Source organism: Lepus europaeus, chromosome 14, assembly GCF_033115175.1.
Source record: "Lepus europaeus isolate LE1 chromosome 14, mLepTim1.pri, whole genome shotgun sequence".
In the NCBI taxonomy this organism is placed as follows: Eukaryota; Metazoa; Chordata; class Mammalia; order Lagomorpha; family Leporidae; genus Lepus; species Lepus europaeus.
In genome coordinates this window covers 3017203-3591860 of record NC_084840.1, presented here as the reverse complement: position 1 = coordinate 3591860, position 574658 = coordinate 3017203, and the positions used below count along the sequence as shown (strand labels likewise).

The following is a 574658-nucleotide window of genomic DNA, read 5'->3' as shown; positions in this document are numbered from 1 at the left end:
GGAGATGGCTCTGGCAGACCTTGCCTAAGTCAGATCAAGGCAGCAGCATGAAAACATTTGAATGCTGGTATCATTTCCTCTTCACTTAGGTCTAGCAAAGGTGGTTTTGAAATTTATCTAGAGTTAGCTTATGGCATAAATGTTCCAAACTGATGCCATTCAGTTGAACGCACCTGTCTTGTCTTGAGGGTTTTCTTTCGGCTGAGTACAGATACCGTTCAGTCGAATGCACCTGTCTCTTCTTGAATATTTGTCTCCAGGGAGTACAGAGAGCATGCATCCTGTGGATCCCACTTTCAGATTTCATTTCTCACTGAAGATATTTCTTCAGTGTTCATTGGATCTCATTTAATTGGGATACAAATTATCCGAGGGTTGGTTTTTGACGTGGAAGAGATGGGGCAGGGAAGAGGGCTGGAGAGGACCTGCTACATCTCATCCTGTCCTTGTCCTTGATGAAGACTTTCATTGCTTCACCCTCATGGACATTTGACCCTGTGCTTGGCAGCAGCACAGCGATGCCTTCAGAGAGCTTTCGAGTGTGTTCAGGGGTGTTTTCCCTGCATTAGATTACCCAAGACTGTTGTGCCCTTCTATGTGGTGTGTGCTACCTCCGTGTCTGCTGCTAGCTGCCACCCCGCCCTGTAGCCAGGGTGTCTGCACCTGGTGGCTTCCCCCCACCTTTCCACACCTTTGCTGTGTCTCATGTCCTTCCAACAGCAGCCCCAGAAAAACAAGCAGCCAGGAGAAAACCACAGATGCCAGCCTGCTCTTTCCTGCTCTGGTTTCACTCTCAGTGCTTCGTTCGTGGACTCACAAGTGGAACAGTTACCCCCTTGAACCAGAGACCAGGACTCTGGAGTGCCTCTGTCCTCTCTTTCCAGGTATTTGCAAGGTAGCTCTTTTTCTAGTTGTGTGATCAAGAGTCTCTTGGAGGTTGTCGTGGGTGGATAATTGGGGCTAATCTTTTCTTTTTCTAGCTGCCCTGCTGGGTAGAGTGCATTTCCCAGCTTCCCTTTTAGGGGAGTAGGACCGTATAAATGCTGTCTTTTGCCTGACAAAACAGGAAGGAAGTTGATGTGCTCAGCACCCAGCTTCAGCTTGCAGATGAGAAGGGAAACACCGGAGAGCAGCCTCGCTCCTGCAGACCAAGCGGCCTCGGAAGTCAGTTCCTAAGGAACACACTCCCCTCCCAATCCTGCACCAGTCAGTTTCCTGAAAGAAAATGCTCTTCCATTTTATATGAACAACTCAAGTTTGAGGTCTTTATTAGCCAGTATCATAACATAGAAACCATCAGAAGTTCTCAAATATTTAAAGGAATTGTATTCCAAAAATTGACTGGTATACTATACAGCAGTATAATAAAAAGAAATACTGGTGATGAACTATTGATATTGGAAAGAGAGAGGTAAACTTTCTTTTATTTGCAGATGATGTGATTGTATGTAGAAAATCCTAAAGAGGGGCCGGCGCTGTGGCATAGGGGGTAAAGCCATGGACTTCAGTGCTGGCATCCCATATGGGCGCCAGTTCAAGTCCCGGCTGCTCTACTTCCGATCCAGCTTTCTGCTATGGCCTGGGAAAGCAGTAGAAGATGGCTCAAGTCCTTGGGTCCCTGCACATGGGGGACCTGAAAGAAGCTCCTGGCTCCTGGCTTTGGATCGGCCCTGCTCTGGCCATTACAGCCATTTGGGGAGTGAACCAGTGGATGGAAGAACTCTCTCCCTCCCTCCCTCCCTCCCTCCCTTCCTCTTTCTCTCTTTTTCTCTCCCTCCCTCCCTCCCTACCTCTCTCTCCCTCTCCCTCTCCCTCTCTCTCTCTGCCTCTGCCTCTCTGTAACTCTGCCTTTCAAATAAATAAATAAATCTTTACAAGAAAGAAAATCCTAAAAATCCTGCAAAAAGCTGTAAAATCTAATTAGTGAAGTTAGTAAGACCACAGGATTTTTAAATTTTCAAATTTATTTTATTTGAAAGGTAGAGAAGCACATGGAAAGACAAATCTTCCATTCACTGGTTCACTACTAAAATGTTTGCAATGATCAGGGCTGGGCCAGGCTGAAGCCAGGAGCTAGAAACTCCATCTGGATCTCCCATGTTGGTGGCAAGGACCCAAGTACTTGAGCCATCACCTGCTGCCTCCTAGGATTTGCACTAGCAGGAAGCTGGAATCAGGAGTGGGGCCTGGACTTGAACTCAGGCACTCTGATATGGCATGCCCACATCCCAAGGCGTCTCAGCCGCTATGCCAAACAGCCTCCCTAAGATCACAGGATTTAATACCAGCAATAAGGTCCATGTTGATGCCGTTTCAGTGCATGAACTTGCTTGTGGATGGATAAAGAACTTCCAGGATTTTCTAAAAATAAGATTCATTCATCCCATTTGTTCATTCAACCCCTTTGATGAACAGTTATCAAATAGCATCCAGTGTATGCCAGCCCTAGTGTCAGTTGTTAGAGACATATACACTCATATGTACAAGAAAGAGGCCCTGGGCTCTAGAACGTCTGGGACCAGTGAGACAGCCAGAGATTTATTTATTTATTATTTTTTATTTATTTATTTATTTTTTTATTTTTGACAGAGTGGACAGTGAGAGAGAGAGAGACAGAGAGAAAGGTCTTCCTTTGCCATTGGTTCACCCTCCAATGGCTGCCACGGCCGGCGTACTGCGCTGATCCGAAGGCAGGAGCCAGGTGCTTCTCCTGGTCTCCCATGGGGTGCAGGGCCCAAGCACTTGGGCCAGAGATTTAAACAGAGAGTTCAAGTATCGTATGGAAGGAAGAGGCAGTGTGGTTAACAGCTAGAGCTGGGTTTTGGCATCGGTCGAACCATTGTTCAAATCTAAGCCTCTAACTATTCTCCCCAGCGGCTCACGTAATCCCTGTGCACCAAAGAGACGGTCATATTAGCTGTAGTCTCACACTTGTTACAGTTTCATCTCCAGAGCTGTGCACCAACTGCTATGGAGACCCGGTGGGGGAGGTGCCAGCTCCACCGAGGAATTCTGCACACCTGAGGGACAGGTGGCCTGTAGTCTGAAGGTTCCCACCCCAAGAGGTCACAATAACAGAAAAACCAAGAAAGCACATCTCTTTTCATCCTAATTGTTCTGTGGTTCCTGATAATCTGGCTTTTCTTCCTCCATGAAACAGAACTTTGAAAGATTAAAAATGATTTTATAGTCATCATAATATAGGCTTTTTCTTTTTTAAAAGTGATTATTACTATTATTGCTATCATTAGAATTTTAAAGGCAGAGAGCAGAGACAGATCTTCCGTCCTCCGGATCACTCCCCAAATGCCTGCAATAGCCAGGGCTGGGCCAGGTTGAAGCCAGGCACCAGGAACTCCATCCTGGTCTCCCACATGGGTGGCAAGGATCCAAGTACTTGAGCCATTACTGCTGCCTCCAGGAAGCACATTAGCAGGAAGCTGGAGTCAGAATCACAAGAGCTGGGACTCTAACCAGGCTCTCTGATACAACAGGTGCACATAGCCCAAGCAGTATCTTATATGCTCCATCAGACGCCTGCCCCGTGCCTTTTTCTAATGGACCATTTTAGTACTATAATAATAGGAAACTTGTGTTGAGCACTTGTTTTATTATGTGGAACACATCCATGACTTAAGTGAGGTTCACAGTGATCCTATGACCTAAGTATAATCATTAGACCCATATTACATTTGAGATTAGCTGAGGCACAGATGAGTAACTTGTTCAAGATCACAAAGCCCAAAAGCCAGTTAATACATTACTCCAAGCGTGTCTGACACCAAAGACCTTGACCTTAACTAATTCTGTGACCCACATGCCACATCCAGTGCCAGCCCATCTTCTTGGTGCTGCTACACAACTGTATCACCTCACTGTTAACAAGTCCGCCTTTCCCACTGTGTTGTAGCTTCTGCAGGCTTGAAGAAAGAATGATTACCTCTTGTTCATCTCGTACATTTTCCATGGATTACGTGATTTCCTCTTAAGCATGATAGGTATCACCCAACTGTTGAACTAAACTTAAGGTTTCTGTCTTTCTTCCAACAGCCCCTTTGCCCGCATATATGTTTTCTAACCCATAACACTATAGCCTTGTGATCAAGCCCAAGTCCCTTAGCTTCATAGCAAGGGTGTATGCTGTGTGACACCCAGACAAAAACATTGCAAACTTATTTTTCAGTCACCAACACCATGAGTAATTTCCACATAGCCATTTGAGTGAGTGAAGATGAACCGGGGTGCTATAATAACCCAGTGTGACAAATACTTGGGAATTGGGAAATTCAGAGAGTGGGGGCAAAGTCTGGGTGTGGTCCCAGGACCACAGATAGGTGGGACAGGAGGAAAGTCTCCCAAGAGAGGCTGTGTGGAGGACGTCTCGGTGAGTCATTTGCAGCCTGAACACCAGACTCTCTAAAGATACTGAGTAGAATGCAGTCTGGCCGATTGTCAGCATTACATAATGATCTTTTTAAAACCCCTTTCCCTGTGGTGTAGCTAATTCCCATGAAAAGGATTAAGAAGCAGGACTGTTGCAATAAATTGCCTCTAAGAAATACTTAATTTTTAAAAAGATTTATTTAGTTTCAGAGAGAGAGAGAGAGAGAGAGAGAGAAAGAAAGCTTCTATCCACTGCTTTACTCCCCAGATGGCTGCAATGGCCAGTGCTGGGTCAGGCCAAAGCCAGGAGCTTCATCCAGGTCTCCCATGTAGGTGGCAGGGGCCCCATCAGTTGGGCCATCTCCCACTGCCTTTCCCAGGCTGTTATCAGAAAGCTGGATCGGAAGTGGACACTGACTGGTGCCTATATTGGTTGCTGGCATTGCAGGTGGTGGCTTTACCTGCTATGCCACAATCCCAGCCCCAAGAAATGCTTAGTAATACAGATACAGAAAACCCAACATTTTCTCCCTCTTGGCCCTTTTTGCTGATCCCTTAAGAACCTGGACTCCAGTGGCTCTTTACATCTCTGATGGTTCCGTAGATGTTGGTTGAATAAAGTAATGGATCAGCATTGTGGCTAATATTGGCACTTGGCTCTGCCTCTCCCTTGGCCTGGGTCAGAAGCCCTTGGTACTGGCTAGTCCATGGGTTCCTTGTACATGGCAGTCAGGCCTCACGATTGAAGGGCTGGAGGGTGGAGAGGGGATAGGTGCCCTGCGCTTCTCTGCCAAGCAAGCATTCATGCAGGGTGTGCATGGAGGCCAGCTCCCCTGTTCCACGAAGTCCTCCCTAAAGCACGACAGTGATGGAGACAAACTCAAGGTGCATCTGTGCCTTGAAGAAAACTCTCCTAGGCTCTCGACAACACCACCACCATCGCCACCACCTACTGAGTGCTTAGTATCTACCAAACATTTGTTCTGATTAAGGCAAAACAAACATGAACAAAACCAAAATAAGACAAAACAACAAGGAAGGTGGGGAGGGCTGGCATTGTGGCACAGTGAGTTAAGCTGCCGCTTGCAGCGCTGACATCCCAAATCAAGTACTCGTTGGAGTCCCGGCTACTCTGTTTCTGATCCAGCTCCCTGCTAAGTCGCCTGGGAAAGCAGCAGAAAATGGCCCAAGTACTTGGGTCCCAGCCACCCACATGGGAGACCCAGATTAGAGTTCCTGGCTCCTGGCTTCAGCCTGACCCGGAACCAGCAGTTAGGGTTAGGGTGCCTATATCCCACATTGGCTTCAAGTCTTGGCTTCAGCTACTGATTCCAGCTTCCTGTTAAAGCAAACCCCTGGAGATGGCAGGGATGGTTCAAGAAATTGGAATCTTGCCACTCAAATGGGAGACCTGGATTGGTGGTTTCCTGCAGAATTTTGGGAATTTGGGGAGTGAACCAGTGGACGGGAGCGCCGTCTCTGTCTCTCTGCCTTTTCAATAAATAAATAAGTAAACAAACTTTAAATAAAAACTGTTACAGCCCTTCCTCCATAGCACTGGAGACAAGAACTACGCTCTGTGCTGTGGTTCGTTCTGTCATTTTCTTACCTTAAGGCATATTGCTACAAACATGCATATTAGCAGATGAATGTAGAAGGTCAAAGTTGAGGCAAGCGGCCAAAAGCTAATTTATCCCTTATCTCTCCCATGCTTTCTGTAGAAGAGGAATGTGAAGGCATTAAGGAGAAAATAAATGAAAGGCCAAAAAGATAAGTCCTGCTCTAATAGATGGCACAGGCTTGCCCAGAACTGCCCATCTCCTAACTGGCAGAAGGCAGGCGGAAATGCCAGAGGGCAGACGTACAGTAATTTGGGTGAACACCAAGAAGATTAATTTGATATTGTCGAAGTTTTTTGGGAACCCACTGAACCATTTTGTGGCTCTAATTTTTTTTAACCCACTAATAGTGGCAGAAGAAAGTGAGGCAGCAGCGATGGGTTGGAGGGGAAGGGGAGCAGATGGGGTTGCGTGTGGAAGCAGCCTAGTGGGAGTTCAGATAAACAGCAGCTGACACAAGAGACATAGGAGGCCTGTGCTGTGCAGCGTGCAAAATAGCTCCTCCCCACTCCTTACAAAATCTGTAAGAGACCCCAAAATGTTCACAAATGCTTTTGATAATTTTTATGGTGATTCTGAAAATTAAAAAGTAGATTCTCTTTGATTCATACATGTTAGGTCACCATCGGCACTGGGCTAACCAGAAGCTACATCTGGGAGACTGTTGCTCAAACTCTACAGGTGCTGAGTGATGGGCATGCATCTGACACGTGGCGTCCCAGGAGCTTGCAGAGGTGTGGTAGCTTAACAGTCCCAGTAAAGCAAGGAACAGTTAGAGGTCCCTGCCATCTGCCTCAGGGGCTGTCAGGTGCAGAGTCCTGGTGGGGGCTGACCTCTGGCCTGCCCCATGAGGCCATTTTCATGTCCTGGGTTGAGATATCTGAGGACTGGGAAGATAGCAGTCTGGATTTGTGTTTATATTTTGTTTTATTATTGAATAACACAATATTAGGCTCCATATTAAAAAACAACAACAACAATGCAAGGAGTTGGCATTTGGCCTAGTAGTTGTGTCATGGGTTGGGATGGCCAAGTCCCAGATGGGCAGTTAGGTGGGTTTCATGTCTTCCGCTGGCTCCTGACTGCAGGTCCTGCTAATGCAGACCCTGAGCAGTAGTGATGATGGCTTGAGGTCTCTCATGGGAGACGTGAATTCAGTTCCCAGCTTCAGCCACACCTGCACATAGGCATGTAGGGAGTGAACCTGTGGGTGGGAGATATTACTCTCTATAGATATAGATATAGATATATAGATAGATGCGCGTGTGTGTATATATATATCACTCTATCTTTTTACCAAATGAATTTTTAAAATTTGTTAAGAAAGCCAATTCCAACAGCAAGTGAAAGTATCAAGATATAGGACAACTGTTCTAAAGGGGAAGAAAAGGTGAGGGCGGCTGTTGTTCCTGGATTTTGGCCAGTTCCTTCCTTGTTGGTGATTCTTACAAATGATGCGTTGTTATGAACTGGAACTGTGTCTGACGGCCAGGGTGACTCACGGGAGGGATGCTGGGAAGTTGGTCAGCAATCTACAAAGACTCTGGGGGACTTGGTCACTTCATATCTGCTGGCATGAGCTTCCCTCCCTCGCCCTTTGCTGCTAGAATTTCACCTGGACATCCCTGTGCTGCCTTGTTGCATCCAGGAAAGTTGGGCTTGATTCTGGCTTTTTGAAGCCTCTTACAGGAAGCAAACCTATGAATCCAAGGCTCGCAGGGTGACCTAATTGCTAGCCTAGGCTTCCTGCCACTGGCAGCCCACCAAAGCACTCACTCCCTCAGAAGGTTTCTTTATAGAAGCTGCAAGTGCTAATTAGCTGCAGCTGTTGCTGAACGCCTCTGACAGCCCAACAGGCTCATGCTGGCAGCCTGGCACACGGACCCGCATATAGGAGCTTTTGATCAAATGCTATGGAAACCAGAGATTGGGAGAAGAGGATGCAGATTTGGTAGGGGGGAAATCCTAAAGCAAATGTCAGTAGGAGTGGAGATTTGGCCTAAACGCCGCCAATTCCAGAACTGCTTGCTTTAGAGAAAAAGTACTAGCAGGGGTGTGAAGGAAGGGAAGCATGAGCCAGCACTGGACTGAGCCCAGGATCCAGGATAGAACGGCGCTTGTTTCTCGGGGAGGCAAGTCAGAAGTGGGGCCGAGCCTGCTCTCTGACAGCCCAGGAACAACCGTGGTTAGAGCCCACAGTAACCTCAGCGTAGGAACGGCCCAGGACCACCAAGGCGGGGAAGTGAGCACCTGCTGCGGCCATCCCAGTGGAGGGCCAACCACAGGACATTCTGCCCGAGAGTGTGCTGGGACTCCGCTGAGCAGGCAGAAGGGCTCTGCTGGGAGGAGGAGGTCAGGAGAGCTGGTTTGTATTTATTTCTTTGTTACTTTTTTGAGGCAAGGGTTTTTGATTGGTGCGTCAATCTTTATGACACGAATTTTGTTGTATTTTTGAAAATGTATGTATATATTTTCAAAAATGTAAGTTTAATACTTCAAGTCAGGAGAGACTATTCCCATTATTCAGAGAGCAAATGTTAGAGTTAAGTTAGTGAGCTTAGTGAGTACAGTCCACAGGGAATCAGCCAACAACACCCTAAAATAAATGATGCGTAGGGAACTTTACGTTTGTTTTTCAAAAATTAAGTTACGCTACATAAGTAAACTCTCATAAAGCAAGGAGGCCACACACAACTCAGCCCTGGCTCTGTGGCCTCACGGTCACAGAGCTGCAGACGGACCCGGCCGTGTCCTGGCTTCTCGCTGCTCTCTCCAGTGCCTTCTCCTCCTCTCAGGTAGTAGCCACCTGAGGTGTTAACCCTTGTCAAAGCAGTCCTATTGAGAGCTGGTCTTTTAAATGGAGTCAACTCAAAACTGCAAAAATTGAAAACTCAATTGCTACGGGGTCAGGCATCCAGTCTAGGTTAAGACCTCTGTGTCCCACATCAGAGTGCCTGGCTTTGATTCCCAGTTTCAGCTCCCGACTCCAGCCTCCTGCCGACACAGACCCTGGGGGCAGCGGTGATGGCTCAGGTCATTGGTATAACAACTCAAAGTCGTTATAAGACGTCAAATGTTGGCCGGCGCGGCGGCTCACTAGGCTAATCCTCCACCTGTGGCGCCGGCACCCTAGGTTCTAGTCCCAGTTGGGGCACTGGATTCTGTCCCCAGTTGCTCCTCTTCCAGTCCAGCTCTCTGCTATGGCCCAGGAAGGCAGTGGAGGATGGCCCAAGTGCTTTGGCCCTGCACCGTCATGGGTGACCAGGAGGAAGCACCTGGCTTCTGGCTTTGGATCGGCGCAGCGCGCCAGCCGTAGTGGCCATTAGGGGAGTGAACCAACGGAAGGAAGACCTTTCTCTCTGTCTCTCTCTCTCTGTCTAACTCTGCCTGTCAAAAAAAAAAAAAAAGAAGAAGAAGAAGAAGTCAAATGTCAAATGTCTATTTCAAGCCCACTACAAGGAGAAAGCTATCTGAGAAAACAATTCAACAGTTTCTCCCTTGATAGCTCTGTAACACAAAAGAAGAACATATAAACCCTTCTTAGATTGGATAAGAAAATGTAGTTTAAAATCATTAGACCCCTTGAGGGATCAAAGGTTGCAAGTTACTGGGTTGCTCCCAGGACCGGTGGACAAGGGGCAGGGCTCTAGAGGGGATCTCATTCAAGTCTGCCAGGTAGAATTCTGCTTTCTTCTCAGAAAACAGAAAATTACACAGATTGTGGACTCTAGTCTCAGCTCAGGACTGGGCCTGATTTCTTTCTTATACATAATCTGAGTATTTTCTTCTACTTTCCTTTGATTTGCCTTTGTTGGACGTTAATAAATGTCCAACTAATGAAGAGAAAGCTGTTTTCAAAAAAGCAATGAAACTCATTACTACAATCACAGCATCAACCTTTATCATGGCTTCTTTCTATGTGAATTCAACACCCTTGGCTTTCCATCTTGTTTTTAAACTTTGAGCAAAGGAGCTGTCTCTAGCTTCTGACCAACTCAAGGAAACAGAGAATTGGGGGCCAATCTGAGTCAGGTTCTGACTACTGGGCTTTTAACTTATACAATCACAACACAGGGCCTCAGAGTATAAATTTGGAGGCAAATCAGATCTAAAAGAACACTTTACAAATTTAAACAATGCTCAATGGCATCTAATAAATAGACATATTCAGTAAAAATAAAAATTAAAAGATAACACATAATGTGAGGGTACTTCAAGAAGTTCATGGGAAATCAAATTAAAAGATGTTTATTTTTCTAATCCTCCGCCTTGCGGCGCCGGCACACCAGGTTCTAGTCCCGGTTGGGGCGCCGGAGTCTATCCCGGTTGCCCCTCTTCCAGGCCAGCTCTCTGCTATGGCCCGGGAAGGCAGTGGAGGATGGCCCAAGTGCTTGGGCCCTGCACCCACATGGGAGACCAGGAGAAGCACCTGGCTCCTGGCTTCGGATCAGTGAGATGCGCTGGCCGCAGCGGCCATTGGAGGGTGAACCAACGGCAAAAAGGAAGACCTTTCTCTCTGTCTCTCTCTCTCTCACTATCCACTCTGCCTGTCAAAAAAAAAAAAAATGTTTATTTTGGTGCAAAAATTTTGAAATCCACGTATGGTTTTTTCATAATACACATTTTTCATGGACTTTTTGAAGACCCCTGGTAAGACGAGGTATTTGTTTTGTTCCACACAAGCTTGACAAAGGCATTCTGCTACACCAGGAACTAACCAGGAAATGTGAGTGCATCATCTAACCCGTGGTCAATCGTGAACTTTTGAAAAGCTGCTGAAAAACCTGCCCCCACATATAGGAAGAATATTATCTGAAAAGCCCTGTAACGAAAGTCACTCAGATAGAGGTCCTTCCGATCTCCAGCTCTGTGAAATTAGGCAAATTACTGAACCACTCTGTGTCAATCATACTTGTAGTAGGAAGATGCTGCAATGATCCACATGGGTTGATGCATATAAAGCATTTAGAACAACACCAGCTACACAACGAACACTCAATATAAGTTAACTTTTATTATCATCGTTGTGTTTATTACATGAGTTTTAGAGTTATTTGATGTGATATCAAATTCCATGGCAAAAAGCCCGAGGTGGGCGTTACAGCTCAGTGGGTTAAGCTGGAGTTTGGGATGCCGTCAGCCCATAAGGGGTGCCTGAGATCAAGTCTCACCTCCACTTCTAAGCCAGCTCCCTAATGCATCCTGGGAGGCAGCAGAGATGGCCCGAATGCTTGGGCTCCTGCCACCCACGTGGGAGACCCAGTTGGAGCTCCTGGCTCCTGGGTTTGGCTTGGCTCTTGCAGGCTTTTAGGGAGTAAACTAGAGGCTGGAAGGTTGATCCCTACCCCCCAACACACATACCTTTCAAATAAGTGAATAAATAAATTTTCAAAAGACTGGCTTCAGAGACTTAAGAGATCATCATTCGAGGAGTTTGCCATTTTCTAGCAGAAAATGGGCTTAAAGCGGAGAAGGACAGACATAGGTGAAAATCACACGCGTTCCCTGGAACATCGCATGCTTCTGTCACAGAACCTTTTTTTTTTTTTTTTTTTAAATGAAAATCAGTATGTACAGCATCTCCAGGTGGGCTGGCTCTTGTGACAATTTCAGGGGCAGCAGACAAGGGCCTTTTTTGTTCCTTCTGCCAACTCAGAATTCTCCATTTTCATTCATCTTCCCATGTACTTCATGACAAATGATCTTGATGACAAATAATTAGGATCCATTTATAATAAAATAACACTTAACTATGCATGTGGGCTGCTGTAAGGGCTAAAGCTCGGTGTATGGCTTAACTATAGTAGGAATCTGCTGAGTCACATACTGACCTGTAAAGTGCTGTGTAATTCAAACTCCTCAATATAATAAATTCCCTGTTAAATAAGAAATACACAGGGTATATGTTCAAATCCATTTTATAAACACTATTCTCTTGTCTGCCATATTAAATTAGTTCAAGCAGCAAATAGTTTAAGAGAAAGCAAGTGTTACTAACCAGATACTTATGGCCCCTCCAAAAGTATATGTTGATCAAAGCAGGAGGCAGGAAAAGTATAGCGAGGTTTATCAGATGAACGCATAAATCATGACAACATTCAGTCAACCTCTGAATGATAACCTACACCAAGATCTGGAAGGAAAGAGTACTGTGACAAGTGTCACCAACCATTACTGAAATAAGTCAGAAATGGAGTCGGCTGGTTCAAGTCTGCACACGGACATTCAGGAAGAAAGAGTGTGTTTCCTCTTCTTCCTGGGCACATAGTTGGGTTGTATTCACCAGTATCCTTTAGAGTTCAGGGGGGGTCCTGCTTGATGGAGCACAGGCGGGAGTGTTGTCTACCCTTTCACTCTGGACAAGCAGGAGACTAAAAGCCTTGGAAGCAGCAATCCACCCTCCCTGACGGTGTCCTCCCTTGATGATGGCAGAGCCGCCCCATGGAAGAAGCCTGGATCCCTGAATGGCTGTGGATTGGAGGCCCCTTCTCTTTCCCACCCGGGACTATGCCATGGACCATAAATAAACTTTAACTGTGATAGAGAGATTTGGGAGTTTTTTTAAAACAGCAGTTAGCATAGCCTGACTAATCCAGAAATTCTACAAAACTGGTAGAATATAAATCAATGTTTCCTCTGGTGAACCGGAATGCACCCTCTTGAAAACATTGAAAAGCACTCCCATCTCTGGTGAGTAATTTTATGAGGTGCCTGCGGCAAGTGGTAAGAAGAGACTGAAGGCAAAACACCCTTGCATCAGTCTGAGTGCCGTTAGCTCTTTTCAGCTTGGCCATCCAAAGCTGACCTGGAGCTTCTAATTGTGGAAAACTTACACTATTAGAGTGAACAGTTTCAACTGTAATATTCCACAAGGCAATACAGTTTTAAACTATTAATTTCATCACATATTTGTGTGTGTGTGTGTGTGTGTTTAATTTGAGAAGCAGAGAAACATGGGGCCAGTGCTGTGGCATAGCAGGTAAAACCGCCACCTGCAGTGCTAGCATCCCATATGTTCACTGGTTTGAGTCCTGGCTGCTCCATTTCTGATCCAGCTCTCTGCTATGGCCTGGGAAAGTAGTAGAAGATGGCTCAAGTTCTTGGGCTCCTACACCTATGTGGGAGACCTGGAAGAAGCTCCTGGCTTCGGGTTAGCCCAGCTCCGGCCATTGCAGCCATTTGGGGGAGTGAACCAGCTGATGAAAGACTTCTCTCTCTGCTTCTGCCTCTCTGTAACTCTGCCTTTCAAATAAATAAATCTTAAAAAAAAAAAAAAACCAGAGTGACAAACAGACTGAATCTGCTGATTCATTCCCCAAATGTGCTTGCAACAGCTGGAGTTGGGCGGGCTGGAGCCAGGAGGCAGGAACTCCATCCAGGTCTCTCTCATGGATGTCAGGGACTCAACCATGTGGGCCATCATTTGCTGCATCCCAGGGTATCCATTAGCAGGAAGCTGGAACTGGAAACAGCTGGGACACTAGCCCACACCAATCCACATACTGCAACATATTGGTATGCTGGATGGTATCTAAGTCAATGCACCGAAGGCTGGCCTCACTTCTGTGTCCTTGTTTCCATTGATATTCATGTAAAATCTGCATCTTCTTCATGGAAATGAGTAAGGAGAGATACGCCTGGCCAGCCCACTGTACCCAGGTACCCAGGGGCCACTGTGCTCACTGCTTGCTGACCGTAACATTGGCCAACTGTTTCCTTCCCTTATTTTCTTTTGGTATGAGGCCATTCAGAAAAAAATTAGCATGATTATGACTTGCATTTTTGAATTAAAAATAAAGACAAAAAAGTAGACTCATAAAAGGTAAATAAGTGGAAGAGGAAAGCAATAAAAAAGGGTACTACTTTAAGATGTAATTTTTTGAAGTCAGCATATGAAAGAGTTACCTGTACTCCCATGTTTATTGCAGCTCAATTCACAATAGCTAAAATATGTAATCAAACCAAATGCTCATCAACTGAAGACTGGATAAAGAAATTATGGGATATGTACACCATGGAATACTACACAGTGGTAAAAAAAATAAACCAACGAAATCTTGTCATTTTGCAACAAAATGGATGAAACTGGAAACCATCATACTTAGTGAAATAAACCAGTCCCAAAAGGACAAATACCATAAGTTCTCCCTGACCTGTGATAACTCACAGAGCACGTAAAAGGTCATCTACAGAAGTGACATTGACACTGAGAAGCGGTGATTTTGAACAGCCCTTGTCGTGACTGTTGAGGAACAGTTTTTTCCCTCACACTATCTGTTGAACTCTTTACTTAACATAGGTTAATCATATGTGTATAAAGTTAATGGGAAATAGATCTTAGTGAAAAATAAGAACGGGAATAGGAGAGGGAGGAGGCAGAGGAGTGGAAGGGTGGGTGAGGACACAGTGGGAAGAATCACCATGTTCCTAAAGTTATAATTATGAAATGTATCAAGTTTGTATTCCTTCAATAAAAGGTTTCTGGGGAAAAATAAAATGTCATTTTATTTATTTATTAAGATTTATTTTATTTATTTGAAAATCAGAGTTAACAGAGAGAGAGAGAGAGGGAGAGAGAGAGAGATCTTCCATTCACTGGTTTACTTCCCAAATGGCTACGACAGCCAGGGCTGGGCCAGGCTGAGGCCAGGAGCTTCATCTAGGTCTCCCACATGGATGTAGGGGCACAAGGACTTGAGCCGCTGCTTTCCCAGGGGCATTAGCCGGGAGCTGGATCAGAAGTGGAGCAACTAGGACTCAAACCGGTGCCCATATGGGATGCTGGCATCACAGGTGGCAGGTTAACCCATTATGCCACAATGCCAGCCCATAAAATGTCATTTTTAACTTTTCATTTAAAACAATTTCAGATTTACAAAGAAGTTGCAGTTTCCCCTTACATATATATTTCACCCAAGTTTCCTGAGTGCTAACATCCTACAATTCTCAAAATCAAGAAAATATGATTGTGACTACTTTCACTAATGCACAGGCTTTATTTGGGAGTTCAGCTGTCCCACGAGCGCACTTTCTCTGGCCCAGGACCCCCTCCACCGTCGGGTTCTCTGCGGTTGCAGGCCCTGCACTCTAGTTTACTGTAGTTGGAAAAGTTCTCAAGGTTCTTTTTTCTTTCTCTGGTTTTTAATGACATGGACATTTGCAGAATTCCTCTAAGTTTAGGCTTGCCCGATTGGTCCTCATGCTGAAGTTCAGGTTTTGCGTTTCTGTCAAGATCACCCCAGAAGGGATTCCCCTCGGCCTCACGGGGCAGTCTTCATCATTTAGCTCTTGTGCAGCTGTCAGTGTCTCCATAGTAAAGCTACTCTTTCCTCCTTTGCAATTCATGACTCTCTTGTGGGGATACCACTTAAGACTGAATGTAGGGGTGGGCGTTGTGGTGCAGCAGGTTAAGCTGCCCCTTGCAAGGCCGGCATCCCATACTGGGGTGCTGATTCCAGTCCTGGCTACTCTGATTCTGATCCAGCTCCTTGCTAATGTGCCGGAGTGGGGGGCAGAGATCACGGCTCAGGCATTTGCACCCCTGCCGTCTATGTGGGAGACTCAGATTGGAGTTCCTGGCTCCTGGCTTCAGCCTGGCCCACTCCTGGCTGTTGCAGCCATTTGGGGAATGAACCAACATTGGAAGATCTCACTGTTTCTCTCTGTCTCTCTCCCTTTTGAATAAATAAAGCTTTAGAAAAAAAAAGAGAGACTGTGTGTACACTTTATTTCTCTTGATAGTTTCATCCTCAAATGTCAGCATCCATTAATGATCTCTGCCTAACAATTATTGTTATAATTGGAGTTGGACAAACAGTAATTTTTAAATTTCCCTTTTTCTTTCTACATTTATTAGTTGGAATTCTACTAAATGGAAAAGTTTCCCTATTCACTCATTAGAACAGATGGGTTTATTAAATAGATTACAGGGGCTGGCACTGTGGCGCAGCGGGTTAACGCCCTGGCCAGAAGCACTGGCATCCCATATGGGCAGCAGTTCTAGTCCCAGCTGCTCCTCTTCCGATCCAGCTCTCTGCTGTGGCCTGGGGAAGCAGTAGAAGATGGCCAAACTTCTTGGGCCCCTGCACCCACATGGGAGACCCGGAAGAAGCTCCTGGCTCCTGGCTTTGGATTGGCGCAGCTCTGGCCATTGCGGCCATATGGGGAGTGAACCATCAGATGGAAGACCTCTCTCTGTCTCTACCTTTCTCTGTAACTCTGTCTTTCAAATAAATAAATCTTTTTAAAAAATAGGTTACAATGCAGTACTATCATTATTTGCTTATTCTTCAAATCATTCCAGATTTGAGGTTAAAGTGGATCCTAGTTTTATACCTCCACAATGCTTGCCCCAGGCGTGCTCACACCATTGGCTAAGCTGTGGAAGCATCTAACAGGAGGTGGCCATTACTCATAGGTAAGAATGGAGGAGATAGCAATCAACCTTTCTTTACAGAATTTTTTCTAAACAATTCAAACAGCCTGACAGTTGTTAAACAAACATTATTGGAGGCCATTGTTTGGGACCAGGGCCATGCATGGAGGGGTGAGGGGCAAGAGACCAGACTGGGAGTCATGTTGGGGCTGCCAGGGCCTAAGTTCCACCTCAACAAACCCAAACTGTTGTTATGCGACTTTTACAGAAATCAGAAGAATGAGAGCACAAACTTCCTCACCAAGCACACCCGTGGGATGACGCGGTGTTGCTCAGCTTAAACCCTGCACAGGGGAAACAGCCGGAAGTCACCTGGTGCTCACCAGTCACTTCCTTTCCTCAGGTCTGTGTCCCTGTCTCCGTTATACAAGAAAAGCCGCAGCTCAATAGGCTAATCCTCCGCCTAGCGGCGCCGGCACACCGGGTTCTAGTCCCGGTCGGGGAGCCGGATTCTGTCCCGGTTGCCCCTCTTCCAGGCCAGCTCTCTGCTGTGGCCCAGGAGTGCAGTGGAGGATGGCCCAAGTGCTTGGGCCCTGCACCCCATGGGAGACCAGGAGAAGCACCTGGCTCCTGCCATCGGATCAGCGTGATGCGCCGGCCGCGGCGGCCATTGGAGGGTGAACCAACGGCAAAAAGGAAGACCTTTCTCTCTGTCTCTCTCTCTCTCACTGTCCACTCTGCCTGTCAAAAATAAAAAATAAAAAAATTTTAAAAATGCATTTATTTATTTGAGAGGCAGAGCAAGAGAGATATCTTCCATCTGCTGGTTCACTCCCCAGTTGGCTGCAATGGCCAGGCTGGACCAGGCCAAAGCTGGAAGCCTGAGCTCCATCCAGCTCTCTATGTGGATGGCAGGGGTCCAGGAACTTGGGTCGTCTTCCACTGCTTTCACATGTATTAGCAGGGAGTTGGATCAGAAGTGCAGCAACCAGGACTCAAACCAAGGATCTGATGTGGTATGCTAACATTGCAGATGGGTGTGCCATGCACTGGACCCAAGGACAATAATTTTGAAATGACCAATTTGCTTTTTTTGTTCTTTGTTTCTGTTTTTTTTTTTTTTTTGGCCCCTCTGTGCATAAAACCAACTCAGCCAATCAGAACACTTACTGTATTTGTGGAGTGAGGTGACGCCCAACTCTAGAACACAAAAAGCAGCCAATTAGGATTTTAAATGGTTGTAATTTTGTTCTTTGACACTGGAAACACACAATAAAAAGCATAACGTAATTTAAAAGTAAGAGGAAAGATTGGTGCAAAGGAAAAACTGAAGCTGAAGATCTAATGAGAATAAGAATGAGGCTTGTGCTCCAAATGGGAACCTGGCCATCCATGCACCGCTGAGAATGGGAAGCAGGTCTTCTGTGTATAGGGTGCCCTTCTGTGATGATGGATAATGAAACCAGTGTTGCTGACTTCTCCAAGGTCAGTCTGAAACTAGCTTTCAGAGTCGGGATGAGGAGGTAAGTGTGTCTTTTTGGTTTTGACTTTTGTTTTAAGGACGCCAGTGTAACTACCAACATCTTCCAACTCAAATTGCCTTAATTTTAACCAGATGTCTAAAGGGCAAAGCGTGGTCAACAAAACAGAGCATCACACAAAGAATGAGCAAGAACAGAGGGAAAGAGGGAGGGACGGAGTGGGGGAGACTATGGAAGAGGGGAGGAGGACGGGGGCAGGGGAAGGGAGAGGGAGTCTTGCTGATGAACCCCACGTGTGCCAGCTTCTGAGCCTCCACAGCTTGTTTCTTTCGGGTCTCACAACCCTGCTCTTTGTTTATGGAAAACAGCAGCGTAAAGCCAAGCCCTCCTCCAGAGAACCTACCAGGGCACGTGGGGCCCCGGGGACAGAGCAGCGCACCATGCCCCACGAGAGGCAGGCAGCTGTGCCGTATATAAAGACCAGTAACAGCCCAGCAAGGCAAAAAGAGAATCCAGTGGTCATCAGGAAGAGTTCCCATTGCTCTGCTGAAAGGATAAACAGATTTCGTCCTGAAGTTACAGCTCCAGGAAAGCGACCCACCAGGGCCTGCTCCTGCCCTAGCCCGTGCTCACGTTCCTGCCCCTGCCCTAGCCCGTGCTCACGTTCCTGCCCCTGCCCTAGCCCGTGCTCACGTTCCTGCCCTAGCCCGTGCTCACGTTCCTGCCCCTGTCCTAGCCCGTGCTCACGTTCCTGCTCCCGTCCTAGCCCGTGCTCACGTTCCTGCTCCCGTCCTAGCCCGTGCTCACGTTCCTGCCCCTGCCCTAGCCCGTGCTCACGTTCCTGCCCCTGCCCTAGCCCGTGCTCACGTTCCTGCCCCTGCCCTAGCCCGTGCTCACGTTCCTGCCCTAGCCCGTGCTCACGTTCCTGCCCCTGTCCTAGCCCGTGCTCACGTTCCTGCCCCTGCCCTAGCCCGTGCTCACGTTCCTGCCCCTGTCCTAGCCCGTGCTCACGTTCCTGCCCTAGCCCGTGCTCACGTTCCTGCCCCTGTCCTAGCCCGTGCTCACGTTCCTGCTCCCGTCCTAGCCCGTGCTCACGTTCCTGCTCCCGTCCTAGCCCGTGCTCACGTTCCTGCCCCTGTCCTAGCCCGTGCTCACGTTCCTGCCCTAGCCCGTGCTCACGTTCCTGCCCCTGTCCTAGCCCGTGCTCACGTTCCTGCTCCCGTCCTAGCCCGTGCTCACGTTCCTGCCCCTGTCCTAGCCCGTGCTCACGTTCCTGCTCCCGTCCTAGCCCGTGCTCACGTTCCTGCTCCCGTCCTAGCCCGTGCTCACGTTCCTGCCCCTGTCCTAGCCCGTGCTCACGTTCCTGCCCTAGCCCGTGCTCACGTTCCTGCCCCTGTCCTAGCCCGTGCTCACGTTCCTGCCCCCGTCCTAGCCCGTGCTCACGTTCCTGCCCCTGTCCTAGCCCGTGCTCACGTTCCTGCCCTAGCCCGTGCTCACGTTCCTGCCCCTGTCCTAGCCCGTGCTCACGTTCCTGCTCCCGTCCTAGCCCGTGCTCACGTTCCTGCCCCGTCCTAGCCCGTGCTCACGTTCCTGCTCCCGTCCTAGCCCGTGCTCACGTTCCTGCCCCTGTCCTAGCCCGTGCTCACGTTCCTGCTCCCGTCCTAGCCCGTGCTCACGTTCCTGCCCCGTCCTAGCCCGTGCTCACGTTCCTGCTCCCGTCCTAGCCCGTGCTCACGTTCCTGCCCCGTCCTAGCCCGTGCTCACGTTCCTGCTCCCGTCCTAGCCCGTGCTCACGTTCCTGCCCCTGTCCTAGCCCGTGCTCACGTTCCTGCCCCTGCCCTAGCCCGTGCTCACGTTCCTGCCCCTGTCCTAGCCCGTGCTCACGTTCCTGCTCCCGTCCTAGCCCGTGCTCACGTTCCTGCTCCCGTCCTAGCCCGTGCTCACGTTCCTGCCCCTGCCCTAGCCCGTGCTCACGTTCCTGCCCCTGCCCTAGCCCGTGCTCACGTTCCTGCCCCTGCCCTAGCCCGTGCTCACGTTCCTGCCCTAGCCCGTGCTCACGTTCCTGCCCCCGTCCTAGCCCGTGCTCACGTTCCTGCCCCCGTCCTAGCCCGTGCTCACGTTCCTGCCCTAGCCCGTGCTCACGTTCCTGCCCCCGTCCTAGCCCGTGCTCACGTTCCTGCCCCTGCCCTAGCCCGTGCTCACGTTCCTGCCCCTGCCCTAGCCCGTGCTCACGTTCCTGCTCCCGTCCTAGCCCGTGCTCACGTTCCTGCTCCCGTCCTAGCCCGTGCTCACGTTCCTGCTCCTGTCCTAGCCCGTGCTCACGTTCCTGCTCCTGTTCTACCCCGTGTTCTATCCCTTCACCGCAGGGCTTCGCAGTGGATGTGAGCGTGGCTTTCTAAAGGGGACCGCCACATAACACGTTTTCCAAAGGTGTCTGGGGTGTGCTGGGACATCCGCATAGGCCATGGTTCTCAGACATCAGCGTACTTGGGGATCCCCTGGGAGCCGTGTTAACACACAGACTGACCCGCTCTGCTCTGGGGTTTCTGATTGGCCAGGAGTGAGGGGCACCCAGGAATCCCCATTTCTCACTCGTTCTCTGGTAACACTGAAGCCGCTGGCCCGGGAACACGGGACACACTGAGTTCCAACATGTTTTCAGGGTCCTCTGTATCTTACAACTCCAACTAGGAGTTGGAAAAAAGTAAGTCTCACCTCATTGGAAGTCGCTGCGAAACCTCAGTATGGTGTGTTTCAAAGGTGTAGACGGAGAGTCACTTGTGAGTCACTGCAGTTCTCTCACAATTGCTGTGCACGACTGGACATTTTCACCATAAAGAAACATGCATTGGCTTACGGCCAGTTGTTTTAGACTGCATCGCATTGGTGAGTTATTGAGAGAAATCATAGATTTTCATGGGGATATTTTTCAATAGGAGGTACTCCAGGTTTTGGGTTTGTTTTCTGCTTTTCTTTAAAATGTTTGGTTTTATTAAAATATTTTCAGGGGTTAAACTACTTCTAGACTCTTCTTGGGGCTATTGGAGTTTCTTTGTCACCATGGTTAAAAAGGAAGATAGGGAAAATATCAACCAAGAATTTCGAGAGCTGTAAATCGTAAGTGTTAGGTACCAAACCTAGTTTACAATCCAATTTTTTTTTTTTTTTTTTTTTTTTGGACAGGCAGAGTTAGACAGTGAGAGAGAGAGACAGAGAGAAAGGTCTTCCTTTTTCCGTTGGTTCACCCTCCCCAATGGCCACTGCGGCCGGCGCACCACATCAATCCGAAGCCAGGAGCCAGGTACTTCTCCTGGTCTCCCATGCAGGTACAGGGCCCAAGCACTTGGGCCATCCTCCACTGCCCTCCCTGGCCACAGCAGAGAGCTGGACTGGAAGAAGAGCAACCGGGACAGAATCCAGCACCCTGACCGGGACTAGAACCCGATGTGCCAGCGCCGCAGACAGAGGATTAGCCTAGTGAGCCATGGCGCCGGCCTACACTCCAATTTTTAATCGAAGACCTCTGCACAGATATTGCCTTTGTGCCATAAGTGTCCAGGAGTGTTTGCAGCTCAACTCACCCAATACCTGCCTTTCCACTGAACATGCTTCTCTTCTGCCCGGTCTCGGGGTGCAGGAGGGAAGCCAGCATTGAGGTTCGGTATTTGTCATTGAGCTAGCGATGAGCAAGCGCAGTCTGGGTTCATACCTATTGTTCAAAAGTGAGAATTTGGCCAAGCCCGCAGGTTAGGACACAGGCAGAGGGTGTGTTTCGTGATGTGTAGCACTTCCAGCAGCGTGCAGCAGCCCCTGGTACAGAAAGGAATTCATATTTCTTCAGGAAAATACGTGACTCTTTCCAGTCCGTGGCAGCAAGACACGGAACCGTTTTATAATGGTTGCAACTTGCTACCAAATTCGTTCAAGTTATATTTCTCTTTTACTTTAAAAACAGCTTTATTGAAATATGATTATCTGCGGCCGGCGCTGTGGCTCAGTGGGTTAACACCCTGGCCTGAAGTGCTGGCATCCCAGATGGGTGCCATCTTCCACTGCTTTCCCAGGCCATAGCAGAGAGCTGGATTGGAAGTGGGGCAACCAGGACTCGAATTGGCATCCATATGGGATGCCAATGCTGCAGGTGGTGGCTTTACTGGCTATGCCACAGCACCAGCCCCTCAATATGGTCTTGATTTTTATTTCCCTGGTGGCTAATGATGGCGACCTTGTGTGTGTGTGTGTGTGTGTAAACTTATCACTCATTTCTATATCTTCTCTGGAGAAATGTTTATGCAAATTCTTTGTCCACTTTTTTTTCATTTTCATTATTTATTTGACAGGTAGAGTTATAGACAGAGAGATAGAGACAGAGAGAAAGGTCTTCCTTCCGCTAGTTCACCCCCAATCTTTGTCCACTTTTAAAGTGAGTTATTTACCTTGTATTGTTGAGTTGTAATAGTTCCTGCAGTTTCCTTGGGTTGTTACAAGCTTTTGGTTAATTTGCAGCGTTTTGAAAAAGCAGATCCTACATGTTTCCCTCTCATAACCGTCATGGAGTACCTGATTCCCAAGCCTCTTTTTCTGCCATTCCAGAGGGGCTTCCCAAGGTCACATTTTATAAGGTTATAGAAAATATTTCACTGCTCAAAACTTTCTTGAACTGTAGAATTGTGAATAAGGTTTTTCCCTAAATATAAATAATGCCCTCATTTTTACATGGTAATTCACCACCTCAGTGTACATGTGATTTGAATAAAAGATGAAAAAAAATCACACAGCTGACAACATAGTCTTCTCACAGTCCCATACAAGAGGTAGCTAAACGCAAATCCCAAATTTTTATGTGACTCTTTGTAATAATAATTCCTTCATGAAGAGGGAAAATAATACCAGTGCTGATGTAGACTCATTTTTTTTTTTTGACAGGCAGAGTGGACAGTGAGAGAGAGAGAGAGACAGAGAGAAAGGTCTTCCTTTGCCGTTGGTTCACCCTCCAATGGCCGCCGCGGTTGGCGCGCTGCGGCTGGCGCACCGCGCTGTTCCGATGGCAGGAGCCAGGTGCTTCTCCTGGTCTCCCATGGGGTGCAGAGCCCAAACACTTGGGCCATCCTCCACTGCACTCCCTGGCCACAGCAGAGAGCTGGCCTGGAAGAGGGGCAACCGGGACAGGATCGGTGCCCCGACCGGGACTAGAACCCGGTGTGCCGGCGCCGCAAGGCGGAGGATTAGCCTACTGAGCCATGGCGCCGGCCGATGTAGACTCATTTTATATTAAGAAACATTTGTGGGGCCGGTGCTATGGTACAACGGGTTAAGCCACAGTCTGGGTGCTGGCATCCCATATGGGTGCTGGTTCAAGTCCTGGCTGCTCCCTGCTAATGCACCTGGGAAAACAGCCGAAGATGGCCCAAGTGCTTGGGCCCCTGTGCCTGCATGGGAGACCCAGAGGAAGCTCCTGGCTCCTGGATTCAGCCTAGCCCAGTCCAGGCATAGGCGGCCATTTGGGGAATGAAGCAGCAGATGGAAGACTGATCTCTCTGTCTCTCCTGTCTCTGTAACTCTTTCAAATAAAAAAAAAATAAAATTTATTAAAAGAAGAAATATTTATTAGTTTTCATAGAACAAACTAAAATCCAAGTATTTTGGTTTTTACTGCCATAAAGTAGAGGTAATATAAAATTTGATTAAAGTTGTAATTCTTGGGGCTGGCATGGTGGCGTAGCAGGTAAAGCCACTGCCTGCAGTGCTGGCATCTCACATGGGTGCCAGTTCGAGTCCTGGATGCTCCACTTCTGGTCCGGCTCTTTGCTATGGCCTGGGAGGGCAGTGGGGGATGGCCCATGTGCTTGAGCCCCTGCACCCACGTGGGAGACCTGGAGGAAGCTCCCGGCTCCTGACTTCAGATCATCCCAGCTCTGGTTGTTATGGCCATTTGGGGAGTGGACCAGCAGGTGGAAGATCTCTCTCTTTCTCTCTCTGCCTCTGTCTCTGTGTAACTCTGCCTTTCAAATAAATAAATAAATCTTAAAAAAGAAAAAAGTTGCAGTTCTTTTACAAATTCACTGTGACAAGGGACTCAAAGTTCAATAGGTTATTTTGCTTGGTTGTTTTAAAACAAGGCCTGTTCTTCATAAACTTAAATGTGGGTTTGTAACTGGCCCATTTTAGCTTCTGTACCTCTGCTTGCTTGATTATGGTCAAGGCCACTAGACTGTGGTTTCTCCTGTCTTCACCCGGCTGTGGACACAGGATAGCACAGGTGGCGTCAAGGTTACAAAAAAAACTGGCTAATTAGCTAACTGCTTCTCGCTTCTCTCTGCCTGCTTTCTGCTTGCACAGGCTCACACGCATAGTCAAATGTCTGATAAAAAGTAGGTTCTGCCTTTACAAAGCCCCCACCACTGCAGCTCGGGCTGTCTTCTCCGGACTGCTCTGTGAGAGGGCAGTCGCCAGCTGGCTAAGACAGACTCCTAATTTGACTTCTAAAGTCTCCTGTGTTTTAATCCGTGTGCCCCATATTACAAGTTTCACTGACAACTAATATCTCTGTGGTTTTTATATATATATATTTTCTGTTCTTTAAAAATATAAGCTTTTAAAAATTGGCTTAGTTGGGGCCGGTGCTATGGTGCAGCGGGTTAAGACCCTGGCCTGAAACGCCGGCATCCCATGTGGAGGCTGCTCCTCTTCCGATCCAGCTCTCTGCTATGGCCTGGGAAAGCAGTAGAAGATGGCCCAAGTGCTTGGGCCCCTGCACCCATGTGGGAGACCAGGAAGAAGCTCCTGACTCCTGGCTCCTGGCTTTGGATCCGCACAGCTCTGGCCGCTGTGGCCATTTGGGGAGTGATTCAGTGGATGGAAGACCTCTCCCCCCCCCCCCCCCCCCTCTTCTCTCTATGTGTAACTGTGACTTTCAAATAAATAAATAAATAATTTTAAAAAATTGGCTTAGAACTTCAGGTAGTCATGCTTTGCTTCTGTTTTTGTAGATATCAGAAGAAGAGGGGCTGGCACTGTGGTGCAGTGGGTTAAAGCCCTGGCCTGAAGCGCCGGCATCCCAGATGGGCGCCGGTTCTAGTCCTGGTTGCTCCTCTTCCTATCCAGCTCTCTGCTATGGCCTGGGATAGCAGTAGAAGATGGCCCAGGTCCTTGGGCCCCCGTACCCACGTGGGAGACCAGGAAGAAGCACCTGGCTCCTGGCTTCAGATCGGTGCAGCTCCGGCCGTTGCGGCCATCTGGGGAGTGAACCAGCGGATAGAAGACCTCTCTCTCTCTGTCTCTACCTCTCTGTGTAACTCTGTCTTTCAAATAAATAAAATAAATCTTTTTTTTTTTTTTTAAAAAAGATATTAGAAGAAGATACAAGATTCAGGCTTCCTAACTGCTTTGGCTGGGCGGAAGTTGGATTGACGTTAGACAGTGGAAAAGCCAAGTTTAGTTACGTGCACACTCACAGAAGTGCATGCCAAGGAGGGACGGGAAGCAGGCTTGATGCTTGCACAGCGCCCTGAGCTACAGAAGGGAATGGGCGTGGGCTTTGGGCAAGGGTGGGGATAAGCCGAGGTTGGGAAAGGGGAGCAATGCCCTCTTCCTGACCCACAGACTTTGTCTCCTGTAGGGTTGCTAATGTGCCTTGCCTTTGTAGTTGTCAGTTTCTTCTGTAGATGTCAATTTCTTTTACCCAAAGGCAGCTTTTCACAGCTACTCTCTCTCTTTGATTTCTCAGAATAACCAGCCTGAAATACGCCTTCGGGGTAGCATATTCTAGCCTGCTCCGGCCCTGTTCTCCGAAGGCGTTCCCCGAGCCCCAGCACACGTGAGCACTCAGGAGCTCTAGAAACGGCTGAGACTGTGCTACAGGCCCAGCCCCATGTGAATGCGTTTAGAGAGCGAGCTTGAAAACAGATAATTAAAGTAAAGCGAGGACAGGCGGGGAAGCCTGGGCCACACGATTGGTCTCCTTATAAAAGGAGGCGCCCAGCACGCACAGGCCAAGTGCCCGCCTCGAGGGGCCGCGGGAAGAAGCCAGGCTGCCGGCGGCTAGTCTTGGACTCCAGAATGGTGAGAAAGTTAATTTCTGTGGTTTTCAGCTCTCCGTCTGTGGTCTTGTGGGTCTTTCTTTATGGCGTCCTTAGAAAACTAATACAATGGGGCAAGAAGATGGTGGAATCACAAACGACGTGTGCAGCAGGAAGTGGCGGGGATGCAGAAGGGTGGGGCTGCGGGGCGTGGCAGGCTCAGGGAAGATCTCTGGGAGTCCTAGGTACAGTGTCAGGAGGCGCCGTGGCATCAGAGAGCACGGAGGAGGGAGCATGTGCAAAGGGCCTGAGGCTGAGCTGCTCTTATCCCCCTGTCCTGGCTGCACTTGCACCCCAAGACCAGGGGAAACATGCACCTTTCAGAGCAAGTGGGCATAGGGTTCCCCGGCCTGAGAGCCAGGACGACGCAGCCTTGCAAGGTCTCATCTGCACCCGGACAGAGACGCCGCCGGAGGCAGGGAGAGTCTAGGCCCGGGTGTTTGTGGGCTCCAGGAGGAAAAGCAGAGCAGAGCAAGGAGTCAAGACTGGGCCACGGCGAGGGCCCCTGCTGGCTCCAGGAGCCTGGCACCTGTGGGGTGGGTGTTCATGGAAGAGCCCCAGGTGGGCCTCTGCACCTCTAAGAAGTGGCTACACCTGGAGGAGCAGCCGCTCAGCCTGGCAAGCTTTTAAAGAGACCAAAACGTTGTAACAAAGAACTTTCTTTTAAACCCACGATTCAGGCGGCTCACAAGGAAGATGGAGGCAGGAGCCCCTCCCCCCGAGGCTGGGTGCTGGTGTCCTCTGCCTACATGGGTTTTTAATGATGTTTCCAAGTCCCCACCCCCGACCCCATCTTAGCCGCAGCAAACTTTATAATTTCCTTGGGAATCCGCAGTCCTGTTTTAGTCCTATAAGCTTTTTTTTTTTTTGGAAAGGAAAGTGTTCTTCATGATTCCTTTGTATCTTTTTTTTTTTTTTTTTAAGGATTTATTTTATTTGAAAGACAGGGTTACAGAGAGAGGTCTTCCATCCACTGGTTCACTCCCCAGTTGGCTGCAACAGCCAGAGCTGGGCCGATCCGGAGCCAAGAGCCAGGAGCCAGGAGCTTCTTCCTGGTCTCCCACGTGGGTGCAGGGGCCCAAGGACTTGAGCCATCTTCTGCTATTCCAGGCCATAGCAGAGCTCAATCAGAAGTGGAGCAGCCGGGACTTGAACTGGCGCCCATATGAGATGCCGGCGCTTCAGGCCAGGGCTTTAAACCTGCTGTGCTACAACGCCGGCCCCTAAACTTTTTTTTTTTTAAGTGAGAATATTTCAAAACAAAGCACTTATAAAGTTGAAGACATGATTAAAGTGAGGTTTAGAGCAATTAAATCATATTCCTAAAATGGAAAGTAAGATTTTTTCTGACTGTAAAACTTCACATTTTTTTTTTTAAACTTGTGTTTTGGAAAACAATAGAGACTGAAGTGGGTTTCGGACCCCTGGGGAGCAGTCTGGTGGGTTGGTGAGGCAGTCAGTGCTGGCATCTAGTGGCCAGTGGCCGTGCCATCACAGTTCACCCACATGCCCCAGAGGCTGTGCTAAGTTGCTGGAGAGGATGACTAAGCAAAACGCCTCCAGGGGAAATGACTGTCCAATTAAAGCCACCACTTCTCTGATGTAACGGTAGACTCGGAGGAAGTTGTAAAGATAGCACAGGGAAGACTGCACCATCATCTAGCTTCCTCCACGGTTAGATTTTATGTAACTACAGCAATGTGTCAGAGCCAGAAGGTGGCACTGAGGCCACGTGGTTTTGGTCCATGCCCTCTTATCTCCTGAGGCCCCTGTCACCATCAGGGCACAGACATATTCCGCCCCCAAACACCTGCCTGCTCACACCCAGCCCTCTCTTCGGGGCCATCTCTGCCACGACTTTGTTCTCCACTCTAGGATTCTGTCATTTGAGTCCTTGAAATGGCCTATGCTTCCACCGGGTGTAACTCCCTGGAGAGCCCAGAGGCTCCTGTGTGTAGCATTCGTTTTACTGCTGTGTAATAGCCCACGGTATGGCCCTGTCACAGCTGATTTGTGCGTCTGCCTGTTGAAATGCATCTGAGTGATTTTTCTTTTTGGCTGCTGCACATGCAAACATCACTCACAGTACCGTGAGGGCCTTGTGTGCTCGTGGTTCCCGCGCTCTGGAGTGGACACTCGGGAGTGTGGTGGCCAGGTCACGTGAGGCGTGCACGGTTAGATTCGAAGGAACTGCCAAAGTATTTTCCAGATAGGGGATACCAGCAGCATATGAGTGATCCAGGTACTCTGCCTTTTCATCAGCACTGCGTGTTGTCGTCATTTTTTATTTTGGTTTTTGTGATAGGTGTATACCAGTAACTGATCATGGCTGTGACTTCTATTTCTCTAATGACTAGTGACGCTGAACCTGCTTCCTTGTCCTTATCAATCATCCTCTTCAGTAAAATCTCTTTGCATTTTTTTTTTTAGATTATTTATTTTATTTGAAAGGCAGAGTTACAGGGAGGGGGGAAGACGGAGATCTTACATCTGCTGTTTCACTCCCCAGATGGCTGTAGTGGCCAGAGCTAAGCTGATCTGAAATTGGGAGCTTTTTTCAGGTCTCCCACATGGACTTGGGCCATGCGCTGCTGCTTTCCCAGGCTCATTAGCAGGGAGCTGGATCAGAAGTGGAGCAGCTAGGACTTGAACTGGTGCCCATATGGGAATGCCAGCACAGGAGGAAGCAGCTTTATCCCTTTGCCACAGTGTTGGCCCCCTCTTTTGTCTTTCAATGCGTTATTTTATGCTGCTGCAACCTGAAAATTCTTTAACATTTTAGTTATAAACGTTCTGTAGGATTTGTGGATTGCAAATGTTTTTTCTCCTATGTATAGTTTGCTTTTTCATCATCTTACCAGGAACTTCCATGGAGTGAACATTTTAAATTCGTGTGGCATCCAATTTATTAATTACTACTTTTTAAAAAGATTTTGTTTATTCATTTGAAAGAGCCACAGAAAGGAGAGAGCTCCATCCATCCACTGGGGCACCCCCCAAGCCTCTGCCCTCCCAGGCACATCAGCAGGGAGCTGGAGTAGAAGCGGAGCAGGCGGGCCCCACACAGGACGCCAGCACTGTAGACGGCAGCCTAACCCACCGGGCCGCAGGGCCGGCCCCGACTACTTTGTTGTTGTTGTTTAATAGGTCACGTTTTTGGTGTCATGCCTGATAACTTCACTGTGACCCAGGCCCTTAGCTGTTAGGGTTCACTCAGATTCTTGAATTGGCAAGTTTACATCTTCTGTCACATCTGTCCGTTTTCAGCCATTATTTCTTCAAACACTTTAGTCCCTCATCCTGCTCCTCTCTGATACTCCAGTGGCACAAGTGCCAGGTCCTTTGCTGTAGTAGCACAGGTCTACAAGGCCCCGTTCACGTTGTCCGTCTACTCGCGGAAGTTCAGACTGTGTAATGAAATTACGTTCTCCTAGCTGTGCTGACTTCACCTTCTGCCTTGTTGTTGACCCCAACTCATAGGGTGTGTTATTTTTTATTAAGGTTACTGTATTGTAAAGTTCTGCAATCTGTTTTGCTCTTCACCTGGCTGCCATGAAATGCTGCTCGGATAACCTGTGTCGCCCTGCTTTTGGTGTCTGCTGGTCTGAATTGATTTCCTGGTTCTTGGTCTTAGACGACCGGGTTCTGTCTGAGGCCTGGCCATTCTTCTGTCTTCAGAGACCCTGGTTCTCATTACACTTTTCCTCTTTGCTGGCCTGCTCTGACGTCACTTGCCACTCTGGTGGCCGTTACTGCTGAATGCAGGTGGTGGTCCCAATCTGCTACCCAGCCTCCACCATCACACAGGCTGGGGAGGGGCTCCTCTAACAGCTGGGCAGGTCCAGCCCCACCGGGCTCCCTCTGATGTCAGCTGGCTGGGGAGGGGAGAGTTTCTCATGCCTGCTCCCTGCTGCTGTGGGCAGTGGCCCTGTCACCACTGCTTGGTGGTGGAGTCCTGGCGCTGCACCGCGTTGACACCAGCTCATCAGAGAGGGTGGGGTGGGAGGGCAGTGTCCCACTTGGCCTTTGTGGCGAGGGTGGGGAGGGGGCTGCATTTATCTCCACGCAGTCTGGCAGGAGCCGGACAGTTATTGTCCAGTAGTTTGTGTCTTGCGGGGCCACCCCTCTCCTGGTCTCTTGACTAAAAGAGAAGACTTCTTGAGGAATTCTGCCTGTACCTTTGGGGTTTCCAGGTGATTGGCTTCTCATCTCAACCCATCACCCCGTAAGTGTGAAGTAAAACAAAAACTCGGGCTATTCTATCACGTGGCTTGTCCAGGTCCACGGTCACCTGGCAGTCCGTGGTCTTAAGCTTGTCTTCTACAGAACACCCAGGTCTTGGCTGTGTTCAGTGGGAAGAATGGGGAAACTGTACCCAGCGCATCCTGCTTAGATGGGAGTGGAAATCGGTCGTCACTTAAATGTTGCTTGTTGAGGTGAAACTCGGGGTATAAAACTGGGTACCTTCACAATGCTGCATCTCTATCTGGTTCCAAAATGTCTCCCTGAGCCCAGAGCCCAAGCCCTTCCCCACTAAGTGGTCGTTCCTCATGTCCTGTCTCCCCAGCCCTGGAGACCCCAATCTGCCTCCTGTCTCCACGGATTTGCTCATTCTGGACATTCCATGTGCATGAAGTGACGGTGTGATCTTTGGTGTCTGCGTCCTTCGCTTAGCCTAGTGTTTCCGGGGCTCGTCGCATAGCCGCGTGTTGCTAATTCACTGCTGCGTAATCGGCCATTGTGCATCTAGATTGCCCTCTGGAGTTGGTTGTCTCCGCTTGGGTAGTGCTGCTGTGAACTTAGGTGAGCACCTGTTTCCGCTTTTGTGGGTATATTCCTTGGTGCGGAATTGCAGGCAGAGTCAGGAGTAATTAAGCATCTTCATGTTTGAGGAGCCACCATGCTGTGGTCCACAGCAGATGACCCAGTGTGCATTCCCAGCTAGATATCGAGCTTCAATGTCTCTACATCCCGACCAACACTTGTTTCTTATTAAATGCGTGTTCAAGTCCTTTGCCTATCTTAAAATTGTGCTTTTTGTTGAACTATAGGAGTTCTTTATATATCTGGATACTGGGCCCTTATATGACTTATAAATACTGTTCCTATTCAATATTTTAAACTTTCTTGATAATGTCCTTCGGACAAACTTTTTTGACAGGCAGAGTTAGAGAGGAAGGTCTTCCTTCTGTTGGTTCACCCCCCAAATGGCCGCTACGGCTGGCGCTGTGCTGATCCAAAGCCAGGAGCCAGGTGCTTCCTCCTGGTCTCCCATGCGGGTGCAGGGCCCAAGCACTTGGGCCATCCTCCACTGCACTCCCTGGCCACAGCAGAGAGCTGGCCTGGAAGAGGAGCAACCGGGACTAGACCCCAGCGCCTTGACCGGAACTAGAATCCAGGGTGCCAATGCCGCAGGCAGAGGATTAGCCTAGTGAGCTGCAGCGCCGGCCTGGACAAACTTTTTAAAAATGTATTTGAGCAGCAGAGTTACAGACAGAGGAAGAGACAGAGGTCTTCCATCCACTGGTTCACTCCCCAGGAGGCCACAGTGACTGGAGCTGTGCTGATCTGAAGCCAAGAGCCAGGAGCTCCTTCCAGGTCTCTTATGGTGGTGCAGGGGCCCAAGCACTTAGGTCATCTTCTGCTGCTTTCCCAAGCAATAGTAGAGAACTGGATCAGAAAGGAGCAGCTGGGACTAGAAACGGCGCCCACATGGGATGCTGGTGCTGCGGGCAGAGGCTTAGCCCACTATGCCGCAGCACCAGCCTGGACAAACATTTTTAGCTTTGAAGTGTTTTGTGGTGTTGTGTTTTTGTTTGTTTGTTTGTTTGTTTTTTAAGATTTTATTTGAGAGCTAAAGTTACAGACAGTGAGAGGGAGACAGAGAAAGGTCCTCCCTCTGCTGGTTCACTCCCCAAATAGCCGCAACAGCCCGAGCTGCGCTGATCCGAAGTCAGGAGCCAGCTTGTTCCAGGTCTCCAACACGGGTGCAGGGGCTCAAGGACCCGGGCCATCCTCCACTGCCTTCCCAGGCCACAGCAGAGAGCTGGATCAGAAGAGGAGCAGCCGGGACTAGAACCAGCATCCATATGGGATGCTGGTGTTGCAGGTGGAGGACTAACCCACTGCGCCATGGTGCTGGCCCCTTGATGAAGTTTTAATTTCTTTTTTTTTTTTTAAGATTAATTTATTTGAAAGAGTTACCCACAGAGAAGGAGAGGCATAGAGAGAGAAGTCTTTATTTGCTGGTTCACTGCCCAGTTGGCTGCAATGGTGGGAGATGTGCCAATCCGAAGCCAGGAGCCACAAGCCTCTTCTGAGTCTCCCACACAGGCACAGGGGCCGAAGGACTTGGGCCATGTTCTGCTGCTTTCCCAGGGCATTGTAGAGAGCTGGATTGGAAGTAGAGCAGCTGGGACTCGAACCGGCGCCTGTATGGGATGCTGGCACTGCAGGCGGTGGCTTTACCCATTATGCCACAGTGTTGGCCCCTATCTTTTTGCTTTTATTGTTCACATTTTTGGTATAATATCTAGGAATCTATAACCTAATTCAAGTTAATGAAGTACCTGTATGCATTCCAATAAAAAGAAAACATGATTTTAACTCTTAAATTTAGGTTTCCGATCCATTTTTTTTTTTTTTTGAAAAGTATTTGAGAGGCAGAGAGATCCCATCCACTTTTTTTTAAAGATGTATGTATTTGAAAGCAGAGGTAATGACAGGGAGGAAGAGACTGAGAAGCAGTGGGAGAAGAGAGGGAGACGGAAGGCTGGGGGGAGAGAATTGTCCGTCCACCGGCTCATGCCCCAAATGCTCTCAACAGCTGGGACTGGGCCAGGCTGAAACCAGGAGCTCCATCCAGACCTGCACCATGGGTGGCAGGGACCCGGCCACTTGGGCCGTTCCCTGCTGCCTCTCGGGGTGTGTGTTAGCTGGAAGCTGGAGCTGGAGCAGACCCAGGACTCGGACAGGGTAGTGACCCATTTTGAGATGCTTTTTGTGGGAATTGGGGATCTGACTTCATTCTTTTGCATGTGGTTATCCGGCAATCACAGCACTGTTGGTTGAATAAACTGTTCTTTTCCCAGCTAAGTGGTCTTAGCATCCCTGTCAAAAACAAACTGGCAGCTGGCGCCGCGGCTCACTAGGCTACTCCTCCACCATGTGGCGCCAGCACACCGGGTTCTAGTCCCGGTCAGGGCACCGATCCTGTCCCGGTTGCCCCTCTTCCAGGCCAGCTCTCTGCTGTGGCCCGGGAGTGCAGTGGAGGATGGCCCAAGTGCTTGGGCCCTGCACCCCATGGGAGACCAGGAGAAGCGCCTGGCTTCTGCCTTTGGATCAGCACGGTGCACTGGCCACAGCACGCCAGCCGCAGCAGCCATTGGAGGGTGAACTGACAGCAAAGGAAGACCTTTCTCTCTCTCACTGTCCACTCTGCCTGTCAAAAATAAAAAAAAAAAAATCAACTGGCTATAACATTAGGATTTATTTCTGGGCCCTCTGTACTGTTGTTCTGTCTGCCCTAATCCCTGTGCTGCACTGAGTCTCCACCTTTTGTAGCAAACATACGTGTATATTTAAGAAATGCAAAAAATAAATTTCCTTACGTGACTATAAAGTTGACTTAAAGATCATGGATTGATGGAGCTGGCCCTGTAGTGCAGTGGGTTAAATCGCCACGTGCAACGCTGACATCCCATATAAGCGCCAGTTCAAGTTGTGGTTGCTCCACTTCTGATCCAGCTCCCTGCTAATGTGCCTGGGAAACAAGCAGAAGATGGCCCAGTGCTTGGGGCCCAGCTTTCCCTGTGGGAGACCAGATGAGGTTCCAGGTTCCTGGCTTTAGCCTGTCCCAGCTCCAGCTGTTGTGGTCATTTGGGGCATGAGCCAGTGGCATGAGTTTGCGCGCGGGCTCTCCCTCTCTCCCCCCCCCCATCTTTAACTCTGCCTTTCAAATAAATTGAAATATATGCTACCTCTCTCCCTTATCAAAATCCCTACAAAATACATAGATTATTCAATAGATATCTAAACTCAAAGTAAGGAAAATCAGGAATGTGGAGAATGACTAACAAAGGAAAGAGTCTGGGATTTTTTTTTTTTTAAAGATTTATTTATTTATTTGAAAGTCAGAGTTACACAGAGGAGAGGCAGAGAGAGAGGGGTCTTCCATCCACTGGTTCACTCCCTAGTTGGCCACAATGGCTGGAGTTGCACCGATCCGAAGCCAGGAGCCAGGAGCTGCTTCCAGGTCTCCCATGTGGGCGTAGGGGACCAAGGATGTGGGCCATCTTCTGCTTTCTCAGACCATAGCAGAGAGCTGGATCAAGAGTGGAGCAGCCGGGTCTTGAACCGGCGTCCATATGGGATGCCAGCACTGCAGGTGGTGGCTTTACCTGCTATGCCACAGTGCTGGCCCCTCAGTCTGGGATTTAATTATGTATATAATCCTCTACAATAATGAAGACTGAGGGGACCATTGGCTGTGAGAAAAACCCACCCATCCTCCAAAGCAGGCTGTGAAAGGGGACTCAACAAATGTCCAGGAAAAAATACTAGGATAAACATCAAACAGATATCACCAAGTACCAAGTACTTGAGGAAAATCCACATCTTGGGGAAAAAAACAGGTAGGATGTATCTTTGGATAAATAGAGCTAATAGAACAATTAAAACAATTTACAACATATCATTAGAAGTTTGTCTTTAAAATTACATGAAGTGGCCGGCACTGTGGCTTAACAGGCTAATCCTCTGCCTTGCGGCGCCGGCACACCGGGTTCTAGTTCTGGTCGGGGCGCCGGATTCTATCCAGGTTGCCCCTCTTCCAGGTCAGCTCTCTGCTATGGCCCGGGAAGGCAGTGGAGGATGGCCCAAGTCCTTGGGCCCTGCACCCCATGGGAGACCAGGAGAAGCTCCTGGCTTCGGATCAGCAAGATGCGCTGGCCGCAGCGGCCATTGGAGGGTGAACCAACAGCAAAAAGGAAGACCTTTCTCTCTGTCTCTCTCTCTCACTGTCCACTCTGCCTGTCAAAAAAAAAAAAAAATTAAAGTTACATGAAGTATTTATAAGAGGGAATCAACTGAAATACAAAAAATTTTATTGGTAAAGCTAAGTCTATTGGTTACTTTAGTGATGTTTTGGACCCAGGTAAGGAAAAATATTTAATACTTATAATTCACAGTAAAGATTTACCTAAAATACAGTAAACTAGGATTAAATGTAGATAATATAAAAGGAAGAGACACAAAGGATAAAATTTACTTTGTGTCCATATAGAAAAAAATACATGCAGGGGAGAAAAGATACAATGAAGTGGACACAATTCTTCAATATTAGCAAAAACGTTCCTGGAATTGAGGAAGAGCATTATTTGACACACTTGAAGGATCCACTAATTGCTAAGTAACATTCATTAATTAAACTTTACACATATAAATATGGAAAACTAATTTATAATGATGGGAAAAGATTAGAAACAGATCCAAAAATGACAGATTATAATTATATTCTAGGATTTCATAATAACTATAAAGGAGAGCCAAATGGAACTAGAATGCAAAAATGTAACACCTCCTATGAAACAGCCACTGGAGGGGCTGGAGATCAGATGGGATACTGTTGAAAGGATTGGGCAATTGAAGACTGGGTGTTAGAAATGGTCAAACTGGGGCCGGCCTTGTGGCGTGGTGGGTGAAGCCACTGCCTGCAGTACCGGCATCATACGGGTGCCAGTTCTAGTTCCTGCTGCTTCTCTTTTGATCCAGCTCTCTGCTATGGCCTAGGAAGGAATTAGAAGATGGCCCAAGTCCTTGGGCCCCTGTACCTACGTGGGAGGCCCGGAAGATGCTCCTGGCTTTGAGTTGGCCCAGCTCAGGCCATCGTGGCAATTTGGGGAGTGAACCAGCAGACAGAAGACTTCTGTCTCTCTGCCTGTGCCTCTCTAACTATGCCTTTCAAATAAATAAATATTTGAAAAAAATGATCAAACTGTACTACAGAGAAAATAGTGTTTTTATTTTTTTAAAGATTTATTTATTTACTTGAAAGGCAGAGTTAGGCACAGGCAGAGAGAGAGGTCTTCCATCTGCTGGTTCACTCCCCAGATTGCTGCGATGGCTGGAGCTGGGCCAATTCAAAGCCAGAAGCATCTTCTGGGAAAACAGAAGATGGCCCAAGTGTTTGGGTTCCTGCCACCCATATGAGAGACCCAGATGAAAGTCCCTGCTTTGGCTTGGCCCAGTCCCAGCCCAGGGAGTGAACCAGTGGGTGGAAGAGCTCTCTTCCCCCGCCCCCTCTCTCTCTTTCAAAATAAGTAATTTTAAAAAAAGGCTCATTGACCTCTGGAACACTATCAAATGGTCTAAAATATATGTACTTTAATTCTCAGAAGGGGGTGGAGGAGAAAAAAGCATTCAAAGAAATAATGGCCCAAACTTTCCTGATTTGATTATACACACACACTCATGCATATCTTATTACATAGCCAAGAATCTTTTAGAAAACTTATTTATTAAATATAAATTTCAAAAGTACAACTTTTGGAATATAGCAGTTCCCTCCCCCCATAACTACCCTCCCACTCACAAACCATGCCATCTCCCACTCCCTCTCCCATCCCATTCTTCATTAAGATTCATTTTCAATTATCTTTATATACAGAAGATCAACTTAGTATATACTAAGTAAAGATTTCAACAGTTTGCACCCACACTGAAACACAAAGTGTAAAGTATTGTTTGTAGACTATTTTTACCATTCATTCTCATAGTACAACACATTAAGGACAGAAGTCCTACATGGGGAGCAAGTGCACAGTGACTCCCGTTGTTGATTTTTTTTAAAAATCTTTTATTTAATGAATATAAATTTCCAAAGTACAGCTTATGGATTACAATGGCTTCCCCCCTCCCATTACTTCCCTCCCACCCGCAACCTTCCCCTTTCCCGCTCCCTCTCCCCTTCCATTCACATCAAGATTCATTTTCAATTCTCTTTATATATAGAAGATCAGTTTAGTATATATTAGGTAAAGATTTCAACAGTTTGCCCCCACATAGCAACACAAAGTGCAAAAATACTGTTGGAGTACTAGTTATAGCATTAAATAACAGTGTACAGCACATTAAAGACAGATCCTACATGATATTTTAATTAATTTTCTATGCCATTTCCAATTTAATACCAGGTTTTTTTTTAATTTCCAATTATCTTTATATACAGAATATTGACTCTGTATATACTTAGTAAAGATTTCATTAGTTTGCATCCACACAGAAACACAAAGTGTAAAAACACTGTTTCAGTACTAGTTATAGCATCACTTCACATCAGACAACACATTAAGGACAGATCCCACATGAGATGTAAGTACACAGTGACTCCTGTTGATTTAACAATTTGACACTCTTGTTTATGGCGTCAGTAATCTCCCTAGGCTCTAGTCATGAGTTGCCAAGGCTATGGAAGCTTTTAGAGTTCGCCGACTTTGATCTTATTCCGACAGGGTCATAGTCAAAGTGGAAGTTCTCTCCTCCCTTCAGAGAAAGGTACCTCCATCTTTGATGGCCCTGTTCTTTCCACTGGGATCTCACTAACAGAGATCTTTCATTTAGGTCTTTTTTTTTTTTTTTCCCATGGTGTCTTGGCTTTCCATGCCTACAATACTCTCATGGGCTCTTGAGCCAGATCCGAATGCCTTAAGGGCTGATTCTGAGGCCAGAGTGCTGTTTAGGACATCTGCCATTCTATGAGTCTGCTGTGTATCCCGCTTCCCATGTTGGATCGTTCTCTCCCTTTTTGATTCTATCAGTTAGTATTAGCAGACACTAGTCTTGTTTGTGTGATCCCTTTGACTCTTAGACCTATCAGAGTCATCAAATGTGAACTGATTGATCACATGGACTAGTGAGATGGCATTGGTACATGCCACCTTGATGGGATTGTATTGGAATCCCCTGGTACATTTCTAACTCCACCATTTGGGGCAAGTCCGATTGAGCCTGTCCCAAATTGTACATCTCCTCCCTCTCTTATTCCTACTCTTATATTTAACAGGGATCACTCTTCAGTTAAAATTCAAACACCCAAGAATAATTGTGTGTTAATTACAGAGTTAAACCACTAGTACTAGAACAACAACAACAACAACAAAAATACTAAAAAGGATAAAGAATTACATTGTACATCTAGAGTCAGCACAAGAGCTGATCAGGTCATTGTTTCTTATAGTGTCCATTTCACTTCAACAGGTTTCCCCTTTGGTGCTCAGTTGTCACCGATCAGGGAAAACAAATGATATTTGTCTCTTTGGGACTGGCTTAATTCACTCAGCATGATGTTTTCCAGATTCCTCCATCTTGTTGCAAATGACCGGGTTTCATTGTTTCTTACTGCTGTATAGTATTCTATGGAGTACATGTCCCATAATTTCTTCATCCAGTCTACTGTTGATGGGCATCTGGGTTGGTTCCAGGTCTTAGCTATTGTGAATTGAGCTGCAATAAACACTAATGTGCAGATGGCTTTTTTGTTTGCCAAATTAATTTCCTTTGGGTAAATTCCAAGGAGTGGGATGGCTGGGTTGTATGGTAGGGTTATATTCATGTTTCTGAGGAATCTCCAGACTGACTTCCATAGTGGCTTAACCAGTTTGCATCCCCACCAACAGTGGGTTAGTGTCCCTTTTTCCCCACATCCTCTCCAGCATCTATTGTTGGTAGATTTCTGAATGTGAGCCATTCTCACCAGGGTGAGGTGAAGCCTCATTGTGGTTTTGAGTTGCATTTCTCTGATTGCTAGTGATCTTGAACATTTTTTCATGTGTCTGTTGGCCATTTGGATTTCCTCTTTTGAAAAATGTCTATTGAGGTCCTTGGCCCATCTCTTAAGTGGGTTGTTTGTTTTGTTGTTGTGGAGTTTCTTGATTTCTTTGTAGATTCTGGTTATCAACTCTTTATCTGTAGCATAGTTTGCAAATATTTTTTCCCATTCTGTTGGTTGCCTCTTCACTTTCCTGAGTGTTTCTTTTGAAGTACAGAAATTTCTCAATTTGATGCAATTCCAAATGTTAATTTTGGTTTTGACTGCCTGTGCTTCTGGGGTCTTTTCCAAGAAGTCTTTGCCTGTGCCTATATATTGCAGGGTTTCTCCAATGCTTTCTAATAATTTGATGGTTTCTGGTCGTAGATTTAAATCTTTAATCCATGTTGAGTGAATTTTTGTGTAAGGTGAAAGGTAGGGGTCTTGCTTTATGCTTCTGCACGTGGAAATCCAATTTTTCCAGCACCATTTATTGAATAGACTATCCTTATTCCAGGAATTAGTTTTAGATCTTTGATCAAATATAAGTTGGCTGTAGATGTTTGGATTGATTTCTGGTGTTTCTATTCTGTTCCATTGGTCTATCCATCTGTTTCTGTACCAGTACCATGCTGTTTTGATTACAACTTGCCCTGTAGTATGTCCTGAAATCTGGTATTGTGATGCCTCCGGCTTTGTTTTTGTTGTACAAGATTGCTTTGGCTATTCGAGGTCTTCTGTGTCTCCATATGAATTTCAGCATCATTTTTTCCAGATATGAGAAGAATGTCTTCGGTATCTTGATTGGTATTGCATTGAATGTATAAGTTGCTTTTGGGAGAATAGACATTTTGATATTGATTCTTCAATCCATGAACATGGGAGATTTCTCCAGTTTTTGGTATCCTCTTCTATTTCTTTCTTTAAGGTTTTGTAATTCTCATTATAGAGATCTTTGACGTCCTTGGTTAAGTTTATTCCAAGGTATTTGATTGTTTTTGTAGCTGTTGTGAATGGGATTGATCTTAGAAGTTCTTCCTCAGCCATGGCATTGCCTGTGTATACAAAGGCTGTTGATTTTTGTGCATTGATTTTATATCCTGCTACTTTGCCAAAATCTTCGATGAGTTCCAGTAGTCTCTTAGTAGAGTTCTTTGGGTCCCCTAAATAAAGAATCATATCATCTGCAAAGAGGGATAGTTTGAGTTCTTCCTTCCCAATTTGTATCCCTTTAATTTCTTTTTCTTGCCTAATACCTCTGGCCAAAACGTCCAGAACGATATTGAATAGCAGTGGTGAGAGTGGGCATCCCTGGCTGGTACCAGATCTCAGTGGAAATGCTTCCAACTTTTCACCATTCAATAGGATGTTGGCCGTGGGCTTTTCATATGTTGCTTTGATTGTATTGAGGAATGTTCCTTCCATATCCAGTTTGCTTAGAGTTTTCATCATGAAAGGGTGTTGTATTTTATCAAATGCTTCCTCTGCGTCTATTGAGAGAATCATATGGTTTTTCTTCCGCAGTCTGTTAATGTGGTGTATCACGTTGATTGTTTTGCGAACGTTGAACCATCCCTGCATACCAGGGATAAATCCCACTTGGTCTGGGTGGATGATCTTTCTGATGTGTTGTTGCATTTCTATTGGCCAGAATTTTATTGAGTATTTTTGCATCTATGTTCATCAGGGATATTGGTCTGTAATTCTCTTTCAATGCTACATCTTTTTCCAGCTTAGGAATTAAGGTGATGCTGGCTTCATAGAAAGAATTTGGGAGGATTCCCTCTTTTTCAATTGTTCTGAATAGTTTGAGAAGAATTAGAGTTAGTTCTTCTCTAAATGTCTGTAGAATTCAGCAGTGAATCCATCTGGTCCTGGGCTTTTCTTTGTTGGGAGGGCCTTTATTACTGTTTCAATTTCTGTCTCAGTTATGGGTCTGTTTAGGTTTTCTATGTCTTCCTGGCTCAATTTAGGTAGGTTGTATGTGTCCAAGAATCTGTCCATTTCTGATTGATTTCCCTGTTTGCTGGCATTTAAGTCCTTGTAGTAATTTCTGATGATTCTTTTTATTTCTGTGGTGTCTGTTGTTACGTTTCCATTTTCATCTCTGATCCTATTGATTTGGGTCTTTATTTAGTTAGTTGGGCCAATGGGGTGTCAATGTTGTTTATTTTTTCAAAAAACCAGCTCCTTGTTTGGCTGATTTTTTGTAATGTTTTTTTGGATTCAATCCTGTTGATTTCTTCTTTGATTTTAATTATTTCTCTTCTCCTACTGGGTTTGGGTTTGGTTTGCTGCAGATTTTCTAGATCCTTGAGATGACTTGAAAGCTCATCTATTTGGTGCCTTTCCAATTTCTTGATGTAGGCACCTATAGATATAAACTTTCCTCTTAACATTGCTTTTGCTGTATCCTATAGGTTTTGGTATGTTGTGCTGTTATCCTCATTTACTTCCAAAAAATTTCTGATTTCTCTTTTAATTTCTTCTATGACCCATTGTTCATTCAGGAGCATGTTGTTCAATCTCCATGTGTTTGCATATGCTCTAGGGATTCCCAAGTTGCTAATTTCCAATTTCATTCCTTTGTGGTCTGAGAAGCTGCATGGTATGATTCTAATTCTTTTGAATTTGCTGAGACTTGCTTTATGGCCTAGTATGTGGTCAATCCTAGAGAAGGTTCCATGTACTGCTGAGAAGAATGTAAATTCTTTATGTGTAGGATGAAAAGTTCTGTAGATATTTGTTAGGTCCATTTGGGCTATAGTGTCATTTAAATATACTGTCTCCTTGTTGATCTTCTGTTGATCTGTCTATCTCTGAGTGTGGAGTATTGAAGTCCCCCAGAACTATTGTATTGGGGTCTAAGTCTCCCTTAAGTCCATTAACAAGTCTTTTAAATAAACTGGTGCCCTGTAATTAGGTGCATATACATTGATAATTGTTATATCTTCCTGTTGAATGGATCCCTTAATCATTATGTAGTGCCCCTCTTTGTCTCTCCTAACAGTTTTTGTGGTAAAAGTTTATGTTGTCCGGTATTAAGATGGCTACGCCTGCTCTTTTTTTCATCTCTGTTGGCATAGTATATATTTTTCCAGCCTTTCACTTTCAGTCCGTATGCATCATTGTTGGAAAGATGAGTTTCTTGTAAGCAGCAAAAAGATGGGTTTTGTTCCTTAACCCAATCAGCCAGTCGGTGTCTTTTAACTGGACAGTTCAGGCCATTAACATTCAATGTGACTATTGAGAAGGAGTAACTTTGCCCTGTCATTTGCCAAAGATATTTTCTAATATATGGTTTGAGATTCCTGTGATCTTTTGCTGTGAGGTTTCCTTCCTTTACCTTCTTTCATATTGGTGACCGTGTTTCTGTGTTTCTGTGTGTAACACATCTTTAAGCATCTTTTGCAGGGCTGGATGAGTGGCGACAAATTCTTTCAGTTTTTGTTTGCTGTGAAAGGTCTTTATTTCACCTTCATTCACAAATGAGAGCTTTGCAGGATATAATATTCTGGGCTGGCAGTTTTTCTCTCTTAGTACCTGGACAATTTCTCGCCATTCCCTCCTTGCTTGTAAGGTTTCTGATGAGAAGTCAGCTGTGAGTCTAATTGGAGATCCTCTAAGAGTAATCTGACATTTCTCTCTTGCACATTTTAGGATCTTTTCTTTATGTTTCACTGTGGTGAGTTTGATTATGACATGTCGTGGTGAGGATCTCTTTTGGTCATGTTTATTAGGGGTTCTATGAGCTTCCTGTACTAGGATGCCTCTGTCCTTCTCCAAACCTGGGAAATTTTCTGCTAGCATCTCAATAAAAAGGCCTTCTAATCCTTTCTCCCTCTCCATGCCTTCAGGAACTCCTAGAACCCAAATGTTGGTTTTTTTAATAGTATCTTGTAGATTCCTGACAGTATTTTTTAGTTTTCTGATTTCCTCATCTTTTCTTTGATTTGACTGTTTCCTTTCCTGTTCTGTCTTCTAAGTCCGATATTCTCTCTTCTGCTTCACCCATTCTGTTTTTAAGGCTCTCTAATGTGTTTGTCATTTGATATATTGAGTTCTTCATTTCATTATGATTTCTCGTCACTATCACAGTTTCTTGTTCTACTAGTTGTTTCATTTCATTTTGATTCCTCCTTAATATTTCATTTTCACGCGACAGATTTTCTATCTTGTCCATTAAGGATTTCTGTAGTTCAAGAATTAGTTTTTGAGAACTTCTTAATGTTCTTATCAATTTTTTGAGATCTGCTTCTTGCATTTCCTCTATCTCTTCATCTTCATAATCTTGGATTGGGGTGTCTTGTTCATTTGGGGGCATCATAGTGTCTTCCTTGTTCTTGTTTCCTCGGTTTCTGCATTTGTTGCTTGGCATTGTGGAGATATTCTTTGGTTTCTTTGCTGTAGTGGTTTTTCTCATAATACTATGATTCTAGATTAAGTGAACTGTCTGCTTTGATGAATCCTTAGAGGCTGTGATGGGTGTGGCCAGAGAGCTCTGTTTGATTCTTCAGGTTTAAGGATGTGCCAAAGGTGACTCACCCAGATCGTTCTCTCCCTTGCTCCTTGCTTGATCTCCTTTTGTTTTTCTTTCTTTTCTTTCTTTCTTTTTTTTTTTTTTTACTCAGTTGGGAAGTAATTCTGTACAGCTGAGTGGAATTGAGGGTAGTTGAAATCTGGCCTCTGTGAGTATTCGTTTGATCTGCCCCTCCTGTTCCCGCGCTGGCGATTCTGTGGCTTGGCTCCCGCGGCTGGGCTTCCACGAGGTGGGCTCCCCGTGGTCCTCTGTGTCACATCCACTAGATCTGGAAGTGTTTCCTCTGCAGTTTTTTTCTTGAATCTTTTCCTGAGGCTACAGTAACTCCACTTTTATGAAACTGTCTTTTCCCGGACTACCGGTGCACGCCCTCACTATCCTCCATCTACTCCCATTGTTGATAACAATTGACACTCTTATGATGTCAGTAATCACTCGAGGCTCTTGTCATGAGCTGTCAAGGCTATGGAAGACTTTTGAGTTCACAAACTCTGACCTTTAGACAAGGCCATAGTCAAAGTGGAAGTTCTCTCCTCCCTTCAGAGAAAGGTACCTCCTTCTTTGATCTCACTCAGAGATCTTTCATTTAGATAACTTTTTTTGCCACAGTGTCTTGGCTTTCCATGCCTGTGAAATTCTCATGGGCTTTTTAGCCAGATTCGAATGCCTTAAGGGCTGATTCTGAGGTCAGAGTGCTGTCTAGGACATCTGCCATTCTATGAATCTGCTGGTATCCCACTTCCCATGTTGGATCATTCTCTCCTTTTTAATTCTATTATTAGCAGACACTGGTCTTATTTATATGATCCCTTTGACACTTAATCCTATCTTTATGATCAATTGTAGACTTAAAGTGATCACTTTAACTAGTAAGATGTCATTGGTACTTGCCAACTTAATGGGATTTGGAGTCCCATGGCACGTTTCTAGCTTTTCTCTTAGGTGTAAGTCCAAGTGAGAGTGTGCTGAACTGTACATCTCCTCCATATCTTATCCCAACTCTTATTTTTAACAGGGATCAATTTTCAGTTGAATTTAAACACCTAAGAATAATTATGTGTTAAAGAGTTCAACCAATGGTATTAAGCAGAAAAAGAAAATACTAAAAAGAATAACATAGTAAGCTGTTCCTCAACAGTCAAGACAAGGGCTGATCAAGTCATTGCTTCTCATGGTGTCAGTTTCACTTCTACAGGTTTCCTTTTAGGTGCTCAGTTAGTTGTCATAGATCAGGGAGAACATATGATATTTGTCCCTTTGGGACTGGCTTATTTCAACATGTATTCCAGATTACTCCATTTTGTTGCAAATGACCAGATTTCATTTCTTTCTTTTTTTAAGTGCTGTGTAGTATTCTATAGAGTACATGTCCCATAATTTCTTTATCCAGTCTTCTGTTGACAGGCATTTAGGTTGATTCCATGTGTTAGCTATTGTATTGAGCTGCAATAAACACTGAGGTGCAGATAGTTCTTTTATTTTCCAATTTAATTTCCCTTGGGTAAATTCCGAGGAGTGGGATGCCTGTGTCGTGTGCTGGGTTTATATTCAGGTTTCTGAGGAATCTCTAAACTTCCTTCCATAGTGGCTTTACCAGTTTACATTCCCGCCAATAGTGGGTTAGTGTCATCACCAAGAATTTCGATGAAATGATGCAGAATACTTACCCTCACCCCACATAGTCACATGTGAAATTCCATTATAATAAAACTGAAGATATCAATAAGTAGAACATTGTGAAAGAATAGAAGAGGGTACATTGTACATGAGTTCAAAGATAAGATAAATTACTGAATTATCACTGGAGATAATACCAAGTAGAAGATAGTGAAATAACATTTTAAAAGGAAGATTATGTTAAAAGGAAGGAAAAATACCACATGTCCATCCAGAAGGCATGCTCACTGTTATCCTTCAAAACAAATGAAGACATTTTCAAGCAAACAAAAGCCGGGGGATAGCATCAGCATGACGGTGCCGTAGAGGATGGAAAGAACGTTCTTTAAGGAAAACCAGGCCAGATGGAAACTTGAGTTACACAAGGGAGCAAAGAGCACTGAAGATGGTGAACATATTCTGGTCTGTTTTCACTACTGTTGAAATTATTGATCTCTTCATGTCTTTAACAATAAAATTATGTTTCAGAGTTGAATGCAAACTTCAAAGTAATCTGGTTCAATTTAATGCCTAATCCAGGACTCCTTTCATTTTCAATTACTCCCAGTGAGCTGGCCACGTGAAAACCAAGACACACAAACTGGATGGCTTTAATCAACAGAAACGTACTCCTTCATGGTTCTGGAAGCTGGAAGTCCCTGGTGGAGCTCCAGGCTCTGATCCCCTCGGGCAGGGCTTTCCCATGTCTCTTCCTGGCCTCCGTGGTTGCCAGCAACCCTTGTGTGACTGTGGATCTTGGGTGTCAACTGGACTGAAGAACACCTAGAAACTTAGAAAAGCATTATTTTGGGTGTGTCTGAGTGTTTCCCAAAGAGATCAGCATGCTGGTCTGAGTGGGCCAGGTGGGAAGATCCAGCCTCGGTGGTCTGGTGGTCTGGAGAGAACACACGGAGGAGGGCCTTGGTCTCTTGGAGAGCTGGGACACTGCCTGTCTGGAAGGTCACAGGTCCAATCTAGCTGGCCCTGGACTCCAGGACTTGCCCGGGGCCCTCCCCCTGGGTTCTTGGGCTGTCAGCCTCGGGCTGGAAGCTGCACCCTCAGCTTCCTTAGTTCTGCCCTTGGACTTGGACAGCCCCATGCTACAGGCATCCCAGGGTCTCCAGCCTGCAGGTGACCTGTCGTGGGACTGCTCAGCTGCCAGGATCATGTGAGCCAGTTCTCCCAACAGGTCCCCCTTCGTGCCTCATGAATTCTGTCTCCCTGAAGAGCCCTGATACCCTTGGCCTTCCTTGGCTAGTAGCTACAACACTGCAAGCTCTACTGTATGTTGCATGTCCCCCTCCCCTGTGTGTCTGGGGCCCAATGTCTAGTGTGGACTCTTATTACCTTAGCAATACCTGCAAAGATTGTTTCCAAATAAGTCCATGTCCACAGCTACTGAGCGTTAGGGCTTCAACATATCTTCTTAGGAGACAATTCAACCCGTAACAGTGGCCCATTCCATTTTTAAAGCGCCATAATTGCCAAAAATCCCATGCTCACAAGACAATGGCAGTCCTGCTGCTCTGAAGAACTTGATTCGGATGTTCCCTGCGACTTCGAGCAGAATTCCAAGCATTCTGGGCTTCACTTGCTGGTTCAATACAATGGACAGCTTGGACGAGAATAACTAATTCTCAAATTGCAGCTTCCAGGAGCACTCCCGCAGGACTTGGTTTGGAGGCAGTGGTTAACATCCCTTTAGGTTTTCCTGTGTATTCTACACCTCTGAGCTCTTTTGTGGATGTGGTTTCTGATCTCATAACCCCAACTGTCCTTGCCTTCAAATTATTCATGGTCCAAGATGTGTCAGCCATGAATGAACAGATAAGTGTTTCATGTGTAGTCTCCATCCTTCCGAAGATGGGAAGTGGAGGGAGCAAGAGAATGAGCGGATGAAAGACAACCAGGCAAACCATAGCCCCAAGGGTGCAGGTTAACAATGTAAACAGCATATCAAGCACAAGGGGAGAGACACAACCTGATAAGAAATGTCAGTCTGCCAAGAAGGCTATGAATTGTTACCTATCGCCACATCGCTTCAAAAATGTAAAAGAAATGGCCAGTAGAAATAAGGAAATATCAAGTCCTACTGGAAGAAGTTACACACTTTTTACAGAAATCTACGAGTAGTGAGGCATATGAAAGCTGTTGTGATTTGAACAGTTTATGAAGTCTGACTAAATTATTTGAACCTCAGGGCAGGTGTTGGGGTTGGGCTGCTGCTTGGGCTGCCCACATCCCCTATCAGAGTCCTTGAATTTCTGTTGTGCTGTGCTTCCATCAGCTTCCTGCTAATAGGCTTGGGAGGTGAGGGTTCAAGTGCTTGGACCCAGATCACTCATGTCTGCGGGAAACCAGGATGGAGTTCCAGGTTCCTGGCTTACAGTGGGCTTAACCCTGGCTGTTTGGGCATTTGGGGAGTGAACTAGCAGATATGATTAATCAATCTCTCTGCCCCTCTCCCCGCCTCTGCCCCCCCCCCGCCTTTCAAAGTAAATATTTAAAAAAAAAATGAATTTGATCTGAAAATGAGAGGGGCCGTTGTGACACTGATAAGCCACCATTTGTGAGGCCAGCATCCTGTTTCAGAGTGCTAGTTTGCCTCTCAGCTGTTCCACTTCTGACCCAGCTCCCTGCTAACATACTTGGGAAAGCAACAGAGGACAGCCCAAGTACTTGGGTGCTTACCACCCACATGGGAGATCAAGGTAGAGTTCCTTTCTCCTGGCTTTGCCTTGGCCCAACCCTGACTGTTGTGGCCATTTGGGGAATGAGCCAGTGGATAGAAGATCTGTCTCTCTGTCACTCTACCTTTCAAATAAACAAATCTTTAACAAATATATAAAAGAATCCTATGTTTACACAAGGCATGTTCACTATGCTCAATCAGTAAATATTGAAACTTGTCAAATTCTACATCTAGAAAATAGAAACTCTTCTAAATGACTTTGTAGTTTTTAATTTATATTTTGCATTTTTTAAAAACACTTTGGAGTGTGTGTGTGGATGTTTAGCCTAGCAATGATAACATCAGTTAAGACGCCTGCATCCCACATTGCAGTAGCTGGTTCTTTGCCCACTTTTGGCTCCTGACTCCAGCTTCCGTATAACGTGGACCTGGATGGGCAGCAGGTGATGGCTGCAGTAGGTGGGTTCCTAGACTGAGTTCCCAACTCCCAACTTTGGTCCCAGCATAGCCCAGCTCTTGTAGGCATTTGGGGAGTGAGTCAGCAGAGGGAGTTCCATCTGTCTGTCTGCCTCTGTGTCTGCCTCTCAAAATGAAAATCAAAAGAGAAAAACATTTCGGGACAGACCCTGTGAGCAGAAGCCCGAGGCAGACTCTGGAGCGGGAGTCAGAAGCTCACCAGCTCTTTCCTGTCCTCGCCCTTGCACGGAGTTGTGGACCACGTGCCTGCCGACAGTGAGCTTGCTTGTTGGGTTGCTGCAGGGGAGAAGTCACAGGGAAGGCATCGTGTGTTCAGCCCTGGGAGCAGGGTCACAATCCCATGTGGCCTGGGTCTGTGCCAGGGGCTCTGAGGGGTGTCGGGGAGAGGGCCGTGTCCTGGGTGGGCACTGTGTGGACCTGGTGGCTTTTCCTTTCTCACCTGCATAGCCCTAGAGGTTGTCAACCCTTTTCTCATCCTTGTCCAAACCTAGTCGGACGACAACTCCATGGGAAGCCCAGGCTGCTGCTTGTTCTGCTGGCTTTCATTCCTGTTACGGGGCCCCTTTGTGACACTGGCTGTTTGAGGCCGGACTGTGCATTTGCGGAATCGTAGAAACAACCGGGGTCCTTGGCAGCCATGGTCTTCCTCCGGTGTGGATGTGGGCTGGTTCTGTCCCGTTTGCTCAGGTTGTTGGGTTTGAGATGGCCTGAAGTTGAGCTGCTGGTTCTCTGGGCTCAGCCCAGCCCCCAGCACGGCCCTCTCCATCTGCAGCCAGAGGAGGAAGACTTCCCACACACACTCTTGGTGGTCTCACCCCCTGCTCCCCAGCCCTGGAGTCTGATGGGAGCAGTGCCCACCCTTGACCTCCCCTCTGGGTTGGGCATTGGGCCCTCCAGCCCTGGCAAACTCCTTCAGGGGAAAAGGGATGCCGGACTCCAGGCTCCCTCCTCAGCCCTCTGTCCTGCCCTGGCTCTGAGCTCGGTGATTGTTCCCTGTTTGTTCGCTCTACAACTTCATCAAGCTGTTAATTTTTGAGGTTTTTGTCCAGCTTTTCTGTTTTCAGGGGAAAGCAAACCATTCTGAGAAGTGCAAGTCTATGTTGGGTATTTTAAAATTTTATTTTTTTAGATGCATTTATTTCAAAGAATGGGAGAGGGGGAGGGGGAGAAAGGTCTTCCATCTGCTGGTTTACTCCGCAGATTGCTGCAATAGCCAGGGCCGGGCCAGGCCAGAGCCAGGAGCCTGGAGCTCCACTGCGGTCTCCTGTGGGTAGCGGGGGCCCACACATCTGGGCCATCATCCACTTTTCCCAGGCTGTTAGCAGGGAGCTGGGTCAGAAGTAGAACAACCAAGACACCAACTGATACCCCTATGAGATGCCAGCATGGCAGGTGGCAGCTTAACCCGTTATGCCACAATACCAACTCCAATGCCGGGTATTTTTTAATTAAAATTTTTAATTGACAATAATGGCATATCATGTATACACACACCATATGTAGTGATCACAGCAAGGTAACTGGTATATCTGTCACTCATCATCTCTGTGTTGAGAACATGCAAAAGCCCACTTTGAAATACACATTTGATGGCTGAAATATTTTGAAATGTACATAATTTTTAACAATTCTGTTTTGTTGTCCTTAAAGTTCTTACATAGAACTTCAATTTAGGTGTTTACAAATTCTCCCTTGGTAAGACTTGATTGTCACCGGTGCTTCATTCTGCACCGCATGGAGCCCTGGAGTCCAGAGGGCAACTTCTGTTTGCTCACAGGCAGAGCCTCCCGAAGACCATCCCATCCTGGCGCTTCACTGTCCCCCACTGGGCCCTCTTTAATTAATCTAGGATGCAGCCCTCAATTAATCAAACACAAAGGCACTCCTGGGAGGAAACAGCAGTTTCAAACCTCCACGCACTGAGGCAACCGACTTACTCAGCGTTTGCAAGACTTGTCAGCCAAGAAGGTGAAATGCTGATGGTAATTTAGAGACGTTACTTCACTACAAGTGGATCTGAGACTGTCATTGGTTTCCTTTTGCTAAGCCGTGTGTATCATGTACATCTGCTAAAAGGGCTGTTCAGAGTCCGTGTGGTTTTGCCATTACAAAATCCACAGAGGGACAGGACAACACGGTGTCGTCCAGACTCACAGCTGAAACATAATATTTTTCTGTACCCACTTTGCTGCTGCAATTAATTTACAAACTAAGCTAAAGGATGTTTATAGTTTGAAGGAAAATACCCGGCTGGAGCCACAGGGCCGACACAGCAAAGATGGAATCTTTCCCATCTGAGACCGTGTCATGGTATGAGTTAATGGTGACAAAACAGGAGTTCCCAGAAAAAATAATTTCCATGGCCCTCGCTGTAGGAGCTCATCCAGTTTGAATTGTTAATATCCCTGACTCTCGACCAACATCAGGAAGAGTCCTGCAAATAAGTGATTTTCCAGTTATTTTCCCTAGATGGGACGGGTAGAAGAGCAGGGGACTAGAAATGGGCACAGTCTGTCTGTATTAAGTGTGTTCTGGGGAAATTACTTTGGGAGAGGCCAGTAGTACCATTAGGGATGAAAAAGTGCTCATTTAAAGAACATTAGAAAAAAGCAAGATTAATGAGAGTGTTCATGGGATCTTAGTGACTGGACGAAGTTAGAGCAGATGCATATTCTGAATAAAATAAACATAGAAGGGCATCAACTATGGAAATGTATTCAAACAGTACATTAGAAAACAGAAAAGGAGCCAGTGGAAAAATTGGTTATATTTTTGCCTCTTGAGATTAAAGACCAAGAAAAAACAAAAGCACTGGAAATGCAAATGTGTTTGGTCACTCTAAGCTCCAGAGAGGAAAAATGAATTACCAAACAGTATTTGCATCTGGGCCCTAGCAGGGAGGTGGCATGGAATTGCTAACTGCTTGGTCTCTACCCTGTTTCTGGGAGGACTGTCCATCATTCTTTGCCCTCAGTAGGTAGCACAGCCTTTAGAAGGTTCCAGAAGCAGCTGTGGTGCGTCTACAGCTATGAGCACAGCTGATGGAGAGTGTGTTAACCTAGAGTTGAACAGTTCCCTTTTCGTCTTGATGTATTGTATTCTTCATGAAGAACTGGAAGAGAGGAGCTGGTAGGCTCCAGACTCAGGAAGTGGAAGGGCTAATTGCCTGAGCAGCTTATGCTGTATATATGCGTTGAAATATCACACTGTACAGCTGTTCTATGTTAATACAGAATTTTTAAAAATATATCCCTACAAAAATAGCAGATCTGTCCTATGTTCCTGGCTGAAACTCTATGATATGAGCATCTAAAATATAAATCTTCCCATAATTAAAAAATTGTGAAATGAATCCATTTCAGCAAGGATGAGTCAGCCTTGTTACATGTGCTCAGGAAAATGACCGTGATTTCACTCCTCTGGATGCTGGGCCAGAGCTGCTACTCGGCCTCTTGTGAGGGCTCTGGTATTTAGTGTGTACTGTGTGCTCCCAAAAAGTGTCCGATTTTGAATCATGGGTCTACTTGAAGATCTATTCCTTAAAAAAAGCTGATGCCAGTCTGCCACTTTTTCATGATCTTCCATGGTCCACGGTCCACGCTGACTATCAGTTGAAGACTACTTGGGGCGGTTACTTGAACACTTACTGGGCTAACCATGTTGCATGGCTGGTGTACTAGTTTCCCGTTGCTGTTGGAACACCCTGCCAAAAACTTAGTGGCTTGAAATGGCACAATTTCGTTGTCTTCTAGTTTTGAAGGTCAGAAGTCTCCAAGGGGCCTTACAGGGCCAATCGCGAGGCTGCAGGGAGAATCCGCACTTGCCACATCATTGCGTCACTCTGACCTCTGCTGCTGTCACCGCGTGTCCTCCTCCCTGCCCTCCTGCTTCCTCTTAAAAGGACTCTTGTGATGTTACTGTGGGCCGTTGTCAAAGATGAACACAGCTGGATGTGAGTTACACAGGTGAAAAGCGATTTTATGAAGCAAGGGCTTGGCAGAGGGAGGGGTTCCATTGACTCTGATCTGGACACAGCATGCATTTTACAGGGAGGATGAGGGAGCAGGGAGGGCAGAAGTGGGGACTGAGAAGAATCAAGGAAGTGGAAAATTACAAAAAGTGGGATGGGGGTTGCTCCCCATGAAACCCATCTGGGTTTGCTGACTGGTGCTTATCCATGTCGGGCTCGTCCCACCCGTGGAGACTGTACCACAGGCCCTGACTCCAGGATTGCACTGGAACACCCAGCAAACTCTCCAGTCTCCTAGAAAAACGATCTTAGTGTTGCTCAAGTCTAAAGAGGCCAAGAGGAGGCCTTGTCCACAGAAGGGCTTAGAGCTTGGTCAGGGAGAAGCTGGCCACTTGGGCAGGCTGGCACCTTAATCCCGTCTACAACATGCCCTCTCTGTGTAGCGAGCTATAGTCACGGACTGTGCAGTTAGCACCTGGACACCTCTGGGGGGCAGGACAGTCTTCCTACCATGGCTGGCAGGGCGAGAATTCCACTCACTGAAATATGTATCTCTAGTCAGTTTCAAGTTTTGATGGACTTCCACATCTGCAGTTACAAAATTGAACCCTGTAAATTTTTTTGGGGAAAAAGGACAAATATCTGTGACCCAATTGCAGCTGAATGAAGTGAAGCTGAGCAATACTAAGACGCTCCTCTGGGCTCAGCGCTGTGGCATAATGGGTAAAGCTGCCGCCTGAAGTGCTGGCATCCTGTATGGGCGCCGGTTTGACTCCGGCTGCTCCACTTCCAATCCAGCTCTCTGCTATGGCCTAGGAAAGCAGTGGAAGATGGCCCAAGTCCTTGGGCCTCTGCACCTGCATGGGAGATGTGGAAGAAGCTCCTGGCTTCGGATTGGCTCAGCTCCGGCCATTGCAGCTATCTGGGTAGTGGACCAGTGGATGGAAGACAGCCCACCCCTCTCTCTCCCTCTCTCTCTCTGCCTCTCTGTAATTCTGCCTTTCAGATAAATAAATAAAAAAAAATGCTCCCCCGAAGAAGTTCTGAATGATGAATTTTCTGGTTTCTCAATTTTAGGGTTTTTTTTTTTTTTTAAAGATTTATTCATTTATTTGAAAGGCAGAGCTCCAGAGAGGGAGAGACAGAGAAGAAGAGATCTTCTACCCGCCAGTTCACTCACCAAATGGCTTCAACTGTTAGGGCTGGGACAGTCGGAAGCCAGGAAATGAACTCCATCTGGGTCTCCTACATGACTAGCAGGGCGCCAAGCACTCAAGCCATCTTCTGCTTTTTCCAGGCTATTAGCAGGGAGCTGGATTGGAAGTGGAGCAGCCAGGACTTAAACCGGTGTTCACATGGGATGCTGGCATTGCAGGTGGCAGTTTAACCTGCTGCGCCACAGTGCCAGCCTCTCAATTTCAGGTTTAAAAAATTTATAATACAGTGCCAATTTTCAAAGCATTGCACATACATTCAAACTTGGAAACTAAATAAGAAGGGGCCCGTTCCATGGTACATGTAGTGGGCTGAGCCTCCACCTGTGGCACCAGCATTAATAGGTGCTGGTTCATATCCTGGCTCATCCTCTTCCAATCCAGCTCCCTGCTGGTGGCCTGGGAAGGCAGTGGAGGATGGCCCAAGTGTTTGGGCCCCTGTACCCACATGGGAGACTTGGAAGAAGCTGCTGGCTTTGGATTGGCTCAGCTCCGGCCATTGTAGCCATTGAGGGAGTGAACCAGCAGATGGAAGACCCCCCCCTCCCTTTCTCTAACTCTGCTTCTCAAATATATATAAAAAACTAAGGAACAAAATATATTTATGACCTGAAAAAGGAACTCCTACGGTGCTGTGAAATGCATTTTCAACTTCTATAAAACACTCATCTTTCAGTTCTGACTGCTTTTAGTGCTGTATTCAAGATCTGAGGTTAAGGGACTTCTGGACATTTTTTGGCTTTTAGAGGCTTCTGTATGCTTTGCTGAACCGATCACGGAGGACACCATAGTCACCAAGGTTGCTGTTTTTATGACTAATTGCACGATGGTAATTATTCTGTCTAGTTTCCAAATAGCTTGATTTATTCATGCAATTAAAGAGCATTGCACATTAGCTGTAAAAGCTCAGATGGAGACTGTTATCTCACTGCTGTCCCCCAGGCACGGTGCCTTTGGGGACCGTAATCATCCGGTGCACGGAAGTAGACAAGTTTGCTGCAGGTGTGACAGATGGAAGCCCACGGACATGGTGGCATCACCCTGTTCAGGGGTGAGAGGGCAGCTGTGAGGGGACCCCCCCCCCCAAAATACGCTGTGGGAAATGAGCTACAAGAGAAAAGTAACAGTGGACCCGTTGGGTGATGGGGCAGAGCATTGCAAAGCGTGAGAGGAGAATGTAGCCAGGATCAGATCGTAGGGCCTCCCATGACTTTGTCACCTAACATATTACTGCACATTTTCCCTGGGTTTAAGGAGTGCCAGTTCTCAAGGATGTGAGTATGGAAACGTAATTCACCTGTCTGGAATTGATAAGTCACAACAACCTAGGCGGTCTTTTCATAACATTGTATGGATCTGTCGATAGCCAACAGAGACCGTTTGAAGGTGACCTTTAATCCGTTAGATTGAAATGGCCTCTCACCTTCAGAGCACCAAGGCAGTTGGTTAATTTACCACCCAGGTGTAGGCTGTGATTATAATTAGAGGGAGCTTGGCAGCCTTATTAAAACTGTATGCGATTAGCGAAGTGGATTTGAGAGATCCTATAAAATGCCTCTCAAAACCTTCCTCCTAATTCAGCATCTCAGGCGAGCTAAGAAATTCAAACCCAAAGCTGCAAAGAACTACCAAATCTGGAAAGCCATCAATACATTGTCTCTGGTAAATAGCGCCTAGCCGATTAAACCAAGAATTGGCTTCCTTGTTCACAGCTTTTCAGCCCCGTGCCAGACCTGATGACACCTTCCCTTCCGGGGAGCCATTTAGAGGACGACCCTCAAGGCACTCAACATACGTGAAAGCCTCCCTTCTTCCCCAGCAGACATGGCCCCCAGGCCGCTCACACAGCCTCTGTCCTGGGCTCCTGTCTCCCCACATCCGACTCAGCAGGGCTCTTTAGCTTGTTTATTTTCTGTCTGCTCTCCTTGAATGTAAGCTCTGAACGAGCGGGGATCCCAGCAGTCCTGTTCATAAACAAATCCTCAACGTCTAGACAGTAGATGTTAGCTGCATACTTATTGAGTGAATTAATAAAAACAATGACATCTCTCTGTACAAAATGTACATTCTGTTATGTGAGTTTCTCCAAATAGACTATTTTTTTGGGGGGTGCAGTTTTAGGTTCACAGCAAAACTGGGAGGAAGATACGGAGGTTTCCCATGTACCTGCCTCTCCTCCCCCCGCCCTGTACATTCGCAGCTTGCTCTGTCAGCAGCATTGCCCACCAGCCTGGTGCATTTGCTAGAATCAGACCTACACGGCATTGCCACCAGTGCTGTTACATGAGGGTGCACTCTTGGTGTTGTGTGTTCTGAGTTTGCACAAATGTGAAATGGTATGTGTCATGACAGTATCAGTATTTTCACTGCTCTGAAGTTCCTCCTGTTCTACGTGTCCATCTCTCCGTATGCACTGCCCGACGGCAACCACGCACTTCTGCCCTGTCTCCCTGGGGCTGCCTCTTCCAGAATGTCAGAGAAAGACCCAAACGTTACGCAGCCTTCTCAGGTGGCTGCTTCTCCTGAGCAATACGCAGTTAGAGTTCCTCTATCTTTTTGTGGCTGAATAGCTCGTTCTTTTCAGTGCTGAGCAGCTGTTTGGATGTACCACACTTTATTTAGCCATTGGTTGCTTCCAAGATCTAGCAATTACAAATAAAGCTTCTATAAACATTTGTTTATAGCCTTTTGTGGGGCATGTTCCAGCTCCGTTGAGTTAACATCAAGGAGCTGGATGGTATGGGAAGGGTACGTCTAGTTTTGTAAGAAACCATCACATTGTCTTCCCAAGTGGCCGCACCATTTGTTTTCCCATCAGCAGTGAATGAGAGTTGTGGTCTTCCTTGTCCTCAGTAGCCTGCGGTGCTGTCAGTGTTCCTGATGTGGGCCGTTCTGATGGGCATGGAGTGTGCTTGTTTTAATTTACATCTCCCAGATAGCTGTGATGTGGAGTGTCTTCTCATGTGCTTGTTTGCCATCTGTGTGTCCTCTTTGATTAAGTATCTCAAGATCTTTGGCCTATTTTTTTAATCAGGCTGGTTCTGTTATTGTTGACTAGATATTTTGAAATGTTCAGAAAAGCATAAAGAATGAAATGGTGACCCCCTTAATCTTTGTATCTGAACGTGATAGCTATTAATATAATTTTTGACATATTCCTTCTAAAACTCAAAAAGTAAATATTACCATATGCTTTGCAATAGATTCCTAAAACATGAATTAGAGCATCAGAGAAAATTTTTAGGGCTTGTTAGACATATTAGGATATTATAGAAACATTTCAGACTTTCCCCTGACATGAGATTATTTTCTCTCATTAAAATTCAAGTATCCTTTTTAATGCTTGCACATTTCAAAACAGGAATACCATGATTTAATCAGTCCATACTTCCATGTTGATGCAAAATTGTTTTACATTATTTGAGTTTATAAGAAATGCCATGGTGAATGTCAGTACATGATCTCTATGTATACTCCTTAGGTAGCTAGAGGAGGAATGACATCAAATGAAGAAAGCAATTTTTAGGCTCCCATTGCACATTTGCAAATTACTTTCTAGAATATAAAAGTGGGCACTCAATAAGCTGAACATGAGTTCTTGATGCACTGCCCCTTATGTGTATGAATTTGCCTTTTGATAATTTAAGAGACAAATTTTCCTTAATTCTCAGTTATTTGGTCACCAGTGGGCTAAGTCTTTTTATACTGTTTTCTCATTGATTTACGTGCATGTCTAATTAAAATGGTACACATACAAAGGGTATATAAATTTAAATGTGCACTGTAAAAAGTAGTCATCAGTGGTAATAACAAAATGTCTCTCTGTACATACAATTCAGTTAATCCTGAGATTCATAGATAGACTTGTGTGACTTATTTTAATCATTCAAAAGACTCTTCAGAGATTGATCTGTGTTGCTATATGTAGCACCTGTTCATTGGTTGTCCAGATCTCTGTAATATCCCATTGCAGTAATTCATACAGTTTCATTCTACTTTTGATGGAAAACTGGATTATTTCCATTTCTTAGCTATTTCAAATGATATGATTTTAGACATTTTTGTGTATTATATAAAGGAGGAAGGGTTAGTATATGTTTGGGATAGAATAGTTATGTTACCTTTTCATTACTATAATGAAATATGGAAGGAGACTACTTATCAAAAAATTTTATTTTTAAATGTTTATTTGAGAGGCAGGGGGGGAGAGAGAAAGAGACAGAGATCTCCCATCTGCTGGTTCACTCTCCAGATGCCTGCACTAGTTGGCCAGGCAGAAGCCAGGAGCTGCGAACTCGATCCAGGTCTCCCATGTGGGTGGCAGGGATCCAACTACCTGAGCCATCACCTGCTGCCTTCCAGGGTGAACATTAGCAGGGAGCTGGAGTTGGGAATGGAGTCAGGACTTCACCCCGGTCCTCCAGTAGTGGATGCGGGCATCCCAAGTGGATACTTCCCTGCTAGCCAACCACCCACCTCAGAAAGAGGCTTATCTAACTCACGGTTTTGGAAGCTGAAAATCCACAGCATAGCAACGGCTTTGATGAGGTGCCTGGAGGATGGAGGGAGCTCAGGGAAGGTCACATCTGGAGGGAAGATGCAGACAGCTGGGCGGGGCCTGGCTTGCTCCTGTTCCCACAGCCTCTCATGAGAACCAGGAAGGGTCCCTTCCTAGACAGGCACCCAGCGAGGCCTAAGGACCGGCCACTGGGTGCCTCTTCTTAGAGGCAACACCACCACCCGGAGACCAAGCCTCCTCGCAGGCTGAGTACAGAGTTTATACGTCTTCAGCATCTTTGGTAACCCCACATTGTCTTCCATGGTCATACAGGGTACACCAGGCCCATCATGGGTCTCATTGCTTCAGAACCTTGTCAACAGTTGGTATCAGACTTGTTGCCAGTCAGCTAGTGAGAAAATGACAAACCATGGTAGTTTTATTTTTCATTTCCCCGAGTACTAATACTACTGAATACATTTTCACATTTTTCATTTCATGTTTTTTTCTTTTCAACTTTTATTTAATAAATAAATTTATATTTAGTAAATATAAATTTTTTGAATTATAGCAGCTTTTCCCCCTATAACCTCCCTCCTGCCCACAACCATCCCATCTCCAACTCCATCTCTTGTCCCATTGTTCATCATTTTCATTTCATGTTTGCAAAATGTTTTTTTTTATTTTGTCCATTTGACTATTGGAATGTTTTTATTTTTCCTGTTGATTTACCAGAATTATTTAAAAGTATTTTTTTTGACAGGCAGAGTTAGTGAGAGAGAGAGACAGAGAGAAAGGTCTTCCTTTTCTGTTGGTTCACCCCCCAATGGCCGCTGCAGCCAGCGCACCGCACTGATCCGAAGCCAGGAGCCAGGTGCTTCTCCTGGTCTCCCATGCAGGTGCAGGACCCAAGCACTTGGGCCATCCTCCACTGCATTCCCAGGCCACAGCAGAGAGCTGGACTGGAAGAGGAGCAACGGGGACAGAATCTGGTGCCCCAACTGGGACTAGAACCCGGGGTGCCGGCGCTGCAGGCGGAGGATTAGCCAAGTGAGCCGCGGCACTGGCCTAAAAGTATTCTGAAGACTGATCTTTGTTATATCTATAGAATGTACAGTTTCTGTATCTATGCATTAATTTTTGTCTTTATTGTATCTACGAATGAATAGCAATTCCTAATTTGAGTGAATTAGAACTTATAAAATGTTTTCTGTGGGTTACATCTTTTTGTCTGCTTAGAAATCCTTTTTCTTGAGGCTCAAAGGAATTGTTCTAAGTTTTCTTCCAAATAATTTAAAGTTTTTCCTTTCACATTTAAACCCTTAACTGTTTTGGCATTTAATTTTGCACACAGTATGAGGTATGGACTGAGTTTCCTCTTTTTTCTGTGTGAATTACCTGTCCTCTCACCATTGCTTGTGGGTTAATCCCGCTCTCCCTCTTGGATCAGTAAGGCGACTTCTATCACACCGTGAGTTTTTATCATTCGTGGGTCTGTTTACTGCCCCTGAAGTCACACCACACTGTCTCATTATCAGGAAACTGAAGTAGAGGCTGCTTGGGAGGGCAAATAACCACATCCCTTTCTTCTTTTGCATTCATGTTCTTAATAATATGCATTGTTTCATCAGTATTTCAGAATCAGCTTGGAGACTTTTGTGAATTACATAACTTATTTTTTAGTTTTACCTTATGCATATTTAAATAGACTTTTAAATTTGAATAGTCTTAGATCTATAAAAAAGATACACATGTAGCACAGAACTCTCCCATACTTCACATGTTGTTTCTTGTGTTAAGATTTTGCATTACTATGTAATAACTAATTAATCAATATTGATATATCATTAAGAAAATGCCACAAAAATAAAGGTCTTCTTACAAGTATGACATTTTAAAAAGATCAATTAATTTGAAAGGCAGGGTGGCAGGAAAAGGATCTTTTGTCTTCTAATCCATTCCCTAAATGTCCACAAGAACTAGGACTGATCCAGGCTGAAGTTGGGAGCTTAGAACTCTATCCAGTTCTCTCATACGGGTGGCAGGAACTCAAACACTTGAGTCATCTTCCACTGTTTCCCCAGCGTATTAGCATGGACCAAGATTGACAGTGAAATCGCTGGGACTTAAACCACCAATCTACTGTGGGATGATGGCTTCACCTGTTGTGTCACAAGGCCAGCCCTGGAAGTGTGACGTTAAAAAAATAAGCCAGGGGGCCGGCACTATGGTGCAGCAGGTTAAGCCACTGCCTACAGTGCTGGCATCCCTTATGGGTGCTGGTTAGAGTCCTGGCTGCTGCACTTCCAATCCAGCTCCCTGCTAATGTGCCTGGGAAAGCAGCAGAGGATGGCCCAGGGGCTTGGGCCCCTGCGTCAATGTGGGAGACTGGGAGGAGGCTCCTGGCATTGGCCTGGCCAAACCCTAGCCTAGAGGACCTTTCGTTCTCCATCTTTCTCTCTGTAACTCTTCCAAATAAATGAAGTAAATCCTTAAAAAATAAATCAATAAACCAGAGGCAGGGATTTGGTCTAGAGATTAAGATGCCAATTAAATGCCCACATCCTGTATTGGAGTACCTGGGTTTGCTGCTCGGCTCTGACTCCTGGTATCAATTAGCTTCCTGCTGGCACAGACCCCAGAAGATGGCAGTCATTATTCAAGGAACTGGGTCCTTACCACCTGTGTAAGAGATTCAGTTTCTAGTTCCTAGCCTAGCCCTGCCCCAGCCATTAGGGCATTTGGGGAGTGAAGCAATGATGGGAGCTAGTGTGCTTGCTTCCCCTTCCCAATAAATTAAATAAATAAAATTGCAAAGACCACTCAATGATGAGAGCTTCCTAAATTGGGAATAAAGAGAAACTTCCTTTAAGCTACAATATATACATATGTACAAAAACCTACAGCAAAGGTTATTTTTGATGGTGAATCACTGAAAGCATCTCCTTCAGATTCAGGACCACGCCAGGAACACACTCATCACTTCCTCAACGTCAGGTTGCTATGTGGATGCAGTTGTGTGTCATTGTGGGTTAAGCCTAATGAGCTATTTGTGTTGCTTGTGTTTACATTGTCTGGAATGAGGATTTTTTTTTCCCATGAGAGAAGAAAGACATACATTAAGATTGGTGAAGTTAAATAATACTTAAAAATTCTATTTTGAACTGGAGTTAAATATCTGTTCCGGGTGTGCTTTAAGAAGTGTTAGCCCAGTTATTGAAACAACAGTCTGCACAGGAGTGTTGACCACACTCCCTTCTGAATACCGTCTGCTTTAAAGTTACCAGAGTGGGGGCAGACATTGTGCCTAGGGCTAAGGAGTGTTGGGATGCTCACCTTCCATATCTCAGTGTCCGAGTTCAAGTCCTGTTACTGAACGCTGGGCCCCTGTCCCTGGTGCTGAATCACAACAATGAGGCAAGGTTTGAAGGTAAAGGAAGGGGAAGGTCTGATCTACGGCTGGATGAGCATGGTCTGGGGCTGCTGTGCCAGGTGCTAGCAGGGAGCACTGCATTATTATATAATAATGGCAGTTTCCTGTTGTTAGTCTGCTTTACGGCATAAACACCTCAACCGATGTTTGAGGATGATTGGTTGTCACAGTCCTGCATTCAACACAGGAGTTACAAGAAGGGTATAATGTGCCTCCCTCATTTACGAGGTGGTGTAAAATGGGGCAAAGAAACCGAGACAGAGGCCATTGTAAACGTGCGTCTGGAGGGCATTGACGTTCGGTTAAAAAGGATGATGAGTGATTTAATGTGATTATTTTAATCAAGTGTCCTGAGTGAGAAGTCACAGCCAGATACGGCCGTGATGAAAGCCGGTCAGCAGAAACACAAACACATTGTAATGTGCATTTCCCTTTCTTTTCTAAACAGATGTTCTGGGGTTTAAAATTCACTGTTTATGCCAACATATCACTTGGGAACAGTAAAACTGCTCCTGCTCACATCACTGCAAGGCCCTCCCCCACTCCCCACCCCCAGAGGGCGCTCTTGGACGGCTGCATCTTCAAACACTGGGCACATCACTGGGGAGGTCAACTCTTGCCCTCATTAAGTGGTGGTCACCACATGCTCGGCCAATCATAACAAACACATGTGGCAAAATATTTGCACTGGAGAGGAAATGTGTTCCTGGGCCTCCAGCTTCCTTGGGGTCACAGAGGAGACGTTTGGGAGGACGACAAGTGTTGGTTGGCTCTTATAGGATAATTGAGGCCTTAATTACACTAAATCAGCGGCTGGGCAAGCAGTGGTGCTGAAAGCTGTTAGTGTCTTTGGCCTTTAGGATACTTTCCTGTAGCTGACCTCACAGAGGGCTGTGCAAACACGTGTGGCCGCCTACTCGCCGGGCCAGGCCAGAGGAAAGGCCATTCCCTGGTCCAAATGCACAGTTCTTCATTTGTTCTGTTTGTAAATCTTGGTTTTTTAAACATTTTCATCTACTTGAAAGGCAGAGTGACACACACACACACACACACAGATTGATTGATTGATCTTCCATCTTCTGGGGGTCTCTCCGAATGCCTGTAATGGCCAGGGCTGGGCCAGGAGAGCCAGGAGCCAGGAACTCCATTCAGGTCCTCATTTGGGCCATCTTCTGCTTTACCAGGTGCATCAGCAGGGAACTGGATCAGAAGTGGAGCAGCTGGGGTAGAACCAGTGCCCACATGGGATGTTGGCACTAAAGGTGGTAGCTGAACCTGCTATGCCACAGCATTGGCCCTTGTTCCATTTCCAATCCAGTTCCCTGCCAATGCATCTGGGGAAGCAGCAGATGAAGGCACAAGTATGTGGGCCTCTGGCACCCTTGTGGGGAACCTGGATGGAGCTCCTGGCTTTGGTCTGGCCCAGATCTGGCTGTTGTGGCCATCTGGGGAGTAAACCAGCAGTAAAACCACTGTCTTTCAAATAAATTAAGCTTAAAAAACAGAAATCCTCCTACTTTTTCCTATAGTGGCTGCACTAATTTACATTCCCACCAGCAGTGTGTAAGAGTCCCCCTTTCTCTACCTCCTCACCAGCATTTGTGACTTTGCTTTTTTGATGGTATCCATTCTGACAGGGGTGAAATTATACTGTGGTTTTGATTTGCCTTTCCCTGATGTCTAGTGATATTGAATATTTTTTATATATATTTGTCCACCAATTGTTCATCTTTTGAGAACTGTCTACTCAGATCCTCTGCCCATTTCTTAACTGGGTTTTCTTTGGTATTCAGCTTTTTTTGTTGCTGATATATTCTGGATATTATCTTTTTTGGATAAGCAGCTTGCAAATACTGGATAAGCAGCTTGCAAATACTTTCTCCTATTCTATGGGATATCTCTTCACTCTCTTGTTTCCTTTGCTGTGCAGAGTTTGATATAACCCTGTTGCAGCTGATTTCTCAACAATGTTGCTGTGGATTCGTTTCTGAGAGGAGGAGTGTGGCGGGGGCAAGAGGCGCCGAGTTACCACACAGACTTGGGAGTCGGGTAAAAGCGGGCTTGAGGCAAGCAGCCTGCAGACTCGTTTATTTCAGTTAATACAACAGCTTATATAGCCAAGACCAGCCAATCCAGTCAAGGGGTGGTCTATGCCCCAACCAATCACAGCCCGTTGCCAGGCAGTTTCCAAAGCCATCCAATCACAGCCTGTTGCCAGGCAGGCTCTGTTTGCCATGTGGTTTCCAAAGCCATCCAATCACAGCCTGTTGCCAGGCAGGCTCTGTTGCCAGGTGGGTTTCAAAGCCATTCCTGAGTAACTGACGCTCGCTTGCCAGTGGCCATCTTGGCATGGCCTTCTCATTCTACCACCTAACCCCATTTGTCTAATTTTGCTTTTGTTGTTTGTAGTTTTTGGATTTTATACATGAAGTCATCACCTACACCAATGTCTTTAAAGTGCTGTTATACCCTTGTATTCTTCTAGAAATTTCATAGTTTCAGGTCTTATATTTAGGTCTTCAATCTATCTTGAGTTGATTTTTGTGCATGGTGAGAGGTAGGGATCTAATTTGGTTAATATACGTGTATATGTCTAGTTATGCATCATTTATTGAAAAGACTATCCTTTCTCCAGTGTATATTCTTGACAACTTAGTCAAAAATCAGATGGCTGTATGTATGTGGATTAATTTTTGGGCTATTTTGTTCCATTGATTTATGTTCTGGTTTTTATCCCAGTAACATGCCATTTAAATTATGATAGCTTTGTAGTATACTTTAAAATCACATTTGTGATGCCTCCAGCTTGATTTTTTTCCCCTCAGGATCACTTTGGCTACTCTGGGTCTTTTGTGGTTCCATATGAATTTTAGGATAGCTTTTTCTAATTCTTTAAAGAATGTCATTGGTATTTTTTTTTTTTTGACAGGCAGAGTGGACAGTGAGAGAGAGAGACAGAGAGAAAGGTCTTCCTTTTCTGTTGGTTCACCCCGCAATGGCCGCTGCAGCCAGCGCACCACACTGATCCGAAGCCAGGAGCCAGGTGCTTCCTCCTGGTCTCCCATGCGGGTGCAGGGCCCAAGCACTTGGGCCATCCTCCACTGCACTCCCGGGACACAGAGAGCTGGGCAGGAAGAGGAGCGACCGGTACAGAATCCGGCGCCCCAACCGGGACTAGAAACCGGGGTGCCAGCGCCGTAGGCGGAGGATTAGCCTATTGAGCCATAGCACTAGCCATCATTGGTATTTTGATAGGAATTGCTTTGAATCTGTATATTGCTTTAGATAGCGCAGACAATTAGATTATATTCTTCCAATACATAGGGAATATCTTTCCTTTTTTGTGTCCATGATGATTTATCAATATTTGATAATTTTCATTGTGAATAACTTGCATTTCTTTGATTAAATGTATTCCCAAATATTTATGATTTTGTTTATAGTTACTGTGCATGAGATGTCTTTCTTGATTTCTCTTTCAGTAAGATCATTATTGGTATATAAAAATACTGCTTTTTGTATGTTGATTTTATTTCATGTGACTTTATTGAATTCATAATTAGTTCTAACAGCTTTCTAGTGGAGTGTTTGTTTCCATGTATAATATGTCATGTGCAAACACAGATATTTTGATTTCCTCCCTTCTAATTTTATTTTTCCAATTTCAGTGCTCTTTCTCCTCTGTTTTTGTGAATACTTCCAATATTACAATGAATACAAATGGTGACAGTGGACATCTCTGTCTTGTTCCAGATCTGACTGTTGTCAGTATGCTGTTGACTGTTGTCATACATAGCCTTTTTAATTCTGAGTTATGTTCCTTCTATACCTCATTTGTTGAAGTTTTTTTAATCATGAAAGGATGTTAAATCTCATCAATTGCTTTCTTTGCATTCACTGAGATGATCAAATGGTTTTTTATTCTTTCTGTTGATGTGATTTATGATATTTATTGATTTGCAAATGATATACCTTTGCAGCTCTGGGCTAAATCCCACTTGATTGTGATGTATGATCTTTGTGATGTAATGTTGGATTGGGTTTACTAATATTTTGTTGAGAATTTTTGCATTTGTGTTCATTAAGAGTATTGATCTGTACTTTGGTTTTGTATTTTATCTTTGGTTTTGGTATCAGACTAATGCTGGTCTTGTAAAAAGAGCTGGCAGAGTTCAGTCCTTTTCAATATGTTGCAATAGTTTGAGAAGTATTGAAGTTAGTTCTGTAGGATTCAGTAGTAAAGATGTCAGGTCCTAAAGTTCTCTTTGATGGGAGACTCTTAATTACTGCTTCAGTCTCACTATGTGTTATGGGTCTGTTTGGATTTTTATCTTCTTGATTTAATCTTAGTAGGTTACATGTATCCAGGAGTTCATCCATTTTCTTGAGGTTTTCCAGTTTATTAGCGTATAGTTGTTCATAGTAGCTTTTTAATGATTCTTTGTATTTCTATGGTATCTGTTATGATATCTCCTTTTTAATCTCTAATTTTGAATTTTCTGTTAGTCTGGCTAAAGGTTTGCCTATTTTGTTTATCTTCTCAAACAGTTTTTATTTTGTTATTTTGTATTTTTTAGTCCCAATTTGATTTATTTATGACCTGATTATTACTTTTCACATCCTATATTTTTGTGCTTGGTTTATTCTTGTTTTTCTAAGTTGTTGAGATGTATCATTAGATTGCTTATTTGAGATCTTTATTTTTTTAAATATAAGCACTTATCACTACAAAATTTACTGTTAATATTGATATTCCTGCATCCTACAAGTTTTGATATATTTTCATTTCAAGAAATTTTTTATTTCCTTTTAAATTTCTTCAGTGATCCATTGGTCATTCAGTAGCAAGTTCTTTAATTTCCAAATATTTGTAATTTTTTATTGTGCCTACTGATTTCTAGTTTTAGTCCTTTGTGATCTGAAAAGATAAATGGTATGAATACAATCTTTTAAAATTTATTTAGACTTGATTTGTGGCCTACTGTATGGTCTATCCTAGAGAATGTTCTATGTTCCTATGAGAAGAATGTGCATTCTGGAGCTGTTGGGTGAGATGTTCTATAATTGTCTGTTAGGTCCATTTGTTCAACAGTGTGGCTCAACTGTTGATTTTCTGTCTGGGTGATCTGTTCATTGATGTACTCTGTTATGTCTACTTCTCCCTTTAGATCTAATAACATTTGCTATAAATATGTAGGTGGTCTTGTGTTTGGGGTGCATGTATGTTGATGATTGTTTATCTTCTTGCTGAATCAATATGTTACCCCAAAGACTTATGTAAATTGATGGATTAATGTTAGTGGGGACTTGATGTAGTCATGGCATCTGGGAGACGGGCCTAGTCAGGTCACTGGGGGCTTCTCCTTGAGGGTAGACTTTCGGGAGACTTGGTTATGTTAGCAGAGTGTGCTCCTTGTGTCTCTCTGCTTCCTGGCTTGCCTTGCTCCATCCTCCAGCCTCAGCACATGCCTGAACCAATGGGGCCACCCAATCTTGGACTGCCAGTCTCCACACTGCTAGCCGATAGTAGCCGTCTTCCTCCATGAGAGGCTTCTCTTGGGTGTTTCAGTTAAAGTAATGACAGCCGACTTCCACAGGTCTTGTTCTGGCAGCCACAGCGGTGGTGGTGGAGCACTGTCTTTGCCAGGGGTCTCTACATTCAATGGGTGTGAAGAGCCTGTGGGTGGCAGAATGTTTCTCTCCCCAGCATCTTCCATGAATGCCTATGTCTTCTGACATTGCAATTACACTGCTGTCGGGTAGCCTGGTTCTACCACAGCAATTTCCACAACTTCATACTTGCAGGAAGCTGGGCATTGAAAGGACTTTCATCAGTAGGACCACTGCTAGCTTGGCTGGGAACCCCTCTCCTGAACATAATCCTGGGGCGTGAGCAGCCTAACACAGAGATTGGTTTCTGTAGGAGACAGTACTAGTGCATGGGTCATGGTTTGTCAGGGCTGGGTTATGCCACAATTGTTAACAGCAAGAGAGCTTAGAGAAGAACTGGTCCTCCTTTTAATAATACTTAAAAAAAGGATTTATTTATGTATTTTAAAGGCAGAGGCAGAGAGAGAGAGAGAGGTTTACCATATGCTGGTTTACTCCCCATACGGTTGCAATGGCTGGAGCTGGGCCAATCCAAAGCCAGGAGCTGCTTCTGGGTCTCCCAAGGACATGGGCCATCTTCCATTGCTTTTCCAGGCCATAGCAGAGAGCTGGATCAGAAGTGGAGCAGCTGGGACTCGAACTAGCACCCATATGGAATGCTGGCACTGCAGGTGGTGGCTTTACCTGCTACACCACAGCACTGGCCTCCACTAGGTAGGAACCTAGAAGGTGACAGACTGGATTCCTAGAAAACCTGCTATTGCCAAAGATAAGGGCTCAAGCATTTTTATTTTGGAAATACATGGGGAGACGCTAATGGGAATGGAGACCTCACATACCATATGTGTACAACCCTATGTCAGTACATGACAGTGTACATATTTATGCATATGTTGACATAGGGAGGAGAAAGTGTACTTTTTAAAAAAATTAATTTATTTGAAAGGCAGAGTTATAGAGGAGAGACAGAGATCTATCTCTACAGAAGTGCTGGTTCACTCCTCAAATAGCTGCAATATCTACGGTTGGGCCAGGCCAAAACCAGGAGCCTGAAACCCCATCCAAGTGTCCCATGTGGGTGGCAGGGGCCCAAGTACTTGGGGCATCTTCTGTGGCTTTCCCAGGTGCATTAACAGGAATCTGGATTCAAAGTGGAAAAGCTAGAACTCAAACTGGTATTCATATGGGATACTGGTATTGCAGGAGGCAGCTTAACCCACTGTGCCACAATGCTGACCCCCAGAAAATGTACTTTTCATGCTAACATATAGTCATTGGGAAAAACAGGATATATAAGGTTAAAACCTGGGAATATGATTTTCTTCTGCAAATAAATTCAAACTATTAGTTGCAATGTTAACTCAAGAGTGACACTGCATAGGCACATGGGAATCATGTTGCAGCAAAAAAAAAAAGTGGAGCAAAATTTTAGAGTGTATTACAGTATCTTCTGTCCTTTCTTCCAAATTACTAAATATGAAACATTGCCGTATCTGCTGACACACTGGTGCTAGTTAATGTAACACTAGCTACTGTAACAAATAGGTACCAGCAGTCAGTGGCTTAGCGTTAAGAGCTTCTCTCTCTCTACGTGATAAACACACCAATGCATAGGCTCCAGGTTAGATGACAACCAACTGTCCTAGTTGGTTCAGGATGAAGGGGAATCAGGGGAATGAGGGTTTTGGTGTTAAAACTGGGAAAGTTCTTGTTAAACCAGGATGAGCTGGTTATCATTCTGGTCCCACAGCCCTTCTAGAAGGTGGGACCCAGGTACTTAGGCAGCCTTTTTGTCACTAGAACACATATCTGTGGAGCTAAGTTACCAAGGGAAAGGTTTATTTTTACTCATGGTTTCATGACCACAGTCATGTGGTGTTTGAGGGTGGAGGATGGTGAAACAGGTGCAGAGGAAGGGTCCCATGGCAAGCCAGAGAATAGAGGGGCATGCTTGTTCTCCATGTCCATGTATGTTTCTTTATGGAGCCACAATGATTAAATTTCTACCCTAATCCATGACCCATTAATGCAAGAGGTTGGGGACCAAGTCCCTAACACACAGGCCTTTGGAGAGACATCTAAGCCATCAAATGACAGAACACTGGTCTATGGCTCCAACATCTTTGCACTTACAAGTTTGTCCTGAGGGTGGTAACCACGGTGGTATCATGGAACGTTTGCTGGCTGATGCTGACAGTGGTATTCATCACCTCCCCTCATTCCATTGTCCAGACTCAAGAGTGTGCAACACTTAACCACAAGGGCAACTAGAAAGTGTCATCTGTTTTTTTTTTTTCCCAGAAAGATCTTATTTGTTGATCAACTAGTAATCTCTGGGAGGCCAATGCAAATACATTATGCTGAATATTTGTGTGTAGATCCCAACCAGTGATTTAGTAACATGTCAGATCTTTTGGAATATAGTTATAAGTGTTGATTCACTGACTTACACCATCTAAATGACAGTGTACTCTTGTTTCACACATTAACAAAATAAATGGAAGAGGAGTAATATCGAGGACTCTTGGGGCAATGCTTTGTTCTTAATTTGGGTGTTGGTTATGAAAGTGATCTGTACACTTAAGTGTATTTCTTAATATGTGCCCTGTATTTTAATAAAATATTAAAAAAACAGATTTGATCGATGTGTACAAAGCCAAGCCTACAATTGCAAAGTAAAAACTGTGTTTTATCATTTAGATAGAAATTCAGACATCTTGACAGTTACAGTTTCTGTTCAATGACTAATTAAATTATTTTCTTCCCCCCCTTTTTTTTTCAATCACCACATACAATTATGGGTCAAAAAACCAGGCCATATAATACCCCCCCCATTTTTGTTCTCAGATCACACTTTTTAATGTTTGCTTGCATGTTCTTAAGTTACTAAATGACTATAAACGTAATTATTATTTTTCTGTTGCTTTCATTGAGTCTATCCCAATAGGAGCCATTTAAAAAAAAAAAAAAACAGGAAACACTGTCTTCATCAAGTGGAAGCAGAGTGGGCAGCTGGCAGGGGAAGGGAGGAACGCAGTCTGACGTGTTATCTGCTTGCCCGGGGTGCTGCAGCAGGCAGTCAGGGTGCTCGCCACGGGGCTGTGCAGCCACTGAGTAGGAATTGGTATTTCAACCCAGACCAGAGCAGGCAGAGTGTCTCAGGAAAGGGTCAAGAGAGTGTAGCTGATAGGATGGCACATCTGATAGTGAAGGATAATTACCAGGAACATACCACAGGACACAAAGACAATGGAAATCTCAGTAAAAGATATATGTAAATGAAGACACATGTAATCATACTTCTTGGCTGGTAGGTGACTATATGTAGTCGTGCATAGCTTGATGTATAGGGGGATGCATTCAGAGAAATGCACTGTTAGGTGACTGTCATTGTGTGAACATCCGTGATGGTACTTCCATGAAGTTACATAACCCTGACATCACCAGGCAATGTCATCTGTTGTACGTGCACTCTGAGGTCAATAGAAATGTCAATGGATGGTGCATGTTGGTAATTATAATTTATAATAGCACAAGTAATGGAATTTCACTAGAAATATGGCAAAGGAAGGTTGGACTTAGTGTAAGAAAAGGTTATGTTCTCATCACAATGGAAATTATATGTGTCTAAAACTGAAATCAGGAAATAGAATATAGGCATATTGCTTGGCTATGAGATAATTACTATAAAACTTAGGGAAAAGAGTTAAAGTAGTTTAAAGGGGAGTAGTAGAACAGGGATGGGGGAGGGATAGCATCAGGAACAACCTTTTTTAAAAAATATTTATTTGAAAGTCAGCATTAGAGGGAAAGAGATGAATTATAAATGAATAAATGAATGCAGTGTAAGTATGTCCCAAATATTGCATGGTAAATAACTGTTGTGAACATGAAATTTAAGTTGAAATGAGAACTGTGTATTTCACTTTGCTAAATTTCACAAACCTACGTAGGTATCATTTCTCCAAAAAGAATGTGGAGCTGAAAACATAACATAGAGTAGATGCAAGAGTTTGCTAATGGTGCTATAACAAATGACCACACACCTCATGGATTAAAACATCTTACAGTCCAGGAGTTTAGAAGTGTGAAATGGGTTTCAGTCGGAGAAAATGGAGGTCCTGCCAGGCCAGCATGCCTCATGGAGTTCCAAGGGGAACCTGTTCTCTTCTCCTTTCCAGCTTCTGGAAGTCTCCTGCCTTCTTTGGCTTGCAGTCCTTGGTCTGTCTCCACAGCCATTTCGTCTTTCTCTGTGTCTGATCCTTCTCCCTCCCTCACAACAAACCTGTGATAATGGTGGTGCCACACAGCTAATCCAAGATCATCTCCTCATACCTACACCCTCAAACTAACTGCATCTGAGTTCCTTTAGACATGTAAGTGAACATTTTCACAGGTGCATGGATTAGGGCATGCACATTTTTGCCGGCTATTGTTCTGCCTATCATAGGAGCGTTCTAAAAATCTTAGACTCATGGATGCCAAGTCCATGTTGCTGAGCTAGGGAGGCTGGCTGCCCGATGTGCGTGAGGACTGATCTGTGATTCCAGAGTCGTCATTGCCCCCCAGAAACCTTTTACTGGAGGAATACAAACTTAAGGCATTTCGTAAGTGCAACTTGAGGAACACAGTGATTCTTCCCACCATCCCACCCCTTTTCCTCTTCCCTCTCCTATTCCCATTCTTACTTTTTACTAAGATCTATTTTCAATGAATTTTATACACACATGATTAACTATACTGAGTAAAGAGTTCAAAGACTAGTATAGAAAAACTGTTCCTCAATATTTGAGACAAGAGCTGTTTAAAGTCAATGCATCTCAAAGTGTCAATTTTACTTCTACAGATTACATTTTAGGTTCTCTAAAATTATCACAGATCACGGAGAACATATGGTATTTGTCCTTTTGTGACTGGCTTATTTCACTAAGTATATTTTCCAGTTTCATCTATTTTGTTGCAAAATGACAGGATTTCAGTTTTTAATCTCTGTGTAGTATTTCATGGTATCCGTATCCCATAATTTCTTTATCCAGTCTTCAGTTAACAGACATTAGGGTTGATTCCATATCTTAGCTGTTGTGAATTAAGCTACAATAAATATGGAGGTACAGATAACTTCTACATGCTGATTTCATTTCCCTTGGGATGGCTGGGTCATACGATAGGTCTATATTCAAATTTCTGAAGTATCTCCATACTGTCTTCCATAGTGGCTTTACCAGTTTGCATCACCACCAAGAGTGGATTAGGGCACATTTCCCCCCACATCCTCACCAGCATTTGTTGTTTATTGATTTCTGTATGAAAGCCATTCTAACTGGGGTGAGGAGAAACCTCACTGTAGTTTCAATTTGAATTTCCCTGATGGCTAGTGATCCTTAGTATTTTTTCATTTGGATTTTCTCTTTTCAAAAATGTCTGTTTAAGTCCCTTGCCTGTTTTTCTTTTTTTAAGATTTATTTATTCAAAAGTCAGAGTTAGAGAGAGAGAGAGAGAAGTCTTCCATTCGATGGTTCATTCCCCTATTGGCTGCAATGGCCGGAGCTGTGCCAATCCAAAGCCAGGAGCCAGGAGCTTCTTCTGGGTCTCCCACTTGGGTGCAGGGGCCCAAGGACTTGGGCCATCTTCTGCTATCCCAGGCCATAGCAGAGAGCTGGATCAGAAGAGGGGCAGCTGGGACTAGAAATGGCTCCCATATGAGATGCCCGTGCTTCAGGCCAGGGTGTTAACCCTCTGTGCCACAGTGCCAGCCCCAGCTTGCCTGTTTCTTAACTGGATTGTTGTTGAGTTTCTTGAGCTCTTTATATATTCTGGTTATTAATCCTTTATCAGTTGCATAGTTTGCAAATAATTTCTCCCATTCTGTCAGTTGCCTCTTCACTTTGCTTTTCTTTGGCAGGGCAGAATCTTTTCAATTCGATGTAATTCCATTTGTGAATTTTGATTTTGATGGCCTGTGACTCTGGGGTCTTTTACAAGAACTCTTTGCCTATGCCAATGTCTTTCAGGGTTTCCCCCAATGTTCTCTAATAATTTGATGGTATGGGATTATAGACTTAGGTCTTTAATCCATTTTGAGTGGATTTTTGTATAAGGTGTAAAGTAGGGGTCTTGCTTCATACTAAGGATAAATCCCCACTTTGTCCAGGTGAAAGATCTTTCTGATGTGTTAATTTCATTGGCTAGTATTATGCTGAGAATTTTTGCATCTGTGTTCATCATGGATATTGGTCTATTGTCCTCTTTCTCTGTTGCATCATTTTCAGGTTTAGGAACTAAGGTTATGCTGGCTTCATAGAAGTATTTTGGGAGGATTCTCTCCCCTTACAATTGTTTTGAATAGCTTGAGAAGTTAGTTAGTTCTTCTTTAAATGTCTGGTAGAATTCAGCAGTGAAGCCATCTGGCCCTGGACTTTTCTTTGTTGGGAGGGTCTTTATTGATTCAATTTCTGTATTGGTTATTGTTTAGGTTTTCTGTCTTCATGGCTCAATTTAGGTAGGGTTTATGTGTCCTGGAATCTATCCATTTCTTCTAGGTTTGTCAGTTTGTTGGCATAAGCTCATTAGAGTAATTTCTCATGATTCTTTTAATTTCTGTGGTGTCTGTTGTTTCACATTTCCCTTTTCATCTCTAACTTTACTGATTAGGGTCTTCTTTTTTTGGTTAGTTGGACCAATTTTGTGTGAGTTTGTATATTTCTTCAAAAAACTAGCTCTTTATTTCACTGATCCTTTATATGTGTTTCTATTTTGTTTATTCTCTAATTTTAAGTATTTCTTTTCTCCTACTAGTTTGGTTTTGATTTACTGTTGTTTTTCTAGGTCCTTGAGATGCATTGATAGCTCATTTATTTGGTGCCTTTCCAACTTCTTGATGTAGGTGCTAATTGCTATAAACTTCCCTCTTTATGCTGCTTTTGCTATGTAAAGTTTTGATGTGTTGTATTGTCTTCATTTGTTTCCAGAAATTTTTTGATTACTCTTTTGATTTATTCAATGACCCACTGTTCAGGAGCATGTTATTCAGTCTCCACGTGTTTGCATATGCTCTAGAGATTCTTGAGTTGCTGATCTTCAGCTTCATTCCATTGTGGTCCAAGAAGATGCATGGTATGATTTCAATTTTTTTTTTTTAATTTGCTGAGACTCACTTTATGTCCTAGTATGTGGTCAATCCTAGAGAAAGTTTCATGCACTGGTAAGAATGTGTATTCTGCAACAGTAGGATGAAAAGTTCTGTAGAAATCTGTTAGGTCCACTATAGTGACAATTAATGCTATTGTTTCCTTGCTGATTTTCTATCTGGTTGATCTCTCCATTGCTGAAAGTGGGGTACTGAAGTCCCCCATTACTGCTACATTAGGGTCTATGTCTCCCTTTATTTTTTTTAAGATTTATTAGAAAGAGTTACACAGAGAGAGAAGGAGAGGCAGTGAGAGAGAGACACAGAGAGAGAGGTCTTCTATCCGCTGGTTCACTCTCCAACTGGTCAAAATGGCTGGTGCCAAGGACCTGGGCCATCTTCCACTGTCTTCCCAGGCCATAACAGAGACCTGGATTAGAAGTGGAGCAGCTGGGACTTGAACTGGTGCCCACATGATATGCTGGCACTGAAGGCGGTGGCCTAACCCACTATGCCACAGTGATGGCTCCTATGTCTCCCTTTAGATCCACTACCATTTCTTATAAATAGCCAGGTGCCCTGTAATTAGGTGCATATACATTTATTACAGTCCTATCTTCCTATTAAATTATTAAATTGATCTCTTAGTCATTACATAGTACCCTTCTCTCTCTCTCTCTCTCTCTCTGTCTCTGTCTCTGTCTCTCTCTAACAGTTTTTGTGTTAAAGTCTATTTTGTCTGATGTTAGGATGGCTACACCAGCTCTATTTTGGTTTCTGTTTGCATTGAATAGCTTTTTCCATTCTTTCAGTTTGCTTGTATCTTTGTTGTTGATGTGTTTCTTGTAGGCAACAAGTAGATGGGTTTTGGTTTTAATCCATTCAGCTAGTCTGTATCTTTCAACTGGAGAATTGAGACCATTTATATTCAAGCTGACTATTGATAAGTAACAACTTGGCTCTGCCATTTTCCCATAAATATTCCTAGTGTTTACTTTGGATTTCCTTTGTACTTCTACTGGGAGATTGTCTGCCTTCACCTACTTTCATAGTGATGACAGTGCTTCTGTGTTCCTGTGTGCAGCACATCCTTTTGTAAGGCTGGATGAGTAGTGACAAATTCTTTCAATTTTTTGTTTGTTAGGGAAGGTCTTTATTTCACCTTCATTCCTAAATGAGAGCTTCGCAGGGTACTGTATTCTGGGTTGACAATATTCTCTTAAGGCTTGGAATATATCTCGCCATTCTCTCCTAGCCTGTAGGGTTTCTGATGAGAAGTCTGCTGTGAGTCTAACTGGAGATCCTCTGAAAGTAATCTGGCATTTCTCTCGTGCATATTTTAGAATCTTTTCTTTGTTACTGTGGTTTTATTACAACATGTCATCATGAAGGTCTTTTCTGGTCATGTCTATTAGGAGTTCTATGTGCTTCCTGTGCTGTTTTCCTCCATATTAGGGAAGTTTTCTGTAATTATTTCACTAAAAAGGCCTCTTTCTATGCCTTCAGGAACTTCTAAGTGCCATATTTTGGGTAACTTGATAGTATCCCATCAGTCTCTAACACCATTTTCTAATTTCTTTTTCTCCTTCTTCTTCCTCCTCTTCCTCCTCCTCTTGTTCCTCTTCCTCCTCCTCCTCCTCCCCCTCTTCCTCCTCTTCTGTTTTTTTGATCTGACTTAAAAACGTCTGAAAATTTGTCTTCTGATATTCTTTCTTCTGCCTCACTGATTCTGTTGTTAAGGCTTTCCACTGCATTTTTAAATTTGTTCTATTGTATTCTTCATTTCCAATATTTCACTTGATTTCTTTAAAATCTCAATTTCATGGGAAAATTTTTCATTCACGTCATGGATGGACTTCTTTAGTTTGTGGATTTGCTTCTGATTATTTCTAAGTAATCCTATGATAAATTTGTTTGAAGAAATGCCAGAAATGGAATTCAATCTCTTTATCCTCACATTCCTTTGTAGAAGTGTTGTGTTCCTTTGGGGGCATCATGTTGTCTTCCTTATTATTGTTTCTTGAATTGCTGTGTTTATTTTTAGGCATTTGTGGAGATACTTGTTGGTTTTTTTGTCTCCCCTATGATGGCTTTTATCTTTGGACTGTGCCTCCGTGGCTTAGTGGAGTGTCTGCTCTTTTACTGAATACCCAGAGGCATGTGTTGGGTGTGGTCAAGGAGCTCTGTTCATTGTTCCAGGGTGAGGGGAGAGTTCAAGGTGACACCCAAATTGGGTGTGATACATTTTTTAAATCAGAGGGGAGGTTTGTTCTACTCTGTTGGCATAGTCTCCCGCTCACCCCCTCTCCTCAAACAAGACCAATACCTAGATGCTAGCCTCAGTGGGCACAATATTCACTTGTGCTGCCACAAGAACCACACAGATATCCTTGCAGTCCTCAGTCTGAACACAGATCCCATAGCAGTGACCCTCATCAGGGAATCAGGGAGCCTCAAGTGTGTGAACCGCCCACAGTGACTGTCCAAAATCCCAGCCACACACTTCATCCTGACATGCAGCTACAGTGTTTTCACAGTTCCAGCTCACACTGTTCCCATAGTCATGAGCACCCAGCCCCCATCAATTCTCCTAGTCAGATTCAAGCATCTCCTTTTGGCTTGTTCCTGGGTGTGCAGACATGAACTGGCACAGCTATAACATATGTCCAAAATTGTACCTGCTCCCTCTTGGCTAGTTACAGGATGCTGGTACAGGGTGGTCTGGAAGAGAGAAATGTGCCCACTTTCAGCTTTTTTTTTTTTTTAACTTTTATTTAATGAATATAAATTTCCAAAGTACAGCTTATGGATTACAATGGCTCCCCCCCACCCATAACTTCCCTCCCACCTGCAACCCTCCCCTTTCCCGCTCCCTCTCCCCTTCCATTCACATCAAGATTCATTTTCAGTTCTCTTTATATACAGAAGATCAGTTTAGTATATATTAAGTAAAGATTTCAACAGTTTGCCCCCACATAGCAACACAAAGTGAAAAAATACTGTTGGAGTACTAGTTATAGCATTAAATAACAGTGTACAGCACATTAAAGACAGAGATCCTACATGATATTTTTAAAAAACTGATTAATTTTTTAAATAACTTTTTGATATCTATGGAGAAAAACTGTAATTTCAACTTAGGTCCACCAGTGTCATGAACTATGTCAGTGGATTCACTGTTACTGTATAATTTTTCCATTCCTTCAATTATTTGGTAATGATAAAATATTATTATTTAATGTTCAGTTGGATTTTGTTTTGGTAGGTTTAAGTGAAGTAATTTTGGGGGAGGGGCAGTTAAAATTAGTTTTTTTTTTTAAACTTTTATTTAATGAATATAAATTTCCAGTATACAGCTTATGGATTACAATGGCTTCCCCTTCCCATAATTTCCCTCCCACCCGCAACCCTCCCCTCTCCCGCTCCCTCTCCCTTTCCATTCACATCAAGATTCATTTTCAATTCTATTTATATACAGGAGATCAATTTTAGTATAAATTAAGTTTACTGGTTAAACAAACTACACCATGTTAGATATTTAAGACGTGTTTTCAAATACATGATTCTTAAAATTTATAGAAGGCATTGGACCTTCCGGTAATTGTTTTATTAAGTTCTTATCTAAGGGTTGAAACGGTTTGCTAAGTATTCATGTAATATTGCTATTGTCAGCAAGCGATCTAGGACTTGCTCCCTCATTTCTCTATTCTAAGCCCAACTTGTTCTTTCACTTCTCTATTCTCTTCAAGGTAGGGAACTAATTCTATTATGAAGGAATCTGTAGGATGCACAATTTAATCTTTAGACCTTATAAGAGATGGCTAACATTTTTCTGTAATAGCATAGCCAAAATAAGAACTTAACTAATAATCTCATAGCTAGATTCACATCGCCATCAGCGAAGTATACAGTAAGTAGAAAAAAAAAAACCTCCCTTTCAGACCAAAGGGAAAGAAAGTTTTTAAGTGAGAATATAATTTTCCTCATGGGCATTGTCTACCTTAGAAAAACTACTACAGAACATGCCTGTGACTATAGACTTGTAGTTCAGGCCACCAAAGATTAGAGATGGGACACGGGCACTCCCTTGACTTGCATCGTCTGGTCTGCTTTAACACAAACCAGGAGGAAAAGAAAGCTCGGCATCAGAAGCAATGGGTGGCAGGCCTATTAATGGCTGATCTGTACAGTGATCTGCCCTCAAGGAGACCCAACAGGCCAATCCACTGCAGTGGCTTGCAATGTGGTAAGCCTGGGCTTCAGCAGAAGTCAGCTTGTGAAGAGCCCTGGCAGCTCTGCCAAGAGTTGGATCACTGGAAATGGACCTGCCCTGGAATCGAAGGATGCCCAGGTCAGAGCCACAGATCTTATTGGCTCCAAGCTGAAAAGCCCTTCACTCAGCCCAACTTCCAAAGTGACCACTGCAGTTGAGGGGACAGCCAACTAGGGTCAGCAACATTGCAGGCAGAACTGTAAATTTCTTGTTAGAGATGCCCGCTGCCTTTACCTGGCCAGCTCTCCTCCCAGGCCAGCCAAGTAACGAAAGTCAACAGAGTGCCTTCCCCTAGGAGGTTCACACCTCCCTTAGGATATACCCCATGTGAAGAGATAGATAGGTCTGGGCCTCTTAACTTACAAGGCCTAAAGCCCACCAGATTATTATCAAGCCCCTTCTATCAGGTTCTATTTGCCTCGCAATCAGAAAAATTACTTGTAGCTTAGACAGCACCTTTCTTAGCTCCTCTAATAATGACTCTGTCCTTTGTTCTAGACCCTGTCTAGTGCACTTGGGCCTCATTCCTTTGTAATCATAACCTCTACTCTACCACCAATGGCTCTACTCCCAACCTGTGTGTACTGATGGTCCTCTTCCCCACTTAATGCTGTATAATTGTTCAGACCTGGTTAAGGCCACTCTTAGGATCATTGATTACTATCCTCAACCTGTCTTTTATGACCTTGTCTAAATATGATCAGAGTCGGGGAACTTGGAAGGCTTCCATAGCCTTGGCAACTCATGACGACAGCCTAGGGTGGTTACTGGCGCCATAAACTAGAGTGTCAATTTGTTGGGTCAACAACAGGAGCCACTGTGCGCTTGCTCCTGATGTGGGATCTCTGTCCTTAATGTACTGTACATTTTGATTTAATGCTATAACTAGTACTCAAACAGTATGTTTCACTTTGTGTTTCTATGTGGGTGCAAACTGTTGAAGTATTTACACTTTCAGCTTTTTTTCCCCTCTAGGTTGGTCAGTATGCTGCCCCCCACAGGGCTCCAAGCTCTATTCCCACCAGGCAGCTGCAGTCTGGTCTAACCTCACTGTCTAGCTGGTGCTGAGGCACTCGGCTGCTGGGTCCTGAGTTGTGTGCATCCACACCCTCCATGTAAGTCCACAGTGTCCCTCTAATTTGCATGGAGTTTCCTCCCTAATTATTCCCTGAGATTGCACTCTCTCCACTCTTTTAAAACTATCTTTCCCTAGACTAGAGCAGCAAGTGCCCTCTCCATTCCGCCATCTTGGAAACTCCTTCCAGAAGCTCTTAAGCCTTTCTTTTATCAAGAAAGCCAGGAGCCTCCTCCAGGTTTCCCACATGGGCGCAGGGGCACAAGCACTTGGGCCATCCTCCGCTGCTTTCCCAGGCTCATAAGCAGAGAGCTGGATCAGAAGTGGAGCAGCTGGGACTCGAACAGGTGCCCATTTGAGATGCTGGCAATACAGGCTGCAGCTTTACCTGCTATGGCCACAGCACTGGTGCCAGTGATCTCTGCTTCCATACCTTTTGTTACAGATGTCAGGACTTCATTTTTTAATGACTGAATAATATTCTATCATGTAAATGTACTATATTTTCTGTATGCAATCAGTAGATGGACAGCTACCTTGATTCCATATCTTTGCTTTTGTGAATTGAGCTATAAGTGATGAGTGCTGGTATCTCTTTCATATGTTGATTTCACTTCTATTGGATGTAATCCCAGGAGTTGGATAGCTGGGTCATATGGTAGATCCATTTTTAATTTTCTGAGCAATCTCCATATTTTCCATAATGGCTGTAGCAGTTCGCATTACCACTGATAGTGTATTAGGGTATTCTTTTCTTCACAACCTCACCAGCACTTGTTTTTTATTTTTCAATAATAACCATTCTAACTAAAGTGAGCTGATATGTCAGTTTGTCTTTATTTGCATTTCCATGATGTAGTGAGCCTGAGTATTTTTTATTTATTTAATTTAATTTAATTTTACTTGAAAGGCAGAATTACAGACAGGAGGAGATATGTATATATAGAGAGAGATCTTGCTGGTGTCACAGGTGGAGTCTTAAACTTTGCCACAGTGCCAGCCCCAATCCTGAGTATTTTTTTTTTTGCACCTTTTGGCCATTTTTAATTCTTTGAAGATGTGTGTTCATATCCTTTGTCCACTTCTTAACTAGCCTTTTAAAATGATTTTATTTATTTATGATTTTTTAAATGATTCTATTTATTTTTTGAGAGGTATAATTAGGGAGAGAGAAAGGCCTTCCATCTGCTGGTTCACTCCCCAAATGACCACAATGGCTGAAGCTGGGCTGATCCAAAGCCAGGAGCCAGGAGCTTCTTTTGGGTCTCCTACATGCATGCAGGGGCCCAAGCACTTGGTCCATCTTCTACTGCTTTCTTAGGCCCTTAGCAGGGAGTTGGATCAGAAGAGGAGCAGCTGGGGCTTAAACTGGTGCCCACATAGGATGCCGGTGCTGCTGGAGGGGGCTTGGTCTACTACGCCACAGTGTCGGCCCCTGCTGTTGAGTTTCTTCAGTTCCTAATATATTGTGGATATTAATCCTTTATCAGATGCATAGTTTGCAAGTATTTTCTCCCATTCAGTTGGATATCTCTTCACTGTTTCCTTTCTTGTGCAAAAGCTTCTTAGTTTGGTATAATCCCATTCGTCAATTTTTGCTTTTATTGTCTGTGCTTTTGGGGTCTTGCCCAAGAAGTCTTTGCATCAGATGACATCTTGCAACATTTCCCCTGTGTTTTCCTCTAGTAATTCCATAGTTTTGGGTCTTCAGTTTGGATCCTTTCTCCATTGCATTGATTTTTGAATTGGGTATAAAAGTCTTTTTTCAAACTTCTACATGTGGAAATCCAATTTCCCCAACGCCATTTGTTGAAAAGACTGCCTTTTCTCCAGAAAAATATTTTAGCTAATTTGTCAAAGATTAGTTGGCTGTACACGCATGGGTTTATTTCTAGGGCTTCTATTCTTTTCTACTGGCCTACATGTCTATTCTTATGCCAGTACCAGGCTGGGTGCAGGGATGATCTCACTTCCTCCTTTCCAATTTGTGTTCCTTTGATTTCGTTTTTTTCACCCCCCCAATGTCTCTGGCTAAAACTTCTAGACTATATTAAATAGACTGGTGAAAGTGGACCTCCTTGCCTGGTTCTGGATTGGTGGAAAAAGTTCCAGCATTTCAAAATGATGCTGACTGTGGGTTTGTCATTTACTGCCTTCATAATGTTGAGGTATGTTCCTTCTATACCCAACTTTTGTCAAGTTTTCATCATGAAAAGATGTGTATTTTATCAAATGCTTTTCTTGAACTTGAGATAATCATGTGTGTTTTTTTTAAAGATTTATTTATTTATTTGAAAGTCAGCATTACACAGGCTTAGAGAATGAGAGAGAGGTCTTCCATCCACTGGTTCACTCCCCAATTGGCTGCAATGCCAGAGCTGTGCCGATCTGAAGCCAGGAGCTTTCTATGGGTCTCCCATTTGGGTGCAGGGGCCCAACGACTTGGGCGACCTCCTACTGCTTTCCCAGGCCATAGCAGAGAGCTGGAGTGGAAGTAGAGTTCCCGGGACTCAAACTGGTGCCCAAATGGGATGCTGGCACTGCAGGCAGTGGCTTTACTCGCTACACCATAGCATCAGCCCCAATCATGTGGTTTTTATGCTTTATTATGTTGATGTGATGTATTACATTTATGGATTTGCATATGTTGAACCACCCTTGAAACCCTGAAATAAATCCCATTTGGGTCAGGGTGGATGGTCTTTTTGGCATGTTGTTGGATTTGATTTGCTATTTTGTTGAAGATTTTTTTCATTTATGTTTATCAGGGATAATGGTCTCTTTTTGTTGTATCTTTCTCTGGTTTTGGAATTAAGATAATGCTGGCCTCATTGAATAAATTTGGAAGGGCTCCTTCCATTTCAATTGCTTGGGATAGTTTGTAAAAAAAAAAAAAAAGTGGTGTTCTTCCTTAGAAGTTCAGTAGAATTCAGCTGTGAAGCCATCTGGTCCTGGGCTTTTGTCAGCATACTATTAATGATCTAATTTCAACCTTGCTTATCGATCTCGTCAGGTTTTCTATGTTTTTGTGCCTCAATTTTGGTAAATTATGTGTCCAGAAATCCATCCATTTCTTCTAGATTTTCCACTGTTGGCATATAATTGCTCTTAATAGTTTCTAATGTTTCTTTGATTTTCTGTGGTATCAGTTGCAATATCTCCATTTTCATTTATGATTTTATTGATTTGTGGGTTTTTTTCCCTTTTTTCTTGGTTAGTTGGGCCAATGGTTTTCAAATTGTTAATTTTTTCAAAAAATAAGTTCATTTCACTGATATTTTGTATAGTTTTGTAATTTTTGGTTTGGTTAATTCTTGTTTTTTTTTGTGATATTCTTAATTATCTGTTTGCCCTTTTTTTTTTTTTTTTTTTTTTTTTTTTTGGACAGGCAGAGTGGACAGTAGAGGGAGACAGAGAGAAAGGTCTTCCTTTTTGCCGTTGGTTCACCCTCCAATGGCCGCCGCGGAAGGTGTGCTGCGGCCGGCGCACCGTGCTGTTCCGATGGCAGGAGCCAGGTGCTTCTCCTGGTCTCCCATGGGGTGCAGGGCCCAAGCACTTGGGCCATCCTCTGCTGCACTCCCTGGCCACAGCAGAGAGCTGGCCTGGAAGAGGGGCAACCGGGACAGGATCGGTGCCCCAACCGGGACTAGAACCTGGTGTGCCGGTGCCGCAAGGCGGAGGATTAGCCTAGTGAGCTGCGGCACCGGCTTGCCCTTTGTTTTTTTAATGTAGGCACTTACTGCTATAAATTTTCCTTTTAAGATTGCTTTTGCTAGATTCCATAAGTTTTGGTATGTTCTAGTTTCATTTTCATTCATTTCAAGGAATTTTATTTCCCTTTTGATTTCTTCTATGACCTACTGTTCATTCAAGAGCATGTTGTTCAGTTTCCATGTATCTGTAAGATTTCTAGTTTCTTTGGTTGTTAATTTCTAGCTTTATTTCATGGACTAGTATATGGTCTTCTCTAGAGAATGTTTCATGTACTGATGAGAATGTGTATTCTATAGCTGTGGGATGGAGTGTTCTGTAGAGTTCCATTTGGTCTACAGTGTAGATTGGTTCTGTTGTGTGTCTATAGATTTGTCTGGTTGATCTGTCCACTGATTAAAGTGGCATGTTGAAGTTCCTCATTATTATCCTGGAGCTTTTATCTTCCTTTTGATCTATTCATATTTTATAAAACTGGGTGCTCTATCATGGAGTACATATAGACTTACAGTAGTCACATGTTTTTATTGAATTGATCCCTTAATCATTACACAATGACCTACTTTGTATCTTTTAACAGTTTTTGTATTAAAGTCTGTTTTGTCTGATATTCCTTGCAAATAAGAAAAGCAAGTAAGAGTTGTTATATCTTTTTCCATCCTTTCACTTCAGTCTGTATTTTTATTGGTGAAAGTATGTTTCTTGTGGGTAGCATATAGTTGGATCTTATTATTCATCTATTATGTATCCTTTAACTTATAAATGTAGTCTATTTACATTGAAAGTTATTATTGATGAGTGATAACTTGGTCCTACCATTTTCCCATAAATACTACTGTTTCTTGTTTTAAATCTTCTTTGTTCTTTTACTAAGCAGTTTTCTGGTTTCACATTCTTTCATGATATTGATTGCCTTTCTCTGTAAGGATTACTGGGTGGTGACAAATTCTTTCAATTTTTGCTTGTCTTGGAAGGTTTTTATTTCATCTATGAATGAGAGCTTCTGGGATAGTAGTTCTGTTGAGAAATTAGCCAAACATTCAGTGAATCTTTCTTTACAAGAGACTGCACTTTTCTGTTGGAAATTTTAAGATACACTCTTTACATTTTACTTTTGAAAGCTTGACTAATTCATCACGGTGAGGATCTTTTCTGATCATGCCTATTTTGGGTTCTGGGTACTTCCTGTACTTGCAAGTTCATGTCTTCCTCCAAATTGGGGAAATAATCTGCTATTATTGCATTGAATAGGTTTTTTAGACCATTCCTTTTTTCCCATTCCTTCAGGAATTCTCAAGACTCATATAGAGGTCATTGATGGTATTCCAGATCCCAAACACTGTTCTTGCTTTACTATTTATTTTGCTCCTTTGCCTCTGCCTCCTGTCTTCTATATTGGATAGTTGTTTCTTCTGTCATATTTAGCCTGTTATATTTACACATACAGTGTTCCTTTTTGGGAGTCATAGTGCCTTGCTTGTCTCTTGCATTTCTGTTAATTTGTGCACATATGGGGGATCTCTTATTTCTGTCACTTTTAGAGAATAACTTTTGTTGATTGAAGGCTCTTTCCCTGGGAAAGTGATTCAGAATATTGGTTTGAGAGTGCTTTATTTCCAGTTTGATTTTGTAGTATAGTCTCTCTATGCCTTTATTTGCTATAGTTGATGGTAGCCATGTTAGGGATCTGGGCTATTCCTGTGGCTCCATGTGGTTACTGAGATTCCTGTTACACAGATCTCCAGAGGGTTCTTGAGGGAGAGACTGGTAGGATGAGCTTCTCAGGTGGAGCAGGCCTTGCTGGTGCTGTTGCTGTGCTGGCACACAGCTTCCCAGCCAGTATCCAAGCCAGGCACTGGAGTTGTGAGGTCAGTGTTGGCTCGAGGAGCTGGGTGGAGGAGGTGGGACCTAAAGATGGCTGGGTCTGTGAGAGGACTTTGGCTTTGTAAGACATTCTCTACAGACTGCGTGCTGAGTTGGGTTGGGGCAGCTACCTTAGGCCTAAGCAACAAGTGAGCAGCAGCACCTAAACTCTGAGTTTCCGTAGGATGGGCTTGAGTCCAGAGCCTTGAGCCCACCATGAGCTTGGAGAGAATGCCAAAACTCTGGGCCAGACATCCTACAAGCAGTAGCTTACACTGCACACGGTCCAGTTCTGAGTCCCTGTGAGCAAGCTGTTGCCAGGTAGAGAGAGCGCTTAAGGCTTACCCCAGAGCTCCAGGGTCATGCTCTGGGCGGGGCCATGACTGGTAGGTGGGTAAGAGTCCAGAGTGATATCTGAAATGAGTATGGCATAGTACCTCTGGCTGTCACTGGAGGGGAAGGGGAATGTTAGAGCAGAACTGGTGTGTTCGATCTCCCAGCACCTTCACTGTGCCACAGAAAACAGCTGCTGCCTCACTGCTCAGACTGATCACACAGTGCCCGCACACTTGACCCACACTGACATGTGTACCACCCAGGGAACTGACATGCTCTGTCATGTGCTGACTTTACCGTGAGACCCAGCCCCTGTGTACAGGGAACTCAGCCTCCATGGCAAACTAGGCAATGTATAGGGACCCAGCTGCAAGGTATAATTTTTGAAGTGGTCAGGGGAGGGGAGGCGGTGTGGAAGAGCTGATTCCCAAATCTGATGGAACAGGCCCCCTTATTTCCATAGTCTTGGTTATCTATCCAAGCTGCCCTTCCCACACTGGCTTCCACAGTGCAGTGGTTTGGGGCTGCCACTGCCCTGTTGAACTGCAACTGTGGAGCTCAGTCTGACCTGCTAGAATGCAGGCATGTCTTTGGGGCCCCTGGGAAGAAGAAAGGAAAGGGCGTCTGTCTCTTAGCTTGGTGTTGATTGCAACAGCGCCTCCCTGCTCAAGATGGCGCCTCCCTACTGCAGTCCATGCTTTGAGGGGTGTGGAAGGGAACTGTGCACTTTCCCCTGCCTTTTCTGAAGTTAGGAAACCCCTACTTTTCCAGGGTCTGTGGCGGTTGGACTCTTCTCTGAGGAAGATTGCTTTGTTCCCCTCTCTCTGCTGCTAGGCCCATTAGGGATGTCCCACCATTCTCCTACCTCGTCAGTGACAAGTCCTCTTCCCCAGGCACTGCCTCGACTCACCTGCTTTGGGCTCTCTTGGTGAAGGAGGAGCTGTACTTCTCTACGTGGCCATCTTGATTCCTTCAGGCCCCGTGGGTTTTATAGAAGAATATGTTATTAAAAGAGCCTTATTGGAGCCATTCCAACTGCGATGCAGCTGGGCTTCAGGATACTGGCTTCATCAACAATTAAGGAGCATCAGGCAAAGAGGGACACTGGTAGGAAACAATGACCTATTAGACACTCTTAATAACAAAATATTCAGGGCCATGCTTAAAAACTGGACACATCTGACAGTGTCTACTTTGCTAACACATTTTTGTTCCTACGACCAGTACTAATTTCATCTCGAAGGGAGGGCCTCCCATTCACAATTTATAGGCGTTCCACTGGAGCTGATCCTCCTCTTCCCCAAAACAGGGCAACTGGCAGGGCCTGTCGCGGCTCAGGTTGGCTTCTTGGTCTACCTTCTCCACAAAGCCAGTACTTCTCGTGGATTCCCAAAGCCCCTGGAGTTTCCTGAGTAACTGCAGATGCAACTCCACTGTCGCTCTGGGTGGAGTAAGGCACCCAAGCCTGGGCGTCATCTTTTAGTCCTGCAGGCAAAGCTTCAGCGTATCTGGTAAACGTGTCTGTGAACACTAGCAGAGACAGGTGCTTTCCTCTAGTCCGGGGCAGTGGTACAGCCGACTTGCCAGTCTCCCTGTGCCTCTGGTTTGCACTCCCTTAATGATGGGAAGGGGGCATCTTGGGATTATTGTTTGCACATAAGGCTCTCTCTGAACTTCACGTAAGGACTTCTTCCATCAGGGACTTGGGAGCTGAAACTTATTTTTTTATAAGTTGAACCATTGTGTGGTCAAATATTGCTGAGCATCCGTGTTGTGTTCTGTGACATGAAATGCCCATTCCTCAGGTCTTTCCGACTACTGAGGCTTACACGCAGGGACCCTGGCACTGGGGAGAAGGGCCAGCAACCTTTGGGTTTTCCATTCTCGCCGTTTGTGTAATCAGTAAGACTGTTCCCTTTCGTGACACAACTGTCAGTCCTCTGGTGACCTGGACAATGCATTATAGGAACCTCTGAAGGAAGTTTTATTGCTACCAAAAAGTCGAGGATTTCTTTGGCATGTTTGACTTTTTTCCTTCAGTTTGGAAACCTCTCTCTTTTTGAATAGCCCTTTGTGCATGGGTGTCTCAAAAAGCATAGTCCAGTCTGAGTACGTATTGACTGTTTTCCTTGTGGCTGTGCAGTGCTTGGGTAAGGGCTATGAGCTCGGCCTTTTGGGCCCAAGCACCTGCTGGGAGGGCTGTCATGTCCAGAGTCTCCTGCAGGGCCCCTCCTGCATACCTGGCCTTTCCAAGTCCTTGGTCCATGAAGCTGCACCCATCAGTAAACACTTCCAGGTCTGGATCCTGTAGAGGCTGCTCAGTGAGGTCCTGTTGGCTGGAATATATTTCTTTATTATCTGTATAAATCAGGAATTGCATCTCCTGAAGTGGAAAGTCAAGTCATGGGACTTAAAGTGGAGATGGTTTTCAGTTTTACATTGGGATTGTCCAATAATATGGCCTGATAGTTGCCCAACATCTCAAGGTAAGCCAGTACCCCCTTCCATTCCAGGGGTGGTAGGATACATGAGGGGTATGGACAGCAGTGGGACAGCCCAGTGTGAACTTTTCAATGCCCTGTAAAATTTGTAAGTGGCAGTGACCACTGGTAGGCAAACGGGCCTTTCTTGTATGACCACATCCAGCTATTCAGAGAAATAAGCTATTGATTATTGAACGTCACCCAGATTTTGGGTCTGCCCTCTTGGGTGAGCTTAGGTAGTTTTCCTGACTCAGCAACTGGGATGTCCTTCTGAGGGGTGCTCTGTGAGGTTGCTATGCATTGCAGGCTAAGGTCTAGATGCCTCTCCAGGCAGCGAGCTGCCTCCCTGCAGCTTGCATGCAGGGGACCCTTGTACGAGTCTAGCCAGAGTGCCTCAGCTGTTGTACCCACCTGGGACCTGCTCATCTTCATTCCACAGCAATGACACGCACAACATGGGCAACACACAATCCAAGAGGCCACTGGGCACTACCATGCGCCAGGTACTGGAGCACAATGCCAGTCTACACCACCTCTGACAACCAGACTGGGGTTCCCCTCACCCGGATCCATGAAGGGACCAAACCCAGAAGGAGAAATTTGCTCTCTTGAGATTACTCACCCAGTGCCAAGACTCCAAGCTCCAGAAGTAGTTCCTTTTCTCAAAAAGCAGGAAGTACCAAGGGTTCAGACTGCTGCAGTAGAGAGGGGCTGCCCCACCTGGGACCCCAGAGTGAAGGTCTGGGGAGCCCCTCCAGGCATGGTGGCAGCAGCAATGCCATGGGAAGGCCTTACATCCCCTTGGGGATGCCATTAGTGATCAAGTGAGGTAGGTTTGATGCACAAGGAGACCCAGCCTGTGATGCCAGTCTTCATGGCATCAAGGAGCAGTGTGGACAAGGTTACTAAAGACTGGGTCAGAATGGTTCCAAAGCAACTGATGAATCCGGTCACTTCCCAGGCTGGACGGCCTCTCCTGATGCTTGAAAATACACCAAACAGAAAAAGCAAAACCAGTTACTCACCTTTACCGTGTCACTGCTCAGGGCCACACGGCAGCTCTGTTAGGCACCTATTACGCCCTGGGTACCACACCAGATGATTTTACCGTTATTGTCTTTGTTCCTCCTAGCAAGCCTTCGAGGTGGGTGTCCCATTCACCATCTGACACCAGCAGAGGCAGCTGAGTGTCCAAGGTGCGATGGCTGAGTGCTGGGTTCAGATTCGGTTTGTCTCAGCCCCAACACGTTCTCATGCTCTGGCGTGTTTCTAGGTCTTTGCGTGTTGATTCAGAAGTTGTAAAAAGGAGTGTAGACGTGCCAATTAGGGAATTTTAAATTGTTCTCGGTTTCTCCCTGGAGGTGAGTCCAGTCAGTCACATGTCAATTTTCTGCAGCTACTTGCAGACCCGGTCAGCTTGTCCCTCTCTGGGGGTGGGAGTGGGGTCTGGCCACCTTACCTTCCATCTGTGAGTATTCCCTTCTCCCTCTGGGAGCTTCATACTTGCCTTGTGAGCAGATGGCGCTGAGGTCATACGTCTGAACGCTGACGCACATCTTGGCCTTCTCTGGAGGAGCCTTTCATTTCTGTACCTCTCAGTTTCCTCTCTTGTTGTGAGCACAGGGTAGCTCCAAGGGAGTCTTCTCTTTGTTTCCCACTAGGATTTCTCTGTCTTGAGGCTCAGGGATTGGAAACCCCAAATGCTGATGAGCCAGTGAGAGGCAGCTGCCCACAGCCGGACCCAACCCAGTGATGTCAACGGAGACGGCCTCCCTCTGCAGAACTCCTTTCTTTACCGTGCTCTGCCACAAATGTTTTTCTGAACACACCCAACTCCCAGAGGGGTTCATCTTCTCTGGGATCCCCCCTGCGTGCTTTGTCAAATCACAAGTTCTTACAGAACACGTTCGGTCCACATTTCCATCAGGACCTCCTCCTGGAGACAGTCTTCTCATGACAAAGTATTGACCGGCAATGAGTTTCATCGTTGTCTTTGAACATTTTACTGGCCAAAGATTTGTGAAGTCATTTGTTTCTGTTCAGTGATTCAGAGAAAGGAAACTGGTGTGGGGTTCTCCAAATATAAGGATTCTTTAGCAGCAGGTAACTTAACAAACATACAGAGTTTGGAAAGCAAACTTGGCGGTTTCTTTTCAATCCTTGACTTTGAGTCTCTCTCTCCTTTTAAACATATATAAAAGATTTATTTATTTGAAAGGCAGAGTTACAGGAAAGGGTGGGGGGAGAGAGAAATCTATGCGCTGGTTCACTTCCCAAATGGCCACAATGGCTGGAGCTGGCTGAGCCAGGAGCTTCTGGGTCTCCCATGTGGGTGGCAGGGGCCCAAGCACTTGGGCCATCTGCTGCTTTCCCAGGCCACATTAGCAAGGGAGCTGGATCAACAGGTGAGCAGTTGGGATTTGAACCGGTGCCCAGATGGGATGCCAGTACTGCAGGTGGTGGTTTTACCTGCTATGCCACAGCATCAGCCCTGAATTTGAATCTTCTTTGCTGTGCTTGCTGGTTCAGGCTTCCAATTTAAGCACCGGCTGAAATGGAAAGGAGCACACAGGACAAGTTGGGATTCAGTTCTAGCTCCAACCCTTACCAGCAATGTCACCCCAGATAAACAGCTTCACAGAATCCCAGCTTTCTCAGTGGTAAAATGGACAAGCAACAGTCTTCTTGGGATGCTACGTGAGGGGCACTTCAAAATGATCATGGGAGAATGGAATTAAAAGGAAAATTCTGATGTAAAAATTTTGGAAACCCATGCATAGGTTTTCATACTATGTAATATCAGAAGTCCTTGAAGCCCTCCTTAGACACATGGATTCACAAGTTCTTTAAAGTGGCTCCTCTCTTAATTCCACTTTCCATGAATGTTCTGAAGTACCCTCATATGAGGATTAAATAAGATGCCACATATAAAGAGCCAGGCTCACAAAAAGTGCCCAGTGAGTGTGAGCGTCTTAGTTTTTCCCTTCTTTCTCCTTAGCGCCTTGAGCACAGTTGGCCGTGAATCAGTTTTCGAGACAAGGACGCACAGTCCCCGAGCTCTGCACGCACATGTGCTGCTTGGTGCTGCCAGCGCCCAGGGGTCCTCCTCTGCCCCAGCGCTCGGCCAGGCAGCGTGGAGAATGCAGTCACGGAGACGATGCACAGACGTCCTCCAAGCACTTCCTGCCTCCCGTCTGACAGTGAGGGCGTGCACCGGGGCGACAGTGGGAAGAGCTTCCTGAAGGGTGGCGTGGGTGCTCATCCTTAGCGCGTGTGTGCTTGGATACAAGGAGCCTAAGCGATGCAGCGGCACAGGCAGAGGGTTGCAGCCATCCTTACAGTAACCACTGTTCATCCGTCACCCGCGAGGTCAGAAAGCAGTCCACGGGCTTCCAAGGCACACTCCATTCCGTTACCACGAGAGACCGCGGAGGGAGTCTGAGCTCATTCCCGCTGCCTCCCGCCACTCTCGCTGGGCCACCGCCAGCACTGCCCCGCGACCTCCTTGCCTTTGCTTGGCCCACCCTGGGGCTAGCGAGATGGTCACCGTGCCACGTGCAGCCCTTCGGCACGGCGCGTATTTAACGTAGATGTTCTCCTCGGCGTTTTTCCCTTTCTCCGTTAGCACGGGGAGCCAGCCTTGGCTTTCCCTGCTGCAGGGCAGATGGGGGGTGTGGCTCCTTGGGTTTCATTTTTATTTTTCCACAAGTCCTGGAAGAGGTTCTGTGAGGCAGTCGGGCAGCTCTGAGGACAGAGGGAGTGTCTGTGAGGGAAACTTGGCAAAGAATTCTGTCCCTGGATAGAACAAAATACAATAAAGGCCCTGGGTGGGAGAGGAGACAGGTCCTGTGGACGCCAACATCCCCAGGGGAGGAGGGCCGGGGGACAGCGCTGCTGCCAAAGGGCTTGGCTCTGCGCGGGTGTGTGTTTGGCCAAGGCCGGTGCCCTGCAGAGTGCAGAGGTAGTGATGGGGAAGAACCGGGGTCCAGGCCACTCTTCCACTCGGCTCTGAAATCACGATTGGACCTCCTTGAGGTTCAAATTCCTCACAGACAGAGACAATGATCAAGGGGAAAACGGGTTATACCCACAGCCTGGGGCTCGGGAGAGACGAGGCACTCGGCACCGATGAGTTTCACGCTTTCTGTCAAGGATGTAGCCATGTCCTGTGTAGCGTGTCACCTGCAGGCTCTGTCGGTGCGGGCCTCTCAGCAGAGGTGGGCTGTCAGGCTCGGCTTTGATCTGTGCTATCCGGGAACAATTCTGAATTTATCCTCCGCAGGGGGAGACTTGAGCACTAGCAGCTGAGTGAACACACCAGGTTGCCCACTGCGTACGTGCACAACCTGACCAACACCACCTCTGGGCCTCTCTCTCCAGTGATTCCTCTTGAGACCAGGCATCTTGTTGTTTTAGGACTTTGTTGTTGCCTAAGTGCCTTTTAGGCATTCGGGAATAATTTCTGATCAATCCTTTAACATTATTCGTGCAGTCAGTTTTTATTCTGATTGGAAGGCTGCTCTGCTTGTCATGAAAGCATGGACCTTCTGTGTGGAAACTTCCGTTGGCTCAACTACAGCCATGCCTTGCAGTCAGCATTCTGATGTTTAGTGACGCATCCATACAAACCTTCTTATACTACACAATGGTTTATTTTTTAAAAATGAAGGGCTGGCGCTGTGGCTCACTTGGTTAATCCTCCGCCTGCAGTGCCGGCATCCCATATGGGTGCCGGGTTCTAGTCCCGGCTGCTCCTCTTTCAGTCCAGCTCTCTGCTGTGGCCCGGGAGTGCAGTGAGGATGGCCCAAGTGCTTGGGCCCCTGTACCTGCATGGGAGACCAGGAAGAAGCACCTGGCTTCAGACTGGCGCAGTGGCCATTGTAAGGGGGGGGGGGGGGAGGGAACCAACAGAAGGAAGATCTTTCTGTCTCTCTCTTACTGTCTGTAACCCTACCTGCCAAATTTTTAAAAAAATGAATGAATGAATTTGAGAGCTAGAAGGCCAGGCAGCTCCCATGTGCTGGTTCACTTCCCAAATGCCCACAACAGCTAGGAACCTGGATCTCCATCCAGGCTTCCCACATAGCAGGAGCCCAATCACTCACACCATCACTGTGCTGCCTAGGCTTTGCCTTTGCAGAAAGTGAGTCAGGAACCTGAGCTGGGAACTGAACCCAGGTACTCTCACATGTGACACTGCATCTTAACCGGTGTCTTGGCCGCTAGGTTAAATGTCCACTCCTTGTTTTCAGAATTCCTTCCCCTCAAAAACAATTTTCAATAGGGCAAAACCCCATGGGTTGACTTAATCTCAAAATAACAAACTTGTTGCAGGACCCCAGAACCTCAGCCTCCTTGCCTGAGGCACGGCGAGCCCAGGTGCCCCGACCAGGTTGGGGGAGAGTGGAGGTGTTCATTTGTCAAGTGCAGAGCAAGGAGGATGGCAGCTGTGACTCAGCTCCTGGACTCCCGGAAAGGTTAAGGGTTTGGGATCTGAGGGGAGCTGGGGTTCAACTCACCTGCAGGCCCCTGGTTGGTCTGCAGTGCTTGTGGTCCATGATGGGAGAGCCGCTGTGAGCTTTCCGGAATTCGGAAGGTAGCAAACTGGGTTCTGGCCAGGCTGGGGGCCATGTGCAGGCAGCTGTGACCTTACTTGCTGAGGGCTTTAGATTCCTGTTAAAGAACAAAACCCCTCTTGATGCCGGCGCTGTGGCTCACTTGGTTAATCCTCTGCCTGTGGTGCCGGCATCCCATATGGGTGCCAGGTTCTAGTCCTAGTTGCTCCTCTTCCAGTCCAGCTCTCTGCTGTGGCCCGGGAAGGCAGTGGAGATGGCCCAGGTGCTTGGGCCCCTGCAACCACATGGGAGACCAGGAGGAAGCACCTGGCTCCTGATTAGTGTAGCTCCGGCCGTGGCGGGGGGGAGGGGGTGGGGTGGTGGGTGGGTGGGGGATGGGGGTTGGGGAGGTGAACCAACAGAAGGAAGATCTCTCTCTTTGTCTCTGTCAAATGAAAATAAAAAATATAAAAAAAAAAACCTTGGAAGGGCCTACCATCATGAGGTAGTGTATGGAGGACATAAATGAACTCATGGGTCCGGTGATCGAGGACCCTAGAGAGCTGACTGGGCCTCCCCCCCTCCTCCCTCAATTTAGTGAGTGCATCTTGACTCAGGATGTGCAGTCGTCAGAGCAGCTTCAGGCTGAGGGAGGGAGACTGGGAGCCCAGGAGCCGAGGCATCTGTCAGGCGCCTTGCAGGGGCTCCCCTCTCCCCACTTGGATTAAGTTCACCAGGATGACCAGCTTTTAGGGGCTAAGATCCAGGATGTTTGAACTTGGAGTATACAAACGGCAACTATGTGATCAACTGAAGTCATGATGAATCACACACATGCAGATTTCAGGGTCCCTGGTGAGGCTCAGCAGCGCTTCCTCTTGCTGTTCATAAATCTCCTATTCATGATAGAGGCCTAAATGCTAGGGTAGCTCATTATCTAAACTGTCTATTTTTGATCGGCCATGTGATTTATTCTGAAAGCCACCATTTTGAGTGGAACAGGAAGAATTAGGTAAACTCAGATTTTAAATAAAGTTTTCAGACTGTGGCCAGCACTTCATTCTGTGCTAAAACTTCCTTAAAGCTGTGCTTGGCTTCACATTTTTACAAGAATTAAGTTGCATTTTATTAATCAATTAAGAGTTGCTGTGAGAGCCCCCAGCTCTGTGAAGCAGACTTGCAGATGGCTGAATATAAAAGAGTGCTTTGCAATGGGCACCCCTGCAGCCAGGATCCTGTGCTGGCGATGGCTCCAGGTGGGACTGGGGGGTGGCAGCAGTGTCTCCCTGAGGAGCTTCACAGCCTCCAGGTGGTCTGCACGGGGTTGTGCCTCCAGGACTGCCACAGGTATGTGTGGAAAGCCCTGTGGGGCCCTGTGTAGGCGGAGCCACACTCTGCATAACTGCAGGGAGTAGCCTCAAATTCCAGCTTCGTAAGGTCATGGGCTGACCGCATGTTGTCAGGGGTTGAAGCAAGAGTCCTGGCCTCCTGCATTGGTCTCCTGTCGCTCCAGCTACGATGCTACCTGCTTCCTGGGTGTGATGGCCCAGAGGAATTCAGGCAGGTGCTGGGAACACTGAAGAATCTCTGCTTTCTTGGAATGCATATGGTTTTTATGGCCAGTTTCCATTTCCTTTTTTCCCTTGCATACTTTCATTGGGTGAAATTATGTGTTCCTGACCTCATATACTTATTATCTGGCCATTAGGTTAGAACTGCTGTATTAATTCAGCTAAGTAAGATAACCTCTACCTTAGCTATGGCTTAGAGAACACAGTACCTCGTATTTAAATAACACAGCTTACAAACCAATTCCACATGCACGCTGTGTTTTGCTCTGTCTGGGTCCATGTTTCCCAGAATTTCCCTCACTGCATAGTTCTAGGTTGGTGGGGGTCGGGAGACCTTCCGCCCAGGACTGGAAGGTGGAAGCCACAGTAGCTCAGGTAACAAGTGCAGGTCACACCATGGTGCTGGGTCTGCTGGCCCATTTTGTTGGCAGAGACAGAGCTGGGCATGTCCAACTCCCACTGGACCCTTGGCTTCTACTCCCAGCCAAGGGCGTGCTTAGCTCCTAACGCAGTGCCCCTCCTGTAGACATTTGCATCCCCATGGCTGGAGGCAGGAAGAGGCCAGCACGGGTTCCAGCTGGCCACTGCTCTCCCTCCCTCTGTCCTGCTGAGATGGGGCAACAGCAGCAGAAAGCGCACCACTTACCCAGTATCCACCACTGTGAGGCCAGCTCTCTGCGATGAACTGCCATACATACACAGCTTCCAAGAGGCTTTGCTTCTCCAACCAAGCCATGACTGGCACAACTGGTGTTTGGTGCCCAGCAGCGGATAAGCCAGAATTTCTTTCCTAGGAAAGTGTAGATCACAGGGATTGACACAGTAATGACCTGTGTTGATGCAACCCATTTGCTCATAGATGAGCTGGCAGGAAACCAGGAAAGAATGCTTTACCGATGCCGATGGCCTTCCAGAGCTCTTGTCCTATGTATTTATAGTCTGTGCCTGGTGGTAGTTCCATGGAAGGACCATTCTACAGGAAGAGAAATTCTCTTCTGAATCTGATAGACACAAGATCTGTGGATATGCTCCTGGAGAATGGCCCAAGTCCTTGGGCCCTGCACCCCATGGGAGACCAGGAGAAGCACCTGGCTCCTGCCTTCGGATCAGCACGGTGTGCCGGCTGCAGTGCACCAGCTGCGGCGGCCATTGGAGGGTGAACCAATGGTAAAAGGAAGACCTTTCTCTCTGTCTCTCTCTCTCTCACTGTCCACTCTGCCTGTCAAAAAAAAAAAAAAATTCATTTTTACTTACCCTCCCCCATTGTTCTGCCTCTCAAGTATCTTCTTTCTGATGCTTTACTCCTCAAATGCCTGGGCCAGCCCAGGCAGGCTGGGCCAGGCCAGGCAGGAGCTGGAACTCCATCCTGGTTGCTGGAGACTCAAGGACTTGAGCCACAATCTGCTTCCTCCCAGGAATGTGCATTGGCATGAAGCTGGATCAGAAGTGGAGCAGCCAGAACTAAACCAGGCACTCCCACGCAGCATGCAGGTGTCCCAACGGCGGCTTTACTACTCTGAATCTTGGCTTCTCTCTGGAATTCCCCTGAACACGCTGTAAAATTCTGACTGGCCCAAAGTCACTTTTGAGGACTATATGCAACCGCAGGTCAAGACTTTTGCACGGTGGACAGAGGCTTTGCCATGGACCGCTGCACCCCAGTGGTGTCTGCATGTCTCACCTCTTATCTTGCTTGAAAACGCCCCTGATGGTGGGGCCGTGCTCGCTTCATCGTTGTTCCAACATGATCTGAGGTAACGATGGATGCCCAAGGCACATCCCCACTGCCGATGCAGCACTCCTACTCCACTGTTCCTCGTGTCCTCTCTTCTGGGATGCACAGTGGGTAAAGCAGGCCACCATGCGAGACAAGGAGGAGCAGCGCCGTGTGGGGCAATGTCTGAGGGCAGGATCCCTTGTGAGCAGACCGCGAGAGGCCTGGTCAGTGCAGTTTTCACTGTACGCCAGCGGATGGCACCCTTGGAAAACTTAAATGTGCTGGGTGCGCTCTTTGGGAAGGCCAGACCAGTGCTGCAGAGCTGGCCTCTCCTTCCCCAGGGTGCTGACCCCAGAGACAGCATCAGTAGCAGCACAGAGCCCAACAAGCTGCAGGCTCCCCAGGGTGGAACGGGGAACTGAGGAAAGTCGATGGTGTTCCTGATGGACGGAATCTGGACAAGGCCTCCCTGAACCACACGTTATGCAATGTCCTTCGGCTGCCTCCAGGGAAGGAGAGTGGGACACTCGTGCACAGGAACCAGTTCGGAGGCAGGCATCTCACTTCCGTTTCTGCTGTTCCTGCTTTGTTAAAAAATCACTCATTCAAAAGCAAAGCGAAGATTTTGTCGTGCAGAATCTCAAGAGTGTACTCTTTGTTCCCCGAGTTGTTTGTCCTGTTTTTTCACTATGGAAATTTATGTTCTGAAAACAGTACTGGGGCTGGCACTGTGGCTCAACAGGTTAAAGCCCCAGTCGGTAGTGCCGGCATCCCATATGGGTGCTGGTTCGAGTCCCGGTTGCTCTACTTTCTATCTGGCTCTCTGCTATGGCCTGGGAGGACAGTGGAAGATGGCTCAAGTCCTTGGGCCCCTGCGCCCACATGGGAGACCCAGAGGAAGCTCCTGGTTTCGGATCAGCTCAGCTCTGGTCATTGTGGTCATTTGGGGAGTGAACCAGCAGAATGGAAGACCTCTCTCTCTGGCTCTACTTCTCTCTGTAACTCTTTCAAATTAATAAAATAATTCTTAAGAAAAAAAATACTAAAAACGTTCTCTGCAATGTTTTGCTCTCCCTGTGTCCAACTGGCCTCTCATTCGGACACTAATGCATCTTCATAGTTGGAACACTTACCACATGCATCGCTGTGTGTTAGGTGTTGAATAGGTCCTCAGCTATGGTGACAAATAAAATACACACAATTTCCCAAGAGAAAACTAACAAGAAGTAGTTTTAAGAGAACTCATAAAAAATTATCTTTGTCTGATTTCTAGTTTATAGGTACATTTACAAATCAACTCACCATAAAAACATAGTTTATATTTCATGAAGGTAATTAATTATTATGGTATTAATTATTATGAAGCTGCCAAGTACTTCCCCCCTGAAGTGCTAATTGGTACAACCTGTTCTCAGAAACCTCAGGAGTCACCATTTTTGACCTAGAAGCTCCACATCATTCTTAGATGACAAAAAAAGATACATTTTAAAGGGATGCTCAAGCATGTTTTGGTAAGAGCTACTTACGCTGGAGAAAAACCCGAAGAAAGAATGCAGGTGGGGTCATCCACCCTGAGCGGAAGGGCAGCCACTCGGAGCACAGCACACAGCTCCCTCCTAAGGCAGGACTGCATGGGCGTCTACACTCCTGTACAACAGTGGTCGTTGTACTTTTTACTTGAACTTCATGGTTAGTGGTTCATTAAGCCTGTGACCATAAAGTAAATTGAAATATTACAGTAAAAATTAAAGGAAAAAAATGAAAGAAGGAAACGGGGGAAGGGAAAGAAGTATAGTTATCTCCTCAGAATTTATGGAATATTTGAAATTATTCTGTAGATAATACAATTTAAAACAGTACTACTACTCATTCATTCTCATTCCTGGCTCCCGGAGCAAGTTTCTACGCTACCTGGGAATACAGCTTTTATATAGATAATGAAATACATTCATAGAGTGCAACCTTTCCAGGTAAGCAAGCAAGATATAACACTGGTTAGCTTGACAATGTCAGGTTAGTAAGTTTTATTCTTGCTTTAATCTTACTTAATAGCAAGCAAGTACTTAAGACATTTGCCTGGCTGTGGAATAATGTTCAGAATGCTGCCAAATTCTCTGTTTCTTTCCACAGTTCTTTCACAATCGCTGCTACTTTTGATCTCAGCCCAGCAGCGAGAATCCTCACGAAGCCAAGCCTCTCCAGGGAGCAGCTGCACATACTGACCACGCTGGCCGGTCCGTGGCCAGGTTCAGATTTTACCTGAGATGCAGTGGTTGGGCAACCCCAGTGTCTCAAGGGCATCCCATTTCTGAGCCAGACAGCTCTGGATTTCTGGTGTTGGTGAGTTCACCTGCAGTGTCCTGGACCCTTTGCTAAGTGTCTGGCATGTTCTCATGCAATCGGCATGAGACTAAAACTCGGGACTTCACCATCAGGAATGAAGACACTGCTCCTATTGCTTAATGGAAAATAAACGAATTCCACCAATCTAAATGATAATCCTTTCCTAAGTTTCCTAAACACTTCTCAATTTGGGATGAGGACCAGATTCCCAGAGTTGTTCTCATAGAGTTCATACACTGCAAGACTCTCAAACTCTTGTTTCACATTACTTGGAAATAAAGTCCCAAACTTCCAAACGGAATTTATAGGCATCTCCACGTTTTGGCACCTGCCATACAGAACTGCTGCACCAGGAGCCATTCTCCTTCCCCAAAGTGACCTTTCCACCTGGCCCTCGCCCTTCCTTGCTATGAATGCAGAGGTCAAGAACCAGAGGTAACCTGGCTTTGCTCCAGGCTCGACCACTCACCATCCATATTAAGTCTGGGCAGGTGAGTGTTTTATGCCTCTGGCCCCTGTAAATTGGGAATAAATGACAGTTACCTAAACCGAGGTTGTCAAAGAAATCGTTAACTAGCTTAGGTAACGTGTTGGGTCTTCAGGAAGTTCACAGAAAATGAATACTATCAAAAACAATGCATGGGGGCTGGTGCTGTGGCACAGTGGGTAAAGCCACCACCTGTGGTGCCTGCGTCCCATAGGGGTGCTGGTTGAGTCCTGGCTGCTCCACTTCCAATCCAGCTCTCTGCTATGTCCTAGGAAAGTAGTGGAGGATGGCCCAAGTCCTTGGGTCCCTATACCTCCTTGGGAGACCAAGAAGAAGCTCCTGGCGTCAGAACGGCTTAGCTCCGGCTGTTGCGGCCATCTGGGGAGTGACCCAGAGGATGGAAGAACTTTCTCTCTGCCTGTCTGTAATTCTGCCTTTTAAATAAATAATAAATCTTTAAAAAAATGGATTTCAAAATTTTTGTGCCAAAAAATCTTTGAATTCAAATTTCCAGAAACCTTTTAAAGTCCCCCACATGTGAAGCATGTAGAAATGTCCGATTCAGTAAGGGTGAGCTGATGTTACTGTGATTCAGCTTGAATGAATGCAGTTGCCTCGTTCCCATGGTCCCTTCAGTCCTTGCTCTCTGCCCTCTGCCCTCTGTATGCCCCCACTGTGCCCTGCTCTTTTCCTTGTAGCTCTTACCGTGCAGTGATGTCATGTGGGAAAGAAGACTGGCTTTGAGGTGAGCTGGAACAGACTGTGTGTAAGGAGACTTTAAAAAGGTTATGGAAAATGGAATGAAAAGTTTATTTTGGTGCAAAGAAAAACTGAAATCCATGCAGTTTTCCACAATATAAATTTCCATAAACTTTTTATGGCCCTCATATACATGGGTTTTAACATCTTTTACATCAAAATAACAATTTCATTTCCCACAAACTTTTCCACCATCATCACACAGTGCTCAGACTTCTTACTCTTTTCTGTATTGAAGATTCCAGACACCTAAAGAATACTCCTTAGGGTCCAAAGCTACTGATTCTCAAAGACCCCACGTGGAAAGTCTGGTTTTAAGGGCGAAGATAAAGGCCACACCTGCACCCCATTTTTCCCTGCTGGCCCCAGAGAAGTTCCTTCCCAGGCTGACTCACTACAGTGCATTGTGGAAGTCCGGTCCCATGCTCAGCATGTAACACCTTTCTCCCGAGGTGTTTCTGTACAAGAAGGATGTGAGTTCACTGTGTTGGAATCTGCTTGGTGGTAACCACCAGAGGGATGTGACACACAGCCAAGTGTGAACCTTGCATGCTGCATCTTTTACTGCAGGTCCTGTCTTCCACATGCTGCAAATGCTATCAACACGCACAGTCCTGCCCTAGCAGCAGCTATCTTCATTGGGTACCAAGATCACTGTTTTCAGGCTCTGGACTCACTGGGAGATGAGGGTGTGAGAGGCATGACTGAGCCTGCACACATAAGAGCCACATAGGAGAAAGAGGAATTATTCATAGTATAATGATAAAAGCTGCCATAGCAAAAAATAAATAAATAAAGAAACCAACAAATATTTCCACAAATGCCAAAACATCAAATGTACAAATCCAAGAAACAAGGAAGATGCCCCCAAAAGAACACGACACTTCAATACTAGTTTGTGAAGATGATGAGATAGAAGAAATGCAAGCAATGGAATTCAAAAATTTGATCATAAGATTACATAGAAGTAATCAAAAGCAAATGCATGAACTACTGAAATCCATACAGGATATAAAAGAAAATTTCTCCCATGAAATTGAGATAATAAAGAGAAATCAAAAGGAAATTAAGAAGTCAACAGAACATGAAATTGAGATCTTAAAGAGAAAGCAAAATGAAATGAAGAATTCAATAGGACAAATACAAAATGCAGTGGAGAGCCATAACAGAATTGGTAAAGCAGAAGAAAGAATGTCAGACTTAGAAGACAAAGCACAGGGAAGTACACAGTCAAACCAAAGACAAGAAGAGGAAATTATAAAACTAAAAAAACGCTGTTGGGAATCTACAGGATACTATTTAAAAAAACACCCAATATAGAGGTTCTAAGCGTTCCTGAAGGCATGGGGAGAGATAAAGGATTAGAAGGCCTTTTCACGGAAATAATAGCAGAAAACTTCCCTTGTTGGAAAAAGAGACATCCAAGTACAAGAAGCACGAAGAAGTCCCGATAGACATGACCAGAAATGATCCTTGCCACGACACATTGTAATCAAACTCACCACAGTGAAAACTAAAGATTCTAAAACATGCAAGAGAGAAATGCCAAATTACTTTCAGAGGATCTCCAATTAGACTCACAGCAGACTTCTCATCAGAAACCCTACAGGCTAAAAGAGAGCTAAAAGAGAATGCAAGATATAGTCCAAGTCTTAAGAAAAAAAAAAAAAAAAACTGCCAGCCCAGAATATTATACCCTGCAAAGCTCTCATTTGTGAAGGAAGGTGAAATAAAGACCTTCCATAACAAACAGAAATTGAAAGAATTTGTCACCACTCATCCAGCCCTGCAAAAAATACTTAAGGACGTGTTGCACACAGAAACAGAAACTCATGGTCATCAGTACGAAAGAAGGTAAAGGAAGAAAATCTCTCAGTAAAAGATCAAAGGAAATTCAAAGAAAAAGTTAGGAATATTTTTGGAAAAATGGCAGGGCAAAGTCATTACTTATCAATAGTCACATTGAATGTAAATGACCTCAACTCCCCAGTTAAAAGACACAGATTGGCTGAATGGATTGAAAAACAAAACCCATCTATTTGCTGCCTACAAGAAACACATCTCCCTAACAAGATGCATACAGACTGAAAGTGAAAGGTTGGAAAAAAGATTCCATGCCAACAGAAACCAAAAAAGAGCTGGTATAGCCATCTTACTATCAGACAAAACAGACTTTAAAACAAAAACTGTTAAAAGAGGCAAAGAAGGGCACTATATAATGATTAAGGGATCAATTCAGCAGGAAGTTGTAACTATTATAAATATAGATGATGCACCTAATTACAGGGCACATGGTTATTCAAAAGAAATGTTAAGGGATTTAAAGGGAGACTTACACTCCAATATGATAGTATTAGGGGGATGTCAATCCTCCACTTTCAGCAATGGACCAATCAACCATACAGGAAAATCAACAACAAAACAGATTTAATCAACACTATAGATCAAATGACCTAACATATATACAGAACCTTTCATCCTATAGTTGCAGAATAAACATTCTTCTTACCAGTGCATGGAACTTTCTCTAGGATTGACCACATGCTAGGACATAAAGCAAGTCTCAGCAAATTAAAAAAAAATTGAAATCATACCATGCATCATCTTGGACCACAATGGAATAAAGCTGGAAATCCGCAACTCAGGAATCCCTAGAGCATATGCAAACATATAGAGACTAAACAACATGCTCCTGAATGAACAGTGGGTTATATAAAATAACAAAAGATAAATTAATTTTTTTCTGTAAACAAATGAAGATAACACAACAGATTAAACTTATGGGATACAGCAAAAGCAGTGTTAAGAAAGTTCATAGCAATAGTTGCCTCCATCAAGATATTGGAAAAGCACCAAATAAATGAGCTATCAATGCATCTCAAGGATCTAGAAAAATAACAGAAAACCAAGCCCAAAATTAAGAAAAAAGAAATAACTAAGAGAAGAAATCAACAAAATTGAATTAAAAAATTACAAAAGATCAACAAAATGAAGAGCTAGTTTTTTGGAGGAAAAAAAGCAAAATTGACACATCATTGGCCCAACTAAACAAAAAGGAGAGAGAAGACCCAAATCAATAAAATTAGAGCTGAAAAGGAAATGTAACAATAGATGCCACAGAAATAAAAAGAATCATCAGAAATTACTACAAAGAACTGTATGTCAACAAACTGGGAAACCTAGAAGAAATGGAGATTCCTGGACATATACAACCTACCTAAATTGAGCCATGAAGACACAGAAAACATAAACAGACCCATAATTAAGATGGAAATTGAATCAGTAATAAAGGCCTTCCCAACAAAGAAAACCCCAAGACTGGATGGTTTCACTGCTGAATTCTACAAGACATTAAAAGAAGAACTAACTCCAATTCTTCTCAAACTATTGAAAACAATTGAAGAGAAGGAGTCATTCCAAATTTTTCCTACGAAGCCATCATCACCTTCATTCCTAAACCTGATAAAGGTACAACAAAGAGAATTACATACTAATTTACCTGATGAACATAGACGCAAAAATCCTCAACAAAATTCTAGCCAATGGAATCCAACAACACATCAGAAAGATCATCTACCCAGTGAGATTTTTCCCTGGTATGCAGGGATGGCTCAACATTCATCAATCAATCAATATATCAATTAACAAACTGTTGAAGAAAAACATGATTATTTCAATAGATGCAGAGAAAGAATCTGATAAAATATAACACCCTTTCATGATAAATACTCTAAGCAAATTGGGTATAGAAGGAACATTCCTCAACACAATCAAGGTAATTTATGAAAAACCCACAACCAGCATCATATTGAATGGGGAAAAGTTGGAAATATTCCCACTGAGATCCAGTACCAGACAGGGATGCTCACTCTCACCATTGCTATTCAATATAGTACTGAAAGATGTAGCCTGAGCCATTAGGCAAGAAAAAGAAATCATAAGGGATACAAATTGGGAAGGAGAAGTCAAACTATCCCTAGTTGCAGACGACATGATTCTTTTTATAGGAGGTAAAAAAAACCTCACTAAGATACTATTGGAACTCATAGAAGAGTTTGGTAAAGTAGCAGGATATAAAATCAATGCACAAAAATCAACAGCCTTTGTATACACAGGCAATGCCACGGCTGAGAAAGAACTTCTAAGATCAATCCATTCACAATAGCTGCAAAAAAAAAATCCAATACCTTGGAATAAACTTCACCAAGGATGTCAAAGATTGCTAAGATAATAATTACAGAACATTAAAGAAAGAAATAGAAGATACAAAAAAAAAAAAAGGAAAAATCTTCCATGTTCATGGATTGGAAGAATCAGTATCATCAAAATGTACATTCTTCCAAAAGCAATTTACAGATTCAATGAGATACCACTCAAAATGCCAAAGACATTCTTCTCAGATCTAGAAAAAATGATGCTGAAATTGATATGAAGGCACAGGAGACCTCAAATAGCAATCATGTACAACAAAATCAAAGCCAAAGGCATCACAATACCAGATTTCAAGATATACTACAGGGTAGTTATAATCAAAACAGCATGGTACTGGTACAAAAACAGATGGATAGACCAATGGAACAGAATAGAAACACCAGAGATCAATCCAAACATCTAGAACCAACTTATATTTGGTCAAGCATCTAGAAACAATTCCTGGAGCAAGGACAGTCTATTCAACAAATGGTGCTGGGAAAACTGGATTTTCACATGCAGAAGTATGAAGCAAGACACCTACCTTACACCTTACACAAAAACCCACTCAACATGGATTAAAGATTTAAATCTATGACCTGACACCATCAAAGTATTAGAGAACACTGGAGAAAACCCTGCAAGATACTGGCACCGGCAAAAACTTCTTGGAAAAGACCCCAGAGGCACAGGCAGGAAAAGCCAAAATTAACAACTGGGATTATATCAAATTGAGAAGTTTCTGTACAGCAAAAGAAACAGTCAGGAAAGTGGAGGGGCAACTGACAGAATGGGAGCAATTATTTGCATACCTTGCAACTGATAAAAGATTAATAACCAGAATCGACAAAGAGATCATGAAACTCCACCACAACAAAACAAGCAACCCACTTAAAAGATGGGCCAAGGGCTTAAACAGACATTTTTCTTTTTTTTTTTAATTTTTATTTTTTAATTTTTTTATTTATTTATTTTTTTTGACAGGCAGAGTGGACAGTGAGAGAGAGAGACAGAGAGAAAGGTCTTCCTTTTGCCGTTGGTTCACCCTCCAATGGCCGCCGCGGGTAGCGCGCTGCGGCCGGTGCACCGCGCTGTTCCGATGGCAGGAGCCAGGTGCTTCTCCTGGTCTCCCATGGGGTGCAGGGCCCAAACACTTGGGCTATCCTCCACTGCACTCCCTGGCCACAGCAGAGAGCTGGCCTGGAAGAGGGGCAACCGGGACAGGATCGGTGCCCCGACCGGGACTAGAACCCGGTGTGCTGGCGCCGCAAGGCGGAGGATTAGCCTAGTGAGCCACGGGGCCGGCCTAAACAGACATTTTTCAAAAGAAGAAATCCAAATGGCAAACAGACAAAATGTTCCTGAAAATGATCCTGAAAAAATGTTCAGGATCACTAGCCATCAGCGAAATGCAAATCAAAACCACAATGAAGTTTCACCTCATCCCGGTTAGAATGGCTTACATACAGAAATCAACTAACAAGAGATGCTGGTGAGGATGTGGGGAAAGAGGTAACCTAACCCACTGCTGGTGGGAATGCAAACTGGTAAAGCCACTATGGAAGTTTGGAGATACCTCACAAATCTGAATATAGACCTACCATATGACCCAACCATCCCACTCCTCAGAATTTACCCAAGGGAAATGAAACTGGCAAGTAATAGAGCTATCTGCAGGGGCTGGCACTGTGGTGCAGTGGGCTGATGCCCTGGCTTGAAGTGCTGGCATCCCATATGGGTGCCAGTTTGAGTCCTGGCTGCTCCTCTTCCGAACCAGCCCTCTACTGTGGCCTGGGAAAGCAGCAGAAGGTGGCCCAAGTCCTTAGGCCCCTGCACCCCTGTGAGAGACCCGGAAGAAGCTCCTGGCTCCTGGCTTTGGATCGGCACATCTCTGGCCATTGTGGTCAATTGGGGAGTGAACCATTGGATGGAAGACCTCTATCTCTATGTCTACCTTTCTCTGTAACTCTGTCTTTCAAATAAATAAAAAAATCTTAAAAAAAAAAAAGCAATCTGCACCTCCATGTTTGTTGCAGCTCAATTTATAATAGCCAAGATTTGGAATCAACCTAAATGCCTGTCAATGGAAGACTGGATAAAGAAATTATGAGATATGTACTCTATGGAATACTACACAGTGGTTAAAAAAAAATGGACGAATCTGGAAAACATCATACTTTGTGAAATAAGCCAGTCCCAAAGGGACAAATACCATATGTTCTCCCTGATCTGTGACAACTAACTGAGCACCCAAAAGGAAACCTGTAGAAGTGAAATTGACACTATGAGAAGCACTGACTTGATCAGCCCTTGTCCTGTTGGAAAGCTTATTATATATATATATATATATATTTTTTTTTTACTATATTCTTTTTTTACTTAATACCATTGGTTGAACTTTTTACTTAACACAGAATTATTCATAGGTGTTTAAATCCAACTAAAAACTGATGCCAGTAATAAATAAGAGTGGGAGTAAAAGAGGGAGGAGATGCACAGTTTGGCACACATTCCCACAGACTTACTCCTAAGTGTAAAGCTAAAAACTTGCCAAGGGATTCTAAATCCCATTAAGCTGGGTGGTACTAATGCTGTCTTACTAGTTAAAGTGATCATTTTAAGTGTGTAACTGATCAAATAGATAGGAATAACTGTCAAAGGGAACACATAAGTAAGACCAAGTGTCTGCTAATAGCATTAGATAGAATTAAAAAGGAGAGAGTGATCCAACATGGTAAGCAGGCCACACAGCAGACTCCTAGAATAACAAATGCCCTCAATAGCACTCTGGCCTCAGAATCAGCCCTTTAATTGAAAAAAAAAAAAAAAACCTTGGTTTTAAATTGGAAATTGCATAGAAAATTAATCAATTTTTTAAAAATATCATGTAGGATCTCTGTCCTTAATGTGCTGTACATTGTGATTTAATGCTATAACTAGTACTCAACCAGTAATTTATACTTTGTGTTTCTGTGTGGGTACAAACTGTTGAAATCTTTACTTAGTATATACTAAATCGATCTTCTGTATATAAAGATAATTGAAAATGAATCTTGATGTGAATGGGATGCGAGAGGGAGTAGGAGGTGGGGCGGGAGTGCGGGTGGGAGGGTGGGTATGGGGAGAAGAACTGCTATATTCCTAAAACTTCACCTATGAAATTTATATTTATTAAAAGCTTTCTTAAAAAAAGAAGCAGTAGCAGCTGGAAATACTCAGTATTGCTGTAGGATGTTTCTCCATGATGCCTTTCAGGTCATTATGATATCACTAACAAAATTACCAAACCTGCACCCCATTCCCATCATGCTCCTGACACCAGGAGCCTTACAGTACTTCTAAAAAAGGGCATGGTACTAGGCAGCACTCAAGCTCTGCCCCAGCCTCTGCCCCCTTTTGAATATTCAATTAAGCTCCACCCCAGTCACCACTCATGTCTTCTCATTGTATAAAAGGGCAGCCCCAACCTTGATGATGTTTGGGCTTTTTGTGCATTCTCTCTCTCAAGTTGGCCTGACTTATGTCTGGGGTGTGCACTTTTTCTTTCAATAGATTCTCCTTTCTTGTACACCCTTATGCTTTCACTTTGAATTCAAGCATGGAGTGAAGAACCTGGAATAAGCCTAGCTGGGGGGCTGGCATTGTGGCATAGCGGGTCAAGTGTTGCCTGTGATGATGACATCCTGGATGGGCACTGGTTTGAGTCCTGACTGTTCCACTTCTTTTTTTTTTTTTTTAATTTTTGACAGGCAGAGTGGACAGTGAGAGAGAGAGAGACAGAGAGAAAGGTCTTCCTTTGCCGTTGGTTCACCCTTCAATGGCCGCCGCGGCTGGCGCGCTGCGGCCAGTGCACCACGCTGATCTGATGGCAGGAGCCAGGTGCTTCTCCTGGTCTCCCATGGGGTGCACTCCCTGGCCACAGCAGAGAGCTGGCCTGGAAGAGGGGCAACTGGGACAGAATCCGGCTCCCCGACCGGGACTAGAACCCGGTGTGCCGGCGCTGCTAGGCGGAGGATTAGCCTATTGAGCCGCGGCGCCAGCCTACTGTTCCACTTCTAATTCAGTTCCCTGCTAATGTGCCTGGGAAGGCAGCAGAAGATGGCTCAAGTACTTGGGTCCCTGGCACCCATGTTGGAGGCCCAGATGAAGCTTCTGGCTCCTGGCTCCGGCCTGGCCCAGCCCCGGCTGTTGCGGCCATTTGTGGAGTGAACCAGTGGATGGGAGACCTGTGTGTGTGTGCATTTCTCCCTCTCTGTAACTCTGCCTTTCAGATACATATATAAATCTTTAAAAAAAGAAAAGTCTATGTGGGGCCACTGCCTCCAACATGTCTTCCTTGTAACTGGGAGCTCACTTCCCTGAGAGGCCCATGGAAAAGCTTAGTCTGGTTTTGGAGAAGAGCTGGGTTCTACCTGTGACGTGAGCAGACTGTGTGCCAGCCCAGAGGAGCCTCTAGTATTGAGTGGGGCAAGACACCCACATTGCAAGAAAGGACATGCACGTGTCTGAACTTGGTGTCTGTCTCCATGGTTCCCATGGAGAGAGAGTGAGCGGGTGGCAAACAGCTGATGGCAGATATAGCTGCTCACTTAGAACAGTCTCCACATCCCTAGCAATGAGACTGCAGGTTCCAGGAGGGTGGGAAGATCCCAAGGGAGGCTGGTTCTGTTACTGAGTGCAGGCTGACGAGGGAGTTGGGAGACAGACGGAGGTGGGAGCTGAGGCAGTGGGGTGGTGCAGGCCAGCAGGAGGGCTGCCGTGGCAGAAGCAGGCAGGAGGAACTCATTCAGAAACCGCTGTGAAGAGCTTCCAAATTCCCAGGCTGTTCCTTTGAGAATAGGAAACTTCAAACAGTCTTGGCAGGGCCAGCAGTTGGGAAACTACAGTTGTCCCGAGAAGCTCTAGGCTCTGCATCTGCTCGGGTCTGGCAGTGAGCATCCAGTCCAGGGAGAAGCAATTACCCACTGATGACTTGGCCCTGCCTGGCCCCTCCACAGGCCCCCAGAGCACTGTAAGCTGCTCACTGAGGGCCACTTGACATTTTGATACCTCAGCAGCCTGTTGATACATCCTTCCAGCTTCCCACAGTGCTGGGATGTGCTGGGGCCCCTGGGATGGATCAGGCGTGGTCTCAACACATGGAATGACTCTGTTCAGAGCCAGGCCAGGGCGTGGTGAGCTCGGCCCCCGCTACACTGTCTGACTCAGAGGTGGATGGAATGGGAAATGTCAGGACCTGTGGATCACAAGTGCTGGGGCCTGCTGACCTCTGATCCTGACAGAGGGGATCCATGCTCAAGGGCAGCCCCCAGTACCCACACACCACACAGGTGCTGAGGACTCGGTGTTAGTCCCTTCACTCCTTGCAGATGGACTGGAAAGAAAGCAGGCCATGGCGCTGCTGGTCGGAGTGCATTGCTGGGCCAGGCTGAAGCCAAGAGCCTGAAGCTTCTTCCAGGTCTCCCACATGGGTGCAGGGGCCCAAGCACTTGGGCCACACTCTGCTGCTTTTCCAGGTGCATTAGCAGGGAGCTGGATCGCAACTGGAGCAACCAGGTCTTGAACCAGCGCCCATATGGGATGCCGGCATCACAGGCAGAAGCCATACCTACTATGCCATGACACCAGCCTTGGGAAGCATCTTTTGCTTCTAAAGTAAAAATGAGTGTTATTGATGCTCCCTTTTGAAAGATGAGAAACCTGAGGTCTGGCATGGTGTGGACAGATCTTAAAGATTCTGCTGCTATGAAATACAGCCAACGGTGAATTCAGCCACCTGACCCCAGAACCCATGCTTGCAACCATTTTGCCTATGATTCAGAGATAGTGAACGCAATCGCCAACAAAATCTCACAGGTTGTTCTGCAGAAATTGATAAGATGATTCTAAAATTTATGTGGAGTTGCAAGGGACTCATTATGGCTAAGATAATCTTGAAAAGGAGGATTTATACTTCTGGATGGATCATCAAGCTTAATAAACAGCTTCAGTAAATCTGATCAGTCAATTGATTTTTGATAAAGGTGCCATAGTAATACAATGGGAAAAAACAGCTTTTTCCAAAATGAAGACGCCAGGGTAACTGGGTATGCATAAGCAACAAGATGAATTTGGAATCTTACATCATATTACACAGAAAACTTACATCAAAATATATCATAAACTCAGAGATAAGGACTAAGACTCTAACACTTAAAAGAAAATGACCTCAGGCTGAGCAGATCCCTTAGCTACAACACCGTAGTCATCAGCGTTTCGTTATCTCAACAAAATGCCTGGCACAGGCTTATGAAGGAAAGAGAAGCGTACATTGGCTCACGGTTCTGAAGAGTTGCAGTCCAACATCGGGCAGCTCCGTTGCTTTGCATCTAGTGACAGCTTCTTGCTGGCAAGGTCCTGAGGCGGTGTGGAGCACCGATGGCATGAGGGTGCACTTGTGCCTGTCTGCATCTCTCCTTGTAAAGCCTCCATCCTATCTACCCAATTCCCTAAAGCCCTACCTCTCAGCACCATGACTGGACTGAGTTTCCATCTCTCGGTACCATTAACATAAGACTTTGAGGACTGAATTTTCAACAGGTGGGCTTTGGGGAGACACTCAACATCCAAAATAATGCCCAAACACTAAACACAATCCTTTGGAAAAAACAGCAATCAATAGGACTCAGACAAAGTTAGAATTTTCATACTTCAAAAGAAACCCTCCAAAGAAAATGAAGATATAAGACACAAATTGTGGAAACAGATTTGCTAATCAGGTATCTGATAGAGAACTTGTGCTTAGAATATTTAAACAGATACACAACTCTGTAAATTTACTGAACATGAAATTTCATACCTAAACTTGGTAAAGCATTTGGTTTTTCAATTACACACCCGATAAAATTGCCAAAAGAAAAGAAATAATTTCCAAGTGGATATGTGAATAAGCCTTGAGGCCTTTAACTTTTGGTGCTGCTTTGGTCTATTCTGCACATCTTAGTTTCCTTTTTCTTCTCTGTCCTAGAATCCATAATCCATGTCTTTGGACACCATTGTCCACGGCGCCATCAACCCCACGGTCTCAGATTTCCTGCCCTTGACCTTCTAAGCAAAGCCTGGACTATGGACAGGCTGGAATGTGCACACTCTTCTCCAGCCCTGCAGCTGCTGGGGGTCTACTTGCTGTTGTCAGTCAACACTCAAGCTATCTGGTCTGTTATGCTCTAAGCAACATCTGCCAATCTCAGCACAAATGCCCTGGGAAGTCTTTTTCTGATTCTTTTTAGCTACTACTTCACACCCTGAGTCGTCTTTAGCCTCCAATTCCAACTCTCCACCTCTGTTTTAACATCCACTTCCCAGGCAAAGTAGAATGCCAGCTTCTGTTTTCTGAGGACAGACGTGAGCGCACTGTAACAACACTGCCACACCACGTCCCTCCTGGGGTTTACAGCATCCCTCCTCTCAGAGCCTGTGAACTGTAGCTCCGCACCAACAGATCTATCTTTATGTTTTGCTGTTCCATGCAGGCCACTGGGCATGACTGCGTTTTGAGAGTCACATGAACAAATGCATTCAAACCAGAAATGATTCTGACTTTTCAACGTGAGCGGCACCTCAGGCGCTACTCAGCAATCCCTTCATTGCCTCAGATTGGCTCCATCTCCTGCATTTTACACAGGAACTACTCTAACAACGCACTCCTATCCCTACCTCTAAAACCTTCAGCAGACGCTGTCTACTCTCTCACACCCGTGGAAACTTAGCTCCCACCTCACCTCCTTACCAGCACTGCACCCTTCGATCCTGTTTTGGACTTAACTGTGTTCCCCAGAGTCTTACTTTGGAGCCCTGGTCCCGTGTGATGGGACACTGGTTCATGTGCTGGAGGCTGGGCCCCAGTGTGATGGTGCTGACACTGGTGACCCTTGAGGGCCTAGTGGAAGGCAACTGGATCATGGTGGCAGGACCCTTAGGAGGAATTAATGCTGACCTCGAGGAGTGGATTTGTTCACATGAGAGTAGCTTGTTACTAGAAGCATGCATGTGGCCGCTCCTGGTCCATTGTGTTCTTGCTCACATACATGCCCCTTCCACACCCTGCCATCTCCTTTCCCATTTCTCCACCATACTGTGCCTTGGATCAGAGGTCCTTGCCAGGGCACCCTGAGGTCTGCATCCCTGTAGCCAACGGAACTGTGAGCCCCATGAAGCTAGTTTAAGTTCCCCAGCCTCAGGCAGTTTGTTAGAGCAACACAGAAGAGACTAAGACCCAACATTTGGAGATGAGGTCATTTGTGGAGGTGATTAAAGTTAGAGCTGATCACCTGGCTAGGGCCCTAATCCAGTGAGACTGGCATCCCTCAGAAGGGCCATTCTTACCTCCATCCCTTACCTTCATCGCCCGCTAGCTGAGGCTCTCCTCACAGTAAGGACAAAGCAGGTGCACAGCCGTGGCTGCTCATGCTGCCACCGCCCCAGCTGGCGGGGGGGCTCCTCTACACCAAGTATGCGCTGTCCTCAGCCCAGTGGTCCAACGCCAGCATCAGCCAGCGTCTGACACTAAGTCTGACAGCTGTGGCACCGCTGTCGCAGCTCCTGCACTGGTGCTCACTGTGCACGCCAGACCTGGAAACCTTTAGAACAAGTCATCACAGAAACAACCAAGAAGATGCCAACTGCTAAGCTTCCCTCCTTCTCCAGAGAAGGGTTTGGAGAGAAAATGAGCAGGTGAGAGCTAGCCTTGCTTTAGGTGCCAGCCCATCGGCTGCTGAGGCCGAGACTAGGGCAGCTCACAGGAGAATCGTGATTTGGACCATCTGGATGAGGGTGGATTGCCCCAACCTAGCCACTAAAACAGACGAAGCAGGACTGGGGAGAGGCAACCATGGCACAGGAAAAGTCCTACAAAATCGTCTAAAACACACGTACTGACCACAACCTTTTCTTTTGGCATGAAGCTATATAGCAATAAAAGATTGATAGTTCTGCTTTTTACCATCTTTGAAAAGAATCCCTTAAAATTCCTTATAAAAAGGGGGGATAAAGCAGAAGAGACCGGGGTTTCCTCTCACATGAGCTACTTCCGCGTCTTACTCTCTCCATGGCGAGGCCCATAGCTTGTGGGCAGATTCCTGGTGGCCTTCGTATCCCCACAGTGACAGAGCAGGGAGTTGGACCAAGAACAGTTATTTCCTTTGGTTCCAATGAAAATTCTGGAGCATGCAACACAGGAGGGACAATGCTGTGCAGACTTCTGAGACATCTGCTCAAGGGGAAGAGGCTTGGCCTTTCTCCTGCCCCCCCCTTCCAGTCTGAAATGTGGCCTCATCCCAGACTCTCCCAGTGCAGAACCACACTTCCCTGTCCACTGCACCTTGTGCATCTATAATTAACGGTGGGTTATAATTGTTCCATTTTACGCATGAATTCTCACTGGCCTCTAAATGTCTTTTCAGTTTTGCATTTCTCGTGTTTATCAGTGAGCCTAGCGCAGAGTAGGCATTCAATATTTATTTTTGAATGCATGTGCACACGGCTTCTACGCATAGCTTTGAGCATTATAAGCCTTGGGCCCCTTTTTTAATCTAAATTGTCTGTCAGTTGGTTGCCCTAGCATAGTCACCTTCCATAGGCTTCTCATCCAAGGAGTCAACCAACACAGGTAAAAAATACTTGAATTAAAACAGAAGAGCAGTGGGCTCATGAATAGTGCATGATGCTCTTACAAGAAAATGGGGCCCACATAAGAGAAGCATGAGAAAATAAACACTGTGAAAGTGGGCTGGGGACATCTCAGGGAAGTCCAGGCTGACCTCTGGTGAGGCCCAGGGGGCTGGGGACGTCTTGGGGAAGTCTGGGCTGACCTCTGGTAAGATCCAGGGGGCTGGGGACGTCTCAGGGAAGTCCAGACTGACCTCTGGTGAGGTCCAGTGGGGCTGGCGACGTCTCGGGAAGTCCAGGCTGACCTCTGGTGAGGCCCAGGGGGCTGGGGACATCTCAGGGAAGTCTGGGCTGACCTCTGGTGAGGTCCAGTGGGGCTGGGGACATCTCAGGGAAGTCCAGGCTGACCTCTGGTGAGGCCCAGTGGGCTGGGGACGTCTCAGGGAAGTCCGGGCTGACCTCTGGTGAGGCCCAGGGGGCTGGGGTGTCTTGGGGAAGTCCGGGCTGACCTCTGGTGAGGCCCAGGGGGCTCGGGACGTCTTGGGGAAGTCCGGGCTGACCTCTGGTGAGGCCCAGGGGGCTCGGGACGTCTTGGGGAAGTCCGGGCTGACCTCTGGTGAGGCCCAGGGGGCTGGGGACGTCTCGGGAAGTCCAGGCTGACCTCTGGTGAGGCCCAGGGGGCTGGGGACGTCTCGGGAAGTCCGGGCTGACCTCTGGTGAGGTCCAGTGGGGCTGGCGACGTCTCGGGAAGTCCAGGCTGACCTCTGGTGAGGTCCAGTGGGGCTGGGGACATCTCGGGAAGTCCGGGCTGACCTCTGGTGAGGTCCAGTGGGGCTGGCGACGTCTCGGAAGTCTGGGCTGACCTCTGGTGAGGTCCAGTGGGGCTGGCGACGTCTCGGGAAGTCTGGGCTGACCTCTGGTGAGGCCCAGGGGGCTCGGGACGTCTTGGGGAAGTCCGGGCTGACCTCTGGTGAGGCCCAGGGGGCTGGGGACGTCTCGGGAAGTCTGGGCTGACCGCTGGTGAGGCCCAGGGACTGGGAGCCACTGCAGGTGGTGTTTGGTGGCGGCTTGGATGTCCCCACCTTGAGGCCTTCCACACCAGTAGTCAGGGATACACGGTGGCATCCATTTAATCAGCAGAGGTCAGCCAGTGTTAATGAAACATCACAGCAGCCCCCAGAGTCCTCATAATGGTCTCTTTCTGGCGTCACCCTGACCGGATGAAGGACTACCTAGCAGCCTGTGGCAGAGCAGTGAGAGAACAGACCAGGTAGGAATACGTGGGTGGCAGCATCTACTGGCTGGGGATCCAGAGAAGGAATCCAGGAGCTGAATGCACCCCTCACGCCGGGAGCTGGGACATGCTCCTCTCCTGCCTTGGATGTTGGCTGCTGGCCTTTGGGGTCCAAGATCTACGCTGCAGCCCCTGGATCCTCAGGCCTCAGGCTGAGAACCACACCCTCAGCTTCCCTGGCTCTGAGGCCCGTGGACTTGGCCTGGGCCACACTGCCAGCTATCCAGTCTCCAGCCTGTGGACAACCTGTGGCCAGTTGTTCATCTCTTCGTGTGTGGACTTCCTTCTCTGCACAACAGTGGCTTACAAGTTCTAGTTCATGGCATTGCGCAGTGTTTTCAAATCACCTGTGATTTGTTTCCTGAAGTTTTAATCTGCAACAGATGGTTGCTTTTGAAATGTAAGAAAAATGAATTACTCGAAGAATAAAATGAAGAAGACATATAAAATACAAGCTTCATTTTTGTCTTTTGTTTGTTGTTGGTTTCTGCAAACCTGAGTCTGGCTGTGGGTCTAGAAGCAAGGAATGGTGCAGGCACGGGTCCTGGTAGGCGTTGGTCTCCCATGGCCTTACGGCAATTCAGGGAAGGCGGTTTCTGCTGCCACAGAAGACGGATCAGATGTGGGCCCAAGGGCTCCAGCCCGATTTTCAGAGTCACACTTCTTTCTCAGTCAGCACCGTAACTTTAATGTAAGAGACCTCAAGAGACTGGGAATTAAATTTGTGTTGTAACTGTCACTTCCAGGATTGGGTTTGGTTTTCAGAACACTTGGCCCTGCAGTTACAGGAGATTAGGCTCTTTGGGCCATCACTCAACTTTACATCATCCTTTTGCTGCTTTACCTGGGACTAAGGGCCTGGGCTCATTTTTTTTTTTCTTTCTCTTTTTCCAGGGCGCTTGGAGGTGAACGAGTGACCTGATTACATTCTGCATTCTCACTGCACCAATCCCTGGGAGCCAGCTGAGCCCACGGATGTGAGGCGGAACCCATGAGGACAGGCAGGAGCCTGGGCGGTGTCTGTGGCGTGTTAGTCAGCTCCGGCTGGCACACACATGCTGTGGGCTGCAAGGATGAGGCAATGCTGACTTGTTTTCCCACAGGTCCAGAGGCTGGGAGGCCCAGGATTGGAATCTGGCAAGGTTTGGTTTCTGGTGAGGGCTCTTGTTCTGGCTTGCAGACGGCGGTCTTCTGTGTCTTCCCAGGAGAGAGGGAGAGGTCTCTGGTGGCTCTTCCTGTAAGGACACCATCCTGTCAGATGAAGATCCCATCCTTAGATCTCCTTGGTGGACCCTGGCACGCCGGGAGTTAGGGCTTCCACACACATCCCTTCACAGCCGTTCTCCAACTTCACTGACATAGGGCTCACATGGGAAAGCTGGGCTCTGTTGGAGGAGGATTCAGCGGGAGGTAGACAGCTGTGGGCCGACTGCTGTCCTGCACCACCAAGAAGAGCTAAGAGTTGGGGCAGGGCCTATGACCTGCAGCAGCTCTTGGGACTCTGGCAATGACCTCCACATGTAAAAACAATATGGTCAGAGCTTCCCTTCCACTTTCCAAATTCCATGCAAAGTATCTCTTGTGCTCCACACTCTGAACAGCCTAGGGAGGTAGTGCAGTTCCAGCTCATCTAAGCAGATAGCCTGGAGAGAAGCCAGAGGCCCTAATACCATTAGGTCATGGAAGAGGAATGTGAAACCACTGATGGAGTGACTTGATAGGACAGATGTTCTTAAGAACTCAATCTTGTAGGAAAGGGGGCGTAGCAGAGCAGGCATGGCAAAGGAACCAACTAGGAGGGTGAGTCTCTGGTGGCCTTGCTAGGATGGTAGCAGTGCAGATGTAGTTACACTCAGGTGGACTGAAGGTGGGCAGAGGGGTAGGGTGTGAGAGATTATCAGTCAATCCGGGTTTCAGCTGGAGTAACTGGATGAATGGTTACAAAGTTAAGACAGCCAGGAGAGACTAGTTTGGAGGGTCCATCTGAAGGCATGAGTGTCTTGAATTGTCAACAGAGACTGCAATGAACAATGGCTCAAGTAAGCAAGGAGCTTATGGTTCCCAGACAACCCAGAGTCCTGGGGTGACTGTTCTAGAGCTGATCGAGAGCTTCAACTCTGTAACCTGAGGTCCCAAGCGCTCCCTCCTTCCTTTCCTTTCTTTCCCCGTCTTTAGCACATGGTCTTCTATCCTTGGAGCCACTGCCTCATTGCTGCAAGATGGTTGCTTCATCCCTGTCCATATTCTGAGCATGGGAAGATGGAAAAGGAAAAAAGACCAAGCTGGCATGCCACCAAGACCATCTGCCTGCAGAGCAATTTCTCAGAAGTCCTGCCAAGTGGCTTCTGCTTCCACCTCACTGGACAGAGTGAAGCCCACCACTGCTGCAGTGTGAAGGCTGCAGAAGAGCAGGCGGTATGTAGGTGGGGTTTGGGTTAATCCTATGTTGGAGGCCTAAGTGTGCATCAGCGGAGAGAGTCAAATGAAAGCATGCGGCAGCCGGTGGGACAGATGGAACGTGCCTTGGGAGTGTTGTATCTTTGGCTGACCTGGAACACTTTGATGATGGACTGTTTGGGTGTTTGCTATGAACTTGCCCTGCAAAGCATGTGCATGTTTATGAAGGAGACTGGGGCTTGAACCCAACTTCTGACCTCACAGCAGGCTGGGTGACCGTAAAGGAGGAGACTGGGTTGTAAATGGCCACAGCATCGTGCACGGGGAGGTCACCATCCTGCTACAGAACTGTCAGAGGCTTTGTCTGTACTCGGAACTTAGACTTGGCTGTTGTGACTGACAGAGTGATAAACACTTTGTAGATCAGAGGTAAACAACAGCCCACAGGCCTACTCTAGCCTGGTTTTGTAAACAGAATTGTTGAAACACACATTTGTGTGTTACTTATGGCTGCTTTCTTGACAAACAGGATAGAAGGAGCAAGAGACCAGATGACCAAAGGCCTGCAATACTTAGCATCTGGCCCTTGTCGGGGAATTTGCTGACCCCTGGGGCAGATCGCACTGCTGTTTACTTTAACATCAGAGGCAGTAACTAATTACTGCAGGTGGACTCCACATGACACGTAAGGGACTACACAGATACTGGAGATTAACATCACCTTTGAAAGTCCTTCCTTCCGTCTGGAGCACTGATGGAACTTGCAGGCTCAGATGTGGGCTTGGTCCTCACAGCTACGTCAGATGCCAGGAGGGCGGACTTCACCGCCCCACCCATCATTCGAAGGGACCTTTGGGCTTGCCGTTCTTGCCCAACTGCCTGACCACCTGGGGTGCTTGTGAGAAGTTTCAAGGAAACTGCATGAAAAGAGCTGGCTCTGGCTGGACTTCCTGGCTCCACATAATAATCTCCAAGTCAAATACTGTAGTAATGACTGTGTAGGAGCTCATGTCGGGTCACTGCCCACACTTGCAGAACAGAGGGCGAAGGAAATGAGCAAGTTAATGTGTTTAATGTAGAAAGAAGCTCAAAGGCCAGGGTCGTGTGCTTGAGTTTGGTACCCAAGTAGGCTATAAAGTGTCTCATCTAAGGACAGAAGGTGAGGCAAGAGATTTTGACAGTACTGCGTTAGCATGTCTACAATGTTCAGAGAGGGACTATAATACATCAGGCAGGAAAAGCTCTGTGATTAAATAGTTGGGGGGATGTTGGCTTGAATAAATGAAATCCTTTTACTACTGGACTTTTAAGATCCCTTATATGTCAGGTTCACAGTAAATCTTTCATGGGGATACACTACACACTGTTTTCTAGGCTTGGAGCACCTTTCCTTATCTAGCGTTCTGCAGAACATTCTTTGGTAACCATTGATTTAGACAATCACCGGCCTAACAGGCTGCATACTAGACAATTTTTCCAGGGTTTCTTTTTAAAATTTATTTATTTATTTGAAAGGCAGACATACAGAGAGGAGATACATGGGATAGAAAGAGAGAGATAGAGATCTCTCATCTTCTGGTTCACTCTACAAATGGCTTCAATGCTGGGAATGGGCCAGGCCAAAGCCAGGAGCCAGTAGCTTTACCTGGGTCTTCCAAGTAGAAGCAAGGGGCCCAAGCACTTGGGCCATCTTCTTCTGTCTTCTCAGGAACTTCAGCAAGGAGCTGAGTTGGAAGTGGAGCAGCCATTACCCGAACCGGGGCTCATAATGCCGGTGTCGCAGTCTGTGGCCTAACCCGCTGTGTGACAATGCTGGCCTTCATTGTCATTCTGGGTACAGATGTTTCGATCAGAGGCCACAATTAGGCCTTCGCTAGGGAAATTCCTACTGCAGGTGGGAGCTGAATTCACTTGAGATGGGAATAAGAAAACTGCTGAGGAGGAGGAAACCATCACCCAGAGAGGAAGCAGCAGACTTGGTGTCAGAAGAGGGAGGGAGCAGGTCATTTCTGCCCCCCACCAGCTGCCCTGTCTTTAGAACGTTATTCAAGTTATCCGTGTCCAGGACCCTGACCCACAAAACTGACCACCTCAAAGGCTGCTGGGGTGTGCATGACTTTAGACTTGATGTCAGCATGAGAAAACAGATTGTAGATGCTCAAGAAAGTTAAGAAAAAGGATGTGAAAATTTTATTTCAGCTGATTTTATGTAACATTGGTTTTTTTATAAAATAATTTTATGAGTCCATCATATTATGATATGATATTATATAGAAAATACACACTAGGTAATATATATATACACTTAATAAAAATAGAATACATCTTGCCAATTGCTTATAGAGCCTGTTACCACCATGTACAGTGTGTTGACGTTTAATATTCATGTGAATTTGAGTATATCAGATAAAAAAACCTGTCCTATTGGTTTTTAAAACATTGTTTTCATTGGCAGAAAAAGAATCTGGAATATAAAAGCTACAGAGCTAACTGAACGGAAGGTTATATCAAAACATCAGAGCAAAGATCCAGGTCGGAGGACAAGAGGACGTCTTTTCCTGTTGCTCCACGAGTTCAGCTGATTCCACATCACTGCTGAAGGCAACATCCTCATTCAGATGTTCAGTTGAGGCAAGCGCCACGTGGGACGGACCTTCTAGCAGTAGCGTATTCCTGAAATGATGGGTTCTTCTCTTCCTTAGAGTGAAACAGGTGTCTAAGTCCTTTTATAAAGTATTAATCAACAGCTTCATGGTTTATTGCATAAGGTTTGATAAAAACACAGAAGAGCTGGTTTTATTGTTCTAAAGACAAATGCTCAAAAATCTTGACTTTGAATTAGTTGCTTTTGTTTTATTTTAAGGAAAATCATCCCAGCTACTGTGGTATTCTAAAATATCATTGATGTGTCCTGTAAGGTATTCAGAAGAATCTTTGGGAAGTGACTGCTCCAGTGTAATAAATAAAGACAAAAATAAGGGACTTCTCCAGACTTTACTGAAAGATGGCCATGGTGGGGTCGTGAAGGACCTGGGTGGTGCCAGGGAAGGCACACACAACAGATTATAGCACCATTTTCTAGTTGCCAAGATTGCAACTGTGCAAGACGCAGTCATCTGGAAGGGGATGTGGTTGCCATGGTTAACGTGATTTAAATATGTGGACCAAGCTTTGGAGGGCTCCTCAATATGGGTAGGCAGACACAGCTATGTACACTATGAACGTGGTCTGGTACTCCAGGGTCCCATTGGCACTGTGGGATAGGGCTCGCACCCTCATGCGGTAGGTCTCTGGCTCTCGTAGTGGCCGGGTTGTGTACACCACTCCTTTTAGGTTTTCATCCCGTAAGGCAAAAGGCACAGCCTGTTCCTCATCTGCCATGAGAAAAGTCGTCCTGGGGTGCATCACCCCCTCCTGCGTGTACGCCACCAGCCGGATCAAATCTTGATTGGCGGCTATTCCAAATGGGAGGGAGACAAGTTTATACTCCAAGGCATATGGGCTCAAGGCACACTCCAAATCATTGGGCAGACAGCTCTTGAGACAGAACCTAAGGACGACAAACACAGGAAACGCACACAGTCATCCGGCTTGGAAGCAGAGGCGTGATGCGGGGTCTGTGAGCCACGACACCTGGGCGGCAGCAGACACAGCAGCCAGCCCCACTGCAGGAGCAAGAGGGCTCAGCCACGCGCCCACTCAAGGCAGATGTCGACGGCCAGGTGCGTGTGCTGCTCTGCCAGATCAGAAGCCCGGGTGCCTGCAAAGTGAGCGTGGGTACCACGAGAGAGCTTGCTTTAAGAGGAGCAGTCAGTGTTGGAAATAAAGGCACCTGCACGTATACTGGAGACTAGCGTTTCTTAGAGAAGAATACAAGCTATTTTTAAATGTTAACATCTATCCTGATGCTGTTTGAAAGCTGAAATAGGACACATCTGGTTTATTTTTCTAAAAATAATAAAATGTCAACTGAGATTCTTGTGGAGGGACTTCCTTTTGTAATTGTCATCAACATTATTTTACAGGAAAACCGTATTTTCTTTCTCCAGAGCCCACACTGGGTTTTGAGTCATCGTCACTTTTAAATTATTTGCCAGAAATCACGGATAATAAAGAGGAAAAAAGAGGGTCATTTTTATGAAGATACAGATTTTTCAGCCACGGCGTTTTTAGAAGTTTCATCAGTCTGTATTTCTCACTTGCTCCGTCCCCTCCTATTCCCACCAGACCGGTTACAGGCAGGCTGTCGGTGGATTCCGGGCAGCCGCGCTGAGCTCCAGCACAGGAACACGGCAGGCATCTCAGCGGGGAGGACCAAGTGTGAGCGCCCCCGAGAGAGCCTGGTTGGGAGACTCCCTCTTACTAACGCCCAGCGTCGCCTGCTCCCAGCACCTGTGAACTCACTACCTGGACTGAGTACAGCATCTCTGTGCGAGGAGCAAGAAAATAAAGAGCCGTTTACTCGGGGCCCAGAAGGGACTACTGCAGACGGCAGGGACATAGGCAAAGGCTACAAGAGGGCAGACGCTGAGTCACGCCTGCTCACGCCCTTGCCCACGGAGCAGTCTGGATCTGGATCGCAAGGACAGGATCGCCCCCAGAGCGGAGGCCACACACCTGGCGGCCAGAAAATCCCCACGAAAGGCAGGCTCTGTCACCACGAGAAGCTGGCCACGAGGCCGGATGCTCCTCCACGGACACAGGCTGGGGAGACCACAGGCTGGGAGGAACATCCGCCTCATCCCAGTGGCCACTGTGCAATGAGCTCTTCTTCTCGCTCCCTGGAAGGGGAACTCACTGCAGCCCTACGCCCCAGGGTCACACCTGGTCAGAGGAAGGGTTGTCATGCGCCAGTCGGGACCGAGGGGTGGAGACCTACCCTGACACAGCATCCCGCCGGTAGCTGGGAGGACAGGGCGTGTCGATGCACTGGTAGCTTCCTCTCGTGTTGAAGCACATGCGGTTGGGCCCACAGCTCATGCTCTGCTCCAGACACTCGTCAACATCTAGGACAGCACGGGGAACACACGGCATCAGCGAGGAGACCATGATGCCAGACACTGTGGGAGTGGCTGACCAGAGGCCGGAGGGCAGCCTTCTCCACTGCAGGAATGAAGCTGGTTATCTTCCTTTCTCTCACTCAAAGATTTGCTTTCATACCCATCATCCAAATCTCATTTTACGCCTAATTTTCACAGTGAACTCATGAAAACACATGGAGGCTGGTGGGCTGCAGGGGCCCAGGATGATGGCTGCTCGGAGTTAGGTCTGGACCCACATCCCTGGTGTCACATACCGGCTGAACAGGAATCCACGAGCAAACAATCAGAATCAATACACAAAGTGCTCGTCCTAGTGCCTAATAACGTGCACTGTTCCCACAAGGCTCTCCTGAGTACAGAGCTTCTGGCTCATTGGCCTTCCTTGGGTTTTGGTCTATTACAGTCTAGCCACTATTATAGGTACCTGCTCTTCTCATTGTTCCTAAAAAACCCAGAAAGATAACACAAAAATAGTATTTGTTGTCTTCTAGTAATGGACAAATGTAGGAGTGTCTGGGTTTTATCAAATCAGAATATAACCATGGCAGAAGTGAAAGTACAGATATCTTAAAATATGAATATTACTATAAGAATCTCATAATGATCGGGAAAACATTTCTATTAATAGCTTTAGAATACTTAAAAGCATTTTAAAAAGTACTTCTGGGCTGGCGCCACGGCTCAATAGGCTAATCCTCCGCCTGTGGCGCCGGCACACAGGGTTCTAGTCCCAGTTGGGGCGCCGGATTCTGTCCCGGTTGCTCCTCTTCCAGTCCAGCTCTCTGCTGTGGCCCAGGAAGGCAGTGGAGGATGGCCTAAGTGCTTGGGTCCTGCACCCACATGGGAGACCAGGAGGAAACACCTGGCTCCTGGCTTTGGATCGGCGCAGCATGCTGGCTGTGGTGGCCATTTTGGGGGTGAATCAACAGAAGGAAGACCTTTCTCTCTGTCTCTCTCTAATTCTGCCTGTCCAAAAAAAAAAAAAAAAAAAAAAGTACTTCTGAATACTACAAAGTAATCTAGGATAAGTCTATTTGAAACATCTGTCTCCTAGAAAGTAGAAGTAATTCAGATTCTCAATAAACATCTTGGGCTGGAGTTGTGGTGCAGTGGGTTAAGCTACTGCCTGTGCCGCTGGCATCCCACACTGGCGTGCCAGTTTGAGTTCCAGCTGCTCTGCTTCCAATCCAGCTCCCTGCTAATGAACCTGGGAAAGCAGTGGATGGTGGCCCAAATGCCTGGGCTGTTGCCAGCTAGGTGGGAGACCTGGATGGAGGCTTCAGTCTGGCCTAGCCCTGACTATTGCAGCCAATTGGGGAATGAGTCAGCTGATGCAAGATCTCTTTCTCTCTGTCTCAAAAACGAATTACTTATTTAAAATGTAATGCCAATGTGATACGTCAAAAATTTTTAGAATTAGCTTAGTGGGGCATAAAATTGGTCAAAAGATCTTTGAGTTTCTCCTCGCTGCTTCTTTGGCCAATTTTGATTGGTCATACTTTTTGTCTTTTGTTTTCCATTTTGAAGTCTGAGTAGAGTCTGTGTTCAATGTCAAATTCACTTTTATTTTTTATTACTGGTATTTCTATACTAATGTAGAAAGCTTTACAAAATCACACGAGAATAAAAAGCAGTCTTCTGTTCCTCATAAATGCCTCAGACATTTTCCAAAGCTATAAAAAGACCCTAAGTTATTCTTTGGAGTAAAGACTTCTTTAAAAGGCATAATTATTTTCTCTCATGTCTTTTTAAAACCACAAAAAAATGTAACCTATTTAAACTGCAAACAATTCAGATGATGCCTGTTTCTGATTTGTTCACATTATTTTCCACTCTCTGAAGCAAAACCAGAAAAAGTTTGGAACTAATGAGTGACAGGAGGAATTAAAAATTAAACTGACATAATTTAGAAAAGACGAGAGATCTCTTTAATAAGAACACAAGATAACCCTTTAATGTCTGGCTACAGGTTTTGCAGTTTGGTTGGTCATTGGAAATACTTTGGTATCTACCGTTTCCTTCTGTGGTACGGGGTACACATATACAGGGGTAGTTCCCACACTGTGCAGGAGTGTTCTTTTAGGAAGATTCCTGGGCTGCAGAATTGGGCCAAGTCCCAACACAGGGACAAAGGCAGTGTTCCTGCTTTATCTGGCTACCACAGGGCAAGGCCCAGGTACACAGCATCATGGGACAAAGGCCCAGGTACACAGCATCATGGGACAAAGGACTATTTCAGAGACATAAGATCTGAGACCAAGTCTCACCCCTGCTTTTGACAATTCTAGAAAACTGAGGCTGACATAATCCCTCTGAGAGTCAGTTTTATTATCTGTACTTGGGTATAAATTATTGCTTTAACATAGCTATATGGCTGATTAAAATGAAATAATAGTTGCTTTGGAAAAAATCCAACACTGGCATATAAATACGTTGCTTGTGTACTTCAAATCTCAGTAACATGCTCCACACGCGTAGGCTGTTAATAAATGCCTGGTGAATGATGGCTGGGAGCGAAGGAGCTTACCGAGCCCGTGGGTCAGTGGGGCTCTCAGGGACTGCGAATGGGCACATAAGTAGGCGTGGGGTGGGCGCCTCACAGCAACTGAGGTGAGGCCGTTGTCCACCATGGCCTGGCCTCCTGGGGGCACATTTCCCATGGGCTGCATCCCAGGACATCTTTAGTGAATTCCCCGGAGAGGCCAAATTCAGCGTAAATTTGATTTTTCTGTTTTAAGAGATCTTACTTGCTCTACTAGTAGGATTCAGAAACGTATTAAGACCTAGATGGTGCCTCCTAGATTCTGACCACAAAATAGAAGGGTTCCTCAGAGGATTTTACAGAGTTATACAACGTCTTCTTATTTCTTTGTAAGCCAGGACATGTTGCAATACAATAAACTGCACCAGGGGCCAGCACTGTGGTGTAGCAGGTAAGGCTGCCGTCTGCAGTGCCACCATCCCATGTGGGCACCGGTTCGAGTCCCAGCTGCTCCACTTCAATTCCAACTCTCTGTTATGGCCTGGGACAGCAGTCAAAGATGGCCGAAGTCCTTGGGCACCTGCACCAGCATGGGAGACCCGGAAGAAGCTCCTGGATCCTGGCATTAGATTGGTGCATCTCCAGCTGTTCCGGCCATTTGGGGAGTGAAACGGGATGGAAGACCTCGCTCTCTCTCTGCCTCTCCTTCTCTCTCTGTGTTAACTCCAACTTTCAAATAAATTGATAAATCTTTTTTTTTTTTTTTGACAGGCAGAGTGGACAGTGAGAGAGAGAGAGACAGAGGGAAAGGTCTTCCTTTTACCGTTGGTTCACCTTCCAATGGCCGCCGTGGCTAGCACGCTGCAGCTGGCGCACCGCGCTGAGCCGAAGGCAGGAGCCAGGTGCTTCTCCTGGTCTCCCATGGGGTGCAGGGCCCAAGCACTTGGGCCATCCTCCTTTGCACTCCTAGGTCGCAGCAGAGAGCTGGCCTGGAAGAGGGGCAACCAGGACAGAATCCGGCACCCCGACCAGGACTAGAACCCGGGGTGCCGGCCCCACAGAAGGAGGATTAGCCTGTTGAGCCATGGTGCCAGCCTAAATCAATAAATCTTAAAAAAAACAAAAACAAAAACAAAAAAAACTGTGCCAAAGTGCAAGGGTCCTTCCACATACAAAAAAGGATCTATTGAAATTTGTTATTCTTTTTCCTTTCTATCATCGCTTTATTTTGCTCTAAACTGTTATAAAATCTATAAGCTGGTACTTCGATTTATTTACATGACTGCTTCCACTGGACTGGGAGGTCTTAAAAGGAGTAACTGTGGGGCTGGTGCTGTGGTGCAGGGGGTTAATGCCCTGGCCTGAAGCGCTGGCATCCCATATGGGCACCGGGTCCACTTCCTATCCAGCTCTCTGCTATGGCCTGGGATAGCGGCAGAGGATGGCCCAGGTCCTTGGGCCCCTTCACCCACATGGGAAACCTGGAAGAAGCTCCTGGCTCCTGGATTTGGATCGGCCAATTGGAGAATTAACCAGCGGATGGAAGACCTCTCTCACTCTGCCTCTCCTCTCTCTGTGTAACTCTTTCAAATAAATAAATAAATCTTAAAAAAAAAGAGTAAAGTACCTTTATTTACCTCTTTTGGCACTTGATTGTTCCACATTATTTGTAGACTCAAGGAATGAATGGTAGTTTTAATCGTATTTTGTTTTTTGCTAAAATTTAATCAATTACCCACTGATTACTATAGAAATATGCTTGAGACATACAAAATACAAAATAATGCCCAACCCTCAACTAAGCTGAGTACTCTTCTCTGAACTGTGGAAAAATTCCCATTAAATTTTGAAAATACATGATATGAGCTGTCTGAGGCAGTCTTGCTCCTTCCAGTGAGACCACACAAACATGTTCTCACTGATTCTCCTTTGCTTTCTCATTGTTTCTCCTACTTGCAAAAGCAAGGTCTAAACATATGTCTGACCAATGAGAATGGAAAAGAGGTGGGTGCAACCAGCAAAATAATTACTCAAAAAAAAAAAAAAACAAACAAAAAAAACAAAAACCACGATCACTTCTCATGCTCTCCAACAATCATTTTAAGTCAAGCTGCGCCGTAAACATCCCAGCGTTTTCTCACCTTGGCATGTCTTTCCGTTGAGCATGAGTTGATAACCAGGAGGGCAGATGCACTGGTAGCTTCCAAGAGTATTTTTACACACATGCTGGCAAATGTCTCTGGTTTCACATTCGTCAATATCTGTGCAGAAAGAAAGCAGAGAGTAATCAGGCAACATGGGCAGACGCTATGACAAAGCCAACTAGCACAAAGTTGTTGGCACACAACAGGAAATCTTGTTGACGTTATGCTCATGTGTTTAAAAATGCTCGGAGCTGTTTTATATCAGGATCTGTCCTCAATGTTCTAAATATGGTCTTGAATTTACTAAACACAGTACAATCTGTCTTTAATGTACAAGATATAGTACAATAGTGCACTATAGCACGAAACACAAATGTCTCCAAGCATTTTTATAAGCATAAGGAAGCGGAGGTCCCAAGACAGTTAATTTAATAACAGTTCAATAAGTAAGATGGAAATGATGGAGGCGACAGACTTATACAAGATCTTAAACCACTCCTGACAGAATGGCAGAATTTACCTAAAAGATAGAATTTTCTGAGGTCATTAAATGGAAAAAGGAGGACTGGTTTTTCTTCAAGTGTCAGCTGTATCTCTTCATCCCTGTTCCCAACACCCAAGCATGGCTTTCCTATTGTAGTTATCATCAGAGAGACATATTTTTATTTCTGTGGTAGAAATATTCACTCACTTTTTCATATGATTGCAAAGTACTAACAGTAATACAGATGAAGGTATGTCAAAAAGTTCATGGAAATGGAAACTATGAAAAAAAGCAAGGATTTCAAAATTATCATTTATGTATTTATTTATCCATAATAACCTCAATTCTATTTTCCATTAACATTTTGAAGAGCTGTCGTACAGTGGCTGTGCTACCTCGGGCAGCCCACCCAGCTTCTTACGGTCTCAGCTGAGTCTCCTACTGAAGGGGGACACCGAGACCACCCATGCCACTTCGCAGGTTAGCTGGAAGGTTCGCACGCAGGAACAGATGGGAAAACATTTTTTTTGTTTTATTTTTTTTTGACAGGCGTAGTTAGACAGTGAGAGAGAGAGAGAGAGAAAGGTCTTCCCTCCGTTGGTTCAACCCCCAAATGGCTGCCATGGCTGGTGCACTGCGCTGATCCAAAGCCAGGAGCCAGGTGCCTCCTCCTGGTCTCCCACGTGGGTGCAGGGCCCAAGCACTTGGCCATCCTCCACTGCCTTCCTGGGCCAGAGCAGAGAGCTGGCCTGGAAGAGGAGCAACCGGGACAGAATTGGCACCCCAATCTGGACTAGACCCCGGGGTGCTGGCACCACAGGAGGAGGATTAGCCTAGGGAGCCATGGCGCCGGCCGGGAAAACATTTTATAAACTGTAACAGGGCTACCCGCTATTACTAAACAAAGCCTAAAATGAAAAGGAAGAAGAGTGAAAATACATGCTAATTCAAAATTAATTGATATTTGCTTTTAGAATAAGGGGCGTGAAGCCTGACCTGTATTTAAATCTGTGCATGGTCACTGTGTGAAGATTAACTACTGGAAGACAGGAGAGGACACGACATGAAATAGGAACAGGAATGCTGCAGGCTGGGACTAAAAAGACGACAAGATGAGAACTGGGAGAGGACTCAGAGAAAGGATCTGTTCACCCTGCATGTTTTGCGTGTGCTGAATATATAACTGCAATGCTTCAAAATCTTAATGATAAACACTTACCAAATATCTGTCAATATTTCTGAATCCTTCTAGTTAAGTAAAGCATTAATTATGCAACTTGTGTAAGTTATTCTTTTTCTCCTTTAAAATATGACATAAACTAGAATAGCAACAGAAATTTAAATGATGTTGAGGGGCCACATTGTGGCATAGTGGATTAAGCTGTTATCTGTGATGCTGGCATCCCACATGGGCGCTGGTTTGAGTCCGGCTGCTTCACTTCTGATCCAGCTCCCTGTTAATGTGCCTGGGAAAGCAGTGGAAGATGGTCTAAGTCCTTGGGCCCCTGCACCCATGTGGGAGATGCAGATGGAACTCCTGGCTCTGGTCTGGCCTGGCTCCTGCTATTGTGGCCTTTTGGGGAATGAACCAGCAGACAGAAGATTTCTCTCTCCCTCTTCCTGTAACTCTGCCTCTCAAGTAAATAAATAAATATAAATATCTTTTAACTAAACCGGTGCCCTGTAATTAGGTGCATATACATTTATAATAGTTACATCTTCCTGTTGAATTGATCCCTTAATCATTATTTAGTGCCCCTCTTTGTCTCTCTTAACAGTTTTTGTATTAAAGTTTATTTTGTCTGATATTAAGATGGCTACCCCACTCTTTTTTGGTTTCTGTTGGCATGGAATATCTTTTTCCAACCTTTCATTTTCAGTCTGCATGCATTTTTGTTTGGAAAGATGTGTTTCTTTTAAGCAGCAAATAGATGGGTTTTGTTTTTTAATCCATTCAGCCAGTCTGTGTCTTTTAACTGGAGAGCTGAGGCCATTAACATTCAATGTGACTATTGATAAGGAGTGATTTTGCCCTGCCATTTTCCCAAAGATATTTTCTAATATATGCTTTGAACTTCCTGTGATCTTTTGCTGTGAGGTTTCCCTCCTTTACCTTCTTTCATATTTATGGCCGTGTTTCTGTGTTTCACACATCTTTAAGCATCTTTTGCAGGGCTGGACGAGTAGTGACAAATTCTTTCAATTTGTTTGTTATGAAAGGTCTTTATTTCACCTTCCTTCACAAATGAGAGCTTTGCAGGATATAATATTCTGGGTTGGCAGTTTTTTTTCTGTTAGTACTTGGGCTGTATCTCGCCATTCCCTCCTAGCCTGTAGGGTTTCTGATGAGAAGTCTGCTGTGAGTCTAATTGGAGATCCTCTGAGAGTAATCTGACATTTCTCTCTTGCACATTTTTGAATCTTTATGTTTCACTGTGGTGAGTTTGATTACTATGTGTTGTGGTGAGGATCTCTTTTGGTCATGTTTATTAGGGGCTCTATGAGCTTCCTGTACTAAGATGTCTCTTTCCTTCTCCAGACCTGGGAAGTTTTCTGCTAGTATCTCACTGAAAAGGCCTCTAATCCTTTCTCTCTCTCCATGCCTTCAGGAATTCCTAGAACCCGAATGTTGGGTTTTTAATAGTATCCTGTAGATTCCCAACAATATGTTTTAGATTTCTAATTTCCTCTTCTTTTCTTTGGTTTGACTATACTTTCCTGTGCTCTGTCTTCTAAGTCTGATATTCTCTCTTTTGTTTCACTGACTCTGTTATTAAGGCTCTCTAATGAGTTTGTCATTTGATCTATTGAATTCTTAATTTCATTTTGATTTCTCTTCAATATCACAATTTCATGTTCTACTAAATTCCTCATTTCATTTTGATTCCTCCTTAAGATTTCATTTTCACGAGAGAGATTTTCTATCCTGTCCAGTATGGATTTCTGTAGTTCAAGAATTAGTTTTTGAGAACTTCTAGATATTCTTATAAATTTTTTGAAATCCGTATCTTGCATTTCTTCTCTCATCATCTTCATAATCTTGTATTAGAGTGTTTTGTTCATTTGGGGGCATCATGTATCTTCATTGTTCTTGTTTCCTCGGTTTCTGCGTTTGTTGTTTCGCATTGTGGAGATATTCTTTGGTTTCTTCTTTTTTCCTCTCTGTGGTGGCTTTTCTCATTATACTATGACTCTAGATTAAGTGGATTGTCCGCTTTTGGTGAATCTCTAGAGGCTTGTGGTGGGTGTGGCCAGAGAGCTCTGTTCAGTTCTTCAGGGTTAAGGGTGTGCCAAAGGTGACACACCCAGGTTTGGTGTGGTAAATTGTTTTTTTTTTTTTTATTCAGAAGGGAAATAATTCCGCACAGCTGAGCTCTTCTCCTTGAAGGCAATCAGTGCCTGAGCACTAGCCCCAGCGGGTATAATATTCATCTGCTCTGTCCCAAGGACCACACAAAGGATCTGTGCAGTCCTCAGTGTAAGCTCAGATTCCCCTGCAATGTCTCCCACCGGGTTGCCAAGGTTACTGAGTTTGCTGTGTCTCCCACCAAGACTACTCACGTCTCAATCACACTGTGAGTTCTCCCACACACCCTCAGTTTTTTTTTTTTTCACAGTCCCAGTTCATAAGCTCCACACATTCATAACCTCCTGTTATTTCTCCCCACCAAAGTCAGGTTTTTCTGCTTGGCTGAGGGTGGGCACAGCCCTGAGCTGGTGCAGCTGTTAACATATGTCCAAAATGGCGCCTGCTGTATTGTTTTCCCCGTCTTTGTAAGGTGAGTGGAGAGAAAGAATTGTGTCCATACTGGTCCCTTTTATTTATTTTCTCACTCCTCTAGTTAGTCTGGTGAACTTTCCCCCATGGGGCTTCAAGCCTCATTCCCTCTAGGCTCTTCCTGCCACTTTTCTGCCAGTGTATCGGGCTACTGTGGTTTCACCACACCTCCCTTTCCAGCACTGGTGCATAGATTCGGCAGCTGGGGTCCAGAGCCGTGGGCATCCGTGCCCTCCATGTAGGTTCACCGTGTCCCACTAGTTCCAGAAGAGTTTCCTCTGCAGTTTTTCCCTAACTCTTCCCTGAGACTATAGCATCTCCACTTTTATTAAACTATCTTTTCCCGAACTATCAGTGCGTTCCCTTCCTATTCCACCATCTTGGAGCTCCCTCAATATAAATAAATCTTAAAAAAATTAGTAAATGATGCTGAACTCCAAGTAGTTAGCATGGAGGCCCCATATGTGATTTATGTGTTCAGACGAGATTGGGCATGTTCAAAGTGGAATGGCCATAGATGATTTTTGTGTTCAGAAGCAATATGATATTCATTCTTCCTGTTAAGCTTTGCAATCAACATCTTCAAAACCTAAATTATAGCCCAAGTATAACAAGATTCCATAGCACTAACATCTTTTGTCACTTGTCTTTCCCAGATGGCTAATTAAAGGCATTTGGCATTTATTACAAGTCGCTGTTGTTACATAATTCCACAGCTGTCTGCAGTCTTGGTGTAAATTTCTTTATTAGTCCGAATACAATAAAATACTTCATATTTTATGGGATATCTAAGCCTGGTAATTGACCCAGTATAAAAGGAAATATCCAGGAAGTGACTAATTCTAGAAGTCTACACTAGATTATCCAAGTTGGATCATCACTCCAAAACAGAAGCAGCTTTACACAGTAGATGACTGTTACATTCTGATCAACAGTAGATTGGCATGATGTAAACACAAAGTTGACAATTTGTAAGATAACTATGATGAAACTGCAACTGCAGGCAGTGAAGAAGAAATGGAGAACCGGGTTATTAATCTGGGAAACTTTCCTAACACAACCTTGATCTTCAGATAACTTACGAGAGTCCAGCAAGTGGTATATAGTGTGGGGAGTGTGGTTTAATCCATTTACCACAGGATAAGCAAATATTGTGGGGCAAGAGGGTAAAGACAGAAAAGAAAAAAATAACTTGTTTAAAACAAATGCTAAGAGTTGGATGGTAACAGGCTATGAAAACCCTCCAGTGGGAAAGACTGTTTGAAAGACTCTTGGAAAGACAATAGGTCAGATGTGAATTCTACCAACACAGGCTCATGTAAAGTTATAGCTAATGGAGTCAGATTAACTGTAGGGCTGGAAGATCACCAACACTCAGAACAGCTTGGAGCAGGCTGAGGCTGGTACTCGAAGTACTAGCAAAGATGGTGGAGTCCACAGACTCAGTAGCTGAATGTTATTTGACTATAGGGGACCAAATGTAGAAAGTTGCCATGAATGTACTAAGGTCTACAGCAAAAAGAGGTAAGAAACTGGCACTGTTCACAGTTCTGGGGAGCTGCTCACAAGAGAAGTTTCATGTTGGTCATCCTTAGACTCAGGTACATCTGGGTATCTAGACAGCAAAGTTCTAGAAAACCACGAGCCCCTAAACCAAAGGGTAAAGGTCGAGTACTCAGAGGGATGGGGAGGTGATGTGACAAGCTGGGGCCACCCCGATCTGACCGAGGGAGCATTTCCAGAAAGGAGAAGGGTAGACAGTGACACGGCCACGAGCGAAGTCAGAGAAGAACGGTCTAGGAGTGTGTAACCAGAGCACATTCAGGCAAGCGTGAGCACAGTGTAGAACTCAAAAGAAGAATGGAGGGAAATGAGGTTTCTTCCTGCCCACCCTCCCTCTCTGCCTCATGTTTTCCAGCTCTAATTCCCGCCTGCTCATTCCCCCTGGGGCCTGGCTCAATGACACACAACTGTGGATACTCACAGAACATCAGTTAAGCGAATGGCAGATGGTAATGTCTGCAACTTAACGGAAAACAAGGTCTCAGCTAGAAATTACACTTCACTTTTGCAAACAAGAAATCAGTGTTGTGAGCTGAGAGAAAGCTATCGAACGCACATGTTTTAGAGCAATGGAAGCAACTTAATCTTTCCTCGCTCACACTCTCAGTGATAGGTGTCGTACAAAGGAACCAAGATGAGAGAAGGCAGCTGTCACTGGGATGCTGGCTGTCACAGACAACAAGCAGTCCCTGAGGAATGAAGATTTCACCCAGAACCCGCTGCTTTTGCGTAAGGCAGAGGTAGCCATGATCCGACAGTGCTATATTATATGGTAACACATAGACCTGCTGCTTAAAAAAAAAAAAACCCGTATTCTAGATCTCACTGAAACTTACTTCCATATAGCATTCAATTTAGTGATGTTTCAGGGGTGATCAAAAGGAGAAACTGTAACACAAACTATTAGAATGCACACATGCAAGTAATCTCTTATTTGAATAAAACTTGTAGTAGTTTCGGTGCCACAACAATTACCCCCAGAGAGGGCCACCCAGACTCGAGAGGTAGTCCCTGGACCCCAACAGTGCCGGTGCTGTGCACGCCGACTCCGGCTGGCCAGCGCCTAATCCCCCAGACAGCAAAGGAAAGGAAACGTGGCCGACATTTACCTACACATGTGTCTCGGCTCGCCGTGGAGCCTTCGGGGCAAGTTTTCCTAATAGTCCTTCTAGTCCTGGCGAGAGAGGCTCTGCTGTTCCTATACTCTGAGTAGGAGCTGTAGAGCTGGGAGTGGTGTCTGTAACGCTGCTGAGGATGATGGCTGTTCCTCACCGCGGAGGACCGTGCCAGCTGATAGCTACTGTACTGAGCACCAGAACTGGGCAGCCTCTCCAATCCAGCGCAAGATTTCCCGTCCCCCAGTAAATGCTGTCCTGGGGGACAGGTACACTTGAAGCTGCCGGGGGTGTTGGAGCACTGATGTGCACAAGGTTTGGGCACTTGCTCACATTCATTAATATCTGCTCGTGTGCCATGATACATAAAAGAGAGAGGAAGACAAAAACACAGGCATGAGGAATCAGTCTGTGAAATACACCGAAGACATTATGTTACCCTCCAAAGCCAGGAATCCAGTAAATTCTCCCTGACTACTGTGAACTTACAAGAAGGCTTTAATCATTTAGCTACAGATCTATGGGCAGATTCTGTGACTCCCTAACACTGCTTCCCTCACGCAAACTTTATTTGAACATTCCCGTGGAGAGGTTGGCCGACAGTTCTGCAAATGTACCTCCCAGTCTGCTTTCAGAGGCCCTGACCTCAAGACCAGATACACTGCCCTTGGCCTTGTCTCCTTGGTGTCATCTTATTGTGAGTGCAGCACTGGCACTGTTAGGTCTCATAAACACTCCACTCAGCTTTCCGAGTTCAATGAGGTAAGGACACCCTAAATTACTGAAGTTTGGGGAAAATGGCACAAAAAGGTGTGGAATCCCAAATTAATGTACTTTTCATGAAACTACAATTACAAAAGGTCAAATAGCACCTCTTCACACAATGATTCTCAAAATTTATTTCCTTAAATTCCTTTTTTTTTTTTTTTTTTTTTGACAAATAGATGCTTGAGAGGCAATTCTGATTTTCCTAACTGGTGGCCCATGACGGAAACACTTGAGTATGTTTAGACATGCATTTGTAAACATGTAACTCTCCTATGCACACCTGCTCACTTTTATGTCAGTGACTTTTTATGTCACCTGGTCACTTTTATGCACCTCATACTCTGTCTCTGCCCTTCTGTGATTTCTGCCCACCCGTGGCCAGCACCATCTTTTCCAAATGTCAACTGTGGTTCACTGTGGGTTGCCCTGCCTTTGGCATCTCCCCAACACACACTTGGAGAAAACCTAAACCCTCACCATGGCCTCCATACCCTCTGCCCGACCAGGCTCCACCAGCACCGGCCTGAGGGTTGCTGCCTCACCACCGGCACGTGCCTCTCTCGAGGACGTCGATGTCTGTCCCACGGCCTGCACTTCTGTGTTTAGGCCTTCCCAACACAGCTGCCCCTTTGCTTCTTCTCTCAGAGAGGTGGCCTGCACGGTATCGCCTCTCACCTTTACTCTGCCTTCTCTTCCCGCACAGCTCTCATCATATCTATGTTTTATGATTCTTGTTTCTCCCAAGAACGTAAGCTGCATAAGGACAGGGATCTGGCCTGCCCTGTTTAGCATTCCAATCCCACATCCTAGGACAGCATCCAGCATAAATTAGATATCCAGTAGGCATTTTTTGCATTAATGAGCAATGGGCTTGATATGATATGCCAAATCAAGCCGCTAACACAGATATAAACTCACTATGATTATAATATTTTTAGAAGTTATTTTTAGATTAACACATGGGATATATACTTGTAACACCTCCTATAAATTGGAAAAGTGAATGAAAACCATGAACCAAAACCAAATTCTTTAATCCATTACCCACAGTGGCATGAAAGAAAATAACAAAAAGATAAAGTGTAAGCATTAAATTTGGTTTTAAAAACTGTTTTAACAGGGAAAACTGACATTTTAAATTTCTTTAGAGCAATGGTCCTACCAATTTCACTGCATTATTTCCTAGCCCAATGTCTGGCATTTAGCTTCTGGTCAAATTAGGAAACAAATACATTTCCTTCTGATAAGTCATTCTTAAGAGTGATCAGGATGGTAAATTATATATAAATTACAAATCTAAATAAAGACTAAAATGATGTTACCTATTCTATTAAAATGCATATCTTTTGGAAGGGTTTCTTATGATGGTATTACTTTCAGCATTTGCTATGTGGAACGACTTTGCTAGGGACTACAGCAGGACAGAGCTAAGTATTTTTTTTCATGTCATAAGTTTATTTATAAACATATCTGGTATGCTGTGGTTTAAGAGTTTGTTTCATTTTTCAAAGAGATAGCCCCTCTTGAAATGCTCTTTGTTATCTGTAAAATGGATATCCTAAAGCATCCTTATTTCTTGAGCTTTTGGTTCCATTCTAGTAAGAAAGGTGCAGCAAATCCAGACCCAAAGCAGAGTCACTGTCATAAGCAATCTCCACTTGCTTTCCATTGAAATGGCAAATTCTCCCCTGGGCCTCAGCACAGGGGCTCCTACAGAGCACAGAGGCTGAGACCCTCTGGATGCTCCAGCCCAGCCTGGCACTGATGGAAGCTCAGTGAGAGGCACAGAGACGAGAAGAGGAACGGCAGCTCCACACCAGCCTCGTTCTTTCCATGACCTCGTTCCCCTGCGTGCCAGGGCCAAAAGGGAACATGGGAAACGAATGTCGCAGAGATGTCTGGAGACACGACCAAGTCTTTCTGGGAGAGTCTGCTACAAATAATTGTTAAGTAGGCAAATCGGGCAACAAAATCAGCATGAAATCCAGATGCTAGTATTTAAAGGTTCAAAACTTTTTTTTTTAGTGTACTTAAGTATTCCAAGGAAGAATATACTCTGATAGATTAGTTCATTGGTTATAAATGCATTAATTTTCTAAAAGTATATGGTTATCTCCCCATAAATATTTCCTATTATTTGTCTTAGTTTATATTTTATTATCACTAAGACAGAAAGAAATGGGCAATTGGGAGAATTGAATGAGGTCTTTTTAGAACACAGAATGGCATATAGACAGCACTTAATATATAGTAAACAGTCATAATTATCAATTTGTTTAAATTGTGCACATTTATACTTTTTATCCTTCATATGCAAATCTGCACACATATATTTCACACTCAATAAAATGGATCTATGCAAACACTTATGTGACAGAGAATCAGAGGCACTGTTGATAGTTGCCACGGCAATTATCAATTATATCAGCACTTTGTCATGCTCATAGTAAGCATACAGTGACTATTACTAGAGATGTCAATGTATCCAAATTATGTTATGAATCACTTAATCCATTTTACGTACCTTGTAATTGCAGCCAGAGAGCATTTGAGGGTGGCGAGAGTGCCCCGAAGCAAGCTGGTCAGGTTAGACCCCTATATCAGTGACGTTATTACTCAACAAGGGCTCCTGTTCACTTACCCACACAGGGTCTTCCAACTCCTTGAGACCGATAACCTCTTGGGCATACACAACGGTAGCTGCCTCTTGTATTCTCACATATCTGATTATATCTGCACTGATGAGTCCCATCTTTGCATTCATCAATATCTACAGACAGGGAGGCAATAAGCAGTACTGTCAAATCCTCTGTCGAATTCCAAAGTCATTAGATCTCAAATTAACATTCTGCAGCACCCCAAAAGCAGCGTTCCTCACCGTGTGGTTGAGCTCCCGCTGACTCACCACGGGGGAGTCAGAAAACCTGGGTTCAAGGCCCAGCCCCGCCACTTAGTTATTGGTTCCTTTTCCTTCTTCTGCTCCCACTACGGGAAGAGTTTTACTATCAGCTCCTTTGTTTCTCATTCCCTTTTGTACTTGCTTCCTTCTCTTGCCATCTTACATAAATGTGTGAGTAGTGTCGTGCAGATTTAGAGCAACAGTGCCACAGCCTTTCTGCTCTCTGGCCCCGTGTCCAGCTGCCAGCCGGCCACGTCCAGCTGCATGTCTCACTGGAATGTCAAGCCCAGCATGTCCCCAATGTCTTATCTACTTTTCCTTATTCATAAAAGTAGGACTCCTGTCTTCCTGGTCAACCAAGATGCTAACATCAGAATCACCTTCAATTTATCTCCTCCACTGCCAACAGTGAGTAATTCTACTTCCTTCAGTTGAAACCACATAAGCCATATGACTTCACATTTCCATTCCTACTTAGCTGGATTATTTGCTGTAGGTTCTTAAAAAGTCTTATCTTTAAGCTCATCTCATTTCTAATTAATCGCATGCATAATTACAGTCAATGTTCTTAAAAATATTTACAGCTGCATGTAACTGTACATGGTGCTCTGCATTGGCTGTCACTCGTAAGAGTCAAGAAAAACAGCTACATCCGTAATGTTGGAGAGAAAAGGGTCTTCATCCTCACACCTCATCTCCCCACCCAGCTCTATTTGTTTAGTGTAGTAAACCCCAGGGACCTTAACAACGGTCAACAAGTGGTCCGTATTCCTTCATCTGTGCCTGTACTCCCTTCTCCTATCACGTTCTGAAACAAATCCAAGATACAGCTTAACTTTATTAATGTATATTTGAGAATAAATTTTAAGAAATATGGTGCTATTTTTGCAGTGCGAAACTTAACTTTCATGTGATTGTTAGGACTCATCCAAGATCGGAGAGTTGGCAGGAAAGAGACATTTTAACAGTGTATCCCCAAGTCTGGCTCTTGTCCTCCTTGTACAGGACTTTGTTTCCTTTTCTAGAATCTCCACAGATTATCATTCCATTCAGGCCTGTATTTGAGTGTGATCACCCCACGCACCCTTGACACTCTCTTCTATTAGATACAATCACTCTCTTGGGTGGTCTTGCACAATTCTCTGTGTGTCACTTTCATTGTGTTTCAGACTGCTTTCTTTTTATCCCGTTTTGCTGGAGGCCGGGGAATAAGCCAGACCTGAGAGCAGAGACAGCAACACTTTTGTCTGTTTAGACACTGTTGTTCCCAGCCCTGCGAACTCAGGTAGGCTGGCGCAGAACAGGCTCATAAAGAACAAGTGTAGGGGGAAACGTCATCCATCTACTGCGTGGACGTTGGCTTGACATTCCAAGAGTAATCAGTTGTAAATTAATTATTTTTTGAACTCTGAACAAATCTCTAAAAATTTTTTATTGACCACAACCCCTGAAAGTCTACACACACACACACACACAATTTCATAATAGAAGTGATTGGAGATAAAAGTAATTCATGTGGATATTAAACTAAGTAAATCAATCGTGTGACTGATGGGAGCTCCAAGTGGTCACTGGTGTCCATCATGAGCTTCCATCTCCTGGTACAGCCACGGGCCTGGGACCCCAGAGCCCAACCCTACCAGAAGCTGAGAGCACCTATGAAAACAAGGAAGAGTTCCTTGTTAGCGTAAACGGACTCTTGTCATTCACTTCTGACACGGATGCCCTCCATCCCCTGCTGATGGGAAACAGACCTCGGTCACTGGGACAGCCAGACACTCACCAATGCAGGTTCCGTTTTCTGCCTTGGTCATTCCACTGGGGCAAAGATCGATGCACTTGTAGCCACCACGGGTGTTCCTACAGTGCTGATCCGGTCTGCACACACCCTGCCTGCACTCGTTCACATCTTGACAAGAGAGCAAAAGGGATGTGGATTGAGAGGACGGCGTCTTCCATGTTTCCAGAGAAACTATAACTAATACAGATGTTCACTGCATGGTCATCATGTAAGGGTAAAATGATTAAATCCGACAAGATAAGAAACACACTACTGTAAAACAGAATGATAAAAAATTAAAAATATACTGCTTCATAGAGCTGGCACATAATAATCACTTCCTCCTCCTAGAGAAATTATGTATATAATGTTGTATTAACACATGTACATAACGCTAATACCATATATGCACAATCACACATATGTGAACACACATGAAGTTTATATGCCACTTTTGCAGAAAATCCAGTAAACAGGGGAAATGTCAAAAGGAAAAGTTATGTAATTAGAAAGTGAAACCTGCAAAATGTGGAACTCAAGTTCGTCTTGCTTCGGCATGGATTACGGACTTGGTGCAAGGCTGGCGCCATCCATGGATCAGACCCAGGAGACAACATACAGACCCAGCTCAGACAGAAGTTAGAGACCCCACTGCTGGAATTCAAAGCCCTTTTCTTACCCATGCATTTTCTGCCTTTGAGCTGATACCCAGGTTCACATCCACAGTGGAAACTGCCTATGGCATTGAAACAGCGCTGGTGACAGGGGCTGGATTCTTGACATTCGTTAATATCTGTTGAACAAAGTATGACTTTCATCTTACACTGCTGGGAAACCTGAGGTAATTTACAGCAAAAGTGTAACATTTGGATGATCTTCAGCAATGTCACATTTAAGAGCTTCTCTAGGTGCTGGCATAGTTGGTAGGGGTGCTGCCTGTAACTCCAGCATCACATATGGGCGTCACTTGGAGTCCTGGCTGCTCCACTTCCGATCCAGTTCCCTGTTGGTGCACCTGGGAAAGCCTGCAGAAGGTGGTCCAGGTCCTTGAGCCCCTGCACCCTTGTAGGAGACCTGGAGAAAGCTCCTGGCTCCTGCACCTCTGGCCCAACCTTGACTGTTGTGACTATTTGGGGAGTGAACAAGCAGATGGAAGATTTCTGTTTCTCTACACTGCCTTTCAAATAAATAAATTTTTTTAAAAAGAGCTTCTCTAACAAGAAACCCAAACATCTGCTCTTACATAATCTGCCAGAGAATTAGCTGCAGGAGAGGGTTTCTTCATCAACAGACTCCTCAACTGTGGACATTTGCTAAAGGTTTAAAACCACGGCGGTCAAACACTCCTCCACGCAAGCTTGTCACCACATGGCCCCCAGTCCTATTTCTAGAAGGCTTCTGCCCTGGAGCTGCTGACACACTGGCACGCTGAAGGCAGAGGAAGAACAGCGCTAAGGAGTCCTGCAGCGTCTTTGCCTGATGGCCTTTCTTCCCGTCCTCTGTCCCCTCGGGCCTGCTGGCCTGCAGCAACTTGAGCAGCGCCGCCTGTCCCTGGGCCGAGTGCAGGCACAGGCTCCCCAGCCCCGTGCCCAGGCCTATGTCTGGCACCTTCCCTCCTCTCCTTCCTACCAGGCTCATGGGAAGAGAGACCTCTTCTCCCACACAGCAAAGTCCTGCTCTACGAGCTTTGGGCTCTTCGGCCCCTCTTGTCCCTCACCAAGACGAGGAAGTGTACAGGGGACCCCCCCCACCCCCCGTGAATTTCCAAGTCCTCCCTCTTCTTGGTCTGCCCGGTGCAGACACAACCCAGCCCTCCCAAGCCACACACTCCGCTCTCGGGCCTGTACTCACTTCCAGCGCCTGCCACTATGCCACTGTGCTGCTCCAAACCCTCCAGAGGCACGGGGGCCGACCTGGGCGCCCCAGTGCTCACCTGACTCCCCCAAACTCTTATCTCCTGCTCGAGATCTTTTAATGTTACCTGTTCCAATCCAGAATATGCTAATTTGTATAAATGTATGAATGTGACCATACACTTTGAAAATATTCGCTTTGTGCAGTGTTTTCTTCCTCTTATCATTTGCTCATCTCCCCTACCCCTTTCACTCTCCTTGCCCACCAAAGGCAGACGACGTTAAGGATCTCCTAAGAACAACCAAGTGTCTCTTCCACTCACAGGTACATCTCCCTCCTTCTTGGGTGAGCATTCTCTAGCTGCAAACTCTTTTCTATAAAAGTGACACACAGTTTCCTACATCAGAATTTTCTCAAGGACTACATATGGTTCACGCTGTGTGTGTGCTATGTGTCACTCATGCTTTCTGCTCCTGACTCACGTTCAGTGTGGAGCCATTGTTTTTGACTCTCTGGAAAATCCGTATTCATACTCCCCAAACTCGCAAGCACCCAGTACATCCCCCACCACATGCCATAGTTCAAGTGCTGTCTGAGTATCCCCATTTAGAAAGTGCTGTGGGGTTAAGATGGGGTCTTGTTAGAGCTCTTGGGGTCTAGTGAGCTGAGCCTTAAAGGGACTGTGAGACCCCAGCCTGCTCTCTTTCCCTGGGTCCTGGATTGCAGTGTGATCCCTCCTCTCCATGAGCTCTGGGCTCTGCCATCTGCCACGAGGTTCTCACCAGAACCGAGCAGGTGTAAGTGCCATGCCCTTGCACTTAAACCTGTGCCTTAAATAAACCTCTTTATAACATCATCTGCCTCAAGTATTTCATCATCCCCATGAAAGCTAACATACCAGGTGAGTGGATAAATAAATGGTGAGACGTTTGTACAAGTACATGGAATAATGTTCTGTGCTAGAAAGAAACACGCTATCAGGTATAGAGGAAGGTTAAGTGTACATTATTAGGTGAAAGATGTCATTCTGAAAGGCTATGTACCATACAGATCCCACGACAGGACAGTCAGGAAACGGCAGAACTACGGAGACACTACGGTGTCAGTGGTCGCCAGTGCTGCAGGCAGGAGAGGAAGAGTAGGCGCTGTGACACAGGGCTTTCAGATCAGAAACGCATCCTAACAGGTTGGTCAAACCCACAGAATGCACAGCAGCGAGAGTGAAACTTGATGTGAACTAGTGGCTCTGGGACACCGAAGTGTCCATGCAGGTCCACATGACAAACGCACACGTCTGGTGGGGCAGAGCGCTGGCAGGGAGGCGGCCTGGACTCCCTGCGGAACTCTCTGTCCTTTGGGCTCAGTTCTGCTAGAAGCCTAAGACTTTTCTAAAAACAGTCTATTTTTAAAAATTGTCAATAAACATTCTGGTAGTTTTATGAAATAGATCATGCCGTAATATCTCCTCTCTTAAGCGTTATTCAAAAAATAACTGTGGAATAATACAGCCAGAGGAGATCTTCCCAAGATCTAAAACAGGTACAGTCAAGTTCTGCTTTAGGTTCTCTTGATGGACCACAGTCCCACTTGCTTGATATTTTCTCACTTTCTCCTTTTTATTGGGTCCCTACTGCTTGGAGTGTAGTAAGTGAGTTTCCTTTAAAGGATTCAAAAAGGCTTTCTAACGCTTAGTGCCGTGCAAAGAACAAGCCTCCATCTTTATACCTTGACAGCTCAGCCCGTCGGAGGTTCTTCGGAAGCCGACTCCACAGCGGACCACACAGCGATAGGACCCGATGGTGTTGTCACAGTCCTGGCCGGCGTGGCAGGCATGTCCACCCAAAGCACACTCATCAACATCTGCAACAGAGCGAAGTGTGCAACTGAGGCAGGGTGCAGAAAACAGCTAAGAACCTGCTGTGAAATGGGGTGAGAAGAGCAACAGGTGGACCCGAGGTGAGGAGGGCTGGATGCTCTGGCTGAGTCACTTCACATACACAGCTGACATCCGCACAGGCTGACCAACCAATGAGAGCCCTCACCTGTAAATTACGTGACTTTTTTTTTTTTAAAGTTGCTTCTCCTGAGACCGTGAGTCAAACCTGTCATCCCTGCTTCTAGAGTCCCCCACATGCAGACAGGGCCTGGCAGTGTTCCCTTTCTTACTTTCTCAGCCCAATCAAACCCAGTCTGCTGCTTGCTCCCAACAGGTGTTCAGAGCTGTTGGGAAAGGGGCTCACGGGTCTACCTTCTTTTCCCTAGGCCAAAGACTGCCTTGATCACTGTTTGAACGTGTCTGTTAGATAGAGCTCTATGAATACCTTGACAGGTTCTTCCGTCCACAGCTATGGCGAGGCCTTCTGGGCAGGAGCAGTAGTAGGTCCCCATGGCATTGTGGCAGGTGTGGGAGCAAGGTTTCCCCGCCGCACACTCATCTTCATCTGCAAGAAACAGAAGGGCCCTGCGGTTACATAAACCCCTGCTTCCTACCAGGTACTAGAGTTGGTTTACATAGTGGCTTATAGAGGCCAATGAGTTGGATGGGATTTAACAGAAAATACGCTAAACATCCCCAGATGTGTAATTAATAAAAATTAATTGGAGTCTCCAAGTTATCTTTGATTGTGAGTAGATGTTTAGATTATATTCTAAAACAAAAGCGATGATAGGGGCCGGTGCTGTGGCATAGCAGGTAAAGCTGCCATCTGCAGTGCTGGCATCCCCTATGGGCCCTGGTTTGAGTCCTGGCTGCTCCGCTTCCGATCCAGCTCTCTGCTATGGACTGGGAAAGCAGCAGCAGATGGCCTAAGTCCTTGGGCCCCTGCACCCGCTTGGGAGACCTGGAGGAAGCTTGTGGCTCTTGGCTTGAGATTGGCACAGCTCCAGCTGCCAATTGGGGAGTGAACCAGTGGATGGAAGACCTCTCTCTCTCTCTCTGCCTCTCCTTCTCACCAGTCCTAAGTCACCCTTTGCAGCATTCCTAGCAGAGCGGTATTTGTTGCTGTCCTCATGCTATACGAGAAAGCTGAGGAACAAGGAGGGCAGTGATGGTTTCTTTCTGGCAGAGCTGGGATATGGGCTGGCCAGTCTAAAGACCACCTCTCCCTGGTGAGCTCACATCACACTGCCTGCAGTAGAAGGCAGGCACGGGGAGATGCCTGGAGCTCTACGAGCCATCTCGTTAGCTGCTGACCTACCTGTGACTCTCACGCTGGTGCTTCAGAGAGACAATGTGGGTTTAGTCACTAGTCACGGTCCAAATCCTGCCCTATGCCACGACTGAGCAATCGCAGGGCTGGGGACCCAGGGCTAGGCCCTGCTCCCTGGCCCTCAGGTAGTCTCTGCTCAGCCGCCTCTGAGCTCGGTCACTGTCCCTGACACATCATATGGTCACAGGGAAAGTTCAGGGCTTTAGGATCCAACTTAGTTTCAGGTCACTTGAAGCTGAGTCATTGTAGGCATTTACTTCAATTCTGCACTGAATTTCCTCAGCTGCTAGCTGGGACGCTGACAGGCAACAGACAGCCACCATATGATAGCCCTGGTTGGTGTTTTTTCTTTCTTTCTTTCTTTATTCGACAGGCAGAGTGGACAGTGAGAGAGAGACAGAGAGAAAGGTCTTCCTTTGCCGTTGGTTCACCCTCCAATGGCCGCCGCGGCTGGCGCACTGCGGCTGGCGCACCGCGCTGATCCGATGGCAGGAGCCAGGTGCTTCTCCTGGTCTCCCATGGGGTGCAGGGCCCAAGCACTTGGGCCATCCTCCACTGCACTCCCTGGCCACAGCAGAGAGCTGGCCTGGAAGAGGGGCAACCGGGACAGAATCCGGCACCCCAACCAGGACTAGAACCTGGTGGGCCGGCGCCGCAAGGTGGAGGATTAGCCTGTTAAGCCACGGCGCCGGCCTGGTGTTTTTTCTTAAATAAAAAACTTTGTTTTGTATTTCTGTACTCACCAGCACAAAATGGTCCAGCTGGATCCAAGGTGAACCCAGACGGGCACTGATTGCTGCGATCGCCTGCCACAGAGATGGGAGCAAAATCAAGGGCTTTGCTAGAACTCGGGGCCTGGTTTCCTCTGAGTACACTCTTCCCCCGCAACACGAGCTAGAGACGGTCCACGCGGGCAAACAGGCAGGAGTGAGGAACCCATCCCATCTCTCAACCCAGCGTCCAGAGACTGCTGCAGAGCTGCCACTGCGACAGGTTTTTCTGCTTATTCCACCCACCAAAGAAAATTACGTAGAGTCATTCTGTGACGATTTACAAGGATCCAAGATGAGTGTGTAGCCAGCCATAACCACAGGCAGTCCTAGTCCTCCAGGCATTTTACTCAAATAGGAGGAATGTGTTTTCAAGTAACTTAAGATTATATGTGAAAATAAAACAGAGACTCCTTCAAACAGAGACTCCATGAAGAAACCACCTCCCTTTGTGGATCTCCTCCACTTGCAAGGTTGAGCATTTGGGTCCAAGTTCCCATGTGTGACAGTCTTCCCTTTTCACACAAAGCAGAAGGGAACAGGTGTGCTGTCTTAAAACAGGCGTAAGTGAGATGTCACACAAGAACATGACGGTTAAGGGGCCGCCTTGCTGAGAGCACCCCAGGGGAACAGGCCGAGGACAGATGGGGATGAACGGCCTAGGGACAGTGCCACACGAGTACTGAGTAGTTACTGTGCGTCACATGGGGCGCTGTGAGCATCGTGTGCTTCATTTCACTGAAACCTCACCACTCCCTTACTGTCATGGCATCCAATTTTTAATAAAATGAGGAACTTGAGACAGATTATGTAAGTTGTCTATGGTCAAAAAGCTGATGAGAAATGCTGGGGCAATTTAGATTCCTGTCCATTTGACTCTGACCTGCTGCACTCAACAGAACGCTGGTGGTGACAGTGATTCCTGCTCCATTTGTTCACTGATTCACACATTCCTTCCGACACCTCGCTGGGTGGGAACTGTGCTGAAGACACAGTTGTGGGGGAAGTCATACAAACATAGTAATTTGTTATCTGATAGTAGGTTCAGATTTTTGGCTCTAAACAGGAGAGCACCTACTGAGTGGCATCTGGGAGGTTATCTTGGACACACTGTGGTTGTCATTTTGATGAAGAGGCCCACCAAAATTTGGTAGGAGGGGCAGGCCCTGGGGGAAGTGTGACGAGACTGTGGTCTGTGGGAGAGTCTTGCACAACGAAGATTTGCCTCCTGCCCTGCAAGATTTTCACTGCAGTGAGAAAACCGTAACTAAGCGTTGAGCCCATCTGCCAGATATTAAACATGTTTCACATGATCTAAATATAAAATGGATTCTAGAGAATGCCACCGCCATAGAAATTGGTTCAGCATCTTTACTATGAATTACTTAATGTTTTCAAAAGAAGAAAGAGCACACTAGGATTCTACCTATAGACTCAGGGATACAACTACTTATCTCTGTCCAAAGATTTTTCTATTAAAATATGTAATATTTTAGTATCATTTCTTTTCATTTACTCTAGATACAAGGTGATTCTGATGTGATTCCTATTGTTATGATTTTCATTTCAAGGTAGGAGTAATATCAAATATTATTTTGTAACGACATATAGTTAATAGAAACTGAAAAATACACAAGCTCCTGTACTCTTGTCACTTGGAATAAGTTATTTCTGACATTTTGATGTTTTTCCACCAAGTCACTTTTATGAATACGTATTTAAATATTAAGTTGGGATAAACAGACTAATGAGTGCCAAGCTTTGCTAATCATAAAATTTGGGGGAATTTATTAAAAATATAGATCTGTTAGTCCACTCCTTTCAGAAGTGCAAGGAAGAGACTGGGGAACCTGTTTAACCACCAGAGACTGAGGCATGGGCACCCCAGGCCGAGGCACACTGCACCAGCTTTTCTTTAATGATGTCGTGAACATTCTCTTCTCCCATGTCACGTGCTTACAATTATGTCAACACCTAGAACACGCCTTCCATTCAGCAGATGTTTGTGAAGCGAGTCATATCTCTCTAAAATGTTGTCTAGTGAGAGCGTAAGCTGATCATGCAGTTCTTCCATAATTTACATACAAGAATACTTCTAAAGATTGTGGAAAATGGAATTAAGTGGTGCAAAAAATTCTGAACTCCACGCATAGTTTTTTTTTTTTTTTTTTTTTTTACAGGCAGAGTTAGACAGTGAGAGTGAGAGTGAGTGAGTGAGTGAGAGAGAGAGAGTTATAGACAGTGAGAGAGAGAGACATAGAGAAAGGTCTTCCCTCCGTTGGTTCACCCCCCAAATGGCCGCAGTGGCTGGCGCGCTGTGCCAATCCGAAGCCAGGAGCCAAGTGCTTCTTCCTGGTCTCCCATGCAGGTGCAGGGCCCAAACACTTGGGCCATCCTCCACTGCTTTCCCGGGCCACAGCAGAGAGCTGGACTGGAAGAGGAGCAACCGGGACAGAATCCGGCGCCCCAACCGGGACTAGAACCCAGGGTGCCGGCGTCGCAGGCAGAGGATTAGCCTAGTGAGCCACGGTGCCGGCCATGCACAGTTTTTTTCACAATATGCATTTTCTGTGAAATTTCTTAAGACCCTTTATAACTAATATAAAAAATGTTTCCACTAAAACAGACTTATCTTCAAATTTCATTTTTCATGAACTTTTTGAGGTACTCATACTTATTTCCCACTTCCAGGACTATTATTATTTTCTATTATAAATAACAATGGATGAAACTTCCTGAACACCTATCTTTGTCTATTTCTGTGATTTTCTTTGGACAGACTCCTAGAATGAGATAACTGCAAAGACCCAGCAGTGGGAAGGCTACTGGCACACCCCATCTTCCTGACACGGGGCCCTTGGGACTTCTGCCAGCAGGGCACAAGGCAATGCGGGGTGGTATCACACTTGCTAAGCTCTGACAGGACAGTTAGAACGCCTGCATGCTTCAATTGGCGCTTCTTTGCTTATTAATGAGGGCAAACACTTCCTTCACATCTAATTGTCATCACTATTTATTCTTCCACAAGTCTCCTGTCCACAGTCTTTACGTATTTTTCAACAGGGAGTATTTGCCTCTTTCTTACTGATTTTTAAGAACCATATATATATATATATATATATATATATATATGTATATTAAGGTTAATCATAGTTGTCAATATCTAATGCTTTTTCTTGGTACTTAGTTTATCATCTCATTTTGTTTTCTTCCATGAAATTTAAAAACATTTACATAAATTTACTTTTTTATAGTTACTTTCTTCTATTAATTTGTAAAATATTTTTTATATTTATATTTTAAAATAAAATCATTTAATGACATAAAAATATTTTTGGTGAGATCAATTATATTTGTTAGTTATCTTGACCAGCGGTTTTCCAAATGCTAGTGGACAGACCAGATCCATTAGAATCATTTAGGATCTGTGTTTGAGATATCTCAAGAGTTGAATTCCAAAATCTTTGTGCCCAGAAGTCTGGACATTCCTCAAGCTGTCCAGGTGATTTTAGTTGCATGGTGCATAGCTCCAGCTTAGACCCAAGCTGCTAAGAATACAAGCTTGCCCCCTGGTGTTCACTCAAAAAAAAGTGGTAGGTACACAATTTTTAAAAGTCCCAGAAACATGTCAATGACAAATGGCACATGCCTTGTACTGGATGTAATTCACAGGATTCTAGTAGGCGAGGAGAAGGGGCCTTCGAGGGGCTGCGGTGTGTTTCCCCGTGTCCCCCGCCACCCCCCTCAGAGACGCCCTGAAACCTCTGAGCATGCACACGGCTGGGCCGGAAGCACACGTGATTTCCCCCAAATAACCTTCCACCCTCTAGTCCTAAGGGGTATCAATGCATTTATAACAACGCCTGGTGCCACGTTAGCTTTCTTCAATGAGCTGGAGTATCGAAAAGAGAAACAAGTGAGACTGGGAAAGGAGGCACGACTGAATAGCTCTCTCCTTTGTCCGAGTGGTGTGAACACACATGACAAGGGTAAAGTCATGTGTAAACACACATGACTTCGGTAAAATGAGGCAGCAGCACGACAGTGTGGAGCCGTGGGCCCCACTGGTACAAGACTTCCCATGTCTGTGATAAATGGAAGAAGACAGACATTCATTCTCCCACATTACCACGGTCTGAGATTAATGATACAGTTCTGCAGATGCCGAAGAAAATGGTCATATGCTTGACTGATGAAAGGAACAGTAAACACTGAAAATGAATTTTTAATTTACTTGCTAAGCATAAGAGATGAAATGGTGCTGTTAAATATCCACTTTGGTCTACTGTGCCAAAGCCAGCACAAGGCAGAGCATACACAAGGCCCATGTGACCCCATTTGAACGTACTCATGGAAGCCTACTGTTCACAGCCAGAGTTGGCAGACTGCAGTCATGCCAAGGCTGTGCCAACAGTGTAACCATGCTGCGGTGTCTCTCAACACTGAAGCGCACGGCACAGGCAGCGCTAACCCCCGTGGTGACTCCTATGCCTGGAAAGGCAATCTCAGGGGACACACACACGGGGGCTGACTGGATCAAGGCCACAGAACCATGTCTGGGAAATACAAAGTGCCTTGAAGATTCCAATTTCCAGAAACAAGAAATGACAGTTGGAATCCTGACTATTGCTGCATAGCTTCAAAAGCTTCTTTGAAAATATGATTTTTTTAACCAGTTTAGGGTAAGACATACCTTTACATTATGCTTATGGAATTCAAAAAAATTCCTTGAAAATATTAGATTCAGAACAACAAATGGACTTTATAATCCAAAGAAAAATCATTGTGACAGATTATTTTATCCTTTCACGTATATATAATAGAGCAGTACCATCTCCACTGTTAGTATGATGAAGCACATCAGTAGACTAACGTGTTACCAGGACTCCAGCCTAGCTCAGGGATTTACCTTTAACAAAACAAACACCACACAAGAAAACCCTGCTACTGTCCTGTCAGGTCTAGGCCTTAATATCCTTATTCTGAAAATCATCAATGCAATTTTTTTACCCTTTGGAAAGGATTAGATGGCACAAAGCTATGAACTTTGTTTCAATCAAATTACCTTTGGAAATTGAAGCATGGATTTTAAAACCTAGTGTCTCTTCTAACTGGTTATAGTCAGATTCCACAGAGGCTGCATGGAGCGTTTCTACCAAGAAAGGCATTCTTCCCTGTGCCTGGTCGTAGAAGACCGTGTGGTTCCAGGTGTACGGGACACTGACGCCATCGACGGTGAACAGCCGGGTGGAGTGGGCGTACAGCTGCCCGGGGCCCGTCTGAATGTAGTCCTCTGTGTAATCCTAGGAAGGACAGCGTGCATTTGAAGATGAACATGGCTCACACTAGCTTTTTCCCCCTCTTAAGTGCACTAGGAGATGCAGAATGAGAAAAAAGGCCTTAGGAGATAAAAACATACAGTTCTACATAAAATTTTAATTGTACAGTGATGTTCCGGAATTAACTTTAAGTCTGCACCTTTGCCCTGTGACCACATTAGCTTCAGAATTCTACTTTCATAAATCATAGTTTAATAAACAACTCAAAGCTGTCAGTCAAGAATAAAGGAATATGTGGAAGGATGACTGTTACCATTCTTTGTTTCCTAAAACACTCCTGTGGATGGCATTCAAAAAACACTGTACAGGAATTACTACTCTTTTTGAAGAAAATTAAACAAATGGTTTACATCACAGCAGAGGTCCTGGTCCTGACGGGCACAGTAATAAAGCTGCTGAGACTTGGTCCTGAATATTCGGAACACAGTCCAGATAATCATTTGTAGTCTTTGTAGTTGAGATTTATTCTCCAACACGAATACGGGAAAATGCACAGGTTCTCCGTGCAGTTTCCACGGATTTTTGACTCACACTCTTACCATTACTCTAATAAACATGAAGAAGGTATCTTGGCTTCTACCTTAATGTTGATGTCCACAGGCGATGGAAGCTGCAGGACGTAGCCACTCACGACAATGTCCACTAGCAACGCACCATCAGGATCCAAGCCCCGGGCAACATGAGTCATTCGCAAGATTTCTCCTGGGAATTACAACGCATTCATTTGAACAGAAAAAATGCGGTTTCTGTAAGCACAGGGCAGATTTACCTTACAATTCCACTGCTATTTCAGCTCATAATTGCGTAGAAATAGACAAAAGAATTAAATTAGCATTTTGCCTGAGTAAAAGAGTTAGGCTTATTGAATTGAGTTTCTTCTAAAGTTTCTTTTTGTGAGGCACAAACATACCATATGACTATGTGAAGGATTCCATACTTTAAACCCCCCCCTCCCCCTGCCGGGTTCTGGAGAGAGAATAGGGTTGCCTGTGAGAAGGGATGGACAGTTCACATCAGGTGGATGGGGAGAAGCCTTGATTCTGGGGCAAGGCTTTGTTCTTTCTGATGCTTCAGAAATTATGAAAGGCATTAATCATCAAGAAATGCAAATCTGGCCGGCGCCGTGGCTTAACAGGCTAATCCTCTGCCTTGCGGCGCCAGCACACTGGGTTCTAGTCCCGGTTGGGGCGCTGGACTCTATCCCGGTTGCCCCTCTTCCAGGCCAGCTCTCTGCTATGGCCCGGGAGTGCAGTGGAGGATGGCCCAAGTGCTTGGGCCCTGCACCCGCATGGGAGACCAGGAGAAGCACCTGGCTCCTGGCTTCAGATCAGCGAGATGCGCCGGCTGCAGCGGCCATTGGAGGGTGAACCAACGGCAAAAAGGAAGACCTTCCTCTCTGTCTCTCTCTCTCTCACTATCTACTCTGCCTGTCAAAAAAAAGAAATGCAAATCACCTCATTTTTTCTTTTTTCTTTTTTTTTTTTTTTGTCAAAAAAGACAAAAGATAGCAAGTGGTGAAGATGTGGAGAAAAGGGAACCCTTGCACACTGTTGGTGGTGAGAATGTACATTAGTAGAGTCACGGTGGAAAACAGCATGAAGTTTCCTTAAAAAACTAAAAAGAGAACTACTGTATGATCCAGCAGCCCCAACCCTGCTTAGAACAACCACAGGCCCCAGCAGCCCCACTCCCGGTTAGAACGACCACAGGCCCCAGCAGCCCCACTCCCGGTTAGAACGACCACAGGCCCCAGCAGCCCCACTCCCGGTTAGAACGACCACAGGCCCCAGCAGCCCCACTCCCGGTTAGAACGACCACAGGCCCCAGCAGCCCCACTCCCGGTTAGAACGACCACAGGCCCCAGCAGCCCCACTCCCGGTTAGAACGACCACAGGCCCCAGCAGCCCCACTCCCGGTTAGAACGACCACAGGCCCCAGCAGCCCCACTCCCGGTTAGAACGACCACAGGCCCCAGCAGCCCCACTCCCGGTTAGAACGACCACAGGCCCCAGCAGCCCCACTCCCGGTTAGAACGACCACAGGCCCCAGCAGCCCCACTCCCGGTTAGAACGACCACAGGCCCCAGCAGCCCCACTCCCGGTTAGAACGACCACAGGCCCCAGCAGCCCCACTCCCGGTTAGAACGACCACAGGCCCCAGCAGCCCCACTCCCGGTTAGAACGACCACAGGCCCCAGCAGCCCCACTCCCGGTTAGAACGACCACAGGCCCCAGCAGCCCCACTCCCGGTTAGAACGACCACAGGCCCCAGCAGCCCCACTCCCGGTTAGAACGACCACAGGCCCCAGCAGCCCCACTCCCGGTTAGAACGACCACAGGCCCCAGCAGCCCCACTCCCGGTTAGAACGACCACAGGCCCCAGCAGCCCCACTCCCGGTTAGAACGACCACAGGCCCCAGCAGCCCCACTCCCGGTTAGAACGACCACAGGCCCCAGCAGCCCCACTCCCGGTTAGAACGACCACAGGCCCCAGCAGCCCCACTCCCGGTTAGAACGACCACAGGCCCCAGCAGCCCCACTCCCGGTTAGAACGACCACAGGCCCCAGCAGCCCCACTCCCGGTTAGAACGACCACAGGCCCCAGCAGCCCCACTCCCGGTTAGAACGACCACAGGCCCCAGCAGCCCCACTCCCGGTTAGAACGACCACAGGCCCCAGCAGCCCCACTCCCGGTTAGAACGACCACAGGCCCCAGCAGCCCCACTCCCGGTTAGAACGACCACAGGCCCCAGCAGCCCCAACCCTGGTTAGAACGACCACAGGCCCCAGCAGCCCCACTCCCGGTTAGAACGACCACAGGCCCCAGCAGCCCCACTCCCGGTTAGAACCACCACAGGCCCCAGCAGCCCCACTCCCGGTTAGAACCACCACAGGCCCCAGCAGCCCCACTCCCGGTTAGAACCACCACAGGCCCCAGCAGCCCCACTCCCGGTTAGAACCACCACAGGCCCCAGCAGCCCCACTCCCGGTTAGAACACATTCAATGGGAATGAAATCCACCTGTTGAAGAGCCATCTACACTTCCAGGTTTACTGAAGCACTACACACAATAGCCAGGAGCCAGAAACAACAAAGTCTTCATCAACTGATGGATGGACTAAGAAACTGTGGTGTATACACACTGTGGAATACTACTTAGCTATAAACAGGATGAAATCTTGTCACCTGCCACAACATGGATGGGAGATAATTCTGTTAGTGAAACAGGCCAAGCACAGAAAGACAGATACCACAGGATCTCACTCACACAAATCTAAAAACTACAGGACCCCATAGAACTGAAACATATAATGGTAGTGACCAGAGGCTGGGGAGCAATGTGGAGATGGAGGGATTGGGAAAAGTTGATTGACAGGTACTAGGTTATAGCTAGACAGGAAGAAGTAGTTCTGGAGGTCTATGCACACAGGTGACTACAGATGTTCATGTACTTACTCTATGTAAACCAGAAGATGGGACTTGATGTGTTCACTATAAAAAGTGGTAAGTGCTGAGAGATAAATATATTTGCCCTGATTGGACATTACATAATGTATACATGTGATGAAACATCACAAGTACCCCATAGATATTTGTCTGTTAAAGTTTTAGAAATAAAATTAAAAAAAAATTCTTAAATAGTAAAAGGTCTACAGTAAGTACAGCAAGTAGGCCAAGGAAAGACCCTCTGAGAACACATGGCCTTCTATAGACCTCATTCATGGCAGTTATGTTTGCAGATAACAAGAAACTCCTTTTATATTGTTTGCGATAAGACCATGTCAAAAACTCTATATGGGAACAAATAACATGTTTATCTTAACTTCCAGGCTTTGTTAACAATCTTTCTTTTCTTTTCTATAAAAAATAGTAGCAGGATATGCCATTCAGCTGACACTAACCAGTTGCAAATTCCACTTGAGTTTCTCTTTTGAAGACTGCATTGGTAAGGGTAAAGCCATTGATGGCTTCTCCTATTTCCTTTGCTGCTGTCCAATAAACGGGATTTAGAATAGAAACTATCTTTCTCATTGCTGGACCTAAAAAAAAAAAAAACCAGTAATATGACAAAGGAAAATACAGCTTATTATTCTTGTCTTCATGGTACATTATTCACAAGATGAGTCCTAAGCAATGCTGCATGGCACGAAATAAATACTAGTGCTCACATGTCCTTATGTGTTTATCATCAGGAAAGAGCCAAGGACTATCACACTGATGATTCAGGAGTAGCATCCTCTAGGAACTTTACGTAAGTGGAAATAATAGGATAAAAGATAACATTTTTTACTGTTTTTGTTTTTAATTTCAAGATTTAACAATTTTCAACATTTTGACATATTCACTTCATGTGTATTAACCTAGATATCCACCAACTGATAACTAAAGAAAATGGGGCATATATACATGGTAGAAAAATACATTTTTAAAAAAAGAGGCTTCATGAACAACTTTTGTAAGCAGAGACTCACCCAGACTGCGAGGCACATTGGTGATTTTGGCTTGTATAACTTTAGTATCGGAGTGAGGGCTATCTGTTACTGTGGCATTAAGGAAAGCAATTCCAAATTCAACATCATTAATACTTCCAATGACACTTCCTCTGGCTCGTGGGGGCCCACCTATTAGGGCAAGGAAGCAATTCCATCAATATTACATGGTTTTCAGAGATGCTGCAAATCTCTTTTCAAACATCAAAAAGGTCAGATCCATCTGAATTTAAAAGTGAAATAAACAAGCTTTTAAAACATTCTACTTTCATAGAACACCCATCAACCCTCATAAATTTAGAATCTTTCCAATCTATACACAACATACTACTATTTCATTAGCCAAAGAACACACTCAGTATCCAGTCCCAAAACCAAAATAAAGTGTCTGCTAACGGCAAGGACATGATACAATGGAGCTCATTGAGCACGTCCCCCCAACAGCAAACACTGAGCAAGTCTGAATTCTTCCGACTCTATCACTCATCCTAGAAGGTGGCTTTACATAGCCAGAGGCGGTAGATTAGGAAAACAGTTCCAGGAAACCCAGTGACTTTGCCACCATCACATAGCTAGAAGGTGGAATAAGGATCTGAAAAGCCTTTGGCTTGAATCCAAACCAATGTTCTTCTTTTTTATTTTAATTGACAGAAAGTTGCATATAACTATATTACCTGTGTATAACATGTTGTTCTGAATTAGGTATATACTGCGAATCAACATTAATTACCTCATGAACTTTTTTTTTCTTTAAGAAACTCTTTATTTAATGAGTACAAACTTTCTAAATACAACTTTAAGGATATAGTGATTCTTCCCACCATACCCGCCCTTTCACTCTCCTCCTCCCTCTCCCATTCCCAGTTCCATTCTCCATTAAGATTTGTTTTTGATTAACTTTATTCACAGAAGACCAAATCTATACTAAAAATGATAACAGTTTACATACAAGAAATATAAAAAACTGTTTAAGAACAAATTTTACAGTTAATTCTCATACTACAAATCACTGAGGACAGAGGTCCTGCTTGGGGAAGAAGTGCACAGTGATTCTTGTTAATTTAACAATTAACACTCTTGGGGCCAGCACTGTGGTACAGTGGGTTAAAGCTCTGGCCTGCAGTGTCGGTATCCCATGTGGGCACCAGTTCTAGTCCTGGCTGACCTATTCTGAAACAGCTCTCTGCTATGGCCTGGGAAAGCTGTAGTAGATGGCCCAAGTTCTTGGGCCCCTGAACCCACATGGGAGACCCAAAGGAAGCTCTGGCTTTGGATTGGCACAGCTCTAGCTGTTGTGGCCATCTGGGGAGTGAACCAGTGGATGGAAGACCTCTCTCTCCATCTCTACCTGTCTCTGTAACTCTTTCAAATAAATAAAATAAATCTTCAAAAAAAATAAAAACACGTAATACTCTTGTATATGATGTCAGTGATCACCCGAGGTTCATGACAGGAGCTGTCAAGGCAATGGAAGCCTTTTGAGTCCACAGTCTCCATCAGTATTTAGAAAAGGCCATAAGCAAAGAGGAAGTTCTCTCCTCCCTTCAGAGAAAAGCACATCCTTCTTGATGGCCCCTTTCTTTCCACTGGGATCTCACTCATAGAGATCCTTCATGTAGGACTTTTTTTTTTTTTTTTTTTTTTTTTTTGCCACAGTGTCTTGGCTTTCCATGGCTAAAATGTCCTCATGGGCTTTTTAGCCAGACTGGGCTGCCTTAAGGGCTGATTCTGAGGTCAGAGTGCTATTTAGAGCGAATGTCATTCTATGAGTCTGCTGTGTGAACTGCTTCCTATGTTGGAACATTCTCTCCTTTTAACTCTATCTACTGTTATTACCAGACACTTGATCTTATTTATATGATCATTTTAACACTTAATTCTATCTATATGACCAATTTAATATGATCACTTAACACTTATGATGGCATTATTACCACCCAGCTTAATGGGATTTGGAGTCCCATGGCAAGTTTTTAGCTGTACCCTTAGAAGTAAGTCCAAAGGAATGTATGCAGAACTATACAGCTTTACAGTTACAAACTTTCTCCTATTCCCACTCTTATTTTTTACTGGGATCTATTTTCAATTGACTTTACATACATATGATTAATTGTATGTTAGGTAAAGAGTTCAACCAATGGTATTAAGAAGGAAAAACAACAACAAAAACTGTTACTTGACAATCAAGGCAAGGGTTGTTCAAATTACTGCTTCTCAAAGTGTCAGTTTCACTTCTACAGGTTTCCTTGTAGGTGCTCTGTTATCACAGATCAGTGACAACATATGGTATTTGTCCCTTTGGGACTGGCTTATTTAACTAAGTATGATGTTTTCCAGATTCCTCCATTTTGTTGCAAATGACCGGATTTCATTTTTTTTTTTTACCGCTGTGTAGTATTCCATAGAGTATACATCTCATAATTTCTTTACCCAGTCTTCAGTTGATGGGCATTTAGGTTGATTCCATGTCTTCACAATTGTGAATTGAGCTGAAGTAAACATGGGAGTACAGATAACTCTTTCATTTGCTGATTTCAGAAGATTCATCCAGGTTTCCTACTGGGTAGCAGGGGTCCAAACACTTGGATCATCTTCCACTGCTTTTCCCGGCCATTAGTAGGGAGCTGAACTGGAAGAGCAGCAGCCAGGGACTTGAACTGATGCCAATCTGGGATGCTGGTGTTGCAGGTGGTGGCTTTGTCTGCTATGCCATATCATTGACCCCTCAGCAGTTTTCAAGAATGCAATGCATATTGAGGAGTGCAGAAAAGCTGACCTCATAAAAGTAGGATGGTGGTTGCCAGGGGCTGGGGGTGAGGGAAAGAAGTAGGCGGAAGTGTTGGCCAAAGGTTCTGCCATTTCAGTAAGGCAGCAGAATAGGTCAAGAGGGCCACAGAGCCTGGTGGCCAGAGTTAACCACAAAGCCCAGGTTCTTTCATTACTGCTTCCTTCAGAAATCAGAGGGACAGGTGAGCTCTCACACAAAACAGTCCCAAGGAACAGCTGCTCGGGCTTGGGTTTCAGACTGAGGGTTTATAAGGTTTTCCTTATTAGATTGGAAAATGCTTGACTTGAGAAAAATTTCAGCAAGATATCATTTTTTTCTAAAGGTTTTTATTTATTTATTTGACAGGTAGAGTTACACACTTGAGAGAGAGAGAGAGAGAGAGAGAGAGACAGAGAGAAAGGTCTTCCTTGCATTGGTTCACTCTCCGAATGGCTGCAACTGCTGGAGCTGTGCCGATCCGAAGCCAGGAGCCAGGTACTTCTTCCTGGTCTCCCATGTGGGTGCAGGACTTGGGCCATCCTTCACTGCTATCCCAGGCCACAGCAGAGAGCTGTACTGGAAGAGGAGCAGCTGGAACTAGAACCGGCGCCCATATGGAATGCCAACGCCGCAGGCGGAGGATTAATCTGGTGTGCCACAGTGCAGGTCCCAGGATATCATATTTTTATAGTACAATGAGATTCAGACCAATATAATCTGGCTGTAAAACAATTATGCATTTAAAAAAATGATCTTTGCAGTAATTTTAGGCCTTCTGTGCATTGTTCAACAAAATTATTGGTTACTAGCACAGAATGGGTAGTCAATGAGTGCTTCTTAAAAAAATAATTTATATGCTTTGGCAAGAGATGGAAACATTGGGAAGAAGCTAATATTGAAATTAATAAATACTCATTATCTGATGTCATGTAATTCAATTTGATTTATAGCAATCAGTTGATATGTCATCATGTACCATACACCGGAGAGAAATACAGTTGTATGCAACCTGAGCAAATCAGTAAATGTAGAATTCCCCCACTGGAATTCGCATGACTTTATCAGTGAGAGAAAACATTTTCTCCACACCGATCCAGACTTCATATTCTGGGCTACACTCGTTCTAGTACTGAGGGGAAAACAATCAGGGGACTGCATCTGAGTACTGCCTTCAGCATGCTTATGTCTGGTCAGGGGTGAGACCCAAATCGGTATCCCACACTGAGTGAGGGTGGAATGTCCTCACGTACCGGGTATTTCCTGCACACTGAGATCTCAGAAGGAAGTGGAAAGAGTGGACATCTAAAGAAAGTTTAGGTCCTAAGAGAGCCTAGAGGAGCAGACGGACTTGGGGCAGAGGCAACAGTGGTGGGGATCCTTCTGTGGGCGGGCGGTGAGACGCCACATCTGAGAAACCAAGAGGTGATGGGGAGCACGCGGTGAGATCCTGGACCTGGGAGCAGGCTTTGCTTCTTTTTCTCAGTCCTAAGCAGGGGGGATGAGAGGAGGGAGGGTGGCTAATTTATCTAAGTCTCTGGGTCACTGCTGACCATTGGGAACCTGGCTCTTCAGTCTCATGGAGGAATTTGAGTACCGGTGCTTAACAGATGTCTCCTACTTCCGGCCATCAGGCCAGGACCCCTGATGCCCTCTGCCAGACTCTGGAACCCAAACTGTCCTCCTGTTTGGACTTCCTGTTAGCACCAAAGGCTCTAATAGTCCCAACACCAGAACCAGGCCTGTGCCGCGGGCGGGAGATGCGGAGTGCTTGGCAGCCTGTGGATCTGTTGAGCAGTTGGCTGGCAGGCGCCTGCTCTTTCTGCTTTTCTAAGCCCTTCAGATCTGCCCACATGAATCTCCACTCTGTCACACAGGCCTGCTTGATTTTCAGGGATATTTTACTTCTAAAGCTACCTGCAAGCTTGGGCAAGTCCAACGGTATCTTAACACGTTAACAACAGGAGACTCAGAAGTCTGTCCTGAGAGCAGGCCTTCAGTATCACTGACCCCCAGGAAACTCTGAGGGCCAGCAGTGCTAGAATTCTGAGCTTCTTCACTCCAGCGCACTTGGCCTCCCTCTATCCTTCCCTAACTCAGGTTCTCCACGTTCCCATATGAGAATGAATAGCCTCCAGGGACAATGAGCTGCTGGCCTACCCCCCCATTAGCCGGCAGTCTAAGGATCTTCCCCTTGTGGGCCCAGCCACAACTGCTGGCTGCACAGAGTGTAGCCTTCCACAAGGAGGCCTGCAAGGAGACAGCAGAGGCTGAAACCCAGATGCATGTGGTGGTCTATAGCTCACCTCTTTCCTCATTCTCCTCCCAGATTGTGTGCTGTTGTGCCATCCCTGGGCTCGAGCAGCACCTGTATCCTATTTCCAGAAGGCTCTGTATGTCGTGCAATGGTCCTGCCAAGCATAAGTTAGGTGCTTACCTGGACATGCCTGCACATTGCATCGGGACACCTGAGTGGTGTCCCCGGCACAGGGACGGCCACCTTTGTTTGGTGTTGGACTGTCGCAGAGCCGCTTGCGAGTCTTCTCACCTCCTCCACAAGAGGCAGAACACAGGCTCCAGCTGTGCCAGTTTCCCCAGCTTCCATCCACTGTGAACCAGAACGGAAGGAATGGTCAACACAGAGAACTGGCTTTAGAATCAACGCCCACGTGCCGACACGGCTGTCGCTGTAAGGCCTGAACCAGTGGGGCTGCTGCAGTAACCACTACATGACACGCTCCGGGCCTTCTATGTCAGAACGCAGAACTCACCAGGACACATGTCAGCATTGCACCTCTGCACCTGGGAGTCCGGGCCCCCACAGGCTCGTCCCCCGTGGGAAGGACGCGGGTTGTCGCACGTGCGGTACCGCCGCATCTGCCCTCCATTGCACGTTCGGCTGCACGCTCCCCAGCCACTCCAAGGGCTCCAGTTACCGTGGGCTACAACACGGAATCACCCAACATCAAAACACAGCTCTGAACAGTGACACTCATCCAAAAAGCCCGGAAAAACCTCTCCTCGGGAATGAACAGAAACACACAAATCTGTAAACCGGCAGCTCCCCAGGCGCAGGGTCTGTAGCTGTTCTGATTAGAAGACGGGAGTACATCTCAGTGACTGTGTGAGTCCACTGCTCATGCACTTACTGAGCCGGGGCACAGTGAAACAGCGCCTCCGCCCGTGACGAGCCAGCGCTGGCACGCGCACGGTCAGCGCAACTCGAGTTGCTCCAGGGTCTAGAACCTCGCCTGGTATCTGCTCTGAGGTGGAGAGCCCCCTGCTTGCCTTCACAAAGGAAACAAGTGTTGAGCAGAGTTAGCGTGTAGGGCACTTCCGCCCCTCACAGTTGACCTCACACAGAGCAAGTGAACGAGGACACGCCCTTGCCCCTGTCAGTCAGAGGCACTGACGGAGTGAAAGGGAACCAGCAGCAGCCACGTGACACACTGACATCCTAAACCAGCGGCTGAAGGACCAAGACACAGAAGATGACACCTGTAAAGACCCCGGGGAGAGCAGGATGCTGACTCCCTGTTTCCGACACTCACTGGGACAAGGGTCGTTATTGCAGAAATCGCTCTGGACCTCACTCCCATCACATCGGCTTCCTCCATACTGGGGGGCAGGGTCAGTGCAGTCCCTTCTCCTCTGTCTGGCACCTCCACCACAGGACACGGTACAGGCACTCCAACTGGCCCACATCGTCCACTTGCCATCAACTGGATTAAGGAGAAAACACACGGGCTTCGTTGCTACCTAAAAGTGACCAGATTACAATCTGGGCATCCTGGCACCGCCAGAATGAAACAAATGCTCAGTGACACACCAGCTAAACAAGGGGCACTAAAGTACGGTCGGTTTATTTCTCTCACCTGGACAGTGTCTTTCATTGCAAATCTGCATCTGTGTTCCTGCTCCGTCACAGTAGGAGCCACCAAAGGCTGGTGGGGGGTTACTGCAAAGCCTTGTTCTTGTCTGGGTGCCTTGCCCACAACTCGCACTGCAGGCACCCCAGGGCTGCCAAGTGCTCCAGGCTCCATGAACTAAACACCCCAAGAGACAAGGCTTCAAGTCAGAGTCATGTTTGCTTGAAAACCAAATTTATACAAATAAATTAACTCAGCAATGAGTTAATTAGCTCACAATCTAAAATAATTGAAATTGAACCAAAGGAAGCACAACAAATGATGTTCTTCCTTTCTCCTCTGGTTTTTCAGAGGAATCTGTGTCTAGGGAATTTCAGAAGGCCTACCTGATGCCAAAATAAATGCTTAAAATTATCCAAAGGGGTTATTTGATTGAAATTAAATTTACTCAAACTACCCTCTGTAAATACAATCTGTATCTGTGCTCTGTCGTCTGGGAAAGTGGGGGGCCTCAGGAGCACAGGAGTACAGCTGTGCACAGACCCATGTGTGGCTAGGATAACACCAGTATTTCCACAATGATAACCTGGACCCCAGACTGCAAGATCCATCTTGAAGTGAATTCAGCTGCATGCTACACATGTACTTGGTTCTTTCAACAACATAATTTGCAGAGTTGAAACTTTGAAAAACTTCTCCATTACATAATGTTCTGAATAACATACTTCACCTGCTTCCTAGACAACAGAAAAAACCGAGCAGGGGTTTCCAAGGAGTGATATTAAGGCCTTCCTTCTGGTTAGGAACACATTACACCATTTACCACAAGGCTGGAACAACCTTAGTTTCCTACCAGGTGCCTGGGCTGAGAATCAACATTATGCTTTTTCTACGCAAAAGTCAGTTTCAGGTCAATTTTTGTTTTACAATAACTCTTGAGATATGAGGTTCATCAAGTGTATCTGTTTGGCCGCCTCATTTAACCATGACGGGAACTAAAGTAGAGGCAGTAGATCTGGGTCTAAATACTCTCAGCTTAACCTACAGGACACCAAAGCGTCAACCTGGAAACCAAGTCATGAACCTACACACTTTGTTTTGTTTAGACTACATTACTTGAACCGTATCTTGTATTTTTCTTTACAGAAACAAACTTTGCATTTTCTTATTTAGAACAGATCTTCTATTTTCTTATAAAAAAATCAGTCCATGCACTCTGTAGACACAAGGAACACAGTTGCACAAATCTACTGTAGCCAACGAGAACTTGCTAGGAAAGCAAATTTGACTAAACCTTAGAGGAATACAGCAGCTATCACCAAAAATGACTTCTATATTAATTCAGATGATGAGTGAGAATAGTTCTCATTTATCACTATTTGGTTTCAAAATTTCTGCAATTCCCATTATGTTAACACATGCTACTTACAGGGGGTATTGTTTGACAAAAGCCCAAACCTCCAACAACACAAAGTTCTATGAAAAACGCAATTTTTTTTTGGATGACTACAACTGGGCAACATTTATTCACTTAAGATCTGATTCGTTTCTACTTTATATAAGTAGAGGTTTCCATTTGAAGATCTCTTTGCTTTTTATTTTTAATCAATGCAGAAAAACTTAACCAGAACTGAACTTTATGACATAAAGTAGAGTTAAAATGTTTCTTTTATATGAACTGATAAGAAGAAAAAAGGAAGAATGACAATATAAACCAGAGAAAGCATTAAAAAAATCATAGTATCTAGATGATTCAAAGTCAAACCAAACTAACCAAGTACCACCACCACCTCCACCATCAAAACACAACCATGGAGGTATTAATACACAAGAAAGATAAAGAGTATGGGAAAAAGTGAATTGGTTGCTACTCCAGGGTGCAGTTGTGACTTTGTAAGAGCAGGAGAGTCTGGGGCTAGGAACAGGCACCCTGGGTCTGAAGACCTGCTCTGCTCTTCCTGGCTGTGCAACTGTGGACATGTGACTTGGCTTCTGTGTGCAGTTCCATCATCTGCCATACTGTGGATAATAAAAAAACTTATCTATTCCTAGGGTTGGGGGAGGAATAATTAGTTTCTGAATGGAAAATGCTTACAATAGCACAGGACACACAGTAAATCCTGTGTGTCAGCTAAGAGCTTTTATGAGCGTCAAAGTTCTCAACCGTTTCCAGAAAGATGCATGACAAATGCCTATTCTTTAAGTGATCTGTAACAATACGTGTATTTTTAATGACAATGATTCTCAAAGGCAGAAGGGGCTACCTCAGACGTGACCCTGGATTGGATGCTGGGATGAGAAAACAAGTAATAAAGGATATTATTGGAACAATGGGCAAAACTGGAATATGGACTGTGGACTGGATAACGAGGCTAGACAACAGTACTGTATCAATGCTAAATTGCCACATTTTGATAATTATACTGTACTTATGACAGAGAATGTGCTTATTTTAGGAAATACACACAACTGGTGAATCTAGGTAAAGGTAAGTTCTTTGTACTATTCTTGTAGTTTTTCTTCAAGTTCAACATTACTAAAAGTAAGTTTGTACTAAAAGGACAGTTCCGGGGGCCGGTTTTGTGGTGCAGTGGGTTACAGCATTGGCCTGAAGCGCCGGCATCCGTTATGGGCACCAGTTCTAGTCCTGGTTGCTTCTCTTCTGATCCGGCTCTCTGCTATGGCTTAGGATAGCAGTAGAAGATGGCCCAAGTCCTTGGGCCCCTGCACCCACATGGGAGACCTGGAGGAAGCTCCTGGCTCCTGCCTTTGGATCAGTGCAGCTCCGGCTGTTGTGGCCATGTGGGGAGTGAACCAGTAGATGGAAGACCTCTCTTTCTGTCTCTACCTCTCTATATAACTCTGTCTTTCAAATAAATAAATATTTAAAAAAATAAAAATAAAAATTAAAAAAGGACAGTTTCCCTGCCCCCTAAGATGCTTACATACCCGCAAGGAGATGAAGTCTGCCTTGGTGTATCTGCTTACATTGCAGGAATAAGCTGACAAAGGTTTAAGAAGCCCTCTTGGGGTCAGGGAGGAAACCAGGAGTTTTGGCGTCTTCTGACTTCTGTGGTACACATATTCCTACTTGTGGCTGATGTTTGCCTACCATGTGGCACCATGAACTCTCAGCTGGCAATAAATATGTGCTCTCATTGTCCAGCTCCATTATTACAAAATAATAACTAAATTCAATTGGTTTAGGAGCTTGGGGAACAGCCAAAGCCTCAAAAACAGTAAGTCAAGAGGACAGTGAGCAAAACTACATCCTACAAATAGTTACTCAGCATGGAAGGAAAAACTGGCTTTCTCCTTAAGACATTTGCAAGTATCATTTAGTGTTCAATTGTGTGGTTGTCACAGCTGATAATTTGCACGAAAATTAAAAGGGCATTTCTAGCTCTTGGTTTCTCTCCTTTAAGCTTTCAGGACAATGTTGTTTTTGCCACGTCATGGAAGTTCTGACTGCAAATCAAGATGCTCAGCATTGAACGAACAGGCTTGGGAATCAGACCACAGGGCGCACATCCGAGCCCCATGTTTCACGAGCTGGGTAACCTCAATGGCTAACCCCAACGCTATTTTCTGAATCTCCCCACATGCGCACTACAGGATGCACCACGTGGTGCTGTTGGCGCCTACTCTTCTTGGTTGTCCACATCCTTTTCCAGCTAAGGGATCTCTCCCAGCTGCACTCCATAACGTTGACCCTTTGAGTTTGTGCAGCCACTATTTGGAAGATGTTATCTATCATTCTAGCTCTGGCATGTGGGACAATGTCTGAGCGCAGCTTGGGTGCTCAGTCAGTAGTTAATGAACAAATCCTCTATTCCACAGGACTCCTTTTGGGCTGCCAAACAAGGAGCTCAGTCCCTCTGGACGCCATGCAGAAAGCGGCCAGGGCCATCAGAGTACCCTTGTCCTGGACTCACATAAGTTTAGGGGTGAGTGTTTGACCCAAACAAAAACCAAGTATGCTTCTTTTTCAGAGGTCAGTATGAATTATGATAGAGAGAGTTCAGGCCTTTTCCTCTGGGGCCTTTCTTAGATTACAAGGCCCCTGTGATCCAGTAGCTGCCAGAAGTCTTTTGTTTGTTTCCTCCCCTACCAGATGGAACGAGTTTAACAGAGAATGAAGCCAAGGAGGAATGTGGAGATGGGAGAGGGAAAACGTGTGAGTCAAATCACGCCAAATTTCTGGACTCCATCATACCTGAAAGAGGAATTTTCTACTTAGGCTTGTCAAAGCCTGATTTCTGTTACTTTAATCTCAGAGAGCCCTAAAACACAGTCAATATCAGCATGTATATAAAGCACTCACATGGTCCCTGTCAAGTGACAAGACTAGGAGAATGGAAGCCATTAGCGTTTTACCGTTACCAGCTGTGTGTGCCTCAGCAAATCTTAACTTGCTCTGGAAAATGGACAGCTAGATCCAGTGTCACCCGAGGCCCCGATCCCCTCTGTGACTTTGTAAAACACCACGTTGCAAACTTTCTCATGTACAATTAAACCAGACATTTTACCTAGCAGTGACTAATGTCATAACTCTCACTAGTCTATCCATGAAATAGAACTAAGGACATAGAGCAGGAACATATTAACAAGGTCAGAAACCGTAAATGTTTTCACCACGAAGAAGAAAAAGCAGTCCTAATCCTTTGAAGGACCCTGTACTGTTGCCTGTCCGAGACCGTCACATACATGAAGCCCAACTTGGCTTCCCTGAGTACGGTATTTCTGCAGTTCGCCCGTTACCACATGGGTCTTCCCTTTGGACATCTAAATGTATCCCACTGTACAAATATACTACGGTGTGTTCGTTCACTATCAACGGACATTGATGGCTTTCCCCCCCTTGTTTCTGGCTACTGTTAAAGCTGCTATGAACGTTCCTACACTGCTTCCCCCAAACACCCTTCAGAGGAGTTAGAAACATAAAGTTCTCACCCGGGCAAGGGCGCACGTTGCACATGACCACTTCCACAGCAGCCCCCTCACAGGGCCGCCCGCCGTGCTGAGCTGGCGGGTTGCTGCAAGTCCTGGTCCTGGTTCGGTTGCCGCGTGCACAGCTTCTTGTGCATTCTCCCCACAGACTCCACGCTGACCAGTGGCCATCCACTACACAAAGGTGAACATGAGCCATCAGCTAGAGCTCACTCAGAGTACTAACACTGAGGCAACGCAGACGCAGTGAACGGGAGAGCCTAGCTGTGGAGCGCCTATCAGTGGGATGGGCAGACGTACCCGGACACTGCTTGTTTTGACAGTTCCGTGTTTCCGAATCCGAACCTTGGCATGGCTTCCCCCCGTTGGCTGGAAGGGGGTTGTTGCACAGACGACTCCTCTTTTGAATGCCCCTTCCACACGTGGCACTACAGGACCTCCACACAGACCACTGGGAAAATCCACCGTGAACTGCCAAGAAAGCATTGTGTTTGTGTCAGTCTTTGTCAAACAGACTCCATTACAGATCTGCACTGGGTAACTGCTAAGAAGCAGCTTATGGGAGCTCTCCTTCAACGTCAAATCAAACTCTCACAGTGTGAGAAGAACTGCAGGTAACCGGAGTTCTTAGCAGATCCTGTCTTGCCTCACATGGAGGCGGAAGGAAGAGTTAGAGGCCACGGAGTTAATGCACTCGTTACTTTTTGGATGTAAGTCATTCTTTTTTTTTTTTTTTTTTTTTTTTTTTTTTTTTTGATGGGCAGAGTTAAACAGTGAGAGAGACAGATCTTCCTTCCATTGGTTCACCCTCCAAACAGCCGCTATGGCCAGCGCACTGCACTGATCTGAAGCCAGGAGCCAGGTGCCTCCTCCAGGTCTCCCATGCAGGTACAGGGCCCAAGCACTAGGGCCATCCTCCACTGCCTTCTCGGGCCACAGCAGAGAGCTGGACTGGAAGAGAAGCAACCAGGACAGAATCCAGCCCCCCAACTGGGACTAGAACCCGGGGTGCCAGCACCGCAGGCGGAGGATTAGCCTAGTGAGCCGCGGCACTGGCCAAGGATGTAAGTCATTCTTTAAAGGAAAACATACGCACTGATTTCTGAGACTAAACTTCACTTATTTTTTTATTTTAAATTTTTTTGTTTTTGTTTTTGTTTTTTGACAGGCAGAGTGGACAGTGAGAGAAAGGTCTTTCTTTGCCGTTGGTTCACCCTCCAATGGCTGCCATGGCCAGCGTGCTGCAGCCGGCACACAGCGCTGATCCGAAGCCAGGAGCCAGGTGCTTCTCCTGGTCTCCCATGCAGGTGCAGGAAGCACTTGGGCCATCCTCCACTGCCTTCCCGGGCCTCAGCAGAGAGCTGGACTGGAAGAGGAGAAACCAGGACAGAATCGGCGCCCCGACCGGGACTAGAACCCGGTGTGCCAGCGCCACAAGGCGGAGGATTAGCCTGTTGAGCCGTGGCACCGGCTTCACTTAGTTTTGATGGAAAAAATCTCGTTTGGGATTTGGAATTATCAACTTGGTGCTTTAAAGCTCTCATCTGTGTTGTTTTAGTCCTTTGGTCTGAAAACTGTGATGTGTCTTGCTCTGTGCTCACCGTGCGAAAGGATAAGGCTAAAGGAGACTCAGATTAAAAGCTGCTCCAGACACTGGTTAACATGGACCTCCTGCTGATCACACTCACCCTGAACGACGACCGGCACCCTGACAAGGACAGAGCCCATAAGGTTTCGAGCCACACACTCATACTCAGAGCTGTCTTCCTTCTGAGCGGCGGCGATATACAAGGAGCCGTTGGACAACACCTGAACCCGGTCATCCCAGGGGATGGACTGCCCCTGCCGGGACCACATGATGGTTGGAGGAGGCTCTCCAGCTGCCAGACAATTCAGTATGACTTTGCCACCGGCGTTAATGACAGTTTCCACTGGCTCGAGGGTAATCACAGGAGCACCTAGAGAAAAGCACACAGAGTTCCCTCGCTTCTGTGGAGCTACAGTAACTGTTGGTCAGACATCATACGACAACTTTTTTGATTTGTTTATAAAACACAACTTACAGCCTTAGTAGAAGCAAAACAGCTGTAATAGCCATTGATAAAGTTTTCCTAGGTCTGTTTTATCAAAAATTAAAATCCCCAAGCAGTTCAGCCCGGAGCATGGGCTTTGCCAGTCACACCTTCGGGATGCATATTCTGCCTCCATTGCTTACCACCTCCTTGAGCCTCTGTGCTGCAATGTGGTGCCTCCCTCAGACTCTGTTAGACTCAACTCTGAGGATGAGAGCACACTTTTTTTCTTTTTTAAAAGATTTATTTATTTATTTGAAAGACAGGGTTAGAGAGTTAGAGAGTTTTAGAGAGAGAGAGAGGGACGGGGGGGGGGGGGGGAGAGGGGAGACAGAGAAAGATCTTCCATCTGCTGACCACAATGACTGGAGCTAGGCCAGACCAAAGCCAGGAGCCAGGAGGTTCCTCCGGGTCTCCTGTGTGGGTGCAGGGCCAAGGACCCAGACCGTCCTCCACCACTTTCTCAGGCACATCAGCAGGGATGCTGGATCAAAAGTGGAGCATCTGGAACTCAAACCAGTGCTCATATGGGATGCTGGTGCTGCAGGCCGTGGCTTTAACCTGCTGTGCCATAGCACTGGCCCTGAGCACAGCTTTTAAGCATACATTATTGGCTACTATTGTTGTTGTTTTTGGCTGTGCTCTACGGGGCAAGCATTCACCTCTTGTCTAGTAATTTTCAAGCTAAAGAGTGATCGTTAACTCTTTCTGTCACCCCAATGGTGACTCCTTTAGAGTCTGCTATTTGCCAGGCACTGTGCGAGGTGCTGAGGGTACAGAGAAAGCAGACACTTCTATTCTCAAGGAACTCAAAGTCCACCAATAAGATGGACACTAATTAGTTACCTGTGCTGTAGATATCTACGGAATAGGCAAATGCAGGCTAATACGGGAGCATAAACAGCAGCATCAAAACAGATTGAACAAAAACGTGTCCCTGGAAGTGGAGGGAAAAAGCAAGCCATATTCCAGAATTATTACACAACAGGAACGACAGGGATTTGCCATTGAGTGGCACGGGTCAAGGGCAAGAACTGACGACCACAGGGTCTTGGTTTGGACAATGTGGTTTATGTCTGGGCAGTTCACAGGAACACAGGGAGAACAGGTTTGCTGGGAGTAAGCAGTGATGATGTGCAGACACTGGGGACTGTCTATAGGGCTTCAGTTATCTGTGGGTCTTTCATAGAGATGGCAACTGGCAAGTGACTATTCCTATCAGCAGCCTAAAATAGAAATATGGCACAAAACATAGATTGGTGAATCTTTCATGAGTGGCTAAGTCTGCCTCAGCAGCAAGTCTAAAAGGAGAGGAAGATGGACAAAGACACAAACGACTTCAATGGCATTATTTTTTAAATTCATTATTTCACTGAAAGGCAGAAAGAAAGACTGGGGGTGGGAGCAGCCAAAGATCTCCTATTTGTGGTTTACTCCCCAAATACCCTCAACAGCCAGGAATGGGCCAGGCTGAAAGTAGGCACTGGGAACTCAACCCAGGCCTGTCACATGGGTAGGAACCCAAGTACTCGGGCCACCACCTGTTGCCTCCCAGAGAAAGTACAGGTAGGAAGCTGGACTTGGGAGCAGGACTCCTGATACAAGATGTGGCCAAGTGGCACCCTGTCTGCTGTGCTGGACGCCCACCCCGCGATAGCACTATTTAAGAGATGGACAGAAAGCAGGCCTGTAAATGAGACTGAGAACCGATTACTGAGGTGGAAAGAAACTCAGGAGGAAATGGTATCCCGACAACCAAAGGAAGGCATTCAAGGGGAGGGAGAGGCTAAATGATTCCTGCACATGGCAGCTGTGCAACGTCAGGTCCTGAACAAAGGTCAGAGGAGCCAAGTGTGGCTGCTGCTGGACGCTGGCCTTCATGTTGGTCTACAGTGCCAAGAAAGACGACACACAATAGACCACAGGGAGAACAGAAGTGGATTGGATTTTCAAAAAATCAGAGAGATTTACAGGCGGGGAGGAGAGGCAAGATCACTTGGAATCAGATCTGGTTTTCTCTTTTTTAGACAGTGAGGAGACAAGAAAGTATGATTAACTGTGGACAGTGAGTGGTGACACACGTGGCCTTAAGCATGCGCTACACTCGCAAGCAAGTCAAAGGATTCACATGTAAGAGGCAAGCATGGGGCAGGGGGTGCATTCTGGAGAAGCAGCGCCGTGGGCTGAGAGCGGTGCTTCGGTGACCTGAAACTGCTGTGGTTTGCTCAGGGAAAGGTGACAACTGTCAGAATTCAGGGCAGTGGCTGCAAATTTTGGGTGGAAAAGTGTATCTGGAATAAGCAGAACATAAAACAAAAAACAGGACTGAAATGTATGTTCAGTGTGTTACTGAAGCGCGGCCACCTCTGTACAGGTCTAACTGATGCCGTATTTTGCAAGACCTGTCTCTCACGGGAGGTCTGACTCTCCGAGGTGAAATATAATGCTGTATTAGAATTCCCAGCATCGTCCTACACAACTGCTTTCTTCTCATGGTTGCATTACCCTCGTTCAAGAAACTTTCAGCGCCAGCGTTTTTACCTCTCTCCTAGTACTATGTATTCAATAGGCCATAGAATAAAGTAAATACCTCAGATTTATCACTCAACACCAAACAACAACAACATGACTAATGTCTGCTCATATTATTACGGCCAGAGAAAGTGTCAAATAAAACTCAGCCCTCAATTTAGATACCACTGAACATTTCCAAATGAACACAAGGTTGAAAAGTAAAACAATAATAAAATTCCACATTTACATCTTCCAAGGTAGAATTAAGTCTGCCATTCACACAGTTATCAATCAAAACTGAGTATTTTGGGAGCTGGTGCTGTGGTGTAGCACATAGGGGTGCAGTATCCTAGGGGCGCCGGTTTGAGTCCTGGCTGCTCCTCTTCTGATCCAGCTCCCTGCTAATGTGCCTGAGAAAGCAGAGGTTGGCCCAAGTGCTTGGGGCCCCTGCAACCATGTGGGAGACCTGGAAAAGTTCTTGGTGCTTGGCCTCCGACTATTCTGGCTCCAGCTGTCACAGTCATTTGGGGAGTGAGCCAGTGGATGAAAGAGCTCTCTCTCTGCCTCTGCTTCTCCCTCTCTCTAACATTCAAGTAAAAAAAAATAAATCTTTAAAAAAATGAGATTTTATCTAAATGAAAACACAGTTTCTGGTGCTTTACTCTTAATTTGGGAAAAACTACCTTTTTGGCTTTTTTATATACCTCATTTGGTAAAATGAATTTCCTGTCAGTACATGTAGCTGAGCTATCTAACACAATCTTTCTTACACTGGGCAGTGGAACTGTCTTCTAGGAGAGATTGATCATGTGCCAGCTTCTGTTCCCCCAGGGGATTCTTTAATGAAACATTGCCTTAGATATTCACTAAAGTCCATCATCTATGCAAACCTTACATAACTGTAGTTTGGGATGCAGGTGTTAGGAAATACCAGTCTAGAGCTTCTCTCAGTAGTGAATGAAGAAAACCCCAGTCTGTCCTGCTAAATACTGAGCCGATTCAGCACATTGGCTTCAGTGTGAACCCAACGGTGCTGTCTTGGGCAGCCTGTGCAGCAGTGCTGTGGACCCCCTGGGGCCTCTGGCATTGCTCACGTTTTCCTAAGTAGGACACCTTGGTTTTTCAGCATCTTTTTCTGAGGGTCATCCTGTCAGGCATCCCACTCAGAACACATAGTTAATTCCTGGAAAGCTGACTGCGATGAACCTGGAACATTTATTTTTGAACTCATTTAGTTTTTATTTATTTTTTATAGCCATGACCTTTATTTCTTTTTTTAAGTTTTAATCTTAGAATTGTGAACTACACTGAGTCTGCTCTCTTTGTATTAACACCACATTAACATAAAGTAAAAATTATTTTATTTATTTGAAAGATGGAGCAACAGGGAAGAGGGAGAGAGGGAGAGGAAGAGGGGGAGAGAAGAGATCTCCTATTTGCTGGTTCCCTCCCCAAATGCTTGCAATGCTCAGGGCTGGGGCAGGCCGAAGCCAGGACCCCGGAACTCAATCAGATCTCAATCAGATCCTGGAAGGAAGGGACCCGAGTACTTGAGCCATCACCCGCAGCCTTCCAGGAAGTGCATTGCTGGGAAGTTAGAGTTGAGAGCAGAGACAGGACTCAAACCCAAGCACTCAACTATGGGCTCTGGGCAGCCCAAAGAGCAGCTTAGCTGCTGTATCAAACACCACCCCACACATTAGTCTTATTTTTTAGTAGATATTTATGGTCCCATAAAATGGCATCTTTGTACGCATACTGTTAGAACCGTGGCAAACTATAAGAATGGTACTCCACTGAATACGTTGTTCAAAAAAGCTCCACCTCCAACTACAACTGTACATATGTTAGATAAAACAGAGCAGAATATCTGTGCAAAAGATGATCACTTTCGTGCTTGATGACATCTGCTCCATCCTAAGTCAAATACTAAGTAAGACTCTTTGAAAGCTACCATGTGCGTGCTTGCTCTGAAGCTAAAGAAGACGGCCACCCTGTGGGTGACCCTGCTTGGCCACTCTGTGGGTGACACTCCTTGGCCACCCTGTGGGTGATACTCCTTAAACAGTGTCGGACAAAGTGGCTTACTCTGCAGAGTCAGGCTCACGCTGCGCTCCACCACCCCGGCAGCGTTGGTGGCCACACACGTGTAGTCCCCGGCATCTTCATTCTATAGAAACAGACCACATTTTACAAAAGGGCGATCAATGTGTTTTTCACCATGATGCTAGCGTATTTGAAATTTAATTTTTGAGAAGACATTTTTCAACAAAAATAGAACCACCAACATATATACATTATATAATATATATAAATGTAATATATATATAAATATAAATATACAAAATCATCATAACTAGGTTTAAAGAGGAGGGGGACGAGAAGGGGGAGGGAGAATGGAAGAGAAACATAACTTCCAAGTCTAAACTTTTCCAAAAGAACCTATCATTGATCTCTAGGAATAACAGTACTTTTATCTAAACCTTTTATGTAACCTTTTATCTAAAATCACCTTACTAATGAAAAATAGCAATACCATTCTTACAGATACCTAAGAAGCCTTAAAATAATCAGTATAAATGGATAAATACTGAGTCCTAAAGGGAGATTATTAAAAATACATTAAACTGGGCCTGTCAGCAGAGTGTCAGATGTAGAAGAAAAAGTGAAAAACAAATTTACTGATCATAATGAATCACAGAATGCAAATCATGATGTAATCCAGACGAAGGTGTCTACAAAAGTTCATGGGAAATGCATATCATGAAAGAATTACGCGTGGATTTCAAAATCTTATGTACCGAAATACAGTTATCTTTTAATTCCATTTTCCATGAACTTCTGAAGTAACCTTGTATGGAGCATAGCAAAATAGGTGTGTTACACGAATTCAGATTTGTTGACTAGACTCATAGTTCCTCAAAGGACTTGTGAATAGGAGAATGCAAGCTTCCGTCATAGAAACAGGAGAACTGATGTGCAGGAGGTAGAGAACGCTGGGAGGGGAAGACAGATTTTGACTTAGACGAGAGTTCAATGCATCCAATAGAAGTTTCTAGCAGGCAGTGGGGAATGCAACTTGGAAGGGCTTCAGGGCTACAGCTGCAGAGCTAGGAGTCTGAAGTCATGTGATGAAAAATTAATATTGGTACTCGAGTAAGTACCAAGGACCTCAGTAACAGTCATATCTGTGTAAAGGAAATGTGGCACTGAATTAATGTTGAGTTTATGAATGTCACAGCACTGTAGGGGGAGTAGCCTCAGAAGTAAAGGACCAATTACAACAGCTAACACTGGGGGCGAATCAAGGAGAACAAAATGAAGGGTCCCCTGGATTAGGTGGCCCCATAATATATTTTAATAATTATTTCAATTAATTAAACAATGAAACACCTAAGAGGACTGCCAAATGTTGAGTTTAATGATATGTATTCTATTTTAAAATTTTTTTTGGATAGAACACCTCACTTTGGGGTCATGAGACACCCCCTCCCACAGTTTGAACAATAACCCAAAGCACCACTAATTCTAGATTCCTGAAGCCTTGGGAAAGTCTGGTAGTTATCTGCTTACTGATGAAATTTACCCCATAATTTATTTGTGTGCTTTTGATTCTTCGATTTCCTTGTTCTAAAACAGATTGAAGGAGGTCATTTCCTAAAGTTAAAATAACAGGTCAAGGATCAGAAACGCAGCAACAGAATTATCTTATTACTGCCCACACATCCAGGGCTATTATGCCAACTTCAACCACTGCTTCAGTCTTTCAGAACTCAGTAACTCAGATTTTCAGATCTGTAAACCTGAGAATCTTCTCATGGAGGGCATTCGAGCGGGGGCAGTCCCAGTGTGCACTGACTCTGGCGTGACTTACCACAGTGCCGTAGATGGCCAGGGAGCCGTTGCCCAGCTGCCGGATTCTGTGGCTACTTTCAATGTCCACACCCTTTCTGTTCCACTGGATGGTTGGGACAGGGTCTCCTCTCACCTCACAGTCCAGGACTGCGTTACCTCCGAGTGGCTCAATCCAGTTTGAAGGGTAATCACCTTTGAAGACCGGAGGTTCTGGAGACAACACAAGACAGGGACGAAGCACAAGTAAGGGCTGACAATGTCTTTGTATTTTTCAGCCCAGTTAGAAGGGTAATTTAGAAATGTGAGGGTGGGAGTCTGGGAGGGAGAACAGGGCGGGAAGTAGCACTGTGTTCCTAAATCTGTATATATGAAATATTTGAAATTTCTTCAGCTTATATAAAAAAAAATTATATTAAAAAAAAACTCATGCGTTTTCCAGAATCAACTGCTCCTGTTAAATCATCAGAGAAGTTCGTCAATGTCAGCTCTTGGAGGATGCTTCCATTTTGTGTGAAATGACCTCTTGACTTATTTCTCACCTACTTTTGAGTTGAAAATTCCTATTTTCTCCCACATGAATTTGCATGTGAGAAATAGGACTAACTGGATTAATAAACCGAAGTTGTATTGTCCTACTACATAGCAAGGAGTCAAACACAGAGACAAACACAAAGCATTCACCGTAAATGGATTAGAAATGAGCCACAGAGCACTTTTACTTACCCTTCACGTAAACAAACCCAATTGCCTTCACAAAGCCAACGCTGTTCTCTGCGGTGCACACGTAGGTACCCGAGTCCTCCTTGGACACTCTTTCAACAACAAGTTCGCTGTGTCCGTGGACACTGCCAAGGCGGGCTGAGGGAAACAAGTCAGCAGTCAACACAATCGCCTCTCAGTAACCTAGCGAGCTTCATGTCAGCTCAGGATTTCGCAGGTTAGATTTATGAGTTGTCCAGCCACTGAACCAACTTGATCGCATCATGACACTGGCACAGAGCCTTTTCCACAGCTCCTGCCCTCGAGCTATTTGCTATGTCTATAGACAGTTTTCTGAAGAATGAAAAACAGCAGAGGGAACAGAAAAAGGGAAGGAAAATAAACATCTTTGAAAAATTGTTTTAGATTTAAAGCACACCTTTCATCTAAATGTGTTGCTTAAGGCTGGCTCACAGACTTTCTGGGTTTCAAAGATCTTTGATTCAGAAATGTGACCTTTTCCATTTCTTTTATATCACCACCACTTTTCCTCCCCAACAATTTACATCAAAAACATGAAAACCTTTGCAGCTATAATTCAGCTAACTTGGCAGTTCCGAGGGGAAATCATGAAAAACATATGCTAGTTAGGTAATAATGACAACAAGATCAAATCTGTAGTAATTTAAGCTTCTCCACAAATCATAAATGGAAAAGATATAAATATTTACAAAGGCAGTTATGCTATTTGCAATAGAACATCGGGTAAACATGCTAATCCTAAAACAACTAACACTAAATAAGATTCTGACTACCCCAGGCAGTATCTAATTATGTGACGTAGGTTTACTGTGCCTGCTTTTCTTTATTGAAACTTCCATGCTGCTAAATATTCAGTGGAAAATTAAGTCTTCAGTTTTAAATAGCTAAATTAGTACTATACCTTCAGACAGTAGTGCTGATTTTTTAGAGTGTTTTTTTTCCTTAGTGAGGTGTCTTATTGTTATTATTCAGGTAACATATAATTGATGAGTTATAGTTAACAAAAGTCTGTATTATAGGGAAAAAAACTCATTGTGGATTACTACCTTTCTAGCACGAAATTTAGTCACACCATTGTCCAACACTCCAGAACTCAGTTTTGAGATAGATAACATCTTAGTGCTAACAATGTCCTTATGCTAATGACAAAAGCTACTAGATAAGTACATATCTGTCTCCCCAGGGATGAGGGTGTTTGGCTTCCAGTTGCTCCCCTACCCTCAGGCACCCATTGTGAGTGGTCGCTTCCTACATAAACTGCCCTGCACGGTGGCACGGCCCGATTCGCACAGTGAGGAGCAGCGTTCTCTTCTGTAAACCTGGGTCACTCTTCAGGCTACCTCTGTCTGTTGAACCCTGAGGAGGGATGTCAGGTGGGATAAGGCTACTCCTTTACAAATGAGGAATCCTTAGAAAATCCAGACAATGTGGTTATGGAAAAAATATGCATGGACTTCAAAAATTTTTTCCACCAAAATAAAATTCTCTTCCAATTAAATTTTTCTACTAACTTTTTTAAATCTTCTCATACAATACTGTCTTCTCATGGGGGAGATAGATTATTTTTAGATTAAAAAATTCACCTACAACTTGTAATGTGTATGGCCCCGCTATCAATTGATCCTTTCCAAAGAATCATATACGAGAACATATACAAAGAACATATATGAAGAATCATATACCAGAACATATATGAAGGGTATTCAAAAAGGTCATGGAAAATAGGTATTATGAAAAAATTATAAGTGGATTTCAAAAATTTTTTTTCACAAAAATAAACTTATCTTTCTATTTCATTTCTCCCTGAACTTTTTGAAATACCCTCATATACTGGGTAGAGGGTAAAAGCCAAGCAGATGCACACATAGAACGTACAGCAATAAATTCTTCTTTTACAACCTTTTGATCAATTCCTGCAGCTACGGAAATAGATGAGTCTAATGTTCTATATGGGTACATTTATTCATGTGTTAAGAATTAAGTCACTGGGGCCAGTACCGTGGCATAGCGAGTAAAGCCACCACCTGCAATGCTGGCATCCCATACGGGCACCAGTTTGAGTCCCAGCTGTTCCACTTCTGATCCAGCTCTCTGCTAATGGCCTGGGAAAAACAGTGGAAGATGGCTTGAGTGTTTGGGTCCCAAAAACCCACGCCAGAGATCTGGATGAAGCTCCTGGCTTCAGCCTGGCCCATTGCTGGCTGTTAACAGCCTTGTGGGGAGTGAACCAGCAGATGGAAGATCGATTCATTCTCTCTCTCTCTCTCTCTCTCTCTTGGTCTTCCTCCCTCTCCCTTCGTAACTCTCATTCTGAAAATAAAAAGATAAATCTTAAACAAAGAACCAAGTCACCCACCTGGGATGACGTTGTTATTGAAGGTCCACGTCAGCCTGGGCAATGGAACGCCGGTTGCTTTACAGCTCAGTCGGAGCTGTTCCCCTTTATTCAGTGACACGTCTCCAGGGAGTTCTGTAAATGTGGGGAGAACATGCACAGCCAGGCTGACAGTGTGCGAATCTTCACCTGCAGCATTGCTGGCGACACAGGTGTAGACGCCTGAATCCTCCAACTAAAGTAAGAGAAATCAGTGACTCAAATTACTCAACCTTACATCACATTCTACACAAAGAATTGCACAGCTTGGTCCCCGAAGAACAAACTTACATACAGACTATTCAAATTTTCACCGTTTCATCTAAATCATCAGGTTTCCTGTTACATAATGTACTTTAAAATGCATAAGGGTTTAAACGTTAGCCCAAATCGTACAGAACTAAAGGAATCACTTCATAGTCGTGCGATTTCAGAAACATCAGAATATTCTAGAGTTGACTAACCCGAAGTGCACTGCCGCTGTGCAATGCACAAATTCCCGAAGGCTGATAGCATAGAGAAACGGCAACAGCAGTGAGGCGATTCTACCCGTAGTTCTGGCTCACCTGCTGGATCCCACAGCCAGCGCTCCTCACTCAGCTCACCTGCACACTGGCAGCAGCTCTCCCCTCTCTCTCGTGTGGTGTCTCCCCTGGCTCCCAGGACACATAAACACCTCCCCCCCCCGCCCCCCGCTTCCCTGCTGCTTCCTCTCCACCTCGCCCTCAACAATCACATCATCACAGGCACATGGCAGAAGACTCCATATTTGGTCCTCTGAACGCCATCCGTGGGTGACTCTCATCCTGTGCTCTGGCTCTAAGTATGCTCTAGATAGGCTGGTGATCGTCAGCAAACTTCTTCCAACTCTGCTTGGACGCCTGCGACACACTTCAATCATGCCCCAGACGGAGCCCCCTGTCTCCTGCCCCTTGCTGTGTCCCTGTAGATGTCACCACCTCAGCTGACAAGTATTGCGTTCTACCAGTTGTACATGCAACATCTCAGACATTAGTTATTCTTATTTTTCTCACCGTTTGCTTGCAACCATTAGGTAATTCTAGCTTCAAGTAACATGCAGAATCCTACCACTTCTCCTTCCTCCTCTGCTCACATACATTCCACTTTGAGTTCTATCACGTCTCCTCTGCCCCTACTCTTCCCAACAGGCCTCTCTGCCTGTGGCCTTGCTCCCTACCATCTGTTCTCGTCATCATGGCCAAAGCAATCTTTCAGAAACACAAGACAGAGAAAACCTGCAATGGCTGAAGTCTCTGGGCTCCTGACACACATGTGGGAACCTGGATAGAGTTCTAAGCTCTAGCTTTGGCCTGGTTCAGCCCTGGCTGTTGTGGGCATTCTGGGAAGTGAACCAGTGGATGGAAGCTCCCTCTCTCTCTGTCATCTCTGTCTCTCCAATAATGTGAACAATTTTAAAAACAGACCTCAGACTTTAATTTTTGAGCAAAAGTGGTGCCATTGTTCCAACAAGACCCACAGGACTCCTCTGCCATCTTTCTCTACTCGTTCTCTTTCTTTGCTTTTGCTGGCCTCCTGTTTCTCCATCAGGCACGTTTCCACCTCAGGTTTTCTCTGCCTGATAGGCCCCTCCTCCAAGTGTCTGCTTGGCTAGCTCATTTCCTCTGGTCTTTCTCAAATGTCCCCTTCACAAAGAGACTTACTCTGAACATTCTATTTCAAACTGTAGCCTGCATTGTTCCAACCCCTGACACCCATTCTGACTTGTTACATACACTGTTTATTAGTTTTAGTTTTTATTGTCTATCTTCTTCCTCTAGAAAAAAGCTCCATGAGGGTAGATTTTTGATTCTTTTGTTCCCTGATGTATTCCCAGTGTCAAAACCATAGATGTGGGGGCAGTCACAAATATCACAAGTCTAAATGCCCAAACTCTTTCCCCACAAACTTGTCGTAGTACCCTTGCAGATGTAAAGTTAGTTTTTCAAAAACTTCTGTGTATCCCACTTCCCATGTTATACAGCAGACTCATAGAATGGCAGATGTCCTAAACAGCACTCTGGCCTCAGAATCAGCCCTTAAGGCATTCGGATCTGGTTGAAGAGCCCATGAGTGTATTTTAGGCATGGAAAGCCAAGACATTCTGGCAAAAAAAAAAACAAAAACAAAAACAAAAAAAGGACCTAAATGAAAGATCTCTGCAAATGAGATCACAGTAGAAAGAATGGGCCATCAAAGGAGGTACCTTTCTCTGAAGGGAGGAGAGAAGTTCCACTTCGACTATGACCTTGTCTAAGTAAGATCAAAGTCGGCGAACTCAAAAGGCTTCCATAGCCTTGGCAACTCATGACTAGAGCCTGGGGAGATTACTGATGCCATAAACAAGAGTGTCAAATTGTTAAGTCAACAACAGAAGTCACTGTGTACTTACTCCTCATGTGGGATCTCTGTCCTTAATGTGTTGTCCAATGTGAATTAATGCTATAACTAGTACTCAAACAGTATTTTACACTTTATGTTCTGTGTGGGTGCAAACTGATGAAATCTTTACTTAATATATACTAAATTGATCTTCTGTATATAAAGATAATTGAAAATGAATCTTGATGTGAATGGAATGGGAGAGGGAGAGAGAGTGGGAGACGGGAGGGGTGTGGGTGGGAGGGAAGTTATGGGGGGAAAAAGTCATTATAATCTATAAACTGTACTTAGGAAATTTATATTTACTAAATAAAAGTTTAAAAAAATTTTTCAAAAACTTACTTATTTGCATTTTATTTGAAAGGGAGAGAGACAGAGAGATTGATTGATTTTCCATTTACTAGTTTACTTCCTAAAGGCCTGCAATAGCCAGGCTCAGCCAAGTCAAAGCCAAGACGCAGCACTTGAGCCACAACCTGCTACCTCCCAGGTGTGCAGGAGCAGGAAACTGGATCAGAAGACTGGCAGCCAAGACTGGAACTCAGACACTTTAATCACTGTGCCAAATGCCTGGTCCATTAATTTGATATTGTGACCTGAATTTACAAGCATTCTTTCTTTCATGATTGAAGAATACATTTCCAAGCTGCATTATGAAAATTTTTAAGAAGGTGAATTAGTAGTCTGGCTTTATCTATTTATGTCCTGAAACTTACCGCAACATTCTCTAAAATGAGTTCTCCATATGGTTCGGCCGTGTATTTTCCTAACAAGTTAGCCAAAGGAACACTGTCTTTTTCCCAGCTGATTGCTGGCGTGGGGATCCCATCGGCCTCACAGGGAAGGATGGCTCGCGAGTTCTCACTGACTGTGTAGTGTGCCTCTGTACTTCGGATCCTGGGAGGAACTACAGAGGGTTTAAAAATGGTAGTCATGCGGGAAGTTGAGTTCAACAATACCTCATACACACTGGAAATTCACACACAGAAGGTTCTTTTGAGGACAATTTTGTAAGACCTATTTTTAAAAATTAAGATATCTGTTTGCTACTATGAAAGCAATCAGTATTTCTGATGCCAGCAAGAATTCTAATATGTTTGAATGTACTGAATACCCTGACACTCAGTTTTGAACCATCTGCTAGTTCACTCCCCAGATGGTTTGGACTGTCCAGGCTGGCTTAGGTCAAAGCCAGGAACCCCATTCTGGGTCCCCCCAGATATTCAGACCACTTCTGGCTGCGTTCTCAGGCACATTAGCAGGGAGCTGGAGCAGAAGCTGAGCAGCCAGAATTTGAACCGGTGCTTTGATATGGGTTGTTGGTGCTGCAGGTAAAGCTTAACTTGTAACACAATGGCAACCTATAAATGATGATTTTTAATACTGGCTAAATTACAATCTTTTTAATTAAAAACGCTTCTACTTATGGGGTGGGCATTTGACCTAGCGGTTAACATGCCAGTGTCCCGTATTGCAGTGCCTGGATTCTACACTTGGTTTCTGGTCCTGACTCCAGTTTCCTTCTAATGCAGACCCTGGGAAGCAGTGGTGATGGCCCAAGTGACTGGGCCACTGCCATCCCCAGGAGACCTAGACTGAGTTCTGCCTCTCAGATTCAGCCCCTGTTCTGGTTTTAGGCCACCACGGGCACCTGGATCATCAATCAGCATGTAGGAGTTATCACTCTGCCTCTAAAAAATTTTTTTAAATATGCCTCCACTTGAAATTGTCTCAATAACTGAAACTGTCAGATACTCAATACAGTTAAAACACAGAAATAGCTTTCAAAGACATTTGAAAAAATTAGCAGAAACTCTATTAAAACAAGAATTATCTCTGAAAATAGTTAAGTGGGAATAGTTTAATTTGGTATTGTTTCCTACCACTCTGATTAATAGTTCTATTTTTAATCTTAAAATACACAATAAAACTAAAATATTACAATGCTGAACTTTAGATATTTTCCATTGTCAATACAAAAATAAATATTTCTTTTATAAAAATGTGTGTGTAAGTATTCTGCTGTATTGAAATAGTCATGCACCACACAATGTTTCCGTCAAGCACAGGCTGTGCATATGACAGTGGCCCCATAGATTCTGTGGCCCAGTGACGTCTTAGCTTCTGTGAGCTGTCCAGTCGGTACACACTGTGGTGCCCATATAACAACACAACCACCGAACTGTTCATTTCTCAGAGCGGACCTCCATCATGCAGCAAGGATGGCTGTACGGAGTCAGACGGATCTCCAATTTCCATTAGGCTCAGCTCTGTTGTTATAACAGAGGTCCCATGGACGAGACAGCTGGCAGCTCAGGGAGTAAGGCAGAAGAGCCACAAAAGCCAAGCACAGATAATGACAATCACATGGGGGAGGATCACTGGTAACATGTCTGTGATCTCGGCAACGCAAAGCTCTTCTCACATACGCATGCGAGCCCACAGAAGAGATATCTGAAAGCAGGTGCGCGTACACACGCCCACGTACACAATCTTTGGATTGCCGATGTCACCAGGTTTCATCGCCATTATATATGCTCTAGGTGGTCTCTTGTCATCACCAGGGTCATGTGAAGACTGAAATAACTCACGGGAACTGACCTACCGTGGACAGTGAGCGTGGTGCTCCTGCTGCTCGACCCAGCCACGTTGGCCGCCACGCACGTGTACTGACCAGCGTCGCCCGGCTGAGCGAAGGCTATGTGCAGAGCCCCGGAAGCGAGGATGTGCAGGCGCACTGACTCTGCAATCGCATGGCCGTCTCTGTGCCAGGTGACATCAGGTGGAGGGAGGCCGTCGGCCTCGCAGGGCAGCGAGATGGGCTGATCCACGGCAATGATGTGCTGCAGTGGGTGCGTGCTGACGACTGGAGGGACTGCAAGAGAGGGAGTTCAAACCTCATCTTAACAGTGTGGCTGCACAAGGACACCTTGTGACACTGCTCTAACAAATGACCAGAAACAAAGCCCTCAAGTCATCCGAAAGGAACCCACACTTCAAGTTCCTAAGATCACTGCAGAAAACCAGCCTCAATGCAGCTAACAAATAAATGTAAGAGAAGTCAGTTTTAAATGAGGTGATAAGCATATCCATGAAGGTTTCTGTGTCTGGAAAATGTAGGCGGTGCCAATGAAAGTATTTTCCTAAACAGACATGAATCGTGTGACTCAATTCAGGCACTGAAACTTTCAAAATAGAGCCTTAGCATTTTGGAAAATAGTCAACCGCTCAGATACTGCCACTCACGCATTTGCTGCAGAACTTAGCATGGTGTTGCATAACAGTGGCCATGCTTAATAAAGTATTATTTGGATGAGTGAATAAATGAATAGATCATTGAAAATAATTATATAGGGAAAAACTCTTCCAACTTCTTTAGAAACTTATGGGAGGGCTTAGGATAAGGATTCCCTTCCAAGCATTGGCACAGGGTCCCTGCTCAGACACGGGCCTAGATTTTCTACTCTGTCTTAAAGAATCCATTGTACAAAGGCACAAGAAGTAATTACAAATAACCATGGCAAAGACTATAGCAGGGCTGGCCCTGTGACATAGGATTCCTATGGTGCTGGCATCCCATATGGGCACTGGTTTGAGTCCCAGCTGTTCCACTTCTAATCCAACTCTCTGCTATGGCCTAGAAAACCAGAAGATGGTCCCGCACCCATGTGGGAGACCCAGAAGAAGTTCCTGGCTCCTGGCCAGATCGGTACAGGTCAGGTTGTTGAGGCTATTTGGGGAGTGAATCAGCAGATGGAAGACCTCTTTCTCTGCCTCTCTGTAACTCTGCCTTTCAAATAAATAAATCTTTTAAAAAAGACTATTTATAGTTACCAAAATTGTTTGGTAACATTTGTGCTCATGATTATTACATAATGTACCTGCAAGGAGACAGCCTATTCAGAACTTCTCATGCCCTAGAACATATATTTTTATGATTAATTTTAGAATATTTATTAACTGATTTTTATTTGAAAGACAGACAGACAGACACACACACACACACTCTTCCATCTACTGGTTCACTCTCCAAATGCCTGCAACAGCCAGGGCTGGGCAAGGCAGAAGGTCAGAACTCAATTCAGGTCTCCCACATGGGTAGCAGGGGCCCGGCCACCTGAGGCATCATCTGCTGCCTTGCAGGGTGCTCCTTAGCGGGAAGTGAGAGCTGGAAGTACAGCCGGGACTCGAACCCAGGCACTGCATCTGGGATGGAAGGGCACACCATGAAGGATCTTAACTGCTGCACCAAATACCTGCCTCTACTTCGGGAATATTGAAACGCTTTCAGTTGTTTAATGTATTTGTCTCTTTACTGCTCCTGTATCGATACTTTTAATCATTTAATGTGAAAAACTTCCTCAAATCTGGAAGCTTCTTTTCTATGACTTCTATGTTGCTGACACTGATGACAACTTTGGGTCCTGATCCACTTGACTTGATTGCATTCAATGAGCCTGCCCACTCCCTTCTTGGCGTGCCGTCCTTGCCCGACTGCCATCAGTTTTCCTTGAACAGCTCTGCCCTCTCATTTGTCATCTTCTCCATTGTCCTCACCTTTCTTGGACCTCTAAACAATGCACTGCCCCACAGTTAAACATGAAAACATACACAAAAAATGCCTGCTTTGTCTTAGTTACTTGAAAGGAAGAGTAAAGAGAGAGAGGGAGAGACAGAGAAAAGATCTCCGTCCACTGGTTCACTCTGCAAAGACCCACCACAGCCAGTGCTAGGCCAGGCCGAAGCCAGGAGCTCCATCCTGGACTCCCACACGTGGGTGGCAGTGGCCCATGCACTTGCGCCATCTTCTGCTAGGATCGCTACTCTCGCACCTTGGGGCATTATTAAGTCAAATCAGGCTCTGCTGAACACAAGAACTGTGGTACTCTGATCCGAGAATCCTGATCGCCACCAAGTGATAGATGGGTAGGCAAAGTACGAAGAGTAGACACGCTGGACAAAGGACGCTTCACATCCCGGGTGGAATGCTCTGGGCGGCATGAGATTTCTTCACAGCATTCAGAGTGGTGTGCAGCTGGAACTCAGGAATTATTTCTGAAGTTTCCACTTTGTATTTTAGGACTGCAGTTGGCTACGACTAACTGAGAATGCAGGGACGGAGCCATCGATCCGTGGAAACTACTGTGCCACAGGCAGGTCACACGAGTTCAAAATCTGAAGGGCTCCTGTTTTCTCACAGAAACAAGAGCTAAAAAAACACGCACTAGACTTATTGTTTCCTCAGGGTAAGAGGAAAACAACAGGACAGTGGAAATTCAGACAGCTGAGAATGGCAGGAGAAAGGCAGCCATCACCTTAGATGCCTGCATGTGAGGCACACATTGGGACAGACTGAATTGAAGACAGGGATGAGTGACTTAGGTACCTTGGACATTTAACTTGATTTTTCCCAAGGCCGTCCCGGCTGGGTTCTGAGCCACGCACACGTAAACTCCAGCATCCTCGCGGGCGGCTCTGGAGATCCGCAGGCTGCCGCCAGGGAGCACCGCACGGCTTTGCCCTACGTCAGCATCACAAAGCAGAGGGGGGTTTTTATTGGCTTGGGAAAACCGTACTGACTCGTGGTTTATAAAACACCCAACGTGCCAGACGTCTCTAGACAGACACAGGGGCAGGTACCTGAGCTGAGCACGTTGATGCCTTCTTTCTGCCACGTGATGAAAGGGCTGGGTGTCCCTGCGGCGTCACACGGCAGCAGAACGGGATTGTGCAGGATGACGTCCAGTTCACTGGGCTGCGGCTGAATGACTGGAGGCTCTGTCAAAGCCAATCAACAACAGGAAGTAACAGCCCCGGCTGAGGGCAGCAGGGTGGCAGCAGTGATGAGCCTCAACAGGCCCAAATGCAAAACGCCACAACAAGGGTGATGCGACTGCCCCAGAGAGAAAGGAATGCCACTGCACTGCTCTCTGAGTCTCACTGTGACAGACACCTTGCATCAGAGGGCCTCTACTGGCAGCAGACACACAGGAATGGAGGGAAAAATCCAAGCAAAATAATCATGGGGTTATTTTGCGTGACTTGCCATGTGTGTCTGTTTTAATCTACTGAAAAACATCTTGAGGCTCTCCTACCCCCAAGATAATACTGTGGTCCATAGCTCCAGACAGGGTCACATTTCAAGAATAAACACTCCAAAAAAAAAAAAAAACACAATAATAAACAAAAAATTACCCAAAGCTGGCAAGCTTTAAATAAGCAAACAGCCTCACACACCTTGGACATGAAGGGTCACGTGGCGATGTGCAGAACCGGCTGAATTCCTAGCAACGCAAGTGTACCTTCCAGCGTGGCTTAACTGGCTGGAGAATATTTCAATTGTTCCTAAAAAGGAAAAGGTTTAAGGTATAGTGCACCTCCCTGGTTTCCTAGTTCAGTTAATCATGTCTCCCATTTTCATGTCTTCCGCACTTAGCACATAGGTACTTGGCTCATGTTCATACTTGTACCCCTGGAGAGCTGGGAACAGTACTATTGTATTATCATTAAGATTTATTCATTTGGCCGGCACCGCGGTTCAATAGGCTAATCCTCCGCCTTGCGGCGCCGGCACACCGGGTTCTAGTCCCGGTCAGGGCACCGGTTCTGTCCCGGTTGCCCCTCTTCCATGCCAGCTCTCTGCTGTGGCCAGGGAATGCAGTGGAGGATGGCCCAAGTGCTTGGGCCCTGCACCCCATGGGAGACCAGGATAAGCACCTGGCTCCTGCCATCGGAACAGCGCGGTGCGCCGGCCGCAGCACGCCTACCACAGCAGCCATTGGAGGGTGAACCAACAGCAAAAAGGAAGACCTTTCTCTCTGTCTCTCTCTACTGTCCACTCTGCCTGTCCAAAAAAAAAAAAAGAGATTTATTTGAAAGAGAGAGAGATTGATTGATTTATCTTCCATCTGCTGGCTCACTCCCCAAATGGCCACAAATAGCTGGGGCTGGGTTGGGCCAGGCCAAAGCCAGGAGCTTCATGTGAGTTTCTCATGTGGGTGGCAGGATCCCAAGGACTTGGGCCATGCTCTGTTGCTTTTCTAGGCACATTAGCAGGGAGCTGGATTGGAAGTTGAACAGTCGGGACTTGAACTGGTGCCTATATGGGGTACCGGCACTGCAGGTAACAACTCAGCCTACTATGCCACAACTCCAGCCCCTTTATTATAGACTGCATTATTGAGGCATAATTTGCATATCAAGAAAGTCACTCATTTGAAATGTCCAACTCAATAATCTTAGCACATTTACAAAGAGCAATCATTATCACAGTGTGATTTTTTATAAAATTTTGTTTTTATCAAGAGCAGGTTTGTCCACCTGTTTTTTGTTGTTGTTGTTGTTTTTGTTAGATTTATTTATTTAAAAGATACAGTTATGGGGTGAGGGGCATGGGCAGAGAGAGAGAGAGATTTTCCATCCACTAGTTCACTCCCCAAATGACTGCTTCAGCTGGGGTTGTGCCAGGCTGAAGCCGGGAGCCTAGGGCTTCCTCCTGGTCTTCCACATTGGTGCAGGGTTCCTTTGGACCATCTTCCATTGCTTTCCCAAGTGCATTAGCATAGAGCTGGACCAAAGATGGAGCTGTTGGGTCTCAATCCAGTGGCCATATGGGATGCTGGCATTGCAGATGGCAGCTTAATATGCTATGCCAAAGCACCAGCCCCATCAGTCTTATTTAGAATCTTTCTATCAACTCAAAAAGAAACTGGTGCTCAATTACAGTCACTCCCCATTGCACCCCCTGCCCTAGGCCACCACTAATTTAATCACTAATCACTGCATGGTGGGGCTTTAACCCGCTGGGCCACAGCTTGGACCCCAATTTCTATTTTTTAAGGTTTATTTAATTACTTTTGTTTATTGGAAATACAGAGCAATGGAGAACAAGAGGCAAAGGTACATTCTATGTGTTAGTTCACTCCCCAAATTCTTGAAACAGCCAGGGGTCGGCCAGGCCAAAGCCAGGAGCAAGGAACTCCATCAGGGTTTCCCATGTGGTGATAGGGGCCTAAGATCTTGAGCCATCATCAGCTGCCTCCCAGGAGCCACTGGCAGGGAGCTGGATTAGAAACAGAACGGCAGGGCTTAAACTGGCTCTGCTATGAGATGCAGGCGCCCCACATGGCAGCTTACTCCCTGGCACCACAACATCAACCCTGGGATAAGTTTTCACTAACACCAGTATGAATAATCTATACTTTCATTTAGGAGAATTATTTTTTCTCCTCAATACTACACATTGCATAAATGATGGTCGCTACTATATTCAAAAACTGCTCAGGGCTGGCATTGTGGCACAGTGGGTCCCATATGGGTGCCTGCTTCAGTCTCAGCTGCTCCACTTCAATCCAGCTCTCTGCTATGGCCTGGGAAAGCAGCAGAGGATGACCCAAGTGCTTGGGCCCCTGCACCCACGTGGGAGATCCGGATGAAGCTCCTGGCTTCAGCCTGGCCCGGTCCGGGCTTGCTTCGGCCATCTGGGGAGTGAACCAGTGGATGGAAGATATCTCTCTCTCTCTCTCTCTCTGTGATTTATTTATAATTAAGTAAATCTTTTTTAAAAATCTGTTTAGTATAGCATTTAAAACAGCCTTCCCTGCTAAATTAAAAAAAAAAAAAGCCTCAGAAATGTGAACCCTGCATTAGGTTTGTAGTTTCAGAAGCTTAGGAGAGCAGACAGACTGTCTTACACAGTAATTACTAGCTAAAGGCTCACTCTGGCAAAAAGCTAACAGAAGCTGACAATCCTTAGGTTTAGTACATAGGCACAGAAACACCAGCGATCAAGCTTATTATATTTAGATTATCAATACAAACTTATTATATTTAGATTAGTCACACATATTTTTTGCAACCAGACTTTTTCCCTTCTTTCACTTTCTCCCCTTCCGAGTCTGACTGCATTTTTTTCCAGGAGTAGGAACGCAGGCATATTTTATTCTAAATTTATTTGGTACAACAGAAGGCCATGCAAGGCCCCTCGCTAATAACTAATCCAACCAAGAGACGTGAAATCCCGAGCTGGGTCTTACCCGAGGACAGAATTCGGTAGCCATCTCCCCTGGGGAGCAGTCTGACGCCATTTTTGGTCCAGTGAATGGAAGGAAACGGAACTCCCGCGGCAGCGCAGGTCATCACCGCCGGAGCCCGGGCGGTCACCACCATGTCCGCAGACTCGTCAGCTACGGAGGGCGGGACTGAGACAAGAGGAAGCAAGCAAGCTGCATGTCTCCAACCCTGAAGGCTCCACAGCCCGCTGCACAAGCGCCTCTTTCTGCTCTGAGAGTGAACATTCGGTGAGCAGAAAAGAAGGCCTTGTGCGAAGCAGCGGCATGGTTAATGATGGCACTACCGCGGCCACCCTGGACTCGTGCGAAGCCATTCTACCTTGGACGGTGAGGCCCACGGCTCTCTTATCCTCTCCAGCATCGTTTGTCACGGTGCACTCATAGGTGGCGGTGTCGTCCACAGAAGGGGAGATGATCGCCAGAGAACCAGAAGAGAGGAGCCTACGAGAGAGTTCAGAGCACGAGATGCTGTGTGCCGGTTTTCAGACATTTTTCCAGTTGGCTCATGTGGCGACTTGAGGGCCATCAGTCTCCTCCCTCAGTTAACGTGAGCTTCATTTCTTTGATGCAAACTTTGTGCACTGGATGTTACGTTTGTAGGGTTTTGATGGGTTAATAGGGCTTAAACTTGATAGTGACAGGAAGCATTCATTTGAAGGGCTGTCTAAAGTGGGAATCTTGCATTTTCTGATACTTACAGCATGACCAATCCTGGTTTCCTAACAGGAATCTAGTGCAGTGAATACCCTGATGGCCGCACGGGATCCATTCCTGAACCATCTCAAACGCTGTCTATAAAAATCATCTCTACATTTCTCAGTAACTTCGCAGGTTGCCATTTGAGTTCTCTTCTTGGACAGATGGGTAGCTACAGGTCTCCTGACATGCGATGGCTACTCTGGAGAAAGATACTGCACCTGGAACGCTTCCCCTTGACTTCTAGACCGAAGCAATCTGGGTCACTTCAAATGTGTAGGAAGCAGAGTGAACAGTCACGCGTGATGTTCAGTAAATCTAAATTACAATGCCTGTTTGCTTACTGCAAACTATACTGACTGAACAGAAATGACTTGGTTTAATGCAACCATATTTGGTATTCTTTCTTTTTCAGGAGCTTTGTACATTTGCTAAATAGCACATACTTTCAAGTCGCTGACCTCCCAATGTCAAAAGGTTAACAGGATGAGAAAGAGGAAATGACACAGTTTCCCCTGCAGCCTCCTCCTTTCCTACTTCCTAGTGTACCAGAACTCATACTTGCCAAAGAAGATCTATGACAGCATTTGCTCTTAGTACTGTGGTCAATCCTTTGACAGGATAACATTAACTCATCTGAGACAGATGAAATGGTACGTGTAATCTAAAGCATCAAGTTTAGTTGTTAAAAACCATATATTGCCATGCCGTGAGCTATCGTAGTAAAGCTGGAGGAATGTGAAAATTGTAGTGGACGCTGCTTTTCTTCCTCACACGTGCTGCCACACATCTAAATGGCATTTCCAGGTAACACTGGACCTGCAGTTAGAGTTTGCATTGATTTTTACAGATAAAAACATTTTATGATGTTTTCATCCTCTACTTTATGAAATTCCAGTAAGAGCTAAACTCGGGCTACATATTCAGTGCTGTAGGCCTTGCTGACAGTCCCGTGGAGATTATGTGTGGAAAAGCTGCACTTACACAAAACTTTCTGGTTCAAAACTGAGTCTCATTTTAAGAAAAACACACTCTCTGCATTAGCCAATTCTTCATACTTCACGTATTTGCTGCCCCCATTGGCACACTTAAAATGCTGTTTCTTATTAAAAAAAAGTTTCCAAATTATTTGTGAGACTTTCAATTAAGACTTCCTTACCTGTATAAATTCTGATTTTGATCTACATTAAGAAGATGCCCATTTTTTCTCCATTTGACGGATGGCTTGGGGATGCCGGATGCCTCACAGGCCAGGGTAGTCTGGACATTCACTGTTGCGGTTACATTGGTAGGACCCGCAGCAATGGAGGGAGGAACTGGAACAAGGTCAGCAAGTTAGCGGGGAAGACAGCAACCTGTGCCATCTGAGACGTTTCTGCTGGACTGAAACTGGCCGCTGGCACCGTCACTCACGGTTAGAGCCACAAGGCTCTGCGAATTTGACAGTACTGTGACAACTTAGCTGCAGTGAGGAGGAAACACGGGGCTGCCTGTTGGCCATTGAACTCATACTTAAACAGCCTTGATGTCACGGTCTTCCTGACCTCACTGGTTTCGGCTATTAAAGACGACTGGATGCGAAGCCTCCAGGCTGTGTATAAAAGCAGACTTACCGAGGACTTGCAAATCTATCCGCCTGCGGTCTGTCCCGGCAGCATTGGTGGCCATGCACAAATACCGGCCTGCGTCGGTGACCTGTGTCGACTGGATCCGAAGGAATCCGTTCTCCAAGATGGAGAACCTGCAAGAAAGAGGCCAGTGGCCTCCTGACTCAGCCTATCCTGATCACTCACGTTTCAGGACCCCTTCAAAGACCTAGTGAAAGTCATGGCAGGTTGCTCCTGTTTCACGTGGACGCACAGTCACCATACTCCTGGCGGGAGGCAGGTGGGAAGAGGACAGGGCATGAAGGTGCTTAGCAGATGGGCTTGCAATTGTGAATGACTGTAATCATTGTGTAGACAGAAGCCATGGGGGATCACGCTTTTAAAATACTAAATTTCCATGCTCGTTATCAACATGAAAAACTAGTTCTAAATGATACAAGATCAAAATAATGCACTGGAAGGAAGACTTAAAGATTTATGTTTGGACTTTTCATCTGTTTGCAGAATTGTTACCTTGCCTGATTCCCAGCTAGAACGGCTCCGTCCTTTCTCCACGTCAGCCTTGGGGTTGGCACGCCATCAGCTGAGCATTCCAACACAGCTGACACATTGACGAGAGTGACAAGACTCTGGGGGCCACCCTTTATGTTTGGAGGAACTGAACAAGAGACACATATAAGAAAACTCAGCTTTACCATATAACATAGCCTTTGACTAAGACCCCGAAGACATAATTTGAGCAAATATATAGCTTTGTCTACACGAATCTAGGTTAGTATAAACAGAGTTGTGATTTAATCCTGTAGTTTTACTCAAATTACTTTGTGTTTAAAAATAAAAGAGTAGGTGGGGAAGAGAAGGTGAAACCTCTGGTGTGGTACGTAAAATCTACATCTCTGTGGAAGAAGACCAAACACAAACCAGCTCTGGTCTGATGCAAATTAAAGATGATACTTCTTACTCTGGCCAAATAATGGTGAGAGAATGTTAACACTGGAGTAACTCACTTTAAATAAAGAGCAGAGAGGGGGCTGTTTTAGCAAAAGGCACATCTGTGGTTAATCACGCTCAGAACAGCTCAGAACAGCTCAGAACAGGCATTTGTTAATCACTGAGCTCATGTGGGAATACAAAGCCTGCATTTTAATTTCAGTATCAGAGAGAGATACTGACTGTGTGGGTGACCCAACAGCCTGTAAAAAAATTTTCATACACTAAAAATCCAAAGGGACTCTTCTGGGGAAAAGTCTAAATTATCCTCCTGAATTTTGGTGTTCAGATACTGTATTTAAGAAAGCATAGTCCTATATCAGTTTCCATCTAGCACATACATTATACTCTACAACTATGAACAATGTGGACTAAATGATGGGCCATTTGCCATTTGAGATTCAGTGTATCGGCTCACATCCAAATGACACAAAACATCAAGATACGCCAACAACAACTGAACATACACCATCCTTTAAGATACAGTAATATTTCTGTACTTTTTTTTACGTTAACTTGCAATACTGCGAAATGCTAGTACAAATACTATGTTGTTGTCTTCTTCAAAATAAATGAGATAACCACAAGGATCTCTTCAGTATGCTCACATGCATGCCCTGGGTTAAACGTCTACGCTGAGAAACAGGGCACCATTTTTCTTACCATTCACAAAGACAGTGAATTCTCTTGTGGTCTTCCCTGCAATGTTGCTGGCAACACAGGTATAGTTGGCAGTATCGCTGAGGTCTGCGTTGTTAATCTGCAAGTATCTCCCTCCAGAAAGGATTCGCACTCTAGGCGAGGCCTGGATTCAGCAAGTCAAATGTATCATTCAAATGCCAAAAAAAAAAAGATGATTCAGTTTGATTTCATGTCACTAGAAGCAACTACAGGGAGCTGGGAAGCTGCTGTGCAGCCTATGTTGTGTCTGCTCCCCCACCATCCCTGCAGCACCAGAGGTTCCCAGGAAACCACGTCAACCAGCGGGTGGATGGGATAGCTCAGTGTCTTCAGCTCCCCTGACCACAAGGATCCATTATGGAGGGGCAGGTGCTCAAGCCAAGCCTATCAGAGCCCTCAGAACTCTGGCTGGAAGTGTTGGGGGAAAAGGTGTAACCTTTGTATTGGAGGCACTTGGAGGGTGACATACGCCTGGGGGCAGTGCTAGCAGGTGGGGACCCTGGCAGAACATAAGGCCAAGCAGCAGAGCTCAGAGTCAGAGCACACGCAGGGCTGCTTTCACCCGTGCAGAGCCTCTGGACCACACAGGGCCAGATGCCAATTCACCTACTACTCTGCTCTGTAAACTTGATGCGGTTGTTTTTGTTCTTTTTTTCATTTAAGTTGGTTTCAGTCTGAATTCTGTCCCTTACAATGGAGAGTTTCCTAACAAATTTACTCTGGTAAACTTTCAGAAAAACATTATCCAAAGATTAAAAAAAAAATCTATTTATTGGAAAGGCACAGCAACAGAGAAAGGGAGAGATCTTCCATCCATTGGCTCACTCCCCAAATGCCACAACAGCTTAGGCCCAGCCAGGAACCAGAAACACCAGTCAGTTCTCCTATGTGAGTGGCAGGGGCCCAAGGGCTTGAATCATCTTCCATTGCCTTCCCAGGTACAACAGGAGGGAGCTGGATGCAAGTGGAATACCTGGGACTCACACTGGTACTCTGATATGGGATGCCTGTGTCACAGCAAGGTGTAACCTGCTGCACCACAATACTGGCCCTTATCTCCTAACATTTTAAAAATAAGCAGATAAGGGCTGGTGTTGTGTCATAGTGGGCCCCAACTGCTCCACTCTGGATCCAGCTCCCCGCTAATGGCCTGGAAAAAGCAGCAGAAGATGGCTCAAGTGCTGGGTGGGGCCCCTGCACCCATGTGGGAGACCCAGATGAGGTACCCAGCTCCTGGCTTCTGCCTGGCCAACCACTGTCTGTTGTGGCCACCGGGGGTATAATATAATCTCCCTCTTTCTCTGTAATTCTGTCAAAAATAAATAAATAAACCTTAAAAGAAACATGGATAAACAATTTCAGTATACAAATTTCTTAAGCATTTATTTTGTGCCCACGCACTGGACCAAGAATTATAAAAATACAGTGACAATGAAACCCAGTTGCTGCTATCAAGTGTAATTAGAGAGAGAGAGCAAACAAGTAATCTTGGTGTACAGCGTGGAGCCTGATATTCATATTCATTTACAATGCATCAAAGATAAGATTTCTCTGCCAGGTAGATGCAGATTTCTAACAACAACAAATTGTCCACACTAAATATGCAGTCCATTATTTTAAAAGTCCACACATTTTTCTAGGCCTTTCATTGCTGTTGGTAATCATAATAAAATGTTAGCTCTAATGAGAATAAATGGTTTCTTAAACATGTTAAGTTTTGTGATACATTTTAATTCTTTAAAAATTTATTTTATTTGGAAGGCAGAAAGACAGAAACAGACAAAGCGAGATCTCCAATCTGCTAGTTGGAGCTGGACTCAGTCCAGGTCTCCCACATGGGTGTCAGGACCAAAGTACTTGAGCCATCACCTGTTGCCTCCCAGAGTAAATTTTATTAGGAAGCTGGAATCAGAATGGAGCCAGGACTTGGACCCAGATACCAGATAAGGGGTACTGGCATCCCCAGTGGAGTCTTAACTTCTAGGGCCAACGTCCACCCTGAAATGTTTCAATTGTTAATTTCCGGGCACAGCAGGGCTTTAGGCTGATGATAGTTTTCAGTGTGCTTCTGGTAATGCCGATCTTCTGAAAACTCAGTAAACTCTACTTAGTAAGCCTCTCTACACTTTTACTTAGCACCAGTGATTCCTCCCAAATTGGACTTCTGCCCGCAGATGGACCCCCTTCTCAGCGGATGACCTTGCTCCCTACTGCACCAAGAACATCCCACCTCTGTACCGGACACACTCCCCCCTGCCTCCTGCACGCGACTCTGCCCTTCTGTGGCCTCACCCTCGTGACCAAGGTCATCTCCTACCCTTGACCAGGGTGCCAGGCTCCCCTGTGTACCTTGTGCTGGACATTTCTCTTCCTCTCTCCCACACCTTCTATAGCTTCTTCTTTCAGCAAAAAGCTGTGCAACTTTTTAATATTTAAATAGTGAGGTGCTAGTGAGCTGTGGCCTGACCAGAGTCACTCCATTTTGTCCCTGAGTATCCTCTTTTTCTAACCAGTCAAAAACTAACCTTGTAAGAATGCTATCTGTGCTGGCACTGTGGTGTAGTGGGTAAAGCCACCGTCTGCAATATCAGCATCCCATATGGGTGCTGGTTCAAGTCCTGGCTACTCTACTTTCCATCCGGCTCTCGGCTGTGGTCTGAGAAAGCATTAGAAGATGGCCCAAGTCTTTGGGCCCCTGTACCTGCATGGGAGTCCCGGAAGAAGATTCTGGCTCCTGGCTTTGGATCAGTTCAGCTCCAGCCATTGAGGCCATCTGGGGAGTGAACTAGCGGATGGAAGACCCTCCTCCCCTTCTCTGCCTCTGCCTCGCTGTAACTCTGCCTTTCAAATAAATAAATAAATAAATAAATAAATCTTTTTTCTTCCAGGTCTCCCATGCAGGTGCAGGGGCCCAAGGACTTGGGCCATATGGGATGCTGGCGCTGCAGGCTGGAGCTTTAACCCATTGTGCCACAGCGCGGGCCCCCATAAATAAATTTTTAAAAACAAAAAGAATGTTATCGGTAAGGTTTGTTTACATTAAGCGCAGGGAAATGTGTTTGATGCCTCCCAAGATAAGCATAACCTTGCTTGTTCCAGCTTCTGTAACAAATGCTTGGCTTTGTAATTAGCTTCCAACAAGATGTGATTTTGCCTTTAGAAGCTTACCCCAGCTCCGTCGGGGCTGCATGATTAGTAGAGCACGTGCCCCAGCGCAGCTGACTGCTTTCGGAAATAAAGACTCCGGAATTCGGCCCCGAGACTGGTGTCCTGTAACCCGCCGTAATGAATACAACAGAACTTGCTCATTTCAACTTCTTCTATTAACTCCCCAAACAATAACCTATGTTCACTCTATGAAAGAATCGTTGTTTGAATCTTTAATCACTTCTACTTATTGCTGAAGCCAACGGATACAACCAGATTTGCACTCGGGTGGCCTCTCGGTCACTCCGCCCCCGTCCTCGGCTTTCAGGACACCCAGATCTGCTGCTGCAGTCCTATGGCTGACTCGTCGTCCTCTGACACCTCTCCGGCTCTGTTCTCACTTGCTGCTCTGACACTTCAGCAGCAGCTTATACCACGACCACCACCACATCAGAAACCTTTTTTTTTTTTTTTTTTTAAAGAAACATAGACTCTACTTTTAACAATTTCTAGATTCTACGTAGTTAATATACAGGTAGTTTAAATTAAAAAATCTCTAAATCCAAACTTGCTTTCCCCACTGGTGAACTCGCCCTTTCCCAGTACGGACATCACTTGGTCACATCTGGTATCAACCTGCACTGAGTCACTCTGCCAACATTCACTCAGTCCCTACGTTACCACCTCAGGGATGGGAGTGAAAAGCACATGAGGGAGACAGGCAGTATGGAGGCCAAGTCAGAGCGTGAAGGGCCCTGTGAGCTAAGCAGGTGGTTTATCCACAATCCTGAAATTTATGGGGGGCCGTCAGAGAATTTTTCATTTGTTAATTTATTTTTATTTATCTACAAGGCAGAGAGAGAGAGAGAGAGAGAGAGAGAGAGAGAATGGATTTCCATGTACTGGTTTATTCCCCCAAATGCCTGCAACATTCAGGTGGGGCCAGGCCAAAGCCAAGAGAGCCAGGAATTCAATGTGGGTCCCCCATGTGGGTGGCAGGGGCCCAAGTCCTTGAGCCATCACCTGCTGTTTCCCAGGATGCTCGTTAGCAGAAAGTTGGCACTGGAAGTGCAGCTGGGACTCAAACCCAGCACACTGGTACGGGAGGGACCCAGGCGTCCCAAGTGGCAGCTTAACTGCTCGGGCACACAGCTGCCTCCTCAACAGAGGATTTTAATCCAGTTCTACTTCAACCTTACCAAGCCTACAGCTCCCAGCCTAGCAGCACTCCTCTCCCCGTGAGGCTCTGCACAACCAGGGCCCACGACCGGAATCTTTCCTGTCCTTTCTCAGTCCCTGCACTCAGGCATTGCTAGAGGACAGACACCCCCATTACATCCCCAATCCACCTCTCTGGGAGGCTTCCCCAGGCCGCTCCTCGTTCCTCAGTCTGTGATACTGACTTCTCCTGTTTCTGTACAATGCCGTCCCTCCTTCCGAGGTTCAATTTATCTGCAGTATTGTCCACACTCTTCGCTTTACCTTTGTCTTCCCAGACACGGTCATTACAGTGAGCACACGAGAGAGGACTGCAGGGCTCAGGGCCATGCATGCTGTGTGGCAGGTGAGTGGCACTCGGATCCCTGGCTCCGGGCATGCTGGCTGGGCGGTTTGGTGGTGGTATGAGGTGTTAAGAGGACATAACCCGCTTTATAATTAACAGACAGAAACACAGTATGGCACAATGGCTATGCCGACAGAATGGGGAAGAACAAAGGAAAAGTGATAAGGACAAATGCGTAGCCAGTCTTAAAAGGTGACTGAGCCTCCTGGGCTGTGAGGGCGGATGGGCATCCCCTAAGCATGGAAAGCTTTACAGAGCCACTGCCTCTGTCCTCAGGGATTCTAGGCCCAGACACAGACCCCTAAGGGTACCCTTTGGAGTCCCTTTAAGTTTAGACCGAGAAATTCAGTGACAGGTGGCCCTGGAGACTTGGGAGAACAGGTCAGTTCCTTTGAAACTCTGAAAGTTTCTTCTCTCATAAAGAAACAGGTGAGGGCCGGTGCTGTGGTGTAGCAGGTAAAGCTGCTGCCTGTGGTGCCGGCATCCCATATGGGCACCGGTTCAGGACCTGGCTGCTCCACTTATGATCCAGCTCTCTGCTATGGCCTGGGAAAGCAGTAGAAGATGGCCCAAGGCCTTGGGCCCCTGCACCTGTGTGGGAGACCTGGAAGAAGCTCCTAGCTCCTGGCTGTGGAATGGCATGGCTCCAGCCATTGTGGCCATCTGGGGAGTGAACCAACAGATGGAAGACCTCTCTGCCTCTCCTTCTCTCCATGTAACTCTTTCAAATAAATAATCTTAAAAAAAAAAAAGAGAGAGAGACAGGCGAGTGTTCCAAGTCAGACTGAATCCCTGAGCTCCAGGAGACCCACCTGGGGGCCAATTTCCAGAGCGCCATCAATCTGACCTGATCTAAGCACGCCATGCTCACCTGTGCAGAGCCGAGTGGCTCACAGCAAGATGTCTATAAGCAATGGCTTCACAGCTTTTTTTTTTTTTTAATGATTTCAATATGAATCCATGGGGTTTAGGAAGAGATTTACCTGTAGGTGTGCTCCGTTTTTGAGCCATGTGATTATAGGTGGGGGCACCGCGTCCGATTTGCACTCCAGTGTCACTTGTCTGTTCTGTGACACAGTGAAATCCTGAGGCTCGTCTGTTCCGGCAATGTTAGGGGGCACTGGGTATGAAAGCAAACACAGCAAGACCTTCAGTAGCTGCAGCGTGGAAAGGTCTGTATTCTCACAGGTGTTCCACAAATGTCGGTTCTGTTACTCAAAGTCAGAGGCATAAACTTCAAACCATACTCATTTAACCCGTAGTCCAGATAATCATGCAAACAGTGGAATGGGGGCCAGCACGGTGGCACAGCAGGTTAAGCCACCACCTGTAGCGCCAGCATCCCATATGGGTATTGGTTCGAGTCCCAGCTGCTCCACTTCTGATCTAGCTCTCTGCTAATGTCCCGGGAAAGCGGCAGAAGATGGCCCATGTATCTGAGCCCCTGCACTCATGTGGGATACCAGGAAGAAGCTCCTGGCTCCTGGCATTTCTGACCCAGCCCTAACCATTGTGAATATTTGGAGAGTGAACCAGCAGAAGGAAGACATCTCTCTCTCTCTGCCTCTCCCTTTCTGTAACTCTTCCTTTCAAATAAATTAAAAAAAAAATTTAAAAAACAAAAAACAGTGGAGTGGCTCTTATTCAACAGTCTCACATTAAGAAGTGAAATCTGCCCAACAGCTGCCTCACTGCCAGGATTAGCACTATAATCACATTATTACAGCCATTTGACAGGCAGAGACTGAGGTACCAAGAAAGAGTCCCTGGTTCAGTCTCTAAGTTGGTAATCATCTTCCCTGAATATCTGCTTTTAAAACAATCAAAGCAGACAGCTTTCATAGCATACAGAAATCCATATATTCTTCCTGATATACAGAAATAAATATACTTTTCTGTGGATCTTTACAAAACTTGTATGTCAATTACTGGCAGGGCCAATCTGTATATGGGAGTTGGGAGCGGCATGGGGAGGACACTTCCATGCCAGGCAGCTGGCACGACTGCCTGGTCATTTGGAGGATGAGAATGAAACAAAGATCTTCTGCTTAATTTTGTCAAATACTCTTCCCCAGGAAGCGTAATTCCTGTTTCCATGTCCAAACAGAGCTGGACAGAGTCTAACTGGTCCAGCTCGCTTAGGAGGTAACTGGGCAGTAAGTTTCAAAATCCTTAGACGTATGTGTATACAAACATCTGTGTGTGCGTGTTGAATCTGTGTAACTAAGCAATCGTACCTAAAGAAATTTCTCGAAGGAAACAGTCTAACAGTATTGTTTACTTTGGTGCAAACAGAGGAAGAGCTTAAATATCCAAAATTAGGAGATACAATGGGACACTATGCAATCACTAGAAATGTCATAAAATATATTTATTGATATGCATGATAAAAACAAGTTTAAAATCTATGTGCTGTATGGTATTTTTGTAATGAAATACATTAAAAATATCCGTGTGGTGAGATTATGGATTATTTTTATTTTAATATAATTATTTATGAATTTTTTTTGAGAGGCAGAGACAGAGACAAAGGGAGAGAAAGAGGAAGAAACAGAGAGACAGTGAGGCAGAGAGTGTTCCCACTTGTAGGCTTACTCCCTAAGTGCTGGCAATGGCCCGGGTTAGGCCAGGGCAAAAGCTAGAAGACAGGAATGCAATACAAGTCTCCCACGTGGGCGGCAGGATAGCAATTACTCTTCCCAGGATCCACATTAGCAGGAAACTGGAATCAGAAGCCAGAGCCAGGAATCAAATTCAAACCCCACAATGTGGGATAAACGTGTTTTAACTGCTGACTACACACCCACTCCTATATTCTATTTTCAATCAGTGTCAATGAATTATTGGTCCAGGAACAAAACTCAAAAAAAATCCATCAATCTATCCCCAAGGAATACTTGATCAAATCTAAGAATCATATTTGCAAAGCACATATTTCCCGACTTATAAACATATCTTATGATGTGCTCTGAAGTTGCCCCACGGCCTACAATCCTGGCTTCCAGTGAGCTGTGTGTATGAGACCGCAGGACATGCTGCTGAGTTTACCATGCACTCTCACTAGATATTCCTTATCGGCATCTCCTGCGGGACTGGACGCCACACACGTGTATCTTCCTGTGTCCTCCACCTGAAAAACCCAAGCGAGTGAATTGCATAATGTTAGCATGCTGGTTTGGGTGGCGAGAAGAAATGTTCCCTGGAACAAATTTAAGAATCCCCACACAAAGCAAAGGATCTTTAAGGAAACACAGTAATCAAACTGCTTAACGCTTGTGGTTGGCACTTGGACACCAAACGCTGCTGCATCTCTGCCACGTGCAAACCTGTTTCCACGGACCTAGGAGTGCTCACAAGTTTGATGTTTTTAGTGACAGCAGAAAAGGCAGACATATGTTGGACCCAGCCCCATTCGAGATAGACTACATGCTTGATACTTACTGAAAAAACAAACATTCATGGGCTTTTAGACTGAAAGTTTCAACTGCAGTCTTTCTGAATAAAATGAGATGCATTTATGAAACAAACCTCAATAAAATGCCAGGTTATAACATCAAACACAAGACTATCACATCTTGATTCTACCTTTGATACTCATGGCAAACCAAAAAGGATTTCATGTATCCTGGTTATAAAAAGAGTTGGGCTGACAGCATGGTCTACTGTTATTTGTATAAAACCCAAACTCCTTATTTAAAAGTCACACAACCGAGGACTGTGTACATGGAGAACATATCCTGGAAAATAGGTGATTTTACTACTATGGAAAATGTATTTCAGAAAAGTAGAAATTCCTGGTTCTCCTTTAGTTTACTACCTGAACATTCTTAGAGTATTGGGATTTTAAAAATGCTTACATTTAGGGCCGGCACCGCAGCTCAGTAGGCTAATCCTCCGCCTAGTGGCGCCGGCACACCGGGTTCTAGTCCCGGTCGGGGCACCGATCCTGTCCCGGTTGCCCCTCTTCCAGGCCAGCTCTCTGCTGTGGCCAGGGAGTGCAGTGGAGGATGGCCCAAGTCCTTGGGCCCTGCACCCCATGGGAGACCAGGAGAAGCACCTGGCTCCTGCCATCGGAACAGCGCGGTGCGCCGGCCGCAGAGCGCCTACCGCGGCGGCCATTGGAGGATGAACCAATGGCAAAAAGGAAGACCTTTCTCTCTGTCTCCCTCTACTGTCCACTCTGCCTGTCAAAAATTAAAAAAAAAAATGCTTACATTCAAATGGACTTTATAGGAAGGTTATGGAAAACGTTTTGGTAGGCTGAAAACATTCCTCTGGGGAAACACTTAAATATAAATTCTCACATAGTCCTTTGATTAAGAATTCAAAAATCATGATACATTTCCTAGAGGATAATTTCTGAATTTCTCATATCTTTAAAAACTGTAAAATTCACTCTTTTCTACCAATCTGCTTCATTTCCAACTGATACTGTCCTCTTCACCTGCTTTTTTTTTTTTTAAGATTTGTTATTCATTAACTTGACAGGTAGAGTTACAGAGAGAGAGAGAGAGAGAGAGATCTTCCTTCCGTTGGTTCACCCCGCAAATGGCCACTACGGCCGGCGCTGGGGGTCCGATCCAAAGCCAGGAGCCAGGTGCTTCCTCCTGGTCTCCCATGCGGGTGCAGGGGCCCAAGCACTTGGGCCATCCTTCACTGCCCTCCTGGGCCACAGCAGAGAGCTGGACTGAAAGAGGAGCAGCCAGGACTGGAATCCGGCACCCATATGGGATGCTGGTGTGGCAGGCGGAGGATTAGCCAAATAAGCCACGGCGCCGGGCCCCACCTGCTTTTCTTTAGTCAGCCTTGAACCATCATCACCCATGGTTCCCATTAAACTTTGCCTCATCCAGGAAGTTGTTCCCAACCACTCACTATCTTCTGGAGAACCACAGTCATTATTTGTACTGAAAGTTTCTCAGGGCCGGTGGTGTGGCATAGCCGGTAAAGTTGCCACCTGCTGTGCCAGCATCCTATATGGGTGCTGGTTCAAGTCTCAGCTGCTCCACTTCCAATCTAGCTCTCTGCTATGGCCTGGGAGAGCAGCAGAAGATGGCCCAAGTCCTTGGGCCTTTGCACCCATGTGGGAGACCTGGAGGAAGCTCCTGGCTCCTGGCTCCGGATCGGCACAGCTCTGGCCATTGCGGCCAACTGGGGAGTGAACCAGCAGTTTGGGCCATCTTCTGCTTTCTTCCCAGGACATTAGCAGGGAACTAGATTTCAGCAGAGCTACTGGGGACTCGAACCAGTGCTCTGATATGGAATGCTGGTGTCCCAGGCAGCAGCTTAAGCTGCTGCACCACAACACTGGCCCTCTTTGGAATAAGATTTGCAGAGTTGCTGACGAACAACATGGCTCAAACCTATTAGGTCACACAATGGTCCTCTCCTTCCCTTGCAATACATCACTGAAGTAGCACTTGACTGAAGATGTTTTAGGAAACTCCTGTCTCTAATATGCAAGTTGGAGTTTGCAAAGCATCTATTATGTTCTAGGCAAAACTACATGCTGTGGACAAACACACAAAATGAGAAAACTGGGACACAGGAGGTGTTGTAACAGACGTACGTGCAAAGTGCTGTGGAAACAATGAGGAGCACCGCCACTAATACCGATCGCAGCACCTGCCTGTGTTTAATTTTCCACTTCAATACTTTCTTTTAATTAAGCAAATTTTTATTGGAGCTTAAATCGTGGTACAGAAACATGTTGCAAATGGTTGAAGTCCAATACCAATGAAGGGAGCAATTACAGCACCAAAAACTTTCCCTCCTCCGTCACACATGCTAGGATTAGGTTACAGTTCAGTCTGCAGTGTTCATTTTTCTAGGCTTTGTTCCACACAGATTTGTGTGAGTTTTCAACATCAAAATTCTTAAATCTGCTAAGGAGAAAATCAGACTTTACGCCAACAATCATCACTAAATCTACTGGGACACTCTTCAAGAACAAAATCCACACCGAGCAATGGACTTCAAAGCTCAGTACTGTTTGTAATGGTTCTCTATGGTTTCATATCTAACTGTAGCTGATGTGCGGTTTTTATTCCCCCTAGACAAACAGGAAGTTCTTGAAGGTTCAGATACACCTTAAGTAAAATGGATTCTCCACAACAGCTAGAACCTATGGCAGATGTAGTCACCGTTTAAGGCTCTATAGACTCTTTGTCTTGTAAGCTAACTTTCCAATTTGCCTTTCAGACCTACCGTAAAATGGCTTAGCCTGCCTTTCACACTTTCTTTACTATTGCTCATATGTGACTGTAGTCCACTCAACTTCCTGTCTCCAGGCTGTTGCCAATGTCACAGAATTTTTTGCTTCCGTTTTCACTGGTGGAAATTAAATCATTGAAGGGTTTTGATTCAGTAAGTGTTTGGTAGTTCAAGCTGACTCTTCTCTGAGTGACTGCAGGGTGTGAGATGGAGAGAAGAGAGGGAAATGGAAGACACTGCTCCATGTTAGAGATGAACCATGCTGAGACTCACCGGCCAGGCTTCCTGACCAGACCTGGGACTGACCCCCAGTGCCATGGCTGAACCACTGGAGCACTGGGCAGACACACACTTCATCTCCCTGTGCCTGTTTCTGCGTTTGTGGGATGAGGGTAAAGACTTGGCCTCAATCCTCTGCCTGCGGCGCCGGCACACCAGGTTCTAGTCCTGTTTGGGGCGCCGGATCCTGTCCCAGTTGCTCCTCTTCCAGTCCAGCTCTGCTGTGGCCCGGGAGTGCAGTGGAGGATGACCCAAGTGCTAGGGCCCTGAACCTGCATGGGAGACCAGGAAGAAGCACCTGGCTCCTGGCTTCGGATCGGCACAGCGCCGGCCGCCATTTGAGGGGTGAACCAACGGAGGGAAGACCTTTCTCTCTGTCTCTCTCTCTCACTGTCTAACTCTGCCTGTCAAAACAAGAAAAAAAAAAAAAAAGACAGCCTCATGGAGCTGCCCTACAGGCCGTGGGATGAGCACAGCACCAGTATAGGTCTGACTGTGCACCCAGGGCTGAGCACAGCACCAGTGCAGGTCTGACTGTCCACCCAGGGCTGAGCACAGCACCACTGCAGTGCAGGTCTGACTGTGCACCCAGGGCTGAGCACAGCACCAGTGCAGGTCTGACTGTCCACCCAGGGCTGAGCACAGCACCACTGCAGTGCAGGTCTGACTGTGCACCCAGGGCTGAGCACAGCACCAGTGCAGGTCTGACTGTCCACCCAGGGCTGAGCACAGCACCAGTGCAGGTCTGACTGTCCACCCAGGGCTGAGCACAGCACCACTGCAGTGCAGGTCTGACTGTGCACCCAGGGCTGAGCACAGCACCAGTGCAGGTCTGACTGTCCGCCCAGGGCTGAGCACAGCACCAGTGGAGGTCTGACTGTGCACCCAGGGCTGAGCACAGAACCACTGCAGGTCTGACTGTCAGCCCAGGGCTGAGCACAGCACCAGTGCAGGTCTGACTGTCCGCCCAGGGCTGAGCACAGCACCAGTGCAGGTCTGTCCGCCCAGGGCTGAGCACAGCACCAGTGCAGGTCTGACTGTGCACCCAGGGCTGAGCACAGCACCAGTGCAGTGCAGGTCTGTCAGCCCAGGGCTGAGCACAGCACCAGTGCTGGTCTGGCTGTCCACCCAGGGCTGAGCACAGCACCAGTGCAGGTCTGACTGTCCGCCCAGGGCTGAGCACAGCACCAGTGCAGGTCTGACTGTGCACCCAGGGCTGAGCACAGCACCAGTCAGGAGAAAAGCCATGCTCCTCAGCTCTTTCTGAAGACAGCTCATGAGGCTCATCTGTCTCAGAGGACTGCTCAGGAAACTTACCTGAGCACTTGATAGTCGAAGAACTTCACCTCCCTTTAGAGTCTGCACCTGTTCTGTGTGTAGAAGAGGTCGGCCATCTTTCATCCAGGTAATTTTAGGGGCTGGGGTTCCAGAAGCAATGCAGGTAAGTTCAAGTGGGTTATTAACAATTACTGATACCTCTCCAGTTTCTCTGGATCCATTAATGTGCGGTGGCTCTACATAAAAGGAATCAGAAACAAAATAAACCTGCTGTCTTACAAAATATGAATTAGAAAAACTTGAGAACCTATTCAAATTCATGATACAAATTGATTAATGCCAAGAAACCAAAACAAGAATCCCCAGATGTCATTACCATTTCTGATACTTTCAAAAAGAATGGTTCATATAAGAAGAAATCCAAATGGCCAACAGACACATGAAAAAATGTTCAAGATCACTAGCAATCAGAGAAATGCAAATCAAAACCACAATGAGGTTTCACCTCACCCCGGTGAGAATGGCTCACATTCAGAAATCTACCAACAATAGATGCTGGAGAGGATGTGGCGAAAAAGGGACACTAACCCACTGTTGGTGGGAATGCAAACTGGTTAAGCCACTATGGAAGTCAGTCTGGAGATTCCTCAGAAACCTGAACATAACCCTACCATACAACCCAGCCATCCCACTCCTTGGAATTTACCCAAAGGAAATTAATTTGGCTAATAAAAAAGCCATCTGCACATTAATGTTTATTGCAGCTCAATTCACAATAGCTAAGACCTGGAACCAACCCAAATGCCCATCAACAGTAGACTGGATAAAGAAATTATGGGACATGTACTCCTTAGAATACTATAAAGCAGTAAGGAACAATGAAACCCAGTCATTTGCAACAAGATGGAGGAATCTGGAAAATATCATGCTGAGTGAATTAAGCCAGTCCCAAAGAGACAAATATCATTTGTTTTCCCTGATCGGTGACAACTGAGTACCAAAGGGGAAACCTGTTGAAGTGAAATGGACACTATAAGAAACAATGAACTGATCAGCTCTTGTCCTGACTCTAGATGTACAATGTAATACTTTATCCTTTTTAGTATTTGTTGTTGTTTTTGTTGTTGTTGTTCTAGTACTAGTGGTTGAACTCTGTAATTAACACACAATTATTCTTAGGTGTTTAAATTTTAACTGAAAGGTGATCCCTGTTAAATTTAAGAGTGGAAAAAGAGAGGGAGGAGATGTACAATTTGGGACATGCACAATCAGTCTTGCCCCAAATGATGGAGTTAGAAACGTGCCAGGGGATTCCAATACAATCCCATCAAGGTGGCATGTACCAATGCCATCTCACTAGTCCAAGTGATCAATTTCAGTCCACATTCGATGGCTCTGATAGGTCTAAGAATCAAAGGGATCACACAAACAAGACAAGTGTCTGCTAATACTAACTGATAGAATCAAAAAGGGAGAGAAAGATCCAACATGGGAAGTGGGATACACAGCAGACTCATAGAATGGCAGACGTCCTAAACAACACTCTGGCCTCAGAATCAGCCCTTAAGGCATTCGGATCTGGCTGAAGAGCCCATGAGAGTATTGTAGGCATGGAAAGCCAAGATACCATGGAAAAGAAAAAAAGAAGAAGACCTAAAGGAAAGATCTCTGTGAGTGAGATCCCAGTGGAAAGAACGGGGCCATCAAAGAAGGAGGTACCTTTCTCTGAAGGGAGGAGAGAACTTCCACTTTGACTATGACCCTATCAGAGTAAGATCAAAGTCAGCGAACTCTAAAGGCTTCCATAGCCCTGGCAACTCATGACTAGAGCCTAGGGAGATTACTGACACCATGAACAGGAGTGTCAAATTGTTAAGTCAGCAGCAAAAGTCACTGTGTACTTACATTCCATGTGGGATCTGGCCTTAATGTGTTGTCTAATGTGCAGTGATGCTATAACTAGTACTGAAACAGTATTTTTACACTTTGTGTTTCTGCGTGGGTACAAACTGATGAGATCTTTACTAATTATATACTGAATCGATCTTCTGTATATAAAGATAATTGGAAATGAAAAAAAAAAAAACCTGGTGTTAAATTGGAAATGGCATAGAAAATTAATTTTTTAAAAAAATATTATGTAGGATCTCTGTCTTTAATGTGCTGTACACTCTTATTTAATGCTATAACTAGTACTCCAACAGTATTTTTTTTCAATTTGTGTTGCTATATGGGGGCAAACTGTTGAAATCGTTACCTAATATATACTAAACTGATATTCTGTATATAAAGAGAATTGAAAATGAATCATGATGTGATTAGAAGGGGAGAGGGAGCGGGAAAGGGGAGGGTTGTGGGTGGGAGGGAAGTTTTGGGAGGGGGAAGCCATTGTAACCCATAAGCTGTACTTTGGAAATTTATAATCATTAAATAAAAGTTTAATTAAAAAAAAAAGAATGGTTCATATCCACACAAGATCACGAATAAACGGCAGCTCATTACAAGGTAGTATAGAACAGTTGGAACTCAGCTAATTAGAGTCATCTTATTTAACTGTGAAGATTTGAAAATAGTAAAACTAAGCCATCTTATGCCACTTTTTGAGAAGTACTTAAATGTCAGGTTTTTTCGTACTTTTTTTTGGGGGGGTGGAGAATTCCCTCTTTTTCGATTGTTCTGAATAGTTTGAGAAGAATTGGAGTTAGTTCTTCTTTAAATGTCTGGTAGAACTCAGCAGTGAATCCATCTGGTCCTGGGCTTTTCTTTGTTGGGAGGGCCTTTATTACTGTTTCAATTTCTGTCTCAGTTATGGGTCTGTTTAGGTTTTCTATGTCTTCCTGGTTCAATTTAGGTAGGTTGCATGTGTCCAGGAATCTATCCATTTCTGATAGATTTCCCTGTTTGCTGGCATACTACTCTTTATAGTAATTTCTGATGACTCTTTTTATTTCTGTGGTGTCTATTGTTAAATTTCCTTTTTCATCTCTGATTTTATTGATTTAGGTCTTTTCATTTTTTAGTTTGTTGGGCCAATGGTGTGTCAATTTTATTCATTTTTTCAAAAAACCAGCTCTTCGTTTGGCTGATGTTTTGTAATGTTTTTTGGATTCAATCCTGTTGATTTCTTCTCTGATTTTAATTATTTCTCTTCTACTACTAGATTTGAGACTGGTTTGCTGAAGTTTTTCTAGATCCTTGAGATGCGTTGAAAGCTCATTTATTTGGTGCCTTTCCAATTTCTTGATGTAGGCACCTATTGCTATAAACTTTCCTCTCAACATTGCTTTTGCCGTATCCCATAAGTTTCGATATGTTGTGTTGTTATCCTCATTTACTTCCAGAAAGTTTTTGATTTCTCTTTTGATTTCATTCAGGAGCATGTTGTTCAATCTCCATGTGTTTGCATATGCTCTAGGGATTCCTGAGTTGCTAATTTCCAACTTCATTCTGCTGTGGTCTGAGAAGCTGCATGGTATGATTCTAATTCTTTTGAACTTGCTGAGACTTGCTTTATGGCCTAGTGTGTGGTCAATCCTAGAAAGGTTCCATGCACTGCTGAGAAGAATGTAAATTCTTTAAATATAGGATTGAAAGTCTGTAGATATGTTAGATCCATTGGGGCAATAGTGGCGATTAAATCTGCTGTTTCCTTGTTGATCTTCTGTCCGGTTGATCTATTTCTGAGAGTGGAATATTGAAGTCTCCCAGTACTATTGTATTGGAGTCTACATCTCCCTTTAAGTCCCTTAATATATCTTTTAAATAAACCGGTGCTCTGTAATTAGATGCATATACATTGATAATTGTTACATCTTCCTGTTGAATTGATCCCTTAATCATTATATAGTGCCCCTCTTTGTCTGTCTTAACAGTTTTTGTGTTAAAGTTTATTTTGTCTGATATTAAGATGGCTATGCCTGCTCCTTTTAATTTCTGATGGCATGGTATATCTTTTTCCAGCCTTTCACTTTAAGTCTGTATGCATCTTTGTTGGAAAGATGTGTTTCTTATAAGCAGCAAATAGATGGGTTTTGTTCCTTAATCCATTAGCCAGTCTGTGTCTTTTAACTGGAGAGTTGAGGCCATTAACGTTCAATGTGACTATTGATAAGTAGTAACTTTGCCCTGCCATTTTCTCAAAGATATTTTCTAGTATATGCTTTTTACTCCCTGTAGGGTTTCTGATGAGAAGTCTGCTGTGAGTCTAATTGGAGATCCTCTGAGAGTAATCTGACGTTTCTCTCTTGCACATTTTAGAATCTTTTCTTTATGTTTCACTATGGTGAATTTACAACGTGCCATGGTGAGGATCTCTTTTGGTCATGTTTATTTGGGGTTCTATGAGCTTCCTGTACTAGGATGTCTCTGTCCTTCTCCAAACCCGGGAAGTTCTCTGCTAGTATCTCACTAAAAAGGCCTTCCAATCCTTTCTCCCTCTCCATGCCTTCAGGAACTCCTAGAACACGAATGTTGGGTTTTTGAATAGTATCCTGTAGTTTCCCGACAATGTTTTTTAGATTTCTAATTTCTTCTTCTTTTCTTTGGTTTGACTGTATACTCTCCTGTTCTCTGTCCTCTAAGTCCGATATTCTCTCTTCTGCTTCACCCATTCTGTTTTTAAGGCTCTCAAATGTGTTTGTCATTTGATCTATTGAATTCTTCATTTCATTATGATTTCTCCTCACTATCACAGTTTCATGTTCTACTAGTTGCTTCATTTCATTTTGATTCCTCCTTAATATTTCATTTTCATGAGAGAGATTTTCTATCCTGTCCAGTAAGGATTTCTGTAGTTCAAGAATTAGTTTTTGAGAACTTCTTAATGTTCTTATCAATTTTTTGAGATCCGTTTCTTGCATTTCTTCTATCTCATCATATTCATAATCCTGAATTGGGGTGTCTTGTTCATTTGGGAGTGTCATAGTGTCTTCCTTGTTCTTGTTTCCTCGGTTTCTGCATTTGTTGCTTGGCATTGTGGAGATACTCTTTGGTTTCTTCGCTGTAGTGGTTTTTCTCATTATACTATGACTCTAGATTAAGTGGACTGTCTGCTTTTGTTGGATGCTTAGAGGCTTATGATGGGTGTGGCCAGAGAGCTCTGTTTGGTTCTTCAGGGTTAAGGGTGTGCCAAAGGTGACTCAGCCAGGTTGGGAGTGGTAAATCTTCTCTCTCTCTCTCTCTCTCTCTCTCTCTCTCTCTCTCTCTCTCTCCTTTTGTACCCTTTTTACAGACTGTTTCTATAAAGGCAGTGGCAAACAAGATGGAACTTGGTTACATGTAACAGAGTAACATTTGGAGATGATGATTTCTGCACAAAACATACTTGTTCTGTCCAGACAGGAGTAACTTCCTCTTTTGGTACTTATTCTTCTAAAATTCTCTTTGCAAGAGAATGCTAAGGAATTTAAACAGTGGGAAGGAACATTAAGGTTCCTTAGCTCAACAAAGTTTAGCAATCCCTTTAAAATCGACTTTCTTTGCAGTCATGGTTCAAGTTTCTATGAACTTCCATGGTCCAAGCTCCCAGCTCACTATTCAGAAGGCAGCAAAAATAGTTGTTGGACAGCTCCAGGGTTGGCTGTTGTTTTCTCTCTTCATTTTTTTTTCCATCTTCTTTTTTTAAAAACCAGGCACATAGTTTAAACAGTGACACTCATCAGTGGATATGAAGTCAGTAATCTTGGTACCAACAAATATTAGTTTATAGTGGCATTGGGTGTGTCTCCAAAATGAGTATAGCAAAGTTATTTACCTAATGGGATTGTTGTGAAGGTTCAATGAGATAACTTTTTTGTGTGTTTCTGTATTTATTTTAGAAAATTTATCATTACTGTAATCTCTACTATAGCTATTAGCATTATTAAAATCCTTCTACCTACTGATCCTTGTTTTCATTTCTGGAAAAATATATTAAATTGGTTCTCCTTTTTAGATTATAAATAAGAAATCAACATATCTTAACTCTTGCTGTGTATAACCTCTTTTTATACTCCATGCATCTCACATATTGCTGTCAAAATATGTTTTCTTAAGTGCAGTTAAAGAGTGATCTAATATTATTATTTGTGCTTGTGACCCAACATTTACTTTTTCTTAAATTTAATTTTTAAAAAACTTGAGAGGCAGAGAAAGAATGAGCTCCTTTCCTCTGGTTCACTCCCCAAATACTCATAACGGCTGTGACTGGGCTAAGGTCAAAGCTAAAAGCGGGAAACTCAATTCAGGTCTCTCATGTGGATGGCAGGAATCCACCTACCTGAGCCATCACTACTGTCTCCCAGCGTGTGCATTAGCCGGAAGCTGGAGTCAGGAGCTGCAGCTGGGAAGTGAACCCAGGTACTCCCATAGGGGATGCAGGCATCTTAACTGCTAAACACCTGTTCTCCAAGATTTCCTCGTTAAATAATTTTAATAGTTCCACACTGCTTAGTGAATAATAATAATAATAATAAAACCTCTTCATCACGGCTTCCAAGGCCTAATCTGTCTTTATAATATTGTCTACTTAATAAACTTATGAATATACATGCTCTAGACTTCAAATCAGGCCATTTTTCTCCCTCAAGAGCTCCCTCCTATCTTGCTCTTCACAGGCCCATTCCCTAAAGTGAGCTTGATGAAGTACTGTCAAGATTACATTGATGTCCTTAGATTCACCAGCAAAAACCATCAATGCTTACATGATTCTCTCACTATCCAATGTCTGCCCCCTTTCATTTCCATAGCATGGTTTGTGCCACTAAGAAGCAATTATCAGTGATCAATCCTGACTGCAACAGTTCTTTGTCTTACTTACATGTCAATCACTGTGGATGAGAAGATTAGTTAGGTGTACCTTCCAAAAAATTTATAATGATTGGATTTAAAAATGTCACTCTGACCTCAGAATCAGCCCTTAAGGTAGCCTAGTCTGGCTTAAAAGTATTTCACTCATGGAAAGTATTTCACTCATTGAAAGCCAAGACACTGTGGCAAAAAATGTTCTTCATGAAGGATCTCTGTGAGTGAGATCCCAGTGGAGAGAAGGGGCCATCAAAGAAGGATGTACTTTTCTCTGAAGGGAGGAGAGAACTTTCCATTTTGCTTATGGCCTTGGCTAAATACTGAAGGAGTTTGTGGACTCAAAAGGCTTCCATAGCCTCGGCAGCTCATGTCAAGAGCCTCGGATTGTCAGTGACGTCATACATAAGAGTGTTAATTGTTAAATCAACAACAGGAGTCACTGAGCACTAACTCCCTATGCAGGACCTCTGTCCTTAATGAGTTGTATTAACTGAAAATTTGTTCTCAAAGTTTTTGTGTGTGTGTGCATGTGTGTGTGCAAATTGTTGAAATCTTTACTCAGTATAGAGTTGGTCTTCTTTGTACAAAATTAATTGAAAATTAATCTTAACGGAGAATGGGACTGGGAAGGGGAGAGGGAAGAGGACGGATGGGAATGTGGGTGAGAGGGTGGGTATGGTGGGAAGAATCACTATATTCCTAAAGTTGTATTTATGAAATTTGTATTCATTAAATAAAAGGTTCCTTTGAGAAAAAAATAAAAATAAAAATGTCCCGACAGGCTCAGACCCCATCTCAGACTGCGCTGTGTGAAGTGACTGTGACTGATTGCCTCCACATTTTGCCCTTGTGCCCTGGACTCTGAAGACACGAGTTATTCTCACTCTGATGACTACAGAATTTACATTTCTGCCTCGGTCTTTCTTCTGAGCTTCAGTTTCATAAAAGCAATGATGAGATAAACACCTCCAGTCGGACATTTGAAAGTCAGCTCAAAGTCAACATGCATTCACACTGAACCTGTGCTCCCTGTTCCAACACCTGGTTCTTTCCCAGCATTCCCTACTTCTATGTGATGGATCTACCAATCATTTAGTCATGTAGGCCAGAACTAAGAATCAACCTTGATGCATACGTCCACTGTACTATGTGTCCAAGTCCACAGCTGAGTCCTAATACTTTCAATTATTTCTTGAAGGCATTTTAGCCTCTCACCTCCATCACCCCAGCCGGAGCTGCAATACTGTTTACACGAACTAACGCTTCCTTCCTGGTTGGGTAGAAGGTGCCTGTTTCTTTCTTTCTTAACAGATTCCAGTTTGACTGGTGTTATCATTGTGATAAAGAATTGCATTTCCCAGCCTCTTTAGCAGCAGGAAGCTGGAGTGGTTGGTCTTACTAATGAGATTTAAGTGGATATAGTTTTGTGAGGACTGTAAGAAAGTCTCAAGAGGCCAATCTTTGAAGCTAGGCCTTTCCTAAATTTTTTCCCTGCAAATATCTGAGCTGAGTCAAACATACACCTGCATACTTCCAGATAGCTCACTCAGTGAGAGAAAACACATTCTCTGTTTCAGCCGCCACGGCTACATCTGTCTATTAGTCACAGCCAAACACGATCGCTAACAAGGCACTGGTGTTTCAGAATCCACTCTTGGTGCTATTCAAGCAGCTTTCCACGTTGCAGCCAGAGTGGTCTTTTTAAAACTGCATCTCTACCCATATTTTCCCACTTATTAGAACTTCATTTTTTTTCACTGTTACCAAAAACAAACTTCTTCACATGGTCAATGAAGCGCCTTCTGGCATGCACCCTGTCAGGCCCCCTAGCTTTGTCCCATACGAGGCTTTCACTCACACTGGGCTTTTAGATCCACCCACACTCCTGCACCTCCCATCGCATGGACAGAATTAAGCTGAGGACAGCACTGCCCAGATTAGGAAGCTGCCTTCCGAGGGGCAGCAGTGCCCCAAGTGGACAGCTTTTCTGGTGTCATGAAATTTATTCTGTACAGATGCTGAAATGCTGGAGCTTCTCATTTTTCTGCTGAGCCAGTTTTCAACTCTGCTTTTGGAAAATATTATCCATAGAGTGTTTTCAGCTGGGAAGGCTGTCCTTTGTCCATGTCCATGCAAATGTCACTGTTTCTCTCCTTTATCTTCTTCACCCAGAAGTGCACAGGCCTGTGACTCTGCTCCTGAATTCTTGTGACTTCTAGAGGAATATTCTCTTGCCTAGCCACATTCCAGACCAGGCCCTACACACCACGTGTGAGTGCAGCAGTGCCACATTCCAGACCAGGCCCTACACGCCACGTGTGAGTGCAGCAGTGCCACATTCCAGACCAGGCCCTACATGCCACGTGTGAGTGCAGCAGTGCCACATTCCAGACCAGGCCCTACACGCCACATGTGAGTGCAGCAGTGCCACATTCCAGACCAGGCCCTACACGCCACGTGTGAGTGCAGCAGTGCCACATTCCAGACCAGGCCCTACACGCCACGTGTGAGTGCAGCAGTGCCACATTCCAGACCAGGCCCTACACTCCACGTGTGAGTGCAGCAGTGCCACATTCCAGACCAGGCCCTACATGCCACGTGTGAGTGCAGCAGTCTCTTCGCTTTGTCTCCAGAAGGATTTCCTGAAATGGAATGTGTGACACGCTCTGGCTTAAGATCATCCTTGCCTTTTTAGTGAGGATCCAGTTCCCTGAGATTCCTCAAGGTCCTTCACAGATGGGCCTCTGCTCAGATCTATTTCCAGGCCTCTTACTCCTCCTCTCACACACACTGCGGTGACAGCTCCATCACCCCTAGGTAAGAAAGGCTGCAAAGGATTCTAACTCTCCGCTCATCTCTGCAGTCCCTCTGCCAGGGCTGACACACCCTGGAGGAGACCTGATCTGAAGCTGAACAACCCACAAGGTCATGTTAAGTGCATAACCCTCATTGCACTTAAGTGTCATTATAAGGGGGTCTTCAAAAAGTGCACAGAAAATGCCTATTATCAAAAAACTAAATTTCATTTTTTTGCAAACTTACCTTCTAACATCAATTTCCTATAAACTTTCTGAAATGCTCTTGTACTTGTTCAGTATCTATTTGTGTTTTCCTGAGGTGTAGGCACCTGAGTGCCAAGAGCACAACTTTCTTATTCAGTTATGTGTTCAAGGTACCTGCCATGAAGCAAGTCACATAGTAGGTGTTCATAATTGTTTGTTACATGGCGGCTAGAGACAAGCCTGGCACATGATTTCTATCCAATAATTAATAGTTAAACGCGAGCAATAAAAGCACAAGATCGCATTACGTCATTTTGTGAACTCCAGTACAGGCAATGTTCTATAAGTCCGCCTCTCAGACACACATTTCCTCCTGTCTCTTGCCTCTAAGTATCCCAGCGTCCTCCATGACCACCCTTCATTCTCTTCTACACCAGAAGACCTTACTCTGTTTATTCAGGCACCACCCCACCTCCCTCACAGTGGAAACACCCTCAATCCGGCGGACAGGATCTAGTTCAGCTGAATTCAATTAAACAATAAACAGCAGGAGCTTCTGCCAATCAAATGACATGCTAAGCACCGAGAACTCAGCAGTAAGGTGGTGTACACTGCCTGGCCCCTCGAAAAGCTGAACTAGGGATGAGGCAACATTTAAAGTAATGCAAATACTGGGCCAGCACCGCGGCTCACTAGGCTAATCCTCCGCCTAGCAGCGCCGGCACACCGGGTTCTAGTCCCGGTCGGGGCACCGGATTCTGTCCCGGTTGCCCCTCTTCCAGGCCAGCTCTCTGCTGTGGCCCAGGAGTGCAGTGGAGGATGGCCCAAGTGCTTGGGCCCTGCACCCCATGGGAGACCAGGAGAAGCACCTGGCTCCTGCCTTCGGATCAGCGCGGTGCACTGGCCACAGCAGCCATTGGAGGGTGAACCAACAGCAAAAGAAGACCTTTCTCTCTGTCTCTCTCTCACTGTCCACTCTGCCTGTCAAAAAAAAAAAAAGTAATGCAAATAATTAAATTTTAATATGTGCTCCAAGATTACAGGGCACTCTGAAAACACACGCAAGCTCCACTTAACTGGGACTGTTGCTGTTTTCTGTAGGTTGCAGGTTGCATGGCATAGGATCCTGGGTTTCACCTTTGTTATAGTGAAAAAGCAAACAAAACTCCAGAGAAATCTTCATTATTGAAATAGCTCATTTCATTCACAGTCCTGTCTCTTCCAAGGTTAAAATGTCTGACTTCAAGGAAGAGATAAGTTTTCTCTGTAGACTATTTGCATGTACCACTTTGGAATACATACTTTAAATGTTAATTGCAATCCACACAAAAGTAAATAGAACTAGACTACTTGAAATGAGTATCCCGACTATAATCTACAGATTCGGGATAATATATAACAGTATAAATACTAGGGTTTTTCATCAAATTTTTATCTTCAGATATGCTTGTAGTTACTGAAGAAAATTGTAAAGTTACTTATCAACTGGCTAAAACACTTTCTCAACTAACGGTCTTACAAGTAAGGGTTTTCATCTTTTTAGATACATACAAGGGAATTTCAAAGTCTGTGGACAAACGGAATTAAAAGATGAGTTTATTTTGGGGTAAAAATTTTATAAAAACCACGCACAGTTTTCTATGAAGTTCTTGAGGGCCCCTCATAGGACGACACAACTTAACACACTTCAGATGAGAGCAAGTGCAGGTGAGCCACAAAACTGAGATACAGACACTACACTCTTCGCTCCACTGTTGGTGCTAACACCTGCTTCCTGCGAAGCCTGGCACTTGCTTCCCCACCACGCCACATCTGCTGAATCTTCACTTACCTAGAACCTTCAGGACAAAGTGCTTGCTGACCTCCCCAGCCTCACTGGAGGCCACGCAGGAATACCTTCCCGAATCCCGAGTCTCTGCTTCCACGAGCTGCAGGACCATGGCCTGAGTACTCAAGGTCAGACGGGCCTCGAGCCCCAGCGGCTGCCCCTCTTTAAGCCAGGACACACGGGGGGCTGGGGTTCCGTGTGGGAAGCAGGACATGGAAGTGGAGCTGCCTTTGACGACTGTGATTTCTTCTGTCCCCAGTGCATTGTCTATACTGGGTGGTGCTACATAGGAAACGAAACAGGAAAAATTCATGTAGCTTTGTAATGAGATCTACTAAAATAAAACATTAAAGTAATTCTACCCTTAAAACTACATCCTTTAAAATAGCACACAGGAACTTATGATGTTACTAAAAACATCTACTTATCTATTACGTATGCCAATTATTCTTCCAGATACTAGCAAGGAAGCCTCAACCTTGTTTTCTTGTAGAGTATACAATTAGTATGCTTTAAATTGTGGTGATTTTTAAATGTCTTAAGCATGTCTCTTTAATTCATTATAATATATACATTAGCTCTTGTAGTCTACTTTCAACTACTTTATGTTGGATAAATAAAATAAAACCAAGTCCAGGAGTAAATTTCATGTAATCCTACGTAAGTCATTTGTAGCTTACCGTCAGCAGTTACTTAAGTGTTCTGTGATGTTTGTGGGGACTGAGAAATGTGAACTAGCAAACCTAGTACTTCAGAAAGTGAATGCTTTGAATTTTCTACATATACACACGTAGAAAGACACATATGTGTACATGTATACATTCATATTTTAAACGCTCTATATGAGCTACTAATATTATTTTTAAAAAGGCTTGACTGTTTCTTTTTTAAACTCATACTCTTTCATTTTTATTTCAGTGGAGCAACAGATCTTCCATCCACTGGCTCACTCCCTAAATGCCCGGAACGGCTGGGCCTGGAACACACTGAAGCCAGGATCCGGGAACTCTCTCTGGGTTTCCCATGTGGGAGGTGGGGCCTCTAGTCCTTGAGTTGTCATCTGTTGCTTCCCAGGATGCACATTAGCAGGAGGCTGGACTGAAAGCAGAGTGGTCTAGACTCACACCAGGCACTCCGACGTGGGATGTGCATGTCCCAAGTGGTAACCTTAGCTGCTGTGCCTAACGTCTGCCTCCTTGACTTTTTCTTTGCATGAAGAGACAGGTCTTTTATCTGGATTGAAATGTTATTTTTAAAACTCTAGACTTGATTTCCAATTTAGAAGAGTATTTCGACAGACAGTACAGGCCAACATATATGGACTCCTGGGGAGAAAAGGCACTGTTCCCCAGGGAGTAAGATCTTTTCTCACCAATCCTTTCTGATAGAGGCAAATCAGATTTCTTAATCAGTGGGGAGGTCAGTCTCTAAAGATCAGCCTGCTGCTCAGCACGGGCACGCAGCAGAGGGTGGGCATTGCTGTGCCGTACCGAACACCTGCAGGCTGTAGTGCTTCTTGTCCACCCCGGCTCTGTTGGAGGCCACGCACGTGTACACAGCAGCATCCAACACCTGGGCCCTCACGATCCTGAAAAACAATGCGACAACATGTCCTCATTGGATCCCATTTGATATGTACAAATAAAATAATCAGGATTTGTAAATAATTATGGAGCGTAATTTATGTTGGAAGATTTTTAGCTATGGAGCTTATCATCTACCACACAACACGGGGGTGCCCGAGATGCCACTAATCCTACAGAGCGACAGCGAGCCACTGAAAATGTAACACAATTTACAGGGTAAATACTTCCAAAGGTATATTAACAGAGAATGATGCTAACTTGAAGATCGCGTGATCATAACAGGCATTTTCCTACCACCTGAGGCTTTGGCTAAAATAGCAATTCTGGAAAATACATACACTCAGTCACGAGACCAAGTCTGTGAAAGACATAGCTTATACACATTTACTAAAACATAAGCATTTTAGGCTAGTGCCGTGGCTCAACAGGCTAATCCTCCGCCTAGTGGCGCCGGCACACAGGGTTCTAGTCCCAGTCGGGGCGCCCGATTCTGTCCCGGTTGCCCCTCTTCCAGTCCAGCTCTCTGCTGAGGCCCGGGAGTGCAGTGGAGGCTGGCCCAAGTGCTTGGGCCCTGCACCCCATGGGAGACCAGGAGAAGCACCTGGCTCCTGGCTTCGGATCAGCGCGGTGCGCCGGCCGCGGCGGCCATTGGAGGGTGAACCAATGGCAAAGGAAGACCTTTCTCTCTCTCTCACTGTTCACTCTGCCTGTCAAAAATAAAATAAATAAACAAAACATAAGCATTTTAAATAAGAATAAAACTATTTCAATTATATGTATTTTATCCTCCCTCTACTGAAACTGTTGAAAGGAAAAAAAAAAAAAACAACAGTAAAAGCTTAGGAAAAGTATTTCTTAAATGCTATTAAGGCTAGGAAAGAGTTCATAGTTGGGTACTTGTTGACACGCAACAAAAGCTCACCTGACAACCTGCCCTGCTGACAACAAGCGAACGCGGGAGGAGAGAGGCAGCGGGAGCCCACTCCTCAGCCAGGTGACCTGCGGCGGCGGCGTCCCCGCGGCTCTGCATTCGATGTTTACTGAGGTGTCCACCAAAGCCGTGAGTTTATCTGCTTCTTCTTTATTGCCCTCGATTGTAGGTGGAACTATTTCATGAAGAGCGTGAGAGAGCAAGCGACAGAGAGAGAAAGGGAAGGATGTACTGTTAGTTGAAATGATCTCAACCGGACTTGTCCACATTTCTGCTTTGATCCCCAAAGGAACTGGTCTTGGCAACAGACTTGGCCCTCAATGCTCAGGCACCGCTGCTGGACCGCTCCGGAGTAGCGCAGGGAACACGGGTGCTCACTCATATTTACCGTAGACATTCAAGTTAAAGATTTGGTCTTCTTCTCCGGCAGGATTAGTAGCCACACACGTGTATTTCCCCGCATCAGATGCAAGCGCGCCGTAGATGTTTAATGTGCTGCCACCGGCAGTCACCCTGTGAAAAGCAGGTAAAGAGGCCCTGAGATGGTCCATGCAAGCCAAGGTCTAGAAAACGCGGCCCAGCTAACTGTGTTCTCCGAAAATCACCACCCTAAACTGATGTCTTCACTTTGGATATAATGGCTGGCATCTATGTTGCTAAGTTCATGGACGCTTGTATTATCTACCACATCCATCTACTAAAGTGAGAGCTAGTGAGATGGATAGAGATTTCAGGAAAGTACTTCAACTCCACAGCAATGGTTCTCATCCATCACTCCTGAGAAAACAGGGAATGAACAAAGTCAAGGCTTGGAACGCCTTGATTCAAATCATTGGCAAAGACATTTCATTCTCAGAATAATGTCTTCTTATCAATACACAATTTAAATTATATGAAAATCATAAAACTTCTGGAATAAAAATTGAAGACCATAAATAATAAAACCATTGTGAGCAAAAACAGATTTTATTTAAACTGTGATAATTTGGTATCATGTGTGAATCTATTTTGCAAAAAAAATTTTTCCACAAATTATTACAGCTTTTCCTTTGATTAACCTAATAATAAATGAATCAAATTCAGTTAAATAATTAAAGGTATCTAAATTAATATTATTGCATTATTGGCTCTCTTTTACATAATTACTAAACAAAACTTCCTGTATTTTATGACAAGATTAAATGTTATCTACAGTTACTCCTACACTATTGATTTCATTAGAATCTCTCAATGTCAAAAGTTAATATTCTATTTATACTGTACATTACAAAATACGATTATTGAGTTACTGTATCATTACCCTAGCCTAGTTGTATTTTTTCTTTTCCAAAATATGAAGTTTAAAATTTCATGAGTTTATAATCTATAATCTATAATAAAGATTAATTTAAAGACCGATGAGGCCGGCACCATGGCTTAACAGGCTAATCCTCCATCTAGCGGCGCTGGCACACTGGGTTCTAGTCCCAGTTGGGGCGCCGGATTCTGTCCCGGTGGCCCCTCTTCCAGGCCAGCTCTCTGCTGTGGCCAGGGAGTGCAGTGGAGGATGGCCCAAGTGCTTGGGCCCTGCACCCCATGGGAGACCAGGAGAAGCGCCTGGCTCCTGGCTTCGGATCAGCGCGATGCACCGGCTGTAATGGCCATTGGAGGGTGAACCAACGGCAAAAAGGAAGACCTTCCTCTCTGTCTCTCTCTCTCACCATCCACTCTGCCTGTCAAAAAGAAAAAAAAATTATAGATGATAGATGAGAAAATACACTCCAACTCCTTGAATTTAAAATACTGGTTCAGAATGATACACTGTACAGCACACCTGATTAATGTCCACTAACGCATATATTACTCATGTGGTGTATGTAACAGGGCTTTGCGAGAAGGTCAACTGTCCTTCCAAGGGGATCTGTGGTTGGAGGCTCCATTCTGTCTCTGTAGTACTGGCAATAAGTGGGATTCGCACAAACCAGTGTGAGAACAAACAGAGGACCGTGCTGTTCTGTCTTCTGTCAACGTGAGCCAAGCAGCATGGCAATGGTGGGAATAAACTGGCTTGATTTTAGCAGGAAAGAACTAATTACTTTATGATGTGGACTTTGCACAACTATCGTGCGACTAATAAACATTTTTGGAGAGACTGAGGAGATCTTAGAACACAGCATAGGTAGGTAATGGCCATGGGGACAGACACACAGACACAAACACATGTTTTTGAGAGTCCTCCAAAGAGAATTTCTGTGTCCAACTTTCCAAAAATTTATCTTTTCCCTTTGTGAATGTAATGAGAGCCAAGCTCCAATGAGACAGAATTTGGTATTATTATTCTCATGAGCTTTGAAGCATAAAGTACCGCTGAAGACCTTACAATTTATAATGTAAAAATTCTTTCAAGACATACCTAATTCTTTCTGCTTCCCTATGAGTTATGGGCTTCCCATCTCTTCGCCACTGAATGAGTGGCGTGGGGACGCCATCCGCATTGCAGACCAGCTCAACATTTTCCCCCAGAAGGACGCTGACTTCGCTTGGAATTTCAGCACCAGCAATAGTTGGAGGAACTTGGAAAGATAATTAAGGACTTTCATTAACAAGGCACAGGGTATGATTCTAATGAATGCAACATGATCACAGAACAACATGCCATTTCTACTTCACATTCCTCCCAGATGATGGTTCAAGATCAAACTATTGTCATCCTCACATGTCATTTTAAATGAGAAAGATAATAGAATCATTTCCATATTCCTGGTACATTTGTAAGTTGATATAATTATTCAGTCATGGGGCCTGTGACAGATCTAACTTAATGGGTGCCATTCCTAGCCTGAAAAACTGATATTCCTCCTGGATCTCAGACTCTCACGGTTTTTGTTCTCTTTTGACTAAGCCATCTTTGGTTTTTACTTTAATGATCTGATCAAGAAATAATGAATACTAGCAATGCAATCACAGACACCATCGAAACCTTATTCTGTTTCATTGTAGTGGCTGTAGCTCATATCAGCTCACAGGAGCGAATTTTGGACATCTTCCCAACTCCACGAGAAGTAACAGCACACTGGAGCTTTAAATGGACTTTAGTTGGAAGATTTAGACCATAGAAACTGGCAAAGACTGGCAACAAATCAGCACCTATCTTTTTGAGAGTCAGTAGTTGAAAATAACCAGCATAGCACAGTATAATCTCTTCAAATCTCACTTCCATTACCCACATTATAATAACAACACCACATCTGTAAAACTCACCACACTAAAGAAGCTGAGTCGGAGGGATTAGACAAATCAGTGACAAGCCCAGGAGGAGCCTCCTCTGCATAGGCTATCTTTACTCTTAGGACACACTAAAGTGTAGAAGCAGCCCGGTAAACGTTTGCTCATACACATCTAGGCTATCATTGCTACCTATTTTCATTAAGGCATCCAACACAATTATGCATGCGATTTCCAAAAATTACTCTCTAAATCACTCTTTCCTTTATGCTTCTGAAACCTCAAAATGTCACTCATCTCTACAGAGAGACCACTGATAGTCATAAACTTATTTTTATTTAATTTCATCTCTTTTGGAATTAGCTTTACAGAGTATATAACAGGCAGATAATAATCACAATTAAATTTTTATTTGACAGGCAGAGTTAGACAGTGAGAGAGAAACAAGAGAGAAAGGTCTTCCTTCCGTTGGTTCACCCCCCAAATGGCCGCTACGGCCGGAGCTACGCCAGTCTGAAGCCAGGAGCCAGGTGCTTCCTCCTGGTCTCCCACGTAGGTGCAGGGGCCCAAGCACCTGGGCCATCCTCCACTGCCTTCCCGGGCCACAGCATAGAGCTTGACTGGAAGAGGAGCAACTGGGACTAGAACCTGGTGCCCATATGGGGTGCCAGTGCCACAGGCGGATTAACCAAGTGAGCCACGGCGCTGACCCCATTTAAATTTATAATGTATGAGGAATTCTTTAGTAACTATAATAAAATTATAAAAAATACTTCAACTTAGTTTCAAGCTACAATTCCATCTCAATTTCAACACCGAGCCAGAAGTAACGCTTAAAGGTTTATAGAAAATCAAAAGGGAACAAGTTATTCCTACGGTGCTCAGTACTATGCTGGGACATAGCAGGTGCTCATCAAACACTTGTTCAGTGAATTTATGTTCCTTATTCTCATCCCAATTAGTATAAGATTAACATTTACTTGAAAGATAACTAATCTCTTACAAGTGGCTAGATCATAATACACTCTCTTCATAAAGTGTTACTTTCTGTACAAAAGTTTTAAATAAATTGCTGTAACATAATGTAATACATACCATGGGAAGGTAACAATTTTACTAAAAATGGAAAAAATGGATATTACCAAATTTCTACTATTCTTCTTTCCTAGATTTATGTCCATTTCCATGAAAATAGAATCTATTGGTAAATGGAAGACAGAAAACTGACAACTGTTTTTCTTGATTAATAATTTTGAATCAATGATCAATATGCTTTTAAATGTGGACTCCTGGGGCCAGCACTCTGGCAAAGCGGGTAAAGCCTCCACCTCCATCCTATATGGGTACCGGTTTGAGTCCTGGCTACTCCACTTCCCATCCAGCTCTCTGCTATGGCCTGGGAAAGCAGTGGAAGATGGCCCAAGTCCTTTGGCCCCTGCACCTGCGTGGGAGACCTCGAAGAAGCTCCTGACTCCTGGCTTTGGATCAGCACAGCTCTGACCATTGCAGCCAACCGGGGAGTGAAACAGCAGATGGAAGACCTTTCTCTCTCTCTTTGCCTGTCCTTCACTGTGTAACTTTTTTTTTTTTGACAGGCAGAGTGGACAGTGAGAGAGAGAGAGACAGAGAGAAAGGTCTTCCTTTGCTGTTGGTTCACCCTCTAATGGCTGCCGCGCTGCGGCTGGCGCACCACGCTGACCCGAAGGCAGGAGCCAGGTGCTTCTCCTGGTCTCCCATGGGGTGCAGGGCCCAAGCACTTGGGCCATCCTCCACTGCACTCCAATAAATCAGTCTTTAAAACAAAATGTGGACTCTTTTGAACTATGGATGCAATATGACACAGAAACTGGACACAGGTCACAGTGCGCACAGCGTACCCTGGATGGAGAGGACGTAGCTTTTCTGTGCCGTCCCCTCCGCATTTGAAGCAGCACAGGTGTAGTTTCCACTGTCGGAACGCTGGGACCGGGCAATCTGGAGTTTGCCACCTCCAGACAAAACATGGACTTCAAGTGCGTTGGAATTTTCTACAGGTCGAAACAAAGCAAGTAAGACACACAAAGGCTTTTATTTCTAATATCCCTCCAATTTAACATAAAAACGTTGCGTTTTATAAAAATGTCTGAGACAGCTGAGGTGGAGGGAGGTTGATGCCAGGAGTCCAGAACTCTATACAGGTCTCCCGCATGGGTGGCAGGGCCCAAGCACCTGAGCCATCACCCTGCTGCCTCCCAGGATTTACCTTAGCAAAAAGCTGTAACAGACAGCGGAGTCAGGACTTGAACTCATGTACTTGATAATGGGCTGCCACTGGAAAGCCCAAGCTTAACTGCTAGGCCATATGCCTATCCCTGTACTTTTATTTTAAATGAGAGCCTTTCTGAACAAAGGAGGAGGGAGGGGAAGGAGAGGGAGGGGGAGGGAGAGGGAGGGGGAGGGGGAGGCGGAGAGAGAGAGAAACCTCCCTTTATAAATGAATGATGCTCCAGCGTATTAGGCTTTCTTGAACCATACACAGCTGTGAGCACAACACTGGAAATGCCCTAGTTTACAAATCCAGTGGGACAGAGCAAGGCACGCACAGCCGCAATACCTATAGGCCTGTGGTTCTTCAGCCAGGCTATGGTGGGAGGTGGGATTCCAGTGGCGTCACATGTCAAGGTCACAGGACTGCCGGCAGTCTCCACTATCATTTCTCTTTCAGGCCCTTCAATACTGGGTGGCACTGTAGAAACACAAGGAAATCATGTGTTTCACTGAGCAAATTCGGGACACTTTCTTTCATTTGCATATCTGAAGGAAAAAGAGTTGTATTAGAGGCAGATGCTCACCATAAACATTGAGGTGGAAATTTTTATCATCTCGTCCTGCTACATTTATAGCTCTACATACATACTGGCCTGTGTCAGACACCTAAAAGAAAAAGATACTATTGTATGTGCTCCATTGAGTGACAGATGACCAATTTCACTGCTCAGGAGCAGATGAAATCCTCAGTCATCTTTCATCTTTATGCTCAGATGCCCCCGTTCTAATGGCCTTCCATGAGCCTGATTTCTTTTTAAACCAAATAATGTCAATGGCACCAGTCATGTATTTTTTCATTCATGACAGTACTGGGAATTTGCGACTATCAGTGATCTCCTCCACAACCCAGCCAAGGAGTCATGACACCAAGCAAAAACCAAAGATGCACCTCGGCGTTCTCGATGTGCAGTGTTTGTCCATCAGCTAGAATCCGCACGCGCTGAGATTCGGCCACCATCCGCCCGCTCTTGTACCAGGTGACCACGGGAGGCGGGACAGCGTTCGACTCACACTGCAGAGACACGGGAGCTCCCTCTCTCACAGTCACTGCAGAAAGAGCTTCACTGCCGCCATCTTTAATGCTCGGAGGCACTGAAGGAAGCAAACAGAACAGAGGATTCCCGTCCATGAAGGTGATCAGATACAGACCACTGAGAATCTGCTCAAAAACGAAAGAGCTGCAAGAGAGGAGTGAAAACAAACCATAAATAGTCAGCGACACTTGCTTCTTGCTTTCACCAGCTGGGTTGATAGCAACACAAGTATATTCACCTCCGTCAGAAACCTTGGCTCGAATAATTTGCAGAGTTCTACCACCTGTGGGAAAATACAACTCAAACTGAAGACTGGTACAGAGTTCTAGTAACTACTTATCAATAAGATGAGTAGAAAAACATATCCTTTCCCTAACAATAACATTTATTTAGAAGCACTCATATTTAAAATGAAATCATGCAATTTGTTTTGCTAGATTTTTATTTATGAGTCTGCCTCCTTATAAATGAAGAAATTCATAGCATTTTCCTCTTTAGTAACCAAACATGGACAGTAAAACTGATATAGGTTCCAGTGAACAAAAACTATATTAACTAGTATTTTATGGGTTTAAATTTCCCACAGAGCAGTTATTAAACCACCCCCCACCCATATCGTCCGTCCATCCATCCATCCATCCATCCATCATACTAACCCGGGCCTATGCTTATCTATTTACTCACATACCTATCTAGTCTACCACTTATTATAAAACTTACAATAAAACCAATGGCTTTATTCAACAAATGTACTATTTACCACAAAACCACTTGGAATTACCAAGCTGTTCTGTTCCTAAATTTCATAATGTTCCAAAGGAGATATTATTATTTTACATTCTCATGAAAATTATAAAAGCCCATACATTCTTTGCCTTATGGTCCCAAATGGGTGAACAGAGGCATTGATTGTGAACAAATAAATTAACAAAACCAAGGTTTGGAAAGACACTAACTTGAAATGCAACTCATCTCAAAATAAAGGAAAATGAGAAAGTTCAGCCCACGCTAAAAGAGCAAATTCCTTACCAGGCACAATGAGAGCATTTGTGCTTGGCTTGATGGGCTGTCCATTCTTGAGCCAGGTGAGATCAGCTGGTGGAAAACCAGTGACCTCACATGTCAAAGAGATGAAACTGCTCACCACAACCGTAAGGTTTTCAGGGTTAGGACCAACGACACTGGGAGGAACTACAAGAACAAATATATTAAAAGTGAAACCGGGTTATCAGTAACATATACTTCAATTCACCACATGTAATCCAACCACTGCACTGTGCTAAAGCAATGAGCTTGTTTTTCATCCACTAATCAATTCTGCTATCTTATTCCTTTACAAACATTTATTGAATACTTACTGTATTCTAGACACTGTATCAGGTGCTGAGGCAATGCAAAAAATGCAACAGACCTAAACCATGTGGAGTTGGTAATCTGGTGGCTGTGGTGGACAGGGAACGGAAGGTAACAGTTATGAGTTTTAGTGGCTATGATGTGCCACACACTGTCCTAGACACTTCATGTGTCCTACCGTACAGAATCCTCAAACACCTCATGTGTTCCTAACCTGGACTTCACAGACAAGAAAGCTGAGGCACAGAGAACTTAGCAACTTGCCCGAGGACTTTCCAACAGACAGATCTGTGAGCCATGCAGTCTGGCTCCAGAACCCTTACTCTTGGCCACTGATCTGCACTGTCTAGTAATCACAAATGTGATGGGTGCTGATCAGAAGAGAAGGGTGATGCCAGGGAACTACCCTAGTGTGAAGAAAGTGACATGTAAGACAATACTCGAAATCTGAGTAGGAATGAGTAAGTAGAAGAGAGGAAATGAGTGTATCTTCCAAGAAGAAGGAATAGCAAGAAAGGCCTCAATGGGAAAAGGGCACGGCCCTCATAAGGTGAAGTGCACAGAGCAAGGTGGGGATGGGGAGGCAGTACATTAAGGACAAGGCAAGCATAAGATGCTATAGGGTCTTCCGGGTGTCACTAAAGATGCTGAAATATGGCCTGAGAATGGGAAGCAGAGCAATGCCGCAACCAAAAATTCATTTAAAGATGCCAGCATGGCTGTAGTGCAGACAACCTGGCAACAATTCTGAAAAGTGTGGTGACCCCAGAATACTTTGCAAGTAGAATGACCAGGACTCCGTGTTTTGGGGGTACAATTTAGGGAGGGGTAAGAGTCCGAGTGACATCCATTCTTCTATCTTGAACAGTGTATAGACAATGGTGGCCTTGCCTAAGACAGAGTTCTTCGGAGGAGGACCGTATTTTTGGGAGAAGATTGCATGTCCAGCTTTATAGCTGTTGTTTCAGGGTGGTTATCTCACATTTGTGACAACAAGTGGATATGCAGACACAAGGATCTGCAGCTCTTGAGTGGGCCCTGGCTGAAATAAAAATTCATATTACACAGGCAGTAACTGAAACTGGGGAACACATGAAATCCCCTCGGACAAGGCTGGGGAAGGAACAGTCTGGGGAGCTAACACGTCATAGCGGGGCAGATGCAGAGCCACAAAGGCTCCTGGGACGAGACTAGCGAGGCAAGGCATAGAGGAGGGCTGTGGGAGTTCTGGGAACAGTGACCAAGCATACCGAGCTCTCAGATGTAAGAAGACAGAGCCTGGAGGATGCCTGCGGGCCCAAGTGGTTACCTCAGTGACAGCTCCACTGGAACGAGATGGCGGGAGCTGGCACGAATGCAGGGTGGCCCGAGGTGGGGACAGGAAACAGACATTCTGCACAGTCAGCTGTGCACAGGGGAGTAGGCTGCAAGGCAGGCGGGGATGCTCGTTAGGTCTAAGGAAGACCTTTTTCTGTTACAATGGAGAGGACAAGCAAATTTACTAAGTGCCACTGGGAAGGGGCAGTGAGGAGGAAGAGAGAAGGCAACAGGCAGGAATCTGGAGTGAGGTTAGTCTCCGGCCTCTGGGAGGTAGGGGTGCGTCCCACTGTTGCTGGACAGGAGCAAGGGCAGCGAGAGCAGCCGGAAGCACCCTCGATGCCATGGCAGAACGTGAGGCGGATTCTACGGCAGGAACTTGGGGAAAGAGGCCTCCTTTTCCCCTGTGAAACAGGAGGTGAGGGCACTGAGAAAAGTGGGAGGGGGCTGTTACGCCCTGAAGGTTGCATTCCCCAACCATTTCTTATGTGGAAGCCTTAACCCCTAGTGTGACTGTATTTGAAGCTGGGGCCTTTACAGACGCAACTGAGGTCAACGGAGGCCCAAAGGGTGGCCCCAGACCTTAGGCTGTGTCCTTCAAGGAGAGCCAGCAGAGAGCTGAAGCTGGCTCAGACTTTCTCTCCCCTTTCCTCCGAGTGTGCTCAGGAGCGAGCACAAAGCAGCTGCACGAAGCCAGGCAGAGCCGTCTCCAGAAACCAACCCTGCTGGTGCCTCGATCTCGGGAGGAAGTCCAATCTGCTGTTCGAGCCACACAATCTATGGTATTTTGTTATCACAACCCAAACACAGTAAATCAGCAGCCACACGACATTTGAGCAGGAGCTGAAGGTGCTGAGAGAGTCATGGAGGGGCAGACAAGAGTGCTATCCCACACTGTATGCAAAGCCCAGCAGAAGCTGTTACTACGAATTTACAGACACCAACACTCCTGACACCAAGATGTCCTCCAGCCACAGCAAGCTACCTACCTAGGTGCATGTGTGGTGCAGGTGTGGAATTCAGTGGGTAGCAACAGAGGGAGCAGCTAAGCATCAAATTTCGGTGGTCAGCCTGCCTGGGCAGAACCTTGTTCTGCACCTGCCAGCTGTGTCATCTGGAGCACTCCACAGAGCTTCATATTAGCCTTGGGTTTCTAATCAAAGAGGCATACAATGGTACCAAGCCCCTGTGGTTACCGAGGTGAGTGAAATGACCTATAAACATGTGGCACGGCACCCCACAGGGATGACACAGCTAAAACATCACCACTGCTACTACTTGCAGATTTGAGCTTTCACTGAGCAAGAGTGATGGGAACGTGTGGGCTAGGAGGAGTGACTGACATGCTGTGCCTCGAAAATCAAGCCAGATGTGCAGGAAAGGGAGGGGTGCAAAAAACCGAGGCCGGCAGCCTGAAGGTTAGGGCACCAGGGAACAAGCATGGCTGCAGTGGGTCTAACAAATGGCGAGGCTTTAAATGAAAAGAATTTATTTTCTCTCAAATGAATTTCCCAGTATTTAATTGAGAGGTTCCTTACAGGCAGAATAAAAAGCACCCTTGAACCCTGACCCTTAATGGAAAACACTGTGGACCACTTCCTCTCCAGGCTTTCCTGTTCAGATGTTTCTGTTCAAGTAGAATAAATGAGCAACAAATGGTTATTTAGCAGAAATCACTCTGGGTTTAGGGAGGCCAAGACGAGTAAGACAATGGCTGTTGAAGCCACAGGCGAGAGGGAAAGACACGGAGGCCAACAGATGAGACAAGAGGGCACACGAAGCTGCCGTAAGCCGGGTACTCCAAGGTGCTTTCTGTCACCTAGAGGAGGAGACACTAATCTGCCTTGAAGAAGCAGGGACGGCAATCACCACTCTAACTCTTCAACATTTACTATACTATACAGACTGGAATGTGTGCTTTCACAAGTGGATCTGTTTAATTTATTCATTCTGGGATTTTGTAACACATTTGTTTCTGTTTCAGCCTGAGCTACTCATTCAAAAACCTCAGACATCTGTTAAGCACCTACAATGCACTACCTACCACACTAAGACTAGGAGTACACAGAGTGTCAGGTGTCTGTGACACAAACACTGCACATGGGCAGACATTAATACTCCCTGTGGGTCACGGCAAGAGACAATGCCCATCACGCTCTACACAAGTCCATGGAGGGACAAACTGCCCACGGGATTCCAAATTTCAGCTATTTCTTTCTTTTTTTTTCTTTTTTTTTTTTTTTTTAGTGGGAGGTAAAATAGCAAGGTTTATTAGGGTAGGGACATCCGTAAGGATGGATGGGCACCTCTCCAGAAAGGACCTGAGAGGGTGCCCAGTTGCTCGGACTGGGGGCGGAGGGGGGAGAAGGAGCGAGGTTACATGGTTGAGTGGAGAGATTACACCTGGCCAGACCAGGCGGGCGGCTCAGCAGAGGCAGAGGGCTGGGCGCCAAATTTCAGCTATTTCTAAAGCAAGCTGGAACTTCATCTTTGTATTCCTCACATAAAGGGAATCTCTTGTAATAATTTCCCCCATCTCCAAGTTAATATTCTGGTAGCAGCTATGTCTCCCCCACCCCCCAAAAAACCTAGTGTTTTTGGGGTACAGAGACAAGTGCTTTTTTCAGCAAAACAATACAATATTTATGGAGAGTCTAGCATGAATGAGAGCTTAAAGTGTCACAGATGAGTTAGGTGTGTCAGTGGTTTTAAGGAATTATTTCACTCCACAAAGAGATCTTCTCTTCTGCAGGGAGCGTACGGGGAGCAGAGGACATACCTCAGCACGGTTTCCACACCAGGGGAAGGAATGGGCTCCAGCCAGGAACAGTGGATAAATCTTTTGGAGTGGAAGGTCTCTCTCTGGTTCTAACATCACATAAACATGTCATCTCTGGGATTTCAAATTCTGATGTGAGTTTCAAATATGTAGAGTAATGCTGTGCTTTTAAGTGAGTAAAACAATACAGAAGTGCACTTCTAGAAGATCTGTACTTTATAAATCTTCCCAGCTACGGTGCGAAGGAGGGAAGACGACTGAATGCATGCAGGCCTCACACATTGTCCAAGTCATAAAATAAAGAAACAAGCCCGTGTGCTCTAAAAACGCGGGGTCCCTGCCTTCCTAAGTGCATCCTCACTGATGTTTCTGGAACTCTGCTCTTACCGTGGACATTGAGGTTAAAATACTTTTTGGCACTTCCGGCTGTGTTCTCAGCGACACACACATACCTGCCGATATCTGCTATTTGAGTATTCTGAATCTAAAGGAAAAATGAAGAAATTTTAAGTTTTTATAAAGCAATTTGTTGTATTTCTCAGTATTTTTTAGAAGAAATTAAACATACTCGTACCGGTAAATGCCTGGCAAACACAAGGCATTTTTGCACATACTCGTGTTGGTGCTGGTTTTTATTAGTTAGAACAAATACTTATTAATAAAATTTCCAGTCAGAAAATGCAACTTTACACATATTTGTGTATGTCACCAGCTGTAAAAAGTCCCAAATCACTCTCCCACGACCCTGTCGGTGCTCCAGTCGAGTGGCTGCCAAGAGGTCCAAGAGGAGCAGAAGAGGCGTGGTCTTGTGCTGGCCCTGGGACTGGCTTTGGCCAATGCAATGTGAAAGGAGCGACAGACAGGGCCCTTTCAAAACCGGGGCTTGTGCGCGTTTGCTTGCGCTTTTGGAATGCTACCACCACCATGTGAGGATGCCAAGGCTACCCTGCTGCAGGTACGGCACAGGGGGCAGAATCAGCCCAGCGAGGGCTCGAGACCAGCAGAGCCACTTCCGCAGCCCACAGCTCTCTGTAGACTCCTGAGTGTGTGCAGCTGAGAGCAGACACATCCTGAGCCGGGAAGCAGGTTTATGAGTAAATAAATGCTTACTGTCTGAGGCATTACGTTTGGAGCGGCATCTCTTCATGAGGTATCAGTTAGCTATAGACAGCTGTGTTTAGTGTATTCTGCAGAAATTTCTGTTCATCTATGCACCTTTGGCCCTGGACAAAAATCATGAAGTATTTTGGGATATGTTGTATGATCATCAAGTAGAAGTATCTATGATACTTAGAAGATACTTTGAAAAATCAAAGTATTTATCAGTAGTGTGACTGTTTTTTTCCTTTTTTTTTGTATGCAGAACTCCATGTGATATATCCTCACTGGAAACAATGACAGGTCTCACTGGGTTCATGGACCACTAGATTATCTATTACGTTCAAGTAGTAACTCATAAAATTGTATCGTAACTCAAGAATTGGTGTTATTTCTACAAGTATCCGAGTTTCTCTGAGGACACTTGAAAAAAAATATAGACACACTGATTGGTAAATAATAATCCAGGTTATTCATGTGGATTTCACTATTATTTATTATTGACCATTTGCCAACACAGGAAAAAAATGTTAACCTACGAGAAACCTTATGCCACCCAGAATTTTGCCATCAGAAACATGTAACAAAGGGGTGTAATAAAGAGTTCTTCCTATCTGGCTTTCCTCGTGAAGGCCATGTTTGCAGTAACTTCAAGGGTGTTAGTAGTGGTCACCTGTGCTAGTGGGTAGAATGAGCAAGAATTTTATCTTATATGTCTTTGATGATTCATGATATTTATAAACATAGTATTTGTTAACTAATTCAAATTATTTTTCAAAGTAGAAAAAAAAACCCAGTCATTATAAAACATACAGCCAAATAGCTGTTTTAGACTTTGACTTTTACCTGCAGGACTCTTCCGTTGGATAGGAGCTTATGACGAGTGTCTTCCGGCAAAGGCAGGCCATCCTTGTGCCAGGAAAGCTTGGGCACGGGGCTGCCGCTGGGTAGACACTCCATCTGCACGCTCCTGCCCGTCAGCACGGTGACCTCTTCAGGGAGATGGCTGTCGGCTCCCTTGATAACGGGGGGCACTAGGAAACGATTGCAACGAAGAGATAAGGACAGGCAACAGGTCTTGGCTGAATTATTCTGTTCTGACAACTTGGACAAGTTTGGGATGACAACACAGGCGCCAAGCTGGGGGAAGAAAACCATACTCCTCAAGCAACGTCTGGCACTCACATGGGGGTGTGAGGACAAAGTGCTTGAATCTGGGGTGTCCTGCTCAGGCTCTTTGCTTGCGCTGGGCCGACTCCTCTGATGGCATCAGTCCCACTGAGCGCAACCCCAACTTTCCCTCAGTGCCTCTCCTCAGCCCCTCCACTGTGCCTTCTGGGTTTTCAGGCAAACATCCTAGAAGCATGTGTGTAAGCGGTGGTCTGGATAAGTCATCTAAGTTACATCCTGGTAAGCACATCTGAAATGCTTGCACTTGGTCTTACTGGCAGGGAACTGTCTGGGCTTCTCAGAGTGTGTTCCCAGCCTCAGCAACGGTGGGAGCCTGGTGAGAAATGCAAATTCTTGGGCCCCATCAGATCTGCTCATCAGACATCTCCCAGACACCTGTGAACTGACTACCTCCCCAGGTGCCACTGATTTACATGCAAGTTTGAAGTCTGAAGTCTCACTCTAGATTTTCCTACATATATTCACTTTAATTTAAAATATATCTGTGGGGGGCCGGCACTGTGGGACAGTGGGTTAAAGCCCTGGCCTGAAGTGCCATCATCCCATATGGGCACTGGTTCGAGTTCTGGCTGCTCCACTTCCGATCCAGCTCTCTGCTATGGCCTGGAAAAGCAGCAGAAGATGAACGAAGTCCTTGGGTCCCTGCACCCATGTGGGAGACCTGGAAGAGGCTCCTGGCTCCTGGATTCCGATTGGTTCAGCTCCAGCTGTTGCAGCCATCTGAGGAGTGAATCCGTGGATGGAACACCTCCTTCTCTCTCCCTCTCCCTCTCCCTCTCTACTTCTCTCTGTAGCTCTGTCTTTCAAATAAAGAGAAAACTTTAAAAAAAAAATCTGTGGTATCAGGTATGAAAAAAAATCACATATTATCCACTAAATGAAAAAAATTATACTCTCATCTGCTGGGTTGGTTCACTCCCTTGATGCAATAGACAGATGCGGCTGGGCTGGAACCAAAGCCAGCAGCCGGAAATGCAATCCGTGTTTCCCACCTGAGTGGCAGGATCCCAATTACTTGGGCCATCACTGCTGCAGCCCAGGGTCTCCATGGCAGGAAGCTGGAGCCAGGAGCTGAGGCAGGAACTGAACACAGGCACGCTGACACAATGTAGGCATCTTAACCACTAGGCTAAATGTCAGGGACAATCCACAGAATTTTTAAAAATGGAAATGTTCAATAAACTAGGAAAGCATACGTTGACTATTTTGTAAAGGCAGAAATTAATTTTCACAATAAACAACCACTCTTCTGTTTGGAGCTTGTGTACTCTGTTTCACTCTGTAGCTTTGGCAATCAGTAAAGACAGCATGTCTATTACGTAGGTGAAGTCTTGTGCACTGGGATCTCCAGCAAGTAAACTAAGAGTCTGTAAGAAAAATAATCACGGCCACGGACCACGTGGTAGAATTTCAATGTTATTTTGAATGCATACTTTCACGTCCACACTGAAGTAATTTTGACTACACCTTACATGGCATACAACTGTACTATCTGAAGCAATGTTTGATAAATATGAAGCTTGACTTTCAGATTAATGAGGCTATCAGTAGACCGCGCATGAAAGCCAGTCAAGAGCTGAACAGCTGAGAGCTCATAGCAGTCCCCCCCAGCCCAGGGACTCACACAGAGGCCTCCACGCTGCTCTCTGCTCTGACCACTCCCAGGAGATCCTCCCCAGGGTAGGGACTGACACATAGAGGCCTCCACACTGCTCTCTGCCCTGACCACTCCCAGGAGATCTCCCAGCCCAGGGACTCACACAGAAAGGCCTCCACACCGCTCTCTGCTCTGACCACTCCTAGAAGTTTCCCCAGTGAGGGACTCACACAGAGGCCTCCACGCCGCTCTCTGCCCTGACCACTCCTCCTGCTGCCACCCTCTACCCCTGGATTACGGCACTCAGCGCTGTTCTCAGTGACCCTGCCTGTACCCGGGAGGTGAGGGGCAGACCCTGGGAATGCAACAAGGTCCAGGACCAGTTAGTTCTTCTTGCTTTGTACCCACTTTCCAACCCTAAGCTCACCTCCAACGTGCTTTCCAGCTTCTTTCCCATTCAAAATAACAGCTGAAGGCCGGACATGTTCCCTTGACCACCCAATCATCGTTCCACTTCAATGTAGCTGAACCCCTGTCCTTCCCAACCTGTACTATCACCTCCTACCACTCACTCTCAACTTCTTTCCTTCCCAACTTAAGTCAAAGTAAGCCAAGTGGCCGAGGATACTTCTTCACCATTCTTGACCTTGTTAGCACTGATTTCTGATTGGTTTCTCCCTTCTTTTCCCTATAACTCTTGTGGACCTTAAAATCTATGGCATGACCCATCCTGCCCTGATTAACGACCCCACAGCTGGTCACACCTGAGACCATCCAGCATGAACACCTCTACTCTCTGTGGGCTTACCTGCTACCTGGACAAAGACTGATGGCTACCGTACCCAAGTGCTGTCTCCAGAGCGCCTTGCCCAGTGCTGGCACTTGGCGAGCAATCGACAGGTGCGTGTCAAATAAACGAACCTAGAACTCTAGTGTCTTCCCTCTTGCACCTCTTTTTGGTAACAGTTTGCAAGTGTCAGTTCCCCAGAAGTACTCCTGAGTGACAGAACGCGGAATAAACAAAGGAGAACATGCGCACCAAGGACGCGGACGTCGTACTGGAGGGAATCTTCTCCAGCCTCATTGACGGCCACACACGTGTACCTCCCGGCGTCATCCACTTTGGCCCTGGGAATCTGAAGCACGTGCCCTCCTGCAAACAGACCACAGGACCTTTACTTCTCCCCACCTTAGAGTGAGCACGGCCAGCCACTGAGAGACGACCGCCACACATTTCCCTGCAGTACTCCTACTTCATCCGTGTTTAGTTTTAACCACCCAGAACACCTGTAATAAGCATTGAGCTATTTTACAAAAGTGACTCAATACTGCCTTTGACTCCATCTTGGGAGAAACGGGCCGCACATGCAGACACCCCTGGGGCAGGGCCGCCGCCCCCTGCTCCTCGCACCACATTCTATGTGGAACACGGCTACTGTGCAGTGACTGCTGGTTTTAGCTTTGAACATTTTTGGTATGGTTTACGTTGTTCCCTGCAAGTACTCAGGGGAGAAAGAAATATCCAGGGATAGGTAAATATGATCTTCAAAGAACAACTTCATATATTCTTAAACCTTCCATGTTAGTTCCATCTCAAACTTAGAAAAGTTACAGTTGAATAAAAACTTTTGCCCATGCGCACTAATTATTTATATTTTACTGCACTTACTTTATCTCTCTCTGTCATGTGTATATAATCTTTGTCTGAATCATTTGAGAAGGAGTTGGAGACATAGCACCCTTTTAGTCTACATTCTCACAAATCTGTATTTCCCAAGAACAAGGATAATCTTGTATATAACCACAGCACATGGATGAAAAGCAGGGCATTTACAATTGATACAAAACTACCACTGAATCCAAGGGCCATATTCAAAAATTTCATTCTTGTTGCAATAATGTCTTTTTACTCAGTTGCCATGTCTACTTAGTCTTCTTTCTTTTATTTTTGATTTCAGTTTTTCAAGATATTCTTTAATTGAGGGCTAATTCGCAGAACATTTATTTAACAGGCTGACCTTAAGCATACAAGTGGATGAATTTTGATAAGCCCCGAGTATTTCAATGCTTGTTAAACAGGAGCCCAGAAAATACTGTTATCCTGCAACGATTTAAACACCTCTATCAATAAGCCATGCCTTAACAAAATACTTGAAGCTAGTGATCTCTGCTATTTACTTATAAATGCATTTAATAAACCAAAGTAGTCACTACTTGAACATTAATATTGCAAGGCCCCTGACAGTCTCACGGCACTGATGGAGAAACGGAGGCACGAGGATGCAAAAGGACGCTGCAAGGTGGGTTGAAGGATCCTGTCGGTCTGAGGGGCTGACTGAGGTGCTCTGGCCTACCGAGACATTCCCATCGCGTCTGAGGGGCTGACTGAGGTGCTCTGGCCTACCGACACATTCCCACATGTCTGAGGGGCTGACTGAGGTGCTCTGGCCTACCGACACATTCCCATCTCATCTGAGGGGCTGACTGAGGTGCTCTGGCCTACCGACACATTCCTATCGCGTCTGAGGGGCTGACTGAGGTGCTCTGGCCTACCGACACATTCCCACACGTCTGAGGGGCTGACTGAGGTGCTCTGGCCTACAGACACATTCCCATCTCATCTGAGGGGCTGACTGAGGTGCTCTGGCCTACCGACACATTCCCATCACATCTGAGGGGCTGACTGAGGTGCTCTGGCCTACCGACACATTCCCACATGTCTGAGGGGCTGACTGAGGTGCTCTACCGACACATTCCCATTTTCACTCGTCAGACGCACAGGAGGACCAGTGCGCTGGGCAGCCTCGCGTCTGTCAATCGACACTGCCGGAGAGCCACCCCTTCCCGTGCTCCAGTCCCTGAGAACACACACCTGCAGATTCAGGGCTTCACCCTGTCCGTGGCAACCTTTACCTGGTAAAATCATCACTGTATCGCTGGAGGTCAGAGGATGGCCATCTTTGTACCAGGTCAGCGTGGGAGGTGGAGCAGCATTGGTCTCGCAGTAAAGGGAAACGGGGTTGTTGAGGATCACGTCCTTGGCTTTGCCACCCCGGCCTGTATCCAGCATGTTTCCTATTTCCCAGAGTTTCTGGAAACTTGGAGGAACTATGAAGGAAAAGCAAGGAGTTTTGGTCGGGTGTGAGTGCCAACACCGATCTATTAAAGTTCTTGACTGTACTTTGACAAGAGTGATTCCAGCTGTATAAATTAGACAACGTGAAAACATTTCCAAGTACTTACACAGCAGCCAGCTCTGACCCCAGAGAGAGTTGCACACAGACCCTGGAGCGGGTTCCCGTGTGGAAGAATAAGAAATGTGGAACTGAGAATGCTATGGTCACGCCTCGCCTCCCTGCGAGAAGTCTTTGGCCCTTCCATAACAAAGTGGCCACTTTCCAGGGGAAGCCTGGCTGGGGTCTGATCACAGAAACCACAGAAGAACTCCGCTCAGCTGAGCGCTTCCCCATGCTGTCTCACTAACAAGGCTGAAGACGTTTATAATCTAGATTAATAGCTCCCTTAACAGAAAGCACAGGACATTCTCATACCTTTTAGAACACAAATACAAACTGTATATAGCACATTTTGCCTCTACATCATAAACATTCTGAAGTATATAACACCTGATCTAAAATTTCTACTGTTTCCAACTTTTGAAAAAATCAAAGACATGAAAAAGTTTTGTGTATTAAGGTGTTCAATGTAGCATTATTTATGAGTAGCGAAAACTTGGAGACAATCCAGACATTCAACAATAGGAATATGGTTACGTAAGTATTTGAATACTCAACTAATGAAACTAGCATAGTTGTTAAAAATGAGGTTGAGCCGGCGCTGAGGCTCACTAGGCTAATCCTCCGCCTGCAGCGCCGGCACCCCGGGTTCTAGTCCCGGTCGGGGCACCGGATTCTGTCCCGGCTGCCCCTCTTCCAGTCCAGCACTCTGTTGTGGCCCGGGAGGGCACTGGAGGATGGCCCTAGTGCTTGGGCCCTGCACTGGCATAGGAGACCAGGAGAAGCACCTGGCTCCTGGCTTCAGATCGGTGCAGTGCGCCCACCACAACACGCCAGCCATAGCAGCCATTTGTGGGGTGAACCAACAGAAGGAAGACCTTTCTCTCTGTCTCTCTCTCTCTCACTGTCTAACTCTGCCTGTCAAAAAAAAAATTTTTTTTAAATGAGGTTGAATAGTTAGCAACCTCAAGATTAATTGTTCCCTTAAGAATAACAGGTATAATTTCTCAACTGTTTTGCTAATAGCTTTTCATACTTTACCTCATTTAGTATTCACTGTAATTCTGCAAAGCACAGATTTTAAAAGTAAGCAACTGGAGGCCAGCGCCATGGCTCACTTGGCTAATCCACTGCCTGCGGCGCCGGCACCCCGGGTTCTAGTTCTGGCTGGGACGCCAGGTACTAGTCTCGGTTGCACCTCTTCCAGTCCAGCTCTCTGCTGTGGCCCGGGAGGGCAGTGGAGGATGGCCCAAGTGCTTGGGTCCCTGTACCCGTATGGGAGACCAGGAGGAAGTACCTGGCTCTTGGCTTCGGATCGGTGCAGCGCTGGCCGTAGCGGCCATTAGGGGAGTGAACCAACGGAAGGAAGACCTTTCTCTCTGTCTTGCCCTCGCTGTCTATCTCTCTCTCTCTGTCTCTCTCGCACTGTCTAACTCTGCTTGGCAAAAAAAAACAAAAAAGTAAGCACCTGGAAGCTTAAAATGTTTGGCTAACTTGCCTAAGTCACAGAACTCGTAAGAACCATAAACATCATTTAATCCGAAGTGAGGGCTTTGAATTCTGTACTTTACCACCTTCCTGCTTTCCATGTAAACATTATTTCATGAAAATTTCATGATATGATGTTAGGGGAATACTAAGGTAACAGAGAGGTCTGTATTGTGTATTCCCAATTTTTTAAATGAAGGATACATTTAAATTCATAAGAAGGAAGCACACAAAAATAAAAAAGTAATCCTGGAAGTAACCCTGAACAAAGGGATTATTTTCATCTTATTTCTCAAGCCCAGATCTTCAATAATTAATTTATAATGTTGTCAAGAGGGGGAAAAACCTCACTACCAAAAATAAACCAAGTCAATCTCTTTTGTATTACTTTGACAGATCATATAAATTAAATGACACACAATAAGTACGTATTACCTTGTATATTCACATCAAAATCCAGCTCATCTTCACCTGCGATGTTAGTTGCTACACAGGTATATCGCCCTGTGTCTGATATTTGAGCCTCTTTTATTTGAAGTGTGTGTCCATTAGTGGCAATAGTAATATGATCATCTGGCGTAAGGGGCTGCGATTCAATTATAACAATGTTAACATCAAGCACTCCAATAAAGCCTTGAAGAGACAATGCAACTGACAGTGTTATGATTCTTTGTTAAATGGAAATGAAATATTATGCAAAAGATTCCAGACGACAAATTATTTGGATGACACTGCTTGTTTTTGAGTAATCAAATTTTTACTTATTGAAAACTGTAGCTCAAACAGTTAATGATTAGGCTAGGTATTTGCTGGGATGCATTTATACAGTTTATACTTTTTTTTTTAATTAAAAATACATTCTTGGGTAACATATTCATTTATCCATGCTAGGACAAAACGTTTTCAGTTTATATCACACTGTATTTAGAAAGCTTACCCTCTACCATAATTTAGTAGAAAATGCTAGAATTTCTGTAAGAAAATTCAGGGCATTAATATAATCTGATTCAGTCTACAGTTACTACTACTTATTAAGAAGATCATTACTTCATAAATGCAAAATTTTAACTTACATTTTTTTTTCTTTTTAAAGATTTATTTATTTATTTGAAAGGCAGAGTTAGAGAGAGGCAGAAGGAGAGACAGAGAGACAGAGAGACAGACAGAGAGAGGGAGTCTTCCATCTGATGGTTCATTCCCCAGATGGCCGCAATGGCTGGAGCTGCGTGGATCCGAAGCCACGAGCCAGGAGCCTCCTCTGGGTCTCCCACATGGGTGCAGGGGCCCAAGGACTTGAGCCATTTTCCACTGCTTTCCCAGACCATAGTAGAGAGCTGGACTGGAAATGGAGCAGCTGGGGCTTGAACTGGCACCCACATGGGATGCCGGCACTGCAGGTGGCGGCTTTACCCTCTATGCCACAGTGTTGGTCCCCTTACATATTGCTTTAATTAATTTATTTTAGGAGGCAGAGAGAGAGTCAGAGACAGAGGGAGAGTGTTCCCACCCTCTGGTTCACTTCCTAAATGTTACAAGGGCCAGTGCTGGGCTACTGCTGACTCTGAGTCAGGAATTCAATGCAGGTCTCCCACAGGGAGGCGGAAATCCAAGGACCTGAGGCATCTGCAGTGCTTCTGCAGGTCTGTCTGCATTAGCAGGAAGCTGGAATCCGGCGCTGGAGCTGCCATCACATCTAGCTACTCTGGAATGTGGATGTCTGAACTGCTAGGTGAAATGCTGACTCCCACATTATGCATTACTGAAATTATTACCACACTGAATGGGAAACTAGCTTAAAGATATTCATACTGTTTTACTGATAACATTACCTTCACTTACAATGCTTTTATTTCCCCCATTCCATGAAGATTGCCGCTCTTGGTTTATGTTGTTATTTCTAAAGACACCTTTCTCACAACACCTGGTGATTTTGATGCCGCCCAGACATCCAGTCCTGTGTCTTCTCGGCTCCTTGATCTCTTCTCACTCAGTTTTAAGGTTCCCACCCTTTCTCAACCGCTGCAGTAGGAGTCAGACCTCTTACTTACCGATAACTGCACCTCTTCGTGATCTGAATTCCACTCTCGCCCTCTGACCACCACCTCCTATCCTTCTAACTCATTTTCTCCAGCATGCAACTCAGCACCTCTCCGACCTCATGGAAGACCACAATCTATAGCCTGCAACCTTTTCACTGCCTCTTATGCTCCCCTGACTTCTACTCTCTCCTTACTCAGAGAAGGTTTAACTCGAGTCTCTCCATTGTAAGCTCTCTTCTTCCTTGATTTTACTGCCCTGGAAAAATTCTGACCCAGGGGCTGGAGTTGTGGTGTGATGGTTTGGACTGCCACCTGCACTGACATCGCACATGGGTGCCAGTTCAAGTCCCGGCTGCTCCACTTCCGATCCAGCTTCCTGCTAATGTGCCTGGGAAAGCAGCAGCAGATGTTCCGAATTCTTGGGCCCTTGCAGCCCCGAGGGAGAGCTGCATGAAGCCCCTGGCTTGGCCTGGCCTCGTCCTGGTGGTTGTAGCCATTTTGGGAGTGAACCAGAGAACGGAGATGCCCCCTTATCTCTCCCTCTCCGTAACTGTTTTCCAAATCAAACAATCAATCTATCTAAATCCTGACCCTGATAAAAACCAGTCTGCACATTCCGAGACGCCTCTGATCTACTCAAGGACCGTCCTCAGGCTGTATCCTCATCAATTTCCTTTTCCATGAGACAGTTTCAGCCTTAAAAATAATCTCTTCAGCTGCAGCCCACACCCACATTTTCTATTGCCACTTATAGTCAAATGATTTAAAAATATATTTTGCATTTGCTATCTCCAATTTCTTTCCCTTCATCTTTTCATGAATCTTGTCTGCTTGACCAAAAAGACTCTGTCAGGGTTACCAGTGACACCCGTGCTGCTAAATCCGAGTCCCTTCGGAGTTCTCATCCGGTCTGCAGCGTTTGTTCTACAGATTTTCACTTATCTTGTTGAGATACACCTTCCCTGTGTGTGCCTCTCCACGCACGAGTGGCCTGGAGCTTCTCTTTTCACCTCTTTTTCCATCCAGTGCCACTATCCAAATGATCTCCTGCAAAGTCTTGGTCTTGGGGCTGGTGCTGGGGCATAGAGGGTAAAGCTACTGCCTAATCGCTGACATTCCATATGGGCGCCAGTTCAAGTCCTGGCTTTTCCACTTCCCATCCAGCTCCCTGCTGTGGCCTGGGAAAGCAGCAGAAGATGGCTCAAGTGCTGGGACCCTTCACCCACATTGGAGACCCAGATGAAGCTCCTAGTTCCTGGCTTCAGATTGGCCCAGCTCTGGCTATTGCAGCCATTTGGGGGAGTGAACCAGAGGATGGAAGATCTCTCTCTCTGCCTCTCCCTCTCTGTAACTCTTTCAAATAAATAAATAAATATTTTAAAAAATCTTAACCTCTTCTCTTTCTTTTGCTCTCTACACCCTGCTACCACCTTGGTCCAAGCAACCACCATGCCTCTTCTGGACCTCTACAATAACTTAATAGCTGGAATTTTTCTTCCCCAAGTATAGAAGCCTTTGAACACATTAAGTCACATAATATCACACCCTATCAAACTCCCAGTTGGCTTCCCATCAGTACAGGGTCAGCTGCTCCATAGTCAGTGTAACCTGGACCCCGGCCACTCTTCCACCCACATCTTCTGTGTTCCCCGTGTTCGCTGCACCTGCTTAGTTGGGATACTGTCCCCCTCTGATACCTTGTGTTTGCTTCCTTCACTTTTTGGGGGTTCTCACTTAAGTACATCAAACCTTACCAAAGATGTTTTCCTTGTCTTAATAAGAGATCACACTCCACACAATTGGAATCCCAGTCTCTGTGTTTTCTCTGTGTCATCTACTTTTTTTAAAAGATTTATTTATTAATTTGAAAGGCAGATCTCCAGAGAGGCAGAGAGAGGTCTTCCATCTGCTGACTCACTCCACAAACGGCTGCAATGGCCGGAGCTGTGCCCATCCACAGCCAGGAGCTGGGAGTTTCTTCCAGGTCTCCCACACGGGTGCAGGGGCCCAAGGACTTGGGTCATCTTCCACTGCTTTGTCAGGCCATAGCAGAGAGCTGGATCGGAAGTGGAACAACCAGGACTCAAACTGGCACCCATATGGGAGATGCCGGCACTGCAGTCAGCAGTTTTACTCACTACGCCACAGTGCCAGCCCCTGTGACACCTACATTTAACTGACATTCTATGTTCTACTCATTGGTTTGTTTAGATTTTTTCATCTCTCTAAACTTAGTAGGGGCAAAGCATTTTGTTTCTGTCATAGCTGTATATCCCTTATACATAAAATAATGTCTGGCAAATAGCAGATGCTCAATAAATACCTTGAGATGCAATGAATCATGATTAAAATTTTATCACTTAAAAATACAATAATTGGGGCTGGCACTGTGGCATAGCGGATAAAGCTGCCGCCTGCCGTGCCAGCATCTCATATGGGCACTGGCTTGAGTCCTGGCTGCTGCACTTCCCATTCAGCTCTCTGCTGTGGCCTGGGAAAGCAGTGGAAGACGGCCCAGTGCTTGGGCCCCTGCACCCATGTGGGAGACCCGAAGGAAGCTCCTGGCTCCTGGTTTAGGATTGGCACAGCTTCGGACATTGCAGCCATCTGGGGAGTGAACCAGCGGATGGAGAACCTCTCCCTCTCTCTCTGCCTCTGCCTCTCTGTAACTCTGCCTTTCAAATAAATAGATAAATCTTAAAAAAAAAAAAAAACAATACAATAATTAAAATTTTCTATGGTTTATATTCCAGGGAACCAATTCCAACCCCAAAAGTGTTAGCAGTTTAAAGCATTATAATTTAACAACTTGGAGTCTAAATTTGAAGGTCTAATTTAAATATTCATAATGAAATTTAAAAAACACAAAATTATCTCATTTCTAGTGCAATTCTAGTTTCTAAGAAGGTTTTGTATCTGTATTTCTCTGTGTGTGCAAATGTATAGTAACTATAAGGAATAAAAAGGCTTTAAAGAAAATTAAAAGCATGATAATAACATGATTTTAAAGGAGAAAGATTATTTGTTTCCAAGCAAAGTCATATAGAATGGATGTTGTACCAAGCAGTCTGCTTGTAGTTAGAAAAGAAACCATAAACAGAACACACTGGGAGTTCTATACTTTTTCTTTTACAACGGCTTCCAGATGAAACTTGCTTATTTTACAAGTGATTTTTTTTCAAGCTGCCAGCATTGCAAAAATCCATCTGTGATCTGAACAATAAAGCTGCATCTCGAATTGGGACTGTGACCTGAACTTCTCCAGTGGGAATTCCACTGACCACTGAGTTGATTATGTGTGAAGCAGGACAAACGGCAGCCTGGCTATTTCACACCCACATCAAGCACAGTGTTAACAACTAACAATCCATTCTGGTCTAGGAGCACCGCTCATGTCTTTAACACCTGCACCTGCATGGAAGAACGTAAGGTACATGGTCTGAAGTCAGATCACAGGCTTAAAGGTCAGCTTTTCAGCTGAAGCCTCTCACTGCCCCCTGCCCCATAACTGGATTTAGGCATTCGTCACCTTCTAATTCTGCTTCTGTGTCTTACGAGACTGTAACTGTCACCTTTTGTAAGAGTGGAAGGTGTCTGAACAAAGTTCGGGATAAATGTAGTGTCCGAGGTATGCCGATGACGCTGAATCGGCTATGTGCTTCTCACCTACGGCATTGACTGAGTTTGTCAAACCACAGGACAGAAACACTGCTCCCTAACGGATGCAGTGGGCAGGGGGCCAGGTTTCCAGACAACTGTACTCATTCCAGCAATGGAACAATTCCAGACTGCTCAGCATGCTACAGGGTGGGCACAGTTTTAGACTCTGGGAGCATGGGATTGGCTAGTTTTAAGTTCATATTGGTTCTGAGTCACTTGTGTCTTTTTAAAAATTCTCCATTTTAGTCTAAGAAATCATCAGCAAGTGAAAAAAACCGTGACTGGCCTGTCCATCCTTGTACCAGCTGAGGGAGGCTGAAGGAACCGCATAGGCTTCGCACTCCAGGGTCAGCGTGTTGTTTACTTTGATCTTCACTTCTTTAGGGGAAACGCCTGGCCCCAGAAGGTCCCCTTTACTGATTATGGGTGGAACTGCATAAGGCAAAGATGGGAGAGTTAGCCCTTGGTTATGTTCAGCACACAGAATACCCTGGAAAGCACACTGAGGACCACCCCACGAGGAGATGCCTCTGCCAGCGCCTGGTGAAGCAGCAGTGTTTACAGAGTGAGGGAGACGCCTTCCGCCCCTCACCCTCACAGTACAATGAGGCTAAGGTCCTTCACAGAGCAGGGCGCTCTGTCGGTACCAGATCCACAGTCTAGCACAATCTGTAATACCTGTTCATTATTCATCATTAAGGTATCAAGTCAGAGAGCAAAGGATCATCACGAAGTCAACTCTTCCTTCACAAAACAAAGACAAAATCCTGAAATGCGGATTCTACTAATGGCCGTATCAGCTCTGCCTTAACAGGTCAAGGTACACTGGGAGAGCCTCCTGGCCCTGAGGACCTCAGGCAGGGCACATACACCTACAGCTTCGTCTGAGCAAGCATTTCAACTCAGTGCAGACAGTAATGCAGAAGGAAACCAGACACTGGGGGCAGAGGCCCTGCCTCGGTCTCAGCAAGGGGGCAGCGAGCAGAGTGGGCTCTTCACATCTTTAAGCAATTGAGGTCACGGGCACAATGCTTAATTCACTCCATCCTTAATGAAGCAAGCTGCAGACACGGCAGTCTTTAACGAGTCTGAGTAATTATGAACCGGGAACGAAGAACAGGATTGAGAAAGAAGTGAGGGAGATGCGCAACGCGAGGTGCTCTGGGCACTTACTGTAGACCTTCACTTCGTAGTGTTTTATCATCTCGCCAGCCTCATTAGTGGCGACGCAGGAGTACCTCCCAGCATCGTCTGCTCGCGCATTCAGGATCTGCAGGGTCCGCCCTCCTGGAAAATCGTGGGACATCAGAGTCTTTGAAATCACAGTGGCAGCAGAGTCTGCACAAGCCACAGGGCTGTCTGCTATTGCTGCTGAAACGCTGCTTCTATCCTACGCCCGTTCTGAGGTGGAGCTTGAAGGAAGAGGAACGACAGTGCGGGTCACTGTGTGGCAGCAGGGACCACCTCGGGGTCCCCAGCGGGCCTCTGCAGTGACGACCCCAGCCTTCTGGCCCTCCAGGCTTCCAGACACCACTGTGCTAGGGGCCCATGTTTCCTCCGCTCGGCAGCAGTTTCTGCCGCCACCATCTTCTCCCTCCCCCCGACCCAGCAGAGTCTAGCTCTGCTACAGCAGGCTTTGGGAGGGCACCGCCCCCTTCAAATCTTCAGCGTCCTCAACTGACCAAAGTTCAGATGTGAAAGCCCTTCTAATTCATTTTTAATCAACAAAATTCTAGAAACTTTAAGGTCTAGGCCAAGTTCTGACATAAGCAACAAAGCTGTTTCTGACCAGTTCAGCCCATGGTAGCCATTTCTTCTTTTGGATTCTTATAAAACTTGTCACTACTCAATTTAGCACGCCCCTAGACCATTTATAAACCATGATTTTCCATGGTTCGTGCTGTGAAGTAACTTTTCACAGATACTATCTTTTTTCCACATGAGACTGTGACTTAAATCCAGAGTTTCTATTTCTTAGCTGTATTTCATTCATCTTGCCAGGTATTAAAGAGAGAAAGGGGTAGGAGTTGGGTGCAGCAATTAAATTCCATCTGGGATGCCTGCAGCTGAGGGGAGTTTCTGGCTCTGAGATCTGACTCTGGTTCTGACTCCAACGTCTGGCTAATGTGCACTTCGGGGGCAGCACCTGACTCAAGTAGGAGGGTTCGGGTCACCCACATGGGAGACCTGGATTAAGTTCCCGGCTCATAGCTTCAGCCTTGCCTAGGTCCAGCCATCGTCTCCATCTGGAAAGGTGATGGGAGATCTACTTCTCAAAACAACTCAATAAAGGAATAAATAAGCACAAATACAAACTCCCTTTCAATGTCCAATAAGAAATGAATCTATAGCCTTTTTGACACTCCATATATTTTAGACATTAATTGATTGCATGGTAGCATTTTTCACTTAATTATTCTGATCCTTCCAAATGTAATTTTAGTACCTTAGATTATAAGCTATATGTAAAAATTAAATTAAAATATCAGAATACCATAATACAACAACATGGGTACCTTTCCCAAAACAACAACCAAAACGATTCTGCTTTTCCACAGTCGTTGGTGACACAGATGCATCCTGGGCATCTGAAATGAATGAATTACCTGGGAGAATGCGAACATTTCGGTTGGATTCTAAAGGGGCTCCATCCTTCGACCAGGTGATGGTAGCTGGGGGGTAGGAATAAGCTTCACAGACCAAAGACGTGGGGCTGTTCAGGATCACAGTGACATCCTCAGGGCCACTGTCACCGTCCACACCAGCAATTGTTGGAGACACTGAAGAAGGTTTAAAATTTGATTGAAGACACATTGTAGAAATTTTCCTAAATGTGATTTCTAAATTTCCATTGTATTTATTTGTGTAATTATGTAATTCCATTCCTTAACTTACAGAACATAACTGACAAGTTGTTCTGATTCCACACTAAAGCAGTGAGAGTCCCCCAAATGCTCACTGGGTAATGGAGGAGATGACACCTAAAGAAGGAATCTGAGGGCTGGCGTGTGGCACCGTGGGATAAGCTGGTTCTGAGACGCCAGCATCCATATGAGCACCAGTTTGAGTCCCGGCTGCTCCTCTTTCAATCCGGCTCCCTGCCACTGTGCCTGGGAAAGCAGCAGAGGATGGCCTACATACGTGGGCCCCTGCCACTCACGTAGGTGACCTGCATGAAACTCCTGGCTTCTGTCTGGCCCCTCCCTGGACTGCTGTGGCCATTTGGGGAGTGAACCAACAAATGAGTGATCTCCGTCTCTGTAACTCTGCCTTTCCAATAAATAAATAAAATTTTTAAAAAAGAGAAGGAATCCTAACACTCTGTAGTAAGGGCAGAGATGACAGGAGTGCTGCAGTAGTGTGGCAGTTCATCAGGTCCAGTCTGAGATATGGCGTCCGCAGGTCTGAAAGTGAGCCGTGGATGCCTAGCGTGGCCAGCAGGCGAAAGAGGGTACGAGTAATGAGAGAGGGCATCCTGAGAGAAGAGCTGTAAACAGGGAGGGTCAGGCAGGAGCACTCAGAGGATCGAGTCAAGTCGGTCAACGTCGGAAGCAACAGGAGTGGGCCTTTAGCCTAGCAGTTAAGATGTCTGCATCCACACCCAGGTGCTTGGGTTGGATACCCCACTCTGGCGCCTCGCTCGAGCTCCCTGCTAATGGAGACCCTGGAAGGCAGGAGGCTCTGGTTAGGTCCCTGCCATCCATGTGGGAGATTGGGACTGCAATCCTGGTTCCTGGCTTTGGCCCCAACTGTTGTGGGCATCTGGGAAGCTCTGTCTTTCCGTGTGTCCCTCACTCAAAAAAAAGATAAATGAATAAAATTTAAAAAATACTGGATGCAAGGACAACAGAGACAGGTGTGTGTGTTTCCTGAGCGATGACAAGTGACTGACGGAAGGCACCAAGGGGGGGACCGACCATGGAGAGACGTCGGATGCTAACTGGCAGTGAGAGGACTGGGGAGGGCCAGAGTCAAAGATAAATTCCCGTTTTTTCTGCTTGGGAACAGAGCTAAGCTGCAGAGCAGCAATGTAAGTAGAAAACAAAGAAAGGCTTTCTCACGTAGGAGGAAAAGATGGTTCAGTTCTGAGTATCTTGAAATTTAAGTGCCCCTGAGCATTTCTGCTTGAAATGTCCAACAGGCAGTCACATGTAGGAGTCTGAAGCTTGAGAGAAGGACTGGGATGCAGGTGCCGATTTAAACATCACCAGTTTACAGGAAGGAGAATTACCTCAGTGGGAATGCAATGTATCGCTGCACAGAGTACCTAGAGAACAAGAGCAGTGAAAGGAGAGAACACCGGGGGAGCCAGTGTGGAAGACAGGCCCAAGTAAGAGTCCCCTGCGGGGAGAGGAAGGGACCACAAGGTGCTCACAGTAGCCAGGCAACGTACGACACCTATCAGCAAGGCTGGGGCTGAGATACTTGCTGGACCCAGCGAGTCAGGTATCAGGAACAGTGTGGGCAGAGACCCCACCTACAGACAGGAGTGGTTACAACAGGAAGTAGCAGGGACAGGAAGCAGAGGCGAAGCAGCAAGTGAGGCAGGCAGTGTGAGTGACACGTGGAAGGCGGGCAGGCAGACACAGGGTCAGGGCAGGAGTGCAAACAGTGACTGGGAACAAGAACCATAACTCAACACCCTGGGAAGAGGAAGGCTAAAGGCCTTGAGTTGACGGCTGGGTAGAGTGAGAGCTGCAAAAACACGTTTTGAGCAGCCTCAACTGTATGAAGTCGGTGGAAAAAGCGGCTCTGATGCAGAACCCCCAGTCTCCAGTAAACGGGAGTGGGCACCAGGCAATGGTAAAGGTGGGGCTGGGGAAGGTGATGTGGTCAGACAGCATGACGTGGACTCCCAGCACAAAGTGCGCGGCCTGCACTGCAGATGACAGTTCTAGGAAGGGCCGAATTTCAACGGCAGCCAGAGATGGAGAGGGTTTCAAGTCAGGTTTCCAGGGAGCACAGAAGGACCAACTTGGAGATGGGCCAGTGCTGGGGCGGGGGCGGGCAGGGAATCATCGGTAGTGGGAGGAATGAGGCATGAGGAGCTTAGGCATCTCTGAGCAGGCAGGTCCAGCAGAGCTGAGGCAATCAGGGCTGGGCTCCAGCCTTTCCCAGGCCGCCTGGATGTGTGCGGAGGGCGGGCGTCAGGACAGCAGGTTCAGGAACCTGTGTGCACTATTCTCCGCGCACTCCTGCACAACACCATGCTGGGTGTGGGGATGCACTCCTTGATAAGACTGTGGGATCTATATTTGTTGTATGGAATAATTAGTTATATATTCTATTCATTTGACACTTCTACATTATCTGGTATTTTAACTCTTCTTACATAAGCAAGAGGGCTTTGAAAAGCTTATGGACCATGTGTACCATCTTTTAATTCCATTTTCCCATGAATCTTTTGAAACTCCCTCATGGGGCCGGAGCTGTGGTGCATCTAGGTTAAAGCCCTGGCCTGAAGTGCCGGCATCCCATGTGGGCGCCAGTTCTAGTTCTGGCTGCTCCTCTTCTGATCCAGCTCTCTGCTATGGACTGGGAAAGCAGTGGAAGATGGCCTAAGTCCTTGGGCTCCTGCACCCACGTGGGAGACCCAGAAGAAGCTCCTGGCTCCTGGCTTTGGATCAGCGCAGCTCTGGCCATTGCGTCCACCTGGGGAGTTAACCAGCAGAAGGAAGACCTCTCTCTCTGTCTTTACTGCTCTGTAACTCTGTCTTTCAAATAAATAAAAATAAATCTTAGAAAAAAAGAAACTCTCTCATACATCTCTTCAAGGCCATGAGAGTTTCCTATGTGTGGGAACATCTATGTACTCACAACACAGTATAGCCAATAACCACAAAAACAGAAGACCACAAAAATGTGTATACTCCCATGTAGCTCAACTGACTTTAAGACTGTACACAAGGGTTGGTACTCCTTACAGAATTAAAATCTACAATAGAAACATTAACTAAACAAAGTAAAGGACTTAACCACAGTCATGTTTGGTTCTTCACGATCTGAGGCAGAACCGATACCTACCAAACACAGTCAGACTGAAGCTTTTGCTCTTGTCCCCAGCCGAATTGGAAGCCAGACACGTGTATCTTCCAGTGTGCGACACTTGGGCCTTGCGAATGTGTAGAAAACGGCCACCAGACATAAGGTGATGGGCTTCGTCTTCCTGCAGGAGCTGCCCGTCTCTGTGCCACGTGATCTCTGGGACTGGATTCCCTGTGAGAAAGAGCCACTGGCTCAGACCCTCACGTCTGCAGCTGATAAACTCTGAAAGGGGCCTTTCACTCACTTCCCTTCCTCCAAGTCCCACTTCTCAAACAATGCAGGGGCCCTTCATTTTAAAATAAATCTGCAAGTCCCTATTTTACCGTAGTAATGATTCTGCTATGACTTTAAGACTACACATACATTACAAGTAATTTTCAAGTATATGTGGTTTCCATCTGTAAGTGAAATGATTCAAAATTGGCATGTTTAATTAAATTTATACCACACTGAGAATTGGGGTATGCATTTTTATTAAAATTTTTACTCATAAATACCTCTGCATTCATACTGGTTTTCTACGAATCTGTATTTTTGGGAAAAAAAATTGTAAAAATATAAGACCATTAATTAAATAATTCGGATATCCTGAGTTTGCATAAGGATTCTAGCATTTGGACAGGTATATAAAGATATAAATATATTAATTGCTCTGTTAATAAATACAATCTATAGGGAAAAGGTCTTTTTATAGTTGCTTTAAAATCAGACTAATGTTAAATATTATTTTTAATTATTCATGTAATTTTTTGACATTTTAAAACATAAAAGCAAATCACGTTAGGAACAGAAGGCAAGGGTAACAGATTAAAACAGGAGACCCTGAGGGGAGATGGTATAAACTTTAGGCGAACGTTCTCTAAGCAGCAGCAGTTACTAGTAGCCACAATGTTTCTAGAAGAAACCATGGGTAGGTTAAGTGACTTAAATTAGAAAGATTTCCTTGCTTCCTTAAATGTATTGCTCCCAAGAGGCATCTGAACAGTGAAACAAGAAGCTCATCAAATCTTCCTTAAAATGCTGACTTTTCGAAAACATTAAGGGCCACTCTCACTGTTCCTTTAAACCTGCAAGGCCATGTACAATAAACACAGGCTGGGAAAAGGTCGTATTAAGTTTTGCTTACTTTGATTATTGGTGGTAAAGAAACTGATTTATTTATTTATTTATTTATTTATTTTTGACAGGCAGAGTGGACAACAAGAGAGAGAGACAGAGAGAGAGAAAGGTCTTCCTTTGCCATTGGTTTACCCTCCAATGGCAGCCCTGGCCGGGACACTGCGGCCGGCGCACCACACTGATCCAAAGGTAGGAAGGAGCCAGGTGCTTATCCTGGTCTCCCATGGGGTGCAGGGCCCAAGCACTTGGGCCATCCTCCACTGCACTCCCGGGCCACAGCAGAGAGCTGGCCTGGAAGAGGGGCAACCGGGACAGAATTGGGTGCCCCGACCGGGACTAGAACCCAGGGTGCCGGCGCTGCAAGGCGGAGGATTAGCCTATTGAGCCACGCCGCCGGCTCAAGAAACTGGATTTATAACTGTTCACTTTTGATTTATTTTTCCTAGTTTCTATTCTCTTTGTTAAAATGCTACAAGTTAACAAAAGGTGACAATTTTGTTCACAGGTGATTTCCACCATAAAATAATGACACCCTTCTACCAAAATGCCCAAAAAGGAAAGGAAGTGAACACACAGCCGAGGGAAGAGAACGTGGGGAGATGGGGCAGGAAGACCACATCCAAGTTGAGGCAGAAGAATGGAGACGAGTGTCTTCCTCAATTCTCCCCGCCTCCCTCCCTCCCTCTCTTGTGGGTACTTCCTCCTCATCTCCACAGCATCTGGGCAGGTTTATCCCTCACTGGTACAGCTACACGGGGCGCAATTCCATTCCAAATGTCTCCTTTCTCTCAATCACTGACTCAGAGTGGCGAGGGCGAGCCTCGGGGCTGGGGGCCGCACGAGGGGAGGGGAGCAGACCTCACCTGTCACCTCACATGTCAGCCTGACACTGTGCCTCTCCTTCACCTTCACGTCTTCCAGTTTGTCTCCACCCACAATGTGAGGCGGAACTGAAAAAGCAAACAAAACAGAACCAAAACCTAGGAAATCAGAGCTCCAACAGCGGGGCTTTTTTTTTAATAGGCACCCACAATTGCATTTTTAGACTGCTATAATCCTTACAACAAATCTGCTAATTACCATTCAATACTTGAGTTCTAGAATGTTATAACAATATTTTGATCAATACCCATTTAAAATATAAAGTTTTATGCCATGAATCCAACTCTAGTGAGTTTTATTGTAAATAAACCACAAAGGTTTGCATACAAATTGCTTAACAAATCAAGAGTAAGAACATTTACTCGACATTTATTTCTCCCACCATAACTCTGATAAGTGCTCCCAAAAAACAAGTTGTTCAGCGTTTCAAGAAATCTGCGACAACTGTGCATTGGCAACACAGGGCATTTCAGCCACACAGACTCATCGTCTCCCAGTAACCCCAACATGGAGTTTCTGCCAAGACTCACAGCCCAGGGCCCAAAGAACACAGATACGAGAGCAAGCTGTAAGGAAATGCAAACCCAACTTCCAGCACGTATTCAAGCCAATTTCTAGATACTGCAAATGATGTAAGTACCCAATACTGAAAGTCCGAAGAGTTTTCTTCCTTCGCCTGCTGCGTTCCTGACGACACACGTGTACTGGCCCGCATCCTCTACCTTGGCCTGCATCAGCCGCAGTGTCCTGCCTCCTGGGAAAGCAAACAGCCAGATGACTTAAATACCTACACGATTCCAGGTGACAGCAAGCAAGAAATGGAGCTGCACAGACAGTGACGTCTGAACCTGACCTTAGAAAGGTTATGGTTATGGGGTCACCTCATACAACATTTCAATGCTGTTACCATTTGTAACATTTTGTTTGCAGAAATATTCTTCCTCCAAGAAATGGGTGTAGACTGAAGCTGTGATTTGGAGGAGACGCCCGGTGAGGGCAAAGGGGGAGGAACCAACACATGAACTGAACAGGCCTGCCTAGGACTAGGAGCATGTGAGAAAGTGTAAGAAAAACACGCAGCCCTTTCTCAGACCCTGTCATCGTCTTCCAGCTGGCATATCCGTACTTAGCACCCTGGACGTGAACAACCGCGACAGAGGTCAGAGCTAAACATAAGCTTTCACATTAGAGCACCCAGATCTGGCTCTGTCAGGAGTCTCCCAACTCTATTCACCCAAGAAACTGATGTGGAACTTTCCCAGCAGCACTCTGGAAGGGAACCTAGGAATTTCTATTTCAGACAAACACATCCGACTGTCCTGCTGGATTTTGGCAAACAGGTACAGGAATTCTCTGAACGTGTTTAAAACAAACTCTTGCCAGGCAGAAAAGGACTTAGACACTCCTGTGACTTCAGATCAGCGAGGCTACCATGTGGCTTCAGCCAGGAGGATAACGCGGCACAGCTTCCTCGGCTCACTTCCTCTTGCAAGAAAGCCCGAGAGCCTCACTTTACAAGCAATGACACAAACTGCAGTCTCTGGCCTGTGGTCGCCAACCCAGTGCTCCAGGCAGTGGACGTGGTTACAGAAATGTGCGTCCTTGACCCAGGCCAGCCAGAAGCAGGTTGGACCTAATCCCAACACCAGGAAAGGAGCTTTTCTGAAAAAGCCCAACAGCGGGTTTCTACGTCTTGTCTGAAAAGAGGTAGGCTCAGAGGCTTACTACCACCTAAGCAGCTCCTCTTGACTTTAAAAACGCTAACTCGTTTTATCCGTCTTATCTTCATGACACTGCTCTTGATCCCTGCCACTAGACACAACCAACATAATCCTTTCAAATCCACTGCCCTGTAAATATTTCATCTTCATTATGTGCTAAGTAAACCGCCAGGTTTGTTTTCTGTGGGCGAAGTACTCTTTTGCTATCATTCACAATCTTCCTTTACAAAGACCGTCAGTAAATCTCTTCTTCATCTTCCTAACAGGGTTTGCTAGGTCTAGGGTACAGCTGATTCCTCTTCTCACTGAGGAAAAGATAATTTATTACTGTGGCAAAATACTGTATTTACTTTTCTGATAATAATGGCTCTAAATACTAAGTGCAAATATTTATTTAACCTTCCTCTAGTTTGGTTTGGCTCGAAAGTCCCCGCATGAGGTATGTTTAAATTTGGAAGCCTTCATTCAACATATTAGGTCTTTCTCTAAGTGTCCAAGCTTTTTGTGAACCGCAGACTTGGCAAGATGATCTCAGTGTGTTTCCAGGTCACCGCGGCCTGTGCTAGCCGCGGCCGGGCACAGGCTCCTGTGGCAGTGCCTCAGAGAAGACCCTCTGTGGATCCCTCTGGGACAAGCCTCCCAGGTCTCCTGCAGACTTAGATGAGAAATAAGCCGACTGTCTTTTTCACAGTTGTGATAACGTCTTAGCTCATGGGAAACCATCCCATCCGAGAAACGCAAACATTCAGTAGTGAGCAGGCTGAGGTTCTTCTAGCCAAGGTTAGTTTGACAATATTCACTAAGCAGCAGGATTTACTGTAGACTTGGGGGTCAGTTGTAGCTCTTCTAATCCTTCCCTTTTCAGACTGGTCCTCCTCCTAGTACAAATGCTGTGACATCCCCATGATTTAAGAAATAAGTTTTTTTTTTTTTTTTTTGACAGGCAGAGTGGACAGTGAGAGAGAGAGAGACAGAGAGAAAGGTCTTCCTTTGCTGTTAGTTCACCCTCCAAAGGCCACTGCGGCTGGCGCATCGTGCTGATCTGAAGCCAGGAGCCAGGTGCTTCTCCTGGTCTTGCATGTGGGCGCAGGGCCCAAGGACCTGGGCCATCCTCCACTGCACTGCTGGGCGACAGCAGAGAGCTGGACTGGAAGAGGAGCAACCGGGACAGAATCCAGCGCCCCAACCGGGACTAGAACCCGGGGTGCCGGCGCCACAGGTGGAGGATTAGCCTATTGAGCCGCGGCACTGGCCATAATCAAGTATTAAGTAATATTTTCTAAACAAATCTAGAGCTAGAGATTTCCTCCATTTTTATATAGCTCCCTGTGTCTAATTATCTTTTTCTTAATATGATTAGTAATGGGTATCATGGAAGCTACATCACAAAGAAAAATAAAACAACGAAAACATGGAAGAACGAGGAACTCATGAGAAGGTGTGACCATCTGTGGCCAGGCAGATGATCAGGCCCCCGGGATGTGGAGTACCTGAGAGAATCCTTGCGGAACTGCTAAGGCTGACGGGCCACCCGTCTTTAAGCCAGGTGACTGAGGGCAGTGGAACTCCTGAAGCATCACAGGTCAGGGATACCGAGTTCTTTTCTACCACACTGATATTTTCAGGTGCCCCCTGGTTTCCTATGATGCTTGGTGGGGCTGTAAGACAAAACCAAACCAACAGGAAGTGGGAAGGAAGGTAGCTAATGTATATCAAACACTAACACCTACACAACTTATTGGCAATAACAAAACTCCCATTTTCCTAGCCAATAGTAAGCAAATAAGCAATCACAACAATGATGCAGTTTTGTTTTTTTTGTTTAATGTTATTTATTTATTTATTAATGTTAATTTCTGGAAGGCAAAGTGCTCTTCTTTCCCACTAACTCTTGGAAGCAAGTGACTTTCATATTGCTATTCCCATAGTGGCTAGCAATTTTCCATGTGTCACTCATCATTCATGGTAAATTTATTTATTTATGAAGATTGATTTATTTATTTGAAAGTTGAAGTTACACAGAGAGAGAAGAAGAGGCAGAGAGAAAGAGCGAGAGAGAGACAGCGAGGTCCTCCATCCGCCGGTTCACTCCACAACTGGCCACAACAGCCAGAGCTGTGCCAAACTGAAGCCAGGAGCCAGGAGCTTCATCTGGGTCTCCCACATGGGTGCAGGGACCCAAGGACCCACGCCACCTTCTACTGCTTTCTCAGGCCACAGCAGAGAGCTGATCAGAAGTGTAGCAGCCAGGACTCAAACTGGTGCCCACATGGTATGCCGACACTGCAGGTGGCAGCTTTACCTGCTATGCCCACAGCGCCAGTCCCTATGGTAAACTTATGATACTGATTCATGACCCTCTCACTGGCAGGTTTTCCAAAAAAATTTCTAAGCTTAAAAACTGAGAGCAATCTACCAAGCAGATACTTTAGATTAATTATTTTCTATGTTCTGATTTGGTATATGCAATACCTGCAAACTACAGGTTATTAATGCTGAACTTTAAGCATATCTCAACTGGCTTTAAGCCACAAGATCCGTGCATGGGTGTTTGGCCTAGAGAGTAAGACTTTGGTGGGATGTCAAGCAGGAAACCTGCATCCCACATCAGAGTGTCTGGGTTCAATCCCGGGCCCTGGCTTCTGATCTCAGTTTCCTGCTAATGCAGACCCTAGGAGGCAGCAGTGATAGCTAAAGTACTTGGGTTCCTGATGCTTACATGAGACCTACATCGTGTTTCTGGAAACACTGTGTGCATTTAAGAGAGACCACTCTCTCGTTGCCTCTCCCTTTCTCTATCTCTCAAATAAGTAAGTAGAACAGAAAAAATAACTTTTAATTTAGGTTGTAAGATTTGTGTCTTAAATTTAACAATATTTCTCTCTATATATTCTATATATATATTCTATATATTTCTATATATAAAAAATATAGTTCATATGGTACATATCCAAATAGTTGTCTCTAACTATGTGTATGTTTGGTCTATTCCTACTGACATTTGTGGCTAATTAGAATATTAAAGCTGACTTTAGTACAATTAACGCTCAACTGAAGTTGAGTCAGGAAGCTCTAAGAAACCTATATTTAAATGAGTCAAGACAACTAATTTGAAAAACATGCAATTAAAAGATTTTACTTGGCATGGCACTGAACCAAAAGTACTTGATGATATAATTTTCTACTTTATTGTGTGTTTTCTGAAAGAATATCCAATACATGCTTATCTCAGCAGAGTAAGCAATGTAATATGTTATTTAAAAAAAAAAAACTTTTTTATTTATTATCTATTTGAGAGGCAGAGTTACAGAGAGAGGAAGACAGAGAGAGAGGTCTTCCATCTGGTGGTTCACTCCCCAAATGGCTGCAATGGCTGGAGCTGGGCCGATCCAAAGCCACGAGCTTCTCCCAGGTTCTCCCATGTGAGTACGGGCATCAAGTACTTAGGCCATCATCCACAACTTTACCAGACCATAAGCAGGGAGCTGGATCAGAAGAGGAGCAGCCTGGACATGAACCAGTGCCCATATGAGAGCTGGCACTACAGGCGGAAGCTTAGCCCACTACATACACCAGACGCCGGCCCAGCAATGTAACAGCCACAGCATGTGAAATACAAGGACCATCCTCTAAAGACTTTTGGTACTGAGGCCCAAGTTCTTCCCTCCAGGACATTAGACTGCATCAGCCAAGAAACAGCCCTCTGGAGCCTCTTCTGACTTACCGTGCACGCTTACGTCATACTTTCTGTCAGTCATTCCTGCTACGTTCACAGCGACACACACGTAACGACCCGTGTCGGACACGTGGATGTTCTTCACCTGCAGGGTACGGCCTTCGTCCAGTACTTCCAGTCCCCTTCCCTCGGTCAGGGGGCGGCCGTCCTTCGTCCAGGTCACCACGGGCTGAGGAACACCCTGCACTGCACACTCCAGCGAGATGTCCTGCCCTCGCATCACCACAAGCTCAGTAGGCTGGCTGCCGCTGCCTGCTATGGTTGGTCGAACTGGGGGGGAAAAGACAGAAGGAAACAAAACAGGAAGTATCTGCTTCATCTCTTACTTAGGAATTTTTTTCAGCCAAAGTCTATACATATATATTTCATAGGCAGAGTTACAGAGAGAGGGAGAGACAGAGATCTTTCATCCACTGGTTCACTCCTCAAATAGCCACAACAGCCAGAGCTGAGCTGGTCTGAATCTAGGAGCCAGGAGGTTCTTCCAGGTCTCCCACACGGGTGCAGGGGCCCAAGCACCTGGGCCATCTTCCACTGCTTGCCCAGGCCATAGGCAGAGAGTTGGATCAGAAGAGGAACAGCTGGGACACGAACTGGTGCCTGTATGGAATACCAGTGCCACAGGTGGAAGCTTAACCTACTAAGTCACAGCTCCACCCCCAAAGTTGCATATATATTTTTTTATGTCAAAAAAAGAAAAAGATCCAGGATGGGGCTGGTACTGTGGCTTAGCGGGTAAAGCCACTGCCTGCAACACTGGCATCCCATATGGGCGCTGGTTCCAGTCCCGGCTGCTCCACTTCTGATCCAGCTCTCTGCTATGGCCAGGGAAAGGAGTAGAAGATGGCCCAAGCCCTTGGGCCCCTGCACCTTCATGGGAGAGCCGTAAAAAGCTCCTGGCGCCTGGCTTCGGATCAGCCCAGCTCCAGCCGTTGTGGCCACTTGGGGAGTGAGTGAATCAGCAGCTGGAAGATCCCCTCCCGCTGCCTCTCTGTAACTCTTTCAAGCAAAATAAAGAAACCTTTAAAAAAAAGAGAAAAGACCCAGGACTAACAAACGTTGCACTGCTATACTGATAGGCAGGACTTTTCTCTGATGTTTCTCAGGGGTCCAGACCTAAAATGAAGCTATCGACAGAGCAAGAAAAGAATGCTGTGCTTCCTAACTTGCTGCTCTGAGAAGTTACACAGATGCCAGGACCCATCACGTGTGCTTAGAGTCTTCCTAGGATGGAAGGTAGGTTAGCCTGCTTACGACCCAATGTCCTGCTGCCAGCTCCTTCCTCCTCTGTATGGAGCTAGACGAGCCAAGGCTGCTAATGAGTTGTCTTTTAAAATGATAGTGCCCCTTAAACACCTCAGGCCTAGAAAATCTAAGCACAGGTCTGGTGTGGGGGCTGGTCTGGGAAAGGCCGTGGCTCTGCTGTTAAGAGGGAAAGACACCACCTTTCCTTGCTGTCAGTGTGGACTTGACAGCATAGCACCTGTGAAGGTCAGACCAGCAGAGTCTCGGGGCTCCACCCCGATGGGATTAAGCGTCTGACCAACTCCCCTGCTGGGACTCCTCACCATGAGAGAAAGCCAGCTTCTGCTTCTTTTTATTATTTTTATTTTTTAATTAAAGAGATTTTGTTAATACATTAGATTCTCATGGTCACAGCAAATGCATGATAATTACTACAACACAGTTCTCACGCTAATGTTCCACTTGTTTTAATCACCATTGATACTGATCCTAAGAACAAACAGCAGGGCAACTCTCGTACACACGTGTGTGGGCAGACGTCCAGGGCGCTGAGGGCAGCCCTGCTCTCTGGAGCGGGTTCTACCACACGTGGACCACGTGCACTCAGCTGGCCACGGAAATCTCTCAGAGCTTACATTTCCACAAATGCAAGATGGAGGCAATGCTTTTCTCTTACATAACTGCTCACGTAAAGGTCAAATGAGACAATGGGAGTGTCTTCAGTCCTCTAAACTCTTGACAATAACTGGTTTTACACACTGGAAATCAATGCTATGACACAATGCCACATGTTGCCTGCCCACAGGGTCACTCTTCTGCCTGCCGCCAACCAGGGCCACCTTGTTGACTGGAAATCAATGCTATGACACAATGCCACATCTTTCCTGCCCACAGGGTCACTCTTCTGCCCGCCGCCACCCAGGGCCACCTTGTTGTCTTGTCTGCCTTGGGTGAGCTGCTGCAGGCGACCAGCGGTGCTGCTGAGTGAACAGCAGGCAGGGAGAAGTAACTGTTCTGTCGTGTCGGCACAATGCAACTTGTGGGTCATACAGAACCATGCCACTCTGAGTCAATCTTAAAGATAGGAAGAGAAAGTAACATGGAAGATGGGACGTATTAAAAACAATGTATCCAGGTCCTGGCTAAGCGATAACTCACTGTAAACTTGCAGAGTGTAGTCCTTCTGTGCACTTCCGGCAACGCTGGATGCCACACACGTATACAGCCCTGCATCCGACTTCTCGGCAACTGAAATCCGCAGCTGTCTGCCACCAGACACAACCCGCACTCGGCCCACAGAGTCCGCCAGCACAGCAGAGCCTGCGAGGAAGCCAAGCATTTGGCAGAACAGGAGGCAAGATCACTGAGCACTTTGTACACACACAGGACACGCACGCGTGCCTCTGTGTTAACTTCCTAGGTCCGGTATCTGAACGGCAGACGACACTAACAATCTGCTCTCGGTCTACAAACTGAAGTACTAAGATTTAGGCGAACTGAACACTTAGATGATCTATTTAATATTCAGTGGGCACAAATCTTTGGTTGATGAATAAGTTGAAAATTAATTTGTTCAGCTGAATAATTAAAGGTAACATTATAAGACTGAAAATAAAACAAAACATGACTTCTTTAGAAAATAATTGCTATTTACTTATTTTGAAAGGCAGACAGACTGAAAGAGAGAGATCTCCCACCTACTCATTCATTCCCCCAAATGCCTACAACAGCTGGGTCTAGGCAGGCCCAGGTCAGGCGTTAGACCAGGTCTCCCAGGTAGATGGCAGCAGTCAACTACTTGAGCCACCACCTGCTTTCCCCTAGTGTTTGCAGTAGGAGGAAGTTGGCATTAGGGGTGGAGCAGGCTTGAACCCAGGCACTTCAACATGGGATGCTGGACTCCCATGGTGTCTTAACCACCGTGCCCAAATGCCTGCCTCTAGAAAATAATTCCAAAAATCTATTAGAAAAATAAAATTTAGTTATTTGAATGGTGGATTCTTGATGAGTATAGCTGCTTATCATACAAGAGATTAAAGAACAATTAATGTAGAAAATTAATTTTTTTGAAGAGCAGTTAATAATCTCAAAATTGTTTTCATTTGGAATATGTAGAAGCACCACAGGTTATACATTTAATATAAAGCCATTTTGCTGTCTAGCATTTAGCATGTGAACCCCAAAAAGATTTGTTTATAAACATGCTTGTCAAATAAAATGAATATTCATTCTATATTCATATTTAATTTTATAAATTTCAAACACAGAAAACTGACCTTTCTTCTTCCAAATGATATTTGGGGGTGGGATACCACTTGATTCACACAATAGACTAATGAGATTCCCTTCGATGACTGTAAGCTGAACAAGTTCATTAGAACCATAAATATTTGGTGGCACTGAAAGGAAAAAAAAGAAAAATATTTCTGCACTCATTTAATATAGAATTTTCCTAATATTGTAATGCAATAAAAAGGGCTCTATTCAAATAATATATGAAGTTGGTACATGAAAGCCATGTAAGTCACCTCTACCACGAATGGTACTTAGTAGCAGACTCCCATTTTCAAAATAGAAATTTAATTATGGAAGTATTCAGAACTGCATAAAAAGAAGCTGGCTGACTATATTTAGACTCTGTGCATCCAAAACCTAAGTGTAACACAGTCACGGAGGCCCGGCCAGCATTGCTATCTGATGCTGACCAGAATGGGAAAACGTCAGGCACGTATGAGAGCAGAGGCCAGGGCTCCATCTAGGAACAGCCAGATACCTCTTCCCGATTGTACACCCTGCCTCCCGCGTCTGCCTGGAACCTTCATGGGAATGCTGATACTCGGCTTCTCTCAGAGAGGCCGGGGTTTGCAGCTGGTGGCCTGCTCTCCCTGAGCACGCTTCTCTGGTGACAGGAGTCTCCCGTGGTAGAGGCTTCTGGGAGCAGAGGAGTGGGAGAACCCTCTGCATCCCTCAGTGGGGCTCCCAGCATTATTCAACTTCCCTCTTTGAAGCTCATGCCACCAATTTACCTCTCCATCAGTGATGCTTACTCCATCAGTGAACCTTCACTCTCTACTCAATCTGAATCTTGTTTTCATTCTTTGTTCACACCAAGCCGCGCCACCGTTCTGCAGGAACCCAATACCCACACGTGTGACGGGTCTAGAAACCTTGCCTACTCAGCACTTTGATCTGCTCATCCCTTCCTCCATCAGATAACGTACTGTGACCTTTTTCATCATCTGCATAAAAACTTACAACTTAGGCCACCCTACAATTGCTCTATTCTTGTTCTCTCAATTATTTTCAACTCTCAATTCATCAATCTAATTGAATCTCAAGTTCTTTCAAAACTCTCCCTGTCCAGATGCCTGCTGTTTCATTCACTGACTTCTCTATCCAGCTCAGATCTAATGATCAATAATTTCAACTGATCCGTTGTCACTGGTCTAAAATGCCTTGCACGCCTGCCCTTCCTGTTTGCCAACACCCTTACTCTGGGTGGATCCTACAGTTTACACTGTCATCACCTATATCACAGATGGAAATTCCATGGAAAAAAGGGCCACAATTGCACAGATTACCACTGCTCTAACATTAAAATCTACATCCTAAACTCTACCCTCCTCTACCCCCAGAGCCTCCATCAATAAAAATACTTAGAAATCTCTATCTGTAATTCATTCCCTTCTAAAATCTAGACCTCCAAAAATATTGTTTATACATCTGAAAGGAAGACAGATAGGTAAGAGAGGGTTCCATCTGCTGGATCACTATCTGAATGCTCACAACAGCCTGGGCTGGGCCAAGCTCAAGTCAGAAGCCAGGAACTCAATCCATGTGGCAGGGAACCAAGGAGCTGAGCCAGCACCTGCTGTGCGTTAGCAGGAAGCTGGAATCAGCAACAGAGGGAAGACTTGAACCTGGGTACTCCAATATGAGATTTGAGTGCTCCACACAGACACTGCCTGGAGATCCAGACCTTTACATACAACTGTCTATGTAACACCCCAGTGTGGGTATCCGAGGAGCGCTGCCAAACTTGCCTCGGCCAGAACTGACCTCAGCCGCCCCTGTTCCCTCGGTCCACATAGCCCAGCTGGCTAGGCCACACAGACATCCATCCTTTCCTCTTTCTGATTCAGTTTCCTAAACACATCTACAGTTTACCTGTTTCCTTCTAAAACACAGACCTGAGTATCCCAGCCCTTGAAATCCCTTACACCCTTTCACCCTCAGAATCAAACCCTTTTTAAATTGACATAAGATGCTTTCCTCGATCTGTTCAGTTTACCTTCTCCCTAACATCTCCTCTTTCTGCTGTGCGCCACACTGGGCTCCACAGAGGAAGGTGGTAGTTCAGTGGCTCAGAGAACGCAGATCATATTCTTCAGGTCTCTAAGTTTCTTCTTCCCTTTTCACGGAGTCAATGCCAACTCATTCTAAGGGCTCAGTTAGACACAATGTACCCCAAAGTGCCTTTCCACATAACCTATGACCCTCTTGAGAGGTTTAATTTTAATTGGCCAAAGATTTTCTTCCCCAGTTAACTGTAAGTTGACCTTTCTGTGCCTACCCCGGCACACTGCCGTGAACACAGGGCGCACCTCGAAGGTTGTCTGCGTGAATCATCCTGTACACCTCAGCTCTCACCCACCGCTCATTCTGGCACCACTGCAGCCTGTTGTCCACGATTACACTGCTTCTCTCTCTCTCTCTTTTTTTTTTTTTTTTGACAGGCAGAGTAGACAGTGAGAGAGAGAAACAGAGAGAAAGGTCTTCCTTTGCCGTTGGTTCACTCTCCAATGGCCGCTGTGGCTGGCGTGCTGCGGCCGGCGCACCGCGCTGATCCGAAGCCTGGAGCCAGGTGCTTCTCCTGGTCTCCCATGGGGTGCAGGGCCCAAGCACTTGGGCCATCCTCCACTGCCTTCCTGGGCCATAGCAGAGAGCTGGCCTGGAAGAGGGGCAACCAGGACAGAACCGGCGCCCCGACCGGGACTAGAACCTGGTGTGCCGGCGCCACAGGCGGAGGATTAGCCTGTTGAGCCACGGCGCTGGCCATGATGCTTCTCTTCACAAGGCACTGGTCTGCACATTTGCAAAGTACAAGATGTTTAACTTCTCTGAAATAGTAACATTCAACCACCCATCCACCCATGCATCTACTCATCCAGGTCCTTGAAATTCACTGTGTTCTGGAAACACCACTGTCCCGAGTTTCTGTGAAGCATTACATTTTTTTTTTTTTTTAATTTCTTGAGAGAGAGAGAGAGAGAGAGAATGACTCCTATCCACTAGTTCACTTTCCCCAAACATCCATAATGATCCCCCAGCTGGTTACAAAACTTGTCAGGAAACCCAATCTACTAGGTCGCGCATGGAGGTGGAAGAGCCCATTTATTTGGGCCATCACTGCCTCCGAGGGTCAGTATTAGCAGGAAGCTGGAGCTGGGAGCCAGAATTGAGAACTGAACCTAGGAACGCTAATGTGGGACAAACGTATCTTAATCACTGAGCCAAACACTCACACGCTCCTTCATTTTCTCACCCTACGATTTTGTCTACTCCTTCTTAATTTCCTACTTGAGGTCTCTTCCCTCTAATCCCTTATATAGCACACTTGAGAACCATCCCCTATAGTCCTCTCCCAGCTCCACTGCTACTGCAGAGCTGTGTCTCCAGCCTCAGGTTTCTAACTCCTCCCTCTCCTGATCTGCAGGCCCACATTCTGGCTGTATGGAGGTCAGAGGGACAGGTCACAGGTGCCTCAAACACTAGCAATGATTTCTTTACATCACTTCCTAGTTGATTATCATGGTTAACTTTTCTTTCTTAACCTTTTGTTCAATCCTGACTTCGTAACCCTCAGCTCAGTGCCTTGTCCACGTTGGAACATTTTCCTCACTTGAAAGAAATGAGGGAGGAAGGGAAAGGGAGATGACGGAGGATGGGATGTGGGAGGGACAGGGATGAATGGCAGGTAACCAACACAAGCAGACATAAATTTATGACAGGGTAAATTTTCTATGCAAAGTGAATTAGTCGTCTCACATGGTGAATCGCAGCATCTCAAGATTTGCCTCAAGGATTTTTAAAATGACAAGCTGATTCATTAACAAGCCCTTATCTGCCTAAATTCACATCTTTACAGATTTCTAGAATATTTGTTCTCCATTAGAATCAAATTATTTTCCCTTTAATTTTATCTAAAATGTGTTTTTGAAAAAGCATTTGTCCATCAAAGATCAATTTCAACTTATCATCTTCATAATTTAGAAGCTTAACAAATACAATCAACATAACAGGGACTTAATATGTTATAAATGAACTTAAAAAATTATTTGAAATAAAGTGAACATTCCAGAAATGGATGTAGTTTTTAACAGTGGACAGATGGCTACAGCCAAGGTAAGAGTTGTGATTATTCACCCAAATTATCTTAATTAGTAACAAACAAAATGACTCCCAGTGCGAATAGCCCTTACTCCTGGTTAGCATCTGTAGCACACATTCTCTCTTGCTCTTTCTCACATAATTGGCTTTTTGACTGACTTTCAATTGGCTGAACCAATGCAAGTCTCTGGAGAAGCCAATTATGATGTTGGGACCAATTTGTAGATGCTCTTGAATCTGTTGCCTGAGCTGGACTCAGGACAACGCATCACCTAAATGTCTTGATTACTGCCCATCTCTGTATTATAATCAACTCTAGCTGCATGGACTGATGGCATTTTGAGAACTGACACACAGAATAACAGGGTGGCCCACAGGCTGTGTCATTTGCTGTACAGGGGTTGATCATACTTACCCCAAATGTTGACATTGTAGTTCTTCTCAGTTTTCCCAGCAACATTTGTAGCCTCACAGGTGTAACGTCCTGCATCCTGAACTTGAGCATCTTCAATCTGAAAACCAAATCATGCTTGGAAACAAGTTTGTACTTCCTGATTCTGTTAGCCCTCATTGTGTTCTCTTATTTTTAACTGAAGATTTTCAAACATATATAAAGAATATGAATGGCGATATCTCCATCTCCATCGTCCATATTCAACACTTACCAAGAGTCAACAATTTGTTTCTTAGTACCCAGGTTGGTAGATGACTGAGTAAAATAAAACGGGTTCTGTCACTTGGTCTGGTTAAGGGTGTGTGTACTTGTGAATGGTTGTGGGCAGTGCATAGGTAAGGCAGTTTCAACCAACCACAGGTCTCTTCCCTCCTCCTCAAAGGGGACCTGCAGAAATGACTGCTGTATTCACGGACATCTGCACTCATTCAGCTGCGCCTCCATCACCGGACTTCTACCCAACGCTTTCTCAAGGCTGGGCTCCTGCCTGTTTCTGGCCTGTTGCTCAGTTGGCTTCTCCCTTTCGTCAGTGACACTGATCATTCCTTTCACACCCAGCCTCACTACTACAGAGGAATTGCTCCCAAGACCCCATGCTTTGCCTCTCACACACACCACTATGCCCCCTCTGCTCACCCCATGAGCTGCCCTCCGGGGGTGGGCTGCTCAGCTCACTGCCCTTCCTATAGCCTGACCCCCTCCATCCATGCCCCAGGCTCTCTATTTCCCAGGGATGACCCTCCTCTTCCAAGAATCTACGATTAGCACAGGTTCTGAAGCTGCCCTCCCTGTGTTCAAATTGAATTTCTGCCTCTTAGTCAACTATGCACAGATAACTCCCTTTCCATTTCTCCCTTAGGTTATTATGAGGATTTTACAAATATACAATGGCCCTTTGGCCTCCTGAATGCTAATTCCTTAGACTGGGTTTCAAAGCTAGCCCTTCAGCACTCAAGTCAAACTTGTCAACATTTCCAAATAATCACTGTGTTAAATTCTCTGTTTCCTGACGCATGTCTGTGTCCTGTCTACTCTTAGAAAGCCAATTGGTTCTGCCACCATTATTCCAGGCAGCCATGGCCTCACCTTTTGCTATCTTCCCTCAAATGCATAGTCTATAAGTAATTAACTCGAACTTATAATACACATCGCATGTTTTCACTGAACTGTTACTTTTTCATATACCTATTCAAAGTTGGAAGACATTAGGGCCATGAGATATGTCACACTTTTTATGCATCCTTATCCAGGGCAGCTAAAATGGCTATTTGCTGATTTGGCTAAATGACTGGAGACAAAGAATTCATGGGGATATTTCTTTTTCTTTTCTTTTTTTTTTTTTGACAGGCAGAGTGGATAGTGAAAGAGAGAGACAGAGAGAAAGGTTTTCCTTTTTGCCATTGGTTCACCCTCCAATGGCCGCTGCGGCCGGCATATCTCACTGATCCGAAGCCAGGAGCCAGGTGCTTCTCCTGGTTTCCCATGCGGGTGCAGGGCCCAAGGACTTGGGCCATCCTCCACTGCACTCCCGGGCCATAGCAGAGAGCTGGCCTGGAAGAGGGGCAACTGGGATAGAATCCGGCGCCCCGACTGGGACTAGAACCTGGTGTGCCAGTGCCGCTAGGTGGAGGATTAGCCTGTTAAGCCACGGCGCTGGCCTTGTGGGGATATTTCTATAAGCTTTTCCTGGGAATATTTTTTGGAAACAGTTTATGTCTATAAATATGGACAGACCATTAAATACTGAAATCTCAGTAAATGCAAAATTTAAAAATATTACAAACCTCACCAACGAAAGCATTTCTAGAATTTTGTAAGATGAAGTTAGGAGAACGCTAGGGAAAGACAGGCAAGATGAACAGGGGTAAAACTGAAATCATGAATAGGAATGAGACAGAGATGAGGGCCTTACCTGTAACACACTTCCGTCCTCAGCGATGCTGAGGCCTGGCTTCCTCAGCAGGGGGCGGCCGTCTTTCAGCCAGGTGAGCGTGGGGGGCGGGACAGCGTCGCTTCTGCAGAGCAACTCCAGGGCGTGGCTGAGGAGCACAGAGACGTTCTGTTCTTCTCCCACGATGTTGGGTGGAACTAGTGAGAGAGGGCCAGCACACCATTATGTCCACCAACCACGGGGACCCACACGGAAACAGCCCCGCACTCATCCAACTCAACCTCTGCTTGTGTGGCTCAGAACCAGGTGCAAACCACTCGCTGGTTCCTGCTGAACACACAGTCCTCACCTTCATTTAGGAACCTTCTGGAAGCTCTAACCAAGTGCTCCTTTAAGTGACTTCTAGAATACACATTTCTGTTTAAGGTTTTCAAAGTAGTAAATCACTCAAGAAGTTTGTGGAAACAATAAGGAATTAAAAGCAAATGTACTTTCCAGATTTGTATTTTTTGAAAAAGAAAGAAAGTCCATAGTCACACAGGGGCAGAACTGTAACTGGAGTTGAGAGAGGAGACGCACATCACCCAGTCCCAGGAGCACTTCTGCTCTGCAAAGCAACAGACCGGGCAGAGGGCAAAGCTGGGAGCACTTCGGCGGCGGTGCCTCCCACGGAGCGCAGAGCACGTGGGACACATGCGTGACAGAGACCAAGCGGGGTCAGCGACCAGCTGCACAACACACCCGCCTTGTGCAGAGGGAGGAAATGAGTTGAAATTTTAATGAGATTGAAATTAGCACTCCCCAGCTTGTCCGATGCTGACGAGCGTGCCTGGAGAAGTTCAAGGCCCCTCCCTCCCTCGGGGCCACTAAAGCACCATTTGTCTTAGAGGCTGAGAAAGACAGGGTGGGCTCCATAGCCCCTCAGGGGCTGCAGGCAAAATAAATCAGAAAAGAAAAACTCACCGAGAAATGGGGCCTGTAATAAAAAGGGCTGCTCCGGAAAAGGGCCGAGGGGAATCTCCTAGACCACTTCTCACCAAATCCTGACCACTCAGCACTGTGGGAGGCTTACCACATGTGTAGCATATCTGCTTTTCAGAAAATGCTCAAGTTGTATTGAAACTAACCCCTGAGTGCCATTCCATGTGCTTTGGCAGAAATGAGTATTGTGGTCAGGAATATTAGGAGTCTGTTGGCCGCTGTTTCAGGAGCAATACCCCAGCATGCATTGTGTCTCTGTCACCAGGAGGGTTCTGCAGCCATGGCTGCAGTGGGAAAGGGTTACGAATGAAAAGCCACTTCCCCGTGCCGCCTCTGAGTGAGAGACTTGCACTAGGCCCAAGGACCCTGTGCTGAAGGAAGAAACACCATGCACAGTGGCTGGGACAGGATGGGACCCCGGGGTGGGGGTGGGGGGGCAGCTCTGCGTATGTAGGATGTTCCTTCCACCCGCTCTCAAGAGGCTTATGGTACCATGTGAGGTACAGGAAACAGGATGGATTCTGATGTGCGATACACTAGGTAAAAGGTAGGCCAGTCTGTTCAAGATTCACACTGCCATAAAAGTAGCAAAGTAAGCACAATTAAGGCCATGTTCTAAGATAACATAAAAACTGACATTCACAACTCTCAGCACAGGAAATGCTAAATAGAATAGCCAAATTTCCAGCCTGGAAATAACTTTGGGTAAAGTTTGTCTCATTGGGTAAAAAGCTACCATAATTATATAAAAGTATGTTTATCTTAGATTATTTGCAGAATTTACAAGAGCATGGCTTCTTTATGACTATAGAAGTAAAAGTCGGAAACAATTCCAGAGTTCAGAATGTTAATTTATTTCCAAATATTTTCCCTTCAATTACTTTTCTTTACAGCTAAATGAGTTCAACCAAGTTCAAAAGGAAACCAGATTTTAAAGGTTAGAGGAAAATGCAAAAACAGCATAGTATTCATTTACGGAACATAAATCGAGCAAATCTAATTAGACCAAGAATACACACTTGTACTTCCAAAATGCATCTATTTCCTTCTGTCCTGTCTCTCATCTACAGTGTTTTGGTCTAAGAGGAGAATAAAGCTCCATTCTCCTCAGCTTCGTTAGAGGCCATTTCAATTTTACTGTGTGGCTTTGTGGCCTAGGAGGGTTATGTTCTGGATCCATTACTCATCCAGTACTGCATCCTTGTTACATTGAATTAGCCAAATCAGAGCTGCCATGGGTTATAGATGCTGGGATGCTGGTGAATGTGCGAAGTCCACCAAAGCTCTCTGACCCAAGTTTAAAGAGAAGGCACCAGCAGAACTCGGATCTTGTAAAAACCCTTTTCTGTTCCAGTGTCTCAGAATATGGCAAAACAGACTCTGGGTTTATACCCAGAGGGAAATTCTTCAGTGAATTACTTTCCTACTGTAATTGCTACAATTTTATTTTTAAAAATTTATTTGAAAGGCAGAATGAGTGTATGAGTGTGTGTGTGTGTGTGCATGAGATAGTTGAACACAGAGAGAGCTTCCATCTGTTGGTTCACTCTTCAAATGTTTGCAACAGCCGGGGCTGGGATAGGCCCAAGCTAAGAGCCCAGAACTCTATCCAGGTCTCCCCACTGGGTGTCAGGGATCCAAGAACTTGGACCATCTTGTCCTGCCTCTGAGGATACACATGAGTAGAAAGCTGGAATTGGAAGCAAAGCTGGGACTCGAAGCCGGGCCCTCCAATATGGGATGCAGGCATCCAAAGCAGCATCCTAACCACTGTGGCCAAACACCCATCGCTATTGACCTGTAGGGAAAGTTACTTTATCTGTTGTCACCAACTCGACACAGGACCGCCAAGGTTGCCACTACAAATACTTGAAGGAAGATAATACTAATATTGGAACACAGATTGGAAACTGAGATCAGATTACAAACCTTTTTTTAATCTCACACTTCTTTGGTAGCTTGTTGCACAGATATATGAAATGCTGAACACATACATGCATTCTCAATCATACACACTTTGAGTTAGTCATTTGACTTTTGCACCAGAGGGAGAGATACTGGTTTTCGGTCTAAATAGCTGGCATGGAAGAGCCTCAGCAGATGATGAAGAACAAGAATGCACGTTTCCATGACTCCCAGAAAACACCAGCGTTTACCATCTCCCAGGCCCACTCGTGACAGGAACCAGTGCGGAAATGGCAGGAGCCCATCTGCTTTTCTCACGAGTGAAAACCCAGTCAACAGCAGCGTCACCACGTGCTTGCTAACAGCTGAAGGAGCTAGAGCAGCACATACACAGATGGACCCAAAGATCATCCCCAGAGGTATGCGAGGAAGGTGCCTCCCAGGTGTTCATAAAGCAGGGGGGCCACTCGGTTCGGGGGGGTCAGAGTGTGGAGGGCTGGGCCTCTGTGGACCTGCTTGCTGTCTCGGAAACACCAGCACACCTGCAGGTCAACTGCAGAGGCACAGAAAAGAAGGCACAGAGTGTCCTTTGGCAGTGGGCTCAGGCCTCCGAGGCCGACTGTGACCTCCTAGCTCTGTGTCGTGTCCACCGTAACACAGAGATGAGTTACTAACAAAGATCACAGGGTGTACTGTGTCAGTGACTGTGGTCACCCACTTTCTTCTGGCAACTTACAAAGTGAAATCAACATGATCCACATGGCTGGAAATTAGAGAAAACAAAAACAAAAAAACCCATTTCTCTTAAGACTGCATTGTTTGGAAGTGAAGTCGGACTTAAAGGAGAGAAATTCATTCAACAGACGTGCTTCAAGATGCTAGGGAATAAGTACTTTCATTAATCTATGAACCAAGGAATGTAACGCAAGCAAGACACAGGGTAAAGTCCGAGAGAGCTGGGGATGCACAGCTGTGATCCGTAACCGGTCTATTCCGGGGACTCTCACCATGGTGGAGCCAGACACTCCCAACTGCTTCCTCCTGGGTAGGAAAAAACCCGGAATGTCGTCTCAACCTATGTCTAGCTTAACTGCCGCTCCTCAAATACCCTCTAACTCAGACATATATTATCAGTCACAAAATACTGACTAAATAACAAAAGCCATATGAGCATGGCTTTGAGAACAGGGGAGCAGAGTCCCTGGAACCTACCTGTTTAGTGAGAAGACTGTCTTCCTAACAAGTCTATCCACAGCCAAGTTCCTGAAGGGGCTCTACAAAACCAGCAACCTACATGTTGGCTCTATGCATTTTAATTCCTCAGAACGTTTAAAAAGAAACATCACTCACCATCAAATACCAGCCATCGTCAAATGTCCATGAAAAATGCTGATTAAGGAATTTAAAAATCTTATATTCCAAAGTAAATTATTCTCTTCATTCCATTCCTCCAAGAATTTCTGAAGTACCCTTGCACCAAGCAGCCAGAGAATTTGGTTTGAAGTGACCTGGTGCTAGTATCGCTTTGTTCATTTGCTCTTTATTAACTTCCCCAATGAGCTTTCTAGCCCCTACAGGTGTGTCTATCAGAGCTGAAATGGTTTCCTAAAGGTCTTACCGTGGACTCGGAGCTCAATGTCCCTCTGATTCTCGCCAGCAGCATTCACTGCCACACAGGTGTACCTCCCCGAGTCACTGACTTGTGCGCTGGCCAAGGCTAAGATGCGGCCCCCAGAAAGAACCTGTGAAAGGAAAGAAAGCTGAGCAGTGGACAGGCCCCCGAGCACGGTGCACCATAGGCCGTTCCTCTTGTTTTCTGAGGCTCAGGAATTCACACTTACAACTAGGAGGAGTTTCACCTGGGTATTTTTTTTTTTTATTATTATTATTTTTTTTTTGACAGGCAGAGTGGACAGTGAGAGAGAGACAGAGAGAAAGGTCTTCGTTTTGCCGTTGGTTCACCCTCCAATGGCCGCCGCGGTAGCGCGCTGCGGCCGGCGCACCGCGCTGTTCCGATGGCAGGAGCCAGGTGCTTCTCCTGGTCTCCCACGGGGTGCAGGGCCCAAACACTTGGGCCATCCTCCACTGCACTCCCTGGCCACAGCGGAGAGCTGGCCTGGAAGAGGGGCAACCGGGACAGGATCGGTGCCCCGACCAGGACTAGAACCTGGTGTGCCGGCGCCGCAAGGCGGAGGAATAGCCTGTTGAGCCACGGCGCCGGCCTTCACCTGGGTATTTTAAAGTGGTCAAGCAATGCATAATCCCTTTTTGATTTTCCCAGTAGGAGAATGGGAGAGGCTAGACTCAAACTTAGAAATTATCTTTGAAAATATGTCTGTTTGTCATCAAATAAAGGTCAAATTTAACCCATACTTTCCACAGACAATGTCACTGAGACAAAGACAAAAAGTGAGAATGAGAGGAATTAATTATCCTTCTAATTTTTTCTGGGCAAACAAACATGAAGTTAAAAACCAACAAAGTACAGGGCCAGCGCTGTGGTACTGTGGGCTAAGCCTCCGCCTGCAGCACCAGCATCCAATACAGGTGCTGGTTCGTGTCCCAGCTGCTCTTCTGATCCAGTGCTCTGCTGTGGCCTGGGAGAGCACTGGAAGATGGCCCAAGTGCATGGGTCCCTGCACCTGCCTGGGAGACCTGGAAGAAGCTCCTGGCTCTTGGCTTTGGATCGGCTTAGCTCCAAGCCGTTGCATCCATTTGGGGACTGATTTCTCTCCCTATCTCTCCCTCTCTCTGTTTCTAACTCTGACTCTCAAATAAATAAAACCTTAAAAAAAAAAACCAACAATAAAGTAGTAGCCAAATACGCTAATTAAGTCCATTTATTGTTCTTTTCTCACACAGATCCACTGGTGCTTCTAAATATTGACTTTAATTCTGCATTTTCTATGATCCCAAATTCTGGAAGTGACAGATTTTCAAGAATAGCTGAAGAATTAAAATATTAGGAGTATTTTCACTAGTAGAGAAAATGAGAGTAAACTCAAAGTTTGGTATATGTGCTTTTGAATTTTAAAGTTTGAGTCAGTGTAAGTGTACTTAACTTTGTTTTTCTAAGACTTGAATTTCATTTATCATCATGCTTCCATTTTAATTTCTCTTACTTGCTTATTTGATGCTTTATGGAAGTATGTATGCTCTGTGTGGTTCTCTGATTCATTATTATTGCCAGATATTTAAGAATCAATTTTATCAGGAGACTATTTTGTTGTTGATGATGAACATTTCTGTCTATGAGGTATCATTTGTGGTAAAAGTAGGAAAGAGGAGGCAGGTAGAAAATAATACTGAAATAAACAGTCAAAATACACGTTAAATAAAGGAACTCTCAGAAAAACTGAGCTTTCACTCAATTGTTGAGAAATCCCAACGGTGTGTGCCCATAGTATTTATGAGTGCATACGTGTATTTAAAAAAATACCATTTGTTAGTCCTTGTTTTTCAGATCTCTTCATCAGCTTGACCTGCTTATACTTCTTGTATTGAATAATCAGGAGGAAATTTCACCCAAAAGTCGACACAGGGTACCTGTATTCCATTAGTGAAACTCGAGACAGGGCTGCCATCCTTCAGCCAGGTCAGGCTCGGGGCAGGGATGCCTCTGGCTTCGCATTCTAACCTCACCAGATCATTCACCACCACTGCTACCACGTCATTGCTGCTGGAAATCGATGGGGGTACTGGAAATCAATAAATAAAAGACGCGTTAACTCCGCGGGATGTGGCATCTCAACGCACCGAGCGCCCTACGGTTCGGCTGTGGGAAGCTCCTTCATATCTCGTTGCGGCTCTAAGCACAGGCATCCTGTGGGGTAAGCAGGGCAAGTATCTGTAGCCCACTTTACAGATGATGACAGGGAGGCGGTGCTAGTTTGTCTAGAAGTCCAGATGTTGGCAGCAGGGTGGGAGTTTCACTTGACTTCCAGGCTGTCATGTCTGACTGTGTGCGTGCGTGTGTGTGTGCCACTCCACTATAGAATGTTAACTACTAAATCCTCTTAAAAGCAGCATTAGACGTAATGATGTGAAACATTTCCGTAACCAATCGCTGATAAGAGCACTAATGATATTTTCAACAACTCACCTGAAGCAAGCAAATTCGGCTGCATTTGACACTTGAGCATTTGAGAAGGAATCGGGAACAAGAAAGTGTAAGTTTTAGGACACCATGCCCTTGAAAAAAGCTTACAGCATCGCACTGTTAAGTATTTACACCAGCATCTCACAGAAGCATCTCGTCATTCTGAACACTTCTTTACCCCAGGATGCGCTGGCAGCACTAACCGTGAACTTGCAGACTATAAAACAACTCTGTAGCGCCCGCTGAGTTGACGGCCACGCACTTGTACACTCCAGCATCTGAAATCTGTGCACTTTCAATGACAACGATCTGCCCTCTCTTCAAGAAAGTGGCGCTGGTGGCTGAGAGTGGACGGTTATCTTTGTACCATGTGATTACTGAAACAGGAAGGGGAGAAGATCTACGTAAGATGTCGTAAAATTCACTCCAGCGAGGGGCATCTTTACTATAATAATCATGGCTGCTTCATGCTTATGCTGAGTTTAACCTGCTGAAATGAACAATTCAGGGCTGATTTTTAAGAGGAGGTAACCCAATAAAAACACCCAAGAGCCAAGTCAATTGAGTCCTGAAAATGAACTCAGAAAAGATACATTTTTATGTTGTCTCGTATATCAATATTGTTTAAAACACACTTTGCGCTATTTCTTTCTGCTGTGTATTTCCTCAAATCCACAGACATTTTGCACATACCTCTAAATCAAAATCAAATACCATACACACTAGGAACCTAACAATTTATATTATTGAGTCATACAAATAACATCAGATGACCACAACTTATAATCAACTTGGTCTATCTCCATTAACAATAAATTTAAAAACTATTTTCCTACATAAATGCGTGTGGAATACCATTTTGAGTCTTGTGGCCACAATATGGGCAATGAGACATTTAAGAGATTCACAAGAGCATTTCTACATTACGTGGCTAAGTTATTTCATGCAGTTTAAAGCAATGCAGATTCAGAACCATCAGCTATCTGATGCCATGCTTATCAAAGGCACCTTAAAGTGCTTTCTACAACCTCTCCACAGTCAGTGACTCGCATCTGCTGCTCCTGAGCAGCCCCGGCTGTCCCAGTAATGCGAAAAGGCCTTGCAAGTTACAGAATCCAAAAGTGAGCCCACCAGGCAGGGGATGTCCGGCCGCCACGCACTCCAGCTGGACAGCACCGTTCACCGCCACGGTCTCGTTCAGCATCTTCCCTGCCTCCTCCAGGCTGGGCGGCTCTGCAAGAGGCACAGGCAGGGAGTTACTGCACGTGGGTAGGCTGTTCAAGCCGGAGTCTGCTCCGTGGACATCAGATTCTGTCTTTCTTCCTCTCTTTCACCCACATACACAGTCTGATGTGTTTGAAAGAAAAGTGACACACACTACTAAGCAGAATTAAAGAGCAGGTTGGAAAAAGACCTTAGTTTGTTTTCTGGATCATCCATTTCTCTGCCCTCGACAGGAAAGTCCTCAGGATTTGAGAAAAGCAGCACAGGAAAACACAGTTTCCCAGTATGATTTATCCCAATCATTCTGAATTGTCTGATGACGACTCACCCTCCCAAGAAGTAATCTATGCTCTGAGCTCTCCCAGTGAATAAGTCAGTATGTCCCAAAATATCTGACTTTATCTTTGGATGGTGCTATCTTACATCACTTCAGGAAAAGCAGCACATGTTTTTGGTTTGCATCAGGTCTTATTTCTTTTGATATAAAATTTATAATAGTTCATAAAGTACAACAAAACTATCTTTCCTATTGCCAATCACTGATAATGCTTACTCTATTATTTAATAAACTTGGAACGTAGGATTCACAAAGTCTAAAAGGTATCATATAAAAGGGAGAAACAACTCAGAACACCAATGCCATTTGTTTACAACAATATCACAAGAAAAGTGGAAGGGGGACAGGATGGAAAGTTACAAGTGAACTAAAGGGCTTGCCACATTTGGAGAAGATGTTCTAGAAATAAATAAATGAGTACTGGGGCCGGCACTGTGGCATGGTCATTAAAGCTGCCACCTGCAGTGCTGGCATCCCATATGGGCACCCGTTCCTGCCCTGGCTGTCCCATTTCTGATCTAGCTTTCGGCTATAGCCTGGGAAAGCAGCAGAAGATGGCCCAGGTGCTTAGGCCTCTGAATCCATGTGGGAGACCCAGAGGGAGCTCCTGGGCTCGGATGGGCCCAGCTTTGGCTGTTGTGGCCATCTGGGGAGTGAACCACTGGATGGAAGACCGACCTTCCTTTCTCTTTCTCTTTCTCTTTCTCTCTCTCTCTCTCTCTCTCTCTCTCTCTCTCTCTCTCTGGCTCTCTGTAACCCTGCCTTTTAAATAAATAAATCTTAAAAAAAAAAAAGAAATGAGTACTTGAAATTTACCAAAAAAATACATTTTAAATGGTAGTTTTTTGGTAATGAATACAGACAGAAATCAAGAAAGAAATCCCATTCACAGTAGCCACAAAAAAAATCAAATATTTATAAATGAATTCAATCAAAGAAGTCAAAGACCTCCACAATGCAAATTATCAAACACTGATGAAAGAAATCAAGGACAGAAGAAATCATAAACATATGCCTCGCGCACAGATCAGAAGAATCAATGTCATTAAAATGTCTGTACTACCTAAAGCAACCTATAGATTCAATGAAATCCCTATCAAAATATCAATGACATTTTTTACAGAATTAAAAAATTCAATCCTAAAATTTACATGAAATCACTAAAGACCCAGAATAGCTAAAACAATCCTGAACAAGAAAAATCCAGCTGGAGGTGTCACACAATACCTGTCTTCAAAGCATACGACAAACCTACAGTTTTTTTTTTAAGATTTTATTTATTTATTTGAAAGTTAGAGTTACAGACAGTGAGAGAGAGAGACAGAGAGAAAAGTCTTCCATCTGCTGGTTCACTCCCCAAATGGCTGCAATGGCCAGAGCTGTGCTGATCCAAAGCCAGGGGCCAGGAGCTTCCTCTAGTCTCTCACACAGGTGCAGGGCCCAAGGACTTGGGCCATATTCTACTGCTTTCCCAGGCCATAGCAGAGAGCTGGATCAGAAGAGGAGCAGCCAAGACTTGAACTGCTGCCCAAATGGGATGCCAGCGCCGCAGGCGGAGGATTAACCTACTGCGCCACAGTGCCGGCCCCCAAACCTACAGTAATTAAAACAGCATGGTATTGGCATAAAAACTGATACATATATCAGTGGAACAGAAGAGAGTCCAGAAATTAATCCATGTACATACAGCCAACTGATTTTTGACAAAAGCGCTCAGATTGCACAGTAGAGTAAGGATACTCTCTTCAATAAATGGTGATGGAAAAACTGGATTTTTTTTGTAGAAGAATGAAATTAGATTCATACCTCTAACAATATACACAAATCAATTCAAGATGGATCAAAGACCTAAATTTAAGACCCGAGATACGAAGTTGCTGGAAGAAAATGTAGCAGAAACAGTCCAAGATACTGGTGTAGGGAACAGCTGCTTAGACAAGATCCTCAAAGCACAGACAACTGAAGCAGAGCTAAAATGGGCTATATCAGACTCAGAAACTTGTGAACAGCAAAGGAAATGATCAACAGTCAAGAGACATCCAACAGAATGGGGAAGTATTTTTGTAAACGACCTATCTGACAAAGGATTAAAATCCCAAATACATCAGCAACTTTAAAAACTCTACAACAGAAAAGCAACCAATCCAGTTCAGAAATGGGCAAAATACTCAATAGACAGTTCTCAAAAGAAGAAATACAAATGGCCAGCAAATATATGAAAAGCTGCTCAACATCACTAGCCATTAGGGAAATGCAAATCAAAACCACAATGAGATATGTCTTTACCCCTGTCAGAATGGTCGTAAACCCAAAACACAGAGAGTAACAAATGCTGGTGAGGAAATGGAGAAAGAGGAACACTATACACTGCTGGTGAGAATCTAAATTAGTGCAGCCACTGTGGAGATTTCTCAGAAAAACTAGAAACAGACTTGCCATATGACTCAGCAATCCCACCACCGGGTATATACCCAAAAGACTTGAACACAATGAATCACAACATACCTGCACTACCACGTTCATAGCAGTGCTGTTCAGAATCACCAGGATCTGCTAGACTCAACCAAGGTGCCCATCATATCAATGGATATGGAAATGTTGTACACTTATACAAGGGAACATTATTCATGTAGAAAAAAGAATGAAATTCTAGCATCTGCAGCAAAATGGATGCAACTGGAGGACAAAGTATTTGTCAAATAAGCCAGGCCCAGAAAGACAGATACTGCATGCTGTCTCTGATACGTGGAAGCTAAAATTTAAAAAACAAACATGTCTGTGTGTATCAGTATTGCTGCAAATACAGTTTTGTAAAACTCTGTTTTCTATCTTTGTCATACCAATGGTTAAGAATGTTATACTACTGTAGTTTTAATGATCTGTGATTACTTTAAAATTTACTGTATATTGGTAAAATGGTCATTTTTTTCCATTCAATTATTGTTTAAAGCCGTTGTCTATATTCTAAACTAAACTAGGTTCTTTTTTCTTTTTACTTGTTAAACTTTTTATTTGGTGAAGTATGATGCCTTTTTACTATAATGTAAATTTAAAATGTTATCTCAAAAACTAAAAAATGACAAGGAGAAGGAAGGAGAGTGGGAAGGAGAGAGAAGGAGGAAGGGAAAAAAAGGAATACCACTATATTCTTAGAATTTTATCTACAAAGCACACTGATTCTGCTCTGCTTTGGCCTGGGAGCGCAGTGGAGGATGGCTCAAGTGCTTAGGCCCTGCACCCCATGGGAGACCAGGAGAAGCACCTGGCTCCTGCCTTCAGATCAGCGCAGTGCGCTGGCCATGGCGCGCCGGCCGCAGCGGCCATTGGAGGGTGAACCAACGGTAAAGGAAGACCTTTCTCTCTGTCTCTCTCACTGTCCACTCTGCCTGTCCAAAAAAAAAAATAAATAAACTAAAAATTAAAATAAAAAATTACAAAAATACATTTTAAATATTTTCTCAACTTAACTCATTCTGGACACTAGAGATTCCTGGTCCAAATACAATCAATTACTTAATCAATCCATTGGTCTACCAAAAACAGGAAAGGGGAAAGAAGAAAGCAAACAAACAAAATGATTAGAAGTGAGATGGCAGAAATAAAATCAAATACGTAAATCAAGAGCATAAATGTGAGTGAGTTCATTTTCTTGTTTAATACACTTCTTGAGGGCTGGCACTGTGGCATGGTAGGTTAAACCTCCGCCTGCAATGCAGGTATCCTATATGGGCACTGGTTTGTGCTCCAGCTGCTCCTCTTCTGATCCAATTCTCTGCCTATGGCTGTCTTTGGATCACTCAGCTCCAGCTGTTGTGGCCATTTGGGAAATGAACCAGTGGATGGAAGACCTCTCTTTCTGTCTCTCCCTGTCTGTAACACTGCATATCAAACAAATATTAAAAAAAAATAGACTTCTTGATCCTTTTTGAAAAAATGGACTTTTACAAATACTTTTTTTTATATTAGAAGACCTAAGTAGATAAACAAACACAAATAAAAACCCCTACAAAAAAGTTAACAACAGAGTTGGATAAAAATAAAATCAGAACAATTTGAGAACAATTTCTGACTAACCGGAATCCAAAACAAAATGATTAAAGCAACATGATTTGTATTGATCAAAATGTTGCTTCATGAACAATCCTTTATAATGACAATGTTTTATGCATTGAACAACAAAGTAAAAATTGTTGGAAAAAAGGAAAATTTGAAAAATCTAAAGGCAGGGCCAGTACTATGGCACAGCAGGTTACACTGCCCGCTGCAATGCTGGCATCCCATCAGAGCTGGCTGTTCCACTATGACCCAGCTCCCTGCTAATGTGTCTGTGAAAGCACAGGAGGATGGCCCAAGTGCTCGGGCCCCCTCACTCACGTGGGAGACCCTGATGGAGTTCCTGGCTCCTGGCTTCAGCCTGGCCCAGCCCCAGCATTGCCATCACCTGGGGAGTGAATTAGTGAAGTCTCTTTCTCTCTCCTCCTCCCTCTTTCAAATAAAGAAATAAATCTTTTTTAAAAAAAATTTCCAGCCACATTTATGTATGTATGTGTGTATTTTTAGTTACCAAAGAATACATATTCTTTCCAAATGCCAAGGAACCATTTTCAAAATAAAATGTTAGGCAACAAAAAAACCAATAAAGTATCTTATAACCACGTTTAGTAAAACCCTAATAAAAAAGAAATCAGTAACAAAAATATAAAGTTATCTACATGAGGAAAGACTCAATAAAGATGAAATCAAGACAAAAGCAAAGATTTAGAAAAAACACAAATAAGAGCGAAACTGATTAGTATTACAACCTATGGGATGTCATTGACACAGTACATTACTTAAGGACATCCTAAGCCTCAATTAGCATATTTATAGACTAAGAAATAATGAATCATGAAAAAGGCCTAGAAAATTAAACAGGTGCGAAATAACACCACCACAGAACATAAACAAAACTCAATAATCTCAGTTGCTTTTTGGCAAGCAGAAAATATGGCTTACCCACAGAAGCAGATGCCTCTGTGGATCACTTCTTTTCTAGCACTGGTTCTTGAACGCTTACCTAGAACCCACTCCTATGATTTTTTTGTATTCACCTCAGTGTATGCATTGAACTTTCCTATTTAAGTGTATGAAAATTTTCTGCTTTATGTACCGAATTTTGATTACCAGAATTCACCAGTATTTAAAGGGCAAAAGATCTTTGAATTTAGCTCTCTGATTTTTCCCACTGTAAAAGGAAAAAGATCCAGACGGAGGCACCTTCCTTCACAAGACTTAAATTCACTTGGAGTCTTCTGACCTTTGAGACTATGAAGCTGCTACAATAAACACCATGGTGGGAAATAGAAATAACAGTATTGGGAGTGGGTGGCTTATTTCTCACCTCATTAGAGATCTTAAAGGAGGAAAAAAAAAAAGTAAATTTCAGCAAGAATGGCAGGGTAAGGACTTGGGAAATCCACTCCACCATGAGAGCAACAAGAACACCGGAAAACTTGCTATAATCCACCTTTTAAGAAATTTGAAAATTAACTAAAAACTTATAACAATCCAAGAAGTGTTTATTCAAGAAAAAAAATAAAAAGCTAAATCTCATTAAGATCAGTGAGTCCTGTGGCTTTTTTTTTTTTTTTTTTTTTGACAGGCAGAGTGGAGAGAGAGACAGAGAGAAAGGTATTCCTTTGCCGTTGGTTCACCCTCCAAAGGCCGCTGCGGCCGGCGCATCACGCTGATCCGAAGCCAGGAGCCAGGTGCTTCTCCTGGTCTCCCATGGGGTGCAGGGCCCAAGGACTTGGGCCATCCTCCACTGCACTCCCGGGCCATAGCAGAGAGCTGGCCTGGAAGAGGGGCAACCGGGATAGAATCCGGCGCCCCAACCGGGACTAGAACCCGGTGTGCCGGTGCTGCAAGGCGGAGGATTAGCCTGTTAAGCCACGGCGCCGGCTTCTGTGGCATTTTAATTCACCCCATTCCCACTGCTCTCTCCCCAGCTCAGTCCAACTTGAGAACAAAGTGGAAAAGGCGGCCTCACAGACCCTGGGGCTGCCTAGAGTGCCACTCGGCGAGAAATGTCCTGCTCTGTCCAGTCAGACCTGTTCCTGAGATCTCCCTGTGTAGGATCTGCCTTTCTTTTATCAGCCTCACTTCTCTCAACCCAAACAGCCTTTCCTCCAGGGCAGCTTTAATGCCTTCAAAGCAGACTTTATGGAATTTGTTCAGGAAAGTCACTGTATCAGGTTCTGTTGCTTTTATGGTAGCTTAAACAATACAAATCTATCTTACAGTTTTGTAGATTAGAAGTTCAACACAGACTCATTGGGTTAAAATCAAGGTGTACACAGAGCTGAATTCCCTTCCCAAGCTCTCCTGCAGGCGAACTTGTCTCCTTGCCTGTCCAGCTTCTAGAGGCCACTGTATTCCTTGCTGTGGCCCCTTCTTCCACCTTCAAGCTAGCAATGGGGATGGGGGTGTGGCACCCTTCTCACATCAGGCCACTCTACTATTCTGCCTCCCTCTTCCACGTTAAACAACACTTAAGATTACACTGGATCCATCCAGATAATCAAGGGTAATCTATTAATTTTTTTAAATTTTCTTTAAGGAATACAGACTTCATGCATTGCATATATACAAATTTAGGAACACAGTGATTTTTCCCACCCTACCTTCTTCCTGTGCATACTCCCTTATTCCTCTTCCCTCTCCCATTTCCATTCTTATATTTTTTTACAAAGATCTTTGACACTTTGTGATGAGATGACTTTGAAGAGCCCTTGTCTCGACTGTTGAGGAACAATGTTTTTTATTTGCTTGGTTTTTTTTTGTTGTTTTTTCTTTATACTATTTGTTAAACTCTCTACTTAGTGTAGGGTTAATCTCATGAGTGTAGGGTTAATCTCATGAGTATAAAGCTAACTGAAAATAAGGGATAATCTATTTTAAGGCCATCTCTGATTACCAATTTTTTTTTTTTTGACAGGCAGAGTGGACAGTGAGAGAGAGAGACAGAGAGAAAGGTTTTCCTTTTTCCGTTGGTCCATCCTCCAATGGCCACTGCGGCCGGCGCACAGTGCTGATCCGAAGCCAGGAGCCAGGTGCTTCTCCTGGTCTCCCATGCGGGTGCAGGGCCCAAGCACTTGGGCCATCCTCCACTGCACTCCCGGGCCACAGCAGAGAGCTGGACAGGAAGAGGAGCGACCGGGACAGAATCCGGCTTCCTCTGGGTTTCCCACGTGGGTGCAGGTGTCCAAGCACTCATTTTACTGCTTTTCCAGGGTATAAGCAGAGAGCTGGATCGTGAAGAGGAGCAGCCAGGACACAACCGGGATCTATATGGGATGCTGGGGCTGCAGGCAGAGGAGGTGTCCTGCTAGTTTTCAAAAACAATCAGGTAAGCAAAGAAACAAGAAAGCATAGCTCATATACAGAAAAAAAAAAGCAGAACAGAAACTTTCCATGAGGAAGCTGAGGTAATGGACTTACTAGGAAAACACATCAACTACTTTTAATATGTTCCAAGAATGACAAAAATCATTCTCAAGACCACAGGGAAGTAGGAGAGTAGTGTCTCACTAAATGTACAAAATATTAGTCAAGAGATGGAGATTATTTTAAAAAGTCAAATAGAAATTCTGGAATTCAAAGGTACAATAAGGGCTCAACAGCATATTTGAGCTGGCAGTAGAATTAATGAATTCAAAGACAGATCAATTGAGATTATGCAATTTTGGAAGTACAAAGAAAAAAGCATGCAGGAAAGTGAGCTCAGTCTCAGACTGGTGGGACACTACCAACAATTACAGGAAGTCCTCAAAGAGGAGAGAGAAAAGGGTGTGGGAAGAACATTAAAAAAAAAAAAAAAAAAAACCTAAAACAATGGCTGGAAGAGTCCCAAGTTTGAAGGCATGAACCTAGACATCTAAGAAGCTTAACAAATTCTCAGTTGTATAAACTCAGAAAAATTCACAAGACATCTTTAATCCAACTGCTTAAAGCCAGTGACAAAGAACACAGCCAGAAGTACAAGCATGTTCATCAAGTCATATGGCTGATTACTCATCAAAAGCACAGAAGTCGTAAGGCACGGAGAGGACCCGTTCCAAATGCGCAAAGAAAATGACTATCAAACAAGAATCTGATCTCCAGCAGATCTGTGATACGTAAAGAAGAAAGGAAGATGTTCCCGGAATCAAAAACCTGAAAGAATTCATTGTCAACCCTGCTCCCTGCAGGAAACACTAGAGGGAGTCCTTCAGGCTAAAAGACACAGTAATTACCAATACATATGAAGACCGGAAAACACCAGAAGGGATAACGACAAAGATAAACATAAAAGACAGTAAAAAATATTTTTTCTCACAACTCTTTTTTTCTCTATTGATGTAAAAGACAACAGCACAAGGGCAATAATTACAAGTTTGTGTTGGGGCTGGCAATGCGGCATAGCGGGTAAAGCCACCGCCTGCAGTGCCACCATCTCATATGGGTGCCGGTTTGAGTCCTGGCTGCTCCACTTCTCACCCAGCTCTCTGCTATGACCTGGGAAAGCAGTAGAAGATGGCCCAAGTTGGGCTCCTGCACCCACGTGGGAAACTTGTAAGAAGTTCCAGGCTCCTGGCTTCAAATCAGCGCAGCTCCAGCTTTTGCAGCCATCTGGGGAATGAACCAGTGGATGGAACACCTCTCTCTCTGCCTCTGCCTCTCTGTAACTTCACCTTTCAAATAAATAAATAAATCTTAAAAAAAAAAAAGGTATGTGTTGATGGGCAGATGATGAAAAAATATGTAATCTGTATAAAAAGGAGGGGGAAGACAAATCAGCTAAATAGAAGAAAAAAAATCTGTATACTATTGACATACTACTATATTAATTGACACTATATTATTATTCACTAAGGTGCCAATACTAATCCTCAGGATTAAACCACTAAAAATCAAACTCAGAAAAATAAAATAGGAGCTGGCACAGCAGGTGAAACTTCCACCTGTGAGGCCAGCATCCCATATCAGAGTACTAGTTCAGGTTCAAGACCCAGCTGCTCTGCTTCTGATCCAGCTCCCTGCTAATTAGCCTGGGAAAGCAGCAGAAGATGGCCCGAGTACTTGGGCCCTGCACCCATGTGGGAGACAGGATGGAGTTCCAATCTCCTGGCTTTGGCCTAGAGATTGTAGGCATTTAGAGAATGAACCAGCAGATGGAAGCTCTTTTTCTGTCTCTCCTTCTGTCACTCTGCTCTTCAAATAAGTAAAATAATACACTTCAAAAATATTTTATTTAAAGAAACAAGAAAAATAACATTGCAAACAAAAATGTTCATTTATCACAAAAAGGCATCAATGGAGGAACAGAAATACAAAAAGGACATAATACAAATAAAAAATACCTAACAAATGACACAAATTCTATTCTTCAGTATGTACACAGAATGAAATAAACATGCCATCAACAGGCAGAGACTGAAATGATCCAACAGTATTTGTCTACAAGAGACATTTCAGATTCAAAGACACAGAAAGGCTGAAAGGGAAAGCATGGAAAAAGACATTTGATGCAAACAAAGAGCACATATATGCTCTTGTCAAAAATAATAGATTTCAGGGCAAAACTTGTTACTAGCAGCAAAGTAGATTATTTTTCATGTTACAAAGAGTTAATTCACCAAGAAGATATACGGTAACCACAAAATCCCAACATATTATGGAACAAAAATAGATAGACTCAAAGTGTGAAAAAGACAACAGAAGTTGGATTCTTCAGTGTTCCACTTTCTATAAATGACGGAACAACTACACAGAAAACCAACCAGAATATACAGCACTTGTCCAACGCAGCAAATCAACAGATCCACATCGGACACTCCTCTCAATTACAGTCAAAAGCACATTCTTCTCCAGCATGTATGAATCACTGGCTAGAACAGACTGTAAGGCTATGGACCAACTCTTGATGCATTTAAATAATTAAAATCGAGCAATGTATGTTCTCTAACCACAATGGAATGAAATTTTGAATCAATCATAAAAGAAAATTTGTAAATTCACAAATATGTAGAAATTAAGTAACACTTCTAAGTTACTGATTGCTCAAAGAAATAACATGAGTTACTATGTAATACTTTGAGATGATTATAAGCATAACAACATAGCGAAACTCACAGGGTATACATAAATTAGAACTCAGAGAGAAAATTGTAGCTATAAATATCTGATTTTAAAAAAATGAGCTCAAATCAATAACTTAACGTCTACCTGAAGAAACCCAAAAGATGTAAGTTAAACCCAAGTAAGCAGGGGAAGGAAGTAATAAAGGTCAGAGCATAAATAAACTATAGAGAAGAGAAAAAAAAAGAGAGGGGCCAGCATTACATGTAGCAAATTTAAACTGCCACCTACAATGCCAGTATCCCTGTGGGTTCCAGTTTGAGTCCTGGCTGCTCCACTACCAATCCAGTGCCCTACTTATGTGCCTGGGACAGTAGTAGATGGCAGCCCAAGTGCTTGGATCCCTGAACCCACATGGGAGACCTGGATGAAGCTCCTGGCTTCAGTCTGGCTCAGCCCTGGCTGTTGTGGCCATTTGGGGAGTGAACCAGTGGATGGAAGGCCTCTCTCTGTAACTCTGCCTTTCAAATAAAGACGCTCCAGGAAAGAACACTACAGAACACAAAAATCACCAAATTACTGCTAAGCCAAACCCAGCAACATATAAAACAGATGATGCCCCATGGCTGTGGGACTTAGGAAATCAATGCAACATACTCTCTCAGAAAAACAAAGTACAAGACCGTACGATCCCTTTCACACAGGTAGAACATGCATCTGACAAAATCCAAACCATTAATATTACAAACACTGAACGGTGGAGCTAGTGTTGGGAGCAGCAGGGTAAGCGGCCACCTGCAATGCCAGCGTCCCGTATGAGCGCTAGTTTGAGTCCTGGCTGCTCCACTTCTAATGCAGTTCCCTGCTAATGTGTCTGGGAAGGCAGAAGGTAGCTGGAGTGCTCGGGCCCCAACTCATGTGGGAGATCTGGATGGAGTTCCAGGCTACTGGCTTCAGTTTGGCCCAGCCTTGGCAGCTGCAGTCATTAGGGGAGTGAATCTGAGGATGGAAGATTTATCAACATTTATCTATATATAACTCTGCCTTTCAAATAAATAAATAAATCTTTTTCAAACAGGGGAAAGAAAATCCACAGGTTGTTTGATAGTGAAAATCATTTATCTGAAAAGAAACTAATATCCAGAATATATAAAAAATGCTTACAATATCATGAAAACAATCCAATTTTACAAATGGGCAGAGAATATCAATAGGCTCCCAGATGCTCAACGTCTTTAATCACTAAGAAGATAAAAATCAAAGCCACAATGAAACAGCATTTCACACTTGTAATAAAAAAGACAGCCATTAAAAAATGTTGGCAAGAATACTGAAAAATTGGAAGGCTCATACATTGTTGATAGTAATGAAAAATAATGCAGCCACTTTGGAAAAGTCTGGCACGTCTTCAAAAAGTTAAACAGGAGTTACTGCAACTCAGCAATTTTACTACCAGGTTTGCATGAAAGAGAAATAAACCGCCCCTCCCACACCCCACCCCCAAGAAAGCTCTGGTTTGGAAGGTTCACAGCAGCATCATTCATAATCACCAACAAGTGAAAACAACCCTGGCCCCTCATCCGAGGAATGGATCAACAGCAGGTGGTGCATCCACACAGTGGAAGAGCATCCATGCGGATGAATCCTGCAAACACACTAAGGGAGAGAAGCTAGACACAAAAGTTCACACATTACAGGATTTCATTTGTACGAAACATCAGGGAACTGACTGCTAATAAGTATGAGGTTTCTCTCTGGGGTGGTAAGCTGCAATTAGATAGTGGCATTCAGGAATCTGACAGACGTTTTAGATGTACGACTTGAGAAATACACTAAAAAATCACTGAGTTGTAAGCTGCAAAAAGATGAATTTCCTACTTCATGAATTCTGTGATCTGTGACAACAAGCTCAGAACTGTAAATGCTAAACTCCAGGAAAAAAATCAGAAGATTAATCAGCTGATCTACAAAAATCGCTTCTAAAAAGTCTTTTTTAGAGTCTGATTCGCTGGTCATTGTATTTCAACATAGTTTTAATTTATACCTTCAAAGGGTAGGGAAAAAAAAAAAGCAAATTACTTTTTCTACTCCAAAGAATGAAAGACAAAAATTACTGCTTACAGTTCCCCTTCCCCTAAAGGGTTCTGCTAAGTTCTCTCAGCTAGATGTAGCAAACATCAGGACATCCACTACCTCAGCTGATTCTTTCAGGGTAGCCACAATTTAAAACACATGCTTTGGAACTGCCGAAACAGGATCCAGTGACTAAAAAGAGGAAAGCTAGGACTGAAGCCCTCTCCACAGAGAAACGCATGGGTCTAACAAGAAACAAGTGGACTGGAAACCTACTCAATTCTTGGAGGGACTGTTTGCCAAGAAATTAGAATCCTGCCCACAAAAGCCTGTGATGGTTCAATGCCTCAAGCTCCAAACAGACCCAGGGTTCCACAAGGCAGGCCCATACAGTAAACAGCAGTGAACCATGACTTCATTCTCCTTTACAGGGGAAAACCAATGCAGTAAAAATCCTCTTTCCCTTCCAGTGAAGCTTAAACTCAGATGCTTGGTGTTCTAGATTCAGCATCAGTAAGGTAATGACATCTTCTGTTAACACGGAGATGTCTGCGTTTTCCAGGCAGGAAGTCAAATCCCATTCAACTTGCTGCGTTTGGGTTTCTTCTTCCAAAAGCTGCGTGTGCACATCATGCCCAAACCACAACACCTTCCTGACACACCAGGCGTTAGATTCTGCCTACTGCTCCAATCACTCAGGCACAGTGACTCAAATGCTGGCTGGATCTGAGTTCATAAGTAGCTGGTCTAACAGTGACTTTGGTGAGTTCATCTTCTCTGGCCATCAAAATCATGAAATAAGAAAATCATGTACACCATGAAAACTGGAGTTCCGAACTGAACTTACCTACTTAAAGGGGAAAACATTTCCCAACAACATTCCCTAGTGTCTTTAGGCCACCAGTAAGCTATTAAACAAAACACAGAAAGTATAGAGAATCCCTTCTTGAGTGGGTGTTAGCAGATGTTAGCCAAGCAAATACTTTTAAAAAATAAAGTGGTGGGAGGGTGGAGGGGGGGAAGAGGGCTCTGCTAATGTTTTTATCAGATGACTAACACAGACCCAAGAAGGTTCCTGGGCAGTAACAAAGGCAGCAGGACCTTAGATAGCTGTGTTACTGGTGCAGTGAGAGCACCAGAGGCCAAACATGTGTTCTGGCACAACAGTCTTTGTGCTGCCACTCTCATGTGCAGCAGGCTAGGGCTCTCACACGTTGAGTTTCACTCAATCCGCATAGCGGTCCCACACACGACTGGGGTGTATCGTCATCTTCCTGCCCATCTCGCAGATGAAGCATCAAGTCTGTAAAAAGTTATCATCAAAACCCAGCATCCTGCAGGTATTAACTGATGTTGTGGTGACCCAAAAGGAAGCCCATGCTTTGAACAGCATTCGACTTCTGGGTGATTCACCTTGGCTGGGTTTTTTAATTGCCTGCAGATGAAATGAATATTTGAGCTAATAGGCCCCAAGTAATCATTTGTTTGTGGAAACATCTGTCTCACTTGGCAAACATTCGAAGTTTAAATATAATTTCATAGTTTGGGCTACAGAATAAAACTTCCAGAATCATGAATCTTTGATGATCACATAAGACCACCTACTGAGGGCTCCTGCCTTTTACAATAGACAGAACCCCTCACCCCACCCTATGCTGGAAAGGTCCATGAATGTTCCTCTTCTCATGATCATGACTTGACGCTCTAGCCCAGGAGAACTTACACCATGACTTCAGCTTTTGGAAACACTGTTTGCTATGATTGAGAAGAATGGCAGTATCTTAGATCTTTTTATAAGAAGGGAAAATATTTAAAAATTGGAATGTTGAGTATCTTATGACTACATTTTTGGATGACAACTGAAGTATATGCATATTTGCTAAATGTGGCACACATCCATAAATACTGGGATTAAAACAAATACTAGCTTCAAAAGTAACTACAGAGTTGGTTAGATAATAACTGAGCTCAATTAAATGATGACTGCTTACCTACACACCTGTCAAAGCCCTGCTTATAGCATACAGTGCCAGAACTAGAAAAATAGTGTTCAGAGAGCAAGAGGGCAAAAAGACTAGATCCTCTCTTGTTCCTTATAATGGAGCTTCTATAACTGACTTCAAAAAGTGATTTGCTTTTATATGAAACTGCATTATCATATGTACAGTAATTGGAAAAATTAAAATCCAAATATTCAACTATTTAAACAGGCAGAATCATTTAGCCACTCTTTTCACATACTATTCTTACATAGTTTCTATGTCATACTAACTTGTCACTTTAGCCGCTGAAGTCCTTTCAGTCTATTGTCTACGGATCTCTCAGAAATTCCTACTTCCCCCCACCATTTTAAGCCTTTTATTACAATAGAAGTTATCAATAGAAGGATTGATAGGGTAACACCAATACCCTATGATATCAGTACCAGGACTGAAGAGGGTAAGTCAGGTTTGGGACGTCAAGCACCCAATGCGACACTGCTGTCAGGAGTGCCAAGATGGTAATCCAACTTTCCGTGACTCTAGTCGGATGAGCTTAGCTAACCATCGCCTGCATGACTGATCCTAATTAGAGCCAGCAGCTCACTTCAGGACTTACCCTCCTTTCAGGGACATGGGCTGTTATCTAGAGGTCAAGAAAATAGCTATGGTGTAGGAGATTAAGCTGGCATCCCATATGAGTGCCAGTTCACGTCTCGGCTGCTCCTCTTCTGATCCAGCTCTCTGCTATGGCCTGGGAAAGCAGAAGATGGCTCAAGTGCTTGGGCCCCGGCACCCATGTAGAAGACCCGGAAGAAGCTCCTGGCTTCTGGCTCCTGGCTCCGGATCGGCCCAGCTCCCATCATTGCAGCATTTGGGGAGTGAACCAGTGGATGGCAGATTTCTCTATCTCTGTCTCTCCCTCTGTAACTCTGCCTCTCAAATAAATATTTTTTTAAAAAAAATCATATCAGATGAAATTCTTTAAGGTACAGCTGTATTCTGAGATTTGTATTATAATCATTTTCGATTCGCCATCTGGTCTGGCAATTTTTAATATACTTGTGGAACTTCCAACTTCTGTTTCTCTTTCTTTTCACATTAACCCAAATGTTTTCTGGTCTGCTCCCCTTCTCTTTGATGAGTTTCCAGGTAGATGGTTCCCTAATTGCATCTTCTGCCAACTCACATTTTGGTACCGTTTTCAGATGTAGTTTTACAGACTTGTGTATTCTTAGATATCAGTTCTGCTTTTTCTCTTTTGCTGTTGCTCTTTATTTGATGAGATATTTGTTCCTTGCATGGATTCTGGTTTTCAGTCATTCTTAACGGTATTAACAACTCTCTAAGACAGTCTTTAGCTACAGGCCAGTATTTCCCCAAATACTGGCACACAGACCACCCGCATCAGGGATGCTGATTCAGGACATGTGGGACTGGGCCCAGGAAACTATTTTTATAAGCAAAGAGGAGAGAGAAGGTGCCTGAAGGCAGGGAAATAGGAGAGAAGAGAGAAAATCCACTCCCAGCAAACACTCAGATGCGGGTGGAGGCTGGAGCAGATGTTGGCGACAGCTCTCACCAAGTGCTGGGGAGACACCAATGGCTGAGGAACAAGGCAAACTCAAGCTCACGCAGTTGACAGCGGGGTCAGTCTGTCCCCATCAATCCCAAACGTCACACTCAGATACTCTTCCTCAAGTTCCTGCTCCGTGAAGGAACAGGCTTGTATGTGCAAACATTCATGGGCAAGGAGTTCTTATTTAGGGAACTAGGTTTAACAAAAAACAAAACCTGGCCTATTGGTAATATTTAGGAAGCTGATCATTTGAATCTTTCCAATGGTTGATTCAATTAAAAGAAAATGTGCAGAGAGGCAAGTTAGAAGAATGCAAAATCCAAATTTAACTTTTCCATTCACTTATTATTCACTAAATGTTTTTTGACTGCCTACTATACACCTGGAGTTCAGCACTGGGCATTATTCTGGGGCCAGTTTCTTGGTTAATGTGGAATGACTGTATCAATGAATGAATAAAAGGTTGAATAAGCAATCATGTGAATTAGAGAAAATGAGTAACACATAGGTGGAGAGCTTGAACAGCTTTCTGCACATATCCTGGCTGCATCAGCAAAGTCCGAGCCTCCAGCTCTCGCTCTTCTCTGATGACCTGCAGAGATCTGAAGGCTTCCGTTCAAGGCCATGCGGTCTTCCATACTTATTGGGGGTGGTTACATTAAGTCGTGCTCCATGGCCACCCTGGCTTTTTACTAAAGTACACAGCAGAAGAAACGGTAGCCTCTCTACAAAACCACTCTCACAGCAAGCAAAATTACAGACAAAACCAAGAAATCACCTGTAACTTCTGACTTTTCAACCAAAGCCATACAGAAAGTTATCAATAAACAAACGACACAGAACTCAAAATGCAGGATTTGTATTTATGGATCGGTCCCAGTAATGCCTTACCGACACAAAAGCTGAAGACCTTAGTAAGAGCAATTATAATAATTTAAAAAAAAGAAACTGTTTAGGTTTTTCTCAAATAGGCTAAAATAGACCCGTTTCTTTTTCATTATAATTCAATAAAAATGACCACACAATGCTAAAAACAAAGGCAGGCACAGGAACATTCTTTCCCTAAGACGTGGACACTTCGTTACCATGCACGTGCAGCTGGAAGTGCTGCTCCGCGTCTCCAGCCGCATTGGTGGCCACACATGTGTATCTGCCAGCATCTTCCAACAGCGCTTGGGCAATGTGCAGAACCCGACCAGAGGACTGTATCTAATTGGGAACAGAAAGCATGGCACTGTTTTTTACTTTACACTTGGACTTGAACATTCACTGAGACAAAACTTCATTTAAATTTATACTATCTAATTCTATTTTCATACCATTATCTTAATGATCTCTTTAGAGTCAGATCACTTCATAATGCATAAGAAAATGGGCTAATTTGATTGGAAAGCTTTTTTTATTCATTGCAAAACAAAACCCACAAAATAACCTAAGACCAGCCTGCTGGCACAGTCATAAAACGCCATTGAATAGAAGACTTCAGCAATGAACTATGAAGTATGTGATGAAAATGTAAGCTATTTGAAAAAACATGACCACATTTATTTAACACTTCATAAATAGTTTTAAAGCAATTTTTTTTATTAAATTGTCACGGGGCTAGAAAAATGATAAAATGGGAATAATGGGAATGCAGATAAATTTCTTTTTGAATGTCTTCCCTTATTTTCATCTTTAACCCACTGCAGAGAGTCTCTGGCATTTTGGAACTGATGATCCGGGGTTCTCCGTGATTTTCAATCACAGCACCCACACCTGGGTAGTGAGTGCCTACTCTTCTACCACTTACCTACTCCTTGGAACACTACTATGGGTGATGAAGGTACAGCACCACTCAGTTCTTACTGTCCGGCCTTCTTAGGAGATAACCTTATAAACTCCACTTCCTCTTCCTGTTCCACAAAGTGGAAACTTAGTTTTCTGATAGTTTCCATCCAAACCCTTACTATCAGTGAAAAACCCTATGCAGACCCCTGAATTTACAGCTTTATCCTCAATTTCTCTCATGAGCATTTCACAAATAGTTCCAGCTGTCTGCTGGGCAGATTAGTACACGAAATCTAACACATCCAAAACTAAGCTCATAAAGTCTTTCCTTGTACGGCTGAACCTATTTCTCAGCGCATTTGCCCAACCTTGCTTAGTGTTACCCACTATTTTTCCAGCCATTTGGGTTTTGGAGCTCCCTTCGACTCCTATTAATTATACCGTATGTTCTGCAGATCCCGTTTTCCATTTCCACAGCCACGGGGGGACTGCAAGTTTCTTAACTGATCTTCCAGTGTCTGCAGCCTTCCCAAAAGTTAATCTATCTTGCATTCTGTTGCCAGAATAATTTGCTTAAATTGCAAAAATTGAGCTTTTTACCAGTTCCCCTTCAAACCTCATTCACAGTTCCCCACCTTGCCCAGAACGAAATGGAAACGCACAGTCCTCCAGACTCAGCACACTCCGACCCCACAGGCTCTCTCCGAGCCCTGTGTTCACTGTCACCGCACCTTTTACAGCCGCATCACGCTAAAGGCAGTCAAGTATCACTTGTTGCTGATACTCACTTCTGGACTACACACGTGGCCTTCAAGTATCTAGTTTAAGACTCCGCAGTAGGTAGGGACTCGACCTTTTTCTCCCTACTCTTTACTCTCCCCCTGGAGTAGCTCACACATGTCCCACGGTTTCAGTTATCACGGGTGTGTTTGTATCTACAGCCAGGGCTCAGTGTTGCGCTCTAGGGTCATGCAACTGCATCAGAGATCTACTGACATCGCACGAGCTCATCTCAGAGCCACCTTACACCCAAACGTCTCTCCCCTCAAATCTGCCCTCCTCCTGGTTCGCTGTACAGCAACACTTTCCATGCACATAGGTTAGATTCCTGGGTGTCTTTTTCATCTGCCCCTCTCACTCACACGTCACAATCGTTCACCAGCCCTGAATGAATAAACCGACAACTAACTCCTAAATACGTGCCAGAACCTCATCTCCACGGCCAGCATGAGTACAAACTGGCACCTTCTTGCTCTCCAAGGAAAATGCAAATGGGTCCATACTGGCTTTACGTCTCTACTCTTGCCTCCTGTAGTTCATTCTTTGGAAGGGGTCCAGATAACATCTTAAAATGCAAACTTGATCATGTCATTTCTCTCTGAAAACTCTTTCAAGGTCTACCATTGCTTTAAAGTAGAAATAAAATCACTGTCCTTACCCAAGTGCCTACTGGTTGCTGTCTGTCTCTTTTACCACCACCTTGCTATTGCCTCTCTTCCTTGCCGCCCCACCCTTGTTTCTGGGCCCATTGGGTTGTTTGCTCATGTACATCTTCTCTCAAGCACTCCACTCAGTCCTTTTCCATGAACTCAACCATTTAATTTCTACATCTTCTTCAAAACTCCGTTCCAAAGCTTCTCTCCTTGTATACTCTCATTCCTCTTCATATTCTCTCTTAAGACCGCTCATTACTTTGCAGTTTTCCTTTGTAAAATTACATGACACATGCCTGTCTCTCAGGGAAACAACTGTTCATCTGCACTGTGCTGGAAGGCTGTGTACTAAACCTCTCACTCACCCAAAGGTCTAAGATAAGTTCCATTGGATTTGAAATAGGAAAAAAAAAGTGAACAGGTATTCACCTACTAGGAGAGGAACTCAACACATACCTCATTTTTAAAAATTTAGTCCACCTAAAACCCAAGTCCATTTAATCAATTAACTTGTTCCTAGTAGCAAAATCTTTTTCTTTCCCAATTTTCAAATGCATCATTTAGATTATCCAGGCTTGAAATCAGTCTACCCAGCTAGTAACACAACAATATCACATCTATCTATCTATCTATCCATCCATCTCCCCACCTACCACCTACCTACCTACCCACCTAGTAATTCAACAATATCACAAACTTACTCATGGAGACTAACTGAGCCTCTGTACTCTTGAAGCTTACAAACTTCTTTTTAAAGATATTTTTCAAGATTTATTTCACTTATGTTTATGTAGATAGGACTTTCCCTCCATTTTAATGTCATATTGGGATACACTGGCCATTACTGATGAACATTATTCATCCATGAAATACTACTTTCTTGGGGAAGTAAAACAGGCATAGATCAAATTTTTGAAATACCAACCACTATATCAAAATTGGTATCCTTGTTAAGGCTGTTTAGTCTTTAATTCTATCTTTTAAGTCAAAATGTTAAGTTAAATTCTAAAAAAAACTTTAAGGATCACACATATTGCTTTAAAAATTTTCTGTAAAATCTAATAAGAAAATCTACAATCCAGAAACAACGATGTGCCAGCTCCTGGAAGATGTAAGCCGCTGTCTCGGTTTTGGCTTGCGAAGTCTGCACTTACTTTGAGGTTTCCTTGGGCAGTGTTCACAGGCTGGTTATCTTTCAGCCATGTGAGGGATGGATTTGGAATGCCATTGGCTATGCACTGCAAGGTGACAGACTTGTATTTCACCACGGTTCTCTCGGGAGGGCCTGAGGACTTGATTGTTGGGGGAACTAGATTTCAGGAAGGAAGAGAGGGAGGGAGGGAGTTAAAATCATAACCAGTTTGGTCAAATGCTTAAAAACATGCATGCAAAAACCTGAAACAGTGAAATAAGTTCATCCCAAGCACTTAATTTGTAATTTTCAGCAATTCTGGAAATTACTTATTTAAGTATGGATTTCTAATTCACCAAAGAGTAAGCAAAACGTTTCTAAGGCTAATGTAACCCCCATGCATGTCTGGCTTACATCTTTTGATGCGTTTTCGCGTCTACAATGACCCTCCTTTTCTCTAGAACTAATTCACTGAATCAAGGTGAGTTTTCTAGACATATGTCTACCATATGACTGTGCCCTAGCCAGCCTGGCAGATTCTGGAAATCGGGACAGTGATCTGATACAAGCTGGGCCTGCCTCCCTCAGGAGCTAGGATGGAGACCAAACCACAGGATTATCTGTATCCCCTCAGGGGACCAACGAAGAAAAAAAATCTTCTGCAGAAGAAGAGTTGGAAGAAGGAAGCTGGCATCTGTAGCCACTTCCTCTGTGCCTTCCAAACGGCTCTCCACTTTCTGGTTCCATTCCCTCCCTTCCAAACACTGGCAGCACCATGCCCTGACAGGATGTCATTAGACTAATGGTTCTAACCCTATCGTGCCAGCTCTGTGAACGCACTTAAGTGCCCTCAATCCTGCAGCTCATCTTCAGGATGGAAACTGCCCTACTCACAACCACTCCTTTTGGAAGAGCCTTTCAGTGCTGACACAACCCCTAGACTTCTGTTGCCATCTATCTCTTCTGCCTCAGTAGGTCTCGTTCCACAGGCATCCTGTGCAGGACACACTTCCTAACATGTAAATGCCACACTCGTTCACATGATGCCTCAAGGTCGAGTCTCTGTAGCACTTAAAATCCGCCACAAGTGAACTCAAATTTGCAAACTTTATGCTGCTTTCCATAACCCAAGATCCATCCAGATTACTGAGCTACAACCGGAATTTGACCATGAAACGACACACACACTAATTGGCAGTATAGTTCTTCTGTCCACTTCCTCATCATACCATGAACAGTCACTTCAAACTCCTTCCTGCGGTCTCCAGCAGTGTTTGTTGCCACACACTGGTAAACACCAGTATCTGACACCTGCGCCCGAGCAATAACCAATTTACGTCCATTTAGTAAAACCTTGAATCCATCTCTTCCGTCAATTAGCTGACCGTCCTTCAGCCACCTACAGGAAAAGGCATCAATAAAAAAAGTTTGCATAAATAATACAAGCAAGTAGTTTCCTGGATGACACTGTGTGTGCGTTTGTATAATTTATTCTTCACTGTGTGTTTGCCTAATGTCCTCATTGTTTACTCTGTAAAATAAACTGTAAATGGAGAAAAGAAGAAAAACGCAACCTGACCTAACCCCGTGGTTGGCATATTGTTAGACCCAATAACTATGTGTTGAGCTCTTCATTCCTCAACTAATTTTAGGTTATACAAAGAGGCAAATGCCCCAAACATGGCTCACGTCAATGTTTGTACAGTATTAACCAGCAACTTGCACATAACTTTAAAAATCTGTAAATAAAGCCTTGAAATCAAGTAACATATTTCCACATTTCTTATGAGTCACCACTTTCTGTTTAGTTCTATAGTCATGTGTGGCCGTATCTCATTTCATTAGTCAACTAACTGTTCCTCTGCAAATCCCATAGCACCTTGGAAACGGAAGACAAGGATTCAACATATGCTTTGTGAGTGAAGGAATGAGAGAAAAGAATTGGTAAGAACATATGTATATTGACTAGCTTCCTTTATTGTTATACATCCGCTTCTTTTATTTAGTAGTCCATTAAACATTTCCAAGATCTGACTTGAATATTGCTTAGTAGTCCATTTCCATAAACTGAAAAAAACAACTTCTAAGACCATAGAGAGAATTCCTCTAATTGAGTAAACCTGGTGGCTTTTTGGATGTCAAAACTGCTTTGCAGACAGAGTAAGCCGTTAAAAGAGGAAGACAGAGAATTTTATATTACCACCTTTGAAGGATATGGAACTCTTTCAAGATAGCTCTGAAACACTGGGATCACAAAGTGGAAGGGATTCAGAAGAGCAAAATCCTTACATGATAGCCGGTGGGGGAGAGCCCGCCACTTGACAATCTAGCTCCAGTGAGTTATCAGCGATCACAATGAAATAAGATGTTTCATCTCCTCCTTCTATAGTTGGAGGCACTGGAAAACAACAACATGTAACACGAAGGAAACACTGGACGAAAAGACACATCAGCTCATCAAGCAATCCTGGGGAGCAGGCAAGCAATCCTGGGGAGCAGTTTAGAAGGTTGACAAGTATCACAGTAATTCACATGTCAAAGAGATTCGAATGCATTATAAAAACCTTTTGCAATAAACACTCATTGGGATCGCCGAACACACTTTGGACATATTGTGGATTCTTCTCTGTCGAGCACTAATGACTGCTGATGACACATATCTAAAGTCAGTATTTTACATTGCTTGTTTGTGTATGACTCAGGGAAAGCAACCCCTCAAACTGGCTACCTATTAAAAAGCCTTCCGGACCAGCATTGTGGCATGGCCGGTAAAGCTGGAATCAACAATGCCGGCATTCCAGTTCATGTCCTGGGTCCTCCCACTTCTGGTCCAGCTCCTTAGTAATGGCCTGGGAGGAACAGCAGAGGATGGCTGCTGTGTGGGGCCATGCCACCCAGGTGAAACTTCTGGCTCCTAGCCTCAGCCCTGGCCCAGCTCTGGCCATTACAGCTACCTGGGAGTGAACCAGGGGATGAAGATCAATCTCTCTCTCTTACCTCCTCTCTCTTGTAACTTTGCCTTTCAAAATAAATATCTGAATCTTTAAAAATAAAGCCTTCAATTTCCAGATAAAGACATAAAGATGGTGAAATGACTTCCCAAGGCCCAGAGACTGGTTCCTGTTGTCTAGCACAGCGTTCATGACAAAAGACTGCAATCAACTACTGTGACAGAGGCAGGAATATATCTAAGCACTTAAAGTGTTCCTATCAAAACCAGTGGAGGGTTTTGAGATTCTAGATCTTGGAACTACAGTTCTCAATCCACCTGGTCACATGTTGTCCAGAGTTGAACAGTAACTATCCTTCTCTTAGCTTGTTTTATTATTGCATAAACAAAAAAAATTAATCAATCAGATCTTGCCATGAATCTAAGCATCCAGGTGTTGGCATCCTTATTTACCTAGGACATCAACTTCATATTTGATTTCCTTTTCTCCTGCCACACTGGTAGCCACACACACGTACTCTCCACGATCGGCTTCTATGGCACTCAGAATCTCGAGTTTCTTCCCGTCAGCTTCGATGCGGACATTATCATTGGCTCTCACAGGTACCCCATCTTTTAACCAGGTGAGAACTGGAGGGGGGTTGCCAGAAGCTCTGCACTCCAGTGTCAGTGAGTGAGCAAGAACCACTTGTCTGTTCCAAGGCGTGGCCGAGTCCCCTTCAATCGCTGGAGGAACTAGGTAGAGAAAGTAATGTTTCAGACAGCTTTTGGGCAGTAACAAAACAACATCCTACAGAAATAAGAGGGGGATTTTTTTCCCCTTCATAGTTTGACACAGAAACTCCCTCATGTCTATCTCCCCTTAAGCTGTTGGTGAAAGAAATTTCTTAGCTGATCTGCAACTATTCTATTTACTGCTGGTCTCATTATCTGTTCTGTCAGGTTTACAAAGATCAAACAGTAGAGAATGATCTTAGTCTTAACAGTTACTGAACCAGATGGTTGAAATGTTTCAGTTATGCTGGGTAAAGGCTGGTCAAATGAATGGACCTTTTGCGACCTCTTGCTAATGTCAGCTTTGATTAAAAAAAAAAAAAAAAAAAAAAAAAAAAAAAAAAAAAAGCACATACATACACACACTGGGGTTCCAAAAACTCATGGATATGCATCTTATGAAAAAGCGATGCATCATTTAAAAAATTTTTGCACCACAATAAACTCATCTTAGCCTTGTTTTTCATGAACCTTTTGAAGTCCACTCTATATTGAAAGCACATAGTTTTCCTTACCGTAGACCTCCACATGGAATGATTTTTCAGCAGTTCCAGCAACATTGGAGACACGACATGTATACTTCGCTGCATCAGAGACCTGTGCTTGAGGAATATGAAGAAACTGCCCTCTGTCAATATAAAGTACTTGTAAGCTGGACGTGACTGGCTGGCTGTCCTTATACCACGTAACCGCAGGCACTGGAAGCCCCCGTGTTTCACATTCCAGCTTAATCATGCTGTTGATCAATGTCGATATTTCTGTGGTGACATTCCCTCCTTTAATACTGGGTGGAACTGCAAGAAGTTCAGAACAAAAGCACATCTTTTAAGCTTCAACCTCTGCAACACATTCTTGAAAAATTCATTTGAAGAAAACAAAAATTAAAGGCAATTAGGAAATATGTGGTTTAATACTGATAATTAGTTGCCTGCTTTGTCAAAAAATCTCTTATTTTTTTAAAATCTGTACTCATTTTTATTTGAAAGGGAGGGAAGGGGGAGGCAGGGAGTGGGAGAGAAAGAGAGGAAAAGGTAGAGGTGTGTTGGGGGGGATAGCGATATCTCTTCCGTCCACTGTTTCATTACCCCAAATCCTCTCAACAGCCAGGGCATCCCATTTCGGGGTTTCAGATTTCATTTAAAACACAGAGTCATCGATTCCATTTCAGGGGTTAATTTATGCCCAGTAGATCACATTAGAGTAACTCAGGAACTTGTGCCTAACCCCACTTGAAGTAGACAGTGTTCAGTTTGAAATCAGGCAGAGGGAACAAAATATCACATATGGTACAGCTGTGATCTTTCTCCCCAGTACCAGAGGCCGAACGAAGGGCTTTCGGAACCAGCTACAGGCAACAGCTGTGCAGTCTTCCATTTTGGCTTCTTGCTGTTTTTCTCTTTTGAACTGCCAGGAGTGAATTCATTCAACTTAACCCATCTAATCGGGCACATGTGTCTGCCACCCCTCAGCGACCACACGCCTGGCCTCTCACCACCTGAGCTGGGAAAACAACTCAGGGGCTCCGTGTCTACTCCACACTCTGAACCTGGCGTCCCAGGGCTGTGCTATAACTGCAACAATTCTTCAGAAATCAAATGGCACATGTCTGAGTTTCAGTGTTGTAGTGTAATTTTAATAAATGAATAATTTTATTCTAGCGTATTTGCAGAACAGAATGCATTCCCTATGATTAGACGAGCATGTGGGTTCTGAGGGGGAGACACAGAGGTCAAGCATACGTTTCTCACAGAAATCAAGGGCCCAGGCCTTAAGCATGACCTCTCACTAGGGACGTCAACTTCGACAACCTGGCCAGGTCTGCCGGCTTTCTCCACTGTGAACTCACTTGGCTTTGCTCCTTTCTTTCAAAGGGAATCACTATTCTGAGCTCAGAAGTTTTTTGAGGTGGGGAGTTATGATCTACTTCTTTGAGAGCGGAATGCCTTTATCGTTTGTTCGGAATTTCTCTATATGGGAGAATGTGGTTCTTCTCCCCAGCTAATATTTATTTAATCATTTATATCAATATGGACACATGGAAACTTATTTCATGCTTTGGGTTGTAATTTATTATAATAGTATTTATCCAGTTTTAGCTACTGGGAGTTCTTTCAGTTGGCTATTTCCTTTGGCATACTCATGTAGAATAGAATGTGTATGTGTGTACACAGACATTTACATACACGTGTTTTAGTACTTCCTTACTCTGTGGCCCTACCACATGCCCCAGGTTAATCTTGTGCCTTCTCAGCCCTAGAATTAACCACTTACCTGGCTCCATTCAGTGGCGAAGGATGTTAGAAGCCAGATCTGGGTGTTAAGAGGAATCATTGCTTAGCATTTTCTGGCAATCATTTGTAGGACCAGTTTGCTGTGATGAATATTCATATGTACATTTTTTCCCTCACACAAAATTGAAGGTGCTATCTAGGGGCTGGCTGCTTCGCTTCTTATCCAGCCCTCTGCTATGGCCTGGGGAAAGCAGTGGAACCTGCACCTGTGTGGGAGACCTGGAAGAAGCTCTTGGCTCCTGGCTCTGGATTGGCACAGCTCCGGCCGTTGCAGCCAAATGGGGTGTGACCCAGCGGATGGAAGACCTTTCTCTCTCTCTGCCTCTCCTTCTCTCTCTGTGTAAGTCTGACTTTCAAATAAATAAATCTTTAATAAAAAAAAAAAAGACAGTACTATCTGCCATACTGATGGTGGAATCATTTCCCTGCAAGGTGGTCACTATAAAATTCAGGGGTAGGCCAAGGAGGACCAGGAGACGCTGAGACGAGAATGGCTTTTTACGTTTTTTTACAGTTTGAAAAAAATAAGAAGTGTAACAGTATTTTGTGACGTGTAAAAGTTACATGAAATTCAATCTTCAGCGTTCACAAATAGAGTTCTATTGGAATATGGTCCCACTCGTTGATATACTGTCCGTGGTTTATGGCTCCTACCATTCAACAATGGCTGCGCTAAGGACATTGTGGACAAGGATGAACCACACAGATGGCAGTGGTCTCATGAGACTGTATTGCTTAGCGATGCTGTAAACCCACGCTCTGACCTGTTCAGTGGGAAGACTGCCCGAGGACACATTCCTCAGGAAGCATCGCCGGCTCTGAGCAACGCTTCACTGCAGTTGCCACAGAACCCAAACGTGGTATTCTCGTTGCTTCTGCTGCTGTTCAGCTTCCCCTAAGTTTCAGTACCAGTACAAATCGGCAGATTCTCCAGCCTGATGCATATTACTAGCCAATGACATTTTAGTACTAGTGCACATGCATTATGGCAAAATAGGAGAAAAGGGGAATAGGAGACTTTAAATATCACATTTTTTTTCTTTTATTTGACAGGTAGAGTTACAGACAGTGAGAGAGACAGAGAGAAAGGTCTTCCCTCCGTTGTTTCACTCCCCAAATGGCTGCCACTGCCGGACCCGCGCCAATCCGAAGCCAGGAGCCAGGTGCTTCTTCCCGGTCTTCCATGCGGGTGCAGGGAACCAAGCACTTGGGCCATCCTCCACTGCCCTCCTGGGCCACAGTAGAGAGCTGGACTGGAAGAGGAGCAACCAGGACCAGAACCCGGGCCCACACGGGATGCTGGCGCCACAGGTAGAGGATTAACCAAGTGAGCCATGGCGCTGGCCCTAAATATCATGTTTTAATGATACAGCAGGGCATGGATCAGCTGTTATCAAATTAAATGGCAGAGCATTATGGTTATTTTGTAATTACGTGATATTATGAACACCACTGAACTAAACCATCACAATATTCCCAATTCAAAGAAAAGCAACCAAGTAAAAAATTAGAAAATGTTAAATGGACTGTCTCATCACAGCAGAATTTCTTCATATAAATAAAAACAAAACAAAACGAAGCTATGGCCAAAGCAAGTTTCTGAGTGGCTCATTTGTTAGGTGAGCAAACCAATTAATTTCCTAATGGTGATCTAGTTAAGTCATATATGACTGCAACACGGAGAAAACACATTAGGTTGAGATTGAGAATATTAGCCTTTCACAGAGAACACCTGTTTGAAGAGTTAAGGTTGCTGGGGCAGCATCAATAGTCAATATTAAAAAGGGCAACTTTGCCTGAGCCTTTGCCACTCGACAGGTGTCAGTCACCAGTACTGCCTCACTCCTCCTGCTTATTCCAGAAGCCAAGGCCAATGTTGAAGAAACTGAAGAATGGGTCTCTAGGGCAGTCCGTGTAGAACAGGGAGAAAGATTCCCAGAGAAATCGAGAAAACACTAATCATTACAATTTGAAGTACAATCTGCTATGATTTGTTACATCTGAGGATGGTAAAATTACAAATATATGTGATGGGAAAAAGATTTAGGGGCCAGCGCTGTGGTGCAGCTTAAGCCTTTGCCTGCAATGCTGGCATCCTATACGGGCAGCTGGTTCCTGTCCCTGCTGCACCACTTCCGATCCAGCTCTCTGCTAAGGCCTGGGATACCAGCAGAAGATGGCCCAAGTGCTTGGGCCCCTGCACCCACGTGGGAGACCCCGAAGAAGCTTCTGGCTTCAGATCCACACAGCTCCGGCTGTTGCAGCCACTTGGAGAGAGAACCAGCTGGTGGAAGACCTCTCTCTGTTTCATCCTGTCTGTAACTCTGCCTCTCAAATAAACACATCTTTAAAAAAAGATTCAAAGAAGCTTACAAAGCCTATTAAAATGCCAAGTGTTTTTAGAAGTCCATGACTGTTCACCGCTGTGTTCATCAGCAAGCACTCTGTGTATGTACAACAGTCACATGCTGTTGATCCAGCAGTGCTAAGGGTGTCCTGAATTTGCTTTTAGCATCAGTGCCATGACTTCCTGCAGAACTGAATCCCCTGGCCTGACTCACCACGCAATGGCCTTAGAGGGGGTGAAGCGTTATTGCTACTGGGTACATGAATTCCCCCACAAATTTGCAGTGGATGTATTTTCTGACCTGATAGCTCTTGCAAAGATTGTCAGACCTTGAGACAAGCACAAAGGAAACTTTGGTATCCCAAAACTGATTAGCATTTGAAATTGAGGACCCTTGTCTAACATTCAGCTGGAATAGATTAAGTTAAATATGTATGGAGGGGAGATACAGGATTCTACAAATGCCTGCCAAGCAGTGAACACGCTCCAATCATATGTTTATGAACTGTTACCAGCCTTAGTATGTTTCCACTGATTTGATGTTGTCACTGATTTTAGATGTTTTCACTGATTTTATTTATTTGAAAGGCAAAGACAGAGACAGACACAGACACACACACACACACACACACACATGCATGCACCGAGGGAGAGAAAACGTGAAAGTGGTTGGATGGGGGGGAGGTCCTGACACCAACACAGGTGACCTGAATTGAGATCCTGGATCCTGGATTCAGCATGGCCCAGCCCTGGCTGTTGCTGGTGTTGGAAAGACATTTTCAAAGATGAAATAGGTAAAATCTCATCCCAATGCACCATCTAGAGCTGAATATTTGCAATCGATTTTAATGATAGTGCAAACTAACTCTGAACTCCAATGAAATGAAACATTACTCCCCGCTCCCAAATATTCCCATTGATCCTGTTAGCACACAAGTATTAGAAAAAAAATTTTAAAATCACAAAGGGAATTTCATCAATAAACAATTTTGTAGAAATCAATTTCTGTCTTGTTATGTAAGTATCTATAGAGTATTTTTTATTCTGCCTCATGGTCTGCAAAATCTAAAATATTTATGAAAAAGGTTTGCTTAAATTTTCCAAATAAATATGCATTTCACTTTCTGTATCATTTAATTCATATGTATTTGCCTAAGTCCTACACTTGGGGGTGTGGATAAAAGTTGTGGACACGCTGCATGTGCACAGCACCCATGCATGTACACACAGACTTTCCCATTGTTTAGGAATCTCCCGGGCCAAGCACAGCGGCCTCAGGTCTGCAAGCTGTCAATCTGCAGGAGCTCCACACAGGGTATTCAGAGGCCCTTCACACTCCTGTCTGCCACATTCTGTCCCCTGCTCCACACAGGGTATTCAGAGGCCCTTCACACTCCTGTCTGCCACATTCTGTCCCCTGCTCCTTCCCCTCACATCCATTTTGCCTCCATTTCTTTCCTTGAGCACAATGATCATTTCTACCTTGCAGCTGCACTGACCCACCTGCTTCATCCACATGAGTGTGTGTAAATGAGGAAAACAAGTGAATCCCGGAGGATGCACTTGTTATAGAGCCCTCTCTTCTGGATGCCTGAGGGCATCATACAAAGTGAACAAGGGGATTCTACGGCAAGGAACTCAAGCCCCATGTTAGGAGGAGTCCCACCAAATCACCAAATGTATGTGTCTCAGTCTGGCGTCAATGCAGATCAGGGAAGACCCTCAGCAACTTAGGGAAAACATCGCGCCTGCTGTCTACCTGGCCAGCTCTGGTCGGAGCAAACGGCAACAGTAACACTTCCGTTGATTACACACATCTGTTGATTAGCCATGATGTTTGCATGGCTAATCTTTCAGCAATGTTACTTTTTTTTAGAAGATACTTCCACCCATGATTGCTTTCCTCCACAGACTTGTACCTACAGAAAAAAATCACTTAAAAGCCTACCTAAAATATAGTATCTCTGATACAATAAAGCTATTCAAACTGTACATAAAGCCACTGTTTAAAAGGAAGATGTGGAATACTTATATAGAAGTCAAACAAGATTGCACACATTTTAAGTTCGAAGACAATGTATCCCTACGTAGACGTGACAAATGAGTAGCATTTACTGAGCTGTTACTGTAAGTAATCCACACATACATATCTAGCCTTTGATCCTCACAGTAACACCATTATATAGGAGCTAGCATTATTCCCATTTTACAGCTCAGAAAACAAAGCTATGAGGTATGAAGAAATTTGTCCGAAGTCACAAAGCTCATAGGTGGCAGCACTTGGGGTTAAAAAGTCTGTCTCAGAAACCCAAGTTCTTAATAATTACTTAACAACCAGTATTTTCCAACATAAATAAAGCACAAGCCACGTAGGTAACTTTAAATTTTCTTTTAGTCACACTAAAAACAGGAAATTAATTTTAATAATATATTCACTTAGACAAAATATCTTTGAAAAATAACTTCTGTGTCTACCAATGGGCACTATTAATTAGTTGCCTTACATTATTTTCCATGCAAAGTCTTTGATATCTGGTATGTATTTTATACTGAGGATCCGCTTGTTTGGACTAGCACCATTCCTAGTGTTTATAGTCACATGGACTAGTGTTTCTGATACTGCAGAGAGTGGCACTAGACCATTCCTTCAGGAAATATTTCATTCACTTAGCAAGCATTTCTTGGGAGCTGCTACTGTTCAACAGACATTAAAGTAGGGAATATGCCCAACAAAGATCTGCTCTTAAGAAATTTGGTGCCTGTGCCACGGCTCAATAGGCTAATCCTCTGCCTGTGGCGCCAGCACCCCAGGTTCTAGTCCCAGTCGGGGTGCCAGATTCTGTCCCAGTTGCCCCTCTTCCAGGCCAGCTCTCTGCTGTGGCCCGGGAGTGCAGTGGAGGATGGCCCAAGTGCCCGGGCCCTGCACCTGCATGGGAGACCAGGAGAAACACCTGGCTCCTGGCTTCGGAGCAGGGCGGTGCACTGACCACAGCAGCCATTGGAGGGTGAACCAATGGTAAAGGAAGACCTTTCTCTCTGTCTCTCACTGTCCACTCTGCCTGTCAAAAAAAAAAAAAAAAAAAAAAAAAAAAAAAAGAAAAGAAAAGAAAAGAAAGAAATTTGGATTCATGGGGCTGGCATTGTGACATAGCAGGTGAAGGCACTGCCTGCAATGCTGGCAGCTCATATGGGTGCTGGTTTGAGTCCCAGCTGCTCCACTTCCAATCCAGTTTCCTGCTGGTGGCCTGCTCCAAGTGCCTGGGCCCCTGCAACTCATATGAGAGACCCAGATGAAACTTCAGGCTCCTGACTTTGGCCTGGTCCAGCCCTGGCAGTGGTAACCATCTGGGAAGTGAAACAGTGGATAGAAGATCTGTCTCTTCCTCTAACTCCGACATCCAATTAAGTAAATAAATTAAAAAAAGAGTTTAGATTGTGGGGCCGGCACTGTGATGCAAGAGGGTAAAGCAGCTGCCTGCAATGCCAGCATCATGTCCTGACTGCTCCACTTCTGACTCAGCTCCCTGATAATAGCCTAGGAAAGCAATGGAAGATGGCCCAAGTGTCCGGGCCCTTGCCACCCAAGTGAGAGACCCAGAGGAAGCTCCTGGCTCCTGGCTCCTGGCTTCAGTCAGGTCAAGCGCTGGCTGTTTCGGCCATTTGGGGAGTGAGCCAGCAGATGGAAGATCTCTTTCTCTCTAACTCTTTCAAATAATTTTTTTTTAAAGTTTAGATTTCTTGGAGAGAAATAGCTAGTAAGTATAATAAATAAATAATTTAAAATCAGGCGACTTGTGACGAGCGCTGTGAAGGAAATGAAGTAGCAGAATGTGACAGAAAGCGGCTGCGTGGCTGCCGTGGTGGGGAACCCGGTGAGCAGCTGTCCTTCTGAAGTACCTGCACTTGCCTTCAGAGCCATCCACTATGCAAAGGAGAAGACAGGCAGTGAGCACAGCCCTGAGAGGCATCACTGGAGTACTGTGCCCTCCTCTGTTCTACTGTGTACTCTCTGTACCTCCAACATAATCGTCACGTGCTACCCATGGCTCCATTCATACAAAAGTAAAATGACTTTGGCCACCAGCACAGAAATGAAGGCTATGTCTCTGTTGGGGCACAGCTGGGAAAAACAGCAGCACAAACATAAAGCATTTAAAATATGATCATGGGGGTCCAGTGCTGTGGGACAGCGGGAAAAACCACCGCCTGCAATGCTGGCATCCCATATGGCCGCCGGTTCGAGTTTCGGCTGCTCCATTTCCAATCCAGCTCTCTGCTATGGCCTGGGAAAACAGTGGAAGATGGCCCAAGTGCTTGGGCCCCTGCATCCACATGAAGACCAGGAAGAAGCTCCTGGCTTCAGATTGACACAGTTCTAGCTGTTGTGACCATCTGAGGAGTGAACCAACGGCTTCTTTGCCTCTCCTTCTCTCAGTAACTCTGCCTTTCAAATAAATAAATAAATAAATCTTTAAAAAAATATGATCACATGTCAGGACAAAGACCCCAATGGTACAAAGTGGTACAGTTCAACTGTTTACGCATTTTCTGTTTTCTTCTATTTCAGACATCTGTACACTTTATAAAGCTTTAACTCCTTCAAGGTATACACATTTAATTTCTGTATAAGCTGACAAGTTAGGAAACTCTGGACCCATTAAGTGAAGAGTACAAGAATCACTGAGCGTATGAAAAAATTCATACTTGAAAATAAAACACCCTGGAGCAGGGTGCAGGGCGCTAGCCTTAGACGCATGCAGACAGGTTCCTTCTCCACGAGCATCATTCCAAATGAATGGCACTGAGTAACAGAGCAGTGCACACGAGAGGAAAGCCTGTCAATCTTCCATCAACAACGGTGACGGGGGCAGACAGCACAAGGACATCACACTTACGATAGACAGTCAGCTTTATGTCCTTGGCTTGCTTGCCGGCTGCGTTAGACACAGCACACTGGTAGCGCCCCTTGTCACTTCTTCGCGCATTCTTTAGATGCAGAATTTGTCCTCTGTCTAGAAGTTCAATATTGGGATCGCTCAACAACAAAGGCCTAGAAAAAATAAAAATTTATTCCATAAATTTTTTTTATTAAGGATTTATTTATTTTATTTTAAAGGCAGACTTACAGAGAGAGAGGGTGAGAAAGAGACAGAGAGAGAGAGAAAAGTTCCATCCACTGAGCTCACTCCCCAAATGGCTGCAATGGCCAGAGCTGAGCCAATCCAAAGCCAGGAGCCAAGAGCTTCCTCCAGGTCTCCTAAGTGGGTACAGTGGCCCAAAATACTTGGGCCATCCTCCACTGCCTTCCCAGGCACACCAGCAGGGAGCTGGATCAGAAGTGGAGCAGCCAGGGCTCAAACAGATGCCCACATGCCATGCCAGCACTGCAGGCAGAACTGCTTTCCCAGGTGCATTAGCAGGGAGCTGGATTGGAAGTGGAGCAGCTGGGACTAAACCAGCGCCCATATGGGGTGCGGCACTGCAGGCAGCGGCTTTACCTGCTATGACACAGCGCAGGCTCCCATAAGTTCATTTTTATTTGCCCATGTTTCCTCACTCATTCACCACAACAAAAATCACTTAGTGATAACAAGTTCAAAATAGAATCAAAGTTGATTAAAAATGTACAGTGATACAATTAGCACTCCTATTCAGAAGAATGAAATCACTAAACTGCTTTATTAATAGAAATTAGATAATCATCATTTTCAGATGAAAAGCTTCCCTATTTCCAACTTAACTTGTCTAATATTTATAATCAGTAGTGTCATTTTTTTCACTCATCCACTCTTACTCTTTATATTTGTTTTTATTACTAAGTATAGTTTAGTATGACACTCTAGAAAACTCGGGCTAAGTAATACTATTTTAAAAAGTATTCTCAGGGGGGCAGCATTGTGGCAAAATGGGTGACGCTGCTGTCCATGGCTTCAGCATCCCATATGGGTGCCAGTTTGTGTCCTGGCTGCCCAATTTCTGATCCAGCTCCCTGCTAATGCAGCTGGGAAAGCAGCAGAAGACAGCCCAAGTAGCTGGGCCCCTATCACCCACATGGGAGACCCAGATGAAGCTCCTGATTCCTGGTGTCACCCTGGCCCAGAACCAGCACATGAAAGACATTTTCATAGATGCCAATCAATAGTCTTCAGGGTACGAGTTTACAGCCTCCTCATCTGAGAACTGACCCCCCCATACTCCAGCTAACATTTGAGATTTCAATGCTTTACTTTTTTGTCTGCATGACCAGTGAAAATCAAAACTGTATTTATTTACATTCATCAAGTCATTGAGGGTGAATTTTTTTAGTATGTTAATTGCCTAACTATAATATAAAATCTCTTGCTTCTCTGAACATTTTTCATCACATTACATTTCATTGTTGGTTATCTTCCTTATTGATTTGTACAGTCTGGATGCAAGTGCCTATTCTGATGCACTGTAACCCTCCTGACTCCTGGCTACTTAGGCCTTGGCTTAACCTGCTCCCAGACTCCACTCAAATCCACGAACTGAGCAACAGACACAGCAAAGGTACTCACTTGCCGTCTTTGAGCCAGTGAATGTCGGGGAAGGGGGTGCCTGTGACCCGGCACTCGAGGGTGGTGCTGCGGCTGAGGACCACTGAGACTTCATCTGGGGAGCGGGCTCCTATCACGCTGGGCGGAACTTGAACAAAGACATTTTACCATGAGAATGTATGACTTAACAAACAGGGTTGGGAGCAGGGAAGCAGGTAACCATTGATTTCTATAATGTTTCAACAAATCGTTAATGTTAAAAATAAAATAGGACAAAATCTGTGTGCCCAAATATTAAATACAGAAACATTCATGAAAGATCTGTTATCTTAATATAGGATTCACTTGGAAGCATATATTCAACTCATATGCACAAGGTGTTTCATGAACCTGAAAATGTTTTCTGATTTAATTTTTGAATTTTTTGAGAGGTAAGGAGAGAAAGAAAGAGAGAAAGCAAGCAGGAGGGCTTGGGATTGCTCACATCTGCTGTTTCACTCCCCAAATGCCTGACTGAGCTTGTCAGAACCATGAGCCAGGAACTCAACCCAGGCCTCCCACGTGGGTGACAGGAAGCCAACTACTCCCAAAGTCTGCTAGAGTTGGACATGAAGTCAGGTATCCAATGTGGGATGCAGGTATCTTACCTGCTAGGCTAAACACCCACCTCTCCATGAACTTTTTTTTTTTTTTTTTTTGACAGGCAGAGTTAGATAGTGAGAGAGAACGAGACAGAGAGAAAGATCTTCCTTCCGTTGGTTCACCTCCCAAATGGCCACTACGGCCAGCGCACTGCGCCGATCCAAAGCCAGGAGTCAGGTGCTTCCTCCTGGTCTCCCATGCGGGTGCAGGGCCCAAACACTTGGGCCATCCTCCATTGCCTTCCCGGGCCACAGCAGAGAGCTGGACTGGAAGAGGAGCAACTGGGACAGAACTGGCGCCCCAACCGGGACTAGAACCCAGGGTGCTGGTGCCGCAGGCGGAGGATTAGCCTAGTGAGCTGTGGCGCCAGTTCCATGAACTTTTTGAAGTACCTTTATATAACTAAATATACTACTGTTATACATCAGAGATAATGAATGACATCATCAACTCTCATAAAGTTCAAGTTCTCGCATCATGCTGTCATGCTGCTTGAAATGCACTGCTTTTATCTCTTAAAAGAATGGTGCTAAAGCCCACTCAAGCTGTACAAGCTGTCACATGACAGGGTATGTGAGCTTTTATTTTGGGATTACGGAACACATCACACAGCTCCTGTACACCTGCCTCACATCTCAGCCTTGTCCTTCACCCTTCAGGAAAATGAGCAGACACTAGAGGTTTCAAGAGGGGAGGGGCATGTGTGGTCAGCTGTGTGTGTTAAGACCACACTGGCTGCTGAGTGAAGAATGGGCTAAACACAGCCACAAGTGAGTTGTACTGCACGACACCCTGGGTGGCTACTTGCTAGGGAACTTCCTGCCTACCTAACTGGAGAATTTGACATTAGTAATTTCCTGTTTTACAGAAGATGGTACTACTTTATTTTATTGGAGACTTTTGGGTCTACAACTCCAGGACTTCTCTGTATTACAAGCAATAAACACATTCAAACTTTCTGCATCAGGTTCTGAATAACCTCTATTAAAGACAAAAATACAGAGTGGAACAGATGGTGTTTCTTCTATCGATTTAATGTTTTGCTTTTTCAGTTACCTCTCTGTATACTGTGTAAGAAACGCATCTGAAGTACGGTTTTTTCAAAGCCCATCTTCCTTACCGAGCACATGGATATTAAAGTCCTTCTGAGAAGTGCCCGCGACATTCACTGCTCTGCAGGAGTATCGTCCCGAGTCCTGCAGCGTGGCCGAGGAGAGCTTCAGGATCCTCCCGTTGCTCACGGACTCAACAGTGCTGCTCTCAGGCACCTGCAGGGGCCCGAGAGGTCAGTGTTACCTCCAAACCGATACGAACACGTAATTAAACACTGAACTAAAATGTCTGCATCACTAATCGTGAAAAATGAACATCTGAACAAGTTCCTCTCAGTGCAGAAGCAAGGAGTGCCACATTACCAGCACGTCATCTTTGTACCACATGATGACGGGAGGTGGCGTCCCTTCTACGTCGCAGGAGAGACTGGCCAGCTGGTTTACCAACACGGACACATTCGTCACTTGCTCTTTATCTTTAATTACAGGAGGAACTGCAGAGACAGAAGTCACAGCCAGGCAGTCATCATAAGTATTACCCTAAAGTTTCTTTACAAAGGACTTTAGAAAGCAGATTCTGAGATTTACTGGCCAGAACAGCTAGTCATATTTAAGCATATACTTATTGTAGAAGCCTTAACCAACATATTTATATCCAAAAATTCTTACTATTATTATTTCAGGGTTTTAAATTCCATGGCAGAATTCAGGAAAAATTTAACATAGAACCTATGTATTTTACATACCACTCAAAACACAACCTGTTGTAGGGGGTATTAATTTTTTTTTTAAAAGGCCTTATTTATTTATTTGCAAAACAGAGTGACACAGAGAGAGGAAGAAACAGAGAAAAAGATCTTCTACCTGCTGGTTCACTCCACAAATGGTTACCAAAAGCTGGGGCTGATCTTGGCTAAAGCCAGGAGTCCAGAACTCCATGTGAATCTCTCCTGCGCATGGCAGAGGCCCAAGTGTTCAGGTCACCCTCTGCTGGCTCCCTGAATGCATCAGCATGGAGCTGGATCAGAAGCACAGCAGCTAGGACTCGAGCCAGCTCTCCATTATGGGATGCGGTGTTGCAGGTGGCGGTTTAACCCACTGCACCACAAGGTTGGTACCAAGAGGTCTCAATTTAAGTCACAGGAGCCTTAAATTCCTTTTTTTTCTTTAATTTTTTTTTGACAGGCAGAGTTAGATAGTGAGAGAGAGAGACAGAGAGAAAGGTCTTCCTTTTGCCGTTGGTTCACCTTCCAATGGCCGCCGTGGCCAGCGCGATGTGGCCGGCGCACTGCGCTGATCCAAAGCCAGGAGTCAGGTGCTTCTCCTGGTCTCCCATGCGGGTGCAGGGCCCAAAGACTTGGGCCACCCTCCACTGCACTCCCGGGCCATAGCAGAGAGCTGGCCTGGAAGAGGAGCAACCGGGACAGAATCCAGTGCCCCGACTGGGACTAGAACCCGGTGTGCCGGTGCCGCAAGCGGAGGATTAGCCTATTGAGCTGCAGTGCCAGCCAGGAGCCTTAAATTTCTATGAAAGCCAATATTCACCAAATTTTCAAATGCATATGGCATCTTACTAATGCAAAATGGCATATGTACAAGATTTTTACTTAAGGGTTCTACATAATAGCAAACACCTGGTAATAATCTCAACACTTATCATTAATAAAGCAAGGTTAAATAAATCATTGTATAGCTACACAGTGGCATACTATAGATAGTTAGGAATACTGAATAATTCCCAAGATAAGCCATTTTGTGAAGCAGATGAAATGCAGACTAATGAGTATAACTTTCTATTCTATGTAAGTGAAAAGAAAATAAGTATTATACATCCATATTTTATTGTAACTTATCTAAACACACACACACACACACGTACACCCACAAAGTGGCACTTCCCCTTCCTCTAGAGAGGACCAATAGATGGCCCAGCTCAGGTCAGGAGGCTTTTACTATGTACCTTTGCTACCACTGGGTTTCAAATAATGTGAAGTTACAATGAAAAGTAACATGAACTTTTAAATCAAATAAACAATCAGAATACCAGTTTCTGTTTGATAACACATTTATTCACATTAATATTACATGAATACCACATTGAAGAAATAATTTAAATATTTAATAACTAGAAAACTTACATATCCCCTTAGATGGTCTTGGCATCTTCATTGGGACTTACCATGGACTTTGAGGTTGTATTTCCTCTCTGCGGTGCCGGCTTCATTGACTGCCACACAGATGTAGTCCCCACTATCAGACGGTGCAACGGAAGCAATGACCAACAACCTGCCGCCTTCCAGGACAGAGATACCAGGCTCTCTGCCGGTCAGCTCTCTACCATTGTGTAGCCATTTGACAGTGGGCTTGGGAGTACCTAAATGAGAAATTAAAGCCTCATGCTATTTTACCAAAAAAAATCAGAAATCATTATTAAATATAAAATGTATCAAGGAGAATTAAAATTTTTGTTACGATTATAATGTGCACCAACAGGTACTATGTACTTTTCTGACACGACAATTTGAAGACGCAATGCGAAGTAATGCCTCTAATTCCTGACAACTGTGAGACCCAAAGTCCCTGGTGTGAAGTTTATTGGAGCTGTTTTCATTAGAATACCCACAATGACGATGACAGTAAACAGCATTTTCTTGGTGAGTTCCCAGTGACAATTAGGAAAAAAAAAATGCATTAATTCAATTGATAAAATACAGTGAGGTTTAGGAGTAAAGACAAAACTAAGGTACTCCCACAGGAACAAGACTGCCTAGCCAGAGTGTACACTGATGCATAGAAAAGATGCTTTCTAATTCACTTTTTCAAAGGCCTGATATGGTAAAGATAAGGAACTTCTATCCACACATCTTCTGGAAATCTCACTCAGTTAAATCAAGGATAGTAGCTCAACTCTTGAGAAAACACAGTTGAGGAAGCAGTGAGCAGAATTGCTCTCCAGGATTTATTTATGACAAAGAGAGTGAATGGAAGTAAGGTGCTGATAAATCAAAATGACAGAACCACTGTAGAGTGAGCAGCAGAGCCAAAATGAGTATCAGAACGAGACGAAGAACAACTCTACTAGGAATAAGTGCACTCTTCAGCAATCAGTGTGCCAGGCACTCCTCTAAATTAAAAATCTACTTAATCCCTATGAAGATAAAAAATAAGCACATGAAATAAAATTAATATTACAAAAGACTGTTAATGATCCTGTGTTACATGATAAAAATGTGGAAAGATGGGTAAGGACAGAAGAATGGCAGGAATACACAGAATTCCACTGCACTAGACTCAAGTTGAGGTACAGACTTATAAAGGCTAGGAAAGTTAAACCTTTAGGATAAAGGAAAGCAAAGATTGGCCTATTTACTGTGCTCGTAGTCAAACATCGACTGATAAGGCAGGGAAAATAAAACAGAGGGACGCCAGTTGTCTGGTCAGGCTGTCAAGGCAGGAGTCACAATTACTACTTACATTCTACTCATGCTTTCATGAATGTCTACCACACTTTGTTGAGTTAATAAGTGACAACAAAAATGAACAAACAAAAGAAACAAGCTGCGTTATCTTCAATCTACAAATGGTAAAGCTACCACGATCAAGACATAATTCATAGCAACACATAATGAAAAGGCATCCAGGTACTTTAAATGAACTCCCAGGTGAAAATGAATGAGGCAGAGAGGCTTTTTCAGAGTAGAGAGGACATCAGGGATCCGGTGGAGAACAGGGAGCAGCGGGTGCTGCAGGCAGGTGAGTGGTGGGGATCCCGTGAGAACAGGGAGCAGTGTGTGTGCTGCAGGCAGGTGAGTGGTGGGGATCCCGTGAGAACAGGGAGCAGCGGGTGCTGCAGGCGGGTGAGTGGTGGGGATCCCGTGAGAACAGGGAGCAGTGTGTGTGCTGCAGGCAGGTGAGTGGTGGGGATCCCGTGAGAACAGGGAGCAGCGGGTGCTGCAGGCAGGTGAGTGGTGGGGATCCCGTGAGAACAGGGAGCAGCCGGTGCTGCAGGCAGGTGAGTGGTGGGGATCCCGTGAGAACAGGGAGCATGGGTGCTGCAGGCAGGTGTGTGGTGGGGATCCCGTGAGAACAGGGAGCAGCGGGTGCTGCAGGCAGGTGAGTGGTGGGGATCCTGTGAGAACAGGGAGCAGCCGGTGCTGCAGGCAGGTGAGTGGTGGGGATCCCGTGAGAACAGGGAGCAGTGTGTGTGCTGCAGGCCGGTATGTGGTGGGGATCCCATGAGAACAGGGAGCAGCGGGTGCTGCAGGCAGGTGAGTGGTGGGGATCCCGTGAGAACAGGGAGCAGTGTGTGTGCTGCAGGCGGGTGTGTGGTGGGGATCCCGTGAGAACAGGGAGCAGTGTGTGTGCTGCAGGCAGCTGAGTGATGGGGATCCCGTGAGAACAGGGAGCAGTGTGTGTGCTGCAGGCGGGTGTGTGGTGGGGATCCCGTGAGAACAGGGAGCAGCGGGTGCTGCAGGCGGGTGTGTGGTGGGGATCCCGTGAGAACAGGGAGCAGTGTGTGTGCTGCAGGCGGGTGTGTGGTGCTGAGCACCCAAGATCCTTACTCTTCTTAAGCAGCTTTCCTGCCAGACCCTCACTGCCTCCTGAGACACAAAAGCTCGCTAAGTTACTGTTTAATATGGGCAGAAAGTGGAGTAATCACTGGTGACAGCCACCATTCAGAAAGATGGAAAAGCTTGCTAGAGAGACGGAGTTGGCCTTGAGCACAGGCACACGTGGGAGCACTCAGGAGCAGGCCACGGCAGCCCTTGAGGAGGGCCACGCTTCGGCTGTGCCAGACTGCCACCGTGCAGTGGGAGTCACTGCAGAACCACAGCAGAGGGAGTCCTGAACCACGGAGTCAGCACCCACAGCAAGGGTAAGAGGGACACGCCTCTTTCTCATCTGAGGGGACAGCAGCAACCTGTGGCCAGGCAACGTGGTGGCACAGAGCCAGAAATTCAGGGAGAGGAAGGGCTTGCAAACAAGCTGCCAACTGGTCCTGGGATTACCAGCTGAAAGCAGACACAGGAGAAGGGGTTTTTAAGAACAGAAATGTTCAGAAGGAAAGGACACTAATAACTTATACTTCTGGCTAACAGAGATAAATCTCGAGTATTCTGAATAGCTGCAGTGTCACATTTAAGAGGAAAATCATACTGAAAAAGAATGAAATACACACAAGGAAAACAGATTTGATCGGCCACATGTGAAAGAAGGGAAAATCTCCATAAAATACAATTCTTAGGAGGGAAAAACGCCTGTTCAAAAAGCTGTTTGTGAAAGAGAGGTCAGCTTTTACCAAACTCACATGTTAGAACAAGGACAGACTGACAGTGGAATTTCATAGTAATGATGATAATGACGATTCAGGTTCAATACAGTGGAATGATATTATGGCAATGCCTATAACTCTGGGTAGTACACACCTCTTACAGGGCATGGAAACGCAATGCGTTGCTTGGCCACTCTTTCCTGGAATGGAGTGTTAAATGGAGAGTCTACCTCCTCCACTGTGGGTGGTTCTGTGAGAAAAACAAGTGTAGTATCAGTGGCTTTTCTTGGGCAACTTCAGATGCTGCTGAGGCATCAGCAACCACCTGCATCGATCAGCAGTTATGCCTATTACCCTGAAACATGACTGAACATGATGGATTCTTGGCCAGAACAGCCCAGAAGTAGGGCTTGGCTTTGTCATGACTTTCTCACCTGCCTAGAACACGCCAGACTCCTGGCAGGAACTGGAGAAGCATGTGCTGCTCGAGAGAATAGACACTGATCGTTCACACCTCAAAACACGGCCAGAGCCAGAGGGGGGCAGTGCACCTTGACCTCCAAGGGACAGACTGTAAGACGAGGACCTGTCACTGAGAATGAAGTCCTACTCCAATGCCCTCAGCCCCCCGCTTCCCTCAACCAGAAGCGGTGCACAGGGGACTATCCACAGTGCTTTCCATTGCCTGCATCTCCCACAGCAACGTCTGTAGATATGCAAGAATTGACGCAGGCTGCGTGGGAGAACAGTAACGTTTCTTCATGAATGGTCTCCTTTTAGTTAGAGTCACAAAAGATCATCAGAGAGGTCTTCCTCGCTCATACAGACCCTGGCGCTTTCCCTACTCCCTGCCCCCACCGCGAGCGTTCCACGTCATACAGCACCTTGGACATGTAGCGTTATCTCCGCTTCGTCACTGCCTGCTATGTTCGTGGCGACACATGTATAAAGGCCAGCGTCTGAGAGCGCGGCTTGCTGCAGGCTCAGAGTCCCGTCGGGATGGCTCAGGCGCTGTACCCCATCGAGCGGCAGGGTCCGTCCGCCCTTCACCCAGGTCAGGACAGGGCGAGGCGTCCCTTGGGCATTGCAGGGAACATCCACTGTCTGCCCGACCCGGACTTTCACATGTTTTGGGCCACGCTGTATCTTTGGAGGCACTGGAAATAACAATGGAAATTAATGATTCAACCAAAGAAAAGTTTAAATGGAAGCTCCTTACCGTGAAGCATCATGGAAAAGTAGAACAATCTCAAGCTGGAGATCTGGAACCAGGGTCAGACTGCTCACCAGCTGTGGGGTACAGGGGTGGCCACAGGTGTCCTGAGGCCTGTTCCCCTCTCAATGCAGCAAAATCCCACTCCATTACATGAATGACAGGACATAACAAATACAAAACGGCCTTCCAAACCTGAGCAATAGCAAGTATTTGAAAAATATAATTTAAGGTTTCAAAACCTCCTATAATGGCCGGCGCCATGGCTTAACAGGCTAATCCTCCGCCTTGCGGCGCCGGCACACCAGGTTCTAGTCCTGGTCAGGGCACCGATCCTGTCCCGGTTGCCCCTCTTCCAGGCCAGCTCTCTGCTGTGGCCAGGGAGTGCAGTGGAGGATGGCCCAAGTGCTTGGGCCCTGCACCCCACGGGAGACCAGGAGAAGCACCTGGCTCCTGCCATCGGAACGGCGCGGTGCCCCGGCCGCAGCGCGCCTACCGCGGCGGCCATTGGAGGGTGAACCAACAGCAAAAAGGAAGACCTTTCTCTCTGTCTCCCTCTACTGTCCACTCTGCCTGTCCAAAAAAAAAAAAAAAAAATCTCCTATAAGAGGCAATCCAGACACTTTTGCTAACCTAAGAGTGAAACAGAAGGCACACCTGTCCCGCGCTCCGTTTGTCCTCTGCGCAGGGGCGTTAGGAAGCCCCCCCTAAGGTGTCTGTGGATTTCAGAGGAGGGGCTTGGCCTCTGTCACTTCCCTTTGTCTGCCTCCCTTCAGAAATCCAAGTGAAGGAATTTATGTCAACAATTGCAAAGGATTCCTGCTTTCCACACCAATGCCCTGTGTATTGTGCAGTCACTTTGAGCCACAGGTGTTTTTTTTTTTTAATTAATTAATTTGAAAGGCAAAGCAAGAGAGAGATCAAGATCTTCCGTCCCCCAGATGGCCACAACAGCCAGATCTGAAGCCAGGAGCCAGGAACTCCATCTGGGTCTCCCACAGGGGCCTGGGTCCAAGGACCTAGGCCTCTTCTGCTGCCTTCCCAGGCACATTAGCAGGGAGCTGGATAAGAACTGGAACAGCCAGGACTGGAACCTGTCTTCTATTATGGGATGCTGGTATCATGAGCAGCAGGTTTGCCCCAAAGATCATTATTTTAGGAAAGAAAACCAAAGGTCCGAGAGGTTAGGTGATAAGTGAATGCCCTAGAGCTGTAAACAGGACTCCCATCTGGTCTCCAAACCTTGCGCGACCATTTGGTCCTGTCAAACTGCAGGATGCAGCAGACTAATTAGAGTGGTCAAGAGGGCAATGAATCCAGGAAGCAGGACTTTTACAGTCGCAGAGCTATTTGAATATGAGAGCACTTCAGAAAGCAACTGTGTGTTGTGCAACAACGACACGTGTGCCTCTCCTGCCAGCTACCGCTGAGTGCAGGCTGCTGGCTGTGTGGCAGCAGCCACGGCCCCATCTCCAGCACGGAGTGTCTTCAGCGGGGAGCCACTGGCTGGGCCCTCTACCCATGAGGATGGCATCTTCCTCAAAACTGACAAAGGGCGACATACTCCTCCATTCATGATGTTGCAATTGGTGCAAACAAGGATGCGAAGTACAATGCTGGCCTAATGCAAAAAGGGAGATTGCTATAAAGGGCCCTTTAAATCCAATGAAACAGAATGTGAAGAAAAAACTCCATCACACCACCAACTTGTTCCCTTACAAGGAACTATGGCCCATCCCTCAGACTTGGGAAGGCCCCCGTCACAATGGCAAATACACTGGCTGTTCTTAAGACAAGGACTGAACTGATGAGTGTGAAACTCCAAGAAAGGTGTGTGCAAGAGTGAAAGTGTGCAATGGGCATATTGTGACTGATGAAGTGGAAACTGACTGGACGGTCAGGGCCTTTAATGTGCACAATCCTGATGAGGCCAATTATAATGACATTAATGATATCAAAAAACTGAAACCCAGCGACTTAGAAGCTCCTGGGGACTGCTTTAGAGGGTTCAAGTTTCCTGATAGAAAAAGAGAAAATGAACTTGCTTTCATTGCAGAATTTAAAGATAAGGACTTTGCAGTCAAAATTATTAAAAGCACTTATGACTACTGGAAAGCTTTAGTGACTAAGACGATGGAAAGAAAAGGAATCAGCTGTGGCGTGGTGCACGAAGCTGCCACCTGCAACGCCAGCAATCCTTTGGGCACCAGTTTGAGTCCTGGCTGCTCCACTTCCGGTCCAGCTCCTTGCTAATGCATTTGGGATAGCAGCAGAGGATGGCCCGAGTCCTTGGGCCCCTGCACTCACATGGAAGACCCAGAAGAAGCTCCTGGCTCCTGGCTTCGGCCTGGCGTGGCTCTGGGCTTTGTGGCCATTTGGAGAGGGAACCAGCAGACGGGAGATTTCTCTCTCTCTCTGTCTTCCTCTCTAACTCTGCCTTTCAAATGGATAAATAGAACTTATGAAAAAATCAGCTACATGAAGACAACAACATCTGAGAACCTCTCCAAGTGTGACCCCGATGCAGCCAAAGCTGCTGAGGCTGCTGGAGCCCCAGCAGGTGCCTCTGCCTGCCCAACACCAGCGGAAGCAGACAAGTGGCCCCATCACCACAAACACCAGTGTGGTTTCTCTGGAATACAAGCTGATGCTGCTGAAGCCTACTCACCTGGAAGCCTTGGATGCAAACGGAGTTGCTCTTCACTAAGCCAACATTGACAAGACTCATCTAACTACAGCAACTGCTGCTGGGACTCATCCAGTGCATTCAGAATACAATCTGTCCAAAACTGCTTCCCATTATTTCAACTAAGGTAACTTTTATGTAATATTTATTTATTTATTTATTTGACAGAGTTAGACAGTGAGAGAGAGACAGGGAGAAAGGTCTTTCCTCCATTGGTTCAGCCCCCAAATCGCCGCCATGGCCAGAGCTACGCCGATCCAAAGCCAGGAGCCAGGTGCCTCTCCCCCAGTCTCCCATGAGGGTGCAGGGGCCCAAGCACTTGGGCCATCCTCCACTGCCTTCCCTGGCCACAGCAGAGAGCTGGACTTGAAGAGCAGCAACCAGGACCAGAACCCAGTACTCACATGGGATGCTGGCGCCGCAGGCGGAGGATCAACCAAGTGAGCCACAGTGCCAGCCCTTAAGATAACTTTTATTTACACACTTACATAACAGCAAAGGTGATCTGGAAGTCATTTGTGAGTAGATGTGTGAAAGTAACACATACTAGGTGTATATGTTTATTGTGTGTGAGGAAACAGAATTAATTTTTTGCACAAAAATAATTTTTTAATTATTTTAATTCCATTTTCCGCGTTGTGTGAGGATAAATTTTTATGCACCAAAATAATTAATTTTCTAATTTCCATTTTAATTTCATTTTCTACAAACTTTTTCAAGTTCTTACATATTAAAAATGACCATTTAAATACCAGTATAGGTTCTTTCTTGAGAATCAAAGTACATCCTACAGCCTATACATCTTTCCTTCTATATAGCAATGAGAGTCCTATTTTCAACTAGAAGCAGTGACATACAAAAATTTAATACAGTCCCTTTGAAAAAGGCAAAAAAAGTGATTTGGAGAGAGAAGATGCACCGGTCAGAGCACATGTCAGAAAGTCCCAAGTCTCAGGCTTTCAGCCTCTTTGGGTCACCCAGTGTACAGTGTGGAGGTTCGCTATTGCAGAAGCTAGGATTACGAGGTGTCCCAGTGGCCTATCAGCACATACGATGATCTCGAAACTCACCATGGACATTTAACTTCACAGACTGAGTCACGTTCCCCGCAATGTTTGTGGCAACACAGAGATACAGCCCAGAGTCTGAAATGCGGCTCTCGATGATCTTCATGGACCCAGAGGGGAGGAACGTGTGTCTAAACAGAAAACACACAGCAGGTGAAAGCACGCAAGAGGTCAGATGCTCCCTGCACAGCTATGCCTCCAGGCTGAAATTTCTACTCTGCGAAGTTTCGGAAGCCCTTCTCCCATCTGTAATGCATATCCATACACCATAAAGTCAGGAATTCTCATAATTATTTTACGATATTCTTACAAACACAAAATTAGTTTCTTTTATCCTTCGGTCCAACCTAATGATCTGAAATGACCAAATAATGGAACACCTAAGTTACAGCTACACCAACCAAAATATTATTTTAGTAAACTTTGTATTTATATTTTTGACCAAATGAATCAACCTTTCTATAGCATTAATTATACAGTATCCACTCTCAAATATATAAATTTAAAATTAACTGCAGAATTTTGTATTAGTTAATGAATATGTTGATCAAAATTTTATTTCTGAACCCCATCTCGTATGTTACCTTGGCACTGAGTATTTTTCCTACAGGCTTCATAAACCAGTGTATGGAAATAAAGGCATAAGAAAGTACTCACATTCTCAAATATATGTTGGACATATATTTGTGCAGTTGGATGAACCAAATAGAAAAAGTTTTTACATTAAATTTTGTTCAGATACTTTTAAGGGAGTATAGAGGACAGACAGACCTAACATTAAAATTTCTTAAAAAGCTAAAGCAAACAAAGTGTACTATTGGCTCAGAGACACACAAATAGTTAAGTAGTTAAGGAAAGAATCTCCCAAAAGATCTAAGTGTGTACAAGAAGTCAACACGTAATATGCACCATCAGAGGAGATATTGCAAAATGGAAGGAATGGAGTAACTATTCAATATGATTCAGGCAGCGGGGTTTCCAAATGAAAAGAATAAACAAAATTAGAGCACTACCTAATATTATATTACATACAAAATAAGAATTCAGGTGGATTAACGTCCAAAATGTAAAAAAAAAAAAAAAGCTTAAAATTTTTGAATAAAACACTGAAGAATTTCAAAAATTTATATAATTTCAAAAATTTATAATCTTCATAAAGAACACACAAAAAGTACAAATCTGAAAAAGAACTGATTAATACAGTGAAGTTCTTAAAAATTTAGAACTTCTGCACAACCACTGTACATAAACAAACTTAAAACCAGAGCAACAGACTGAAATAAGATTTCTCCCCACTCACACCCACACACTCCCCGTTACCAAGAACAAAGACCAAATTTCTACATTCAACAAGACGGACAAGTCACCAGAAAACTGCACACACACTTTGGCAGCTCGCAGATGAGACAATGGCCAAGAAACATGCCCAAGTGCTCTCTGCTCATCTGAGCCTGTCACAGGAAAATTAAAACACAGGGACCACTTCACACCCGCCAACTGGCACAGCCACGTCAGTCCATCACTGCTGTGCGGAGCAGCAAGTGCACACAGGCACGCCGAAGGGGAGCCAGCAGTGCCCTCGTGGAGAGCTGTGTAGAGGGTCTACTCATCTGGAACACGAACGTACTGACCAGAAACTGGCCAACAGGAACCGATAAATAAACAGAGAGATAATAAAAAAGATACTAGTTTAAAAAGCTGTGCTTGCTAAACCTAAACAAAAAACAATTAGAAAGAAAAACTAACCAGAATATCCACAAACAGGGGACTGGATAAATAAAATACAGGATAAGCATACAGCAGCTGAAGAAAATGAACTGACTCTGCCTGTTTAACAGTGGATACATGCTGAGGCAGGAGAGCAAGTAAAATAAAAAATACGTTACAAGGGCAAACTGAAACCAGACCACCAAGCAAAATTGAGAACAAGAAAAGCAGTATTCCCTATGTTAAGGAAGTATGTCGAGGATGGACACTAAGTTTGTGGTAATGTTTGTCCTGGGGAAAGAGGAAACTAATTCTATCTAGGGAAGGGAGCAACAGAACTTCAACTTTATCCATAATACTGGATTTTTTTATTAAAAAAGATTCAAGAAACACCTTTTTTTCAAAGAGATCATCAAGCTGTACAAAGTCATTCTTGTTTATTTTTTTCCTCACAGTGGTAGGGAAACTATGCCAGCATGAGTTTCTGTCTTCATAATCACACATCAATGAGTCTAACAGACGATAGCTGTAATTCTCATTCTACCAGAGACTAATGGAACGATGTTGAGCTGACACAGTAATTGAGACCTAGAGCTTGAGGCTGTGAAATGTACATTATCTTCTATAATTCCACACAGGCAAGAAGATGGGAGGAGAAATCCATCTAAAACGGAGCTGGAGATAATCTGAGCTCACATCTGGGTTCCAGAAAAGGCCCTGGAAGTGCTCCGAGACTCCCAGATGCACTGTCTCACTGGGTAAGGGTGAGTCAAGGTGACGTCCCTAACCATCTATCTAGTGAAAGCCAGACCTGAACACAGAGCCTCCACGGGGCTTCACTGCTGCTGTGGGTTAAGAGAATTCCACACAAGCTGCACACGTGGGGTTAACAGGAACTTACCCACAGACCGGCTCCACTGTTGAAGTGGGAAACTACAGCAAAGTGGAGTCTAGCGCTTTTGACATTAAAGAATGACTTAGAAGGTCTATGTATTTCCTGGGGCTCAGTTGTACATGTGAATTATCTTAAGTTTTGCTTTTTGGTTTTTTTGTTGTTGTTGTTTTTCGCCTGGACATCTGGAAACTTGAACAGGCATGACCACCTGTGACAGGCAGACGTGTTTCTATGACTGCGGGTCAACTCAAGCCTCCTACCTTGGTGAGAAGGGTGAGATGAGCTGGGTCTCCTTGGCCCAGGTGACAGTGGGTGGGGGCAGGCTCTTCACTTCACAGGGAAGTGTCACCTCCTCCCCTGCCAGGGTGGAGATCTCCACGGGCTTGTCCGGGGACAGTCCTCGCTGGTCCCCAAGCACTCGGGGCCTCACTAAAATAAACACATGTTGGACATTGGAAACAAAGCACAGTTTAAATCTGCGTTCAAATGTGGACTCCCATGGTCTTCAGTAACTTATTAAAAGATGCTGTTTATGCCCAAGTCTCAGCGTGTATCTAAGGTTTTCCATGAATATGTTGATTATGAGAGCAGAAAGGGAAAGGGTGAGAAGCTTCCTTGTCAGCACATCTTTTCAGAACGCAGGGAGGAGGTCGGCGGACACATCCTCTTGGAGTCTGCCATCTGTCCAAGCCGGCCCTCCAGGCAAAGCACTACCCAAGACATAGCTGAGGTTTGGCTGTGCTGGGAATTCTAACTAACTGGTGTTGCTAAGGACGGTTGGGTGTAATAAGCATGCTTCTTGGGAAAACACCATAAAAATTTTCCAAACGACCATGCAATTACTTCCCTGAAAAACAGAATCTCAGCAGAGCAGACTTTGGTTGGCAATGAAGATGTAGTTTTGTTAAAACTACAAACTTGTGGGAACAATTCACTTGAGGGGTATAGCTATATGTTGTTGGCATTTGGGAAAGAACTGTGAATTTTGGCACAGAAAGATGTGCCAAAGAAAAATGGTCCCCCACCAGCTCTCACCGTACACGGTCAGCTGCACCTTCCTTTTGGCGTAGCCGGCTGCATTGGTGGCTGTGCACACATACTCCCCACTCTCGTCGCCCCCGGGGGACACCACATACATACTTCCGTCTGCCCCTGTCGAAAACCTAGCACTGCTGCTGGAAATCACCTCTCCCTTCTGCAAAACACAATGAAAAACAAAGAGGTTTTTAAACGTTTGTTTAAGGAAATAAATGGGTGACTTCATATCTGGATGAGGAAGAGAAATAAAAAAGATTTCCAAGGAGAAAAAGACTAGATTTTTTAAAAAATGGTAAACGGAAGAAAGTTACTTATAACAAAAATCAGACAAATAAAAGTGCAAAAAGTGTTATTTCTCTGCAACAAACCATGTGCCTTTCATTGCAAAGCTACTTAAACAGTAATGGACGGGACAGTGAGTGAGTACGCTGTGCCATGTACATCTGAGCACTTCACAGGAATTTACCATGACTTTTAACATTAACCACCATCTTTTCTTTGAGAGACAGACAGAGCTCTCATAGCTGCTGTTTTACTCCCCAGACGCCTGCAGCAGTAAGTCTGGACCCAGGATGAAGCCAGGAGCCAGGGACTCGATGCAGGCTCTCCTGCTGGGGGCAGGAACCCAATCACTTGAGTCATCTCCACTCCCTCCCAGGGTCTGCACTGGCAGGGAGGTGGAGTCAAGAGCTGGAGCCGGGAATTAAATCCAATGTTCTGATGTGGGATGTGGTATCCAAACCACCAGGCCAAGCACCCGCTCCTCACAACGATCTGGAAGTAGGGAGCAACAGAGCCCCACTTCACAGCCCAGCGTGTTAGAACACGGGGACAGGGGAGTACGGCAAATCCCTCCAAATCACAGAGCTGGTCAGCGCTGGAGCTGCTCCTGGAACCCTGGAGTCAGGCTCTGGAGACCACATTCTTTTGAATTTTTTTTTTAAAGATTTTATTTATTTATTTGAAAGGTAGAGTTACAGACAGTGAGAGGGAGAGACAGAGAGAAAGGTCTTCCTTCCATTGGTTCACTCCCCAAATGGCTGCTACAGCCAGAGCTGCGCCAATCCAAAGCCAGGAGCCAGGAGCTTCTTTCGGGTCTCCCACGCAGGTACAGGGGCCCAAGGACTTGGGCCATCTTCTACTGCTTTCCCAGGCCACAGCAGAGAGCTGGATCGAAAGAGGAGCAGCTGGGACTAGAACCTGCGCCCACGTGGGACGCCGGTGCCACAGGCAGAAGATTAAGCTACTGTACCACTGCACTGGCCCCTGGGGACCATATTCTTAACCTCTGTGTTTGGCTGCTGCACAATAGCCAGCCTGGAAAGACTTCCTTCTTTCTTTCCTTCTTTCCTTCTTTCTTCCTTCCTTCTTTCTTCCTTCCTTCTTTCCTTCCTTCCTTCCTTTCTTTCCTTTCTTTCCTTTCTTTCTTCCTTTCTTTCTTTTTCTTTCTTTCTTTCTTTTCTTTCTTTCTTCCTTTCTTCCTTCCTTCTTTCCTTCCTTCCTTCTTTCCTTCTTTCCTTCCTTCTTTCTTTCCTTCTTTCCTTCCTTCCTTCTTTCCTTCTTTTTTTTTTTTAATGTGTTAAACTTCTACTCAGAGAAAGATATTGTAAAGTTTGGGAATCAGCTTCGCCATTGCACTCTGTTCAAAACACAAAAATGTTATACAGAAGTCCACACCAACTTACCCATATTTCAGGGATTTTCAGTTGTAGAGCTCATTGTCAAATGGTACATATCGTTAGTATCATCATTTTACCTGGCTCTGTATCTGACATATTCAAGTCAATTTACAGAAAGTGTAACACCTTTGTGGTGGTTCAAAAATGGAAAGGATTTCCTCAGGAAACAGTCTTTTCTCATCGCAAGAATACAGGTAAAAGGCAGACAACAAGATGGACACAGAGGGAAGGAATGAGGCTGTGGCTGTGTCTTGCAATGGGTGGTCATTCTACCGCAGCACCTTACAGAAAGGGACGCCCATGTCGCTACGTCACTCCCAGGGGCCTCGACAGTCTTTGGTGTAACCACCTGCCGTACGCTGGAATGGCACTGGCGATGCTATGGCGAACACCTCTACAGCACAGACGGCGCTGTGCTTCCGGAACTTTGCTCAGCACGCTGCGTGTCCTAGAGAGCCTTCTCCGCCTCCTGTCACAGCCCCAGGCTCTCTCCATCTCAGCACAGCTCTAGAGCACCATGGACTAAGCCAGGGTACTTCCTGCACTTAGGTCTTTGTCCCAGGTCCCTGGAGGCTACTCAGCCTGTTTGAAGGTGGCCAAGAGGCGCAGGGGGCCCTGCTGAGGCTGGTGCCTAGTCCCTGGCTTGGTGAAGCTTATCAGCCCAGCTGCAGAAGCAGCCCGCTGAGCCAGGCCCATGCTCCTGGGCAAGTCTCCGAGGAATACTTCCCAAGTACACACCGTTCTCGGTTCTGTGGGGGACAGGACTGGGTATAGTGCTTACCTTGGACCAGACGATGGATGGCTTGGGAATCCCACTTGCTTTGCATGGCAGAGTCACTGGGACGCCTTCAATCGTACTGAGTATCTGCTGCCCGTGCTGAATGGTCGGTGGAACTGAAAAAGAGTCAGAGTCTGAGCACCGGCTCTTCCACTTAGCGCCAGATAGGTGAGGTCACACACTTTCAGGACACACCTAATGTCCAAAAAGATGAGGAATGTTTTCTGTAGAAAGGTGATCTCTGTAAAAGAGTGTGCTAGACAAAGACAAGACTGGAGTTACGAACCACACAAATTTAATAAAAACAAAATCAAGGAGGAGGTGATATCACTCCTAACAGTAACAAAACTGCACTAAAGACAATTCATTTTTTTCTGGAAGTGCAAGATAGAACTACACCTCAAGAGTCACACATGGAGCATGGAGCATTGATCACTATCCACTGCCGCAGCTGAGTGGATGTAAGTCCAAGACAAGATGGACACAGGGGGCTCCATACAAGATGGACTCCAGGGAATGGGGCTGTTTAACCAACTACATATTAAATATCTGTCTGCACAAAAACAAACAAAAAAAAACCTTAGTGAGCTCCTACGTTTAACCCAGTAAAAGAGGTCCTTTCTCTTAAAAGGAATTCGACAATAAAACTCAAAGATCCTACGAGTTTATATTTAAAAGACTAAACTACAGGAATTTAAGTCAGTGTTTTCCAGTAAGAATAAATTTAGAAAGAACTCAAAAATTAGCATCATGTAAGTAGAAGGAAAATAACATTTATTTCTCTATTTTGTGCATATTACATTTAATCAAAACCAACTTACAAGGAATGATCAGTGCTCCATGCTTTCAAAATGATGATTTTGATTAAAGAAGTTTCTGTGCAGAGAGCTCCCAATCATGCAGAGAGCTCAATCAACGCCCCATGTGCAAGAGGGTTTTACCATGTTCATGGAAAATCTGAATTTTCCATGAGCTTTCCGATGTGCCTTTTATCCCCCCAAAAATGAGAGGGACGCTGCTCCTCCTGGGGCTCACTCACTCACCACGCCTCCTGCTTGACACTAGATATTTTTCAGAATTATTACAACCACCCTGGAGTAGAAGCTTGCAAGAACAAGAGATACCACAGCCACCAGTTCAAAACACTCACTGGAAGGTTTAGATTAGGTATGGTACATTGTCACATTTTACTGAGGCCAGGCCAGGCTCAATCTTCAGATAATTTCTTCCTAAAATATCCTAAAATACGGCAACAATTTTCCATACTTAAATAGGGATGGGAAGCTACCAGCTAAAGCAAAAATTTCATTGCCAGAATCATCACGAAGTAGTCAACTCTCAACCACGCTGTCAATTTGTGGCAACACAGAATAAGTCATTCTCTTAAATCCACATTGAGTCTGACAGCAATAAAGCAAAGTGGCAAAATGTAGGCAGCAGTTTTGAAATCTGATGACATCTGGGCAAGGAAGAGTAGTTTCTTTCCAGACAGTTAATCGACATAAATTGAAATGACAAACTGCTGTGTCATTTAATTTGCATTTATATTTGCATTCACTCTTCTTTTAAAAGTTGAGACCCTCTAATGAGCATTTTTTAAAAATTTTGGATGTGTTTTTAATTTTAATTAACAAGGACATTATCATGATTATTATGAGACTTTACACTTACATGAAGTACAACTTAATCATTTTAAGCTGCCTTAACTGTTTTGAAATTTATAAAACAAAAATTGTTACATAAAACTCTTAAATAAGAGTTCTCATATACTCCTCATACCACTTCTCTTAACTTTTAAAAAAGATTTCTTTATTTATTTGAAACCAAGAGTTACAGGGAGAGAGAGGGAGAGGGAGATAGAGAGAGGGAGAGAGAGAGAGAGAGAAGGAGAGAGGGAGAGAGAGGGAGAAAGAGGGAGAGAGAGAGAGGGAGAGTGAGGGAGAGAGAGAGAGTGTGTGTCTTCCATCAGCTGGTTGACTCCACAAACAGCCACAAGGGCCAGGACAAGGCCAGGTTGAAGCCAGGAGCTTCATCTGGGTCTCTCACTGGGTGCAAGCACTTGGCCCATCTTCTTCTGCTTTCCAGAGCACAGGTGGCAGCTTAACCAGCTGTGCCATAGTGCCAGGTCCCCCACTTCCCCTATTATTAACATCTCATGTTAATATCTTTTTCACAATTAATGACCCACAACCAGTTACCCTACTTTTTCTATTCAAACTTTATCCTTCCCAATCCTGCCAGACTCCAGGAATCAACACTCTGTATTCAGATTGCATTTTCCTTTTTCTTTTAGCTCCCGCATATGAAGGAGATTATGTGGTATTTGTTTTTCTATGTCTGGCTTATTTCACTCAACATGACATTCTCCAGTTTCAGGCATTTTGCTGTAAATGACAGGATTTCGTCTTGTGATATATAGCTGGATGGTACTTCACTGTATGTATGTACTACATTTCCTTTATCTATTCATCTGATGATGGACACCTTTGTTGATATTTTGGCTACTGTGAACAATGCTGCTATAAACATGGCAGAACAGGTATCTTGTTGATACAATGAGCTCAGGTCTTCTGGGGTATATACCTGGTAGTGGGATTGCTGTATCACAAGACATTCCATTTCTAGATTTTTAAGAAATCTCCATACTGTTTTCCATAGTGGTTGCACTAGTATCGTGCTGTTTTAGGTACTATAGCTTTGTAGTACACTTTGAAATCAGGTATTGTGATACCTTCCGCTTTTATTTTATTTACTTATTTTCTGCTCAAAATTGCTTTGGCTATTCTGGGTCTTTTGTGGTTCCGTGTGAGTTTTAGGATTGTTCTTTCTAATTCTGTTAAAGAATGTCACTGGTTTTTTTAAAAAAAAAATTTTTTTTTGACAGGCAGAGTGGACAGTGAGACAGAGAGACAGAGAGAAAGGTCTTCCTTTTGCTGTTGGTTCACCCTCCAATGGCTGCCGCGGCCGGCACACTGTGGCCGGCGTGCCGCGCTGATCCGATGGCAGGAGCCAGGTGCTTCTCCTGGTCTCCGATGGGGTGCAGGGCCCAAGCACTTGGGCCATCCTCCACTGCACTCCCTGGCCACAGCAGAGATCTGGCCTGGAAGAGGAGCAGCCGGGATAGAATCCAGCGCCCCGACCGGGACTAGAACCCAGTGTGCCGGCGCCGCAAGGCGGAGGATTAGCCTAGTGAGCCGCGGTGCTGGCTTAAAATTATTTTTAATAGAAAACTTATTTAATAAATTTCAAAAGTACAACTTCTGGATTACAGCGGTTCTTCCCCCCATAACCACCCTCCCACCTGCAAACCATCCCACGTCCTACTCCCTCTCCCATCCTATTCTTCATTAAGATTCATTTTCAATTAAATTTATATACAGAAGATCAACTCTATACTGAGTAAAGATTTCAACAGTTTGCACCCACACAGACACACAAAGTATAAAGTACTGTTTGAAGACTAGTTTTACCATTAATTTGCATAGTACAACATATTGAGGACAGAGGTCCTACATGGGGAGCAAGTGCACAGTGATTCCCATTGTTGATTTAACAACTGACACTCTTATTTATGACGTCAGTGATCACCCGAGTCCCTTGTCATGAGCTGCCAAGGCTATGGAAGCCTCTTGAGTTCACAAACTCTGACCTTATTTAGACAAGGCCATAATCAAAGTGGAAGTTCTCTCCTTCCTTCAGAGAAAGGTACCTCCTTTTTGATGGCCCCATCTTTCCACCGGGATCTCACTCAAAGATCTTTCATTTAGGTCATTTTTTTTGCCACAGTGTCTTGCCTTTCCATGCCTGAGATACTCTCATGGGCTTTTTAGCCAGATGTATGTCTTAAGGGCTTATTCTGAGGCCAGAGTGCTGTTTAGGGCTTTTGTCATTCTAGGAGACTACTGTGTATCTCGCTTCCCATGTTGGATCTTCTCTCCTTTATAATCCTATCAATTATTACTAGCAGAAGCCGGCGCCGTGGCTCACTAGGCTAATCCTCCGCCTTGCGGCGCCGGCACACCGGGTTCTAGTCCCGGTCGGGGCACCGATCCTGTCCCGGTTGCCCCTCTTCCAGGCCAGCTCTCTGCTGTGGCCCGGGAGTGCAGTGGAGGATGGCCCAAATGCTTGGGCCCTGCACCCCATGGGAGACCAGGAGAAGCACCTGGCTCCTGCCATACGATCAGCGTGGTGCGCCGGCCGCAGCACGCCAACCGCGGCGGCCATTGGAGGGTGAACCAACGGCAAAAGGAAGACCTTTCTCTCTGTCTCTCTGTCTCACTGTCCACTCTGCCTGTCAAAAAAAAAAAATTATTACTAGCAGACACTGGTCATGTGATCCCTTTGACACTTAATCCTATCATTAGGATCAGTTATGAACTTAAACTGATCACTTTAACTAGTAAGATGGCCTTGGTACATGCCAACTTAATGGGATTTGGAGTCCCATGGCACGTTTCTAGCTCTACCATGAGGGGTAAGTCCGAGTGAGTGTGTGCCAAACTGTACATCTCCTCCATCTCTTATTCTTGCTCTTATTTTAACAGGGATCAAGTTTCATTTGGGTTTAAACACCTAAGGATAATTCTGTGTTAATTAAAGAGTTCAACCAATGATATTAAGTAGAAAACAAAATACTAAAAAGAATAAAATAGTAAGCTGTTCCTCAACAGTCAGGACAAGGGCAGATCAAGTCATTGCTTCTCATAGTGTCACTGGTATTTTGATAGGGAATGCACTGAATCTATGGGTTTCTCTGGGTAGTAAAGACATTTTTTTAAAAGATGTCTTTTTCTTTTTTATTTGACAGATAGAGTTAGTGAGAAAGACAGACAAAAAGGTCTTCCTTCTGTTGGTTCACCCCGCAAATGGCCGCTACGCTGATTCAAAGTCAGAAGCCAGGTGCCTCCTCCTGGTCTCCCATTCGGGTGCAGGGGACCAAGCACTTGGGCCATCCTCCATTGCCTGCCTGGGCCACAGCAGAAAGCTGGACTGGAAGAGGAGCAGCTGGGACTAGAACCCAGCGCCCATATGGGATACCAGTGCCAAAGGTGGATGATTAACCAAATGAGCCACGGCGCCAGGCCCAGTAAAGACATTTAAACAATATTAATTTTTCTAAACCATAAGCAAGGAATACATTTCTATATTTTGTGTCCTTGATTATTTCTTTTCAATGTCTTTTAATATTCATTGTATAGATCTTCTACTTCTTTGGTTAAATTTATTCCTAAATATTTGATTTTTAGAGGTATTGCAAATAGCATCGCTCTCTCTCTCTCTCACCCTCCCTTATTATTATTTTTTTTTTTTACCAGAAAATCAATCACAGAAGTTCAGATGTAACAGCAATACTAAAATTGACAAGGGATTTCTTTCTTGATCTTTCAGAGAGATCATTATTGGTGTATAAACATGTTGTTTCCTGCATGCTGATCTTGTATCCTGTGACTTTACTGAATTGATTTCTCAGTCCAATAGCGTTTTAGGAGAGTGTTTAGGTTTCTCCACCTACAACACTATGCCATCAGCAAGCATGGCCACTTTGACCTCATTCTTTCCAATTTCAGGGCACTCTGTTTCTTTCTTCCCTAATTGCTCTTGCTAATATTTTTACTACTATAGTGAGTGACAGCAGTGAAAGTGGACATCCTTGTTTTTCCCACATCTAAAGGGAAAAGCTATCAGTTTTTCCCCATTCAGTATGATATTGGCTGTTGGTTTTTCCTATATAGCTTTTATAATTTTGAATATGTATGTTCCTTCTATACCTAATTTGTGGAGGGTTTTTATCACAATGGGATGCTGAATCTTACCAAATGATTTTTAAAAGTGAAGATACAGAATGATGGGAGAATGGCTCTGCTAATTAACATTAAGCAGAGGAATACAGAAGTGTGCACATCACATACTTCTGGTGAACAGCTGCTGGGTTTAGCTGATGTCCAATGCTGTGAGGATTTTTTAACCTTATTGACTGAGTTAGCTGTTCATTTTGGATGATGATGGACTAATGAAAGTCCTGAAATGGCCTGTTCACTTTTTATTACCAACTTTTTTGCATCAGAATAAACTATGTTATTGATTGTCTGATCTGGGAGGCATCATAAAAAATCCCGTCACTCTTTCACTCAAGTGAGAATTTGGTGTCAGAATCCCTCATAACACAACAGTCCAGGCAGTTGTTAGACGATGAAGGGAGGGAACACGAAGACGTTTCTACACTGGATTTTGCTTTGGAGATTTATTTATCTGAAAGACAGAGTGACAGAAATGGAGGGAGAGAGACACACAGAGAGAAAGGGGGAGAGATATCTTCCACCTGCTGGTTCACTCCCCAAATTGCTGAATGGGCAGGGTAAGAGCCAGGCTGAATTCAGGAGCCAGGAACTCAATCTGGGTCTTCCTTGTGAGTGGCAGGTGCCCAAGTACGTGGGCCATCCTCCACTGCTTTCTCAGGCCTATCAGCAGGAGCAACACAGGAAGTGGAGCAGCTGGGACTCAACATGGCTGCCAGGGTCACAAGGTCAGACTTCACCTGCTGTACCACAACCTGGCTCTGACGCTGCAGCCTTAAGCCAGTCCAGACAGTCTCTGGTAAATCTACACTCTTGTCTTCAGAAACAGTTACACAACAGTATCCCTTATACACTTACTGTATTAGGCTATAACCAATTTAGTGTTGTTTTAGTATTTCTTAAAAATATTTCTTCAGTGGCCGGCGCCGTGGCTCAGTAGGCTAATCCTCCGCCTTGCGGCGCCGGCACACCAGGTTCTAGTCCCGGTCGGGGCGCCCAATTCTGTCCCGGTTGCCCCTCTTCCAGGCCAGCTCTCTGCTGTGGCCAGGGAGTGCAGTGGAGGGTGGCCCAAGTACTTGGGTCCTGCACCCCATGGGAGACCAGGAGAAGCACCTGGCTCCTGCCATCGGATCAGCGCGGTGCGCCGGCTGCAGCGCGCCAGTCGCGGCGGCCATTGAAGGGTGAACCAACGGCAAAAGGAAGACCTTTCTCTCTGTCTCTCTCTCACTGTCCACTCTGCCTGTCAAAAAAAAAATATATATATGTATATATATATTTCTTCAGGAAGAACTCCGGTGATGTTGGCAGATGCTTAGTATAAAACTGAAGGCACGGGAGGGGCTGTTTACAAACAAGGAGGCATAACTTCACGCATTTAAAGTGTCAAACACCAAACAAAATTCGGAAACCACTGAATTCTCCAATTTTTGTTCTAAAAACTGAATCAACTCCTAAAAACAGGTCTTCCTTGCTTTCTTAAACCCTGTGATATTCAGCTCTGTAAACAAAGCTATTTTCGATACTTTAAAAATGCTGTGAAATCTCTAATGGAAATACATACAAAAAAGTAACAATTCATTAAACTATGAAGCTATCACTTATGTACGGGGATGTAAAGTAAAAATGGCACCTATTAGTCATGAATGGAAAAAGCCTGCCTCTGGACTCTCTTCTCTGTGAGCTTCAAGTTAGCCACTGTGAAGCATAGCATTTGGAACACAGGAGGTGACCTTTAGAAAAGCTTAGGTCATTTCTAGCTCAAACACAGAGGACTCATTAGCTGTCTGCACAATCCAAAAAGAAAAGGCAATTTGGATGATATAATAAGCTCAGCTTGGCCTGAAATTAAAATGTATTTTTGAACACAACTCTTTCAGAACTGAGTTCACTTTAATCAATTAAAAATATCACTTATAAATAAAAGTCTTGGCCAGACTCAGTGGGTGACTCCCAAGTAGGTCCTTTTGTGTACAGAAAGGGAGATGTGGAAACAGCATTAACAAAGCAGATACTGTTCAAGAGTTAACAAGCAGCAGTTAAGAGAGCGTCCACTCCTCCCGATTACAGAACAAGAGTTACTCGATTAGGGCAGCTGCACACGGTGTGCAAACAGTCGGCCGGGCGTCTCTTACCGTGCACCACCACAGAGGTCGTTCTGTTGCTGGCTCCGGCCACGCTGCTGGCCACACAAGTGTACTCCCCTCCATCCTGAAGCCGGGCTCGCTCAATGTGGAGGCTGCCATCGCTGCGCATAGTGACGTAAGGATTCTGGACCAACTGAAGGTTAATAAAAGGTCATTTTTAGGTTACAAAGGTGTTTATCTGAGCCAAACTAGATCTTTTTTTCTGACTGGGTTATTAAGTGTGTTCTAATATAACAAAATATTTTACCACTCTTAAGTGGAAAAAAAAAGCCAGCATAAACTTTTAGCAAGACTGTATCAACTATATTTAATCTTGACGGTTCTCCACCAATTAAACCTACCAATAATTATCAGAAAGTTAGGCACCTGCTGAATAGCACTTATGCTTCTGTAGATTGTTTTTTCATGGGGGACCAAGATAAGTAATTTTAACTTTTGGCTTAAATCGCTCTTTTCCAAGAATCCCTTCCTGCCACCGGCAAGCCACCTGATGTTTCTATTCTGGCACACGGCACTCGCTGAAGCTGAAGGGAGCCATTTGGCCACCATGCAGCAAGTGCGTCTGGCAGCTCGGCAGTGCTTTCAGGTAAGAATGATCACCTCTAAATCCGGGCCATTTATGCACAGTGCGCGTGGGGCACAACTGATCAAACAGTACCATCCCATAAAGCACTTATCTTTAAAATTTATTAATTTTCATTTTTATTTGAAAGGAAAAAAGAGAGACAGAGACAGACAGACATCTTCCATTTGCTGGTTCATCCCCCAAATGGCCACAACAGCTGAGGCTTGGCCAGGATGAAACCAAGAGCAGGGAACTTCATCCTGATGTCACACATGGGCAGCAGCAACCCACGTTCGTGGGCCACCATCTGCTTCCTCCCACGCTGTGTATTACCAAAGCGTTTATTTTTAAGTGAGGCATAGTAATTTTCTCAGTTTTTATGCAAATATGAACAATTTATAATTTCCTCCTTGGAGTTGACTCACTTCTAATCAGTTCATTAGGAAGAGAGTGGGCCTGAACCCTCTGGAAAATGGAAGGAAAATGCTCTGACGCAGGTCCAGCTCCACTGCTGGAGGCGGCTGCTCACCAAGCAAGGTCAGAAAACCACAGAAACTCCCACATCCCTTCACAATTAGAAGTGTACACTGGAAAACAATGGCACAGTGTAGACTGCTCCTGGAACAGCTCCTGAGAGAAAGATGCAATGTCTGAAGTTCATAAAGACCAATTTAGGGGCCGGCATAGTGGGTAAAGCTGCCGCCTGCAGTGCCGGCGTCCCATATGGGCACCAAATCCCGGCTGCTCCACTTCTGATCCAGCTCTCTGCTATGACCGGGAAAGTACTGGAAGATGGTCTAAGTGCTTGGGCCCCTGCACCCATGTGGGAGACCAGGAAGAGGCTCCTGGCTCTGGCTTTGGATCAGCTCAGCTTGCAGCCATCTGGGGAGTGAACCAGTGGATGGAAGACCTGTCTCTCTCTCTCTCTGCCTCTCCTTCTCACTCTGTGTAACTCTGACTTTCAAATAAATAAATAAATCTTTTTTAAAAAGACCAATTTATTAAAGAAACTTTTTACAGTAATATTAACATTTCATAATGTCCTACAAAGGAAGCTATAAAAATATTTAAATACTATGAAAATTACACCACTCTTTCCCCATCTAATTAATCCCCAAATAATACGAATGACAAACACATTAGTGAAGAAAAGCTTTGATACATACATAATATATTTCTGTCTATTTTTTAAATTGATTTTTCAATGGTTGAAATACATTTCTTTTTACTGAAGAAAACTGGAAATGTGGCTTTAAACTTTTCAGAACATTTAAAACCATCCATACCATGGCTGAATTCTTAATCCATCGACGTTCTGGAATGGGATTTCCAGCCAACAGAGTACAAGGCAGAGTGAGCTGCTGTCCCTCAACAACACTGGCCACAGACGGGCTAATTCCAATAAGTGGGGCGGCTGAATCAGAGAGCACAGGCACTTTCAAAACCCGACTTCACCCAAAAAAACCCATGCTATTTCATAGACCAAGATATGCTACTGGTTATGCTGTGAAACCGAATTTATAGGCACAAACATTTGAAATGAAAATGAATGTCAGTTTGAACGCAGAGATACATAATCCTTCTAAGCAGAGGGACTGGCGAAAGAACAGACAACAGCACAAGAGCCTACAGCATGGGAGGCCAGAAACGTCAGCTAATGCACTGGGAACGCATTCAGTAGCAAAGTGTGAGCAGCCGTGAGCATTTATCAACAGGAAGGCAGGACCGGCAGGACCGGCAGGACCATTCTGGGGGAAATACCAGCTTGAAAAACGGACAGACAGCAAGGAGTGGCATCAGGAAGGTGGCCCCTGCAGTATCTCCCGCAAACAAGGGGGGATAGATTCTCTTAGACAAAATGGTAAACATGCGACTGCATATTTTTAGAAATCAATAAATTTAATATAAAATCAAAGCCCAAAAGAGTTTTCACTTGGAAAAGCTGAGCCTATATAAACAAATGGAGACACAAATAAAACATTACCGATGCGTTTAAAAATCACATTAAACGTACTGTAACTTAAACAATGTATTAATGCAGAAATAGAACTCAAAAGGATACAGGAATATAAACTTAGCATGTGATATGTGGGTATCTGAGTTAGGGAAGAGAATATTCAATAAATGAATTCAACTAAATCAACGTCTCACAATATGACATTTGCAAAAATAATTCCATGTGAATGCAAATGATAAATGCCAGCAAGGTAACCAGAGGAGGTCACCACCACTCTCACACCTGCATATGCATTCACATTTGGATGCAAATTAATTTACCTAAATCAACCTTCACTAGGCACTTTCAGCAGATGATCTCTGATCCAAAAATTCTGTGAACTATGAGATGGGGTGGGGAGGGAAGGCTAGTCCAGTAACCAGGTATCCACCTGGTTTAACAGAAAAGGAACACAAGCAAGAGGAGCTGTCGTTACAGGATTCTGCTTCTGAACGTGCAGCGTCTGGACAAATATCTTACCAAGTCCTGTCACCGTGACTGTCGTCTGGGACTGAATCTTTCCAAACTGGTTTTCAGCTTCACAAACATAGGTGCCTTCATCACTTGCCCACAAGTCTAAAAAGAACAACGCATTTATTCCTTCAGTCCCAGCATGGAGCATGAACTTTGTACCTGGCCCAGCACTGAGCTCTGTGGACAGAAAGTGAGGGACTGCCTTACAGCACCGCCCACCCTGGCAGAGTACATCCAGGTGAGCCACAATCAAACCACATCGTGACAAAGGTCACAGCCGGGGTTTCACACCATGAGCTGTGGCAGCACAGGGATGGGGGTGATGCCAGCAGGGGTGACTTAGAGGTAACATTTGGGGTTCCGTCAATGAGAGGGTGGAACAGAGAAGGGCAGGCCAGATCCACTGGGTTACAAAGGCAAAGTGTGTTCTGCTGAAAGAACAAAAAAGCTACATCACCAGGGACGCCTGCACCACCCCCCGGGCACTGTGAAGTGCAGAGGGAGAATTTTTTTTTGGTTGGGTTCAGTGACTGCGGAGTGAACTGGGGCAAAGTTAGAGGGGTGATGCTGGGGCCAGATTCATAAAAGGGGCAGTGATGCCAAGCCCAGTAAGATTTTTTAAGGTCCCAATGGAAATTTAAACATTTGACAATTTTGTTTATAATCACATGAACCTACAACCTAAGTCTGTCTAAGGAGAAGAAAGACAAAACTTTAGTGATAATTTTCTAGCATTTTAGAAAAAATTTTTCTGAGCCAGCGCTGTGGCTTAGTGGGTTAAGCCGGTGCAAGCAGCGCCAGCATCCCACGTGGGCACTGGTTCGATTCCCAGCTGCTCAATTCTGATCCAGGTCCCTGCTAATGCACCCTGGGAAAGCAGTGGAGAATGCCTGAGGGCTTGGGCCCCTGCACCCATGTGGGAGGCCCAGAAGAAGCTTCCGTCAGGCCCAGCCCCAGCCATTGCAGCAATTTGGCAATTGAACCAGTGGATAGATCTGTCTCTCTCTCTTTCTGTGACCCTGCCTTTCAAATGAAAAATAAATAAATCTTTAAAAAATCATTTTATACCCTGGAGTTTCTGAGTCCCCAGTTCCATACCCTCCTGTCAGTCTGTACTGCAGCTGCTGAATCTGACAATTCTATACAACTGAGAATGCAAACTGTCTGAACACAGCCAGCGCATTTATGTACCCAAGTAGGAATTATCTTGGAAGAAACTAGTTTCTCTTATTTTTCCTTTGTACTACATTTTGGCTATCCAGGTAATTTTTGCTATGTAGGTATAGCAAATACACAGAATTTTTCAAGATACTAGAAGGGAATCAGGATAGTGGGGCGATCACGGTGCAGAGTACTGGGTTAGGAGTTGAGAGGCAACGTCAGGGGAAGGAGACTACAGAGGTGCACTGGTACTTACAGAGTGCGGTTCCAACCTGTGAGTGACAGCGAAGGCAAGAGAAGATGTTAAATGAGTGACAGTAGTTTTGTAAACATCTTATTGAAAGCAAGCAGTGTACTCAATTGACAAGATACAAATGCATATATTTATACAAAATGTATTTCCTTGGACCTACTTAAAATAGAGAGAGCTCCTGTTTGAAGCTGGCTGATGGAGCTGACGGAAAGGGGTCTCGAGAAGATGGGCACGTTGTCTGATCTTCGCCATTTGATCTTTGGTTCTGGATAACCCTGAACGTAACAGGGTAACGTCACATTCGAGCCAATTTCCACAGACACATCAGCAGGTTCTTGTATGAAAACTGGAGGTGCTGGAATACGTTAGAAAACAACAAGAAGGTCACTGGTATGGCACACAGGCACATTAATAGAAACTTTATTAAGCTGTCAACAGGTGGGACTTGAATCAAATCACTGTTCACATGATACTGTACACCTGCCTGCGTTTATTCCTGACGCAGAAATAGCAGGTGCTCTTTCTGCTCTATAAATGCAGAAGCACTGGTCACCTTAAACACAGAGAATCCTTCATTTCAGGGCTTTGTTTTCAAATTTCTGCTACACTGCTCAAACTGAAGACTTTCCTTTAAATACCCTGGACTCATAATGACACATTTTTGACTTCCTTAAACCTTCGCCCTTTGAGTGAATTTTTAAATAGCCTTAATTTATACTGGAGTTCACTCTGCAGTAATCATTATCTAATAGGCTATTGGAAGTTACTCCTAAATCACACCTTCTTCAATACCACATCATTGACTCATAAATTGGAGAATCAATAAAACAAATTAAAGTTAACAGCATAATACTTGGTAAAGGGACAATGGTGATATCTTAGTGGAGTTAACGGCTCAGAAGTTATAGAAGTATAGATAAGAATACTACAAATATCCACTTAATTCAGTTCATCAGAGAAGCCAGGACGGAGAGACATTCTCCAGGGGCCACCAGGGGAAGCACAGCAATGCATTAGAGGGAGGATGGTGTCAGCAGGTGCACACAGAGGATGCTCTCAACACGCCCCAGGGACTTGTGGGAAATAACCTTGGAGGCATCAGGTAAGGAGAAACCAAAGGACACCACTGCAGGCTGTGGATGAACCCCGCTCACACAGGACTCTGGGAGAGGCTCAGGGAGGCCTCTTGATGAACGCAAGGCTGCATCTCGGTTAGAGAGGACAGCAACTACCACGCAGAGTCGGGGACTGTATCAAGTGCCTCCCATCAACCATCTGGTGAAACCTCCACAGTGTCCCTGTGAGACAGGTGCTATTTTCACTCTGATGGTCTAGAAGGACAAACTGAAACTGAGTCATGTTGTTGGATTTCAGCTGGGCTTCAATGGTGGAGGCGGCATTAACACCTGAGTCACTTCAACTTCAGAGCCACAGCTCTGTCATTCCATGAACCAGCACTTCTCGATGGGTCCTGTTAACTGCTCACAGTCATCAAAGGACCGCAGAGGCCTCCTCTTGCCGTCTCATGGGTTTCCAGACCCGGGTGTACCTTGGTCTCCCCCACAGCAACAGCACTCCTTCAGCCTGAGTGGAGGGCTGCCTACACGCCACAGCCTCATTCCCCGTATCTCCCTGCAGAGACCCTGCTCTCTGGGCCCTCGGAGTGTGAGAGTCCCCTCAAATGTAGCACCTGCTGGCGAATACTGACCATCCACTAAGCCAGCTCCAAAGCCTCCCTTCCACACGCCATCTCTTTGTTACAGGACGGATGGGATTTCTCCCCTCCTGAACTTTCAGAGAAAATGCTCTCCATCATTCTCACAGCAACCACCACATGCAACCTGGTACTTCTTCCTGAGAGCTTACATTTGCAATTCTATGCCTGTCTTTTATAGCAACTGACACAATACTCAGCGTATGCTGTCTGGCTACTGGGCATTTGTGAAGAATTATTAAATGCTTATGAAAACAACAGCAATATTTCAGGCTGTGTATATTAGTATGATGGTGACAGCCTGGAGTTCGTGCATTTGAACTTTCACTTTGGAAAACACTTTGCAATTTCAGAAGCCCGTTTGTTTGTTTGCTGAACCTAAACAAAATATATTAAGGCACCACAGTTGAGCAGTATGTTGTTTTTTTTTTTGTTTTTTGTTTTTTTTTTTCCAAGTAGGCCAATGCTAAGGAGGCTAGGAGGGCAGATCTACTGTTGAGCCTGCAACTTAAAAAAATTTTTTTTTTTATTTATTTGAGAGGTGGAGTTACAGGCGCAGAGAGAGGGAGAGACAGATAGAGAGGACTTCAATCAGCTGGTTCACACCCCAGATGGCTGCAATGGTCAGAGCTGGGCAGATCTGAAGCCAAGAGCTTCTTCCAGGTCTCCCACATGGGTACAGGGACCCACACAATCTTCTGCTTTCCCAGGCCATAGGTAGAGCTGGATCAGAAGAGGAACAGCCAGGACACGAACCAGTGCCCACATGGGATGCCAGCACTGCAGGTGGAGGCTTAGCCCACTACACCACAGTGGAGCCCCACGGTTCTTTATTCTTTTTTTTTTTTTTTTTTTTAAGGAACTTGTATATCTGAGGTTAGGTTTCTCTTAATCCATCTATATGAGAATTTGATTTACAGAAATAATGGGTAAACAGAATTTTAAACTAATTTATAAACTAGTTCACTGCTTGGTTATTCTAAGTCTCTAACACTCAGTTACTTTTCTCTGGAGTGACAGTAGTCATTTATTCCAGAGCAGGTACAGCTTTTCTGAAAAAACAGAGATGAAGTATAAAAATCTCCAACACAGTATGACCAGGTGAATAAGGAAATGGGACAGAAAATAAACTCCAGAAGAGCAAAAACAGCAGCAGAATCCTGAGGTCAGCCACGGGCTTGGAGGAAAATCCAATTTACTGACACATTAGAACACAGACATCATGTCAACTGAGAAAAACTAGAATTTTCAAAACTAATAAGGCCACAGGAATAAAAACGCGTAAATAGAGCTCAAGCTGCGCCCATAAGGTCAAGATGGGAGAAAGCCCTGGCTGCAAGCTGCTCTGGAAACCACCAGGTACACGACGAGCACACACGCCTGGAGTCTACGCACCGGCGTTAGAGAGCAGGGCCAATGAGACTACCAGGCACTGACAGCACAGCCAGGACTGCCAGGGCGACAAGCAACCCTGGCAAAGGAAGCGAGACCAAACTTGGCCAAGAAGTCCTTTAAACACTTCCTCCCCGAGTGTGGCGACATACTCCACGTCAGTGGACGGTAAGCAGATCAGTGAGAGCGGGGAGGGCCCAGTGAGTACGGTCAGCGACGCTGCCCGTGTGTGGGAGGCCGGCCCCTCATCGTTTACAGTGGCAGCTCCACTGCTGCCGCTTCTGAGAGTTTGGGAAAATTACTTCACGTCCTCCAGTCTCAGTTGCTCCACTGACCAAGAGATGCTAACACTCCCCGTCTCATGCCGTTAAAGGAGGCAATCTTAATTATAGCACACAGTGATATCTCAAATATTAGTCATCAACACTAAAGAGTGAATTTATTAAGTCTTCTTTCTAGGGCTTAATAATGTATCTATTGTTAATTTCAATCTCGGCTTTCCCTTGCAGTCGGTGATGTCAAGGTTTGACCCTTTTTCCTACCCAGAGATCTGCCCAAGACCAATCCCACAGCACAGCTTTGTTCTCACAAAGAAAAGGAAGTGGCACACCCTATTTTGGCAACACAAAAATCACCAACAGATTGATCATCTTGCTCTAAAAATTATTCCATGAAATTATTCTAGTTGCTTAGTGACAATTACACACACACACACACAACTCCTTCGTGCGTTGCTCAAATATCCTCTTTTCTAAAATACCACGTTGCATTGGCTTTACCAAAACTCAAAACATGAAACCACAGCCAAAGACTCATGGCTTGGTGTGGTGCAGAATGCTACAGATTAAAGTTGTGCCAGTCTAACTTTTATGTTTGATGTAGCCAGCCAATCCTCTTTCCCCCCAAACAACTTCACAAATCACCACCCCATTTTACAAAAGATAGAAAGCATCAGTAACTTTCCCTGTTGACCTGAAACGTTCATAATTTAAAGCTCCGATAATAAGAAATAGGAAAAAGGGCACTACTACAAGAAGCTACATCTAAAGAACAATATTAAGCAGTCTTTTTATTATTTTCATGATCCAATTGTTGATGTGAGGTAACAGGCCCACAAAAACAAGCTGAAAGCCCAAGTGACTACATGATACAGAGAAAAGCATGCTTTTCTTCTTAAATCATAAGCCACTCAAATTTATGACCAACAGTTTTGGAAAATAAATACATAATTTTATGCACTACTAAGAACAGCTTTTAACTTGTATCAAGCCCTATCTAAAAAAAAGTCAAGTTGAAGCAGTGATTTTTGTATTAAAAGCCCAATGTTTAATCTTATAATATATTACACTATTTATAATTAGATTACTTCTATCTTATTTTCTCAAGACTCAAAGAATCAAAAGGACCACTGAATCTGTGATGCTCAGATCCATCCCCCCAAAGGCATCGCACTGAGCATGGGGACAGCAGTGATGGTGACCTGGGGGTGTACCTGGGTGATATCGTCTCATTCCATCTTCCCAACCAGTCTGCATGTCCCTGTTTTACTGATGAGGACAGTCAGCCAAGCCCCACCCAGAACACATTCTCTCAGCACCATATCAGCTCTGGGAAAGCCCTGATTTGTAGCCCTTCTGCCTTTTAAACAGATCGGGATAACTCCAGCTGTCATTGACTGACTGCTGGCTCTTGGCATTGACACCCTTCACACGCTACAATGTCAGACCAGCTGTGTGAGGACAAGCGCTAACGACCCTTGGTGAGCCACAACGAGAAGGGTCTCATGGTGGATGAGGACCCAGTCAAGGCTTACCAGAAACATGACTGCTGTTGACTTTAATCCTAAATCGTTTGGCAACTGTTAACAACAGTCCAGTGACCAGTAAGCAGATAATGAAGTTTACATTAAGTTTACATTAGTTCTATCAGGACTATTCTGGAGAGTTAAGAAAGCCTTTGTTGCCTTTGTTTGAGGATTCGTCTGGGAGGAACAACAGTTAAGAAAGCCTTTGTTTGAGGATTCATCTGGGAGAGTGAAGATCTTGAAAATGAGATAAAGTTCACTTCAGTTCACGGAATGAGGCATAAATACGAAACATTTGTTGGCATGTTCTCCTGATCCAACGCAAGTCACCCTGGCAGAGAGCCCTAACCCTTCCATGGTGCACCAGAGGATGAAAGACAGCTCTAACCCTTCCATGTGCACCATGGGATGAAAGAGAGGCCTAACCCTGCCAAGGTGCACCATGGGATGAAAGAGAGGCCCAACTCTTCCATGGTGCACCCCGGGATGAAAGACAGCCCTAACACTTCCGTGGTACACCACAGGATGAAAGAAAACCTGCAAAGTCTGGAAGCACGTAAGATGGCCAAGAAGGCAATAAGAAAGCAGAGAAGCATACGTGATATTCTTGGATTCTCTACAAACTTTCAGAGCCGTGAGGGTGCCATTACCTTTCTCCTGGGAACAATTACTGAGTCTATTTTTTCTCCTCCTCACAGCTAGAAAACTCTCAAGGAATGCTGGGTGAAACTCAAATGTCTGGGGAGGCTGGAGAGAGAGCACAACTGGCAGAGGTTCAGGACTGAAATGTGGCACTCGGGGTGAGGGGACTTGAAAAGGTTTGTGGAAAGTGGAATTACAAGATACATTTCTGTTGGTATAATACATTCTGAAATTCATGCATAGCTTTTTCATAATATGAACTTTCCACCCATGTTTTCAAGACCTACGATATGTGTGGATTTCAAAGCCTTTACACCAAACTAAACTTATCTTTTAATTTAATTTTCCATAACTTTTTTGAAGTACCAACATATGCTTTTTAAAGATAAGAATTCTGTACCCTACTTATTCAGGCATTACTGTGTTTTATACCCTGCTGTCAGAATAAGAGATTTCCTCCACCTAGAGATTCCAATCTCATTTCCAAGGTATTTCTTACAATAACCAACATTTAGTCATGGTTCACACACATCTTGCAGCGCTGTAGACAAATTCTATAGCAGCCTTTGTGGTCATTTCCAGCTCTGTTGATTCTACCCCCAGGGCATAATCACCAAGAATGCACAGTGTTCACCAGACAGCCCGGGGCCAACGAATCATCAATGATCCCATGAAGGAAAAATTCTGTTTATATCTTGTTTAGAGAGCCATAATTTTCATCTAAAGATCTAGAGTTAGTAGAACTGAAATGTTCTACTTTAAGAGAAAAAGCATGCATTTTTCTAACTTTGGTTTGAAAAGAAAAAACACTTTGGACATGAAAATCATGTATAAGTGAAACTAGAATTTAATCAAATGCCACATTTTTAACATTCTTAAGAGATGGAAATATTTAAAATTAAGTTGACAGGTTCTGCTCTGTACAAAACAAGCTCTGCTTTGTTTCATGTCTTAACAGTCTATGTGGAAACAATACATGTGAGATAGGCGAGGGATGAAGGAGGACCAGGATTCCTGCAGAACCCAAGTACAGTCGTCACACACATTCTGGGTCCTGCACAAGGTGACTGATGCGCAGTAACTGCTGGTGAGTTTTTCAAAAAATCAAGCATAATCTGTCACCTTGCTGCCATCAGCAACTCCGCATCACAGCCAAGGGACAAAGCCTCAGCTCTGGCATCCAGTGTTAACACTTAGGGATCTGGTGGCAGAAGGGATGCTTCCTGATAGGAACACGGATGATGCCTGCAGCCTCAAGTCAGACCACACCAGGTGCTGGGACCTTCGGTTGCCTTCTGTGTATGGTGGAGAGGACTGCACAATTTCCTCTTAGGGTTGCCTCATGCAGTTACTGTGCAAAAGCCTCTAAAGGTTCCCGGCACAGAGCGTGGCAGGAGAAAGCACCTGGGCATACCACCACCGTGACTACGCTGACCGTCTCCAGTGTCTCCAGTACTCACTCTGATTTTGCCATTCTGACAAATAATCCTTCCAACTGGTTCAAAGCTACTGAACGTGGGAGGACAGCAGGTCAGTTTCAAAACCGATCTGTGTATTGGGCCTGATGCTTACAGCCAACATCCAGTGTTATCCTGCCAGTGGCTCTTCCAGCATCGTTGACGGCAACACATGTATAGTCGCCAGCATCCAGGTCTTGCGTCTCTCGAATCTTCAAAAGCCCCAAGGCAGGGTCAATGGCAAGGAATGGCGAGGGCCTCAACTCCAGATCTCCTAAGTGAAAACAAAGGGCAGGACGATAAGCTCCGAAGTAGCTGCATAGTTTACTCAGCTGTAGGCTTGGTTTCAAAACTGCTGCATAAAGTTGACTGTAAAGTTATGAAGTACAAGCATCTTGGCACAACACGGGTACTTTCGATAATCTAAAAGCTGCATTGTGTACAAGCATTTCCTATTTATTGCTGGATACTCAGGGCGATCTCTGGCAGAGGCTGGCAGCAGTAACTGACCACCAGGCCAGGAGCAAACAGAGCTCAAAGTCGACCGGTTTCTACTACCTTTGGAACGGTGCATTTCTGGTAGCCCAGGAAATGCCCAGGAGACGAGCGTAGACTCAATGTAGCTAATGACCGGGATTCAGGTTTTCTGAAGGCCCTCAGAGTTTTGTCTTAGAAGAGGTATAAGCTGCTGAGAGAATTCGGAGGATGCCTGGTGGGGGAGGGATGGCAGCCAGCTGACGACAGTAAGGAAGACTTATGGGGAGGACAGAGAGCGAACGAGACGCTTCTGACAGAGGCCAGAGAGGTTCGGTTACAAATTCTCAGGACACCTCTACTATTTTCTATTTTGTTCACCAAAATTCCTGAATTGGGGGTGATGGAATTTTGGAGGGAACAGGTGGGGAATAAATGTGTGGGAGAGGACAGGATGGGCCAAGAGAGACCAGCGTGCCGAGGTTACCTGGACACACTGGGTCCCTCCGCACTGCCACTCCCCCGGGGACCACTTCCCCCTGGAGGCAGACGATGCTCACAGCAGAGCTGTCTCCAGGGCGCACCTTCTCCCTATGCTCCTGCTCCAGGTGTCTCTTCCCCAGAGGAAAATCACCCCCAACAGTAGAAAAGCACAAGCAATGCCAGAATGGGCTGCTTGGTGCCAGCTCAGCTCCCACCTCTTTCGGGTTTGCTTTTCTGAACAGTAATATCAAACACGTGAGGACCCTGGAATCTTCCAGAAGAACTGAGGACCATTGTTCTTAGGGCTCCACAGAGCTCCCAGATACCAGGTCTGAAAGGAACTCCCTCAGTCGTCATAGGCCAGCCGTGTGGGTGGGGCCCAATGACCAGAGACCAGGCCGAGAGCACCCAGGAGCTGTTAATTTTCTAGGGTCAGCAACCAGCAGACCAAGGGCAACAAACAGATACTTCTGGCTTTGTTTATAAAATTTTCTGAGGAGGAGAAGTCAAAAGTGCTCTGAGTTTAAAAACAACAAAAAAGACTGCATTAGCAATCAGCTGTCAGTGCCAAAAACAATGCAGTTTCCAGCTTTCTAATATGTAAAACTCCCATTATCCTGGTCAGCCTGCTACTACATACCATTCGAGAAGGGGAGAAGTGCCTGAAGGCGTGTCCACGTGCCTCTGGGAAATTTTCATAAATAGAAGCAGATGATGTTGGCACAAACTCTCCTCCCGGCACTGGAGGTGCACTGTGACCTCACTGCTCACCAAGTATGAGGTGTTGGGAATAAAATACATTTAGATTTTCAGGATTTACATCTCTCTTATATGTCTTCTGCTCATCTCAGAGAACAGAGCAGGATGAAGAAAGACCTTTCTTGCTGGTAGCTTTTGTCCAACATGAACGTGTCAAAAAAGCAGCAATCATGGAAAGAAACAGGTTGGCAAATACTAATCCAATCAAGTGTATTTTGGTCCCATCTTGATAGCCTCTCCTATTTTGATTGCTACTGATAAATCGCCTGCCAATTTACTGAGAAGCCACAGAGAAATTCAGAATCTTTCACGTGGAACTGAAAAAAGGATTACTTAGTTTTAGATAAGCTTACAGCAACGTTACACATGGTGTAGCAGATGATATTCCGTGCTAATTTGTTGTAGGGTTTAAAGATCACTGCCTTTCTGCCCAGTTTAAATGCCCTCCTGTCCTCCGTGGATGTCAGACTGGCACATTGTTATCCTTAGCACAAGAGCCATTCCAGTGTGGCTGATAATGAAGCAGTTTCCAAAAACACTTGTCTCAGTACCCCTCTAAGACAGTCTTCAAAATTATTGTGGGCCCAAGGGATTTTTGTTTATGTAGACATTTATTTGCATTTAGCATTTCAGAAATCAAATTAAGAAATTTAAAACCATGCACATTAACATAATTTATATTAAACTCATGATATTTAAAAACAACATTTTTCATGAAAAAAACACTACATTTTCCCAACCAAGAGAAATGTAGTGACAGAGTGGCACTGACTTGTGCTGTGTGACAGAAGACAGCCAAGCACTCACATTGGCTTGTGAATTCCCTCTCTCGATCTCTCTGGGACACAACGGGAGGGGAAAGGGCACACGGCATCTCAGTGTTGTTAGGAAAACAGTCCTGAGCTCACGGAGTCCCTGGAAGAGCCGTGGGGAGTACCCAGAGGTTCCAAATGGCATCTCAAGCACCACCAATCTCAATAAAGAAATCCAGTCACTTCACTATTTTACCACAAATATCCTTTTCCTCAAGTTTCAATAATGTCCCTGATCTTCCTGGAATCCACTTCATGATGCTCATTTCTAGAAATAAAACCTCTAAAATTCTGGAGAGCACCTGTACTTAGAAATTCCTTTTCTTTGATGGTCTCAATGGAATAGAGTTTATATATTGTTGGTTTTTATTTATTTATTTATTTATTTTTTTGACAGGCAGAGTGGACAGTGAGAGAGAGAGACAGAGAGAAAGGTCTTCCTTTGCCATTGGTTCACCCTCCAATGGCCACTGCGGCCGGCGCGCTGCAGCCGGTGCACTGCGCTGATCCGATGGCAGGAGCCAGGTGCTTCTCCTGGTCTCCCATGGGGTGCAGGACCCAACCACTTGGGCCATCCTCCACTGCACTCCTGGGCCACAGCAGAGAGCTGGCCTGGAAGAGGGGCAACCGGGACAGAATTGGGCGCCCTGACTGGGACTAGAACCTGGTGTGCCGGCGCCACTAGGTGGAGGATTAGTCTGTTGAGCCGTGGCGGCGCCGGCCTATATATTATTTTAAACACTTACTCCATTCAATCAAAATTGCTTGAGAAAAGTATGGAGAGGTTGTTATTCTTATGGTGGATGCAGGAACTTTTCTTCCTCACCCCATGGTGCCCACAAGGTAGGATTTTCCTAACCCTCCTGGGGTCCTGTCTCAGCTGCCCCGTCCTGGCTGGGAAGGTAAGGTGGCCTGAGACTGGGTTCAGGCAGCTGTGCCTGGTAATGAATGTTAGGGCCATCTTCCAGAGTGGCCCATCATATCTATGCACACACTCCACCTTAGGTGGTTCATACGTGGGCAGGAGAATGGGATGTCACCAAATGGACCCACTGAAATGGGATGCTGATGAGTGAGAAAAAACTAACAGCTGGTAATTCTAGAATCCTCCACATGCTGGCTGCACACTCTCTGTGGAATAAAGATTGGCATGAAGACTAACTTTCTCAGGAGAGTAGCCAGACAGGGGAGAATAAAAGACTTCCTATGCGACTCTGCTATAATACAGGCAGAAAAATCAGCACAATCCATTGCTTTTATGGACTTGAATTTGCATCATAAACTACTGAATGACCCTTACAAATTACTGTCTCCATAACACATGTTTTCTGGCTACTTAATTATAATCTGAATTTGATATGTTTCACTGGTAATTCAAATATTTAAATATTTTAAGTAAAATTGCTTTATGTTAACTGAAATAAGCCTCTTAAGGAGCAAATCCAGAAATACTATTTTATCAAAGACTAAAAACCTTAAACATGGAAAAACATGATAATGGCTTTATTTCCTAGCTTCCCTTCTTTATTATGTAAAATTATGCTTTACATAAAGCCTTTTGTCACCCACCTCCTGTTCCCTAGGAGCTTGAACCAGAGGTGAATTCACAATTTTCTGATTACGACATCAACCTGCTGCTATGGGAATGTCTATGATTTAACAAACAGAATCACAACAATAGTGCTTTGTACTTTTTAGCATTTTTCATCTGAAGATTACGAAGCATTTTGCAAACAGCTTCTGAATAGTCCTAGCAACCTCCCTCTGGGGTATCTGCAGGGCTGTTTATTTTTTCCTTTTTCCTTTGAAAGGAGCAAGCCAGACGCAGAAGCAGGGGTTTTATACAGATATCTGCTGTCAGCTCCTGGGCCTGGACCGGCGTCACTACGGCCAAGAGGCAGAGCACTGTCACTTTATTGTGGAGTCACAGAGGTAGCAGCTTCATTTCACAAATACAGGCAGATGGCTTCCATACTTGATACAAGCATCTAGAAGCTACCAAGAAACAATGAGTGTCTTTCAATTACTGTAAGCTTCTGTGTCTTTACTGCAGCCTTTACAGAAAGCACAGCTGAGAAGCCACAAAACATTTTAATAGTGAGAACCATCATCCTCAAGAAAGGGAACTAAAATCAGTGAAGCTATTTTAAATGTTCACTGTGTATTCTGGGACAATTTTCTACAGGAAACAATCCTAAACTAACAGAGAGAATGTTCAGCTGGATTAGCGAGGGCAGTCCTCCCCTGCTTTGATTGTCATGGCCCTGTAATCCACACCAGATGTCAAGTCCTGAAGTATAGAGAGCAAGATCTTGAACTAGCCTCTCTAGTGAGACCATAAACACATTTTATGGGGCTGCTAAGTCACACACCAAACAAATTTTTTAACAAATCTTTCCTAAACACAAACCTAAGTGAACCAGATATACTTGGGAAACCTACCTTTGAACCATGTCACCTGTGGCGGAGGGACGCCAGATGTTTTGCATTCCATGACTGTGGTATCCCCTAGAGCGACCAAAAGCTCACTCTGAACCACAAGCAACTTTGGGGCTTCTGAAAACAAACACAGAGAGTCAGCATGTAGCACCAACCATGGGGGAGGGGGGGGCCTGTGGATGTTTACCAAACAATTAAAGAACAGGGTCAGCATTCGAGTGCTTGTGGCTACTTCGGTGTTTATAAACAAAGGCTCCCCTTTAATACACATGCACACAGATGTGTGTGAAGAAGGGCAGCTTCTGCCAACAGTTTTTTCCCCACTCATCCTCATTACACTATTTTGTACTTGTCTATTAGTTACCACAAATCAGGGAAAACATATGATACTTGTTTTTTGGGACTGGCTTATTTCACTAAGCATAATGGTTTCCAGTTGTGTCCATTTTATTGCAAAAGACAGGATTTCATTCTTTTTTATGGTTCAGTAGTATCCCATCATGTACATATACCATATTTTCTTTTCTAGTCATCACTGGTGGATGTCTGGGTTGATTCCATATCTCAGCTATTGTGAACTGAACTACAATGAACAAACATGGGGTACAGATCACTCTTTCATATGCTGATTTCATTTCCTTTGGGAAAATTTCCAGGAGTGGGACAGCAGGGTCATATGCTACATCTATTTTCAGATTTCTGAGGAATATCCACACTGTCTTCCACAGTGGCTGTACTAGTTTTCAGTGTACCCAACAGTTCATTAGGGTACCTTCGCCCCCTACTTCCTCTCCAGCATTTATTATTGTTTGATTTTTGGATGACAGCCATTCTCCCTGGGATAAGGCAAAACCTCACCGTGGTTTTTATTTGTATTTCCCTGATGGCTAATGATCCTAAGCATTTTTTCATGTGTCTGTTGGCCATTTGTATTTCACCCTTTGAAAAAAATGGCTGTTCATGTCCTTCACTAGATTGTGTGTTTTGTTGTTGAGTTTCTTGAACTCTTTATAGATTCCGGGTATTAATCCTTTATAAGTTGCATGGTTTGCAAATACCTTCTTCCATTCTGTCAGCTGCCTCTTTACTTCGTTGAGTGTTTCCTGTGCGGTGTCTGTGAACGGTTTTAATTCAGTTATCCCAAGCCTGAGCCCACCTTCCTTTCTAAGCATACTCACCACATGCCTTCTCCACTTCTTAACTGAAACCAATTCTTTCCAGGCTCTCAGGTTCCATCCTTGGGGACTTTTGCTCCCCCCCTTACCTACACGGCCAAGCACAATTCTTTTGCCTTTACGTGGCTCTTTCACGTGCCTGCCTCTCCAGGGCCTGGTGAGGAAATCTACGAAGACCAGCAGAGTGGAGAGTGGACCCCTGATAGCCTGACACTGAGCCCAGGGGCCTTTCTCCCTCCTTTATTCAGAAAGAACCAGCCCAACAGAAATATTCTAAAGAACAGTTGTCACAAACTACACCTTCACTAAGTGTTTATGCTACCATGAAAGGTGAACATATTCTATACAGTTTTGAAAATAAGTAGAACATACAAAGTGGAGTTGTGATAAACTAGAAGGGATGCAGAATTTACTAACTTGAAAGCAAAACACTGTAGAGAACAGATGAATCATGGCAGGACAGAAGTGTGCGCATAGTCTGGACCCCCTTAATCTGGAAGTTTCCTTGATTTCAGTTAACTCATGAAGCTATTCACTTGTGGAACTTTCCACTTAAATGAATTATAACATTTGGTTTAATCAACATGTTAACTAAATAATAAATTACACTATTATGCTTCACTATATTAATTTTTCAGAAGGTCCTTTGACATTGCTGATATGATTGTCATTCTATTTTAATTGCCTTTTAAACTGATTATACTTGCCAATGTATCTGAGGGTGGAAGTCTGTTTATCCGTTCCAGCTGAATTACTTGCCAGGCAACTGTAGATCCCTGCGTCTTTAGGAACTGCGTTTTTGATGTGTAAGGTGCCATCAGAGGTCATCTTGTACCTATGAACACCAACCGCAAGTAAGCAAGCACACCCTGGCTCCCCTTCAAACGTTTTTGAGGTCTATTCCTGGTGCTGATGGCAGACCTCAAGTATGTCACCATTTCACAAGCGGAGATGTGACAGTAACAACAGAGATCACATACCTCACATTGGCCACATGACCGTGGGTGCTCTACATTTATGCATTTTTTTTTTTTGACAGGCAGAGTGGACAGTGAGAGAGCGAGAGAGACAGACAGACAGACAGAGAGAAAGGTCTTCCTTTTGCTGTTGGTTCACCCTCTAATTGGCGCCGCGGCCGGCCCACTGCGGCCGGCGCATCGCGCTGATCTGAAGCCAGGAGCCAGGTGCTTCTCCTGGTCTCCCATGTGGGTGCAGGGCCCAAGGACCTGGGCCATCCTCCACTGTACTCCCGGGCCACAGCAGAGAGCTGGCCTGGAAGAGGGGCAACCGGGACAGAATCCGGCACCCCGACCAGAACTAGAACCTGGTGTGCCAGCGCCGCAGGCGGAGGATTAGCCTAGTGAGCTGCGGCGCTGGCCAATTTATGCATGTTTTTAATCTTTGTTAAAAACCCTATGAGTTAGACACCGTTAGTCTGTTTCACAGAGGGGCAAAAATGTTACATAATATGCCCAAGGTCAGAGATAGTAAATCTTACTGGAATCTGCACACAGGTGATCCAGCTTCATGCAGCCAACGGCTACACTAAATCATTCCCCACGAAAACCTGAGGAGTGCACTGCTGTGCTGTGAGCAGTCTGGGAACTACTCCACCTGCTCACACCAAACCCAGGAATGGAAGCCTGGCGGCTTGAGACCCCGCTGCCTATGTTCCATGCGTTGTCCTACTCTAAACAGGACAGGATTCAACATGACATACTTCTCAGTGGGGAATGGCGAAGGTGGAACTGGTCACAGAGACTGCACCCCTTACCAGAGCTACTGCTGTGCTCTGTGCCTCTGCCCTCTGCCTGTTAGATCCGGGACAGTGCCTTCCATCAGTTAGAACTATAGGCTATTTTACCCCATAGGAAGCTTATTATCCCAGTTCTACCACTCAGATTAAACCAAGTGTTACAGTATCATGTTCGCAATTCAAAGCAGTACAAAGCATTGGTCCTAGCAACTGAATTTATGTAAGCCTTAGTAACCTCTCACTCTATAAATTCATCATTCACATATTTTTTTTTCTTTGACATTTCCTACCTTGCTTAGAAAACCCTAAAGCCATGGGTCTCGGTCAAACTTCCCTTAATTTTAGGAATTGGGTCAGACTAGTTTGGTCCATACATTTAAACTTTTCTCACACAATAAAAACAAAGAATAGGACACAAACCCAGTACCTGTGAGAACCCATGATGAGCATGTCGTTGAAGGCCCAGCTGGTCCTGGGTCTGGGATACCCCGTCGCAGAGCACCTGATGGAGACCTCCGACCCTCCCGTGAAAGACTGATTCCTGGGCATCACAGTGACTCTGGGTCGCTCTGCGGACAAAAAGAAACCTGTCACGTGAGCCCGTCTGCCTTGATGTCAGGAGCTTCCTCTGTTGGCACATTCGCAGTTCTGCCACCACCACTCCTTTACTGCCTTTCTCCATGGATGACCCCATCAGAACCTTGGCTCTATCAGAGCAGGCAAGAAGCCAAGGGTCATGAGAACAAAACTCTCCAACAATTACCTGAATGGCTCCTGATGCCGCGTTTCTGTGTCTTCTCTGGTTACCACGAGGCCCCTAGTTCATCTTGCCGCCACCCATTGGCCTCAGACGCTCTCTGCTCACTGAAGGCCAGCTCAGCTCTCCGCGGAAGTCCTCTGACTCCCTCCAGACACAGAATGCAGGTCTGCAGCAACCACGTGCTGTGATGCCGCCATCTGCTTTGATCAAGCTGATCTTTCTTTTTCATTTATTACATTAGGTTTGCCGAGGCCAAAGACCATGCCTTCCACATTCATCCATATTCCATTACATTCTACAACATTTAACATCTGCTGCACATCATGTTAGATAGAAAAGGCACTCCGATCTGCTGATGGACTGCAGGCCATTCCTCAATCCTGACTCAGCTCTGACCTCAGTATCTGCCAGCCCCTCTCAGGAGGGCACCACAGGTCATTTGATCCATCCCATATAACCATGGGACCTCAACTTAACAAGAAATCCCAACTATTCAAACTTTCTATTGCATTCCACAAGCACGGCAGGGAAAAGACTTTTTTGAAAATGAAACACTAAATCAGGAATTTACTGTCAAAAAGAAAACAATTCTCTGAGACAACCCTAATGTTGATCTACTTCATCTAATCAGTAGCATGTTTTCCATCTAGGAACCCATAGTAAGAATTAATCCTCAAAGATATCATCAAAGAAAAATGAAATAATCCTTTTAATATAAATACCCTCCACTCAATAAATGAAAATAAATTCATTTCCAGTGTTTGAAAAAGACAGATTCCATGAACACAAACAGAAATAAATACATTCTCTCAACAGCTGTTCTCTGCACAACTATGATGTGCCAGGCACAGCGCTGACTTGTACGGATACACCAATGAGCATGATAGCCACACTGAGTGTCGTTTAATTGGGCTTTTATTATCAATGAAACTGAGAAAATCCATGGGGTCTTGACATATTCATGATATACCTTGATGGTGGTCTGCACACTGTGGCTTGACGCCACTCTGAGGACTCCCTGACCCTGACAAACATACAACAGGAACGGAATGGCTGGATGGCAGAAACCATGCCACTAGGGGAGCCTAATTAGTGCCTAATTGCTAGCAGCGCACAGTCGCCCCTCTCCTTTTCCTGTTTACATTGTGTTTTTCAAATTAAGATCCAGTCTTTGAAGGGAACATTTGAAGAGTTTTATGGCCAGTGGGCTCGGGTGATAGCCTCATTATTTCAGGAATTCTCGGTGAACACAGGGCTAGAGAAATGAAACGTATGAGGTCAAGGGCAGACTGGCCGAGCTCAGTAAGTTCTCATGTGGCTCCATCTGGAGTCCATCAAGCAGGGAAAGCCGAAGGACTGCACATGCTGTTGGGGTGTCGTGGATGATCTTCATAGGAGGAAGGGGAAAACACTAACAGTTCTTTCTTTTCCTGTGGAATCTATTGAATACCCACATTTACACAGTCCCACCTTCCTAACACGAATGCTTCTCGTGCCTCACTCATGTCGGCATGGCATTGCTTCAAAAATTCAGGCAGCTCTCAGGAGTTCTGTTTAAACTTGGTGCTTTACAACAGAGTCTGCCAGAACTGGCCTCTGGCATCCAGCCCAGCAAGAATCCCACTGGTAGGCTCCGGTTCAGATATCAAAGTGAAAAGCCATGTCAGTTACCCAACCCAGGGCGCAGAGAGCTAAGAGGGTACTGAGCACAGCCTGCACACAGGGCGCTGCTTGGGGTCGTAAAGCCAGCCAAGTGAATACACAGAGGGGTGACGTCATCCCACAGAGGGCGAGGATTTACCACTGCTGGGACAGAATATTCCTATGGCTGCTAAGAAAAATCAGAAAGGACATGAATAAACAGAGAGAAACAAAACTGAATTTCTGCCAAGTACCAGCTGAATGAAGATGGTCCAAATGAACTGAGCTTTACTTAATTAAGTCAAACAAAAAGGTAATAGACCTCAACTGTTTGTAATTCCTGGAAAAGCTCCTTTTGTTTTAACGGAGCAAGAACATGCAACTGAGGGACCACAGTCCAAGTCCGGCAATGACATGACATCATTTGCCCCTGAACAGGAAAAAAACACATCTACATCTGATTTATAAAGTTAAGCCTCATTTTTATAAGGGAATAAAACAGCGCTAACGACTAATTTTAGGGTTGGAAGAGAAGTAACCGATCTTTACTTGAGGTTTTCAATCTCATTTGCCAACCACCACCACCATCACCAGTTAACAACTTGCTTTTCATTAGCCAAAGCAATGGGATCATGGCACTCTAAGGAAAGGCGGCTTTAGCTCCTAGGGCGAGAATGATGAGAGTAAACCACGTGAGCTTTATGACTTCCTGCCAACGACTTCAAAGAATCATACAGACATGTCCGAGGAGTACAAAGTAAGCACTCCAAGACTTTGGTCTTAATCGACTATTAGGGATACAGTAGGTAAAACAAACTGTAAGCAGCCATGAAAACTGCCAGCATTTTATCTACAGAGACCAGGCAGGGAAAATCTCATCCAACTCTCAGAAATTGCAAAGCTATGTTCATACTCAGAGACAGGGTTCCTGTCGGCTGGGAGCGACCTGCTGCTCTTAGGTGGGGGATTCTCATCAACAAATTGATCAAAGGATGCTAACTTTTAACTCAAGCAACGGCTTATAATATTTTTCATCATTGGTCCACTTAGAGTCCTTGGACAAGCTTCTGTGTGCTTTCATTTTTTCATTCCACAAACATTTATTGAGTATGTACTATGTTTCAAACAATGTACGCCCTCAAGGAACAGGTTTATAAAAGTATGTTATGTAAAATTACAGCCAAAATGTCTTAGTAACCAGTTCACTGAAATAGGAAGGTGGGATAAATTTACTGAGCGTCCATTATCTTCCAGCTATCTAACTCTTTTCCATAATAATCATGAAGTAGATGTTACTGCCATTTTAAAGATAAAGAAACTTAAGTTCAAAATGGTTAGTATGGCCAAAGTCACTCCAAGGTGGAGCTGAGATTCAAACACATTGTGCTGGCCCCAGGAGGTCTATCCATACCTCGATGGAGACATAACAGTACCTGGACTGCACAGGATTGTTGTAGATTAAATTAACATACATGAAACACTTAGAACAGGGCCTGGCACACACACATTATATACTTTTCGCTATTAACATTCTATTATGGGGCCAGCGCTGTGGTGCAGCGGGTTAACACCCTGGCCTGAAGCACTGGCATCCCACATGGGCACCGGTTTGAGAGCCAGCTGCTCCACTTCTAATCCAGCTCTCTGTTGTGGCCTGGGAAAGTAGTAGAAGACGGCTCAGGTCCTTGGGCCCCTGCACTCACGTGGGAGACCCGGAAGAAGCTACTGGCTTCGGATCGGTGCAGCTCTAGCTGTTACGGCCAATTGGGGAGTGAACCAGCGGATAGAAGACCTCTCTGTCTCTCCTCTCTCTGTACAACTCTGACTTTCAAATAAATAAATAAACCTTTTAAAAAACATTCTATTATAAAGTATGACAAAGAATGAAAAAAGTGAGTACTAAAGTATTTAAAATACATCCATGTATATGCACTACTTAGACATCCACAAATGGAACCTGAGCACAACTCACAGCTGCATAAATTATACACCCCATTTTAGCTGATTCTTAGTGTATCTTATGAAATTCTAAAATTTCAGATGTTAAATGATCATTAAAGTTTGTTACAAAATTCAATAAAAAACTATTTTTTCCATGTTTTACTAGTGAGAAAAACCTACTAATACCTAGGTCACGTGGTACCTATTAAGGGACAGCTGTAACTGTCTGATAAGCACATGGTTATGATACTATGAATTTCCCGCTTAGTGACATGATTGTGGTCATTAGAAACCGATCTCACAAAACATCTCAAGACATTTCCTTTTTTTTAGTGCAAAACCCCTCTGGTGACAAGGAATAATGAATGAAAGATATCCTGCTTTTCCTGAGCCCACAGAAAACAAATCAACGCCTGAAACAACCACTCAGTAGTAGCACTAGGAAGGAAGGATGGCTCGTGCTGGCCCTTTGCCTTCCATGCTGCTGCATGTGGTCACAGCGGGACTCCTGTGCAAACAAACCCTGGTCTTCGAAACCCCCAAGGAAGGCAGCAGCTAGCAGAATCAACAGTTCCTTCTGTTGCAGATAAATGGGAGAACAGTCTGTTCTGTACAAAACCTTTAACTCATATCAAGTCTAGAAGCAGCCCTCTTCACTTACTCTTTTACTTATAAATGACCAGTCCAGCATCTGAAAATTTAGCAGCCAGCTGGTCATCCTAAAAGTGACACACTGCTTTGCACTGTTTTATAAAAGTTTGCAAAACTCATTCAACATGGTATGCTTTCTAAAACTGGGTAAGCTGATTAAAATAACAGTTCAAAAATAACAACTATAAATTTTTCAAAAGGTAATTACCAGACTTTGTTATAAAAGATGGTTTTAAATGTAAGCAGTAATGTGCTGGCCCTATGCTACAACTGGAAGAGAAAGTGCTTCCCTAATGAAATCTAAAACTTGATCTGATTCAAATAAACCCTCTGTATTTTTAAAATTATTTATTTATTTATTCATTTTTTGACAGGAAGAGTTAGACAGTGAGAGAGAGAGAGAGAGAGAGAGAGAGACACACACACACAGAGAGAAAGGTCTTCCTTTTTCCGTTGGTTCACCCCTCCCAAGTGGCCGCTACGGCTGGCACGTTGCGGCCAGCGTGCTTTGCTGATCTGAAGCCAGGAGCCAGGTGCTTCCTCCTGGTCTCCCATGCAGGTGCAGGGCTCAAGGACCTGGGCCACAGCAGAGAGCTGGACTGGAAGAGGAGCAACCGGCACAGAACCAGCGCCCCAACTGGGACTAGAACCCGGGGTGCCAGCGCCACAGGCCGAAGATTAGCCTAGTGAGCTGTGGCACCAGCCAACCCTCTGTATTTAACATGGAAATAAGAGGGGCCAGCATTGTGGCACAGCAGCTTGGCCTACAATGCTGGCATACCACATGTGGACCCATTTGAATCAAGGCTGTTCCACTTCCAATCTTGCTCCCTACTGATGCTCCTTGGAAAGCAGCAGAAGCTGGCCCAAGTCCTTGGGCTCCTGCACCCCGTGGGAGACCTGGATGATGTTCCAGGCTCCTGACTTTGGCCTGGCCCAGCTCTGGCCACTGCAGGTACTCGGGGAGTGAACTAGAAGATGGAAGATTTCTGTCTGTCTCTTCCTATGTCTGTCTGTCTCTCTCTCTCCCTAACCTTTCAAATAAATAAATTTAACAAAAGAAACATGGAAACAAAAAAGATAAGGTTAGTGATCCAAGTGATCATAGTTAAAATCTATACTCAACCAAATCAAACCACCCAGTTAATTTTTATTTCTGAAAACGTAATAGGAGCTGTTATATTTCCAAATACATTTTTCATTGTGGATAATGTATTTCCTGAAAATGTTAAAGATCTTACACCAAGAAACGCTGCACGAGAAACTGGAATAACATGAATAGCATTTTAAGTTTAACTGCTCAAACTAATTTCTGTTGAACTGGTCCTCCTGCAAAATGTATTCTATGGAATTTCTGAGCCTTCTCCTACATATGTATATTTCCTGAGAAAAAGCTAGCTTCCAAAGGTTACGTACTATCACCGAGTTTCCTGGAAAGTCTGCTTAGTAGCTGAGTCTCGCCCAAGAGACGTGTCACTACTGATTCCGGTCAGTCTATTCAGAACACACTGACACTGTTCTCAAAAGCACTGCTTCCATTTCTGATTAGGGAGGTAACTCCCTCTAGCTCTGGTTCTAATGTTTACACGCAAAACTTGCACCATGATTCATGACAAAAGCTCACTAAGAATGACTTACCTGGACAAATGTGTTCACGCTTTCCTTAACCATTAACTCATAGGAATGGCAATGTGAATGAATGTTAACATTTTTAAGTTTTCCCATGTTGGCTACAGAGTTCCTCATGAGTGGCCAGAGGATTCCTTCCAAACAACAAAGCATGAAAACTAAAAACAAACCAATCAAACAAATAAACCAAACCAAAACAAGCACCAACAGAGCCAGACATCAAATGCCTGGGGAAGGCAGCCAGGGCCAGACATCCAAGGCTTTGGAAGCAAAGGCAGCACTTCCAAACTGTGTCTCTGCGGAGGGAACAGAGGACCTGGCACCACCTCTCCAGACGGCAGTCGCTCCTGGAGGACAAGAAGGCTCGGGAGGTGTGACTGTGGTTGACCAACAAGGCAGTAGCACTGGGCTTCCTGAAACCTCTACTTTTGTTATTTCTGCCTCTCTTCCTTCTCCAGAAAAGACTAAAGCTGTACTGTGCAGCACAGTAACCACATGTATAATCCAACGTCTATTTAAATCCAATTTAAATTATCCAAAGTTAAATCAAGTTTCAAAAGAAGTCCCTTAGGTGGGTTGGCTGGAATTCAAGTGCCCAATGGTCGTATATGGCTAGTGACTACCACATGGGACATGCAGAACATTTCCACTATTGTAGAAAGTCTATAACCACTGTCTCTTAAACCTCACAGTTCACCACTTCAGTGACTTACCAGCAGGTGGTGCATTGGCAACAAAACACACAAACAAAATTCCATCTTAATAACTGTATGCTAGATTTACTCAAAAATTCCACACCCATACACCACTGTGGTTATGAAATTCAATAAAAAGGGCAATAGTTTCAGAGACATAAGATGATAAATGAGGCTATATTTCATTTTAATGGAAGAATCATACTGGCAAGAGTGTACCAAAATCCCTTTTCTTTAAAGATCAATGATTTTTATTTTCCCAATGCATCTTATACAAATGTATATATAGAGAATATTTGCTGCCTTCATGTCTATTTTAACTAACTCTTAAGGTTATTTATAGGCTAACACTATTTCCTTCTAGTGCAATTTTTCCCTTTATTTACTAAAAAAAAGTATGAATTCAGGAGCTTGTTTAGTAATAAACCAAAATGGGTTAAGACAAAACATATGATTAATAAGGATGGGGAGAATTTTTAAAGTTTTGCTCTTTCTCACTTAGAAAGTCTTCCACTAACGATGACTAGCACTGATTATTGCACAGCTTTTTCTTTTCTAACTCCCCTTTTAAGCAATTTCCCCAAACCACAACATTTCCAAATAGGAAAGGAAGGCCAAAGTTTAGATTCCCATTCTCACGTGCTAAGCCATGACTGCCATTTTGCCCATGGCATATTGGGAGACTCCTGAAGCTGAACAGATGTGTGTATTACTTCCTGATCCAGACCAACAGCAACAGCATCTTTTGATTAGCAAATGCTGATTACAGTACGCAAGGGATAATTTCACACAAATATGCAAGAATCATAGGATCCAAAGCCTATGAAAGCGCGGCTACGTAGTACGTCCTGAAGGAAAGGCTTAAAAATCTGGCATTTAACACTCGATGTTGCCAAACTCACTTTTCCCTTGGTTATCTTATCAGAGAAGCATCCGCAATGCAGTTAGAAGACAACTGGTCTCGGGAGTCCCCTCCAGAGCTGTCTCCTGAGTCTAGCTGTTACTGCCTCCTCGACTCCCCATTCCCTCCTCCAGCTTCCTCAGTGCCACTCTGATCCCATTTTGTTTTAAAAATAATTTATTTCAAAGGCAGAGACATACAGAGAGAGACAAAGAGCTCCCACCCACCGTTTTCCTCCGTACGTGCTTGCCACAGCCAGGACTGCGCCAGGCTAAAGCCTTGATCTGGGAACTCACTCCAGGCCTCCAATGTGGGTGGCAAGGACCCAACCACTTGAGCCACCACCACTGCCTGGCAGTGTCCAGCAGCAGAAAGCTGGAGTCAGGAGGCAGCTGAGGGTATGGAATCCAGGTACTCTGATATGGGAGCCACAACGCAGGCATCTCACCACCAGGCCAAACGCCTGCCTGGGTCCTGTCTTACTCCGCTCCATCAGATCACGCCTCTGACCTTCTCTGCGCCCTATCAGCCTACACCCCACAGAGCCTCATTTCAACCACCTTTTCCCCTGGTCACTTTGTCTTCACACTAAATCACTCCCACAACACTACAAACCCACATGATTCTTGAAATTGTATATGCAAAGGCTACTGAGGACAGTGGGGAAGAGGCAATCATCTGGTGGGGCTGGCTCCCTCATTGCTGGGGGTTCCCCTCCCAGGGAACCCGGCCTGCATGCCTGCGCCTTCCTTCCCCCAGGGAACCCAGCCTGCATGCCCGCGCCTTCCTTCCCCCAGGAAGCCTGGCCTGCACGCCCGCACCTTCCTTCTCCCAGGAAGCCTGGCCTGCATGCCCGCACCTTCCTTCCCCCAGGGAGCCCGGTCTGCACGCCTGCACCTTCCTTCTTCCAGGGAGCCTGGCCCGCACACCCGCGCCTTCCTTCCCCCAGGAAGCCTGGCCTGCACGCCCGCACCTTCCTTCTCCCAGGGAGCCCGGTCTGCACGCCCGCGCCTTCCTTCCCCCAGGGAGCCCGGCCTGCACGCCTGGGCCTTCCTTCCCCCAGGGAGCCCGGCCTGCACGCCCGCGCCTTCCTTCCCCCAGGGAGCCCGGCCTGCACGCCCGCGCCTTCCTTCTCCCACGTCTTTGCACGAGTGCTTTTCTCACTCCTACCTGGCCCAAGACCGACTCACTTTGAACTGGACACTTCAGGTGATGTCCCCTTTATACAGCTCCTCCCGAGGCAGGATCTCAAGCTTTGCAGAGCCACAGGCCACCGGCTTAGCTCCTCTCACGCTGTTCTGCAAACACTCTGGTTTTCCTGTGATCTCCTTTACACCATGGGCTTTCTGGGGAGCGGGGTGCTGTTCTCTCACTGACATCCTCAGTCAGGAGTGTGATGCCCGGCAGTCATTTTGGTCCATCAGTGAATGCATAAACCAATGAGCAAGTAAGACACCAGCACTAACCCCTTCTAGTGAAGGCTGCTATGGAGCGCTTTGTGCACTTAGGCGTTTGGCTGGTTACTCTGGGGGAAAGCACGCCTGCCACACGGTATGACTGCGGTGGTCCCTTGGAGCACAGAATGAAGATCGCAGCAGCATCCCCACCCTCCAGCTCTGCATGCCCATTAACCAATGCACCACAGCAAAACCTTCTGCCAGCAAACGGTCCTGCTTCGCAGCGTCAGCTCTAACTTGATTCTTATTTCTAATATTCACCTATCACACCTTAACCACAACTTAAGTTGCTTCCTGTATCACAAATACCTCATGTTCAGAAATATTAGTTTGATTTTCAGTTGGACCTAAATTTATAAATTATTAACTCAAGAAACAAATCAATGTTTAAGGGAAACGTGAGTCAAAAGCTTTTAGAACACATTGTTACATAAACATGTTCCATACTTGCAAAAGTTCTTAAGTCCGAACATCCTGCCTCTCATTCAGTCTTCCCACAGACACGCACTGCATGCAACGCTGTGCACCCCATGTTGCATCAGGGGCTGCAGACAGAACTGAGTAAAACTGGGCTGTCCCAGTGCAGCCTACAGCCGTGGCCACACCCTCTCTGCACGTTTGGGTGGTGTGGCTGCAGCGGTCTCTCCTCTGGCACACTGCTTGGCAGTTCCCGTACCAGAACTTACACTACAGAATTCACCAGACTGGCAGGATCTGTTCCGCTCTGTAAGACACCAGAGCAGAGGGGAGGAAGAGCAACAGGGAATTAAAACTGCACAGGAATTTCTCCAAGGAATCATCACTCAGGATGCCTGGAGTTCCAGTTTGTTTACTTGTGAGACAAGGACCTGCATCCAACGTGTACCCCCACCACCTTAAAGGAATTCAATACTCTCTCCTTTCTTCTCCATACTCAAGAACCCTTTATTTATTTTCTTCTTGCTTTTCTGTACCTGCCTGTTAACAGCATATACCACCAAGCAAATTTGAGATTTGACCTGAGCCAGGGGTGGAGACGGAGTCAGTCACCCAGGATGTGGGCAGCCAAGCCCACACAATGCAGCCTCTACACAGACCCTCCACTGCAGGGCTCTGCTTCAGTGATCCTGTCACTGAGTGTCCCTGAGCTGTGCCTGTAAGAAGCAGAACGGTTTTCCCTTCACTCACATACTGTGCAGCACCACAGCATGGCCCAGATGCAGGGGTACGTCCACACACAGCAGCACACGTCAGCGGGGTTCAGTGCCACCTGAAAGGCTCTGCCGACCCCATGAGCTAGCCCCTCACTTCAGACCCCAACCCCAAGCACAGTCTTCTACCCTCTGACCAGCCAGCCAGAAGCTGGTTCTCACAGCCCCTGCTCAGCTCCCACTAATTTGCTGGAAGAGCCACAGAACTGCGAAACGCAACTAGCGTTCAGGGACGGTGGCACACCCTGACTCCACTGGGCCGCCAGCATCTGCTGCCCTCGGCGACCCTCCACACCTCACCCTACCTCCTCATCTGTACCCTTCACTGCACCCTCTATTCACAACAGCAGCAGAGAACTAAGTCAAGTGTATCTCTGAGCTCTGGGAGCCGCTCTAACAAACTACAGCTCCCAGGGAGGCAACTGGGGGAACCGGACTTGCAGCCAGTCAGCCTGAAATCCAGGAGGCCTGGAACTTGGGACTGACAGCGGAATCCTGTGCCGTCTCGGGGGTGCATCCTTCACCTCCGGGCTCTGATGCTTGGCTCCAGGTGGTGTCAGAACTGAATCAAGTAACACCCAGGTGGTGTCCACAGAGTTGGAGAGTTGGTTATTGGTAGGAAAAAGGTCCCATGTATTTGGTGTCAGAAGTGTGAGGAGGAACAGACCATCATCAATAACACAATTTCTGAGGACAACATAATATACGCCAAGAACTCCCAATACTTTTCAAAGGTGAGTAACCCAGCGGTCGGGTATGCTAGCAGACTCCTCACCCACTCTGTCTCATCCCGGTAACGGCTGCCCTGTGTAAGACCACACAGCTTTTCCCAGGCCATGACACTGCAGCATTCAACCTCTCCAACATCTGGCCGTCCTTCCTCTTAGCTCACTTAGTCACAAGGCTTGGCTTCACAGCACTGTCACACGGCGGACTTCTGGCTGAAGAGGAAGATGCCTGTGGTGAACAGTGCCTTTGTAACGATTCTCTTGTAGACTCGCAGGGTTCATTAAGTTGTCCACATCCCTTTCTTTGCCTTCAACAGTCTAAGTTCAGTTCTTTGACCTCTCCTTATATTTCTGTTGAAAGACAGTATTTCTCATTTCCAGTGTTTGAGGGATACGATTCTTTCCATTTATAATTAAAGTACTTCAACATCCTTAAGGCACAAGATGCCTTGGGCAGAGGGCAAAAGAAAATCAAACACATGACACTCATTTTATTGCTTCCAACAGTAATGTGCTATTACAGAAACTTGTCCCTCACCACGGAGACAGGAAACTACATCTGGCAGATCAATTTAGTGAATATTAAACTTTTCTTACATGAGAATAGAATTATTAACTGGAATTTTACATTTACTCTTTTTTTAAAATATTTCATTTTGGTTCAAAAATGGATTTAGAGGGGTATGCACTGTGGCCCAGCAGGTTACACTGCTGCTCGGGATGCCTGAATCCCAAGAAGGAGACAGAGAACAGATCATTAGGCTGGGCCAGGCCAAAATAAAGGAGATTCACCCAGGTCTCCCACATGGGTGGCAGAAGCCCAAGCATTTGGCCCATCTTCTGCTACTTTTCTCAGGCCATTAGCATGGAGCTAGATCAGAAGTAGAGTAGCCAGGGCATGAACTGGTGCTCAAAAGGGACACCAGCACTGCAGGCTTTATCTGCTATGCTGTAACACCAGCCCTGGGGCCAGCACTGTGGCGTAGCGGGTAAAGCCGCCCCCTGCAGGCCCGGTATCCCAAATGGGCACCGGTTTGAGTTCTGGCTGCTCCACCTCCGATTTAACTTTCTGCTATGGCCTGGGAAAGCAGTAGAAGATGACTCAAGTCCTTGGGCCCTTGCACCTATGTAGGAGACCCAGAAGAAGCTTGTGGCTCCTGGCTTCAGATTGGCTCAGCTCCGGCCGTTACGGCTAACTGGGGAGTGAACCAGTGGATGGAAGACCTCTCTCTCTCTCTGCCTCTCCTTCTCTCTCTGTGTAACTCTTTCAAATAAATAAATAAACCTTTTAAAAAAAAAAATCCAGCCCCCATCTCTCTCCCTCTCTTTTTTAAACAAAGGATTTAGAGTAGCTTTCCCCACAGTCTGGTCTCACAAAACTCTAATCCTCAGGTTTTCAGATACAAATTTTTGTAATGTCAAATGTTCTAACTTGACATTTTAATTGCTTTATGACATGCTTTAATTTACAAAGAACTCCCTGTAACAGACACCTGTCAAGTACCAAAGATATTTTCTAAATATGTAGAATAATTTCTGAGCGTTTACAGACAAAGAGGCGGGACAATAAGAAACACTGCTCATCTCAACACATAATTCTGCCTGAAAGCTAAGTGAGGTCTTCACCCAGTCCAAGCCTTCAGGTCAACGCCCGGCAGGTCCTTATCATTTTTAAGTTAATTTTATGCTCTCAAAAATAAAAACAAAAGTGTTCAGAGAAAGAAACAGTCATAGTAGGAAAATAAATTTCCTATTAGCAAAGTTTCTCAAAAAAAACGAAAAACAAACAAACCTTTCTGCTAGTGGATTTTGTGAACTGAAGCTAGCTCCAGCTGCAGTGTGAATGGTTCAGCCATGTGCTGCAGGGTTCTTTGCTGCTGCAGCCACGTTGAACAAAGATAAAAGAAACTGGCTAAGAAGTGGAACTGTATCTTTCTTCATACAAAAGGTGCTAGGCTCACTGGCACCCAGAAACACTGTGACCCCTGTACAAGCAAGATAAGCAGGCTTCCCCTCTAGAGTGAAGCAGCGCATGGGTTACTGTGCAGGATAAGGAGATTTAGTGTGGCCAGTGGTGTGTGCAGCTGGTTAAGCTACCACCTTCGTGATGCCACCATCACCTCTGAGTGCTGGTTTGAGCCCTAGCTACTTCACTTTCCATCCAGCTCCCTACTAGTACGCCTGGGAAGGCAGAAGACAGTCCAAGTGCCCGGGCCCCTGCATCCATGTGGGAGACCAGCATGGAGTGCTAGGCTCCTGGCTTAGGCTTGGCCCAGCTCCAGTTGTTGCAGCTATTTGGGGAGTGAACCAGTAGATGGAAGCTCTAATAAATAAATGTTAAAAAAAAAAAAAGAAAGAAAGAAAGAAAGAAAGAAAACTCAACAATGGAACTATCTTTAAGAGTGAATGTAACATGACAAGCAAAGTCAATACTACATGCAGTATATGGGAGCTAAAGTTAATAAGAAGTGACATCATGGATACTCTGAAGTATATTATTTTATATCAGGTGGTAGTTTTCCTTAACATATATTTTTTAAATAAGTCAAATTATTTTAAACAGTAAGTCTATGGTATGTGCTGGCTTCATTTCTCAGTTTTTATACTCGAAAAGAACTCTTCCCACTCAGCAGGCAGTGATGAAACTGACACCTCTGTATCTAACTGAACTACTGTTTGCTACTGATACCTCTGTATCTAACTGAACTACTGTTTGCTACTGACACCTCTGTATCTAACTGAACTACTGTTTGCTACAAATAAATTTTAGGTAGGCTTCTCTTCTTCAGGGCAAACTTCTTAGAACGAAGCTTTTTTTTTTTAAGATTTTATTTGAGAGGCAGAGTTACAGACAGAGAGAAGGGGGGAGAGAGAGCGAGAGAGCAAGAGAGCAAGAGCGAGAGAGATCTTCCATCTGCTGGTTCACTCCCCAAATGACCTTAATGGCCAGAGTTGGGCTGATCAAAGCCAGGAGCTTCTTCCAGGTCTCCACGTGGGTGTAGAGGCTCAAGCCCCAAACACGTGGGTCATCCTCTGCTGCTTTCTTGGGCCATAAGCAGAGAGCTGGATTGGAAGAGGAGCAGCCGGCACACTAATGACGCCCATATGGGATGCCAGCGCTGAAGGCGGAGGTTAACCTGCTACATCACAGTGTCAGGCCCCACAACTAAGCTTTTCAGTATTTCAGGGCATATGTCACTGAAGCCTCACTCCATATTTCCATTACATAAATCAGGTCGAGTATATTTTCCGATAAACTGACAACTTTACCTAAGAACTGTTTTCATTGTAAGTACTGTCGCTTTCCACTTTAAGAGGCCTTCCTTGTGAATTCACTTGTTTAATTATTTCTTATTGTTAGGCTATCTTCTATATTCTTATTTTAAATATAAAAGTGATAGAGCACATTCACAGGATATTTACACAAAGAAAACATTACCCATACAAAATTCAAGCCTCCAACAAGATTAATGTGTGCATATAAAAGACTCTCAGACTATTTACACAAAGGTTTAAAACAATTCACCCCATTAAGTAGTTTTGTTCAAGTATAAAAAAATAAGTAAAAGTCACATTTATTCCATTGCCCCCAAGCAATCACATTTTTACATATATTGATTTAGTAGGTTTTTGTTTTGTTTTGTTTTGTTTTTTTGGTTTTTTTTTTTCCTGTTTTCTTCTTCTCTGTGGCTTCTGTCGGTGTAGGAAGCTGGATGGCTGTGTGTGGGAATCCCTTTTCTGAAGAATTTCCTGTGTCTAACTGTTGCACTATCTGTGCTGAGGAATTCTCTTAAGGATGATAAGCCTACTCACTGTCTCCTGGCTCCTGAGCGTGTCTCATTCAAACAGCCTGGGTTCTGAGGTCGGCCCTGCTCCTGCAGGCTTTTCTAATGAGCTGGTAAGGAGCCTGATGACAGTCACTGGGAGAATCACTAGTCCTTCATACCACAGCCTCTCCAATTTTGATTTCTTTTTTAAAAACTGTTTCTGACGTTACCTTGCATTTGCAATAAACCATTTGAAGATAGCCATATATTTGCTATGTTGCCTGAATCCCTGAGAGACAGACAGCTGAGAAATATCCTTTTGCTAGCATTTCGTAAGAGATACAATTTAACTAGACTTTAAATTCTTGGATCCTGACCTTTTCTTTTCAAACTGCACACATGTTCCCCTCTGCTGTACAGTTAAGAGTTCTCACAAAGAGAAACCAATATTGGTGAATACTAGGAGAAAAAAATTCACTGGAAACCTATTTTGTGAGAAGCAGAAGGATGCCAGAGAGGAGAGCAAAGCCAGGCTGCTGCAATGACTGAAGGTGCGGGTGACGGGACATCTGCTCCCCACGGTGCTGCTGAGAGCAAGGGTCGAAGTCCCTCCGAGAAGCTGGGTCCGGGTCGTGGGACCTGCAGGGGAATTATCTGACGCTGTGCTCTGCTTCCCACTAAGATAGGCGACAATTCCCCTATACACACTCCAAATCGGGGCAAGTGAATGAAATTTCACAAGCCAAAATATAGCAAATATCTGTTGCAATTATCTTCTAAACTTTAGCACATCTGAGAAGCCTGGCACCAGTATGATTTTAATCCCTGTTTACAACAAAACAGCTTGGTTGGCAAGTTTTGGTTTTTTGTTTTGCTTTTGTTTTTTTCCCCTCATAGGAGTAATCTGAAATTTCAGCCAGGATGTGTCCGCTGTTTCTCCTTCCCTGACTTTGTTGGATTTTTCTAAATCAGGGCAGTTTATTCTTCCTTTTCTCTCTAGGATAGTTTTCTTCCATTATATCTTTGACCATTTGTTTACTTTAGGTCTCTTCACTTCTTAAACATCTATAAATCTTATAGTTCCATCTTCTGCTTTTAATTACCACTTGTAAGAAAGTCATATCATTCAACTGTTCACTCTTTACCCTGGGATTCTGAAGGACTTCTCAAGTTTAGGAGCCACATTTCTGGTTTTACGTTGATGCAGTATAAGTTCTGCTTTTTAGTGCCTCTAATTCAGGCTTGCACCAGCAGGCTGTGTTTTAAAACTCCATATCCTTTCTTTTTGCTTTTAAAGATTTATTTATCTATGTATTGGAAAGGCAGAAGAATAGACGGAGGGAGAGACCAAGAGAGAAAGAGATCTTTCACCAGTTGTTTCACTCCCCAAATGGCCACAACAGCCAGGACTGGGCCAGAGTGAAGGCAGGGTCCAGGAACTCCATCCCCATCTCCCTTATGGGTATAAGGGCCCACGTATTTGGGCCATCATCCATTGCTTCCCCAGGCACGCTGGCATGGAGCTGGATCTGAGGCGGAGCAGTCAGGACTCAAACTGGCCCTGCAGGATGGACACTTGGTGTGGAAGGCAGCAATTTCACCCACTGCCCACGGTGCCGCCCATCCATAGCCCTTATTTCTCCCATCACACTCGCTATTGTCCTTTCATCGTCGCTGGTTCTTGCTGCATACACACACATTTCTGATAAAGACGTTCAGTCTTTCAGAAAGACACTGGTGACGCCATTTCCTTTTCAGGCTCTAGAATAAATTACTTTCAAAGCATGCACGTCTTCAAGTCTCCCCTGCCCACCCTGGCTCCTTGTTCCCCTGCGACCCTTCGTTCCACAGGATTCTTTCTTAGACCCTATGCTTTATTGTCCCCTCTTCATTTGTGTGGTCATTTTCCGTTTATTCGCTGTAAATGGGGTGGCACCCTCCAGACTCAGGGTCTCCCAGCAGTCTGCATGTACCTGGTGGCTGCATGTGCCACTTCTATCCTAGCTGAGCGCACGGCTTCTCGCCTCACTCTCACAAAGCTCTTGGAGCTGAGCTGAGATGTTCCACTCTGCTCCTATTGTCTCTACTTCCCTCATTGACTCTCCCATCAGTGTTTCTTGTCATTTGTAGAAACACATATCCTGGGTTACACACATCCTAGGTTGCAATTTCCTACCTGGGACCAGATTATACTGTCCATTTACTGTCTTATTTTTCTAATTGGACAGTTGGAGCTACTAATGGTACAAGAAAATAAAATTATAGCTTCCTCAAAGAGTAGCTTTTTCTTCCTAGAGCAAACTAAAACAGCAAGACAAAGACACCTCCTACTTTCGTGTGAACAGAAAAACCACAGCTGAGACTTTCATTCCATTGGTCTTAGACTATAAATATCTTAAGTAAGGCCTCATATTTATATTGTATTCAAATAAGATCCTTATATATATAATTACTACCAAATGTACTGTTATTAATTTCTACTAGTGTTTAGTATTATTCAGTTTTGTTTTATTTAAGTCTTTATAGATATTTCACTGTCAGGTGAGGATAAGGTACAATATTATACACATGCTATTTAAGACCATAAAATTCTTGCAAATTCTATTTTGCAAAATTACCACAAAAAGCTTATAAAACATGAACTTTTAACACTAACAAGTATACCAGAGAGAAAGTTTCCAGACACACCCAGGGAGGAATAACAGCATAGATGAGGCTATGAATTGGGCTACTGACTTCCCTATAACCAGGAAGACTCCTTCTAAATGGAGTATCCAAGTCATTATTTATCTTGTAAGTTTTCTAGAGAATTTTTTATGCCTGCTTTTAAAGGCAGCTAATTATATAAAAATGAAATTAATTTGTAACTTAAGATGTAATGTCAATAGTCTAAAAGCAAGCACCTCAGTCACTGTGAGCCTCTAGGTACAGTAACTAACTTCCTCAATACCCACAGTGTTTCGATAGTGCATTCAACCATAGAATAATGCATTCAGATTGATACATGTATCAATAGTACACCCAATGCTTCTTACTTTTCATTACATACTGTCATCAATTCTAGGATATACTTTTCATTCTATTTTTAAAACACCCTTTCCCAACAAGGTCACCTGGACAGGTTATGTCAGAAGCTCTCTGCGCGCTTCTGCTCCACTAGAGATCTCACACGCTCCGAGCAGCCACGAGCAGTCACGCTTTTCTGTATTTCTCTCTCACGCATCCCATAGCATTGCCAGGCTCTGAATACGGTTTGTCCTTTGTGAAATCATGCTGAAAGCTGATCGCCACTGTGGTGGTACTGAGAGCAAAGGCCTGAATAGGTGATTAGGTCACTGAAAGGGATTCACCCCTTCCTGGTTGTGGAGTGAGCTCTTGCTGGACTGGACTAGCGACTGCTACAGTGGGTTGTTAGGAAGCGAGGCTGTCCCTTGTGGTTTGTCTCCTAGCACGGGACACTGTCCTCTGCCTTCCCGAGGGCAGAACTGCAGCAGGTGCCAGCCTCATGCTCCTGCACTTCGCAGTCTCCAGAGCCATGAACCACAAGAAGCCTGTTTCCTTTACAGGTGCCCCCACCTCTGATATTCTGTTAACAGCAACAGAAGGCAGACTAAGACAAACATTGAACCTCGGCACTTTCTGAAATCACTGGATAGTAATGGCTCTACTTCACCAGCAAGATGACGGTCAAGGGCTCCCCTACGTTATACACATCTTTAGAACAGAGTCACACGCTGTCTTCAGGAAATGTCTATGGGACGGAGAAGTCCACTAAATGCAGATTCCCAGGCCCCGCGTCAGCCACACGGAAACAGAACCTCTGCATGTGGGTTTGGAAGTCTGCTTTATGGAAAACAAACTCCTTGGATAATTCTTTACCATGAAAGTGTGGGAATCTTGGCTCTCATGCACGGAATAGAAAATGGATGGACTAAAATGTTAACTTGGGGAAACAAGGAAGGCTCCAATTTTATTTTACAATCCCATTTTAAGGGACTTCCAGTAAGGCACCTACATTAAATCCAGAAGTCCTTCCACATGTATCCGAAACGACTAATTTGGTAAAGATGGCTCCAGAGGGCTCGTAGCCCAAGTTGCCAGCTGGACTGCAGCAAATGATCGAGATGGTTTACCACGTGCAAAAGAAGTGAACCATTTACAAACGCAGAGCCTCCGAGAGCTCCCACCAGCTCAACTAACAAGAGACACACCTTCAGATACGTAGAGCACAGATCCGGACCACCAGGCAGAAAACCATCATCAGACAGCAATGATTTTGTTAATCTGCACAGTGGCCTCAGTTTTTTCTCAGCAGTAACATTCTAAGAGTCACCCTGAAAACTTAGTGGGCATTCTCTGGGATAACTTTGCTAAAAAAGAAAAAAAATTACCTGAGCGTATTACTGCAGCCATGGTATAACTCTGTCTCTCACATCATCACCAACTAACCAGATCCAGTTCTAAGGCGACTGGTCTCCCACGGCGGGGGTCTGAAATTAAATATGCTGCTGAGGCAGCAACCAAACCTGCCAGCCAAGAGCGGGCACTGCCAACAGGAACTGCCCACTCCACTAAGACTGGCAGCTGGTCTACAGACGCTTACCAGAAAACCTTCATTCGCTGACCCCGAATAGTACAAGAGCACTCCAAAAAGTCTGCAGGACGTGCAATTAAAATTTACTTTGATACAAAAATTTTTAAATTCATAGTTTTTTCATAACACATATTTTCCATGAGCTTTTGGAAAGCTTCTCAAAAATGACAGAACTTCAAAAAGTTCATGGAAAATGGAATTCAAACATGCTTATATTAGTGGAAAAAAAGAAACCCATACAAGGGGTCTTCAAAATATATCGTGGAAAATGTATATTTTGAAAAACCATGCACAGATTTCAAAAATAAACTTACCTTTCCATCCCATTTCCACATGCATGTGTGTGTGTGTGTGTGTGTATAATCAGTAGCCACTGAACCACACCGCTAACATTATTTGCTTTCAGCTATCTGCACATTTAGTCTAGGAAGAGATAATTCAAGACCACCTTATCATTAGCTTATTTTCAATATATAGCTTTTTTAAGAAATAAGGTAAACAACTCTAAGTTTCAATAAAATTTCATTGAGAAGTATTTTAAACTTTTTAAGATATTAGCAAAAATTATTAAATTTAAGTTAAAAGTTTAAAGTCAATCAGCCACTATGCAAATATAGTGATTAAATTAGGAAGGGGCTTTTCATCGATTAGTAAAACAGGTATAGTGGTTCTTTTTAAAGCTATATGCTAGCCTGGAGAATTTACAACTATTTTATCACCAGAGACACTGTTTATTTTCCCTTAAAATTGACATCTTCCACTGGTAGGATGAGCTGTGACTGTGATAAAGTTGCCATTAGTAACATTTCAGTTTCTGGCTTAGGCAGCATCAGCGCACTATGGCATGCTGCCACTCCAGTGTCACGGTTTGGGTGGATACTGTCTCTCTCAGATGGCCAGCCTGTGAGCACAGGAAGAATTCTGGTTCAGAAGTTACCGTGAGCACAGTACCTTGCACCGTGAGGAAAACTGAAGCAGCGGACGATCCACCGGCGCTGGAAACTGTGCAGTGGTACTCGCCAGCGTCGCTGAATTTCACACTTGCCAGCTCCAGCGAGAGGTTAGCCAAGGTGCTGGCTCGGGCTGGCTCTGCCAGCCTGGCATCTCGGCCATTCCTCTGCCAGGTTAGGTTGAAATCTGCCACACTGCTGACGAGACATGTCAGAACTGCTCTCTCTCCAGGAGCGGCTGTGACGTTACCGGGCACGTGGATGACTGGCGGGGGCTCTGTGAAATCAAAAGTTTCAGATCAGGAGACCCGAGAGTTGCTCACTCACAGATGCGGTTAAAAAACCACATGAGCTTGTATTCAGTGCCTAGTAGGAAGGATGTAGTGCAGCAGAACTTACTAACACAGTGCCTACGACCTCCCCGAAGGATCTGGTTAAAACACACTCTGGGGCCGGCGCTGTGGTGTAGCGGATAAAGCTGCTGCCTGCAGTGCCGGCATCCCATATGGGTGCTGGTTCAAGTTCCGGCTGTTCCACTTCTGATCCAGCTCCCTGCTATGGTCTGGGAAAGCAGAATATGGCCCAAGTCCTTGGGTCTCTGCACCCTCATGGGAGACTGGCTCTTGGCTCTGGATAGGCCCAGCTCTGGCCATCACAGCCAATTGGGGAGTGAACCAGTGGATGGAATACCTCTCTCAATCTCTCTCTCTCTCTCTGCTTCTCCTTCTCTGTGTAACTCTTTCAAATAAATAAATAAATCTCTTTTAAAAAATTAAAAAAGCACACACTGGGGCTGGTGTTGTGAAGCATCAGGTAAAGCTGCCACCTGCAAAGCAGGCATAGGAGCACGGGTTCGAGTCCCAGCTGTTCCACTTCTGATCCAGCTCCCTGCTAATGGCCTGGGAAAAGCAGCAAAAAATGACCCAAGTGTTTGGGGCCCTGACGCCCATGTGGGAGTCCCAGATAAAGCTCTTGGCTTTTGCCTGGCACTGCATTGGCCATTGTGGCCATATTGGAGGTTCTTGAATCAGCAGATGGAATATCTCCCTTCACCCCTTTCAAAAATTTTTTTAAAAAAACCAAAAACTCTTGAAAAAGTTGTACATATTTACAAACCAAAGTATATGAAATTCCAAATCTGTCCATTATAGACAGCAGCATAAAAGGCAAAAGCAAGCCTTTTTCTTTAAAATAAATAAAGCAAAGTGTTTTTTCTTTAAAATAAATAGTGGCAGCTATGGCAAACGTGACGACACCGACTTTAGTGGGAGTTAGAGTCTTAGGGAGAAGACGCGGTACAACCGTAGATGAACGAGAACATATCGCTGTGTGACTGTCAAGCAAACAGCAGGGGTAGAACTTTAATAAAACCATGCACATAGAGCCACGTACACAAAAGGTGCTGAATACTGCATGCATGTTTTAGATTTGTTTGAGAACCAGCTGCTAATTAAATGTTTAACCAACATTCTGGAGAGAACCGAATGCTGCTCTGGTTAGTTAAGCGATGAATGTGCTAAATACTCTAAAACAGCCTCCTGTCGCAATACATTTCAATGACACAGCAACACAAGTGATGGCGGGCTCTGCTAGCTGGAGACCGTGCATGCTTTAGACTGAGTGTCAGTGTCGTCAGGTAGGCAAGATCCAACTTCTCCTTGTGCTGTCTACAACTGCACATCAAGACAGATGAACACAGGCCGGCTTAAAGACCAGGCTCGTTCTGAGGGACAGAAATGCATTTCCCGATTTTCTGCTACATTTACCCTTGTTTTTCAAGTTTTTTCTACAGAGTATACATTGCTTTAAGTTATAAAAAATAGTTGCTTTAAACACTGTGCCATTTACAAACAATCTGCTGAAAACTTCTGATGAGCGCAGTGGACAGAGAACGTAAGAAGGTTAGAGGGCTTGGGCTGGAGTCTGGCTAGCGTGACACACAGAATACAGCACACTTTGTTAAATCTGAACTTCAGATACATATCAGGTTGATACTGTCTCATGCAATATACATGAAATTCAAATTTCACTGGGCATCTGTGTTCTTGTTTGCCAATCTGGCAAACCTAAGCCGCACAGTTCTACATCAGCCTAGCTGTGTGACTTCAGCTAAGCCCGTTTTCTAATCTGAACAGCTCTGTGGCCCCGCGAGCTAACCTGCTGAGGGCTGGGCCTCCTCTGTGCAGCCCTGGTCCAAGGACCATCAAATGGACAACAAAGGCCCAGCCCTCCTGCTCCCATGCAGACAGCCTCAGCTCCACAGCCTTCAGAGGAGCAGCTGGGGTCTGGCCGCAGCTGCACCATGGCCAAGTCCTTGCATTTCCCTTCCTCCTCCCTTCCCCCATTCCCTCTTGCCCCCAGAAACCCCCATGGGACCTCTCTAGCATGCAACCTCTGAATAACTTTATCTTCAAATATAAAATAAAATAAACACCAACTTTCTAAAAACATACACAGGCAGATGAGATTTGAAATGGTGACATATAATACCACCAGTGCATAAACACCGGAGGCAGTAAATATCACACACAGAGGTATTTATGCATCTGTGAATAAATCTGGTGGGGATGGGGCATAGAGAGGGAGAATTACAGCAGTTTGTAAAGGAAGCCAAGAACGCCAGAAACAACCTCATTTTGGGACTGTAAGGGGCAGCCATTCCTGGGTGACAGTGTGCGTGAGGCCAGGATTAGGGAGCAGGTAAGACAAGCAGAGGCCTGTGGCGGTACGGAAGGATCCCTGGACAAGGAGCCACGAGGCCAGGAAGCTAGTTAGTTGCTACCCACCCGACCATACACAGGCCCCTTGCCTGTGACAGGCTTCTGTTGCTTTAACTACAAAATGACAACGTGGGGCATGACCACTTCCAAGTCTCATTCTGCTCTAAGAGAATATCCCGCAACCACTGACGTGCCTTTAATGAGTTTTCTCTATGTAGGATTTTGCTTAAGCCTAGAATTTTAAGAATGTATATGTGTTGGGTAAGGAACACTGTTCTTACAGAAATTTGGCAGAAAAAAATCAAAAAAAGTTTGTAATAGCGTTAAGCTAAACTACTGAATTTCAATTGAAAAGAGTGAGTTTTTGAAGTGTCTGTAATTTTATTCATCAGGTTCTGTGTATTAACACTTAGCAGAAAGAGAAGCACAGGGCCTTCAACAACCATTTTGCATTAAAAACCATCAATAGTCAATAGCTTGAATGAACTGAAAATCCTTAAATGTGTCCACTAGAAGAAAGTCCTGGGGGGGGGGGAGGACCCAAGTTACCATCATATTGGTAGAACTTTAGCTGTATTTTAAACTGTTCTCGGGAGCTCTCCAACTTCATGAAATAAAGCAACACCCATAGTGACACAAGAATACCACTCTCCCCCCAAGGCCATGTTTGCCACAGCTGAGACCTGACTGTGAATTCAAACCTGACTCCTGACCCCTGTCGGCTGGTGAACAGGTACAAGGCGGGGGTGAAGGCTGGTGCCGGGCAACAGCGAACCCCAAAGGAAAGGCGTCTATTGCCAGGGTCATTCCCATCACCTTGAACGCTCTGCGCCTTCTCCATCACTGAACCAAGGGAAAGCATTCCCGCAAGCAGGCTTGGGTGGGGTACCATGTCCTGCAGAGCACCGCGGGCCAGCCCAGGCTGCCTGGCACAGTCCGGCATGTGGAGAACAGGCAGACAGAAGCTGCTGGCACCCGGAGCCAGATGCAGAGCGGTCACTCCCCTGTATTTCCGCAGGGCGTCTGAATCAGCTTGCTGGCCCTCCTTCCCTGCCGTCCTTCTCCTCATTAACACTGCTGGGAAAATATGCAAGTGCCTGAATGTGTGTTTCCCGAAGCTGAGGAATGCTGACAGAACGCCAGCGCTTTTCCTAATTACTGAAGATGAAACTATGAATATTGTGCGATGCATGTCAACTTGCTAAACTGTTTCAGAAAGCAAGTTTTATTTTCCCGAGAATAAGAGCATACAAATAGTTCTACTGCAAGAACAACATGCTTGCCTGGCTTAGCACGCCTGCTTTAAAGTTCAGCTTAGACTGATTGTTAACAAACAAAACAAACCCTGGCCTTTTGAACTGTGCTGTAATCATTAAGTTGCTTTTGTCTTAAATTTGCCTTGAGAAAATGCACATCAATACGAAAAGCAAGTAGAGATGCTGCCACGGACTCAGCAGCAGTGTGACTCAGGTCAGGACAGGCTGCTATTAAACACAGCAACAGCAGGCCACAGGCAGCTCGAAAATAATTTGTTCAAAATGAATTTCCTGACAAATTATAAATACGTGCTGAGTTAAGCGGCTTAATACTGATCACTGATGAAGTATCTTCTTTTTTGCCTAAGAATTCTGGGAGGAAAAAACTACTTCACCTTATAAAATAATACGGACCTTGACTCTCCCCCATTCGTAGGAAAAACACTTTCTGAATGTGAAATAATTAGCATCATTTTTGCCCTTCTTAGAACCAATCCTGTAGCCTCTGAGGTCTCATGTGCCCAGGATGGGATGGCTTCCACTGTCGCCTTCAATTTAGGCATCAGAATCCCTCCAAGGCAGAGCTTGGTTTTACGAATACGGAAGAGGGAAAGGAAAGTTCAACACTGTTGTTACCAGAAGAAATCATTTCTTAAATGTTACTTTCTCCGTTACATGACGCATGGCCAGTTCACAGAAACACTCACCTCCTTCAGTAATGTCAATGATAACAACAACAACAGCAGTAACTCACGTCCACCAAGTGCTTCTGCGGGCCAGGCTCTCTTCCAGGTGCTTTAGAAATTACAAGTATCACTCAGTCCTCATGGGGTCTCCAGGATTGAGAGACGGTGACTGTCAGCATCCGCCTTTGATAGTGTGGGAAACCAAGATGCTGGATCCCTAAATAAGTGGTCCAAGGAAGGCCACACAGCTAATGTACGCGCAGATGCCAGGATTGGGTCCACAATCCAGTGGAGACAGACGATGATAAAATCACCATAAAGATGATCACGTAAATGCAAACTGGTCAGCAAACAGCTCCCATCCACAGCTGTGTTAACACTCAGGAAACTGCAAAGAACTTGGCGATAATTACCTGATACGTCAAAAAATGTCTGTGCTCGTCCAGTCCCTGCACTGCTCACTGCGATGCATTCATAGGCGCCTTCGTCAGACAAGGTGACTTTGTCGATATCCCAGGTCACAGTGGTGGATTCTCTGGGGGTAAGGAGATGGGAACCTTGTCAGTTACTACAAAGACGAGGCCAACTGGAGAGCACTGCTCCCATGTTTCTCCTCTAAAGGATTCACTTCTAAGAACGATGTCAAGAAAAGAAGGGACCAGCACTGCGGAGCTCCTGGCAACTTAAAATTACACCTTTTGTATCTGAACTAGCAAGTTACACTAGTCTATCTCCTCCAAAAAAAGAGGCAACAAAGATGACAAATTATGAAGACTGCAAATTAGGAAAATGCTTCCTGGCTGTGTCAAAACACAAAGGGCCTTCAAAAAGAAGTCATAGAAAATGAGATTCAAAGATAATATGAATTTTCCATGAATTTTTAAAACTCCCTCATATGAGATAACAGAGCTGATAAAGAAATAATTATTAAACTCTTTCTCGTTCCCTGTCTTTTCCAGGTTTTTGTCGTGTTGCAGGGGATGTTGACCAACACAACTGAACCAGGTAATTTGCATATTTGAAAGTAAGAGACTAACTTTTTGGTTTGAAAAAGATAAATTCCTCTTAACTGTCAGACATACAAGTGAACACAAGATCCACATGGAGCTATAAACTCCATATAGCTCAATCTGTACATACCATAGGAAAAAAAATAGCACTTTTATAGTCAGTCTAATTCAAATAACAAATATTCTGTGTTCCCTAACAGTGTTCAAGAAAATTCTCATTTCCTGAAAATGTCTTAGAAATATGTAATTCTTGTTTTAAATAGTCTTAATAATCTACAAAAATAGGCATTGTGTTTCAAAATCCAATTCAGAAGTCACACTATCATAATTGTTCTCTTCCATCACCTGAAGCTATTCATAACCTTGTAAAAGATTCAAAATGTAGCAAGGTGAGAAGCCCATTGGAGAGTCACACACCCCACTGATGTCAGAGTGGCTGAAGAGGTACACCCAACAGTGAACCCCATCACTTCCCAAACACCACACTCAGCATCAAATCACCACCAAGGATTTACTAAGCCCTTTATTCCTATTTAGGACTGATGTAGCGTTTGTGAGCAGAAGGCAAGGCATGGGCTCCTGTCATCAGGACAGCGAGAAACCAGACAAGGCTTGCAGTTCCATGCACAGGGAGTGGCCTCTGCTGTCACACTCAGAGAAAGGGGAGCAGCACTTGATTCTACACTGTGCTGATCACATAAGCTGTACTGTGAATCATTAGTAGCAGTATGCAAGACATACGTTTGTGAATTCCATGGCCTAGTGGCTCGAGGTCTGGGAAGACATTTGTCTCCAGTGTTCACTGTGGAGGCTATTTTAGATTCAAAAATCTTATGGAAAATGGAATTAAGACAAGCTTAAATTTTGAAATTCATGTTTAGATTTGAGTCCACAATCCAATGGGAGACAGACAATGATAAAATCATCATAAAGACGATCACATAAATGCAAACTGGTCAGCAAATGTCTTATTTCCACGGCTATGTTAATACTCGGGCAACTGCAAAGAACTTAGCGATAATTACCTGAAATATCAAAAAATGTTCATAATACGTATTTCCTAACTTTTTTAAAGACCCTTCATATGCATGAATTTAAAAAAATTTTTGCAACAAACTACAGTTATTTTTTACTTGCATTTTCTACAGTGTTTTGAAGTACTCTTACATATATTAGAGTTCATTAAAAAACTTAGACTCGGAGGGACAGGCATGTAGCCCTGTGGTTAAGATGCCACTTGAGACACCATGTCCCACGTCCAAGAGCCCGGGTTTGCTGTCTGGCTCTGGCTCCAGTCTTCAAGCTGGAGAGCAGTGGTGATGGCCCAAGTGACTGGGCCCCTGCAGCCCCTGTGGGAGCCCCTAGATTGAGTTGCCTGCTTTTAGCTTCAGCCCCATCTGAGCACCACTGTGGGCATTTGGGTTGTGAATCAGTGTACAAGAGACTTCTCTTTCTCTATCCCCCTCTCAAAATTTAAAAAAAAAAAATATCAAACTTAGACATTTTAGAAAGTGACAGTTTTGCTAGTCCCCAATCTTTCATTTTAAAAATGAAAGCTGAATTCCAGAAAGGACTAATAATTGTTCACAGGCACATTAACAAGTTTGCTAATTGCTCGAAGACTATTCCTTACTATTACTCTTGTTCCTCTCCTTTATGAAAAGTTACATGGAAACAACTGTCCTTTTATGTAGCCTTCTCAGCTGAGGTAGTACTATGCACCATACATGAAAAGGTTTGGAGCGGACGGACTCTGGAAGAGAGAAGAGCACATCACACAGAAATGTGCCCAGTGGCTAACGCGTGCCGATCCTCTTCCAGCCCCTGGTCACCAAAGGGACTGCCATACACAAAGATGAAGTCACATGCTCCACATTCTCGGGAAACCTAGCGCGGACTCTGTGGGTGGATCAGGATGAGAGATCAGTCTATCATCACCAAGGCCTAATTTCATCTCCGGCCTCTCACTTCCAAGGGGCTTAACACATGTCAGCAAAGCATGTTATATCTCCGAGCCACAGAGCTGGCAAAATGAGAGAAAGAATTCTTGTGGCTTACCTCCCAGGAATTGTGCGGAATTAATGAATTGATGTTTATAAAGCATCTTAAGTGTCTTTGACAATGTTACTATTCCAACATGAAACAGAATAAGCTGATTTCATCAGTCAGCTGTGCGGCCCCATCATCTGAGGCACTGCTCGGTTGCATTCTCAATTATTAAACATGGAGCTCAGTAAATCATCAAGAAGCATGATGTAAGGAGTAAATGATAAAGTTTGATCTTTGAAAGAATGGAAAATGTCCTGAAGTTATGATGAACATTCCTTAAATAAGTTTTTGTTCAAAACGACTGCACATAACGAGGCTGCATAAGCTAAGACTGCCAAATTTTTATTATCTTACGGACGTTATGTTAATATTGAATTCATGGCATATTTTGGAGAAAGTTGCTAACATTTTTCCCAAAATGTAGTTTATTTTATAGTAAGTTAAAAAGCAACACTTTCCAGAAATCACTTCCTTGTCTACAAAGGCACTTTAAAAAGTTCATGAAAGGCAATGTTTGGCGCAACAGTCAAAATGCCACCTGGGATGCCACATCCCACTACAGAGCACCTGTGTTCAAGTCCTGGCTCCTCTTCTGAGTCCAGCTTCCTGCTGTGCACCCTGGGAGGTGGCAGAAGACGCCTTAAGTAGCTGGGTGCCTGCCACCTACATGTAGACCTAGATTTAGTTCTGAGCTCCAGGTTTTGGTCTGGACCAGTTCTGGGTACTGCAGGCATTTGGGGAATGAACCAGCAGATGGAAGTTATCTGTCACGCTCTCTCTCAAATACATAAATTATAAAAGCTCATGGGAAATTGGTATAAAAATACAACTAGGCATGAATGTCAATATTTTTTGCATTAAAATTATCTTTTCATTTCATTTTCCCTTGAACTTTCTGAAGTCATTTGAACTCACATCTATGTTAAAAAGTCATCTGATGGGGCTGGCACCGTGGCACAGCAGGTTAAGCTGCCACCTGCAGTGCCGACATTCACTTGAGCTTCAGTTTGAGTCCTGGTTGCTCTACTTCTGATCCAGCTCTCTGCTAATACACCTGGGAAAGCAGAGGAAGATGGCCCAAGTGCTTGTGCCCCTGCCTCCCATGTGGGACATCTGGATGGAGTTCCTGGCCCAGCCCAGGCCATTGCAGCCATCTGGGGAGTGAAACAGTGGTTGGAAACTTTCTCTGTCAATGGTCTTTCAAATAGATTAATAAATAATTTTAAAAAATTCCTGACTTCACAAGGAAAATCATCACCCTGTCTTCCACTCCTGCTGCTGTGTGCAACAGTCCCCCAAGTTTTGCCCCCTGCAGCCCACCTCCAGCACACACCACACCCCCAACCTTGTCTTCTGCCCTTCTCTGGGGTCACTGACCACCATCCTGCCTTTCTTTCCATGCAGCTGGTTCATCTGGCCTTTGTGCATTTTCTCCTGCCCCTCCCTGGATATCTGATTGACCATCTCCATCGCCATCTTCATGCCTATGCTCAAATATCCTTTATACTGATTTTTAAACTTGAAACTTGGCAAGAAAAATCATATGCACCCCACCTGCCATGATGGTTCTTCCCAGTTTACCTGCTCTCCTTTTTGCCCTAACACTTACCACATACATTAAATCAGATTCCAAGACATTTTCCCCTAAGCCAATAAAGCTAAGGCTTTAAGATCTCTGCTTTGCAAGACATCCTTTCAAGGTTTGGTATCTACCACTGTATTCATAGTTACGTTTCTCTAAAATTACATAAAATTCAGATCCTGGAAAACCCAAGTCAACCCTTGAATGTGTTCCGGCATTTGTTATTTTACCATATTGCATTTATTATCTGTTTTCTGCCTCCCCCCATCACAATATAAGTGCTACAAAGGCACAGATCTGAGTCGACTTTGTTTATTGCTACATTCCAAGACTATGAAGCAAATAAGAATTTCCAGTGAAAAAGTGCATTAAAGTAAACACCTATTCATATTTAGAGGTTTCACGTTACAAATGATACTTGCTAGAAACATTTACATACTTTAAATACTGGTCTACGCCGAGAGGAATTCCATTTCTGACAAAGCTCAAGGTAAACGGCAAAAGACTCTCAACAGAGCAGGGAATCTGGCCAGGCTGCAGGTAGTACCCTGGAGTTTTCCTGGGCATTGACACTTTGGGAGCATCTAGGAAACAAAAGAGTACAGGCAAGGTAATGATGATGTGGGGTCCTTCCTGCCACTCCACTCCAAAGCTTCCTACTCACCCTGTTCCAGGCAACAGTCTGCATTCCAATAAACCCACATCACCAAACATACTTAACTATCTTCACTGCTCCAAAGCTGATTCATTTCTGATATCACCATGGCCCCTTGAGACTCCATTGATTTTAGAACATGGTAGGGGCCAGTTCTGTGGCATATCGGACTAAGCTTCCACCTATGGTGCAGGCATCCCATATAGGTGCCAATTTGAGTCCTGGCTGCTCCTCTTCCAATCCATCTCTCTGCTATGGCAGAGAGCCTGGGAAAGCAGTGGAAGATGGCCCAAGTGCTTGGGCCCCTGCAGCCGCATGAGAGACCCAGAAGAAGCTCCTGGCTCCTGATTTTGGATTGGCCCAGCTCCAGCCATTGTGGCCATTTGAGGAGTGAACCAGTGGATGGAAGACCTTTCTGATTCTCCATCTGTCTGTCTGTAACTCTACCTCTCAAATAAATAAATAAAATCCTTTTAAAAAATGGTAGTTTTTGCACCATTAAGATGGAAAACACAAAGATATAAAGTTACAATACATGATCAATCACAGAATGCATTTTTATTTCAATAATGGAAAATGTGAAAAGAAACAATTTACCTTAGAATTACCACAGAAATGATTTTTTAAGTGTCTAGTCTATTTGCAGCATTCAATTTAGGGGCTAAGACAACTAACTGAACATTACACATGAGGAAATTCTGAGGCTGGTCCTATTCTCACCACCTTCAACCATTAAACAACAGCGACAGAGTTGTTTGAACCTTCAGTAATGATAAATCTTGCATCTCTGCCAAACAGAACAATTTTGGGAATGATCCTTCGGTGCCTTTGTCAGTCCACGGCTAAGCTACGGTTCTAGAGCTTTGGTCATCAGTTTGGGAAAACAGCTCCAGTATAGCTAACCGGAAATGCCATCTCAATAACCCCGCATCTGGGAGCTCATCTCTGGTTCACAGCTAACATGTAAGTAACCAGCTCATTAACTAACTAACCAACCGAACAACGGCAGAAGGATCACCAGTTATTCACGGTGAACTACTGCTCACCAAGTGGAAGATTTCAACAATCGTATGTAAACATCCAGCTACTTTATACAGCTCAAACACTTGTTCTGGGACTTTTAAGGGGAGTGGGGAGGTACCAGCATTTCTTAGTTCAAGTTTTGACACTGATTAAAGTAGTCAAAATCAGATGTACAACCCACGAGACTTACTGTGAAATCTTAGATATGCTATTTAATGGTTCAGAAATACCCGGGTCACCTAAGCATAAATACCCATCAACTTGGTGACACAGTAATAACGAGAAGATACCACTCCTTCGCCACAGGACCGCAGCATCTGCCTTGAGCTATCCACACTCCTGTGCTGAATGTGATGGTGTCTCACCTGGAACGACACTCGAGAAGGAAACACTCGACACTCTCTGGAAGAGGTAGTCATCCTTGTCGTAGCCGGTCACTTTGAGAAAGAAGGCTTCATTTGGTGGAACGAAGTCAGAAACGTTCCATATGCCATACGGCTCTCGATCTGGGTAATATTTAACAGGAATTGCCTTAAGAGAATTGCCCGATGTGCTCAGAAGTTCAAGACGATCCACTCTTGCTGGAATGGAAAGTCCAGAAGTGTTCAGCAGTACATAGGTGGGTATTCCTGCAAGAGAAAGACTGTTACCACCAGCAGTTAACAACAACTGAGATTACACATCCAATTATAAATACATCTCAGGGTAGATGAATGTTGAAGATTGCCCTAACTATGGACAAATTGAGTAGTCCATTACATAGAAACACAGCTTGTGCACGATCAGAGGAACTTGGGGAATCCTAAGCATTTTTATAGTGTTGTAACTATATTGAGACATAGAAAAATTGGAATTATAATTATGTGTTAATGATGTTTAAGTACAAAAATATTTTAAAAGATCCACTGTTTTGTATTCTTCCAGAAACTGGCAGGAAAAAAAAAAAGTTCAGAGTCACAGCGTGGATGAGCTTCCTTCCTGGCTTTATGACTACAAATCTCAATACATGAAAAAGACGAGGAAGAACATTAACCTCTTTCCAAAGACGGGTAAACATTAGACATTTTAATTTTGAGACAGTTTCTTTCAAATCTTGGCTGAAGTTACAGCAACGATGTGGTGTTCCTATAAATATCATGATGTTATTCAAATACAATTCTATCAAAAATCATTTTTTAAAAGCTGTAAGCTTTGTGCAACTTCTGACAATAAATGTTATCTTCAGTTTGGAATAAAAAATGAGGAAGAACAAGTTTTTAAAAAATCGGCAGTGATTTCATATCTGAGTGTGCAGATGATATGTTATGTACATTCCAGCCATGTAAATGCTTTTACCATCACAGCCAGGCAATCCACAGATTTTAAGAAAAACATCTCAGGAACTAGCTTACACTTCTCAAAATCTGTGAAGCACAAGCCTCAGCTGGCTGCTCACTGAAGTACTTATTCCTGGGCCCCACCTTCCGTGGTTCTAACTCACGACACTGGGGCGAGCCAAGGAACCTTAATTTCTAACAGACTCCCTGAAGGATTTTGACACCACTGACTTTGGGACCACATTTTGAAAAATGTGAACAGGCCAAGATGGCAATCCCATTTAAGGTAAAGATACTATGTTTCTCAATTTTATGGAACACTACAAACTTATAAAAACATCGAGAGCCCGGGAAGTGCTTTTTGCCTGGATATACATTATGCCACTTACATAACATGCGCATACACACCTTGCACTGGTCTGCTGGCCGTTTTTGTGAAGTCCAGCGTGGGCTGTCGGGAAAAGCCAGCTCGGAAATCAAGAGTACTGAGGCCGGTGATGCGAACAGAGTGCCTTCCACTGCTGGAGGTCTGAAAACGTGGGGTGGCAAACCTGGTCAGCAACAGCTCCAGGATGCTGCTGTACTACACACTAATCAAGACTGGAAAATGCAGGTGTTAATGAAGACCCACGTCCAGGAGCTGAGCTTCTGACCTAGGTATTCGTAGCCATGATATTTGCAATGCGAGTCTTGCAATACATCCCCCTCATGGGGTCTGCTCTAAAACACAACTCAGGAACATCCTCAGATTTCACAACCAGCGGCAAAACAGGCAAGTGTTTGTTCACCAACTGGGTGCAAATCCGAAAAGGCCCCGTAAAGGCACAGGTCAGCACATTATTCACCGTTGTCCACAGGGCAGATGCCCAGCAAACACTGAGAGCGAATGACTGACCACATCTTCCCCCACAAATGCCAGCAAGGTTCCGTTATGGAAAACATTTCTTTTTTGTTTGCTGAGGAGACATTTCAACCAAGACAAGCTCAAGGGCTGCTCGTTTTCCAGCCTTCTGCCAACCTGCACGCTCAGCTCAGGAAAGTTCTAGTACATGCACACAGTGCTCAAATGAAGAATGTTGAGTGCAACATGGTCTGCACCCTCCAACAGCCCATGGCCACGAGGGACATAGATGGAGACACAGAAATGGCTCATACAATGCAGTCAGTGCAACACTAAAAATACATACACAAAATAACCTGCCTGTTGTTTCACAGGCCTCAATACTGAAGCAACAAAATGATTCGTATACATAAAAAATAAGGCATTTGGATTAGGGCCACTGAATGACATGATAATAGTAATGTTTACTGGAAAGTTCTGCACACACAGAACTCTTTATATACATTGATTTAACCCTCATTATAATTTTCTAAGGGAGATATCATCATTATTGCCACCACACAGATAAAGACATGGAGGTACCACATTGTCATTTTGCTTGACTCAGTTCACAAGCTCTGCTAACTATAGAATTGGATTTAATCCAAAACTCGGGCCCTGGGATCTTCACCACAGTGCTACATTGTCCCCTAAGGTAAAGTAGACCAAGGTTCTACCTCAGTATCTCCTTTGGGAGATACTGAGCATCTATACCTACAGCTATCCATATGGGTGCACCCATGCTTACACATACAGATATACCTGCACCTACGTGTACCTCTACACTTACAGCTATGCCTATACCTATACCCATATCTATACCTACAGCTACAGTTATATATACACCTGCATTTGCACCAACAGCTATCCCTATACCTGCACAAACACCTACAGCCACACCTCTACCTATACCTAGTGCTGTGCCTACACCTACTGATGTACATGCACATACACACACAGCTATATGTATACCTACATCTACAGTTATATATACACCTACAGATATACCTGTACTTGTACCAACAGCTATCCTTTTACCTACACAAACTATAGCCACACCTCTACCTATACCTAGTGCTGTGCCTACACCTACTGATGTACATGCACATACACACACAGCTATACCTATACCTACGTCTACAGATACACCTGCACTTATACCAACAGCTATCCCTATACCTGCATAAACACCTACAGCCACACCTCTACCTATACCTAGTGCTGTGCCTACACCTACTGATGTACATGTACATACACACACAGCTATACCTATACCTACATCTACAGATACACCTGCACTTATACCAACAGCTATCCCTATACCTGCACAAACACCTACAGCCACACCTCTACCTATACCTAGTGCTGTGCCTACACCTACTGATATACATGTACATACACACACAGCTATACCTATACCTACATCTACAGTTATGATATACACCTACAGATACACCTGGACTTACACCAACAGCTATCCTTTTACTGACACAAACTACAGCCACACCTCTACCTACACCTACTGATGTACATGTACACACACCTACAGTTATACTTACATCTACAAACACACCTACACCTACACCAACAGTTGAACCTACACCCATAGCCACAGCACACCTATACAAAACCCCTTGGATTCTTTGTTAAAAATGCAGACTCCTGAGCTCCACCCCAGACAGACTCAGTCAGAATCTCTGCTCAGTGGAATAAAAGAATCAGTATTTTTAAAAAGCACTAAAGGGGCCGGCATTGTGGCATAGCAGGTTAAGGCCCTGGCCTGCAGTACCAGCATCCCGTATGGGCTCTGGTTCACATCCTGGCTGCTCCGCTTTTGATCCAGCTCTCTGCTGTGGCCTGGGAGAGCAGTAGAAGATGGCCCAAGTCCTTGTGCCCCTGCACCCACGTGGGAGACCAAGAAGAGGCTTCTGGCTCCTGGCTTTGGATCAGCACAGCACCAGCTGTTGCGGCCATCTGGGGAGTGAACCAACAGATGGAAGACTCTCTCTCTCTCTCTCTGTCTCTCTCTCTGTCTCTGTCTTCCAAATAAAAAAATCTCAAAAAAAAAAAAAGCACTAAAGATTTAAAACCAGAGTTCACAATGACTTTGTTACATCGATCACCGAGAATATCACAAAATGTAATGACCGTAAAAGTCCAGTACTGAGATACAGATAGGACTCAAAGAGTGGGAAAAGCATTCACATGACAATCAGACACCACACACAGATTCCAACCTCAACACAGTGAAGGCACATATCCAGGTATCACAGCCATGACGGGACACATTAAATGTTACATTTACACATGTAAGGGTTAATGTGGTAACCAATCAGGTGATTCTCAATACAGGTAAAGACAGGCCCCTCCAGAGCTCTGCAATCCCACAGAATTCCCGAAATCACTGGAGCTCCTTACGATTTTACAGCCAGGAGAGAAGGATGAAGAGCTGTGCCTCTGTGGCTACCACATTTCTTTCGCATTGATTAGAATTTGTAAGAACTCAAAGCGAAAGAAAATGAAGGTGAAAAAAGGCAAAAGCACCTCATGATGGAAACTATGTTCTTAGCTAAACGATGCTGCTGGATTCTGTCCCATTTTCCTAAGGGCCACACAAGATTGTGTCAGGGAAAGTGGTTCCATGGTTTCTAAAAGGAAACATGTTATGAATTCCACACAAGAGATAAAAAGGGAAACTACAGGTCACTGCCCAACTTTACATTGCTAAGTCCAAAACCACTGTCTGTAGATCAGGCAGGGCTTTACTGCAGACCCCATCCCCCAGCTGCTGACTTCCTGCAAGTCCATCACAGCCTCCCTGTCCGGACCAGCTGATTTCGGTTTACTCTGGCGGCACGTGTTTCTGCCAATTGCCTTGCTACTCAGAACGTTCCGGTGATAAAACGGCTTCAGAGGTTACCAAGGGCAAGTCAGACATAAGTTGCCAATGGCTGTTGTCAAGAGCTCATCACTTATCTGCCTGGGGTCCTGTGCCTAACTCAGCTGCCAAAGGTCATTTCCATACAGTGACTGTCAATATCTAAATCAGAAAATTAGAAAGTACTCAAGTTCTTGAAAATGTTGTCTTCTGTTGCTAAAGACATTAAACAAACTAGATGAATAAGAAGCCATATATATATATATATATATGACAATATATATATATGACAATAAATATTCTTTGGTTCTTAAAATAAGTACACTAACAAAGTATGTGGGAAAATGGAGATTTACTACTCTGAGTAATGTTAAAGTAATAAGTTACAGAAAATATCTTGGGGCCGGCTATGTAGTATAGTGGGTAAAGCTGCTGCCTGCAATGCAGGCATCCCATATGCACACCGGTTCAAGTCCTGGCTGCTCTACTTATAAACCAGCTCTCTGCTGTGGCCTGGGAAAGCAGTAGAAGATGGCTTAAGTCCTTGGGCCCCTGCACCCACGTGGGAGACCTGGAAGAAGCTCCTGGCTCCCAGTTTCGGATTGGCACAGCTCCGGCTGTTGCAGCCAATTGGGGAGTGAACCAGAAGATAGAAGACTTTCTCTCTCTCTCTCTCTCTCTCTCTCTCTCTCTCTCTCTCTCTCTCTCCCTGACTCTCCTTCTGTGTGTAACTGTGACTTACAAATAAATTAATTAATCTTAAAAAAAAAACACTTAATCTCACATTCCTATTATTTTTGTCAACAGCAGGAATGTCCGTGTTGAATTTGAAAGGGCTTGCAAACAGAAGCTAACTCCAAATGAGTTCATTTTTACATACAACTACTCCAATTCTGGATTAACTGGAGAAATGAGAACTAAAGAAATCACAAATAAATCAAAATTATGGTTTAAAAACCTAAGAGGATAAAAAAACTGAATTTAGTTGCTATGACCTTTGATATTAACTCACACATTTACCATTCTTTAGTTATACTCTTAAAAGAATTGCGAAATCACTTGCACAGTATTTTAGGAATATTAACTAGCACCATAGGAAAGTGCTATGTATGAAAGTAAGCTATTATTATAGTCTGTTTCTTATCTGAGCTCCTTTTAAAAAATTAAAGTAACAATAAGGTTTATGTATAATGGTGGTAAAACCACCAGGAAGTGGAAGCAGGAGGAAGAATTAGAACACTAAAATGCACACTTACGTAACATTCTCAATCCTTTCTACGAATGAGCACAAAAGCCCTGAAGAGAACACTGCCCTGCCCTCACTGCACAGACCAGAGAGGTCCAAGGCGCAGACACAGCAGATGGTGCAGCTGGAATGGGAACTCTGTGGGGCTCCAGCCACTCTGTGCCCTCTCATGACCATCTCAGCAGACTTGACTGCCTGAGTTAAGAGTAAAAGGTGAAACATGCTGAACTGCTCTATACCCTAGGAGGAGGATGATACGCAACAGCTGGGACTACCCACATGAGACAAGCAGGCAGGTGTCGGGGGGGGGGGGGGGGCAAGAAGGGAACAGGAAGCTCTGAGAGAGCTCCCAGATCCATAGGTAGATCTACTAAACTCACAAAATGTTTGTGGGTGGATCTCCTGTGCAACTTTGAAGGGGCTGATTCTGCCACCACTAAAATACTGAAGATTAGGACCAATACACAAGTCTGCAGGAAGCAAAGTAGCCATAAGAAAGTAAGCACTTAGGGACCTGCAATGCTTTGGGAGCGGCTTTGTGATTCTCAACAGTTGAGAGCCTGGCTGGGTTGGAGGAGAACTACATGATATCGAGATCTTGGAGAGGCAAAGGAAATTCAGCTATTTCTACAACTGAGTCAAGCTGCGAGGCAGCCCAGTGATAGGTCTTTCTTCTCTCGTCCCTTACAGATTATTTCAGTCATCTTAATATTATTTTCTATGAATGTGATAAAATTGGCAAGGCCAAAATTATTATCTTAAAGTTTTTCAACTTGATCTTTTCTATCGTGTAGATTCAACCCATGTTTTACATTAACACCAGGATATGGGTCCCAAAAACTCCTGTCCACAGCCAACTGACCTCATGGCTTCCGCAGTCAGGAAGAAGGAGACCTGGGGCTCGGAAAGTTTTCTAGACTATACACTAGACAGAGTTAATATGACCTACAAGTTCTTGGAGCTGTGCTTCAAACACCCAATCTAATAACACAGTTTTAGAAGTTCATAATGAGCTTCATGACCACTGAGTGAGGAGTTTTAAACTAAAGTTGTGGAAGGATCTACGTTAGAAACACTGAGAGCTGCGTGGCAGCAGAGTGAGGCAAGGCAGCGTCCACCAAAGGTGAGGTCACACTAGGTACATACTGGCATCCTGAACTGTAAATGGCAGCGTGACCTATGAAACAGAAAGAGAAAAGAGAGCGCAGATTGGATTAGCAGGAATGAGGGTGCAGCACAGGCTGAAGTACCATGGAGAGCTCCTCTGGGCTCTGAGCTCTGATCTTCCTGGTCCGCTGTGTGGCAGATGCATGGATAAAGGCCTCAGTTGAAGAGGAGCTGTAATAAACATCTACCTATACTCAAAGTCCCTTCAGGGTTAATCACCTACAGAATATTGCTGAATTGCAGGTTCAACACAACTGCCTGGTATGGATACTTTTCCTAAGATTTCACAAAGGCCAGTTAATGTCAGATTCACCAACAATTCATTTAATTTTTCTAGATGCACTATGATAAGCATGTTCACACATTATCTTATATAATGTGATTACATCCAAAGACAACTTTATAGCATCATTAAAAAAAACAGTGGCTCAAAAAAGTAATTACTTTTTCTAGGTTTAAACAGCAAGTTAAATCATATTTTCTAAGTTCACAGCTCTTTAGATAGTACCTATATCTATGCATACAACTTAAGATAACATAATCTCTGGGTAGATTTTGATCCTATGGCACAGAAGACAATAATACACTCGGAATATGTGTTTGTTCTTCTCCTTATCTACATACTCGTTCAGTTACGAGAGAGCAAATCACGGTGATGTTGGTAAACTCCCCTCTGAGAAAAACAAGCCCTCATTTTTGGCATTCTCCAATTTCTGGTGTGAATACACCCAGTACTACTTAGTTCTACCTCCCAATGTGATGACTCTATGAGCTATTTTGAGCCAGCTGCAGAAAACCGCAGGCCATGGTGACAGTGCTGGTCGTGGGTTATGAAGGGAGTGTGTCACTTCTAGGGTGGGACATAAGTAACCAGACCCCTTGTTCCATGTATTCAACGCACATTCTCTAGTCTTTCCCACTACTGAAGTGACTGAAGTAGCTGCACGTTCTAACTGATAGTAAGGGGACAGGCACTGTAGCACAGCAGTTAGGCTGCCACATGGGATGCCTGGGATCAAGTCCTGCCTTCACTTCCAATCCAGTTCTTGCTAATGTAGATAATGGCCTCAGTGCTTGGGTTCCTGCCACCCACGTGTGAGACCTGGATGAAGTTTCTGGCTCCCAGTTGTTGTGGGCATCTGGGGAATAAATCAGCTGATCCTCTTTTTAAAATAAACCTTTGAAAATTAATAAATAGATTACAGCAGCGCCCTTAACAATGTGGGCTGCTGGGCGACTGTGTGAAGCAGAACATGCCACCAGCCTCAGGGAACATTAGCGAGGAGTCAGCCTTCCTGTGGGAAGCCTGCAAAAATTCCTCCTAATGCTGTGTAAAAGCTGTCATATTATAAATGGAATTAAAATGGATGGATAACACTGGTGGTTTTTTTTTAAGATTTATTTATTCATTTGAAAGGCAGAGTTACAGTGAGTGAAAATAAGAGTGAGAGTGAGAGAGAGATCTTCTATCTGCCAGCTCACTTCCCAAATGGCCACAATGGTCAGGGCTGGACTAGACTGAAGCCAGGAGCTTCATCTAAGTTTCCCATGTGAGTGCAGAGCCCCAAGCTCTTGAGCCATCTTCCACTGCTTTCCCAAACACACCAGCAGAGAGCAGGATCAGAAGTGGAGCAGCCAGGATTCAAACCGCAGCCATGTGGGATGCAGTACAGCAGACAGTGGCTTAACCCACTGCGCCACAGTGCCAGCCCCAAGAATACTGGTTTTTAGTTCTCTCCCCAAATAGTTTCAATGTTTTATAAACAGCAAGTATGTCCCAAAGTTAAAGATAAAAACAAAGAAACAACTTCACGTATATCTGCATTTTAAAAAGTAAAGATACAATGTAGGATTTCTATATGTTCAAGACAAAAATGTAGCTCATTAACCTATTCAAAGTGCACGTCTCAGCAGTGCCTCCACTGGGGGCTGCTACCCCAGTCCTTCTGCCTGCCTCCCTGCGCATCATCAGAGTAAAGGTATTCATTGTTCACACATACACATCTATAGTTCTTTCTCAGATACTATACAGTAACAAAATCTGGTCTATGGCTTAGAAAAAAGGAGAAAGGATTTGCTCAGAAGTAAAATGATATGAAGGAGAAATTAAGCCACAAAGGAGGTGCTGGAAAACCCGCAGTAGAGGAGAAGGATTCGGCACAGGTTTCAGTCACCACTTGAGGCCCACGTGTCATGCTGGAGTGCCTGCCTCAAGCCCCAGCCCCTCTGCCTTTCACCCAGCTACCTGCTAACGCGTGTTCTGGGAGGCAGCAGATGATGGTTCAAGTGCCTGGGTCCCTGCCACCCACTTGGGAGGTCTGGAAGGAGTCCAGGACCCTGGTATTGGCCTGGCCCACCACTGACTATTGCAGGCATTTGAGTGAACCAGCAGATGGAAGACCCTGACCTCTCTCTTCCAAATAAAATGAAAATAAATTAAAACAAATTAAATGGCAGTAGATAGCTGGGGGAAAAGAACATTTTAGAAGAAGCTTTGACAAGGTCTGATGGAAGTGCCGTCATCTGAGTCTAATCCTAGGACTGGTTCCGAGTCAGACTGAAAGGAAGGGCAGAAGGAACATCTGGAGAGAAGGCAGGAGGCTCCGGCAGGAGGGGCAGTGCCAAATTTACTTGATGAGAATGTGAAAGCAAGTGACAGAAGAGAACTAGAAAGACTGGCTCAGGTTCAACTGAGTGGTCCTTGAATACCATGCCAATGTCAAACAACAGATAGTTTGCTTTCCACATTTGGGAGAAAGACTGTTATGTGGAACATTCCAAAAGCCATTATTAATTCTACTGATAGAGCAGACACTTTTCAGAGTGGAGTGCATGAGAGCTAGCACCAAGGATATACTATCTAATCTGAGATGTTTCCCTTCTGCAGAAATCACACATATATAACATTTGTCATTCATTAGCCATCCAGAAGGGGGAGATTCAAGGTCAGGAGTGATATATATGTCAGTAGCTTCAGCTCAATTTGCTTTGCATCTACGTGACACATTCTTTTGGTGTTTCATACAGGAACAAAATAAGGTTACTATTTCTACATTGCACTCTTACTGTGTATCCTCTGTGTAGTTGTTGTTATCAATTGCACATGAGAAATGGTGCAAATCAGAACTAGAGGATCTTCTGATTATACTAGATATAAAACATAACAGATTCTGTGCCTTTTTACTGTTTCCTTAAGTATAGAAGACTGAGCAGAGAGATTTGTCTAAACAAGGTTTTTATTGCCTTATTATTATCACTGTCCACACTCAAAGACTTAATCCTTATTACTTCTTTGCTCTAATTATCAACTAAAAGGCGCTTAGTGCCCATTAAGTAAGTAGCAGGGAACATGGCCAAGAGTTGATGCTCAGTTAATGCGTTGGTGTGTTGAGCACAATGTAAAACAACAGTCCCACAGCACCTCTCCCCCATTCTACAAGAAATACCCCTGTTGGGTTGCCACCAGTGGCATCAGTGCAAGTCACCTGGAAATAGATTCAAGCACTGCACAAGCAGTTGTTAGAACCTGCACGAATCTCACAGCTGGTGGACAACTGGGTGCTGTGATTCAGTCAACAACAATGCACTCAGTGGACCTGCGGGCTCTGGACACTGCTGGCGTTGGTCAGGGCTCAAGCATTTGAGGGCTGAAGAGACTCACGCTTCTTATATCCCCCCAACTGTGGTAACAGGAAGTCAGTCTCAACAGCAGTCGCATTTTGGATGAGCTGGCCAAAATAATTACATCGGTGTGGTCGTATCTATTTCAAATATCATAGCAGCCAAACACTTCAACATTGCTAGTCTAATGCATTCAACAAGTATTGAGCACGAACTATGTGCAAGGAACTGGGTGAATCAAACAGGCATAACCATTTCTGGCACACTCATTAAAAAACTGTCAATTTCCTTTTACATTATCTTTTCACCTATGCCTTGACCTCATATTATCTTTAAAGCAAAATCTTCACTACAGTTTCTATCTTCCCTACCAGACAGCTTAGGGTTCTGAGAATAAAGAACTGATTTGCTGGGATTTGAGTAGGGTTGCTATGTAAACTTTTATTATTTGAACTGTGATAGTTATTGTAGATTTAAAAAAAAAAAAAACCTGATTAGCAAGCAAAAATGGCTGCCCAAATTTCTTTTTTATTTTTAAAGATTTATTTATTTATTTGAAAGTCAGAGTTAAACAGAGAGAAGGAGAGGCAGAGAGAGAGAGAGAGAGAGAGAGAGATCGATCTTCCATCCGCTGGTTAACTCTCCCATTGGCCACAGTGGCTGGAGCTACGCCAATCTGAAGCCAGCAGCCAGGAGCTTCTTCCGGGTCTCCCATGCGGGTGCAGGGGCCCAAGACAGTGGAGAGCTGGATCAGAATTGGAATAGCCGGGACTCGAACCGGTGCCCATATGGGATGCTGTCTCTGCAGGCAATGGCTTTACCCGCTACTCCACAGCGCCGGCCCCTGTCCAAATTTCTATGGACTCTTCTGTCCACGCACTTTCACAGCAGCTCAGTAATTGGAATCATAATCCCCTTAATCCATTTCTTTTGTAGGGAAGCTGAGTCAATGAGGAACAAATTAAAGGCTTCCGGAGTGAGTTGTTTATTTGGGAGATGCAAGGGACTCTAAGAGGAAGAGGGGAAACGAGCCAATGAACAGCCGCTCTTAGGCCTGCTGGCATGATGGCCACCACAGTTACTGCTGCAGGGGCTGGGAGCTGTTCTGAGGGTACAAATTCCTCTCCTGTTCTTAGCAAACGTCACAGACGCAGAAAAGCAGGCACTGGAGTTGGAAGGAGGCCAGAGCACTGACAAGTGTGGACAAGTCAGAGCAGCTATGACACTGGGTCACACTCCACCATAACCACAGCAGAGCTGGATCTCAGATCTACAGCATCCTAAATTTCATGTGTATACTCTTCCTCCACACTGCCAAACTACAGTGCTTTCTTAGAGCAAATATGTACCACTTAAGATAACACCAGTACACAATACACTCTGTATCACAGACGGCAGTGAGTACAAACCCACCCAGTAACAGGCAACAGTACACCACTGCTGACTTAGTAACAGAAACTACGCTAAGTATCTCATACGCATCGTCTTACTTCAGTCCTCAGCCCAGTTCCATGGGGACTGTTCCTGCCTTCCCCGTGTTGCAAAGGACAGCAAGGCACCGAGTTCTGTCCCCACTGCGGTACAGCTGGGAAGCAGCAGTGCTGGGATCCAAACCCAGGCAGCTCTGCACCGAGCCCACAGCCCAAACCATTATTAGCTGTTGGCTCCATCTGTGATTATTTTGGAAGTAGGGGCTGGATAATAAAATCCATCTACAGATTTGATGAAAGGAAAACCATCTGAGAATTTGAAGTGAATCATATGACATCGATGACACTCATGGTCAAAACTTCACCCAATTCATGTAATGACGACATCTCCCACAAATGCACTCTCTATATACTGCTTTTGACGAAAAGCTTCTCGTTAAACATTTCCATGACTGCACGGGTAAATATAAAGAAACTGTTACATACACTTTACACAACATGCCAACATAAAAAAATGATAAACAAACTTTGCGAAGTAACAATACCTTCACTGTCCACAATCCAGCTGCTGGCTCCTTCACATTCACCACTTTGGCAGAGTTGTGGATATTTAATAGCTCATTCAGGCCAAATCCCTTTTTTATCAGCTTCCCTGAGAGACAGACATAAAGGTAACAAATGTAATCTTTCTTTCAGCTGTGTGTATTAGCTAATTGAGCACTATGTAAAGCTCAGAGTGAGATCAGATTTCACAATACCCTGAGACTTTTTTTTTTTTTTTTAACTGACTGTGCTGCAAACTAACCCAAAGAGTCCTTATTCACCACTCTGGTGGAAGGAAAGGCATCCGGTCCAGGATACATGAGGATTAAATGATGGACATCTGTGTCCAGGGCTAAGAACACTATTGTATCTACATATAAAATTTGCTTGGTTTTAGGGTTCCTGGGCATGGAAGTAAAGCAATGGGCTCCCATTTGCTATTCTGATTTATTGTAAAATGAGACTAACAATGGATAGACTGGCATCAGCCCAGAGGACAAATACTGTGGCTACCAAGAAGTTACGTGCAGTCACTAGAGATACTTAGATTAAACAGAAGGCAGACATAGCAAACTGGAACAAATGACTTTTTTGGAGATCACTCCTGGTATTATTAACAGGAGGGCCTTGGGCATCAGTTTGCACAAAGTGCAAAACCGTAACCAGTTTTTCACAAAGCACAGAGAAGGCTTTCACTTGTCCCGGGCACTTCTAAAGGAGGCAGCTGAATGAAGGAGCACGCTACCACCCTGCTGACCTGAGATTTACCTAAAGTTGCTAATGGGAACTTGGAGTGGAAGAAAAGCAAACATGAAAGTAAATATTGTTTAGTATTCACTTCCTTCTTGGCTCTCTATGGACTACTGCATGTTTACAAACAAATTCAGTTACAGCCATCCTAAGTTTAAACCCAAACTTCTGGAAATACATGCCCAGTAACTTTTAAAGCAGTACAAACACAATGCAAGGGAACACAGACAAATCCACCAAAGAGGAAAAATCTATAGGAGTCTAGAAAGAGTTTTTACTTTTTTTTTCAAATTTCAGTGTATTTGTTAGTATCGATATGGCCTTCAAGAACAATTTCACATGCTGTTTCTTTTAGGAGTTACCTATTTTCTTTGAAGACTCATAGTATGAAAGTTAGTTACCTTCTTTCTCATCTAAAAATATTCACAAATAGAGAAAATATACAACATTTAATAAAGCCATGATGAAAATACTTTTATAACATCAACAGATAGAAGTTTTTCTAAATGCAAATGTTAATAAGGTTTCTGTCTTTACTAGATTGCTCTTCATTGATTGTCTTACTATAATTATCAATCGGCAATGGAATCAGGTAATCTTAGCTTTAAAGATAATTAAGTGAGGAAGCAAATTAAAACATTTTCCTGCTGAGAATACAAATTTGGTTTTAAGCAACTGCTTCTGTCAAACCTTATCAAGAAAATGACAGTGAAAAATAGAAGTTTTTAAGTGGGATTCATTTAAAAAGTAACATAGAATACAATAAATTATTGTATTCCTAATTTATAGATTAGGAAAATATATCTCCAAGTTTAATGTAAATATTTTTCTTTAGGATAATTTCACTTTAATTAAATTTACTGAATGGTTAAATATTAAAAACTATATGTTCAGATATTAAAATATTTAGCCTTAATCTCATGTTAATTCAATAGCCTTAGAATCACAAAAGGGTTTTGTTAAACATCTTCCCCAGCCACTTCTGAACACACTGAATTTACTCAGAGTTAACATAAACTTGACATAAATCAGTGTGCAAGAAGTGTGTCACCCTCCTTGGCTTCTGCACACTTTCTGCAGTTTGAGTGACCTCACCTACAGGACTCCGAATTTCAATCAGGGGCGAAGGACCGCTCAAGGACACCGTGACCTCTCTCAGGCTCGGATCAAAAGGGATTTCCCAAGTATTGACAGCCTGTTCCAAATGGTCTGTGGACAAAAGGTGAACTTTGGAGGCCTGCACTGCTTCTTCCACCCACTTTAACACCTGGAAGAGAAAAGGCAAAGTGTGAGTGACACTGGAAAGTGAGGACAGCTTCATGTGACTGCTAGCCCAGGGGTGCACAGTCGGGGCCCGGCCTGGTGTCAGGCTCAAGTCACCAGTGAGGGCACCGCTGTAGAGGCAGAACAGCATATCGGTTTAACCCAAGTTCAAATTTCAAATTTTCTATTTTGTAATCAAATATTAAAAATGATGCCAGAGTATCTGAAAACCACTAAAGTGAGCCTTGCAAAGATATTAGTTTTCTAAGTCTCAAGAGAAATGAAAAAATAAAACCCTATAAAAAAAGTGATGCTAATATTGTGAAATCCCTTTTCATCTACCCTTTCTAAATTTTAGTTCTTCCTAAATGTAACTTATAAAGGATACACACTTAGCAAATTACCAGATCAAATTTGAGCATATTAGGTAAACTGATTATTCCACGTATAGTGTATATTAAATTACTGAAAGATACTTAAAATATCGAAAAAATAATCATTCTCGTGTACCAAGAATAATGAGAAAAGCATCGCATTTATTTCAGGTTACAATCAATTTAAGTAGTAGTGTCTTTAGGAAGATATTAAGAAATGGGGTTGTTACAGGGTCCTAACGTCTCATGGGAACAAGGAGAACTTCCAATTGACAAAAGTGTTTTGTGAGAAGACAGACACATTCTCATTAGAAGAGCAGTGTGTGTCTGGACAGATACTGTGGCTGATTTTACTACAGTTCATTCTAAACCAGGGCAACCTTTAACCGGCCTCTCATCTTTCTCCAGTCATGTACCCTTCCAGGCTGTTTATTATCATTAACACTTTCACTTGTAGTCAGGCATAAGAGACTAAACAGAGCTTAATATAAAGCTCCAGTTACACTAGTAAAAAAGAAGCAAAGCATTTTTAAAATTCCAATAGAAGTGGTCAAAAGTTAGGTGACCAAGCAGCAAATACTGGGCAATATCTTTATTTTCTATAAAAACTATTCTTTTACCACTTTTTCCTCCTCCAAGTTAAGGGCAGTGGTGAAGCTGTGTTTGCACACAGTAACAATATGAGGCAGAGAGGTTCACTATGAAATAAATGTTCATGGTGCAAGGTCCTCTTCCAGGTAGTAGGTACCGATGAGTGTATCTTCAGCCAATAGCTGGTAACTGTTCTTCTTCTCTTAGTACTTAGCTTGTTCAATGTACTCCATATTATTTATTTTTCAGGACTCTTCCTGTCTTCACTCCAGAGTCAAAAATCACACTTCCTTATTTATTTGTATACTTGAAACTATGTGGTTTTGCTCCACACATGATGAAGGCAGGCTATGTACAATGTCAAAGACGCTGATTGTAGTGATGGCAATGCTGAAGTTCTTCCTGAGTAAGAGAACACTGTGGGGGATGGACGTCTGGTGCAGTGGTCAACACACCACTTGGGACACCATATCGCATAGACCCCAGCGCTGGGTCTGCGCCCTGGCTCTGCTCTGCGCTCTGGGCTTCCTGCTAATGCACGCTGGAGTGCCTTTCTCGCCCTCTCTGTGATCTCAAATAAATCTAAAAATGTTTAGAAATAACACATCATGCAACAATCACAGAGTTCCCATGTTAATGTCAACCACACATAGCTGTAAGTATGTGCCTAACTCAAGAAAATGGAAAGGGACAGGTGTGGGGACTGAGAAAGCATTTGATCCATTTGAGTGATAGTAAATACCTTGAGTAACTTCTGATACAACTGAAGAAGACAAAGGAGAGAAGAAACCAGAAAAATTGATTGACCACTGGCTTCTAAGGGCAAGGCAAACAGCATGACCATAAATGGATCCTTAATTGAAAAGGAAGAAGACGGGTTAGAAAACCAGCACTACCAAGAACTGCACGATATCTCAGCTTAATAATGAAATGCAACAGCATAAAGTAGAAATGGAAGGGAAGGTAACTTTGATAAACACCCTTCTTTAAGTTTACAAGTATCTCTGTGGCTGCTCACATATATCTTTCCTTCAAACCCAGGGTAGAGAGGTTATGATTTATTATTGGAAATCTATCCTGCTGTCTATTAGCTGAAAATCACTAAGTCTTGTGCATTCTTCGGAAAACAGAAGCCTTCCTAAGTTTGGTTGTATCCCATCAGGGCAAGTGTGTTCAAATATCAGCAGGCTTTAGTTGATTCTTAATACCACTTCCAAATCATCAACATTTATGAGCCTCTCACAGAGGGATTACCATGTATCATGATGTGACTTGCTAGGAAAGATACAGTGCAGATTTCTGTCAGGAGTCCCGAATCACCTTTTTTTTTTTTCCATTTACTTATAAAAGAAATCTAATTGAAAACAGATGCAACTCATTTTACTAGAAAATAGATATTAACAACATTGTATTAAAAAGATAGGTCACTGAAAGCTGCAGAGTACACCATACGTGAAATTGCTGGCCACTCAGTTTGCCAGATATTAAAAAACAAAAAAATCTAATCATAGGTGAGAAATGTTCTCCTAAGATAGGATATTACATTATCATGACAAGAGGAATAAAACTAGAATAATGTGAGAACCTTTGGATCGTTCGTTTCTATCAACACAAAATCTCCAAGCCACTACGGAGCTATCCGCAGCACATAAAAGCTTTAAGGTGAAGACGGAATGGACGACTCAGGGGAGCTGAGGCCACAGGGGAACTCTGGGGCCATCCAGTTTGGCAGATGAAGATACCTGGACTGAGCTCTCGTACTTTTTACAAACCTAACCATCTGACTCTGGTTCCATAGCTGCACTTGTGTTCCTGAAAACACACATATAATGTAAAGATTTTTTAACTTTTTAAAAAATATTTATTTATTAAAAGGCAGAGTTCAGAGAGGCAGAGACAGAGAGAGACAGACAGAGAGAGAGAGGTCTTCCAACTGCTGGTTCACTCCCCAGATGGCTGTTAACACCTGGAGCTGCACCGATCCAAAGCCAGGAGCCAGGAGCTTCCTCCAGGGCTCCCACATGCAGGTGCAGAAGCCCAAGGACTTGGGCCATCTTCCACTGCTTTCCCAGGCCACAGCAGAGAGCTGGATTGGAGGTGGAGCAGCAAGGACTCAAACCAGTGCCCATATGGAATGCCGGCACTGCACGCAGCGGCTTTTACATGCAATGCCACAGTGCCAGCCCCCAGATTTTGCGACTTCTCTAACAACCAATAAATAACAGTAAGTTCAAGAGAAATGTAGTATCAGAGGCCGGGGAGGAGAAATGGAGGGATAAAAGGCATGAGGTTGATTAATGGGAACGAACTTATAGTAGATAGTAGAAAGATATCCTGGGGTTCTTATGTACAGTAGGTTGACTACAGATAATGATAATGGACTGTGCATTTCTCTATTTAAAAAAAAAAAACCCTTGAAGATAGAATTTTTAATGTTTCCACCATAAAAAATTAAGTTTTTGAGAAGACATATTTACCCCAGACATTACACAATATATACATGAACTGAAAAATTACATTGTACCCCATAAACACAAACAATTTTTATACGGTTGTGCTTAAGTTTACTGGCTAAACAAACTACACCATGTTAGATATTTAAGAGGTGTTTTCAAATACATGATTCTTAAAATTTATAGAAGGCATTGGACCTTCTGGTAAATGTTTTCTTAAGTTGTTATCTAATTTTTGAAACGGTTTGCTAAGTATTCATGTAATCTTGCTATTGTCAGCAAGCGATCTAGGACTTGCTCCCTCATTTCTCTATTCTAAGCCCAACTTATTCTTTCATTTCTCTATTCTCTTCAAGGTAGGAAACTAATTCTATTATGAAGGAATCTGTAGGACGCACAATTTAATCTTTAGACCTTATAAAAGAGATGGCTAACAATTTTCTGTAATAGCATAGCCAAAATAAGAATTTAAATAATAATCTCATAGCTAGATTCACTTCGCCATCAGCCAAGTATACAGTAAGTAGAAAAAACCTCCCTTTCAGACAAAAGGGAAAGAAAGTTTTTAAGTGAGAATATAATTTTCCTCATGGGCATTGTCTACCTTAGAAAAACTACTACAGAACATGCCTGTGACTATAGACTTGTAGTTCAGGCCACCGAAGATTAGAGATGGGATACGGGCACTCCCTTGACTTGCATCCTCTGGTCTGCTTGAACACAAACCAGGAGGAAAAGAAAGCTAGGCATCAGAAGCAATGGGTGGCAGGCCTATTAATGGCTGATCTGTACAGTGATCTGCCCTCAAGGAGACCCAACAGGCCAGTCCACTGCAGTGGCTTTCAATGTGGTAAGCCTGGGCTTCAGCAGAAGTCAGCTTGTGAAGAGCCCTGGCAGCTCTGCCAAGAGCTGGATCACTGGAAATGGACCTGCCCTGGAGTCGAAGGATGCCCAGGTCAGAGCCACAGATCTTATTGGCTCTAAGCTGAAAAGCCCTTCACTCAGCCCAACTTCCAAAGTGACCACTGCAGCTGAGGGGATGGTCAAGTAGGGTCAGCAACATTGCAGGCAGAACTGTAAATTTCTTGTTAGAGATGCCCCCTGCCTTGACCTGGCCAGCTCTCCTCCCAGGCCAGCCAAGTAATGAAAGTCAACAGAGTGCCTTTCCCTAGGAGGTTCACACCTCCCTTAGGATATACCCCATGTGAAGAGATAGATAGGTCTGGGCCTCTTAACTTACAAGGCCTAAAGCCCACCAGATTATTATCAAGCCCCTTCTATCAGGTTCTATTTGCCTCTCAATCAGAAAACTTAATTGTAGCTTAGACAGCACCTTTCTTAGCACATCCAATAATGACTCTGTCCTTTGTTCTAGACCCTGTCTAGCACACTTGGGCCTCATTCCTTTGTAATCATAACCTCTACTCTACCACCAATGGCTCTACTTCCAACCTGTGTGTACTGATGGTCCTCTTCCCCACTTAATGCTGTATAATTGTTCAAACCTGGTAAATGCCACTCTTAGGATCCTTGGTTACTATCCTCACTCTGTCTTTTATGACCTTGTCTAAATATGATCAGAGTCGGCAAACTTGGAAGGCTTCCATAGCCTTGGCAACTCATGACGACAGCCTAGGGTGGTTACTGGCGCCATAAACTAGAGTGTCAATTTGTTGGGTCAACAACAGGAGTCACTGTGCACTTGCTCCTCATGTGGGATCTCTGTCCTTAATGTGCTGTACATTTTGATTTAATGCTATAACTAGTACTCAAACAGTATGTTTCACTTTGTGTTTCTATGTGGGTGCAAACTGTTGAAATCTTTATACTAAATTGATCTTCTGTATATAAAGAGAATTGAAAATGAATCTTGATGTGAATGGAAGGGGAGAGGGAGCGGGAGATGGGAGGGTTGCGGGTGGGAGGGAATTTATGGGGGGGAAGCCATTGTAATCCATAAGCTGTACACTGGAAATTTATATTCATTAAATAAAAGTTTAAAAAAAAAGAAAAAAAAAGAAAAAAAATTTTTGTAATTTAAAACAATAAAAACACAGGACAACAAAGAGGGAGGGAGGGATCCAGAGGGCAGTGAGGGTCCAGGTCAGATACAATGGAATTTAAAGACATTAAGACCCTCTTGCAACTCCCTCCAAAAAAGTTCATGGAAAATGGAAGTAAAAGGTAAGTTTTCAAGAATTTTTAAAATGTATGCAGTTTCTTGATAACACACATTTCCATGAACTTTTTCAAGACTCCTTGTATAAATGGATTGCAAATTTTTTTGCACTAAGATAAACTTAGCTTTTAATTCCATTCTCTACAAAGTTTTTGAAGTATGCTTACACATCATCCTGCAAAAATAAACTTAGATATCAACACATAATTTCTCAGAACAGAGTCCTGGAATACATCCCCTCTTGTTCTGATTTCTGGCAATGTTCAGACGACGATTCCCCCTCCTGCACCCCCAGTACATGCACCTGCAGAAATCAAGTGCACAGCTCACGCCAACACAAGCATTCTGGACTCACAGAAACCAGGTTTCCCCCATAAATGAGTGAGTTGGCATCCTGATCTCACACAGCACTGCTGGGAGTTCGGTGATACAAGTATATTTCTGAGGATGGATCTACTCAAGAGCACTGACAATCCATCGTCATAGCTCGCAGATTTTAGCAGATGCACCAAAGAAATGTCACTTTCCCTGACAGAGTTTTCCCTCGATAACACCATGTGCATTTCCTTTTTGTGCTCTATGAGCCTACTTAATTTGGAAAATTCTACCGTGAGCTTTACCATCGTAAGTAGTTGTGAATCAGGGTGGCTGGTGATTCACTGTACAGTTCATAAATGTTCAGGATGAAGCTAAGCCAAATGAGGAATAATTTATGTAACATAAGTATTTTTTTAAAAAAAGATTTTCTGAAGAAACTAAAATTTCTGCCCAGTGCATATAGAGAATATGGATTGTAAGGGGTAAGAAATTGGAAGTGTATTAGAAAATTTGTGGTGATGACTGCACAATTTTCTGATCAGACTAAAAACCACTGGATTACACACTTTCAATGAGTCAACTGTATGAAATGTGAATTATATCTCAATAAGTCTGTGTTTTCAAGAAACTGGAGCTCACCGGTGACTACAGACAATGGATAAAAAGAGTGACTCTCCGCTTCAATCCAATGAGCACTGAAAATCTGTGTAAAACTACCCGACTTCTGACGTGATGAAAGGCTTATCATGTGCAACAGCTGAAAAAATACAAGCATACCTCAGACATTGCTGAGGATGAAGTCACTCCTGCTAGCTATTTTAAAATGTCAAAATTTATTTCACTAATTTATCTTAACAAAATTCTTGTGTGTCACAACTTACATGTGTTACAAATGATAGAGGAAATTCAGCCTGCCAGAAAATATGCTTTATGTAAAATTTAAAAAACATAAAAGATTGACTTTATCACTCATCTCTCCCATGGACTCCTTTGCTTGACCGTTTCTTATTTCCTTTTTTTCTTCCACTAAGTACCTATCATTTTTAGTGTGGCAACATCTTAGTGAGTTCAACGGTTCTACTGAAACTCTTCCTGCTTTAAAAGGAAAATAATTTGGGGTCTGGTGCTGTGGCATAGCAGGAAAAACCGCCACCTGCAGTGCCAGCATCCCAAATGGGCGCCAGTTCTAGTCCCGGCTGCTCCACTTCCAATCCAGCTCTCTGCTGTGGCCTGGGAAAGCAGAAGATGGCCCAAGTCCTTGAGACCCTGCACCCATGTGGGAGACCCAAAAGAAGCTTCTGGCTTCAGATCAGCACAGCTCTGGGAAATCAATCAGCAGATGGAAGACTTCTCTTTCTCTCTCTCTCTCTCTCTCTCTCTCTCTCTCTCTCTCTGTGTGTGTGTGTGTAACTCTTGACTTTCAAATAAACAAATCTTAAAAAAAAAAAAGGAAATCAAGCTGTAACAATACACAAATACATACCCTCATATACACATGTACATACATCCACCAGCTATGGCCTCATTCCCGGCTACACTGAAAGCAGGCAAAGTCCAGACAACACTCAGGCTCTCTCTGAATAATCAAAACACCCCCCAGTGATGGGGAATGGCTGTAATCCCTCCCTCTGGTTCCTGATCCCCAGTGAGACCTGCATTTTCTATCAACAGATACACCGATACTAACACACGTACTAATGCATGACACGAAATGCCACTGCACATGAATTTGAAACTGCTAAACTGGAGTCCGTGGATGGCCTTGGGCATCCCTGGCTCCCTGAAAGTGGCCTCAGAGCTGAGTAAGTCTGCACACCTGGTACATGCCACAAGGAGCCATGGCTTTCAAATCCTCACAGCGGGAAGGGACAGGAAGTTTGAAAACAATTTTACAGAAGCACCTCCCCTTCTAGAGAACAACCTTTTGCATTAATAAACAAAACGCTTCTTTAGAAATCTGCCATTTCATAAATGGGTATAGGGTTCTTTCAAGTGTTTCTTTGTAGTCGTTAAATAAAACTTAAGAGCACAAGTATTCCAGAGCACTAAAATAAACGTCAATTTTTAGCCACTAAGTAGGCATTTGTCTGTCCTAAGCTGTTCTCCTAAACCCTCAAATTTTACTGGAAGGGAGCTAAAACACAGGAGTATCTGGTTTCCACTGCACATGTAGAAATTCTTAGCCTCCTACAGCACATCCCTAATGAAGGTTAGCAAGATCTTTCCCAAAAGACCTCAAAAACAAAACAAAACAAAACAAACAAACAAAAAAAAACAGGCTTCATTACAACTTTGGGCGGGAGGAGTGGAGTCTCAGATATGGTTACTAGGGTTAAGAACTTGATTTCAACTAAGTTTAGGTCTACAGGGGGAGAACTGTTCCTTGGGGAAGATACCTATACACTGAACCCAAAGACTGATAATATCGATGAGGAAGAATCAGAATATTTGTGGACTTGCGCCTTCCCCACTGGCTTCTGGGGGCAGATTTACTGCTGTTTTGATGGCTAGAATTTAAATAGCACTCACCTGCTAACCTCTATGCTAAGACTGTTAGACATTTTACCTCATTTTATTGTTTTGTTTTGTTTTTTTTTAAGATTTGTTTATTTGAAAGGTAGAGTTACAGAGAGGCAGAGGTAGAAACAGAGAGAGCTTTTATCTGCTTGTTCACTCCCCAAATGGCCACAATGGCTAGAGCTGAGCCAATCCAAAGCCAAGAACTTCTTCCAGGTCTTCCACGTGGGTGCAGGAGCTCAAGGACTTGGGCCATCTTCCATTGCTTTCCCAGGCCATAGCAGAGACCTGGATCGGAAGTGGAGCATCTGGGACTTGAACTGGCACGCATATGGGATGCTGGCACTGGAGGTGGTGGCTTTACCTCTGTGCCACAGCACCAGCCCCCTCATTTAATTGTTTTTGCATCTAATAAGTATTGAATTTTACTTTTCAGTAAATAATAAATATCTAGTAAGTATAGCTTTCCAACAAAGGTACAGGACTCCAAATCCTCTTTTAACCACTGTGATATGATCACACAGGGCTGCATTCTTCGTGTGTCCATTATCATTCATTTCTACCTTCAAAAGGAACCTGAGATTCCAACTACCGAGGAGGAAGGGAGGGAGCAAGCAAACTACTAGACTGAGTTGCTAAAAACCCAGTCCAGTGAACGCTAACAACAGAATTTGAACATAATTTTGATTTTGCAATTTTCAGATTATGTCCTGGCTTGAGGTGAACCTGACACTTACAGATGCACAGTCACTGTACTGTCATGTGTTTGTTGAGTTTGCAAACAAGAATAGAAGTGCTTTAGAATAACTGAATACTTAATAGAATTCAATCGATTAAATTCACTCACAACACAAGTTCTCTTATCATGGGCTAGAAAATATCATTAGTCTAAAACCACAATTCTTTTCGTCACTAATCAGAGTCACACAGGATCCAAGACCCTAACTCTGATGACCGAGGCTCGCCCACTTTCAGACAGAACTTGGACAGGCACTGCAAACATGTTTCTTAGTAACTGTCCCTATGCTTCCATGTTGACTTACACCCATTCTGTGACAGACTCTTGGTATTTTCACATTTTCTATCCAGGGACAGGCAAGTCACATGGATGCTGGGCCTGTCACCCACTCAAGGACCCTTTTGCATGTCTTCACTCTGGCCATGTGTTCATCCGCAAATGAAGTTTTCAAGATACCACCTCCATATTTCCAAACAGCCTCCTAAGAACCAATGTAACAGCACGCTCAAAACCCAGGAACTTTAGGAAGCCACATTCCAAAGTCACAGCATTCAGCTTTCAGTGCATATGAAATTCAGATGACCTGGAGGACTTCAAAGGTCCCATGGTTTTCAAGGTTGCTTGATGCATAAACGCTGGAAAGCGCCGCATATCTGAGCAGTAAAGAGGCATGGTTGCCTCCTCAGAACTCTGCCTACAAAACACATGGGACCTGCTCTCTTTCTGTTAGTGACATATAGAGAAGAGGAGCCATCACTATGTTCTAAAATTACCACAAACACATTGTAAAGGTGGCAAAAATGCAACGCTACACTGCTTTTAAAATCTGGCACAATGAACAAAAATCTCATGCACACTAACTCTTTCCAGATTTCTTCTACTCTAGAAAAAATCTTTTAATGCACATTACAACCTTGATTTTACTGGTAACATTAGCAATGATCTAGGTGAACAGTCAGCAGTTGCCAAACATTTTTAGTGAACTACAGAAACACTTTGTCAGCTGGAAAATCATCACCCTGAGATGGCAGCTGGAGAGAACTCTACAATTCCATGGAGAAGGAGAAAAGCAAAGCAGCAAAACCCATCTGGGAAGTACATGAAATCAATGGATCACATCACAGAAAAGTCAGGTCCATCCACATAGATGTGTGGGAGAGAAGAGATGGAGAATAAAAGAACAGGATGCTGTCAACACCTTGGGGCTGCAGGGCGGGGAAACAGGAAAACAGCCTATTAGGGTCTTTGGGAGAGACCCAGTTTCTATTTATTTTAAACAACTTGATCAAAGTATATTAACAACCAGGAAAGAATCAAACTACTGAAAGGCCTGAAATGGGGTTTTATAGTAAGTGAAGAACAGTAATCTGACTCAACAGCAGGTTCTAGGCCGGACTCAGAGAGGTGACAAAGAACACGCCCTGCCCGGGGTAGTTCACAGGGCCAGATTCAACCCACGCACACAGCACTCAGGGACAAGCACATCCTCTGAGCCCTGGCCCTGGCCAGTGAGGGGCTCGACTCGAGGGCAATGAAGAGCTGCCCAGGACAAGGCAACAGAGCACAGATGCCCCCAGGTCACTCCTGTTTATTCAAGGCCAGGCCCAAGGTGTGTGGACCTAAAGCTGCTATGATTCTGAAGCCTTTTTAAGAATACAAAACTAAAACATAAAAGTCAGGACAAAAACAGTTACTCTCAATGAGAATAAACTGTTAAAAGCTAACAAATCTTACATATCTCACAAAATCTAGAAAATAAATGCAATTTTGTTGCTGTTATTATTTGATAAGAGTCTATGACATTTTCTTCCCTTGCATTTTTGGCTACCTACCCTTTGAATGCCTCTTCTCCTCTCTCTCTCTCTCTCTCTCTCTCTCGCGCGTGCGCACGTGCTCACGCACACACACCGTGGTAATTTCTTTTTTGGGGAGAGTAGAAGATAATTCAGTCTTTTTTGAATATCATTTAAAAAAAAAAAACTTTTTCTTATCTCATTAAGTGACTCTCTTCCTTCTCCCTCCCTCTCTCTGTGTGTCTCTCTGCCTCTTAAACACATACACAATTTTAAACTGAAAAATAGAAAACATGCTTTACAAAGCACCCATTCTCGTACCACCTGCAAGCACGCACTTCGAACATGTTAGTGTTCCTTTCCCTCTGCATACACGCATCCTTACGAACACTGCACTACACACAGTTTGGTGCCTCTCTTATGTCCACAAATATTAACAGTTACCAGGCACTCAACCATCTGGGAGGCCCTGGGGAGTGCTCCAGAGGCCAGAGCTCATCTCCTGAAGTCTATTTTTAAGTCATTAAATGAGGCAATAATGATGTGCTCAAGGTCAGAGGCAGGAGATAAACTGCAGGATTTACACTATGATGTGAACTAGTCAGCCTGCAGTCCGCAGGAAAAGACAACCCCAGCACTAGCTACTCCTTCCCCAAGGCTAACGTAAGACAGGTCTCACACGGACCCATCAGCAGAGGCTCTTGACACACAGTCGTCCCTGCTGGGACCACTCAGAACACTGCTTACAGAGTACAAAGAGGCTGGAAGCTTCCTGCGATCCACAGCTCTAGTGGAGACTCTCTGGGGTCTTGCTCTGTGAATGCATCGTGGGGCAGAGCCTTTCTAGTTTCTGATCCATAACTGAATTTTACTGTAATCAGCTATGCAGTACCACGAAGTTCTAGGTTAAAACACTGAAGTCAGCATCTTGCATTTGGAGCAATTTAAAAATATAGCTCTATGATTCATTAAGAAAACGAAATATTTTGGCCTGAACCAGAGTGGGGAAGAATACTGGCAAGAAAAGTGAGCACGGTGTTTCCCTCAGCAATCACAGGCTAGAGAAACGGAATTACAGGCTGATTATTTAATACTCTAAACACATAAAATATCTTGGAACCTATGCAAAATCAGTGAGAACTATTAATTTCTTAGAGATGTAATGTAGATGTCAAACCCCAGCCTTCACCTGAAACATATATCATGCTAGGTAGTTGTACCATCAGTGGGGCTCAAATGCTTTACCCCTAGCCTACCAGATATCTGGTACAGAAAACAAATTAATCCAAAGAGGCAATCAAAAAATGTTGTTACTCTGACCACCAGGAATTGGCCTCAATCTTTTATTTAAAAAATTATTTATTAATGCATTTATTTGAAAGGGAAGGAGGGAAAGTGGGAGGAGATAGATCTTCCATTCTCTGGTTCGGTCCCCAAATGGCAGCAACAATCACGGATGGGCCAGGCGGAAGCCAGGAGCCAGAGCTCCGTCTCCGTTTCCCAAGTATCTGGGTGTCTGCTGCTGCTCTGCGCGGGGCATTAGTGGCAGCTGGATCAGAAGCAGTGCATCTGAGACTTGAACTGGGTCTCTGATATGGGATACCGTGCCACCAGTGGGCACCTTCACCCACTGGACTACATGAGCCCCAAAGCATAACTGCTTCTGCAGTTCGGAAGTTAGCAGGACCAGACAGACAACTGTGGACACTAAAATGGTTAGCAGATTTCTTCAACACTAAACGTGATCATGGTGAAATATCAACAGAAAGATACCACCAGAAAGAGCCCAAACTACAAGTGTCAGGAAAATGCCTCAAATTAGTAATGCTAATAGCTTCAGTAATTAATTTCATGTGAATGGTAAATTGTACAGCTGAATCTACAAGTATTCCTGTAAGTGTCATCACATTTATGAAGGAAAATCCAAGAATTTGTCTGGCAGCATTTTTTAATCAATATGTAAGTTAAATTAAATATATTTCAATTAGATAAAAAACAACGATACCATATGCATCCACCAGAATGGCTAAAGCAAAAAAGAAAACTTTAAACACTGGTGCAGATGTAGAAGACCAGGACTTGTACTGTGGGTGGGAGTGGAAGCTCAAACACCCCACACATCAGTGAGTGGCGTCTGGTGAGGGTGAAGAAATCCCAGCCCACGGCCCAGCATGCCCACTCCCACGGACACAGGCAAGAGCCATCAGCACAGAACGGCACGCTGACAGCAGCACTATTTGCATGAGATCAAAATGCAAATGGCCCAGGTGTACAATGGAAGTGTTCCTAACATGGAATGCTATGCACTGATCACAAGGAGCATCCTACAGCTGCATGCAGTGTGGACGGTTCTCACAAACAGGACACTGAACAAGGGTGGCCCTGCAGCGCACGTGCTGCCCAACTGGCCAAACCAACTTCCTGTGTGTCTGAGGGTAAGAGTGATGACAGCCCTAATGACAGGGAGGTGGCCTGGGACCAGGCCCTGCACGGTTTCAGGCGTAGTGCTGGTTACCCAGGTGTGTGGAGTCTGTGGAAATATATTATGCTGCAAGCTTATAGGCACTTTTCTGCATGTAAGTAACACTTCCGTGAAATGCCTAAAAACAAAAAAATAATAATACTTAATAAAAAGCCGATTTTCTAGCCAAAATATATTTCTTAAGTTTTTTTTTCAATGAAGGTTTCATTAAATTCAGTAAGTTTGAACTCTGTAGCTAAACTTGTAATTAAAAGATTTAAAAAAGAATCCCATAGTAGCAAAATTTATAGTAACACTGGGTAAACCACCAGACACACAGAAAATTATTAGAAAACTATAAATAATAATATATATACACCAATGTTTCAACTCTTAGGATACCATAAATTGTAAAAAGCACCATTATTTCATGAGTCAATTCAAAAGGAAAAACACAATCAATGACATGCCACTTATTGTAAAGTTAAATTCCACTTAAGACGTTGAATAGTTTTAAAAGGGGCGTCTCTTAGACTGGGTGAGAAAATGTGACATCACAGCCAGAAACTACTGTGGGCAGATGAGGAAGGGGTCCACGGGGCATCTGTGCTCCAGGAAGCATTGACATCCTAAGCAGGAGAAACGGTGGTCCTGAAAGGTGGAAGCAAGAAGGTAAAGGCTGGAACATGAGGCTCCTCCAGGTTAGGGAGCTTGAAAGCAGAACTCAGAGGCAGCAGTTCCTGACTGCGTGGAGGCAGACAAGAGACAGCTGAACCAGAGTGCAGAACAGAGCAAGTACCTGGAGATGGATTTAGACAGCAAGACCAGGCCAGATCCCCGAGGGGCTGGAATTCCAACAAAAACAACTTGGATATCATTCAGTTGGCAGTAAGGGTCGATTTGCAGGATGTGGACAAGGTGTGATGAGAGGGATATCTGAGGAAGCTTATCTTACCGGACTGGGTGGGGAAGACGAGAAGCAGAGAAAGAAGAAAGTATTCAGGAACAGAGGTGTGATGTGACGAGGCCTTGGGCTCTGACATTAGAAGTATGCGCCACAAAATTTTCCACACTGTATCTTGATGATACATTGCCCATGTAAAACTAAGTCTGATGTAGTAAACACAACTTCAAAAAAGAAACATGCTTCTCTTTTTTATTTAACCTGAGACTACAAATGTGAACATTTTTATCTATAAATAAATTTTGTGCAAATAAGAGATGAATTTAAAAGACTTATAATAAAAAAATAAATAGACCCAACTTTTCAAAGGAGAGTAATCCTAACTTTACCTTCGAATTCCTGAAGACGTAGTTTCTAAATACCCTTCTAAGGAATCTCTTGGGCATTTGTCTATTTCACCGTTTGTTTAAGGTGTTTATTTCATTTAGATGATGCATGGCTGTGTGCACAGAACATAGATCACAGATCATGTACATAATTAGGTTTCTCTCCCCCTCCCTTTCCTCCCTTCTACCCTCTCTCCATTTCTCCTCCAGCTACAGTTTTCTTCCAGAAAAACATGCAGAGCTCAGAGCCTCAAACACTTACAAACTTTAGGTTGACATCAAGGCCTAGAATGTCTGCTCGAGTGCAATGCTCAGTAAAATGGGGACAACACCCGTGCGGTTTTCATCATGGAGCTACAGTGACGACAGTCTGCCTTCAGACAGGATCTCACAGACACTTATAAGCATTTGGGACTTTTAAAATTCATAAAGGCAGATTTTTTTTTTTATTTGACAGATAGAGTTAGACAGTGAGAGAGAGAGAGAGACAGAAAGAAAGGTCCTCCTTCCATTGGTTCACCCCCCAAATGGCCACTACGGCCAGAGCTACGCGGATCCGAAGCTAGGAGCCAGCTGCTTCCTCCTGGTCTAACATGTGGGTGCAGGCTCCCAAGCACTTGGGCCATCCTCCACTGCTCTCCTGGGCCACAGCGGAGAGCTGGACTGGAAGAGGAGCAACCAGGACTAGAACCCAGCGCCCACATGGGATGCCGGCACTGCAGGTGGAGGATTAACCAAGTGAGCCATGGCGCCGGCCAAAGGTAGATTTTAATTAGTGCATCCTTTCAGAATGATCACAAAGCTGTGGAAGGACTACTTTTAAATTAAACTTGTATCACATGCATGCTATGGATTCATCGCCTTAAATCAACATACTGTGAAAAGCACAGTATTAGAGGCACAGCAGAAGAGACAAATGGAATCAAGTTTTCCTTAGTAGTTTTATGGATTGTAGGGTAGGAGATGGGCTGTTGTCCCTCATATACTCAGAGTAGAGAAAATTAAAGGGGTTAAGAGTATTTGCCATGGGTGGGACATAGAGATTAGACTTACCTACTCACCCAAAAGCTTCTGATCCAGCTAGTTACAGACATGCACTTGTGGCTATAAATCTTAGTTACAAAATAATAGGCAATAAGCTCAAACCTTAAGAGATCTAATTTAGAGGACTGAATGTAGGAACATAGTCTTTTACTATGTGACAAGAGATGCAATTACGTTAGTGGTTAAGAAAAAAGAAAGGCTTCAGAAGATTGCTCACAACTTAAAATTTAAAAAGCAGTTTTGAATGTGGCCAATAATTAGCAAAGACATACTTTGTACCTATGCAACATGACAATTTCAGAAAAGGAGGCAATCAGACTATCCAGCTCTCTGCTTCAATTATGCGCATAAATCCAGAGACACAGCTGCAAATGTTGCTTCACGGTTTTCAAAAACTATATAACCATAGTCTTTGTGCCTGTACGTCTTTATATAAGCAAACGGTAGTTGCTCTTCCTTCTATGAGTTTGAGATATTATCTATCATTTTCTATATATTACCTTCATATTTATAGAATAACTTAGTAATATATCTTCATTCTTAAAATTAATAATCCTTTCTAATAAATTAAATTTTTAATTCTCTTTATACATTTGCTGCTCTAGAAATCCTCATATTACAAAGCACAAAATAAAGCCTTGTCCAAGAATAGTATTTTTCCTTTGGTTATTATTATAAGCTATTTCTAAAGATATATTAGTGTGATATTACTTCCTTTTTTTTTTTAAAGGTTTATTTATTTACTTGAAATCACAGTTACACAGAAGAAGAAACACAGAGAAAGATCTATCTTCCATCCATTGTTCACTCCCCAAATGACCATAACGGCCAGGGCAAAGCCAGGAACCAGGAGCTTCTTTAGAGTCTCCCACATGGGCGCAGGTGCCCAGGCAACTGGGCCATCTTCTGCTGCTTTCCCAGGCACATTAGCAGGGAGCTGGATCAGAAGTGGAGCAGCCAGGACTCTAACCAGTGCTCATATGGGATACCTGCGTCACAGGCAGTGGCTTCATCCGCTATGCCAAAATACTGGCCCTGATATTCCTTCTGTATTTTTTTTTTTTCTTGACAGAGATAGACAGTGAAAGAGAGAGCGAGAGAGAAACGTCTTACTTCCATTGGTTCAACCCCAAAATGGCCACCATGGCCGGAGCTATGCCGACCCGAAGCCAGGAGCCAGGTACTTCTTCCTGGTCTTCGACGCGGGTGCAGGCACCCAAGCACCTGGGCCATCCTCCACTGCACTCCTGGGCCACAGCAGAGAGCTGGCCTGGAAGAGGAGCAACTGGGGACTAAAACCCGGTGCCCATATGGGATGTTGGCACCACAGGCCGAGGATTAGCCAAGTGAGCCATGACGCCAGCCCCTGATATTCCTTCATAATCATCAATGTTTAACTTTGTAACATTTTGCTCACAAATCTTTACCTATAACTAGCCCATTTTGCCACCTTATACATAATCATTTGTATTTCTCACTCCAAAGACAGCAATGCTCACCCCTTTAAAACAAGTGTGATTCTTTAAGTCAGTGTTCTGCATAAAGACCAATCCACTGCTCTGACTCTGAGGTACCACGCCCTTCCCCTTTTCTCTATCTGTCCCCAGGGTCCTCCATAAAACATTCTCAGCAAAGTGGTATCTGCTTTCCAGTCCAGATAACAACCTTTGATTGATTGGCTTAGTGACCTATTTGAGACACTTTCAAATCAAATTTGTTCCATGAGGGAGTATCATTCTAGAACTTCCTCACAAATAACAAACTGCTGGACAAAACACAGAAAACTGTTTTAGACATGATTCAACAGATAGCACAGGATTGTTATCCTGCAGGGATGACAAAGAAGTGAGATGAGCCCAGGCTTCTCTGGAGGCAACTCTGAGCCTGGAAGTGCTGGAGCAAACAGAGATGAGCTGAGGAAGGCCGAAGCAGCCACAGTTTCAGGACAGAATTAGACAGACGAGAAGGACAAAAACCTCTCCATAGCTGTATAGGAGGCCTCCAAATGACAATCTGTACATGCATGCTAAATCCCACAAGGTAAAAAAGAACTGCTTCCCACAAAGCAGGAATTACTTGAGATAAGAAATAAATTCATAGAGACCACACAAAGTGAGAAATTACATGAGCTCTTTTCAGTCAGGGTGGAGAGACCTTGTGGTCTCTACTTGGTGAAATCAGTAGAGACCACAGAAGGGTCACACCTGTAAGTAGAAACAAACTCAGAGAGAGGGATCTTCCCACATGCTGGCTGGGCCAGGCTGAAACCAGGAGCTTCTTCCAAGTCTCCCCCATGGGTGCAGGGGCCCAAGGACTTGAACCACCTTCCACTGCTTTCTCAGGAGAAGCAACAGGGAGCTGGATTGAAGCGGAACAGCCAGAACTTGAACTGGTGCCCACATGGGATGCTGGCATTGTAGGCGGCAGCATAATCCACCGGAACACAATGCTGGCCCCACAAATGATGTTATAAATACCTAATGGCCCTTGGTAGAAAAGTTCCCCACCTAATATAAAATCTACACATTTTTAAATGGGGAAAAAAATCTAAAATTTGTCAATAAATGTAACATTAATAATATCTTCTTTACCACCCAAAATCACTAAAGAAAAATGATTTATAACTAGGCAATTGAAACAAACCCCCAAATGACAGAAATTCTATAAATAGTAGCTAACATCAATGTTCAACATCATTGATTATGAGGAGAATGTAAATTAAAACCACAAATACTTCTATCAGAATGCCTAAAATTACACTGACATACTAAGTGTTAGCAAGATTGTAAATCAACTGAAACTCATGCATTGTTGGTAGGAATATGAAATGGTATAGCCACTTTGGAAAACAGCTTAATAGCTTCTTATCAACTGTAAATATATATATGTGTGTGTGTGTGTGTGTGTATCTCCAGCAGTTTTATTACCCATTACCTACCTAAGAGAATCATAAACATATGTTCACACAAATAATCAAGCAGCAACATTCACAGAAGCTTTGTCCAAAGCAAACAAACACTGGAAACAACCAAATGTCAAGTAGGGAAATGGATAAACAACTTGAGGTATGTCCATGAAATCAAATGCACTACATAAAAAGCAATGAATTAATGATACACATAACATGAAAACCTCAGAAACAGTCAACTTGGTGGAAAACGCTAAACCCAAAAGTTTCCACTTACATGAAGTTTTAGAAAAGACTAAACCAGGGGCCGGCACTATGGCATAGTAAGCTAAGCCTCTGCCTATGGCACTGGCATCCCATGTGGCTGCCAATTTGAATCCCAGCTGCCCCTCTTCAGATCCAGCTCTCTGCTAATGGCCTGGGAAAGCAGTAGAAGATGGCATAAGTGCTTGGACCCCTGCATCCATGTAAGAGCCCAGGAAGAAGCTCCTGGCTCCCAGTGGGCCCAGCTCTGGCCATTGCAGCCATTTGGGGGAGTGAACCAGAACATGGAAGACCTCTCTGTCTGTAAATGAGAGAGAGAGAGAAAGAGAAAAGACTAAACTGGTCAAGACATGGGAAGTAAATCAGCGGCTGATCGACTCCACAGAGATCAGGCAAAACCGACTGGAATGGCACACAAGAGAAATGGTGCGGTTGATGGAAATACTTATACCACGATTGTAGTGGTGGTTTCACAGGTATATGAGTTCATCAAACTTTGTCAAAATGTACACTTAATATGGGTGCATTTCAGTCCATGCAAATTCTACCTCAATACTGGTTAAGAAGAATTTCAACAAAAATATAGAGATAAATATAAGCATGCGTTCTTTGTGTACATTTGGGATAAAGTGAGAGAACTACACACAAACACATATGTATGTAAAGATTGCATAACTCACTGTTTCATTATTCATTGGGCACTGTAGTGAGATAAAGTACTGAAAGAGTTTCAGACAAAATCCCTGCCCCTTCCCTCAGGAATTCAAAACCGGGCACAATAGAGACCAGAGACACAGATCGAATGAAGAAGGGAAGACTCATCAGAAGAAGCAGTGCCTCAACAGGCAGCTATGGGGACTGTGCAAATGCTCTCCACACCAGCTATCGATGAAACACACATTTTCAGCCCTAGATTTTTTTTCCTTCTTATAATCCTGAAGAGTTGACTACATTATAAATAAGTATTTCTCATGGCAGAAGATTCAAGTGATAGCATGGGCATCACAGAAAAGAAATAAAATGTTCCTAAAATATACTTCACTTGAGAGAGAGAGAGAGAGAGAGAGAGAGCGCGCTCTTCCAACTGCTGCTTCACTCCCCCAAATGCTTGCAACAACCATGACTGAACTAGGCCAAAGCCAGGAGCCATGAACTCTATACGGGCCTCCCATGCAGGTGGCAGGGACCCCAAGCACTTGGGCCATCATCTGCCTCCCAGATGCATTAGCAGGGAGCCAGATCAGAGGCAGAGACAGGACTCAATTCCAGGCACTCCAATATGGGATGCAGGTAACCCGAGCTGAGGCTTAACCTGATGTACTATATACCTACCCCTAAATGGTTGTTTTCTATCATTCTTTACATTCTAATGGGAAAATGGGAACTTCCAGACTTGTGGCCTGACATAAACGAATTCCAACGACTTCTATTTTTCAGTGACCATTAACCATATCAATGCTCTTCAGGCCTTTTGTTGTTGTTTAGACTACTGTCAAATCAAATCTGACACAGAAGTGAATGCAGGAAACAAGGAAAAGCAGAGCTGTTCCAGAGGTCGCTGAAGTGGAACCCACATTGAGGGCCCCCAAGGCCTACCCCAAACAAGCGCCATAAAGCTGTTTCAATCCACTTACTACAATGCTATTGACCAAAGAAAATACACTGGTTTTCCTACTATTCTGTCAGGTAAGGAATGAGCTGTGAATGGCCAGTTAGAGTCCCACTAACACTGCTCCATTCCACACTGGCATGTGGAAGTGCACATCAGGGGTGTGACTGTGACCACTGCTGCCAGCCAGGCAGGTTTATGTGCCCTTTAAAACAACACTTACACACCAATCTTCTACAACTGAAATAAACATAAGCTTCCCTAGAGAAGTCCTTGAATCTGGCAAACCTTCAAATACACAGTGAGTGGTTTTCCATTATGGTGTTCAGCTTTTCTACATCCTAAAGGCCAGAAATTCCTAAAAGAACAAGTTCTCTTATGAAATTCTGAGCCTCAACTTCCAGGCCCCATATAAAAGAGGAAATATAAAGACTGAGTGAAATCAGAAAATATTCAAAGACTTATCCAAATATTTCTGAAGCTGCAAAAATATTCAGAACACATTTTGGTCAAGGGTACAAATTGGCTTTTATTGTATAAAAAGTGGTTATTTCTACTGAGTTTACTTTGGAAACCTCACCTGAAAGTGAACATTATTATGCATAATATTACAGACTGAATTCATGAATAATGTTATTCACAAATTCACTCTCATTCTACACTTCTAACAAAAAGGAAGGATGCTGTAAAAAACAAATCAAAGTTCGAGGGACCCAAGTCAGAAAACCTATTCTTATAATGTTTCTCCTACTACAAAATACTTGAAATTCAAGAGAAGTTATTTGATTCCTACAGAAAAATGGGAATTAAATGTATTAACAAATCACATTGATCCTTTTGTCTGATCTTTCCTGTTCATGACTTTCTCACGTAGCTCCCCAGTGCAGGGCAGCAGAACACAGCGCTTCACTCCTGAGCGTGACATCACGCTGTGTTCTGCTCGACTCTTTGGCCGTGACTTGTTCCATTCCCACAGGCCATGCAAACCTTGGACGCCATCCCAACAAAACCTTCCTTTGTCGTATAAAGTCAATCTAGCCAATACCTAATAGCTTGTGATAGCTCTGTATATTTAAATTCCTAAAACTACAGTTGATCACCCTGTTAGGAATATAGGAAATCCCCAGAGAGAAAACTAGACTGAGTGGCAGAAATGATCTTTCCCACTGAATCTGTACGCATCCAAAGAAGACACCAAGGTCACCTCATCAGCCAGACAGGCAGATTCAAAGGGAACAAGAAAGAGTCCAGAGGGACTTGAAGATTAAAGAAAGTTCCAGACCCTTAGCAGGAAGCAATGAGGGAGCTCTGGAACCCGAGTCACGAGACCCGGATGGAAGCCACACTCTAATCTAGAATCAGGTTACATGAGACATCACTGTATCATCGGGCTGGAAGGACCTGTAGCTCTCCGTCCGGTCTAAGCTTTGACTAAGCTTCTGGACACCGTTCTTCGCTGTGTCTGCTCAAGTCCCATGCCTCTGTCAGCCTTTCTTGCAGCCAGTCTCCACTGAAAATTCAAGGCACAAAAAGCTTGTGGGAAACGGAATTGAAGGATAAGTTTATTTTATGGCAAAAGTCTTCTCAGTGAATGAGAAACGAAGATACAAAAGCATGAGAATGGTGAAGAGCAGTCGAAGGCCACACAGCCGCAGACCCCGGATGGCGATGGCGAAGAAAGGATGGGCTGGTGGGAAAGCCACCAAGAAAAGAGAATAGAAAGCATTTCACCAGCTACTGAATGTGGACAGTGAAAGGAGGGATGGCATCAGAGACGGCTCAGGCCACCGACGCCACAGGGCTGCAAGGACATCTGCGGGGGCCATTATGGATGACGTACACTTTAAATGTCATCATAAAAGACTGGTCCCGTGCTCGAAGCCTTTGGGCAATAATAAATTTTAAAAATGTTTAAAATCTAAGCAAATGGAAACACCAAGTACATATGGCTTTATTTAAGCATATTAGTGACCTGTAAAGCATTCTCGGGTGCCTGGGGTGAAAGGTGATGAGATGACTTAACGCCAGCATCCCAAGTACACACTCGCGGAGACAATATGTCAGTCCTGGCTCAACAACAGAACAAGAACAGGTGCCTCTGGAAGCAAGCAGGGCATGTGTTTCTTTCCCAGTGTTGTCAGTGGGTGTGGAGACAGCCACGCTAAAGAACGAGCTCTAGGGGGCCGGTGCTGTGGCATAGCAGGTAAAGCTGCCACCTGCAGTGCCGGCATCCCATATGGGCACTGGTTCTAGTTCCAGCTGTTCCACTTCCAATCCAGCTCTCTGCTATGGCCTGGGAATGCAGCAGAGGATGGCCCATGTTCCTGGGCCCCTGTACCTGTGTGGGAAACCTGGAAGAAACTCCTGGCTTCTGGCTTCAGATAAGCCCAGCTCCAGCCATTGCAGCCATTTGGGGAGTGAACCAGAGGAAGTAAGATCTCTATCTCTATCCTCCTTCCCTCTCTCCTTCTCTCTCTCTCTCTTCCTCTTCCTCTCCCTCTAACTCTGCCTTTCAAATAAATAAATCTTTAAAAAAAAATAAAGAGCGAGCAACTCCGAGCTCTCCATCTCACTTCTGACGTTTAATTAATTCAAGTCCAAAAGGGGCAAATGGAAATATTTACACATTGTTTTTGCACATGTCCTGCAGCCTTCTAGAATAATGTTATAGTTATCTAACACATTTTCCATTTAAAATTAGAGAGGAAACACCCGTTTCTACTTACTTTCAAGGTCAGAGGTTAGGTTATCTTTTGAATAATGTCTGGGGTGAAGCGTGGAATAGGAGAAACAAAGTGGCAGACACCTCATTCACAGCGGCAGTTGTCCACAACCCTGAGTCTCCGGGGCTGGTCCTTAAGCTCTCCTGGAGGAAGCTCCTGGTCTGGGTTCTGGTGCTAAGTGGCCATTGGTTCACATTCCAGCAAAGCTGATGGCTTTTCTCACACTGGGGACAATGAGTGTAAAACCAGCAGGGGAAATCTTTCCATCCTATGATCTCCAGTCTAAGAGGATTTTGTTGCCAGGTTGCTGGATTTTCCCCGGATTGTCACTTCATTTTCCTGGGTTTCAGTTCCTTCCTCTGAAATACTAGTGAGTTTAACTTTCCCTTCCTTTTGGAAATTCCTCAGTGTGAAAGAGAGAGATGTTTTCTTTACCTTAGAATCTTCCTTCCTATGACAGCTGAGAGAGGACCACCCATTGTCTGCCCCCAACCTCCCAGGTCTGTCCACTACCCAGCTCCATGATGCTCCTCCAGCCAGGTCAGCCACGTCCCCGCACACAGGGACCAGGGATGCCACCCACTGCCCCTTCTCCCAGGTCAGCCGCGTCCCCGCACACAGGGACCAGGGATGCCACCCACTGCCCCTTCTCCCAGGTCAGCCACGTCCCCGCACACAGGGAACAGGGAGACTGCCCACTACCCCTTCTCCCAGGTCAGCCGCGTCCCCACACACAGGGACCAGGGAGACTGCCCACTACCCCTTCCCAGGTCAGCCATGACCCTGCACACAGGGCACCAGGGAGGCTGCCCAGTGCCCCTTCCTAGGTCAGCCGTGACCCTGCACACAGGGACCCAGGAGGCTGCCCACTGCCCCTTCTCCCAGGTCAGTCGCGTCCCCGCACACAGGGACCAGGGACGCCGCCCACTGCCCCTCCTCCCAGGTCAGCTGCATCCCCGCACACAGGGACCAGGGACGCCACCCACTGCCCCTCCTCCCAGGTCAGCCGCGTCCCTGCACACAGGGCACCAGGGAGACTGCCCACTACCCCTTCCCAGGTCAGCCATGACCCTGCACACAGGGCACCAGGGAGGCTGCCCAGTGCCCCTTCCTAGGTCAGCTGTGTCTCCGCACACAGGGCACCAGGGAGGCCACCCAATGCCCGCTCTCTCAGTGGCTGCACGTGCCAGCCCCAGGCTCAGAGTTCCCCAAGCCACCTGACACCAAGGTCACGGAGAGGATTACCGCAAGACACACATCAGTGCCACGAACCTAGCAGGCTCTCTGGGAGGGTGTTAGTAGCGGGATTTTTATTCTTCCCTGAACTGACAACTTCATTCTTCACTGTTAAGTCTTGCTAACTGCGATATGAAAATAAGAACAATGACAACTGCTGGGAAATTGTAAAAGTTTACAGAATCTGAGTCATTCTCCCAAGGCACTCACTCATAATGGGATGACCAAGGATGACCAAGGCACCTTCCCTCTCGGAGCCCGCTGCAGGATCAGGACACCCCGACACAGGGCCTCCAGCCTGGGACTCTCCCTGACCGGAGGTATTCCTGAGTTTTCTTGTGCTCTCAAAGCAGTCTTGGGCTCATGAGAAGGAGCAGGGTCTCTGAGCACTCACAGAGATTGGTTTCACAAGGCTGCACAACCAGCCAGAAGCTGAGAGACCATTCAAATCCAGGTCTCCCTGACTTTCCATTATAACGCTACTACCACTGGCCATCTCATCAAACACAGACGCTACACGGATACGCTTTGTCTTAAGAAAAATTCTAAAAACGGCTCCTGGAATATTCTGAGTAGCAGGCATCACTAGATGAAGAGAGTAGCCGTCGATATTCATTGATAAGCTGTAAGTCCAACACCCAACGAGGTAGAAACCATCATTGTCCCCAGTTTACAGAAGCGGAAACCTCGTCACCTGCCTGGAGATGAGCCCTGCAGTCCTTACTACCACCTCACACTGTTTGTGTTACGTATTTTCTTCACCCTCAGATCCATCCTCTCCCCTGCTCCATCCAGCTCTGCACCCTGAGATGCCGACTTCTACAGCTCCTTGGCCCTCCAGCCTCCAGGGAGATCTGGGTAAACACAGGGCATCAGGAGTGGCAGGGGATGGGAGCTAATAGGATGTCAGTTTGCCGACCCAAGGCCACAGCTGCCGATGAGCCCTCCGCCTAGGTCTCATCTGGTGCCCGTCTGAGCTCTCGCCTCCTCTCCACCAGCCTGAGGGGAGCAGAGGAGGGCCCCCTGCTGCTGGACTCTTGGTGCATCCGCTAGCCCTGCCCACAGTTTGGGAAGCTGCCATCCATTACTTTCCTTCACCCCTCTGAGTGGACCATTTGTTTTCTGCTGGGATAATTACTGACATCCTAACTCTGTCTTCGACATTTATGGAAACGGGACCAATCCACCAGGCTGGACTGTCCAGAAAAAGACCTGGGGGAGGGAGGGACTGTTAGAGGACACGTAGGGAAAACCTGGGAGGAAGGATGTGGAAACCCAGGTCCAGCAAACTACCTTCTCAACAATGGGTCCTTTCAGGTTTGCCTGTTTGACACAAGGACACAGTCCTTGTGAGTAACCCGGAAACTGCAAATCTGGAATTCCTCTGACACAAAGAAGCATTAATTGGATCAACGGACAATCAGCCAGCTTACAAATCAATGAAGGCGTACGCCTGAAATGGCTTAGCTCTTTTTCCATCTTCAAAGGTGAATTAAGTACATCCTAGAGATGTGTTTTAACTTGTGTTTCCAAACCCTAATACCATACGGTGATTTATAGACTACTGATGCCCAGCCAAATACTTTCCTTGCTCTGGTTTCCCTTTTATGTGAAAGAAAGATGAAAGATACCTAGACTGGGTACTTAATCACTGTTGAGAGAGAGAGAGGCAGAAAGAAAGAGGGAGGGAGAGAGAGGCAGAGAGAGGAAGGGAGGATGAACATCAAGTTAGCTCAAGAGGAAGCTGATACCAAATATACTGTTAGGCTGAGAAATGGATGGACTAGTTTAAGAGGGTAAAGCAAATCAAATATTCCTCTTGAATAAAATGAAAACAGAACATGTGTGCTGTCAGCAGTTCTTGTGTCTATTTAAGGTGTAGACATCATTAGAGCATCTCTTTTCCCTAGAATTTGTAATGTTTATATAGCAGAAGAAAAGAGAAATGACTAAATCACATCTCCAAAATTTTCTAAGTCCAATTTTAACACTGTTCACCAATCTTCCACATTGGTAGCTTTCTTTAAGGAACTTACTGACTTACACAGTCCCGGTATGCAACTCCAACACTTCTTCTGAGAAGAAGAAGAAAGGAAACCACCCGGCTTGCTCTGGGATTATCCCACTCAGATTTATTTCCCAGCAACAACTGAGTGGACAGGTGAATGCAGGCACTCTGGATACGGGACACGGGCACCTTAACCTGCACCTCCACTGCCGGGCCACAGCCCTGCCCTGCATAAGGCCTGTTGGCTAAGGAACAACTGGACCATTTAATTGCAGACAAAAAGGTGGGGGCGGGCACTGTGGTGCCTCAAGTTGTACGCCACCCAGAGGCCTCCATTCCGTTTCAGGGCGCCTGGGACAAGTTCCCGCTAGATCCCGCTTTCTTGGAGGCAGACGATGGTCCTTGAACTTGAGTCCTTGCCACACGTGTGGAAGACCTGGATGGAACCCCTGCTTCCTAAGTCAGCAGGCCTAGCCCCTGGCTATTGCAAGCATTTGGGGAATGAACCAGGGGATGGAAGATCTCTCTCTCTCTCTCTCTCTCCCTCTCCCTCTCCCTCTCTCTGTTATTCTGCCTTTCATATAAACAAATAAAATCTTAAAAAAAAAAAAAAGACACAAAGGCATCTGTCAATAAAATTAACAGTACAGATAATGTGACTGTCAATACTGCTGGTCTGTTCTTAGACATTTAAATGAAGGTCGAATAAACACAAAAATGAGTCAAAAATGTTATTATCACAACTGAGGCCAAGAGAAGAAAACAGAAAGGATAAGAGAGGAATCATCCACTCAGACACATCTCAAAGACTTTAAGAAAATACCAAGGTTTTCTTGCAACCTAAGTTACAGATTTTAATATAATAAAAGTTTTTTGATAAGCATATAGTTAGTTAGGCACAAAGTCACAAACTGTGGAGTTTTGACATTTAATTTTTGGAGGCTTAACATCATTAGAATTTTGCTCCACAATTAATGTTCTCATTCTACTTCAGTAACCAGTTAAGTCTCATGTTACCAGCTGCTCAAAGGTTACTCATCAGAAACATAAATTGGTTTTACTAAACAAGAATTGCCAAAAAAAAATTTTACCAACTATTTTTAAATAAATGTATGCTTAAATTACACAATTTGTCACAGTAATATAATACGATCCAGAAATTAGTATCAAACAAATCTGTGTTCCTGCAGAGGTTCAATACTTTTCTTAACCTCTGGCCTACAATAAAACCTTCTGCTTAGAACTATTTTTGCCTGTAGGAAAACCGCAATGGCTGAGAGAGTGGTGCTCAGGTTATCTTGCAGGGGGATTATGGGCCATCTTTGTTTTCTTCTTAACATTCTTCTATACTTAGACACATGAAATGTTACTCAACAGTGGCAATAAAATGACACACAGTCATAAAACAAGAAGAAGGTATCACTGTCTCTGAAAGAGGAAAAATTAAAATTATTTTTGAAATCAAGACTGTCACAGTGAGGCTGGCCTAACCAATCATGGAGCTGGTAAAAAAGTAGACCGACTTCATCAAACTGACCTCGTTCACCTGCTTCTTGTCCAGATGGAACACTTGACCAGAGCTGGTAGAGGCGATTTCTTCATAAACTTTGTATCCAATGTGGTTCCTGTCATCACAGTCTCCAGTGAGCACAAACACTACCTGCGATTGTAGTAAACAGAACCCGCTTAAAGGGTTTCCAGAAATCAGCATGTATTTATTGAGTATCACTAGAGCTAACATATTACCTTGGTGAGTGAGACATGAATAAATTAATATAAACAAACATACATAATTCTTGACCACATACATGGTTTAATGATAAGCTCTCACAGGACGCAGCCATTCTTATTCCAGAAGTTTAGGCTAAAAGCTTCCAAGGTACAGGGGAGACCATGGCATTGCTAGGTTACACAACAGCCTCCACTCGGCACCCCATTCTCTAGATCCATACACTATGCTAAAGGATTCTGAGGTTCCTGCCACCAAAGAGGCAGCACTTATTTTGTCATCTTTGAACCCAAGCCTGGCCATCTAACCTACTTTGGCCATCATGAAGTAAAAGGGATGTTCTGAGCCTAAACTCAAGGAGCCTTGTGTATTTCCATTTGATCTGTTCCAACCATGGCCATGAGAAGAACGTGCCTAAACGACCTGCAATCTGAGAAAGAGGCTAAGCCAGGTTGCCACGGTGACCACCTTGGAGAAGCCAAACCCAAGCCATTCCCCACATTCCTGAGTAAGCAAACCTAGCCTAGCTCATGTGGGCAATCGTAACCACGTGAGAAATTCTTGTTGTTTCAAACCACTGAGGGTGGACATAGTTTATTATGCAGCTATACCTGATGCACTGAGGAACCCATTCAGGCTAGACTCCCTATAAGAAGTGACACTGGAAATCTAGGTCTTTTGTGTCAGGCCTGTGTTTTATAAGGGCAAGATGGTAACAAGCACCTTTGTTGTATTGAAGAACCAGGCATCCATGTGCTATGTATAATATCATACTTAAGTTCAATTTGTTTAAATGGCACATACATAGTAGACCACACAGATGTGGACAGCAGTTGCAGGTATTGTCACTTGCCACACATGTATTAGAACATGCAGATGTGCACAGGTAATTAAACATCTGCCACAAATCTATCAGAACACACAGATGCAGACACAGTAGTTGCAGTCACTGTCATCTGCCACGCACGTACTAGATCACACAGATAGGAACAGGAGGTTGTAAGCATTGGCACCTGCCACACAACAAACAGAGGGAACAGGCACCCTCTCACAAGCTGCTCCAGATGGGAAGGCGTGGGCTGGCTCCTCCTCACCTGGGACTGCTTCTGTTGGATGAGTTGCAGCACCTCATGGGTGAGTCGGTAATCCTTGGACCGTGCATCAGTAAAGACATAGATGAAAGATCCGGGAAGAGAAATTTCCAAGGCAATTTTGATAGCTCCAATACTCATTTCTGGACAATCACCACCACCCTGTTGATCAGAGAAAAAAAGTACTTTATTTCATCAGCAAAGGACAAAGGGATGTATGGGTTATGACAGGTTGTCTAGGAGATATGGAACTGAGTTAGGTCTATTTTCTGACAAATGTAAAATGATGGAAAACCGGAGGGGAAACAACTGTACTTATGGATAAATTATAACTTCACCCAAAATATGCAAAAATGGAACTGCTGCAGAGTTTTTAATTAGATGCTGACCCTGTCTTCCATGCTTCGATGACCATCCCACACATTCCCTTTTCTTATCTCTTCTCACTCCTATATGACAACCCTGCTTCTGGTAGTGAGGAAGCAGAAGCAACCAGAGTATCCACATGCTCTCACCACAGCACCTATCAGCCTGCCTGCAGTCGCAGCCCCACACCTGCCACGGCTATAGAAACCTTTTGAATCCATGATTTCCTTCCGTATTTAGACAAGGCCATGAGCAAAGTCAAAGTTCTCTCCTCCCTTCAGAGAAAAGCACATCATTCTTTGATGACCACGTCTTTCCATAGGGATCTCACCCACAGAGGTCCTTCATGTAGGACATTTTTGCCAAAGTGTCGGCTTTCCATGCCTGAAATGCTCTCGTGGGCTTTGCAGCCAGACCAGAATGCCTTATGGGCTGATTCTGAGGTCAGAGTGCTATTTAAGGCAATTGTCATTCTGAGTCTGCTGTATGAACTGCTTCCCATGTTGGAGCATTCACTCCTTTTTAATTCTATTATTACCACCAAGCACTTAATCCTATTTATATGATCACTTTAACCCTTAATCCTATCTATATGATCACTTAATCCTACCCATATGCTCGATTTAACATTTAAAATGCTATTTTTTACCACCCAGCATTAAGGATATCTGTGGTCCCATAAAATCAGGGTTTATTTAATGATTACAGAATATTATGTCTGTAACCCAGAAATTAGTCAATCATTTCTCTGTTGAATATTAATGCACACAATTTCTTCTTATATGTTATACACACACACGATACTTCAAAAACATCACAGAAATGGAATTAAAAGATTGGTGTATTTTGGTATTGAAACTGAAATCCACAGTTTTTCATAGCACTTGTTTTCCATAGATGTCTGATTATTTTTAGCACAGATGACAGTAACTCTAGGGCCCACGGCATGGACTGGTGAGCAGTCAGTACTGATGAACACCCAGAGGATGTGAGTCTGCAACCAAGAAAAGGGTCAAGTATCCGTCCACAAGAGCATGCGGCCTGGAATAAGCCACCAAAGCAGGGCAGTGTGGGCTCCTGGGAGTCCACTAGGACACAAACAAAGGCATGGGCTTTCTCATGAAACTCTGGACATTGTACGGGACTCTCCCACGGAGCACTGCCCAGGCTCCGGTCTCAGGTTCTGCACAGATACCTGAGCTCCAGATCTCATCAGGGTCTAAGAACCAACTGCTCTGCAGCCTGTGCTGACTGGCGGAGCTTTCCTTGCACTGGATCCCAATCCAGATTTAAAACTTTGGATAACAAATGTTAAATGTGTTGGAACAGACCAGAGAGGAAGGAAAGCCAACCTCAGAGAGGGCACCAGCCCCTGCCCTACCACTCCCTCCTCCAGTCAACCCACTTCATTTCCATGCTCGTCTCCAATAAGCTAGTCTTCTTGTTAAGATTTATTTATTTATTTGAAAGTCAGAGTTACACAGAGAGAAAAGGAGAGGCACAGAGAGAGAGGTCTTCCATCCACTGGTTCACTCTCCAACTAGCAGCAACAGCTGGAGCTGCACCAATCTGAAGCCAGGAGACAGGAGCTTCTTCCCAGTCTTCCTCACGGGTGCAGGGGCCCATGAACTTGGGCCGTCTTCTACTGCTTTCCCAGGCTACAGCAGAGGGCAAGATCGGAAGTAGAGCAGCCAGATCTCGAACCAGCACCCATATGGGATGCCGGCACTGCAGGCGGCAGCTTTACCCACTATGCCACAGTGCCGGCCCCCAATAAGCTAGTCTTTATGTGAGTGGTTTTCCAGGTACACCTAACTCCTAGCAATCAAAAATGAAACTTTTTCTGGTCGAATTCTCATCAGCACTGAAATACTTAGCTTTATTCTAACCTGAGTTCATCCTGCTGAATGCTGAGCCTTGCCTCAAGGTCAGACTCTCTTCCTTTCACATGGACATCTGTGCTAGAAGCGTCTCACTTGTGTATCTGTCCTCCACCTATAAAGTTATGGCACAACTCTGTTTTCTTTCTTAGAAAACAGCTGTTCCACTTTTGACCAAGAAAACATAATGGACACATAGAAACTATTAAATGGCATTGGATATAACATGGAGCTGTGTTACCAGTAAATCAGGAACTGAGAGCTCACCAGTGACATGCCAGCCTTTGTCACCAGGAGGCAACATGGCGAGAATGTCCATGAGGGACAATGTCACACAGCCCAATCCTCAAACACAAGATGCCACATCCCACCACGCACCCTCTGCTCCCCAGCGACCACCAAACAAGCCTGAAGAAGGTGGAATCCAAGCTCAAAGCACCAGGGGACCACAGACCGAGTATCAGGTACTCTGCAGGAAACAAGTACATCCTTGGACTGGCAAGGGGGGAGGGAAAAAGAGGAGAGGTGGGATTGTGGGTGGGAGGGCGTATGGTGGGAAGAATAACTATATTCCTAAGGCTGTACTTTTTTTTTTTTAATAAGATGTTGAATATTCTTTTTTTTTTTTTTTTTTTTTGACAGGCAGAGTGGACAGTGAGAGAGAGAGAGACAGAGAGAAAGGTCTTCCTTTGCCGTTGGTTCACCCTCCAATGGCTGCTGTGGCTGGCATGCTGCGGCCGGCGCACCACACTGATCCGAAGCCAGGAGCCAGGTGGAGTGGACAGTGAGAGAGAGAGACAGAGAGAAAGATCTTCCTTTTTCCGTTGGTTCACCCTCCAATGGCCGCTGCGGCCGGCACACCGTGCTGATCCGAAGCGAGGAGCCAGGTGCTTCTCCTGGTCTCCCATGCGGGTGCAGGGCCCAAAAGACTTGGGCCATCCTCCACTGCCCTCCCGGGCCATAGCAGAGAGCTGGACTGGAAGAGGAGTAACCGGGACAGAATCCAGCGCCCCGACCGGGACTAGAACCCAGTGTGCTGGCGCCACAGGCGGAGGATTAGCCTATTGAGCTACGGCGGCGCCGGCCAAGGCTGTACTTTTGAAGTTTGTATGGCTTAAAAAATAAATTATAAAAAAAAGGAATTCAAAAGGAAAAAAAAGATTTAGATCATCTAAAAGGAGGAAACTATAGATAAGGATACTTCAAAAAGTTTATGGAAAATGAAATTAAAATGTAAGTTTATTTTTATACCAAAAATTTTGAAATCCATGCACAGTTTTTCACATAGCACGCATTATCCACCAATGTTTTAAGACCACTTATACAGGCCGGTGCCGTGGCTCAATAGGCTAATCCTCCGCCTAGCGGCACCAGCACACCGGGTTCTAGTCCCGGTTGGGGCGCCGGAGTCTGTCCTGGTTGCTTCTCTTCCAGGTCAGCTCTCTGCTGTGGCCTGGGAGTGCAGTGGAGGATGGCCCAAGTGCTTGGGCCCTGCTTCCCATGGGAGACCAGGAGAAGCACCTGGCTCCTGGCTTCGGATCAGCGAGATGCGCAGGCCGCAGCGCGCCAGCCGCAGTGGCCATTGGAGGGTGAACCAACGGCAAAGGAAGACCTTTCTCTCTGTCTCTCTCTCTCACTGTCCACTCTGCCTGTAAAAAAAAAAAGAGAGAGAGAGAGAGAGAGACCACTTATACAACAATCAAAATAAATACAGAAGGATGGTGTATTTGAGGAAAGCTGGGGGCCTCTGCTGGCGACGGCACCAGCGCTCACCCACAGGCCTGTCTACTTGGGAAGGCCGCACAGTGCACCAGCGCTCACCCACAGGCTGTGTCTGCCAGGGGAAGGCTGCGCAGTGCACCAGCGCTCACCCACAGGCTGTGTCTGCCAGGGGAAGGCCACACAGTGCACCAGAGCTCACCCACAGGATGTGTCTGCCAGGGGAGGCCGCACAGCCTTGGCCCCAGCGCAGGCTCCCCAGACATTGCCCCAGGAGACCCTGGGTTCCATCCGGAGGCAAAGGCCACCCCATCAAGCCTCTGAGCGGGGTCGCCCAAACCTGGGGTAGTGACAGCTTTCGGGAAGGGGTTCAGACATCTGATGGGAAAACCAGACACAAGACAATCAAAGCCCACGCCATGACAAGACTCCACCATGCCTCCTAAGTCTACAGAAGACAGCTCTGGAGGACTAACCGCTTCTGATCACTTTGGACCAAGAAGTTTTTCCACTTCCTTTTAGATCTATTTTGTTGTAAGTGAAGTAGTAAAGTTTATCATTTTCTCCAGAAATCCCAGCCTTAGATCAAGAAACAGACTCCCGCAGACACGTCCTGACCTCCACGTGCACTGTCACCTAAAACTGACAGCACCCGGCCCCCTGCAGACACTCCCTGCTCACAGCACCCTGGACTAGCTCCTCCACAATGGGCCCTGCACTTCCCTCTTAAGAACATTCCCACACATGCACATCTTGCAAAGAAAATCGAGATGCTTCTCGCGTAAACCACCCCCAGCCCCACCCTATCACCACGTGTTCTGTCTTGGAAGAGCCGTCCAACAGTTAGAACGCCCCCCATGCTCTTTGTCCTCTGACGCTCACACAACGCATCGTGAAGAAATCAGTCATTTGCTTCCAGCTGCACCGAGATGGACAGCAGCAGAGTTCAGAGCTCCTGCCCGGCTGTCGGCTCTCTTATCACAGGCTCCGTCCTCACCCGCTGAGGATTCAGGGTCATCAGAGAATCCTTCTCTCCAAAGGAGAACTCTGGCAGTAAACTGATTTTAACAGGTACTTCATAGAGGCTGAGCAAAGTTTCAATTCTAACAATAAAATAATCAAAATACTCCCTACAAAACACTGGTAGTAACTTCCAATCTCTTAAAATACATCTTCTTCTTGGGTCTCTCTGAAATGTATGTCAAGGTCACACTGCAATAAACTTACCACACTAAGGAACAAGAGCTTGTGCTAAGGAGGGAGCTTGTGCTGCCCGGGAATTGTAGGCAAGCCAGTTACTCAGTTATTGGAGATGGGAGTGGAGGTACACATATTTAGGAAGTCAATTCATTTTGCTATGGATAATAAGATCAGCCCTAGACTTATATTCATAATTCTTTACTACTCTGACATTGTATAAACAAATGTTAATTTAGGTAGAGTATTGAGGCTTCAAAGAAGTTACTTAAACCACTATTCAGAAGGAAAGTAGCAAAGCAACGAAAGAAACTGGCTTTCTCACTAACTATCCCATTTTGAGACCAGTCTTGCTACTTGCCAATTTTGTAACCTGAGTGAAATGCATTCGGCATTATCTCAAAGTTTCAATTTTCTTGCTGGTTCAAAGGAATGGTGCTATCTGTGTTGGTGGTACTGAGACAATGACTTTAAAACACTTGCAAAAAACCTTTCACTGGGCACGTGTGGCATAACTGTTGCTCACCTAGGGCATGACTCTCTGGGTGTCTTTCCCTGCAAAGCACTTCGAACTGCTTGAGGCATGGTAGTAACAGATAACACTTATCAGCTCTTACTTTGGGCCAGACACTGCTACTGTTCATGAAGTTTTCTCATGGAGTATGAGTTAGACTCCTTATCACACTTTCTTCCCTAATTTAAATATGGGCCATTTTTTTTTAATCAGAAATTTGTTAGCCAAATGCAATTTAAGAACATTTCAATGAGCTAAAAACTGCTTTTTAAAGTTGAATCAGGTCCAATTCCAAAATGCAAATCAAATCTTTGCAGATCTACAGTGTATCTAAATGAATGCTTAGAAGCCTTTTTTTCTTTTTTAAGAATTGTATTTATTTACTTTTATTTGTTTGAAAGGCACACAAAGACAGCTCCCATCCACTGGTCTACTTCCTCAATGCCCAAAACAGCTATGTCTGGGACAGGAGCCAGGAACGCAATCCATGTCTCCCCCAAGGATGCAGTGATCCATCATCCACTGCCTTCCAGGGCGTGCATCAGCAGGAAGCTGAAACAGGAAGCAGAGCCGGGACTTGAACCCAGGCCCTCCAGTACTGAATGTGGGTTGTCCTAAGCAGAATGCTAACCCCTGTCCAGAACTGCCAGAATCCACCCACCTTTTCTAAGTCAAATTTTGTTCCTAGTTTATTTACTTATTTAGTTGTTCAATTTTTTTTTATAATTCATAGTTTGCTTTTTAATTCTTATGGAAGAATTCTCCAGAACTAGAAATAAAAACCTGCACTGCCACGCGGTCCTCTTCCTAACAGTCTTACCTATTAATCTGGCTGCAGGACTTCCCACTGGCCTTTGGCTGCTCCTCCACAGTGAAACAGCTCTCCCTGAGCCTCAGCCTGCTGCAGCTCAAGCCTTTAGTTCTCTGTTTCCACTAGGGAATGGCAATAACGGCCTCATCCTGATCTTCTTTGTACCTCTATCTTGTTAGGATATCATCCTCTTCCACACATCTTTAATCTTGCTCCTACTGTCTTAAAGTCATTTTATTAAAAGCCTTCACAAAATTAAATTATGTGAGAAGATTTTTAGAGTGGGAATCAACTACATATATGAAAGTTAGAACTGCAGTTCCATTATTGTACAACTATCTTGGTGGATTTTCCCCCCACATTTCAAATGTTAGATTAATGTGCTTTTTGTTCTTTAAAACATTTGGATAAGAAGCTTGAGAGCATATCACTGCCAATACCGTTTTATACAACTCAACACGCGTCATGGTTCCTTATAAATAATGTGACCTGAGGCAGGACTGTGCACTGCATATTTACGAGGATATCAATTCCCAAAGCTCTGTGTGATCTGAATGCCATTTACTGTCATTCATCTTTTCTTATTTTCCCCAGAGACAGCCCTCAGTTGCTTTTCAAGGCACTTCTCTGTATTCCAGAAGAAAAGAGGATCAAGGGAAATGAAATTAATGTGATAAATTGAATGATCTAAGTATAGCTGTCTTTTGTTAAATTTTCCGTGGAAGATTTTAGGTTGCTTTTACTCATTAATTCCAAATCTCTAGGAGAAAACAGCTGAGCTTTCTGAAATGTTAACAAATGGTTATCCGATTTACTTCAAACCAGATTTGCTTTTCTTGTTCTCAAACCAACATAAATGTGAAAGGATTTTTTTCAAGTTTTCTTTTTTTAAAAAACCTCAGTATATTTCAATAGGGCAGCAATCCTTGTTGCTCCTGCTATCAGTCCATTTGGGGTAGTTACTAAAAATGGTAGAGGGGGAACTTAAGAAGGGTGCAGAGGTTATACTAAAATTTTAGAATTTGTAGAATTTGGCATTTCTTGCCAATATAGGAATTAGGAAAATATTCTGTTAGCAAACAATGAATAAAAACACAAGATACCCTTTAGGTCAGGTGCTCAGTGTGGCAGTTGCACAGAATCTGCGTGGTACTTAGTTAATGAAAACTTTCACCGCTGACTTCAGAAAGAATAAATCACTGGAAACTTTGAAAACACTTCTGTGGTATTCCCAATGCCTTTAACAGTGCCCAGTGTAGAATGAAGTCGAGAGTAAATGTTTGGCTTTCTCCCCAGCTGGCTGCTGTATTTCAACATCCTCTCGGATGCTGTATAATAAGGCCTATCCAGAGAAAACTCCAGAGAAATGGACACAGCTTTCCCTCCAGGGGAGAAAAAAGGAAGATTATGTTTGAACAGGGATAAAGTTACATGACCCTATGGACGTTCTGTACCAGACTCTCCTCTGGGGCAGGAGACAAAAGGAGCAAGCAGGATAAGGGCACTGTCCGAAGAACGGAAGCGGCAGGAAGTCAGGAAGCGCCAGCGCTCATGGGCAATGTGGGTATTTTCATTCTGGCCAGATTTCCAAGAATACAGTCCAGCTGTATTCTCACAGAGAGAAAGACGGCGGAATGCGTACAGTAAATCCTCTCCCTACATTCTATCAGCGATAAATCTCCAACACGTGCCCCTTCTGAATCTCTACAGTGTAAGGAAAACAGATGCTTAGGCTTCTAAGGCGTCTTTTGCACATCAATAAAGTTAAAACATTATTGAATATAGTTTTACTGTTAAATGCACAATGTTAAAAAGTCACTACCCCAAATAACATGTATTTATTCACGAGCTGTTTAACATACACTCCATCCCCCTGATGTGGCAGAAGCTGAGTGAGAGCTACGGGGCTCTTGCCCTCAGTAACTCACACCAGAACAGGGGATCAGACAACCAGGACAAGGCAATTTCTATAATCCACGTGCAGGATAGAAACATTTCTAACCATGTTTTTCAGAAATTCTGGACATCCAAAGAGGCTTTTGCTAAACAGAGGGAGATAAAAATGAATAGCAAATAAGTGGCAAGATAATGACTAACAGGTGAAAGGAAATACAGAACTGTTAGTGGAAATTCAGGAAAATCAAAAAACAGTTACAGGATAATATATGCAACGGCTTACATATTTATTAAATATTAGTCAATTTACTTTATAGTTTATCAATAAAGATATGCACAAAAAAAGATTCACCCCTGAATAGACATTGGATTAGAAAACAGAGCGCCTAACTTTGGGTCTAACATCCTATGTCCTGATTCTGTTCATGTTACGTACAACTCTCAATCAAGTCATTCATGAAAACTCTAAGCAAATCGGGTATAGAAGGAACATTCCTCAATACAATCAAAGGAATTTATGAAAAACCCACAGCCAGCATCTTATTGGATGGGGAAAAGTTGGAGGCATTTCCACTGAGATCTGGTACCAGACAGGGATGCCTACTCTCACCACTGCTATTCAATATAGTTCTGGAAGTTTTAGCCAGAGCCATTAGGCAAGAAAAAGAAATTAAAGGGATACAAGTTGGGAAGGAAGAAGTCAAACTATCCCTCTTTGCAGACGATATGATTCTTTATTTAGGAGATCCAAAGAACTCTCCCAAGAGACTACTGGAACTCATAGAAGAGTTTGGCAAAGTAGCAGGATATAAAATCAATGCACAAAAATCAACAGCCTTTGTAGACACAGGCAATGGCACGGCTGAGAAAGAACTGCTAAGATCAATCCCATTCACAATAGCTACAAAAACAATAAAATACCTTGGAATAAACTTAACCAAGAGCATTAAAGATCTCTATGATGAGAATTACAAAACCTTAAAGAAAGAAATAGAAGAGGATACCAAAAAATGGAAAAATCTTCCATGCTCATGAATTGGAAGAATCAACATCATCAAAATGTCCATTCTCCCAAAAGCAATTTATAGATTCAATGCGATACCAATCAAAATACCAAAGATGATGTTCTCAGATCTGGAAAAAAATGATGTTGAAATTCGTATAGAAACACAGGAGACCTCGAATAGCTAAAGCAAACTTGTACAACAAAAACAAAGCTGGAGGCATCATATTACCAGATTTCAGGACATACTACAGGGCAGTTGTTATCAAAACAGCATGGTACTGGTACAGAAACAGGTGGATAGACCAATGGAGCAGAATAGAAACACCAGAAATCAATCCAAACATCTACAGCCAACTTATATTTGATCAAGGATCTAAAACCAATTCCTGGAGCAAGGACAGTCTATTCACTCAACAGTGAAACCAACCAAAGTGCTGTACTTCTGTGATTCAAAACCTGCTCATCTGTACATCTCGCTGATCCATTGCTGATTAAAAAGCGGGCATGTTCTCTATGGAGAGTTAATGATGCTGAGTCTGGCATAGCCCTCCCATGACACAGAGAGAAGCAGCAAGTGTGACCATGCCTGCATGGGAGGGTAGGATTCTCCAAGAGCTGGTACTCTGGACGGGCTTTGCGTACAGGATTTTCCAATGAGGTTAAGCGAGTTGGAAGTGAAGGAAAGCGGAAGACCAGAATTCCAATGCAAGGAGAAGATCCTGTGCAGAGACTGCATGGGGAAATGGGCAAGGAGGCAAATGAGGCGGAGGGTTGGGGGAGTGCCCCATGGAAGGCCCCGTGGCAGAGCCCAGAACCCTGCAGGAGGGGGAAGCTCGATGGGACTGAAAGGTCAGTAAGTCTCAGGTCACTCAGATCCACGCAAAGAATTTTTTGAGGCAGGGTATGGGGACAGGTGGGTATGGTGTTAGGCAGGAATGTTCAGTGTTGTATTTCCAACTGATTGTTCTCTCTGCAAAGCACAGTAAAGCCTGGAAAATAAAAGCATGTGTCCATGCAAGAGAAAATCTTTAGATGCTTTTCTGCATTTGTTTAAACTAAAGATATAGTAACTGGAACTAGGATGGTGCCAATGGAAATAGAAGTCATTTTTTAGAAAACTAAGACTCTTGCCAGTGCCATGGCTCACTAAGCTCATCCTCCGCCTGTGGTGCCGGCACCCCGGGTTCTAGTCCCAGTTGCTCCTCTTCCAGTCCAGCTCTCTGCTGTGGCCCGGGAAGGCAGTGGAGGATGGTCCAAGTGCTTGGGCCCCTGCACCCGCATGGGAGGCCAGGAGGAAGCACCTGGCTCCTGGCTTCAGATTGGCACAGAGCGCCAGCCATGGCAGCCATTAGGGGAGTGAACCAACAGAAAAGGAAGACCTTTCTCTCTCTCTCTCTCTCTCTCTCTCTCTCTCTCTCTCTCTCTCTCTCTCTCTCTAACTCTGCCTGTCAAAAAAAAAGAAAATTAAGACTCAAAAAAGGTTTTGACGTGAGGGGTATGAAGAAAGACTCAGACACTTGGCTGGAAACCACTTCACTGAAGGCTACACACAGCAGACAGCGATGAAGGATCAAGAACCACATTGGGGACACCAGAGAAAGAACCTGAGACAGTGACTGTAACACTGCTGAGACTGAAATGAAGGCCTGCTCCTCAGGAGAGAGGTCCAGGCTGAAAGCCCAGGTACGTGAGTAAGAAGCAGACACAACACTGGAGGACACGAAGGGCCCAGGTCCACCCCAGCACATAACGGCCAAGCGGAAGGAAATGAGCTGTCCTGGAAGCTGAGCAGGAAGAACAGGAGAATGTGTTAGAGAAATGAATGATCAAGAAGCGGAAAGAGGACAGTACTGTCAAAGACCTCAGAGACGTCCACCCCACATAATGAAGGTAGAAAGGACTGGTCACGAGCTACGGGTTCTCCCAGAGGAAAGGCGAACAGACAGAAGCAGACTGAGGAGGGTGGATGCCTGGCATTGTGGGTAAGATGCCACTTGGACACCCACATCCCCAGTCAGGATACCTGAGTCCAAGTCCAGTTCCGTTCCGGATGCCAGCCTCCTGCTTATACCCACCCTGGGATGCGGCAGAGATGGCCCAAATTGTCGGTGCCCTGCCTCCCCTGTGGGAGACGTGGATTGAGTTCCAGACTCCTAGCTTCAGCCTGACCCAACTGTAGCCCTGTGGACACTGAGGAGTGAACCAGTGGATGGGCGATCACTCACTCCTCTCTCTGTGTCCCCCCCAATTTGCATCTCAAATTTTAAAAAATGAAACAGATTGAGTGGCAAGAGAGATGAGAAAATGAATGCAGTAAACACACGACCTCTATGGCACTGATGTAATCAAGAAAGACAGAAGTTGTTAATTGGAAGCAACTTTTTAAAAAACATTTATTTATTCTGAAAGCCAGAGTTACAGGCAGAAAAGGGGAGATACAAGGAGAGAGACATCTTTCATCCAATGGTTCACTCCACAAATGGCCACAAATGCCAGCACTGGGCCGGGCCAAAGCCTGGAGCTTCATCCAAGTCTTCCAGGAAGGTGACAGGGGCCCAAAGACTTGGGCCATCTTCCCCTGCCTTTCCAGGCCATTAGTAGGGTGCTGGATTGGAAGTGGAGCAGCCAGGACACAAACTGGTGCCCATGTGGGATGCTGGCTTCACAGGTGGCAGCTCTACCTACTACACCACAACACTGGCCCCACAACCACTTTTTTTAAAAAAAAATTAAAATTTATAGGAGATAAACAAATTTAATGTACTTCATGATGGAACAAGGACATAAGCCTCAGCTATTCTACCTCACTGCTCAAAGGAGAGAAAATAGGAATTTATCTCTTGTCCCTGAATCTCAATTAGGTCTCACATCCTTCTGTCTTTACCCCACCCCCCACATTCTTCCCCAGGTTGGGGCAGGAGTCAAACCTGGAAGACCCCTGTGGAGGAACTCACCTCTGCTGCCCTCTATGCCCTCCCCCCACCCCCAGCCCACCTAAGATATAAAAAAGCCCAGCCCTGGGGTCTGGGCCCTCTGCCACACATTCAGTCTGCATGTACGCTGGCAACTGCTCACCCACCTCTGTGGATTTATTTTCTTTGAATAAATTCAGTCTGGCTGCAAGTTCATGTCCTGTCTCCTCTCTGCTCTGTGCCTCTTTTTTCTTACACTTCAAAAACACAGATTTCACAGCATAATGATACTTCTCACCCTACTCTCCCTCCCATATTTCCACTCTCTCTCCCATACTTCCATCCTATCTCCTTTCCTTATTTTTTCTTTTAATTTTTACAATGACATTTTTTCAATTTATTTTATAATCATGAGTTTAACCCTCCACTAAATAAAGAATTCAACAAGCAGTAACTAGAAAAACCAGTTACTCAAGAGTATATGTTAGGCCAGTATAAGAGTATATGTTAGGCTTAACATGCTAATCCTCTGCCTTGTGGCGCAGGCACACCAGGCTCTAGTCCCGGTTGGGGCGCCGGATTCTATCCCGGTTGCCCCTCTTCCAAGCCAGCTCTCTGCTATGGCCCGGGAAGGCAATGGAGGATGGCCCAAGTCCTCAGACCCTGCATCCACATGGGAGACCAGAGGAAGCACCTGGCTCCTGGCTTCGGATCAGCGAGATGCGCCAGCCACGGCAGCCATTGGAGGGTGAACCAACGGCAAAAAGGAAGACCTTTCTCTCTGTCTCTCTCTCTCACTATCCACTCTGCCTGTCAAAAAAAAAAAAAAAAGAGTATATGTTAGGTAGGAAGTCAAAAATGAACTTATGTGTGTGTGACAAAAGCCTAAGGAGTTGACATCTAGGTCCAGCATCCGCATCTCAAAGTCATCCCAAGAACCTTCCGTGTGCAGCCCAGTATCTGCACTTCAAACGCCCTGCCCCTTCTACCCAATAACCACCCTTCCTCTAAGGTGGGGCAACGCCAGCCAGACTTCCTCTGATAACTCAGAAAGGAATTTTTCATATTTACATCCATTAAGTCCTTTGTTCTGGAGAAGAAGGAAAGGGAGAGGGAAAAGGCGGGAAGGCAAGACCCATCCCCTTAAAACCCCGGCCTCAACTGGATGGCGTGCTCAGCCCTCTGCCTCTCTGCTGAGCCACCGCCTGGCCTGGCCAGGTGTACTCTCTCCACTCAACCATGTAACCTCACTCTCCCCCGGTCTGAGCGACTGGGCACTCTCAGGTCCTGTCTGGAGAGGTGCCCATCCACTCTTGTGGCTGTCCCTGCCCTAATAAACCTTGCTATTTTGCTTTCCACTTACTCTCTGTCTCACACCTGAATTCTTTCTTGTGTGAGGACAAGAACCCTTACTTCTCCGGTAACATATAGACAAGGGCTGTAAACAATAATCAAATCTCAAAATGTTGAATTCACTCATATAATTCCATTTGTGTACTCTGTATATTGTTACCACAATCATGGAAACCATATATTTGTCTTTTGGGGACTGGCATATTTCACTAAGCACGGCTTCCAGTTGTATCCATTTTGTTGCAAAAGACAGGATTTTATTCTTTTTGATGGTTGAGTTGTATTCCACAGTGTACATATAGTACATTTTCTTTATCTAGTCATCAGTTGATGGACATCTGGGTTGATTCCGTATCTTAGCTATTGTGAATTGAGTAGCTTAATAGACATGGGGATAGAGGTAACTCTTTCATATGCTGATTTCATTTCCTTTGGGTAACTGCTCAGGAGTGGGATGGCTGGATCATATGGAGATGTATTTTCAGATATTGGAAGAATTTCCACACTGCCTTCCACAATGGCTGTGCTAGGTTACATTCCCACCACCAGTGGATTACGGCACCTTCCCCCCACATCCTGAGGTGAAGATTCTTTTCCCATTGTATTCTGCTTAAGGTATTTTCCCCATAACAAGGTGAGAACCATGGTGTAGAGAACAGAGACCACAAAAACAGGGGGAGTGAGCACAAGAGGGTAGAAAATAAAACTAAGACGACGACAACTCTAACCCAGCAACAAGAGAGAATTCACAGACAAAAAAAGCAGCCTGAAATCCATCAGAGTTTCCTACTAGTGATCTTCATCACCATCTTCATCTCCTTCACCTGCATCCTCATCCCCTTCTTCTTCAATGTCTTCCAATCCTCCTACTTCATCATCGTTGTCATCCTCCTCATTGCCTCCTTCCCCTTCCTCATCATCTGGTTCAGGAACCAAGCACTACTGTAATGGATTCAGCCAAGTATCTTTGATGCCCTCCTAATTCATCTGCACCTGCATCAGAATGGCCAGTAAACCAGGTAAAGCAGCTCTCTGGCTCCTCTCGCCGCCTCTTCCTGCTCGCTCTGTTCTGCGTTTGATTTGACCGTTTCCTCAAATCCTTTCCAGATGTCCACTTGATTTCAGTGAACTGTGAGGACGGATCACCACTCTCATTCACATGAAATCCTCTGGGGAGAACTTTATTTTCGAAGTAAGGATTTTCATCAAAAAAATTGAAACTCTATCCTGTAACCTGATTTAGCATCCTCAAATTCTGTCTCTGACTCTGGTCAGACAATGCAGCACCTCTTCATCCTCCTCCCGGAGCAGTGCAGATCCTTGCGGATGGCTGACAACGCCATTACCAAAATTCTGGGATTCTGGTGCAAACATGGTAGCGGAGTTTGTTACATTCTGTTCTACGTTCAAAATCTCCAGACTCGTTTGTTCATTAAGTCTATTCCATTTTGTACTTCACCAATATGTTCATTTGCTTCCTCTCCCTTTAACAAACCCAGAAGACCCATAGGTCTGCCATCCTGGGGCCAGGAGCTGGTCTCGGCTTCTTCATTTGAGGCAGGGGTGAAAGACGGGCATTTGGAGGTCATGCTGCAAGCAAAGACCAAGCACCAGCACAGGACTCACTGGGAACTCTGAAGCAGTTGTGAGAAACAGGTATCAGTGAGAAAGTCAGGTGGATGTGAACAGGTTATGAGAGTCTTCAAGAAGTTCATGGAATATTTTATCATAAAAATGTGCATCGATTTCACAAATTTTAGCACCAAAATGGACTTCATTTTCCTGTGAGGTGCCCTCGTATGTAAGGCATGAGGAGGCAGAGGGCTTCCTTTGTACATGCCCGTGTGCAAAACACTACGTGAAGACAGTGCTCAGAGAAGATTATTTGCTAAAACAGCCAGCAGGCAGAGGGTGGTGGGATAAAAGTTTAAGGAGAACAGATAGGTTTATAATTATAATTAAGAGGAATGGGAAGTCTAATTGGCCAAAGAAATGCAGTAGGATCATGGGAGTATTGAATCCCCCTGAGATGAATCACAGTAGGATCAATCTATCCTGTTGTAAGAGCACCACAGCACTTGGCTTCTAGTGCACAAACACACATAAAGTGCACAGTAGGGGTTATCCAGGAGCAAGGTTTCACCGTTTTAACAGAAAAGAGGAAAAGCAGTGTTTCTAAAACAGTAGACCTCTGAGCTAAACTTGAAAAAAAGTGAAAAAAGGAGAAATGGGATGGCCTGGGAGAAAGATTTGGGGCCAGAGGCCTGGAAGTGCAAGAGCCAAGAAGCGGCCCCTGTGATGGACCGGACAGACACCTGCTGCTGGTGAGTAAGATGCTCAAGTCAGCCATTGGGAAGATGGAACAGTTGGCAATGTCAAGGCCCAGGGGCATCTATGGGGACAGAAGATTAAGACAGAGTGCAGAGGAGAGACTACTGAAGATGAGCAGTAGGTCAAAGGACCGTGGGCCGCTGTTCGGAGGCGGTCATCCCCACACAGGCTGAAGTCCCCCCTGGAATGATGGCAGAGCTGAAGGGGATAGGGAGATGCTAAGTCAGGTACCAACAGCCCAGATGAGCGACAGGGAGTGGCCAGAAAGTTGAGAGAGGACGGCAGCAGAGACCACAGAGCACAGTACAGGGAGACAACCTCAAAGACGCAAGGATCCAGAGACCATCTCGAAGCAGCAGCACAGAGAGGGCTGTGATCACACCACCACGCTCGGTGTGCAGGACAGTCAACCAATGAGACTCGGCACCTTTAGTACACGTCACAGTTAAAAACACCCCCACAGCCGACTTACAGCACAGATGCCAAAACCACCCTGGCTACACCATCACTGAGAGAACCAGCAACTATTCTGTTTCTAAGTGAAGGGGCTCATCCAGGTCCAGGTTGAGGCTTTGAGGGCCCAACTGTCTCCGTCTCAACCACTCGTCTCTGACCCTGCAGTGGGACAGCAGCCCCAGAGAGCGCACCAGTGAGGTTGCATTCTGCCCACATCTGCTCTCCTCCCATGTCTGTTGCTCAATGTATTCAGGACTCAGGTGAGGAAAACAACTGATATTTACCAGGTCCCTTAAAACATCACAATGACATCCACAAGACAATTTGGAAAATCATGACCCCCAAAAGTAGTAAAATTGAAAGCAAGCATTTACCTGAACATACAGTTCTCTGAGTTCATACTGAAATTTCTTGGGATCTGTGGTAATTGTCACTGGGCCGATTTCTGCGAAGATAAAAGGTGGCACAGGTCAGTAAACAGTAGCCAATACCATTAAAGGCTTTAACTGTGTTTGCAAATGTCTTCATTATGCACCATAAGAAACAACAAAATAACACTTTTTCTCAATTTTCTAAAAAAAAAATTACTTAAAAGGGAGTTGGAGGGGGCATAGATTTTCCACCAGCTGTTTCACTGCCCAGATGGTCGCAATGGCCAGGGCTGGGACAAATGGAACTCCATTCAGGTCTCCCAGATGGTTGTAGGGTCCCAAGTACTTGGGCTGTCATCTTTCACTGCATTCCCAGAGAGAGAGAGAGAAAGAGACGAAGAAAATCTTCCATCTGCTGGTTCACTTCACAAATGGCTGCAACAGCTGGGGCTGAACCAGGCCAAAGCCAGGAGCTTCTTCTGGGTCTCCCATGGGGGTACAGGAACGCAGGGACTTGGGCCATCTTCTGCTGTGTTCCTAGACCATCAGCAGGGATCTGAAGTGGAGCAGCCAGAACTCAACCAGAACCTACATGGGATGCTGGCACTGCAACTGGCAACTTACCTGCTGGGCCACCGCACCAGCCCAAACTTATTCTTTTTGGTTTTTGTTTGTTTGTTTTTTGACAGGCAGAGTGGACAGTGAGAGAGAGAGAGAGAAAGGTCTTCCTTTTCCATTGGTTCACCCCTCAATGGCCGCTGCAACCGGCGCACCATGCTGATCCGAAGCCAGGAGCCAGGTGCTTCCTCTGGTCTCCCATGCAGGTGCAGGGCCCAAGCACTTGGGCCATCCTCCACTGCCTTCCCGGGCCACAGCAGAGAGCTGGCCTGGAAGAGGAGCAACCAGGACAGAATCCATTGCCCCGACTGGGACTAGAACCCGACATGCCGGTGCCGCAGGCGGAGGATTAGCCTAGTGAGCTGTGGCACTGGCCAAGCTTGTTCTTTTTTAAAAATTAACTTTTGGTAAGTTGAGGGTCAAGGATTGTGGTGCATCAGGTTTAACTGCTACTGAGATGCCCACATCCTATATCAGAATGTCTAGGATAAAGTCCTGGCTCTGCTTCTGACCCAGGTTCTTGCTAATGTATACCATGGTAGGTAGCAGATGATAGCTTAAGTATCTGGGTCTTTTGCTACCCATATGGGAGATCTGGATGGAATTCCTGGCTCCTGGCTTTGGCTTGACCCAACTCCAGCTGGTGCAGGTATTTGGGGTTTGACTAGTAGATGGAAGATCAATTGATATCTCTTTCTCTGTCTTTCTCATTCTCTCTCTCTCTCTCTCCCTCTCTTACATTCTGCTTTTCAAATACATAATTTTTTAAATAGAAAAATAGATAAAGCTTTTTATGAGTATGGGTATTACTTTGATTAGAAAGCATCCACAGATTTCAGTAGTCATACCAATTTAGGTATCTTTAACCCAAAATCTGAAACTCCAAATGCTCCAACATCAAAACATTCAGAATACCAGCATGACACCCAAATGGAAAATTCCACACTGATCTCATGGGGTGGGTCTCAATCAAAACATAGACACACCACAAATATTGAATAAAACTGCCTTCATGTTACATATATGTTATATATGAAATATAACTGAATCTCATGTTCAGATTGGATCACATCTCCAAGATAGCTCATTACATACATGTAAATATTTCAAAATCTGAAAAAATACAAGGTCCAAAACAGTGTTGGTCAGAAGCATTTTGGATGGGTATATCTATCTGGGTATCACGTCTAGGCATAACATCTTCAATTCCCTAGTAGATGAAAGGTCCTCTACTTTATATAATGAAGTTATAGGCTACATTCAAAACTAGAATGTGCAACTCAACAAAAATTTTATAAAAAGACACTAAAGACTTAACTTTTATAAAATACGTTCTGGCTTCAAAGGCATACTGCTAGAAAAGAACTTCGTACCTTCAAAGGATGATAATTAGCCAGATCTTCCACAATGTGCCATATATCATACAAACACACGAGGCACGATTTTTAAAGTAAATGAAGTGAACTGAAGGCACAATTTGCCTGCCATAACCCATATAATTTTTCTTGGAAAGTAAAGGTGGATGGGGAAACTACTGGGGAGAATGCCTCATTCCTTCACTACAGATTAGACACCTTGCAGTTTGCAAAAGGAAAGGAAAGGAGATTAGAGAAACAGTGAAAATGCAAACATCTGCATTCCATACAAAGAACTGTCCTTAGCTGTGTAAAACTCATATCCCAAGTATATGGAAAATAGGAGAAGCCTACTCCATCAAGACTAAACAATGGCATACTTTGCAAAGGAATGCAAAACAGCAAAGAACATTCCAAGCAGTTACACCCTGCCCTATAAACTGTCAACAGCATTATCAAACCAATCTTATATGTTCCTAACATGGCACTCTGGTGAAATAATCCAAACCTAAAATTCAGTAAGTAGAAAGGAATACAAAGAATACTAGAAAAAAAAAATCTCTAAGAATAAAGAGTGTAGACAGGTAGGGGCCAGAGCTGTGATGCATCAGGTTAAAGCCCCAACAACTCAATGGGTGTTGGTTCAAGTTCCGGCTGCTCCACTTCAGATCCAGCTTCCTGCTAATGCACCTGGGAAAGCAGTGGAAGATGGCTCAAGTTCTTGGGACTATTCATCCATTTGGGAGGCCTGAATGAAGCTCCTGGCTTCAGCCTGGCCCAGCCCTGGCTGCTGCGGCCATTTGGGAAATGAATCAGCAGATGGAAAGTTAATCTCTTCCTCTCTCTCTCTCTCTCTCTGTAACTCTTGTCTTTCAAATAAATAAGTAAATCTAAAAAACAAAATGTCAATAGGCAAGAATATTCTTATTCATCATCATCATCACAGCTCTGGACATATGTCTATTCTTCAAGAGTGAGGATCAAGGGATGCTAATAAGAGGAATGATGTGACTTTATTCTAATTAACCGGACTCTTACACATATACCCACTTCCATCAAATGCAGGAAATCTCTCCTAACGCTCATTAACAAACAGTTCTGCACACCACACTGGGCAGCTGTGATAAACTGTTTATCAGCTATGAGAAATCAGTTCTCAGGAGGGGTCCACTTGCCTAGCTGCATTTCCCTCCAGCTGTAAGTACCCTTTCCAACTCTGATTGAATGAGAAGGCCACTGGCAAGATCAGTCCTCCTTCCCTTCTGGCTTGCTTCCGTTCAGTCTGCCTATTCATTTAACAGAGCCTTGTGCCAGCTCTGTCATTAGTGACCTCCTCTTTCCCTCCCTTTCACTCATCCCCTGCCAAGCCTTTGTTCAGCAGGTACAACTCTGTCCTCTCCTCCTGCCTCAACACGGTCCTTGGCTCATTACAGAATTAAACAGGAATGCTCAAAGGCAACCCAGGCCTCTCCTCTATTCATTTGAACTTCAAACCTTGTCAATGCCCCCAGCACAAAGCCGTCGCACCCCCTCTCCTTCCCACAGCCATCCTCATGTCCTTGGACTGCACCTCTCACTCTATAAGGCCCCGTTTAAGTCCCATCTCTGTGCACCTTTTTTCTGTAGTTTGCTTTAAACGTCTTGATATTGCCTGTCATAAAAACACAGGAAGAACGAAGTTGCCTAATTCCCAACAGAACGCAGAGGTCATCTCCACTTTATTCAGTTGATTTTGTATACTTGTTTGCAAAAAAAATAACAACTTTAAAAACTGCCAAATAGAATCAGACGGCTAGAAAGGGCAGTAGAGACCATGTGGTTAAATCCCGTTCATCCACAGGCAAGAGAAGAAAGCGCGAGGTGTAAAGAAGGTCAATGGAAGAGGGTGGTACAGGAAGGGTTGTTACGAGATCTGACACTTCCTGCGCCATGCACTGGCCTTCCTTGCTTCCCAGGGTCAGTTCCATGAACAACAATCTCTCTACTGAAGTTCTACCCCTTTCCTCTGGACCATGGAAGGAGGGGTCACCTTCAGAGCCCCCAATTGGACGCACACAACACCCAAAATTCCTATTCTCAGATGCCTGGATTTTGTCTTTAATAGGCTGAAGAACACTGTCCCTCTTGCCTAATAATAATTAAAACACACAAGGATATAGCACTGGAAAATTCCTTCTCAAGTCTATTTAACGAACATACATGGAACACTTAATACGTGTGGTTGCCATGGTAACACAAACATGAATCAACATGGACCTTCCCTCTAAGTCCCAATGGTCTAGTGGAGAAGATAAAATGTAGATAACCACAGTATAAGGTAGTAAGTGCAGAAGTAAGAGGTGTGGGAAAAAGCTAGCGTGGAATTACTAATCACTGGAGCATTCTCATTTCCCAGAGAGAGGAGATTTCAAAAAGAAAGTGAAGGAGTTCTGGATTTCAGAGTAGAGACAAGTAAACTCTTCAATCTGGCTAATCTCTTTTGTAAGTCTTATGTAGCAAGCTCACAAGATATTGTCAGATTGTATCAAGTCAGTCATTACCTACCTCATGCATATAGGGATCTTCACAAAGTTCACAGAAATACAACTGAAAAAACTAAACAAGAATTTCAAAAGTGTGTTGCACTGAAATAACATCTTTTCATCCCACTTTTCCATGAACAATTTGAAGTCCCCTCATAGTTGCAAGTCTTTACAGCTCAAATGCTTTGTGAGAGCTGCTGCCCCTCCTTGAGCCTCTGTAGTAGGTGGAAGATACACTGATAGTGAGGTAGGCAGACATATAGGATAGAACTGACCAGGTTTGGGAGCTGAAGACCACGCCTTCGCCACTCCTCTGTGTGACCTCATGCCCTATCTAACCACACTTGGGTGCCCACCTGCCCACCAGACCACGTAACCACTCCTCTTTGAAGAATGTATAAAATGCAAGGAGCACCCCGAAATCGCTCTGCCTCTGCTACACTCTCGTGATAAGCTGTGGATAGCTGCTCAAAACACTTGCTGCACCTGGCTTGTGGCCTGCTCTCTGCTTGGTGTGGACCCCAACCTAATCTCCAGATTTTCCCTTCTCCTTAGATTGGACTAACACTCTCACTCTCCTATGCACCTTTCTCACTTAATAAAAGCTTAAAACGTATCATGCTGCCTCGTTCATCTATGCCGGTGTTCAGAATTCTTCTCAATATTAGGCAAGAACCCACACAGGCTTATTAATATTGGGAACTTATTAATAAGCACACAGTGATATTGTGTGGCACCCCAAAGTCCGATATCAACAAGATCCACTAAGACTCAGGTGATAACTAACACCCAGCCTCTCAGGCCCCCACCCCCAATACCACGTGCCTGGATATGACAGCAGGTGGCCACACATGGCACAAGGACTGGCCAGTGCTTTGAGACACCTCACCTGACTCTCAGCACCTTGTTTTCACTAACAGATTCCCAGTGAATCTTGGGAGGCAGGAGGCAGGGGGAGGGAGGGGAAGAAAGGCTAAACCCAGGGCTTCAGATCCTTTATTTCTGTTATTTCCCTAGAGCCTGCAGGCATGGCTGAAGACCAAGCTCCCGGATCAGTGCCGATGTGGATTAGCGCTCCATTTCCTGTGAACCAAAATGTTTTGTTCTCTAATTCAAGTCACTGATACAGAGGATCAATAGGCAAGATTTCCCACAGAGCTCATTCTTAAGGAAAGAAACACTGAGGTGATACGTAGCAATGCAAACATAAACGTGTCCCACTCAGGAGACTATTTTTGATTTTAAAAGTAACTGTGCCTGCAGCTCTATGGAAGTCTTTCCTCTTTTCAGTCATTCTGTTGTTTCCATTCCACACAGGTTTACCAGATGTGTTGGATTTATTTTATCTCAGCCATTGTCCTCCTAATCTAAATTGCTAGATTGTACTTGGGAAAATAATGAAAAAAATTCACAGTGTAATATTTTCTTTCACTGCTACATTTGGCAAGATCAATATCCAGTCCCTCACTTCCTTTTTCCTTTCCACTGAAAGATTTCTGCTCCTTGTACTTTTCCCACTTGACTCTAAGTGGTTCCTTGATAATAAGACGACAATGGGCTGTGCCTTGCTAGGGTCTGCAGGATTTGATAACAGTGTTTGCATTTGTTTTCCTCTTTTTGGCATATGAGGTTACCACAAAAAGTTTGTGGAAAAAAATAGAATTAAAAGATAAACTCATTTTGGTGCAAATATATTTAAATACAAAGATGCCAGCATAAATGTGCATAGATAAAGCATTAAAGTTGTTTTCAGAATGAAATTAATATTCTGTTTCCTGCTTTGAGATGCTATAAAACATTGGATTTTAACTATATTTACTTTTACTGTTTTTTTTTTTAAGATTTTATTTATGTATTCGAGAGGTAGGGTTACAGAGAGAGAGAGAAAGGTCTTCCACCTGCTGGTTCACTCCCCAAATGGCCGCAATGGGCCAAGCCAGACCTATCCAAAGCCAGGAGCCAGGAACTTCCTTTGGGTCTCTCAAGCAGGTAGAGTGGCCCAAGCACTCATGCCATACCCTACTACCTTTCCATACCAGAGCAGAGAGCTGGATCAAAAGAGGACACAAACCAGTGCCCATATGGGATGCCAGCGCCGCAGGTAGAAGCTTAGCCTACTAAGCCACCGCGTAGTAGGGTTTCAATTTAATCTGTAACAGACTCTTTCCAGATTTCTCCATCCTCAATTATAACACAGCTGTCCAGCACCACGTTTAGATGATCTGCATCTAAATGACAAAAGCAGAGTTGTTTCCAGACTTTGCAGCGAGCTAACACCAAGCATTCTTCGGGGCTCATTAACTGGATATGCTTCCACTCACATCAGAACGTTTTCAGAACACTTAAGACCCTCAACGGCTGTTTTGTCAGTAAAGTGATGAAGCTGGTGTATTTTATAAACTTGGAGTCAACAATGAATTCATGCATCGCGTGGTAATTATCACTGACGGAATACTAAATGGCATTCTGTTCCCTTATACAAGTGGTTTGCTCATTTCACAATGAGCTGCATGATGCCTCTGCGCCCATGCATTCAACGTAACTGCAGAGAGCACACATCGAACATGGGCCATCTCACCTCACGGACGGCACAGCGCGGTGCACAACGGAAGTCAGCATGACTTCAGCATGCCGCACAGCTGTTGAGGACAGGAAGCAAAGCAGAACGCCTCATGATGGACAGGACAGGACGCTGAGGGACAGAGTAGGATGTTACTGCTTAGACTGGACCTCTGCCAGGGCAGCAGCAAGCACTCTTGCAAAGACAGCCATGGAATGTTTCAAAGGCAACAACATTCAGACTGCTTCATGAACTATTTCAAAAAGTTCATAGCAAAATGTAATTTGGTGCAAAAAAACTTAAAATGTATCCATAATTTTTTATACTACGCATTTTTCATGTATTATAAAAAATTAATACAAAAATTTTTGGCAACAAAATAAACTCACACTTGTTTTTAAAAGATTGATTGATTGACTTGACAGGTAGAGTTACAGAAAGTGTGAGAGAGACAGAGAGAAACGTCTTCCTTCCATTGGTTCACCCCCCAAATGGCCGGAGCTACGCTGATCCGAAGCCAGGAGCCAGGTGCTTCCTCCTGGTCTCCCATGCAGGTGCAGGGGCCCAAGCACTTGGACCATCCTCCACTGCTTTCCCAGGCCACAGCAGAGAGCTGGATCAGAAGAGGAGCAGCCAGGACTAGAACCGGCGCCCATATGGGATGCTGGCGCCACAGGCGGAGGATTAACCTAGTGCGCCACAGCACCGGCCCCAAACTCACACTTTTAATTTCATCTTTCCATAAACCTTTTGCAGTACCCTCCTACACATAATCCTAAACCTAAAATGGCATTTTTAACATCAAAATATACCCATTTGTGGATGAGGCATACTTAAAGACATAAGAGAACATGTAATATTTTAAGCCATATTTAATAAGAGTTAACAAACTTTCCAATATTTCAGGATATCCTGAAAGCAAACAAAAGAAAATAAACACATTCAAGAACATTTTAAAATTCAAATAAGGATACTGAAATAAGGAGACACACTGAATTGTAGGACAAAAATACTGGAATTCATTTCACAGTTTAAATCATTCTCTTTGACAGTTCTACAATAATATTCTTCCAATAAATCAAATCATCAGAAATTTTGAAAATTTATGAAGGGAGAAGAAAAAAGTGGAAGAACATAGAAAACATGTTTGCAAGTCCTTGGGGAAGAAATGAACACTGCGGAGATTTCCACACAGGCCGAGAGCAGACTCAGATTCAGCCCTGATGATTTCCACAACCCCTATGCAGTTCGGTGACTGTGTTTTCAGGGAAAACAGAATTCAGTGTTCCAAAACTATACATATGAAGTAAGCAGTTTATTTGGGAAAAAAACAGGAAGCAGGGACACTGCTAGGACTATAATAGATGTGTGTGTGTGTGTGTGTACGCATAATGTTTTCCTTAAATACTTAACATTGATTCATTCAGCAGGCACTCCAGCCTAAATCAAATTCACATTGCAAGGGAAGGCAGAAGCAAACAAATACAGCTAAGGTGAGCAGCCCTGATTCTAACAGGACTACCTAGTGTGTCTTACAAATTTGAGGGCTGCATGAGAGTTTCTCAGGCATGGAAAGCCAAGACACTGTGGCAAAAAATGACCTAAATGGAAGATCTCTGAGTGAGATCCCAGTAGAAAGAACGGGCCATTCCACTTTGATTATAACCTTGTCTAAATAAGATCAGAGTTGGCAAACTCAAGAGGCTTCCATAGCCTTGGCAGCTCATGACAAGAGCCTCAGGTGATTACTGACGTCATAAACAAGTGTCAATTGTTAAATCAACAACGGGAGTCACTGTGCACTTACTCCCCATGTAGGATCTCTGTCTTTAATGTGTTGTTCAATGTGTTGTACTATGAGAATTAACAGTAAAACTAGTCTACAAACTATACTTTGTGTGTCTGTGTGGGTGCAAACTATTGAAATCTTTACTTAGTACATACTAAGTTGATCTTCTGTATATAAAGCTAATTAAAAATGAATATTAATGAAGAATGGGATGGGAGAAGGAGTAGGAGATAGGATGGTTTGTGGGTGGGAGGAGGTTATGGGGGGAAAAACTGCTATAATCCAAAAGTTGTACTTTGGAAGTTTATATTTATTAAATAAAAGTTTTCTAAAACAACAACAACAACAAAAAAGCAAAAACAAATTTAAGGGCTGACTACACGTATTTTACACAGTGCAGAGTCCAAGACCCTGCTCTCCATGGAGTACCACTTTGGGGTTTAAGCTTTGCAGTCACGTACTCAAATCATTATTTTCTTTGGATTTGTGTGTTCCAAGTGAAGTCCAAGGCTGAGCGCCTAGGCTCAGTGCAGTCCCACCTCCCACTCCACCTCCCACGTCTTTCAGAGACAGGTTCTCGGTCACCTGCTCCCTCATCCTTAGATGCCTCCTATGCCTACACAGCAGTCCCATCCTTGCTCCTACCGGAAGTCACCTTCCACTTCAACAGGAACCTAGGGTAGAAAGGTAAACAGGGCATGGAGGTGACAAACCTGATTCAAGGCTGGTAGTTGCAGCACTGGCTCAGGCCAGGGGCCAAGTCTCAGGTACTTCCACCCCAGCCACCAAGCACCACTAGGTGTTGTGGTCAAGGGCTGCTGCTGTGGGCCCCCAGGAAGGGGAGACACCTGACTCCACTCCCCTAGACTCCAGCACTTGGATACTGCCACTGCAGGAGGGGAAACACAGCAACTCGTTCTCCATCAGGAGTGTGGACCCGGAGGTGCCCGTGTGAGCCTGCGCTTGCCCCACAAGGGTTTCAGGTGCCCAGCGAGCAACCTCGCAGCCTCCATGCTGAGGGGAAGCTGCTCTTCTTGGTCTCCCGCTGAAGCCTTGCTTCATTGAGTTTTACTATCCATCTTTATTGAGCACAATGCCCATTTTAAACAGAAGTATCTGATCTTTTAACTAGTATACATTGTTTTCCCCAAATTATACCATCTGTATTTGGTGTCTGATCTCAGACGGTGCCTCCAACTGGCCAGGAAGAAGCAGACTGAGAAACACTGAAGGGGCCGGTGCTGTGGCACAGTGGGTTAATGCCCTGGCCTGAAGCGCCAGCATCCCATATGGGTGACAGCTCGAGACCCGGCTGCTCCACTTCCGACCCAGCTCTCTGCTGTGGCCTGGGAAAGCAGCAGAAGATGGCCCATGTGCTCGGGCCCCTGCACCTGTGTGGGAGACCTGGAAGAAGCTCCAGGCTCCTGGTTTCAGATCGGCGAAGCTCCGGCCATCGCAGCCAATTGGGGAGTGAACCAGCGGATGGAAGATCTCTCTCTGTGTAACTCTCTGCCTCTGCTCTCTCTGTGTAATTCTGTAATTCTGACTTTCAAATAAATAAATAAACCTTTAAAAAAATACTGAAGGAGGATGATTCTAGGAAGAGTATGAATGTTCCGGATTAATTGAGACAGCAGATCAAGCAGAACTGACTGAAAAACATAAAAGAATGTTTCAACGTAGAAAGACCATGTGTACGAAACAGATAGCTAAATCTTAAAATATGCTGAAGGGTACTTGAGAAAGCTAATGGAAAAGTGGAATTCAAAGATAAGAATATTTTTCTGGCAAAGTTAATTCATACATAATTTAAAATCAAAATCTCAGAAATTACGGGTCTGCATTTTAGAACACTCAGCAACAGACTCAGAGCTTTGTTTTGAAAGGCTAATGGAAGCCGGCAAGGCAGACCGTGAGCTGCATCAGCCGTGTTCAGAGTGCTGGCGCACAGGCACATGAAGCGACAGGAAGAGGATGAGGGGTCTGTACACACATCGAGACAAGGCATGTGCTTTAGAAATATGTAACTTTGGCCGGCGCCGCAGCTCACTAGGCTAATCCTCCGCCTTGCAGCGCTGGCACACCGGGTTCTAGCTGCGGCGGCCATTGGAGGATGAACCAACGGCAAAGGAAGACCTTTCTCTCTGTCTCTCTCTCACTGTCCACTCTGCCTGTCAAAAAATAAAAATAAAATAAAATAAAGAAATATGTAACTTTGGGGCTGGTGTTATGAACAGCAGATTAAGTTGCCATCCACAATGCTAACATCCAATATGGGTGCCAGTTTGTGTCTCAGCTGCTCCACTTCTGGTCCAGCTTCCTGCTAATGGACTGGAAAAAGCAGCCCAAGATGGCCCAAGTGTTTAGGCCCCTGCATCCACGTGGGAGACCCAGATAAAGCTTCTGGCTCCTGGATTTGGCCTGGCCCAGCACTGGCCATTATAGCTATCTAGGGAGTGGACCTGTAGATGGAAGATCTTTCTTTCAAGTAAATTTAAAAAGAAAAAAAAGAAGAAATTTTAAAAAAGAAATATGTAACTTTATGTTTTATAGTATATAGTAAGATAAACTCCAAATGGATTAGATGGTTAAATGCAATGGTTAAGAAACCACTTTTTTAATTTTTAAGGAAGATTTATTTGTCTGAAAGGCAGAGTTACAGACAGACGCAGAGGGAGAGAGTGATGGAGGGAGAAGTCTTCCATCCATTGGTTCATTCCCCAAATGGCTACAACAATCAGGGATGGGCCAAGCCAAAGCTAGGAGCCAGGAACTTCATCCAGGTCTCCCATGTGGGTAGCAGGGGTCCATGTTCTGCTGCTTTCCCAGGCCATCAGCAGGAAGCTGGATCACAAATGGAACAGACAGGACACACACACACACACACACATTCTCCTTTTCAAAGTAAAGGAACCACAAGGGAAAATAATGACAGATAAAATATAGAAAAATTAAATGAAAATTAGTCTAAAAATATAAAAGCAGATCTGGCAACATTTTTATCAACAAATAAAATAGTTTAAAACCCAAAGTATATGCAGAAGTCATTCAAATTTATAAGAAAAAATTAAGCACCAATCACTACACGAAAGGAAAATGTAGCTGAGCTTTCAGTTATGGTGAGAGAAATGCGAACAGAAAACGCGAAGCATTCCTTGTAAGAAAGGAAATGTTCTCATAGACTTATTACTCAGATCGGTGTCATGATGAACTGGGAACTCACACTGTGCTAAGATTTTATGTGGTTATAATTCTTGTGCAATTTATTGTAATTAGTGTAACAAAGGTATTACACACCTTAACAGTATTTTATGATAGCATCATTTCCTACTTCGTTATAATTTACTTGAAGTGAAGATATTGGGGGGGGGGGCAGCATTTTGCCTAGTGGTTAGACCCTAGTTAAGGCACCTACGTTTCACACTGGCATGTCTGGGTTTGAATTCCAGCTCTGATCCCCATTCTAACTTCCCGCTAATGCACACCCTGGAAGGAAGCAGGTGGGTGGTAGTTCAAGTAGGTGGATCCCTGCCTCCTGCATGGGAGACCTGGACTAGATCCCCAGCTGCCAGCTTTGTCCTAGCCCAGATTTAGCCATTGTGAGCAACTGGGCAGTGAACCAGCAGGTGGGAGATGTCTCTGTCTCTGTGACTTTCAAACAAATTAAATTAAAAAAAATTAAAGATGCTAACATTACTAGGGTATCAAGAAACAATGTCAAAGTAGAAATGACTAAAAACATTCTCCAAAAAATATGAGGCTGTGTGTGGTTAACTTGTAGTCAGTGGTCACCAGGAAAAAGCAGGAAAATATTCCTCAGCATTAGGGAAATAACAAGGAGAGCATTAACTTGAGGCATTGTCTGTTAATGTTGTCAGGTGAAGTATTTTAAATATTTGGAGTGTCACAAAGCATCAACTGTCTTGAAGTAATGTTCTTTTCCTATCCTCACTTCAAGCTTCACCTCTTAAGTACACAACTCTGGAATGTCATCTACCTACCAGCAGTCTTTAATGAACACTGTGGCAGGCACTGTGGCTCAGCGGGTTAAAGCTGCTGCTTGGGGTGTGTGAGTGCTGACTCCAGTCCCGGCCACTCTGCTTCTGAGCCAGCTCCCTGCTAATGCATCCTGAGCGGTAGAAGGCAGTGGCTCCTGTTACCCATGTAGGACACCCAGATGGAGTGCTAGGCTCCTGGCTTCAGCCTAACCAGTCGTGGCTTGTATAGGCATTGAGGAATGAACCAGAAAATAGAAGCACCTGTGTGTGTGTGTGTGTGTGTCTTTTTCTTTCAAGTAGTTAAAAATAAACTAAAAAAAAAAAAAAGAAAAGAAAAGAAATAAAACAAACATTGATCAGATTTGTAATATCAAATTCCAACCCCAGGCAAATTTTGGTTCTCTTCTTGTGCCTATTAGCAATTTCTTTTTGTTTTTAATTTTTTTATTTATATAAAAGGGGTGATTTTTATTTTCTCTCTACACTCTCACAATGATATGTCTGTTCGTATATAGATGGGTATTTGTTTTTCTCTTCATTGAAGAAATACTTAAATATGAAGTATTTCTAGTATAACTATTAATATTGAACATAAAACTGAATCATAGGGGCCAGCACATGTGGCGCAGCGGGTAAAGCCACCGTTGCAGTACCAGCATCCCATATGGGCACCAGTTCAAGTCCTGGCTGATCCTCTTCCGATCCAGCTCTCTGCTATGGTGTGGGAAAGCTGTAGAAGATGGCCCAAATCTTTGGGCCCCTGCACCCGTGTGGGAGACCCAGAGGAAGCTCCTGGCTATGGATTGGCGCAGCTCCAGCCGTTGCGGCCAATTGGGGAGTGGACCAGCAGATGGAAGATCTCTTTCTCTCTCTCTCTCTGCCTCTCTTCTTTCTGTGTAATTCTTTCAAATAAATAAACAAATCTTAAAAAAAAAAAAATTTTAGGGGCCGGCGCCCTGGCACACTAGGTTAATCCTCCACCTGTGGTGCCGGCATCCCATATGGGTGCCGGGTTCTAGTCCCAGTTGCTCCTCTTCCAGTCCAGCTCTCTGCTGTGGCCTGGGAAAGCAGTGGAGGATGGCCCAAGTGCTTGGGTCCCTGCACCTGCATGGGAGACCAGGAGGAAGCACCTGGCTCCTGGCTTCGGATCAGCGCAGCTCTGGCTGTTGTGGCCACTTGAGGAGTGAACCAACGGAAGGAAGACCTTTCTCTGTCTCTCTCTCACACTGTCTGTAACTCTGCCTGTCAAATAAATAAATAAGATCTTTAAAAAAGAGACTGAATCATAAATGTGAGTATCCATTTTAAATTTAAACTCTTACAGTGTGAGTGAGCGCATAATATTCATTCAGAATCAGAAGTTATCCCAATTTCTTTATGATCAATAAAGTTAATTGTTTTGTTCAACCCAATGCATTATTTTGCATTTCCACAAAAGGCATGCCAAACCTAAGCCAGAACGTGTCCACTGGGCTGACACTCGATAATGGGAAAGCATCCACATAAAAGTCACTCACTGCCTCCCCTCACAAGCCCCCAGCACACTGCTGCACCTGCTGATAAAGTCACATGTGTCCCCACAAATACCAATGGGGCATGGTACACAGTTAGAACCTTCCAAAACAGAGAGGAGAACACAGACATTCTGCAGCATTGTCTCCTATCACAATCAGTCCACTCCTACCAACTGACATCACACACAGAGCTTCAACACCTCTGCTCCCAGTTCCCACACTTCTCCACTTCAGTCTGACAAACATTCCTGATTGCATCAAGCCTTCTCTTTAAAACCTGAACTCCCAAAGGCAGACACTGCTTCTCTGGTATAATCGGTACTCCAACCAAAATGCAACACTGAACATGTGTTCTACAGGCTCCCATTAATAACAATTAGTGGAGACACTGAAAGGGAGAGCTGGCCAAGCAAAGCTCCCAACCAAATCAAGTAACACTGCCTGGATTCCTGCTGATCCTGAGCGCACCAGAAAATCTACAAAGCCCGGAGAAAGAGTGGCACATAATTGAAAACTGTTAGCTCACATGGCCCACATTCACTGAATGTTTGATCTAACAGGCAGCTTGTTCTTTTGATTAAAGAGCTCAGGCATTGGAATCAAAATACTTGGGCTGGAATCAAGGCTCAGACATAAGCTGGTTTTGTTTTATTCTGAATTTCTGTCAAGTTCCTTACTCTCTCTGACTTTAGCTATCCTCATCTACAAAATGGGATAATGGTCATGTCAATACCATGGAATCCTCATAAGAATTCAGTGGGGACAGCATGTGTGCAACACTGGGATAGATGCATACAATAAACGCTAACGCTTAGCTATGCTACTGATACCGCCAGTGATCTCCAGGACAAAGAATTGTGATCAGTCAAGTAAATCACGTAAGGATAAAATTTAATCTGGGAGTTTAGAAAAAAAATACCCTTTATCTAATTTTTTTCCCTTTTTTTAATTTTTGACAGGCAGAGTGGACAGTGAGAGAGACAGAGAGAAAGCTCTTCCTTTGATGTTGGTTCACCCTCCAATGGCCGCCGCGGCTGGCACACTGCGGCCGGTACACCGCGCTGTTCCAAAGGCAGGAGCCAGGTGCTTCTCCTGGTCTCCCATGCGAGTGCAGGGCCCAAGCACTTGGGCCATCCTCCACTGCACTCCTGGGCCACAGCAGAGAGCTGGGCTGGAAGAGGGGCAACTGGGACAGAATCGGGCGCCCCGACCGGGACTAGAACCCGGGATGCCTGTGCCACAGGCAGAGGATTAGCCTAGTGAGCCGTGGTGCTGGTCATGCCTATCACTATTCAAGGTAATTTTATGAACTTGGTTTTCCATCTCAGTAAAGCACTAGTAAATAAGCTGCATTTTACTGAGCAATGACTTTTTAAAAATCTCTACATTTTTACCTTACAAAAGGTCACACATTGATCATTTTTCACATATTTTTGATAAATAGAACTCTACCTTCTACCCTTTAGAGATGATAGAACATCATCTTATATTTGTCATTAAATGAGACATCAAAATTTGTAATTATGCGATAAAGTACTTCAGAACTTTGCTTGATCATTGATTTCTACTTCTCTGGTATTCATAAATATTAACACTAAACAAGATTGAAGTAAAAACAGCATGTACTAACTGTACTTTGGAGATTTATATTTATTAAACAAAAGTTAAAAAAACAGCATCTACTAAAAAAAAGAAAAAATGGTATCAATGAAAACAGTTTATGAATATTTAACATGAAAATACCACTCCCAAGTTCAATGTCACTGTTTCCAAAGCAATACAGATACACATGCATTTCTACACTTTTGTTGGTAATTCTTCTATTTAAGAGACTCTTCTCCCTATTTACTTATCAAATCTTCCTTCAAGATCCAACTGGGGGGGGGGGGTGGTTATGGGACTGTAGTACAGTGGGTAGTCACTGCCCGCAACAATGACATCCCATATGGGTGCTGTTTTGTGTCCCTGCTTCTCCACTTCAATCCAGCTCCATACTAATGGCCTAAGAGAGTAGCAGAAGATAACCAAGTACTTAGGACCCTGCCTCCCGATGGGAGACACAGATGAAGCTCTTGGCTCCTGATTTCAGCCTGGCCCATACCCAAATGCAGCCATTATTTAGGGACTGGACCAGCAAATGGAAGTGCATGTGTTCTCTCTCTCTCTCTTTCTCTGTCTCTCTTTTGCTCTCTTGCTCTCTTGCTCTCTAACTCTTTCAAACAAATAGATCCTGGGGCTGGAGCAGTGGCCCACTAGGATAATCCTCCTCCTGCGGCACCATATGGATGCCGGTTCTGGTCCCAGTTGCTCCTCTTCCAGTCCAGCTCTCTGCTGTGGCCTGGGAAAGCAGTAGAGGATGGCCCAAATGCTTGGGCCCCTGCACCCACATGGGAGACCTGGAAGAAGCTCCTGGCCTGGCTTTAGATCAGCACAGCTCTGGCCGTTGCGGCCATTTGGAGAGCGAACCATCGAAAAGAAGACCTTTCTCTCTGTCTCTCTCTCACTGTCTGTAACTCTGTCAAGTAAATAAACAAAATCTTTAAAATAAATAGATAGATCCTTAAATATGTGTGTGGGTGTATGTACACACACAGCAGTAGACAGCCATATATACATACAGGAATAGAGTACAACTGCTCTGATGATTCCAACTGTGACATTTTGCATCTCTAGCACTTAGATAGTGGACCTCACTGATGATGAAATTAGAGACAGCTATGAACAATATAAAAAAATCACTACTTAAAAATACCCACTACTGGGGCTGGCACTGTGGCATGGTGGGTAAAGCCGCCATTTGCAGTGCTGGCATCCCATATGGGTGCTGGTTCAAGTCCCAGCTGCTCCACTTCTGATCCAGCTCTCTGCTATGGCCTGGGAAAGCAGAAGAAGATGGCCCAGGTCCTTGGGCCCCTGCACCCACGTGGGAGACCCAGAGGAAGCTCATTGCTTCATAAGCTCAGCTCCAGCCATTGCGGCCATCTGGGGAGTGAACCAGTGGATGAAAGACCTCTCTCTGCCTCTGCCTCTGCCTCTGCCTCTCTGTAACTCTGCCTTTCAAATAAATAAATAAATATTTTTTAAAATACTATCATAATTTTAGAGAAGGAAATAAAATATAATTTCTATCTTTAAGAATCTGTAATTGGGGCCAGAGTTGTGGTATAGTGGGTTTAGCCACCACCAGCAATGCCAGCAACCCATATGAGTGCCAGTTCCAGTGCCGGCTGCTCCACTTCTGATTTAGCTCCCTGCTAATGTATCTGAGAGGGCAGCAAAAGATGGTCCAAGTAGTTGGGCTCCTGCCACCCACGTGGGAGACCCAGATGAAGCTCCTGGCTTTGGCTTCACCCAGTCCTAGCCATTGTGGCCATTTGAGGTGTGAACCAGCAGATAGAGTTACAGGAGGAGGAGGGAGAGGGATCAAAATAAATATTTAAAGAAAAGCATCTTTAATTTTCAAAACAGAGAAACTACAAATGTACATATGTTTGTACATAATAAGTAAATGTCTACAATAGCAATACACAAATATATAAATAATCAACTTCAGAAGAGTGAACACTTATAATTAATTAAAAGCATGATCTCTGAGGAAACTTGCTGTCTGAAAAACATTTTAAAAGGAAATATTAAGTATTATAAAAATCTCTTAACTATAACAATGATTTTCTTAATCCTAGAAAATATTAGAAAACAGCAAACAGTAATAAAACATCTGAAGGCACTGGAATTTTGCCTCTCATGATGCCTATGGCAGATGAAAGAACAGAGGAAAACTCAAAGCAACTGAGCTTGACCAACCAGACAATTCACTGAGTGTCTGCAATTTCTTGTTAATTCTGTAAATCTCAACCCGTCTTTTTAGTTTTAAGGGGCTGAATGTGTTTGCTGTAGGTGAATCCGAGGCTGTGCAGCCAGGATTCTGTGGAGGAGGAACAGAACAGATAGAACAGAGTAGAGCAGCATTCAGTGCCCCACATAAGACAGCACAAACCAGCGCAGAGAACACAGATAGAATCCCTTTCCCTACAAAATTCACAACCCTAGAGATGAACCGGAGGATAAACAAGTCAACAAGATTCCAAAAAGGTAGGACTAGATGCTGAGCCAGAAGGCGGCAGACTACTGAGAAATGCATCCATTCTTTTATCTCAGAACTTTTTATATTTTATTTTTTTTTATATTTAAAAGCTTTCTTATAGAAGTTCTTGATATGAGTAAACTAGGCTTTGTCTGTGATGTTATAAAGACTTTGCTCCAGGAAATTTAGCCATGAAGTCATAATTGTCTTTTACATAGCAGGCAAAACTTACTCATCTTTCTCTCATGACTCCTAGTTTTTACCACAGGTAAGAATGCCTTCTTCATGCTAAAGTTCTATAAAATTCTCCTAAGATATCTTCTGGTATTTGTTATGGTTTAAGTTTCACCTTTACTTTTATGATCCATTTGGAATTCACTCTGGTTAAAGTATCCAGTATGGACCCACTTTTCCCCCTGATGCCTACCTAGTTGGCTCAACATATTCAAAAATCCATTTTCCCACCGATATTACAAAACACTAAGATCCATATATGTATTCTACATTCTACCCTATTACTCTTCCTCTTCACAAACTGAACTAAAATGTCTTAAAAACTGAGGATTAATAACTTGTCTCAGTATCTGGCGAGGCCAGGCCCACACCATCACTCTTCGATTGGGCAGCATGGAGTCTGGCACGAGGAGGCCCACTGTGAGTCCACACCACTGCTCCTCATCTGCTGGATTGTCCCGGCCACCAGGCTTCTGTTTTCTTCTAGATCAGCCTGTCGCGATTCAAAACTCCCCTGCAGACACCTTCATGGATGCTACATTATATTTCTAGAATGAATTAAGGGAAACTGGCAAGGTGCTGAGACTTTCCTTGGTGAATTGTTCCAATCTCTGGGGACTTTAGAAGTCTTGTGAAATTTTATTCTTTTTCCCACATAGAAGTCTGCACACTTCTTGGTAGGCTTATTGCTAGCTATTTTTTTTTTTTTGGCAAATTTTGTGAATTGGGGTCATTCTTCCATTGTATCTTCTAAATGGTTACATATTTGTGTGTGTGTGTTTGTGTGTGTGTGCATACAAATATATTTATCCATTTGGAATTTATTACTCTGGTGTTGTATGGATCCATTTTTTCCTAGTTGATTCATCATAACATTCAAATCCATTTCCCATTGATACTATAAAATCAATATATATTACTATATATATTTGTGTATCAACTAAATTTTTTTAAAGATTTATTTTATTTGAAAGGCAGAGTTAGTTACAGAGAGGAAGAGAAAGAGAGGGAGGGAGGGGGAGAGAGGGAAGGGGGGATGAATCTACCACCTGCTGGTTTATTCCCCAAATGGCCACAACAGCTAGGGCTAGACAAGGCTGGAGGCAGGAGCTGCTTCCAGGTCTCCCACATAGGTGCAGGGGCCCACTGCTTTCCCATGCACATTAGCAGGGAGCTGGATGAGAAGTGAAGTATCCAGGTCTCGATCTGGCACCCATATGAGATGCTACCACTGTAGGTGGAGGCTTAACTGTTTATGCCACAGTTTTAGCCACTTGTAATGGTTCATTTGGTTTTTCAGGCATACAGTCACAGAAGCTGCAACTGTTTTCCTATTTTTTTTACCTCTAATTTCTTTCTCTTGTCTAATTGCATAGGCTGGTGCCATAGAACAATGTTCAGTAATAATGGTGATAACAAACATCACCATATTGTTCCTAAAATTAGCAAGTGTTTCCAGTCTTCCCATAATTAAAAATAATACTGGATATGGGACTGAAATCAATTTTATAAGATTAGGGAAATACTCATTTATATCTTAACATATGGGGTTTTATTTATTTTTTGCTTATTTTATTTATTTGAAAGGCAGAGAGACAGTGATCTCTCATCCACTGGCTTACTCCCCAAATGCCCACAATAACCAGAGCTGGGACAGTACACAGAAGCAGGAAACATAAACCTCCTTTTTTCTTTCCCTGTATTTTCCCCAATTTCATAGAGTTTACTGTTTCTACTCAGTACAGCTAACATCGTAGTGTGTTCTGCTGCTTTAATCCCCATATTTGTTGTAGTCTTAGAGTTCCCTAGATTCGTTTATAGATAGTATTTTTGCTGTAGATTTTTTCAGATATTTCTTGGTTGACTATAGTTTTCCTTCTAAAAAATTCCTGAAGACATCTCCTAGGAACACTATTCCCAAGTTACGCATGTTCAAAACAGTATGATATGGCCTCTGCACTAGATCATTCTTCCTGGTTACAAATTCTTGAGTCACACTCTTCTCTGAAGATTTCACAGATGCTGCTTCATTATCTCCTAACATTAGCAGTTTAAGGTCACATTATCTTTCTCTGCTACAAGTGATATCTTTCCCCAGTCTATCCTGTTAGGAAAATGGAATTGAGGTCACACTTCTATGTGTGTCCTTGGTCTTCAAAAACATGCCACTACTTCCCTCTTTGAGGAAAGGAAGGAGGGAGGTAGATTGATTGATTCATTTACTCTGAAAGTCAGAATTACGGGGTGGGGGGGACAGAGAGAGAGAAAGATATCAAAGTATCTTCTATCCTCTGGTTCACTCCCTGGATGGCCTCAATGGACCGCATTGGACCAGACCAATGCCAGGAACTTCATCTGAGTCTCCCACATGGGTGGCAGGGATCCAAATGCTTAGGCCATCTTCTGCTGCTTGTTCCAGGCCATTAGCAGGGTGCTGGATTGGAAGTGGAGCAGCTGGGAGATGAACCAGTGCCCATATGAGATGCCAACATCACAGGTGGTAGCTTTATCCATTATGCCACAATGCCATCCCCTTCTCTTCTGCCTTCCAACTCCACTTCTGTCCACTGCCACACCCATTCTCTAAGTCCACTGCTCTGGGCAGACATCCCTCTTTTAGAGTATCTGAGACTGTATGGTCACCTGGTTTCACCAAATATTGTTTTTGACATTTTTTCATTTACCTTATCACTTTGCACAATTTCTGGAAAAACGAGGAAATAACGTGACTACATTCAAATCAGAAACTCTATCCTAAATCCTTTAATTTTCAGACTTCACAATGCTTTTCAAAATCCATATTTTGTATGTTAGGCAGTTGAAAGTTCTAGGAATGATAATAGCCGTGTATTATGTGCCCCACATGGTCCTACACACATTTCTCTGATCGTATCCTCCCAAAATCAGCTGCAGGGTAGGTTTATTATCTTCATTTCACAAATGTGTGGCAGTGCCCAGATTTTATTCTGGATCTCTCTGATCCTGAAGTGCATGATCTAAACCACACTCAAATCCCCAATCCACAAAGATCATTTTGAAATGTTTGTTGCAAAACAAAATAATTCCTGATTAATGAGACCACGGCATGATGTCTTTGGAACTCAAATTCCTTTAGCATCCTCCAAATATTTTGTATGCCACTGCTTACATATAGGAGGAAAACCCGTACACCAGAAATGATTGCGTGTTATGGAACAAGGATGGGCTTCCTAAGTATCAAGCCACAGCTTACAATATAACACAACCAATATGCTGTTTGGTCTTGTCCCCTAAGCAACTGACCAAACACTACTGTACATCTGCCTGCCAATGGATTTGACAAAGAATAAGAATGTTGCTACATCGCCTACTTTAAAAAAATAAACTCTGAATAAACATAAATAACAAACAGATGAGAATTCAAGTGACAATTTGAGAGTATGACTACAAATGCTTCACTCCGGGCAGAATTAATCACAACTATTTCAAATATGTTTTGGGTCTGCTGAACGTATGCAAAGTCCAGATACTCTCAGTGTTTCCGACACAGCTGCAGGTCGAAATGAGCACAAAAGTATGCTACCATACTTGGCATTCTTTCTTTTTAAGATTTATTTATTTATTTATTTATTTGACAGGTAGAATTACAGACAGTGAGAGAGAGACAGAAAAGTCCTCCCTCCATTGGTTCACTCCCCAAATGGCCACCATGGCCGGAGCTATGCCGACCCAAAGCCAGGAGCCAGGTGCCTTTTCCTGGTCTTCCGGTGGGTACAGGGGCCTAAGGACCAGGGCCACAGCAGAGAGCTGGACTGGAAGATGAGCAACCAGGATTAGGACCCAGCGCCCATATGGGATGCCGGCACCGCAGGTGGAAGATTAACCAAGTGAGCCATGGCACCGGCCTCGCTACTACACATGGCATTCTAAACATAGAGAGCACTGCACAAGTATCTCCTTTTCTCAAAATAAGTCTTATTAACTTTTTAATCGATACCCTCTAACAATAACACAAAAGACGATACCACAGCACTGTATTTCAAGTCCAGGCTTGTGTTTTCACACCAGTTCTAGGTTACTGGCACTGTGAATGCAGACATGTTACCCATCTGAGCTTTGTATCTGAAATTCCACCCGTAGACTTGGAAACACCTCTCCCTGGTGCTTCTCTGTAGCATACTTCCCAGCACAGGAAGACATCCGCTGCATACTAAATAACATTGTGAACAATTTGCTTCCACATTCTGTTACATTAAGGCCAATATAACCATGGTAATCAAGCGCTATTATCAGCCTTGCAGCTAGCTTTAAGTATTAGTGTCTAAACTAACAATTCATGGATACATCCTTCTTGACAGAACAGGAGTCTACTGGTTTACTTCTTCATCCTTCTCAACACATCAGGATGTGCTGGGTGTGTATTACTGTTGGAGGACATTCTCTGAATTCCTCAGAGATCTTTGTTGCAAGCATTCTGATGCTGTGTGTGCCTGAATACATCGTTATGAACCCTAAGATAAATGTAGAATTACGGATAAAATCTGGGTTTCAGGGATAGGCATGGGGCCCAGCAGCTCAGAACCCCCTCATTCCCATTACTGGACCAACTGGGCTTGAGTCTGAACTCTGCTGCAGATTCTAGCTTCCTCTACAGGGACCCTGGGGGGCAGCAGACCACGTCTTAAGGAGGTGGGTCCCTGCCATCCATTGGAAGATCCAGACTGAGTTCTTGGCTCCTGGCTTTGGCCTGGCCTGGCGCTGGCTGTTGCAGACACTTGGAGAATGAACCAGCAAACAGGAGATCTCTCTCTTTCAAGTAAATAAAAATAAAAATTTTAAATTCAGGGTTCAAATTTCTCCTTCAATATCCTGAATTACTGTCTTAATTTTGAACATCCAGTGCTCCAGTTGAGCAGTCTGATGTTAGCCGATTATCATTCACTGAAGGGTATTAGTATCCCCAGTATTTTGTTTTATTTTCAGTGGAGATAAAATTTGCATACCCTAAAATTCACCATTTTAACCACTGTAAAATGTACACATCAGTAGTCTTTGAGATACTCCCAAAACTGTGCACTTGTGTGATCCCAGAGCACTTTTTTTTTTTTTTTTTTGACAGGCAGAGTGGATAGTGAGAGAGAGAAACAGAGAGAAAGGTCTTCCTTTTTGCCGTTGGTTCACCCTCCAATGGCCGCTGCGGCCAGTGCATCGTGCTGATCTGAAGCCAGGAGCCAGGTGCTTCTCCTGGTCTCCCATGCAGGTGCAGGGCCCAAGGACTTGGGCCATCCCCAGAGCACTTCTATACGTCAAGAAGAAACTGCATGTCTGTCAGCAGTCACTCCCAACCCTCACTTCCCCTCATCTACTTCACCTATCTAGGACTATGCCAACTCTGCATATTTCATAGGAATGCAAGCACACAATTTTTTAAAATATTAAAATATTTTAAAATGCTCTACTTATTTCTTACTCTATCTGTGGCCTCAATATAGAATCTTTTTAACTTTAGAGTAAAAAAGTTGTCTACACTACTGTAGCTTTTTAACAAAATAAGTCTAATGACATGACAGGCTAAAAAAGCTTGAAGAAATGTAGGCTATGGAATAAAACAAACCTGAGCACCAACACGGTCTTCTGGCTTACTAGCTACCACAGTTCTCTTGTGTTGCTCAGCCTGGGTTTCCTTATCTGTGAGGCTCTGACACATCAGTTGGAATTAAGCAGGACACAACATGACAAACAATGAATTAAGCAGCCATTTGATAAAAGTCAGCTCCTTCCCATGAAACCCCCACAAGTCTTTATGGTTCCAATTCTGTTAACGACCAACATAATGCCCATTTACTCCTGGGAGCTAGCCAGGGCTCAGCTACAGCATGTGCTGGTACTACTTACTAGTTTTCCTACTAGAAGGCATTGTGGAGCTACCAGAGACAGTGTTTTATTGGGTTACACAATTTGAGATTTCTGTTTTTTCAATCTCTCATTCCAAAAAGCCTACAATTTAGTCTGAAGATAAACACAAACCAAGTATGTGCAAGGAAGACTGCATGAGATAAATGCTGTGCAAACAAAGCCATGAGAGTTTAGAGAAAGATGAGCTCATCTAGGGCTGTCAGCCTGGTGGTCGCATGCAGGGTGCTGCAGGGAAAGACAGCCCAGGCTCCTTGTGCTGGGCCATCCCTAGCCTCACAGACCAACTGTGTGGATCACCACCAGTCCTATAGACCACTGGGCAATTTAAACTCTTTTCAGCCTCAGACTCCTCATCTTTAGATAGAGCTTCCCAGCATTGCTGGGGGAATTCAACAAGCTGAAGCACACAGCCCAGCACCCAAAACGTGCATGTTAATGGTCTAAGTCTCTCCGTGACCACAGAACAGTTTCACACAGACCCATTTCCATGAAAGCTATGCTGTGTCAATTCCCTATATAGTGTTGATGATGGTGACAAACAAACAAAACTCTACTCGCTGTCACTTCCAAAGTGCTCAGACATTTTTGGAAGAAATAAAATGAACATAGTATTAGAAAATAAAATGAACACTTGAATTGGAAAAGCAATAAAAATGTAGCCACACACTTGAGTGCACTATGAAAGAAAGTATGTAATTACTCATTTCTGGAAGTCTGGGCTGTTTCAGCTCAATTCAAAGTGCTGCTGCTTGTTTAAATTTCAGTCGTTAAATTAGAAATAAAAAAGAAATAAGGAAAGACACACAGGTCCTCTGGGTGGTTTGTTTTTCCAGAACAGGGTATTTTATTTCACTTCTATCTTCTGGCTTTCAGTTATATGAACAGCTCAATGGACTGACTTGGATTCCACTCAAACCACAAAGCCAAGAGATGTCTCCTGGGACACTCATGACCAACTGGTCATAAAAATAAGCATCTCTGCCAGAAATCCGTAGGCAATGTCAATTTGAGGCAGCAGATTTGGGGGCAACATCAAATTTGTACTGAATTTAAACATCCAGAAAAACAAAAACACATTCGGGCACCGATGGCTATGAAATTCATAGCACACACATTATTTACACTTTACCTTAACTCCTTAGAACACTTTCATTATACTTTCACGCGTTTCCCGTGCTTGCCTGGAATATGACAAGAAGCCCATGAAGACATCGGTGTAAGATTTGAAGTGCTGCTGATGGAAGCAGGTGTGTGGTGCAGAGGGTAACCCACCACTAGGGTGCCTGTATCCCATTTCAGACTGCCTGGGTTTCAGTCCCAGCTTACTGTCCATTCCGGTTTCTTGCTAACTCAAAACCTGGGAGTAGCAGGTGATGACTCAACTACCTCAGGTCCGCCACTCATGTGGGAGACCCAAGTAGAGCTTCAGGCTCATGACTTTGGCCTGATTCAGCCTTGGTTGGTGCAGCATTGAGGAGTTAAACAGCAAATGGAGATTTCTACTACTGTCTCTGGCTCTGTTTCTCTCTGCCTTTCAAATAAATAAAATTTATGGGGCTAGCCTTGTGGCACAGCGAATTAAGCCACCACCTGTGATGTCAGCAGCCCATCTGGGTGCTGGGTGGAGTCTTGGGTGTTCCACTTCTGATCCAGTTCCCTGTTAATGCACCTGGGAAGGTAGTGGAAGATGGCCACAGTGATTGGGCCCCTGCCACCCACACTGGAGACCCAGATGAAGCTCCTGGCTTTTGCCCAGCCTTTGCCATTGCAGCCATCTGGGGAGTGAATCAGCAGATAGAAGATCTCTTCTTCCCTCTCTCTCTGCAACTATGCCTTTCAAATAAATAAATAAATCTTAAAAAATAAGTAAAATTTAAAGTCGATCTTACCTTTTTTTATTATTTGACAGATAGAATTAGACAGTGAGAGTGAGAAAGTGAGAGACAGAGAGAAAGGTCTTCCTTCCATTGGTTCACCCCTTAAATGGCCACCATGGCCGGAGCTATGCTGATCCAAAGCCAAGAGCCAGGTGCTTCCTCCTGGTCTCTGACGCGGGTGCAGGCGCCCAAGCACTTGGGCCATCCTCCACTGCCTTCCCGGGCCACAGCACAGAGCTGGACTAGAAGAGGAGCAACTGGGACTAGAACCTGACTCCCATATGGGATGCTGGTGCCACAGGCAGAGGATTAACCAAGTGAGCCATGGCATAGGCCCGATCTTACCTTTTTTAAAATTAAATAAAACCTTGTAATAGTTTAAAAATTAACCTTTTCCATTAAAAATTTCCTCTCAAAATAAGAATGCATTGTTCTAAAGAATTTACTGTGTCTACTTAAAATTTCCACAGTTGGAGGATCCCTTAATGGTCAATAGCACATAATGAAACAAATGGTGGTCCATAGGCAGCATTTTAAATAATGTTTAAGAATGTTAATTCTTTAGACAAGTACTTATGTGTGAAATATGGAAAATACAAACTATCTCATATAACCTCCATATGAGACAAAGACAGGTGAAAGGAGATGAGAGAGGAGGAAAATGAAATATACCAAATTTTAGCAGTGAGATTGTTGGAATTTTGCCAATTTTATGTTGCTTTTATACAGTTGCCCGTTTTCTACGAGGAGTATGAATTACTTTCATAAACAAGAAAATTCTGAACCTGAAGCTTTCTGTCAAGTGAGAGCCATCCTGCCCATGACATGGATGTTTCCATCAAGAAAACCCTGAAGAAGGCAGGATCTTCAGTGAGAACATGACTTATTTGATGCAGTAACTCCTGTTGGCACTCCTGTGCCACTGCTCTCCCTAAAACTGATTCAACAGACTAACAGATTACATTAAAAATCTGGCCTTTTAATGAACACACTCCCTGGCAACAAGAAAGCACACTTGGCTGTTCTAACAGACTCGATCAAAGGCATTCATGGAGCTGTGTGAGGAGCACCAGGTGTAACCACCCTAACTCAGCACTGCTGAACCCTCCAGGGGAGTACAAGCATAGGGCCAGACAGGCAGGCACTGGAACACCCACTTCCAGTATGTTTGAGTCTCCTACTTTCCTGGCAGAATGGAGAACGGGAAGCCTCTTTTTAAAGACTATATTTTTAGAGCAGTTTCAGAGTTACTGAAAAATTGGGCAGAAGGCAGAGAGACTTCCGGTATGCTCCCTGCCCTCCACCAGGCACAGCCATTCCCACTACCAACACCTGCGAGATCTCTACATGGTACTTTCCTTTCTGATGAACACATTATTATCACGCACAATCCAGAGTCCACACCGGAGTCCACAGAGCATTCACTCACTGCAGCCCACTCCATGGGTCTGGACAAATGTCTGATGACCTGAACCCACCACCCACCATGTAGTGCTGTTCAGAGCAGTTTCACTGACCTAGGTATCCTCTGTGCTTCAAGATCCATCCCTCCCACCATCTCCAAACCCTGGCAACCACTATGTCTTTACTGTTTCCATAGATTTCCCTTCTCCAGAATGCCATGAAGTTGGAATCACACAATATGCAGCATTCTCAGATCATCTTCTTTCACTTAATAATATGCGTTTAAGGTTCTTTCATTTCATACAGCCTTATTTTCAACACCAAAGCCATCCACAGGTGACAGCTTCACTTGCCAGGGCAGGGCTCACAATCTCTGGTTTGTACAAAGTCACCTCCACCTGCCCAAGCAAGTCCCCAGCGCCCAGTCTTCTCTTTGGCTTCCAAATGAACCACACAGAATGGGACCATGGGTGACCCTGATGGGAAGGCATCTTCCTCAGCACAGGTGAGACCACAGGATTGGCCCACAGCTCTCAGCAAGGCGGCAAACACCAGCCACGCCAGGGCTGGAACTTAGCACACACAGAGCATAGCCATCCTCAGACTTTAACACACTTGATAAATGAGTTACATTCCAGAAAGTTGCAGAAGCTATTATCTATCAATTTGGGGGAAAAAAATTATCCACTACTATTGACAACCCAGTAGAGATTAGAGCAAGCTCCCTAAACCTGGTTATTATCCACTAGTTTTTACTAATCCTTAGCAGAATACAAGTTTCCTTAGCCTTTCTACCCATAAAACAATTCATTCCCCTTACATCAAGCATATGTCCTAACACCCTATGACACGTACAGATATGAAGGAATTACATGTGAGAAAACAAACTTGGAGCTAACTTCAGAACTGCTCTCACTGAATGCAGCTTTAGTCATTTCATGGAATGCAATATGTCCCGGTGGCTGGTCTCTACAACAGGGAGAAAGTATCCAACATGGTGTGCAACAATATCCATAAGAAGACATTTCTACTCATGTTGACTTACACCATCCGCTTATAATTTCTTGTGTTTAAAAACCAACAATAATTAGAATAGTACACACTTGTGATTTACAAGTTAATATACGTATTTTATAGATACATATCAATGTTTTTATCAATAGGGTGCTGGATTTTAAGACTTTGAAATTAGATCAAAGTTGGTGAAGGAAATATCTATAAAAATGTGTATAGAAATCAGCTAGTATTTTTCTAATCAAGTGTATTTACCAGGCAAAAGGCAATAGATGGCCCATTTCAATTGAAGTTTATGGCAAGCACTTCATAGCCCAAAATATTGCTATATTGCATTAAACATCAAGTATTCTTTTGACATTGTTTCCCACGAAGTATTCTTGGATGACTCAAATGTGTTTGGCTAATGGCCTTCCACTTGATCTTAATCATAACCAACCCCCTAAATCCCAAGGCTACAAAGTGTAACAAGCACCACAAGTTCAAATAGATTTTTCAAACTTTGCTTTAAAATTTACTATCTGTAGCTGCATTCGGTTCAAAGAACACAATTTAAATTTCAAAGAAAGAGGGAGTTTACTTTAAAATTGAAATTATTGGGAATTGTCTTTCCCTTCTAATGAGTTCACTCTAGATTGCTTGACAAACTAATCTACCAACTGACAATATCTACTATTAGGTGCTGTCTCCACTTCATAATTATAAATCCCAGTTTAAGGAACGTGAATGGGGATAATGGTGAGCACACAGATAGGGCATCACCCAGTCTGGAATGCAGCATGGCCAGACAGCTTGTATTCCTCTGTGTGATGAAGATGGAGCTGGTGTCTTCCAGCAGGTACTCCAGGTGAAGCCAAGGCTGACCCAATAGAGGGGGCATGCCACCAAGCCAACTCTGTGTCTTGGAGAAGGACAAAGGGCCTCAGACACTGCCCCCAAAGGTAAACAGCATGCACATTTGTCAGGCCCTTGGCAGGGGTCCTAGAAACTTCTGTCCTCTTATCAAATTTCATTGTCCTTTCTTCCTTCCTGCTACTTCCTACCTACTTCCTGCCCTTTCTCTGTTGTATTTTTTCTTCGCCAGTGCTTTGCAATATCTTTAAGAGGTCATGTTAAAAACGCAATATGACATGATACATTGTTAGTAACAGGAAACTAAGGCTACATTTCAGAATTCTGGTTAGAATTCATAATACTGAATTGTTTTATAGACTCTGTCACAGTGTAAACACCAATGGTTCAATACAATTCTCTTACTTGCTTTGGAATTTTCCTGTTTTTAAATACTTGGGACAGTTCTTTATAAGACTGCTTCTTTCTCCAATTCATTCTAAACAAAAGAATGCTTTCAAAGTAAAATATTTAAGAAGGGTGGGGCTGGTGCTGTGGTTTAGCGGGTAAACCTGCCACCTGCAGTATTCACATCCCATATGGACTCCAGTTCAAGTTTCTGCTGTTCCACTTTCCATCCAGCTAGCTCTCTGCTATGGCCTGGAAAAACAGTAGAAGATGGCCCAAGTCTTTGGGCCCCTACACCCATGTTGGAGGCCCGGAAGAAGCTCCTGGCTTCAGATTAGCCCAGCTTTGGGCCATTGTGGCAATTTGCGGAGTGAACCAGCGGAGGGAAGACTTCTCTTTCTCATTCTCTGCTTCTGCTCCTCTGTAACTCTGCCTTTCAGATAAATAAATAAAATCTTTTAAAAAAGGAGGAGGAGGAGGATCACAAGGAGTTTTATGCGAATCACTGCCAAGTGCGTACAAGGTCACTGAAAGGTCAGGAAGAAGAGCACTTGGAGGATTTCACTCCAAGTTCTGATTAAACCATGTTTCGTTTCTGAAAAAGCCTACCAAACACAGATGCATGCAACATCAGAGAAAATGTAATACAAAATGATGAACAGAAAAAAGTCCTGCTTTTCCCCAAACATAGTCACCTCACTTAAGAGGGAAAGAATTTAATGAATGCATAAAAGAAGCCAACAGATTTCAGGTCTAAATAATGAAGGATTTTCCCCTAATTTAAAAGAGGGAAAAAGGTAGCAAATATTGGAAACCATATATCGATCAGTAAACATCATTTTAAGCTCAAGAAAATGTCCAAAATGGTTCTGAATATTTAGGAAAAAATACAGTTGCATATGAATAAGGAAAATAAATGCCAACCACGCAGCAGTTCATGATAAATCAGGGAAGCATATAATATAGCTTTACTTCTGGCAATGAGCACAGTTTCTTAAATTATTCATGTTCATTAAGATTAAAATTTTAGTCCAATATAAGTTTTTCAAAAATAGAATTCAGGGTAAGTTTTACATTCAATATTTATGTTTTCAAGTACAGAATGGTGTCAAAATTAGTGTGATTCATTTATTCATCTAAATATAGTCACTGAGCACTTATTATTTTAAAATGTTTGTAATTTAGCCAATTACACATTTTCTCATCAGTCAATAACATGAGATCAATGACCAAAAAAAAAAAAAAAAAAAAAGGGCCAAAAACCTTCAAGTAACAGATAGTGTTTTATATCAAGGAAGGGAAGAATTCAGCTATATTCAGTTCTATTCAGTTCACACGTGGAGAACACTGTCCAACCACACATTTCAGAAGACAGTGACCAACTGGGAAGCCTCCACAGAGTGCTGTCAGGGCTGGAAGGAACCACATCCACAATAAGAGTGACAACAGGTAATCCTGTCCAAACAGCCCTGCTGTCCAGGAGGAAGAAGACTGTTCCAGTGGGTAAAATCAACACTTCAGTTCAGCATAGTGAAGAACGTCTGATAAACTACAGCGTGACGGGGTGAGCCCATACTCTGTCACTCCAAGAATTTAAGGGCCATGCAGGTGACCAATCCCAAGGATGCAGTGGGGCTGGAATGACTGCAGGACCGATCCACCCATGCTTGAAATGAAAGCCAACCCTGGTTCATTGCAGCAGACCCAAGGAGAGGAGATCCAGGTGCAGACAAGGGTGCTCTGTCTCCTCGAGCTGGGAAAGTTGAAGGAAAAGAAGTAACAAGTGCTCTTCAGTTCTGAAGCACCAGCTGGGCTTAACCAAATGCAAGAGGTAGACAGTGGCACAGGGAAGCAGATGACAACAGGGGTGACAGCACCATGGCAACAGAAAACACAGCAGACAAGCTGCATCTAACTCTCGCTGAACTGCCTTCCGGCCTCTGAGATCTGTAAGCCAAACCAGCCCGCCGTGCTCTGCACAGAATGCCGCTTTTTGCCCTTTTTTCAGGCTTCCTCCCCTGTGTTTCAAAATCTGGAGACAGACAAATGAATGTGAGGTAGGGCCCTTTCTGTACCTCTGGTGATATATGTCGTATATATATTTAGTAATGGGGGCTGAAACAAGCAACAGTTGTCGAGACTGTGTAATATGCTCAGAAGTACAAACCATGGCCCCTGACCTTCAGGATCGTAGAACTAACCGCCACTCGTGACCCTGGGCACACGCAAACCTCCAGCATCATGTAAAATCTTCAGTGCCTCAAATGTGAACTGTTGGCAGGAACGGGCCCCATCCCTCCCCTTCCCCTCCACTCTCTCGTCTCTTCCCCTCGTGTACCCCTTCCTGAGCCCGTCTCTCTGCTTCCTGTATTGCAGTCATGCTCTGAGGCTGATACCTCATTTTTGCTCTGGATGGACCCCATCCACTGCTGCCCACCCATCCTGAGACAGCCTGAAGGTCCCTTGCCCCAGCTCTGTAGCCCTCAGGGACATCCTACTTCCCTGCTGGACTCCAGGCTGCTGCCACATCAAACAGCACCTTGCACAGCACAGTCTCTCATTCACTCAATCAACTCACCAATGATTTACTCAAATTGGGTGGGCCACGATTTCCTGGATTTCTACCAGTGCCAAGCACTGCTCTAGACACTGAAGATGGGGCAGTGATGGTGGCATGTGGAGTGACAGCAACCCCTCCCCCCCCCCCCCCCCCCGGTCATGAAACTTCCACTGGGATGTGCAGAGAGGTTTAAGCAAGGGGCCACAAAGAGGTCCAGGCTGCAGCATCAAGAACACACGGCAGCCAGCCCTTGGACCACTAGACCATCAACACAAACTCTTGACACTTTCCACTTCACTCTGTCTCCACGCTGCCCCCAACCTAGACCCAGGAATGGACCCAATTCCAGGCACTTACCCTAATGGAGTTCCCAAATGCGTGAAGTCCTAAGAGAAGCCTCAGCCCCACGCCGGGGCAATTAACTGAGTCATTCTCTATTAGGATATTACCCAATATTGTCCACGGACTTTTCCATGTAATATTCCAAGCTGCCTAATCCTAACCAGATACAGCTGACACTGGCATACAAAAGCCATACCCAACTATCTAAAACTCATTCTGTGATGGACGTGGCAAAGATAAATTGCTTTCATCTGTCTTCCCGTGTCCAATAAACCAATACACATTGGAAAGTCACAGATGGATATGCACTATAGGATAGATCTGACAGCTGTAGTCAAGCCTTGCTCATGGGACTCTGGGCACCTTCTTGCCTTTAAAATATTACAATCACCCCTTGAAGTGCCGACAGCAGTCCCCTGGGAGCGTCAATACCAATGATTGCTCTTCAAACACCAGAGCGGCCACTTGACACAGTCAAGTGCACCTGGATTACTGGTCTGTGTGGGTACCAGTGACTGCTTTTAACTGCTCTTCCAGGTCTCTCAACCCTCCATTCTGATCAGAGAGCAACAAATCCCATGACCATGCTACACGCCCTGACTTAAACAGGAAACAAATTCTAATTTTCCTGGCTAACACAAAAGAATTTTCACTCCAATGGCCTCAATTTTTGCTGACATCAAATTGAGTCCCTGAATTCTTGCCTGGATTCTGACCCTGGACCCCTTCATCATACAGTCTCATGGGTACAGCACTGCTAAGGAAAACAAACAAATCAAACTGATGTTCAGTCACATAAAATAGTAGATATTTTAGCAACGACTTTTAGACATCTGCAAGTCTTAGGTGGCCAAGTTGTGAACAGTGACCATGTGAAAAAGCAACAGCCTCAAAACTGAGGAGTTATTTTCAAAAATAATCCAGGGAGTAAAGCCCAAGATACTACTGTAGGTTACAACCATGGCCATAGGTTACAGTCACTGTCATAGGTCACAGTCACTGTCACAGGTTATAATCACAATCAAATATTATAGTCACAGTCATGTATTACACTCATTGTCATAGATTAGTGTCCATGCATTTAAAGTTGAAGAAAACAAAAGCAAATATGTGCATAAACTGTCACTAACTGGCTGCTGAGATGTTTCTCCTAGGTTGGAGGGTCAGCTAAAACCGCTGGCAGTGATGCTGAGATCCAGACCTGTCTGGTGCCTTTTACGCTAAACAGCAAACTCACCTCCACAGTAAATCACCTACACAATGGAAATCCAGATTTGAAAATTGCTATTCAAATCAATGCACCCTTCCATCCAGCAAGCCTCCCTGGGGTGAGTAGATTTCTAGGGAGCGTTAATGAGAAAAACATGGCATCCACTTAAAATAATCCTGTTTACCTTCCTATTAATTACAATCCTATTAATAAAGAGACTAGGGCTAACTCATTCAATTTTTAAATACTCAAAACACCCATTTAATAAGAATAATTAAGTCTCAGAACTTGATAAATTTCTCATAAAAATTATGATAAAACATTAAAGTGCTGTATGCCCTACCCCACTAGTTCTGTATAATATAATATGCCTTAAAGATTAACTAGATCATCATTAGAATGTGGTTCTTCAACATTATGTAGTTAACATATTTGGTGGATCCAGTTATCATTAAACATACACACATACGAATCTCTTATTCACAATGGCTTCAGGCATGTTTTTCATGTCAAATCAACAAAATTGCTCACTTTCTCTTCTTTGGCAAAGAACACTGAATGTTCACCCTATGTGAACCCTAAATTATGCAAGTTATTCAATAAATAGTAAGCACAACAATGTAATTAAAAAATAACTCCTAAGAAATAATAAGTAGGAAAGCAAACAAATTCCTTCATTTCTAAGTGAATCCCCAGTGGCTAACAAACATCACTGACACCAAATTTGTCTTCTACAGACTATGCTAAGAAGCATGAAAGTCAATATTCATTTCCAATTAAACCAATGCAGGACTGGAGGTCCTCAAAAAATTTCAACTCTCTATATTACTGAATTTTAATAGATTATGCAAACCAGTATACACAAGGACGTAGCCCCACATCCCTGTTCCCATATTAACTTTTCAATTTTATAGTACACAGATACTCTAGAAAAACAACCTGTTTAAAAGCCAAAGGAGAGGGGCAGGCATTGTGGTGCCACCAATTAAAATACAAGTTGGGATGTCCACATCGCATATCAGAGTGCTGGATCCAGTCCTGACTCCTCCAGTTCTGATCCAACTTCCTGCTAATGTTCCTGGGAAGGCAGCGGATCACTGCTCAATACTTGTGTCCCAGCCACCCATGTGGGAGACCCAGATGGAGTCCCTGGCTCATGGTTTCAGCTTGGTCCCTCCCTTGCTGTTGTGGGCATTTGAGGAGTGAACTAGAAGACATCTATGTCACTCCCTCTCTCTGTGTAACTCTGCCTTTCAAATAAATCGAGAAAAAGGTTTCTAAAAAGGCAAGGGGGTAAATCATTCAATTCAGACACTAGCTCTTTTCAGTAAGTGCTTCAAGAGTAGCCTATAAAATTCTTGTTTTAAAGGAAGCAAGAAATACTCAAATTTACAGGCCTTTTCCATTTTAAAGTTTTGAGGGTCTATGTCTTTTGAAATCAGAGGTTAAACTTGACTGTTCGTATCTAAAGTTTCATTTTTTTTAATTCAGTTTATCATTCAGAGTAAAATATGCAGGAACTTTATAATCAGTGGATTAAAAAAATGCCACAAACATGGAAATGATAGGTAAACCAATTTAGATGCACTATCATCAAAAAACCCACTACAGTTTCTCTGTCACCTTTGAGTATATTTCATATCCTATTAATTCACTCGTCATTTCTTCTGTTTCTACAAGGTAAGTCTCAACTTGGCTTTGTGGTTTCTCTGTTCCAGTTTCCGGGATGTGAGGTTAAAACCAAAAGTAATACAGTAAATTTACGTTCACGACAGCAAACCCAGGGCTCAAGCTAAAATAAAACTTCAATTACGCCCCAAATGAAGATGCTCCATCTCATGACACACAAAATGCCTTACAGAATCACTGACCAGGTTTTGTTCCATCACCTGAGTCAACCCTCAAGAGTCCACCTGATGCTCAGAACTGGAATACAGCTCCACCTGCTGGTCCTTCTAGATCCATGTGCTAACTCTGGTGGAAGCTCTAGGAACGCTAAATTCACATTCATTCAAAGCCAACATAGCACACTTAGCAAGAGCAGTTAGGATTCCATGTTTTCCCAGAAGTTGGGGCCGCACTGTGGCGCAGTGGGTTAATGCCCTGGCCTGAAGCGCCGGCATCCCATACGGGCAACGGTTCTAGTCCTGGCTGCTCTCTTCCAATCCAGCTCTCTGTTATGGCCTGGGAAACCAGTGGAAGATGGCCCAAGTCCTTGGGCCCCTGCACCCACGTGGGAGACCCAGAAGAAGCTTCTGGCTTTGGATCAACACAGCTCCAGCCATTGTGGCTATCTGGGGAGTGAACCAGCAGATGGACGACCTCTCTCTCTGTCTCTACCTCTCTCTGTAACTCTTTCAAATAAATAAAATAAATCTTAAAAAAAAATTTCCCAGAAGTAAAATTAAATGGAAATTACTCTGCTACTATGCTGTTTCTCTTCAAGAAGACGTAATTTACAACCTATCCCAATTTGCTTTGGATGAACAAAGAAAACTAAGGAATGTCAACGTAACTGGCTCACTTTTTCAGTTTAATTAAGTAGTAAGATAAAACCTCAACGATGAACTCACCCTGTTCCTACATACCCACTTTTCAATTTTAATAACCCAAAGTTACAAAGGTATAGAACCATTTTTCATTAATTCACAAGTATTAACTGAGCACCTATTACGAGTCCAACTCCACACGAGCCTCAGGAAAGCAGAGCTGAGCAAGGCAGACAAGGAGTTTGCACAGCAGCTGAGCAACCAAAACTGAGCGAGTGTCTATTCAGGTCGTCACCATCGCCTCAATCAGAGGCAGCGAGGAAGTCATCAGGAAATATTCTCATGAACAAAGCATGTGAAGCTATACTCCCGTGCTCAGAGAAAACTCGCAGTAGATGTCTCTGCAGAAATTCAATGCTGTAAGCCTGGAAACTGTATGCGACATACTTTCTCAGTGACATCCACAGGAGTTAGGTCTTATTCCCATCTTACTGATCACCACGCCTGAGACTAAAGGAATACGTACGTGTGCGTTGCTGTGTGACATGTTTATGCGGCCCAAGGAAACATCAAGGCTGGGATAATTAAGAACAAGGAAGCCATTTAGAACTAACTTGCCAACAATTCTTTAATACTGTCCCTCAATTATATAGTAAAGTATTCCACTATTCTTACTTTATGTTCAAATACATTCTCAATTGTTTTGAAATAATTCTATAAATATTTACCTTTAAAAACCCACCAGGTGGAAAGGCACCAAAATGGTAGAATGGGGGGAAGCTTACTGCTCTAGTGTAGGGGAAGATACAATGTGGAGAGAGTACAATCTCAGGGAAGAGTTAGGGAGACAAAGGCAGAGGAAACTCCATGCAAATTAGAGGAACCCAGTGGCTCCACATGGAGGCTGTGGACATGTGCAATACAGAACCCCAGCAGCCGAGAGCCCCAGCACCATCTTTGGAGACTGAGCTGAGACTAGACAGCAGCAGCCCAAGCCACTGGTGACACAGCTGCAGGATAAGCCTGGCATGAGTCTGGCTTAGAGCCCTGTGGAAGTCTAACTGCCAAGCTAGAGGAGGAAAAAAGTGGGCAAGTTTCCCTCTCCCCCCAACCACCTAGCCCTGGTGTCCTGTAACTAGCCGAGACAGGATGGGTGCCATTTTGGACAGACCTAACAGCTGCACCAACTCATGTCCATGCACCCAGCAACGAGCCGAGAGGAGACGCCTCAGTCTGACAGGGGCTGGGTGCTGGTGACTGAGGGAGCCTTGTGTGCTGGCACTGTGAAAACACCATAGCTATGTGGGAGGGCACAGGGTGTGGCTAGTCTTTGGGCCGTCACTGTGGGTGGCTCCACACATTCAGGGCCCCCCATTCCCTGGTGAGGGCCACTGCTGCAGGATCTGTATTCACACCTAGGACTGCACAGATCCTTTGTGTGATTCTTTGAATACTGTACCAACTGGGTCTAGCACCAGGCATTGGACCCCTGGGAGGAGAGGAGATGAGCATGAGAGTACACCAACAGAGCTAAACAAAACTCCCCTGATTAAAAAAAAAAAAAAAAAAAAAGAGCTTTACCACGCCCAATTTGGAAGTCATCTTAGACACTCCCCACACCCTGGAGCACTTAACAGAGCTCTCTGGCCACACCCAGCACACGCCTCAGGGTAGTCACTGAAAGAACAGACACTCCACTAAGCCACAGAGACATAATCCAAAGATAAAGGTCATGGGGTAGGGGGTAGGAGGGGTAGGAGGTGGGACAAGTATTTCCACAAATACCTAAAAATAAACAGAGCAATTCAAGAAACAAGAATAGAATAAGGAAGACAACATGACACCAGCAAAGGAACACAACATTTCAATACCAGAAAATGAAAATGGAGACAAGAAATCCCAGAAATGGAATTCAAGAGATTGATAACAGGATTACTTAGAAGAAATCAGAAGCAAATCCACGAACTAAAGAAATCCATACATGACATGGAAATTTTTCTCATGAAATTGAGATTTTTAAAGAGAAATCAAAATGAGATATTAGAAATGAAGAATTCAAGGCTGGCGCTGTGGCTCACTTGGCTAATCCTCCGCTTGTGGCGCCGGCACTCCGGGTTCTAGTCCTGGTTGGGGCACTGAGTACTACTCCCTTCCAGTCCAGCTCTCTGCTGTAGCCCGGGAGGCCAGCGGAGGATGGCCCAAGTGCTTGGGTCCCTGCACCCACATGGGAGACCAGGAGGAAGCACCTGGCCCCTGGCTTCAGATCGGTACAGCTGCCGGCTGCAGCAACCATTAGGGGAGTGAACCAACGGAAGGAAGACCTTTCTCTCTGTCTCTGTCTATAACTCTACCTAATAAAAAAAAAAAGAGAGAGAGAGAGAGAGAAATGAAGAATTCAATAGGACAAATTTTAAAATGTGGTAGTAAGCCTTAACAATAGACTTGGTGAGGCAAAATAAATATCAGACTAGAAGACATATTGCTGGAAGTTTTACAGTAAGACCAAAAAAAAAAAAAAAAAAGGAAAGGAAAAAAAGAAATTAGAAATCTAAAAAACAGTGCTGGAGATCTCACAGAGGCCCTAGGGGTTCCTGAAAGCATGGAAAAAGAATGGATTAAAGGCTTTTGTCAAATAACTCCTAATAGACATGACCAGAGAAGATCTTCACCATGACACACTGCAGTCAAACTCTCCACAATAAAACATAAAAAAAAAGTTCTAAAATGTGCATGAAAGAAATGCCAGATTATGTTCAGAGGCTCTCCAGTTAGACTCACAGTGCACTTCTCATCAGACACCCTACAGACTAGGAGAGAACGGCGAGATATAGTCCAAGTCTTGAGAGAAAAAAAACTGTCAACCCAGAATACTGTACCCTGCAAAGCTCTCATTTAGGAATGAAGGTGAAATAAAGGCCTTCCATAACAAACAGAAATTGAAAGAATTTGACACCACTCATCCAGCCTTATAAAAGATGCTTAAGGATGTGCTACACAGAAATACAGAAATGTGGTCATCACTAAGAAAGCAGGTGAAGGCAGAAAATCTCCCAAGAAAAGTAAAGAAATCCAGAGTAAAGAATAGGAATATTTATGGGAAAATGGCAGGGCAAAGTCTTTACTATATCAACAGTCACACTGAATGTAAATGACCTCAACTCTCAATTAAAAGATACAGAATGGCTGAATGGGTTAAAAAACAAGACCCATCTATTTGTTGCCTATAAGAAACAAATCTCAGCAACAAAGAAACAAGAAAACTGAAAGTTTAAGGATGGAAAACAATATTCCATGTTAACAGAAACCAAAAAAGAGCTGATGTAGCCATACTAGTATCAGACAAAATAGTCTTTAACACAAAAACTGTTAAAAGACAAAGAAGGGCACTAAGCAATGATTAAGTGATCAGTTCAACAGGAAGATGTGACTATAATAAACATATATGCACCCAATTACAGGGCACCTGGATCTTTAAAAGATGTATTAATGGATCTAAAGGGAGACATAGATTCCAATACAATAGTAATGGGGGACTTCACTATCCCACTTTCAATAATGGACAGATCAACCAGACAGAGAATCAGCAAGGAAACAACAGTTAATTGACACTGTAACCTAATGGACCTAACATATATCTACAAAACTTATCATCCTACAGTTGTAGAATACACATTCTTCTCACCTGTGCATGGAACTTTCTCTAGGATAGATCACCGGCCAGGCCATAAAGCAAGTCTCAGCAAATTCAAAAAAAAAAAAAAAATCAAAATAATACCATGCATCTTCTCTGATCACAATGGAACGAAGCTGGAGATGAGCAACTCAGGAATCCCTAGGGCATATGCAAACACATGGAGACTGAACAACATGCTCCTGAATGAACAGTGGGTCACAGAAGAAATCAGAAGAAATCAAAAAACTGTTGAAGAACAGTTTTTGTTTTTAATACTATTTGTTGAACTCTTTACTTAGTATAGAGCTAATCTTCTGTGTACAAAGGTAATTGAAAGTAGTCTTAGTAAAAGAATGGGAATAGGAGAAGGAGGAGAAAAAAGAGTGGGGGTGGGAGTAGGAGGGTGGGTATGGTCAGAAGAATCACTATCACTACGTTCCTAAAGTTGCATTTATGAAATGCATGAAGTTTGTATACCTTAAATAAAAGATTTGGGGGGGAGATAAGTAAGTAAAACTAAAAGATGAAATCCTTAAATTATTCAGACTGATGGAAATGATGAAACGCAATATATAATGTATATTAAATGTCAACTATGTATCTATCAGTTATACATGTTATATAATACAGGTATAACCAAATGACTAAAAGGAAATACAGCTAAATATTAAAAAGTAATTTCTTTTTGGTAGTTTACTGTATACTTTACCAAATGTCCAAAATTTCAACATTGAGCATGTATATACTTTTATAAAAATTAGCATCTGAACAAGACACAATTTTTCCAAGATTCTGGCTATCAACCTCTTGTTTATGATTTAGGGATTTTATTTATTTAGAGTATACAAGTTCATGCATTTCACATATAGAGATTTAGGAATATAGTGATATCTTGCTATAACATTAATGACTAACTGCTGTATCTTTTTCTTAGCCTGAATATTAAATTGATTAAATTGCTCTGGTTTCGATGGCTAACATTTTTCTGTAATAGCATAGCCAAAATAAGAGCTTAAATAATAATCTCATAGCTAGATTTACTTCACCATCAGCAAAGTAAACAGTAAGTAGAAAAAACCTCCCTTTCAGACCAAAGGGAAAGAAAGTTTTTAAGTGAGAATATAATTTTCCTCATGGGCATTGTGTACCTTAGAAAAACTACTACAGAACATGCCTGTGACTATAGACTTGTAGTTCAGGCCACCGAAGATTAGAGATGGGACTTGGGCGCTCCCTTGACTTGCATCCTCTGGTCTGCTTTAACAAAAAACAGGAGGAAAAGAAAGCTAGGCATCAGAAGCAATGGGTGGCAGGCCTATTAATGGCTGATCTGTACAGTGATCTGCCCTCAAGGAGACCCAACAGGCCAGTCCACTGCAGTGGCTTTCAATGTGGTAAGCCTGGGCTTCAGAAGAAGTCAGCTTGTGAAGAGCCCTGGCAGCTCTGCCAAGAGTTGGATCACTGGAAATGGACCTGCCCTGGAGTCGAAGGATGCCCAGGTCAGAGCCACAGATCTTATTGGCTCTAAGCTGAAAAGCCCTTCACTCAGCCCAACTTCCAAAGTGACCACTGCAGCTGAGGGGATGGTCAAGTAGGGTCAGCAACATTGCAGGCAGAACTGTAAATTTCTTGTTAGAGATGCCACCTGCCTTTACCTGGCCAGCTCTCCTCCCAGGCCAGCCAAGTAATGAAAGTCAACAGAGTGCCTTCCCCTAGGAGGTTCACACCTCCCTTAGGATATACCCCATGTGAAGAGATAGATAGGTCTGGGCCTCTTAACTTACAAGGCCTAAAGCCCAACAGATTATTATCAAGCCCCTTCTATCAGGTTCTATTTGCCTCTCAATCAGAAAACTTAATTGTAGCTTAGACAGCGCCTTTCTTAGCACATCTAATAATGACTCTGTCCTTTGTTCTAGACCTTGTCTATCGCACTTGGGCCTCATTCCTTTGTAATCATAACCTCTACTCTACCACCAATGGCTCTACTCCCAACCTGTGTGTACTGATGGTCCTCTTCCCCACTTAATGCTGTATAATTGTTCAGACCTGGTAAATGCCACTCTTAGGATCATTGGTTACTATCCTCACTCTGTCTTTTATGACCTTGTCTAAATATGATCAGAGTCGGCAAACTTGGAAGGCTTCCATAGCCTTGGCAACTCATGACGACAGCCTAGGGTGGTTACTGGCACCATAAACTAGTGTCAATTTGTTGGGTCAACAACAAGAGCCACTGTGCACTTGCTCCTCATGTGGGATCTCTGTCCTTAATGTGCTGTACATTGTGATTTAATGCTATAACTAGTACTCAAACAGTATGTTTCACTTTGTGTTTCTATGTGGGTGCAAACTGTTGAAATCTTTATACTAAATTGATCTTCTGTATATAAAGAGAATTGAAAATGAATCTTGATGTGAATGGAAGGGGAGAGGGAGCAGGAGAGGGGAGGGTTGTGGGTGGGAGGGAAGTTATGGGAGGGGGAAGCCATTGTAATCCATAAGCTGTACACTGGAAATTTATATTCATTAAATAAAAGTTAAAAAAAAAATAAAAAATAAATAAATTGCTCTGGTTTCAAGTTGAGAAAAAAAAAAACTTACCAGGTGGACTTTATCTATATGAAGCATATAATAAACTTTTCACCTCTCAGAACTGAAATATTACATGTTTTATAAGAACATTAGCAGCAAATGTGAAAAATCTACAAAGAATTTCAAATAAGAAATTTTAATTTTCTTGGAGTCACATATGACAATTTTTTGGTAAAAGAAATAATTCCAGTTAGCCAAGAGTAATTTATTTTTCCAAGTCAATTAGCTTTTAAGATGATCCAGTTTTTTCTGTATGTATTGTCCATTGATTTGGATGTGAATGTGCATACATGCACATAAATCTCCCAAACATGTCGACTATAAACTAAAACTTATGGTTCAGTGAAAAGATATCCATTGAAAAGAAATCAGTCAAAAATTTGCACAGGGTACAGCAACAATTTGCTTCTTTTTGCCCTTAAAAAAATACTAATCCTCAGAGGCAACAACGTGAAGCTACAGTGAGTCCAGACTGCCTCCAGACCCGGCAACCGCCCCTGCAGCTGAGCACTCTGGACCTCGGGTGGACACGCCTGCCTTAAGGAGAAGGGTCGACCTTCCTCAGCCTTACTAACATCTGTCTCCAGTTTCCTACGACATACAGTTCTCAAGGAAATGCCCCAGCAAGCAGTGCACTTCATCAACTGAGGCAATCTCAGAAAATCTAAGAAACACTAAAAAGAAAAATGTGGCATTAACCAGGTTAAGAAGCAAAGTCCCTGGTTCAGTCTGTCCAGCATTTTCTTTCGATCTTTTTTTAAACAATCCATTGGAGCCATGTGCACATGCACAGATATAAAATTTCATGTTTTAGAGTCAGTCCAGTCTCCCAGCTTTAAAAACAGATGCATGAGAAAAGCAGGTTCCACCAACACACCCAGTGCTATCAAGATCCTATTTCCCTGTTCCAAGTAGTATGGCTCTAAAGAAAGCCACAGAGCCCAGCTGAAGGAGCACTAGGGAGGGGCAGGGCACATGGGGGTCACTGTGGGGTCTGCATTAGAGAACTGGAGGCTGTCTACGATAACCTGCCCCATCCCTCTGTATTCCCTTCTCAAACTGAGACACTAACAGGACTCTACAAAATATTTTCCCGAGGCCGGCATAATGGCATAGCGGGTGAAGTCGCCTATGACACCGCATGCCATATGGCTATCAGTTCACATCCCAGCTGCTCCATTGCCAATCCAGCTCTCTGCTATGGCCTAGGAAAAGCAGAAGATGGCCCAAGTGCTTGGGCTCCTGCACCCAGGTGGGAGACGGAGATGAAGCTCCGGCTTCATCCTGGCCCAGCCCTGGTCATTGTGGCCATTTGGGGAATGAACCAGCAGATGTAAAATCTCTCTCAAATAAATAAATAAATCTTTAAATATATACTTTTCTCTCAAAATTCTATAAGCCCATTCTTTAGTTCTAATACAAGGACATATGGGAATGAAATAAACTACATACACAAATAAACTCATATATATACATACAAAAAATGATATTGAATTCATGACAACTGAAACACATTCCACAACAAACTTTACTTGTCAGAGATTGGGGGTGTGGGGTAAGTTTGTTTTTTATTAAGGAAATGCAGATGTTGAGGAGAAAACATTTAGATTTTTGACACTGTTCTTTGCTAACAGAATTTCCAAATGTTTTCCATAAGCAATGTTGAAATGTCTGAATATTTTTTTTGCAAAACCACCACACACATGAACTTTGAAAAATGGAATTTGCCAATTTACTATTAATGAGGTTATAAATTTGATATTTCTCATCAGTGTTTCTTTGTACAACTTATACTGTATTTCCATATGCTTTGTAAGTTTTAATAATTATGGGGAAAAATCACAAGTCTTCCCTTGTGCACATTTGATACACATGCATATGGGGCAATATTTATCCAATGTCACTCTGTAGGGCCATATTTAGAGTTGTGTATAAGCTAATCATGGCTGAGGATGGGCTGAAACAGTACATTTTACTATATCATAGTTTGGGTCCACCTTTGTAAAATATGAAAACTGCCCATATTTTAAGTACTATCAAATCAGAAAAAAATATTCAAGTAGAACACCTATGTAGGTTTTTCTAATATTTCAGTTTCACATTCAGTCATTACTGTGACATCTGTGAGTCTTTTTAATCAGGAAAAACAACCTTTTTCTTTTTAAACTTGAAATATTCACTAAGTTTCACCTCTTTCTTTCCAAATTGTCTGTGCAAAATGCAAAACTGTACAGATCATTAAGGACTTAAATTTAGCTATAATACAGCTGCCCACCAAGCAGTCAAAGCTCACCCATCAACGGAGACTCACGGCTGAAAGGGACCAGGTGTGACTATGTAATGCAGGACCCCTCTGCTGCTCACTGCATGTGACAGTGTGAGGAAGGCTCACAGGAGTCTGACCTCCTTTGCAGTGACACACCAAAGTGGCAAAGGGTTGCCGTGGGGGCCAGTGCTGTAGCACAGCAGGTAAAGCCGCCACCACCTCTGACGCTGGCATCCCCTAAGGTCCCCACCTCGAGTCCCAGCTGCTCCACTTCCAATCCAACTTCCTGCTAAGGCACCTGGAGGAGAGCAGAGGAGGATGGCCCAGGTGCTTGAGCCCCTGCCTCTCATGTGAGACACCGAGCCTTGGCCGCTCTGGTCATCTGAGGATTGAGTCAGCAAATGGAAGATCTCTCTTCCGCTCTTTGTAACTCTTTCAAGTAAAATAAGCAAATCTTTTTTAAAAATTACTTTGCTATTACCAATAATCCCAGGGAAGAAATGTCAGTCACAAGCTTGCCTCTTCAGATTTCTATTTCCTCACCGTCAGTCTTGTCACTAAAGGAGACGTGCCAGAGGCTCCCCAGCACACAGACCCAACAGAGAAACAACACCGTAAGGACGGCCTGACCCCCGCAACCTCGTTCTGGAGTGTCTGGTGGGTAGTGGTAGGAGTCGGAGTGGATTCAGTAAGTATCTCATGCCTTTCAGAGAGATGAGTAGTGACAGCAGCTCACTAAATCTGTTAAGTGTAGGTGGGATCTAAGTATTTTTAGGGACTTCGCCCCTGGCTGACCCCAGCATCCATGTATCAAACAGTATGTTAACATCCTGCTTACCGTTATTACCAGAAATGCCAACTGTCCAAGGGCGAGGATCATCACTGTATCAACATTATCTTCTTATCCATATCACCCAACTGAATCCAAAATGACAGGCATTTCAGGAATACTTATTTTACATGTTAACAAGCACTATACAGACATACATTATAATGCCAGAAAAATTCCAGTGATTTATATATGTAATCACATGTGTGTGCTTGCATGTAATACTATATTATATATAATGTCTAAGAATTTATATGAAGATATACAAAGGTACTTTAAAAGTTATTGGGAAAATGGAACTAAATCATAGCTTTCTTTTAATGCAAAAAATTTTTTAAATCCTTGCATAGTTTTTTCATAAAACAGTTCTTTGATAATATATAATCACCCAGATATACAGGCACATTCAATGTTAATGGAATAAAGAAGAGAATTTTTACAAATGAGCATCTCAAAGATTCTTAATAATAAAATAGATTACGTTAGACTATTTTGGGATGAACCTTTAGCTTAGTGGCTAAGCCACCAGTTAAGGCACCCACATCCGAATACCTGATGTGACTCAGGTTCCCAACTCCAGCTTCCTATCACAGACCCTGTTAGTCAGCAATGACGGCTCAAGTAACTGAGTTCCTGCCATCCATATGGAAGACCTGGGCGCGGTTCCTGGCTCCAAGCTTCATCCCAGCCCAGTCCCAGCCGTTAGGGGGATTGGGGAAGAAAGCTGCCACAACTTTTTTCCAGAAAACAGTGTCTGTAAAATGGGGCGTTTACAAGGGTGAGGGAAAACATTTGGCATCTGCATCTTCTTAGACATATGCTAGGAATGAAAAAGATGTCAACAGGTGCTCGTCCGTCCTGCGGGAGAACCATGCTGGGCCCAGCACTGCCGTCAGGTAAGTCACAACACCATCTTACCAAAGGTAATGCCGCACTTGAATCCTCTGGCTGTGCATGACAGGGAGGGTGGCCGAGGCGACCCTGGACAAGTGGTCTGGTATCAATTAGCAGCTCTCCAATCCAAACAGCTAGTCCATTACGCACTGCCGAGTGCATTTCCCTTCTGCATTCTTCTGACCCCTGTGAGCTGCCCGAAGACATATGTTAGATGCCATCACATCATTAACAGTCAGAGAAAGAAACACTGATCCGCCAAGGAAACAGAACTGCTGAACTCTCGGATCACTCAGATGCTGAGGAGCAGAAACGCAGAACACACTTTGAAGGACTCCCTCTTCCACAGTTTGTCAAGTTACCAATATCAGCACATAGTGCGAAATGCAGCTAGACGTTTATTCCCACAAAGATAAATCCTGTATGAAGCACCACCAACCATTCAAACATGTAATAAACAGCCCGTAACAAAGGCAGTAACGAAGATGGGACAGAGATAACTTGCTGGGTTTTATAAAGCGACTTCTCAAATAACTATTTTATTATTTAGAAGTTGTAACACAAAGCAAAATTGTGTCTCTATATCCAAAACAACTTAAATGTTTCTAAAGGAGCATATTTGTTTGTTAACATAATAATGTTTCCAAAACAGTTACTTTTTAAGTGGTATAGTAAAGTTATACCACTTAATTTATTATCATGTATCTTTTATACTGCAAGGGAAAAATAAGTCTTCTTGTCATACAAGAATCTGTAGAAAGGCTCCAACATAAAGATAAAAAGTTCATAAACAGTGATACCAAAGACAGGAATGCAAGGCTCATTCTCACGAATTACAAATAATGCGGGGGGCTCAGTTAAGAGGCATTTTCTAAGCCTCACCCCAAAACAGTCATCCAGGAACAGCTTTTCGCCGGAAACAGTCCTTCTTTTCAAATACCTGTGTGTCCGAGCACATGAGCATGTGTACATATTAGTATGTATGTGCACACCTGTGTATCTGTGTGTCTACAATGGGACTTACAAAAGTTCATGAAGGGGTGGGCGTTCTGGCACGGAGGGTCGAGCCAGAGCCTGGGATACCCACAACCCATATTACAGTGCCTGGTTCAAGTTCTGGAAGATCTGCTCCTGATCCAGCATCTTGCTAGCGTACACCCTGGCAGGCAGCCAGTGATGGCTCTAGTAATTGGTTCCTGCCACCATGAGGGACAGGAATGAGTTTCCAATCCCTGGCCTCAGCCTGGCCCAACCGTAGCTATTACAGGAATCTGGGAAGTGAATCCAAGGATGCAAGATCTCTTTGTCTCTTTCTCTGTCACCTTGCCTTTCAAAAAAAAAGTTTAAAAGTTCAGGGAAAAATGGAATTAAAAGAGGAGTTTATGTTGGTAAAAAAAAACAAAAAACAAAAACCTGAAATCCATCCACAGTCTTTCCAAAACATACATTTTCAAGACCACTGAGTAATACGAGTGTATATGAAAGAAAGTATTATATGCTTTTAATGTGTTTGTGAGAACACGTGCTAATTCTCAAGTTCACTCTCCTTAATCAGGTTTATTCTGCATGTTCTGAACGCTAACTGTTGAATGTAAAACAGCTTAGCAGAATGACACTATTACATACAATTATTAGAAACAGGAGTGGCAGGACAGAAAACATCTCAATACTCACTTTTCAGTGCCAAAATACAACTTTTTTTTTTTTTTTTGCAAGGACTATGTACTGTTCAAAAAGAAACGAAAAGTTTTCTTATCATTCAGGGTTTTTTAGTTTTTTGATAGTAGAAATAAGGACTTTATTGCAACAGAAAACCTATTTCACTTATGGTCTTCAATATGCAAGAAACTCAACTCTTAAACCTTTTACTCATTACTACTGCAACCATAAATTCTTGTAAATTAAAATTACTTCAAAGGCAAAGGCATAATTTTTAAGTATTTTCATCACTGAGAAAAACTCCAATGTTTCCAGTGATGAAATGTTAGGGGAAAAAATTACAAGACAGGAAATGAGAATGAAAAGACTCTCAAAACAAGGCTCATCCAGCCGTCTCAGTGTCTCGGGCACATCCAACCACAGCAAATCTATCAGCCCTTGTGGGAACACAGTGGGCACTTCACATTTGCACTCCAAATTTCACCCCAATGCCAACCTCTGCAGCACAGGATTTTCAAATCCAAAAATAAAAAGAAACTCTAAGAAGTAAACCAGTTCATGAAAGCAAATGAAACAGGAGGCAATGTTGGCGTGTGGGCGAGGGGCAAGGAGCAAGGGGGCTGTTGCTGGGTGCAGTGGCACCTGTCAGAGCTCAAACCATGGCGCAATGCTGAGGGAGGCACTCCCTGACTTCAGCGCAGCCAGCTGCCCAAAAATGGGGCCTCTGCAGTCAGACTGTTCAAACTCATGTCTGTTTCTGCTTTGTGGCTGGGACATTTAACCTCCTAGTGGCAGTTTCCTTGTGTATGAAATGGGGACAATAATAGAACCACTTCATTGTACACTGAAGCAAGTTAACAAAGGAAAGCACTTACAGGATGGAGAGAATTAGCCCATGATAAGCTCTCGATAAGAATTATTATGATCACGTCTAGTTTGTGTATGCTTAGATTCACTTTTCAGTCTCTTAATTTCTTTTTTTTTTTTTTTTGACAGGCAGAGTTAGACATTGAGAGAGAGAGAGAGACAGAGAGAAAGGTCTTCCTTTTCCGTTGGTTCACCCCCCAAAAGGCCGCTACGGCTGGTATGCTGTGCTGATCCGAAGCCAGGAGCCAGGTGCTTCCGCCTGGTCTCCCACACAGGTGCAGGGCCCAAGCACCTGGGCCATCCTCCACTGCCCTCCCGGGCCACAGCAGAGAGCTGGACTGGAAGAGGAGCAACCAGGACAGAATCTGGCACCCCGACCGGGACTGGAACCCAGGGTGCCGGCGCCGCAGGTGGAGAATTAGCCTAGTGAGCCGCGGCGCCGGCCTCTTAATTTCTTTTTTAATTATGTATTTATTTGAAAGGCAGAGTTAGAGAGTCAGAGACAGAGAGAACTTCCATTGGCTGGTTCACTCCACAAATATCCACAACAGCTGGAGTTGGGCAGTTCCGAAACCAGGAACCAGGAGTTTCTTCAGGGTCTCCCATGTGCATGCAAGGGCCAAGGATTTGGGCCACATTCTGCTGCTTTCCCAGGTGCACTGGCAGGGAGCTGGATTGGAAGCAGAGCAGCCAGAATGTGAACCAGAGTCCATATGGGATGCCGCCGCTGCAGGCTGCAGCTATTTCTACTGTGCCACAACGCTAGCCACCAGCCCATTCGTTCCTTCAGCTGGAATGACTCTTCTAAAATGGAGAATACTTTCCCAGGAATGAAAATAACAGGATCCTTTTCTATTAACCTCACTTTTTAATTTTTAATGGAAAATAAACACAGCACACCTGCCTAAGTGACACCAACGGTAGTGATGCCAGGGCATATTTTTGCCTGCACCAGGACAGATTCAAGCACTGGCTCTTCCAAACAGGTGTATTTCCGGCTGATCTGAGAGATGCGCGGTGCTACGCACAGGCTCCTGAAGGGCCTCTTGTGCTGCTTCATGGGGCAGGCTGAGACACAGGTGGCAAAGAGACAGAAAGCAACAGCACATGTATCACAGCAGAATCTGGCTGCCTCAGAGTAAACTGACAAAAAGGGCCCATGCTTTAACTACCTGATTCCCCAAAGTGAGTTGGCCTAAAGGTTTTTTGAGGGGGAGAAGGGAGATAGAATACACGTGTTCCATTTTGTCCTTTACTTTTTTATAAGCTTTTAAAAATTTATTTAAAGAGATGCACAGAGAGACAGAAAGAAGAGAGTTCCCATCTACTGGTTCACTCCCCAAATGACTGAGAAAACCAGCACAGGACCAAGCCCAAGCCAGCGGTCGGGAGCATACCTCAGGTCTCCCACATGGGAGAACATGACTACGTGAGCCATCACCACTGCTTCTCAGGCTCTGTGTTGGCAGGAAGCTGGAGTCAAGACACAGAGGTAGGACTCGAGCCCCAGCACTCCTAGCGACACAGGCATCTTAACCGCCAGGCCCCTGTCCTTCACTGGCAAGACGTATGAGAAGGTCCAGTAAGAAGCGCCTTGTGGGTCACAAGCGTCAAGCTTTATTTGGTGGTTACTATTCTTTCACATACACACACAGCAAAAACATCATTTCTATATAAACGTAATAATGTAATAATAATCATGTAAAAATAAAATATGTACTGTTTCCAGGGGGAAAATATTTGAATTTTTTAGCCTCTTTACTTGAAAAGTAGCAGCTGAAAGTGCAAAACTGTCACTTGTCCACTTCATATTTGGGGTTGGATTACCATAAAAATACTTTGGAGATATAATACAAAAGAATACAAATACTACTCTGTGAAAAGTATTTCAGTATCTTAAAGAAAATATGATATATTTAACATGTTCCCAATCTGTTAGGCAAGTGAAACTTAAATACTTAAATACTAAAAACTTAAGAACTTAAATTTAAATATTTAAAAACTTGAATACTTGAAATCTGCCATCAGAATAGTACTTTTCTCCACTTGAAAGTTAATTAAAAGAAATCTATCAGGTACAGAACTCCTTCCAAATGCTAAAGTCACCCATTTCCTAACCAAGCCATCGCAAGTCTACAGGGAAATAGTATAATTAAAAAACAAGCAAACAAAAATCACCAACAGTATTATTCAATAGACATTACTTCAAAACAAAGAACATCACTTCCCCATAGCTGGGGCCTGTCCTCAGCCCTAACATTCTAAACCCAATAAATTTGAAGAGCACTGATTAGGAAGGCTACAAAAGAAGAACTCTACAGTCAGGACAGGAAACAATTTAGACATAAACAAGAATTTCTGCAGAATCAGGTCAAAATAAGGACACATTTAAGAAACATCCTAAGGTGTGGAAAACAGCCAGCCAGACATGTAATGATATGGAAGAGAGGGCAAGAGATCCGTCTGGTGCTTAAAAAGACCCCACCTTTGAAGTACAAAGAAGCCCTCAGTTCAAAGTCCTAAAATCCACAAATATTACAAAGTTTATAAGGATTTTTGGTTGCAGTCACACCTGAGATCTTGCAGAAGGAGAAGTTATATGTAGTTTGAAGTAAACCAGGCATTCTTTTTCTTTAGTCAGTGAAGTGCTCTCAAGATATTTAGAATGGGGAAAAAAAAAAAAAAAAGATGTTGAAGTTAAGGCAATAATAAGCATTGCAGAAGACTCTCAAACAAAAAGGACACAAGTGGACAAACCAGAACCAGGATCCCAGCAGTCTTGTGCACAAGGCAGTCCCTGTGTCGGGAAGCACATATACACATTAAGGCTGTCATTACTGGTGAGCGCCATTGTAGTAGTTGGTGTGACTGCTTCGGAATTACCTGCTTCAACCTGGATTAAACTCTGCTCGGAAAGCACAGACACAGAATGCACATTTTGGCTTTCTCCTTTAATTTTCACATGAAAATAAAAACTCCTGACCCGCACACTCTTTGTGACCAATTGATTTAGAGGTATGGGGAGAAATGAATACAAATTACCTCTTTTCTGTACCCATCTACACATCTAGGGCTGTAAGAGGAGTATTTCAGAAATAAAGACAATTTATTCTTGTTGACAGATAACTAAAAGATCCCATAAGACTCAGTCTCAGGACACCTGAGTGATAGCCAAGAAGCAAAGACCAAGTTTGCTGAATTCTGAAATCTTAGCTCGGGAGGGGAACCTGGATATAATCTCTTCTCTTCCTTTTTGAGACAGGAAAGCTGAAGGGTAGCTTACCTAACCTTACACAATTGTTAAGAGAGAATTAGACTGTTTTACCAGAAATGAAAAACAGAATGTTGGCATAAGAAGCAGTATCTGAAGTGTAAGGAAATTTAACGACAACTAGAATTCCACTGACTGCTCCCTGTTCCTGCCCAGGCCCTAACTAGTCAAAAGCGTCTCTTCTGTTTAATCCTCTTCCTGCCCCATTTTTTAAACGTTGGAAGGATATCACTTGTTAGAGATTTGCTTTTCAACTCCCTTTTATTCTCCAACCACAAATCTGTTTGGAAGATAAAACTGACTGGAGCAAAAAAATTGCTATTGAAGAAGAAAAAATGAATCTTTCAGCTTAAATGACCAGATGGTGCCTGAATTCCACAAATAAATATTCATCTTTGTCTCTCTGGACACAAGCTTCTATGGTGGGTGTTGGTAATGAAAGCACAGTTATAAACACGTATGTGTGTGTGTGTAGTGTTTATGAAGACTGAAGGAAGTTTGGAGGCCCTTATCTCTCCTTTTCCTTATCTCAACATATTTATTTACTCATCAAAGTCATGTCTGCCTTGTTTTCTTGGTTCTGTTACTGTTAATGAAGGCATTAAATAAAGAAGACACTCTTACTGTATACAGTTCCTTTGGAAGGGAGCCAGGAAATTCACTGAGAATTCTGACTCTTCCTAGAGGCTGGGACAAATAAGCAATCAGATGCCACAAGTCAAAGACAAAAACCAAAAAAACAGTAACTCTGAACACGCTGAAGCAGGTGCCTTATTTTCTGGATTACCTGATCCCTGTGCTGTGCAAGTACCTATCCAAACCTTCCCTCTTTCCCACTGACTTTTAAATCCTTCAAGTTCTTCCAGGTAAAAAGTACCAAAAACACAACAACAAAACTCCTCTCCACTCCCCTTATTCCCCTCCACTGTCAATCCAGCTTTCTCTTCCTCTCTACAGACAAAATGTTTGTCCCTGATCATCTCCATTGAAGCCTCAATTGTAATCCAATCTGGCTTCTGTCCCCAGCTCCTCACCCAAACAGCTCTGAGTCAGGTCACTAGTGGCCATGACGAGACCTGTATCTCCATCTCTGCCTGGCATGATGTCCCAACAGTACTGGGTACTACTGTCCACTCTTCAAATCCTGGGCGGTTGACAACACTGTCCTGGTTTCTCCCTTCTTTTACTGATGACTGTGAGTCTCTCGGTTGCAGGTTCACCCTTCCTTACCTGGTCAATAAAGATTCTGTGGTTCCCAAAGGTTCAACCCTAGGCCGTCTCACCTAACTTTCCCTCTAGGTGACCTTGTTCACACCAATGGCTTCAGTTAAAACTTATGCAATGGTGACTTGCCGTGTTCATCTCTCATCTACAGCAGCGTCTCCAGGATCCCATATATCATGATGTGTAGTCTTTGTCACTGAAATGTCCCTAAATCCTCTGCAGCTCAATGTATGAAAAAGAAATGCATGGCTTTATCTTGACCCTACAACTGAATTCTCTTCTATTCTCTCCCATCTCCTTAAAAAGTGCTTGTCTGTGCATTCAATCACACAACCTAAATACCAAGGAAATATCACTACTGGTCACACCCCTAGCCTCACGTTTCACCCAAACCTTCACTGAGCCCTATCCTTTTTACCTTCTCAACAGCTCTTGCATCTTTCCATTTTGCCTTTTGTCCTCAACCACGACCTTAGCCCTAGCTCTTAGTATCTTTTCTCTCTTCCAGGACCCAGACTGTGGCAGGATCCCCTGATGGTTCTTCCACCAGTCACCACAAACTTCTCTCTGTTCCATTCCCCACAGGGAACCAAAGTGCTTTTCTCTAGGATTAAGCATGATTACATCATCAACAATGAGGGCCCATCCCAGTGACTATCCACTGTGCTCGGGACGAAGCTGAAATTCCTCAACACAGACTACGAAGTCCTCCATGGCCTGGTTTTAACTCCACCCCAGCAATCCCAAATCCGCTCCACATCTTCGACTTTCTTCCCTGTGCCTTCTACACTCTTATCCCACAGGACCTTCCCTCTGTGTCCCTTCCCTGGAACATGCCCTGTCCTTTTGTCTGGTTAATTTCTCTTTCTCCTTGGCATTTCCCCCTGGGAAAGTCTTGCCTGAATCCCCCAACTAGCTCATACTTCCTAAGTTGCATTTCACATTTCCAACTACTTCATTTGACTATTGAACAACTGCCATCTCCCCACAAGACTGTTAGCCAAAGGGAGAAGGGACCCATCTGGTTCTGCTTTTTGAGAATCTCAGTGCCAAGCAAGTGCCTTGCACGTCGCAGAAGCTCGGTATTTGTTGAATAAAGGAGCAAATGACCAAACTAGAAACTGAACCATTAGAACAACCTGTGGTTCTTAGAGCTCGTGAAAGAAACGGCAGAAGAACGTATCCAGTCATTCGGGCTGTTATGTTTCTACAACATTAATTCTTCTTAGCACGCAAATGATAGTATCTTAGCCAACTGACTTTTTTCTGTTTCAGCACTCATCACCAACGTGAATCATTTTGAATTATTAACCAAACCCTGTATATGGTTTTCTTCCAGGAAGGAGTTTGTAGTTCTACTCCACTTAACTGAGGGGGGCGGGGGAGGGAGGAGGAGGAGGAAGTATCTCCTGTACATCGGGTATCACACCAGGTGCTATGAAACTGTGCGTGTTTGTTTTGAGGTTATTGCTGTTTTAAGTGTACTCAATACAGTTCATCTTTTATTTTTCTGCAATTTTTTTAAGATTTTATTTTTTATTTGAGAGGTAGAGTTACAGACAGTGAGAGGGAAACACAGAGAGAGGTCCTCCCACCATTGGTTTACTCCTCAAATGGCCAAAACAGCCAGAACTGCACCAATCCAAAACCAGGAGCCAGGTGCTCCTTCCTGGTCTCCCATGTGAGTGCAGGGGCCCAAGCACCCAGGCCATCCTCTACTGCTTTCCCAGGCCACAGAAGAGAGCTGGATTGGAAGAGGAGCAGCCAGGACTAGAACCAGTGCCCATATGGGATGCTGGCACTGCAGGCGGAGGATTAACCTACTGCACCACGGCGCCGGCCTCTATTTTTTGCAATCTTTAAAAAGCAGCAAAGTCAGAGTGTTGGCCCAAGAAGAGTAGAAATACTTTTTTGATAAAATTATTAGAAACACTGGTTTATTTTCTTAGTTTTCACTTACATCTTGAGTGACATTATTTCTATAAACATAGAAGAGATGTTGTCAGATATTTGTGTCTCAAATGTAGCCTAACATTTTCATTCACTGACACTTAATTTCTTTTTAATATAACAATATATAGTGAAATAATTCATAAATTTAATGTGGCTAATTTAAATACTTTAGTCATGGAAATGTTTACTGAGATCTAAGTCATTTGCAAAACAGTCTAAACATGAATTAAAATGAAACTATTCCATTTCAAGTTCCTTATAATAGTATTTCCTATCATTTAAAAAGTATCCCTATGTGTTGGGTGCTTATCTCTAAGCTTCAAAACAACCTGCAAAAAATAATATGTAACATAACACATACCTAGTCATATTTACAGAGAAGAAAATTGAAGCCTGGAAATTAAAAGTCTCACCAGATGACTGGATGACTTCCAACATGTGGTTCAAAATAAGATGACATAGCTACAGCGGGCAAACAGCAACATTATGAATTTAGTCAATGAACAAATATTTAGTGAGTAGTTATTACGTACTAGACCTTGGGATACAACAGTGAACAAGCCATGGGCCTTGACCTTCACAAACATTACTTTTAAGACTCAAGAGGAACAAAATCAGTGTTGAAATATAAAAGGCAAACCCCAAGATACTGATTCTCTAAGCAGTTATTCTAGGATGTAGAAGATAAGAAAATTCCTATTTTTCATGATCTGGACATGGTCCTCCTCATGACCTTTCAATGTAAACAGGGACTGTGTCTTTTTTCTGAGAACTTTAAGCCATCAGGAGAGGTCTCCACACTCAGGAAATTCCTATGAGGAGTTGTAAAGTAGAATTTGGCACCCAAATGCTTATCATGACTTCCTGATTTGCGTCCTTGGCATGAGGGCACAAATTTAGTGTGTCACTACAAGGTCATCTCAACAGTCAGAAATTGATGATTTGTAATATAACCAACTCAACATACAGTTCCTGGGAAAAGAAGGTCGCTCTTGGGAAGAGAATTTTGAAGTGACTCCTTATTTTTTTAGGACTCAGTGAGTATATGAAGTAACAAGATAAAAATGCACAATTTTTGGATAGTTAAGAAACTGAAATATTTGGATTGGCAACAGAAAGTTAAAAATAAGGCAAAGGCAATATAGCTTCTGTCAACTAGTAGTCAATTACTATGGGAAAGAAATTTCCAAGCTCCACTTCCCTGGTCGACCTTACACCCTGTACCACCCAGCAGGCAGTCCTGTGGAGTCAGTCCAGTGTGGAGGGCACACATTCTGGTGCTCTTGCTTCCTTCTAGTCAACATATCCACACACTCTTCCTTCAAATGGAAGGCCAAGACTTCTGCTACTCCCAGAACAAGTCAGAGGATCTCAGTGGGGAACGCAAACTAGTCCAGAACTGACGTAAGTATCTAAAACCTAAGGCTGTAATCTAAGAATGTCTACTCTAAATATAATAGCATGACTTTAATTGTCCTTACAAAATGTCATGTTTTGGCAATAATCTCACAACACGTTTTCAACCCAACATGCTGCATTCAAATAACAACATCGAGCTAAATTCATAACCTGGGTCTCAGAATGTGACTTCATGGGCACTTCTGCCATTTTTCAACAATTTAAGATTTCTCCTATTAGAGGAATAAAACAGAAATGGCAAGCAAGTTATCAAATAAAGATAAAACCCTGGATAACTGGAGCAAGTCATGACATCTCCCAAAGCTGTAGACTTTATCAGGAAGTTTCACAAAACTCAAGTAACAGCATTGGCAATGATAACTGAACACAGCCGGAGTCAGAAGCGATTAGCATTTGGAATACAGTGGTACAACTTATCTACACAGAGTTAGCAGCTAGATCTTCTGCCAGTTCCAAAGAAAAATGTAACTCACTGGTCTGGACTGCTTTCAAAGTCTTCATGAGGTTCATCCGCATGAACATTCCATTGGTCACTTCTCTCCAGATGGGCAGTAAGTCAGGGATTTCAACCAAGGGGCGGGAGAGGGGGCACAACCCTCCGCCTCCAGGAGGGGCACCCCGGAATCCTTGGAGGCACACACACACGATTTGAGAAATGCCCCTCCTCACAACGCCTTTCCATTTCCTGCTCAAAAACCACTAATTCAGTGGCCGGTGCTGTGGCACAGCAGGTAAGGCCACCACCTGCAGTGCCAGCATCACATGTGGGCGCCAGTTGGAGTCCTGGTTGCTCCACTTCCCATCTGGCTCTCTGCTATGGCCTGGGAAAGCAGTGGAAGATGGCCCAAGTCCTTGGGCCCCTGCATCCGTGTGGGAGACCCAGAAGAAGCTCCTGGCTCCTGGCTTCGGATCAGCAAAGCTCCAGCCACTGCAGCCAATTGGGGAGTGAACTAGCGAATGGAAGACTTCTCTCTCTCTCTCTCTCTACCTCTACCTCTATCTCTATCTCTCTGTCTCCTCCTCTCTCAGTGTAACTCTGACTTTCAAATAAATAAGTCAATCTTTGAAAAAAACTACTAATTCAAATATCGGCTATGGATCTTCCAACATTAATCACCATTTAAATGTGAGTTAAAATAACTCTTAATTAGTCGGTCATTTTTATATTAACGCACCTGCGACAAACAGAATAATGCCTCTTCCTCCTGCCCCCTGGTCCTGTGGGTGTTATACAGGACAAAGGGGACTTCCCAGAAGCGACTAAGGGGAGAACCTTGAGATGGGGCGATGACTCTGGATTCGCCAGGTGGTTGAGAGACCTGACAAGGGTCAGAGTCAGAGATGAGCCCAGCACGGGAAGCAGAGGCGGAGGCAACTCCAAGAGGCTGTCCTGAGCCAGGGACAGCCACAGCAGGAGAGGGCTAGGAAAAGCACGCTGCCTGGAACCTCCTGCAAGAACGCAGCCCCATGGATGCCTCCACTTCCAGAACGGGCACACAGGAATCTGGCTTGGCCTCACGTCACTAGATCTGTGGTAGCTGTTAGAGCAACAACAGGAAACTGATGCAGCACTACCATGCCCAGGATTGACAAACCTATCAGAGTCACGGCACACTCCACATCAACAGCAGCCTTAGCCTCATCACGTCCACACAAATCCAAGAAATAAAGGTACCGAAACTGTAGGCTGTTTTCCCAAAGAAATGTGGTTCCTCTTATACACTAGATTATTTATTCTTGGGTCTAGACACTGAAAACATCATTACTAAAGGATGTGTTAATAGCTAATAATAATTACAAAATTACTTTTAAAAGATTAAGATCATCAAGTTGTTAAATCCTTCATTTTAATGATCATCATACAATTTGCTGCAGTGTAAGGAGGGTGGTTAGTATGTGACATCACTGCAGGCCCAGCCACGAATGACACAACCGTCAGGCAGAGCCACAGGGAGTCACGAAGTGCTTGTGAGCGAAACAAAAAACTCCCAGTGGCCACCGTTCCGTCATTTCCATACCTGACCAGGTAAAGATCACCTTCAGAGATTTAACCATGAAAAACCATATATTAGAAATGCTACTCCTTAATCCACATAATGGATTTATAAACTTTTAATTCTAGAAATAAAAACACACAAAGATTCTGAGCCTGGACGGGTTAAGTTTATTTTTCAACACTGTGTCCTATTAATAAAATATTTAAGTGCCTAACATATCATTAATTCAAATTGTGCTAGCCTGAACATTCAGGAAAACTATCTTCTACTCAAAAAGATAGTAGCATAAAGCCACCAACAAGAACTAGCAGGATGCCTTGAACAGTTTTCCATACAGCTGTGAAGGATTTAAGTCAGCCGACTCAATTGTCGCCTCCAGATGTCACCTACCATGAGGCTGCGACAGGAATAGTTTGTGGCTAGAGAACTGCTAAGGCTGCACGCCCCACACAAGCACAAACAACTGCCACAGTAGTACAGTGACAGCCCCTTGCCTGGTGACCAGTCAATGTCACCAAGCCCCTTCAGAGACGTCCTGGTCAAACGACCTCCACACTCCTCTGAATGTTTATTATAGCCATATATTCCATGTGCCTGTTTCCTTTTCCAGATGGTGAGCTTCTCAGGGGCAGTGCTGATCAACTCATTCACCTCTGTATTCTCACTGCTCAGAGGACAGCAGGCATGTGAGAAATGCTGACCCAATCAGCCCATCCTTTGAAGCACTCCTGGGAGCAAAGTACAGGAAAATCACCTGCTACAAACTCAGAGTCTATCTAGGTTTGCTTAAGCTACTCAGGAGTGTCCACACATTTACATGTTAAAAATTTTATCACTCCAGGGGAACACGTGAACTAACTGATATGAATTTGAATATGTGAACTTAATCCTTCAGAAAAGATCAAGTTATTTAACACAAAGATAGAAATATACTTTTAGGCAATAAATAATTCAAAAAATACTGAATAAAACCAGCAAATAAAGCATTAAGAACAAAAATGAGCTCATCTGGTTTATGTATTAATGAAATTTTTATGCCCAAATAAGAGCTTCTATTAAATGCTAGCTTTAATGCCCAAGACAAAGATCTCTTTTCTATCTTTCTTGACTACAGAATAAAAAAACTATAAAAGACCTCTGGTCAACGGTTCGGTTTATTAGCCACAGAACAAACTTGCTATTGACAAAATTAGAACTCTAACAGGAAAGCAAACTGGCATCCTGTCTCTTGAAGTACAGAAAATCCTAAGCACTACCAATAAAGAGAAGTTCAAAGCCCAGAGAAGCACCAGCAGATGTGTCCATGCCCGTCGGGCAGCACCGCGCACACACCCCCGGTCTAAGGCAAAGGCTTCTGCACACCCGAGCTACGCCGACGATCACAGCTGGAGTCGGGCCCATGCATGGCCAAGCAGGCACGTGCTCGTAAGATAACATGGAACAAAATTCCAAGAACACAATCTGGCAACCAGACAAGGCTGTTTTAAAATAAGGGCTTACTTTTCAAATATCTCCAGTGACAAAGACAAGAGGTTCAGGGACCATAATAAGGGAAATTCTCACAACCCACTGAAATCTCCTTGTTAATCTCTACATTGCCTATTTTTTAAATTTACTTTTGTAATCTCTTCCTTCTTTCCCAATTTCAATCTCAAATTTCTCTAAATAATCACACCCCGCCCCATGTTTCTGATTTCAATTTTACATTCCTTATCAAGCTTGCCGGGATTTACTACGAAGACGTTTAACACCTCCTACGTTGGGTGGGGTCTCGTGCCTCATGGAGGGCCACTGACTTCTGTTGACTCACTCTCACCGTCAGGGTAAGAGAACAGTGAAACTTTCCCCGAAGCCTCCAGTTTTTAACATAACCAGCATCCCTCTACAGCAGGAACACAGGCTACTTCTGCTTCTTTTCTACCTAGATGGTTTTCCTAATTTTAGCACGCTTTCTTTCCCTTTTATTTATACACATAACAGCAAATATTTCTTTAGAGCCTACTATGTGCCAGACACTAGCAAAGGCATGAACAACATAGTGTCTGTTCTCAGGTGCACTGAGATACACACAGGAACATGCTGTGCATTCCAACACAGGAGACAAGAGAGCTCACAGGAGGGAGCCATTAGGCCTACGGGGCAGCACTTCAGGTCTAAGCTGGATCCAGGTTTTACCAGTGGGAGCTCCTCACGGACAGGCGCTCCACATCGCTAAAGAACAAAGCCTGAAGTGCTGGGAAAAACACAAGTGGGAAAGTCTGAATCGGATAATGTGGGAGGTACACATCTTCTGATAGGAATAGTGACAACGATTTATGCCAGACCTTATACACCACACTCGTCTCTTACGAAATAGAGAGAGAAAAATAAAAGAGGGCAAGGAGGAAAGCTGCATGCCGAGGAAAAGTGAACCACATCCCCTGTTCCCTGTCAGCCCAGGACAGCAGTTCCTCCGCGGAGGACCTCTGGGAACGGGTGGGACAGTTTTTGGTTGGCACAATGGAGGAGGCAACCAGCAATGTAACGCCTAGGGCCAGGGATGGCAAGCAGCCTGCAGTGCTGGGGAGAGTCCTTCCTAAGAACTGGCCCACCCAAAACGCACACTGCCCATAAGACAGCACAGGCCTGCCTTCCTCACCACTCTTCCTCAGTGCTTCGAGAGCGGGGGGGCCAGCAGCTAAATGAGGTGTCCCTTGCACAGAATGAGTGTCACAGCCAAGCGTCACCCCAAGTCTGGTTGCAAAGCCTTGCTCCTCTCACTAGTCACGATAAAGCCAGGATAGACACCAAGCATCCCAGACAGTACCTGAGAAAGAGCTGAGCGCTTCGAGTCACCACAGTCTACAGAAACGGGAAGGAATTTAAGAATGACCAAACCACAGTTTGCCTTGGCAACAAGCGTGTTGTGGTGACCGCAGCAGATAAGCGATTTATTACAAAGAACACAGGAAGGGTTGATTGGGAAGTGGAAACTTCATCCAGTTTTTTTTTTTTGTTGTTGTTGTTTTTTTTTTTTTTTTTGACAGGCAGAGTGGATAGTGAGAGAGAGAGGAGAGAGAGACAGAGAGAAAGGTCTTCCTTTTTGCCGTTGGTTCACCCTCCAATGGCCGCTGTGGCCGGCGCATCTCACTGATCCGAAGCCAGGAGCCAGGTGCTTCTCCTGGTCTCCCATGCGGGTGCAGGGCCCAAGGACTTGGGCCATCCTCCACTGCCTTCCCGGGCCATAGCAGAGAGCTGGCCTGGAAGAGGGGCAACTGGGATAGAATCCGGCGCCCCAACCGGGACTAGAACCCGGTGTGCCGGTGCTGCAAGGAGGAGGATTAGCCTGTTAAGGCACGGCGCCGGCCTTCATCCAGGTTTTAACATGAGCTTTCAGTGGAGGCAAACATCACAGTGCCGGGCTAAAGACGACGCTTGGACACCTGTATCCCATGAGTGCCTGGTTCCAGTCCTGCCTAATCTAGTTCCTGCTAACACCTGGGAAGCAGAAGCTGCTGGTTCAAGTACTTAGGTCCCTGCCTCCCACACGGGGTACCTAGATGGAGTCCCGCACTCCTAGCTTCAGCCTGGCCCAGGATGATGTGGGCATCTGGGGAGTGAGCCAGTGGATGGAAAACCTCTTGATCAATCTCTCTCTCTCCTCCCACAGAGTTACAGAGACAGAGAGACAGGGAGAAAGATTTTCTATCAGCTGATTTACTCTCCAAACAGCAGGCGCTGGGCTGGTCCAAAGCCAGGGGCCAGGAGCTTCTTCTGGGTCTCCTTTGTGGGTGCAGGGGACCACACACTTAGAGGTCATCTTTGTGCTGCTTTCCCAGGCACGTTAGCAGGGAGCTGGACTGGAAGTAGAGCAGCTGGGACACGAACCAGTGCCTGTGTGGGTTACTGGCACCACAGGCAGCAGCTTTGCACAGGCAGCCACAGCACTGGCCCCAAATAAATAAAACTTTAGGAGTAAATAAATAAGTCCAGTGACAAAGGAATGCATTTTGAAGGGGTGGTGGGGCTGGGCACAAGGTTCTGTCCAGTTCTGGATCTGGTCAGGACAGCAGACCACTTCCTCAGTACACGGGGTGTGTGTGTTTCAGATGACAGGGTAGACTGCAAGCGCCAACACGAACTGACGGACGCAGCATCTTGGGGAAGGGAACCAGAACAGGTGTTTTTCCAGAAAGAAGGAATCAGACAAGGCCTTGAGGACTGAAGGTTTTGCAAACAGAAAGACTCGGGGCATCTCTAGTTCTCAGCAGCTGAGCTCCCCACACTGAAGCAAAGGTGATGACTGCACCGGTCAGCAATGAACCCAGACCCTGCCCAGGTGCCCACAGAGCCCACAAAGGGTAAGAGGCATCAAGTAAGACTGCCTCTGACACTAGCCAGGACAGAGCTAACCAATCCTCAAAGATTCTCACAAGGGACCCGCCGTGTAATCCCAATTCCAGGAACGGCCTCCACCAGCCACACGGCAGACAGCAGCGATGTCCTGTCACTCTGAAGCCTCCACCTGCAGGACGGGGCACAGCCAGGGGAGACGCAGCCGTGCTTCCGCCACCTGATGCGACGAGGTTTCTGCTGTGCACAGAGTGATGAACTCGTTCAACGTGCTTCCTCATCAGCACCATCGCATCTCTACCACGTCTCAGTGAGGACGGCCATTTCAGAATGGGACCCGGGCCCCGAGCTAGTGGATGCCCAGTGGGTGCCCCACAAACCAACTAACCTAAGAGGGACCCAACAGCCTGCTACTTCCTCATCCCCCTCACCTCCATCCACCCAACCGACCATGCTGAGGACAGGAAACAAGATCCCCTGAGGCGTGTTCATATTCAGCAAGGTGCCTGTTACTGCTTCCCGGATATCGGCAGTAGAAAAGCTGTGACAAATCAACTTTATAAACATAACTTACACATCTTTGGGAACTTTAATAAAAACAAACATAGCTTTAATTTATTTCAGATTTCTCAGGAAACCTTGGATTAGTCAAACATTTTCAATTTGTTGTTTTATTACGTAGGTATTACAAAGCAAATGAAAATAATAAAAAGTCCCATGATTTCTTCAAACTAAGTATGGAACAATTTTACTGAATATAATGACTTGAGCAATTTTTTTTCTGACTATGATGTTGAAGAAAATCCCCCCATTAAAAAGAAAAAACGCATTTGGGGGCAACATGGTGTCCTCACAAAATGGAACAAAAGCTCTGTTCTTCTCGGGGCAGCCTGGGACATACCAATGCACGGCTAAGTGAGATCAGGAAATATTTCGGTGAGAGTCAGGATCCCTCGAGACACTTAACTTCAGCTCATGAAAATACCCATGCTGAAGGGATGAAAATTACAGCGGCTTCCTGTAAAAGCCCCCTCTAGGCTACGGGGCTAATTTAAACAATATGGCAAGACTCTAACCAAACCTCAAACATGGGTTAAAACATCCATTCTTTAACAGCTGAGCTGTGCAATTATGAATCAACAACGCATCTTCTCTATGTCAAACTCACAAGTCTTACATTTCTCACAAAAAAAGAAAGAAACTCAAGTATTTTAGTGCAATATCCATTTTCACACTCAGTTGTCTTGGTTTTTGGCTTGGTTTGAGAAAAAGTGATAGGGCTGGGCCCAGTACCCTCCGCATGTGTGCACAGACCTGTTGCATTACATACTTTATCATGCCACTTAAGTAAGCCCACAGATGAAGCTGCGTCCTCTTTCTGTCGTGCTGAAGAGACATGGCAAAACTCCGATCCTCCTGAAAGTCTTTTCAAGAGAAGACAGTATCCCACAATCCAAACTCAAGCTATTAGCCTAAAATTAACTTAATTCCCTGGGTTAAGGAACACAGCAAAGAGCAAGGTAAAGTGATTTTTAATTTATACAGACCTGCTACCTTGTGGATGAGTATTTGAAGAGAGAAAAATTTATTGTCTATTAATTCTAGCATACTTTCTTAATCCAAATACTTGGACGTGAATTCCAGCTACCACATACGTGCTCTTTGTTACCTATAAATACGGTAAAAATAAATATACATAAAAATAAAATACCAACTATTGCACACGTATTGACAGTACAGTCCAAGCACATAAGCAAAGCTGCCTACAGTACTACACAGGGGCTGTTCCTGCCAGCATTTGCTCCTGCCGCCCCGAGACACGGTGAAGCACATTCCCACATTCTGCTCACAGAGATAAGGACTTGCCCAGGAAAGCCGGGAAATGGCAACAGGGTGTTGGGGACTTTTCCAGTTGTCCGTCTTCCTTTCTCCCACACCAGCGGCTTCCTCCCCAACACTCTTCTTTCCTGGGCGCTCCCAGACAGCCGGTGGGAGGTTCTGCGAGTGAGCAAGCCATAGGCTCTGTGCCTCTGCTGTCTCCTGCCTCCCACTCAGGGTGGTGAGCGCCTGCTGCTTCCACTCTCCCGGCCCAGCGAGAAGGACCAGGCCAAGCTGGAGTCCACAGCAGCCACCGTCAAGCCTGGCCTGCTCCTCTCACTCCTGAGACTCGGGGTACCAGGAAGGAGACAACTTTCTGTCTTTCTGGCTTTTTAGACTTATTTATTTGAAAGGTAGAGTTACAGAAAGAGAGGGAGAGACAGAGAGAGGTCTTCCATCAGCTGGTTCATGCCCCAAATGGCTACAATGGCTGGGGCTGGGCCAGGCCGAAGCCAGGAGCATCACCTGGGTCTCTCACATGGGTGCAGGGGCCCAATCACTTGAGCCATCTTCCACTGCTTTCCCAGGCCAGAGCAGAGAGCTGAATCAAAAGTAGAACAGTTGGGTTTCAAATCAGCACCCATATAGGTGCCAGCACTGCAGGCAGTGGCTTTACCTGCTAAGCCAAAATATCCACCACAGTTTATGTCCAGTTTTGTTCAAGAAAACTCACATATGCCATAGAGCTCCACACTCTATTCTCCCTGCCACTCTCTCAAACACAAGCGCTCACACACAAATACGTTGACCTCATAGATTCATATTTAAAGAAACATTTTTTAGCTTGTTAAATTGCATTAAAATAAAGAAAGATAAAGGGAAAATCTGGAAAAGCAAAGTTATCTCATGTTACCAGGGCAGGTTCAAAGCTTGTCCCTTCACTGTACATTCAATGTTCCCCAAACCTGGGGGGTGGGAACGCCCCCTAGGCACTGCTGGCAAACACAGCCCTGCAGGGACACACAAGACAGGATATGACGATATTAACCACAGACGGGAAATTAGACTATTACTAAGGCCCAAACCTAGAGAACGTGGAAAACTCAATAGACTTAATTTGGTTCTGCCATATTTGATTTATGTAAAGGCTTCATGCTGGCTTTGGATCTGGAAATGTGTCCCTCTTCAAATAGTTTTAACATTAATAATTTGCAGATTGGAATCTGTGGTTAAGTACATTTTTAAGAGGGTATTTGCAGCTAGCAAAGGTTTGCATGATGATACAATGCAACTGCTGGAACCAGAGTGAGGCACAGGACAGATTTCCAAGGAAGTCAAAGAAAGCCAACACATAAGAGAACCCCAGATGCGGCAGAGAAAGCCAAGACACCATTTATAACGCGAAGCCCTTTGCCTACTAGCATTTTCTTCCTTAAACAAAATGAGGACAGCTTGCTATTGGCCAAATAGTGAGCCCCCTACAAAGAAATAAATGACAGAGTAGAAAGGTCATCCACTTTAATGGAAAAAAAGTAAGGCTGAAAACACAGCACCAGGCTGCCGAGAAAACACTCAAGTGTACGCGCTGCACAAACGCTGAGGTCCAAACATGGCTCCGTGCGTTTCCGTGGAAAACGCCGTGTCAGGGAAGGTGATTTCTGGGCCTCCAACTTGGAAACTAAAAGAGGCCTCCTTGGAGTCTGATAAATAACAACATCATCCCAACGTTATAAAACCATGATGCATTCTTTTTCTAAAATATCTCAGAACATCTTATAGACGTCTTCTTGCTGATCTGTGTGGAATTCCTCAAATACGTGCCGCGCTGTGCTCACGCAGGATTCCGTCACAGGAAGGGCAGTGACTCGCCATCCAGAGCCGGTAAGCGAGACAGGCTCAGCCACCAGGTCGCCCGAGTAAATAACAGACTTCTGCAGAAGGCAATGTGGTTGTTCAGTTTTAAATGTTTACATGGTTTTTTGTGAAAGAGTTCCAGACAGACAGATATCCCCCTCCGCTGGTTCACTCCTCAAATGGCTGCAACAGCCAGGGCTGAGTCAGGAGCTCCACCCGGCTACCCTGTGGGCGGCAGGGGCCCGAGTACTTGATCCGTCTTCTGCTGCTTTCCCCAGATTAGCAGGGAGCTGGATCAGAAGTGCAGCAGCCAGGAACTGAACCAGTGCTCATATGGGATCCCAGTATCCCTGGCAGCAGCTGAACCTGCGGCACCACAATACTGGCCCAAGCAAGGCTGTTTTGAAATAGACAAAGGTTTCCAATAGAATCTTTCAAAATCCTCTCAAGTGAGAAGAAATCTAAGTGATTTTATCCCACCAAAACCAAAAAGATGAACATTTATGAGAACTGTCCTAAGATTGCTCATGTTAATGATGAGTTTGATTTGTAAGACCAGATCTCTTGTCAGCAATAAATAGTCATATTACACTTACCATGTAATAGAAATGGTTTCCCTATTTGGCCTTCAAAACACAACCCTTGGGGTTGTGAAGCAAGATGGCAGCTTAAGGTCAATTTGGTTTTAACTATCTGCTCTGAGGAAATACATTTAAAAAACAAACAAACAAACAAACAAAAAAACTGGGAGTGGATAGTTGGCCTAGCAGTTGAGATACCCACAGCCAGATGGAAGTATCTAGGTTTGATTTCCCAGCTTTAGCTTCTAATACCAGGTTCCTGATAACGAAGACCCTGGGAGTCAGCAGCGATCGCTCCAACAGTCGGGTCTCTCTCCCATGTAGGAGATGTGGACTGCATTCCTGGGTTCCCAACTCTGATCCTGGCCCAGCCCCAGCCACTCGGGGAACGAACCAGCAGATGGGGGAGAGTGCGTGCTTTCTCTCTCACTCGATCACTCACGCTAACAAAAAATGGGGGAGGAACCATGAATTACTCAAGTCTAATTCCTCTGTTACAAACTGGACTGCCAAGAAAACGAGCAGCGGGAAGCCAGATCACAGAACCATTCTCCCCACAAACCCAACAACTGAACAAAAATAGGTTAGAATGGAGGAAGAAAACCACAGCAATCCAGGGAAGGAAGAAGCACAATGTAACGCCACTTTCCTCTCCTCTAAAGTAATGGCCGCCGAGAAAGAAAGTGCAGATTCTTGGGAGGAACACAGCCATCCCAAAGCACATCCTACATGGGGCAAAGCAGGGAGGAGGAGCGCCGAGTGGACACAGTTCCCACAGTTGTCACTAATATCCCAATCATTGTTTCAAAGAAGCAGTCTGAGCACTATCCACCCACCTATCACCAAGCGATTGTATTCCCAGATATTTATTCAAGAGCAATCAAAGTGTAGTCCAAACAAAAGATCTGTACAACAATGTTCCTGGGGTCGGCGCTGGAGGCACCGGCATCCCATATGGACACCGGTTCGAGTCCCGGCTGCTTCTCTTCCGATCCAGCTCTCTGCTGTGGCCTGGGAAAGCAGTAAGAGGATGGCCCAGGTCCTTGGGCCCCTGCACCCCACGTGGGAGACCTGGAAGAAGCTTCTGGCTCCATATTGGCACAGCTCCAGCTGTTGCGGCCATTTGGGGAGTGAAACAGCGGATGGAAGACCTCTCTCTCTCGCTCTGTCTCTATCTCTCTCTGTAACTCTTTCAAATAAGTAAAATAAATTTTAAAAAACAACAACGTTCCTAACAGCCCAAAACCAGAAGCCATCTAGCAACAACAGAGAGGACAAACCAAATGCAGTGTGTTCATATAACGGAATATTGCTAGGTAATGAAAGGGAAAGTAATGAACACCAGCAAAACACTGACCTGAGTGAAAGAAGTCAGATACCAAAAGAAGTGCATATTCTAGGGCTTCCCCCTTGCATCCCAACTGGCCCACAGCAGATGCCAGAAAAATGGCTGCCTACACAGCAGAGAACTGGCTGTGAAGGGGAACCAGGGAATGGGTGGGAAAAGGAAACGTTCTCTCTCGACAGACATCTGCCAAGCCCATCACACCGCGCACTTAAGATAGGCACATTTTACAGCCTGTAAATTACACCATGCTTAATTTTTTAAAATCCAAAATAAATGAGTCAAAGCAGGCTAAGGGGCTAAGTAGACAGTCCTGAAAAAAGACATGGAAACCCCCAACAGATGAGTGAGGCCTCCTGACCACCACAGTGGATCACAGGTTCAGAAATTTCCACAAGTCTGCCCAACTGTTTTCCTGCCTAGAAAGAAAGCTGGGATGAGAAAGTAGAACTGTCAAAACCAACCCACTAAATCGCCAGCAATAAAGAGGGACCTGGCAGATGGAAAAAGAAAAGGAAAAACAAGGCAGGATTTTCTGAGCTAACAGGAGCTCTTCAGAGAGAAACATACCCCGGGTCTCCATGGGAGCCCCCACACCCCTGAACTCAGATGAGGGCCAAGAGCTCGTGGGGGTTCAGGCTGACTGGGAGATTCAAAAGCCATGGGAATCACAAAGTTCCCCAAATAAGTAAAGGCCTTTACACAGTTGGTTCACCAGCCCTACAGCCGGCCACAACCCCTTTCACACTCAGCTCTCCCAATCCCATGATGTCAGGTCCAAGAAAAGCACGTGGAATGGCTGATTTCCCCAGCCCTGGGAGAGCGACGGAATAGTCAAACGCTCCAACAGATGGAGGGAAGACTTCATCCTGAGCATCTCACAACCAGTGCTGGGGATGGAGCTGCCCGCATCTACCAGAGCACAGTGTAAGCAAGGAGCATGGTGAGCCAGAACCACGGGTGCTGGAGTCCCAGTGATGGGACCCTAACACTGTGTGTTGGCTCCCCTTCTCAGCCAATCTTCCCACCAGGTAGGCACCGTGAGACTTCAGACGCCTCCGTAACAGGACTGATTACAGAGAGAGACTGAACGGAAGCAGTAAACGCCAGTAGAAGCATCAGAAAAGGCACGGATGCCCCTGGACAGGCGGACGAAGAGAAGACAGCACCACTCTCTGTGCTCCCACTTCTCCACATCCTGGCGCTCTCCTGGCAATGGGACAAAGACAGAAATGAGGGGTAGGAAAAGGCACCGGAACTTTTAGCAGCTCCGTACTGGCAATCACACAAAATAAGACTGTAGTTTAACTACTTTCCTGTATTGATCTTTTACATTCGATCAAGAAGACGAACGAGAAAGACAAAAGGTACTCTGCCACGCTTGCTGTTTGATGGCTATGAAGGAACCACATCTTCAAAGGCAATGCAGCTACCACAGTGTATGTAGGAAGTCAGTCCCAAAAAGACAGACATGTTTTCCCTGACCCAAGGTAACGAACAGAATATCTGAAATGTAATGTATTGGAGTAAAACAGACATTTTGAGATCCGATGATTGTTTACAGCCCTTGTCTCTTCTGTTGAGGAACAGTGGGTTTTTTTTCATATATTTGTTGAACTCTTACTAAGGGTAGGGCTAACTATACAATCGTTAAGTAAACTGAAAATAGATCCCTGTAAAAATTAAGAGTGGGAATGTGATAGGAGAGGGAGGAGGATGGGTTGGAGTAGGGGGAGGGAATGTCACTATGTTCCTAAATCTGTATCTATGAAATTCATAAAATGTATAATTTAAATAAAATTTTATAAAAATAAAGGTAATGCAGTCCCTACCCAACAATAAATAGTAATAGAACAAAATTCAGTACCGATGGAAAGCAGCAGTTACTGAAAGAAACATGTGGAGTCTTAGAAAAAGTGGGAAAAAGTGGGAGAAAATACAAGGATAACAAACATCCTAAATAGACAGTCACTCCTACCCCAACAAGCACACCTTTCCTAACGATATGGACAAGGAGGTAGCAAGGAGGAGCCAAAGACAGCCAGCAGCAACCCTAGACAGACATACCCCAAACCCCACCCCTTCCCTGCAAGTCAGCTTGGATACATCCCGCACTACTTCAGGCTCGGCACACCCGTCTCCCCTCACACACCGGAGCCTCACTTCCCATCATGCCAAGACACCATGGCACATTCCGAAAGATGGCCATGTGTGTGCTGCAGCCCTATGTGGAGACGCATCCTGATTCCCAAACGAGGGACAAGGAAGTTAGTGCTACTCCAGCCCTGCCCGAACCTGGCTCTATCTGAATATTCAATTAGGTGCCACTCCCCACCCTATAAAATGGTGACCCTGACTTTGCTGGAGCCAGCAGCCCATCTTTCCTCATGAAAAGAGGCTGCCGACGCTCATATCCAGTGCATACTATCCTTTTCAATAAATCTTATTCCTGCTCCCATTAAATGTGTTGTCTTCTCTTCTCCTGTGAAGCCAAGAACTTGGCACCAAGGTTGGCATTGCTCTCAATATTATGCACAATTTCAGCTAACCTAAATAAATGAAGCACCTGTGGATGCTAAAGGCTTATACACTTTTCCACCCTCACAATAATGCTATTTTGCCAAGCTTTCAACACAATTTATTCCTAACAAAAATTTGTCAAAGATGCAAGTTCCATCCTCAAATAAATCTTTGAAAAAAGAAAGTTTGTTTTTTATTTGAAAAGCAGAGGTACAGAGAAATAAGGAAAGAGAGAAATAGATAAAGAGGGGGGTACCTTCGACCCACTGCTTCACTCCCCAGATGGCCACAAAGGCCAGGGCTGGGCCAGGCCAAGGGCAGGAGTCAGAAGCTTCCTCCAGGTCTCTCATGTGGGTGCAGGGGCCCAAATACTTGGGCCATTTTCCATTGTTTTTTCAGGTGCATTAGCAGGGAGCTGGATGGGAAATGGAGCAGCCAGGACTCAAACGGAAACCCTTATGGGATGCCAACACTGCAGGCGGAGGCTGAACCTACTATGCCCCAACCCCAGCCCTGAGACTTTTATAATTATGGAAGAAAGAAATCATGGGAATGTGATAACAGAGAGAGACAGACAGAGACAGAAAGAGAGCGAGCGAGCTCTACTTACTTTACACCCTACTCCTATGTGGGGTACTGATGACAGTACACACAGAAGATCCTACACAACTACTGTTGATACTAAGGTTGATCACCACCTGAAGGGCATGCTCCTCCCACACTGGGGAAACTCAGTGACAGCAGCTGACATTCCAGGAGAGGAGTGAAGCAAGTATCTGGGCTAAAACTAAAAACAATACATTAAAATGCAGAAAGACATCACATCAGGGCCAGCACTGTGGCGTAGGGGTAAAGCCTCCACCTGCAGTGCCAGTATCCCATATGGGTGCCGGTTCTAGTCCCAGCTGCTCCACTTCTCATCCAGCTCTCTGCTATGGCCTGGGAAAGCAGTAGAAGATGGCCCAAGTCCTTAGGCCCCTGCACCCACCGTGAGAGACCCAGAGGAAGCTCCTGGCTTCAGACTGGCGCAGCTCCAGCCATTGCGGCCATCTGGGGAGTGAACCTGAGGATGGAAGACCTCTCTCTCTCTCTCTCTCTCTCTCTCTCTCTGTGTGTGTGTGTCTGTCTCTCTCTCTCTCTGCCTCTCCTCTATGTAACTCTTTCAAATAAATAAATGTATCTTTAAAAAAAGACATAACATCGGTTTTCACCAGTAATTAAATGCACAAGAGACCACTGAAAGTTCATGAAAACCTAAGAAGAAAACTGGAGTGAACTTACGAAGAAATTAAAAATGAAATAATAAACTAGACCAACAGCATATCACCTACTAAACCAAATTATCAAAGCCATGATCTGGGTAACCTATAAAAATGCACCCCGACTTTACAGTGTTACATGTCAGCTTCCAGAACAATCCATAAAACCTGAGGGGAGAAAGCACAGCCATTGGCTATTAGCAGCATCGTCGATTACCATGGAGTACAGCGGGGTTAAGAAACACCACTGGCCTCTGTCAACAATGTTGGAGCGTTCACCTTCCCTGCCTCAAACACATGTTCCCAATGACTGCCCAATGAATAAGCCCCTTTCAAGAGAAGCAGGGCTCCCATGAACACTAACCTCTTGATTAGAAAGCACATACTTAGGGGACTGTGAAGGCCCCCCATTCGCATGCCTCCGGCTACACTCGCAATCAATTAGTTACATCAAACCCCCTTTGTTTCCCTTCAGTGGCTTTTTATCACCCTGTTACTTGACTCCCAAAGGCTGCCCCGCCTGGCCCTCTCCAGAGTTCCTGCAGCAAGCCCCTCCAGGACCCCAGGGGCCAGCCTGCCGGCAGGTGACCACTGAGAACAAAGCCAGCCACAGGCTCGGTCACTAACCCGCCTGACCCTGAGCACCCACCCTTGGCATGCGGAACCTGCAACCGTTCCTTGGTGAATTTTGGTTATTTCCATTTGTTTCAAAATGTTATTAACACGTGAGACGGAAGATATCCAAGAAGTGACTGACCAGCTGCCTTCACTCACACGTCACCTTCACTCTAAATGTGCTCAAGCCCACCACTCAAGCTTCAACCCAGAAAGATTAAACGAGGGCTGATGATCCCTTCTAATCATTCTAATTCCTAATGTTTTCTTCAATACCCTAAGTTCCTGAATTCATCTGAAAGTATTTCTACTGACAATGCTATCTTAAGAAATTAGGCAACATTCCCACCAGCATCTCCAATTATTACTTTGCCAGTTTACCTTCTATTCCACTCCTTCCAAAGCCCAAAGCCTTCAAGGGTCACTAAGCTTTGCCAGCGGGAATCACATAAATACTCTCACTGGAGTCATGGCAAATGTATGAGACCCGACTCCAAGTGCCCAGCAATCCCTGTCTCTCTGTCCTCCGCTCCTTTCCACTGCCTAGAGGTAGTAAGTGTAAACTTTAACCACTCCTTCCGAGCTCTGGACTTGCTGCTGCTTCCTTCTTCACTCTCAGCAGACAACTGCCAGGGCAAAACAAAGACGTTAGCCATGAACTCCCTCAGTGGCCCCTCCTTCACCACCTCTGCTGTGCCCATTCCTCCCGCCCGCCCTCCTACAGCAGACAAACCTGTCAATGCTGCTTTCCCTCCCAACACCACACCCTCCTCCAGGGAATCCCAACACAGAGGCCAGCCATCGGCAGTGCTGTCTCCATTCCTGGTATCTGTGCGCCGCCTCCACTGCAGAGCCTCTGTCTGCTGCTGCTGCTTTACAATTTCTACTTAAAACTCCCTCAACCTTTGATAGCAAATTATTTCCCAGTAGACTTTGTTGAAGTTAGAAGGTGCTGGGGAAGGTAGTTCCTCATTGGGTACCTGTAGCCCTGTGGGTATGCTACACAACGCAACTAAAAGCTCAACTTCTGGTGGAGAGCAGCAACTGCCTCTTCCACACACCACCACTGCTCACTAGGTCCCCGCTCGACTCTTCCAATTTCTCTTGGCAAGTCTTTCCCCACATCTTCCTCAAACTCCCATCTAAGAACTGTGTTCTCAGATTCTGCTTGGACTGCATGTTCTTCTTCCGTTCTAAGCTCTGTTTGGATTAGATGGTCAGTTCGTTCCATGACTGCACCCATCACCTCCACGGGAAATTGCCCATGGCTTGAACTCCAGTCTTAACCTTTGGCGAAGGTTCAATATCACATATTCAATGTTTTGCCAAATACAACCATTCTGAGTAATCCATAAGCAAATCAATATGGCAGTATCTGTCAGGATGCTTTGGGTTACCACTCATAGAAAACGCTCCTCATTCTGCCTTAAACCATGAATTAAATTTACAGCCCCATGGAACAAGTAGGTTAGACTTCAGGTGCTGTTGGGGTGTATGTGAGAGCTCTGCACCCTTTTCTCCAGATTCCTCTGGGCTCTGCCCTCTGCTGTGTTGGCTTCTAGAAGGGGTGGCCCAGGGGTTCCCTCAGAGAGCGCACACAAGAACCTCAAGGAGACACAAGTGCCCCAGTAACTTATTGCTAACTCTCACACCCCAAGTGAGACGTGTATAGCAGCATCATGACGTGGCCCTGTCCTCTCTATCCCTTAGGTTTCTATCTGGCCTCATTCTCCAGGAGTCCAGGAACCGGCTCAGAGCTGTAACCAACAGTCTGGTGACTACAAACACTGCCTTACTAAATCCTGTGCTTCCGTGGCCCTTTTAATTTCATTTCCTGCTCAAGCAGCTGAAACAGAATGGCAGTTCCTGCTGAACGCTGGCTCCGTCACGGAAGCGAGTGACAATCGGTGACAATCAGACACAGAGCAAAAACCCCGAGAAGAGTAAGGCATGTGCCCAGCCTGCCACCACTCAGAAGCCATCTGCAGGACTGGCAAGACACTTCTTCCCCCACCCCGACATCCCCACCTGCACTCAGAGTCCAAAACAGAGCTACTGCCACAAACAGAGCCACCTCACTGCTTCAGGATGAAGAAACCCAGAGTTATAGGGCCATAGTGGGATAAAAGCTGGACTCGTTTCTCTTCTGTGTTCATTTTCCCTTTTTTCTTTTCTTTTCTTTTTTTTTTTTTTTAGATGTATTTACTTGAAAGAGTTACACAGAGAGAGAAGGAGAGGCAGAGAGAGAGAGAGAGAGGTCTGCCATCTGTTCACTCTCCAATTGGCCGCAACAGCCAGAGCTGTGCCGATCCGAAGTTAGGAGCTTCTTCCGGGTCTCCCACATGGGTGCAGGGGCCCAAGGACTTGGGCCATCTTCCACTGCTTTCCCAGGCCATAGCAGAGAGCTGGATCGGAAGTAGACCAACGGGACTCGAACCAGCGCCCATATCGGATGCTAGCACTGTTACACCATAGTGCTGGCACCTACTTTCCCTTCTTTCTAAAACATTTATATAGTCTATTTGAGTCTCTATATTGCAATTACCCAATTGTTGCAACATTTTATCTAATTTAAAGCTTAACTCTAAATTATCGAATTTTTAGAAAACACTCTTAATACATATGCTCTGAGAAAAAGTCTAAATCAGTGCCTGTTGCTCTCTTTAGTATTTCTCCCAAACACAGCTCCCGTCAAGCTACACACTACCCTTCTAACCAGCTCTGCTGAGAAAACAGCCATGGTGAAATTGGTCTCATGCCATTCCTCTCTAGCTCTCACCATAAATCCACTAGGAGTCACTTCCCCACCATAGAAGACGGCCCACATGCATGCCTTTGGAGTGGGATCTCCTTCCATGGAGAGGCAGAGTCCATCTCCCCTCCCTTCCAGTCTGGACTGGCCTTGTTACTTGCTTTGGCCAATAGAGTATGATGCAAATAATAGTGTGCCAGTTCCAAGGATAGACCTAAAGAGGATTGCAGGGCTGGCACTGTGGCTTAACAGGCAAAGCTGTATCCCTATGGGCACCAGTTCAAGTTCCAGCTGCTCCACTTCCATTCCAGCTCCCTGCTAATGTGCCTGAGGAAGCAGCTGAAGATGGACCCAGGTATTTGCGCCCCTGCCACCTATGTGGGAAACCTGAAAGAAGCTTCTGGTTCCTGGCTTTGTCCCATCCCAGCCCCAGCCATTGTGGTCATCTGGGGAGTGAACCAGGAGATAGAAGATCAATCTCTCCCCACCCCATATCCCCCACCCCCGTGTAACTCTGCCTTTCAAACAAATACAAATGTTTAAAAAGTTTACATTCTCCCCTCCCATCCTCTCTTGGGACTCTACCAGCCACTGTGTACAAAGCCTAAGCGGCTTTGTAGCAGATGGCAGCCCACAAAAGTGCACTCACACAAGGGGCCAGGCCCTCACGGACTCAGCATTTTACCATGGAGGTATCTATGTGACCAGCCAAGACCAGAGGACCTCCCCGCCAAGCTCAGTCAAAATCCTTGATCCACGGAATCAAGAGCCATATGAAACAGTGGTTGTTTGAAACTACTGAATATTGGGACAGTTTGTTACATGGCAAGATCTAACTAATACAGCTGCGCATGTACAGTTTGAACACTGCTCTGCCATTTGTCCTCTTCTGTGACAGGCTAAATATTTCTCATCAATCAGGCTGTCCTTTTACCTAATCACATAGTATAAATCCTTATTCAACAAAACTATTCTCCTTATTCACAAAGTACTTGGAAAAGGTATTCTTAACCACAGTGATATCAAAGGAAGTCCTATGTAAAATTTCTCTCAAGAATCAAATATTTAAAATTATACCAATTCAAAAAATCTTCATAACATAGAAATAAGTATTTTTATTCCTTTTGAAATTTTAATCTGCTATGTGCCAAATAATTTACAAATTACATCTCTTGTCCTCTTTACTGTGAGGGCATAGGCTTATGAGGTTAAATACTTCGCTCAAGGTCAAACAAAAAGTGAGTGGCAGAGATAATACTCAGATCTACATCTTTCTGAGTACAGAACCTATGTTTTTCCCATTAAGCCACTCTGGCTACTTTCTCTTTCACTTTGAGAGCATGTAACCAACTTACTTCAATTTTATACAGCCCTAGATTCACTTAAGTTTGGCATTGACTTGTAGAACAAGTTCCTGTGTGTTTACTCATTCACTCAAGTGGCAAGTCCAGCGTAAGAACCTGTGCTCTTGATTCCACCATTCTCTTGAGAACTCAAGCTCAAGATCTGGTATCAATCTCAGGGTTCCCATACTCACTTTCCTAATTTTTCCTCTTCTCAGAGTCTTGAAAATGAATTCAGCCACTTTCTCCCATTTACCTGTACTTTCCTAAAAAAATCAGCCATCTCTTCTAAAAAGTTCTTTCTTTTTCCAAGCTGCCTTCTAATTTACAGCTGACTGAATGCAAATCAAAACATGAAAATGTTGACTAAACACGAGAGGCTGACCTACTCCTATGAAATCCATTCCTGGCCCGAGGCTGCATGGATTACAAGCCTCCTGAGCAAGGTCTGTGCCTTCCATTAAGTTCTGACAAGATGGGTGTTCAGTAAGTGAATGCTGAGGAACAATACAGAAACTGGAAACTGTATTTCCCTCCTCTGGCTTCATATTGCATTCAAAGGAATTATTCTGTATGGTATGCAACTTGAACGTGGCGCTTTTTCCTTGCTAAGGGCTATTAACATTAATACTGCACATGGAGGGGGGTTTTGTTTTTCTTCTGATAGCCGTCTTTCAACAAGTCTGGCTGCAAGTAAATGAGCTCAGCATTCCCAGAGCCAACGACTGTGGGCTTACTGCCTGTACTTGCTCACTTCACTGTCCCCATAGGCTGCTTCCATTTCTATTGCTGACTCTATCTTGTAATGAAAATGAATGCCCTGATTTAAATGAGTGATACGAAATTTGATCTATTGAGCCCACTGGCACACAGTGCACTTCACCTCATTACCACATTCTTGAGGAATAATTAGCTTCTCTAGGGAGGACCTGCACAGCACACACGCACCATGTGGACACACCTTTATCACAGCAGGGAAACAGCGGTTCTGTCCTTTCCACCCACTGAGCCTCAGCTCTAAGTTTCGACAGAACTGAAAACTGAACTCATTCTCTGGGGAACACACATCATGTGACGGCTCCATCAGCTCCACCGCAGTGGGGCCCAGCCACATACGTGTAAAACGGTCCCTATTGTCTTACCTCTGCATGCTCCTGATGTTATTTATCCCTTAAGCACAATTAAGTTGGTAGATAAAATGGAAAAATAACAACATTTAAATTTTAAAATCCAGCTAGTGTTCATGGCATATTCAGGTAACAGACCAATCATGGACTTCTGCTCAATTTTTCGGAAAGCTTGCATATCATTATCTACATCTCAGCTGGACATGCAAACTATACAAAGTCAATGTCAGTTTAATGCACTTTAGAACATCTTGACCTTTGGGTAATTGGGAATTTAAATACCTTAAATCAAGTTAGTAGCTAATTAGATCAACAAATCAATCACTAGTCATTTAATAACTATTAATAACTAATAATTTAAGTTAAATCACACTAATTTATATTAACTACATCATTTATTGATTTCAAGCCAATTCAAATCTAAAGTTAACTACAAAATAAACTATATCTCACAAATTCTTTTATCAAGAAGTAAACAAGGCTATTCAGACTACAAAATATCAATTAATTCTTTCTTAAGTCCCTAGAGTATTAGGCAGGTGTTTGTTACTACAAAACACCAGAAGAGGTTTATTTTGGCTCATGGTTCTGAAGGTTCACACTCCAAGGTCAGGCAGCTGTGCTGGTTTGGCATTTGGTGGGGTGTTCTTGTCGGCCAGGCATCACCTGGCAAGAAGTGTATGTGCCTACCTCCACCACACCCTGACCACATGGTGAGCCCTGGGGCTCTCAGCTATACACAGGGACAACGTCTCCCTACACTCCCTACCCAGGGAGGGCCCTGGGCTCAAGCCGGCCAGTTCTGCAGCTTGCCAAAGTTCTACAGCAGAAGTGGTTTCAAGGTTTCATCAACCTTTCTGAGTCCTCATTCCCCTCTAAGATTTGATTTCATAATGATTTTTTGGTTTCTGATTACACAGATTTTTGTAGCTATTTTCAGAGTCAGGATTGGTCTGAGTATCTTAGCCTACCATGTTTCCAAAAACAGAACCTGGTTTTGCCATAATAAGCCTCAGAGAGAATTTATTCCAGGTGTTGGGTCCTAGAAGAAATTTTCTCTTTGTGATCTGAAAAAATGACTTATGCTACCAATTATGGGCAAAAGTACCTCAAAAGGCTCACAGAAAACAGAATTAAAAGATAAAGTTAATTTGGGTGAATATTTGAAATACATGCATAATTTTTTGAGACACATTTTCTATGAATTCTTTGAAGACCCCATGTATATATGATTTCAAATTTTTGTACTCAAATATTTATCTTTTAATTCCATGAAGTCCTCTAGTATAGATATTCCTCATATTATATAAAACTGTCTTATATAATTTGAACTTTTTAAGATTTATTTATTTATTTGAAAGTCAGAGTTACACAGAGAGAGGAGAGGCAGAGAGAGAGAGAAAAGAGGTCTTCCATCCGCTGGTTCACTCCCCAGTTGCTGCAATGGCCGGAGCTGTGCCGATCCGAAGCCAGGAGCCAGGAGATTCTTCCTGGTCTCCCACGTGGGTGCAGGGGCCCAAGGACTTGTGCCATCTTCTACTGCTTTCCCAGGCCATAGCAGAGAGCTGGATCAGAAGTGGAGCAGTAGGGACTCAAAACCAGCGCCCATATGGGATGCCAGTGCTTCAGGCCAGGGCATTAACCTGCTGCACCACAGCGCCAGCCCCTTGAACTTTTATTTATATAGAATGTTTCAAATATTATACAACATAAAACTCAGAGCACCAGCAACTGGGCAACATAGAGACCCAAATGTGAGTGATTTGAGGAGACTTAACATAATCTCTCAGAGCCTTATTTTCTCATCTGTGAAATGGGAAGCCAACTCCCAACCTCACGCCGATTGAGCGAATCAAAATAGGTAATGCACGTGAGTTGGCAGCGTATGTATTTTTGAAGAAATTTAAGTTTTTTTCCCTTCTTCTGCAATATATAATGATGGCAGAGCCTACCCTAAAACACGATGTGGCTCTTTATTTTTATGAGGCATTTAGGAAGAGCTCCCCTCAGCTTATCCCAGAAGATAGGAGCCAGCTCTCCGCAAGGGAAAGAAAACCCTCGCCAAAGCCATCGTTTTAGATGAAGCCCCTTCTGTGTCTCTACCTTCAGCTTAATTTGATCCGCCCTCAAGAAGACCCTTTGAGGCTGGCACTGTAGTGCAGTGGGCTGGGCCTCTGCCTGCAGCACTGGCATTTCAGATGGGTGCCGGTTCTAGTGCCAGCTGCTCCTCTTCCAATCCAGCTCCCTGCTATGGCCTGGGAAAGCAGTGGAAGATGACCCAAGTGCTTGGGCCCCTGCACCTGTATGGAAGACCCAGAAGAAGCTCCTGTCTCCTGGCTTCGGATCAGCCCAGCTCTGGCCATTGCACCCATTTAGAGAGTGAACCAGCAGATGGAAGACCTTGCTCTCTGTCTGTCCCTCTCTCTGTCCGTAACTCTCTCTCTCAAATAAACAATAAAAATCTTTAAAAAGAAGACTTTTCATAGCAGCTAACTCCTTATGTCTGTACGTCTGCCTATGTCTCTGTAATCCTTGCCAGCTCTGGACCCCCGTCACCTCTGGAATTTCCCTTGGGTCAAAGTTCACCTTTGTGGCCGTGCGCCTGCTTCTGGCTCTCCAGCACTGGTTCTCCGTGTCACCTCACTGTCCTAGTCCTCTCTACACCGTCTCATGCGGCTCTGTGCCTGCAAACCCTTCACACGGTGCTGCAGAAATCGCAATCCCTGCGGGAATTATCCGACTGCCAGTACCCGGGGATGGAGGGACCCAGGGACCCCCTTTCCCAGATGCTCCTCTGCTCTCACACCCTGACCCAGGCCATGCACCTGTGGGCTCTGAGAGCTGGAACCACACAGAGAGGAACAGTGAGCCACGGGAGAAATCTGCAGGACTTGAGGAAGACAAGAGGGAGACAGACACTAACATCAGATGGAACAACAAAATAGCCTGTGAACGTCTCCGTATTAGCAGACCTGGGATCTTGGGACCGTCACGGACATCTGAATCTTCTACACGAAAAACTCCCAAGTTTAACTCTAGGGGTGTTTTTGTTCCTTGGGATATTTTTGACACTTTTATTATCAGAGCCAGTGTTTAAATGGATGCACTTAATGATATATCTTACCCTGATGGTCAATACTGCCGAAATCCGTCTCCCTGCTTTGCTGGCCTCTGCCTGACTTCATTGCTAAAAGCGGTAAACTTTCTTTCTGCTATGATTAGCTCACTGATGGACTGACTACACACCTACTTTGGCCTCCCCACTTTTCTGCTTTGTTAAGAACCTAACTATCATAGCTGAAGTTTCAGGAATAACCCAAAAATCAATTTCTCTCTCTCTCTCTTTCTCTCTCTCTCTCTCTCTCTCACACACACACACACACACTCCATTCACTTTAATTACAGCAGCATCCAAGTAAAATATGAGCTACTTAATGCAGATTACAAGCCCCAGAAGACCAGAGATCATGCACTCCAGTGTAGACTCTGCTATTTGTAAACGAAACACTCTCTGCAAACTTCCCCTGCTAAAGCGGTAACTCACTGAAACACACAACTCCGGCTTTCCAAAAGAGCCGTTCAGGGAGCTCTTACAGCACAGCAAGGCGGCCTCTCTCGAAAGTCGTAATAATGTCAGTTATTCCCTTCCTGACAGAACTGAAATGCAGAGTTTACATCTTCCCCCAGAAAGACAGAAGCTCATTGTTCCAAAACACTCCTGGCCTCTTTCCCCCTGGGATGCTGATCACATAAAGTATGCTATGTGCAAATTCTTCTAGCCCCCCAGCTGGTAAAGGTAGCATGCCTGCTGCAAGCTGTCCAGACAGCCAGACAGGCCAGGAAATTACTCTCTGTGAGTGCTCACTTCTAAAAGTGGACACCAGCTTAAGATGTCTTCACATTTAGTACTACTTTTTTCCTTGAGCTAAAACACTTAAATTCAGCATTTTTAGACTACTTATATTAGACTACTGCTATTAAAGTTGGGGGGAAAAAGTCAATCCAAAAATTATGGCTAGAAACCACAGAAAAATTACACCAAAATTCTGTTTTGTAGTGAAGGATCCACCTCTGATACCACCAAAACGGTTGACTTCACATAGACAAAGCAGTTTTCATTGACCCATTTTTCAATCACTTTCATATAGTAACATTTCCTTTTATATACAATCTACTTTCAAAACCATAAAATGTTTACTAGTCTGAATGAAGTGCAACGCTCATTCTAGCGACGCCTTACTTCTTTGACTCATCCAACCCTTTCACAGAGAAATTAATGGCAACAAAAGAGCCAGTAACGGGTAGCAGGGGAGAGAAACATCTTCAGACAGCATGAACGGCGCACGCAGTGAGCAGGGCTGTGGGTGGAGGGCTGTGAATACAGACACAGAAAGAATTAAGAAGGGGTGGGCATGTGGCCTGGCAGGCATAGAGGTACCACTTGGAACACCAACATCCCCTCTCTCAGCGTCTGGTATGAGTCCTGGCTATCTACTTCCCAACCAGCTCCCTGCTTAGCCACACCCTCGGAAACAGCAGGCGATGGCCCAAGAACCTGGGTCTGCGCCCCCACCTGGGAGATTCAGACTGAGTTTTTGGCTCTTGGCTTTGGCCTGGCCCAGCACCAGCTGCTGTGTGCACTCAGGGAGCAAGCCAGTGTTTGGATGATCTCTGCCCGTCTCTATGTCTCCCTACCTTTCAAATAAAATGAAAAAATTTTTAAAAATTAATAAGAAAGATGAATTGTACAGTGACTATGTGGGGGGTTAGGGGCCTCTGCAGGGAGGCTGGCTATGAACAAGATCACAACTCTGAATGCCTGCAGCACTTGTCCGAGCCCCAGCAGCAGCTCACCCATCACCCGAGAGCAAACATGGCCGCTGACTCCAGTGTCCAAGTGCTATCCAATTTCTCTCTCACTTTTGCCTTTGAGTCTTGAACTTGGCACTCTGACTCCTGCCTCCCACCCCTGCTGCCCACCTTCTCCCCAGCTGTAGCTCTGCTCCTTCCCCCACGTCTTACTGTTTGGCCCCTGTTCTGGAAGCCTTCCCCCAGTCCTTGTACTAGCCCCGCTCGGCTTGTCCCTGAACACTAGAAAAACTAACAGGCAACAGAGAGGTGGCATAGAAGGAATACAAGCTGGTTTGTAGTCTGGATTCTATCATTTATTAGTTGAGAGAGTCTAGGCAGTAAAATCTCACCTTGTTGGATCTCCATTTTCCTATATATAAAGTATAAATATTGGGACTACCACCTGCAGTGCCCGCATAGCATATGGGCGCCAGTTTGAGACCCAGCTGCTCCATTTCCCATCCAGCTCTCTGCTATGGCCTGGGAACGCAGTGGAAGATGGCCCAAGTCCTTGGGCCCCTGAACCCACGTGGGAGACCAGGAAGAAGCTCCTGGCTCCGGATCAGCTCAGCCCTGGCCGCTGCGGCCAGTTGGGGAGTGAACCAACAGATGGAAGACTTCTCTCTCTCTCTCTCTCTCTAACTCTGACTTTTGAATAAATAAATCTTTTAAAAAGTGTAAATATTAATACTTCGTAGTTAACATGAGGAGTAAGTTTGTCAGTACATATAAAGCTCTAAGAACAGTGTCTGAGGCGTAGGAACTGTTCAGTAAGCATTCGCTATTAGTGCTACGTGCCATGAAACCCAGATTTCCATAACCTATCATATGAATTTAGTATTATACTCCACGCATTATAAACTGCAGGAAAAGAACCCTGTCTGTCTTGTTCATTACTGCACTCTGTACAGCATAATTACAGAATGACACTGGATAAACTTCAATGAATACATGAAAACATGAAAGAATAAGTGAATCGTGATGAGGCAATGACTCTGTCCCCAAGCCTTGAGTCCATTCTTGCACTCGAGGGATAGCTGCTGCACCCCTATAAGCCCAGACCCCAGAGTCAGAAACATCCACTCCCAACTGCAGGGCCTGGGGCTCTAGCACTCGCCCTTGACACTGCACTGGACATGGGTCAGCTGCAGGGATACCCTCTACACAACTTACTGACTGGCTCACACTGGCTGGTGTTTGACTTGACGTTTTGTGGACTATTTCTGTGACTTTGCACCTTAGCTGCGTGTCAGGAAGGTATTTCTTCACATATGGTCCATTTAACAATGGACCATCCTCCACATATGGCTTTGTTCACCAGCCAGCAACGCTGAAAAAATTACCTGTTCTAATATCCACTGGGATTCTATCATTTGTTACTTTGTCCTCATTATGGTACAATGACAACTGGCATTGTTAAAAATCCAGTCTTAAGGGGCCGGTGCCATGGCTCACTTGGTTAATCCTCCGCCTGTGGCGCCGGCATCCCATATGGGAGCCAGTTCTAGTCCTGGTTGCTCCTCTTCCAGTCCAGCTCTATGCTGTGGCCCGGGAAGGCAGTGGAGGATGGCCCAGGTGCTTGGGCCCTGCACCGTGTAGGAGACCAGGAGGAGGCACCTGGCTCCTGGCTTCGGATCGGCGTAGCTCCGGCCATAGCGGCCATTTGGGGGATGAACCAATGGAAGGAAGACCTTTTTCTCTGTCTCTCTCTCATTGTCTGACTCTATATGTCAAATTAAAAAAAAAAAAAAACAGACACTAAAAAACCCAGTCTTGAATTCCACCCCCTTCCTAATATTCAACAGGGCTCCACCCTGGACATCACCCCTTTATGCCTCAGAAGGCTTGGTTTGTTTGGGGGTTTGTCTTTGTGATGGCTTTACTGTCCAAGCCTGGGTTTTTTCTGTTTTAGGCTCTTTGTGTTTTGGTTTTTTTTTTGTTGTGTGTGTTTTGTTTTGTTTTTTCCTGAGAGGCAGAGTGGACAGTGAGAAAGAGAGAGAAAAGTCTTCCTTTGCCGTTGGTTCACCCTCCAATGGCCGCTGTGGCCGGCGCACCACACTGATCCGAAGGCAGGAGCCAGGTGCTTCTCCTGGTCTCCCATGGGGTGCAGGGCCCAAGCACTTGGGCCATCCTCCACTGCACTCCCGGGCCACAGCAGAGAGCTGGACTGGAAGAGGAACGATTGGGACAGAACCGGTGCCCCAACCGGGACTAGAATCCAATGTGCCAGCACAGCAGGTGGAGGATTAGCCTATTGAGCCGTGGCACCCGCCCCTTTGTTCATTTTCACAAGCCTGCTCGGTCTGTCTGTCTGCCTCTCTCTCTCTCTCTCTCTCTCTCTTTCTATCAAGCTTTCCTGAATTATTTCTTGAGTGTGCACTTTGGTTTGTTCTCAATAAATGCTTTTTTCTTGTACACCTTTATGCCTCCACCCTGAATTCAATCAAGTGTGGAGGAAAGACCTGGAGTAATAATAAGCCTAGCCAGGTTCTCGCAGCCACAACCACCTGAGTCAATGTGCTCAGTACCATTTCACTGTTCTGTTTTACTACTTGTAATGCTTAACAATCTCCCATGTTCACAATCCCATCTTCACGCCCATGGCATATAACAGAAAGTGTTCTACATGAATAAAACCCCAGGGGATGCTGACACCAGTCCCTCTTCACGAGAAAACACTACTGAATGCTCACCGTTGTGTTAAGTTAAAGGACAGAGGGGTTGGCACTGTGATGTAGCACATAAAGCCGCCTGACGCCTGCAGTGCTGGCATCCCATATGGGCGGCAGTTAAAGTCCCAGATACTCCACTTCCGATCCAGCTCTCTGCTATGATCAGAGAAAACAGCGGAAGATGGTCCAGTCCTTGGTCCACTGCACCTATGTGGGAGACCAGGAAAAAGTTCCTGGCTCCCGGCTTCAGATTGCAGATGGAAGACTTCTCTGTCTCTCCTCTTTCTCTGCCTCTGCCTGTCTGTAACTCTGCCTTTCAAATAAGTAAATCAATCTTTAAAAAAAAAAAAAAAAAAAGATCAAGGATAGAGATGTACAGATGAATAAATCACATTCCATACCTTCACAAGTCAGTGGATGTAAATTTAGGTTAATATTTTTTTCTGGCAAATACTTGAGCATTTGCAATGAGATTTTCCAATTTTGCTCTTCATGGAAAAAAAAAAAAAAAAAAGGTCCATCTTGACCTGAATTATTGATAGCTGCTGAAAATCAAGTCTTGAAGGAGGCCGTTTCTACTAAATCTCCCTGAGTCTATATAGAACATGCCCAGAAGAGCCCTCCTTCCTTTTGAGCCTTTGTTCTGTGGTCCGGACAGAGACTAGCAGAATACCCAGTGCATGACAATGCTGACTGAACTCTCCAGGAAACAAGGGCAGTGAGTTCAACAGTCATACAGCAGACCTTTCTGCGGTTCTCCCCATCTGTGCCTGCACTCACATCACGGCTGCAGTTAAAACAGTGGTGATGCGTTCCGACAGCAAGGAGGAAATGGGGGAAATGACAACATTCTCAAGTGTTATAATCCCAGACAGCACAAAAAAACAGGTTCCGGTAGAGTAGTGTTTACATGTCTACATTTTTCTCCCAATATAGCTATAGCCTTTCAGGAACAGATGTAACACACACTACGAAATCTCCAGCCATGGCCTTCACTGGTGTTGTTAATACAGTTCCGAGGACTACTGTTGAGTTAGCTGGAGTTATGATGTTGAAAGGAAGGAAGGAATGCCTGGGTTTATATCCCACTTCCACCACCTACAGGGGTCTTGGAAAAGCTATTTAACCTCTCTCATCTTCATTTACAAAATGGAGAAAAGCTATTTCACAGATTTGCGCACACACACATGAAGATGCCTAGAAAATCCAGGCACTCCAGCTATTGGGCCCAATTAATGCTTTTAAAAGGAGGAAGAGAACAAAAGGAGGAAAAGGGAAGAGGAGGAGGAGGCAGAGCACAAAAAGAGGAGGAAGTGGAAGGAAGACAATGGAAAGGTTCTTCACCAAGAAACCCTCTGGCATCAAAAGCTCACCAGTTACGAAATTCAAAAATCTCTAAGAAGTCAAATGCTGGTGGTTTTCTTGGGATGCTGGGGCTCCAGGAAGAGGGGAAGTACCTACTGTGGGAGTGCTGAGACGGCTTCTTGAAGAAAACAGCATTCAGCCATGCATCCAGCAAATACATTCTGGCATTTTCCCAAGTATCTGATACGATTTAATGAGTCAGAAACACATATGGCCCAGTGCTATGGCATAGTAGGCTATGCCTCTGCCTGCAGCACCGGCATCCCATATGGACATTGGTCCATGTCCCAGCTGCTCCTGTTCTGATCCAGCTTCCAGCTACACCATGGGAAGGCAGCAAAAGATGGCCAAGTCCTTGGGCCCCTGCACCTGCATGGGAGACTTGGAAGAAGCTCCTGGCTCTTGGCTTCAGATCAGCCCAGCTCTAGCCATTCTGGCCATTTGGGGAGTGAACCAGCGGATTGAAGACCTATCTGTCTCCCCTCTCCCTGTCTGTAACTCTTCCTCTCAAGTAATAAAATCTTTAAAAAAATCAACTTACATATAATATCACTTTTGATCATCAACTTCTTTTGAATAGATCAAAACAAGTAGTCTGGTGGAGAGCAATTTGGGATGGGAGGAAGCAACTTCAGAAAAGGTGCAAAGACAGACCTCTGTGAGGTCCGAGCATCGGAGCCGAGACAGGAAACTCTGTTGGCAGAAAGAGTAAGCCCCAGTGCAAGGGCCCTGCAATGAGAATGAGCCGCATGCAACACAGCATGGAACCAAGACTGGAACCCACACACGGGAGAGGCCGAGACAGAACACAGAAAGGTATGTGGGGAGGAATTTACATTCTATTTAAAATCTATGGGAAGCTGCTCAAAGGTTTCTAAATTACAGATGAAAGGTGGCCCTAGTGCTTATGGGATGGAAGGAAGATCAGCAGAGACAAGGCAGAAAGCCATGACAGAGGTTAAGAAATGAGAATGGCTACCCAAGAGTAGAAGACACTAAGAGAACCAGACGGATTCAGAGCGGGATCCGCATCTCATTAAATGTGTTTGCACGTCTGTGTTGAAAACAGTTTGAACACTGAACATTCAGAATATTGTTAGAGGGAAGAGGATAACCTAAGTAGAAAAAGGGAAAGAAATCAACATGTACTGGGTCCTGCCAAATCTAGAAACTCCTATTATTTCAGTTAATCTTCACAACAACTTGCCACCCCTCCCTTTGTTCAATCCTCAACCCTGTTCTGGAAGTAAAACTAAGGAGGAGGGCTATGTTAAGTACACTGCCGATCGTCCCGTGAATAGTAAAGAACAGTTTCAGACCCCGGTACCTGACTCAAGCCTGTGTATTTTTTTGACCTAGCGCCTCTCCCTGGAGTATGGGAAAGGTAAAGGTAAAGACACAAGGGCAGCAGGAGAGGGCCAGAGCCTGGTGTCACTGAGTGTGGCTGGAGAATGGATACCAAGGAGGACAAGGGTAGGAAACTGAACCCACCACAGGCCTGAACTTTATCGTGGATGTCCCGTGAATCTCGGCTTAAAGAATCTCTGCAGGTCCTACCTCCTAACCTACATCTATGACTTCCACAGCACCCTCATTTGCAAGTGGAATGTTTTCTGTCCGTCTCATGGATGGAATCTTCTACATGAGCCCACACTTCCTGAGGACAGAACTTTGCTCAACTCCTGGGTCACCTTACCTGAATCTCCACTCCCTGCGGCCCACCTGTCCCAGAAGAAGCGAGGATTCCCAGCCCCTCTGACTCACACCAAGCACACTGCCCTGGCCCACCAGAGATCCCAGCCCACACCTCAAGGCCAGATGTGTCGGGAGCAGCGGGTCTTCTCGGCACGTCCGAGACTGCTCCTCTGCCTCTGTGAAGGACAGTCCGAAGCTCACAGTGGCCTCCCGCGGCCGAAGGGGTGGAGGTCAGGAGCCTTTCTCAGCACTGTACCCCAAGACCTGCACTTCATACAGACTTTCCAGACAAGCTGCCTGCTGCAGGGGGCTCTGAGCCATCCTGGAGGGGGTGGCTTTTTCTAATCTCCACAAAATCATCTAGATGAAGGATATTTCCATGTCATAACAAAAACATATATACGCCAAGTAGATGTAAGTATTTATATGCAGAAATCATAGCCTTACAACACACACAGTGAAGACTGACCAAAGAACAGGGGAAAAACGCAGATTACAGCAGGTGACTTCAGTATGTCTTTATCACAGACTGACAGGGAGAAAAGTAATTCAAACGTAATTTGGAACAATTCCAAAGTAGACATAATTATATAGCACTCATATATCCTAGGTACTATTCTAAGCACTTTAGATATCAATTGATTTGGCCAGCGCCGTGGCTCACTTGGCTAATCCTCCGCCTGCGGCACCAGTACTGCAGGTTCTAGTCCCGGTCGGGGCGCCGGATTCTGTCCCGGTTGCTCCTCTTCCAGTCCAGCTCTCTGCTATGGCCCAGGAAGGCAGTGGAGGATGGCCCAAGTCCTTGGGCCCTGCACCCGCATGGGAGACCAGGAGGAAGCACTTGGCTCCTGGCTTCAGATCGGCGCAACGCGCCAGCCGTACCAGCCATTTTGGGGGTGAACCAACAGAAGGAAGACCTTTGTCTCTCTGTCTCTCTCTCTCTCTCACTCTCTAACTCTGCCTGTCAAAAAATAAATAAATAGATATCAATTGATTTAATACTGAAAATGATCCTATAAGAAGGTACTGTTAACTATATTTTCCAGAAGAAGAAATTGGAAATAGAGAGGTTAAGTCCAAGTTCACAGAGCTACTAAGTAGCAGAGCCAGGACTGAAATGCAGGCAGTCTATTCCAGAACCTATGTTCTGAACCACTGTCGTATCACCTCTCTCTACAGTATAACTAACAAGCTGACCTAAAACATATATGAAGAGTCATACATCCAACAAGTAGAGAGAATATGCTTTTCAAACACACCCAATATATTTAGAAAACAATTAACCAAACTGGTTCAACAAAGTCTCAATTTTTGAAAATATGTGAATTGTAAAGCTAAAAAGCATACATTTTTCAATTAAATATTTGTTAAAATTGTGATTTTTTTTTTAGAGAAATAATTGAGAATTATCTGTTAATCATTGAAGACTTTTTTTCAAATACTTATTTATTCCACCTGGTAACACAACATAACCTTGCACATATACATCCCAAATCTCCCCATTCTTCCAAGCCCAATCTCTAGAATCACCATTCTATTCTCTCCTTCTAGGAGCTCAACTGTTGTACATTCCACTTAGAAGTGAGAACATGCCATATTTGTCCTTCTGAGCCTGGCTCATTTCCCTTAGCATACTGCCCTCCACGTTGCCACAAGTGACAGAATTTCCCTCTTTCTAAAGGCCGAACAGTAGTCCATTGTGTAGAAACACATCTTTACCCACTCATCTGAAGATGGACATTTAGGTCAATTCCATAACCTGTCCCTTGTGAATAGTGCTGCAATCAACATGGACGTGCAGACATCTCATTAAAACACTGATTTCAAGCCCTTAGGATGCATACCCCAAAGTGGAGCCGCTAAGTGTTCTGGGAGTTCTGCTTTTATATATTTTTTTAAGACTGCTATAGAGCTTTCCATGATGACTGTACCAACTTAAATTCCCATCAACAGTACAAAGGTTGCCTATCTTCCACATCCTTGTTATCTCTCTTTTCTCAGTAACAGCCACTCTGTCCCATATCAGAGTGCTGGGTTGACCTCCTCTCTCTCTCTGTAACTCCACCCCTCAAATAAATAATATCTTTTTTAAAAGATTTTTTTTTAATTTATTTGAAAGACAGTTACAGAGACACAGAGAGAGATCTTCCATCCGCTGGTTCACTCCCCAGATGGCTGCAATGTCCTCAGCTGCACCGATCCGAAGCCAGGAGCCAGGAGATTCTTCCAGGTCTCCCACAGGGGTGCAGGGGCCAAGGACTTGGGCCATCTTCTACTGCTTTCCCAGGCCATAGAAGAGAGCTGGATCGGAAGTGGAGCAGCCAGGACTGGAACTGGCACCCATATGGGATGCTGGTGCTTCAGACCAGCGCTTTAACCTGCTGCGCCACAGCGCCAGCTCCAATAAATAATATTTTTAAAAAACACATACACACATTAATAAATAACTGATGGTTCAAGTGGAAACTCAAAGTATTCTAGAACCAAATGACAACAGAAATACAACAGATAAAATCTTGAGATTAAACTAAAGTGGTTCAAGAAAATAAGTGCATAAAGTTAAAAGCCTTTAAATATCTGCATTATATACAAGAAAGAAAAATGAACATTTAAATTCAGAAGTCAGAAAACAGACAACAAAACTAAGGAAAACAGAAGCTAAGAAATAAAACGAGGGCCACAAAGTAATAAAATAGCAAACAAAAATTTAGAAACAATCAAGAAAACCAAAGGCAGTTTTTTTTTAAAAGGAAACTGATCTAAACTGAGCATGAGAATAAGAAAGGCACAGCTAATACTGGAAAGGAAAACTGAACCATAAGCATAAACTTTATTTATGCCATTTTTATCCTCACTGTAATTTCATAGGAAAAATCTTTAGCTTAAGAGTCAAATAAGATTTCTTCTGAGGTTTATGACATTTTCTTTTCTATATTAATTAAGAAATATACAATAGTCTATTTTTATTTGCTAACAATTGTTTCTTTGCTAACAACTGGGTATACAGTTATATAAAATACTATGTATGCAACAATGGAGGTGATCATGACTTTCTCCTTTTATCTATTAATATGATTTATTTTATTTTTAAAAATTTTTTAAAAATTCATTTTATTATTTGAAATGCAGAGTTACAGAGAGGGAGCGGCAGAGAGAAAGATCTTCCATTTGCTGATTCACTCCCCAAATGGTCACAACAGCCTGGGCTGGGCCAAGCTGAAGCCAAGACCAAGAGCTTCTTGCAGGTCTCCCATGTGGATGCAAGGGCCTAATCACTTGGGCCATCTTCTACTCCTTTCCCAGACCACAGCAGAGAGCTGCATTGGAAGAGGAGCAGCCGGGACTCGAACTGGCGCCTGTATGGGATGCCAGTGCCACAGGTGGAGGCTTAGCCCACTATGCCACAGCATCAGCCCTTCAGAAACTATACATTTTATCAAACATTTCTGTGAAAAGGGTTAGGTTTTCCATCTTAACTTTGTCATGATATGGAAAGGTGGTTTCTCACATCATCACACGCTTCCTGGCCTCTGTATCTCCATACTCTTTTCCCATCATCAGATTCTTCCTTTTTGAAATAAGCTCCTTTTCATAGTAGAGAAAGCTGCAGGCCCAAGCTATTTCTCAGGAGAGCTTCACAAGTACTCAGAGGAAACTACTCGTAATTGTCAAAATTACTTCCTAGCAGTAGAAAAAAAGGAAATACTTTCCATGAAGCAGCCTAACCCAGGTACCAAATATCTGGTGAGCATGTCAGCAGAAAGAAAATTACAGGCCAGCTTTCTTATAAACTTAGATGCAGCAGTTCTTAATTAAACATTAGCAGACCAATCCATCAATATATAAAAAGGAGTACATACAATCACCACATGGCTTTTAGCTTCAAGAATAAAAAGATTATTTAGCAATAGGAAATAAACCACATTGGGGGCCGGCACTGTGGTGCTCGGGGTTTTAATGTTCATTTGGGTACAGTGTTTTCTAGAGACTTGTTCACTGGCTTGCAGACACATCAGCCTGGCCTCGGCCTTCACTGTCACACCGCCGTCCCTTGTGTGCCATCAGACCTCCCTTTGTCGTGGAGACACCTGTCCTGTTGGACTAGCAGCCACCGTACCCTCCCATGACCTCATCTGAAATGATTACATCTGTCACGACCCTGTCTCCAAATTAGGGCACAACCTGAGGCATGGCAGGGTAGGACTTCCATTTAGGAACTTCTGGAGGACAAAGTTAAGCCCAGAGCAGGTCATTCAGCAATGAATGTTAAAAAAGAACCAAAACCCCTTAAATCTTTTACTAGGGAGAGTTTGCCTGTTCTGTAAGTTTCTAATAAAAATACTTGCATCAGAGAATATCGTAAGCTCAAATCTCTTTTTGAATAGGAAGAGAGCTCTTGGTAGCAGTTATGGAGAGAAGCATTAATATATTTGGGGTGGTATTTAAGTCCTTTAAATAATTTACATTTTTAAAAAATCTGAATTTTACTTTTAAAGCATGCCATTTAGTAAAGTTTTGTTGGATTTTTTTGATGATGCTGAGATACTTAATTTTGAAATGGGGAAAATTACAGGGGAGCTAGGAATTCTGGATGTATGTTTGGAGTCCAGAGTACTTGGACCTCAGGTTTCTTTTCTTGGAAACTCCAAATACACCAAGTGCAGCAATTTTTCCATCAGCACCCCATCTTGGAGAGCTTGCCTTTAAGCATGTTCACAGAGGATGGGAGGAATTTCTCAACTTTCCCGGGCTGGAAGCCACACTGATTGTCACCAACAACACTTCAGGGCAACCAGTAGCTGCTCTGGCCACATCTCAGGAGATAGTGGTGAGGAGGAGGAGGAGATGGAGGAGTATGTGAATGGTACTTGTTCTTTAATATTGTACCAAGTAGGTCAATAAAATACAGTATTTCACTAAGCAACAGAGAACAAAAATCTAAAAAGTTACTATACTATACTATCAGGGAGATTTTTTTTTTTTTGTCTTTTTGGTTTTTGTCATTTTGTTTGTTTTTAAATTTGAGAGCAACAGAACATGAGAGAGAACGCTCTCCAGATGCCTGTCGTGTCTGGGGCTGGGCCAGGGAGGAGGTGCGGAGCTGGGAACGCAGCCCAGCTCTCCCGGTTACCTGAGGTATCACTGCTGCCTCCCAGATGTATAGCAGGAAGCTGGAGTCAGGAGCTGCAGCCAAGTATCCAACCCAGACACTCTAGTATGGAGTGTGGGTGGCTTCCTGACACTCAGCCACTAGGCTCACCACCTGTCCATTAACTGGCATTTTAGATCCGCCTTTTATTAAACATACTAAATTTAGTCTTTCTTTATATAATTGGTTTAGATTTGACTTGTTGTTTATTGACCTTTTTTAAAGATTTATTTATTTGAAAGGCAGAGTTACAAAAAGGCAGAGGCAGAGAGAGGTCTTTCATCCACTGATTCACTCCCCAGATGGCCGCAATGGCTGGAGCTGAGCTCATCTGAAGCCAGGAGCCAGGAGCTTCTTCTGGGTCTCCCACGCGGATGCAGGGGCCCAAGCACTGGGCCATCTTCCACTGCTTTCCCAGGTCATAGGCCATAGCAGCTAGGACTAGAACCGGCACCCGTATGGTATGCCAGCACTGCGGATGGCGGCTTTACCAAATAGGCCACAGTGCTGGTCCTATTGATTTCGTAACTCATTGTTGCTTCCAACCTCCTGCCACTCCTTCCTTTGGATTCTCCCCCCAATTTTTAACACAGTCTTTACATTCACACTGGCCTCATCCCTAATTCTTGATTAGTTTAGTTAGAGATACAAATCCGGGACTCAGCCCTTTGAAGGTATTATCTTTAAATTATAAACTATTTTCATTTGAAAGACAGAGCCGTTTTATCCACTCCCTAGATAGGTGTAAGGGCCAGGGATGAGCTGGGCCAAAGCGAGGAGCCAGGAACTGAATCCAGGTCTCTCCTGTGGGTGGCAGGGACCCAAGTACTTGAGTACTCACTGCTGCCTCCCGGGTGTGCAGTAGCAGAAAGCTGGACAGAGAGCGGAAGGGGCCGGGGGCTCAGACCAGCCACTCCAGTCTGCGCTTACATGAAGATGATCGGTCTCCTTATTTTCTTATTTAGTGGCAAAGTACAGACCTGAGTTTGTTTTTCCTGCGTGGAACTTGGTTTGCCTCCCTAACCTGAGGACTTCAGCTGTTATTAAACTCTGGGCCGTTCTTTCAAATACCTCCTTTTCCCGTTCTCTGTAGTCTCCCCTTCATCAAATCCCATTACTTGTACTTCAGATATTATTCTCTTCTCCAATCCTCTTTGCTGTTCCCATTCCTGTTTCTCTTTCTGCTATATTCAGGGCGACTTCCTCAAATCTTTCATTCGTTTCCCTTCTGTTCTAACTGATCTCTTTAAGCCATCTCTTACGTTTCTGTTGTCAATCAACACTTTTTTTATTTTCAGAAGTTTCATTTGGCTCTTTTTCAAATTTATATTTTTTTAAAATCATATGCTCTTCAACTTTGTAGGCTTTTCAATATGGCTCTGTTATTTCTACTTCTTAAAGGGCCACAAACTCCACAGCTTGGGGAGAGGCCTGCGTCCCTCTCGCCTCACAGGCAACAGAAGAAAACAGCCCTGCCACCACTGTGACTGAGGCCGCACAGCTCCAGAACCCTCAGACAACAATCTGCCATTGCTCAGACGACCCAGACTGTGCGATTTTGCCAAGGCAGCCCCAAGGAACACACCGCGGTCCCTGTGTACCCCACACATCGATCACAACTAAAGAAATAGACACTTTGTGCATTTTGAGAGTTCACTAATAAAGCTTCAGGTGCTGCACATGGAAGATAAAGACCCACCACTTAGAGCTTTTTTTCCCCAAGGCTTAACTGAAGCATGGAAGGTGCCTAGTCCAGTGCCCAGAGTGCATCAGAAATGAAGTGGGAGCTGTTATTAGAAACGGAACTACACTGCGAAGCTGAAGCCCAGGGCAGTAAGGCCTGCGAGAGCAGGTGTGTCCCCGGCAGGAGGCAGCCACGCAGCACGGACCGATGCTGGCAGCGGACTCTCCCGGAGCCCAAGCCCCGTTCTTAAACTTACACCCAGGCCCCAGTCAGGACTTTGCCACCAGCACGTGTTCCCGTTTTTGCTCACCATCATCAACTTCCCGCTTTGGCTGAGCCAGGCTCTCCCCTGCCGAAGTGGCCTCCCCAGCGTGATGTGCCCCGAGACCTCAGGGCTGGGGCAGTCAGTGTTCCATCCATTCCCGACCCTTATGCCCTGCCTTCAGAGGAAGCACCGGCCGGTTCAAGGTGCACGCTGCCTAGGAACTCCCTTCCATCACTGCCAACTGCTTCCTACAGGCTCAGTAACTCTTGCTGAACAAACGTTTGATGCCTGTCTTTCCTCAGTCTGCAGGCTCTTTATTTTCTAGGTTACTCTAGCATCCAAGTGCAACTCGGCAGCCGCACGGTCCTAAAGCTCAGTCCCACCATCTTCATTTTGACTTCTTTTCCCACACACGCCAACTACCATGATGGATCACTCTGGCTACTCTGAGTAATAATCCCAACTTCCTTGTTAAATTGTCTTCTGCATGTAACATCCCAACTTGTGCCAGTACAATACATCCAGATTGGACCCTGCAATCTATCAGTTTGGCCCCTCTCCAATCATTACCCTTCTCAACCACATCCTACTCGCTGGGTCACACTTGTTCAACAAAATCCCAGTCTGGGATCTAACTGGCGGTCAACCTCAGGAATGAAGCCCAGGTGCTGGAGGCTCTGTTGGAAACCACACAGTCAGCGGCGTTTGTGCATTACAAATCCATCTTCCGAACCACAACCTGTCCTGAGAAACCTTCCACCTGGCCACCGTCAGCCTTTGCTCCAAAATTCCCACATTCCCTCCTCATCAAATAACCCTCCTTTCCATTCTCTGTGGAAATGAAAGGGAGGGGGCCCATCAGACAGGAAATCAAACCCTGAATGCCCACCTACCACCACCCCAACAGTGCCTACCCATGGTCTGCTTCTCACCCTTCACACGGAACCAAGGTCTTCTCCCACAACAAGCGGCCCCTCCTCCTTGCACATCGACCCTTCAGCAAAGCCCTGGTTCCACAAGTTATCTAGTATCTCTTTGGCATTTTCTGTCTCTTAGTCTACTCTTTTCCAACAGTAGCTAAGCATCCTCTGCTCCTCTCCATGCTCATCAGTTGTAAGTCCCGGGAGTGAATGTCTAGTGAGAATTCACTGTGTGTGGCAGACTGTGCTAGGTATTCCACAGCTCAGCCTCCCAAGGTGGATAACATCAGCCCAGCTTACTGAAACTGAAGCCCAAGGGAGTTCCGATCATACAGCAGTCGGCTAGAAGCCAGGCTGCCAACTGCAGAGTGCCTGCTGTAACTACTGAGTTAGTTACGCCTGACCAAAGCAACACTGGACTCAACAGCCCTGTTTCCTTACCCGTGACTGCAACCTTCCGGCTCTGCAACTCTGTCTTTTTTTAGCTTAACAGTATTTAGTCTTTACTTTCAGGAAACTTATAAATGGGTAATGTAAACGACTTCTTCTGCTTAAAGCTAACTTTTTAGAATCGCAAACACTGCCTGTTCCTGTTTCTCTTTCTATTCTCCTGGACTCTCCTTTCCAGAACCCTTTTATGAACTTCCTTTCCTCTGACTGCTTGTGCACATGCAGTGTTCACAGTTCTATCCTGTCTCCTTTCTGTTCTCAGTCTACACACACTCCTTAGATGAGCTCATTTACTCCAAGGGCTTCGGCTGTCATCTGCATAGGTTTCCAGCAATCAGAACAGCTACTTAGTGCTATTTATACCACCACTGACTGATGGAAACGCTGAGGAACCATACCTGCAGACAGACAGGCCACCCAAACAGATCCACCCAAGGAGACATTGACTGTGATAAATGCACCATCACTGATTGGTGTCTGGCTCTCAGACTCACAAACTCAGAAACCTGACACTGTCAGAATTCTTCAAACAATAGAGAATGATATATACAACTGGTATGCCAAAATGTGAGTTACCAGGGAGGACAACTGTCTGGTGAATGTGATGGATGCTCCAGTCTGACCAGAGCCTTCTCTCCCCGTAAGGAAAGTATATGAGGATAAATTATCACAAGATTCCTTAGTGAGGTTGCAACCAGAGAAAGGATAGTTCATTGTACGATCCAAATATGTAATGACATCATTACATATTTATAAGAATAAACAGTCTATCACCACAGTTGGAACCCTGCTGAAGGGTGTACTAGTTATTCAAGTGCAGAATGAACTCACATCTTGAGCCCTAGTTAGAACTTGCTTAACTCTTCTGATGTCTGTTGAAGCAGCACTTTCCCTACCCTGCTGAAGTCTGTTTCTGTGGCTTTCACTGCTCACCTCGTGTACTTTGTGCTGTTATTTATTTTGGATAACTTAACGTATAAGGAGCTCATTATCAGACTCACTAATCTGGGAGTCAATAGCTTTTCCACTGTGAGCATACTGCATATCCCAAACTCCAGAAGGCAATCACATTTCCTGGTTTTCTATGTTCTTAGGAACAACTCCAGTCCATCAGACTCTTAACAGATCAGAAACCTATCCCCCACTCTTTGCCCAGGTCACTTCAATGTCTCCCCCTGTGTGCTGCAGTGCCTGTAGACTGTAGCTCCCAGGACCACCAAGCCCTCCTGCTCCAATGCATCCAAGGGTTAGAGAAATAAAACGAAAACCCAGTCATGTCACTCTTCACTTCCAATCCTTCCAGGCCCCCATCAGCTTTCAGAATGAAATCCCAACTCCTTAATGCTTTGATTAAACTGCTTGTACTCATGTGTTTTCCTCAGGTTTCAGTCCAGAACACACTACCTCCAGGAAACATTTGTTGACTCTTGCCCTCCTGAATTCAGGCCCAGGTGCACTGCTCTGGACTCATACATCACCGATGCTTCTTCTCACCACAAAATGTTGTGTAGTACCATTTGTCCTGGCCTCCATCTCCTAGACTATTAGCTTCTTCTAAGCTTTGACTCATGGTCTTTGAACCAATAGCACCCAGCATAGTCACAGATAAATATTAAGGAGTCTGTTACTGATGGACCAGAGAGTGACTATATGAATGAATGAATATTACAGCTTATCTTTGGGTCTTCTGATTCTCTTGCAGGTTTCCCAATGATGAGCTGGGGCTCAATGGGAAAGAACAAGCAAAGAACCCCCGCTTCTCAAACGGTCTATCAGATGGTGCTACAGTAGAGCTGGCTTGTCCTCTGCCTGTAGGCTGATGAACAGCCAAGTCATCAGGTAGATATTTTCTTAATTTTTTCATCTTACCATGTATTTATTATACTATTTTCCTTGATAACTGGCTTCTCTGAAGTACCTATTGAATCTTCTCAAACATGAGTTACTGAATAGGCAGAGCAACCGTATTTGTTCTACAGTGCTTTAAAAAGACTTTCACATACGAGCATTCTTTTATTTAATCAAAGGAACATCACTAAGATAGGGAAAGTTGATCATTACACTTTATACCTGACAAAAGCCTATTTTTAAAAAATTCTTATTCTCCAGAGATGGGGAATTCGTATAGGATTATCAGAAAAGTCTAAATTAAGTTTAAGAATCCCTGTGGACTTACACAAAGCACCTATAGATGTGTATCCTTTGCACAGTGCACCTTGGAAATTAGTCTGTGTGGCAGTCCTTGAGTCAGTCCAGTGAATACTAGAAGGTAGGAGGACTGACAACATGCAGCCCAGACACTCCAGACTGCTGGCAAATCCCCCAAACCTCACCTGCATATACAAACACCCAAGACTTCGGCATTATCCAGGTCTTGTCTCCACCATTCGTTCATTTACCCATCCATTTATCAAGCATATTTTGACTGTTCAATGGGTGCCAAGCCTAAAAATTGAATGAAGCAGTCTTTGCCCAAGGAAAAAGTAAATAAGCAAAATTATAAAGACTATCAAGAATATGCATTGTCTAAATCATAAACAAAGCCAAATTCTGATTTAAGAGCAATAAATTTGAAGGTTGTTCCTCAACTTAACCAAAAACAAAAAACCTTCATGATTCTATTAAATTGGAAACAGCCACAATACATTAGCAACATTTGATTGATCAACATTTAGTCTTTATTCTTTGGAGAAAAGCATTATCCATAGCAAAACATCTCCACATATCCTCAGAAAAGAGGCATTGACCCAAGATCCACTCTGCCAAATTAAAAGACTTCGCCATGCTGAGAAACAAAGTCATATCATAGTCAAACCAAAATCTCTCACTCTTACAATTTATTGTGTTTGCTTCCAGTGGATTCCTCCTGATTCTAACAAATCGATCCCTTTCTTCATGAAAACCTTTCTTCCTACAGAATGTGCTAGAGGCCAGGGGAGATTAGCACCTTCTTGGCTTTTACCTATACATATTGAAACTATTTCTATTTGAAGTTCAGTTCACATAGTTGTGTGTAGGCTTTTCAAAGTCTGAATGTGTGATATTTTCTTGACAAATGGTTTTGAGTGATTTGTTATTGTTTAGAAAGATATTCTAAGAGTATCTTCTTCCTTAAACAAGTTCTAGAGCATCATCTTAATAATGCAGGTCCCTGTGAGTCATACGAAGTCACTGAGTATTCAAGGTTTTATTAAAGCGAGACTCAAACAGAGAAATGCAACGCTGCCATTTCTCTCAAAATCAAGTTCTTGCTACTTTGAATCTCGTTTCAGTCACTTACCTTTCACTATTCATAATTACTGAAACTGTAGGCTTTGATAGAATCCACAATGCACTGACTTTACAGACAGAGAAAGAGAGGTTTGGCAAGGTTAAATGATTTGCTTAAATGACAAGAATAAGGAACAGAATACAAGTCTCTGTTCCAAATTGGACTATTACATTACATTTGAATTTTGTAGATTACTGGTTGAATCAACTGTCAAAACTAACCTCAATTTCAAGGCAATCATTCCAAGAGTTGAAAACAGAAAAATAGTAAAGATTTCCAATTCCTCTTTATTCTCTTTTGAATCCTCTCCACACAGGATTTACTACCAAATCTTCAATGAAACTCCTCTTGCTGTGTCATCAACAACTTCCACACTGCTAAATCTATTAGCCAATTCTCAATTCTCCTTGCAGTAACAAGTGTCCTTGGATAACAGTGTCCTCCCTCCCTCCCTGAATTCAATTCCTCTCACTACTCTGCTTCTTCATCCTCATGTCATCCCAGGTCTGGCTCCTCAGAAATTCTTTCTACTCTGTTTAAGGTCAGTCCCTTAGTGGTCCCATCTTGTCTGGTGGTCCCAAATACTACTGACATGTATCCCAAGTTTACCTCTCTCCAGACCTCTCCCTTTGAACTCTAATCTCATATATCCAACTACCTTAGTATCTCCTCCTGGGCATCAAAAGGTAACTCAAACTTCAATATGCCCCGCCTAGTCTCCTCCATCTCGGGACACAGCCATCTGTGCTTCTGTTCACTCAAGGCAAATTCTCAGACCCTGTATTATGTTTGTAGTCCCATCGTTAAATTACTCTGGCTTCATCTTCAAGCTATACCAAAAAGGGTCAAATATTTCTCAAAACTTACACAACTCTACTTTATGCAAGATACACTATCTTCTCCCTGAATTATACAATAGTGCCTCTTCTATTCTGTTTCTGCCTTTTGACTATTCTCAAACAACAGAATTCACTTAAGTTAGGTCACTTCACTACTGTCTTCAAGACCCTAAAATGACCCACTTGTAAAAGCCAAGTCATAGTGTTGACAATCCTTTCCTGGACTGGCTGGATTTCTGATCTCATCTACCTCCTCCCTACCACTGTGTTCCCAACACTCTGGTCTCTTCACTGTCCCTACACGTACCAAGATGCTCTTGCCATGAGGCCTTATCATCAACTGTTCTCTGCCTCTAACAGTCTTTCTCAAGATATCATCACTGTTCCCTTTATCACCTCCTTCAAATCTTAGTTCCAAGTGACCTTTTCAAGGCCAACATTGTGGTGTAACAGATAAAGCATCACATATGACACAGGCATCCCATAAGAGTGCTGGTTCGTGTTCCAGCTGCTCTGCTAGTGGCTTGGGAAAAGCAGCAGAAGATGACCCAAGTCTCTGGGCTTCTGTTACCCTTGTGGGAGACCAGGATGTATCTCCTGGCTTCAGCCTGGCCCAGTGCTGGCTGTTGCAGCCATCTGAGGAATGAACCAGTGGATGGAAAATCTTGTCTGTCCCTCTCTGTGTGTAATTCTTTCAAATAAGTAAATACATTAAAAAAAAAAAAAAGTGACCTTTTCAACTGGGGCCTTCCCTAACCACATTTAAAATTCCAATACCCTCAATCCACTTAAAGTTCCCAGGCCCTTTTTCAGCTTTGTATTTTCAAACATACCATATGGACTTTAATAGTTTTCTGTATTGCCTGTGCCCATCACCACAGAACCCAGGCTCCACATGTACAGGAGTTTTTATCTGTTTTATCCCCTTTCACGTCCTCAGTGCCTGAGATATAACAAGTGAGTGAGGGAGTGAATGCCTAAGTGAACAAGTAAACATAGACTGGCATAAAGCATCCTGGAAAAGAAAGAGAGATGTAATTCTAACAAAAAGGAGGAGGAATTTTCTTAAAAAATAAAAAATTTATTTTTCATCTACTAGCAAGGCAAAATGAGAGCAGCTGAGCCCAAGAGAGAGAGTTTCTTGCCCCTCATTGAATCACTTCCCAAATGTCTACAACAGCTGGGGCTGGGTCAGCCCAAAGTCAGTAGCCCTGAGCTCCATCTAGGTCTCCCACATGGGTGGAAAGCTACCTCCCGGGATGTATCAGCAGGAAAGCGGATTAGAAGCAGAGTAACCAGAGCTCAAGTCAGCACTCTGATGTGAGATGTGGGGATCCCAAGCAGCAGCTTGACCTGCTATGTCACAATGCTGTCCCAAAAGAGGACTTTTCTTTCTACAAAGTAACTCATTCTCTCCTTCTGCCTTATAGGAGGGAAAATAAGAGACTAGTGATCAAAGAAGCTACAAAGAGAGACCATTAGCCCTCCCTGAAGTTGTGCTTTGAAGAAGACAGGAACACATTTTGAGAACTGTAAAAGCACAAAACTTACATTGTATTAGTTGGCATTTTTGCTACTTGAGAGTAACTTTATACAGGAAGGAGGTTTATTTTGGCTCTCAGATCTAAAGATTCACAGTCCAAGATCAGGTGAGCACCACTGGTTCAACCCCTAGTGATTGTGTCCTTGCTAGCAGAGACCAGAGGTGGAACAGCACGGAGCACCACATGGCAAGAGACAAGGAGCAAGCCATGTCTGTGTCTCTACCAATCTCATCTTTCTCCCTCTCTCTCTCTCCCTTATATAGTCACCAGGTTTCAATCAGGAGGGAGAGGGAGGCACAGGGAAAGGCCTCCCCTACAACATCTAGTGCAGGGTGGGCCATTTCTGCCAAGGGTCATTTGGATATTTATAACATCATTCGTGGGCCACACAAACTTAGCAACTTAAAAGTTAGCTGGCTATAGATTCACCAAATTTCAAGTCCAGCTGTGGCTGCCTTGGCAGGACCAGACCACATGATTTCCCTGGCTTCATGTAGCCCTTGGGCCAGACATTCCCCACCCCAATCTAGTTCTAATCACTTCCCAAAAGGTCCCACCTGTAAATACCACAGCTGGGTTAAGTTACCACCCTTTTGGTACAATGAATTTATGACTCTGGGGTTTAAACTCCTGAGTTCAGAGGCCAGATCATAATAAGACCATAGCATATGTAAGAATCAAGAAGTCTGGGCTGCTGCTGTGGTGTAGCGGGTAAAGCCGCCACCTGTAGGGTCAGCATCCCACATGGGTGCCGGTTTGGGTCCCGGCTGCTCCACTTCCGATCTAGCTCTCTGCTATGGCCTGGGCAGCACAGGATGGTCCAAGTCCTTGGGCCCCTGCACCCGTGTGGGAGACCCAGAAGAAGCTCCTGGCTCCTGGCTTCGGATCGGCCCAGCTCTGGCCATTGTGGCCATGTGGGGAGTGAACCACCAAATGGAGGACCCCCCCTCCCCGCCTCTCCTTCTCTCTCTGTGTAACTCTTTCAAATAAATAAATAAATCTTTAAATAAAAAGAATCAAGAAGTCTGACAACATATTGATGAAAATGCAAAGAAATCAGAACCTATACACCATCACTATGGGGTACCTGTTCTAGAAACACTTTGACAGTTCCTCAATCAATCAAATATGGAGTAATCATAAGCGAGCAATTGTATTCCTAGGTATATATCCAATAGAAATGAAACCATAAGTCCACACAGAAACATGTACATGAATATTTATAACAGCATGGTTTATAATAGCAATGTGAAAATACCCAAATGTTCATAATGGGTGAACAAAGATTGTCTGTCATACAGAATATTATGTGGCCGTGAAAGCTGAAGTTCTGATACACGGCACAACACCAATGAATCTTCAAACGCAGAGGGCCACAAATCGTGTAATACCACACGTATAAAGTCCAGAACTGGAAAATCTTCAGAGACAGACAAGTAGACAAGTGGCCACTCAGAGCTGGGCACAGGATGAGAGAGGATGGGAGACAGATCCAGGGTGTGTGGGATTTATTTTTGAGGTAATGAAATATTCCAAAATTGGGTGACAGTTGCACCTATCTGAACACATCAAAAATCACCCAACTGGACATTTTAAGTGGACGAATTATATGGTATGGGAACTGCCTCTCAATGAAGCTGTTAATAATGAATATATCCACCGTGATTAAGGAACTGGAATAGCTACCTTAACCAACCATAGTTAACATCAACAGGTTGCCTTCCCTTCCTACGGTCCCAATTGTTTCTGGTACCTCCTTCTCGTCTAGGTGGGCCGCTGGTGCCATGGGCTGAGGACACCGCCTTCCTCATCACATATTCTGAATGGTTTTATCGCCCCACTGTCAACCTGCTGGATCCTCCCTCCTCAAGGTCTGTATTTTCCATGTTCTACGTTACATCCACCTGTACCCACACACCGCACTACAAACTGTAAAGCAGAGCTGCAAAGTCATCACAGACAAAGGCCTAAAGATTTCTGTCAAAAGCCTTAGATTCTATTCCAAATCTTAACTATCATCTCATCTAGCTAAGTTGACAGTGCATGCAAAGGGCTATGAAAGTTCAACTGTATCAGTTATACTAAATTCCATACTTTATGCCTTTCCATGCCACTGTGTCACCCAACCTTAAGAATATAGATTAGGAACTTTGAAAGCAACCATACATAAAACAAAGTGTTAAAAAATGTCACAATTAGGGGACAGGCGCTGTGGCCTAGCAGGTGAAGACACTGCCTGCGATGCCAGCATTCCACATAGGTGCCGGTTCACCGGGAGATCCGAAAGAACCTGCTGGCTCCTGGCTTTGGATTGGCCATTCAGGGAGTGAACAAATGACGGAAGATCTTAGTCTCTGTCTCTCCCGCTCCCTGTCTGTAACTCTACCTCTCAAATACTTTTAAAAAGTCACAATTAGAGGTGATCTTAGACAGGCATTTGGCATAGTGAGTAAGACATGGCTTGGGGCCGGCGCCGTGGTTTAACAGGCTAATCCTCCACCTTACGGTGCCGGCACACGGGGTTCTAGTCCCAGTTGGGGCGCTGGATTTTATCCCGGTTGCCCCTCTTCCAGGCCAGCTCTCTGCTATGGCCCGGGAAGGCAGTGGAGGATGGCCCAAGTGCTTGGGCCCTGCACCCGCATGGGAGACCAGGAGAAGCACCTGGCTCCTGGCTTCGGATCAGCAAGATGCGCCGGCCACAGCGGCCATTGGAGGGTGAACCAATGGCAAAAAGGAAGACCTTTCTCTCTGTCTCTCTCTCTCACTATCCACTCTGCCTGTCAAAAAAAAAAAAAAAAAAAAAGACATGGCTTGGGATATCTACATTGCATACTGGAGTGCCTGGGTTCGTGTCTTGGCTGCACTCTGGACTCCAGCCTCCAGCTAATGCATACCACAGGAGACAGTAGTTGGGTTTCCTGCCACCCACGTGGCAGACCTGACTTAGGTTCCCGACTTTGGGCTTCAGTGTGGCCCAGCTTGAGTGGTGGTGGCATTTGGGAAGTGAACCAGTGGACAGGAGCGCTCTGTCTCCATCCAATTAATCAATCAAACTAAAGAAGAAGTGACCTGATATTCAAATCCAGTTCCATCATTTCACAGTTGAGGAAGCCGAGATTCAGAAAGGTGAACGGACTTTTCTAAGGTGACTCAGTGCAAGTGCTAATCCTCACTCGAGGACCTCCCCGTCTCTCCAAGCTGATCAGTAATCAGAACTAGCAGGAAATCAGAACTCTCAGTGATCACGCACAGAGAGAAAAGGGTATGCAAAGACACTATCACAGTGTCAGTCTATTGAAAAACACGAAATCAAAGGCACTCTATCTTCAACAATTTGTCTTCAATGACAAACACTGGCCCACTTCTCTACTTTGGATCACAAAGGAAACAATTTTGTTGAATTTATTTTATGAAACCAAGTTAAATTGATAATTTTCTCATATACTTTAGATCAAAACAGCTCTAATTTATTAGTCATCACCTGTTATTAGCATGCCACATTTTTCTCGCTCTGAAATGATTGCTAAACTGTAGGAAAGTCAACTCCAGCAATTCCCAAAGTTCTCCATTTGGTAATCAACAACCACAGCACAATCCATCCTAATTTTTCATACCATTTCTGAATGTCATGATAGATCCGTTCCCATTAATTTTCTGGAACAAAAAGGCAATTTGTGTATCCTGTTTGCAGCAAAAACGATTCCCCAAGAGCTTTTTAGAGGGGGGGGGGGGGAGCAAATTGTGCCAGAGAAGTTTCTACACTTTAGCCAACGTCAGCTCTGTCCCTATAAAAGCAACACACTTAGTCTCTGCAAAACAACAGGGCTTCGAACTGCATACCAGGCATCTTGACACTGCACAGAGACCACAGCATAGGGGGTGCCTCAGCAAGACGGTCAACACGTAAAGGACCATTCAATTCTTTACTCGCATACAAAGTGCATTTCCTGGCTGATCAACGCAGAAATAACAAATGCACGCGTATATTCCCCAAGAGTAGGACTGGTTATTTTCATCATTCCAGGGCCAGGAAAATCCCAAAAGGTTCTACCTCGCCCTAAACAGCTGACTCGTGCCCCAAGCAACGCTCAGCGCTGACCAGAGCCCCTGTGTCCCGGGGGTGCTCTGTGCGGCGCCCTCCCGCCGAAGTGTCCGGAGAGGTCGCGTGAGGGCGACCGCGGGCCAGGGCTCCCTCCAGCCTGCGCTAACGACACTCAGGTGGACTCCGGCCGGCCGGCCCCGGCGCCCGACGCCCAGGCACGGCTTCCCAGAGAAGCCGGGAGCCGGCGCGGCAGCTGAACCCCATCGCTCTTCTTGGGGCGTAGGTGAGGCGCTGCGGCTTCCACTCCCTCGCACGAGGCAGGCAGGGCGAGCTGCTCGCGCAGCTGCGGGAGGCGGCACGGTCTCCACCCACCCGCACAGCGGCCACGGCGCGGGGCTGCGCTCCGTCGCGTCCCGTCCTCGGGGCCCCGTGGGACCAGCCCCGCGCGCGCCGGGCACCCCCCAGCCCGTCCCCGGTGCTCCAGGTGCGCGGACGCCGCGCGGCGCCCTGGGTCCCGGGCTGATGGAGCGCAGCCGGCGGGCGGCGGGCGCCTCTTTGTTGCCCCTGCGCGGCCGCACGCACCCGGAGACTTCCTGACGAGGGGGGAAAAAAAAAGCCCCCGTACCTGGGTCGTGGAAGGGCACCAGGGCGAAGTTGAAGAGGGGTCTCTTCGGCCTTTTCAAAGACGTCTCCAGGATCTTGGAGGCCCCTTCGATGACCTGGACGAGGTCGTCGTACATGGAGCCGGTCACATCGAACACAAAGGCCAAAGTGGAAGCCCCCTCGGGGACGTCCCGGGCGAGCGCGGAGCCCAGCAGCGCGCACAGCAGCGCGGCGCGGGCCGCCTCCCCGGGGACCATCTTCCCGGCCGGCTTCCCCCGCGTCCTCTCCGCCCCTGCTCGGCCGCGCACCCGATGCCCGGCGCGGGTGGAGCCCGGGACCCGAGGGGACGGGCGCCGCCGACGCGCCCGAGCTCCGAGCCTATGGGCGCGCGGGCCGGGCGCGGCGCGGGGCGTTGTGCGGGCGGCGCGCGGGGCCCCTGCCCGGCAGCCGGAGCTGCGGCGCCGCGGCGCGTCCCGCCCCCCGGCCGCCCCCCGGCCGCCCCCCGCCGCCTCCCCGCGCGCCGCGGCCTCGGCGGGGCCCCGAGGGGTCCGCAGCCTGCGACCCCACGGGAAACAAAGCCCCGACGCAGGGACCCCCGCCCCTGCACAAAGGGAAGGTCTCTATCCGGACGGGGGCGCGGCCCGGCCGGCAGGGGGCGCTCCTCGGGAGGACGGCGGACGGCCGCCGCGGGCAGGGGAGAGGCGCTGAGGTGAAGGGGGAAGGGAGGGGAGGGGCGCTGAGGTGAAGCGGGGAGGGGAGAGGCGCTGAGGTGAAGGGGGAAGGGAGGGGAGGGGCGCTGAGGTGAAGGGGGAAGGGAGGGGAGGGGCGCTGAGGTGAAGGGGGAAGGGAGGGGAGGGGCGCTGAGGTGAAGGGGGAGCGGAGGGGCGCTGAGGTGAAGGGGGAAGGGAGGGGAGAGGCGCTGAGGTGAAGCCGGGAGGGGAGAGGCGCTGAGGTGAAGCGGGGCGGGGTCCCGTGGGGAGTGAGGGGGACTGAGGGGGCGGCTGTGGATTCGCCTCAGGGAGAGGAGGGCGCCGGCCGCGGTTCCGGCCCGAGGGCTCGTGCCCCACCGCCCCGCCGGCCCTCGTCCTCAATGGAGGCTCCTCGGCCTCCGCTGACCCAAAAGGCATCTTCTTACCGGAAAGGAGCGGCCGTCTGGGTTGGCGGGGCGCAGCAGGGGCCCGAGGGCGATGGCCCCGCCGTGGCCGCGCACCCGCGCCCGGTCCTGAGAGGGGTCGGGTGCTCCGGCGCGCAGGAAGCCGAGATGGCGCCCAGGTGGGAGCCCAGGTGCGACCGCGGGCAAGTTAACCCGCTTCTCGGGCAAGCGGAGATCACGGCGGGGTTGACTGCTGAGGAGGGAGCGATCTGGGATCTCTGGATCTCTGGATCCTAGATCCATAGACGTGGGCGGGGTCCTCCAGTCAAGTTCTGACAGCTGTCCGTCAGTCAGGAGCGGTGCTGAGATCTGCTGCAGCGGATTTGTCTTTGTCTGCAGTGGCTCGAGTTCGCCGGCTGTGTTTTGAAACTCCGGAGTGGATGCATCAGCAGCTAGGATGATTGCTCTCCTGATTAACAGACCCCCTTGATCACGGAGAAGTCGCACGTTGTCCTGGGTAGTGTCTGTTTGAAGTATACATTGACACCAGTGTAGCCATCTTAGCTTTCTTTTGATTGGTGTCACTGTGGTATATATCTCTCTCTTTCCCTTTTAATCTACCAGGATCTTTAAAGTGGGTTTTTGTAGTGACCACACAATTGAGCCCTTTTTTTTTTTAATATCCAACTCAACAATCTCTGCCTTTTTATTAATGTGTTTAGGCCATTTATACTCAGTGTCATCATGGGTAGGTGTGATTTAAATCTGTCCTCTTGATATTTGTTTTCCATTCATCCTAGCTTTTCTTTGCTCCCTTTTTCCTGTTTTTCTGCCTTCTTTTGGATTACTTACTTACAGCTCTGTTGCCAGCTTTTTATTGTTAACTATTTCACGTTAGTGATTGCTTTCAGGTTTATGGTATACATCTTTAATGTGTCACAGTTTTCCCTCAAGTAATATCAAACTACTTCATGCATAAGAAACCTAAACTAGTAGACTTCCATTTATCCCCTCGACCTTTTTTTTTACTATTGTCATCATTTTACTTCACATTACTGTATTTCAAACCCCATACTACATTGATGTTACTTTTTTGTATAAGTAGCCAATACTCTTTCAAGGGAGACTAAATAATAATAAAAGAAAACATTAACCCATGTGTTGTTCATTCCTTTTGCAGATAGGATTTCCATTTTGTGTGATATTCCTTTCCCTGAAGAAAATACTTTAATATTTCCTGTTGTGGAGCTATGCTGGGGACAAACCCTTATACTTTTGTACATTTAAGTAAGTTTTTATTTCACATTTTTTGGTAATTATATAATTCTAAATTGATTTTTATCATTTTCTCAGTTCATTTTTCACTGTCTTGTTTCCAGTGAGGAATGTCCATCATCTTTATATGCCTATATGTAAATCATGTTTTTTCCTTGATGCATTTAAGAATTCACTTACTGTTTTTGAGCAGTTTGGATATCCTTTGTTTTGGTGTGGTTTCCCTCATGTTTCTTGTTCTTAAGGGATGTTGAGCTTCTTTCATCTCTCAATCAAATTTGGAAAATTGGATTCAGCATTGTAGCATAGCCAGTGACGCCTCCACCTGCAACACAGGCATCCCATATGGGCACCAGTTCTGGTCTCAGCTGCTCCAATTCTGATGCAACTCCCTCCCTGGGAGGAGCAGCAGCAGATGGCCCAAGTGCTTGGGGCCCTGCCACCCACATGGGAGACCCAGAAGCAGCTCCTGGTTCCTGGCTTCAGCATGGCCCAGCCCTAGCCATTGCAGCCATTTGGAGAGTAAACCAGTAGATGGAAAATCTCTGTCTCTCCCTCTAACTCTGCCTTTTTTTTTCCCTTAAGATTGATTGATTGATTTGAGAGGTAGAATTACAGAGAGAAAGAGAGAGAGAATCTTCCATCTGCTGGTTCACTCCCCAAATGGCTGCAGCGGCCAGAGCTTCGCCGATCCGAAGCCAGGAGCTTCTTCGAGGTCTCCTATGCAGATGCAGGGGCCCAAGCACTTGTGCCATTTTCCACTGCTTTCCCAGGCCAGAGCAGAGAGCTGGATCAGAAGAGATGCAGCCAGAACTTGAACTGGCTCCCATATGGGGTGCCAGTGCTACAGGTGGTGGCTTTTACCTGCTGTGCCACAGCGCTGGTCCCTCTAACTCTGCCTTTCAAATAAATAAATCTTTTATAAAAATGGAAAATTTTGGCACATATTTCAAGATGTCTTTGTCTCCTATCTCCTTTCCTTTGGGAACCCTACTTCACATATAAAATGCCACTTAAAGTTGTTCCATAGCTCACTAATGTTCTGTTCATATTTTTAAAATTATTGCTTTCTTGCCTGTGTTTCATTTGCAATTTCCATAGCTGTTTTTTCAAATTCATTAATTATTTTTCTCTGCTGTCTAATCTACCACTTGTCCTATTAAGTATATTTTTTCATCTCAGACATTGTAGTTTTTATGTCTAGAAGTTTGACTTGGGTTCTTCTATAGCATCCACGTCTCAATTTAAGTATATGAGTAGATGAAATAGTTATAAAAATTTTTGTATTCGCATTGTCAGGCAATTATTATATCTATGTCAGTTTTCCCCTAATTATTAGTTATATTTTCTTCTTTACAGGTCTCATAATCTTTGAATATCAGACATTGAAGATTTTACCTTGTTGGATACTAATATATAACTATATATATTTTTGAACTTTGTTCTGGGACAGAGTTATTTGGAAACAGTTTGATTCTTTTGGGACTTGCTTTTCAAATCTGTTAGGGGAGACCAAAGCAATAGTCAGTCTAGGGCCAATTATTGCCTGTTACTGAGGAAAGACCCTTTCGTGTCTCCCTCACAGGCATGCTCTGTGGCTCATGGCATTGTCCAGTTTTGCTGGTCCGGGCAGACAGTATATTTTCATTCATGTGTGAGAGTGAGTAGTTACCTTGAATCCTTTCAAGAAATTCTTTCCTGGACCTTTGTTTCCTAACATGCCTGTTGCTGCTTAGTACTCAGCTGAAAATGAAAGGGAACCCTCTTCAGCTCCCTGGAGTTCTCCATCTACATAGCTCCTCCTGGAATTCTCTTCTACAAACTCTAGCTGTCTTTCAGTTTAGTTGTTTTGTTTTGTTTTGTTTTAAGATGTATTTATTTATTTTCATTTGAAAGAGTTGGAGCTTCCATCTGCTGGTTCACTCCCCAAATGGCTGCAACAGCCAGGGTTGTGCCAGGCCAAAGCTAGGAGCTTCCTCTTGGTCTCTCATGTGGGTGCAGGGCCCCAAACATTCTCACCATCTTCTGCTTTCCCAGGCACATTAGCAGGGAGCAGATCAGAAGTAGTGTAGCCGGAACAAAAACTAACACCCATCTCAGATGCCAGCCTTGCAGGTAGCAGCTTTACCTACTTTGCCACAATTCTGGCCCCTGAACTTTGTTTCATATCCTCTACACAGGCAGTCTGCTGAACACCAGGGTTCCACCTTCATTCATCTTTGAAAACCTAGCAACTCTAAAGGTGGTGAACTAAAACAAGTGTAGGCCTCACCTTATTTGTTTCCCAACTCCCTGGAATGGCTGTCCTTCCTGCCTTAGGATAAAGTGAAATAATGCTTATAATGCAGTCAGCCCAATGCTTGACAATTAAATCAGTACTCAATAAAAAGTATTATTACCATTATATTTATTTTGGGATACAGCTTTGAAAGTTTGAACTCCTGTGTATGCACTGGAAGCATAATGCATGGGATGAAACAGATAACTAGAAAGGCTACTTATCCATCTGCGTATAGAAGTTCTTTTGTAGCCTCACTACCTGAAGTGAGTAATGAGTAGATCTTAAGGTATTTAAGGTACCCAGTGACCTGCAGTTGGGAAAAGGGAGACAAATAGAAGGAATACTGAATACCTAAATGGCATTTTTACCCACATATGTATGTGTATGTATGTATGTGTATATATATATATATGTATATATATATATGTATATATATATATATATAAACAGGATTTTAAAAAGTAAATGAAATGAAGTTGAAAGATTAAAACTGTGAAAAAGATTAAAACTTTTGAAAACTGCAGTTTTTTTCATATTTTTCATGAACCTATTAAAGATCCATTGTATTCATGATTTCCAATATTTTTTTCACAAAAATAAATTTCATTTCTATTCTACAAACTTTATGAAGAACCCTCATACACATGTGTATTTAACAGTCCCAAATACAAGTCTCCATTTTAGTCTCATGTAGTTGATGACTATATGGCTTGAGACATGGGAGAGGCCTACAAGGGTTCTCTCATTCTTTTTCAGTAAAGTTTCCCATCTGTTGAAGTGCAGACCTCCAGAGACGTGGTAGCCTCCTGAACAGAGATTACTCCTACTTTAGAGTAAATGTACACCTCAAAATATATTTGGGTAGGCAGTCAGCTGAGAACATGAATGCAAGTTGGGAGAAAGTGGCTCAGTTAGGAAAAGGGCATAGGCCAACATGAAGGAAGGAGAAACAAAACAGTTGAAATTAAAGTCAGAGTATTCTAGTGACCTAATCAAAGGAATTCTTGGGTATTATACAGTATGATCTCTCACTTGACAGATTAAAATGACGTAGTTAATAACAGCTCTGCTGTCTCTGATCCTAAGACTCCTAGCAGGCATTTGCTCATTTTTTAAGCAATGTATCGAATACCTATTATTGATTGTGCCAAGTACTAGAAAAAGAAAATTTCATCCTAGGGACCAGTAGGGCAACAGCCAACAGTGTAACAATACTCTGAAAGATGAGCCCAGCATTCCAGGGAAGCAGATAGGACAGGCACATCTCGGCAAATGCAGATCAGGAATCACCCCCAGAAAGTGTGGAGTCTCAAACAAATGTAAAACATGTAGAAATTCACCAGACCCCAAGCTGAGGGTTGGGATTGGGGTGGAATGACATGGCAATTCATGGAACTGCAAATAGGGTTACAGTGTGGAGAAAGGGAGACAAGCAGAGCTCATTAGCAGCCTTGGATACCAGTCTTAAGAGCTTGCTTTCCATCTGGAAGGCACAAGAAGACTGCAGGATTTCAAGCAAAAAGATTCCAGTTACACTTTACTCTATGTGAGACATGGAGTGAGGGAAATAGGTTGGAAAAGGGACAAAAATAAGAGTAGGCCACAGACATAATACAACACATTCTTTATCCAAGAAAACAGAGTCGGAGAGTTGAAACAATTCGTCCAAGGTCAACATGAGGGAGCAGTGGACCAGGGACTTGAACTCAAGTCCCCAGACTGCAGGCCTATGCACTCTTCCTGCTTCGCAATGCTGCCCTCTGGCTATAAGCCGTGAGGACTAAAGAGTGACATAAAGTACACTGTCAGCCTGATTTAGTAATGTTCAGGTGTGTTTGTGAAAAGAGCATCAAACAAGCATAAATCAAAAACACCTTTTAAAGTCTCCAGGAACAAAGGAAAACCTGAAAGAGCTTCTTGCTTTACTGGGAACTTGTCCCAAATCTACCTTGGACCCCTCAGGAAGTCCTCAGTCCTGGGAGGAAGGCAGTGGCAGGTGGGGGGAGATCTTCTTCTGGAGGTTGCACACACAGTAGCACACCTTCCTGCGATGTGAGGTGCATTATGGGATTTTTCCAGTTTCACGCTAACAATCAGCAGCCTCTTCATGTAGATTCTCATCCTTAATGTCATATTTCTGAAGGAAAATGAGGAGTATGAGAAGGTACCATTTTAAAAAATAGTCCAACACATTTATAAGCAAGATCAGCAGCAAAGTCTTCTCCAATTCAGAAATTCTTCTACCTGCCTGGGAGGAGATAAGACCATGTCCTCTGGTTAGGTGTTTTGTGTCATCGCCCAATAGGGAGCGTTCCTCACTCAGGGCCAGATAGAGCCTAGGTCAGAAGAGCATCGCCTCAATCAGGACTGTGAGGATGAGAGCTGCACAGCAGTACACACACACACACACACCCGGGTAAAACGCCTCCTGCTGATCCTAAACCGTGGCTTCAAGTTGTCTACAATGACCCCTCCAGAGTTGTCTGGTTCTCTGTGAAATGAGGCCCAGGATTATTTTATCTTCACTTTAGCACATTTCTGCAGAACAAGTAGCTTGCTGTTTCCATTGAGTTAATATAACAGTTATATAACAGTTATGTTGGCATTGCTCTTACACTTTTAAAAAAAAAATAGTCACATTATTTGTTTTTCTCTTGTCTCCCTTAGCAAGGCAATAAAAGGACAGAAAGCCATCATAACTGGGAAATTAATTACGTCAACTATTCTCTTGTACTAATCAAGTTATAAGTCTGGAATACGCTTCTATGAAACAGATGTGTGCATTCCTGTTCCCCTTTGGTCCTGATGTCAGGAGAAGCAAGCACAGATCACCCATACTTTGGAGAATGCAACCCTCTGCCTTTTGTAAATGAAGCCACAAAGCCTGGGGTGAGCAGTGGGGGTGGAGAAGGGGGAAAGGACCAGGGTCCAGCCTCCCGCACCCTGGAAAAGCACAATGCGTGCGGGGAGAAACGCAGGGGAGGCAAGCCGCCTTCTGAGGCGGGGCTGGACGAGGACACAGGCAGCACGTGTGCCAGGGCTCATCCCACGGAGAACCCCTGCTGGCTCTGTGGGCGCCCTCATTCTCTAGGGCATAAAGAGCAAGAGACCTACAGGCTGAGCTCAGGCTATCTGGGGACAAGTCTTGTAAGGTCTAATTGAATTCTTAGTGGGAAGAGAGATATGCACCAAGAACACCCCCATTTCACTTTCTGGGCAACAAAAAAGTAAAAATGTACCCTCAACAACACCCCTGAAGATGCCTCAAATACCTCCCTCCTCCCAGTCAGGCGGCTGCTGTCCGCAGGAAGTCCGGGCCCAGGCAGCTCCCACACCCAGTTGTTCCCGCTCCTGCATCCCAGTGCAAACACTGGCAGGGGTTTTAAAGATCACTTTTTGACCCTGGGTCTTTCATTTCACAGAGAGCACTGAAGCCCAGAGAGACTTCTCCAGGATCTCGCAGAAGGCATCTGAGATCACTCTGAAAGCTGATAATTCTTGTAATTCTCACACTCCCGCCTCCCCAGATGATCAGTTAATATTTATTGAGTGCCTACTGTGTTCCCTTCACTGTTTTAAGCAGCAACGCACTTAATCACTCAGACCAGAAGGCCGCTAATGCCGTGACCCTCACTTCACAGAGAGGGCCCTGAAGGTAAAGGCATCTGTCCACAGTCCCACAGCGCACCCTCCTCCTCCTCTTCTCGTCCTCTCATTTTGCCTCTGATCCACATGTTCCCTATTATTTTACAGTAAAACTGAACAATTTAATATGGAAACTTTGAAATATGCCATTACTTCATGATGTGTTGTGATGTCTTATCATTAATATGATCCGTATGCCACAGTGACTTTTCAGAAAGAAAAAAGGATACCATAGTTTAGTTTCTTTTGCTGTGTGAATTATCTGTAAAGTATTATTGGACCTTGAATGAGCTTTTCCTGCTTCTGAACATTTTTCTGAACTTTCTCTCTTACTATTCACAAATACGAACTAATTTTATATTATTCCTGCAATGTCATGAATTCCTCGAGAATAAGTGCCACATGTAATTTTTATAAAAGAACTGTGTTGTATTCATTTTCATACAATAGGAATTCAATGTTCCTATAATGAACTGCTGAATTCATCATGATTAATAACTACCACCAAAGTGTAATAAGCATGTTTTTAGCACATACATGAGCTTGTGAACATGAACACACTTACTATTTACAGCAACCTTGCAAAGCAAGTATTTCTATGACCATTCCAGAGATGGTACTAAGAAGGATAAGCATTTGCACAAGGTCACATCACTGGTATACAGTTCAGGCAGCCGTGAAACAAAGGTCTTTTGGGAACCTAATACAATCCATTGCCACTAACAAAATAATTGTATTATTAGCCTGAACATTTCCAGAAAAGATGTTCTATAGAGAAAGTTAATCATTCTAAGGCCAAAAATAATTTTATTTTTAAAAGATTATTTATTTATTTATTTGAAAGTCAGAGTTACAGAGAGAGATAGGGACAGAAATTTATCTTCTATCCACTGGTTCACTACCCAGATGGCCTCAATGGCCACGGTGGGCCAGGCTGAAGCCAGGAACCAGGAGCTTCTCCTGGGTCTCCCATGTGGCAGGCAGAGGCCCAAACACTTGGGCCATCTGCTGCTGCTTTTCCCACGCCCTTAACAGGGAGCTGGATCAGAAGCAGAGCAGCTAGGGCTCAAACCAGCGCCCAAATGCTAGAGTCATAGATAGCGGCTTCACCCACTAGGCCTCAACGGCAGCCCTGCCAAAAATAATTGCTTAAATCATTTTGTTTATAGCCGGTGCCGTGGCTCAGTAAGCTAATCCTCTGCCTTGCGGCGCTGGCACACCAGGTTCTAGCCCCGGTCGGAGCACCGGTTCTGTCCCGGTTGCCCCTCTTCCAGGCCAGCTCTCTGCTGTGGCCAGGGAGTGCAGTGGAGGATGGCCCAAGTGCTTGGGCCCTGCACCCCATGGGAGACCAGGAGAAGCACCTGGCTCCTGCCATCGGAACAGCGCGGTGCGCCGGCCGCAGCGCGCCTACCACGGAGGCCATTGGAGGGTGAACCAACGGCAAAAAAGGAAGACCTTTCTCTCTGTCTCCCTCTACTGTCCACTCTGCCTGTCCAAAAAAAAAAAAAAAATCATTTTGTTTAGGTGAAACATCATTACTGACCTCCTGGTAGATAAAGAAAGATCTGTAGAAATGAGGGAAAGTTAGCAGAATGCAACTAAAATAAACTAAAAGCTCTTTTCAAAAAGGAATAACACGAAGCTGTGAGTATCTGGTCGTTCACCTGTTTATTGGAAAGAAACATCCACTCGCGCCTCCCAGAAGGGGCAGGTCAACACAGTATGGACTCACTTCACGCTCTCCAAGTGACACTAAGAGATTCAGGTGTAGCGAGATCCGTTTTCTGTTTTACCTTTCCGTGTGATTTTAAAAGGGGGTGGAGGGGGTGACCCATTCTCCTTTTGCAGTCTTCTTTCTGTTTTCAAAACCGGGATTTTCCTAGGCCAAGGCTTTGATTACGCAAGGAATCCAACAATTCAAGGAGGAAAAAGAGCTTTGAAACAGCAAAACACCTACTCTACTAGACAGCTGGGACTCTGGCCGAATTTGAAGGAATAGAAGAAGAAATTCTAACTTCTTATCTTACATTCCAGCATTCAGTAACTCTTTATCAGAATATTTTCCCTTATAGTTCTTCTAAAGTAATTTAAGCCTCTTTCTTCTTGTTTGGTTTTCACAAGGGCTACAGCTGCTCACAGCCTTCTGCGTATTTTCTCACGCCAGTTAATGAAAGGAGAAAGGTGCTAGCTTCCACAGTCACAAACCGGAGTCAGGCCTTCTGCCTTCAGTTTTGGGTTTTTGGTTTTTTTGTTTTGTTTTTTTCAATAAGAACTCTATTTCAATCACATTATCAAAAGGCAGTTAATAATTACAAGTTCCTCTGAAGAAATAAAGACATATGTCATGAAAACCAGTCTTTTTTTTTTTTTCCAGTTTATACTCAGTTAAAACAAGAATTTTTTTTTTTTTTTTTTTTTTTTTTTTTTTTTTTTTTTTTTTTTTAGTGAATGAAAGTAGGGGACTGGCACTGTGGCACACCAGGTTAAAGCCCTGGCCTGAAGCGCCAGCATCCCCTATGGGTGCTGGTGCTAGTCCTGGCTGCTCCTCTTCCGATCCAGCTCTCTGCTGTGGCCTGGGAAAGCAGTAGAAGATGGCCCAAGTCCTTGGGCCCCTGCACCCACATGGGAGACCCGAAAGAAGCTTCTGGCTCCAGGCTTCAGATCCACGCAGCTCCGGCCATTGTGGCCATCTGGGGAGTGAACCAACAGATGGAAGACCTCTCTCTGTTTCTACCTCTCTCTGTAACTCTGCCTTTCAAATAAATAAAATAAATCTTAAAAAAAAAATAAAGAAAAGTAGTCCCCAGAAGGCTCGAGTGCACCGTGATGAATCAGGAGACATCGTTTTCACTATTGCAGACACAGGAGCACTTACACATACACAGATACTTACAGAAATGTGGATATGTGTCTGTGTGCAGGTTATCATGCCATGTATTTCCTTGCTGTTGGCCGGAAAGCCTAGAAATAATGACTCTCCAATGGCAATGAGCACACTTAGTGCCCAAATCTCGGCTTCTGGTAACAATTTCCAGTAATAGAAGGAGAAACTGTTGTCTCTAAGATTTGGCTATGGAATAAACAAGATGAGCCCAGAGCATGTTACAAGGGCAAGACATGAAAGAAACTAAAAAAAAGTTAAAAATAAAAGACATAACACAGTAGTGGGATATGTCAAAGTAAAACACGTGCCAATCAAAATAATTCCCAGTAAGGAAAGCTAGAATGATTTGAGTAATAAATTAATGTAGTGTCACATTACAACTAAAAGTATAAAATATCGACCCAAACAAGAACAGAGCAAGGCTCCACACTGAACAATCCCTAGTGTGTGTGGGAGGGAGGGAGGATAAATACTTCTCCTTGAGTGTGTGCTGCACATTGTGACTTGCTCCCAAAGAAAAAAGTCACTGGGAGCAAAAAAGGGGGAAAATATGGAGGGGAAATCTGACAAACCAACTCCACCTTGCCATCAATGCTAACACCAACAATGACGTTGACAGCAGATGATAAGAAAGGTACACAAGAATCCCCCAAACTCCCCAGGATGCAATGTGGTGTCCTACATGTGACACTGGGATAGAAAGGCAAAAACTAAGGGAATATAAAGAAAATGTACAGTTTAGTAAACAGTAATGATTTTCACTAGTTATACGGATTGGCTTTACCGATATAAAATATATTAGCAATAGGAGAAACTGGGTATGGGACATACAGAAACTTTAAGTTTTAGCTTAGCTTCACAACTTTTATGTAAATCTAAAACTATTGCAAAATTTCAAATGTATATATATATAAATTATAAATAAATAAATAAAAAAGCGATGTCCTTAAAACTCTTTTAAATGAGGCATGAATGTCAGGAAATACAAATAGGGGTGGGTGCTTGATGCAGCAGTTATGATGCTACTTGAGATGCTTGCATCCCACAGCGAGTGCTTTGGTTTCAGTCCAGGCTCTGCTTCCATTCCAACTTCCTGATAATGTACACTTTGGGGAGCAGCAGGTGATGGCTCAAGGATTTGGGTTCCTGCCACCCATATGGGAGACCCACAATGAGTTCCAGGTTCCTGGCTTCAGCCTGGGCTGGTTGCAGCTGTTGTGAGAATTTGGAAATAAACCAGCAGATGGGAGTTCTCTCTCTGTCTGTCTGTCTGTTTGTCTGCTTCTCTTTCTGTCTCTCTGTGTTTGCCTTTCACATAACCAAGAATAAATCATTTCTTATTATGGATTTTTATTAGTCATGTGCCACCCATATAATGAAGTGAATTAAGTAATCTATAGAGATTGATAAGTGAATTCTACCTTTAGGATAAAGTCTTACACTAGAAAACAAAACATCTGGAAGAAATTCTGTTGGACTTATTGGAAACTAAACCAAGGGTACTATTAGCATAAACAAGCACTGCAAATGTACTCTGAGACAATAATACCATTGTTGCTCCTTGCCACAGGGCAAGTCATTGCCACTAAAGTAAGGCTTAGAAAGTATAGTGTTGGGAATTCATGATTATCCTTTTTTTCAAAAAACCCTATCTACAATAAATTGCAACTGCTTCACTCAATTAGAAGAGTTTGTTAAGGAGACTAAAGTCACTAGCATGGACCACACTTAGTGCGGGACCAGACTGTGCCTAGATCAGGATGACGGCAAACCTTCCCTAGAAAAATCGCTGCTCAGACCTTGTTATCTTTCCTCCTGGCACTTGCTGCCTTACTGCAGGCAAGGAGCCCGGGAAGGGGCAAAGCGAGTCTATTACGAGTGGACGCAGAGGGAGACCGCGAGTGGACGCAGAGGCCACCACGAGTGGACGCAGAGGGAGACCGCGAGTGGACGCGGAGGCCACCACGAGTGGACGCAGAGGGAGACCGCGAGTGGACGCGGAGGCCACCACGAGTGGACGCAGAGGGAGACCGCGAGTGGACGCAGAGGCCACCACGAGCGAACACAGAGGGAGACCGCGAGCGAATGCAGAGGCCACCACGAGTGGACACAGAAGGAGACCGCGAGTGGACGCAGAGGGAAACCATGAGTGGACGCAGAGGCAGACCGCGAGTGGACGCAGAGGGAGACCACGAGTGAACACAGAGGGAGACCACGAGTGAATGCAGAGGGAGACAGCGAGTGAACGCAGAGGCCACCACGAGTGAACAGAGAGGCCATCATGAGTGGACACAGAGGGAGACCTGCACTGAGGTGTGAGAAGCACATTTTAGCAAGATCCTTCCACCCACACTACAGCTAATCCGAAGATTTGCTCTACTGCCTCTTTGAAAGCCTCTCTGCAAATTTCTATTGCTGTGATTTATAGGCTGGCCAAAGAGCCAAACATCAAGAGTGCACGGGGAAAGTTTTCATCCCACTGGGCCTGTAGTTTATGCCTTAAGGTCAACTTTCTAAAACAAATGCACAATGAACTATTGGCAGCATCAAGAATCATCCAGTCATCCCCAAAGGGCATGCCTTAATGCTAAATATTTAGTTATACACTAAAACTGACAGCATAAAATTAGAAACATATTTAACAGATGTTGGAAAAATTGGGCATTATGCCAACTGATTCAAACTACCAACTTTGCTATCAGCCTATGTGAGCAAAATAATAATTGCATACCAAAATTGATGAAATAAGATACACAGAAACACATTGACTCCTTTTAATTAAACCTAGAACATCAGTTTTATTCTTTTTGACTCCAGTTCTGTGAAGTGACTCATTTAATTCAACTAGCGATTGATAGTTATTCTAATTTTCTTAATCTTACTCTTCACAGATACAAGCATCTTTACCGATACTAAGTAAGCCTGGAACTCTTCTATGGAAAGTTCA

At 44.6% G+C, this 574658-nt stretch overlaps 1 protein-coding gene and 1 pseudogene across 1 annotated transcript; one reads left to right on the top strand and one right to left on the bottom strand.

The window, feature by feature from the left end:
* Window positions 1-119824: 119824 nt before the first annotated feature.
* HMCN1 (hemicentin 1) lies at window positions 119825-567303 on the bottom strand. Its single transcript, XM_062211414.1, has 110 exons — window positions 567224-567303; window positions 561669-562095; window positions 561164-561297; window positions 560556-561088; window positions 452290-452360; window positions 435478-435636; window positions 434192-434314; window positions 405980-406151; window positions 404137-404243; window positions 392778-392898; window positions 391419-391682; window positions 389815-389959; window positions 385148-385269; window positions 380074-380349; window positions 359596-359737; window positions 358120-358247; window positions 356241-356354; window positions 351386-351544; window positions 344422-344616; window positions 342854-342949; window positions 341664-341791; window positions 339801-339945; window positions 331877-331989; window positions 329414-329573; window positions 328639-328807; window positions 325780-325907; window positions 321695-321967; window positions 320965-321060; window positions 317718-317912; window positions 315902-316032; window positions 315607-315754; window positions 313866-313992; window positions 312222-312376; window positions 303204-303482; window positions 302368-302649; window positions 301254-301362; window positions 300194-300363; window positions 298987-299141; window positions 295715-295838; window positions 278471-278572; window positions 277543-277716; window positions 276787-276938; window positions 274859-274982; window positions 270376-270551; window positions 268425-268521; window positions 263896-264018; window positions 262778-262939; window positions 260363-260644; window positions 258129-258296; window positions 255558-255671; window positions 254899-254985; window positions 252896-253087; window positions 249478-249651; window positions 248045-248158; window positions 247158-247303; window positions 241608-241758; window positions 239362-239556; window positions 237488-237601; window positions 234507-234694; window positions 232950-233046; window positions 228143-228304; window positions 227283-227396; window positions 226969-227171; window positions 226604-226685; window positions 226366-226497; window positions 225650-225799; window positions 222961-223120; window positions 220957-221081; window positions 220560-220743; window positions 219542-219639; window positions 218055-218333; window positions 206478-206674; window positions 201717-201798; window positions 199652-199788; window positions 193940-194081; window positions 192800-192944; window positions 192293-192420; window positions 191839-191995; window positions 190303-190424; window positions 189948-190112; window positions 187150-187257; window positions 186553-186690; window positions 186299-186433; window positions 183518-183787; window positions 181629-181819; window positions 178495-178708; window positions 176121-176255; window positions 175417-175607; window positions 173631-173712; window positions 168645-168914; window positions 167257-167427; window positions 166960-167130; window positions 162013-162183; window positions 161689-161859; window positions 160909-161079; window positions 160575-160745; window positions 155356-155505; window positions 154786-154923; window positions 151465-151586; window positions 150611-150848; window positions 145519-145581; window positions 143888-144007; window positions 143292-143426; window positions 140392-140505; window positions 139716-139841; window positions 137675-137803; window positions 134260-134610; window positions 127323-127442; window positions 122537-122663; window positions 119825-121207 (listed from the first exon to the last, which is right to left on the bottom strand). Exons 1-110 carry the CDS (start codon window positions 567301-567303, stop codon window positions 120841-120843), a joined length of 17811 nt encoding a protein of 5936 aa, XP_062067398.1. The 3' UTR covers window positions 119825-120840.
* LOC133773811 (inorganic pyrophosphatase-like) lies at window positions 323146-324741 on the top strand (annotated as a pseudogene).
* Window positions 567304-574658: the final 7355 nt, after the last annotated feature.

What these genes read in the sequence shown, in the direction of transcription:
- HMCN1 (XM_062211414.1), bottom strand. Translation starts at nt 567,303, where the DNA reads ATGAGAATCTACATGAAGAGGCTGCTGATTGTTAGCGTGAAACTGGAA. An exon ending in GTTTGAAGTGACTGTTCATG is followed by an intron (nt 299,142 to 300,193) that starts GTATGATGAGGA and finishes CCTGAAATCTAG; the next exon opens with TTCCCCCAACAATCAAGTCC. An exon ending in CTACAATGTCAACATTTGGG is followed by an intron (nt 264,019 to 268,424) that starts GTAAGTATGATC and finishes TTTTCCTTTCAG; the next exon opens with TGCCACCAAATATTTATGGT.